The 576,716-nt window shown below is 37.3% G+C and overlaps 3 protein-coding genes and 2 pseudogenes across 7 annotated transcripts; 2 read left to right on the forward strand and 3 right to left on the reverse strand.

Annotated features, from left to right (window-relative positions):
- Window positions 1-3,015: 3,015 nt before the first annotated feature.
- On the reverse strand, window positions 3,016-36,103 carry ACADM (acyl-CoA dehydrogenase medium chain). The gene is made up of 12 exons (XM_019448855.2): window positions 35,943-36,103; window positions 31,843-31,930; window positions 28,655-28,752; window positions 28,451-28,520; window positions 27,066-27,166; window positions 26,356-26,436; window positions 18,782-18,912; window positions 14,904-15,012; window positions 10,063-10,203; window positions 9,386-9,481; window positions 5,297-5,545; window positions 3,016-3,823 (listed from the first exon to the last, which is right to left on the reverse strand). Exons 1-12 carry the CDS (start codon window positions 35,970-35,972, stop codon window positions 3,752-3,754), a joined length of 1,266 nt encoding a protein of 421 aa, XP_019304400.1. The 5' UTR covers window positions 35,973-36,103; the 3' UTR covers window positions 3,016-3,751.
- Window positions 36,104-87,887: 51,784 nt separating this feature from the next.
- On the forward strand, window positions 87,888-465,024 carry SLC44A5 (solute carrier family 44 member 5). Of its 5 annotated transcripts, XM_019448852.2 has the most exons (24): window positions 143,070-143,608; window positions 268,675-268,716; window positions 272,141-272,171; window positions 307,294-307,348; window positions 359,659-359,732; window positions 382,987-383,071; window positions 409,161-409,245; window positions 415,893-416,021; window positions 416,854-416,914; window positions 419,938-420,061; window positions 421,472-421,555; window positions 430,848-430,960; window positions 440,186-440,317; window positions 443,813-443,912; window positions 446,399-446,491; window positions 446,970-447,057; window positions 447,539-447,801; window positions 448,470-448,564; window positions 455,535-455,638; window positions 456,691-456,764; window positions 457,615-457,685; window positions 457,798-457,886; window positions 459,229-459,313; window positions 461,559-464,807. In XM_019448852.2, exons 2-24 carry the CDS (start codon window positions 268,705-268,707, stop codon window positions 461,669-461,671), a joined length of 2,160 nt encoding a protein of 719 aa, XP_019304397.1. In that variant the 5' UTR covers window positions 143,070-143,608; window positions 268,675-268,704; the 3' UTR covers window positions 461,672-464,807. The 5 variants fall into 5 exon arrangements, with proteins under 5 accessions (XP_019304398.1, XP_019304397.1, XP_053749768.1 ...); XM_053893793.1 differs by lacking the exon at window positions 272,141-272,171; XM_053893795.1 differs by lacking the exon at window positions 272,141-272,171 and having other exon boundaries at window positions 143,071-143,608; window positions 464,697-465,024.
- Window positions 157,054-162,409, reverse strand: LOC109266596 (probable RNA-binding protein 46; annotated as a pseudogene).
- On the forward strand, window positions 356,778-357,469 carry LOC128774702 (cytochrome c oxidase subunit 6A1, mitochondrial-like; annotated as a pseudogene).
- Window positions 465,025-522,422: 57,398 nt separating the features above from the next.
- On the reverse strand, window positions 522,423-545,807 carry LHX8 (LIM homeobox 8). Its single transcript, XM_019448859.2, has 8 exons — window positions 545,562-545,807; window positions 544,993-545,154; window positions 540,978-541,099; window positions 538,870-539,090; window positions 538,257-538,360; window positions 533,414-533,509; window positions 526,969-527,152; window positions 522,423-523,144 (listed from the first exon to the last, which is right to left on the reverse strand). Exons 1-8 carry the CDS (start codon window positions 545,634-545,636, stop codon window positions 523,068-523,070), a joined length of 1,041 nt encoding a protein of 346 aa, XP_019304404.1. The 5' UTR covers window positions 545,637-545,807; the 3' UTR covers window positions 522,423-523,067.
- Between the last annotated feature and the right edge of the window lie 30,909 nt (window positions 545,808-576,716).

Genomic DNA, 576,716 nt, shown 5'->3' on the forward strand with positions numbered 1-576,716 from the left:
AGATATTAAACAGTTTTATATCTATTAGCAAATTTTAAGCATTTCTAATTGCCTATATGTTTGTTTTTCAAATTCTCCCTTATGCCAGTTTAAAAAAATTTTTTAATGCTTATTCATTTATTTAGAGAGGGAGAGAGACAGAGTGCAAACAAGGAGGGGCAGAGAGAAGGTAAGAGAGAACCCCAAGCAGGCTCCAGTGCTGTTAGCACAGAGCCCCATGCAGGGCTTGATCTCACTAACTGTGAGATCATGACTTGAGCCAAAATCAAGAGTAGGACGCTTAACCCACTGAGCCTCCCAGGTGCCCCATCCCTTATGACAGTTTTAATACCTCATTAATTCCCTCATTCATTAATGAGTTAAATGAAATTTTTAACATTTTTTAAGTGTTTCCTGTAGGATTTGATTTTTTTTTTTTTAGTGTTTATTTATTTATTTTGAGATAGCATGAGCAGGGGAGAGGCAGAGAGAGAGGGATAGAGAGAATCCCAAGCAGGCTCCATACTTAGCACAGAGCCTGATGTGGGGCTTGATCTCACAACTGTGAGATCATGACCTGAGCCAAAATCAAAAACTGGACACTTATGTAGTATTTAATGTCGTCTCCAAAGACCTTTTGTAGTACTTGATCATGGGTAATACATTAAAATAAGTGGATGTCATTCTAAAAGCCATATAAGTAGCCATTTTTTAAACCCAGAGAAGGCTTGGTATAATCTCCTCTCCCTTTATGCAAATTGATGACTATGGCACATTCCTTATTCATTAAAATTGCCAGAAATATACCAGCTCTGCTACAAAACTATGCCTTTTCCAGAAACCATCAATTCAGAGATATAGGCAACTAACAATCATGTTTATGGTCTATGATTCTTCCTACCCTCCTGGCTGTAATGGCCCTAGCCAGTCAGCTTATATAAGTGGTAGGAAATCTAACATATATAAATATTAGGTCTTGTTCTATTTTAGGATTGAAGAAACAGAGAAAGCTAGGCTACAGAACGAGAAAAAAATGAAATGTGACAGAAGTAGAGTTGAAAGGTAGAAAAATATTATTGCATGGATTTCTAAAGTTATTTGGCTTCTAGACCCTTTCTAAAACTCACTTCATTCCTGCCCTTTTGATCCATGAGGCACTTCAATGTACTTAAAATACATTTGTTCATTTTTTAAAGTAGGTTTCATGCCCAATGTGGGGCTTGAACTCAGGAGCCTGAAATCAAGAATCAAATGCTCTACCAACTGAGCCAGCCAGGTGCCCCTGTTCACTTTTTTCTTAAAGTCGTTTAAGTTCATTTGTGTTACTAGTGACTAAAAAGTCTTAATTGATAGTTATATAATGGCTTAATATTTATAATCAAGGGTACATTAACATTATCATCATATGGCTTTGGAATACATTTATAGGTCTAGAAGCTTTATGTTTAGAATTGGTAGGTAAGTTTTTGGACTTATGTATTATAAATTCAAATCTGCATTTGGAATATATTCTATTTAACTTGTAATTTCTTTGTAATACTCAGGAAGTCTCTAAATCTCCTTACCAATCTCTGTCATTGAAGTACAATTTCATAACTGAGCATGAAAAAAGCAGTCTTTTAAATATTTTTTGTAAAAGATTAGATTTTTATTTTTATAATTAAGTGGCAACAGAAGAATGTGTTTGGTTTCTGCCCTCAGTCCCTGGCTCTGAACTCCTAAAACTCTTTGAATTTGCTGAGTATCTGTTGTTATTCATGACAAACACAAAAGATGGTATCTGAGTTTATGCTAATGAGGTGACTTCAGGTGGGGCCCCTAGATGGGAATTTAGGATGGGGCTGATCACCAGAAAGATTAAGCAATCAGATGATTGTATTACGGATTGAATTGTGTTCCCACAAAATTCAACAGTTGGAAGCCCTAACCTTTCCCCATGTGATTGTATTTGGATGTGGGCTGTGAGACAAGTGATTAAGGTCAAATGAGGTCATAAAGGTAGGGCCCTAATCTAATAAGACTTGTGTCCTTATTTGAAGAGAAAAACACCAGAGCCTTCTCTCTCCTCATGCATGTGCACAGAGGAGGCCGTGTGAGAACACAGTGAGAAGGTGGCACTCGACAAGCCAGGAAGAGATCTCACCAGAAACCAACCCAGATGGCACCTTGATCTTGGACTTGTAGCCTCCAGAACTGTAAGAAACTAAAGTTCTGTTGTGTAAGCCACCCAGCCTGCAACATTTTGTTCTGGCAGCCCTAGCCACTAATACAGGTGGGAACTTTCAGCCCCACCCTTGACCTAAGGGGAGGAGATAAGGGCTAAAGATTTTCCATAAAAACTCTAGAACAAGAGATCTATGAGTTTATAGGTTGGAGAACTGAGGTACTAGGAGGGTGGTGCAACGGGAGAAGGTATGAAAGCTCTGTGTCTCCCCTTATAGCTCGCCCTATACATCTGTCTCTTATACTTGACTGTTCCTCAGTTGTATCCTTTATAATAGTGTTTTTCCTGAGTACTGTGTGCCATTCTAGCAAATTATTGAATCTAAGGGTGGATCATGGGATCCATTTGTATCCAAATTACATTTGTATCCAAATTACAAAGAAGTGTGGATAGCCTAGGGACCCAGGACGTGTGACTGGTGTCTGAAGTGAGTATGGGACTGAGCCCTTAAACCTGTGAAATCTTGACAGTAACTCTTCACAGTTAGTGTAAGAATAGGATTGATTTATAGGATGCCCAATTGGTGCAGAATCAGAAAATCAGAAGTGGTGTTAGAAACTCCAATTAATATAACATATTTTAGCAGCATTTGATGTTTAATATTACAAAGAAATATTAAATTCACAAACTTTCGTTCTTACATGATTTTATAATTTTTGAAATATCTAATAATATAATTTAGTGAAAAATGGGTAGGTAACTTCATGCAGTTCATAATCAAAGCATGACTTTTTTTCATCACAGTAAATAAATCATAAATTCACTTTTATATGAAGTAAATAAACTTCCAGGAAAGAATACAGAGACACTAATAAGCACTGAACAATTTTATTTCTTTTCATAATGCACACACATGAAATAAGATTATGTACAACAGACCAAAGGCTACTCAGATATCAAGAATCATAAAAATATTTTAAGGCAAATTTTATTGATTTATTTTTAAATAAGGCCAAGTGACATGTAGGCTCAGAATTAAACAAGATTCCAATAACTTCTGGTCATTGTATGATGAGAGAATAAGAACATCAAATTTTTGACTATTACTATACAAAACTGAAAACAAATACTTTCCAAATTGTAGCAAAATAAACTCCTCCAGTAGAATACCATGAAGTCTACAAAGTCACCAGTAAGTTATTTGATGGCATCCAAATCCTACAATTCTTTCTCAATGTAAATTTTGGAACATTCTGAATATTTTTATAAGCCTACTTTTCAAAAATGTAACTGGAAAAATATTGAAATCCAAAAAATTTCTGTTACTTTAAGTGGTTAGAATAACAAAACAAATGTACTTTTCTAGGTTAATGTAATTCAAGTACAGTGGTATATGGATAACACATAATTTTAGTGAAACCAAACCTGTTTGAGAAAAAACAAGTCATTTAAACAAAAGCGGAAAGCTAGTATTAGAATCAGTAGTATGGGTTCAGTGTAAGAGCAATTATTTTAAAATTTTACCAGAAATATCATAAAGCCCTTTATCTTAAATAGTAGATTATGTTCTAATTACTCAACAATTAATCATGTTTTATAGCAATCTCTTTAATTTTTATACTTGCCAATGTGTTCGCGGGCTATAATAAGTCTTTGAATCTGTGCTGTACCTTCATAAATCTGCAAGAAAAAAATAGATGTACATGAAATATCTTCAATACGTGAATAATTTACTCAATATTTTCAACAGTAGTATAAGCTTCATTGTAACATCAAATTGAATGAAACCATATAAAGGGTCTGTAGTCTATAGTGATTCCAAAACCCGATTCTGTGAAACCCATGAAAATACATAATTCTCTAAAATAAAGATTAGTTAAATTATAAAAAGTCATTTACCAAAATTTTGGGAGTGTTAAAAAAATTAAAGGATATCAACATTTCAAAAAGTTTGGGAAACCTAAAAGTTAAACGTTGCAAAAATATTTATTCAACTTTTCTGAATTGTTTTTAGCCAGTTGTCCCCTTCAGTCATTTTCCATTTTTACTCTTCTACCTGATTTTCTCTTTTGCTGCCTAAGGAACAGAGTTGCTAAAGAAAAAGATGCTGGGAACATTTGGCTTTAACTGAGACAATCCTAGTAGCCAGCCCTTACTTCTAGTTTAAACCCTAGCAAATTTGTTACAGTTCATCTTCTCAGATGAACTTCTAATAAGTGACTGATAACAGTAATAATTATAGGCTTCAGGAGAGGGACAGTTTCACAAGATAAACCTGTAACTTTGTATAAGGCACAAATTCTGGTCCTCAGTTTTTCATGTCTAAATTCAGAGGCTGCAATGTCTATTTCCTTCTTACTCTAACATTCTAGGATTCTACCTCCAGATTTCAAATGACTGGATTTGCCAAATAACTGGTAGTGGATAGAGGGAAGCAAGGGAAGGGATACTGAGGACGATGGGTTAAAATTACTTAAGCGACATGTGGAGAACATGTGCATTTATATTTTATTTACCAAATTATCCCTATCTCTAAGTTTTTCTAACCACTACATCACTGTCTCTCCATGTTGTTTTCCTCCCAAATATGGTTTTAATCAATTCAATAGTTGTCAAGCAAGATTCAAAATAAAATAATTTATTATTATTTTTTTATTTGAGAGAGACAGAGAGAGAGAGCACACGAGCCAGGGAGAGGGTCAGAGGGAGAGAGAAAGAATCTCAAGCAGGCTCACGCTGAGCATGGTTCTGATCCCACGACCCTGGGATCTTGACCTGAGCTGAAATCAAGAATTGAACATTCAATCAACTGAGTGAGCCACCCAAACACCTCTAAAATAATTTTTTTTAATTATATGCATATTTCTGGGAGAGCAAAGAGTAGACTACGATTAGCTAGGATGTTAAGAATCAAAGATGCCTGACCCAGACATAAATGTACTTGTCTGTACCATTCACTTTGTTACTTTGTTCTCTCTTAAGGCATATACCTAAAAGTAACATTCTTCTGTGTTAATTAGTTTTAAAAACTTCAGCTTACAGCCATGTATGATAGTTTATTTTATTAATGGCACAAAATCCTAAATTAGAAATCTGCTCTGTCATCTATGAATATTATTTTACCTAAAAACAACAAATCATTTTTGACCTTACCTGATAGATCTTGGCATCCCTCATTAGTTTTTCTACAGGATATTCTGTATTAAATCCATTGCCCCCAAAAATCTGCACAGCATCAGTAGCTAACTGATTTGCAACATCTCCAGCAAATGCCTTTGCTATAGAGGCATAGTAAGTATTTCGGCGACCAGAATCAACCTCCCAAGCTGCTCTCTGGTAACTCAATCTTGCTAGTTCAACTTTCATTGCCATTTCAGCCAGCAAAAATGATATTCCTTGGTGCTAGAATTAAACAGAAAAAAAGTTTAAGGGTATCTGTTAACTAAAAAATCTTTTTTTTAATGTTAATATATTTCTGAGAGAGAGCTTGAGCACTCAAGAGGGTGAGGGGCAGGCGGGGGGGGGGGGGGGGGTGGGGGGGGGGGAGGGCGGGTAGTGGGGAAAGGATCCGAAGCAGGCTTTTCATGGATAGCAGCAAGCCCCATGCAGGGCTTACATTCCAGAAAGGTGAGATCATGACCTGAGCAGAAGTTGGATGCTCCACCTACTGAGACACCCGGGCACCCCACTAAAAAAACTTTTTAAACATTCTTCTCCTGGAACTTTTTTTTTTGTTTTAACTTTAAAACTAATATTAGACTTAAAAAATTACACTCTGCCTCCTCTAATGGTAACATATTACCTAACCATAATGTAATGATCAACCATTAATATTACTAGGATATTAACTAGGATATTAACCATTAATATTACTAGGGTATTATCAACTAAACTCTAAACTTTGTTCAAATTTGGCCAAGTTTTCCACCAATGTCCTTTTTTTTTTTTTTTTTTTTTTTTTTTTTTGTTCAAGGATCCCATCCAAGATTTCAACTGTTATTTCTTCTTAGTCTCCCCAAGCTGTTAGGATTCTTTAATTTTTCCTTGTCTTTCATGACCTTGGCACTGCTAAAGAACACTGAGTGGTTGTTTTTTTGTAGAATGTCCCTCAACTTGGGTTTGTTTGATGTTTTCTCAGAGCTGGAATGAAGTTATGCATTTTTGCAAAATACCACGAAAATTATATGTATCCTTTTGGGTATCTGCTGGGACTTTTTTTTTTTTTTTAATGTATCTATGTATGTATTTTTAAGTAAACTCTATACCCAACATGGGACTTGAACTCACAACCCTGAGATCAAGAGTCACATGCTCTACCGATTGAGCCAGCCACGTGCCCCTGCTGGGACTTTTCAAAGAACATTATTATAGATACAGTGAAAAATAATGTGGCAGTGTATCAGATGCTGACAGAGGAAAGTAAGTGCCATGACAAAGACAAATAAAAGATGCTTCTTATTCTCCCTCTAGTAGAGGTTCATAATCAAAGAGGAGACCTAAGACAAGTACCTTCAATAAGACAGTAAGTGTCCTATGAGTTGTATGGCCACAATGGTATAGGATAGAAATACATCACCATGTATTGATTGGTAAAAATTTCAAACATACTGTATGGTTGAAGCTTTTGAAAAATAAATTCATAGAAACAAAGAATATACAGCAAGGTGGTCACTGTAATTATCTCTGGACAATGGGATCATGGAGCAATTTTATTACTCAATTTTACACACACTGTATAACATAAATTATTCCACACTGAACATGGAATAGAACATATGCTTTAAAATAATACACATTAAAAGAAGGCTTATAGGCATTCAGAAACAAAAATACTAAAATGATTAAGAAGACGCTTTCTGTAGTAGGCAACATCAAAATGGGTTTTGAAGACCAAGAGGTTATAAAAACCATACAACTTATAGACTGTGTACAGACTAATATGAACCAAAGGTCACAACATACAAAAAACTAAGCTGTTCAATTTCTTATATTTACTGTATTAAAACACACACACACACACACTACTTTAGAATGTGACAAGCTGCTTGAGATTAGCATGGTAATTGAGTCTTAAGAGGAGACAATTATTAATGTAAATAATTCATATGTGGAACAAGGAGAGTAATATCCTCCCTTACCTGCCTGATTGTGCCCATTCTTCTAAGCCAATGATTCTTTCAAGTTGTTTTGTTTTTAGTTTTTACTGTTTTTTGAATAGGTAATCCATCCACCAGTTTGAATTTTAACCTTTCTTCCTTCTATCATCCTGTCCTCCCCAACCCCATTTAATTCCCCTTCCTAGAGGTAAACAGATGAACTGTTTTCATCTTCTCAGAGATATTATATACACAGAGAAGCATATACATCCATAGTCTCTCCCGTTTTTACACATATACTTGCCTGCTATGTTGATGGTTCTTCATTTTGCTTTTTTAAAATTTTTTATTTTTTAATTATTTTTTATTAAAAAAAATTTTTTTTAATGTTTATTTGTGAGAGAGAGACAGACAGATAGAGACAGAGTGTGAGTGGGGGGAGGGACAGACAGAGAGGGAGACACAGGATCTGAAGCAGGGTCCAGGCTCTGAGCTGTCAGCACAGAGCCCAACTCAGAACTCGAACTCATGAACCGTGAGATTATGACCTGAGCCAAAGTCAGACCTTATTCGACTGAGCCACCCAGACGCCCCTTGCTTTTCTTATCAATAAATCTGAATGCTTTCTATATTAATACATAAAGAGCTTCTTTATCCTTTTTTATAGCTTCAAAGTATTCCACTGTATGGATGATCAACATCTTGGTTGTTTCTATATTTGGCTGTTTCTACAAAATGCTGAAATGAATAAGCTATAGGTATGTTATACTGTCCATATGGAGTATATCTGAAAGATACCTATCTTATGAAATAGAGTTGTAGGATAACCACTGTACTGTGGGCCCAAAATTAGGTAATTTTGATATATATTGCAAAAATATGGTTCATAAAAGTTACACCAAATTATATTTCCACTGGCCATATATAGAAACACTTATTTCACCACAGCCTTGGCAACCTGGCGTAAGAAGCACATTCTTCTCTTGTGAGATTCTGATGAAAAAATCCCAATGAGTCTCATTCAGTTTCTTTTCAGCCTATGCTTTGAGAAACCGTTCTAAATACAACTCAGAATCCCTGTAATGTGTCTGGCCCACCCACAACAGTCTCTCCTCTTGGTTTCTCTAACCCTGTCCATAGCTTTCATTTAGAGATTTAATCTTATATTGCTCTGTATTATTTCTTAATACTTGTTTTAAGATATGTATCATATCTCCAATCTCCAAAGTCTCTGAGCACAGAGACTATGTCAAACTTCTTTTCTTTCACAGAAATAGCACATGTAGTGTGCAAAAGAACACACTCTTTAAGTGACTACTTGGGTTCAAATCTTGTTTCCATTATATATGAGGTTGGATGTAATGTTTATACATGTGGTAAATGGGACTAAAAGTCCCCACTCCACAGTACTGTGAAGATTAGATGAGTTAATACATGTAAAACCCTTAGAATAGTGCTTGGAACAGAGAAAGCATCCAGTTATTAGTATTTTAATATAGTAGGTGTTCAATTACTATTTGTTGAATGCATGAAATAGAAGTTCATAGTGGAAATATATCCTAAGTACTAGCAGTATAAGGGTTACCAAAACAAATCCATAGCCTGTGTGGAGCTCACATTCAAGTGAGTTAGGAGAAATAATAAACAAACACATACATGATATAATGTCGAGTGGTGTTAAGAACTATGAAAAAAAACCCAAACAAGTGGGATTAGTATATAGAACGTTGGAGATACTATTTTTCATTGAGTGACTAGGGTAGATTCTCTAGTGAAATGAGTGAGGAAGTAGATTTGGGGGGGGGGGGGGGAAGAGTAAAATTAAATACAAGCAAAAGGCCAGTGTGGTTGATAGAAGCCCATTGTAAGGACTCTGGATTTTAATTTCAGTGTGATTTGAACTCAGATTTTTATCTGAGTGTGAAAATTACCTCTAAAGGTGCCTGGGTGGCTCATTGGGTTAAGCTCAGGTCACGATCTCGTGGGTTTGAGCCACACGGTGGGCTCTGTGCTGACAGCTGGGAACCTGGAGCCTGCTTCAGATTCTGTGTCTCCCTCTCTCTCGGCCCCTCCCCCACTCACACTCTGTCTCTCTCTCAGAAATAAATTTAAAAAAAAAAAATTAAAATTAAAAAATAAAAATTACCTCTACAAGCAGCTTTCCAAAAGTTTTCCTCTCCAAGGCATACTTGGTAGCTTCATCCAAAGCCCTTTGTGCTAGTCCCACAGCACCAGCTGCTACCTGTTGGTTTAATATTTTACGAAGCAAAAATTCACGTTGTCTTTACAACACAGTACAACGGCCATTTGCGTAAATTCTAAGTGAAGGATTATACAAAGAGAAAATGACTATACATTCAGGCCACAAAAGAAGGGATGGGGGAGAACAAGCATTTAAATTTATATTGTATAAATTAAAGGCATTAGTGAGGCACAAGACCATACCCTAGAGACAAGTCATTTCTTCTGTTTAACAAGGGAAAGCTTCTTAGGGGAAATATTCCTACTGAGTAAGGGAAAAGGAAATGAGCACCTATTAGCAGGAATGATTAAGTATGGACTGCCTGTCTGTAAATCTAGCAGTGACTACAATAATCTTGTATTTGCTAAAATAACAGGTGGCAAGACAGTTGAAGAATTCTAAAAAATAAAGAAAAATGACAGTATCTCTCCATCCTTAATAAAAGAAGTAGATATTTAAAAAGAAATACACACCAGATATGCCATGTATAAATAAAACTACTGAATGTAATGAATAAAAGAAGATCCTAAAAAAAAAAAAAAAGATCCTATAAAGATTATCAGGTCATTGATATTACTTACTGGTGGTCTGGTTTTATCAAAAGCTCCCATTGCAATTTTAAAACCAGCTCCCTCACCAATTAAAACATTTTCTTTAGGCACTTTCACATCTTCAAAGACAATTCCTCTTGTATCTGAACATCGCTGACCCATATTTAATTCCTAATGAGGAAAATAATGTATGTTAAGGAACACTTTTTGAGCTAGCATGAATTTTTGCTTTAACCTGTTTTAGGATTTTCTGCAATTATCTAAAACGGGTTGACAAACAATGGTTTACGCCTGTTTTGTAAAGAAAGCTTTATTGGAAGAGTCAATACCTATTTGTTTACATATAATCTATGGCTACTTTCTTGATACAGCAGAATTGAGTAGCTAGGACACAGACCTTGTGGCTCTCAAAGTCTAAAATATTTATAATCTGGATCTTTTTTTACTTTTATTTTTTGAGAGAGAGAGAGCATGAATGGGGAGGGGCAGAGACAGAGGGAGACACAGAATCTGAAGCAGGATCCAGGCTCTGAGCTGTCAGTACAGATGAACTGTGAGATCATGACCTGAGCCGAAATTGGACGCTTAGCTGACTGAGCCACCCAGGCGCTTCTATAATATGGATCTTTATAAAAAGTTTGTCAACCCCTAGTCTAAAACAGTTGTTCCCCAAACTTTGAAACCAACAATACTCTAAAGGTCTACATGTACATATTACCTTACAAAGACAAGTTTTATCATGTTTGAAGGCTATCTTTTTTACCATGAATGTCAGCAAAAGCATTTAGCAAACATAATCTGATTTGGGATGTTTAACTTCAGCTTAATAGAGCTAGCAAGCAAAGTAATGTACCAACTTGTTCTTAAAATTAGGTTTACTGAAGTAGAATTTACATACCGGAAAATTCACCCTCTTTAAAATTTCTAACAATTTTGACAAATGCATTATGTGGAACCACTACCACAGTCAAGACAGACTATTTCAGCACCCCCAAAAATTCCCTTGTGCTCCTTTTTAGTCAATACCCTTACTTTAACCCAATCTGAAGCAACCAGTGATCTGATTTCTGTCCATATAAGTTTTCCTTTTCCAGAATATCATATAAGTAGAATAATAATGAGTAATAAGTGCCTTCTAGGCCTGACTTTTCACTTAGCAGAGTGCTTATGAGATCCATCCATATTGCTTCTGCTCAGTAATTTATTTCTTTTACTGCTGAGTAGTATTCCACTATATGGATGGATCACATATCCATTATCTGTTCACCAGATGGACATTCCCCTTCTATTCCAGTTTTTAGCAATTATATAAAGTTGCTACAAACATTTGTGTATAGGCCTTTGTTTTCATTTCTCTTGGATAAATACCTAAGAGTGCTGGGTATGTGGTAAATGAATATTTAACTTTATAAGAAACTACCCAAGTAGCTATATTCCCTCAATTTTTTACTTCAAAAAATTTCAAACCAACAGAAGGCCTATGGGAGTAGTATAACAAATACCTATGTACCCTTTATCTCACCCATTATTAACATTTTGTCACATTTGCTTTGTTTCTGTGTTTTGTGTGTGTAACTATTGGCATTATTTGCTGAATAGCTGAGAGGGAGTTGCAGATATTGTGACTCTTCTCCTTAAGGAAAAAACATTTTAATCTAATTTTTAATAAGCAGTAATAGAAGCAGGGGAAATGGGAATACATAGCTGTAAATGAGCTCTTTTGCTTTCTTGTTTTAATATTAATCATCCGCTTCTAGGCTTGAAGAAATATTAACAATAATATACAGTTTTACCAAGAAAGAAACCAACATCTTTTTTTTTTTTTGTCTTTATAAGTCAATAAACTCTAGTGCCTTGGACCCTTACTTAATATAATGAGAAAACACTGTTTATGAAAACAGTTTACTCTATCCTGTTTCCCAGACTCACCCCAAACACTAGAGCATTTAAAACCAAAATGCTTGCTGGACTCATCTCAAGCCAGATAATTTCTAAAACAAAAAAAAATTTTAAATATCAAATTTCACAAATTTGTAAAATGCCCATATATTTCAAAAAAAAGATTTAAGGAGTTTAAGTTTATACAATATAATTATCTATCTCTCTCATTAGAAAGTAAGCTCCCCAAGGGCAGGGATTTTTGTCTGTTTTGATCCATACAGTATCCCCAACACCATAATAGTGCTAAGTATTAACTCAATAATAAGTATTTATTGAATTAGAGATTTTTTTTTTAAGTGAGAAAACTGAGAAAAAATTAATGAGACTAGAAACAACATAATACAATGGAAAGTGAGTTTACTACTGAAAAAAGTATAAGCTATTTGGTCCTTCACACTTTCTAGAGATAGCCATAAATTTGGCCCTAAGTGGTGGGGTGCCTGGGTGGCTCAGTTGGTTAAGCGCCCGACTTTGGCTCATGTCATGATCTCATGGTCCGTGAGTTTGAGCCCCGCGTCGGGCTCTGACAGCTCAGAGCCTGGAGCCTGTTTCAGATTCTGTGTCTCCCTCTCTCTCTGACCCTCCCCCGTTCATGCTCTGTCTCTGTCTCAAAAATAAACATTAAAAAAAAAAACTGGCCCTAAGTTTTCTAGCAACCATCCCTAAAAAAGAAACATGAATAAAACATAAATAGCACCTGGGTGGCTCAGTGGGTTAAGTGTCCGACTTTGGCTCAGGTCATGATCTCGCCATTCATGAGTTCGATCCGTATGTCAGGCTGTGCTGATAGCTCAGAGCGTAAAGCCTGCTTTAGATTCTGTGTCTCCTTCTCTTTCTGCCCCTTGCCTGCTCATTCTCTCTCTCTCTCAAAAATAAATAAACATTAAAAAAAAAATTTGCTTGGAAGAAGCACATCCATTCTTATACTTTGTTATATACAACAATCTCATTATAGTTTTATTTATAAAGTGCAGTCTATAATATCTACTCTTAAAATAGAGAAAAATAGTGTCAGCAACCACATTGGGCAAGTTCCTAGGACACCTCAGTAGTGATCTCAACTCCACCTCTGAGTGTGTTACACTAAGTAAATAATTTACTTGGATCTCCGTTTCAGTATTCAGTAAACAGACTGAAATATCGTGTACATCTTCCACCTTTAATATTCTACGACCTAAAAGAAAAGTTACCTCTCTTGTATATTCTACCATGTTTCCATTTTTTTTTTCCCCAAATGTTTCCATTTTCAAGAGGCGTGGGTACAACAGAAAGATTCTGATGGCTTTTAATAAAACGTGTATTATATGAATACACATGACTGGTTCAGAAGTTTGCATAAGTTGGTCAATTCAGATTAGCCTTTCCAGTTCAGGTTACGCCACCCTTAGTCTAATATCTCACTGGGTAATATGTGCCATTCCCCATGAAGAAAATATATTCATGTAACCTTTAGGAACTCTTAATAAACCTCCATAATTTCTCCTTTGCCTTCAATATAGACATTATTTGGTCATTAATAGGTTTTCTTTTTTACAAATTCATTTTGCAAAGAAGAGTTTTACAATTGTAAAATTGAGTCTTCTCTTCCTGTTCTCAGAGTTAAATCTTAATCATATTTACTTACCTCTCACTAGGACTACTTTAATGACTTCATTTCTTTCTTACTTTGATTTGTTAAATTTTAAACTCTTTTCTTTAGTCTACTTTATTTATTTATTTATTTTTTTCAACGTTTTTTATTCTTGGGACAGACAGAGAGAGAGAGAGCATGAACGGGGGAGGGGCAGAGAGAGAGGGAGACACAGAATCGGAAACAGGCTCCAGGCTCCGAGCCATCAGCCCAGAGCCCGACGCGGGGCTCGAACTCACGGACCGCGAGATCGTGACCTGGCTGAAGTCGGACGCTTAACCGACTGCGCCACCCAGGCGCCCCTCTTTAGTCTACTTTAAATGCTACTGCTAAATTATCTCCACACACTCAAATTATAATCATTTTCAAATACATTAAATTACCTTTTCTTATTTAAATAAAATTTTTCTTGCCTTCCCACATTCAAGGCTCTTTACCATTTCCACACTTTCCTCAAGGCACAGATTTTTCTCTTATGACCGTAGGTATTGTTTTAATCAAAAAGGGGCATAATCCCAGTTATCCTAACCTAAAAGGCTGCTGTGAGGAAGGAAAAGAGTGGGAACGTCTTTGGAAATGTCTAAAACTCTATTATTGGGCAGGCCATATAAATGACAGTTTAATTTCTCCTTCAGTAACCCTCACAGCTGTTGTTAGCATTCTCTATAGACTGGCACCATGAATGGCCACTTTTTCAAATAATGAATCAAAAGGATTATCCTCAACTTAAAATCTTCAGCAATATATAGACTATTTCACCTGATAACACCAAAATACAGTTTTATTTTTAGGGATGGGTTAAATAGGTGATGGGGATTAAGGAGTGCACTTGTTTTAATTTTTTTTTTAACGTTTATTTATTTTTGAGACAGAGAGAGACAGAGCATGAACGGGGGAGGGTCAGAGAGAGGGAGACACAGACTCTGAAACAGGCTCCAGGCTCTGAGCTGTCAGCACAGAGCCCGACGCGGGGCTCGAACTCACGGACCGCGAGATCATGACCTAAGCCGAAGTCGGCCGCTTAACCGACTGAGCCACCTAGGCGCCCCTGAGGAGTGCACTTGTGATGAACACAGAGTGATGTATGGAAGTGCTGAATCACTAGATTGTACACCTGAAACTAATATAACACCGTATGTTAACTGGAATTAAAATAAAAACTTAAACAAAAACCAGCTTTATTTTTTTGCAATTTACTACAAAAAAAATGGTTTCAATAAAGGAAACTGAAATAGTAATTTTGAAATGTATACCTAAAATAGTATTTGAAACCTTAATCACTGATAAATATACACTTTACCTTTCTTCCAATCTGCACTCCTGGGGTATCTGCTTCCACAATAAATCCAGTAAAGGCTTTACCAGCAGGAGTCTTAGGATCCGGATCAGAACGAGCCAATAAGAAATACCTAATATATATACATGATATAAATACAATGATAATGACATCAACAGATAACACACACTGATGGCTGTCTCATTTAATTCCCCCCAAAACCCCAATTATTATTCCCTTGTTTTACAGATGATGAAATAAAGAATCAGAGAGGTGTAGGGGAACCTGGGTGGCTCAGTCGGTTGAGTGTCTGACTTGGCTCCCATCATGATCTGTTTGTTGAATTCGAGCCCCACATCAGACTCACCGCTGTCAGCACAAGAGCCCACTTTCGATCCTCTGTCTCTCAGCTCCCACTCGTGTACTCCCTCTCTCAAAAATAAATAAAAACATTAAAAAAAAATTTAGAAGCTTGCTCGAGTCAGATATTCATGGTGTGACAGAGCTAGTATTTTAACCCAGGTCTACTTTTTTGTTTTTTTAACGTTTATTTTTGAGAGACAGAGATAGAGCATGAGAGGGGGAGGGGCGAAGAGAGAGGGAGACACAGAATCGGAAGCAGGCTCTAGGCTCCCAGCTGTCAGCACAGAGCCTGACACTGAGCTCGAACTTACAAACTGCGAGACCATGACCTGAGCCTAAGTCAGACGCTTAACTGACTGAGCCACCCAAGTGCCCCAACCCAGGTCTACTTAAATAATATGGTATTTAACTTTATTTAGAAGTGTGAGTTATAAGTAAAAATTCCTTGTATTCCTTTTAGATTATGTAATATAAAAAATAAGTATGTGCAGTGATGGAAATGGTACTTTTTCTTTCCCAAAACTAGTTTCATTATTTAAAGGACAAGCTATCTGGAAAAGAACAATAAATAGGGCTGCCTGTGAAAGGAATAATATGAGATGATGACCCCTACATTTTACCTACTATCCTCTTTTTGCAGCAGAATCAGTGTTTTTATTATACTGAGTTGTTATGAATATTTGCTAGGTTTTCCCTCCAGAAGAATTTTTCCCAGGAAGATTTTAAAATGGAACATGAAGTATGAAAACTAAAACATCCAAATATCCATGTAACCCATGTTCTAAAAAGCCTGATATAGGAGAATTTTAAAAGAATTCCTTAAATACCAAATTTATTTTCTATGCTTAACATTAATAAATTATTCACTCTACAATTTCACTTAATAAAAAAGAGTAAAACTGTTTTCTAGTTTCACATATTACCTAATTTGTTTTACTACGAGTTGTACTTAATGAGTTCTTAAAATTATGAAAACTTTAAAAAATTTTTTAAAATGTTTTATTTTTGAGAGAGGCAGAGCGTGAGTTGGAGAGGGGCAGAGAGGGAGACACAGAATCTGAAGCAAGCCCCAGCCTCAGAGCTGTCAGCGCACAGTCTGATGTGGAGCTCGAACCCACGAACCGCGAGATCATGACCTGAGCCTAAGTCAGATGCTTAACCAACTGAGCCACCCAGGAGCCTCAAAATTATGAAAACTTCTAATTGCACTGTTAAATTTCTCTCAATTTGTTAAATTTGAATGGTTTCTTCACTTTTTTATTACTTTTGGATGTTATGAGGACTTTAAAATAATGATCTAGCATTCCTTAGTACTGGACAGTCATAGAGGGGTTATGTTTAAATTAAATAACTTCCCAGTAGGCTCATTTCCAGGAAAAATGTTTACTTGCCAGAAAACTGCACTGCAGAGCACACACACACATGTGCACACATATATTCTTAATGTTTATGTATTTACTTTGAGAGAGTGCAAGAGTGCACAAATGAATGGGGGAGGGGCAGAGAGAGAGGGAGAAAGAGAATCCCAAGCAGGCTCTGTGCTGTCAGCCCAGAGCCCAATGCAGGGCTTGATCTCATGAACTGTGAGGTCATGACCTGAGCTGAAATCAAGTCAGACACTTAACCAACTGAGCCATTCAGGAGCCCCCAACACACATATATATTGAATAAGAATTTTTGCAGACAAGGAAAGATAGCCCTTTTGGTTCATTATTCCAATCACCACAGAGTCATTATTCTAGGGAAGTCTCTGTCTACATTCTTGCATATTTGTAGTGATGGGTAAATACATTATTTTCCATGACAACCTAACACACATTAGATGGCAATGTTGTTGGAAAGCTTGTCTTTATGTTGAGCTATAGTCTTCATTTTTCTAACCTTTACCCATTAATTCTAAACAGGCTTCTTAAAGCAAATGCACAAACCTGCTCTTCTTTCTGTGTGACATTATTTCAAAACTTTCAAAAATTTTCTAAATAATCAAATTTAATTCCTTTACTCTTCACAGCACATATTTTCTAGATGCTTCCCAATGGAGGATACTTACTTGCTTCTGAATTTATTTCATTTTGTCAATATACCTCTTAAAATGTATCATACAGAATTGTTACCATTTTTTTCCTCATTTGTGCTAGCTATACTTCTATCATTTCAGCAAGAAGTTACATTAGCTTCTTTTTTTAAAAAATTGTTTACTTAATTTTAAGACAGAGAAAGAGGGAGTACAAAGGGGGAGGGGGCAGAGAGAGAGGGAGACAGAGGATCCGAAGTGGGCTCTGCACTGACAGCAGAGAGCCTGATGTTGGGCTGAAACTCCCAAACCATAAGATCATGACCTGAGCTGAAATTGGAGGCTTAACTGACTGAGCCACCCAGGCACCCCTAGGTTAGCTTCTTAAAGGCAGGTACATCACACTGTTGATTTCTACTAAAACTACAGTTATCTACTTTTTTTTTTTTTTTTTCTAAAAGTAATGGTATAAATATGTTCTTCAACATTTTATATTTATACAAGTGATTTTATGATCCTTTGTTGAACTTCATGTCATTATTTTTGGACCTATACATTTGGACCTTTAGATTTCACTACAGTAATACTTTGTCTCCTCTAAAAGACAATCTGAGTTTTAAGATTGCCTTTGCTTATCGTTCAGAACCAGGGAAATGTACCCTACCAATGGTTTTCCTTTTTCCTCAGTCTTAGGAGAACATTTTCAAGGAGGTACTGGTATAGGGTACAGATGTGGAGGACAGAGCCAAGCAGACAGAGCTCTGGCTTTCCTAACCACATTCAACCAGAGCAGGTGTTTTTGTTCTATTTGCTTTTACAAATTAAACCTCTGAAGAGTTAGTCTGAAGAAATAATTCAAGGCTTAAAAATAGTTTGTTTTTTTTTTTTAATGATTTTATTTATTTTTGAGACAGAGAGAGACAGAGCGTGAACGGGGGAGGGTCAGAGAGAGAGGGAGACACAGAATCCGAAGCAGGCTCCAGGCTCTGAGCTGTTAGCACAGAGCCCGATGCAGGGCTCGAACTCACAGACTGTGAGATCATGACCTGAGCTGAAGTCGGACGCTCAACCGACTGAGCCATCTAGGCGCCCCTAAAACTAGTTTTTAAAAATATTGAACTAGGGGTGCCTGGGTGGCTCACTCAGTCGGTTAAGCATCTGACTTCAGCTCAGGTCATGATCTCACGTTTCGTGGGTTAGAGCCCTGCGTTAGGCTCTGTGCTGAGCCTGGAGCCTGGAGCCTGGAGCCTGGAGCCTGGAGCCTGGAGCCTGGAGCCTGCAGCCTGCAGCCTGCTTCAGATTCTGTGTCTCCCTCTCTCTCTGCCCCTCCCCTGCTCACATTCTCCCTCTCTCTAAAAAATAAACATTATATATTGAACTATTTATGATCTTTTGCGGACATTCTAGTTCCATGAATACAACTTACCTTAATTGTGGTGTTTTAATAATAAATGAAAGGAGGGAGGGAAGATTTTGAATATAAAGTAATTAACAAGCAATATACAGAGATGTTTAAACAACACACCAGTTAGCTTTTCCTCCATTGGTTATCCACATCTTCTGACCATTAATAATATATTCATCTCCTTTTTTTTCTGCTTTGGTCTTTATACCAGCAACATCAGAGCCAGCTCCAGGTTCTGTTACACAGTAGGCCTTAAATATATGGAAACAACAGAAAAAAATTAAATATTATTAGACTGTGAATGTTTAAAACCAGGAGTGTATTTTATTTTTCAAGCCACAGTGTTAAATATTTTTAAATACCTAAAAATAGTATGTTCTTAGAGAATCAAATAAACTGCTGAAATGTAAAAACATTTATTTATTTTTTTAAAGTTTATTATTGACAGAGAGAGAGACAGAGAGAGAGAGAACGAACAAGTGGGGGTGGGGCAGAGACAGGGAGAGAGAATCCCAAGCAGGCTCCACAAATGAAGAGCCTGATGTGGGGCTTGAACCCAAGAACTGTGAGATTATGACCTGAGCCAAAATCAAGAGTTAGACACTTAACCAACTGAGCAAACCAGGTGCCCCTGAAAAGATAAGTTTTAAGGATGAGTAAGTGAGGCAAGCAGATCTAAGGCAATAAAATAGCAGTTGTACAGAAGAAAGTACTACAGTTCAGTACTAGAATGTGAAGTGTGAAACAGTTGATCTCAGGGTTGTGAGTTCAAGCCTCATGTTGGGCCTGGAACCTACTAAAAAACCCCAAAAAAACAAAAAAACCCAATGTTGGAGCGTCTGGCTGGCTTGGTCAGTAGAACATGCAACTCTTGATCTTGGGGTCATGAATTCAAGCTCCGTGTTAGGTGTGGAGCCTACTTAAAAAAACAAAAAATACCCCAATACTATCAAGGGTGGATTTAAGGGGGAATAACAAATCATATGGCATAGGTACCAGGTATCTACATTTTACAAATAAGGAAACTGAGGCATAGTGAGACTAATTTGCCCAAGTTCACAAAGCTAGTAAATAGCAGAAGTATCCACATAAGACTGGAGTCAGAGACACAGATTAGAAGGCTTTGCAATAGTACAAGCAAGAAATAAAGCTTTAACTAAGAAACAAGAAAAAATGGAGAGAACTGTGGTGTGAAATCCACAGGACATGATGACTAAATAGGATGTTGGGGAGCTTGTGGGGAACAAGCTTAGGAATTCTCTGAGTTTGCACAGATAGGTTAACAAGGCATAAAGAAATAGAAAACCACAGCATGAATGCATCCAAGATGCATTACCAATGCATTAGGTAAACAGAGCAAAGGCCCCCAGTATAGGACAAAAGCACGGGAATAGGAAATCTCAGGATGAAAACATCCAAGATGAGGTAAACAAGATTAGGTATTCAGGGCGTTAGCACACCTCAACTTCGTACAATAGCAGAAAGCTGCTTTCACAAAAAGGAAGGACCAAAGTAGGTAAACAGGTAAACTGGACTTTAGACTACAGCAGGGTGAAGTTGCCCAGAGCAGAGCCTAGTTAGCAAAAGAAAGGTGCCTTGTTGACCCTGAGGTAGCATGCTGTCTTTCTTGTCCCCTAGGCCAGTTTAGGTAAACAGAGGTGGTGCCTCATGTCTGTTAACAACCTTCCACCCAGTGCCAGGATTTTGTTTTGTATTGACTCAAACCCCTAATACTGAATATCTTAAACCCCCCCTTCCTCCACACCCATGAGTTAATGTTCACAGTTTCATTGTCTCTGTGTGCACATCCATCATGCTTGTAAGCCTTCTGATCCTAATAAAAACGGAGCAAGGACCCTTAGGGCTCTTGTCTCCTCTCAGGTATTAGCCTCTCTTGCATTCTAATCTTGTGTCCGCTCTCTTGCTGGACAAGAGAGAACTCCAGACCCAGAGTCTATGACAGGAGCTAAAGAGGATGTTATGATCACCAAATTTTTTAGTTTAGGCAACTTCCAATTAGGGATAACCTAGAAAGGAAGTAGTTCTAAGGAGTGAAGACAATTTGGTTTGGGACATATTTAGTTTAAGCTATTTAAGTCTAGACAAGAAAAAAATGTCTAAAGGCAAGTACATATAGAAGAGTAAAGCTCAAGGGAGAAGTCAGGGCTGAAATTAGAGTTAATAGACTACCCAACGAATATACTACAACTTAATGCCAGATGAGGAAACGAACTTGATAATTTAAGTCAAGAGTAAAATTTATATAAGTCAACAGTGCTAGGGGTGCCTGGGTGGCTTAGTCAGTTAAGTGTCTAACTCTTGAACTCAGTTGTGGCTCAGGTCATAATCTCAAGGTTCGTGAATTCTAGCCCCACATTCAGCTCTGCGCGGACAGTGCAGAGCCTACTTGGGATCCTCTCCCTCCCATCCTCTCTCTGCCTCTCACCCACTCATGCTCTCTCTCTCTCAAAATAAACAAACTTAAAAAAAATAAGTCAACAGTGCTAATGCTATAAGCTATGTTTACAACAGTATCTAAATAATATAAATAAAATAAAATAATAAAATACCTAAAATAAGAGTGATAGAGAAACACCTGGGTGGGCTCAGTCGGTTGAGCATCCAACTTGGCCTCAGGTCACAATCTCATGGTTCATGAGTTCAAACCCCATGTCAGGTTCTGTGCTGACAGCTCAGAGCCTGGAGCCTGCTTCAGATTCTGTGTGTCTCTGCCTCTCCCCCATTTATGCTCTCTGTCTCTCTCCCTCGAAAATAAACATTAAAAAAAAAAAAAGAGTGATGGAACCCTCCAACCTTGTACTCATCAGTTCATGCTAGAGTATTATATTTACTCTGTATTTCAGAGTGTGGTTACTAATGATGGGACTTTATTGTAAAAATAAAAATTAAAAAAAAAATTGGTGATAATTAGCTTAGAAAAATTTACATGATAACTATATTCAAATATCTCAAGGGCTATACAGCCAAGGGAGAGAATTTGAATTGACAGAACTACAGTGAAATCATTTGAACTTTTACTGAATATCTATTATACTGTGAAGTGGCAAAATTATGAAAAAAATGACAGAATCTTTTTCCTCAGGACCACATAATCTAGAAGCACTTTCTAATTATCAGAAATGTTCCGAATGGAACTACTTCAGCAGGCTCGACTTGCAAGCATGAAAACTGAAAACATGAGCAAGATGGCCTTTTGACAGGGTTGCTATAGAGGGGATTCAGGTGTCATAGGAGTTAACTAGACTGATCTCTTACCTACAGATTTAAAGATGTTTTCAGCATTATAACAACAAAAAATACTGTATCAATGAGCTGTCCAGGAAAGATAATTCTGTAAAGTACTAAAATTTTATTTTAACCACCAGTGGGAATTTTTTCCCCTGAAATATTCTTATTAGACATTTCTCTACTTTATAATAAGGCAAAGTTTTTAGAACTTATGAAGTATACGGATCTGTGTGTTTCTATACAAAATGGCTTGTTACAGATAATTCTTCAGAGTTGTCTTATTGGATTGCTTCCTAGTAATTAAAATTAATTTTATAATGCTCTTTCAGCAGAAGCCTTCTTTTTTATTTCAACTGCAACTTGTTTTCTTCTTTATCACACTACACGGTATTATATATAGTATTATTGTCATTCATGTGTTTCTCCCTTGTGCTGTATCAGAGCTTCCTGAGGGTAGGAAAGGTACACTATTTGGCATCCCTAATGCCTATTAATAAGTATGTCTCTGGCATTTGTCATCCTCACTATTGTAACTAGTTTGATTTATAATATGTAAATGCTGCCATTCAAACCAGAAAAATCAAGTAAATTAGTAATTTTTATGCATAATTTATTTGCTTATTTGCATAATTCTACGCATAGTAAGTTAATACATTGTGGATGAGGATCTGAGAGTCTATCAGATTGTTAACTTCTTGTGACCAGGATCGAAATTTATTCACTTTTATTCCCTGGTGCACAGTATTAAGACATTTGAATGAAGGAGTACAACAGTGTAACCTATTAGTGATGATACCACCACCTTACACTTTACAAAGAAGTTCTGCATTTATTTTCTATTAAAAATTTTTTTTTGCCTTATACTCTAGAGTGATTTCAGGTAGTTTATATAATACATGTTTTTTTTTTAAAATTGCAGTGAGGTGAAAATAAAGATAAAACCAGAAAAAAAAATACTATACCACATGCTTTGGGGTTCAAATAATTACTAATGGAGGACTGTAAAATTAGATCTCTGCTTCCATCTTGCCAAAAAAAACACTAGTTAAAAGTATAACTTTGAGGTGTGAAATGCCTATAAACTGAAGTCTGGCATAGAGCAGGCAATTCACATACTGAGTAAATTAGTGAATGAATGAATAACAGTTAAAGAGAAATGAAGTTTCCTCTGGTCATTAGGTACGATGGAAACTTCTCTAATATATTTTTGCAAAAGGAACACTATTTAGAAAAACAAGTATTTTGTTTTATCTTTAGTATATCCCTTTTGAATACTATACTCCCTATTTTCAGAAGAGACAATGAGGTTAAATGACCAAATGAGATCACATTGCTATTATATGGCTGAGTCAAGACTTGAAGCAAGATTCAGTGTTGTTTCAGTTGCATTCCAGCTACTTCTAAGCTCCACTGGAAATGCATTATTTTATGGCAGTAGTTTTCTGCACCATCACCAAGCTTTTTACAGACTTCTAGGTTCTAAGACCATGCTTGGAAAAGTAAGTTTACTTAAGTCCTGCCCATAACAAGCTTACTCTAACAGTTTAATACTTGTTCCTAACTGTCTGACACTGCATATATTTCAGGTATACATTTAAAATACTTACTCCATTCTTGAAAAAAGAAATATGGTTTCTGTGGGGCACCTGGCTGGCTCAGTCAGTAGAGCATACAACTCTTGATCTGGGGGTTGTAGGTTTGAGCCCTACATTGGGTGTAATAAAGATTACTTAAAATCCCCCCCCCCAAAACCTGAAAATAGAAATATGGTTTCAATTTATTATTTTAATAGTTTATATAATAATATCTATGCAATAACAGAATTACTTTTCATTTTTGAAAGTTTTCTTATACCATATGGTATTGAAAAATAATTATAGTGCCCTTAATTAATCTCCGTACTTGCTTCCTCGGTATATCTGAGGATGTATATCCAGAGTATATCTGACTGCACCAAGCAAGAGATTAAGTCTTATGAATATGCAATGACAGTGTATCTGTACTGCAAAGTTAAATCCAAAACCTTGTATTAACTTCTTCTGTATTTATGTTTACCATGACATTATTTTTAAAAGCCAAAACCTAAGGAATTTAAATATCCAAAAATAGGGAATAGTGAAATAATTTATACTACAGTACATCCATTAGGTGACATATTATAGAGTAATAAATATAATAAAATTTATTTTTTATTTTTCAAAACACAGCAGTATTAATAATTTATACTACAGTACATCCATTAGGTGACATATTATACAGTAATAAATATAATAAAATTTATTTTTTATTTTTCAAAACACAGCAGTATTTAAAAAATTATGTAAGAAAATGCTCATGTTAAACAGGATATAAAACTGCATATATAATATGACTCTAACTATTAAAAATACATTTATATGTATTAAAATATCTGACAGCATGGTTTGTGCCCACCCGAGGACACACACACAAAATATCTGACAGCAAATATAACAAGAGAGGAAGACCACTTAACTTCTTCTTCTTCTTCTTTTTTGTTTTTAATGTTTATTCATTTTTGAAAGACAGAGACAGAGCACAAGCAGGGGTGGGGCGGAGAGAGAGGGGGACACAGAATCTGAAGCAGGCTCCAGGCTCTGAGCTGTCAGCACAGAGCCTGACATGGGGCTCGAACTCACGAGCTGCGAGATCATGACCTGAGCTGAAGTTGGACGCTCAACCGACTGAGCCATCCAGGTGCCCCAAGACCACTTAACTTCTTATCTGAGGGACCACAGTTTTATAATCAAAAAAGTTAAAAATATTTTTTAAGAAATTTAAATAAAACACATTATATGTAGTATAATTTTATAAATATTTATTGGGAGCTAAATGACTGTGTAAATTGTGAATCAAGACATAGTATGTCTACTGACTGTTTTCATTTTCACCCTTGACTTCATATTTTGAGTACATTTACTGCTATTATGCACTAAAACGGGGAAAATGTATAGTAAACCTTTATTAATTCAGAAGTTAGAATAATTTTTACATAAACTGAAGGTATCCATAACAAAATAGCCAAAAAAATGTTTAAAATATTTGAACTATTTTTAAAAACTTTTATCTTAGAAATACCAATTTATAAGTAATAAAATAATTACAAATATTCTTATCAGTACATTCGGGTAGGTTCTGGGCATCTCTATGCTATAATTTTTTACCCTATTTCTAGTATTATATATGCTACAGGATACAATCTAAATTTTCACCCAATTCTTAGACAATACTGAGAATTAGTCTCCTAAACTCTCATTTGTTGAAAAGTTATTAAGAGATTTATATAAATGTTTTTATTAAGCAGTTTGCCTAAAATTCAGGTGCCTAAAATTAAAAACATTGATTTTTAAATGTTACTTTCTACTCTTTCAGACCAATTTTTACCATTTACCTCAAAACTAGTAACCATTTACTCTATTTTGGGATCACAATCACACTGTAGATTGAAAATATATTCAACTGATAAACAAAAGAAGTCAAATTCCTTATGTAAAAACACTTTCAAAATAGATCTTCTGTGTGTGTGTATATATGTATAAATATCTTTTTTTTTTTTTTTTTAAATAGACTCCATGCCCAATGCAGGGCTTGAACTCTGGACCCTGAGATCAAGAGTCACATGCTCTACCAACTGAACCAGCCAGGAGCCCCTGTAAATATCTTTTTTTGATCCAATTTAAAAATTTGTTGAGTAGTACCCAGAGAATGAAATAAAATCTATAAAGATTCTCAAGTCATTCAATCATTCAACAAATAAAATGATAACTTTTCAGTCCCATTAATTTCTTATTAGTTCAAAAGACTACTAGTTCAAACATCTATTGTCGTACGTTCAATCTGAACTTCCTGACACAATCACTCAGTTCTTGAACTGCAGAGTGCTCCGTTAAACAGGTATTTCTTTCCTGGAAATGAGCTAGGAGAGGATTATAACATTTGTCTGGAACCCCAGAAACATCCTAAATAGACAACTTTCTCTTGAAAATAAGCAAGAGGATTATTATGACACTTTCTTGGCATCCCAGAAACATCATTATACCTAAATATGCTGCTAACTTCTGTCTTAATGTGTTCTAGCCCAGTGTATACACATTGATTGGAAAGGAGAAATAGTACCCTTGTTCCCTTCTTTAAATGTGGAAAAAGGAGGGGCGCCTGGGTGGCTCAGTCGGTTAAGCGTCCGACTTCGGCTCAGGTCATGATCTCACGGTCCGTGGGTTCGAGCCCCGCGTCGGGCTCTGTGCTGACAGCTCAGAGCCTGGAGCCTGTTTTGGATTCTGTGTCTCCTTCTCTCTGTGACCCTCCCCCGTTCATGCTCTGTCTCTCTCTGTCTCAAAAATAAATAAACGTTAAAAAAAAATTTAAAAAAAAATAAAAAAATAAAAAAATAAATAAATGTGGAAAAAGGAGTAGCCGCACATACTCACACACATCATTGGCTCCTCAGTCATCCTCCCCAAATACTTCTTTTGTTGTTGATCATTTCCAGCAATGATAACAGGCATTTGCTACCACAGAAAAGTGACATTGAAGAAAGCAAGATATTTTTATTAGGTATGTAAATTTAGAGATTCTATAATTCAAAACCAGAGAACTACTTTTTCCCAAGGGGTAAATCCAAAGAACTGGCCTTTATTCTTCCTTTAAGACAGTTAAAACCATAAGGAAATAAATCTGTTAGTCCAGTATTTTCATGAAAGTTATACAGGATTTGTCAGTAATATAGTATGTAAAAATCTACTGTAGTAACATGCACAAAGAATTAAATTTAGGTAAATGATGTGGTATATATGATCAAGTCTCTTAAGAATTGCTCACTAAATTCAGCACTGCCAGCAGTGGCAATAAGCCATCCTGAACCTTCTCCTGAATGCTGGGTTTTCGCCTTGCCCTTACCTAAAAACTGCCACTGAAGCAGCAGCCAAAGTGTACAGTTTCCCCACAAGGACAGGGAGGACTACAAGTACGGAGACAACAGGGCCAGAATGATCAATTCTGGGAATAAGAATTCTAGCCTTCACTGCAGAATCTTGTGTTCATTTTAAAGAAAATTGTGTTGCACCAGCTAACCTAACCTAGCATTACTATCTCATTAACACCTGAGTTATACAATTAATTTTATAAGAAACTTACTTACCCCCAAAGAATTTGCTTCAATACAAGTCTGAACCCCTGTACATCCATAAGCCAATTCTTCAGTAATTAAACAAGCATCAAAAATTCCAAGTCCAAGACCTCCTGTAGTATCAAAATGTTTAAAGGCCCATTATAATGTGTAGTATTTTCTCATCAGAAATAAAGGTGAACTATTTTAATTTTTTTTAATGTTTATTTATTTTTGACAGAGAGAGCGCAAGCTGGGGAGGGGCAGAGGGAGAGGGAGACACAGAATCTGAAACAGGCTCCAGGCTCTGAGCTGTTGGCACAGAGCCCAACGAGGGGCTCGAACTCACAAACCATGAGATCATGCCCTGAGCCAAAGTTGGATGCTTAACTGACTGAGTGACCCAGGAGCCCCAAAGGTGAACTATTTTAATTAACAAGAAACTAAAAAAGTGTTCTGGGTAGCACAGTAACAAATTATATTTATTCAAAATAAGTTTTAAATATTTCAAAAAATTTTCTATTTGTAACCTGGACCTGTCTTCCTGTTTCAACTGGATTTTGTAAAAACTTGATTCAACTGTGCCAAAACTTTGGCTCTTTTACCTGAAGGAGTGACAACCTCACAGGAAAAAAAAGTCTTAACAAAATGTAAAATCAAAGGTAGAATTAATTGCAACAAACCAACTCTAGAGAGAAATTACCAACGTTTAGGGATAAAGTTATAGTTGAAACCAGTTTAAAGAAGGAAAAATGCCTCTAGGTATTAGTACAAGGTTTCTAACAGCAGGCAAATACTGAAGTCTAAAGAGAAAGATAAAGGCAAAAAGCCCTTTATCATAAATGACTTACATAAATGGCAACTAATATTTGAAAGACTAAGTAGAGTTTTGCAATTTTTTCCTATTCATATACATTCTAGGATTAAAAATGTGAACAAAGTGGGGCTCCTGGGTGGCTCAGTCGGTTAAGCATTGACTCTTGATTTTGGCTCAGGTCATGATCTCAAGGTTCATGAATTCAAGCCCCTTATCAGGCTCATGCTGACAGTGGGGAGCCTGCTTGGGATTCTCACTCTCTGCCCTTCCCCCACTAACTCGCTCGAGCGCGTAACCTCTGTCTCTCTCTCTTTCTCACAAAATAAATAATCTTAAAAAACAATGAGAACAGAGGCCCTTGGGTGGCTCAGTCAGTTAAGCATCTGACTTCAGCTCAGGTCACGATCTCGCAGTTAGTGAGTTTGAGCCCCGTGATGGGCTCTGTGCTGACAGCTCAGAGCCTGGAGTCTACTTGGGATTCTGTGTCACCCCCTCTCTCTCTGCCCCTCCCCCACTTGTGCTCTGTCTCTGTCTCTCAAAATTAATAAATAAATGTTAAAAATAAATAAATAAAATGTAAAAAAATGTGTACAAAGCTTACCACAACTCCCTGGAATGTGTGTATTCATTAAACCAAGTTCCCATGCTTTTTTAATTAGGGGCACAGGGTACTAAAAGGAAAGAGAAAGGTAAAGAAAACAAACAAACAAAAAAAAACAGTTACATTAAAATCTAGATAATTCAATTATATAATCTTATAAAAATGTAAAAAAAACTTTTTTCTCCTTAAAATGCACATAACTACCTCGCCAGTTTTATCATACTCTGCAGCGACTGGGATTATTTCTTCCCTGGCAAATTTACGAGCAGTAGCTTGAAACTCTTTTTGCTGTTCAGTGAGCTCTAAAAGAAAGTCATTTAGAAAACATTAAAATAAGACAATGAGCTGAGGAAAAAAGTCCTATGATATTAGTATGTAAAAATTTATAATGGAGTCTTTAATCCTTGATTAACCAGAAAGTCCACAAATAAACCACAAAGACCACAATGCACTTTCAGACTAGCAAGATTTCATTGTATAATATAAACAAAGTTATGTCAACACAAGTACCAAAGGAGGTAGGTTAAGATTTCTAGCTTTTACCAAGGGGTAACAGATATAAACTCGTTTTTCTCTTCCAATTGGTGAGGGTAAAAAAAATTTTGTTTTTACTTATTACTAGTTCCTAAGCAGACTTACCAAATGTTTACTAACACTAAAATGAAACTAATATGTAAGACATGCTCTGATCTCAACAATCAGTCTAGGAAGATGAGACATGCTCGGTGAGACCATAAACCAGCAAAACTTGTTCCAAAGTGTAAGGGTTAAATTGTAGTGTTAGGGCTAACCTGTAGCCTTGAGAAATAACAGCTTTGTTTTAACAGTGTAGGTTAAGAGATAACAGCCTTATCCTATCAATCAAGGGAACAAAAGTTCAAGGAAAATCAACTGGATTAGTGTTGTGGCAAGGGCGTGTCTGAACTGTTTCCAACCCCAACTGGGAACTATTTCTTTGTTCTGTTTCCAGGTGAAGATAAGACGATATGGTCGGCTATAAAAACTCTGTGTCCTGGCTGTTCCAGGACGCACTCTGATCAAGAGTGTCAGTCCCAATCACTCGGCCTTACCTCTCACTGCAATATACTTTGTTGTGACTGTCACTGGTGCCCGTAGCATTCTGTTTCAGGAGTTGTGTGGATGCAACACAAAGTATCATGTAAGAATCCCAACACTATAATTTCAAATTTTACTCTTCCTTTAAACTGAGATAATTTAAGGTTATAAAATTAGCACAAAGCAACTAGTAAAATGTGGGACTGTTTCTCAAAAGTTAACAATAACATAAAACTCTAATTCAATTACATAAAATATGAGGTTCTGTTGTTATAAAATTAATGGAGTGAATAAGGTGGCTGGACTGAGGACTGGAGCCAGTCATTTGCATTTTTTTCCTTTCTTTCTTTTTTTTTTTTTCTATGTAATTTTTTTTTCCAGGCATAGAATTCACTGATTATTCACTTACATACAATACCTAGTACTCATTAAAACAAGTCCCCTCCTTAATACCCATCACCCATCTGGCCCATCTCCCAGCCACCTCCCTCCAACAACCCTCAGTTTGTTCTCCATCATTAAGAGTCTGTGGTTTGTTTTCCTCTCTTCTCTTTTTTTCCCCCTTCCCATATTCATTTTTTTAAATCCACACTGTTACAGGGTTTTAATGTGATTTCATCCAACATCAAAGGATAGGTAAGATTCAAAAGAGATAGAGGGTATTTTGGGCAAGAAAAATAAGAGCAAAAGCAAAGAGATAAGAATATCAGCAAACATGCTCAAGACTATAATCATTTATAGATCAGAGGGATGTGAGAAATAAAATGTAAAAGACATGAGAATTTTGGTGTTGAATCGAATAGCCTTAAAATCAAATCTTTCATTTTATAGATAAGGAAACAAAAGCCCAGAATGAGGAAATGATAGCCCCACAGTCTTCCAATGAGTTAGCAGTAAAAGTATACATAAGAGTTTCAGTCACTGTTTTCTACATCACAATTTTTTTTTTTAAGTTTATTTATTTACTTTGATGGGGGTGGGACAGAGAGAGGGAGAGAGAGAATCTGGAGTGGGCTCTGTGCTGTCAGGGCTTGATCCCTCCACCTTGAGATCATTGACCTGAGCCAAAATCAAGATTTGGTCACTTAACTGACTGAGCCACCCAGGTGCCCCACAATTTACTTTTAACATTGGGGCCAGCAGATACTAAGGTTGTAGGTGAATAAAAAAGAGAGGGAAGGCAGAGACCTAGTTTGTATTATTTATGGAGAACCTACTTAAATACAGTCATGCTGTACTAGGGATTTTACATATATATTAATCTTAAAATAAATCCTGTGTTATAGACATTATCTCCATTTTATAAAGAACGGGATACAACTGCTCATAGACATTATCTCTATTCCTTTTCTTAAGTTTCTCAGCCTCCCTCCTAAATACTATATCTATCTCATCCAGTTACCCAGCATACCACCAGATTTCTCCTGCTGGTGTCTTGCTACTGACTATGAATCTGTATGTGACAAACTGAAACTAAATAGCACTTATACTTAACCTATGTTAATAACACAGTAAGAAAGAAAACCCAGTGGCCCAAGCTCCTATTCTCACATGGCTTGAAATTTTTAACTCTAAAATACGTTATAAAGAAGCTAACAATCTTAAAAAATAAAAAACAAAAATGATAACCCTAGAGAGCTTTGAGTTTGTCATTTGTACCTGGTTAGGAGTTAGTTATCTGAGCTGCCTTTTACCTATTTTCTGAGATCAAGAAACCAAAGATAATGGCTTCAACTAAAAGAAAGGTAATAATTTTGAAGCAAGACGCACTTTAGGAGACAATGGATGCTAAAAATAGCATCCATTTTTTTTTGTCTAGGGTCTTCATTTTAGAGAGGAAAGGGGAAGAGAAATCTTACCCCTTTCCCTTCCAACACAACATGACTCCCTGATCCCAGACTTGAAACCTATCAATTGGCATCAAAACTGCAGTGCAGATACAGCAGGGCCAAAACAGGCTTTGGCTTATTAGCAGGAAGCTAACACTGTATATCTAAATGTTCAAAATATATCTTTTGCATTCAAATTTCTAACTTGAAGACTATCTGTATCAGTAAATTTGTTGTTTATTTAGGGCTACAAACTTAGGTAAAAGGGCACAGATATATATGTCTCCTGCTAACGCAGATCTATGTGTAGGATATTAGGTTGAAAAAGAAAAGGAGATCAGGAAGAATGGGTGTGACTGACTGAACAATCTGTGGATGGTCACTGGCTCTATTCATTACTAGACATTACTAAATGTTTACAAATACATAAATTCCAGACAAATACATATACAGAGCTGCATATATACAACAACTATGTTTAAAATCAAAAGACAGAACAAAACATACCAAAATTAAATCCCAATCCTGGTTCACGTCGTAGGGCAGCTTTTGTATGCTGTGATCTCCAGTCAGAATGAGAAAGACTTTTTAGGACCTGTAAAGGACAATTTTATTAAAATAAATTGGATGAATTAAACATCAAATAAGAGAATACTGACAATTACAAGTGAGTACAGCAACTTCTGTGATTTATATTCAATAAGTCATTACTTAAATGCCTTCAACTATAATTTGATTTGTATATTAAATAAGCCACATACCAGATGTCTGAACATGTATTGCAGAGATTTTTTTTTTTTAAAGTGATGAAAATAAAACTAATCAATAGTATTAAAGTGGAGTGTCTCTAAGACAAATAATAGTCAGGGGTAGTATCAGACTTAGGACCGCTTTTCTGGAAATCTCACATACAAGCTCTAGGACATCTGTGATTGAGAAGCTGGGGAGAGAGCAACAATAGGATGGTGTAGTCTATCAGCTTTGATACCCTGTCCCAGGTGAGCCTTGCAGGTATGCCTTTGGGAATTGTCCCTTGGAGGATTCCATTTTCTACTATTTAACAAAACAAATTAGCCTAAAACTAGTTCTATTTATTTTCTGCTGCTGTCTGTAAACATTCTTAGAATATTCTAAGACACACTATAGCAGTCACCAGTTTTGTAAATAAGATTTTATTGGAACACCATGTCTATTGCTGCTTTTCCAGCATAGTTGTATAGTTGCCAGAAACCACATGGTCCACAAAGCCAAAAATATTTATTGTCTCTTTACAAAAAAATTTGCCAACCCTGTTCTAAACTATTAATAGGCTACTTTTCTTAATATCTGGAATATACTCATATTTCATAAAAAAAAGTATAATCAGATATACATGTAATTATTCCTTTGCAATCCATTATTATACTCATGATAGTTGAATATACATAAAAGTAATCATTTGCATTTATTTAAGTTAATGGAAAGCATACTAGAACTCCCAAGTATATGTTTGAGGACAACAAAATCACACAGTTTACGCTTCAAAGTATTTGATGGAAATATCCATAGGCAATTCTAATATTCCAAAGAAAAGAGAAACTGAACAATATACTAAAAGATTAAGAACTAAGGGGTGCTGGTATGCCTGGGTGTCTCAGTCAGTTAAGCATCCTACTTCGGCTCAGGTCATGATCTCCTGGTTCACGAGTTCAAGCCCCGTGTAGGGCTCTGTGCAGCACAGAGCCTGGATCCTGTTTTGGATTCTGTGTCTCTGTCTTTCTGTCTCTCTGTCTCTGTCTCTGTCTCTGCCCCACCCCCACTTGCACTCTGTCTCTCAAAAATGAATAAACATTTAAAAACAAAATTAAAAAAAAAAATGGTGGAAAGCCTCAGTGGCTCAGTTGGTTAGGTATCCAACTCTTGGTTTCAGCTCAGGTCATGATCTCATAGTTCCTCAGTTTGAGCTCGGAGTCCAGCTCCAGTGTCAGCCTCAGAGCCTGCTTGGGATTCTCGCTCTCCCTCTCCCTCTCTCTCTCTCTCTGTCCCTCCCCTGCTTGGACTCTCTCTCTCAAAATAAATAAATAAACTTAAAAAAAAAAAAGAACTGAACTTACATTTTTGGAAATCTGTAAAAACTGTCTATTTTGTAGATGACCACAGCTTACAAAGAGAACCATCTACATTTAACGTGACATTATGGATAGTCAAATATCGTGAATACCCTTTCAAAATAATAACACTTTATACAATTTCGAAAAGAATAACCAGAGTATAAAAATACATATTTTCTTTGCAATTTTCATTAAATTTATTTTGGCAGTAAAACATGGTTTCTCTAATGCTTACTGTTCAAACATCATAGATGAAACCTGTAGTTGTTTACAGTCACATTCCACAATTAATTCACTGAATCTCCAAGTCAAGCCTAGGATTAAGGCACTATTTTTATTCCTATTTTGCCTATGAAGAAAGTGAGACTCAGAAAGGTCAAGTGAAATTGGACAAGGTCACTGTGCTATTACATAGTAGAACCAGGATTCTAACTGTAGCATTTACTATAGAGAATCCATACCATCAACCACCTTGCTATCTGTTCTTTCAGTTTAAGTCTCCTATTCGGTTAGTACATTCTAAAAAGAAAAACATCCCACAAAAATGAGACCAAAAAACTTGGCTCTTCTAAGTGTGTGTTTACATACTACTGAACAAAAATTAGACCTCACAAAGTAAGTAAGTCTGCCGAGACTTTAAATACAAAAATTATTAGTGGAGGGGCACCTGGATGGCCCAGTGGGTTGAGTGTCTACCTCTTGATTTCGGTTCAGGTCATGATCCCAGGGTTGTGGGATCAAGCCCCGCATTGGGCTCTACCCTTGGTGTGGAGCCTGCTTGGGATTCTCTCTGTCTCTGCCCCTCTCCCCCCACTCACTCTCGCTCTCTAAAATAAAATTGAAAAATTAAAAATGAAAATGAAATAAAAAAGAAAATTATTAATGGACTTAAAATAATTTATAAAAAGTTTACATATTATTTTTCAGGAAAACGTTATATAAAATATAAAAGTAGCTACACCCTGGGGACAATCCCCATCAATCTAATGATATAATAATGTTATCCATTTAGAGAGGTGACTTAGTAGACAGAATATAGAAATTGTAGATTATTTGGATTTAGAATGGTTTGTGTCTAGACTCCCCAAGTATTTTTGAGACACTGGACCAATTACAAACTTCCCTGTAGCTTCTTTTCAAACTTTGAAAATGAGGCTTTTCTTACTGGATAATTTGTTGAGATGATTAAAATAAGAAAATGTCTTGGAAGCATAATGCCATATAAATACTGATTTTATTACTTTGGGATCTCTGCCCAGAACAATGGAATTCCAAATCTCCAAGAGATGGCAACCTCAGTCAAGCATCAATTCTGCAATAATAGCACAACTATGTATTTTTAAAACTGTTTATGTATTTTTGAGAGAGAGAGAGAGAGAGCGCAAGACAGCATTCGTGAGCAAGCAGGGGAGAGACGCAGAGGTGGGGTGTGGGGGGACGGGGAAGAAAGAGAGAATATCCCAAACAGGATGGAGCCCGATGCCAGGCTGGATCCTACAACCCTGGGATCATAACCTCGGCCAAAACTGAGTCCTAAATTCAGCCAAGTGGGCCACCCAGGTGCCCTCCCAGCACAATTATAATTAAACGCTTTCGCCCATTTCTTAGGAACGTAAGAATCTTAAATTTTATGGGAGTGTCAAAGATGAGATACAGCTGTGTAAGTTTTCTGGATCAGGTTTTTCTATATACCTTATTGGAGATTGAGAAATCGGATCTTTTTTTTCTGGTGTGAGTTAAAAATAATTTTTAAAATGCCCAGATTTCTGCCTTCAGAGCCCATTAACGTGTATAGCAACAACAAATATTGGGCAGCAATCCATTAGAATTATTATAAATTCTAAAGCTACTTTTTTGGGGGCCAAGAACATAACTTTCTTAACTCAATTATTAAATACATTAAGTACCCCAAGAAGCAGCTGCTCTACTTTCCTTTTCCTCCGTAACTTTGCAAGCACTCAAGATACGAGTATCTGAAATCTGCGCTTTCTAGCATGTATCAATTGCATGATGACATTTACTTTATGATTTCTTCTTGGGCTGGAGGCATAAAGCCAGTAGAGAGTTTTCTCAAAATATACTGCAAAAACATGGCCTTTGCTCGTTCTGAGATGCCTGCCCAATTTAGACACAGTTTACCTTCGGGAAAGGGTGAGATTCCTGGGGGAAGTATATGGAGAGTTCCTAGGCCTGAGGGAAAATGAAGGACGTTCCGAAAAATGCCTACAAAGGAACCGACGAGTTGCGAAGATGATAGGGCAAAATTGAAAGCCCGGACTGGATCATAAGAGAAGAGGGTAAGCGTGAAAGCAAGGCGAGGATCCGGACTTCAGGCCCGCAGCCAACGGTGAGGTCAGGAAGGCCAAGGCGTCCGAGATAAGCTCCTTCCTCACCACAGCTTCCTACCCTCCCGGGGAAGCGCCTCTTTTCGCCCCAAGCTTCCGCCCCCCCAGCCCCCCCCCCCCCAAACGCCACAACCACCATTCCCCAACCCCACCGAGCCTTGCTGTCTCTCACCCCGCAGCATCGCCTAAACATCGCTGCCATGGTTGACTCTTGATCCTGCTGCTTGGTCTCCAATTCTCTGCGCAGCTCCGGGACTCTAAAGGGGTCCTCCAACCCAGAGGAGCGACACCCGTCTGGCCCCGCCCACACCCTGGTCCCGCCCGCTGGTGTGGACGTGGGTGGGGAGCGGGTAGCCTAAAAAGGGTACCGTAAAGGAAAAGGACGATGGGGGTGGGGGGCTGCGTGCTCGCTCCGAGCCAGCGCGGACCAGTAGGATCTTGGGCGGTTTGGGAAAGAGTGTCTAACGACCTCCTTTGGCCGACGTGTCCCAAGGGGTGGTCCCGGAAGAGGCTTCACTTCCCTCGGGCCCACAGAGTTTCGACAGCGCGACCTTTCGAGGACGCGGAACCCTTGAAGGCTCTCGGAGCCGGGCTCGGCGGCGGGAGCTGGAGGGTGGACCCGCGCCTAAAGAAGAGGAGCGAGTGCGGCGCGGGGCCTGTCGGGAATCTGAGTGAAAGGGAGCGGCTAGGGTGCGCAGTCCCCAGCCAGTTCTGGTGGTAAGATGCTCTCCCTGGCCTCGTCCCAGAAACTTACCAATCCAATTTTTTCTGCCTAAGTATTACAAGTACATTTTATTCTCGAAAGCTCGGCCGAAGCCATAGTATGTGCTGTGTTTCAGAAAACAAACGGGAAATCCCTTAGGTAAATTCGACCTTCCCGAGTATTCCCGAGGCTATTTATTGCTACCCACGTGTGTGGATGTGGACGGTGTCCTTGGAAATAAATTGAGTTTATTTAAAGCTCCTGGCTCAGCGAATGAATGAATGTTGGGCGTGAATGTCTGCCCGAGGAATTCTATTTAAAGTCACCCTCTCTTCCTGTTAGACCCTGAGTTCGCAGTGGGTAAGGTGTGATGTTACAGTGTTGGGGGATTTGTAAAGCTGTCCAAGGTTTGGCTAGCTTTTTGTGAAAAAGCTAGTAAGAACGCCACCGCAAGGAAGGAGTGTAAATGTTTCCCATAATCCCCAGGATTTTTCATTTTTATTGCTATCATCCAAGTTTAGGGTCTCATCACTCACCACTAAATCCTGTAAACTTGCTTAACAATCTTTTTTGCCTGATAAGTCAGGCCATTATCTCATTCTAATTTAGCTTTTCAATTCCTATATTCTGTTATGGTAGTCCCCTACAAGAACCTTCTACCTTTTCATCTGGGGATTTATAATGTATTTACTGAGACTGGGCATAAGGCAGAATGTTAAGTGCTAAATTAAAGTACCAGGGAAATTCGGAAAAGGAAGAATTCAATTGGTCCTGGAATCATCAAGGAAACATTCAAATAGGTGGGTAAAACACAAAGTGGACTGCTAAAGTTGGGTAGGAGTTAGTAGAAAAAAAAAGATTTGACTATGCATCTCTAGTTTTTTCTTTAAAAAAAATTTTTTTAATGTTTATTTATTTTTGAGAGACTCAAAGCATGAGCAGGGAGGGGCAGAGAGAGAGGGAGACACAGAATCCAAAGCAGGCTCCAGGCTGGGAGCTGTCAGCACAGAGCCGGACGTGGAGCTTGAAGCCATGAACTGCAAGATCATTACCTGAGCCAAAGTCAGACGCTTAACGGACTGAGCCATCCAGGTGCCCCTAATTTTTTCAATTTCTTATTCTGAACATTTAAGCACAATGAAGATGAGCAAAAAGTTCAAATCAGCCATATGATTTTATTACCTAGATTTAAAAATTGTTCTTGTCCACTCGTGGGATTTAAAAGACAAAACAGATGAACATAGGGGAAAAAATAAAAATTGTTGTCGCACTTGTTTTATTCATGTGTGCGTGTCTGGTGTCATTTAGTTTTTGTCAGAACCATAAGTTGTAAACATTAAGACACTTCATTTCTAGTGGCGCTTGCATGGCTTGGTTGGTTAAGCGTCTGACAGTTGGTTTCAGCCCAGGTCATGATCTCATTGGGCATGAATTAAAGCCCTGTGTGGGTCTCTGTGCTGACAGCATGCAGCCTGCTTGGGATTCTTTCTTTCCCTCTCTCTCTGCCCCTCTCATGCTCACGTGTATTCATGCTCTCTCTCTCTAAATAAATAAATAATCTTTTTAAAAAAAGATTAAAAAAAGTTCTAACCAAAGTTTAAGATAAGGTGACTTTAAGCCAACCTGATTTTTTTTCTCTTTGCTTTTTCAAATAATACTTTTGTTTTCCCTAGCAATAGTAATAAAGCCATACATACTACATTATTATGAAAAATGATTTCATAGAAAAGGTATTTATGAAAAAAAATTATGATGATACCTCTTCCAAACCTCTGGGGATCACTTAAGGCTTTGTCAACCTTGACAATGGAAAACCAGGATCTCTTTCACTGACACTTCCGTTTTTAGAGCAAAGATTATACTTAAAAATTGTTGATCCCGCTTTAAACACTAGGTGTAGCTATTTGGCTTAGATCCCAGGAACTAAGACTCAATGGTGAATTTTTCGGTTAAAGACCCCTTTCTTTTATGTGTGAAGGATTAATCTGTATATTCATTTTTAATTTTTTATTTTTATTTAAATGCTTATTTTTGAGAGAGAGAGAGTATGAGCAGAGGAGGGGCAGAGAGAGAGGGAGACAGGATTCAAGACAGGCTCCATTCTGACAGCAACAAGCCTGATGTGTGGCTTGGTGAACTCACAAACCATGAGATCATGACCTGAGCCAGCTGGGATGTTCAACCAACTGAGCCAGCTAGGTGCCCCATGTATGTTCACTTTATTTTTTAACCTGCAGGTTCAGAAATTTAAAATCATCAGTTTTCCCCAAATAAGGTCAGAGCGTAAACTAAGATTCTGGTTTGGACCACAATATGTAAAGGAGCTAAGATTCACCAAAGGAAAAACCAGCCTTTCTAGTGTGTATTCCTCAAACCAGAAAACAGAGAAACATGCTAGGAGCAAGGGTAGGATTTCCTGGATCCTAGGAACTGATAGAAGGATGAAGAGAATTCTTATAAGATCAAATTAGGTGCATACTGCTTAGTAAATGTTACCTTCCCAGGGAAAGGTCTTTAGAAACCTTTTCTGTCACTGTACATCAGTTTATATTGTATTCTAGAATTTCATATAAATGGAATCATAGTAAGTACTCTTTTCCAGCTGGCTTCTTTCACTTACCACAATTGTGAGATTCATTCATACTTAGTGTATCACTAGTTTGTTCCTTTTTTGCCAACTGCTATTCCATTGGATATAGCACAAATTGTTGATAGACATTTAGGTTGTTTCCAATCTGGGAGTATTACAAATAAAAATGCAGTAAACATTTGTGTGCAAAAGCAGACATTAATACAGTAGAAAATAAGCAGTGAAATCAACAAAATCAAAAGCTGATTCTTGAAAAAAAGTAATCATAAAAGTAATCATAAAAGACATGCCTCTAGCAAGACCAGTAAAGATAAGAAATGTTTAAGCAGTTTTAGAAAGTATAAGAGTTAACCATAGATTAAGGGAGATTTTTAAAAATATTTATTTATTTATCTAATCTCTACACCCAACATGGGGCTTGAACTCGTGACTCCAGGATCTAGAGTCACACATGCTACTGACTGAACCAACCAGGCATCTCCAGATTTAGGGAGGGTTTTTTTTGTTTTTGGTTAATTTTTTAGTGGAGATTTAAAAAAAATTTTTTTTTAATGTTTTATTTATTTTTGAGAAAGAGAGCACGAGCAGGTGAGGGCAGAAAGAGACAGGGAGACACAGAATCCAAAGCAGGCGCCAGGCTCCAGCATGTCAGCACAGAGTCTGACCTGGGGCTCGAACCATGAGATCGTGACCTGAGCTGAAGTTGGATGCTTAACTGACTAAGCCACCCAGGCACTCCTTTAGTGGAGATTTTAAAATATCACAAGAAAATGCTGTAAGTTTTATGCCAATAAATTTAGGAACAGACAAAAGATACTTTTCTAGAACTCAGTAGAAATCAAGAAGAAAGAAAGAAAAGGCTGGAATAAGCATTAACCACCCTCCCAACTATCCTACCTCCAGATGGTTTGTAATAATTCTTTCCTATATGAATGTTTTGAATCGGTAATGTTATTTCAGCATATGGTTCCCTTATGTCTAGTTATTGTTTTTTTCTAAGTATTTCTAAGTATTTTTCTAAGTATTTTTCAAAAATTTATTCATTAAAATAGATTTCAGGTAGTCAAAATCTCAGCATTTACTGTTTATCTCCTATCTAGTCTAAGGAGTTAGGATCCAAAGTGATACAAACAGCTCGGCTGGTTGCCTGTGGAATATTGCCTTTAGTTTGGAATACAGGGCCTATAGAGTCCACAGCTGAGCTGGGTTGTTACAGAAACTCAAAACTTGCTAATGGGATTACCTGTCAACAGAATTATCAGTGAGTGAATTGGATGTAGCTGAAAGATCAAGTCTTCAACTTGAGAACCAGTTTATACTTCCCTGAGAGCTGTGTATATTTTTTTTTTAATTTTTTTTATTAAAAAAAAAATTTTTTTTTTAACGTTTATTTATTTTTGAGACAGAGAGAGACAGAGCATGAACGGGGGAGGGGCAGAGAGAGAGGGAGACACAGAATCGGAAACAGGCTCCAGGCTCTGAGCCATCAGCCCAGAGCCTGACTCGGGGCTCGAACTCACAGACCTCGAGATCGTGACCTGAGCCGAAGTCGGACGCTTAACCGACTGAGCCACCCAGGCGCCCCCTGTGTGTATTTAATTATAGGGATGAAGAGTCATGAACTCTGACCAGGAAAGTCTCATGGATTCAAAGTTAAAACTCTGAGATCAAGGTTATAAGTGACTGAGTGGTATGCCACAATCATGGTGCAAGAAAACCTTATCCAGATCTAGGGTTAGCAAAGGCAAGTTTAGGCATAGGCAAAGTACTTAAGAACAGAGAAGACAGTGGAACTGGCACCATGGCCAATTGTTTTCACAAGGTCTAAACTGACTTCTATTCAGAATAAGAATGATTCATCAGATTATAAGTACTCATTAATTATTTAAAAATCTCAAAAATAAAGGTAAGTACGTATGAGGAAGAAAATAAGCAATGGTTAATGTTAATATTTTGGTATATAGCTTTTAGATTTTTCTCTGCATAGAACACACATTCATAATGTTTTTCTTACAGAGTTGGATTTTATTACATATATAATTTTGTATGTGCACTTTAAAAATGTAATAGATCAGAGGGCACCTGGGTGGCTCAGTTGGTTGAGCACCTTATCTTGACTCTCGATTTAGGCTCAGGTCATGATCACAGGGTTGTGGGATGGAGCTCTGTGTCGGACTTGTGCTGAGTATGGAGCCTGCTCAAGATTCTCTGTCTGTCTCCCTCTGCCCCTATATTATATACATATATGTGTGTGTGTGTGTGTGTGTGCATATATATATATACTGTATATGCATATTCTTTAGCCATGGAAAAGAAGTAAATCCTACCATTTGTAACAACATAGATGGAACTTGGAAGTATTATTCTGAGTAAAGTCATAGATAAATACTGCATATCACTTATATGTGCGATCTAAGAAAAGGTGAACCCACAGAAGTAGAGACTTTCAGGGCCTGGGGGCTGGGAGAAATGGGGAGATGTTGGTTAAAGAGTACAAACTTCCAGTTATAGGTGAATAAGTTCTGGGGATCTAATCTATAACATGGTGATTATAGTTAGTAATACTCTATTACATACTTGAAAGTTGCTAAGAGAGTAGATCTTAAGTGTCCTCACCATAAAAAAGAAATTTTTATTATTTGGCACGATGGAGGTGTTAGCTAACACTATGGTGGTGCTGTATATATTTACAAAATCAACATGTTATATACCTTAAACTTATACAATAATGTGTATCGATTATATCGATATGTATATTGATTATATTAAAGATGGAGAAAAAAATCATAGAAAATAGTCAGAGACCAAGTATTTGAATTATCACCACTTAAAAAAATTTTTTTGTTTACTAATTTATTACCTTTATATGTACATTTTTGAAACATACTTAAATACATATGGTTAAATGACAAATTTAAAACTTTTATCTTTAGCTTTAAAATACAATTGCCTTCCTGAGAAACTTAACAGAAGACCATGGGGGAGGGGAAGGGAAAAAAAAAGAGAGCCAAACCATAGCAGACTCTTAAAAACTGAGAATAAACTGAGGGTTGATGGATGGTGGGAGGGAGGGAAGGGAGGGTGGGTGATGGGCATTGAAGAGGGTACCTGTTGGGATGAGCACTGGGTGTTGGATAGAAACCAATTTGACAATAAATTTCATATTCAAAAAATTAAAAAAATACAAAAAATACACTTGCCTTATTAATATGTAAGATATTTATATATATTACATTCATCATCTTAATATAATTTTAATAGTTCCCTTGATAAACAAATGGATAAAACATATTCATCCTTTTATATTCATATCTCTTTGTAATGAGTATATCACCCATTTTAGCTACATTTTTAACCAAAGTAACTAACTTCTGTATTCTCAGTCACAGAAGAACTAGGAGATAGGTAACTGAGAATTACCTATCATAGACAAGCCCTTTAGCCCTGAAAGGAATCTAATGAAAGTTGCTTATTTTCTATGAATACCTATCTACATCTCTTTTATATTTATAAAGTATAAGTGCAAACATGACCATGTGTATTAGACATGACCTAAAGGTATTTACATATCTCTTTTAAAATAGAGGTACCTGGGTGACTCAGTCAATTGAGCAACTGACTCTTGATTTCAGCTCAGGTCATGATCTCAGTGTTCATGAGTTTGAACCCCACATCGGGCTCTGCATTGACAGTGCAGAGCCTGCTTGGGATTCCCTCTCTCTCTCTCTCTCTCTCTTTCTGTTCCTCCCCTGCTTGTGCTCTCTCTTTCTCTGTCTCTCAAAATAGATTAATAAAGTTTTTTTAAACTAGTAGCTAATGGATGATGAAAATGTATATAATATCATACATATGTATGATAAAACTATGTTTACTTGTTTTTGTATTCTGTATTTTATGAATTTACATCTACTTATGAATTGTCGAGGTAGTCTAAGGCTATTTTAACTTAATGAACTTAATTTAACACTAGTCAAAGTTTTCAGTGAGTTAGGAATTTTGGAAATCTTGTTTGAGGTTGATCTTTAACACAATCTGTTGATCTTAATTATTCAAAGAACTATGATATTTAAATTTTGGGGGGGAGGGGGGTCCTGGGTAGCTTAGTTGGTTAAGCATCCAACTCTTGATCTCAGGTCAGGTCTTGATCTCAGCATCATGAGTTCAAGCCCCATGTTTTGTTTACTTTGTTTGGACTCTGCTGGGCATGAGGCCTACTTAAAAAAAAATTTACAGGCAGTATGAACAGAGATACTAGAACTGTATGATTTGCAGTGTTGTCTGAAGTTCACAGAAGTAAATCTTTCAAAAGATAGTTGAACCATAATTTTTATATTTTTATAACTTTAAACATTTAATGGAGGTAAAACATCAGTATAGGAAATCTAAGAAGTTAGAATTAATCTTTCCCTGAGAAAATAATATTATGCTAACATGTTTCACATTATGTTAAAATCTGGGAGAACAGGGGCGCCTGGGTGGCTCAGTCGGTTAGACGTCCGACTTCGGCCCAGGTCACGATCTCACGGTCCGTGAGTTCGAGCCCCGCGTCGGGCTCTGGGCTGATGGCTCAGAGCCTGGAGCCTGCTTCTGATTCTGTGTCTCCCTCTCTCTCTGCCCCTCCCCCGTTCATGCTCTGTCTCACTCTGTCTCAAAAATAAATAAACGTTAAAAAAAAAAAAATTTAAAAAATCTGGGAGAACATATAACTATTTTTAAACTCAAATTACCAAATCGATTAATTTGTTCAAGGATTCACCTTGATAGAAATAAAACCTAAACTTATTCTTGTATAATTTTCCCCTGTATTAAATAACAATTATTTAAACTTTAAAACTTTTGTTTAACAATACTGTTTTTTGCGGCACCTGGGTAGCTCAGTCAATTAACCCTTAGACTTCGGCTAAGTCTAAGCTCGTGGTTTGTTTGTGGGTTCGAGCCCCGTCTCAGGCTCTGTGCTGACAGCCTGGAGCCTGCTTCAGATTCTGTGTCTCCCTCTCTTTTCCCCGTTCATGCTCTCTCTCTCTCTCCCCCTCTCTCAAAAATAAATAAACATTAAAAAAAATAAAATACAAGTACTGGTGGTTTTTTTGGCGATGGGTGGCTCAGTCGGTTGCATAACTGACTCCTGATTTCAGCTCAGGTCATTCTCCCAGAGTCATGGGATCAAGGTTTGTGTTGGGTTCATGCTCAGTGCAGAGTCCACTTGAGATTCTCTCTCTCCCTCTGCCTCTCTTCCCCACGTATGCTCTCTCTCTCTAAAGTAAAAAAAATAATAATAAAATAAAAGTACTGTTTTTTAAGAATTCCCCCCCCCCCCCCATTGTTTCTCAGCCTGATAACCACTGGTATTTCTCTGGCTTTTATCTTGAAATTTTATAACCAAAGCCGTTAATTTAATTTACAGTTAAGCAACTCCTCCTCCTCCTCTTCCTCATATTTCTTCTCATATTCCTCCTCTACTTATACTTTTTTCTTCTTTTTCACCGAATTACAGTGTCAACAAGGCTCTGAAGCTTTTATAAATTGTCAGCAAACTTATAGTATTAATATGCTTCCTGAAGATTGCTGAATTTCTTATTAGTCTTTATAAGTCAATCAGAACAGGATTTCCTTTTAGATTTTACAATTAAATTTAAAAATGTTCTCTCTTTTTTTAAATGTTTATTTAACATTTAACAAATGAGGGAAGGGCAGAGGGAGAAGGAGACACAGAATCCAAAGCAGGCTCCAGGCTCTGAGCTGTCAGCCGAGAGCCTGATGTGGGGTTTGAACCCACAAACCGTGAGATCATGACCTGAGCTGAAGTCGGACGCTTAACTGACTGAGCCACCCAGGCATCCCTAATTTTAAATTTTTCTTAAGAAATAGACAAAATTGTGCCATTTGTTTGTTTAGAAAATATTTCATATTCAGCAGACAAATCTCATTAAAACCATGGGCAAAGAAGGGCACTCTGGAAGAATGTAAAGTTGCTTTTCCCCATATTTTATTATGTGTTTTTTGGAGAGGACTTTCCAGACATGGTCAACTTGTAAGTTCTATTGTAAGATTTTGTTATACCTCATTGTAGTTTACACAAAGCTCTGCCTCACATCTTCACTCAGCTTATTTGTGCATATTTCCATGGGACTTCCTTATTTCTTTTCCAAGAGGAAGGAACTAAACCAAACCAAAATAAAACAAACAAAAACCATACACTTTGAATCCTTCAGTTTTCTCAGATTGTCACAAAGCCCCAGAGAAGTCAGAAGCAGTCATTCCCATTCCAATGACATTCAAGCCTATGCACAGAATTGATATGCACACCAAGGAAAGCTATTTTAGAAGTCCAGCTCTATTTTACAGCCTATAAAAAACTAATTTCAATTTTTCCATGTTTTCTTTCCTTTGAAGATAGATATTTTTGAACTGAACATCCCTATAGTGTGCACAAGCAGTAGATCTTTATCATCCATTAACCTTGAAAAGGTTCCCAAAAGAGAAAGAGAGATAGGTAATCAGTCCAGGCACAGAAAGAGCTGCCATTATAAGAAGAGTATTATAAAAGACTAATTTTCTTGTCTTATCCTTCTGTATCACACTTCTCTGTATCCGTTACATATCTTTTCCACATTTATGTTGGACTTGGCCATGTGACTTGCTCCCACCAAATAGATATCAGCAAACACAGACAAGCAGAGACTTGATAAGCATTTGTACATTGGGTCTTGTCTTCTCTAAACCCTTCTGCCACTGCGTGAACAAGCCAACATGAAAGACATGGAGAGGCCCAGCCGGCCTAGGAGTCCAGCCATCCCAACTGAGATCCCAAACATGATTGAGAAGTTATTCTAGAACATCCAGCCTCAGTTGAATTCACAGATGATTGCAATTGTGTGAGTGAGACTTGGTGAGATCAGAAGAACCTCAACAAAAATTTGGAAAAATAATAAATTGTTTCAATCCACTAAGTTTTGTGTGGTTTGTTACACAGTAATAGATAACTTAGATATCCTTTCTAAAGAAGGGAAATGGCTTCTTTCTTTCAATACAAAGACCTACAAAGAACTGACAAAAGAAAATAAAGGGCATAAGACAAACAACATGAAGTTCTAGCAGTGGTTGGAAAAATTTAACAGATCAGGGAGGTAGGATGTGACAGGGGCAGTTTTTTAACTCCAAGGTTCAGACCAGCCAAGTTTGACTATATTATCTCAAGATCTGGGAGCAAACAGACATGAGCAAATATCAGAATTTCTAAGACAGACAAGCAAACAATTAAGGCACATAAAGGAACAACCACATTACCCAGTCTCCTGTCGCCTGTCAGAGACCACCATGAAAACAGCTGCCCAACATTAAACAGCAGCTGTGGACAAAAATCAGATTTGGTCAAGACTCAGGTTCAGCATCAAGAGCCAACAAGGTTGATCCCTAAACAATGACACTCACAGAAGTGAGAAAAGGCAACCCAGTACTTAAGGGGTCTAGATGAGGTGCTTTCTTAGGCTGTATGCTTCTGCTGGTTCAGTAGGCTTCTGCTAGCTCAGAGTCATTTAGTTGGGTTGAAAACAGAGCTGGGAAAAACAGAGCTGAGTTTACTTAGATATGAGGGAGGTAATCAACCATAGACTGACTGTCATCGAAAAAAAAAAAAATAAGGCAGGGTTTATTAAAACAAGAACCATAAGCTAGTAGCAGAACAATGAATCTTCTTTGTTGGGCAGGTTGATTGGCTAAAAACTAGCAAAAGAACAATTTGTCCTGGAAAAGGATAGCAAGACTTATTAGGGAAAGCAAATTCAATTATTTATGGGTTTTCTGAGAAACCTTATGCTTTCAGCTATGGAGTACATTTGATTGCTATCTGTGTAATAGAGGTTAGATCATTCTTCAGCTTTTCTATCTTAGTTAAGCCTCCATATTCCTCACCATGAATCCTCAGGTGGGTATTCTGAAATTTTTCCTGCTGTCTGCAATGTTTATTTCATTGTGTTTCCATATTAAGAGTGTATGTACGTATTATAGCTTAGATTATATTATAATGGCTTATTTGTGATTAGGAGGACAAAGATTAGAAATGGCGTGGAAATAAAGGTGATGTGGTTGGATTCTGAAGTCAGGCTGATTTGATGTGACTCCACTGTATCTTTATCATCCTATCTAGTAAGTATCTTCACATAATTAATATTCTATGCATGTTTGATTGATAAGTTGTCAATACAGTGAATTTTGGATAAAAGTTCTCAGGAATCCACTTCAGTCCTTTCTGTCTCATCAAATACTCTTCGTTTACAAAATAATGATTAGAACTGGAGTCCACTTGCTATGTTTTAATCACATAAGTACTTCTTGTTTTATTTGTGTACTTTTGAAACAATGATATAATATACCTGTAAGATAAAAATTACTTTAATTATAACTATTAACCTCTAATATTATGATGAAATAAGATAACAAACATGGTGTCATAGTCATTAATAATCCTTTCATTTTTTTATCATATTGACCTCATAGCAATGTTGTGACAATTAAATGAGTTAATAGAATAATTGCTGTATGAGTGTAGCTATTATTATATAATTGTAATAAATATTATAAAAAGAAGGTCAAAAGTGTATACAATAATTTGGCAAGACTATATCAAGTGCTTAGGCTGAATTATAAGTATACCACTGAGGTACTAGATAGTGGAAGAAAGGATGCTTTGAATAAACTATGCCTTGAATAAAAGTACTAAGCACTATTGTAATGTCTTTTTGGGAAAAACTAACTCAAGAGAATCTAATGGCTAGTCCATTTAAAGGCATGCCTGTGTGCCTTATTATGCTTTAATTCTTATAAATTTCCCCACCAAATTCTTTTCTTTTTTGGTCAGTCTCAACCGCTGCCTCAACTTTAGACACTATTGACAAATCTTAAATACATAATTCTCTTCTGATCTCTGATATACCATAAGCACCTCAATCAAAACACCTGTAAGTATTAAAGAACCTTCTCCCCTAAGCATGTTTTTCTTTCTATACTCCTATTGATTAATAGTACCATTATCTAGGACATCACCCAAACCTAGAGACCTTGTTGTCCTCATTGATTCACACTTCCCCTTTACAGCCTCATCTAACAGTCATTAGATACTGCTCGTTGTGCTCTCCCACACATTTCTTCCCCATCCCTATTTCCCCTCTCTTAGTTTAGGTCTATAAACTTATCTGGTGTGCTACAATAATCACAAAATTAATGTCTTCTCCTCTAATGTATTCTTTACATTGCTTCTAGAGTTATCTCTCTTCAAACGTAAGTCTAGAAATTCTGTTTCCTTGCTTAAAACCTTCCAAGTTTCCTAGTCCGTTACAAATCAAGTTTAAATGCCTTATCATGGGGCACCTGGCTCAGTAGGTATACCAGGTGGCTGTTGATCTCAGGGTTGTGGGTTCAACCCCAAGTTGGGTGCGGAGATTACTTAAAAATAAAATAAAAAACAAACAAATAACTACTCATGCCCTAAATTCCCTTTTTGTTTGTATCTCAAAGCAAGTTTTCCTCATCTATATTAGTACTTAGTACTCTGTATTATCATATGATGATTTACATACTTGTTTTCCATCTAGGTATTCATTTCTTGAAATCAAGGACTATGATTTATTTAGTTTTATACTGCCAGAGCCTAACAGAGTACCTGGCATTCATAGCTGAAATTCATTAGCTTTATGAATAATAATTCTAATAAATATTCATGGAGCTCTTACTATGTACCAGGCACTGTTCAGAATTACTTTTACATGTAAGTAAGGCATTCTTCACAACAATCCTGCAAAATAAATACTCTTAGCATCCCAATTTTACAGGTGAAGAAAACTGAGACTCCGGACAATTATTTAATATGTCCCTAGCTACACAATTAATGAGTGGCAGTACTGGGTTTCAGATCCAGACAATCTGCTTTACAATAATTAGCTCCTATCTGGAGCTAATATCCATAATAGTGTGGGAATGATATCATGGACCTTGAAGAGGGAATCTCAAGGGCAGAGCTCCACGGTATTAGTTACATGTCCTAAGCCTTTTCCTCTTATATACCTCTTTGCTTATCTTTCTAAAATGAAAATTTGATCCTATCTATAATTTTAACACCTACCCTGGCTTGTTATTTATAGGATAAATTTAAAGCTTCATTCCGTAATAGAAAAGAACCTTTACTTCCTAACCTCATGCTACTTATCTGCCCCCTCTCCCTCATATTTCTCTTCTATGCCATGCTCTTTCACACCATCATGCCTCTCCATAAACTGATCCCCCTACATATAATATCCTGCCTCTTGCATCCACATCTGATTATTACTCATGCTGTGAGAGGCAGCTCAAATGTCACCTTGTGAAATTCTCAAAGTTGCATGTCAAATCAAGTAGTTTCTCCTGTGTGCTCTCTGTACAAACCTCTTTTACAATATAAACTTAATAAAGGGCTAGAGACCTACATAACCCAACCTGTACACAATTGTATAATAGAAATAATAGTATACTAATCAAGTTATGCAATAGGAAGAATCATAGTATTTTACTTTCATCTCTCCAAGAAAGCTGTAGATCCAATTTATAATCCATGGTCTGTTTGGTCCCTCTATTTTTTCTATTTATTTATTATCTTTCATTCTGAAACTGTGTTCAAATCTCTCTTTATAACCCTCCCTATATTCTTCATTCCTTATTGAGGGAAAACTCCACAAGTGCAGCCCTTGCTTTTCTCATTTTCTCATCTTCTTTCCTCTCCTTTTCTCTACACTACCTTCCTCTCTTCCATCCCCTTCTCCTCCCCTTCTCTCTCTCTTTTTCTTTTCCTTCATGGCTTTATTGATTTATAAATCATGTACCTTCGAATTCACAGTTTTTTATTTATTTATTTATTTATTTATTTATTTATTTATTTATTTATTTATTTTTAATATATGAAATTTATTGTCAAATTGGTTTCCATACAACACCCAGTGCTCATCCCAAAAGATGCCCTCTTCAATACCCATCACCTACCCACCCCTCCCTCCCACCCCACATCAACCCTCAGTTTGTTCTCAGTTTTTAAGAGTCTCTTATGCTTTGGCTCTTTCCCACTTTAACCTCTTTTTTCTTTTTTTCCCTTCCCCTCCCCCATGGGTTTCTGTTAAGTTTCTCAGGATCCACATAAAAGTGAAAACATATGGTATCTGTCTTTCTCTGTGTGGCTTATTTCACTTAGCATCACACTGTCCAGTTCCATTCATGTTGCTACAAAGGGCCATATTTCATTCTTTCTCATTGCCACATAGTACTCCATTGTGTATATAAACCACAATTTCTTTATCCATTCATCAGTTGATGGACATTTAGGCTTTTTCCACAATTTGGCTATCGTTGAGGGTGCTGCTATAAACATTGGGGTACAAGTGCCCCTATGCATCAGTACTCCTGTATCCCTTGGGTAAATTCCTAGCAGTGCTACTGCTGAGTCATAGGGTAGGTCTATTTTTAACTTTTTGAGGAACCTCCACACTGTTTTCCAGAGTGGCTGCACCAGTTTGCATTCCCACCAACAGTGCAAGAGGGTTCCCATTTCTCCACATCCTCGCCAGCATCTATAGTCTCCTGATTTGTTCATTTTGGCCACTCTGACTGGTGTGAGGTGATATGTGAGTGTGATTTTGATTTGTATTTCCCTGATGAGGAGCGACGTTGAGCATCTTTTCATGTGCCTGTTGGCCATCTGGATGTCTTCTTTAGAGAAGTGTCTATTCATGTTTCCTGCCCATTTCTTCACTGGATTATTTGTTTTTCGGGTGTGGAGTTTGGTGAGCTCTTTATAGATTATGGATACTAGCCCTTTGTCCGCTATGTCATCTGCAAATATCTTTTCCCATTCCGTTGGTTGCCTTTTAGTTTTGTTGATTGTTTCCTTTGCTGTGCAGAAGCTTTTTATCCTCATGAGGTCCCAATAGTTCATTTTTGCTTTTAATTCCCTTGCCTTTGGGGATGTGTCAGGTAAGAAATTGCTGTGGCTGAGGTCAGAGAGGTCTTTTCCTGCTTTCTCCTCTAGGGTTTTGATGGTTTCCTGTCTCACATTCAGGTCCTTCATTCATTTTGAGTTTATTTTTGTGAATGGTGTGAGAAAGTGGTCTAGTTTCATCCTTCTGCCTGTTGCTGTCCAGTTCTCCCAGCACCATTTGTTAAAGAGACTGTCTTTTTTCCATTGGATATTCTTTCCTGCTTTGTCAAAGATTAGTTGGCCATACTTTTGTGAGTCTAGTTCTTGGGTTTCTATTCTATTCCATTGGTCTATGTGTCTGTTTTTGTGCCAATACCATGCTGTCTTGATGATGACAGCTTTGTAGTAGAGGCTAAAGTCTGGGATTGTGATGCCTCCTGCTTTGGTCTTCTTCTTCAAAATTACTTTGGCTATTCGGGGCCTTTGTGGTTCCATATGAATTTTAGGATTGCTTGTTCTAGCTTCGAGAAGAATGCTGGTGCAATTTTGATTGGGATTGCATTGAATGTGTAGATAGCTTTGGGTAGTAATGACATTTTAACAATGTTTATTCTTCCAACCCATGAGTATGGAATGTTTTTCCATTTCTTTCTATCTTCTTCAATTTCCTTCACAAGGTTTCTATAGTTTTCAGCATACAGATCTTGTACATCTTTGGTTAGATTTATTCCTAGGTATTTTATGCTTCTTGGTGCAATTGTGAATGGGATCAGTTTCTTTATTTGTCTCTCTGTTGCTTCATTATTAGTGTATAAGAATGCAACTGATTTCTGTACATTGATTTTGTATCCTGCAACTTTGCTGAATTCATGTATCAGTTCGAGCAGATTTTGGTGGAGTCTATTGGATTTTCCATGTATAATATCATGTCATCTGCAAAAAGTGAAAGCTTGACTTCATCTTTGCCAGTTTTGATGCCTTTGATTTCCTTTTGTTGTCTGATTGCTGATGCTAGCACTTCCAACACTGTTAAACAACAGCGGTGAGAGTGGACATCCCTGTCGTGTTCCTGATCTCAGGGGAAAGCTCTCAGTTTTTCCCCATTGAGGATGATATTAGCTGTGGGCTTTTCATAAATGGCTTTTATGATGTTTAAATATGTTCCTTCTATCCCGACTTTCTCGAGGGTTTTTATTAAGAAAGGATGCTGAATTTTGTCAAATGCTTTTTCTGCATCGATTGACAGGATCATATGGTTCTTATCTTTTCTATTATTAATGTGATGTATCACGTTGATTGATTTGCAAATGTTGAACCAGCCCTGTATCCCAGGAATGAATCCCACTTGATCAGGGTGAATAATTCTTTTTATAAGCTGTTGAATTAGATTTGCTAGTATCTTATTAAGAATTTTTGCATCCATATTCATCAGGGATATTGGCCTGTAGTTCTCTTTTTTTACTGGGTCTCTGTCTGGTTTAGGAATCAAAGTAATACTGGCTTCATAGAATGAGTCTGGAAGTTTTCCTTCCCTTTCTATTTTTTGGAATAGCTTGAGAAGGATAGGTATTATCTGCTTTAAATGTCTGGTAGAATTCCCCAGGGAAGCCATCTGGTCCTGGACTCTTATTTGTTGGGATATTTTTGACAACTGATTTAATTTCTTTCAAATTCACTTTCAAATCCACACTTCTAATATGCACAGTGTGGATTGCCTCAGTGGCTCAGTTGGTTAAGCTACTGACTCTGGGTTTCAGCTCAGGTTATGATCTCACGGTTTGAGTATAAGCCGCACGTAGGGCTCTGCACTGACAGTGTGGAGCCTGTTGGGGATTCTCTCTCCCTCTCTCTCTCTCTCTCTCCCTCTTTCTCTCTGCCCCTACCTTGCTTACGCTGTCTCTATCTCTCTCAAAATAAATAAACTTAAAAAATTAAAATGCACAATGTAATGGTTTTTAGTATATTCACAGAATTGTGCAACTATCACAGTTGTCTGATGTTTGAGCATTTCATCATCTCAAAAAGAAGCTCCTTACCCATTGGCAGCCACTCCACATTCATTTTTCAGTTGATGGACATTTAGGTTGTTTCTTTTGGGCTATTACAAAAAATGCTATTATGAACATCAATGTACATATTTTTTATATGGATGTATATGTTAATTTCTCTTGAGTATATACCTAGGACTAGAATTGTGGGGTCATATGGTAACTATGTTTAACATCTGAGGAGTTCTCAAACTGTTTTCCAAAGAAGCTGCATCATTTTACATTTCCACCAGCAATATTTGAAGGGTCTAATTTCTCTGTCTTCTCCCAACACTTATTATCTGTCCTTTTAATGATTACCACTATAGGCTATGGGAAATGATATTTCATTATGGTTTTGATTTGCGTTTCCCTGGTGACTAAAGATGTCAAGCATTTTTTCATGTGTGTATTGATCATTTGTATATGTTCTTTGGAGAAATATCCACTCAGAACATTTGCCCATTTTTAAATTTGGCTATTTATCTATTATTGAGTCGTAAAAGTTCTTTATATATTGTAAGTCCCTCTTTAGATATATTATTTGCAAATATTTTCTCTCATTGAATGGTTATTTTTTTCTCTTTTTTGATGGTGTCTTTTGAAGCAAAGAAGTTTTTAATTTTGCTGAAGTCCAATTTATCTGTTTTTTTTTTCTTGTGGCTTGTGCATTAGTTATCATATCTAACAAGGCTTTGCCTAACCCACAGTTATGAAAATCTACTCTTATGTTTTCTTCTAAGTGTTTTAGAGTTTTATGTCTTACATTTAGGTCTATGATCCATCTTTAGTTACTTTTTTTTTAAGCTTATTTGTTTATTTTTGAGAGAGAGAGAGAGAGAGCATGAGAAGGGTAGGGGCAGAGAGAGGGAGCAGAGAGAGAATCCCAAGCAGGTTCCACACTGTCAGATCAGAGCCTGATGCGGGGCTCAAACTCATGAACTGTGAAAATCATGGCCTGAGTCAAAATCAAGAGCCATACCTTTAGCCAACTGAGCCACCCAGGCGCCCCTTGAGTTACCTTTGTGTACACTGTGAGATAGGGGTACAGCTTCAATCTTTTGCATGGATATATAGTTGTGACAGTGTCTCATTTTGTATGACTAATCTAAAGCAAAAAAAAAAAAAGTTTATAACTTTCCAATATTTGAACTTACTAGTCTTTGATACTGTTCAAAAGGTCTTGTATTCTAGAGCCAATTGTTTGCTGGCTTAATTGACGATCTTACACTTTTTGTAAAATACCATTTTCATTTTTAGTCTTTTCTTAAAACTTTTTAATCAAATTTTCATGACTGAAATAATTATTCTTTTATCAGTTTTTATATACATTTAATTTGTGTGTGTAAAAATCCAATCCATTTTATGAGTGGCCAAAGTTAAAAGCTCAGATCCTGTTATAAATTATTAAAACAATATTTGTTGGACTTTTGGTTTTAATTCTAGGTGGTTGATTTCAAAGTTTTGTTTTGTTTTTGTTTTTGTTTTTGTTTTCACCGTGGAGAGTGACAGGAAACTGGGTTTGCCTCTTGGTTGATGTCAAGCCAAAAGATACAACCAAGGCAAAGAATAGGAAAAAGAAGGGTTTTACTCGCAACAAGTGAAGGAAAACACCAGGGATCTTTCCCAAAGCAGTGTCTCCCCAACAACAAAACTGGGGAAGCTTTAAGGTGGGAATACAGTGGGAAATACAGCATGGAATTGAGGCAAAATTCATCTTAAAATGACTGAGTCCAGGTCAAACTCACAAGCCAGTAAGGATCAGTATCATCATTTCTCTGACTCTAGTTTGTCCAGTATTGAGTGCTCAAAGGGGTTTAGATCCTGTGAAGATAATGCAAGAGTGTGCATCAGGCCAATCTTCACTTTTGAATTAGTGTGGGGAGCTTTACCACTGATTTATTGTCCCCTATATGATTAGGCTATCTCCTGGCCTGATAGTTTGTTCTTAAGTTCTTTTGTTCCCTTAAAATCATTATCTACTGGGGTCTTCTGCAGTTTCAACCTATCCTAGGAAGTTCTGCAAGAAATGTGCTTTGTGCAAGTAGTGCAGCTCACACATAGATCACAAGATGGATGAGAGCCTAAAATGACTTTTCTTATGTCAAGAAAGCTATGCTTTGTCTTTTTTCTCAGGGACCCCCTAGCTCTTTCTGCTTATAATAACATCTTGTACAATGTGACAGTTAAATGTAGAGCTACCACAACATAAAGATATGTTTAACAAAAATATTTTATACTGTTTAATTTTTTAATATAATAAAATATATATAACATAAAATTTGCTGTTTTAGCCATTTTAAGGGTGTGGTTCAATAGCATGAATTACACTTAATGATGTTGTACAACCATACCCCTCTCTATATCTAAACATTTTCTTCACCTACACAGAAATTCTGTACCTATTAAGCAATAACTCCTCATTCATCACTCCCTTAACCCCTGGCAACCCTAATCTACTTACTGTCTCTATGAATTTGCCCAATGTTAATATTTCATACAGGTGAAATCCCCAAATATTTGTCCTTTGTGTCACTTAGCATAATGTTTTCAAGGTTCACTCATGTTGTATCATAACCATTTTTTATAGCTGTACTATATTCTATTATATGTATATACTACATTTTGTTTATTCATTTGTTGATATTGAAGGGGTTTGGAACAGACCCCATCCCCACAATGTGTCACTTTGGCATTTTGTCACTTGAGAACCTGCAGGCTTAAGAGAAATTTTAGCTCTCCCTTAACCACACAGAAGAATCTAAATTGGGGATCTTTCCCAGAATAAGGGTTATTAGCAGAGATTAATTTTATGTGGGTGACTCATCTGTATTGTAAAGCAAACATCTAATTATAAAACATCTGCTCTTTTTATTGCCCTGTGAAATGAATTCTTGGTTCTCTAAAATCCCAGACCTTTACCCTCATCTCCTTAGTTCAAAATAACATAGGTACCTCATTTTGCCTGTCTTTGGAATTTCCATGTCGGCGTGGAGTCCAGTATGTATGCCTATTAAATTTGATTTTCTCTTGTTAATCCATCTCAAGTCAATTCGATTCTTAGTCCAGCTAGAAGGACCTTGAAGGGGAAAGGAGTTCTTGCTCCCTGTGAAGGGAATGAGGTATTCTTGCTCCCCAACAAGATCTATTCATTTGTTGATAAAATATTAAAATAAACACATTCCTAACCGACTGAGCCACCCAGGCACCCCGAAATAAACACATTCCAAAAGCACTTAGGCTGCTTTTACCCTTTGACTTTTGAGATTAATACTGTAATGACCATTTGCATGTAAATATCTGTTAGAATCCTTGTATTCAATCCTTTGGGGGTATATACCCAGGGGTGGAATTGCTGGCTTAGATGGAATACATCAGTTTTTAATTTTTTTTAACGTTTTATTTCATTTTTATTTTGTTTTATTTTATTTTTGTATTTGTACTTTTTAAATTTGTTTGTTTTTTAATTTACATCCAAGTTAGCTAGCATTTGGTGCAACAATAATTTCAGGAGTAGATTCCTTAATGCCCCTTACCCATTTAGCTCATCCCCCACTCCCACAATCCCTCCAGCAACCCTCTGTTTGTTTTCTATATTTAAGAGTCTCTTATGTTTTGTCCCCCTCCCTGTTTTTATACTATTTTTGCTTCTCTTCCCTTATGTTCATCTGTTTTGTATCTTAAATTCATCATGTGAGTAAAGACATATATTTGTCTTTCTATGACTGACTAATTTCACTTAGCATAATACCCTCCAGTTCCATCCACGTAGTTGCAAATGGCAAGATTTCATTCTTTTTGACTGCCAAGTAATACTCCATTGTGTATATATACCACATCTTCTTTATCCATTCATCCATCGATGGACATTTGGGCTCTTTCCATACTTTGGCTATTGTTGATAGTGCTGCTATAAACATGGGGGTGTGCATGCCCCTTTGAAACAGCACACCTGTATCCCTTAGATAAATACTGAGTAGTGCAATTGCTGGGTCGTAGGGTAGTTCTATTTTTAATTTTTTGAGGAACCTCCATACTGTTTTCCAGAGTGGCTGCACCAGTTTGCATTTCCACCAGCAGTGCAAAAGAGTTCCTCTTTCTCCGCATCCTCGCCAACATCTGTTGTTGCCTGAGTTGTTAATTTTAGCCATTCGGACAGATGTGAGGTGGTATCTCATTGTGGTTTTGATTTGTATTTCCCTGATTGATGAGTGATGTTGAGCATTTTTTCATGTGATGGTTGGCCATCTGGATGTCTACTTTGGAGAAGTGTCTATTCATGTCTTTTGCTCATTACTTCACTGGATTATTTGTTTTTTGGGTGTTGAGTTTGATAAGTTCTTTCTAGATTCGGGATACTTTATCTGATGTGTCATTTGCAAATATCTTCTCCCATTCCGTCGGTTGCCTTTTAGTTTTGCTGATTGTTTCCTCTGCTGTGTAGAAGCTTTTTATTTTGATGAGGTCCCAATAGTTGACTTTTGCTTTTGTTTCCCTTGCCTCCAGAGACGTGTTGAGTAAGAAGTTGCTGCAGCCGAGGTCAAAGAAGTATTTGCCTGCTTTCTCCTCTAGGATGTTGATGGCTTCCTACCTTACATTTAGGCCTGTCATCCATTTTGAATTTATTTTTGTGTATGGTGTAAGAAAGTGGTCCAGGTTCATTTTTCTGCACTTCGCTGTCCAGTTTTTCCAGCACTATTTGCTGATGAGACTGTCTTTTTATTCCATTGGGTAGTCTTTCCTGCTTTGTCAGAGATTAGTTGGCCATACGTTTGTGGGTCCATTTCTGGGTTCTCTGTTCTGTTCCACTGATCTGCATGTCTGTTTTTGTGCCAGTACTGTCTTGATGATTACAGCTTTGTGATACGTCTTGAAATGGGATTGTGATGGCTACAGTTTTGGTTTTCTTTCTCAAGGTTGCTTTGGCTATTTGGGGTCTTGTCTGGTTCCATACAAGTTTTAGGATTGTTTGTTCTAGCTCTGTGAAGAATGCTGGTATTATTTTTTAAACTGTTTTATTTATTTTTGAGAGAGAGAGAGAGACAGAGACAGAATGTGAGCGGGGGGGGCAGGGGGGGGGGGAGAGAGAGGGAGACACAGAACCTGAAGCAGGCTCCAGGCTCTGAGCTGTCAGCACAGAGCCCAATGTGGGGCTCCAGCTGTTAGCACAGAGCTCGACATGGGATCTCACAAACTGTGAGATCATGATCTGAGCTGAAGCAGATTCTCAACTGACTAAGCCACTCAGGTGCCCCAAGAATTCTGGTATTATTTTGATAGGTATTGCATTGAATATGTAGATTGCTTTGGGTAGTATTGACATTTTAACAATATTTGTTCTTCCAATCCAGAAGCATGGAATATTTTCCCATTTTTTTGTTTCTTCAATTTCTTTCCTAAGTTTCCTATATTTTTCAGTGTATAGATCTTTCACCTCTTTTGTTAGATTTATTCCTAGGTATTTTATCACTTTTGGTGCAATTGTAAATGAGATTGATTCCTTGATTTCTCTTTCTGTTGCTTCACTATTGGTATTTAGGAATGCAACGAATTTCTGTACATTGATTTTATATCCTACAACTTTGCTGAATTCATGGATCAGTTCTAGCAGTTTTTGTGGAATATTTTGGGTTTTCCACATAGAGTATCATGTCACCTTTGAAGAGTGAATGATTGACCTCCTCCGGGACGAATTGGATGCCTTTTATTCCTTTGTGTTAACTGATTGCTGAGACTAAGACTTCCAATACTATGTTGGATAACAGTGGGGAGAGTGGACATCCCTGTTGTGTTCCTGACCTTAGGAGTAAAGCTCTCAGTTTTTCCCCATTGAGGATGATATTAGCAGTGGGTATTTCATATGTGGCTTTTATTATCTTGAGGTATGTTCCTTCTATCCCCACTTTCTTGAGGGTTTTTTCAAGAAAGGATGCTGTATTTTGTCAAATGCTTTCTCTGCATCTATTGAGAGGATCATGTGGTTCTTGTCCTTTCTTTTTTGATGTTATATATCACATTGATTGTTTTGTGGATATTGAATCAGTCCTACATCCCAGCTATAAATCCCACTTGCCATGGTGAATAATTCTTTTAATGTATTGTTGGATCCGGTTGGCTAGTATCTTGTTGAGGATTTTTGCATCCATGTTCATCAGGAAAATTGGTTTGTAGTTCTCCTTTTTAGTGGGGTCTTTGTCTGGTTTTGGAATCAAGGTAATGCTGGCTTCATAGAATGAGTTTGGAAGTTTTCTTTCCATTTCTATTTTTTTGGAACAGCTTCAAAAGAATAGATGTTAACTCTTTAAATGTTTGGTTGAATTCCCCTGGAAAGCCATCCGGCCCTGGACTCATGTTTTTTGGGAGATTTTTGATTACTAATTTGATTTCTTTGCTGGTTATGGGTCTGTTCAAATTTTTTATTTCTTCCTGTTTCAGTGTTGGTAGTTTATATGTTTCTAGGAATTTGCCCATTTCTTCTAGATTGCCCATTTTATTGGTGTATAATTGCTCATAATATTCTCTTATTATTGTTTGTATTTCTGCAGTGTTGGTTGTGATCTCTCTCATTCTTGATTTTGTTTACTTGGGTCATTTCCTTTTTCTTTTTAATTAATCTGGCTAAGGCTAATTTTGTTAATTCTTTCAAAGAAGCAGCTCCTGGTTTCATTGATCTGTTCTACTGTTTTTTTATTTTGATAGCATTGATTTCTGCTCTAATCTTTATTATTTCCTGTCTTCTGCTGGTTTGGGGTTTTATTTGCTGTTCTTTTTCCAGCTCCTTAAGGCATAAGATTAGGCTGTATATATGAGATCTTTCTTCCTTTAGGAAGGCCTGGATTGCTATATACTTTCCTCTTATTACTGCCTTAGGTGTGGTCCAGAGGTTTTGGGCTGTGGTGTTATCATTTTCATTGGCTTCCATGCACTTTTTAATTTCCTCTTTAACTTCTTGGTTAGCCCATTGATTCTTTGGTAAGATGCTCTTTAATCTCCAAGTATTTGTGATCTTTCCAAATTTTTTCTTGTGGTTGATTTTGAGTTTCATAGCGTTGTGGTCTGAAAATATGCACGGCATGATCTCAATCTTTTTGAACTTGTTGAGGGCTGATTTGTCCCAGTATGTGATATTCTGGAGAATATTCCATGTACACTCTAGAAGAATGTGCACTCTGTTGCTTTAGGATGAAATGTTCTGAATATATCTGTTAAGTCCATCCAGTCCAGTGTGTCTTTCAAAGCCATTGTTTCCTTGTTGATTTTCTGTTTAGATGATCTGTCCTTTGCTGTAAGTGGGGTGTTGAAGTTCCCTACTATTATGGTATTATTATCAATGAGTTTCTTTATGTTTGTGATTGATTTATATATTGGTGTCCTTCTACAATTGGAGCATAAATGTTAACAATTGTTAGGTCTTCTTGGTGGATAGACCCCTTAATTATGATATAATGCCCTTCTTCATCTTTTATTACCTTCTTTATTTTAAAATCTAGATTGTCTGATATAAGTATTAACATTTTATTTTTAAGGAATCTTTGCACCCAATGTGGGGCTTGAACTCACAACCCCCACCCAGATCAAAAATCACATGCTCTACTGACTGAGCCAGCCAGATGCCCTTTCAGTTTTTAAATTTAAATTAATTAAAATTAAAGTAAATTAAAAATTGTGCTTCTTAGTAGCACTGACTATATTTCAAGAACTTAACAGTTACATAGGGCTAATGACTTATTAGACTGTGCAGGTCTACATTAGAACATTAGAAACACTCAATAGTTTGGTGAAGAACTTCATAATAAATCTACCAATTGTGTCCCTCTTTCTCTACTGCCCAAATAAGATTTATGCATCCTACTTTTCAGTTTTTGTTCACCTTTCTTCATGTCATACTTTTTTTGCCTGGGACGTCTACCTATTTCCTATTTTCCCTTTGGAAATTTTATCTCTTTTAGGCAATATCACTGCAGCCCCTGTTGATATCTACTAATAAATTATCAAAGCATTTGTTAACTTTTAGTTTCTGTGACTTTTACTTTATATTATAGTTCTTTATACATTTCTTAGTTTCTTTTCTAGATGTTAAATTCCTTAGTAGCAAAGATATTAATAAAAACAAGAACTACATCAGCAAACAAAATCACTTGTCAAATGATTATAATACCTCAGGCACAGTGTTAATCATTATATATATTCTATTTAATCTTCACAATAGAGGTAGGAAAGGAGATAGTATTATCTGCATTCTAGATCAAGACTTAAGGCTTAGAGGCTATACAACATGTTCAAGACACATTTCTAATGAGTGGTAGCATCAGTGATAGCAGGCTGCCTGGGTCCAAGGATTCAGAGGGGATCCTGCAGGAGCAGCCAAGAGGGTCCTTGGCTTTGCACAGGATAGAAACCAAACACTAGCCAACAGGAAGTGAGAACAGAGTTTACTGAAGTTATAGAGAGGGTGCAGATGCAGATAGAATGTCTGGGAGACTCAGAAAGGAAACAAAAGTGAGTTTCCTCTTTGCTCTGGGTTTGGGGTTTTTATTGATTGTGTTCCAGTGTAGGTGTCTTCTCAGACATCCAGGAAATGGTTAAAACAAAGACAAGTGTTTAGATATCCTCCATAAGTCACTAATGCTCTGGAACCAGGGGTCTTGCTGAATCAGTGGTCTAGAAAACATACATGACAACCTCACTCAATCACTCCTTAAATGTTATTTTATTGTACTGGAAGTCTCCAAATAAATCATTAACTCCTTGACCTTTACAAGGAGGACATACTATAAGGCACATGTAAAGCTGGGTGTAGGTCCTAGCATCTTAGCAGGAATAGAGGCAGGAAAAAAAGCAAAAAAAAAAAAAAAAAAAAAAAAAAAAAAAGCAGTCCTTTTATAGGGTCCCTTCAGTTTCTCTGTTTCATCTTGCTGCTATGGGATTTTGATCCTCCTTATTCTTAAGGGCTGTTGAAAGGCAAAGGTCTCATCCTTTGTAGCTTCTTCAAGTTGAAAGGGATTGTAGACCCTGACTATTGGGAATCATCAAAATCCTGGGCTATCTGATTAAATGAAGGGTTCCTAGTTGCAGATTGTCTGAATCAGAGGTGTGCATGAGGCCTCATCATAATTTTTTCAACATATTTGTACAGAACATGCAATGACAATAGCTCCTGCAGTGAAGAAGAAGACCTAGAATAATTACTATTAGTGCTAGTAAAAATATGTGTTTTCCACCAAGATAATCCATTTCTGCTAAACCAGGAAGAAACCCAATCATGGAGAAGCTTAGAGGAATTAGATATTGCCTTAATTTGGATATATTAGCTGAATTATATGGGATATATACACAACATTCAGTTTTAATAAAGCACGAGTTCTATCCATTCATGATAAAAACCCTCAACAAAGTAGGGATAGAGGAAACATATCTCAACATAATAAAGACCATATACAAAGACCCCACAGCTAATATCATCCTGAATGGGCAGAAGCTGAGAGATTTCCTCGACAGTCAGGAACAAGAGAGGGATGTCCACTCTTACCACTGTTATTTAACATAGTCCTGGAAGTCCTAGCCTCAGCAATCAGACAACAAAAAGGAATAAAAGGCATCCAAATTGGCAAGAAGAAATTGAACTTTCACCATTTGTAGATGAAATGATACTTTATATAGAAAACCCTAAAGACAAAAAAAATTGGTAGAACTGATACACGAATTCAATAAATTCTCAGGATACAACATAAACATACATAAATCTTTTGCATTTCTATACACCAATAATGAAGTAGCACAAAGAGAAATCAAGGAATTGATACCATTTACAATCCCATTGATTGTACACCAAAACCCATAAGATACCTAGGAATAAACCTAGCCAAAAAGGTAAAAGATCTATACTCTAAAAACTATAAAATACTTATGAAATAAATTGAAGAGGACACAAAGGAAAAATATTCCATGCTCATGGATTGGAAGAACAAATATTGTTAAAATGTCTATACCACCCAAAACAATCTACACATTTAATGCAATCCCTATAAAATTCCACCAGCATTTTTTCACAGAGCTAGAACATACAGTCCTAAAATTTGTATCGAACCACAAAACACTCTAAATAGCCAAAGAAATCTTGAAAAAGCAAAGCAAAGCTGGAGGCATCACAATTCTGAACTTCAAATTATATTACAAAGCTGTACTGATCAAGACAGAATGGCACTAGCACAAAAACAGACACATAGGTCAATGGAACAGCCTAGAAAACACAGAAATGAATCCACAACTGTATGGTCAACTCATCTTCAACAAAGCAGGAAAGAATCTCCAATGGAAAAAAGACAGTGTCTTCAAAAAGTGATATTAGGAAAACTGGACAGCAACATTCAAAAGAATGAAACGGGACACTTTCTTACACCATACACAAAAATAAATAGAAAATGGATGAAACACCTAAATGTGAGACAGGAAACCATCAAAATCCTAGAGGAGAACACAGGCAATAACCTCTTTGACCTTGGCCAAAGGAACTTCTTACTAGATATGTTTCCTGAGGCAAGGGAAACAAAAGCAAAAATGAACTATTTGGACTTCATCAAAATAAAAAGCTTCTGCTCAGTGAAGGAAACAGTAAACAAAACTAAAAGGCAACCTTTGGAATGGGAGAAGATATTTCAAATGGTATATCTGATAAAGGGCAGTATCCCAAATCTATAAACTATGTATCATGGGGTGCCTGGGTGGCTCAGTTGGTTAAGCATCTGATTTAAGTTCAGGTCATGATCTCATAGTTTGAGAGTTTGAGCCCCACATCAGGCTTTCTGCTGTCAGCACAGAGCCTGCTTCAGATCTTCTGTTCCCCTTGCTCTCCACCCCTCCCCCCCCCCAAATGCTCTCTCTCTCTCTCTCTCTCTCAAAAATAAATAAAAACACTAAAAAAAAAAAAAAAAGCTTATCAAACTCAACACCCAAAAAACAAATGTTCCAGTTAAAAAATGGGTAGAGGACATGAATATATATTTTTCCAAAGAAGACATCCAGATAGCTAACACATGAAAAGATGCTCAACATCACTCATCATCAGAGAAATGTAAATTGAAACTACCATGAGATATCACCTCACAGATATCACCTGTCAGAATGGCTAAAATGAACAATGTAGGAAACAACAGATGTTGGCAAGGATGTGGAGAAAGAGGAACCCTCTTGCACTGTTGGTGGGAATGCAAATTGGTGCACCCACTCTAGAAAACAGTATGGATGTTCCTCAGAAAGTTAAAAATAGAATTACCCTATGATCCAACAATTGCACTCCTAGGTATTTACCCAAAAGATACAAAAATACTGAATCAAAGGGATACATGTACCCCAATGTTTATAACAGCATTATCAATAATAGCCAGATTATGGACAGAGCCCAATATACCCATCAGTAGATGAATGGATAAAGATGTTGTATGTATGTGTATATATATGAATATTATTCAGCCATCAAAAAGAATGAAATCTTTCCATTTGTAACCATATGGATGGAGCTGGAGTGTATTATGCTAAGTGAAATAATTCAGTCAGAGAAAGACAACTACCATATGGTTTCACTCATGTGGAATTTAAGAAACAAAACAGACGAACATAGGGAAAAAAAATAGAGGCAAACCAGAAAACATAGACTCTTAACTATAGAGAACAAACTGAGGGGTACTGGATGGGAAGTGGGCAGGGGGATGAGTTAAATGGGTAATGAATATTAAGGAGGGCACTTGTGGTGAGCACAGAGTATGTATGTGAATGATGAATCACTAAATTGCACACCTGAAACTAATAGTACACTGTATGTTAACTAACAGAAATTTAAATAAAAACTTGAAAAAATATATATATGTGAAGAAAAACATTGGGGAAAAAAAGACACAAGTTCTTCCTTGAGCTGCTTGAGCTCTTTGAGCTGCCTTATATCCAAGGCCATCCTATTGTTCAGTTGTTCAAATAATCATATGCCCATGGGCTCCTGTTATTATTCTCACAGGGTAGCAAGCACGAAGACTGTCTATATGAGCTATTGTGGCAATTTCTCTGAAGTTTTACCTCAAATTATCTAGCTTAGGCAAACAACAACATTTAAAGACAATTAATAACAACTAGAATTTTATATCCAAAAGATGTGTTATTGAAACATAATTTTTCTCTCTAAAATTGCCTTTGTTTCCAGGGTGCCTAAGTGGCTTAGTTGGTTAAGCATCCCACTTTGGATTTTGGCTCAGGTCATGATTTCATGGTTCATGAGTTTGAGCCCTGGTGGGACTTTGTGCTGCCAGTGCGAAGCCTGCTTAGGATTCTCTCTCTCCCTCTCACAGCCTCTCCCTCCATCCCCCTCTCTCTCTGTCTCCCAAAATAAATAAATGAACTTAAAAAAATTAAATCATCTTTATTTTTGAAGATAGCCGAATCAAGACTAATCTGTAAAACAATTTCAGTTTTAACAAACTTGGCCTCATTATTTATGTAAGCTCAGTAAGAATAGTGATTGACCACATACGTTCTTTAAAATTTGCTTTGCTGGACCTTTTCATAAGGAATCTCTAGATTGAACTTTTGATAGCCTCTCAAGGCCAGAAGTCAAGCGAAATATGTGCCGTCAGATTTGCCTGCAATGCCTGAAGATTTGAGTGAGTTTCTCTTCTTTCCTTCAGGTCCCCAAAATATTCTGGGGTTTCCTGCACCTGCACCTGTACTCACCTGGTAAAGCTGCTGAGAACTCTGTAAGCAAGGTATCAGGGCAACATTTCCAAGGGGCTCTATTGGCTCCAAAAGTCAACCTTAATTCCTTCAAGCTGTCTGGTCATATCTGAGTCTATGCATGTCTCTCTTAAATATGACATTCTAGTAAAAGCCTTGGTAATATAACTGATGTCTCTAATAGTATCCTGTTACAAAGGAGAACAGATTCTTATTGAACTTATGTAAATATTTATAATTGCTATGAAAGGAAGAACACTCACTAAGAGTTTCCAAGATGTTAGCCTTGTTCTAGGAATAATCTTAAAACAGAGCGATTTCTCAAATTGCATGGGACTCAATATCAGGGTCCATATCTCTCTGAAGATTAGCAAGTGGACTTTATTCAAATGCCTGAAGCTGCTAGAAATATAAAGTCCTTATTAGTATTTGTGGATACCTTTTCAAATTGGGTTGAAGCGTATCCTATCTTACAGAAGCCAAAAGCATGCAAGGGGAGTATCCAGCCTCAGACATCTGACTGGCCCCTTTTTACTTGTTTTTACTAGCTTTTCTTTTCAGGCTCAGGTGGAAGACCTTGAAGCAAAGCATCCCCAGATGGGAGCGTCAGAAGCAATAAGGACTGCCCTAAAGGTAAAAAGACCTCTATGGTGATTGATTTGACCTTCACTGCCTGACTGCATGCACCCACCCACCTTTGCCCTACATTTTCCTTATAGAAACCTGGAAGTATTTTCACCATTTTGTAGACAGTCTTTGAGACACTAGTCTGCTGTCTTCCTGGCGTTGGCCTCACTGAGATAAATTCCTTTCTTGTTTCACAACCACTTGTTTCTCTGCCTTTGGATTTTGCCAGTGGCAAGTGGCTGAACCTGATCTGTTTGGGGCCCCCAGACAGGTGTTCCTGCACTCCTGTGTACCGGCTACAGTGGGACTCAAACTCAGGTCTGTCAGATGCTCTTACATGTCTACTTATCTTACTTTATAAACATTACTTTGGGAAATCCTTACAAATAATGTAATTTAACATATATTGATTGTTTACTATGTGCTGGATCTTATTGTGTTTTTCAGGTATATGATAATTTAATTCTTACAATCATCTTATGAAAGCAGTTATAATCACCATCATTGTATGTATGTAATAATGGTATAGGAAAGTTAAGCCTAAGTTAACTTAGCTAGTAAATGGCAGAGCCAGAATTTGAACAGAAGTAGTCTGAATCCAGAGCTTGTATTCTTTTTTTTAAAAACATTTTTAAAAATATTTATTTATTTTTGAGAGAGAGAGAGAGAGAGTGCAAGTGGGGGAGGGTGCAGAGAAAGAGGGAGACACAGGATCCGAAGCAGGCTCCAGGCTCTGGGCTGTCAGCACACAGCCCGATGCGGGGCTCAAACTCATGAACCGTGAGATTATGACCTGAGCTGAAGTCAGATATTTAACTGACTGAGCCACCAGGTGCCTCCAGAGCTTGTATTCTTAATAATCACATTATTTATAAATTGCATTTAACAAACATTTGCTGAGTGATTATTATGTGCCAGCCACTGTACAGAGTGCTAGAGACTTAAAGATAAATAGAGCAGAGATTGTGTGTGTTTTCTAGGAGCTTAGCCTACTAGAAAGAACCAAATAAAAAACTTGTCGTTGATATGAAATTTATTAAACACAGCTACCACCAGCACCAAACAATACAAATAATGAGGTCTTGCTATTTCCCAGGTACTATTCTAAGTATTTTGCGGGCATTAATTCATTTAGCCTCACACAACCTTACAAGGTCATTATTCTTATTATTCCCATTTTCAGATCAGGAAAATGGGTGACAGAGATGTTGTCCAAAGTACAAAGTGGGAGAATTGGCTTAGGAACACATTCTGGCTACAGAGCCCAAGTGCCTAAATGAATATTACCTATGGATAACAGAATTTCAATTTTCCTGGAGTGGAACAAGTAGCATTATACATAACATATTAAAAAACTGGCTTTTGCCAATTTTAGGAACTTGGAGAAATGGTGGTCATTCTGAAATGAGATTCAAAAAGGTGCAGTTACTAGAATGGTCAACAGAAGGTGAAGGGAGGCAACATTTGTAATGTACTGCTACATTAAAATGGGGTAAACTATGCAGAATTGATAATCTCTAAAGCCCTCTTGCTCTAACGTGCTATGATGATACTTGTCTGAATTTCACTAGTTCAGTGCAATAGAAAACACAAACAAAAAAATGGAGGTGTTCCTTCTCAAATATGTGTAGAAGAAATGATTTTTATATGATTTAACATGGTATTCATATTTACTGACTACTAAGAACTTCTCTATAGAAGTAAGTATAAGATGGCCTATATTATTAAAGAACTCAGGGTCACACTGAAGAGGCAAGATAAATATACATTTAAGTAGTGATATAAAACAGCATATTAACCAAGCTTTGGAGATGTTTGGGAACAAGGAGAAATTCATGGGGCTGAATGGGATGGGACTACTTCATGGGAAAGGTAGCCTTGTTTCAGTACTAAAGGCAGAGTGAGGAGGAGTAGTATGTGCATAGGTAGAAAGGAAGGGCAAAGTTGGTCTTTCCTTAAAATTAAATTCAATTTTTCAAGCTATTTATGAACTGTCTTCAGTGAGAGGGTATCATCTCCAGCACTTCAGAGAAAATAAAGATGGATGATACAGTTTCTGCCTGAAGTAAGTCACAAATGCCCAGCAGTTATAATATAAGTCAGGATACGGTAAACAAATAACTGGATGCTCTATCTGGGGGCCCCCAAAGCTAACAACAAACTGATATGTGCCTATCGTTCTAGAGAGAGGTGCCAAACCAATCATGTAGAACTTTGCTACATTCATGATCCTAAACTAGTTCTGCCAGCTTTAGCTGTTCACTCGTCCCCAGCCTATGTATGAGGCTGAAATTGAAGAGAAAGAGATATCTTTAAAGAGGAGGTGACAGAGTACTGGCATTTCACTCACCTCACTACCTCCCTCTGATGCGGAAGGAGGCTATGATGCAGAGGGAGGCTACCTCCCTCTGATGCGGATTTCTGCTATGGCAGAAATCCCCTAAATAGACACAAAGGGAAACTCCTAGATACTGCAGAGCTTGCTGAGAGGAGATTGCCCCAGTGCGGACACAGCAAGACTTTCATGCGCTGGGGAATATGGCTCCTTGCCTAGCAGAGTTATAGCCTTCTGTTGGTGTTCTCAGTTGTTTCTGAGTATCGATGTAGCTGACCTGAAAGACAGTGAGTCCATATTCTTCTTTGACCTGGAACATTGGCAGGCTGCCAGTCCCACTGACTGTCAAATGGGCTTCTATGGAATGTACAGAAACCATGGGGAGCTGCATCCACTGGCCTCTTCTTATTTTATTTTTATCAATGGCAGTTTATTTGCTGCTTTGGGAATAAGTAGGAGTAAAGGCAACCTTGTATTCAGGTCACATTATCTTTGAACTTTAACCAAATAGCCCAATAATGATAACAATAATAATAATAACAAAAGGCAGAATATGGCAGATGCCCCCTTCTCTCAAGCCAAGGAGAGGCTTTTCTAGGGAGACACTTGGAGAGCTTTGTGCTTGTCTCTAGGGACTTGAAGGTCTTACCAGTGAATACGCTAAAGGTGAGATGCTGTGGCTGGAATTGCCCTGTCTTGTGGCAAAACACAAAGGGGCTTTGGGACTAGGCAGTACTTCCTCCCATGGCAGGATAAAGGGGAATATTTTTGAGATTTGATAAGGGCCCTGTGGAAATGATTTTAACCAGGTGTGCTGACTGAGGGACATGAACAGAGGGTAGATCCCAGAAATCCCGGAGCAGACAGAAAAGAGGCCGACCAGGCAACCACAGGGAATTCCTGAGGAAGCCACAAAGATACTTTATAGAGTGAACACTATACACTGACACCTAGAGGTCTCTTGGGTGGATTACAACTGAAGCTGCCATAAAAACTGCCCCATTTCCCCAACACCTGCCCTCCTACTCCCCAGATATCAGAAACAGTGACTAGCAAATTGGAGGGATGAAACCAAAAAGGGAAAAGCAGCTAACTTTGACCCACTACCTCACATAGGTTAGGAGATAGGAGGAATTTAAATTTGAATGGGTTTGAAGTTTAAAATTATATTTGATGGAGCTGTTTCTGGGCTTTCTAATTTTTTTTTAGTTCTATAATTGTTTGGTATGGTTCTTTGTTTTCTTAGCTTTATTGCATTTTCCCCACTTATTTCTTTAATAGTGCTTTACATCTTATTTTTAAAAACGGATTTTATGTTCTCTTTAACATCTCTGTCATGAAGCAGTTGCAGGATTTGGGGGAGGGGGCTCTGCTAACTTCTAGAATGGTTTCTTTATCTGTATTCTCCTTTCTCATATTTATCTACTGTTGCTGACATGTGTTTGTAAAGTTGTGCCCTTTTTATCTTTTTTATATTGCATATTAGCAATGTTGTCTACACCTCCTATTTGCTCTGCTATCCTGTGGGTGAATTCCACTTGCTTTTGTATTACTTTAAGTTCAGGGACAAGGGAAGAGATCAACTGTGGCTGTATACGGTTTTGGCTAGACGACCTGTGGCTCTGCTTTCCTGGGTTTTATTAAATGTTTCTTGTACTAAACTCTGAACACCTGTTGGGGTTTACCTTCATCACACTAAGAAATATCACTGAGCTTTGGGGGCACATGGGTGGCTCAGTCGGTTAAGTGTACAACTTTGGCTCAGGTCATGATCTCATGGTTCGTGGGTTTGTGGGTTTGTGTACTTGTGGGTTCGAGAGTTCAAGCCCTGCATGGGGTTCTGTGCTGACAGCTCAGAGCCTGGAGCCTGCTTCAGATTCTATGTCTCCCTCTCTCTCTGCCCTTCCCAATCTCGTACTTTGTCTCTCTCCTTCTCAAAAATAAAAATTAAAAAAAAAAAAGAATTGTCATTGAGCTTTGGATTATACCCTCTAATAATCATCAAAGTCCTGGGTTCTTTGCTTCCTTTAGAGCAGGTAATCTAAACTTTTGTTTTGTTTTGTTTTGTTTATTGGGTTCTCTACTTCAATGTCACTGATTTTCCCCTTTTCACCCATTTCTCCCCAGTAGCAATTTCTTTTCCTCCCAGACATGGCTTTTTCCTCCTCTGGGGAAAAGATAAATAATAAATGGAGATTTTTGGCCCTCTATCAATAATACGTGCATAGTTACTTCCTTTCAGGCATGAAGCATGCCTCTGCTTTCCTTTCCTCAGAGACTCTTGTCCTAATTACTCTCTCCCTCTCTTTTTTCCTTTCTGCTAAATCACTATTTATTGTTGAAGATAATTAACTCTGGGTGTTTATGATTATTCTGCTATCCTGTCCATTTTTCTCACAGCTGGAAGATCCTAAAATAGAAGGTCCCAATAGCTCCCTTTTCTGGTCATACACAAAGATACTTGGAATGGGACTTTTCCTCCAGTGGAAAATTCTTTCTCTTCAAAGTGCTACCCATGTCTCATCTGAATCTCTCTTCTCCATGTTGTGGCACAGGTTGTTGGGGGTGGTTTAGATTTTTCAGGATTGTGTTTGCTCATTTTCCCCACATAGTGCTCATTTGGAGGATGATGTTGAGAGCCTTGCATACTGCTCTGATCAGTGTTTGGGAAATTCTTGGAAGCTCTTGTGTCTTTCTTTACTTGAGAACCACCAATTTTTTAAGGTTATCACATGACCTTTCTCCTTGTTTGATTGCTATTGATATATTTTTGTTGAGTTAAAATTTTTTCCCCATTTACTATTCATATAATTAAGTTATGTGAAAGGGGATTTTTAGATTTGGTTGAAATCTAATATCTAAACCTTACACTTAAAAAAAAATTACAATTTTTTAGTAATTGTATACATCCAAAGTGGGGCTCAAACTTGTCACCCTGAGATCAAAAGTCTCACATTCCTCTGACTGAGCCAGCCAGGTTCCCCTACACCTTGAACTCTCTTATTCCCATTTGTCAGTTGCATAAATTAAAGGTCATAATGTTTGATTTGTTTGAAGCACGGCTTATCAAGGAAAGTGGCAGGGAAGAGCCGTGATTTGAATCTAGACCTGTCTTTTATCCTTTAATCAATCTTCTGTTCTTTAATCAATGGAGAACAGTCAGGATTTTTAAAAATGTGACCAATGAAACATTCATTTTAGGTTTGGGAGCCGGCATGAAGTCTGAGAGAGAGATGAGATGAATTTGCGGAGAGGAAACTATGAAAGTAACGAAATAAGTTAGGAAGGTTTTATAAAATCAGATATAAAGCAATGAGGGCCTGAGATAAAGAGGAGCCTTTTTCATATTTTTGAATTTTGAATTTGGTAATCAGGGTCTTTTTCCTCATATGTTTCTAAGGTGCCATCAATTTGTTTATTACATACATAAGTATGTAAGATTTTTGTATTAAATTGAGAAGCTTAGGGTTAGGAAGTTTTCAATCCAGAAGATTAGCTGCTAGTCATTTTTCCCCCCACATATGTTTTATGTTGTAAAACGTATGCCAGGGGTGCCTGAGTGGCTTAGTTAGTTGAGCGTCTGACTCTTGATTCAGCTCAGGTCATCTCAGGGTCATGGGATTAAGCCCCATGGCTCCATGCTCAGTGTGGAGCCTGCTATTGATTCTCTGTCTCTAAAACAAACAAACAAACAAACAAACACCCACAAATCTACAGCAAATCATTTCAATTTTCTGGGCCTCATTTGAACTGGGGACATTTAGTTGGATGGACTATAAGTTTTCTTCTAGTTCATAGTAAACACTCAGAAGAAGGGGAATGATGTCAATATCATAAGATACCTCTCCTTTCTGCTTCCCTCCCCATTTAAATAATTCAGCATCCATCCATGAACAAAAGTACCTCTGTAAGAATTGTGGGGCTAGCACCATATACCAAGGTACCCAGGAGGAGTCTTGCCCACCTGTGCATCGGGTAATAAGTAGACAGATCTTGGTATGGTCTGTGGAACCACCAAGATCTTGTGAACTAGTCATAGCCACTCTCCCCACTGGTTGAGGAAAACCAGGAAAATGCTGACTTGGGAGACACCCATGAACAAGAGAGATTTTATAGAAATTCAAGCTTCCCAAAGAAAGATTCTAGCATTCCATTCAAGCAAAAAAGAATACAAAATTGGATGCACTGAAGAGGGTTAAGAGGAGCTTTGCCAGGGCTACTCCTCCCCCAAGGCAACAGTGTGGGGCTGAACTGGCTAGCAACAGTGATCTACCCTGTGGGGGGAGGGGGAGAGCAGGGAATGAATGCTCAGTTACCTTAGGTGTTCTGCTGGTGACACTGCTGGAGAAGCCCATTTCTCTCCTGCAGCATCCAGAGTATTGAAGCAAGGCCTTCATGACTGGGGGAGGGAGATTAGGAAAGGGACACATAAGAATATCAGAAGGGAATTAAAGGGATGCAGTTTTTGATGACTGCATTCAAGACTCCAGTAGGAAGCGTATCCATAAACCACTGGGAGAAACTTACCTGAGGATATCCCCACCTAGCCTACAGGCATCCCCAATGCCCTGAGAGCTAAACCCATAGCCAGCTCCTTGTGTCTGCTCCTGAGTGCCCCAAGCTCCTGTAAAGAGTCCCCTTACAAAAGAAGCCAGCTGTGGGCCAGGGAGAAACTACTGGAGCTATAGCTCCACTTTCTGTAAAACAAAAGTAAGTTTTCCAGTAGCTAGCCTTCTGAGCTCTAAGAACCAGGTAAGACATATGATCTTAAGAATTATGCCACAAGAGGGAGCAAGAAGTATAGAGCAGGTATAGCCATACAAGGCTGGAGAAATTACCAGAGATAAGCTGGTCTAACAAAAAGATCTGCCACCAGGAAACAGTAAGTAAAGATTTAAGGAAGTGTCTGCTGTTCAACTGCTAAAAGAGCAATGCAAAACCCCAAGGAACATGAAGAATCAAGGAAACATGTCATCACAAAAAGATAACAATAATCCTACAATATCCAAATTCAAAGGCATAAAATGTTACAATTTAGCTGATAAAGACTTCAAAAATAGCTGCTTTGAGGGAACTCAGTGAGATACAAGAAAACACAAAAAGTCAATTCAATGAAATCTGGAAGACGGTACATGAACAAAATGAGAAATATAACAAAGAGATAGAAATCATAAAAAAGAACCAAATGGAAATTCTGGAACTAAAAAATTCAGTGAATGAAATGAAACATGCCGTAGAGACCATCTACAGCAGAATAAATCAAACAGAAGATAGAAACACTGATCTAAAGGGTAAGAACTTTGAAATAATCCAGTCAGAGCAGAACAAAGAAAAAAATGAAAACGAGTGAAGATAGCCTACATGACCTATAGGACACTTTTAAATGTACAAATAGTAGAATAACTGGAGTTTCAGAAGGAGAAAAAGGGGAACAGGAGAAAATCTATTTAAAGAAATAATAGCTGAGAATTGTTACAACCTGGGGAGAGATTTGGACATCTAAGTTCACAAAGCTAATAGATCACTCCATTACCTCAATGTAAAATGACCCTCTCCAAGACACGTATAGTGAAAACTATCAAAAATCAAAGAAACTTACAAAGATACCCCCACTAGGGTGTTGTTGGATTTCTCAGCAGAAACCTTATTGGCAGGAGACAGTGGAATGATATGTTCAAAATATCAAAAAGAAGAAAATTTCCAGCCAAGCATACTCTATTTGGCAAAGTTATGCTTCAAATATGAAGGAAAAATAGACTTCTCCAAGAAAAAATGAAAAACAAACAAACAAATGTTGAGAGAGTTCATTACCACTAGACCTGCTTTACAGGAAATACTTTAAGGAGTTTTTCAAGAAGAAATGAAAAGATGCTGATTAGTAACACAAAAACATGAAAATATACAACACACTGGTAAAGGTAAATGTACAGTCAGATTTAGGAACTCAGATTCTGTACTATGAAGATGTGTTAACCATTTAACTATAGTATGAATGTTAAGCAAGTGATTATTAACTATAGCCACTATAATTTAATGCATACACAATATAAAAAGAGGTAAATTGTGACCTCAAAATCAAAAGAAGGAAGTTAAAGGGCGAAACTTTTGTATGTGATTAAAGTTACATTGCTATTGGCTTAAAATGGACTTTTTTTTTTAACCTATAAGATGTTTTATGATATAAGATTCATGGTACCATAGTGAAAACACCTATAGTAGATTCACAAAAGATAAAGAGAGGGATGTGTTCCACCATGGAAAATTACCAATTCTCAAAGGTATGAAGAAAGAGAAGAAAGTGGAAGAGTTGAAATACAAAACAACTAGAAAGCAATTAACAAGATGGTATTAGCAAGTCCTTGCATATCAGTAATTAATAATAAATAAATAAATAAATAAATAAATGTAAATGGATTGAATTCACCAATCAAAAGATCCAAAGTGGCTGAATAGATAAAAGAACAAGACCAACTCTATGCTGCCTACAAGAAAATCACTTCAGATTTGAGGACACAGGCTCAAAGTGAAGGTATGGAAAAAGATATTTCAGGCCAGTAGAAATCAAAAGAAGGGAATAGCTATGTTTGTATCCGACAAAATAGACTTTAGGCCAAAAATAGTAACAAGAAAGAAAGAGGATCATTATATAATGAGACAGGGGTCAATTCATCAAAAAGATAAAACAATGGTAAATACATCCAATCTGACACTGGAGCACCTAGAAGGATTAAGCAAATACTAACAGATCTGAAGGGAGAAATGGACAACAATACAATAATAAGAAGGGAGTTTAGTATCCCACTTTCAGCAGTGGATTGATCATCCAGACAGAAAATCAGCAAGGAAACATTGATTTGAACCATGTATTAGACTAAATGGATCTAACAGACATATAGAGAACATTTCAGCCAATAGCAGCAGAATTTAGTTTTCTTAAGTACACAGAGGACATTTTCCAGGGTAGACCATATGATAGGCCACAAAACAAGTCTTTGCAAATTTAGGAAGATTGAAATCATACCAAGAATCTTTTAAATATTATTTCAACCACAATAGCATGAAAGTAGAAATCAACAAAAGGAGAGTTGGAACATTGCAAACAGTCTTGAAAAACCAATGGGTCCAAGAAGAAATAAAAAGAGAAATTAAAAAACAAAACAAAACTTGAAACAAATGAAAATTTGGAAACACAACACACCAAAACCTATAGACAATGCAAAGGTAGTTCTGAAAGGAGAGTTCATAGTGATAACTGCATAAATTAACAAAATAGATAGATTTCCAGTAAACAATATAACTTTACACCTCAAGGAACTAGAACAAACTAATTTTAAAGTTAGCAGAAGGAAGAAAATAACAAAGATTGGAATAGAAGTAAATGAAATAGAGGCCAGAAAAATGAATAGAAAAGATCAATGAAAAAGAGAGCTGTTTTTTTGAAAACATGCATAAAAGGGTACCTGGCTGGCTCAGTCAGTAGAGCATGTGATTCTTTGTTTTTTTAGAGACAGTTTAAAATATTTTTTCATGTTTATTTATTTATTTATTTATTTATTTTGAGAGAGAGAGAGAGGGAGAGAGAGGGAAAGAAAGACAGAGCGCACGCACGTATACACATTGTGGAGGGGACAGAGAGAATCCCAAGCAGGCTCCACGCCTCCAGGCTCTGTCACCACAGAGTCCATCGCGGGGCTCAATCTCACAGACCTTGCTATCATGACCTAAGCCAAAATAAAGAGTTGTACCCTTAACCAACTGAGCTACCCAGGCACCCCAAACATGCAACTCCTGATCTTTAGGTTTTGAGTTCGAGCCCTATGTTGGGTGTAGGGATTACTTAAAAATAAAATCTTAAAAAAAAAAAATACACAAAATGGACAAGGCTTTAGTTAGACTAAGTAAAGGGAAGACTCAAAGTCAGAAATGAAAGAGGAAATATTATAACTGATACCACAGAACTACATAGCATCATAAGAGTCTACTATGAATAATTATGTGCCAACAAATTGGACAACCTAGAAGAAATTGGTACATTACTAGAAACATGCAACCTACTAAGACTGAATCATGAAGAAATACAAAATCTGAACAATAAGGAGATTGAATTAGTAATCAAACACCTTCCAACTGAGAAAAGTAGGACTGGTGAATTCTACCAAATATTTAAAGAATTCATGCCAACCTCAACTTCCAAAAAATTGAAGAGGAGAAAACACTCCCAAACTCTTTTTATGAGGCAAGAATTAACCCAATATCGAATCCATATAAAGATACTATAAGAAAAGAAAACTATAGACCAATATCTATGAAATTCTCAACAAAATATGATCAAATGAAATTCAACAACACATTAAAAAGATTATACACCAGGGTGCCTTGGTGTTTCAGTCAGTTAAACATCCAGCATTGGCTCAGGTCATGATCTCATGGTTTGTGAGTTCAGGCCCCACATCGGGCTTTCTACTGTCAGCTCAGAACCCGCCTCAGAAAACTGTCCCCTGCTCTCTCTGCCCTTCCCCTTCCCTCCGTGGACCCCACGAACACATGCATGGGTGATCAAGTGGGATTTATTCCTGGGATGCAAGGATAGTTCAATATATGCAAATCAATAAATGTAGTATACCATGTTAATAGAACGGAAAACAAAAAAAAATAATTCTTAATTATTAGAGTGGAAGATGAATAATAAAAATAATATGATACTGAAAAGAATATTTGACAAAATACATCATTTCATGATAAAAAAAACCCTCGACAAATTTGGCATGAAGAAATATACCTTAATATAATAAATTCTATATAGGACAAACCCATAAATAACATCATACCTAGTGGTGAGAGGCTGAAAGTTTTTCCTTTAAGATCAGGTATAAGACAAGAATGACCATTCTCACCACTCTTAATCAGCATAGCAGACACTCAAGAAAAATAGAATGAATGAATGACATTCTAAAGAATAAGGGAAAACTTTCCTTCCCTATGTAAATGGGAAAATTTGTTAGAATCTGTAGAATGAAAAAGAAGATATTTGGATTATTGCCTGCTCTTCAGTTAAAAAATATTCATTAAATACCTTTTATATACTAATGGCCTTTCTTCTTCATAATTTGACATTCAGGGACTCCCTGACCTGATCCCAAAAGTACTCTTTCAGTGACATCGCTCACTGTTCTAGCCAAAGAGCTACTTATCAGTAAATTAGGAGCTAAGGAGCTCTTATAATGGCTAAAACAAAAATCTCAACTCTAATGGACCATCTAGTCAATGGAGAGACAGACATCCACACGATTTACTAAGATATAAGATAAATAAAATGTATATTAATGATAAAGACACAAACAGCATGCTATATAATGTACAAAAGGAGTGATTACTTCTTAGCAGATTGGGTTGCATATCATATATTCCAGGATGAGTTAGACTTTAAAAGGTGGAGATGGAAGGTGAAAAAAAAAAATTGAAGAAGGAGCAATGTAAACAAAAAAAATATGTACACATGTGACATATTTATGGAATAGTGGAGTCCAGTTTGATGAGAATATAGCATTGAGCACAAAATGTAGAAGAGAGGAAGCTGGAATAATGGAAAACTTTGCATGATATGGGAAGCTTATGCTTCCATGATATAGGCTTTCAGGGTAGAAGAGTAATGTGCTTTGTTCTGTGTAATAGGAACATAACCAAGGAGTCTGTGAATGTGAACATGGATCAGAGAAGTGAGGGAATGGAGGTAGAGAGACCAATTAAGCTTCAAGGAGAAAAGAAAAGAAAAATCAACAGTGGGGTCGCCAGTAATAGAGAAAAGGGGCTTAGCTAATGAAAAATAAGCTCACAGAAGCCAAAAAGATTTGGTTAGAAAGTCAAGCTGAGGGGATGCACATGGGAAAGAAAGAAAATAGTATTCATCGAAATTATATATTTGCATTACTTTCTTGCAGCCCACTCTGGCATAGCCTGAGTGTAGAGACCAAAGGGAAAAGTGACATAAGAGGAGGAGGCTGGATCAGCTCATTCCCAGGTAGGCATGTTGAGGATTTGGGACATTTTTCTATAAGCTGTAGAACCACATTCCTATGATCTTAGCTGGAGAGTCAGATGATCAGTCTCTGCTCTTTGTCACAACCATCCCTATTCTGACTAGATTCCATAATACATTCTTCCTCTTCAATTTACTATCCTTCTCTCAAATCCTTGTTGATCTCTTCAACTGCTACCTTTCTCTTAGATCATTCCTACAAATCATACCCTAAAGATTAATTCAACTGTCTACCTTTTCTAGTACTATACATTGACTGAGTAAAATAGTTTAGTTCTATTATAAATCCGTTGTCTTTGACATCATCTTGTCTTCAACAATGCTCAGGATTCCTTCAGTGTTTCCTTGGTTATCCCTTTCTTCTATTCTCCACAGTGGGTATGTCATATTCTATTCTTCTCAGATGTTCTTCTCTACAATTTATTTCCTCAAACTCAGTAGGTAACTTTATCTCCAACTTCAGAGAAAGTAGAAGCCATTAGAATCTTTTCAAACTTTCTGCCACCGTATCTACAAAGTGCATCTATACCCACCTGTATCAGTTAGGGAAGTGACTGTTTATGTCAGAAAGCACATCAGCAGTTTAAACTGTAAGAATTGATTTTTTTCTCACATAAAAAGTTGGGGCCAGAGACTAGAGGAAAATAGTGAAGATTTAGGATAGTAATTGGGGGGCTGGGACAGGAGTGCTGAAAATAAAAGAAATAAAAGGCACGGTATCATTAGCCATCATAATAGGAGATCAGTAATTACTGCTGCGGTATTATTTTTTTAATCATGGTGGTCAACCAGAGTCCTAAATCATATCATAGACAAGTGGTGACTAGAGCTCAGATTTCGCAATTCAATGTACTTTTTTTTTTTAAATAATGTCTACACTGGGCTCAAACTCAGGATCCGGAGATCAAGATCAAGCATGCTCTACCAACTAAACCAGCCAAGCGCCCCATCTCAATTTAATGTCCTTTGGTAACCCTAATGAGGATAATGTTTTTGACCTAGGAAACCAAGGAATATTTAATTCTTTGTAAACCATTTGCCTAAACCTTGACATTCATTGCTTCTGAGAAGGTATAATCCACCTAGAGAAAAGGGATCCTTGCTTAGTTTTGAATCTCAGAGTCAACTTTCTCAAGTCCCTTGTGAAGAAATTGTGTTGAAATTCAGGCTTTTTTTTTTTTTAATTTAAATTCAAGTTAGACAACATACAGTGTAGTCTTGACTTCAGGAGTAGAACCCAGTGATTCATCTCTTTTGTGACACCTAGTTCTCATCCCAAAAATTCCCTCCTTAATGCCCATCACCCATTTAATCCATCCCACCTCCAGGAACCCTCAGTTTGTTCTTTGTAAGTGAAATAAGTCAGTCAGAGAAAGACAGATATCATATGATTTCAGTCCTATGTGAAATTTGAGAAACTCAACAGATGAAATCCAGGCTTTTTGAAACGTAAAAGAGGCATCTAAATTCCAAAAGTGTCCCTTTACAAACCAAGATGAAAGTTTAGTTATTTGGAAATAGAGTTTTACAATAAGCCATTATGGAGAAGGGATGGATGACACTATCCAAGTGAAGCCCCACCATATGAAAATTAGAAAGTGCTAGAAAAAGAGTTAAGGGGTATGTGTGAGAGACAAGTGAGCAAGAGATAAAGACAGCGTCCTTTACTCACAGTGGAATTCAATGTGTTGATATTTCTGGGAAGAATTTGGGAACATCACTGGAAGAGAGGCTAGAAGGCTCTGGGAGAAGTCCTTTGCTAACATGGGGTAGCCACAGAGGCAAAAAAAAAAAAAGGGAAAAAAGGCATAGTATGTTTGGCAGAACAGTAGCTGTTTTCTCATAGCTAATGCATATTGTAGAAGAAATCTAGAGGCTCCTGAGCAATTCTGAGGAGGTATAAAAGGCAATTTAGAAATAAGCATTAACATACATGTCAGAAAATCACAGCAGAGGAGGGCTCAGTAGACGTCTCTGTTCAAAGGAACATCACAGTGGTAGCTATGAGTGGGCAACTCCAAGTTGAGGTCCAGATGGATGATACTGCTAAGTCTCAGAGGATCAGCAGCATCAGTGAAAATTAATATAGACATCCTGGTCTGCAGGAGGAGATGCCTGAGTTTCAATCACCATGCATTGTCTATGTCAAGAGATCAGACTCCTGGTCTCTTTAGCAGTGATCACAGTGAACATACAATCCAATGCCCAGAGCCCAGGTGAGGCAAGCTATTTATTCATCAGCCAGGCATTATATGCATGCCTGGAGAGAAGGACAACATATAGACCAGACAACACACCCAGAGTGCTATTGCTAAAATACTATAAACTTCTTCTGTGCCCTGATCTCAAAAGATGAGAGGGTTAAGAGAAAGAATGAGAGGAGGGAAAAAATTTAAAAAATTGAGCATTAATCTTCTAAGAGACTGAGTTTATCCTAAACAAACTTTTTTGAAAATTTTGTTTTTAGGTAATCTCCACACACAATGTGGAGCTCAAACTCACAACCCTGAGATCAAGTCACATGTTTTACTGACTGAGCCAGCTAGGTGTCCCCTAAATAAATTATTTTACCTTTAATTGGTAAAGCCTGAGGTTTTCACTTTCTTCTCCCATTTTTCAACTTTGTACTTTGAAAATTTTCAAACCAATAAAAAATTTGAAAGATTTTTACAATGACCATTCTGTTTTTTTGCCAAGTTTCATCAATTTTAACATTTTGCCTTATTTGTTGTTCTATTTAGCTAGCTACCTACTTACCTATTTATATATCATCTACCAGTTATTTTTGCCTAACCATTGAAAGCAAGTTGCAGACATCATGGCATTCATGTCTTAATATTATGTTTAGCTTTGTGAAATTGTTGATATTTACTCATTTTTGTATGTTCAACTCAATACTTCAGTATCCATCTCATACAAATAAGGACATTCTCTTATACAACAATACTACCAATACATGTAAGAAAATTTAATTCTGCAATATCTAACATATAGTCAATATTTAACTTTATCCAGTTGTTCAAAATGTCTTTTATAAGTGATTTACCTTACCCATCCTGGTCTAGAATCCAGTTGAGTTTCATGCAGTGTATTTGGTGTTTATACCTTTTTATTCTATAGAACAATTCTTTGGCTATTTTCATGTTATTGATTAAAAACAAAACAAAACAAAACGAAACAAAACAAAACAAAACAAAAAAACAAGTCCAGGCCAGTGTCTTACAGAATTGCACATTTTGGATTTGAGTTGTTTCCTCATAAGTAGTTTTAGGTTAAATGTATTTTTTAAAAGTTTATTAATCTCAACACTTAATGTGGGGCTTGAACTCATGACCTCAAGATCAAGAGGCACATACTTTTCTAACTGAGCCAGCTAGGCACCCCATAGTTTTAGGTTAAATATTTTTGATAAGAAAATTACATAGGTGACAATTGCATACTTCTTAATGAGTCTCATCACAAGACACATGACACATTGTACAACTATTAGTGCTGCTAAATTTGATTATTTAATTAAAGTGGTAACCACACAAAATTTCCACTATACAGATACATTTTCTCCTTTTCAATTAATAATATATGGAATAATATTTTGAGATCATATGAATATCACATTCCCAACAACTTTCTGTCCAAAGGCTTTAGCAACAGTTAATGATCCTTAGCTATTATATTGGACATTGTCAAATGATAATTTTCTAATTCTATCATTTCTTCTACACTTATTAGCTCTCTTCTTTAAAAAAAATAGCTCAAATTCTCTTTCTCTTTCTTTCTCTCATATCACTGTGGATTCATAAATTTTATTTTATTTTATTCAATGTATTATAATCTATTATCATCATTATTCTTTTTGAGGCTCAAATTTTCATATATTTGATCAGTAAGCAACTACTTCCAGTTGGCTCCTTTGTCCTTCTGGATGATCTCACTAGTCTTGAGCATTTCCTTGCTTTCTGGCACATTAAGATGTTCCAGGTTCACTTAGTACTTTGGGTGTTACAGACCTGGAGTCATTTCTCCAAGAATCATTGTCTCTTTTGAGTGGACAATGGTATTTAGAAACCAAGATCTGGGCACTAGTTGTATTCATTACTATGGAGTGCATTGCTTCTTAGCCCAGATGAGCTCCAGAGCATGTCTGAGTCTTAGTGTGCAAATTTGACTCTCATGCAACCCCCAAACTATATAATTATTAGGCTATTCCAATTACTCATACAGTAGTAATCAGAGTGGTATTTTAGGATGTAAAGTAGACCATATTTTCCCTGCTTAAAATCATCACATACTACACTTCAGCCACATTAAGCTTTCCTTAAGTTCCTTTAAAGCAACAGTCTCTGAAGGTGTTCAAGAAAATGCATTTTTAAAAACCTTATCCTTTAAAACACCCAACGTTTTGTGTATATTTTATAATGTACATAATATATTAATTGTATACACAATGTAAATGCAACCAAATAAATATAGTTGGAGTTGTGTGGGCACAAATTTTTTTAAATGTTTATTTTTGAGAAAGAGAAGAAGAGAGAGAAGGGGAGGGGCAGAGAGAGAGGGAGAGAGAGAATACCAAACAGGCTCCATGCTGTCAGCACAGAGCCATTCATGGGGTTTGATCTCATGAGCCATGGGATCATGACCTGAGCCAAAATTACCAGTCGGTTGCTCAACCAACCAAGCCACCCAGGTATCCTATAGATTTTTTTTTTTAATTGATGACATGCCTGGTAACTTTGGAATTTGGAAACCACTGCTCTAATCCTGAGTTTCCTACTGGGGGGCCTTTGGACATGCTGTTTCCATAAGGACTTTACAGCTTAATTTTGTCTTTCCTATAAAATTGTGAATATCATGAATGTATGGACCATGTTGTTTTACTTCTTCATTGTATAACAAATGACCTAGAATAGTGACTGGCACATAGTATAACTCAATACATATTCGTTGAATAAATGTTGAATAGAAAAAAATAGAGAAGAGAAATGGATGGGAAATATAATTTGGCCCATTGTCAATATAATTATTTTGTATGCCATTTATTTCACAAGCAAATTCCTCACTCACATATGAAAGAATCAGTTGGTAACTGGTAGACTGAGTAAAGGAGCAATGTAATAAACAGGAATTACAATGGAGGAAGTTACTGTAGTCAGTTTTAGAATATTTTAGGGGTAAAGAGATTAATTGGAAACTAGAAGAGGTCAGATTAAACATTCTGTCCTTGAGTAGGCCAACTGAAGTATCAAATAAAACTATTTTAGTTGTTTATATATATTGCATAAAATCTTGATTGTTCATCTGTGTATCATGCATAGCAAACTATCTTTATATAATATCTGACTATCCCTCCATCCATACTCTGCCTTATTTAGGTCAGGTCTGTGCCACTTCCCTCAGAGGAATTTCTGGGTAATTTGAGCAAAGACCTAGCTTTAGGGTTTCTTGGTCCTCCCAAATGCCTTCTTTGGTTTCTTTTGGGTTTCTATAGGATTGAACTATAATAAGTATACATCTTATTGTGGGTGCAAAAATGCCCCCTGTTAGCTTCCTTTTAGAGGGGTATGGTTCTAGAGGTTAGATGACAGTCAATTGAATTTAGCAAAATTAAGTACAATTTTTGGGGCACCTGGGTGGCTCAGTTGGTTAAGCTTCTAATCCTTGGTTTCAGCTCAGGTCATGATCTCATGGTTCATGAGATGGAGTCCCATTAGATCTAGAGATTTTCTCCCTCCCTCTGCCCCTCCTCTGTTTGTGCACTCTCTCTCTCAAAATAAATGAATTTAAAAAAAAAGAAAAGAAAAAAGGAACTTGTTTCTGGTCTGAAGCAGAAATATCCTATTTCATAGACTGATATCATGGAAAGAGCCTGGTATTGAGTTAGTAGAGTTGCATAGAAGTGCTGGAACCTGTATATAAGTCTGTAAACCTTCATGAACCTCATTTTCTTACCTATAAACATGGAAGACAGGACCAGCCCTCTAAACTCATAGGTGTGTGGACAGGATTAAATGAAATAAAGTATGTAACAGTAATTAATAAATTGCAAGACATTGTTCTAATATAGGCAATAATTAGTACTTAGTGATAAAATATGAACACATGAAATGGACTAAGAATATTTACAAGCTTAATATTTACACACCTTAAGAGTTTGAAGAGATGATAAGGTAGCTTTTGTTGTTGTTGTTGTTGTTGTTTTAAAGTAAGCTCCATGGGAATGCAAGCTGGTGCAGCCACTCTGGAAAACAGTATGGAGGTTCCTCAAAAAACTAAAAATAGAACTATGACCCAGCAATTGCACTACTAGGCATTTATTCAAGGGATACAGGTGTGCTGTTTCCAAGGGACACATGCACCCCGATGTTTATAGCAGCACTATCAACAATAGCCAAAGTATGGAAAGAGCCCAAATGTCCATTGATGGCTGAATGGATACAGAAGATGAGGTATATACATACAATGGAGTATTACTCGGCAATCAAAAATAATAAATCTTGCCATTTGCAACTACGTGGATGGAACTGGAGGGTATTATGCTAAGCGAAATTACTCAGAGAAAGACAAAAATCATATGACTTCACTCATATGAGGACTTTAAGAAACAAAACAGATGAACATAAAAGAAGGGAAACAAAAATAATATAAAAACAGGGAGCGGACAAAACAGAAGAGACCCATAAATATGGAAAACAAACTGAGGGTTATGGGAGGGGTTCTGGGAGGGGGGATAGGCTAAATGGGTAAAGGGCAGTAAGGAATCTACTCCTGAAATCATTGTACTATATGCTAACTAATTTGGATGTAAATTAAAAAAAAGAAATAAAACAAGTTTTAAAAAAAATAAAGTAAGCTCTACCCCCAAGGTGGGGCTCCAATGCCTGGCACTTGAGATCAAGTGTGGCATGCTCTATTCACTGAGCTAGCCAGGCATCCTGACAGAGTAGTTTTTTTTTTTTTTTTTAATTTTTTAAAATGTGTATTTATTTTTGACAGAGAGAAACAGAGCATGAGTGGGGGAGGGGCGGAGGGAGAGGGAGACAGAATCCAAAGCAGGCTCCAGGCTCTGAGCTGTCAGTACAGAGCCCCATGATTAGGGCTCCAGCTCACCACCAGCTGTGAGATCATGACCTGAGCCAATGTGAACCCTCTTAACTGACTGAGCCACCAAGGCATGCCAGAGTAGTTTTTTTTATGTTTATTTATTTTTGTGAGAGAGAGCAGGGGAGGGGCAGAGAGAGAGGGAGACAGAGGATCTGAAGCAGGCTCTGCACTGAGAGTGGAGAGCCCTATGTGGGGTTCCAACGCAGGAACACCCTAGTGGAAGTCTGAAGCTTAACATACAGAGCCACCAGGCACCTATGACAGAGTAGTTTTGAATTAAATCAGAGATCGGGCCTATTTTCTAATTAAAATAAGCTTGCTATTTGTGTTTTATATCTGATACATGCCTTTGTTGTGAGAGGAATTGGGAATTTCACATGTGTGTCAGATTACTTACTTCAATATAATACATTATGTGAAGCTAAATTCAGAAAGAGTGCAAAAAATAATGTGTGAAGATTTTGTGACAAAAAAAAAATCTCAGGACATTTATTAGAGCTGCAAGGAATGTTTGAGATGATATTTTATAAGCCAGAAAACAGAAGAATAGAGGACTTAAACGACTTGTGCAAATTTTCAGAGCCATGAAGTTCCGGGGCCAAAAAATAAAACCAGGGGTTTGGACTCCAGTATTCTTTCTGTTACACCACATTGATGCTGGGGCAACTTCTGGCTACTGGTCCTGAATAGAATCACTGGATATTTAGATAATCAGATTAGGTTGGAAATGTAGGGAAAGGAAAGAAGTGTTAATAAGATCACTGTGAAATAGCAAGTAGGTTTAGGGGAAAACTCAGCTCCTGTAAAGGAAAAAAAAAAAAAAAAGAGATTTTGTATCCTTCTCCCACACTGGTAACCTCCTCCCCGCTTTACCCCTTCTGCCCTTCTTTTAAAGCCTGGTTATATTCTTAGATGTGTCTTAAACTTTTGCATGCTCTTGCAGTCCTAGGACACTGGAGAGATTCCTCGTCTGATCAGCACGCCAGAGGACAGCTCCTCCAGGAAAATGAAATCTTTCCAAATCCCCAATCAGAGAGAGAAAGAACGCGGCCACTGGGACAAAGTTTGTACCGGAGGCCACGAAATCACCCCCCCCCCCCCCCTCCCCGAGTCCCTGCAACATCTGAGAGCTTGAACTTTCTTCCCTCTATTCCCACAGCCCCAAGGAAACTGTCTTGAGTCCTCGTTATAAGGAGGCTTAGGGCGTGAACTAGGTCATTCTTCCAAGTGTCTGGGGATGGGTTGCCTCGAATTTAATTTCTCCTCTCCACTAGCTTCCAGTTTTACTCTTTCTTCCCTTCTCGGTTCTGGAGGGAGGCATCCGCGCGCCCCGGGGCTAATCGCCCGGTTGGAAATCAGGATTGGTGCCCCGGAAGAGGCTTTTTGGGGAGAATGGTGGTGGGGCCGGGTCGATAGTGCCAGTGCTCGTTTTCTCGCAGTTGGCTGGAGTTCTTGTTGGCCAATGGATACCTGTGTCTTTCGCCCCCACCCCCGAGCACCCCATCGCGTCTTGCCGCCTGGGAGAGGGTTTCGGAGGTCCGGAGGCAGGCAGGCCGGCAGGATGCGGGCTCCACCAGAGTCGGGCTGCCTGGCTTTCTACTTCCTGGCCCCAGAGAGCCAAGGGCTCCCATCTTCCCCTAGCAGCCCCCCGCTGCCGCCACCGCCACCTTCCCTGGCAGCGGCTGCTAGATGACGGCGCCGTCACTGGTTGGATTGGAGCTGGCGGCTCAGACGGGACACCAGGGTGGGGGAGTTGGGGAGGGAGGGTGTGGGCAAGGGGGAGGTCAGCTCTGGGCGGGCGCTCCGGGGACCCTGCGCTGCCCCCTCCAGCAGCTGGAGCGGCACAGCAGCATCAACAGTCGCCGCCGCAGCCACAGCGGCCACAGCAGCGCGAGCGCCAGGCTCGCAGCGCGGCGCGGCCGAGAGCAGAGGGGCGGCGGCGCCCGCCCCAGCAGAGCCGAGCCGAGCCGAGCCGAGCGCGCAGCCGGGCCGCCGCCGCCGCCTCGCAGATGCCATCACAGCAACAAAGAGCTCGCTGAGCTGAGTGCCGCGGCGAGAGCTCGCCGGGAAGCCTCCGAGCGGGCTCCGGGAGCCGGGCGGCAGCCGGAGGAAACGCGCGGGGGGTCTGGGGGAGGGACGGGGGCAGAAGATGGCCAAGAAGAGAAAGCCCTCCAGCATCAAGGGTGAGTTCCGCTCCGTTCTCACCTCGGCCCATCCCACCTCGCACCCGCGGTCCGCCCCTGGGGCCGGCCTGTTTACATCCAGGCTCCGCCAGGTGGTAGGCAGCCTGCAGGGGAAGAGTTTGCCTTCTCCGGGAGGTGGAGGGACCTCAGCACTGCTGCACCTCCCTGTGCCTCCGGGGAGACTCTGACAGGAGTTTGTCCCCTTTTTCTAACGTGGGGAAACCTGGAGATTCTTTCTCTCACCCCACCCTTTTTCCTACTCCGAGAGCTAGGTTATCTGTTGCACGTTTCCCCCTCAGGGTAGTGGGGATACGGGAGACTCTGGGCTCCTAGCGTCTCATCCTTATCGGAAACAGGATGCGTGTGTGTGCGTGTGCGTGTGTGTCGGTGCGCGCGCGCGCGCGCGTGGGAGAGAAATTGAGAGAGGGAGAGAGATTGAGAGGTTTTCCCCGTGTGTGTGTGTGTGTGTGTGTGTGTGTGTGTGTGTGCGCGCGCGCGCGCGCGCGTTTGTGTGTGTGTGTGAGACAGAGAGAGAGAGAGAGAGAGAGAGAGAGAGAGAGAGAGAGAGAGAGAGAGAGGGAGAGAGAGGGAGGGAGAGGGAGTTTTTTCCCCTTGGTCTCTTCTATTCCCACCTCCCAACCTTCCCCCTCCCACCGCCCCTTCATCCATTGGGTGACAAGTTCTGCATCCATTTTACCTCCATCCTGAGGAGGAGGTAGCAGCTTTCTGGGTCTTCTTTTGCCCAAAGGTCAAGAGTTGCTACCGGCCAGGTCCCTGCGGGCTAGTTCCTTCTTCCCGACGTGGGTTGGCAGGCAGTGACTCTAGTCTAGCAATTCCCCCCTGTTGCTCCTTTGCAACCGGGGGTTCCAAAGTTGGAAAGTTCAGGGGAGGAGAAGCGATGGCAGAGAGGACAAGAAAGAGCTCGGGAGGGAGCCTCCTGAGCTGCATCTCGCTTTGTGGGGCGGGAGGGTGCGTCTGGACTCTCAGAGTGCGGTGCGCCGGGAGCCGGTGTACTGGCCTCAGGAGCCCGCAGCGGGGACTCGTAGAGGTCGCCGGTCGCCGGCTCCCTCCCGCTCCCAAGCTCGTGCAAGGGAACCGGTAGTGGCCGAGAGGTTGTGTGCAGCACTGTGGAGAGGTGGAAGTCGGCTCCACACTACGCTCGCAGAAGTCTGTGCCCCTGGGTGGGTGGGGAAGGGCTGGACCTCAGCAACTTGGGGAGGAGGAAGGGACGGTGCTTGAAGTTGGATTTCGACCCAATGCGTCTCCTGGCCGGGGAGGCGGAGACTTCTTGTGCTTTAGGGTTATATAGAATAGGACCACCCCTCTGAGATGCCAGTGGATACATTATTGAAGGTAACGGCTTGGTGTTAGCAGCGCGTTAGGCTTTGGCGTGCTTCTTGCTTTTTCCCCAAGTCCTGCTTGTGGGAGCTTAGCTCCACTCTAGAGGTCACTAGGGGGACACAACTTTATCTTGGTGCTTCAGCTTGCTTTTTAATTGCTCCGGGGTTCTCAAATCACTTATTGGAAAGGGTTTAAAACCATGATCCTTAATCTTTTGGAAGATGTTACTACAAAACACCGGGGTTCTGTTTGAAACTGTAATATATGTATAATAATTTTCTTTAAAATATTACAGTTCCTGTAAAATAGAAAAGGTCTTAAGCCTGAATTTTTTTTCTTCCAATGAATCAGTACATATTTAAAGTGGTAGATGACTAAAGGAAGAATGAGAGAATATACTCATCTACAATTTCCTTACCATAATATCAGATCATTACTCTAAACCAAGATTGACAAGGTGCATTAGTTGCACTTTTGGTTAGCTCCTTTTTTATGGAACCATATGGCATGATGAGTAAAACAGAAGGACTGTTTTTCAGCATTGCTGATGGGACTATCCATTGGCAGGAATACATTTCATACCCACCCCAAACCTTGCGATTGTAAATGGTCCATGAACAGTGGAAAAATTTTACAGTACATGGCAGCTAGAGTTGGTCTTACTCTTGAAATTAATCTGGGCAGAAGCACAACAAATACAAAAAAGACCAAATTAATGAGAAGTGAACTAGTATAAGAGGTTTGATGAAAAAGACACCTCCTCTTTAGTTCCCCCCCCCCCCCAAAAAAAACACCAAGAAGTTTTTGTTTTGGATGCCAAGATAGGATTGTGTGTATTTCCTTACATTTAATTTGATAGTGAAATAATTGAAGAATAGAGGTTAATAGAGTTTTGTCATTTAAGTGTTAATAGTTCCTCTGGAAGAATTAAAAATCAAGCTTTCCTAGGATGTGTGGTTTCAAGAAATTTCATTGCAGTTTTTAAAAATAAGGTTTTCTTATGCTACATGTTTTCCTTAAAGGGTAAGTTATGTTATTTAGCGCTTACTGATTTGTGGGTATTTTTTTCCCCTCTCTACTAATGTTGGGTTTCTTTTTTTAAAACTGGTTTATTTAATAATTCTTAGAAGGAAAGACGCTCCCCCCCCCCTCTTTTTAATCCTTGGAGTTTCACTTTAGCAAAGCAGGTTTAGTGGTGATACTTTATAGATAACAAAAGCAAGCCCAGAAAGTTGTAACCCATTGACTTGCCTCAATTTTTCCTTTTAAGAGAAGATCTCTACAAAAGCATTTGACTGCAGGCTTGCTGAACTGCTTGCTCTCAGACATCTGCTTCTAAGTTACAACCAGCTAAATAGGGACTGCCTGGTAGAAAACCAAATTGTTAAATTGCTAGCCTTTTTCTTTCTTTTGGCAGCCTGCTCAGGTAAACTTTGCAGGATAATAAACCATAGGTTTAACAATATTCTATGCTGTGTTGGTTATCATCTTAGGAAAGCTGCTTCTCTGCTTAGCTACACTGCATGGGGGAAGAGATCATTTGTTGGAGCGTGTGACAGGCAAGTTGCTCATTGGCTTCTGAAGTCCTAGCAATAGACACTACATACCTAGAACAGACAGAAATTGGCCAAAGGGAAATGTAATTTCTTAACACTGACAGAAGAATAAGATGAGTTCGCCATACTTCTCAAGGAATACTGACATTTATTTGTGATACCTCATCAAAAGGACAGCTTTTCAAAGAGGCAAATGGAATATTTATCAATCCAATATTAACAAAATTTTGTTAAAAAATGCTGTAGTCCATGATCAATCAAAGTCTTATAAACACAAGTTACATTAGTTATGGTGATATTAAACACTGCTCCTCCTTTCCAATATCAGTATAGGATTTCTCAATTATTTAAGTTTAATGGTTAAATTATGCTTGGATTCATCTTCATGCATTCATTCAGCACATATTTACTGAGTACTGGATATGTGTCAGGTCTGTGCAAAACACTAGGGACACAGTGATGAACGTGATGGACAATGAAGAGTACATTAATAAGGGACCTAGAAGGAGCAGGTAAACAAATACATGAACAAGAAAATTTCACAATGATAATACCATGAAGAAAATAAAATAGGACTAACAAACAAAGGAAAAAAAAAAGAGACAAACCAAGAAATAGACTCTTGACTATAGAGAACAAACTGATGTTACCAGAGGGAAGGGTGGGTGGGGGGATGGGTGAAATCGGTGATGGGGATTAAAACGTACATATCATGGAAAAAAAAAAGAAAGAAAAGATGATGTGCTAGAGATCGTAAGGTTACTTAAGATTATCTGAAGAGGTGACATTTGAGCTGGGAACCAAATGAAGTAAAATTTGCATACCAAGTACTGAAACATAGCAGTCTTAAGGCAGGAATGAGGTTGCAGTTTGACATGTTCAAGTACAGAAGGAAAGCTGGTTTGGCTGGAATGTAAGGTCTGAGGTAGAGACAGGTAGGGAGAAGCCAGATCTTTCTGACCCTAAGCAGGATTATACATTTTATTTTAACTGCAGTGGACAGCCAACTGGATGGATACGCATTGGATGTTTGGGATTATATTCTTATCCTTAAGGATGATTTTAGAGAGAACAGCTTTCATATGTTGGGGAGCAAGATTAATTCCTGTCTCCTCAAAGGGCCTCCTAGCTGGACTAAGAAATAAATTGATCTGAGACAGATTAACAGGAGAAAATCAAATTTAATAGATCCATAGACATGGAAATTCCAAAGACAACCAGGCAAAATGAACTATCTTTGTTACTCTGAACTAAGGAGAAGGTGGGTAGAGGTCTGGGATTTCAGAGGAAAGGAATGCATTTCCCAGGGTGATAAGAAGAGCGGATGTTTGGTAATTAGATGTCTGTCATACCATACAGATGGGTCACTCCAATAAAATCTATTTCTGTTAATAACCCTTATTCTGGGAGAGACCCCCCCAATTTAGATTCTTTGGTGTGGTTAAGGGAGGGACAAAAGTTTCTTTTGAGCCCTCAGGGTCTCAAGTGCCTTCAGCTCAAATTAATCCATATGCCAAAGTGGCACATTGTGTGTGTGTGTGTGTGTGTGTGTGTGTGTGTGTGTGTGTGTGTGTGTATGTATGTGTGTGTGTGTGTGTGTGTGTGTGTGTGTGTGTGTATAGGGGTGATCTGTCCTGAACCCCTACATGCACATCAACTTCTTAGGCCAAGTGAAACAACCCAATGAACTTCACTTTTCTTTTTTTTTTAATGTTTATTTTTGAGAGAGAGACAGAGTACGAGTGGAGGAAGGGGCAGAGAGAGAAGGAAACACAGAATCAGAAGCAGGATCCAGGCTGCAAGCTGTCATCACAGAATGTGGGGCTCAAACCCACAAACTGTGAGATCATGACCTGAGCCGAAGTCAAGCTCTCAACCAACTGAGCCACCCAGGCACCCCTGAACTTCACTTTTCTGAAAGGTCTAGTTATACTCAAGTGTCCTCTCTACTACTTACCAAAACACCTACAATATTTTGTGCTGAGATATTGATAGCATTTCTAGAAATTTCTGATTGAAAAACAATTTTAAAGAGAATGTGGTAAAGATTATCAGGTTAGTTACCCACCTAGCAAGCCTCTCAAAGAAATTAAATCTTTGGAAAAACATATTGTAATGTTAGAAAGGAGAATTATAAAAAGTCTGGAACATGACTGACTGTGCAGTGGGTGGAATGTGGAAGGCAGCGGGAGGGATTCCTAGGAAACAGAATGGAGTCCATGAAAGAAGAATGATGGTGGGAAAGGAGACCTAGGAAAGCCTCTAAGACAACATCAGCCAATTCATGATTTTGCCAAGAGGCGCAGAAGCCTGATGTGAGGGTGTTCCAAAAGAAACACTCTAATTCGAGCACAAAGGAAGTTCAAATAAGGGTACCTTTATGCTTTTGACTGATCTTTTACTTGTGAAGCATTTATAACAATAAAAGCATACAGGCTTTTAAAAGATAGCTTTGATTTTATTAATCATTCTTAGGTTTTCTTATGGATTACAAATCTTACAGATGAAAGCAACATGAAATAATTAATTATAACAACTGCCATTTGTTGGAGGTAGCCGCTTGACAGCTAGTTAACAGGGAGAGTGGCTCTTGGGTCTCTGATCTTACTGTGGAGATGTTGGCCGGGGGAAAATGGGGTCTGCTGGATGATTTTCTGCTCCCTGAGCATTGGTGACTAGAAAGTGCCATGGTACTTATAGAAGATATAAATAATTATTTTGAAGCTCTCCACTGCCTTCTTCTACATCCAAACTGCTTCTTTGCCAAGCATATATACTAAGAATACACTAAGAATTTTTATAGCTTCAGGGCTTTGTTTAGCCCCCTCCTTCTCTTTTTTTGTACTCCAAGTCTCTCTTTTGAGTCTAGCAAGGCTGGTATACCTCAAGGATTATGTAACTAAGGATGAATCTGGCCCTTAGTGATACTGTAACACAATGTGTTTATGACATCATCTCTTTTCCATACTACTGACTGTCACAGTATGTTTGAGTTAGAAAAAGTGCTCAGTGTTCATAGAGTTATTGGAAGAATGAGAAAGAGGTGAGTGCTGCTGTGACATATGAATAGTCTATGTAAGGAATTTGGTTAAGATTATTATTTGTGAATACATATTCTATATAAGCCAAGATTTATATCTTTAAAAACATTTTTTAATGTTTATTTATTTTTGAGAGAGAGAGAGACAGAGTGCAAGCAGGGGAGGGGCAGAGAGAGGGAGACGCAGAATCTGAAGCAGACTCCAGGCTCTGAGCTGTTAGCACAGAGCCTGATGTGGGGCTTGAACTCATGAACCGTGAGATCATGACCTGAGCTGAAGCCAGTTGCTCAACTGACTGAGCCACCCAGGTGCCTCTCCAAGATTTATATCTTGGTTGTGTATGTTTATATGTATACATGCATGTATATTATTATATTATATATTATTATATGCATGTATATGTATATAATTTAAGTCAAGACATATATGTCTTGTTATATATAATTATATATATATAATAAGATATAATTATATAATTTATATCAAGACATATATATCTTGAATTTGATCAAGTTTACTCTTTGTAAAGGCATTCTACATAATTGAAGATATATATCTTGGTACATATAAAATAGAGATCAGTTCCCAATTTATATTCACACATCACTCTTTATACATGTGAATGAATATTATCTGCATTTTGCATATGAGGAAATTGAGATACAAAGACATTAGGTGCTTTCTTGAGGTCTAAGAGTAAATTGTTCACTCTGGATAGAGGCATAAACAAGCCCTGTGACTCTTTTTCCTCTGTCTATGTCCAATATTTTAATATCTGTTCATTTTCCTCGGGGTTAATCAACTCTAACATAGAGAGGTAGATCGTCAAGTTTTTTTTTTCCCCTGCTGAATCAAGAGCATGATATATCTTCTTATATTTTCCTCAGAAGTGTCACAACTTTATTGTTTGCAATCCACTTTTAAAATTAAAAATGGGGGTCAGTTAAGCATCTGACTCTTGATTTCGGGTCAGGTTATGGTCTCACAGTTTGTGGGTTCAAGTCCCGCATCTGGCTCTGCGCTGACAGCCCTGGGCCTGCTTGGGATTCTCTCTCCCTCTCTTTCTGCCCCTCCCCACTTGCTCACACACACTCTCTCTCTCAAAATAAATAAACTTAAACAAATTAAATTAAAAATACATTGCTAAGGTGATAGAGATGGGGAGGCAAAGCAAGGTGAATAAAGGATCTCACGTTTTGAAATGGGTAAACAGAAATGATGCATCCTAGTCAACTCTAAGATAGATCAGCATTATTTTGTCATTTATATGTGAAGCCATTTGACTGTGGTGGTAGCCAGCTTTCAGGATGGCCTCAATGTTCTTTGCCTACTGGTATTCACACCCTACATTCTCCTTTCCCACACTGAATCTGGGCTGACCCGTGTAACCAGTAAAGTACAGTAGAAGGCTATATTGTACATAAAGGCATGTGGCTTCTGCCTTGCTCTTGTATATCCTTTGCTCTCTTATATTGCTTACTTTGGAGAAAACCAGCTGCCATGTTGTGAAAACATTCAAGCATCCCTGTAGAGAGGCCCATGTGGGAAGGAGCTGAGGCCACCTGCTGAGAGCCAGGCATATAAGGGATCTACCTTGGAAACAGATCCTCCAGCCCAGTTAAGCCTTCAGTTTTCCCTTGCTCAGTCAACATCTGACTGAACTTTATGATACCCTAACCCAGAACTGCCCAACCAAGCTGCTTCTGGATTCCTGTGTCACAGAAACTGTGAGGGATAATAAATGGTTACTATTGTGGTAAGCCACTAAATCTGGGGGTAATTTGTTACATAGCATTAGATAATGAATACATATGTGTTTCATTACTTTTGTGCTTCTATCTTGGGAGATAGAGACCCTCTCAGTGGTGTGTGTGTGTGTGTGTGTGTGTGTGTGTGTATTAGGGAGATGTGTATGGAAGAATGTGGTTTTTTTTTTTTAAAAAACCCTCTACTATAATGGGATTAATTTACTTATTTATACAGTTATTCTAGGGCTTCTCCTGTACCTATCTGCCACTTTCAGTCTCCTGAGAATAAAAGGAACACTCTGATTTACAATTTTCCTTGCTAATATCAGCACTGGCCTTAAATTTTAGCCCACTGTCTTACTTTAGTGAGCTTACTTTAGTGAATTGGACTGAAAACCTCAAGTTCTTTTTTCTGTTGTCCTTGAGTTCTTTTTAGCAGCCTGTTTCCTCTCCTTTTTTTTTTTTTTTTTTTTTTTTTGGTCCTCATCCCTAGCTCCTTTGTTTCACTTATTTTGGAACGTACTTCCAACTAGAAGCCCCAACAAACTAAACATCGGAGTGATAAACAGGACATAAAAGTCCTAAAATCCCCCAAACAGCCCAAGACTTCACAGATCCCCAAACTGAAAAGGCAGAAAGTCCCTTAAAACCTAAAATCTTCCAATAAAAACCTCTCCTAAGTTCTATTTATCTGTTCCTTTCTGCCAAAAGGAGATCCTTCTCCCTCCCAGGCCAACTAGTGCTTTGATGTATGACCAGGAAAATGAGAAAAAGGATCAAGAAAAAAAGAATGCTGCCATCCCTTTTACTTCAGGATGGGATATTTGTGCACTTTATTTAATTCATTCATTTGACAAATATAAGTTGTATGCTTACTCTGTGCTAAGCACAATTCTGAGGGACTTACCAGAAAAAAATGGAGCTGTGGCCAGGTTTATATTCTAGATAGGGAAGACAGACAATGGAAAATAAACATTTAGCAAATTGTTGATATTAAAAATTGAAAAATGTTGTGAAAAAAAGAAAAAAATTATTCATGGTAAGGGGGATTTGCAACACTGGTAACAGGATGATGGAGAGGTCAGTTGTAAGTAGGAATATGATGGTTAGGCTAGGCCTAATTGAAAGGCAATATTGAAGAAGATGAAGTAGTTATTCATGGCAGGACAATAACCTTACAGAAAGTGAGAAAAGCCAGTGCAAAGACCCAAAGTTTGGCATATATCTGGAATGTCTGATAAACACAAAGGAGGCTGAGTGGAGTTAGAGAGGAGAATAGAAATAGGAAAGGGGTCAGGACGATGAGACAGGACCTCTAGACAATTTAGACAATATAAAGGACTAGTTGGGAGTGCCTGGTTGGTTTGGTTGGTGGAGCATGAGACTTTTGATCTTGGAGTCATGAGTTTAAGCCCCACATTGGGCACAGAGATTACTTTTGAAAAAAAGATCATTTGCTTATTAATAAAATAAAATAAGGGCTTCAGCCCTGAATGAAATGGAGCACCACTGCAAGTTTTTAACAGAAGAGTAATGTGCTGTGACTTACATTTTATTATTTTGTGAATTTTTAAAAATATATATTTTTAATTTTAACTTTTTTATTTTAGAGAGAGAGAGCACACACGAGTGAGGGAGAGAGGTGCAGGGAGGGAGGAATGGAGGGAGGGAGGGAGAGAGAGAGAGGGAGAATCCCAAGCAAGCTCCATGCTCAGTGTGGAGCCTGATGTGGGGCTCAATCCCATGACCCTGGGATCATGACCTGAGCCAAAATCAAGAGTCAGACGGATGCTCAACCAACTGAGCCACCCAGATGCCCCAGATATGACTTACATTTTAAAAGAACTGTTGTGACTCCTGTGTTGAGAATATCCTATAGGGGCAAGGAGAGAAGCTGGAAGACCAGTAATGAGATGTTTGCAGTATTTCAGTTGAGAGGTGCTGGTGGCATTAGCATGGCAGCAGTGAAGGACATGGGAAGTGAAAGGATACTGAATGTATTTTGAAGTGAAGCTAATATGGTTTCCTGAATTAACCGTATGTGGAAGGTGAGAGAAAGCTAGGTGTTATGGACGATTGCACAGTTTTTGGCCTGAGTAACTAACAGGATGGAGTTGCCATCAAATGGTGTTAGAAAGTTGTGGGTGGGGCAAGTTTAGGGGGAAGGATCGGGAACTCACTTTTGGACACATCTGGGTTTGAAACATTTATTTGCTATTCAAGTGGAGGTGACAAGCAGGAAGTTGGATATATGAATCTGGGAGAGAGGCAGTTTGGGAGTCATCAGCACATAGGTGGTGTTTAGGAGCCTGGACTGGATGACTCACTAGGAAGTGAGTGCAGATGGAAATAAATTATCTGAGCCCAGGATTGTTGCATTATTAAGAGAAAGGGAGAAGAGGAGGAAACTAGTAAAGGAGATTGAAAAAGAGCAACTAGTGAGTAAGGAGGAAATCAAGAGAGTGTGGAGTTCTGGAGCCAAGGGAGAAATTGTGCAAAGGAAGAGAGGAGTAATCAACTGTGTCATATGCTGCTGCTAAGTGAAGTATGATGAGAGCTTAGAAATGGCCACAGGATTTATTAATGTGAAGGTCACTGCAAACCCGGACAAGGGTGGTTTAACTGTAGTGGTGGCAGTGATGGTCTGAATGGAACAGGTTAAAAGAGATGGGAGGAGATTAGAGACGACTTAGTTAACTCTTAAAGGGTATGTTGGCAAAGGGAGCAAAGAAAAGGTGCTGTGGCTGGGGTGGGAAAAGCAGCGGAGAAGAGAATTTGATTTTCTTAACATCTGAGAAATAATAGCAGATTTTGTTCCTTGTCGTGTGTTACTGTGTGCTTTTTGTCTTTGACCTCTCTTACTCTTTTACTTTATGGCTGCTTTTCATGACAGTTTCCTGGGGAGGTAAGGAAGAATTTGTGTAGAATGACTTTATTTCATTTCTTTTTCTTTTTCTTTCTTTAAATATACTATCTTAAAAATGAGCCTGGGTGGCTCATTCAGTTAAGTCTCCGATTTCAGCTCAGATCATGATTTCCTGGTTCATGGGTTCAAGCCTCTCATGGGGCTCACTGCTGTCAGCATGGACATAGGTGTCATCCTGTCTTCTCTTTTCGCCCCTTCCCTGCTCTCATTCTCTCTCTCTCAAAATAAATAAATACATATTTAAGAAATATTGAATATAGCATTAAAAGAGGTGTATCAATGGACCTCCAGGTGAAATATTTAATAAAATATGCCACAATAGGAGAAAGTTGCCAGAAGAGAAAGGTTTATCAGTCATTGTGTTGCTGGCTGCAGTAGTCTATCCTCTCAGGTGGAAGGCTCAAAAGAACTAAAGAAAATTTTTAAAATACTGTAGTTCTTGACCAGATGCACTTCTGCAGTGACTGTGGGCAATCTCACAGTCATGACTTGGGTAATGCTATTGGGATCTAGTGAGTAGACACCAGGGATGCTACTAAACGTTCCATAATGCCCAGGACAGTCCCTACAGCAAAGCGTGATCTGGTTTGAACTGTCAATAGCGCTGAGGTTGCAAAATTCTGGGTTAGCCCCATCATTTTTCCATTCTTCCAGAGAGAGGCTAGGAAGCTACTTCTGAAAAAGGAATCCAGAAGAGCTGGCTTTATCTATCTCATCTTCTATGTTTAGACAAGGCACAATTTTTTTAACAATAATTAGGGTTCAAACTAAAAATATTTCATTTTTTTTGTTGGTTTGTTCTCTCTTTGTCCTTGCCTTTCTCCTTCCTTCTGGTGGTTGCCATTGCATATTGCAGTTTTTTAATAAACTTAGGTAGTTTCTCATTAGGGCTCACATTATTAAAGAAGCATTGAAATCACAGTAAAAATTTTGTTGTTCAGTTGAGGAACAACAATTTCACATTGCTGATTCCTGTTCTGCATCTGTCTGAATATTTTGTGAAACACAGGATCAGGAACACAATGCTTTGTTAAGTTTTAGCTCTCTCTCTCTCTTTAATGTGAAAGGATGAGTAGCCTCCCAGACTACTTTTTTGTGGCTTCTTCTGGCCACTAGGACTTTAGTGGAGAGCTGCACTCTTACTAATCCTATCAGGTAAGGAAGACTCTGACCAAAGTCAGGACTGGTCCTAAGTGCTAGAGCAATTTTCCTGTAGGATCAAAGCTAATACAGCACTATATGTTAATTATATTAGAATTGAAAAATAATAATAAAATAAAAATTTTAAAAAGTATTGCCATATTCACTGTGTAAATTATTTTTCAAAATCCAGTTTTATAAGAAGCAATTAAAATGTATGCATTTGGAGAACTTACAGGACAGGTTCTTAGTATAAATTTTGTAGCTCATTGGCTTGTGTTTCAGTGTTCAAATCCAGAGACACCCCCTCCCCACTGAAAATATAAGATTTTGAAATTGACCATACAATTTTATTAAAAATTTATTATCACTCCATGTTTGCCTTACCAAAAAAACTCGAAAGTCATTTTAAAGTTTATCCTACGATAAAAAAATTAGATAAAAAAATAAAAAGTCATAAAATGAAAAAAGAAATACTATGGAAGCTATTTAATAGATATTCATACTTTACAAATTCAAATATTAATAGCATTTTTCAGTTTGAATTAAGCTCTTTTTCTTCTTACTCACTGATCTCCGCCTCTTATTCACAGTTCTTTTGTTTGGCTGCAGAAGAATGTCATCATATTCTTTTCCCATGGCAATGACATTGATTCTTCTGATTTAACACCTTTGCTATAGTGAAAGAGTATCAGTGAATAAAGAAGGACCATTATGTTGTTTAAGAAAGTTTTTGCTCATAAATAAATGTGTCCAGAGATATCTTAGCTGTTTGAGGGAGGATAGACTTGAAGTTACAAAGAATAGCATTGGGATTTACCTCTTTTCTCATCTTCTTAACCACTAAGAAAGTCTGACATTGAAATGGATACTTTGTAAAACTTTGTGGAAACTCTAAATTGAATAATTACCACACTGCCACACATAAACTTTTATTTAATGATCTGTAGAAACAACACAAAGACTAAAGGACATAGGCTTCACATACCTAATTCTAAGATCAAGACTCTGTTTTAACTTCTGTAAATTCTCACTACCTGGTCCTGAATTAATGCCCTAAGTATGATGAAGAAACAAATTAATAGATTATACACAAGTATATGTGGGTCAGAAGAGACATGTAACCTTTTTAACTGACTTGGGAAAATCCATTTTCAAGTTTGGGGCAGCATTAAATGGTAGAAAGTGATATAAATTAGAAATACTTTACTAAAGCAAGTCTTTGAGAAATTCTAATGGGCATTTTATTTATTTATTTATTTTGAGGTTTTCTCTTTAAATTTTTTTAACGTTTTTTATTTATTTTTGAGACAGAGAGAGACAGAGCATGAACGGGGGAGGGGCAGAGAGAGAGGGAGACACAGAATCGGAAGCAGGCTCCAGGCTCTGAGCTCTGAGCCATCAGCCCAGAGCCCAACGCGGGGCTCGAACCCACGGACCGCGAGATTGTGACCTGAGCTGAAGTCGGACGCTTAACTGACTGAGCCACCCAGGCGCCCCAACTAATGGGCATTTTAAAAAGCTAATTGCTTACAGTAAAAGGACTGAAATATCATGAGTATTTAGAATTTTTGTGAGTCTAGACTTCCTTTCCATTATTTGTCCCTATTTAATGGGTTTATGCTACATCTTGTATTTTTGAAAACTGTTTTTTTTTTTTTTTTTTTTTTTTTTTTTTAACATGGAAGCAGAAAAATCTTGAGAATTGCCATTGTTAGACCAGTGGTTCAATAATCATCAAGACCTTGGGGATGGGAAAGTGGTTAGATGGCATTCTTTTTTCTTTTTTCTTTTTTTTAAAGTTTATTTATTTATTTTTGAGAGAGAGTGCAAGCTGGAGAGGGGCAGAGAGAGAGAGAGAGAGAGAGAGAGAGAAAGAGAGAGAGAGAGAGAGGGAGAGAGAGAGGGAGAGAGAGAGAATCCCAAGCAGGCTCTGCTAACAGCAGAGAGCCTGGTGGGGCTCGATCTCATGAACCATGAGATCAAGACCTGGACCAAAATCAAGAGTCGGAAGCTCAACTGAGATACCCAGGCACTCCAGATGGTGTTCTTGAGTAATTTTATGGGAGGACTCTTTAGGAGGGATTTCCTGAATAAACATGTAGTCCTTTCATTCCTTTAGATATGCTAAAACTTTTTCTTGGAATCAGCCAGACCTTGAAATAGCTCCTTATCCAGCTTGTGCTATTTTGGCCCCCCATAGAAGTGCTTTTGCTGATTTGTGCTTAACTGTTGTAACACTGACTGATCTTGAGATACTTGACATCATATTAAGTTTCCAGATGTTATTTCTTGTGCTGATCACTGTTTTACAGAGTATGTGTGTTGTATCTGATGGAGAAGTTTCTCTGAAATGTCATTAACTAACGATGGATAAAGTGAGTCATAGAACTCATGATGTCTCTCACAAGGGGTGGACAGCTAGGAAGCTTGGAACTGAGTCTGAGTCCCCTTCTTGCTCAAGACTATGAGATCATAAGTCATTCACTTATGGATTTATTTTTGTTTCTCATCGTCTCTCTTTATATATTTTGTTTTGTTGAATTGTATGTATTTTTAGAAACTATTTTATTTGTTTTTAAGTTTATTTATTTATTTTGAGAGAGACAGAGAGAGCACGAGCAGGGGAGGAGCAGAGAGAAAGGGAGAGAGAAAATCCCAAGCAGGCTCCACGCTGAGACTGATGCATGGCTGGAACTCATGAAACTGTGAGATACTGACCTAAGCCGAAATAGAGTTGGATGCTCAACTCATTGAGCTACCCCGGTACCCCTAGAAACTATTGTAAATCTTCTTTGAAACAAGGTGAATTATAAACAAATTAATATTGGCTGAGACTAAATCCCTAGAAGTTAAATAATCTACTCAAGTTATAAACTAGTAATTTGCAGAACTTTCATTTAAACCTAGATGTAGCCCCAAATAATTTTGTACATATGATAGAACACTGAAAAAGTTTTGGGAAACAAATCATCCTATGGTCCTCACCACCACCATTTTTTTTTTGCATCTATTCTTTGTTGATGTATAATTTTGCATAGCTGCAATTTTATTTTATGGCATCTTTATCCACCTGGTTTTACAAGTTGAGAATCTGAAGTTATCCTTGATTCTTTTTCCATGCCTCTACTCAGCCCTGATCAAGTCAGTCACTATTATTGATCCTAAGTATCTACTTTTCTGTAATTCAGAAATATAATTGAGTGCTCATCATTTCTAGTATGGATTGAACCACCTATACACTAACGGGTCTCCTCATGTTTAGCTTTACATCACCTCTAATTATTTTTTTTTTTTTACATTGAAAATCTGATACTCCTACAAGGCAAATCTGATCACTCCACAGCCCTAAAATTCAATAATGGCTCTCCATTACCTACCCAGGATAAAAACAAGGCATACAAGGCTTTCTAGGATCTGACCCATGATTACCTTTTCTGCTTCATCTCCCACCACTTTCTGCATCTATTCTAAGCTTAAAGATCTTACCATTCTAACACTGAGGACCACACACATTCTTTTATACTTCTCTTTGTTATACTAGATTTTTTGGTAATGCTTAAAAATCTCTTTTAATCCATCAGGCCTCAACACAAATGTCACTACTTTCTCTATGAAACTTCCCCCATCTTCCTCTCTGGCACTGCCCTGCCCCTACCCTACAGGCACAGGTAAGCATTTCCTCTTTAGGGCTACCAGATATATTGCACATGCTTCTATTAGTGCTCCTAGATGGATTTAAAATGTTGAGTCCATCTCCTTTCTCAGTATTCCTGTGGATCTTTAGCTTTACCACCACCCTGAAGCAAAAAGAACCAAAAATCTGACAAAATCAGTAGCTTAACATCCCAGGGTCAGAGTGTCACTGTCGCTGATGCCTGCCTCCCACTCTTCTGGTGATACTATCAGGCAGTTTCAGGCCAGCCAGTCTGTACTTGGTGCCTGGGAGAACAGCACCCTATTCCCAAGCCAGTTGTCTAGAAACTTTCTGCTCTTTCCTAAGGCTTCTTTCAGTCTTTCTGTATCTTGACTTAGTTTTCTTGGGTCAAACCTGGCTTTGGTTAGGTTGTAATGTGCCTTGATTTGGACCTGAGTTTTAGTGGATTGCAACAAAGGACTGCTACCTCATGGTGCCTGGGATTTGCCATGTGCCCATTGGCTATCCCCTTCTCTAGGTCCCTCCACAGATACCCACTACTAGGCTATGAGCATCCCTCCTTGAGGGTCCTGATTATGTAAAATGTCTGGTGTAACTCTGGGCATGTCACAGAGACTAAATGAATATATTATTGAATAAATCAAATATACATATTTATATTTTATATATTCTTCTTAATTTTAATGGTTTAATGATTCTTGCATTGTGTTTACATAAATAACATAATCAACTGAATTTTCTAGGATTTCTCTACAAATATAGTGGTTTAATAAACATCTGTCCCTGTGTGTGTATGTATGTGCATGTTTACTGTGTTGAACTATGTCTTTAGGTTAAAGAGACCCAGTAGCATCTAAGTCTAAAAAGTTAAGTGTGGCCCATGAAAAGGAAAGTGAATTTGTAATTAATATATCTAGGGAATTGTACTGATTAGTTAGTAGAAGATCTGATGTTAGCTCCAAATTGTAACAGTATTATCTTGTAATAATGTTATAAATTATCAGAAAATTCACTAGAAAGTTATTCCAAGGTCTGATATGTACTAATAGCTTGAGTTCTAAGAAAAAAAGGTACAGAAGAAAGTGGTGCTAAATTATCTTCCTTTAATCAGAACTCCTAAGGTTTATATACTCATTTTTCTTTTTGTCCTATTCTTCCTTTATTGACAGTACATTTTCTCATGAATATGAAATTAAACTTTAAACATCTTAAAGTAGAGGCAACTGAATCTTTATCTTGGTGCCTAACAGCAAGTGTTCATTAATAATTAGCTGAATGAATAGATGAGTGAATTTTGGGATGTCATTCTTCTGCAATGAATGGATACAGTTCTTGTTCCTGCCACTGAACTGAGACCATAGATAGAATTCAGAGCAGGTGTTGCTGTTCCCATATGTAGTAGGAATGGTTCCCCAGACCATGTCTGAGTAATCCATAATGTGAATCTATTTCTGGATTATCAGGAACTGTTACTGTTTTTATTTCTTTAAGACTTCACATAGGGAACTATTCAACTCATCAAAAGTTTTTTATTGTGGGGGCTCCTGGGTGGCTCAGTTGGTTAAGTGTACATACTCCTGATTTTGGCTCAGGTCATGATGCCAGGGTAATGGTTCCAAGCTGAGTGTGAAGCCTGCTTAGGATTCTCTCTCTCCCCGTCTCTCTTTGCCCCTTGCCCAGCTCGCTCATGGTCTTTCTCTCTCTTTCTCTAAAATAAAAAAATTTTTAAAGTTTTTTTATTGTAGAAAAAGTTGATTCCATGATCTACAGGGAATAAATAACTTCTGGGTCAGGCCCTTTGAGATGTTTTTGAAACACTGAGAATCTGGTATGTTTAGACAGGAAAATTCTGATTTAAAAATATAGATGATGGGATGAGGGTGGTGAATAAAGCTTGAAAGGCTGCCCTTAGGCAATGTCTTTTCCAGAGGATACATCACTGTCACCTAGAGATACTCTTTAGTTAGTTCCTAATAAATGGCTTTTCCACATTTGGAATCTTTAAATTTCATTACTCTAGAATTATTTCTGAAATACCTGGAGAGATATTTTCTCTTCCCTCCCACCCTCCCTACTTTCCTTCCCTCCTTTGATATAATTATTTTCTTATTTTGGGTTAGTCTTGGTTAACAAAAAGTAATTTATTGAAAATGGTTTCATTAAGAACTGCAGCTGTGTAATACCAAGTATGATTTTAAGGATTATCAAATTAATTTATATATTATATCTTGAAAAACTAGCTTGATATGCAGTTCATTATTATTTAACATTGTGATTTTAATCTTTCTTTTTTTAAAAATGATGTAAAAGAAAAAGGTATATTCCCTGCCTATCTCTATTGCATTATTAGCATTCTTCCAAGGTATAAAACCTTTATAATTGTTAACTCATTAATCTTCAGGAGGGAGAGAAAATTTATAGATATTATTTTTACCATTTCAAAGGATGAGGAACCATCTTTACCAAAGAATTTTTGTTGCTTACTATCAATTTACGTATCACTTGGTGATTTCATTATAATTTTGAATGTCAGTTTACATTTGACATATGGATACTTTTTAAAAAGGTTGATGTACAAATGAAATACTATTAACACTGAAATTCAGCTTTCCTAACTTTTAGTCTTATTTTTCTACTCTGTAGATAGTCAGATATTATGATACAAGATGAGGAAAATTCTATCTTTTAATATTTCCTTTCACTTGAAGACACTAATGACATTTGGATCTGACTTACAGACTCTCATGCTATATTTAAACATGGTCTTTTTTTCCCTTTTAGAACTTCATTTTTCATTTCAATTTTTCAAAAGCTGATGTATTTCCATTTGTGATGTCAGTTTTACTTACCTTCTTTAATATTGATTGTGAAATTCATGTGACTGTGGTTCAGCACACTTTTAAAATAATGTAACTTGAAATAGTCATAAGTATTAAAGTCTGAAGTTTTAAGATAGTTTTCAACCAATTTCTGATTAGCAACACTCCAGGATGTGTTAAAAATGAAAGAGATTTTATAAATGATTTAGCTTAACTTCTTTTCAGATGGGTAAACTTAGTCTCAGAAAGGTTAAAATCATTTTCCCGTGTTACACAGCCAGAACTTGGCAAGTCTAGATTAAAATTCAGATCTGACTTTTAGATCAATGTTTCTTTCACCACATGCTCTGGAATTGGCTCTATTGTTTATGGATGACATGGCCGATGGAGCAACAGAGGTCTTGCACCTATGTCCTGGAATTAGAGTGGTGTGTGTGTGCGTGTGTGTGTGTGTGTGTGTGTGTGCGTGCATGCGCACATGCATGCAAATACACACAATACAAGAAAGTAGAAGAAAGGTGCTTTAATTTTGCCTTTAATTATGCATGCCTTAAGTATGTCCATCCCTCCTTGAGGTTGCACCTGTTAGCATTTATCAAACCATTTTAATTGTATGTATAGTCACTTTTCTTCCCTACTAGACCAAAAATGTCATGCCTTGTTCACAGGTGTATCTTTGATGGCTACTAGCAAAGCATCTTACTCACTCTCAGTGCTCCACAATGATTTGTTGAGGAAATGAATGAATGTTTTTTTTTTAATAAGAAAAACATAGTGGACTAGGTTTAGGACTCAGATATCTTATTCTAGAAAGAACAATCTCACATCTCAATTCAGTTTCCTATTATTCCTGCTCATATGTTCCCTCCCTGAAATGATATTTCTTATCATTTTTAACAATATTTCCCAGAGCCTACCTGCTTTCTTTTTTTTTCTGGACTTTGGGGTCAGACAGATATGTGTTCAAATTCCAGCTATATGATCTTGAACAAATTACTTAACCTCATCGAACTTCACTTTCCTTATGTGAAAAATGAAGACAATAATACCTACCTTACAAGACTATTGTGTGGTAGTTAAATAACATAACAAATGGCAAAGTATATAGCATTATGTTGTGTGTAATAGGTGTTCAATAAATGCTTGTTTCATTCTCGTTTCTTGTTTTCTCCTCCCTCTCTTTCTCTTTGCTCCTTCCTTCTTCCTCTTTCCTTCTTTCCTTCCATCTTTCCCTTCCTTCTTTTCTTCCACCTTTCCCTTCCTGCCTGCCTGCCTTCCCCTACTTCCCATTTTCCGGAAATGGGAGAACTGCAGAAAATTAGAATTATAGTCAAAGCTAGCTTTTTTACAACAAAGGTGCTCCACCCAGCTTGCTTCCAGGTCAGCCTCTGTGTGTGTGTGTGTGTGTGTGTGTGTGTGTTTTAACATTTATTTAATTTTGAGAGACAGAGCATGAGCAGGGGAGGGGCAGAGAGAGAGGGAGACACAGAATCCAAAACAGGCTCCAGGATCTGAACTGTTAGCACAGAGCCCGATGGGGGGCTTGAATCGATGAATCGTGAGATCATAACCTGAAGTCGGATGCCTATTCGACTGAGCAACCCAGGCGCCCCAAGGTCAGCCCGTGTTTTCATACTTCTTTTTTCTGCCCTGTTTGTACCCACAGCTGACTCTGTTTACATTCAGTTTCTCACACTGGCCTGAAATCCAATTATGCTGCCAGATGTCTGATGCTCAACATGTATTCTGTATCAAGGTAGCAAGAGAAGAAAAGAGTGAGACTAGGGACACCTGGGAGTGCCAGAGGCAGTTCCCAGAGGCAGTAAAAAAACTCCGAGTTTGTGTTGATTGCAGAATAGCTGTTCCAGGAACAGAGTCTTTGGAATGACCTTCAGAGCTCTTTTAAAAAAGGGGAAGGTCACAGCTGTTTGTCTTTCTTCCTCTTAAGGATGCTGTTTCATTGTCTTTAAATCAGGCTATGTTGCAAAATGTTTCTAATCAGGATTTGAATTAATATTTAAAATAATCCTAGCCTGAAAATAAGAGCTGAGCCACCTAATTGAATGCAAAAAACCCCCACAATAATAATAACAAAAATAAGTAAATTATCAAGGCACCATCTGAAGGAAAGCACTCTCCTGACATAAGCAATCTTGCCTCAGCACAGAAAGTGAGCTCTCAGTGGTGCAGCAACTACTGATGAGGTTCACATTAGATAGTAGATGAGCTGGCAGAGTGAAGAAGAAATTCTTTAGGAGTGTTCGGCTCAGAGTGAGACTATTTTATTTCTAATATTCCACTAACTAATTTTGTGAATTTGAGCCCTCAGGTTACAAAATCTATTGGTAAAACAAACTGTTATATGCTTGTAAATTGTTGCTATTGATATTATTTCTTTGGTTTAAGGCCAAACTTCTGTTCAGGAGGGTGATAGGAGAGTTTAACTCCTTTGAGAACCTTTGCTCTAATGAAAGAAATATGACAGGGAGATGGTTGTCTGTATACCACTAGACTTTCCTGGGGAGTTACCAGGGGATTACAATAAAAAAATCACAAAATTACTCTATCCAAATTGAGTTTCCATTCATTCATTAAGCATTTTATTGAATGTCTGCAGGCACTGTGCTGGGCTCTGAGGGTACAGAGATATGTATGACATGATCTCTACTTTCAAGGAGTTTGCTTTCTACTCAAGGGGGAAAGTAATGCCTTACCAGTTCATTTCCATACAAAGCTGAGTGAAACGATATTTGGTAAATCGATACAAATTGCAGTGGGACTGCAAAGGTATGACCTTCCCATTCACCCTAGGGAGTCAGTTGAGGCTTTGTTGAGAAAGGTGTAATCATATGAGACTGTATTTCAAATCATCAAACAAAATTAACCTTGCTGACATCTAAACTATAAAATGTTGACACTTTATTCCCTGCCTATTGTTTTTACTTTATATGTACATAATTTTTGGATGATTAATGTTTCTCTAATGCAGTGATTCTCAAAGTGTCATCAGCAGCCTCTGGGAACTAGCTAGAAATGCAAATTCTTGGGCTCCCCCTCAAGACTACTGAATTGGATAATCTGGGGACAGGGCCCAGCAATCTGTTTTTAAAAAGCGTCCTGACTCCCCACTAGAATCATGCTGAGTTTGAGAACCACTGCTTTAATAATTCACTGATTATTTCTTAAATATGTTATATAAAATATTTTTATAAATAAATTTATATAAAATGTTTTATAAAAGCAGGTTATAATCTCTACAGTTGCATGAATTAAGTATGTGCTCAGTGTCTTTATACATCATCTCATTTAATCTTCACAATAGCCTTGAGAAGGAGGGCTTAGTGACTCTCACTTCTGGGTTAGTTTCCAAATACGTGTGAAGCAGAAGTGTATTATTTGTCTAGGCCTTGCCTCAGACCTACTAAATCAGAGACTCCAGAGTTTCTAATTTGTACCGAGATTGAGAAGCACTGAAGTAGTTATTCTTATTTGCATATTTTACATGCATAAAAATTGAGGCTTGGAGGTGATACATAATTTGACTAGGGTTCTGACATAGGATGAGGCAGAAAAGTATTTCATTATTTGTTCAACAAATACCTACTGACATTGAATGACTACTGAGACTGTCTGACATCAAGGACTGTGCCCCTAATTAGTCAGGTAAATTCCTCTTGTATAATGTACCAGAAAAAAAGTGTTTTGTTAAAGAGAGAGAAAGGTAATATTGGCAAAATGATTTATAGCTCCTTTACAAAGCATAACAACCTTGCAATGTTGTTATCATTGCTATGTTACAAATTAGGAAACCAAGGCTGAGTGAGATGAAGTGATTTGCTTAAAATTACACAGCCAGTAGGTCTTAGGGCCAAGAATGTGAACCCAGATTTTCCTACTCTGGATCTCAGCTTTTTCCCATTCTACTTAACTGCATTTATATGTATAAAATTAGAGTAAGGAAGCTAGTTATGTGACATTTACAGGATTATTTACCTTCCTAATCATTAAATTTACTTAGAAATTGTAAACAAAATAAAACTAGTATAGTATTTATGGTTGGATTTTATTTTCCTAAATCTTTTTTTTCTGAAAGTTTATTTATTTAGAGAGAGACAGACAGACAGAGAGCGTGAGTGGGAGAGGGACAGAGAGAGAGGAAGAATCCCAAAGCAGGCTCCCTGCTGTCAGGCAGAGCCCGGCACGGGGCTCAAACCCATTAACTATGAGATCATGACCTGAGCTGAAACCAAGAGTCAGATGCTTAACCAACTGAGCCATCCAGGTACCCCTATTTTCCTAAATCTTAAAGAAAATGTTAGTGAATTATCCATCTTCTAAATATGAGGACTTTAGCTTTTCTAATTAGCTAATAGATGTACTGAGAGTGTCCTAATTCATTGCAAATTCAGAATACATTTGCCAATTTTATGTTATTTTTATTTATTTTTAAAAATACCCTTTATTTTTTTTAAGTGTATTTATTTATTTTGAGAGAGAGAGACCGCGCGTGTGCGTGAGTGCACGCGTGCTTGCGCGCATGCAAGCAGGGGAGAGGCAGAAAGAGAGGGAGAGAGAGAATCCCAAACAGGCTCCCTGCTGTCAGCATGGAGCTCCACACAGGCCTTGATCCCTCTAATCGTGAGATCATGACCTTAAGCAGAAACCAAGAGTCCGTTGCTCAACTGATTGCGCCACCCAGGTGCCCTGCCAATTTTATTATGGTACAGATTTTATACTCTAGTGTGGTGTAGTACCTGGACTAGTTTGCTAGTGTAACAACTGAAGCAGATGGGCTTATTTACACTGGGAAGAATGCAGTTAGGATAATGTGCTGCTGTTTCTGTTTACCTTTTAATGACCTTTGCCTTATGCTCTTTCCACCTGGGCTGAATCACAGAAGCAGTTCAATAATAGCTTTTAAAGGAACAGAGCCATTTAAGGTGGGGGTCTCCAGCCCCATATTTTGAAAATTTTTTTAATGTTTATTTATTTTTGAGAAACAGAGAGAGACAGAGTGCAAGCAGGGGAGGGGGAGAGAGAAAGAGAGGGAGACACAGAATCTGAAGCAGGCTCCAGGCTCTGAGCTGTCAGCACAGAGCCAAAACGCGGGGCTTGAACCCATGAACCGTGAAATGATGACCTGAGCCGTAGTCAGACACTCAGCCAACTGAGCCACCCAGGTGCCCCTCCAGCCCCATATTTTGGATTTCTCCCTTCAGAGTAGTCTGGCGGCAATTCAGAAAGACTAAGTCCCATTATAGTAGCTTTATTCAAAAGTCACTTCACATCTATAACAACATAAGGAATGGGAGATGATCTATTGTCTTAAAAATTTGAGAATTCAAAGCTTAGGACACTAGGTGACAATTACCTCCTGTGCGTTAGACACAGCCCCACTGGATTTACTGAAAGTCGGTCAGATCACCAATCCTGTCGTCTGTCTGTGGTCTATTTATTTATTTATTTATTCATTTTAACGTTTTTTATTTATTTTTGAGACAGAGAGAGACAGAGCAGGAACGGGGGAGGGCCAGAGAGAGAGGGAGACACAGAATCTGAAACAGGCTCCAGGCTCTGAGCTGTCAGCACAGAGCCCGACGCGGGGCCTGAACTCACGGACCTCGAGATCATGACCTGAACCGAAGTTGGACGCTTAACCGACTGAGCCACCCAGGTGCCCCATGTCTGTGGTCTATTTAGAAGAGAGATTCATATAAGATCTTTTGAAGGAATTCATAGGCATTGAAAGCAATGTGGCATTTCTTTTTCTTCTTTTATAGGGAGGGGATGGAGATGCTTTCCTCAACCCCAAATCAAGTATTGGGGATGCCCAGCTACACTGCTTTTAAAAGTTAGAGTTATCTAAGAATTGGTGGATTGGCAGCTCAGCCCCTGGCCAGATGTTTGCAAAAGTGCAGAACTATTAGGCTTTACCCATGCCTCTACCTTAGCAGATTATGAGCATTTTCTTGAAGGAAGCTGACTTGTGGACCCCCGTAACTTGGGGCAAAGTATGATCATAACAGGTCTCTGCTTCTCTGGCGAAGACTGAAGATAGGAAACTAAATAGAACTGCCCTTGACTGCAGGGTCAGAAGGAAGGAGTCAGCAGTTTCTCAAACTGCACTAACATTGTAATTTCTGTGAGCCAAGTGAACCCAATCTAAAAGGGCTGCTTACCGGGGCAAAGCTGAGAAGGGCTGGATTATAACAGGTCAGTTGAAGAGTTCACTGTCCATTGCAGGAAACATAAAGACCAAAGGACTCCACAGACATGTCTTGTGAGGTCCAATATTTGGAAGCCTGTCATGCAGAGTGCGTTTAATAGTCAAATGAGAATTGTAAACAAGACTTTTGTTTAGATCCCTGCATCTTCCAGGATCTAGAAACTCAAGGGGCAAAGATGGGGGTGGGTTAGGAAGGAAGAAATGAGTATGAAAGAACAGAACAGAGCCCTCCTCCGTATTTTCCTTCTGCTTCTCTTCCCACCCACCAGGAGTCATTTCTGAGCAGGTAGGAAAGGAGAAACCCCAAATCTTATATGAAATTAATGCTTTGATTTAGACAAGACTGAATTTTTAAAATACCTGATAGTGAAACTGTTATGAAAAGACATTTGAAAGAGATGTTGTCAAAAAGTAGAGGAGGGGAGACCTGACAGAGTGTTAGCATGAAATGATGAGAGAAAAATGAAGCTCTTTCTTGGCTGCTGCTCTCTCTACTTCATGCAATAATGAATAAGGAGGGTCCTACTTTCTTTAACAGGTAAATTGTAAGGAAAAGAAAAAAGATGGAAGAGGATTCTGCTTTCTGAATTGTAAACAATTTAGAAAGCTAATATATAGAATCATTTCATTTAAATGAGAGGCGAAATTAGATCATATCCATGAATATGCTTTTGTATATAAGTGGGGCCCATATATTATTTTTGGAATACTGGCTACCTTTCCCTACTATCACATCCCATATACATCATTTTTATGAGTTATGATAGGAGACTTTTCATTATAATTCTGAAATTACATTTTTCATTGCTGACAATGCAGCTTTTAAATTGGTAGCCCTAATTGTGGTATTAACTACTTGGCATTTTTATTATTTTATGCCAGTGGGCCAAAATGACTCAAGCCTTTTGAATATAGGCCTGTTCATTTTAGCTAGCTCCATCATTTCTTTCTTTATTTAAAAAAAGTTTTTAATGTTAATTTATTTTTGAGAGACAGAGACAGAGCATGAGTTGGGGAGGAGTAGAGAGAGAGGGAGACACAGAATCTGAAGCAGGCTCCAGTCTCTGAGCTGTCAGCACAGAGCCCCATGTGGGGCTTGAACTCATGAATAGTGGGATCATGACCTGAGCCGAAGTCGGCTGCTTAACCAACTGAGCCACTCAGGCACCCCTCCATCATCTCTTTAAAGCCAAGATACAACATGGAACAATTTTAACAGATAGATTCCATTACTAATTTTTAGACAATGAGCTTTGGTTTTTGAAAAGTTTAATCGTACATCGTAATGTAAAGTGTTAGGTTCCCCTGCAATTTCTGTTTTAAGCCTCCATCTACTAATGCTAATTGTCTCTCTGGGTAATGAAAGAATTAAATCATTGGAGTCATTATATGTTGAATTTGGCTGTTTTCATCAGCCTTCAGGGTCTGTCCTGTCTGAGTTTTAAACGGGCAAAATTGAATAACATCATTTGTTTTTAAAAACTTTCATTGCCTTAGGATATTTCTAACTTTTTGACACATACTTACAGCTAGGCATCATGGGTAGTACGTATCTGAGAAAAAGTTTTTTTCTGCCCATAGGCACTAATCCTATCTTTAAAGTTTTAATTAAAAAAATTATTCTCTAAAATATTCTAAGTTACTGATCCTAATGCATATTCTCTGTAGGTCCTACAAATCCTTTAGTAGAACTAACTCTGAGATGTCACGTTCCTTTCTGCTAATAAGCCTGGTTATCTAATGCTTACTCTATTTCTTCTCCATGAACAGAGGACTATGGGCTATATGGATGGGACAACATAAGAACTCTTAAGTACTTTGTATATGACTCTCAAGTTGCAAATTTTAGAGCTAATCATATGATAAGCTCACCCTTTCTGTTTTAGGGGATGGTAATTTATTGTTCAGGATGCTGCAAATTTTGCTTCTTATTTATTGCCTAGGCAATAAGTTGCCTACAACTGTCAATAAATATTCTTTAAAGCTTAACTTCAGATTTTGTTTTATTTTTTGATTCTTATAGTAAAAGTAGTATATCTGGGACTTAGATTTGCATCTTTTGTCCCTAGAAATATAATCTTTTTACTCTCTGTTGTAGGTAGTTGGTTGTTTGTTTCGTTATGTTATCTTTTGTTTTGGGAAATGCCTGGATAACACTCTCTGCTTTTAATGTTTTATAAATATATGCTTATCTAATATTAGTACAATCATAGAGACATGCTTATCAGATTGTTTCCAATTTTCAGACAGTAAAAATACATATGCAAAATGCTATACTAACTCTTTAAAAGCTGGATTATTAACATACAAAAGCTTGACTTGAGATATTAAGAGTTAATCTTTTGTATTACCTCCCTGAATTCCTCACCACCACCACTCCCCCCACCCCCCTGCCTTTTTTTTTCCCCTCCTGGTTGGCAGATTGAGATAGATTGACTACTTTTTTTAGTGTAGATAATTGAATTTTGGCTGCTCAAAATTTTTTCTTTGTTAAAGCGAAGTCTGGAGTCATTTTAGATTTGTTCTCTTATGTATTCTGGCTTCTCCAACCCCTATCTATTGAGAAAACTATTTTCATCTTCTGTCATTTCAAAAACATTTCAAGGTCTTAACCTACTATATATGACTCTTGACAAGAGGTGTAATTAGTAGGAAAGTCATTTCTTAAATGGATTGGGTCCATGAAAAAAATGGCATCCATTTAGAATTCATGATGAATAGGAATATATTAGTATTGGGAAGGGAGTAAAGGAGATCTTTTTAAAATATTTTCCCTGGGGCTTAGAATTTATTCTTATTCTACGGTTTTTGACTTAAATTTATATATTTAGGCCAAATGTAGCTGATCCATTAAGGCATTTCCCTTCATTTTGAATTTCAGTAGGTTTCCAAGTTGTGACACTTTTCTGATTACAACCAACTCTTTCCTGGTAAATTAATGGTCATAATTCAGAGACCATTTCATTTCCTGACTAAGCCCCCTATCTTTAGGAATTTAAACTGGGGATTTAAATTATTTGGTTTAAAAAAATTAATAAATTCTTCGGTTTAAAATGAACACTTAAAGCCCAAATACCCAGTTTTTAATCAAGAATACTGTAATTGATTAGAATTTTTATGATAACATGTACCATTTTAGCTCACATGGTAGATTTTGCTAATGTTTTTATATTCCAAATGCTGAAATTTGGCTACATAGATTTTTTTTTGAAACTTAAAGTGCTGTGTAAAAATGTATGTGGTACAATATACCTATATTATTGGTTGGGAGGAGAATGAGGTATTTGATAAGTAAAATTTTGGGTTAATTAAAGATTATTATATATATATTAGAAATTCGTACCTGTAGATAGAATTACACAGATGTAATTCATTACATCATAAATTCATTCATATACTTGGCAAAAATTATAATACAATAAAATGCTTATACCACCAAAGCTATGCAAAATAATCAAGGCTTTCTAATAGAATAAATATGAGAACATTTGCTATCATTGTGCTACTGACATGGAGAAGCACTAATTAAGAGAGCTCTAGTTGTGTTGGATTACAGCTACCTAAGTACTGTTCATATTTTTGACTTATGATCCTATTTTGTGTGGAATTTAAACAGAAGCAAAGAGAATGATAGAGGAAGAAAATATACATGAGAAACAAAGGCAAAAGAAAAAAAATTAAATTTCCTTACAACTTAAAGCCCATTGACAAGTCCTTGAGACAGGCAGAGAGAACTTCCTCTAGGAGTTAAGCTGCTCATGGGTCCTGTCCACATGCTTTAATAAAACCACCTTTTTGCTCAGAAGGTAGCTCAAGAATTCTTTCTTGGCCATCTGCTCCAAACCCTAACATTTCCACATCAATAATCGTGCACCAGATTGATTTCTTTGCTCCTTTTGTAATTTATTTCAGAGCTTGAATAAAATTCTTTTAATTGTTTACACTCATTTAGCTCATAGCCTTTAAGAAATCATAGAAAATGAATAGAGAAATGTATACAAATTATATATCACTAGGAAGTTTTGTAATTATCCTTACTTAAAATGTACTTAGGGAAAATGTATTTAGAACTGTGTAAAGGGCATAAAATATCTGTTTAAAGGCAATTAAAAACTAGTTTTTAACTGATCATCTTTGTAGGGAATGTCTTTGGACCTTTATGATCATGAGTTTAGTGTTAGATTAATTGCATATTGAAGACATAAAAAACAAAACATTAAGAAAGAGTAAACTGCTTTGAAGCTAAAATAATCTATGATCAAAGTATATATTGAGGAGACTTAAAAAAACTAGACGTGATTACATGAGAAAATGCACTGATAAACAACACGTAATACTGTACACTTAGTATGTGTCAGATACATTTTAAAATATTTTGTACTTAATAAGTTCAATTACTTAATAACTTAATAAATAGTTATTGTGAAACATCTCTGTGATGGGTATTAGTTTAGGCTCTGGAAGATGTGTACTGGAAAATAAACAGAGAAAAACCTCTGCTCTCTGGGAATCTATATTCCAGTGGGAGAAGACACACAATAATTAGAATTAATAAGTAAAATACAGTGTATTATATGGTGATAAGTTTTGCGGTAAAATAAAGGCGTAAAGGAAGAAAGAGCGTATAAGTGAACGTAGGGGTTCTTTAACTGTAAAAAAATTAGTCAAGGAAGCTGTCATTAAGACCATGACATTTGAGCAAAGACCTGAAATAGGTGCTGAAGACATCCAGATAGCTAGAAGAAGAAAGACCCAGAAAGGGGGAACAAGTGCAAAGGTCCTGAGATGAGAGTAGTTTTGCACATTCATTGCAGGTATAGCAGAGAAGTCCATGGAGGCAGGAATGGAGCAAATGAAGAGAGTAATAGGAGATGAAGTTAAGGAGACAATGAGCGACCTAATCATGTAGACTTGGGCTTTTATTTGGGGAGAGATGCAAAGCCAATGAAGGGTTTGCTCAGAGAAGTGACACAACCTGACTTACATTCTAACAGGATTCCTCTAACTGTTGCATTGAGAATAGACTGTGGGGAACAAACATAGGAAGAGGAGATCAATCAGGAAGCTGTTGGAGTAGTCTAAGCAGAGATTATGGTTCCTGGAACAGAGTTGCATAGTGGTGGAGGGTAGTGGGAAGTGGTTGGATTCTGGATCTATTTGGAAGTTGGAGCTAATAAGATATTGGTATCTGAGAAGAAATGAAGAATCAATTATGACCAAGGCTTTTGCCCTGAACAGTGAAAAACAAAAATTACAGTGGAGACACAAAGACCATGGAAAGAGCAGGTTTGGAAGGGGAAGATCAGGAATTCATTTTGGACATATTGAATTTGAGATGCTTGTTAGACATCCAAGTAGAGATAATTCCTCACTACTACAATACTATGAGGTAGTTAGTATTATTGTCCCATTTCTGCAAAGTTATCAGTATAGAAAAGTTAATTTCTCTTTATTCACTCAGGAAGTAAGAGGGCCAGTATTAAGACCCACACAGTCTGATACCACAGCTCTTGATTTTAAACACTGAGGTGTCTACATCTAAGGAATTTAGAAATGAGTATCATCATATTGAGTCATATAAAATAATAACATGGAAAAGTCCTACCACCCATGAGATCTAGGACATCTGGCAGTATAGATGGTTCTTTTTCATTATTTTTATTTGCTTTTGAGAGAGAGAGAGCGCACACACATGAGCTGGGAAAGGGTGGGTGGGGGGAGAGGGGGAGAGAGGGAGAGAGGGAGGGGGAGGGGGAGGGAGGGAGAGAGGGAGAGGGAGGGAGGGAGGGAGGGAGAGAGGGAGAGAGGGAGAGGGAGAGAGGGAGAGAGAGAGAGAGAGAGAGAGAGAGAGAGAGAGAGAGAGAGATAGAAAGGAGAGAGACAATGTTAAGTAGGCTCCACACCCAATTAGATCTCTTAATTGTGAGGTCATGACCTGAGCTGAAATCAAGAGTCAGAAGCTTAACTGACTGATGCCCCTAGATGGCTCTTTTTAAAGGACCTTTTTAGAAAAAAATTTATTTACTTGCTTTGAGGGAGAGAGATGTACATGCACATGCACGCATATGAGCAGGGGAAGGACAGAGAGAGAGAGGAGAAAATCCCAAGCGGGCTCTGCACTGCTGGACTCAATCTCATGAACCCTGAGATTATGACTTGAGCCAAAATCAAGAGTCACTTAACCAACTGAGCCTTAAAGGACCAAACTTAAGTGGTTTGCACTATCTGTGTCTGTGGCTATCTCTAGCTCTATTTCTCTCTCTTCACCTTTATCCTAGACAGCTACTTCTCTATATTTGTTTAGCTGGAGAGGGAAATGTGGTGCCTAAATGGGGTGTCTCTTGATTGGACAGGGCCCCCAAATGTGGGGCGGTGATTGGGTGGAAGCCTGTGGCATGAGAGGTGAAATAATTCACCTGAAGCAGAACAAAGGTGATAGAAGTTTACTGAATACACAGCAAGGAAGCCTAGGGCAGGACAGCAGAGGAGAGGCTATCTGCAATGAAGCAGTGCGAGGGGGCTACTTTTAAGGAGTGAAGGTGAGGAGATATGGCTACATATGGAATTTTCCCTTTCTTGGTAACTGTGCCTAATTTTAAGTAGCCCATTGGTCAATTAGGGCCTATGGGTATTTTGAGGAGGGTCACCTGATGGGCTTGTCTGTATTCAGCCAGGTGGTCACCTCGACCCTTTCTGCATTCCATTGCTCAAGGCTGTTTGCCTAAGTTTGGCCTCCACAGGAAAGACTTTTCCGTATTACATAGCTCTAAATAACTGTGGTAACAGTTCCTATTTTGATCACTGTATTTCTGGCACTGTTTGTATCATGCGTCTTAATCTCAAGCTTTCTAGTATCTTAGCTTCAGAGAAACTCCTGATACTTCTTAAATGTTTGTTGACCCAATGTTCTGATCTCTTAGGAGTCCATAGCTAATGGCATTGTTCAGGGTTAGTATATCCTTACAGTTCCATTTGCCCCAGTGTGCTCATAATTGTTCAACTTACCACATGGCAGCTATTTAGGTATCCTCTTGTCAGTTAATTTCTCCATATAAGCCCAGCCCAGATAACTTGTGTTACATTTTGCCAAATATAATTCAGCAAAACAAATTATTGCAATTTAAATACATACCCTCTGGGGCACGTGGGTGGCTCAGTCGGTTAAGCGTCCAGCTTCGGCTCAGGTCATGATGTCGCAGTCCGTGAGTTTGAGCCCTGCGTCAGGCTCTGTGCTGACAGCTCAGAGCCTGGAGCCTGTTTCGGATTCTGTGTCTCCTCTGACCCTCCCCTGTTCCTCCTCTCTCTGACCCTCCCCTGTTCATGCTCTGTCTCTCTCTGTCTCAAAAATAAATAAATAAAAAAAAAGTTAAATACATACCCTCTGTATTAAGTAGGATAGCGTTAGTATGGACTATATATAATTTGTATAAACAGTCGTGGAATTTCAGGTTTTAAAGAATTACTTATGATCTAGGCTAAGATTCCTACTAGCTCATGGGAAATGTTTTATATCTTGGCATGATATCCCTGGAAATATGTATTTGTAAATGAATGGCTGACATACCATTAACTACTCAGCAATACATTCACCAAATCAATATAAATGTAGTGCATAGTCAATAATATGAATCATTTGTCACTTGGTGGTTGGTCCCATCAGAATAAGTACAATATTGTAAAAAGCTAATTTTTTTTCTTACATTGTATGCTGTGTTACTGCATGATTAAACCAAAGCATTAAAGTCTGAACCCATTATATTTCATATGTGCAAATAAAAATACATGTGGCTGGAAGCATTTAGTGAAACAATATAATTTATTGAGGGAATTTAATCTTATGCTGCATTGAAGCAGTGTATGACTTGGAGTTAAGCTTGATTATATATTAAAAATGTGTAGGGTGTAGAAATTAAGTAGCTTTAAGAAAAGAATATGATTTTTGAATTTTGTATAAACTTTTATAAGCATCTTACTGTGTCATAAATTTTCTCTAGAAAATGGGAGTGATAGCACCCCTCTTCCCTGGACTGTGCTTTCCAGAGTCCCCTTCCCTAAGACTTCCTTCAATTCTTCATTGTCCTTGTTCATTACCCCAAAGGCATGAATAGTGCTGCCTTTTATGTTGACTCCTGTTAGTTCTTAGGCATATTGTATACAAATATTCATAAATGCATAATCAATCTTTCTCCTTCTGTATCTTTCATCGTTTAAATAATTTTCTTGTATTATTTAAATTTTTTTAACATTTATTTTATTGACTTTTGAGAGCCAGAGACAGAGTGCGAACAGGGGAGGGGCAGACATAGAGAGAGGGAGACATCGAATCAGAAGGAGGCTCCAGGCTCTGAGCTGTCCAGCATAGAGCCCGATGTGAGGCTTGAACACACTAACCCTGGGATGGTGACCTGAGCCAAAGTCAGGCACTTAACCTACTGAGCCATCCAGGTGCCCCTGCTTGTATTATTCAGATTCCCACAATATGGGCATAATACTTCTGCTTAATGAACTGGGTCCAGAAGAGGACAGAGCCACATCTAGGAGAGATGTGTTTTATAATGTAGAAAAAGCATTTGGCTAATTTTGAAGGGTGCAGGTGTCAGATTATGGGGTGTTTGTAGGAGCGAGGCTCCAGTAGAGATGGGTCACTGAAGTTTACTTACTGCACAGCTTTGCCTAAAAGCCAGATCTGTTTCTGCTCGTAAGTTATTAAGCAGTTTGCTTTATCAGCCCTGCTGGGTTATAGTTTAGTGTCAGGAATATTTATTATTTTTAATATTTCATCAAGATTTACCTGTTTATCTGTTATTTAAAACTGCATAAATTTCAGGTTGTACAGAATTTACTCTTAGGATATTCTTGCTTAAGTCAGGTATGTTAAAGCCAAGTGGCACTGTTAGGATCACTCACCAAACAATATCAGTGTATATTTTCTGTCCAGGTTTCCTTGAGATTTGTTTGCTGCAATGCAGTCTACCTGGAACAGCTTTAGAAAATGCAACTCAGGAAATGAGTGAGGCTTGATTTCTTTCTTTTTCTTTTTCTTTGAAGTTTATTTATTTTGAGTGTGCAAGGGCGGGGAGGGGCAGAGAGAGAGAGGGAATCCCAAGCAGGCTCCCCACTCCTAGCTCAGAGCCCATCAGCTCAGAGCCAGGTACAGGGAGCATGTCATCATGGAGCCTGATGCAGGGCTTGAACCCACAAACTGCGAGCCCATGACCTGAGTAGTCTAAGACACTTAACCAACTGAGCCACCCAGGTGCCCCAAGGCCTGATTTCTTAATAGGATAAGCCACAGGGAGAACATTGTTCTCGTCTTCTAGTTCCACAGTTTACTCCTAGGTGCAATTCAGAGTGCTAGTTTTATGTATTCTGCTTTCTTTGCTTGTTAGCTTTTTCCAAATGCTGCCTCATGAAGCTTATTCAGCTGAGACTGAAATGAGTTGAGACTTTTGCTGACAGTCTCTAGATTTGCCATGTTTGCTGATGCATTGGGTACACCAGTGCATGGGGTGCACAATTATCTTTACCATAAATATTGGACCCAGGTAGAAGATGCAAGCACTATATTCGAACCTCAGTTTGGTGAAAACATGGACCTATTTCTCAAAGCAGCAAACATTCTCATAGGAAGAGGAATGAAACTTTTTTCCTGGCTTCATTGCTTGAATTACACTCCATTTTGTTTTATTTTGTGCTAATTTACATGATATGTATTAGAGCAGCCTCTGTTTTATAAAATGAACCTGCATCATTTGTAGCAGTAGGGCTCATTTGGGGTGGGGTCACTCATCTTATGTCACCATTAGTAGTCAGGATCAGATTCTGTAACATTTAAGGACATTTATTTTACATTACCTGTGAAGGGGACACTCTGAGGAATATTTTCATTTATCCATACATTGACAAACATGGGATTTGATTGAAATAATAAATTCATGTGGTTAAAAAGGTCCAACAATACAGAAGAATTTATAAAAAACTACTCTATCTCAGAGATACAGTGGTAACTACTGGAAGAATCAAAATAGAAACTGTTAAGAGCTGGTCACCTCTGGGGGTAGGGAAGGGTGTGGGTGGATATTGTGGCTTTATATAAATATATATAAAGAAATGTGTTTTGTAAGGTAGATACACCAATATTTATTGATTTATTTAATTTTTACAAATTTTGTTTCCTTCTTGATATGCTAGATTAGGACTGAACTCTTCTTCACCTCCTCATTGTCCTTTATCTACATTGAATAATCGATAATCTGTTTCCATACAGATTACCTTTGGCACTTGAACAACATAATTAAATCTTCACTTCCTATTCCATTAGCTGTGGACAGTACTCTTCACTACCCACTTTATAAGATAAACTATAATTTAATTCTCCCATTTTTTCCCTCCTTCTACTTCCCAATCTTCTAAGTCAATAAACAACATTTTCATTAATATGACCAGATAATTATTATTTACTGCAGAGTGTTGATATTACATTTCCTTCCCTATGGGTCTAATGTTGAGTCTTCTCTGCCACTCAGTGGAGAATGTTCTTAATTTCAAATCCTAGTGAATTAACTATTTAAACTTTCCACCTATAGACTTGATCACATCTTTATCTTTTTCAGTTCCCCTTTCCTCCCTCTTGGGACACAATATCCCTTAGGTATAGCCTCTCTAGGGCCTTTTCAAAGCAGTGGTCCTGAGACTTACTTTGTCCCTCCCCTGAATAGCATTCTTTGTTTCTTGGATAGTATATTTTCTTTCTGGCTTACATCCTCAAGTTAATTTTTTAAGGAAGGGCACACAGGAGGTAAAATGGTCAGAAAAGATAGCTCAGACTTTTTGTGCATGATTAAGTGTTTGACTTCAGGTAGTCTTACTTCCTGGGATGGGGGAGGGGCTTGTATGTCAGTTGAGTGTTCTATAAACTGGGGCTCAGTAAATGTTTTCTGTAAAGATCTGATGGTACGGGCATCTGTGTGGCTTAGTCGGTTAAGTGTCTGACTTTGGCTTAGGTCATGATCTCATGGTTTGTGAGTTTGAGCCCCATATCAGTCTCTCTGCTGTCAGCACAGAGCTTGCTTTGGATCCTCTGTCCCCACCCACCACTGCCCTGAGCACTTTCTCTCTCTCTCTCTCTCTCTCTCTCTCTCAAATAAATAAACATTAAAAAAAAAAAAGAGCTAATGGTAATATTTAGACTTTGTGGACTACATACAGCTTCTGTCACATAGTATTTCTTTTTTTAAAATTTTTTAATGTTTTTATTTATTTTTGAGACAGAGAGAGACAGAGCATGAGCAGGGGAGAGGCAGAGAGAGAGGGAGGCACAGAATCTGAAGCAGGCTCCAGGCTCTGAGATGTCAGCACAGAGCCCAACACGGGGCTCGAACCCACAAACTGTGAGATCATGACCTGAGCCGAAGTCGGACGCTCAATTGACAGAGCCACCAGGCGCCCCAGTATTTCTTTTTTTTAAACAACACTTTAAAAATGTAAAATCTATTGGGGCACCTGGGTGGCTTGGTCAGTTGGGAATTTGACTTTGGCTCAGGTCATGATCTCACTGTTCATGGGTTTGAGCCCTGCATCAGGCTCTGTGCTGACAGCTTGGAGCCTGGAGCCTGCTTCAGATTCTGTGCCTCCCCTCTCTTTCTGCCCCTCCATGCTTGTGCTCTGTTTCTGTCTCTCTCTCAAAAATAAATAAACATGAATAAAATGTAAAAACTATCTTAGCTCACTAACTATGCAAAAACAGATGGTAGGCTATATTTTGCCACTTCCTGCAAAACAGGCTTGCAGTTAACTCCTGTTTTCAGCCCGGTATTTCACTGTCAACTTCTGAGTCTCATTCCTGACATTGGGATTCCATAAAATAGATTGAGCCACCATCCTAGCCTCCCTGACCCCCACTGCCACTTTCCCTGAGCTTTAGCCTTTCTCCCTGTGTACTCTGGGCTGTCTCTTTCTTAGTCACTAGCCTTACATCTGCTTTCTGTCTTCCGAGAATCTGTTGAAAATTCATGCCCACTTATGGTTCTCTCCCCATTCTTCTTGTTGTTGTGTGCAGTAGATGCTGTTGGTATCTATCCTGTCTTCACTTCCAATTTCCCAGCACCTATCCTATTTTTCACCTGCCAGCACCTTCAACTCTTAGAAAGTTCTGTCCAGCTGTAGGAGTTTGCTCTGCCTGCCCATGGGGGCAGAGACAGTGTGTCTCCTCCCACCAGCCCTTAACTGATGTCTAACAAGAATTGATGAGTAAATATCACAGCTCCCTTACACTACTGTTGGGATAACTCTCAGGTGCATGTTCTATACTAGCTCCAGAGTTGCCTAGCGGGAGCGAGACACAGGTGCTAAGGTCTTGTTTGATAATGAAGCCTTTATTGGCTCTCCTCTGTTCCAGGACTCTCTTTCCCTCTTCCTAAATTTCCTAAGATTACTTCTCTCATAAATTGCTTGTATCCAAATCCTTATCTAGAGTCTGCTTATGAGGAGTCCAGATGGAGATATCATGGGTTAGTTTTTTAAATGATTATTATAACTTTAATGAAATCTCAGAAGAGCAGGTAACTTTGAGTACTTATTTTATTATACTGAATCTGAATCCAGCTAACCAATATTATACTGAGCATTTACTATGGATCAGGCATTATTTATGGTGGGTAAAATAACATATTAGACATGAATTCTACCTACAAAGAACTTGTGTTCTACCAAGTAGATAATCCACACAGAATGCTTTAAGTGTTGTGAAGAGAGGTTAACGTGTATGTGTCATGGACTTAGCAGGCATGAGGTTATTTGCAGATGTGTGATCAGAGATGACTTTAAGGGGAGGTGATATTTGAATTCAGTGAAGAAGAAACTAATTTGAAAACAGAATGATGGGGGGGTGCCTGGATGGCTCAGTTGGGAGATCATGCAACTCTTGATCTCAGGGTCATGAGGGTGAACCCCATATTGGGTGTAGAGGTTACTTTAAAAGGAAATTGAACATTAGAGTTTCTATTTAAACTTATTTACTGCTGTAGTGACAACAGTTATTTTGCTGACTTCCATGAGAAGCCTTCCTTGTATAGAGAAAAAATACAAAACAGTATCTACTGCTTTCCCACAATGTCCATTTCTTCGGCATCAATCCATAAATTAGTGTTATTAGTAGGGAAGGATGCTCTGTGTCGAGGTACATGTATTTAATTATATGCTGAAAATATGTGCTCATTATTGCAGCTATAGGGTAGCTATAGCTACACATTAATAAGTTATGAGCTTCTATTTCGGAGAAATTGCTCTACCAATAATAAGTAGCCTATATTCTATTTTTCTTTTCCCTTGAATATCTGTATGGAATAAAATTAATTCAGAAAATAATCTCAGAGAAATGGGAAAGCTTAAATCATCCCCAAACTGGCCTTTGCTTCCTTTCCTCAACCTTATTAAGCTGCATTTGGAATTATTCTAGTCTATTAGTTGCTCTTTCAGACCTTAAACCTTAGGCATTTGTTTTAGTTCACATGTCCCTTCAAAGTTATCTGCAGCTACCTTTTCTGTTAGCAACTGGTAGAAGTGTTATCACACTCTGCTAGTTTTCTTTTTTACCTATTAGTAATTCACTCTGAAGATTCTTTTCCTTTCTGCTTACATCCAACCATATGGAAGCAGACTACCCTATAGGAATTCTGCTCTTTTCTTAGGATTTTGGAATGAGCAATTCCTCAAAAGCCTCTGGGTACCCTATGAACATTCTTTTTCTGATTTCACCTATTCTTTTAGCAAATATTGCTTATAATCTGTAAAAGAATATTGCTGCTTGGCTGCTATCAGATATTTCTGCTTCCAAATTATGAGAAAGGTTCTAATGCTACAGCAGGAGGTACATTTTCTGGGAAACTTCTAAGGTTGTCATATATGTGGTATTGAGCTGTGCTTAAGAAGGTAGCATCTTTTCTGTTCCACATTTAGCTTTGGAATAAAGTTCAACAGCCTAAAGAAACCAGGGATACTGAGTACTTGAAGAAGTATGACTCTTTCTGAACTTACCCACTTCCAAGATCATATAATTATTAGGCTAAGGAAACTAAAAGAGGCCATGTAGATTGAGTACCCACCTTTGCTTCCACTCAACATTCTTATGCAGCACTTGGCCAGTGAAAACATGAGGTAGCGATGGAACGACATAACATAATAGCTAAAGTGTAGTCTCTAGAGTCAGACATTGAAATCCAGATCTTCCACTTACAATTATATGATTTCTGGACAGATTCACTAACCTCTTTTGCCTTTATCCTCTCAACAGTAAACTAGGGATATTAATAATACCCACACCATAGAATTGTTAAGAACTTTATAAATAGTAAAGTAGCATTTGAGACACAGATTTTGGAAATTTTGGTTATTCATTTTTTTTAAATATTAAATAAGTATTAGCTGTTGTTATTTGTTACTTTCAGAACATATAAGAGCCATTTCTTTAAGTTTGTGCTAAAATCTTTTATGGCTCTTGTTAAAGAAATACATTGTCAGTCCAAACTTTTTAAAATTTATTTTATTATTATTTTTTATTTGAGAGAGAGAGAGAAAGAGAATGTGTGTGTGTGTGTGTGTGTGTGTGCGCGCGCTAGCAGGGGGAGGGGCAGAAGGAGAGAGAGAATCTTAAGCAGGCTCCATGCTCAGCGTGGAGGCCAATACAGGGCTTGATCCTGCAACCCTGGGATCATGACTTGAGCCAAAATCAAGAGTTAGTTGCTCATTGGACTGAACCAGGCTCCCCTCTCAATCCAACTTTTTGAAGGAAATCTTTTCTGCTGTGTTCTGTATTGTATCAAAATAACGTAATAATATAATTTACACATCATTCACATGTAAATACATCTTTGAGTTATTTTTAAAAATGTAACTATATTTTGACAAAGGTTTTGATAAAAAAGGTTGTTAAAGATGATAAAAATATTTACCTTTTGGCAGCATGATTTATTTTCACACTGGTAATAGGGCTTTGTACCATTGCTATTTTGTATGACTGCTTAAAATTACAATGAGAAAAACCGCTTTAAGTATACTTGGCATTGACCTTTTTTCTATAGACTCAACCTTAGAGCTTTGAAAAATAAAGGCATTTTTATTGATAATTTGATTCTATCTAATGATTTCTGAATTTCGTAGAACTTTAGTTGTTCCAAGTAGACTCAAGATGACTATTACACGTATTTTTATCCTGATATAACTAGTACTGGAATAACTCCTGCCCCTTTTAATTTTGTATGAGTTGATGCTCTAATCATGAGGCACTGGGTCTCAATAACTTCTGGTGGTGTTGTATTTCTCCCGGTTCTCACAGGCCCCAAAAACTGATTTCAGAAGTGCCTCATTATAGCAATAATGTTCCTGGATCATTGTCATGAACAGATAGCCTGAAGTGGAATGCATGCTATTTAAAAATAATGATGTTTTTCTTTTCCTTTTTCTTTTTCTTTTCTACACTTGAATAGTGCATCAGCGTGGAAAATAGCACCTTCAATATTAAGTTTTGGAAGAAAAATTGAATAGCACAAAATTTCAAAAGTTTGTGTCTCAAATGATACTTTACTACTTATAAAGCTCTATCCATACCAGGTCGGGAAAGCCTCTCATATTTATTTAGTAGCTTTCCAATGCCAGGCACTTTGGATAAATTATATTATTTAATTCTCATACTAGCTCCTAGAGGTGGGAATCATTACCCTCATTTTATGAAAGAGGAAACTGAGAGTCAAAGAGGTAAAATGATTTGCAAAAGTAGTAAGTGCAAAGCTAGGACTTGAACCTGGATCTGACACCTTTCCACTCTACTGCCTTGAGTGAAGGAGAAAGAAATGTGTGTAGTAAAAATGGAAATGACTATGACCATCTGGAAGGATAGTTCTGCCAAGTTCTAATATGAAAAGTGCTGGACCTCGTTATGGCAAACATTAACATAAAGCTGCACCATTTACAGAATGATCCCATTTCTATAAAGCACTCATATAAATTTTAGTTCTGAGTTTTGTTCCTGTACATGAAGGTATGGCATTGGCCATAGTTATCACTCTTGTAACTTTGTGCATTAATGACAATTTTGTAAGACTAGGTGAATTTTCCTGTTTAGCATGAGCTTGATTGTTCTCTTTAGACTTCCCTTAATCTCCTGCTGAGATCTTGTTAAACATTTTGAGGATGAACTAATCAGTGTTTTGCATCATTTCAATAATGTGAATGCTTGTTGTTTAGCATAATTTAATGTGAGACTTTCAGATGGAAATAGATGGAAAGATTCCCTTACTAGTTATGGTCTAGGAAAATGGTCTGGCTTAGCGATGCTGATGGATAGGTGACCTCATTAAGATTTAACCTGGGGTAGAGATTTCAGGTAAATATTTGTAATGGGCAACAATTTATAAATAATTTTTAATTATTTGTTCTCTCATTCTCAAAATTAATGGTTCCGGGTCAGTTTCAGATACTGATATTCCATCTGGGGTTATTGTGAGAGGAAGGTGATCCATTCATAAAATCCTCATAGCCAAACTGATAAGTTTTTGCAAATGCCCATTGATGCTTGAAAATCAAATTTGCTCTTCCCCAACCTGAGTGGATCACTTCAGCATAAAATCAAAGAGAAAAAACCAGATTAGGCAGAAAATGGTGATATAATTTTTGGATTTATTTTTATGTTTAAGAATTGAAAACATTTTCTGTAGAGGGATGACAATAGGAGTAGGGCAAAGAAGGAAGAAAAGATGGATAATAAAAATCGGAAATACTGGAGTCTAATATGACTACCTGTAAGGATGATATTAATCAAAATTTTACTTAAAAATCCTAAAATTATATTTGTTATCGTGAAAAATCTTACATTAATGTGGTTTTCGATAAGAAATAACCTGTATGTGAATCAGATCATAGCCATTGCTTCATGGTAAATTACAACAATAATAAGCAATAAATTTAAAATAACCATAGTATGACAGTAAACGATAATCCCAAACATTTGTGTTCATTGTGTGGAAAATGCCAAATCTTGTTCTGCACATAATAAAGTTGGGGTCCTCAGGAAATTGGAGGGATTATGTGATATAAAATAGTAAAAATTTAAAAGCATTTGATGTTCTGTTTTTAATTTTATTTAGCCAAGGATCATAGGACTCTTCAATGCTTTCTAAGTGATAAATTATTTAAATATTTATTGATCACCTACAATATGGGAATATTGAGCCCTAAAGTGTTGTATGTTATAGGTGCTGAAGATATGGTAGTAAAACAAGAAAAGTCACTGTTCTTGTACTATTTACAAATTTTCCTGGGAGAAGAAAGACAATAAAATAAAATGACAAATGCATGTAAAGTATGCCAATTTGCATTAAATACTATTGAGGAAAAAAATTAAGCAGGGTAAAGTAATTTCTTTTAAGATAGAGTAATTTGAATAAATTACCCTACCATAGCTTCATTGTAATATTTCTATTCTTGCCTTTTCTATTGTCAAGAAATTTACTAATAATAAACTCTAATAGTATACTGTGAGACTCCATGTCTAATTACACATAATTGATTTCTCCACTTTTTCACATGTTACAAAGAACACATTATGATAGGAAATTTCGATCATGCAGAGAAAAGATTTCAGTGAAAAGTGATCCATGAAAATATAGACTGACGTCTTGCTTGCTGCCAGAAGCCACAATCAAATAGCTAGCAGAGTGTCGAATTAGCCCATGGACAGGTGTATAGGAGTCTTCAAGTAGTTTTAGTCAGAGCTGATTTTTTTTTAACGTTTATTTTTGAGAGAGAGAGAGAGCCAGCGACCAAGCGGGGGTAGGGGCAGAGAGAGAAGGAGACACAGAAACTGAAGCAGGCTCTAGGCTCCAAGCTGTCAGAGCAGAGCCCAATGCGGGGCTCGAACCCACAACCTGTGAAATCATGACCTATGCTGAAATTGGATGCTTAACTGACTGAGCCCCCCAGGCGCCCCAATCAGAGGTGATTTTTAACCCTATTAGAATTGTTTCATTAGGTGTAGCTAAATAGAATTGAGTATATAACTAATTATCAACCTGGTTTAGGTTTTGGTCACTGAAAGTATACATCTTAGATGTAACTAAGTTAGCAATATAAATAAGAGGTAGGCCCATTTGTCAATATAGTAAGTGATTCATAGTAGGTGATAAAAAGATTTTGAGGGACTAGTCTGTTTAAGTGAGCAGAAATTGGGATTACTTCCATCCCTGGAGGCATTTGCTCAGTCTTGGGCCATAGGAAGGTAGAGGACAAAATCCATCATAGATAAAACTTTGTTGAGACAAATAGAAACCAGCTAAAAATTTTAAAACTTTATTTTCATAAAACCTCTTTTTCAAGATTTAATTCATATACCACACCATAACCCATTTTAGTGTCCAGTTTTGTTTTTATTAATTAATTAATTAATTAATTAATTTATTTATTTATCTATTTATATTTTATCTATTTTTGAAAGAGAGAGAGTAGGGGAGGGGCAGTGAGAGAGGCAGACAGAAAATCTGAAGTCGTCACTGTGTTAACAACAGTGAGCCTAACTCGGGGCTTGAATTTATAAATTGTGAGGTCATGACCTGAGTTGAAGTTGGTCTCTCAACTGACTGAGCCACCCAGGTTCCCCCAATTTTGTTTTTAGTATATTCATAGGATTGTGCAGCCATCATCACAATCTTCTTTTCTTTTCTTTTCTTTTCTTTTCTTTTCTTTTCTTTTCTTTTCTTTTTTCTTTTCTTTTCTTTCCTTTTCCTTTCCTTTCCTTTCCTTTCCTTTCCTTTCCTTTCCTTTCCTTTCCTTTCCTTTCCTTTCCTTTCCTTTCCTTTCCTTTCCTTTCCTTTCTTTTCTTTTCTTTAAATGTTTATTTATTTATTTTGAGATATACAGTGAGTGGTGGGGGGATGTCCAGAGAGAGAGACAGAGACAGAGACAAAGACAGAGAATCCCAAGCAGGCTCTGCACTGTCAGCATAGAGCCTGATGTGGGGCTTGAACCCATGAACTGTGAGATCGTGACCTGAGCACAATCAAGGGTCTGATGCTTAAATGACTGAGCCATCCAGGCATCCCATCGCAATCTAATCTTAGAACATTTTGTCCCCTCTCAAAGAAACCTCAATCCCATTAATAGTCACTCCCCTTTCCCTCAAATACCCCAATCCTACCACTTATTTACTATTTCTATGGATTTGCATGTTCTGGACATTTCAGAATTTTTGTGGCCAAATAATATTACATTGCATGGGAATATGCCACATTTTGTTTATCCATTCATCAATTGATGGACATTTGGGTGTTTCTACTTTTGGGCTATTATGAATAATCCTTCTATAAGCACATGTGTAAAAGTTTTTCTCTGGATATATATTTTCATTTTTCTTGGGTACCTACCTAGGAATAGAATTGCTGGGTCACATGGTAACTCTATATTTATCTGTTTGAGGACTTTCAAAATGTTTTCCAAAATGGCTGCACCATTTTATAATTTTTTTTTTTTTTTTTAAGTAAGCTCCATGTCCAATTGGGGCTTGAGCTCACGATCCTGAGATCAAGAGTCCCACGCTCTACTGAGTGAGCCAGACAGGTGCCCCTCATTTTACATTCTTATCAGCAATGTCTAAGGGTTCCAATTTCTCCATATCCTCACTAGCTCTTTGTTATTGCCTTTTTTATTATAGTCACTTAAGATGTAAAGCTGTACTCGTTGTAGTTTTTTTTTTTTTTTTAAAGTTTATTTATTTTAAGAGAGATAGAGAGTGAGGACAGAGAGAGAAGGAGAGAGAGAATCCCAAGCAGTCTCTGCACTGGCAGTGCCCAGCCCAGCGTGGAGCTTGCATTCAGGAACCATGAGATCATGACCTGAGCCGAAACTAAGAGTTGGACGCTTAACCAACTGAGCCACCCAGGCACCCCTCATTGTATTTTTGATTTACATTTCCGTAATGACTAATGATGTTGAATATCTTTTCATGTGCTTATTGGCCATATGCATATCTTCTTGGATAAATATCTATTCAAGCCATTGTCTATTTTTTAATTGGACAGTCTTTTTATTATTGAGTTGTAAAGTTCTTTATACATCCTGGATGCAAGTCCTTTATCAGATATATAATTTGCAAATATTTTCTCCCATTCTGTGAGTTGTCTTTTCACATTCTTCTTTAAAAATTGAGTATAGCTGACATACAATGTCTTTTCACTTTCTTGATTGTATCATTTGCAGCACAAAAAAGTAAATTTAGATGACATCCAATGTATCTAGCTTTTCTTTTTTCACTTGTGCTTTTGATTTCATGTAATAAACATTTGAATGTGTAGTCACTAAGCACCTACTTTATGCTGGGCACTATACAAAGTGCTAAGCATGGATGAATTCAGGGATTGGCAACTTTTCTGAAGTTATATCATAAATAATCATGAATAATTTCGTTATATTTGAAAGGATGTTTTGGGATAAGGGGTTAAATGTCTACGAAAGTACTTTGATTTGAAGTGGCCTGATCAAGCAAGCCACTCAGTAGAAGTATGGATGGTAATGCAATGAGGTAGTAGTTTTAAGAGTAATAAGATTCCCTTCCCTGTAAGATTGTGGGGGTGAGGTTTAACACTGGCCTTGAATGTGTCATTAAATCATTTATGTGTTATGCACTTTATCTAAATTACTCATTTAATTTTCATTAGATCCCATGACCAACTTCTCCAACTCCTCAGTCCATAGAATGTTTCCTCTATTATTTCCTTGCTGTTTCAGAAACCTGATTGTTCCACAAGGACAGTTTCCCATGGGGCTTCCTAGAGTGGGTGTTATTCATTCTCTCCTGCTCCCTGTATCACAGATCCTCAGAATCTCATTTGAATTGCATGCTATCTGGAAATCACTCCCTATCTCTTTTGTTTGCTATAAGTTACTGATATATTGGTTCCTCTCTCACATCCATCAAAGCTTTAGCATTTTCCTCACAGGTTTCCCCTCAAACTTGAGACTTACTATGATTCTTGTAGGTGTCTTCATCTGTATATTGACCATTTATTTCTCCTTTATTACATCCAGTCACTCCCTACTGCTCACTAGATCAGATTCAGACTTCTCCATATAATACTCAGTGCCCCTAACTTAACTGTCCAACATTATCATACCCAGTGCTTGGTGCTAACTGACCATGAAAGTCAGTGCTATCTTTTTTGTGACCCAGCCAACTCCCACGACCTGTATGTGTTTCCAGCTTATGCTTTGGCTTATGTAGTTCCTAGCACTTAAATGGTTCTGTTCTTTTCTAATTCAAATTTTGTCCATCATTTAAAAACCCTGTTCCAGTTCTGCTTTCTTTTCCTTGACTACTCATTACTATTTTGTATTACTCTTGTCTGAGTCAGACAATTAATACTTGTCAGGAACTATTTATTTATTGCTAGTTTCTAAGACTCTGTACAGTTCATTTAACACTTTAAGAATAATACAGTCTTATTTCCCTATGGTGTTGTGTTTGTAAGACTTCTTTTCAGTAGATAGCTGCTCTTGTGAGCAAGTCAGTGTCTGCACATCTATCTGTGGTGGGTACTGTTGTCTGAACTGGCAGATTGTTGGTAAACACTTAATGTTTATATAGTGAGTTCCTGATCCTTTCAGTAATCTTGAATCTCTGTCAGTGAGTTTATGAATTTTATTTAATAATAATAGTTACAATGAATAATAGTAATAATAATAAGAATAATAGAAGAAGAAGAAGAAGGAGGAGGAGGAGGAGGAGGAGGAGGAGGAGGAGGAGGAGGAGGAGAAATAAAGGGGAGAGGGAGGAGGAGGAGGGGGAGTTATTTTATATTTTGTTGATTTTTTTGGGGGGCGGGGGGAATGTGTGATCAAGATCAGTCTGCACTTTCCTTCCCTTTGGATGAGTTTGATTCCACATGAATATTTTTCTCAGATTAGACAGTGTTGGTTTTATGATACTGACTCAATATTGAGGTCTCAGGACCTCCATCAAAATATCACAAAATTGTTGATCATAACAAGAAAAATTATATATAGCTCACGTCCTGTAATTCTATATGAAAGTTTGGGGATTTTCTGAATATGATCTTTAATTCTTTTCTTTTTAAAAAGTAGCTAACCAGTAGTATTAAGGCAGGATTTATATATGAACGTTTCCTTTTCTCTGAGTGGAATAGCAACTCAACAATGTGCAAGTGCCATGCTCATAGATGACAAAGGGTAGTAAACTGTGCCCATTTTGAATACCCACTTCTGTTGGTTTTAGTTCAATGTGCTAGTTTCTTGGCAGCAGTCTGAAATCTCCAACGGAAAATAACTGATATGTCTCCGTAACCAACATGCTTGATCTTTGGCAAAGTGATTTGAAGATTTGTGTTACATTTTATCAAGTACTAAAAATTTTAGATAGCACGTTTTTATAGTTCAGGAGTAAATTTGACAGCGCTCTTACTATTACTTGAGGTTCTTGTACAATTGTCTTGCTGTTGTTACTTCTAAAGAAATATTGTATACATATATACATTATATATACATACATATACATATATATACATATACATATATACATATACATACATTATATACATACATATATATATTGTTCTTTCTGTTTGAAATACCTACCCCCTTTTGCCATTTGAAGAACTTTTCTGAGGAATTGTTTGTGAAACTTTTCCTGGCCCTTCTCCTTCCAGAGAATTAATTATTCTCTACTCTGCTCTACTTCTGTTTATATACTTGTTCAGATGCTTCTTGTGCCCCATTCAAATTCTCTTGGCCTTCTTACTCCAACCCATGACTGCTGTGACAATATCTGTGAAAATGCTGTCCATCTTCATGCAGGTACGGCCTGACAGTACCTTGCCTCAGGCCTGTGCACTTTTACCTCTCACTGTTTCCCGCCCCACATCCCCATGGCTTCTTTACTGGATAGCGAAGTAGCAGGGGACACCTCTGGGATTTTGCCGCGTCTCATGCATGTGCAACCCAGGAGTGATGGGGCGTAATGCCCTGAGGGAACACTCTTGATTAGTGAGGAGCAGAGTAATGGACAGACGATTTCAGCTTTTTTCCCCCAGGAGGTGTTCTTTAAGGATGAGTATCCAGCCATCTATACAGCTAGTCAACTCAATAATGAATCTTTTTTTGACTCCTTCTTTTTCTGCTTTGTTCCCTCTTTCTTAACTCTTATCCTCTGAATCATACTCCTTTGTCTTAGGTCCTGTATTCTGGGGAACCCAGGCTGAGAAAACACCGTTGTTACTTGTAGAACACTGCATTATATTTATTTAAATGTCTGTTGCTGCCTCTAGATCAGTGACTTTTTAAATGTCTCAAAACAGTAATATCTTAAGTCAACCTCCAAAACATACAACTGGTAAAAGCAGAGCAATTCTGGTTGAAATTGGAATGGAACAGAGGCTTTGAAAAACAAACAAAAAATAACGTACTAATTAAGCTATGAACTTCATGAGTTAGAAAATAGTCCTATTAATCTTTGACTCCTAATAACCTGGCATAGTGGCTGGCCCCAGCAGGGAGTCTATAATGTTTGTTAAATTGAACTAAATTGAACTGAGGGGAACTGAAGTCTAGAAAATATAATTTCATTTAGGCTACAGTGATTATGGATAAAAGAAAAAACAAAACAGAAATATAGTTCTAATACTTTTTCTGGAAACATGTGGGTTTTATTAGAAAAGACAACGAAACTTCTGTAAGATTGTTTTCTCATTCTTGAACTGATTTGTTAATTTTCAAACTGTTGTCCTGTTTTTTTTGTTATATACCAGCAGTAATAGATTTAAATTGAATTTTTAAAAATCCCCCAAATTCTTAAAAAATTTTTTTAACGTTTATTTATTTTTGAGAGACAGAGAGAGAGAGAGCATGAGCGGGGGAGGGGCAGAGATAGAGGGAAACAAAGAATCTGAAACAGGCTCCAGGCTCTAAGCTGTCAGCCCGATGCAGGGTTCGAACTCACAGACTGAACCACAAGATCATGACCTGAGCCAAAGTCAGCCGCTTAACCGACTGAGCCAACCAGGGGCCCCGATCCCCCATATTCTTTAAATTGTTTGTTAACAAAGGCAAAAGAGGTGGGAAGGTTATCATTTATAATTATTTCACAGTCACAAATATGGAACAGGTGAGATAGAGAGCTAAAGATCATTTCTAGAAAGTAAATATGCCACTACAAAATCAAAGAGCCATAAACGGAAGCTCCACTTACATCCTGTTATTATAATCAGTATTGAATGGTGTCATCATTTCTTAAACGTGACAGAAACTCCAGAGGGATAGTTATTGCGAGCAAGGCTTTCTGGTATTCTGATATGGGGAAAAAAGCCCCAATGAAAAAATTGCTGGCTGGGAAATTCATGCTTTAAAAAAAAGTATATTTTTAAAGTATATTTTTTGTATAAAGGATTTTGTTTATTGATCCATCAATCCACCCACTTGTTCACTCACCCATCATAATGGCGTTGAGATTGGCATATTGAAAACCTACATGAGAGTTTGTTCTTTACCATCAGTCAATGGGCTTTTTGTCAATCATTTTTCTTTATACAAGAACTTTAAACTTTTATGGATAACTAGTGACTGGTTTCCATCTTCTTTATTGTAAAAAATGGGCTTATTTATCAGATTTTTGAACAAAATATAGCCCTAACATCTATCCATACAATCATCAACATAAATGTCAATAACACCTACTTTGTGCTTAAGTGCTAAGGATTCAGTAGTGAATATAGTTTATGAATATTAGACATGGAAGGAACACTAAGAGACTTTATAGGATGGGCTGATGAGGCACAGTTACTGACTGATGAGACACAGTCACGTATTTAGGCTTAGTGACTTGCCCAAGATAACAGAGCTTGTGAGTAAATTATTCCTCAGAATATATAAGGTTATTTTCAGATACCACTTTTATTGGCATTAATCCTCCAAGCATTGCTGAGTGATAAACTATGAAGACAGCCAACTGCAAAAGTAGTTACAGAAATGAGAAAACACTAAAAAGGAAACTAGAAAAGGGAGGGTTAAGGATAGATTGGGATGAAGTAGGGAAAAAAAATCGGTTTCATTTCAGTTCATCTGTAAATTTTTCAAACTTGGATTTTTCTTCCTACTGGATTGCATATGGTTTGCATATAAAAATATATGTAATATATTGCATTTAAAATTAAAAACATAAACTAATGTTTATTGAGAGCCTAACGTGCCAGGGCACTTTAATATATATATTAACTCATTTAATGCTTACCACTACTCTGTGAAATATTGTATTTTTATATCTGGATGACTATTTCAGCCTAGTGTTATAGTATGTGCGTCATAGTGACTATCATCACCTAGAGTCTGACACAGCTTTCAGGTTAATAACCTCTGGGTTATTATATGGTCACTCAGAGGTTAAGAGGCTCAGGCATATTGATTCCTTGTAACTAAACCTATGAGTCTGATTATAAGCCAGAAGAACATCAATTTACAGGTCTCTATGAAGAAATTAACTGCCAAGTAGACTAGAATATTCATGTCAGTTTGTTAGCACATATTTTCCCCATGGGAAGAAAGCTTGGAAAAAAATATTAAGGACAGGAAGATGCTAAGGAAGTATAAAAGTAGAAGAAAATGAGTTGGATGCTTTTAATAAGGAAATTGTTATGCCATTATTTGAGCCCAGTGTGCCTTCTCCACCATAGAAAGGTACTTGCCTGTCTAAGGGATCTGAATATTACTTTCAGTCAGTCAGGTCCCTCTGTCAATACGTCTCCAATAATGGCCAGTTGTGGACTCAGATGGAACAAGACAGAGCAGATTGGGAGGGTCTGAGACTGCTCACAACCAGCCAAGCATCTGTAGGTGCTGGAAGGAGGAACAGATAGGCAGCATATAGAATAAGTATAATAATCAGGACAAAGATTATAATAAGAGTAATCTCAAACAGTGATTGAAGATTTATTATGTGTTAGAAATTGTGATAAGAGCTTTCTATAAATTACCTAAATTAATTCTAAGAACAACCATCTGAGGTAAATACCATTAGTATTCCTGTTTTATAGATGAGGAAACAAGTCTAGAAAAGTTAAAGTAATATACTACAAAGTGAAATTTTTAAAATTTATTTTTAGAGAGAGAGAGTACAAGTAGGAAGGGACAGAGAGAGAGAGAGGGAGAGAGAGAAAATCCCAAACAGGCTCCACACTACCAGTGCAGAACCTGATGAGGGGCTCAGACTCATCAACTGTGACATCATGACCTGGGCTGTTGACAGACACTTAACTGACTGAGCCACCCAGGCACCCCAGAAAGTGAAATTTTTGTAACATAGGATAGTCCAGATTGGGTTGAGGCATCTCATGGCTAACATGTCTGAAGTTGAACTCTTCATTTCTTAAAACATGTTCATCTTCCAAATCTGAAGCTTCTGAATACTTCTAGACCTCTCTGTCCCCCTCAGTTACAGATGTAAGCAAATCCTGTAAATTTTACTTCCCAAATATGCAGTTGATCTTTCCCATTTTCTCTGCCTCTGCTGTCATTGCTCTAGAGCAGTTATGGACTCCCTCTGCAGTAACTAGCTTCCTCCCCTACAAACCAATTTATTGTCCAAAGTGTGGGCTTTTTCCTTTTGGAGGTCAAATTCACGTAACATAAAATTCATCATCTTAACAATTTTAAAAGTGTGTAATTAAGTGGCTTTTTGTACATTCACAATGTATCGCAACCATCAGTAATTCCAGTTCATTTTCAAAAAGGATCCTCATCCATTGATCAGTCACTTCCCATTCTCCTTCCTTCAGCCTCTGAAAACCACTGGTCTACTTTCTGTCTCTATGAATTTGCCCATTCCAGACATTTCATATAAATGGAGTTGTACTTTTGTGACCTTTTATGCCTGGCTTCTTTCTCTTGGCATAATGTTTTCAAGGTTCATCCATGTATTGGTGCTTCATTTTTTATGGCTGAGTAGTATTCCCTTGCATGGATATACCACATGTTGTTTATCCATTCATCTGTTGATGGACATTTAGGTTGTTTCCACTTTTGACTATGATGAATAATTGTGTTATGAATGTTTGTGTACCTATTTTTGTTTGAATACCTGTTTTCACTTTGCCAGAGTAATCTTTTAAAAATGAAAATCATGTGGTTTCCCACTTAAAAGCATCACAATTATAATCCAAATTCCTTCCCTTGGTGCACAAAGATTTACATAATCTGCCTGTCCTTTCTCATTTAAGCATTTTTTTTCTTCCCTCAATATATTCCAGTCCCACTGATTTCCATTTAGTTCTGCCAACTCACTAACCCTTTTTAGAGTATTCACACTTGCTATTTTTTGGCCTGAAATACTCTTTCCATTGCTTTTCCTGGCTAGTTCATTTTCATCACCATTTTGGAACTGTTGTGGAAAGAATTGATTCAGGAGAATAATCAATGGGTGATAAAAGCCTGAAGACGAATGACATATATTATCAAAATACCTCTCCAGAGATTAGTTATTAATTGCAAAGTGAGAAATGGTAGTCTATAAAGGAGAAATCTGGCTGACACTACCTTATTGGGTCATCAAAGTTAATATGACCAGTGACAGATAAACTGAGATTTGATTCCTGATGTTATGCATTACGATGTTATAAGGTTACACATTATGTTATACATTATGTGTGTGTGTGTGTAATGAGAAAGACATCAAATATGTCAAAATGATAACAATTGGTGAATCTGGTTGAGGAGTATGCAACAGTTCTTTGTTTTATGCTTGCAACTCCTCTGTAAGTTTGAAATTATTCAACATAAACCATTAGAGGGGGAAAATGAGTGATTCTCATCTGCCTGAGGAAAGGTGCTCTTTTCTGCTTGAGTCACTGTCACTGAATAGAAATCAATTGTGACAGTGCCAAAGAGAAACTGTGGACCATATGAGACAGAACTGATAGCACAGTTGGTAGATGAACTTGCAGTAGCATTTATCAGTATAATCGAGACACAGAGTTGAGTTTCTTACAACTCTCCCAGAAGACTGTTACCTTATATGGATAATTTGATTCATTTTATAAACACTAATGGGGCTCCTATTATACATCAGGAACTTTGTTAGGCACTGGGGCTACAGTGATGGCTGACCTGACTCTCCTATTCTTACATTACTGACAATCGGGGAAGAAGGACAGCTATAAAGGCAAATTTAATATGTGACAGCAAAAGCAAACAGAGAGAAGTTACAGAAGTTAGGAGATGCAATAGTTAAGACAATGGGGAGGAGGGAGTGGCATGATAGAGGGAATGGCAGTGAGGCCCAGGAGTTTCCCACTGGGTGGAAGGGGAGGGATGGTAGAGAGTACAAGCAAAGAGAACAGCAAGGGTAGAGGCGGGAGATGTACAAAAGCACAGGCTATTTGGGGGCTCTTAAGCAATTTGGTGTTGCTGAAGTGTAATATAGCTTTCTGATTTTTAGTTTGTGGTAATAAAAAAGAAATTAGTTTTTAATTTACAGTTTAGTTCTGAATAGTTTTTTTGAATTTTTTTTAAAGTCTTTATTTTTGAGAGAGAGAGAGAGACAGAGTGTGACCAGGGGAGGAGCAGAGAGGGAGACACAGAATCCAAAGCAAGCGTCAGCACAGAGCCCGACGCGGGGCTTGAACCCGTGAACCGTGAGATTATGACCTGAGCTGAAGTTGGTCACTCAACCGACTGAGCCACCCAGGCACCCCAGTTCTGGATATTTTTAAGACATTAAAATAGTATAATATAATCAACCCTAAAGAATGTGAAATGCAAGTTGATCCTTTCATGAACTTTTTATTTTGTATGACATGACGTCTTATTATAACCTGGGGTTTCTCTTTTGACCATTATACCTATTTCAGTGTTTGTCAAATTTGAATAATATATGAATATTTTTTTAAGGAAATAAATTCCCATAATTCCCAAGAGTCATATCTTCAAGATGCTTAATAGTTGGTGGATCTCAGTTTACAAAGTATTGCTATAAAAGGGACATTTTGTTTTCAATTAGCAAAATTGTTTGGGATTACCAAAATGAATACAAAACAAATAATTAAAATGCAATTATTAAACAGTAAAAATATTTGTAATCTTTGAGTCAAAGCTTAATATTCTTAATATGCAAGCTTTACACAAATTTGTAAGTAATATATTCAGACATCTGTAAGTACATAGACAAAAAGAACCTAAATAATTTCCAAAAGATGAAATAAAAATAACTAGCAAACATTTAAAATGTTCACTTTCAATAGTAACGAAAAAAAGCACTTCAAATGAGAGACCATTTCTTTTTTAAGTTTTTTATTTTGAGAGAGAGAGAGAGAGAGAGAGAGAGACCATGAGCACAGGAGAGGCAGAGAGAGAGGGAGAGGGAAAACCCAAGCAGGCTCCGTGCTGTCAGCGCAGAACCTGACATGAGAACCTGACATGAAGCTCCATCTCACCAACCATGAGATCATGACCTGAGCTGAAATCAAGAATTGGATGCTTAACCGACTTTGGATGCTTAACCGACTGAGCCACCCAGGTGCCCCAAGACCATTTTTTGACCTATAAAATTGGTAGATATTTTAAAAAATTATAACCTGTGTTGATAAGGATTTTTTTAATGAAAGAAGAAATTACCAAGTAATCTAATTGTCCAACAATATGGAAATATTTAAGTAAAATATGCATTGATGAAATAGGACATTACTTGGACAATAAAATAATAGTTTTTATTTTTTTGAAAATTTTTAAATGTTAGAAATGCTTATGCTATCATGAAATATAAGAAGGATTGAACAAAAAGTATGATCTCAATCTTGTCAAAATATGCATAGAAGATTTTGATAATTATTCTGTTGTAATGGAAGATGTTAACAGTAGGAGAAGCTGGGTGAAGGGTATACAAGAACTGTCTATACTGTTTTTGGAACTTTTCTGTAAGTCTAAAATTATTTCAAAATAAAAAGTTACAAAACATATATAGAAAAATGACTGACAGGCGGGCCTGGGTAGCTCAGTAGGTTAAGCATCCAACTCTTGGTTTTGACTCAGGTCATGATCTCATGATTTCATGGCTTCGTGGGTTTGAGCCTGGCACCGAGCTCTATGGTGGCAGTGTGGAGTCTGCTTGGGATTCTCTCTCTCCCTTTCTCTCTGCACTGCCCTCCCCCCCCCCCCCCCCCACTTTGTGCTGTTTCAATCTCTCTCAAAGTAAATTAAAAAACTTAAAAAAAAAAAGGAGTGACAGAAAAAATGACCACATTTTAGTAGTGATGTCTACATGGTAAAATTAGCTTTTCCTTTTCATTAAAAAATGCTTTTTTGGGGTGCCTGGGTGGCTCAGTTGGTTAAGCATCTGACTTCAGCTCAGGTCATGATCTTGCAGTCTGTGAGTTCAAGCCCCACGTGGGGCCCTGTGCTGACAGCTCGGAGCCTGTAGCCTGCTTCGGATTCTGTGTCTCCCTCTCTCTCTGCCCCTCCCTTGCTCATGCTCTTGTCTCTCTCACTCTCAAAAATGAATAAATGTTAAAAAAATTTTTTTAAAAATGCTTTTTTATAACAAATTTTTACAATAAGTTATGTGTTGTAAGATCATTAAAATACTTGACCTAAAATTAGGAAACACAGAGCTAAACTGAAAAGAAAAATGCCATCTACCACCAATTTGGCAGATACGCATAAAACCATAAATGGGAGTGTTGAAAAAAGGTTGCATATAAGCAGAAGACAGGATAGAGATATCAACTGGTTAGGCATGCATCTTACAGGTAGATGTGAAGTGTGAGAGTAGATAATAAAAATAAGGACCAGGATTTAGGAGGCAGTGAGAATTTTATTTCAGTATAGTAAAGAAGAAAACAGTTTCCTGCAGAGAGTAGATACCTGTAGTATTTTATGTGTTAGAAGAGAATTAGGCTAATTCTCTAGGTTTTTAGGGAGTGTAAAGTGTAGTTGTGAGAATATTCCCAAAATGTTCGTTTTTAATAAGTTAAAATCATTTGCTTTAGATAACCATCTCCATACTTGTTTTTATCACAGACTTCTTTTAAGCAGCTCAACTGTGCAGTGATTCAGGCCACCTTCTGAAGATACAGCCTCTTTATGAGTGACGAAGGTAATCACCTACTCGAATTAAGTCCCTCTCGATCTGGACTTTTGTGTAAAATATTATTTGTTCAATATTAAATAAGGATGATAGAAAAATGAATATACACATTGGGAGCTGTACCTGAAAAACTGCAGCATGTTAGACATTATGGTTCTCAATCTTTTCCCATCTCAAGACCTCCCATCTCATCCTCTCCTTCTGCGTCTGGATCCTCCCTATAGCAGTGATTCTGGGGTAGATTTGGTGAGTGGGGGCTATGCAGTTAGTAAAAGCACATCCTCATGAATATTCAAGTCACTTCTGAAGCTGCTCCCTTTCCCCTGTGTCGTTCTACCTGAAGAGTTATTGCTATAAGCAGAATCTTTAACATTTATTTTAGAGGATTATTGTTTTCAGCCCCTTTCTCATATTGTGACATGCCCAGAGCTTGCTCCTTAGAGAAGTAAGCAAAATGCTGTCAGGTGTTCCTTGGAGAGGGACCATGGGGCTTCCCTTCAAATTTTAACCCTCATTCCTATATCTCTATCTCCAGAATTAGGTTTTAAGCCCCTGGTAGGCACAGACCAGGTCTCATCCACTTTTTTTGCCCTCTTCAGACCTAGCCTTTAACTTTGGAAAAGGTGGTTACTTAGTGAATGTTTATTGAAAATGAATGCTGTTTTCTTTAAGTGCAAATTTTACTCCTTCATGAAGGAAAATTTATTCCTAGCTATGAACAAAAAGTAAAATGCTGCATAAGTACAAACTAAAATGGAAGATATACAATGTGGAACTTGAAACAGCAGCTTTGATCTTTGGCTGCGTATTTTAAGAAGATTAAAAGGGTTATTAAACATAGGATCTAAAGATTTAACAAGATGCTTAAAAATGGCCCAATAATGTATCTAAATCTACATAAGGTTCCTGAAGGCTGTAAATGCATTGCATTGTGTGGCTGGTCACTAATAGGAACCCCTGCTTCTATGAGTGTGTTACAGGGGATTGTACATCCAGAAGTTATCCGCTGAGTGGGGATTACAGTTGTGCCTAAACTATGAACACTGGGGAATAGCCAGTTTAAAGGACATTTTCTTTCATGCAGTTATATAATGTTATTAACATACACATATCTGGGGAAAATTAGTCTTTTAGGCCTGTTTGCTCATCTGTCTGTAAAAGAGAATAACAGTAATTATTTCACAGACCAAGGTAAGGAGTGTATTGGCACAGTACCTGAGAAGTAGTATGTATATGCTGATGAAATGGTGGTTTTATGGTTGTTCACAAATTGTGATTCAGAATTGTGTTACAAATGCCTGAGTGTATTTGAGGTAGAATTATTCCGGCCACATTGTACTTCAACTACATTGTAGTTTATTTTGGCTCGTGTGAGCTAAGAGCAAAACATTGCTGCCATGTACAACAGTGGTTTAAGGGAAAATAATTTCTCAAAGGTAAACAATTGGCATGTTCCTGGAGTTGTGGACCCATGATGCACTTGTAAGTTGAGTATTACCTAGCCCTTTTCCCTGTTGCTCATTTAATATTTATCTCTCTTTTATAAATATTGGCTATCTGATAATCTAGAAAAGACATCACAACTTCCACCATCAGAAAGAAACCATTTCATTCACAGTAACATCCACCTTTTTTTTCACTTCTACTACTTGATGCTTCGATTGACTTCCATTTGATGTCAAGCAGCTTGCAGGCCTTAGACCGTAAATGAATAATTGCCTTTCTCTATGGCATTTATAAGTCAAACTCCTTAGGCTTGAGTCATCACTCAACTCATTTTGTAAGAACGTCTTTCTCTTTATTTTTTAATCCCACTTTTGGGAAAGTTTTAACAGATGTAAAGAATGAAAAAAACTATGATGATTAGAAATCTATGACAAAAGTCATAGGAAATAGCACAGATCTTGGCAAAAACGTGTCCATTCATAGGGCAGCACTTGTACACTTTGTGTTTTATTTTATTTTATTTATTTTGTTTAAAAATATTTCTTGAGTTTATTTATTTGTTTTGACAGAGAGTGAGAGAGAGCATAAGCAGGGGAGGGGCAGAGAGAAGAAGAGACAGAATCCCATGCAGATTCCATACCATTAGCACAGAGCCCAGTGCAGGGCTTGAACTCACAAGCCTTGAGGTCATGACCTGAGCTGAGATCAACAGTCAGATATTTGACTGAGCCACCCGGGCGCCCCAAACACTTCTACACTTTTTAAAGTAGAGCTGAGAAGCTGCAACATCACCCACACCACCACCATCAGTACAGAATATTCAGTAAACAAAATTACCTGTGAAGCTGTGCTTGGTTTCATAGTAAGAGAAACACATCAAGAGCAGTGACCGAGAATTACTTATACAGAATTGACAGACAGAATAAAACCATTAAACAAATATCTCTATATGGGCACTGGGGTTTTCATTATATACATGTAATGTACAAATGAAATTTTGGCATGTAAAAAAGGCTGATTATGTGTCTAAAATTGAGATAAAAGTCGAGAGATAAAATTTAAAACTTTTGTGTTTGTCAGATTGATTGATGTGTATTAGTAACAATGTGACTATGTTCTTTTGAATTTGTCAGGGGATAGGGCATTTCAGTTTGGTGGCCACCAGGACAGGACATCAGGACAGAGGCACGGAGAGTGATGGTTGTTACTCTTTGGAGTGGGTTCTTTAAGGCGGACCCAGACTCTGGGTAAGCCTGGTGCTAGTACCTGGTGCTAATGCCTCATGCTGTATTTCCAGAATGTGCCTTTAGCTCCTGTAACTGGGGGGCAGGGTCATGGAAAGGAACGACAGTATTTTTATGCATGTAGCTGTAGGAGGTACATGGCTTCAGGGACAACAAAGAGAAATGCCAATGCCAGAGATAACCAATGGGTAAATGGTCTAGCACCAAAAATTGCCTCAGAGAGGAGTAACAAATTTCACCTGATGTGAAACTGATGTGAATTTTATGTTTCCAGAGAGAGAAAGAGCATGAATGGGGGGAGGGTCAGAGAGAGAGGGAGACACAGAATCGGAAGCAGGCTCCAGGCTCTGAGCTGTCAACACAGAGCCCAACACGGGGCTCGAACTCGTGAACCACAAGATCATGACCTGAGCCGAAGTCGGACACTTAACCGACTGAGCTATCCAGGCGCCCCTCAAATTGGACTTTCAAGCTGAGAGTTTACTGAGACTTTCTACTTTAGCTTAAATGTGAGTGCCTCAATTCACTCCTTATTCATTTCTGCAATTGAAAGGAGGTCTTTATAGTAGGTCTTAAAGCACACTGAAGATTTTTTTGCCTTAACATTTTAATTTTGCTAAATGCCAATAAATGCGATGCCTTATATTCACTCTTCTGTTAGGAAACTGCCTTAAAGAAAATGCTTTACTGTAAAATTTAAGAATTATATCATAATTCGTATTTCCAGAAGCCAAGATGCTATTTCTGCATTTACCTGTACATCTAAAAATGTATCTAGATCTACATCCGTATCCATGTCTGTATCTATCTGTTGTCCAGTGGTCACACTCTCAAACTTACTTATAGAAAATAGAAAATGACATATTTAGACAGAGTTAATAAGATTAAAAATCATATAAAAATTAAGGATACATACATACTTAAGGAAAAAAGGACTGCAATAAATGCAAGTAAAGGCAATAACACTTTTTCTTCCACCCTAAGGCAAACAGTTGATCAAGACCTATCTGTTAATTCTTAGATTTTTTATTCTACTTCTTTGGTTGACCTCTCTTATATAGCACATATAACAGCACTGAAATATTACAGAGATTCACAAGGTTCCTGTGCAAAGATGAATCACAAATTTGTAAAGTTGGCATGTTTTTGCATAGTTAATTACTTCTTTCTTTGGGTTCCCACTGTATATTGTATATACGTTGGCTGTCTTCTTTCTGTATTATAATTTTTTGTTTACTTCTCTGTCTCTTTCATGGAACAGAATTCCTTAAAGAAGGAAATTATTCTTTTTTAAAAAAAAAATAATCTCTACACCCAACGTGGGGCTCAAACTCATGACCCTGAGATCAAGACTCACATGCTATACTGACTGAGCCAGCCAGGTAACTCAGGAAATTATTCTCTGGATCCATAATGGATAGCACAGTGTCTGGCTTCTGAAAAGCACCCAGAAGGTGCCTGGGTGGCTCAGTCGGTTGAGTGTCTGACTTTGGCTCAGGTCATGACCTCATAGCTCGTGAGTTTGAGCCCCACATCTGGCTCTGTGCTGACAGCTCAGAGCCTGGAGCCTGCTTCAGATTCTGTGTCTCCCTCTTTCTCTGCCCGTCCCCTGCTTGTGCTCTGTCCCTCTCTCTCCAAAATAAATAATCATTAAAAAATTTTAAAAAGCACCCAGAAGATCTTTAATGAATGAGTAAAAGAATGAATAAAAATTTATAGTCTGTGAATAAGAAACATGGAGCAATTCTTTGTATTCATCATTCTAACCCAGAAATTGATTCTGAAATAGTTAATCCTTTTTTCCCTCCTCACCTTGTCTTCTGAGTGACAGAGTTTCTATTTTAGTGTGATGCCCACATGGCCACCTCCTGTTGATAACTAGTAGGCACAACTCAGTTTCATGATGGACAGATGGACAAGCCTGCTGTTGTTCTTGGCCATGGTACCGTTACTATTTAAATGCATCAAACATACCTTTCTTCCCTCCCCCCCTCTTTTTTTTTTGCAAGACTATACATATTTGCTCCAAACACTGCTCTGCTATATTTGTAATATTAGAGGCCCATAAGCAGGCTCTGGAAGACAGATTAGCAGACATATTTTGAGAGATACATGTCAATCTAACACAAAAAAAGAAGACTCCATGGGAAAGAGGCCATAAAATATTGCTATTATTCAACTGAGGAGGGGTAAATTGTGCCTCTTTCTCTCCTAACATAATGGGATTGGTAGGAAGAAAAATAAAGTTGCAATATATTTCTGGAAAAAGAAATCCAGATTATGCTACCAATTTGAATTGTTCAACTAGACGACTGCAGTTATTCATTGAAATTTTATATGTAATTACATATATGAATATTAGTTGCTTCAAGTTAGTTACATAAGCTACAGTTCATAGACTTATCCAAACATTGGCATGTTATTTAAATTTTTAAGCCATATACGACATCCAAAGGCATTTTAACATGGATTTTTTTTTGTAAGAAAAAAGGAAATAGGGGAAGAAATTTACTTATTTTTTCTCATGGGGCAGGCATGTTTATGCCACTTCCTATGCTTTTCATGTCATCTTCAGAACTACACTGTGAAATGCATTTTATTATGATTATTTTATAAAAGAGAAACCTAGGACTCAACGATAGTAACTTGTTCATGGTCACAGAGCTAGGAATGACAAAACTAATTCCAAGGCAAGTCTTTCCAACTCAAATTTATTCTCTATTTACTGTGTTGGATCAGCCAGCATACAGCAAGTTTTCAAGGAATTTGAGTTTTAAAAATGTAAATAGTAGTGTTTAAGGGATCTTCCACATTGTGAATGATGTCTATGATGCCAGCTAAAGTAATTTCTTCTAAGTTAGGCAGGGTACTTGTCCCTTTTCCAGATAAGAAAGTGGGTTGATTTAAAAAATGATTCAATAACGTTCTGCAGGGAGGGGCACCTCGGTGGCTCAGTTGGTTGTGTGTCCGACTCTTGGTTTCTACTCAGGTCATGATCTCAGTTTCATGGGTTCCAGCACCGCATTGGTCTCTGCTCTGGCAGCGTGGAGGCTGCTTGGGATTCTCTCTCTCTCTCTCTCTCTCTCTCTCTCTCTCTCTCTCTCTGTCCCTCCCCCACTCACACTGTCTCTGTCTCTCTTAAAAATAAATAAATAAAAACTAAAACTAAAACTAATAATAATAATAATAATAATAACGTGCTGCAGGGCAAGCGATCTCTGCATTTTTGGAATACCTAAGCCAGAAAGCAGAGTGTTCCAGTATTTCACAAACATTCCTTGGGAACTATTGTTCTTCTTTCTAGAAGTCATGATTTGTCTTGACTATCCTGTTTGCCTAAAGGACCCATGCCTGGGCCAACATGATGGGGTCTGACTAGAGCTCTTGGTTTCATTCTTGTTCTGACCGAAATCATGGACCACCAGTGATCTCAACTGACAAAGAGGGTTGAGGTGAAAATCACTCCAGTTTTCCAGGGCTCTCCTAGCAAGCATCAGTTTGTGGCTAGGTTTTCCTGAGACCCACATGGATTGTTCCTGTGTATATCCAGACCCCAGGAGAACCCTGGAGCTGACTGCCCTTTTTTGTGGAGCAGGGGCAGTATAGGCCCTGAACTGCATTCAGTATAGGCAGTATAGGCCCTGAAACTCTACCTGTTTCAAGCATTCACTCCTTCCCCTATGGCATGGTGCCAGGGTCCATGTTGAAGAGAAGAAATTCTGTGTGCTTGCTACTGTCCTCATCCTACCCTCAAATAAGAGCTGGGCTCACTTTCTCAGGGTGAAAGGATAAGCTATGGGGCCAACAGCTGTTACCTTGCAACTAAGTAACATAGTTGCTAAAATGGATTAACTCTGTGAGGTAACAGAACTGCCATTTGCTGTCCTGGTTTTCTTGGGTAATGCAGACAGTGCCAGGGGCAATTTCTAACTGTGTTAGATGATGGTTTCTCCCAAAAAAGCAGCTTCAATTACAGTATAACTAAAAATGAGAGTTAATCAAGACAGACTTATCAATTGGCTGGGTAAAATTTGACAAGTCAGTTTCATTCCAACTGAGTTGCAAAGGTGATTGCAATATTAGGAAACTGCTTTAGGGAGAGGATCTGGAAAATTATAATTCTAAAATGTGAGCACAATTTCCATGATGAGGAAATGGCCATTATTTATATTAAAATAGATGTCTATTTCTCTCCATTATCTCTTATTTTTTCATATTCCTTCAAATATGTTTTTCTTGTAATTTAAATTTAGTGATTAAACTATATTTATAATAGTGCATGCCCATTAATGAGAGAAATGTCACCTTTAAAAAGTTGATTCAGTAGTATAAGTTATTTTGGGACTGGATTTGAGCCCAGTTCCTATTAATGAAAACTATTTTCCTTTTCTTTTTCTAGGACAGTGGAATTAAAATAATCTGTTTTGTCTATTTCCAGTCATGACACATTCTAGGCTTCGGTAAATAAACCCAACTGAAAAATAACAGACTAACCAACTCTGTCTATCACTTGACTCAAAACTGTCATTTTTGATTTCAACGTTATATTCATGAGCATTAATATGAAAACTCTCTGCCAAAGGTTTGCTTTCTGTGTTTTGATTGCTTTAGAATAGAAATTTAAATCCTGAATTTCAGAAATAAATGAGGAAAAGCAGTGGGGAGAATCCTGGAGGGGAGTCAGGAGGCTGGTTCTGGTCTTGATCTGCTACCATCTATGTGACCAGATGAGTCACTTTAAATTTCTTAGCATCAGTTTTGTTTGCTTTCACCAAGATGATTAGACTAGGTTAGGATGGCAAATGTTAGCTCAAACCCCTTCTCTGTTAGCTCTGATCAGTTGGTAATGGCTGCCTAGAGGGCTGCATTGGAGATAATGGTGGGCCTCTTCCAGACCTGACTGACAGGAGTATGGGGGGGGGGGGGGGTAGGTGGCAAGAAAACCACTGATCTGATTTACTATCCCTGAACTTAACAACTTCTTGGGTCATTATCTGCTTCAATTTTGACTTTCATGATTTATTCTTAACTTTTCACTTCAAAAAATGGTCTCCCCATACTTGAAGACATTTTGAAAATTTGAAAGCAAGGAGACATAGTCTTTGAGATCACCTAGCCAAAACTAGCTGATGTATATAAAGGTACTTTGTAAAAGGTAGAGCACCATTTTTGTTATTTGAGGATTACATAACTAATTAATGGTAAGTTTTCCCATGATTCCTTTCCTCTCTAATTTTTCATGAATGCTTGTTGCATGACAGATGCAGCCTCTTTCAGTAAATTTCTTAGAACTTACTCATTCCATTGATAATTAATTAAGATCAATAGGTGTTAAATTGTATAGACAGTAACACTGTGTAGATATTCAGAGAGTTAGAGGGCTGAAGCCATCAGAGTTGTCAGGTAATATTGAAGAAGTATTGAGCAGAAGTTAATAAAAGGGCATTGTTAGGTATGAGACAGAATTTTAATAAAGCATGTAATAAGATATAAGCACAATTTAGAACAATAAACAAGAAGTTTAAGCTATTGTGTTTCAATAAGAAGAATTTGGATTGCTAATAATATTAATATTGATAATATTAACATTTATTCACCCATTCATCCCACCAGTTGAGTACTTCCAATGTGCCAGACCCTGCACTAGACACTGGGGATACAACTCTTAGCAAAATGGGAAAATCCTTGATTTTATAGAGTTTACATCTTAGTGGGACAAGGCAGATAATAAACAAAGCATCAAGTGAGATACATGTTACAGAGTAATAATTGCAAAGGAGAAATATAAACCAGAGGAGGGGAAAGGGAATTGTAGTAGTGGGTTGCAGTTTTGGACAGAGTGGCTGTGAAGTACTCAATGTGAGAGTGACAATTGAGTAATGACTTGAAACACTTCTCAGGCACTCTACTAAGTGAGTTACATATACAAAATCATTAATTTTCATAGCAACTCTGTGGGAAAAGGTACTACATTATCTTCATTTTATAGATGAGAACCTAAAACCCAGAGAACTAAAATTAAGTGTAGGAGTTGGGATTTAAACCTGGGAAGTCTAGTTTCAGAGCTTATGCTATTAGTCTATAAAGAATGGATAACAAAAGTCCTTGAAAAGGCTGTTTGAGGTCAAAGAATGATACCATTTTAGACCTAGAGAGAAATTTGCTGATTATCTAATCCAGTGGTTTTCACAGTGTATCAAAATCACCCAGAAAGCTGGTTAAAACCCGGGTTTCTTTACCCTGCTTCCAGAGTTTCTGATTCACTGGGTCTGAAATGACGCCCGAGAATTGTCGTTCTAACAAGTTTCCAGGTGATACTGATAGTCGGGCAACACTTTGGGAAGCATTGGTTAGTCCATTGGTTCTCAAACTTGTCTGCACCTGGGGAAATTTTAAGAGCTGCTATTCCCTATTGAATGTGGGGTACTGACAGCCAGCATTTCATTGGTCTGGGCTGAGACTCTGTATTAGGATGATATGAGTGATTGCAATGTACATGGAGGATGAAATACCACGAGTCTAGTTTAACCTTCATTTTATAGATGAAGAAACAGAGGTCTCAAGAAATTAGTTATTCCCTTCTTGTTTGGGCTCTTAGCATTCTGCACATTGTTTTTTTCTTTTTTTTTAAATCTTTTTTAAAATTTTTTATTTAAATTCCAGTTAATTAACATACAGTATAATATTAGTTTCAGGTACACAATACAGTGATTCGACACTTCCATCACCGAGTGCTCATCACAAGTGCCTTCCTTAATCCCCATCACCTATTTCACCCATCCTCCGCCACCTACCTCCCCTCTGGTAACCATCAGAAAATAAGAGAAACTTATTTTCAGTTGTAATTTCTTTTTTTTTACCATTTAATTTAATTTATTTTTTAAATTTACATCCGAGTTAGTTAACATAGAATGCAACAGTGATTTCAGGAGTATATTTCTTAATGCCCATTACCCATTTAGCCCCCCCTCCCACACCTCTCCAATAACCCTCTGTTTGTTCTTCAAATTTGTCTCTTATGTTTTGTCCCCCTTCCTGTTTTTATATTATTTTTACTTCTCTTCCCTTATGTTCATCTGTTCTGTATCTTAAAGTCCTAATATGAATGAAGTCATATGATATTTGTCTTTCTCTGACTAATTTCGCTTAGCATAATACCCTCTAATTCCATCCATGTAATTGCAAACTGGCAAGATTTCATTCTTTATGATTGCCAAGTAATACTGCATTGTATATATATACCACATCTTCTTTATCCATTCATCCATCGATGGAAATTTGAGCTCTTTCCATACTTTGGCTATTGTTGATAGTGCTGCTATAAACATGGGGGTGCATGTGTCCCTTTGAAACAGCACACCTGTACCCCATGGATAAATGCCTAGTAGGGCAATTGCTGGGTTGTAGGGTAGTTCTATTTTTAATTTTTTGAGGAACCTCCATACTGTTTTCCAGAGTGGCCACACCAGTTTGCATTCCCACCAAGAGTCTGCATATTGTTTCTTACTCACCTACTTGCTTCTCAACTGTAAGTCAGGGGCTGTGTATCTATTTGCCACAGAGTAAAGTTTTAATAAACATCTATTGTTGAATCACTAACATAGAAGGGAATAGGGAACCTCTGAAAGTTTTTGACCAGCAAAGTGATAGATATTGAAAGTATGTATGTATGTATGTATGATTGACTGACTGACTGATTGATTGATTGATTTTAAAGATTTTATTTTTAAGAAATGTCCATACCCATATGGGGCTTGAACTTACGACCCTAAGATCAATATTTTAGGAGGATTTATTATTAGGAAGGATAAGATGAAGAGATTAGAGATGTGATGATTTTCCTACTGCAGTGGCCCTGTAGAGACTTGATACTCAAAATGTGATGGAGAACAGCAGCATCAGCATTATCTGAAGCCTTGTTAGAAATGCAGACTCTCCAGGGGAGCCTGGGAGGTTCAGTCAGTTAAGTGTCTGACTTCCGCTCAGGTCCTGATCTCACATTCATGAATTCGAGCCCCATCCCACCCCCCACCCCTCACATTGTATTCTCTGCTGACAGCTGGGAGCCTGGAGCCTGCTTCAGATTCTGTGTCTCCCTCTCTCTTCCCCTCCTCTGCTCACTTTCTCTCTCTCTCTCAAAAATACATAAACACAAAAAAATTAAAAAAAAAAAAAAAAGAAATGCAGACTCTCCAGGCCTACTGCAGACCTACTGAATCAGAATCTACATTTTTACAAAATCCCTAGAGAGCTGTGTACACATACAAGTTTAAGAAGCACTGTTCTAGGGCATCATATGACTAATGCCCAGGTCCCCTGGGGGGTCCTAAGGGGTAGCCCTAGGGGGGGTCAAGAAAAAGCAGCACATATGAATGGCAGGGCAGGTCAGCTTTTCCTTAAGTCTATTTGGGATACCACTTCTCTAGGATCTTCATAGGTGTTCAGTGGTCAAAAAGATTTGACAAATACCAGTTAAACAAAGCTAAACAAGTTTCTTTATGGCCAGACTTCTTTTATCTTTTAATATGCTAATGAACTTTCTGAATGTCCAAGAGAAAAGCTATATTGTACAGCTGCTTCTACATTTACTGATCATGGAAGTCAGTTTGGGGGGCATCTTTCCATGTTACTATTTTGTGCAGCACATCTTGGTAAAGTTGTAATAGTCCCTTTGCTATAATTAGCGTTCCAGACATAAGATATTCTGAAAGATCCTGGGCAGGAAACTATCTTATATTTCCTAAATTTAATATCCATTACTTAGCTGTTCAAATGCCTAACCTTTTATGTGACTTCATTTCTGATTCACTTTCCTTGGCTGAAATCTATTGGATAGAGTTATAGGATAGGTGTGGCTTCTGTCAGTGCTGGTCTGGAAAAAACTTTTAAGAGTCAGTTGCTAGTTATGATGTCTGATAGAAATGAGAAGAACATACTGGAAAATGCTGGGGTCACTGGTAACACACTGAAGTTTATTTGTGGTAGGAATGAAATCAGAGGGTATGACTGTGAGTGATTACTGGATAAACAAAGAAGATAGACAGAAATTTAATTGACAATAATGAGCCACAACATCTGTCAGCAAATTTATAGTTAGAAATAAAAAGAAGCAAATGAACAGATACATTTGAGAACTAAGGTTGTTTTAGATTAGGACTGTCCAAAATTGGTTTTTCACAGTTTATTTCCATTGATGCCTCTTTTGAAAATTTATGGCCTATTTTAACACTGACATGTTGATTATCCCACATTCTTTAACTCAGAAAGCATTCGATTTTAAATCACACTCACCAATAAACTACCTATATTTTAGATAGCACTTTATTTTATTTTTATGTATCCTTCACATGAAGTTTCACATTTCCTTTTTCTTTTTGGTAGCAGTATATTCACTACTCTTAGTAGTAAGTGGAATGAAGGTGGTTTCTTAACTATACTCTTAGTTTGGGCAGTAAGCAACATTACTTTTATTTTTTTTCTTTTCTGTTAATAAGCCAATGAAAAGTATTTTTGATTTGGATATCCTTTCAAATGCTCAAAAGCTTAACTTTTCTTTTTTTAGAAGCATCACATATTTAATGTCAAAGAATTTGAATTCGAGTACAAAAATTAAACAACACATGATTTCAACATTAAAAAACCATGACAGTTATTATTGAAATAATTATACAGTAAATATCAAAAACACATTAGAAACATAACTATAAAAACCTGAAATACATTGACAGCAAAATTATAATTTATTTCTATAACAAATAATTAACTAAAATGTTTACATAGTTATTTTCAAGGACCACAATGGTTGACTGCTTTTTCTTTATCACTGCATAAAATTTGCATCTTAATCTTTTTGCCCTTCATTTCATTCTACATAATAGATGCTTCTGGGTATATAATTGTCATAATCTCTAATACAGATAGTGATCCTTGGTAATCAAATCTAGTGTAACCATTGTCTGTAAGTGCTTAAATATTTTGAAATGCTATTTAGAAAAATTATTATGCAAAATTTAACATAAACTCCTGGGTTCTATTGCCCACTCAGGAATTACAAGTATTTCAAATCCCAAAAGTTTAATTTTTTTTTTTCAACGTTTTTTTATTTATTTTTGGGACAGAGAGAGAGACAGAGCATGAACGGAGGAGGGGCAGAGAGAGAGGGAGACACAGAATCGGAAACAGGCTCCAGGCTCCGAGCCATCAGCCCAAAGCCTGACGCGGGGCTCGAACTCACGGACCGCGAGATCGTGACCTGGCTGAAGTCAGACGCTTAACCGACTGCGCCACCCAGGCGCCCCTCAAATCCCAAAAGTTTAAATGGAACAGTAATTTGCCATACTTTTATACAGAGAAACCACTGAATAACTTTTTAAACTTAGCATTTTTACAAATTCTACAACAGTAGGTTATTCTGAATTACGACTGATGTTTACTATGTTGAAATTAATTTATATTTATCATTTGAAAACCAAATGTGCAAACCCAATTCTGAAATAAAACAGTAGTTTAATCTGCAAGCTTTACAAAGAAACTTCCATACTCAAGTTTACAATATCTTCTTTAGAAGAATGAGGCCTAGTTGGAGATATATAGTTGCTGTCCAATATGGCTGCCATTAGCAAGTGATATTATTGGTGGCAAGGGATAGCTTTGATAAGAATAAGGCCTTGAGGTATAAGGAAGCATGCTAGAAGTCCCAGAAGAGAGGGTAGCACTAACAGGAGAAAGATTATATACTGAGCTGCAACAGAAATTGTAGTCTCTTTATTCTCTCCAAATTCTTTTGCATAGTCCAGGCTGAAGATCTTGTGTTCCCTGTCCAAATGAAGTAATGTAAACTGCTGACAGTTCCTTTGCATCTTGTAATGTAGTACAGTTTGTCTGGTATAACATGACTCTGGGATCCATTTGCAATAGCAGGAATAACAATTTTATATACAAGAATACTTTCTCATCTTGACTTAGATGAGAAATAAGTAAAAATTCTGGTGGTGCCCAATTATTTTTCTTGCAGTAATAATCCAAATGCATTACTGCAGAATTGAAATGATTGGATTTTAAAGAATACATACTGCTTGGAGTAAGCTTTGTTCCAGGAAAAAATGGATAAGTGCATCTTTCAATTTCAGGGGGGCTTGGGCTATGCTGACTATTGAGACTAGCTAGAAGAGTTGGTGGCTTGCATAGAGTTTTCAGATGGCTGTCTTCTTTGTTAGCAAACACAATGAGGTTTTCAGAATTAGGGCTAATCTGACCACTAATATGCTGTCTCAATTCTTTATTTACTGGTTTTGCCAGTGTTACCTCCATACTTGCTCCATTAATGCGTTTTCCATTCATAACAGACATAGCAGCCACTGCATCTTCTCAGTTGAAAAAGTGAACAGAAGCCTAATCTCTAAGTTTCTTTACTCGAATATTCAACTGGACCAGGTTTGAATTTGTTGAATTCTGCTTTGTTTCCTCTGTAGTTAAGATCATTAAATTTCTTACATAAAGAACTTTAGCTCTGTATGGTTTCCTCATCAGCCCAATCTACTTGAATGGTATGGCTCCAGTGTACCTGGAATTAGTTTTCTCCCAGCCATAGCAGTGGCTCTGTGAGATTCATATTCAACAAATGCAAACCATGATTTTTGGTTTCATCAGTTGCACTTGGGTGAACAATGACATCTACAACTCCTTCTGTAACTTTCTTCATTTCGTCCAAAATTTCTTCTTCGTTTCCTTAGGAATAGCTCCAATAAATGACCTGCAATTATCCAAGCTTAAACATGCACGAGTAAACTTACCTCGTCAAATCTCATAATTATTAAGAATTCTGATGGCTAATGGGCTTTTTCTTTTATAGTATACATCACAAAAGCATAACCTCGATTTTCACCACTAATTCCATCAGAAGTCAAAATTCATATATCTTCCCAGCTCTTTCAAATACAGAAACTAACTTATTCATCTTCATACATATCTTAAGGTATTTTTCCTACAAAAACTTCACAGCCTCTAGGTGGAGGTGAACCTTCACAACATGGAGGAGGACAACCAAATTTCCTTTACCTGTTCTCCTGAACCATGTTGTAGCCAGTTTTGTTTTTTTTTCATCAAAAAATGCTGCTTTATTCTGAGTACCAGTTCTGACTTCCCTGCGTCCATTTGTTCCGTCTATGTTTTCTTCATAATGGTTGCAGTTCCCCTTTGGGGTTTCAAATGTTGGTGCTAAATCCCTGGGACCAACGACCACAAACCACCACCACCATTTCACAGATCAGTCAGCATATACAAAAGCAGGGGTCACCAGAGAGGGGAGGAGAGCCTACCTTAAACTTTACTTTTTATTCCCTTTTCCTGGCATTAAAATTTGTCATTTCCTGCAAAATCAAGGAAGTACTATTATTTCTATTTATGACATATATGTAATTCATGTAATTTTTCTTAGGAATTTTTCTCTTAAAAGTTTGATATTATTTTAATGGGTAAATTAAATTTTGGGTATGAAAATGTTTTAAATCTGATTCAACTCAGTATCTCTTTATTGAACCCTTACTTGACAGAATTTCCTGTACTTTCAGAATAAATTCTGAGGAGAAGGGAATGAAATTTTTAAAACATCAAACAGGATATATTGAATTAAATGGTCTTTGATTTCAGAAACTTCTAGAAGGTGTTGGTGTAGTTTCAACCCACTTTTCTCCCTCTCTAAAATCTACAGTTCCCAGAACACTATAATTAGAATGGTGATCCAAGATCTTATAAGCTACTAAGTTATCCCAAAGAAATTTAATTGTTCTCATTTTAGTAGATTTACTAAGGCAGAAAACTAGACTGAGGCATTACAGAATATATAGAGATTGGCAGTCTTTGGAAAGAGTGCTAAGATGTTTGATCTGTCCTATTGTCAGGCTAAGAATGCTGTGAGATGCCATTTATGAGGCTACTCTGCCTCTTCAGTGTAGTGAACAGGTGAAGAGGGCTAGATGGGTGCTATGAGAACACCAGCTGCTGAATTTTGGACAGCATGGGTCCCAACCAAAAGCCCTAATGGTTGGTAGGTGTCATGAGCATGTGACGAAGGCACACACATGAATTGTCTCTTTCCACAACGTCAGCTTTATTCAATCATAAAGCAAAGCTAATCACAATTATAAAGCAGGTTCAGGATTCCAAACTCAATGACATTTCACCATGTGATTAAACTTGGCTTCTTACACAGCACACAGAGCAGAACATAAGACAAACCACACAACAAAGGTAACAGAAGGGTGTTGGAGTTAATGAACCAAAGGCAAAGTCAGTCTGTGGGCGTGCAATTGAGATAAGGCCTCTGTCTGGTCTGGGTCAGTTCTTGGCACTTAATGCTCATTATGTTCAAGCAGTGAAGGATCTCAGGTCTGTTCAGAGATCAATCGGGCAAAGCCTTCTGCAGCAGCTGCCTTTTTTAAGCGGTCAGACATAGAGGGGTCGCGTCTGTAGAGTCTGACAGTTTGCTGCAAAAATCCTCCCCTTTTTAAAGGGGTTTAATCGGTCTTGGGCCCCTGCAGACCTTGTCTGCTTCTGCTTATTATCAGTTCTGGGGTGTCAGCTGATGCTGGTCTTGGTGACATCTTGTAGCTACGGTACCTTTGACTCCTTTCGGCATTGCTTGACACAGGCCCCTGCTCGACCTGAGAGGTTCTATTTTGCTCTCTATGGTAAGAAAGAGATAATAGAAGCAGCAATTGCCCCACATACCAAAGGTAACTTACTAATGATCCTTATTTAAAATATATACCAAGGGTCGGCAATATTTATTCCAGAAAGATTTTCAACAAGAATTGGAAATTGGGGTTCAAGTTAAGCTTTGGGTTACTAGACGATCCTATCACCTAAATATTTGTACAATATCCATCCAAGAAAGTATTTATCAAGCATCATTAGGGGTCATGTTCTGTGCTGGGTCCTAGAATGTCGGGGCAAGAAAAAGATAAATGTTACCATTGCTATCACATAGCTTGCTGACTAGAGTGTAATGCAAACGAGTAAACAAAATACTATAACACTGTAATATGCCATGATAGGAGAATATAGGGAACCATGGTAGTATACAGAAAGGGGTACTTAGCTTTTAGTTAAGGAGTCAGAAAAGAAAAGGCATCTACATGAAGGATGAATAGGCATCAGATGGACCAAAAGGAGTTGGGCAGGAAGGAACATTCTGGGCAGGGGTAAAAAGTATATACAAAAGCTCAGAGGAAGATTGTAAAGAATGTTTTTTTTGGAGCATATAAATCTTGGGAAAAATAAACCAAGTCCTGACATACAGGGTTTTGTAAACATTTGAGCTTTATTCTGGATGGAATACAGAGCCATTGAAAGGCTTTCCAACAGAGAAATGATTTGATATGCATTTTAAGACAATGACTTTGGTGGCATTCTGGAGAATAAACTGGAGGGAGATAATACTTGAGAGAATGAGACCAATGGGGAGACTATTGCAGAAGTTTATATTTGAGAAGATGGTAGCCTGTATTTGACAAATGATGGTATTCTTAGTAGCTGGTGCCATTGTATCTGGCACACTAAAGTTATTTATTCCTAACTTTTATAAGATTGAAGTGTTTGTCATTTTTAACTTTGTATTTCCCATTTTATAATTCTTTAAGGAACCGTTCTTATTTCCTCTTTCTTGTATTTTTGTCAATTATTATGTCTTTGCTGCTTCCTGAATATCCTCCTGAAAATGTCTTTTCTGGTCTTGACACATATGTATCTTCCACCTTTTGTCATTGCAATTTCTTTTTCAAACCTGAGTACAGAGTTAATGATAAAAAGAAGTAATTATGAAGAAGTATAAGTGAATAGATTCTGGTTGCCACAGCTATGGATAGCCTGAGATTTCCTGGAAAGGACAAGTAGAAAAAAATTCACTGGTTCTCAGCACTGGAAAGAAAGAAAATAGTTTAGAGACAATCAGTGTTCTTAGAGGAGAGGCTTGCTGTAGAGCAATCAATATAGTAGAATTAGAAAAGACCAACATGGATCAACCCCAAAGTGCAAAAAGTAATTAAGGACACAAAAGCACATAATAAATGTCAAGTTCAAAATAGAAGCTGAGAAATTACAGAGTGAAGTTCAGAGTTTAAAAATGACAGAAAAACCAAAGGTGGAAAATGACAAAAAAATTTCATATAAAGCTACCGAAAAGTGCTACAATATTACAGCAATACTACATAGGACAAAAAGGTCAGTGAACAACCCAGAAAGGTGGCTAATGGATAGCAAGGGTGACTCATTGACTGAGAGGGTCTTGTAGACATTGATTTAAAAAAATAAAATTAAATGAATTAAAGCACAGTCTTGCTAAACAGAGAAATCAAGTAAAAATGAAAGAAGTAAAATTGTTCTTTGGAAATGTTACCAGTTAATAGTTGGCAAAGAAATTGAAAATTGGAATTCTCATATAGGACCAGATATGCTTACTTTTAGGATTGGAGATGTCCAAGGCCTTTAGAAATCCTTTTTTAAAAAGTATGTTACTTTTGTGTGTATTTTGTTCCCAAGTCACCCAAAGTAGGCCATTTTTAATGCTTCCTTGGCTTTCTATGTGTTATAGTATGACACACCTGTCCCTTACCAGGTAAAATAAAGGAAAACATCAAGAATAAGAAGTATAGACATCCTAGCATAAGAATTTCCAACCTATTAAACTTTGGCGGGGTGGCGAAGGGAGGGAGAATGTGCTTGTTGCTGTGTGAAGTAGAGAGTTGGAGGAATGGAAATTGCTCACTCTGGAAATTCTTTGTCTTAGTTCCTTTGGGCTGCTATAACAAAAATATCATAGACTGGGTGGCTTAAACAACAACATTTAGTCCTCACCATTCTGGAGGCTAGAAAGTCCAAGATTTGCCAGAAGCCTGTTTCTTGGCTTCTTGTGGACAGTTGCCTTATAGTTGTATGTGTGTGTGTGTGTGTGTGTGTGTGTATGTGTGTGTGTGAGAGAGAGAGAGAGAGAGAGAGAGATTGAGAGAGAGAATGAGAGAGGCAGATAGGCAAGCAGACAGACACACACACACACTAATCCCATCATGAGGCCTTCACTCTCATGACCGAATTACCTCTTGAAGGCTGTATCTCCAAATACCATCACTTTGGGGATTAGGGTTTCAACATATCAATTTGGAGAGGACTCAAACATTGAGTCCATAGGATTCTCAGAGATAAAATTTTCCAAAGAGAGAGCGATTGTTCTTTTTTAAATTGTACGTTCAAGCCATCGCTTCTGGCCTTTTGGCTAAGACCAAGTGTAATTGTACGTTAAAGGCAGGATTCAAAGAATGTGGGTGCCTGATTGGTTTATGCTCTATTCCCATTATGCTTGGGGAAACAAGGACCATAAAAGGTGGAGTAGATAGTGAAGGTGGTAGCACCTGAGGTTGGACAGGAAGGGAACTGAAATAAATCACAGGAACTGAGGGAATCAATAGAAGGGGAATGCGAAGAGCTGGTCCTTGCAAGGCAAAAGACTCTCAGGCCTCAGGAGGCTGTTGTGGGATTTCCAATTCCATGTAGCTATTATGCATCTGGTTCTGGAAAGACAATGGTTAACTCTGGGATTACTAATTATATCACTTTATTTATTTATTTATTTATTTATTTATTTATTTATTTTAACATTTATTTATTTTTGAGACAGAGAGAGACAGAGCATGAATGGGGGAGGGGCAGAGAGAGAGGGAGACACAGAATCGGAAGCAGGCTCCAGGCTCTGAGCCATCAGCCCAGAGCCTGACGCGGGGCTTGAACTCACGGACCGCAAGATCGTGACCTGAGCTGAAGTCGGACGCTCAACCGACTGAGCCACCCAGGCGCCCCAGTTACATCACTTTAAATGTAATTACATTACTTCAAATGTAACTTTAAAATTTTTCCTTAATTTTATATTTAAACTTTTCTCAGATACACAGAAAGGTTGAAAGAATATTATAATATAAACACATGTATACTAATTACCTTGATTCAACAATTGTTCATATTTTGCCATATTTGCTTCATGTAAGTATGTATATTTTTTCTGAATGCCTTGAAAATAAGCTGCAGATATTGTGATATTTACCATAAATGTTTTATATAACCACAATTTTACCAACACATTTAAGGGAATTAAATATCTAATATATATAATGAAAATAACTAAGTTATCTTCAATTTTTTCCAATTGTCCACATAATTTTTGGATCTCTTTTTTTATATTTATTTTAATGTTTATTTATTTTTGATAGACAGAAAGAGACAGAGCATGAGTGGGGGAGGGGCAGAGAGAGGGAGACACAGAATCTGAAGCAGGCTCCAGGCTCTGAGCTGTCAGCACAGAGCCCGATGCAGGGCTTGAACCAATGGACCGTGAGATCATGACCTGAGCCGAAGTCAGGTGCTCAACCAACTGAGCCACACAGGTGCCCCTAGATCTCTTTTTTAAAAGTCAGGATTCAGATAAGATTCAGAGATTGCATTTGGCTTTTAGTTCTTACCAATGTCCTTTAATCTAGAAGTTTCTATTTCTTTTTTTTTTTTTTTTTTTTTTTATAGCTTTTACTTTTTAAAGACATTACAGGACAGTTGTCTTTTGGCTGCTCCCACATTCTTTATTTGTCTAATTGTCCCATATGGTGTTGTTTTCCTAGTTCTTATATTATCTGGATTTCCTGCAAAATGAAAGTAGATCTAAACATTTTTGGCAAGAGTATTGCATAGATGATGTCCTTATTACACATTATGTTACTACAAAAGGTATGTAATGCCAGAGTTTCCACTAAAATTATGTTAAGTTTGATAATTTGGTTCCTATGGTAATCACCAGATTTCTTCATTAAGGCATTTTTTCCCCTTTTTACAATTAGCAAGTACTATATGGGATAATACCCTGAAACTTTGTGAATAACCAACAATCTTTCACCTAAAAGATTTTAGCATCCATCAGTGTTCCTTGCCGGAAACAATTAATATCATTAGCAATGGCCAATGATTTCCTAATTGTGATTTTCTAATTTGTATACAATTTTTTCTATATTTATTAGCTGGCATTTTTCTGTGAAGAATAATTTTCCCTCATTAACTGGTATATAATTGTATTTCTTTCTCAAGAAGCAGGATGTAGTCATTATTTAAAAAAATGATTATAGCAATTTTGAATATAGAGAAAAACAAACCCTAGCTATAATCTCAACAGTGAGTAAACCAATGTTAACAGTTTGATATGTTTCTTTCCATTCTTCTTTCGAAGCCTCTAAGTGTATATATTACAAACTTTGATATGTAAGTTTTTTTATCCAGCCTTTTATAGTTAGTATTATATCATTATCAATTTACTATGTTGTTAAATATTCTTTAGAGTATTTTTTGCTGGCTGTCTGCCATTTCATAATTAGGATGTGGCATACTTTATTTCCCTGTTCCCTTACAACCAGGGGACTATATATCCTGGTTTGTCCAGGGAAGTTCTTATTTATGACTGTTGTTTTGCAAAATTATTAAAGCACCCCCCTTTACTCCCAGAGTCATATCAGTTTGGAAGACAAATTATATATCACCCTATCATCACTGTACCTACAATTGACCATTTGCATTTTCAAATTTTCTAATCTATTTATTCTTACATAAATCTTCGGATGCATTTATTATTACTTCATGAGGATAAATTTCTAAAAGTGAAATGACTGGATCAAAGTATATGAAGATTTTTAAGGTTCTGTCTCAAAATTGCCTTATTTGTATTTCTGTTAAGTAAGTAAAATACCATACTGTTAAGTTGGATTCAACAAATTTATCTGCTTCCAACTTTGAATACTTTATTCCCTTTAAGAAGAGTTTCTCAACATTGGCACTATTAACATTTTAGCATTTAGTACTATTTACAGAAAATTCTTTTTGTAGTAATAGCACCTTTGGCTTTTACCCACTACTTGTCAATAGCACCCCACCCCAGTTGTGACAATCAATAAAATCTCTAGATATTGCCAAATGCCCTCTGGAAGGCAAAATAGCTCTCAGTTGAGAATCACTGGCTTAGAAATAATACTTGTATAGAGGAGTAATAGCAGCATACTCCTTACCTAGCTTATTTGTCTTATGCTATGAGTTTTTGATAAAGAATTGCTTATTTAGCCTACTGGCAATGGTAAATGGTAAAAGTATCTTGTTCAAGATTACATGACCAAAAATGACTGAATAGGAATTTGAACCTAGGTCTGTCTTCAAAGTCTTATCCACAAGACTGAAGGCTCATGTAAATACTGGCATCATGTATCCACATTGCTAAACAGGCAAACAGTGGGAAAATAAGTATTTTCTCTCTGATGAGTTTTTTTTTTAAGTTTATTTACTTATTTTATACACACAAGAGAAAGAGAGCACACACCAGCAGGGAGAGGGGCAGAGAGAGAGGGAGAGAGACTCTCAAGCAATATCCATGCTGTTAGCATGGAGCCTGACTAGGGGCTCGATCTCACAAACTGTGAAATCATGACCTGAGCTGAAATTAAGAGTTGGACGCTTAACTGACTGAGCCACCCAGGGGCCCCTGGTGAGTTTTTGGTAATCACTTGGGATCTATTTGATTGTTACCAAGGTAATTCGTATTTATTTTTATCATCTGTAAATGGGATCGGCTGTGTGAAATCAATGTATAGAAACACGTACTTTAGGTCCTGGCACATAGTGTATGCTCAATATGTACTGGTTTCCACCTATACTTGCATTGGGTTATCATATCCATTTGCTAATGGGTTTGTGCAGGGCTTAAAGGAGAAACAACTGAAGGAGGACTGATTACCTTTCCCTCTTTCTACTTTCAAAAGCTGCTCTCTCTGCTTTCCCTCAATGTTGATGACCCGCACATTGAAGAAGGGAACAGAAGTCAAACAGACTCCAGGGCATTGACAAGTGAAGGAAACACAATTTAAATCACTGAAAGAACTCTTGATCCCTCTTTTTATCTACTGTTTCAAAAGCTGTTTGTTCAGAATAAGAAAGGCATTTTCAAAGAGTACACTGCATATGTGGTTTAGTTCTGGCTTGTTTGGGAACAAGTTCTAACTCAACAAAAGAAGAATAGTGAGCGGGGAGAGTATCACCCACAGATTCTTGCCAGAGTCAGTCCACCACTACTGCCAATTACTGCCTGAGTGATGACGGGATGGCAGAATGAATCTGGCCGACTCTTCTTTCCTAACACAGGAGAAGGAGGTTTGGCTGAAGTTTAGCAGCTAAACTCAACTTAGAACCTTAACTATGATGATTTCATGAAGCATGGCTGGACTACAACTTGTTCCATTTAGGTTTCTCTTTTCTAAATAGCAGACATTGCTGATTGTGGAGGTTCTTGAAAGGAAAACAGAGAGGCACTATGACAGAAGCACTTTTTCCATAGAAGATACTAGACCAGGAAAGAAAAGAGACTGGATGTGAGATACAGAGAGTTCTCATCTCTTCTTAATCTATTCTTAACCTCAAAGTATGATACTTTATGCTGTATAGTACTCTGTGATGTTTCATACGTTTTTAGAAACATTAGCTCTTTGACCATTACAGTGCAACCTCAAGAGGCAAGTCAGGCAGAACATCCACATTTCAGAAGAAGAAATGAAACATGGAGAAGTTGTGGTTTTCCCCAGTTTTAAAGAATTAGAGGTGACAGGAGATCCTTGATACCTACATCAGTGTTGTCTGCACTCCACCCCAGTGCTTATATATTTCCAGAGCTTATGCCATTTCTCTGCTCTTAGACATTTTTTTCTGGCTTTTTAAACTAGTCCATTTGTGAATAGGTTTTAAAAGAGTGATTATGTGGTTGCCTTCCTCCAACTTTAGTGCAACATTCCAGAGTGCGTCTACCGTGTTGTCTGAAATTTGGGTGCTACCTCTACTCTCTACTTTTATGCTTTCCTCTTTTGTGTCCTTGTGTAAGGCTGAGCAGAGTTTATTGCTGTACATAGACCACATTTTGAATTTATGATAACTTTTCTGTTAATGGGTTTGATATTATTGTGTTTCAACTTCTGTGACCCTATGTCAGGACAACTCAGCTTGGGGATATATTGCTGAGTTGTAATTTTAAAACTCTGGCCCTTCTCCCTGTCAAACAAACTTGAACATATAACACCGCTGTCTTAAATAGGACAGAGTTTTCTTTTTCAGTAAATAATGGATATTTGAAAAACAGTGTATGCTTAAAATAGCATGCATGCTCCAGGTACCTGGGTGGCTCAGTCAGTTGGGCATCCGACTTCAGCTCAGGTCATGATCTCACTGCTTGTGAGTTCGAGCTCCGCAATGAGCTCTCTGCTGACAGCTCAGAGCCTGGAGCCTGCTTCAGATTCTGTGTTTCCCTATTTCTCTGCCCCTCTCCAGCTCTACTCTCTCTCTCAAAAACAAATACACATTAAAAAAAACTAGCATGCATGCTCTTTTTTCTCCCCCTCTCTCCATCCTTCTCCCTTTTAGATTGGTCATAATATATGAAAGCATAATACAAAGTGGGCAATGATCTCTTTTAGTTATCATGGTGCTATTTTTAAAAAATCTAATTATACTTTGTTTACTAGATATAAAATAATAACACCAAGCAATTGTGTCTGAGTTACTTTAAAAAATTTTAATTCCAGTAGAGTTAACATGCAGTGTTATATTAGTTTTAGGTGTATAGTACAGTGATTCAACACTGTATTGTATACATTACCTGTTTCACCCATCCCCCTATGCTGCCCATCTCCCCTCTGGTAAACATCAGTGTGTTCTCTATAAGTAAGAGTCTGTTTTTTTGGTTTGTCTCTTTATTTTTCTTTGTTCTTTTTGTTTCTTCAATTCCACATTTGAGTGAAGTCACATAGTATTTGTCTTTCTCTGAATAACTAGATCCACCCATGTTGTTGTAAATGGCAAGATTTCATGCTTTTTTATGGCTGAGAAATATTCCATTTGACATATATACCACATCTTCCTTATCCATTCATGTATCAGTGGATACTCAGACTGCTTCCATAATTTGGCTATTGGAAATAATGCTGTAGTAAACATAGGGGTGCCATGTATATTTTCAGATCATGGTGCTATTTTAACTTCTAACTTAACTTTTTCATTTTATGAGTCTTTCAGACCCAAGTTATCTTCTGTCCTTCAATTTCAGCCACTTGAAATTCTCAGTGTTTTATTTCTCCTTCCCTTTCTCTCATTTCCTTATTCTATTATCCCCATCCATCCATCCATCTGTCCATCCGTCCATCCATCCATCCATCCATCCATCCATTTCTATCTCTTAGTAGAGAAAGCCCATGTTTAGCATTCATAAAAGCCAAAGCAGAACAATTTCAGAATTTAAAGTTTTAAAGGCATTCTTAAATTAAGCAAGATTAAGTGAGTTTGAAATTTATCTGCTCACTCCTATTTTGAAATTGTTTCATCATAACAATATTTTTATCCCTTAAGTATAATCCTATAACCAAGTTCTCTTAATATGTAGGATTTTATGTATTATTAAAAACTAAGAAGTCTTTGCTTAAGAAGTTGAAATTTAAAGTCGAAAATAGAGTATGAAATTTAAAGAATTTAAGTTTATAGAGTTTAAATTTATAGCACTTAAAGTTAAAATTTAGAGTGTAGATAAAAATGGCTTTCAGTGGCCATCCTGATATGTTGCAGTAATTGATCTTATGATTTCAGTGGCTGGGCCATTTTAATGTCTCCCCACCCCACCCCACCCCACCATACCATATGATGGAGCCAGTCCTGCTAGCATCATGCATCATGACCCTCCATCTTTGGCATTTTCACCAATTGCCTCGAGATTATCTCACACTCTAGTCTCTGAAGGAAATTAACAGATTGCCAGAGAGTTTCAGCAATCCAAAGAAATGTCTTACTTTCTCAGGGAAAACCCTACCTACCAATTTCCATCTTACAAAAGGCATTATGATGAATTTAGATAACTTGGAGCTAAGTGATTAGAGAGTTATTACATTACAAGGGCATCTTATTTTTAGGAGAGGATGGTCAGTCAGAGTCATGTAAACTTAAGGAAGTAAGAAGTAACAGCTTCCTCATCCAAAAGTTTTTTGTTTGTGAAATGCTGCATATTTTCCAATATAAAATAGGTTTTCCTATGTTTTATTATGGAAAAATTTGTGTGTGTATTGGGGAAGGGTGTACAAATAATAGTGTAGTAAATCCAGAAGGTAACCTAGTTTGCAAGCTAAGAAATATATCTTATTCCCACGTTTTGTACTAAAGTTTTCTCTATTGTCTTTTGTTGAAATATGATGAGAAAAGAAAAAAGAAAATTTAAGGAAATATCCAGAGCTACACCCCTGAAGGCCTGTTTGTGGGTTCAAATTGAAAAAAAAACTTGTAATGAAATAATCTTTACTAATATTTAAAATATCTAAATATCTTAAACAGTTTTATTGAGATGTACTTTCATTTTATATAATTCTGTTTAAAGTATACAATTTAATGGTTAGAGCATATTTACAGTATTGTGTAACCATCACTATAATCTAATTTTGGAATACTTTCACCTCACCAATAAGAAATCTCTTTAGCATTCACTCCCTATCCCCTAGTCCTAGGCAACCACTAATCTGTCTTTTTTATTGATTTGCCTTTTCTGGACATCTTACATAAATAGAATCATATAATATGTGCTTTTTGGAGATTGACTTCTTTTACCAATAAGTTCTTGTGGTTATAGAAGATAATTGTTTTATAATTTTTAACATACAACTTTTTAAAGAAGAAAATGTCACTTCTATCAAATAACCCCTAAGAAAACAACTTTCAGTCATTTTTGTTTGTTTATTTCCAGTCTTCTTCTGTTTCTTATTTTATTCCTTAATTTATTTAGAAACATTTACTACATAATATGGATCAATCACAGTGCTGGGTGCTGGGCATATCGAGGTATAGAAGACAAGCAGTTTAAGAGTTGTTAATAGAATATGTAATAACCATTGCAGTGAGAGCTACAAATGAGAAGTATAGGCTGCTGTCCTGCACAATGTGGACATAATTTAGTTTTTCTAAAGAAATTATTTAATATATGCCTATGTGTATGTATTTTAAATAATTGGGATCCTATGACATAAAATTTAGTATATTTTTTCTCAAAGCTATATTATGAATATTTCCCCATTTCTTTAAGTACTCTTTGAGAATGCTTTTTTTTAATGAGTTCATAATTTTCTACTGGATGGATATACCAAATTTATTGGAAATTGGAACATTTCCTGGAAATTCAACTGCTCACAAGTGGCATTCATCCTGAGGTTTATAATGACAAAAATCTCATGTGTGAAAGCATATGAATTTATAACCAAGGACTACCAATTACTTTCTCTTACTTATGTGTTCCCTGTACCATTTTGCTTCAAAATGTCTCTAGAATCAGGACTTAGGGTTTATGGTTCCTGGATAAAAAAAGGTAGTTATAACACTCTTTAATAACCTCTCTCTCTGTCACTGCTTCAAAATATTTGGGAAATCTTAGAGAATTAAAATAGAAGGAATGGTAAAATGACTGCTGAACTCTCATGGCTCTTCTGGACTCCAAACTGAGAGCTCTTTTTAGACTTAGTATAGATATTTAGCTGATTGTGGGGAACTTAAGGATAGGAACAGATATTGTTGAAAATAATCCACAATTGTTGATGTTTGGAAAGTATTTTCTTTGATATTTATTTATGAGTTTATTTGTTTTTTATTTTTTCTTTTCTAATTTTTTGTTGTTCTTGTTTTGGTATATTTCTGTGTGCCCCCACCTTGTTTTGTATGACCTTCTATTTATCTGCAGTCATCTTTTTTGTGTGCAGCTCAGACCTATTGTCAGATGTCTCATTGGGGTTAAAGTCATCCGAACATAAATCTTCTTTTTTGGTGTCTTGCTTTTCTCCTACCCTTTTTGTGTTGCCATTTTCTTCCCCACTTTTGCCTTCCTTCTTTTGTTTTCTTGAGCTATTTGCCCCACTTCTGTTCCTCTTTGACTTTCTTGGTCATAAGGTCTCTTTTACACTCAGTGTTATGGCTGCTTCTTTTCATTCTAATGTGCTTTGTTATTCTGTGCTGGCTTTCTCTCTTTCTTAGTGTATTTAATATGTGTTTCACCTTGGCTCTGCTCATTTGTGCTTCTGAATTGCTGCAGTAGCTTCCCACATATCCTATGTAGACTCAGGGAAAGGAAAGGGAAAAGACAGCTGCTCTAGTCACTAATGAAACAACACCTCCAAATGCAGATTCACTTAGAAAAGGTACAAACTGAAGAAGGAAATTTCCCTAACATGTTTCTCCCAATTAAGAAGTTTTAAGTGCCTGGTTGGTTAAGCATCCAACTCTCGATCTCAGCTCAGGTCTTGATTTCTGGGTTGGGAGTTCAAGCCCCACACTGGGCCCATGCTGGACCTGGAGCCTACTTCAAAAAAAAAAAAAAAAAGAATTTCTCTTATTGGAGACCAGGATGTCCATCTTGCCACTATTATTCAACATAGTATTGGAAAAATCCAAATCGGCCAGGAGGAGGTCAAACTTTCACTATTCACAGATGGCATGATGCTCTATATGGAAAACCCAAAAGATTCCACCAAAAAACTGCTAGAACTAATTCATGAGTTCAGCAAAGTTGCAGGATATAAAATCAATGCACAGAAATCAGTTGCATTCCTATACACCAACAATGAAGCAACAGAAAGTGAAATCAAGGAATCAATCCATTTACAATTGCACCAAAAACCATAAAATACCTACGAATAAATCTAACCAAAGAGGTGAAAAATCTATACACTGAAAACTATAGAAAGCTTATGAAAGAAATTGAAGAAGACACCAACAAAACCTGGGAAAATATTCCACACTCCTGGATAGGAAGAACAAATATTGTAAATTGGTGTAGCCACTATGGAAATGACCTAACAATTCCACTCCTAAGTATTTATCCAAAGAAAACAAAAACACTAATTTGAGAAGACATATGCACTCTTTTTAAAAATGTTTTTTAAAAAATGTTTGTTTATTTTTGAAGGAGAGAGATACAGTGAGTGGGGGAGGAGCAGAGAGAGAGGAAGACACAGAGTCCAAAGCAGGCTCCAGGCTCTGAGCACAGAGCTTGATGCAGGACTGCAACTCACAAATTGTGAGATCATGACCTGAACCTAAGTTGGACACTCAACCGACCAAGCCGCCCAGGTGCCCCTAAACATATGGCACTTTTATGTATATTGCAGCATTATTTGCAGTAGGCAAGATATGGAAGCAATCTAGGTGTCCATCGATAGATAAATGAATGTGTATATATGTGTGTTTGTATACATGAGTACATATACACATATGTAAATATACACACATACATATGTACACAATGGCTTTACTTAGCCATAAAAAGAGTGAAATCTTGCCATTTGCAACAGCATAGGTAGACTAGGGGCTACTGTGCTAAGGGAAATAAATCAGCTAGAGAAAGACAAATACTATATGATTTCACTTATACATGGAATCTAGGAAACATAACAAATGAACAAACAAAACAAAAAAGAAACCGACTTATAGATACAGAGAACGAACTGATGGTTGCTAGAGGGGAGGGGTTGGATGAAATAGGTGAAGGGGTTAAGAGGTATAATCTTCCAGTTATAAAATAAATAAGTCATGGGAATGTAATGTACAACATGAAGAATATAGTCAATAATATTGTTAACAACTTTGTGTGGTGACAGATAATAACTGGACTTACTGTAGTGACCATTTCATAATATATCTAAATATTGATTCACAATGTTGTACACTCAAAAATAATACAATACAATGTTAATTATTCTTTTTTAATATTTATTTTTAACATTATGTTTTAAATTCCAGTATAGTTAACATATAGTTAACATAATTCCAGTATAGTTAATATTATGTTTAAATTCCAGCATATATTAGTTTATAACATACAGTTATATTAGGTTGTATATTAATTGTTTTTTAATAAAAAAATGTTCTCTGGCTTGAGTCCAGAGATTCCTCATTGTTTTCAACAGCCTTTAAAAATAGTCTGGCCCTCCAAATATGATTATAAATCATCATATAAATATGATTATCTATGGAGTCATACCCAATTCTTCCCATGAACATAACTATTTTAGAGACTTGTAATGAGGGAGATATTCTAAGAAGCTTCTTTGAACCACTTTGAAATAGGTTTTAAGATTTTCATATTCATGATATGCTTCAATACTCCATATGACAGGAAGTTTCAAGCAGTCTTACTCTAGCTTGCAAGAAAAGGGTCAAAGAGTCAATTTTTTAAATTTTTTTTTTCAACGTTTTTTATTTATTTTTGGGACAGAGAGAGACAGAGCATGAACGGGGGAGGGGCAGAGAGAGAGGGAGACACAGAATCGGAAACAGGCTCCAGGCTCCGAGCCATCAGCCCAGAGCCTGACGCGGGGCTCGAACTCACGGACCGCGAGATCGTGACCTGGCTGAAGTCGGAGGCTTAACCGACTGCGCCACCCTGGCGCCCCAAAGAGTCAATTTGACAGAACTTTTTGTGGGGCTACTATAATACTGTATCCTATGCTGGATGCTGGAAACTTCTAGGGGAGTAGGCATATGTAGTACCTGACCTGGTCATAGTCTAACACAGAACTCACATTCATCTATCAGTTCATTCATTTATTTATGCCACATAAATGAACAGTTTTAGGCCTTGATTTAACTAGTTCACAGCCAAACTGTTGCTTATTACCCATGGGAACTCATGCTTTAGATAAGGAACTCACATGTTACATATAAAAAGAATGATATGTAAAACCATTGCATTCCATGCTATGTAATATTTCATATTGATACAACATTTCAGATTTTGGATTAATACAAAATTTTTGAAATAACCAAGAGCTTTTCATAGGAGCCCTAACTATTATACTTGGACCAGATAATTTCTTTTTTTTTTTTTTAATTTTAATGTTTTTATTTATTTTTGAGACAGAGAGAGACAGAGCATGAGCAGGGGAGGGGCAGAGAGAGAGGGAGACACAGAATCCAAAGCAGGCTCCAGGCCCTGAGCTGTTAGCACAGCTGTTAGCCTGACGCTGGGCTCGAACTCACAGACCATGAGATCATGACCTGAGCTGAAGTCGGATGCCCAGCCACCTGAGCCACCCAGGCACCCCTGGACCAGATAATTTCTAAGACTCCTTTCAGTTATTTAAAATAAAGTTTTCTGATCTTATTCATGTCTGTTTTATAATAAATGTTATTAATAAATTGCTCTCCATCTGTAAGAATCTTATACCTGAAAGACCTTTACATAACTCAGACAAGTTAAAATTATAGTTTCTGGACCCAAACATCACATTTTCTTTTCAGTTATAACAGTGCCCCCAATTAGTACTGGACATAAGGTCTGGGTTTGTCCTTATAAATCAGTGCAATTCTCTGGCCTTGAGTAATTATGTCAAAATAATTCACCTTTATTCATAATTGGATATTTAAATAAAAAGTCTGTCATTACCTTTGCATAGTCTGAAACAGACTGCTTAGTTGATGCAATCAGTATGTTTTCCGACAATGTGTTTGAAAATACTAATTAAGTACCAAAAAATAATCCTGTTCTAAATCAAATTTTTGTTGGTAAAGGGAAAGATGAAAAGAATTATCTCAGATTGGAGGGAAGGAGTCCAAAAAGAAAAGAAGCTCATTCATTCCCTGTCTATGTTTCATTTTTCATTTGGACACTATGTCAGCATTTCCTTTAGCACATGTAGAGTATCTGATAATTCACAGGACAGCTGCATTGACTCACCTGGAAATGTAACACATTTTTATAGTTGTTGTCACCCTCAGGATCTTGGTGTGACAGACAAATGTTGGCTGAAAGGCCAGTGTAGAAGAATGTGGATCAGCTCTGAAGGGCTCAGAGGTTAGATTCAAGTATAGAGCTATTATCAAGTTTTAGCTACTGATATTTGGTTCTAGTAAATGTAACAAAAGAGGCTGTAAACAAGAGCCAAGTAGGTTAGATTTTTTTTTCATATTAATAGTAACAAGGTGTAGTTTTAATAGAAAATGATAGATTAGCAGTCCTTTACATATTATTGATTTAAAAATTAGAGTAAGATTCATTTGCAGCAACATGGATGAAGCCAGAGAGTATTGTGCTAAACAAAATAAGTCAGAGAAAGGCAAATACCGTATGACTTCACTCATATGTGGAATTTAAGAAAGAAAACAGATGAACATAAGGGAAAGGAAAAAAAAAAGAAAAGGAGGCAAACCATAAGAGACTCTTTACTATAGAGAACAAACCGAGGGTTGCTGTATAAGGGAGGTGGGTGTGGGAATGGGTTACGTGGTGATGGGTATTAAGGAGGGTACTTGTGATGAGCCCTGGGTATTATATGTAAGTGATGATCCAATGAAAACAATATTGCACTATATGTTAACTAAATAGAATGTAAATGAAACTTGAAACAAAAAAAAAGGATTAAAAAAATAAAAAAGAGTAAAATTAAACATTCTCATCATGCAATAAAGAGAAGAGGTAATAGGAAAAGAATAATTTTCCCTTCAGATTGAAACTCCTCTTGTATTTCCAGCTATGTATTGATCAGCATTGTTGAATGGCATTCATTTTCAAGGTATTGGTTGGCAATCTTTAACTAGAAATTTAAATCTAACTAAAATTGTTTTAGATGTATACAATGAAACATATTTTTGTTTGTATATGCCATTTAAGACGAGCTTTAAATTTACTAATAGCACTCTGTTATATTTCTATCAACTCAGCATATTTTAAGTTTTATGTGGTTTATGTTATCCATTATCTAGTAAATTATGTGATTTATGTCATAAATTATGTGGTTTATGTGGTTGAATAAATTATGTGGTTTATGTCATCCATTATCTAGTAAAAATGGATAAAATTAAGGACAAAAATGCACTTTACAGCATCCTTAGATTATGAGTTCTATGAATAAAATATTTAACAAATATCTGAATTTGAGAAGCCAAATGATTGGATTCTGATAAACACGATTCCTCTATTAAAGTCATATATACTGGCAAGCACATTTGAAAAATATGTTATGCCAATTCATCTAATTCAAGCTGTAAGATGAAATTTGCACCAAAATTATAAATGATGGTCATGTATACAAGTCACTCTAGAACTTCTTTCTTCTGTTTAATGTTATTTGTGTGGTCCAGATCTGAGTCTCCCTTTAATAGCATTGGACCTGAAGTCAGATCTAGATTCCAATTCTGGCTTCACTGATGACTGACAATGTGACATTGAATAAATCCTTCTATCTTGGGTTCAAGGTTCTCATATGTGAAATGAGCCTAACAGTATTATCCTACCTAATTGATGGAGTTGGTATAAGGATCAAATAGAATTAAGTAACAGAGTGGACAAAGAGCTCTGAATACTTTAATCACCCCAAGTAAATTAGCAATAAAAATAAGATAGGCAAATACTTTTTAATAGAAAAAATTTACTGTTTTCCAGTAACAGAAAGTGAAATTTAACTGGCATAAAATATAGAAGGGAAACCTGAATATGGAATATGATCATATGGCTGTCCATTTCCTTCCTTGCCCCTCTTTGTCTAGTTAACTTTACTCATACTTTCTCTGAAGAATCATACCCAACAGCTTAATCTTTCACTCATACCCCATTACAATGGGTGATTATGCACTACCCCCCATTATACAACCCAATGCTCACCAGACTTCTTCTTCATAGCACACATTGCCTTTTGTAATATCCACTTTTGTGCATATTTGATTGTCTCTCTCATTAGGTCATAAGCTTCATGAGGGTGTCAACTTGTTGTGCTCACATACCTGAACACCTTATAGTATATGGCACCAAATCATCATTGCATGATTGTTGGATAAGTTGCAGCTGTTAATATGTTTATCTAAATCAGTTTGAGTCTCTAACCAAAAATCGGGTTCAGGATTGCTCAACAACTCAACCCAGTAATCTGCAGAGATGAAGGAATTGTCAGTCATTCTACCTGAACTTTCATTAATTATGTGATACAGATTGCCATCTTTGGGGCCCAGGCTTCAAAGTAAATCCAGTTCTTTCAATGTCATAAGAAAAGGATTTCTGGTTTTAGTACTATTTATGAACTGCATTCAGTCATCTTAGATGTAGAAATCTTCTTGTTGTAAATAAATTGTGAGTCAATGTTTCATTATTCATTTATAAAATAATTCCTTTAAGTAGGATTACATTTTCAGAGAGAAATCCATATCTTAAGGATTTTATTTTTAAGTTGAACTGGGCTTATTTACATGAGGACATTTTCAGATTTATCGAGGCCAAGCCATAGCACCTCTACAAGATTGCTCTGTGGACTTAGCCCTGGACCCAGAGGCTTATGAGTTCCTGTCACAGCTCTGCACATAACTTCTCTGTGGCCTTGTGCCAGTCAGTAAGCACTTCTGGACTTAAATGTCCCAGTCATGTAATTGGGATTATAATATGTGTGCCTTCCCTGACTCACTTGAATGGGGAGAGGATTAATGAATAGACTGGCTTGACCCTACCAGGGAGAAAGAACTAAATCACTTGCTTTTTATGGGGTTCATTAACTATTTGAAGCTGGTAGCTATTTAGTGCTTGGAAAAGACAATTTACTAAATGACCCCAGGTTAGCCTCAAAGATATAATGCACTTCTCCAAAGTGAGAAATTGTTCACTTCCTGCTGGCAGGAGCAGGCATCCAACCTTGTATATCATTCTACAAGAGTAGGTTTCATAAATGTGCATATTATTCACAATACTTTGCACTTTGTTAATACCTGATAAAAACAGTGCTGGTGAGATTGTACTCAGAATATATTAAAATGGATTTTATAGATAGGTAATGTTTGTTCAAATGAAAAGCACTCTGCTGTACTTAGTATTTATGTTATTTTGCATTTCTAATTACTTTCTTGGGAAAAAATGTTCAAGCAAATTCTATTTTTTTTGAAAAATTTTTAATGTTTAGGTATTTTTGAGAGACAGGGACAGAGTGCGAGCGGGAGAGGGGCAGAGAGGTACACACAGAATCCGAGGCAGGTTCCAGACTCTGAGCTGTCAGCACAGAGCCTGAGAGACAGCACCCAGCCAGATGAGGGGCTCAAACACACAAACCGTGAGATCATGGCCTGAGCCGGAGTCGGACACTTAACCAACTGAGCCACCCAGGTGCAACCAGGCAAATTCTAAAAATCATATTTGCTTTTATGATAGTAATGCTTGTTCAATCACCCCTCAACACACATATGTGTAAAGTCTATTTTTTGTAATTAAAAAGTATTTTTAACTAACTGATGTAACTACCATGTAAAGGTTCTGTAAAACATGATTTGTGTTATAAAAGAAGTCCCTATACTTGAAAAGTTTAGAAAGTACTGTCCAGTAACAAGTCTGACTATATTTAGAATGCAAGTCTGACTATATTTAGCAGTCCTTTCCCTGACTATAACAGATTTAAGATAACATTTTGGATTTTCCCCAATGTTAATACCACTTCTGTTTCATTAACTAATTTTCTGATCTTTGTTGATCAAAACTGAGTTCAGAGTGCAATATCGTTATGCTTCCTTTTAACACTTCAAACAGGGATTCTTATCAAGGCACACCAAGAATTTATTAGATACAGTGCTTTTAGCAAATAGATTTCTGTGAGATGCATAGCTTTTTGAAGCCCTCCATAATTGCCATATCTTGAGATGGTATATGTGAATGTGTTTAACACAATGTCTAGTAGCGACATAGTAGATATTCAGTAAACTAAGTTTTCTTTCTCTTTTTGCTTTTAAAACATATGTTTAGGAGTGTGACATTCATAGCCTCCAAATAGTGAAATCCCCTGAGTAGTCTCGGGTCTCTTTCTTTCTCCTTTAGTCCTCTTACAAGTTTTCTACTCGTAGCACTGCTTTTTCTCCAATCCAGGTTTCTTTTCACTGAAATATGCATTGTCATCTCTGAAATCTAGATGTGAGTTTATCCTGTCAAGTCTGGGAAATATATTATTTCCTTTGTCTAGACTGTCCTTGCTCTTTCTGTTCTTCGAGACTCTCATTTAAGGACCGCCTACTTTAGTAAGCTTTCCCTAACCCTCTGGTTTGATTTAGATGTCCCTCATCTCTTCATATGCATCTCTACTAGTATTTAAAATACTATAGTTGTTAGTTCCCTAATCTGCCTCATCCACTAGACTGTAGGTCTCAGCCACTGAGGTTTACATGCACTGTATTTCATCTCTGTAATCCAGGGCTTAATATGTGATCAGCATTCAGTAAATAATATTTACTGATTCTATAAATAAAGTTGCATTTATTTCCTTGTGTTAGTATCTTAAATTTATTACCCATTGTGCTTTGGAGTATAGACATCTCAGATCATAACTCATTCCTGCCTCTTCTTTACAAATGGATTTCTCATGTAAATTATTGAATATTTCCTTCATGGTGAGTCTTCTTCCAATATCATTCATGTCCTCCAAAGTAACCCTTCTATTTTTATAGTTTTAACTGAGCGTTTTAACCTTACCACTTTCATTTCCCATGTAAAGCCTTCTTGGTCAAAGCTGTAAATTTCTGGGCAAACATATTGATTCTTACATTCCTGTAATCACCACCAACGTCAAGAAATATGCATTTTCAGCCCCCTTATAATCCCTCCAATGTTCCCTCCCAATCACTACCACTTCCCCTAAAGGTAAATATTACTTTAACTTCTTTCAAAAAAATTTTTTAATGGTTATTTATTTTTGAGAGAGTGGGCGGGGGGGGGGGTGGGTTGTAGAGAATGAATGACCAGGGGAGGGGCAGAGAGAGAGGGAGACACAGAATGTGAAGCAGGCTCCAGGCTCTGAGTGTTCAGCACAGAGCCCGATGTGGGGCTCAAACCCACAAACTGTGAGTTTGATCATGACTTGAGCTGAAGTCAGACGTTTAACCAACTGAGCCACCCAGGTGCCCCTATTATTTTAACTTCTAACACCAGTTATTACTTATTTATTTTTTATAGCCCAAGATTAAAATTATAAAAGTGAGAATTACTCATTTGTAGAATAATATAAACCTTACAGGAAATGGAAATTTTGTATGTTAATTATATTTATCTTAAGAGAACTTTATCATACATACACACATATATGAAGTCACTTTGCCAACTTAAGCTCATAAAAATGAAAAGGGTTGGAATAAAAATTTCCCCCTCAGTGTATAGGGAAAAATATGTAATAGTCTGTGAAACAAAATTTGGGATTTTAAAAAAAACCTCTTTCTCTTTTCAAAGTATTGTACATTCTCTCAGATTTTGCATATCCAGCCTACTGATGTGGACACATTAGAGACCTTTTCGAGCTCTTACTTTGGTGACTCAGAGTATTGCTATGCCATGGCCAATGGAGGATTAAACTGGATGAACATTATTATTGGAATAGTTCTATGACTGTTTATATAGGCACAGTTTCTCTTTCTTTTTAAAAAAATTTTTTTAAGTTTATTTTGAGAAAGAGAGAGAGAGAGACAGACAGACAATGTGAATGAGGGAGGGGCAGAAAGAGAGGGAGAGAGAGAGAGATTCCCAAGCAGGCTCCATGCTTGCAGCTTTGGAGCCTGATGCAGGTCTTGGACCCACGAACCATGAGATCATGACCTGAGCTGAAACCAAGAGTCTGTCGCTTAATCTACTGAGCCACCCAGGTGCCCCTCTTTTTTGTTTTTTAAGTATATTTATTTTGAGAGAGAGAGAAAGTGTGAGTGGGGGAGGGGCAGAGAGGGAAGGAGAGAGAGAATCCCAAGCAGACTCCATGCTGTCAGTGCAAAGCCTTATGCAGGGCTCGATCCCACAAACCATGAGATCACGACCTGAGCCGAAATCAAGAGTCAGATGCTTGTGGTTTGTTTCCCTCTCTTCTCTTTTTCCTCCCACTTCCCATGTGTTCATCTGTTTGTTTCTTGAATTCCACATATGAATGAATAGTATATTTGTCTTTCTCTAATTGAGTTAATTCACTTAGTATAATACATTCTAGCTCCATCCGTCATTGCAAATGGCAAGATTTCATTCTTTTTGATGGCTGAGTAACATATACAATATATATGTATACCAAATCTTCTTTATCCATTCATTAGTTGATGGACATTTGGGCTCTCTCCATAGATTGGCTATTGTTGATAATTCTGTTCTAAATATTGGGATGCATGTACATCTTCAAATCTGTACTTTTGTATCCATTGGGTAAATACCTAGGAGTACAATTGCTGGATCGTAGGGTAGTTCTATTTTTAGTTTCTTAAGGAACCCCCATACTGTTCTTCAGAGTGGCTGTATCAGTTTGCATTCCCACCAACTGTACAAGAGGGCTTCCCTTTCACCACATCTTCGCCAACATCTGTTTTTTCTTGTGTTGTTCATTTTCAACATTCTGACAGGTGTGAGGTGGTATCTCATCATAGTTTTGATTTGTATTTCCCTGATGATGAGTGATGTTGAGCATCTTTTCATATGTCTGTTAGCCATCTGGATGTCTAAGGAGAAGAATTAATTGACATTACTTGAGAGATGTTAAGAAAGAGTTGAGATCATGTGAAACTACTCAGTGATGCCCATATGTTTTTGTAACTATTCCTGTGGCTGTGTCACTTTGTTTTTAATTTTTACATATATATTTATTTATTGAAATATGCTTGACATAAAATATTTTATTAATTTCAGGTGTACATCATAGTGATTCAATATTTTTATATATTATGAAATGGTCCCCATGATAAATCTAGTTACCACCCCTCACCCTACAGTTATTACAATATTATTGACTATATTCCCTATGCTGTACATTGCATCTTCATGACTGATTTATTTTATAACTAGAGGTTTGTATCTCTTGATCTCCCTTACCTATTTTGCCTGCCCCCCCTCCAAACTCTCAACATTCTGGCAACCAACAATTTGTTTACTGTATCTATGAGTTTGTTTTTGTTTTGTTTTGTTTTGTTTTGTTTTGTTTTTTAGATTCCACATTTAGGTGAAATCATATAGTATTTGTGTTCCTCTGTCTGACTTATTGCACTTAGTATAATACCTTCTAGGTCCATTCATGTTGTCACAAATGGCAAGAGTTCATTCCTTTTTATGGCTAAGTAATATTCCATTGTGTATATACTCCACATCTTCATTATCCATTCATTTTTCAGTAGATACTAGTTTGCTTCCATATCTTGGTTACTGTAAGTAATGCTGCAATGAGTATAGGAGTGTATATATCTTTTTGGACTGGTGTTTTCATTTTCTTTGGATAAATAGCTAGAAGTGAAATTGCTGAGTCATATGATAGTTCTATTTATAATTTTTTTGAGGAAACTCCATACTATTTTCCATAGGGGCTACACCAATTTATATTCCTACCAATACTGTACAAAGGTTCCCTTTTCTCCACATCCTCACCAATAGTTATTATTTCTGGTCTTTTTGATATAGCCATTCTGACAGGTGTGAGATGATTTCTCATTGTGGGTTTGATTTGCATTTCCCTGGTGGTTAGTGATGTTGAGCATCTTTTCATGTGTCTGTTGACTATCACTATGTATTTTTGGAAAAATGTCTATTCAAGTCTTCTACCCATTTTAGAATTGAATTATTAGTATTATTTTTGGATAATAAATTAAGTTCTTTATGTATTTTGGATATTAATCCCTTATCAGATGTATGATTTGAAAATATCTTCTCCTATTTAGTAGGTTCCTTCTTCATTTTGTAGATGGTTTTCCTTCATGTGCAAAAGCTTTTAGTTTTATATAATCCCATTTGTTTATTTTAGCTTTTGTTGCCCTTGTCTGAGAAGACTGTTTAAAAAAATGTTGTGAAGACCAATGTCAAAGAGCTTTCTGTCTATGTTTTCTTCTAAGAGTTTTATGGTATCAGGTCTTACATTCAAGTCTTTAATCCGTTTTGAATTTATTTTTGTATATGTTATAAGATAGTTGTCCAGTTTCATTCTGTTGCATGTACCTGTCCAGTGTTCCTAACACAATTTATTAAAGAAACTGTGTTTTACCCACTGTATATTCTTGCCTCTCTTATCATAGATTAATTGATCATGTTATGTGTGAGTTTTTTTCTTGGCTTTCTTTTCTATTCTATTGGTCAACATGTTTTTGTGCCAGTGCCATACTGTTTTGGTTACTGTAGCTTTGTAGTATAGTTTTAAATCATGGAGCATTTTATCTTCAGCTTTGTTCTTTTTTCTCAAGATTGCTTTGATTATTTGGGGATATTTTCTGGTTCCATAAAATTTTTAGGACTTTTTGTTCCAGTTTAGTGGAAAATGCCATGGAACTTTTTATAGGATTTGCAATGAATGTGTAGCTTGCTTTGGATAGTATGCACATTTTAACAATACTAATTCTTCCAATCAATGAACATGGAGTATCTTTCCATTTATTTGTATTTTCTTCAGTTTCTTTCATCAGTATTTTATTGTTATCAGAGTGCAGGTCTTTCACCTCCTTGGTTAAATTTATTTCTAGGTATTTTATTCTTTCTGTTGCAGTTGTAAATGGAGTTGTTTTCTTAATTTCTCTTTCTGATAGCTTGCTATTAGTGTATAAAAGCAACTGATTATGTTAATTTTGCATCCAATTACAGTTTACTGAATTCATTTATTCTAATAGTTTTTTTTTGGTGGAGTCTTTAAAGTTTTCTACATATAGTATCATGTCATTTGTGAATAGTGACCATTTAACTTCTTTCTTTCCTCCAATTTAGATGCTTTTAGTTTTTTTTTTTTCTCTTCTTACTGTGGGTAGGACTTCTAATACTATACTGAATAAAAGTAGCAAGAGTGGGCATCGTTTTGTTTCTGATTTTAGAAGAAAAGGTTTCAACTTTTCACCATTTAGTATGATGTTAGCTATAGGTTTGTCATATATAACCTTTATTATTTTGAGGTACGTTCCATATAAACACACTTTGTTGAGGGTATTTATCATAAATTGATGTTGAATTTTGTTAATGCTTTTTTTCATTTTTGAGATGATCATGTAATTTTTATCATTCGTTTTGGTAATGTGGTATATCACATCAATTTGTGGGTGTTGAACCATCTTCATATCCCTGAAATAAATCCCACTTGATTGTGGTATATGATCCTTTAATGTATTGTTGAATTTAGTCTGCTAATATTTTGCTGAAGATTTTTGCATCCATGTTTTTTAGGGATATTTACTATATTTTTGTTTTTCTTTCTTTGCTTCTCTCTCTCTCTCTCTTTCCTTCTCTCTCCCTCTTTCTCTCCCCTCCCCACTCTGTGTGTGTGTGTGTGTGTGTGTGTGTGTGTGTGTGTGTGCACGTGTGTGTTGTCTTTGTCTGGTTTTGGTGTCAGTGTAATGCTGACCTTATAAAATGATTTTGGAAGCATTTCTCCCTCTTCAATTTCTAGATAATTTGAGAAGGTTAAGTGCTAACTCTTTTTTAAACGTTTGGTGTAATTCACCTGTGAAGCTGTATTGTCTGGACTTTTTTTGGGGAGGGGGGCTACTGATTCAATTTTGCTGTTTGTAATTTGTCTATTCAGATTTTCTATTCCTTTGTGATTCACTCTTGAAAGCTGTGTTTTCTTAGGAATTTATCCATATCTAAGTTTTCCAATTTGTTGATGTTTAAATGTTTGTAGTAGTCTCTTTTAATCCTTTGTATTTCTGTGGTATCAGTTGTAACGTCTCTTTCGTTTCTGATTTTATTTATTTGGGCCTTCTTTTTCTTGATAAGTCTAGCTTGAGGCTTATCAATTTTGTTTATATTTGCAAAGAACCAACTTTTAGTTTAATTGCTCTTTCTTATTTATTTGTTTATTTTAGTCTCTGTTTTGTTTACTTCCACTCTGGTCTTTAGTATTTCCTTCCTTCTTTTAACTTTGGGCTTTGTTGTTTTTCTTTTTCTAATTCCTCTAGGTTTAAAGTTAAACTGTTTGCTTGGTAATTTTTATTTGTTTGCTTCTTTAGGTAAGCCTGTATTGCTATGAACCTCTCTATTAAAACTGCTTTTGCTGCATCCCATAGATTTCAGAAAGTTATGTTTCCATTTTCATTTGCTTCAAGGTTTTTTTTTATTTCCTCTTTGTTTTTTTTCATTGACCATTGGTTTTTTAGTAATGTGTTTAGTATCTACTTGTTTGTGGTTTTTTTTTTCCAGTTTTGTTTTTGTAACTGATATCTAGTTACATACTGCTGTGGTCAGAAAAAAGGTCTGATATAATTTCAATCTTCTTGGATTTGTTGAGACTTGTTTTGTGGTCTAATATGTGGTCTATCCTGGAGAATGTTTCATGTACACTTGAAAAGAATATGTATTTTGTAGTTTGGGGATGAAATGATTAGTATATATCTATTAAGTCTGTCTAGTCTAATGTGTTGTTTAATGCCAATGTTTCCTTACTAATTTTCTGTTTGGATGATCTATCCATTGATACAAGTTGGGTATTAAAGTGTCCTACATTTGTATTACTGTCAATTTCTCCCTTTTTGTCTGTTCATGTTTGATATATGTATATATACATCTATATATACTTCCATGTTGAGTGCATAAATATTTAGAATGTTATATCCTTTTCTTGGATTGACTTCTTTGTCTTTTGCTACAGGCTGTTCTTTAAAGTTTGTTTTGTCTGATAATTATTGCTACATCTGTTTTCTTTTCTTTTTGTTTCCACTTTCATGGAATATCTTTTTCTTTCTTTACTTTTAGTCTCTGTCTTTAGATATGAAGTGTGGCTCTTATAAGAAGCATATAGATGGGCCTTATTTATTTATTTATTTATATTTTTATTTTTTATTTTTCTTTTAACATTTATTTATTTTTGAGAGACAGACAGATCATGAGTGGGAGAGGGGCAGAGAGAGAGAGGAAGACACAGAATCTGAAGCAGACTCCAGGCTCTGAGCTGTCATCACAGAACAAAACGTGGGGCTCGAACCCACAAACCATGAGAGCATGACCTAGGCTGAAGTCAGGCGCTTAACTGACTGAGCCAGCCAGGTGCAATAAGGTGCCCCTTCTTATTTTTTAAAAAATTTCTTGGGGCGCCTGGGTGGCTCAGTCGGTTAAGCGGCCGACTTCGGCTCAGGTCATGATCTCGCGGTCCGTGAGTTCGAGCCCCGCGTCGGGCTCTGTGCTGACAGCTCAGAGCCTGGAGCCTATTTCAGGTTCTGTGTCTCCCTCTCTCTGACCCTCCCCCATTCATGCTCTGTCTCTCTCTGTCTCAAAACTAAATAAACATTAAAAAAAATTAAAAAAAATTTCTTAAAGTTTATTCATTGTTGAGAGACAGGGAGACAAAGCATGAGTGGGGGAGGGACAGAGAGAGAGAGGGGGAGACACAGAATCTGAAGCAGGCTCCAGGCTCTGAGCTGTCAACACAGAGCCCAACCTGGGGCTCAAACCACAAACTATGAGATCATGACCTGAGCTGAAGTCAGATGCTCAACCAACAGAGCCACCCAGATGCCCCAAGGTGCACCTTCTTTATTTTTTATCCATTGGAGCATTTAGTCCATTCATATTTATTTATTTATTTATTTATTTTTTAATATTTATTTATTTTGAGAGAGAGAGAGAGAGAGAGAGAGAGAGAGAGAGAGAGTGTGAGAGTACAGGCAGAGTGATAGGGAGAGAGAAAATCCCAAGGTGGCTCTGCACCATTAGCACAGAACCCAAAGCAGGACTGGAACGCAAGAACTGTGAGATCATGACCTGAGCTGAAGTCAAGGGTCAGACACTTAACACTCTGAGCCAATCAGGCACCCTGAGTCCATTTACATTAAAAATGATTATTGATAGGTATATGCTTATTGCCATTTTGTTAATTGATTTCTATTGTTTTGTAGTTCTGTTCCTTCTTCTCTTAGTCTCTTCCATTGCAGTTCGATGGTTTTCTTTAGTGTTATATTTAGTGTTCGATGGTTATCTTTCTCTTTATTTTTTGTGTATCTATTGTAAGTTTTTGGTTTGTGGTTATTACTATTAGGTTCGTATATATTGACATATATACATATATATAATAAGCCTATTTAAATTTTTTTTAATGTTTATTTGTTTTTGAAAGAGAGAGAGACAGACAGACAGACAGACAGAGTGCAAGCAGGGGATGGGCAGAAAGACACACACACAGAACCTGAAACAGGTTCCAGGCTTCGAGCTGTCAGCACAGAGTCCAACATGGGGCTCAAATCCACAAACTGTGAGATCATTACCTGAGCCTAAGTCGGACATTTAACCGACTGAGCCAGCCAGCTGCCCCTATAATCAGTCTATTTTAAGCTGGTTATTGGTTAAGTTTAAATGCATTCTAAAATAATATATTTTTACCACTCTCCCTCATGTTTTATGCTTTTGATGTCTGATTTTACATGTTTATCTGTGTGTATCCCTTAACTTCTTATTGTAGTTATAGTTGATTTTCTTTTTTGTCTTTTATCATTCATACTAACATTTTAAGTGGCTGAATTACTGCCTTTACTATATATTTGCCTTCACCAGTGAGGTTTTGTCTTTCATGTATTTTTCTTATTTCTAGTTATGTTTTTTTTTCCACTTAAAAAAAACCTGTTTATATTTCTTATAAGACTGGCTTAGTGATGATGAACTTTAGATTTATCTTACTTTGGAAGCTCTCTTTCTTTTAGTCCTGAATGATAGCCTTGCTGGGTAGAGTATTCTTGGTTTGCAAGTTTTTCACTTGTAGCACTTTAAATATGTCTTGCCATTTACTTCTGGCTTGCAGAGTTTCTGCTGAAAAATTAGCTGATAGCCTTATGGGGTTTCTTTTGTACGTGACTATTTGTTTTTCCTCTTCCTTTAAGATTTTCTCTTTAGGGGCACCTGGGTTGTTCATTCAATTAAGGGTCCAACTCTTGATTTTGGCTGAGGTCATGATCTCACAGTTTGCGAGTTCAAGCCCCATGTTGGGCTCTGTGCTGACAGGGTGGAGTCTGCTTGTGATTCTCTCTGTCTCTCCCTCTTTTTCTGCCCTTCATTTCTCTCTCTATCTTTGTGTCTCTCCCTCTCTGTGTCTCTTAGTAAATAAATAAACATTAAAAAAAGATTTTCTTTTTAACTTTTGCCATTTTAATTATAATTATATTTAATCATAATATGTCTTTGAATGGACCTTTTTGGGTTCAACTTGTTTAGGACTCTCTGTGCTTCCTGTACCTGGATGTCTGTTCCCTATCCCAGGTTAAGAAAGGTTTCAGCCATTATTTCTTCAACTAAGTTTTTTGCCCATTTCTTTCTTCTATTTTTGGGACCTCTCTAAGGCATATATTATTATGATTGATGTTGTTCCAGAGGTCCCTTAAACTATTCTTATTTTTTAAAACTCTTTTTTTCTTTTTGCCATTCTTATTAGGTAATTCTCAAAGTTTTGTCTACGAGATCACTGATGCATATTTTCTGTATCATCTAATCTGCTACTGATTCCTTATAGTGTATTTTTCAGCTTAGTTATTATATCCTTTAGCTCTGTGGCTTCTGTTTAGTTATTTATAGTTATTTAGTTATTTATATTTATAAATATTAACTATATTTATAAATATTTAGTTATTTATGTTTATAAATAACTACTTATTTATATTTATAAATAACTACTTATTTATTTATATTTATAAATAAATACTTAGTTATTTATATTTTTGTGTCTCTTTGTTGAAGTTCTCACTGTGTTCCTTTATTCTTCTTCCAAGTTCAGTGAACATCTTTATCACCACTACTTTGAACTATTTATCAGTTAAATTACTTATCTCTGTTTCATTAGGGTTTTTTTTTCCTGGAGTTTTATCTTATTCTTTCATTTGGAACATATTCTTCTGTCTTCTCATTTTATTTGAGTTTCTGTGTTTATGTCTATGAATTAGGCAGAATAGCTACCTCTCCCTGTCTTGAAGGAGTGGCCTTGTATAGGAATGTGCCCTGTGTAGACTGCAAGCACCTGATGGCTTTGGCTGGCCAGCTGGAGGTAGAGTGAGTACAGGGTTGGGAGTCTTGGGGTGTCCCTCACTGGGACTGCCCTAGTGGGACAGATGAAGCTAGCACATGCATATGCCAATGGGTCCTGGGGCACACTGCACTTGGTTGACCTTGGCAGCATGATTGGGTTCAGTGCAGGTCAGGAGGGTCCTGGGGTACATCATGCTGGGATTGCCTTGTTAGGATGGCTGGAGATGGTGTGGGCTTGTGGCCTGGGGTTCACTGGGGTGACTCTAGCAGACCAGCTAGAACTTGAGGACTCTGCTCCTATCTGTGCTATCCAAGTAGAATGGGACATAAACAATGGGTTTACTGGTGCCTCTGACCATGGAGAAAATTCCAGCACTTCCCCCATCATTTGGCAGACTCCAGGGTGATTAAATGGATTTCCTTCATTTTTTACTGGTTCCCCTTTAAGCTTCTGTTTTGTTTTGTTTTGCTGCCTCCCAGAGCAGGCAAGTTTGTGTTCCCATCATTACCATGTCTCTGTTTCTACTATCCTTCTATGTATGATTCCTGTATTTATTGTTGTGCAGAAGGTGGTCAATCAAACTCCAGTTCTTCTGGAGGAAATGCTCTAGATGTAGGTGTAGAGTTGGTGTGCCCATGGGAGGTGGTGAGTTCAGGGTCTTCCTATGCTACCATGTTGGACCACTTCCTGTGAGTGTCATTTTGAATAAAACATAGAGTCGGTGATATCTTTTGTTCATATAACACTTCTAACTTCAATCTCATTTAATTCTCAGCATATCCCAGTGAGATAGGCAAGAAGATTATGAGCTAGATAAGAAAATTTAGCGCTCAGGAGAGGTTGAGTGGATTGAGGATGAACAGAGCAATTTGCTGGCCGAGCATAGACTAGAGCTCCCCTCTTGAGTTTTTAGGGCCAGCCTTCTTCTGTTCATAGCACTTGGACTTGTTAAAAAAATATGCTAAAGCCCAATTTGAACCACTTCTAAAGGATAGTAATTCTTCGCATGTCAGTTTACAGGCCAAACCAATTTCTATTTTAGAAAGTATGGATCTTGAAATTTATCCTTATCCTCTTCATGCATGAATATTAATTGAGGGTGTCCAGGGTGGTTGGCACTGTAATTGACTACTTTCTTGTGAATTCAGACTTCCCATGAGACAATGAGAAAGTAAAATGCTGCTGGCTAAAAACATGCTGTCAGATATACAGGAAAAAATATTTTTTTGTCCTTTGATCAGTGTTGTTTAGTTTCATTGAACCAAATTTTTGCTTCCCTCTGCAGGCAAGCAAGACATGGTAGGCACAGAGCTTCCAGTTAATTAAAAGAAGCTCTGTACTAAGGGAAGCTCCATGGGAGCATTTGCACATGTGCATGTGTGTGTGTGAATTTGTAGTGTGGAATTTGGCCATTGGTGCATAAAATTGCTGCTTTTCCTCTGTTGCTTTTGTTAATAACTATTGTTGGCATTTCACTGTATACCATGCATTGATTTTTACACTTGCTTTTAAGACTTGAATCTATCTTATGCATTGTCTCATCACAAAGAACTTCAGTCATTTTATTCACCTTGTGTCTGAATGATCACCTTTGTATGTGTGTTTTGGTCTTGTTGTATCCATTTTTAGCATGTGTGTGCCTAGAGAGAAAGAAGTTTTTAAAAAGAACAACAGAAGTTTTTTGTTTGTTTGTTTTTGCTGTGTAATGCTATTTTATGAAGCATTTGGCTTTGGTATTATTCATTGACATCTGTCATTTCTCTATTCATAAAGCTTTTAACTCAGATGACAATTCATCAGAGAAGCACAGATCCTCAAAAAGAATACTCTGTAAAAGAACCTGGATTATAAACTGTTTCATCTGTCTTTTGGAGTGATGTGGCAGCTTACTGATGACTAACAAAACCGCTGTAATCTCTCCTTGATTCATGAAATTCATGGCTGCAAGGTTTTACTTCTCCTTGGTATTACTTGATTATGATTCTTTCATTATAATGAGAAAATGGATGTGAATGTTCTTTGGGCTTTATAGAATGCTTAGCAAACATTACAGTATTGCTATTATTATTAGCTATGCCTATCAGAATGCTCATCCTGATAATACTCACCTAATAATGTGAGATTAACTTGAAAAAGGAGGAAGAGCAGGTATGTTTAGTTTTGTGCTGGTTAGGTAACAAAACCTAAGCTCACAAAGAAATATCTGATTTATTATATATTTTGTTACTGCTTTTTAGGCTTTCAGTGCTTGACAAAAGAGAATGTGACTGAGGAGGGTCAGAGAAATCAAGAGATAAGAAGGAAATAATTTCCCGAGGGACTTTTACTGAGATGTGATAGAAAGGCTGGCTCTTTGTCTCTCTTTCACCCTATTATTCTGTACTTGTATTGTGTTTTCTAACGTCCACCAGGGCCAGTGATTGGAGCCTTTTACTAAATTAAATTTTCTCAAGAGTTACCTTATATTCCAATACAAACTACTAATTTTCTAAGGTTCACTTAATACCCTGAACTTAGTATAGGATGAGGAAAGAGAATCATTGAGCACTTTACTCAATGCCCTAAGCATGTTGTATATGTTATATTGTCGTAACAACTCTACAAAGTAGGGTAGATTCTCTTCATTTATATGTGTGAACAAGAAGGCTTCAAGATGGTAAATCTATTTATTCAAGGCTCTACAATTAGTAAATGGTAGAGCTGGCATTCAAGACTATGTTCTCAGAACCTCTTTCCTGTTCTTTTAACTTTGTACCTAACATACTGACTTTGAAAGGAAATGCTTATTGATTTGATGTTTTCAGGGTTCTTTTACCAAAGTAATTTTCTTGACTTTAACAATAATTGTGTTGATGGGCATAAATGATTTGGTTCATTGTGACATGTAAGCTTCGGATTGTTTTATCAGTTAAGGTATCTGCTGTCATAAAAAGTCTAAAAGTGTGTTATCTTTCTAATGTGATAGATGTTTATTTTTCTTTCATATAAAATTTTTTAAAACCCCATACTTCTAATTGGTGGAGTTGACTGTTTTCCAAGCAGTGACTTAGGCACCTAGGTGCCTTCCATTTGGTGGAGCCTCCATCTTAAATATAGGGTTTCCAAGATTATGCTGATAGAAAGGATATAAAGAGGGAAATAGTGATGTCAAAGATCACTTCTGTTCCTATTATGGTGAGAGCTGGCCACATGACCCTACTTAATTGCAAGGGGGACTGGGAAGTGTAATCTCTGGCTGGGAAGAGCCATAAGGTCAGTGGGCACATGATCTATCTTTAGGTTTTTGTAGTTTTACCAAATGTTTTGCTGCTGTATACCACAGACCTCTATCTTTCCAGCCTCTGATATTAATTCCTTGTTATCCACTTCCTGGCCACAAAGCCAATGGCATATATTTTAGTTTTTCTTATACCAACACCCCATTTTAGGGAATGATTTTCTGTATTAATTAAAAGAGACTAATTGCTGTGCCAAATAAACCTTGGAATTGTCATTGTTTAACATAGTAGAAGTTTATTTCTTGCTCCCCTAATAGCAAGGGGGGTCCACATGGTATATTTGTGTGTTGGGGGTGGAGGAAATCAGGATTAAAGGGACTGTGCTCTACTCAGCCGTTTGAACATTGTGGCATTCATTGGTTTGCCACTTTTAACAGGTGGCTTCCAAGATAACTTGGATACTGACAACCAGATAGTGGATGGGAAGGTTTTATGGTAGGACCTAGTAGTGTAGCTATCACTTCTGTTAACATTGCATTAGGCAGAACTAAGCCACATCTAACTGCAAGGGAGCTTGGAAAGTGTAGTATAGTATGCCCAGGAGGAAGGTTGCAATGGTTTTGTGAATAGCTAGCTATCCCTTCTGTAGTGGATAATAATTTCTTAAGCATATTTACATTGGCTAAGTCTATACATTTGACAAGGACTAAGTATGTTCACATGAACTGAAAACGTATTGAAAAATATTCCCATCATCATTTAAGGAGAAAGAGAGGTTGAACAGCAAAAAGCTACCTACCTCTAGCTGAAATTTCCTGTGTCTCAGTTGAGTGTATAAGATGTATTGACAAATATGTAAAACACTAGGCAAACCTGTTTGATTTTATTTGCTAATAGTGAAGATTTGACTTGCAAAGTACTGCATATAATTTTGTCATTTGAGAGAGGAAGTATATTTGCTGAACTATGAATGAGTTCTCTCATCTTGAAAATAATCCATATTTGTAACTAGATTAAATTCATTTCATAGAAAATTGACATGCCTGCTGATTTAAAGAATATGATTTGATAATAGTATGTTCTTTCTACCACTGACCATGTCTGGCTTTAACCCCTTGCATAGAAAAACATAGATGAATTGTATGTAAGATTAGATGTTTGGAAAAGAGAAAGCTGACGCTGAGCATGTGCAGTGTAGTGTTCCATTACATCTGACCTATTGGAAACCATGGGCTAGAAACTAGGTTTTAAGAAACATTTGTTGAGGGACAGCTGGGTGGCTCTGTTGATTAAGCGTCCAACTTCAGCTCTGGTCATGAACCCGTGGCTCGTGGGTTTGAGCCCTGCATCGGGATCTGGCAGCTCAGAGCCTAGAGCCTGCTTTGGATTCTGTGTCTCCCTCTCTCTTTCTGCCCCTCCGTGGCTTGTGCCCTCTCTCTCTCAAAAATAAATAAATAAACTTTAAAAAAAGAAACATTTGCTGAAGGAATGAATGAATGGCATAGTTTCAGGTTATTCAATCCAACACATTATCAGAAATAGAAGTCTTGATTTGTAGATAATTATGTTTTTTTTTTCTAACAGCTTTAAAGTTAGATTGAATTCTTATCCAACTGCCCACACATCACAAAAACCTTAGCTGTTTTATATACCCATTGATTAGAATGCAAACTGGTGCAGCCACTCTAGAAAACAGTGTGGAGGTACCTCAAAAAATTAAAAATAGATCTACCCTACAACCCAGAAATAGCACTGCTAGAAATTTACCCAAGGGATACAGGAGTGCTGATGCATAAGGGCACTTGTACCTCAATGTTTATACCAGCACTTGCAACAATAGCCAAATTATGGAAGGAGCCTAAATGTCCATCAACTGACAAGTGGATAAAGAAGATGTTGTTTATATATACTATGGAATATTACTTGGAAATGAGAAAGAATAAAATCTGGCCATATGCAGCAATGTGGATGGAACTGGAGGGTATTATGCTAAGTGAAATAAGTCAGGCAGAGAAAGACAAATATCATATATCATAGGTTTTCACTCATATGTGGATCCTGAGAAACTTAACAGAAGACCATGGGGGAGGGGAAGAGGAAAAAAAAAAAGTTACAGAGAGGGAGGGAGGCAAACCATAAGAGACCCTTAAATACTGAGAACAAACTGAAGGTTGATGGGAGGTGGGGAAGAGGGGAAAGTGGGTGATGAGCATTGAGGAGGGCACCTGTTGGGATGAGCACTAGGTGTCATATGGAAACCAATTTGATAATAAATTCTATTAAAAAATTTGATTAGCATCCTTCTCATGTTTCTCTCTAGTTTTTGTTGTCTAGAATTTTAGTTTTTAATTTTTTAAACACATAAAGTAAGTTACTTTTTTGGTAGCCATTAATAATTATGTATAGTAATACTCAAAGAATAGATTTCTGTGGTTATTATTTCTTGTGAACCACATCTTTCTTCTGTGTTTACTTTTCTTTCAGATAAAGTATATCCTCAAGTACTTATTTTATTTATGGATGGTTTGCTTTATATTCTGTTAATCAGCATGTATCTGAAAATGTCAGTATTTTATCTTTATTTCTACATATATTCCCTCAGGATTTTGAAGATGCTATTACGTTGTTGTTTGGTCTCTTTCATGGCTGATGATTCTGTTGTAGATCTAATTACTCTCCTGTTGTCCCTAATATGTGTCTTTTCTCTAATAGCTTTCCTCTTTGTTGCTGATTTATTATCTATTCGTACAATTATATCAGTTGTTGCATAATGTATTTTGAGGCTGTATTGTTAAGTGCATATGTGTTGATAGTGCATATGTATTAACTGGTATATACATAAGCCTTTGCCCTTTTTGACAGCTGGCTTGAACATGTAAAGCTTAAATGCCATCCAGCGTTAATTATGGGGGAAATGGTCAGACATAGCCAAAGGCTTGAGGCCCTCGTATAATCTCTATGTGTTATTGTTGTTTCAGTTTCAAAAATCAGAACTCTAACACAAAGTATCTTAAACAAAAAGGGACTTTACTAGCTCAAGTAATTGTGAAGAGCAAGGATGAAGCTGCAAGTGTATGAAATCAGGAACCTAAACGCTTCTATAACACTTCTTCCATTTCTCTGCATTTGGTATTTATTTTCTTCTACTGTAGATGCGCCTCTTCATGGGAGAGAGTCGTGCTCTTTGGCACCTCAGGGCTTATATATGAAGAACTTTTCAATCAAATGACAAAGGGTACTACTCTGCGAGCTCCATGTAGAAAAGCCCTAGGGAAGGGTTTTGATCCCCCCAACTTCGGACATCTCCCCATCCCTGTCTAAACTACTGTGCCCAAGTTGATGGGTAGCATGATTGACCCAGTCTGTTTAATGTGCTGACACCATGGTCACGCAGGATGGAGGTGGGGTTTGTTACAAAAAGAAAGGGGAAAACGTGCTTAGAAGATAAAAACTATTTACTACACCCATTTTTCTATTTTACCATATTAGGAACATGACCTATCCTTAATTTTAATCCTGTTCTAGCACTATATTTCCATTATTGCCTTTATGAGTAAGGCTTTCTTTGTCTTAGCTATGTGTATTTAATTACTTCTTTATAGGTTTCTTAGCACATTGTATTCCCTTTATGGAATTTATCACCTTGCCTAATAATTATATCTGTCTATGTCTCCCTTATTAGACTGTAATTCTTGGTAGTAAGGAATTGTTTCCATTTCATTTTTGTAATCTTCATTTATTCATTCATTCAGATAATATTTATTGCATACCTCCTTTGTGCCAGGAACTATGATAGCCACTGGGCAAATAGTAGAAACTCAAAAATACCTTCTTGAATAAAGCTTTCTGTACATTCTGAAAAAAAATGCTTGTTATACTACTAAGGTTTTGACAGGCTAGATGCTTTCATTTCATTTTCCTGTTGTTGTAATTTAAAAGCACAAAGTCTAGAGAATGACCTTTGAAATGCTACACATGATGTGCATTTCAAGAGAAAAAATTTGGCTTGGCACATCAACCTCCTCCCTGTGTTTTAAAATGTGATACTTCAAGGATGAGCAAAAGAGCAAAGGAGGCTGAAAATCTCCTCCATGGAGAGATGAACTGCAGGCCTGATACATCCCTGTTTTCATTAAAACAGGTACCATACCCATAGTGTTCAGTCAGCTACAGGCTATTTGAAGATACTTTTTAATACTATAAAGTCACTAAAATGAATTCCAGTGCTTCTTGGGGTAGTGCCAAGTAAAACAATGGGGTAAAATAAAAAAAAATGGAAGAAATGAAAACCCCATATTCTACCTTCTGACTGCACTTGTCATAATCATAAAAACGTGTCAGAGTTGTTTCTCTAAGACAAAATCACCTTTCTTTAGAAATGAGCAAATATTATTCTTATTTTCCTGAAGACCCTGCAATGTTACCAAAATCTTAATTAACACAGTGTGTGTGTGTGTGTGTGTGTGTGCACGTGCACATGTATATGTGTATACATGCACATGTGTGTGAGTTTGCTAAACTCTGTGACACCCTAAACACTAGAGATTTTCTGAGAAAAACTATGTTATTTGAGGAGGGGATAAGGCATCACAGAGCCAGTAAGTGCCTTAAAAAGTAAAAAAATAAAAATGTACTTATTCATCCAGTTTTATCACACAGAGGTGTTCTTTCTCACTTTTTTTTTTTTTTACTTTATGCATCTTATTTCTTATACCTGTGTGGCTCCTCCCCTTCCATGTATCAAATTCATACTCATCCTTCAACTGCAAGTAACAGAAAATTCCTAACTCACATGAATTAATAAGAAAATATATTATGGGGCCTAATATTTCCAGGGTTGGTTAATTCAAATCTTATTGACATCACTGAGAACCAAGGTTTTTGCCATTTTAAAAGTCTGTTATTCTCAGTGTATCAGTTTTGACATCAGGCTAATTTATTTTGTGGTTGCAAGATAACATCACCACCAGTCACAATGTCCTGCTGAAAAAGTTACATCTTTTCCCATGTGTCTGTTTTCCAGAGTGGGGAAATCTTCCCTCTAAACTCTTGCTGACCTCTGTCTCCTCACAGCTCATTTGCCAGGATTGGGCCACATGCCCTGACCAAACCAACTTCTGGAAAAGGGAATGGGATTAATATGAGTGCCTTGGATTAATACGATTTACTTTGGAGGGATAATAGGAAAGGGTAGATACTGGACAAAATCAGGGCTCTCCAGCAGGGAAGAAAGGGGAGTTGGATACCAGGCAGATCACCTTTGCTGTTGGCTATGCTCACCTAGAACATGGCTCTCTCCCTGACCATTTCAGGTAAAATTAATCTTTCTTTTCTGTTTTCCCAGTGCAAACTCGAGTGAGAATTTGTTTCTGTTATTTGCACTTAGAAGAAATTACTGTTAATGTTTCATTTGAAGTTTATCCATAATATTATACCCCATTTATATCCGTGCTACATTTGTTGGTCAAAATGCAGGTTCCATCTCACCAAAACAGATTGTAGCATTTAAAACTATTGCATTATGATTCCTTATAGATACAATCCTATGTCAGTAACAATACTTTCTTTGTTATTTCTGAAAATATACCTCTAAAATCTCAATATTGGGGTGCCCGGGTGGCTCAGTCGGTTGAGTGTCCGACTTCGGTTCAGGTCATGATCTCGCGGTTCATGGGTTTGAGCCCCCGTCAGGCTCTGGGCTGACAGCTCAGAGCCTGGAGCCTGCTTTGGATTCTGTGTCTCTCTGTCTCTCTCTCTGCCCCTCCGCCACTCATGCTCTGTCTGTCTCTGCCTCTCAAAAATAAAGAAACGTAATTTAAAAAAAATTAAAGAAAATAATAAAATCTCAATATTAAATGCTGTTCCATCCTGTCTCTCTGGCCTCTGCCTTCTGCCTGTGTGAACACATACTGGAATAATGCAGTGGACATGGTCAGGAGTGTTGAAGGATGGACAGAAAACAATGGGCTCTGAGAGGGAGAAAAGTCTGTGTTTAACATGTGGGGACACATGGCTTAGTTTGGGGAGAGAACAAAACTCTAACCTTATTTCAAAGCATCTCTTACAAATTATCTCTTCAAAGAGCAATAATGGAAAGACCAGATAGATGAAGACTGTAAATAAAGCAGGTAATAATAAAGCAGGAGTTGAGTAAACAGTCTCAGTATTTTTAATAGAAGACCATGGGGGAGGGGAAGGGGAAAAATGACAGAGAGTGAAGGAGGCAAACCATAAGAGACTCTTAAGGACTGAGAACAAACTAAGGATAGATGGGGGGTGGGGGAGAGGGGAAAGTGGGTGATGGGCAGGGAGGAGGGCACTTGTTGGGATGAGCACTGGGTGTTGTATGGAAACCAATTTGACAATAAATTATATTAAAAAAAAGACTCAGTATTTATCCTTCAGATGTTGACCTGTGATGCCAACAAGAAATAGTTTGGAGAAAAATGTTCTTTTCATAAATAGTAAACATTACTTCTATAGAGAGACCAGTACCATTAAACAAACAAACAAACAAAAAAGCCTTTATCCCAATGTGTTTTTAATGGAAAACCCAGAAAAAAGAAGCCTTGTAGGTGATAAATATGTATCACCTATGAGAAATCATGTAATTCACAAAGCTACCCGAAATGCCTTCCATTAAAGACATAACCAATTTTAAATGAATAAACAAGTTAGTATCAATGTTGAAATGTAACTGTTTACTTAATCAGTAATTACTGTAAATGATAACATTTCTTCATATTCTTAGATTTCCAGTGCATTAGTCATTCCTCCTTTAGCTGAGATATGAGAAAATCAGAGTGATAGATTTTATGTAGTGATTTCAGGAAGAATAGATTATTATAGGAAAAATAAATATTAAGAGAAGGCATTGTTGCATCATTATTTTTTATGATATTTTATTAACTTTATTGTTTTTTTGTTTTTTTATTTTATTTTTAAAAAGTTTATTTATTTTTTTGAGAGGGAGAGACAGAGAGTGAAAGAGAGTGAGAGAGAGCAGGGGAGAGGCAGAGAGAGAGAGAAAGAGAGAGAGAGAGAGAGAGAGAGACAGATAGACACAGAATCCCAAGCAGGCTTTACATTGTCAGCACAGAGCCCAGTGTTGAACTCAAATTCATGAGCCTTGAGATCATGACCTGAGCTGAAATCAAGAGTCAGATCCTGAACTGACGGATCCACTCAGGGGCCTGTTTGTTTATTTACGTTTGTTTGTTTGTTTCTTTGTTGTTTTTTTAACATTTTACAATTTAATGTTTTCATGTGGAGTTGAGGTTCTAATGGGTGTGGTTTTTAGTATTCTAATTAGAAATCAAATACCCTAAGGGAGATTCAGCAGGTAATAATTTACGTGGCCTCTTGTTCTTTCCTTAATTTTTTATATGGGTTAGTGCATAATGAAATTGAGTAAAGGATATTCTTTCTTTAGTAGTAATAAATAATTTGTTTCGCTTGTTAAAAGTGAGTAGATTTACTGTTCAAAAAGTTGGAGACTTAAGTTATTTGTTCTTAAATAATGTTTCTTGAATATGAAAATCTACTTATTTTATGTCAGCTTCTTTGACCAATGTTTTTGTTTTGTTATTATGTGTTTGCTTGACTTGCCAGTATCCTCCGTTCATTCCTTTACTCCATCACAAAAGGAGATGTGACCCAGACTCTATTGGCACATATAGGCCATTCAGGTTGATGCTCCTACTTGCCAAAACAAAGAGGACCCTCTTTAATGCTGCTTCTGATTTTTCAAGGGTTTAAGCTTGAAGAAGCCCTGAATAAAAACAAACAACCTAGCTATAGACCTTGTATTCCATAGCCATGGTCATTCGCTGTGCACAAATGATGATAGAGCATCTGGGAGCTGGCAGGATGTTCCTGTTTTCCATCCAAATTGTTTTGGTCAACACACTTTAGTCAGTGAGGCAAGAGTTATGGAGCAGAAGTTTGGAGAATCTCTATTTTTACTTCATTATAGCTCTCTGACCCTTCTCTTCCTTATACACGTTAACCGAATTTTTTATTGTTTGTATCCACTCTTTAACTTCACAAAATAAATGCTGGTCTTTCTTTTTGGTAATGAAGACTCCTTTCATTTTGGGTTGGAGAATGGCTATCATAGTTTTAGAGTTGGTCTCAGCTATCATAGACATTCGACTTAATTATACACATTTTTAGCAAGTTGTATATATGTCATCAGAGCATTTCACCAAAGAACATATAAATTACTACTATAATTATTGGGAAATGCTACCTGTATCTCATTTTCACATGGCAGAATTTGTCTTAGAGAAATAAGTCATTTCATTCTAAGAAAAGGATAAAGTTCAAGTATTTCTGGGTACTGCCAACACCTTAATGCATAATTGAATAAGAATGAACCTGGAGGATTCAATATAAGAGATGAGAATGATTTTTTAAAAATCCAGATTATTTGAACAGTCCTTTGTGAATCCATATAGAAATCGTTCTGTACTTTTTAACTTTCATTTTGACTTAGCCAAAAATCAATGTAGTATGTTGCCCCAAGCACCTCATGGAAGTGATCACAGTCCAGTGAGATCTGACTGAACTCTGCAGATAGCTTCTGTGGATTATTTCTTGAGGATCTGGATAATTTATTAATTCTAGGACATCGTTTTCTATGCAGGGTATGTGATTCACACTGTTCTTCAGTTTTTTTGAAAGTGCCAAACTTTATCTTGCTTCCTGGCCGCTGCACATGCATTTTCCTCTGCCCGGAGCTGTTTTCCTTGCCCTATTTGCATGGTTTTTCCATTCTTATACTTCAAGTTGCAGTCAAGTATCATCCCTTCTGGGAGGCTGTTTTTTTGACTACTCCATCAATGCCCCTCTTCCTGTTATTCATTCTCATTATACTAGTCTCTTTCTTCATTTCACTTGTCACAGTTTATAATTATAGATTTATTTAGTCTCTGTCTTTCCCCTATTCTGACCTCTCAGGGTCTATAAACTCAAAGAGGCAGACACACAAAGCAGGTGTTTAATCAATACTTGTTGACTGAATGAGTGACCCTGGCGTCAGGGCTGGAACTGAACTGTAGATCTCCAACATTTTACTTGTTTAGCTGCTGTGCACTTTTATCGTAAAATATATTGAATTATTTTGCCTTTTCTCCATATGTGAAATAAGTCTCCACATGGCCTAAATTCAACCAACATCTCATTTCCATATTATATTTGGAAAGCATAAAAGGAGTAAGCAATTAAGTCCTCCCTATGTATTTTATCAGTGTGTAATACAACATCAAGAACAGTAGGTTGCTGAACAAAAAATGACAGTTTCTTTTGACAGCTAAAAAGCTTCTGCTTTTCAAAAAGCAAGATTGACTCTGAAGTCAAAAACTACCTTCTTCAAAGATAAATTCAAGGATGAATTTTGGAAAATTGATAGGAAAAACATAAAAATAGGCTTGTATTTATAGAATTCAGTCTAGTTAGCTGTGTTTATTTTCATTAAAAAAACCCACTCAAACTGGTTATCCAATATCATACCTTACACACACACTCATGCACACAGACACGCATAGACACAGAATCTTATCCTGCATTTTTTTCAAGAACAATTTTTCCTGGAGGCTTGCTTGATTGGCTTAGGTTGGCTTAGGTGTGAAATAATTTTCTTGTCTGTATCAGGGACAGATATGTCACATTTTTTTCATATTCTCTTAGCAGCAGTCACTTCATTTGCTGTCTTGAGTAGAGTCTTCCAAAGTTTCCTTTGTGGAGGAACTAGAATATTTGAAAATGCACCAGCATTGTCATATTAATATATTATTACCAAGATAAAGCAGTTTATATAAGTTTAGAATTAGAAAATCCCTTTGAGATAATCTAGTCCAGTACCCTTATTTATTATTTATTGTTTTTATAGTAAAACAATTAACTTGTATTTACATAATGCTTTTTTGAAATGTATTTGAAATAAGAAGTTTGTGCATAGGAGTCTTTAAATAAAGAATATTTTAAGGGCACTTGGGTGGCTTAGTCAGTTAAGTGTCTGACTTGATTTCCACTCAGGTCACGATCTCATGGTTCATGGGATCAAGCCCCACATCAGGCTCTGTGCTGACAGTGTAGTGCCTGCTTGAAATTCTCTCTCCTTTTTCCCCCCTGCCCTTTCTCTCAAAATAAATAAATAAACTTAAAAAAAAGAATAATTACATATGTTCTTTCTTCTTCAAATAGAGAGGGAATGTAGTCCTCAGAACATTTTAGCAACTTGTGATTACAAGATCTTATTTATTTCTGCATTTAGATGTTTCTTATCATATTTTCTAAACCCTAGCTAGAGAATATCTGTTTCATTGTTTTTCAGTTTATGAGGACTTCTTGATAAGTAAATTATCCCATATGCTCTTAGATAATTTGTAAGTTTAGGGAACAAGATGTCTTTAAATTTCTTTTGAGGTTTAGGATGTTGTTAATAATAATAGTAGCGTTAGTTATAAAGGATTGATGAGTCTCCTTCTGAAGTAACACTGCTCTTTCTCTCAGGCTGTTTTCCCTTGGTCCTGAGGTGGCACACCATTCATCTCCTCTGTCCATCACTCTTTTCGAAATGTTCACATTAGAAGCTTTTCTAATTTATTATTATACCCCACAAATAGTAGATGCTCAGTAAATATTAGTCAAATGTGAATGAAAATATAATTTATTATATTTTCCCCATAAGTGTTATTTATTCAATTTTCAAGATTATCTAGCTGGTAAACTTAGCACACTCATGTGACTTCATATTATTTTGTAACATATCACACTATTCATTTATTTATTGATTGATTTATTTATTGTTTTTAGAAAGAGAGAGAACATTCAAGATGGGGAGGGGGGCAGAGAGAGAGAGAGAGAGAGAGAGAGAGAGAGAGAGAATCTTAAGCAGGCTCCATGCTCAGCAAGGAGCCCCATGCAGTGCTCAATCCCAGGACCCTGGGATCATGACCTGAGCTGAAATCAAGAGTCGGATGCTCAACAGACTGAGCCACCAAGGAGCCCCCATAACATTTATTTTATCAATGAGTTTTCTTACTGTGTCAGCTTTTCCTGGAAATCTGATGAAGTAATACAGGAAGAAAAGAAAATATATCTGAAGGGGAAAAATGAAACTTACCTTTACTCTTCAAAACAAAAGAGTTTATGGTTCTTAAAGGCAGGGACTATGCCATATGTTTATTTTATGATTTTCCATTTTCGTCCACAATGCAAGTTAAAGAGAAGATTGCTATTAAAATCTTACAGTTAAAAAAATTGTATTAGACTCATACTCTTTTTCTTTTTGAGAGAGAGGGAGAGAGAGAGAGAAAGAGAAAGAGAGAGCATGAGCAAAGGAGGGGCGGAGGGGGAGAGAGAGAGACAGAGAGAGAGAGACAGAGAGACAGAGAGAGGGAGAGAACCTCAAACAGGCTCCAGGCACAGCACAGAGCTCCACATGAGGCTCAATCTCATGACCCTGAGATCAGGACCTGAGCTGAAATCAAGAGTCAGACACTCAACTGACTGAGCCACTCAGGTGCCCATAGACTCAAGCCCTTGATAGTTTAAGACCAAAAGGAATCTCAGAGATAGTTCAGTCTAGTCTTTTCATTTTTCAGACAAGGACATGGAAACATGAAAGATTGTTACCATTAGCATAATGCAAGTATATAGGGATTAATAATAATAGCTAACATGAATTCAACACTTAGGCTACTGAGTATGGTTCTAAATGCTTTTCATGTACTACCTTGTTAATCCTGATAACTCCCTTGGTTTTGTTTATAATCCTCATTTTGTCAATGAGAAAAAGAAGCCGTGGCTGGTTAAATAAGCACCTCACAGTCACATAGCTAGGAAGTGGTAAAGCTGGGATTGGATCAATGTATTTAACCTCTCTGAGCCTCACTCTTAATTCATGTACTCTAGTGCCTCTCTGATTAGAGCCAATGTCTCCTAAGCCCCGATTCCTAATCCTCTAATATTTTCCTATTCTCTGAAAAGTTTAGAGTTGGCTGGGTGTCCTTCGTGAGAAATAGATGTTAGGGTAGCAGTGAAAATAGTGGGGAATGGTAACAAAGGGAAGCTGGTGGAAGTGGTGAAATACTAGGATATCCGAGATATCTTAGGTGAAGGGATGGTGACGTGGAATTTTGGCCAGACAAGTAATCATGAAATATTGTTGGAAGAAAATAGATCTTTCTGAGTAGCCAGTGAAATGATGCTTGTTCAGAGGATTCTAAACTGATTTTCTTGCTGTTGGAGGGGTGGTGTTTCCCAAAATGAGTAGCAAAGCAAGAGATAATTGCAAAGCTCGTCTATGGAAATTTCTGTTAGATACCTTCCTCACTGTGCCTTTCCCTCTTCTGAAATAAATTTGCTATTGTGATTGTTATTTGTCTTTTGGAAGGATCCCTCAAATGTTACTGAAAGGGCACCTAGACAGAGGACATAAAGGCCACTCTCTTCATTTGGCTTCTTGCTGAGGTGTGAATATTTAAGAGATGAGGCGTAAAATCATCACTATTGATGTTATTTTGCCTTATGAGGGGTTCTTTCATAAATGACACAGAGGGCAAATAGGAAAGGACACAGAATTTAGACTCCTCACTTAGTTTCCTGCTGACGTGTGAATAACTCAGGGGTGATGCACAGAGTTTTTATTTTATGCCATTTGTTGTTTAATGCAGGCAGTTGAATTTCTGGAGATCTCTTACCAGTGGACTTTGTAGGACCATCTTAGTAGAGTGGCACTATGGAAAAAATTCACAATTATTTGAAAATTCCAGTTGCCTAAGGGGTGCCTTATAAACCAAATTATAGAAAAAAGAGCAGTTATATTGTTTACCATAAGGTTAGTGGAAGGCAGAAGTTTCTGGATTTTTTTTTAAGCAAACACACTTAAGATCATAGATTAAATATATTTAAATAAGAGAAATTTAGGGTATAAAATTCCATTGATTATGGTTCTTTCTTATATTGCCATTTGGAAAATGTGCTTCAGCCACATAATCCTAAACCCCAGAAGGCAAACAATTAACTTGGCCAATCAGTTGGCAATAACAAAACAAAACATTGTAGTCAAAAGTTCCACGTAAGTGTCTTACTATGAAGGTTGGTCAGAGGCCTATATCTTAATTTTATGAATGCCAATAGTTCCATGTTGCTGATTATCAATCCAGGAAATGTTAAAGTTAGAGGAGAATATTAGTATTAATGTGTCTGAAAGGATTAGTATTATAAGATTGAAATAATTTGTTCTAATAGGTGACTGTAAGTATACATAAAGATAATTATCCTAGGGCATGTTTAATTAAGCTTTATTATGCAGTGTTAAGTGGCTTTACTTAATGATAAATCACCAAACAAATCTAGTAGGTCTAGACTAGACAAGTTTACTATAGACAGTGAGTGCCTTGGAAATTGTGGAAGGTGCAGAATGTATGATAATGAAATAAAAATATATATTGTTAGAGGGTTTTGCCTTTCTATTATTAGATTGCTGCCATTTTTCTCTCCCCGGATCCTAGAATAAAATCTGCTGTTGACTGAACTGATTTAATGAAGGAGTGTTAAATATTCAACGAGGCAGCAAAACTCACATTTTTATTAGCATACAGTTTTGAAGAAACAAAACAAGTCTAAAACAAATACTCAGAGTCTGAGATAGAGGCATAAAATAATGTCATGTTTTATGGACTAAATTACTTGGCTTCTCTGATTTTCTATGACACAGCCACACTGCAAAGCCATAGAGCTTGCACTTAGAAGACTGGTTACATTACCTCGTACTAAATATTCCACTGATAGCTGGTTTAGACATACTGCCATCAGGCAAAATCTAGAAGGACTACTGCAAAGAAAAATACCATCTTATTAATAAGGAAGGTAATTTATAACATTATGGGGAGCATGTGAGAAAAAAAATAATGCTCAATCAAGAGAAAGAACTTATAAAAATAAGTTGTTGTTTATGTGTTAGAATCAGAGAAGCTGAATATAGTCACCTGTAAAATTATCGTCTCTTGAAAGTAAACATAGAGATGTTTCCAAACCAAGGTAGTGAGATTAGCGAAACGTGTATGTGTGAATGGATTTTGACCGGGGCATAAAGGTAAATGTTATTAGCAAAGAACAGCACAAAACAAGTCTCCCTCCCCATAAACAAATAAGTAAAACCCCATTCTCCCTTCTACCTTACCAAAAACTGTCTGACACAGTTGGTTTAAACCCATGCCATCAATTTAGGAATTTTGCTTTAGAAACCAGCCAACGAAATTGAATTATATCTTTAGACATCATCTTTTCTCTTTGGAAAACTACCAATACATTTTCATTTTACAAGTAGTTTGTTTGTTTTAATTTTTACCCAGCATTAATTTTAACAGCTTTATTCAGTCCTTGGCTCTTGAAGGTCCCTGAAGAAGTTTTTGAAGGATTATGCAAAGTGCTTCTCTCTTTGGAACTTCCATATAGGCCCTAGAGATGTTGGGAAATGCTTGTGAGTAATTTCATGCGGAAAAAAGGACACCCAGCTGAATGCTAGACTGTAATTCAATCAGGAAGTTCTGATGGCATTCTAAAACTGGAAAGTACAGTTTGAATGCTTTATGAATAATACCACATTGCTGACAATGAATTACAGCTAGTATTTTTACTCGAGGACTAGGAATACTAAGAACATAAAACAATTTTATAGCCAGTTACCTTTGAAGTTGAGGGAGATGACAATTCATCACACCAGAGGTCTTTAGTGCATGCCACAAAGAAAGATTATAATATGTGTAGGAATGAAGGCTTGCCACTTGTTAATCTATGAGGAGAAGGATTTTAATATAGAGGACACTGTGGTCTGTGAAGCATTATAGGAATTGTGATTATGAGAACAGGATTGCAAAGCTTCTGAGGACACCCAGGTTGCCAGGGACACGAATCCTAGTCCTCATACATACCACATTTATACTTTAATCAGAAAAATTCTATTGCAACTAACCTTTCAGCAAGGGAGTATTATCTAAACAGAACACAGTCATTTCAGCTGTTAGATGAAAAACTTGTATTTTATGAGCCTAGAAAGAAGTGAGTTGAATGTTATCATAAGATAACACATGGTCCTGAGACACCCTGGGGTGCTGTTATCTCACATCCCAGTGCAAGCTCAAAAACCCTTACCCTGACTGATAATTTGTCAAAGTTATTTTAATTTGAGCCATAACCAATTATTTATGTAAAAATATACTGTAAAGATGATAGTTGGGAAAAAAAAGACGAAGTTGGAGAGCAAGAACATGAAAATGTATTTTTTCAGCCTTGTTGAGATTAATGAACCCTCAAAAATGTTATTAACTTTGCAGAATGAGTACCAAGTCTAAACAGCTCTGCATTTAAAAATGTCTTGGCTTTCTTCTCAGAAGAATGAATTAAGTTGATACTCATGACTGAACCAGAAATGTACTACAGACAGGTGCTCAGCACATTTTCTCCTGCATGGCTCACCCTAAAGATACCTTAATTTTGCCATGAAGCCTTTTTATTCTAGTTTTTCTCCTTTGCTCCTTGGTCTTGTTTGAGAGCTCTATTCCCAGTGGCATGGGAGCAGAAGGAATAAATGCCCAATGAGGCTCATGATTCAGTTCCCTCTGGCATTGTGTTGGGTTTCACTATTTTTTAAACCTGTGGATACATGCTCTACCTACTGTCCTGAATAGCCAGAGCTCTATTAAAATGTGTCTAATCTCTCCCAGTCTGCTTTGTGTGGATGTGGAGACCCTGAAAAGACTTTCTAGGAGATCCACAAAACAGATCGGGGCTGGGAAAGTAAGAATGATTAGGAGGTGACATTACAAATATAGAACAGAGAAGAAAAGCCTTAGTGGCTCCCTGGTTATGGTCCATAAGAATGTGCAGAATTTTAGGACAGAGGATGTTAAGTAGCTTTTTCTTTTTTATCTTCTCAGAGGATAGAATAAATGACCTTAAACAATGACTCTAAGGGCTTAAAGACTGAGCTAAGAAAAAGCTGCCAGTCTGAGATAGTCAGTGGAAGAAAAATTAATAAGAAATAGAGGGTAGTGGAATGCCGGAGAGAAGAAACACCTTGAACAAATTAGAAAAGGAAAGCCAAAAAAATGATATGTGAAAAAGAGGCATTAGCTATGTCTTTATCTTTTCAAGAGGATGACCGGCTTGATTGAGGGATTGTTTTCTCAGGGCCATTAATGGGAGACAAAGGATATGGTCAGGCACAGGCAATGATTTTGAAAACTGACCATGCCATTCCTCTCTCCCTTTCTTTTGTCCTTGTTCTTATGTAGTTCAGAGTGTGTGTGTGTGTGTGTGTGTGTGTGTGTGTGTGTGTGTGTGTGTCTGCATGTGTGTGTGTCTGTGTGCATGCGTGCGCACGTATTAGATCGAGGGAGGGATTTGAAACAACTTTCCCATGTTGAAAGGAAGGCCTCAAATAGAACAACAGTCCATCTCTCAGAAAAATTTCCATCCTGGGGATCCCCTTTAAGGCAGAGATTCAAGCAGTGATGAGAAAGGTACCTTTAGACTGCCCTATAATGAGATGTTACAAGCCATTAATTTTATGAAACTCCAAAGAAACCACAACCAGACCATAAAAAAGGGGGAAAAAATAGAACTCACTGAGAAAATACTAACTTTCCATGTTCAGTGAATGAATTTGACTGAATTTCCTTTTTTTTCTTTCTCTGTTGTACTTGAAACTATTGTGCTTAAATAGTTTTTGCTTTTTCCCCTGAAACTCTTGTAAAATGCTTTAGTTCTAGGGTTTTCAAGGTATTAGGGTGCTAAGAACCCCAAAAATGGAGGATATCAAAGCATAGACAGTCACTCAAGGCCTTTAGGGGCTCTCCATTATTTTGAAGATTAAGTCCACACTCTTAGTTTACAAGGGGCCACAGGCTCACACCCCTTATTTTATCCTCCAGCCTTACTTCTCTACCTGGCCCTCCTTACTTCTCTCGGTTTTTTGACATGCTGTGCTTCTCCCCACCTTGGCCTTGGAACCTGTTTCCTCTTCTTTAAACTCCTTTCACTAGGCTAACACCTACCAATGGTATAGGGTTAGCTTAGGCTTCATTTTCTCCAGGAAGCTGAACCCCAGTCGTATGCCCTCCTCCTCAAGTCTGGGTTTTAGCCCCTTGAATGTGCTTCCATGACACCTTCCATATTTTGCCAGTGATCACACACTATGTGATAATTTACAAGTCTATTTACTTCACTGTATTTGACCTCACTAGACAGTAAACTCTATTGTTATGCTTCAGAAGAGTTCTCATAAACTAGCTTTTGTGGAAGGATTGTTTCAAATTTGGAGGCTTAATTTTAGCTGTGGCTGCGGGTGAGGAACATTCACAAGGAGACATAACTATACATTCTCTGTTTTCTCTGAGTACCCATCCTCTCCCATCTTTGGGTATTTTTTTTTAAATGGTGGTTGTGAAGTATAACCCTAGTATTTTGAAAAAAATGGAGCTTTTAGTTTCACTTGTGCACCTCATTCAGGAGTTTGTTGTTGTTGTTGTTGTTGTTGTTGTTGTTGTTGTTGTTGTTGTTAATTTTTTAAATTTTTATTTATTTTTGAGAGAGAAAGAGAGAGTGAGACAGTATGAGTGGGGTAGGGGCAGAGAGAGATGGAGACACAGAATCTGAAACAGGCTCCAGGCTCTGGGGTGTCAGCACAGAGCCTGATGCAGGTCTTGAATTCATGAGCTGTGAGATCATGAACTGAGTCAAAGTCGGACACTTAACCAACTGAGTCGCCCAGGCACCCCTGTTATTGTTTTTAAATCCTTCTTGTCCTGAGAATTGATTTGAAAACTTGTTTTTTATCAAAATACTCTTATCTTTTTAAAAGTTTTTATTTTTATTTTTTTTATTTTTGAGAAAGACAGCGGAGGGAGAGAGAGAGAGGGAGATAGCATGAGCTGGACAGGGGTAAAGAGATAGGAAGTAAGAATCTGAAGCAGGCTCCATGCTGTCAATGCAGAGGCTGATGCGGGGCTCAAAAATCATGAACCATGAGATCATGACCTGAGCTGAAATCAAGAGTCAGATGTTTAACCAATGGAGCCATCCAGGCACCCCTCAAAAGCTCTTATCTTTCCAGGGTCAGTCCTTAATTGCTCTTGAAAAAACACCTAAACTGTGGGAATACCTTTAACATGATGAAATAAAGTGTTAGTTATCAATACTTGCTTCTAAAGAAAGTTTTTGGTGCTTAGGAACTATGCACGCCATCCTTGAAGGCCTCCTCTTTTCATTGCAAGATACAAGATACTTGACTACTTCTTGTCTGACAACCAGGACATCTTAGCCCAATGACACAATATTTTTATTCTATTGTACTCCATAACATTTGCTAATGTTTTTTCAATAAGTTACAGATATATTAGCTTCAGAATGATATACCGAAAGGAAAAAGGAATAAAAATGCTTTCAGCTAAGAATGATAATAATACTTCTGAATTACATAATTTTATTGTCTTAAATGGCAGGCACATGGTATTAAAAAGCAATGCTTATTATGTCATAATTTATCTTGTACAAGTATTTTCAACATTCTCTCAGCAGTCACTCAAGTCTTCTGTCTTCACTATCCAAGATGGCTAGCTCCCAGCCACATGCAGCCACTGAGCACTTGAAATATGGCTAGTCTGGATTGAGAAGAGCTGTAAATATAAAACACAAGCTAGACTTCAAAGACTTAGTAAAAAATATTTTAACATATTTCATGAATAATTTTTATGTTGATTACAAGTTGAAATTGATGATATTTTAGATGTATCAGGCTTAATAAAAGATATCACTAAAATTAATTTCATTTGTTTCTTTTTACTTTTTAAATGCAGTTATAGAAAATTTAAAATGGCATGCCTTGCAATATATTTTTATTCGACAGTGCTGGTCTAGCCAGTGTCTAAATAATGAGGACTTTGGTTTTTTGCTAGAAAAGGAGGTATTTAGTTACTTTAGCAATTAAAATTTGGTAACTGGTTGACTTGTCGGAATGGGATCCCCAAAAGACAATTAAGTATCCCTAAGGTCTTGGGATAAACCACTCATAATACTACTAATAATGATAATGACTCTAGTGTACTAACATGATTTACCTCTTTGGATTTTTGGAGGATTCAGTAAGATCATATGTGGAAATAGGTGACCTAAATAATATTGTCTTATGGAGAGAAGGGTGAAGGTGAGAACTATCAGGGAACAACACAAAAATAATTTTCAAACATGATGCTCTGTTTTCTATGGATTCTAAGAGAATGCACTTCTTTGGTTTATGTGAAGACTTCTAATGCCAGCAGCATTTTTCATGTAGCTATGTAATCTGCGTAACCATCCTTCTAAATGGTGTGTAATAATTTATGTAATTGATATATTAGCCTTTATGTAATCATCCCTTATTCTTGGGCACTGTGTTGCTGTAGGTTTTTTCCCCCTTTTTTACTAAACTTGTGGTGATAAATAGCTATAGAATTCTTTCTATATTAAGGTAATTTTCCAAGGATGTCAGACTGATTTTAAAGTAGATAATGAGTTATGTAGGCATGGAAAAACCATTCAAATTCCTGGCTAAAACTGAAGAAATTTTCCACCTAGGAGGTAATTGAATATAAGCTGTTTCTCATCTGTCTTACATTTCTAGGGTAGAAAAGAGAAATGGGGCAAAGACTTACTAAATGTTGACCTGTGGTTGTTCCTATTGTGAGCACATTGGAAATAAAAATAGTAATAAAACCGATAGATCTTTTGGATGTTTGAATTTCTTTTTTTTTAATGTTTATTTATTCTTGAGAGAGAGAGAGAGAGAGAGAGAGAGAGAGTGGAGGAAGGGCAGAGAGAGAGGGAGACCCAGAATCTGAAGCAGGCTCCAGGATCTGAGCTGTCGTTGGCACAGACCCCAATGTGGGGGGGCAGGGGTGGGGGGCTGGAACTCACGAACTGCGAGATTATGACCTTGGCCAAAGTCGGACGCTTAACCAACTGAGCTACCCAGGCACCCTTGGATATTTCCATTTCAATATCTAGATCTTGTTTGAGCTGAAATCTTGAATGCAGAGTTTTAGCCCCATTGAACAATTGTATCTCAAGCAGTCCAAAGGACTCTGAGAGTTCCCTGCAGGTATATAAAGGCTCATATAATTAATCAGCATCACATGTGAATTAGCTAAATCTGCACATTGGGTTTGGGACAAGACCATTGTTTGTGTTTTAGACCTCTCAGTTCCATACAAAAAGTCTTGGAAGAAAGGTTTCATTTTGCCCATGACTGTGTATTTGTGAAAGTTTTATTTTCAGAGCAGATGTTTAAAGCCCCAAAAGCTGTGTTTACCTTTTGTGAATATATTTATTGTCTTGATCACACAGAGCTTCTGTTACTGGTAGTAGGTTAGAGATTGCAACTCATTCCAAATAAAGTTGGGCGGAAATAGGAAGGCAACCCAAATTAAAGGCAGAGCACTTTAATAATGATCTCTTTTGAAATACAGCTTCTCATTATCATAATGTTACAAACCTCGTTTGTAGCTAGAGTTCCAGAGTTCAAGAACAAGTGCTGAGAGCTGCCACAGCAGTGCTCATTCATATGGAAAGAACAGTGCAGAGAATGTATATTCAGTGAGGCCCATTTGTGTAGTTTATGTTCTATGCATATAGAGCTGTTAATTTTAATATAGTTGCCCTTACTCTCAAGAACACCTGCTACCCGAACAAACCAGTTATAAAATCAGCTCTCCCAAGAATTATATCCTACGTCTATTTCTTGGTTTTAAGAGCAATACTTGAGAACTGCTTCTGTGTTAAGAATTTAAGTTTCAATTACTATTGATATTGGTTGAACATTTAAAAGATTCTACCCATTTCTTCACTGGATTGTTTATTTTTCAGCTATTGAATTTGGTAAGTTCTTTATAGATTTTGGATACTAACCCTTTATCTGATACGTTAGCCAATTTGACAATAAATTATATTAAAAAAATAAAAATAAATAAAAACCCGAAAAGGACAGTGTTCAGAGAACTTCTGTGTTGGTGATCAAATGGAGATTTAGGGAGAAAGACGCATCTAGAGATGGCATGGGCACTCCAAGCCCTTCCCCAATCTTTGCCCTTGTATCTCTTATGTCTGGCTGTTGCTGAGTTATTTCCTTCCGTAATAAGCTGGGGATCTATTAAAATAAAAGATTCTAGGCAACTTGCAGACCATGATTATTGCCCTTGCATTGTGCATCACAAATTCTTATGATGGTGTGCTGATAATCTGACATTGCAGGTATGCAAGGAAAGGTATTCCATTTTGAATCAAAGCATCTGGGCTTGGGTGCTGGCTATGTTGGGCACATCACATAACTTCTGACAGCTACTGAATTTCCTTGTGCAGGAAATTCCCGTGCAGAGTGGATGGTCCTGATTGTTTTTGGATCTTGGTCTGCATAATTTGTTCATCTTTCCCAATCACTGAGTCAAATAAAGTAAAAGTTTTGTTTAAGTGACACTTCCAGGACACTATCCTTTGCCAATACCTCCTCTCATTCTCTGAGCTCATCTGTTTCCATTGGTTCAATTATTTTGATGGCATCAAATTCTCTTTCACTTGGTTTTCTTTCCTGAGCTCTAAACCTATATTATTTTCAGTGAGAAATTTCTACTTGGAAATTCTACAGGTATCTTTAAACTCATCATATTCAATTCTAAACTCATCATTTCCACCAATCCCTTGCTTTTTCTCATTAATTCTGCATATACATATTGAGTGCATACTTTATGAAGGCATTGGGCTAGGCACTGGAAAAGCAATCACAAATAATACACTTCCTTCCTTCACTGAGATCATGTACTAATATAAGTAAATGTAATTTCAACACGTGGTAGGTATTTTCTTCCTTAATTTTTGGAAAACTAGGTACTATCCTTATTCCTTTTCCCTAATTTTTTAACATTCCCATTCAATAAACTTATTTTTGCCTTCCTGATTATCTCTCAAGTTTATTTCCATCTCTTTATCCACCTATAACTACCTTAGTTCAAGCCCTCAGAATCTCTTTACTGTATTATTGCAATAGCTTTCTGATTGTCCTCCAAGCCTGTAGACCTTGACTAGAGGTCTCCCTCAAATCCATGATCTATACTATTATCAGAGCATATTATATATTTGCTTTTCCAGATAAAAGCTCTTCAGTAGTTCTGCATCACCTATAGGTTAAAGCTTAAGGTTCTTAGCAGGACATTAATTCTCTTTCCTTTTACTGCAGTCTCATGACCAAACATTTGTATCATGCTTTGTACCCCAGAAATACTGAATTACTTATGTTTGGTTGATATACTAAACAATGTACCACTTATCACCTCCAAGCCTGCACTTTCTTTTTTCTTCTGCTGGTAATACTTTTTCTAACTCCTATGGGTCCATGTTTTGGTTATGTTTTTCTTATTCTTTAAGACTCGGCTAAGACGAATCTTTTCTTAACTCTTCTAAGGTGAGATGAGTGCCCTTCTCTATGGATTCACTTATCACATAATGTTGAAATTCTCTGTTTATGTGCTAGGTTTCATTCACTAGGTTACAATTTATTGAGAATAGGGACCGTGTCTTAGTCCTTGTATTCTCAGTGTCTAGTACATGGTAGGTGCTCAATAAGTGTTTGCTGAACTGATTCAAAGGATGTGGCGCTTTCCTCTTCTTACACTTCATTTCTTGCCATTTTCTTCCCACTCTGTTGTCCCACCTTACTGACCTTAGAGTTGGAAATGCCATGGTCTAGCTTCTTGGCTGTTACAGGAATAATGGTGTTCCATTTCCTGGAATACCTTTCCTCCTGCTTCTCTGTGTGGTTTGTTACTATTTATTCTTTAAGCTTGACAACTTGACTTCGGCACCTCCTCTTCTAGGAAGTGCCCATTCCTCTTTCCCACATTCCCATTTTATGACAGATTAGAAGTCCACTGTTGTGTTATCAAAACATTCTTTGCTATCACAGCACTGTACTGATTGTCCTTTTGTGTCTACTTGTCTTTCTCCCCCACTAGACTGGGTCCTCTGGTGTCTTTCACTGTCCCTGCCTTATAGTAGGCACTTAATAAAGCTTTCTTTAAAGCACAAGAGCATTTTTCCTTCTTACATTAAAAGGAGAAGAATTAACATTCTGAGAAACTAGTATGTGCTTTCACTATGCCAGATATTTATCTATACAGTTTTTAGAGAAGAGCAATTAGAAGCAAGAGGTTTGGCAAACAAAGCATTTGCAGTTCCATAATCTTAGATCTGGGCTTACTCATAGGCTCAGGAATCTACATTGTTTCCCCATGTGTGTTGTAAAAGTCTGTTTCTCTCATTAAAATGTGTGTGGACCTATTGGGGAAGTCCACAGATATTTATTTTGTAATATTCTCTGCTTTATTGGAGGGAATTCTATTTAAGTAGACTATAAAGTGCTTCTTAAAGTGGGGCAAGTATTCTCTTGGAGGTGTGAAACCACAGAATAAATAGACACATCTTCCTGGCATGTTAGCATTTACTCACAGCTACAGATACTTCTAGTTAAAAATGATGACCTAAAGCCATTTGATTGCTATTTTCCTGCCTGAAACTCATAAAAATAATAAAACAAACAAACAAACAAACAAACAACACACCCTGCCTCCCAAATCTCCAAAGAATATAAGTCAAGAAAGAAAATTCTTATGTTTTTAAAGAATTATGAAGACTATCAGCCAAATATAGTGAAACGTGGATCAAATATGAGAGACCACTGAGAGCTAAAGTAAACCTTCTCAGACCTTGAGTGAAGTAGATTTCTGGAAACATACATGGCAGAGACCAGAAAGGCCTTTTCAGTGATCTTTTGATTAAATGAATAGATGTTGGGGCAGGGGAGGGCAACAGAAGTGAGGAATGGTCCTGTGGAGTCCAAGTTCCATACCCAAGTTCAGTTCTAGTTCCACACGTAAGACTCCATGGGAGTGGTGCAGAAAGGGGAGCCACATAGGCTAGCTATCCCGGTTACCTGCCACCTAGATTCTTAGCTGAGGGAGATTGCAAGAGATAAGGTTGGGTAAAGGAATGAACAAGGAAAGTTAATATTATCAGAAACTGTGACTTAAGGTCTTTCTCTGTAAGCCACACGAGCACTGTGAATGTCTGTGCCCAGGGAAGAGAATACAACAGACATGGAAAGACATCATTGGAAGCTGCAGATTTCCCTAGTTCCAATAATCACAAAAATAAATGTATAATTACAAACAATGACAAAATTACAGAGTGCTATGACAGTGTGCAGTAAAGAATGTGGCATCATCTGTGCCTGTGGGAAGCTTTCCCTGAAAAAGCAATTTGGGTTGAGAGCTGATGTATGAGTCAGTGAGGCAAATGGAAGAGAACATTCTTGTTAGAGGGACTAGCAAGTTCAAGATCTTTGTGGCAGGTGAGAGCATTCTGTGGGTGAGAAATTGAGAAGACAAATGTACCTGGAGTGCACAGAGAAGGGAGTAGGATGTAGAGAGGAGAATAGTGAGAGGTGAGATCAGAGGAAAAGAGAGTAAAATCTTAGTGTAGGATCTTAGTGTTCCTTAGTGAGTCCTAAGAGCAATAAGAAGCAATTGAAAGATTTTAATGAGTTATGACATGATTAGATTTGCATTTTAAAGTGACTGCAACAATGACAATGGATTTGGGACAAAGAATGGTGCAAATGTGGGAACCCAGTTAGGAGGTTATTGTAATAAAACAGGTTGGATGTGACTATACTTCAGACAAGGGAGATGGAGGTAAATGGGTAACTGGGAGTTTTTGTGAAATATATAGGAGGCAAACAGATCTAACTGTGTGATGAATTGGATTTTGGGACATGTATGGCAGAAATCGCTAGTTGTCTCCAGTATCCATTTTTCTTTTCTACCTTCTAGAGATAGTACCACCTATGCCAAACTGACTTAAACCATACTTGTAACCACCTAACTAGAGTCTACATCTGTCAAGCTCCCTTTCAGTTAGATGTGATTATGGAACTAAATTTGGGCCAACATCCAGGTCCTTTCCTAAAACACAAGGCTGCTTGCCCTTGGACTCAGCCCATTCCATTGGCTGGAACATGGATGTGGTGCTGATGATCCAATTTCCATCTACGCAAACTTAAACATTAACTTAAGGACTGGCAGAAGAAGATAGAAGAAACAGCTTCTTCAGTGACCTTGTGGAGCACAGTCTCCCCTATAGCTCGATTTTACTCACTTTGCATTTTTATGTGTGATGGAGACAATTTCCTATCTTGGTTGAGTCACTGTATTTTTGGATTGCTTTGTTTCAGCAACTTAGCCTAATTATTCCAGGTGGTGGGAGAGGACTGGACTAGATGAATGGTAATGTCATTCACTGAGATGAGAAGCATTCATTATCTCTTTTGGCTTTGAGTCATTTACATATTTGATTAAATATTTTGTATCTGTATTTGAGTAATTGATAAAAATATTTCAAAACTAGATGCCTCTTTCTGGGTTGTTACAGATTCATTCTTTTTATAAGGTTAAGCTTTGCCAGTTATAATTTTATCTAATTTTGCTATCACCAAGTTTGTATTTCTCAAACTACTCAGGGATGATGAAAAGCAAAACTGACTTAAGGAATCCTAGATATATTTATTTTGATATACTTGAGCTGATTTATCAATCTAGCCTAACAAACAACAAAGACAGACAAGGCAAGAAAAATTCCAATCAAGAGGAAGGAAGAAAGGAAAGAGAAAATGAGGTAAACTTAGCTTGAATATATTTTTTAGCTTACCTCTGTTGGTCTCTAGAAATCATCACCATCATTTTTTGCAGGGGGGCTGTTAAGAATTTTTTCTTTATTTATTAGTTTAATGGTTTTATTTATTTATTTATTTATTTATTTATTTATTTATTTATTTTTAATATAATTTATTGTCAAATTGGCTAAATTTGTGTGAAGTGTGCTCTTGGTTTTGGGGGTAGATTCCCATTTTTCATCACTTACGTACAACACCTAGTGCTCATCCCAACAAGTGCCCTCCTCAGTGCCCAACCCCCATTTTTCCCTCTCCCCCACCCCCTCATCCACCCTCAGCTTGTCCTCTGTATTTAAGAGTCTCTTATGGTTTGCCTACCTCCCTCTCTGTTTGTAACTATTTTTTTCCCCTTCCCTTCCCCCATGGTCTTCTGTTAAGTTTCTCAAGATCCATATATGAGTGAAAACATGCTATCTTTCCTTCTCTGACTGACTTATTTCACTCAGCATAATATCTTCCAGTTCCATCCACATTGCCGCAAATGCCATGATTTCATTCTTTCTCATTGCCAAGTAGTATTCCATTGCATATATAAACCACATCTTCTTTATCCATTCATCAGTTGATGGACATTTAGGCTCTTTCCATAAAAATAGCCATAATTTGGCTATTGTTGAAAGTGCTACTATAAACATTGGGGTACATGTGCCCCTATGCATCAGCACTCCTGTATCCCTTGGATAAATTCCTAGTAGCGCTATTGCTGGGTTGTAGGGTAGTTCTATTTTTAATTTTTTGAGAAACCTCCACACTGTTTTCCAGAGCAGCTGCACCAGTTTGCATTCCTACCAACAGTGCAAGAAGGTTCCTGTTTCTCCACGTCCTCGCCAACATCTATAGTTTCCTGAGTTGTTCATTTTAGCCACTCTGACCGGCATGAGATGGTATCTGAATGTGGTTTTGATTTGTATTTCCCTGATGATGAGTGATGTTGAACATCTTTTCATGTGTACATTGGCCATCTGGATGTCTTCTTTGAAAAAATGTCTATTCATGTCTTCTTCCCATTTCTTCACTGGATTATTTGTTTTTTGGGTGTTGAGTTTGGTAAGTTCTTTATAGATTTTGGATACTAACCCTTTATCTGATATGTCATTTGCAAATATCTTTTCCCATTCCATCAGTTGCCTTTTGTTTTTGTTGACTGTTTCTTTTGTAGTGCAGAAGCTTTTTATCTTCATGAGGTCCCAATAGTTCATTTTTGCTTTTAATTCTCTTGCCTTTGGAGATGTGTCAAGCAAGAAATTGCTGTGGCTGAAGTCAAAGAGGTTGTTGCCTGCTTTCTCTTCTAGGGTTTTAATGGTTTCCTGTCTCACATTTAGGTCTTTCATCCATTTTGAGTTTATTTTTGTGAATGGTGTAAGAAAGTGGTCTAGTTTCATCCTTCTGCATGTTGGTGTCCAATTCTCCCAGCACCATTTGCTAAAGAGACTGTCTTTTTTCCATTGGATGCTCTTTCTTTCTTTGTCAAAGATTAGTTGACCATACGTTTCTGGGTCCACTTCTGGGTTCTCTATTCTATTCCATTGGTCTATGTGCTGTTTTTGTGCCAATACCATGCTGTTTTGATGATTACAGCTTTGTAGTAGAGGCTAAAGTCTGGGATTGTGATGCCTCCCTTGTAGATTGCTTTGGGTAGTATTGACATTTTAACAATATTCATTCTTCCAATCCATGAGCATGGAATGTTTTTCCATTCCTTTGTGTCTTCTTCAATTTCCTCCATAACTTTTCTATAGTTTTCAGCATGCAGATCTTTTACATCTTGGTTAGTTTATTCCTAGGTATTTTATGGTTCTTGGTGCAGTTGTAAATGGGATCAATTTCTTGATTTATCTTTCTGTTGCTTCATTGGTGTATAGAAATGCAACCGATTTCTGTACATTGATTTTGTACCCTGCGACTTTGCTGAATTTCTGTATCAGTTCTAGCAGTCTTTTGGTGGAGTCTCTTGGGTTTTCCACATAGAGTATCATGTTGTCTGTGAAAAGTGTAAGGTTGACATCTTTTTTGCCAATTTTGATGCCTTTTATTTTATTTTGTTGTCTAATTGCTGATGCTAGGACTTCCAACACTGTGTGAAACTACAGTCATCACCTTCATTTTTAAGAAAGGCTTATATTGTCTGTACTTAATAGTCTACTTAATAATTTTGCTTGGAATATAAGCGACATTCAATATTCAGAATCCATCTTCTTTCCTGTTGAAAATCAGGACAACCACCCACATACAGATTTTCAGCATCTCTTGTTTTCTATGGTGTTTAAAATATTACCAAAAAACATTTTTATCAAAACACTTCCTATATTATTTATCCTGAGACATAATTATTATATTATCAAAGTATTAGTAGGTATGTTGTATACTTGAAAGTAATATAATATGTTAATTATACTTAAATAAGAAAGTATTAGGAGGTAAAATAAGTGGTTTATTATTATGACAATTATCCCTACCCTACAAAATCTATATTAAACTCTTTTGGAATTTTATGAACCTTTCCTATAAGTTCAAAGACATAGAAATCAATGAAATATCTCAATAATTTTATGATAATCTTAATAAAAAGAATATTTTCTAATTCCTATGTCAATAATTCTAATTATCCATAGAGAATTCATTGGAAGTACCTTAGGGCAGCTGTTTGTATTTAGCAGAATTATTAAATAACAGTTTTATTTAAGTTTATTTATTTATTTTGAGAGAGAGAGAAGGGGAGGGGCAGAGATAGGGAAAGAGAAAATCCCAAGCAGGCTCCACACAGACAGAACAGAGCCCAATGTGGGATCAAACTCCTGAACCGTGAGTCAAAACCAAGAGTGAGACGCTCAACCGATTGAGTCACCCAGGCATTCCTAAATAATAGGTATATATACTCACCAGAGACTGAAGAAGGAATCTGCTGTGAATTTTCTAATGTCCAGTCCAGGGTACCTTCCATAGGACTATGCTTTCTTATCGAAGTGGAAGTTCATTATCAAATTAGGAGATACTATAATTTATTTGGAATGATGCTGATGAATGAGCTGTTTGCATCTAAATAGTACTTTCTGTAGGCATTCTACTTCCAAATCTTTCAGTATTATTTTAAACATTGGAAAGTTGATACAGGAAACAATTATTCTACTAGAAAGTGAGCTTACTTTAGAATGTACAGTGATACATAAATCCATAAATTTAATGGAAACAAAATTACTTAGTAGATAGTTTTGCCAACTAGAAAGAGAGAATTCAGTTGTAACTTCCAAAGCTATTTGAAATGGGCCCAAACTCACTTGACCAACACACATTTTTTGCCAGCTACTATCCACAGTTCAAAACGGTGAATAGGACAAAGTCTTTACCTTCACAGAACTTTCTCTCTAGTGGGAGAGATACACAAAAAGTGTATGAAACAGAATGCCATCCATGATGTCAAGAAAACATAAATCAGAAAAAGATGAAGACTCTTTTGGGTAAAAATATCAGCTTCAAGAGGTAATAATTAACTGAAACTCTAATGAAAGGAATGAATAACCTAAAACTTTCTATGGCACTATTGAACTGATGCAAAGACCCTTAAGTAGAGATGAGTTTGACACCTGCTGGAAATAGTAAAAATGCTGACATGGTTGAAACAGAATAAGTGAAGTGAGAGTAGTGGGGAGAATGGGGTTAAAGAGATAGCCAGGGCCAGATCATCTAGGGTCAGATGGACCAGGGTGAGGACTCTGGGTTTTGTACTAAGTACAATATCAAGCATGGAAAGATTTAAGCATGAGAGTGTGTGATCTGATTTATGTTTATAAGAGATCACTCTGGCTACATGTGGAGAAGGGACTGGGAGTGGGGGTAGAGCCAGTATGGAGGCGGGGAAGCTAACTGTAGTGATACAGAAAAGATATGATGGTGTCTTTGACCACAGGGTAGTAGTGGTGGAAGTGGCAAGGATTAGACTGGGGGTGTGTATACACACACACACACACACGTGTGTGTGTGTGTGTGTGTGTATGTGTATTAAAGGTTTTTAATGTTTATTTTATTTTTGAGAGAGAGAGAAGGGGTGGGGCAGAGAGAAGGACATAGAGGATCTGAAGCAGGCTCTGCACTGACATCAGAAAGCCCCACGCAGGGCTGGAACTCATGAACTGTGAGATCATGACCTGAGCCGAAGTCAGATGCTTAACTGACTGAGCCACCCAGGCACCCCAGATTTGAGGTATATTTTGAAGGTAAAGCTCATATAAGTTGTTGATGGATTGGATGTGTGGTATGAGATAAAGATAAGTAAAGGAAAAAACTGGGTTTCTGCTCTGGGCAACTGGATGAATGGTGGCACTATCTACTGAGCTGTAGAAGACCGGGCAGAAAGAAGAACGGGCAGAAAAATAAAAAGAAAATTGTCTTGGATATGTTAAACTTGAGATGCCTTTTAGACATCCAAGTGTAGACATCATATAGATGGCTGGATATACAAGTCTGGAGCTCGTGACAGAGGTAGAAGCTGCAGATACCAATTTGTGAGTCTTTAGCTTGTGGTATTTAAAGCCATGGGACTAGGTAAACTCACATAAGAACGTAATGAAGAGAATATATCTGAGGACTGAGTTCAGACATTCCAATATTCAGATATCAGGAAGAGGAGCAAAATTCAGCAAAGGAGAATTGGTAAGAGTGGTTAGTGAGGTGGGTGGGGAGGGGGGGGGATGTCAAAAGAATATGCATCAAGGAGGATGTCTCATCAGTGTAAAATGGTATCTTATTGTGGTCTAAATTTGCATATTCCTGACTATTCATGAGATTGATCAACTTTTTATGTGTTCATTAACAAATTTTTAATCCTCTTTGGGGAATACTTGTTTATGTCTTAATTTTTTTATTTGAGTATAGTTGACACACGATGTTACATTAGTTTCAGGTGTACAGCATAGTGATTCAACATCTCTATACATTGTTTTGTCTAAGAAGTTCTTCTCTGCACAAATGCCATAAAACATGCTTTTGTCCTGCCTTCTAAAAGTTGTAAGATTTTGCCTTTTACATTTAAGTTTTAATTAATCTGTAATTGATATTAATGTATGGTAGAGATAATCAATTTATTTTTCTTCCTAATGGATAACTAGTTGTCTTAGTATTAGTTGTTAAAAAGTTCTCTTTCCCCCCAATGTTCTGTATGGCTGACTCCTTTTTTTTTAATGTTTATTTTTGAGGGGGGGGAGGGGGGGAACGAGTGCAGGGAGGGGCAGAGAGAGAGGGAGACACAGAATCTGAAGCCAGCTCCAGGCTCTGAGCTGTCAGCACAGAGCCCAACGCAGGGCTCAAACTCACGAACCCTGAAGTCATGACCTGAGCCAAAGTTGGACGCTTAACCTACTGAGCCACCTAGGTGCCCCTGTATGAATGACTCTTTAATATGAGATTTTCATATATGAATCTGTCTCTTTTGGGAGACTCTATTCTATTCCATCAGTCAATTTATCTTTTTAAAATAGCAAATATACTTAACTTCTGTAGCTTTATAATATTTTACTATTTGATAGCACAAATTTCCACTTACTCTTTCTCAGGTGTGTGAGATATTCTTAGGCTTTAGTCTCTTTCACATAAATTTTAGAATCCTCCAAAGTCTTGTTGAAATTCTTAATTGAAATTGCATTGGATTTATTGATAAAATTTGGTGAGAATTGCCATCTTTATGATATTGAGTCTCCCTACCCATGAACATCATATATTTTTATCAACATAGGGCTTTCTGAATGTCTTATATTTGCTTATATAAATGTTATTTTTTAAAATTAGCATTTTCTAACTGTTGTTTGTATGTAGAAATGCAGCTGATATATATGGAATGACCATAGGTTCGATTATTATGCTGAACTTTTGTATTGATTGTAATCATTTATCTATAGAATCTTTTTGTTTTCTAAATAGGCAATGTTATCATCTGCAGATATACACAATTTTGTTTTCTCTTTCCAATAATTATAACCTTTATTTCCTTTTTGTATTTGCTCTGCTGGTTAGGATGTCAGTAAGTGTTCAATATAGGCAATGATAATGGATATCATTTTTCTTTATTTTAAAGGGAATGCTTCTAAGATTTTATCATTAAGAGTGATTTTGCCATAGATTTTTTGGTAGAAAGTTATTACTGAATTAAGAAAATTTACTTTTATTCTTTGTTTGATAAAATTTTTAAAAATTACGAATGCATGTTTATTTTTGTTCTCTTACAAAATCTACGTATGATCATATGATTTTTTTCTAACTGATAATTGTAGAAATGTCATTTATAAATTTTTCTATTTTTTAAACCATCCTTCCATTCCTGGTAACAGTCCTTTTTCTATATTTCTAGATTTATTTTATAAATATTTAATTTGCAATTTATATCTGTGTAATAGAGAAAGAATAATTTTCTTTATTATAATTGACTTTGTGTGCTTTTGCAATCAAGATTATACTAGGTTATACTAGGCCATACATAGGAGTATGAGAGTATTTTCTCACATTTTGTTCTTTGGAACGTTTTGGATACTGAAATATGTTCCTCAAAACTTTGGTAGAACTTGCCTATAAAATAATGTGGGTCTTTTTAAAAATACAGATCTTTGACTAGTCACTTAAGTGCTTCAATAGTTAGTATTCCGGCTTCTTATCAAAACAGTTTGGCTGAATTACATTGTTTTGAGAATTTATACATATTGTATAAGTTTTCAAAAATTGGCATAAAGCTATTCATAGTATTTTATTATCTTTTAAACCTACCCTATATAGGTAATTATACATCCCTTTCAAACTGAGTATTATTTATTTGGGTTTCCTTTTTCTTGATCATATCAACTAGAGTTTTCTTAATTCTTTCAGTCTTTTCAAAGGCAGGCTTTTTTCTGTTTACTTAAAATACTTGATCTTTATTTACTTTCTTTTATTTTCTTGGAGTTTATTCTGTTATTTTCTGATTTTTTTCATTTGGAGGCTTAACCCATTAATTTTTAGCCTTTCTTCTTTTCTAATATAAGCATTTGAGGCTACAGATTTAGTTAGGTTAAACCATAGGAAATTGCTAATATTTGGCTGCTATTGACTTACAGACAATGGCAAACTTAATGTTTCCATCATAGTATTGTTTTCAAAACCTGACAACTTTTTCTTTCTTTCTTTCTTTCTTTCTTTCTTTCTTTCTTTCTTTCTTTCTTTCTTTCTTTTGTTTGCTTTTGAGAGAGCAGGAGTGAGAGAGTGCACATGCACCGAGGAGCAAAGGGAGAAGGAGAGAGAGAATCTAAAGCAGCCCCGTGCCCAGCGCAGAGCCCAATGTGGGGCTCAATCTCACAATTGAGATCATCAATAGTGGGACACTTAACCAACTGAGCCACCCAGGCACACTCCCCCAACTTTCAATATGCAACATTTTATTTAATCAGAGCCAAGTTAAAAAATTTTTAATTATGATTTATTTTTTTGATCCATGAGTTATTTAAAGTATGTGGGATTATATATGTATGCCTTAAATATCCAAATTTATTAAGATTTAAAACTACCTTTTTCTGTTATATAATATTAACTTCTGAGTTGCATTGTGTTAAGAGAATGTGGACTGTGTTAAATAAAATAATTATTCAAAACTTGTTAAAGACAGGAAGACTTTATTCAAGAAGGGGACAATTGCAATAGGCTTTTGCAATAAGGGAGAGAGATCGGATTCAAGTCTGAACAGGGACAAGTGGGGATTTATAGCCAAGGAGCAAGGGGAAGATCAATGGATGGATTACTAAATAGGGGGGTCCTGGCTAAACCAACTTGACAAGATTCTTGCTGAAAGGAGGCCAAGGTGATCAGATATCAGGGGTGGGGGATTCTTGCTTAACTGACCCAGCAGCATTCTTGCTAAAACTGGGGACCAAGTGGGCCAAGGGTAGAGTGCAAGCTTGGGGCCTGTTGAAGAAGAGGGCTCAGAGAAACCTGACTCAAGTTTGGTCAAGAAGAAGGTCTTTGTTAGGGAGTTGAGCCTAATCTCTCTCTCCCCTACTGCACAACTCCACTGCAGTAGCCTTGAATCAAGTCTTCCTTACCTTCTTTAATAATTGCTGTGAGTATTTTTTTTCTTTAGCCACTGTATGATCAATTTGTTAAATTTGTAGAAATTTGCACTATGCCCTTATAAGTGATTACATTTTGAAAATGTTTCATTAGAGGATGTTTTGTGATGGTTAAAAACAGACACTAGAGTGGAATTACCCAGGGTCAGATCTCAGCTTTGCACTTTAGACCTGTCTCATAATAGCTTTATGAAGACTAAATAAATTAGTTAATATCTGTCAAGTACCTATAATATTCCTTAGCACACAATAATCACTCAATGAAGAAATTAGCTGAATCATGATAATGATTGTAAAAAGAATGTGTGATCTTCAATTGTTAGGTGTAGGATTATACACACACACACACACACACATATACTCACATATATACACATACAAATATATACACATATTTATAGCAGAAAAATATAATGAAAATAACATACATCTATATCTTACATACATTTGAAGTTGCTAATTGAATTGTTCAAATCATATATAGCTTATTTGTGGTTTTTGTGTGCTTGGCCAAGCAATAATTGAAGTAAATTGAAATCACCTAATATATGTTATCTAATAATATATTTATCTTCTAATATATGTAATTATATAACTAACCTAATTTTCTTTCCCAAAACTTGTATTATTATTAATGTTAAGATTTAAAATTTTCAGTCTTTCTGTGTCCTTAAGTTTTAGGTATGTCTCTTATAAACAATGCCATTGATAATAAAAAAAAAAATCCAACTAACACTCTAACTGGCAAATTTAGTTCAATTACATTTGTCATGATTAATTATATATTTGGATTTGTGTTTTCCTTTTTTGTGCTCTTTATTTGTTCCTTTTTCCTCCACTTTTTTGCTCTTGCCTTTTATTTTGGGGTGTGGCTAAACTTTTAAAATATTTTTTAAAATGTTTATTTATTTTAAGAGAGAGAGAGAGAGGGAGGGGCAGAAAGAGAGGGAGACACAGAATCTGAAGCAGGCTCCAGGCTCTGAGCTGTCAGCACAGAGCTCGATGTGGGGCTCAAACCCACGACCTGTGAGATCATGACCTGAGCTGGAGTCAGATGCTTAACCAACTGAGTCATGGAGGTACCCTCCCCCAACCCACCCTACAAAAAAAGCGGGGTGTGGCTAAAATTTTAAATTAATTTGCTTGTTTCATCCATGAACTTGAGTGGTTTTCATGTTAGGCTCACGTAGCACCTTCCTTGCAAGCATTTGGAAATACGTGGAGGTGTTTGATGATGTCGTTGTTGTTACAGTATCTGGACTGGGTGCTTCTAGCATTTGGAAAGCAGAGAATTTGAGGGTGCTGAATATCTTGCAGTGGGCATGACAGTTTTGCACAGCGAACAACTGACCAGTGCAAAATGCCATTTGCACTCTCCTTGAGAGAGCTTGATATACTGGTTTGAAAATTATACACTATTTCTGTCCTTCTACTTACCCTTGAGATGTTACCACAGACACTTAATCTAATATAATTTAAGATCTTAATTCCCTCTTCAGCAATTCAAGGATCCTCCAACATTTGTACTCTAATTAACCTTCTGTCATATATGCTATTGTCCAGAATGTTTTTGCCGTTTAAAATTTTGAACGCCAGAAATAATGTTATTATCATTATCATTATTTTATGTTGATGATGTTTATTTATAGCAGAATTTCCAAGAATCACTGTTTACCATTTCTTCTTAAATTTTAGAGTTCTTCAGGGATTATTTCCTTTCTTCCTGAAATTCCTTTCATGAATGACTGTTGTTGGTAAACTCAGTTGCCATTTATCTGAAAATGTCTTTGTTTGGCCCTGTTTATTTACTGCCGCCTCCCAAATTTATGTCTCCAGTCCAAACCTTACAAATGAATTCCAAACTCCTGTATCCCTTCTGACATCTCCATGTGAGTAATACACATTTCAAACTTAGGACGTTCCAAACTGAGCTCTTGGTCTTCCCTCTAAACTGCTCTGATCACAGTTTTCCTCTTCAGAGTAAATGTCAATTGCATCCTTCCAGCTGTCCATCTACAACTCCTCTGTTATAAACCACTTCAAAACCATAACAAATCCTTTTGACACTTCTTCAGATCTGACCACTCCTCACCGTTTGCATTGCTACTACCTTTGTACATGGCACCGTCCTCTTTGACCTCGATTATTGCAATAGCTTCCCAGTTGGTTTTTCCTGATTCTCCCCTTGCCTTTCTTTAAAAATGTAAATCACGGGCACCTGGGTGGCTCCCTTCAGTTCAGGTCATGATCTCGCGGTCTGTGAGTTTGAGCCCCAGGTCGGGCTCTGTGCTGACAGCTCGTAGCCTGGAGCCTGCTTCAGATTCTGTGTCTCCTCTCTCTCTGCTCCTCCCCTGCTTGCACTCTTGTCTCTTTCCCTCTCAAAAATAGAAAAACATTTAAAAAAGTGTTTTTTTTTAAATGTAAATCAGATCATGAGATGACTCTGTTCAAAACTCTCTAAGGGTTTTCCATTTGATGTGGAGTAAAAGCCTAAGTTCTAAAAGTCATGTGGAAGGTTCCATGTGATATCCTTCACCTAGCTCTGCTGTCTCTCCAACCTTGTTTCCTACCATTCTTACCTACTTCCACTGCTGTCACCACACTGGCATTCTTGCTGTTCCTTAAACATGCCTTTGAGCTGCCACATGCCTTTCAACTTACCATCTCTCCCTGTAATGCTTTCTTTATAGGTACCCACTAAGCTGCCCCCACTCCCACTTCCTGAGGTCTCTGTCTAAATATCACTTTTTCAGTGATACCTTCCCAGAGCACCATATTAAAAATTACAAACTCTCCCTTCCCTTGGGACTATCGTCCCCTTTTTGTGCTTTTTCTCCATATCATCTGACATATTTAATTAAATTATCTTCTGTCCCCACTACTACAATGTAAATTCCATGAAGGCAGTGATTGTTGTCTGTTCTTGACACAGAGTAGCTGCTTAGTAAATATAAATGAATGAATAGATGAATAATCTATATTGCATATTTTTTCAGTGCTATTTTGAAAACATTTTCCTTCTCTTCTTGGCTTCCATTTTTCCATTAAGACGCTTGCTGCCAAGATTTAGGTTTAACATCTATGTTCTTTTTGACTGCTTTAAGATTGTCTCTTCGTTTTCACTTCTTCAGTTTTCACGATAGTGTGTTTTGGCATGATGTGTTTCATTTGCCCTGAGTGATAGACATTGTGCTTCCTGTATATGTGGACTGATGTCTTTTGTCAATTTTGGAATATTCTATGTCAGTACTTCTTCCAGTGTTGCTTTTCCTCCATTCTCTCATTCTCTCCTTCTGGACTTTAGATAGAGGATCGTTTGATCTTTGCATTCTATCTTTTATTTCTCTTATATTTCTTATATCTCTTTAAAAATTATACATCTTTTTGTGCTGCTTTCTAATCTATTCATATCTGTCCTCTCTTCAGCCATGTGAGAATGCTGTTAGACCATCCATTGAGTTTTTAATATCAAAAATAATGTTTTTAATTACTAAAAGTTTTATTCGTTATTTTTTCAGTCTGCTTAGTCATTGTTTTTACCTCTTACTACCTGCTTATTTTATACTTTCATTTATTATGTCTTTGGTTTTTTTTCCAACATACAGTTTTTCCCTTTGTGTTTTTAACTGTTAATTTTAATATCTGAAGTCTTTGAAGAGTCTAACACTATTGTTTATTGTTTTGGTTGGTTCTTGCTCATGTGTTTGGAGATTGTTAATTTAATTTTTAATTTAATTTTATTTAATTGTAAGCTCATAATTATTTGATCTTACTTTGAGAGAGTACTTCAGGCCTAAATTGGGATGCTTTTCTCCAGAAAAATTGGCGTTTGCTTCTGCTCAGAGCCCAGTTCACTCTCAACCTGGGACCACTTTAGTCCCTTTGAGACATTTGGATAATGTAAGGGTTTGAGGCTAGGGTGCTGTGTCTTACAGCTAGTTCATGGTTTACTCTTAGTTAGTAAGGTTGGTATCTGCGTTTGTTTGCATTCAACTTACCCCATTTCCTCTTATTTGATATTGCACAGTGCCGCCTACTTACATTTCAGTTCTTGGGTTTTTTGTTTTAATTTTCAGTCGTGGTGGTAGAGATGCTTGGATATTTTTCTTAGTTCCTGCAAAACCAGCAGCTCTTAAAAACAGTATGTATTATTCATGATGTACTTGGTTTGTAGCAAAAAGGCTCTTTTAGAAAATCTGGTTAACCATTCTGTGGAAGCCATCATTGTGTCTTAAAGCCACTCCAATCAGGCATTCTTTCCCATCATTTCAGTAAATCCAAACTCATCAAGATTATCACTGAGCTCCAGATTTCTGAACCCAGTGATCAGATCTCACTTCTCTCTATCTCTTAGTAGCCCTTGAATGACAACTTTAACATCCCTTAATGTAACCTGTTGAACAGCTGGGCTTTGAATTGCTTGATTTCTTGAGATGCATCTTTTGTATTAAAGCAAATAAGAAGATAAATAAGTAGGTCTTCAACAGTGGCCCACTCTGGGGGCTAATCCTACTCAGGATCACTGTGGCACATAGTTCAGTAATTCAAAGGAGCAGTTATAGTGTTAACAATAAATCAAAAGAAACGTGCGTTAATAAAAAGCCACTAGACTCACACACAACTTATATTTCTCCTTAGCTAAGATAATCTTTTAACAAGCAAGATGATACTCTTTTGACAGTCTCCCCTCAGAAAGTTCATAAAAGTATTGCTCACCTATTAATACCAGCTGGTGTTAGAGACAGTGCTAATCATTTTGATGTTTTTGTGCCACCCTACTTTATCATTGCTGTGATTTCCCAGAGGCCCTTCTGTACTTTGGACACTATTACTATTGTGAGGCACTGGCATAAGTGTAGTTGGGGACTTTTGATGACCTTGAGGAGCTTGCTTCAGTCAAGAGGGAAACTCTTGTGTCCCTACCTGTAATGCAGGGAGCAATGCACTGTGTGCTAGAAGGAAGTACAAAGTGCTAGAGTACACAGAGTGGGGAACAGTTATTTCTTATGGGAAGAATTGGACAACACTTTATTGAAGAGGTAGAATTTTGGTTTGACCTTAAAAGTTGAATAGGATTTCAATAGGCAGAGATAGAAAACAGATATTCCCAGCCATAGGAATGTATATATCTATGTATATAGTGTGTGTGGCTGGAGGGCAAGGAGATGGAGACATATGGTAGGAGATCAGACAGAGAAGTAGGTTCAGAGCAGGCCACAGAGGATTCTGAATGTCATGCTAAGGAGTTTTTGTTTTTGCTTTTGTTTTTGTTTATTCTGTAGCAAGGGTCACTGAATATTTTGGGGCAGTGAATTTACAGGGTCAGATTTGTGTTTTGGACTAGGAAGATAATTATTGGCAATGAGAGTTCTGTTCCACGCATATGTACTGAGTTCTTGTGTGGAGGAAATACACAGGTGACAAAGCCATCCCCACTCTCAGAGAACTTAGTCTATTACTATACAAAAAATGAGTTGGAGAAGGATGAGACCGTTGGCAGGGCGATCAGTTAATAGGCTTCCATAATGTTCTAATTGAAAGATTATAAGAATTTGAGGTAGGACATTTTAAGGGTAATGAAAGTATGGAGCAGAATCAAGAGACACTTTAGAGACAGCATCGACAGGACTTAAAGCCGAGTGCAGTTGCAGGCAAGGGAAATAGCCTCAAAAGCTCTAAAGTTTTCAGCTACATAACCAGGAGGATGGTACTTTTATTCATTCAGGTGGAAACACAGAAGAAAAACAGGCTTAAGAATGGAAGGGAGGGCAGATTGAGTTATGTTTTGGATTTATCAAGTTTGAGGTTCCAATATGACATTTGTGAGGAGAGGTACAAAAGGAATTTAGAAAGGCAAGTCTGAGAAGCAGAAGAAAAATGAGGACTAGAATTATAAGTTTGAAAAATGCTGACAGAGAAGGTAGTTGAAATTGGGTCAGTGGTTGGGAACTCCTCTTGGAAGAGCATAGAGTGAGCAGAGGGAAGGGTTAGAAAAATGGGTCACCAACAAGTTTGGGAGGATTGGTAATATAAGCAAGAGGAAACTTAGGATATTGCAAGGAAACTCGAGAAAGGGAATATTAATAATAGAGGTTGGCTAGCAATGTGAGTGGAGGTCAAGTAGAATGAAAGGCAAAGAGAGCTCATGGATTTTTAAATTAGAAAATCATTGGCTACCTCTGGAGACTGGTTTTAGTAGAGGAGTGGGCTCAGTACTTTTATTAGATTGCAGTAGAATGAGGAGTAAATGTGAAATGAAGCTATAGGGAAATAGATTTCTTTTCACCCATTTAATCCATAAATATTTATTGAGCATTTGCCTCTCATTTGTGAAGTGAGGGAAAGTGGGGAGGTAGGATAGTTATTTAAAGGGAAAATCAGGGTCAATGAAAGATTATTTTTTGATGGGAAAGTCTCTAGCAGAGGGAAAGGAGGCAATGCAGAGGGAGAGACTGAGTCTAAAAGATGAAGAAGAAATAATAGAACCAAGATGCCAACAGGTAGGAGGGGATGAGCTCCTAGGCATTGATGGAGAGGTTTACTTTGGCCTAGGGGATGTTCAGGTGGGTGGGGACAAGGGTGAGTTTAAACCAAAGAAGTCAGAGCTCCACAGTCAGAGCTCACAGTTTTAATCCACACTAACAATTGATTTATTTGCCACGTGTTATTGTTTGTGATAATGTTTGCAAAATGGCATAATAATAGTATTTTTTCTGTGGGCTGGATGTTCACATTTTTCAGGTGAACAGAGCTCTCTGAACACCATTTGAAATATTATTGGGGGTATGGTGCTGTTAGGACTCTACCTAGTCATTTAAGACAATATTACAAGATGGAGCTGGGTATAATTTCCAGTAGTGCAGCTACACAGAAACAGTGTGTTCCAGGCAGTAATTTACCTGCTATGTAGATAATAATGGCCGTTCTAAGGAAATGACTCCTGTTGGAGTCAATTGGTGGTCATGTGAAATAATAGCAGTGTCAGCGTCTGAATGTGTGATGATATACATAATATTTAAACATTTTTTAGAGCTTAAAGAACTATGCTTTTGTTCATAAACACAGGAGAGTGTTTGAAGCATATAATAGTCTTACAGAGGAGGAGCCTAAGCAAAGAGAGCTTTTCTTTGTTTACATTTTGAGGCAGGGGTGACTGTTTCCTCCTGTGTGAGCTGCACAAAGTGTCTGCAGGGGATTAGCTGAGACAGTCTTATTGTGGGAGAAAAGAAGCTGGGTTTGTTGTGAAAAATATTCTTACTTCAATTCAATTTGCATCAAACTTGCTTTTGCTGCTAAGGTGTTGTTTAATAAAGAATCATTTGAGGAAGCTTCACCAAGCAGCATGGGAAATAGATTCTGAGAGTTTAGAGCAATTGAGGAGAGATCAGAATTGACAAGAAAACTTAACCTTGGTTTAATGCATTATAAAAACTGTTCACTAAAATGAATGGGGAGGAGTTTAGAGGGAATTCTATTTTCATTATTGACAAGAACTGCCTTGACATTCATATGTCCTAAATGGCAACTGTCTTCATATAGACAAGAATAAAATGAAGGCAGAAATGCTTTAAAAATTCTACATTGTAAAATAATCTGCACCCCCCCAACAACCCTGCCCACCGCCCCTCAAAAGGACTTAAATTTGAAACAGATTTCTTCTTGACTATTAGGAAATAAACAAGCCATACTTTTGGCCACCTCCTTGAATTATATGTTTTCATCTAAATGACTGATCTTTTCCTCCCCTTCCCTTCAGAGGGCTGTTTTTATGTTTTAGTTTTTGCTACATCATCAAAAGTCTTCTGTATTTCTCATTGGACATGAATTAATAATGCTTTACCTGAAACACAAAGAGTTACTAACATGATAAAAAGACAATGAGTGTATTTCAGCTCTCCAATAAAAACAAAAATCCACTCTTCTTCTTCCCCACTAGACTATTAAATGCTGAAAAATCCGCAGGCTTTCTGCAAAGAAGGTCGAATGAAGGATCTATTAAATAAATAGATTAATTAAACCTTGACATTCTGAAACAGTTCTGCAAAGTTCTAATTAATTTTTAAACAATATTGAAATAATGACTTGGTACCTCACATTCTTTTAAAATACCGTAACCCAATCAATCCCACACACAGTATGCCACCTTAGGCTGTTGATTTTGTAATGGTTAGAAACACAGTTCATTGGTCTGGTAATATAATCATGATAGCTTGAAGTGGGGAAAAAAACCAAAACACCATTGAGGTTTTATGGAAGTGACCAGAATTTTTAATGGCTTCATTGGCTCTCCAAGTATTTTCTTTGTTGCTTCCTTGATAGGAACTAATGTATTCAACTGCAATACTTTTTATTTAAGCCAGTATTTACCTAAGGTTGTTGGGTCGATTCTTCTCACTGGAGAGATTTTCCCATTCAGTAAATTAGGTCTGGACTTTTTTTCATACGGAATTGTCCAGTTATGCCCCAATTCTCACCTGACTTGACTTCATAGTGTAGACAAAACCCACTTTGTAATCTCTGGTAAGAATTTGATTTTTTGTTGTTGCTGCTGCTGCTGCTCATGGCATGAGTTCAGGGAGTTGGGATAGAATTCTGTGCTTAGACAAGAGTTACAGAAGAAGTGTTGGGGAACAGTAGAGAGGGAGCTGAATCTGGCAGGGACCTAGAGGCCTGAACTCAAGACCACTGATCTTTCTAAAATGTCTAGCTATTCTTGAGACTGTCTTGCATCAACTGCAGGAGAGGTTCTCACCACCTGTTTGAGATTTCCTGATGTGCTGGGTAAAAAAGGCAGATCCAAGGGCTCCACTCCAACCTATTGAATCAGATTCTCTGGGGACAGTGTCTCAAATTTGCATTTTTAACAAGATTCAGGACTTCGTACTTAAAAGTCTGATAACTTGACCTAAGAGATAAGCTTAAGATTCTTGGCACACACAGCAAAGCCAGTCCTTTCTGAAGTGCTATCATCTTTCACCATTCCCATACACTAGCAGTTATCATGGGGAAATGCTTGCATTTCTCTTCACATCATACAATTTAGGATCCTCTGTCTTTGTATATGACTTTGTCCAGAATTGCTCCCTTGACAATTCTTGTAGATCCCTTTATTTTTTTATTTTTATTTTTTAATGTTTGTTTATTTTTGACAGACCATGAGTGGGGGAGGGGCAGAGAGAGAGAGGGAGACAGAATCTGAAGCAGGCTTCAGGCTCTGAGCTGTCAGCACAGAGCCTGATCTAGGGCTCAAACTCATGAACTGTGAAATCATGACCTGAGCCAAAGTCAGACGCTTAACCAACTGAGCCACCAAGGTGCCCCTACAGATCCTTTTATATCAGAGAGTTCCACAAAACAGTAAGTTCCATGAGGGCCATAACCTTGTCTATTTCCACAGTCATATCCTTAGTGCCTAGCACAGTGCCAGCACATAGTAGGTATTCAATAAGTACTTAGAATGCATCAATGCTTAGACACCATATCCCTCCTTTGCCCAAGAAAGATGTGATCATCTTCTGCCCTGTCTTTTCTTTTGGACATAGTTTTTTTTTTTAATTTTTAAATGCTTATTTATATTTGAGAGAGAGAGAGAGAGAGAGAGTGCAAGTGGGGAAGGGGCAGAGAGAGAGGAATACACAGAATCTAAAATAGGCATCAGGCCTCTAAGCTGTCAACAGAGAACCTGACACGGGGCTTGAACTCACAAGCTGGGAGATCATGACCTGAGCCAAAGTTGGATGCTCAACCGACTGAGCCACCGAGTGCCCCTCTTTTGGACATAGTTTTAACATGAAGCTAGTTTGTGACAGTTAGGATCTAGGCCTACTGACCCTGGAATCTCTGGTTTGTTAGAATATATTCCTCCAGTGAGAACCACCTCATAACAACAACAAAAATTTAAGATGTTCTATTAGAAGTGGTTATGGTTGAAATATCAGAAATAGTTATTGCTGAAATTGGCAGTGAATTCAACTGTCACCAAGCCCCAGCTTCACTATCAGAATCTATAAGGATATGGCCCAGGCATGCATCCTCTTTAAAAACTACAGAGAAGATTCGGGGCACCTGGGTGGCTCAGTCGGTTAAGCATCCAACTTCATCTCAGGTTATGATCTTGAGGTTCACGAGTTCGAGCTCTCTGTCAGGCTCAGTGCTGACAGCTCAGGGCCTGGAGCCTGCTTTGGATTCTGTGTCTCCCTTCCTCTCTCTCTGTGCCCGTCCCTCACTCACACTGTCTTTCTCTCTGTCAAAAGTAAATAAACATCAAAAAATTAAAATAAATAAATAAAAGCTACAGAGAGGATTCTATCATTCAACCAGAATTGAACCACTTCTTATACAACATGCAAAATAGTGTCCTTAGTGACCATCTGTTAAGTATGTGTTCTGTAAAGAAGACATGGACTTGTCAGAAGAAAGGAAATCTGAGTCTTAACCTCTGGCACTAACTAGCTTTGTGTCTTAGGCCAATTATGTATTGCTTAGGATCTTAGTTTAGTTATCTTTAAAATGGGGTATTGGGTAGATAACCTTTCAGATTCTTGACAACTCTATGCTTCCATACTCTTATAATTGTAAGCCAAAGTGAGATCAGACACTGAAATGGCAGAGTTGCACAGGTGGTATATGTACCTTGTGACAGCTGTCATTTATTTTTTCCTAAATAAATCATTATAAATTGGTGCTTGCCCTGGGAATGCCTGTCAGGTTTAGTTTATGATGCTAAATAGGACTCTCTTGGATAAGCTAATTTAGCTTCCAAAGTCACATGGATTAGCAACTTCCACAATGAGAACATCTGATCAAATCATATTTTACACTCTTAAAGTTTAATTTGGGTGAGCAAACATTTCCTGAGTCCCAACTGGTAATCGTGCACTGTGCTAAATTCTGAGATACAGAGATTAATACAATAAAGTTACTGTCCTTGAGTTGCTAACAAGGATAATGCATAAATAGGGAGGGTGTAAACAGGATGATTGCCTATAATAGAAAACTAATGAATTTTAATTTTCTTATTTTCACCTGAAGTCACATATTTCTATGTTTATTCCCCCTACCTACAGCCAAATCTTATAATCCAGGGCTAAGAGTCTGAAGGATAGAGGCTACATAGGTCAGCTTGTTTTTTTAAGGCAGATTGGACATTGAGAAAGTGGCTTTAACTGGAAGTGAGTTTTAGAATGAAAAAGGAAAAGGTGAGGAAAAACATGTGTATCATTGTATCTTGCAGCTGGAAATCATACAGATGTAGGTACTGGAACATCTAACAGAGTGTGCAGGACACAAGTAGCTTACTAACTATGCATTGGTATGGTTAATGTGGAGAGGAAAACAATCCAGGGTGTCTAGACTCAATGAAAATGTGCTAAGGTACTTCTCTGCATTAGGCCCAACTTAAGTCCAATCTTCAATATTCAGGGAAGAGTGTGAAGTTAACTAGATGAAAGATCTAAAAATGTAGCAATTGCTTAGGCGAGCAACTGATATGTTACCTTGGCATAGCGACAGCATTATAAAAATCACAGAGACTTGTTCTCCTTGACTTGGAAAATCTATGACTAATTTTCATGTACTTTTACAGGCAATGCAGTCAGTGCTTTTGGGGTTCTCTGGTGAAAAGACTCCACTGAAAACGAATGATGAAAATAATAATAGCAGCTAACATTTAGTGCATGCATGCTGTATGCTAGGCACCAGTCTAAGCACTTGGCATTCATTGTCTTATTTAATTCTAACAGTAACCCCTATTATCATTTTACAGAGAAGAAACCTAAGGAACAAAGATGTTAAGTAAAATTGCCTAGATTCTAATAGCTAGTAAGTGGTAGATCTAGGAATCAAGCACATAAGTGAGTTACGATCTTCTGGATGGTAGGTAAAAGAAATAAACCTAAGCCGGCTTATACAAAAGAAAGGACACAGGGTTCTCTGATGTAAACCACTGAGGAATGAGACTCCATGTCAGGAAGAGACCTTTCTCATCCTTACTTCTTCTCCTTCCTACATGTCTGCTTTATTACCTCTTTCTCTTCAACCATCTTGGCTCCTTGCCTTAGAACTGGCAAAATAACATCAGGATATAGTGGCTAAAATCCTGATATAGGGTGTCAGACATGAAGCTTGCAATAACTTACCAAGTGGCCTTACACAAGTCACTAAGGCTGTACTTGGTCGTCCTTGTAGTTGGCTGCGTCTCTTTTAATATAAAGTGAGCATGAATCTCAGATACTTCTTTCTTTTTTTTTTTTTCAAAATTTTATTTAAATTTTAGTTAGTTAACATATAGTGTAATATTGTTTACAAGAATGGAATTTAGTGGTTCATCACTTACATATAACACCCAATGCACACATAACAAGAGCCCCCCTTAATACTCATCATCCATTTAATCTATCCCCCACCTACCTCCCTCCATCACCCTTCAGTTTGTTGTCTATCATTAAGAGTCTCTAATGGCTTGCTTCTTTCTCTCTTTTTTACCCCCTTCCCATATGTTCATCTGTTTTGTTCCTTAAATTCCACACGTGAGTGAAATCATATGGTATTTGTTTTTCTCTGACATTTCATTTAGCGTAATACACTCTAGCTCTATCCACGTCATTGCAAATGGCAAAATTTTATTCTTTTTGATGGCTGGGTAATATTCCATTATACTATATTCCATTCCATATATGTGCATGCCACATCTTCTTGATCCATTCATCAATTGATGGACATTTGGGCTCTTTCCATAGTTTGGCTATTATTGATAATGCTGCTAAAACCATTGGGGTGCATATACCTCTTTGAATCTGTATTTTGTGCCCTTTGGACAAATACCTAGTAGTGCAATTGCTGGATCATAGGTTAGTTCTATTTTTAACTTTTTGAGGATCCTCCATACTATTTTCCAGAGTGGCTGGACCACTTTGTATTCTCACCAACAGTGTAAGAGGGTTCCTTTTTCTCTGCATCCTTGCCAACATCTGTTGTTTTCTGTGTTGTTCATTTTAGCCATTCTTATAGGGTGTGAGGTGATATCTCACTGTAGTTTTAATTTGTATTTCTCTGATATTGAGTGATATAGAACATCTTTTTATGTGTATGTTAGTCTTCTTTGGAAAAATGTCTATTCATGTCTTCTGCACATTTCTTAACTGAATTATTTGCTTTTTGGATCTTAAGTTTGATAAGTTCTTTATAGATTTTTGGATACTAACCCTGTATCCAATATGTCATTTGCAAATATCTTCTCCCATTCTGTAGGCTGCCTTTTAGTTTTGTTGATTGTTTCCTTCACTGTGCAAAAGTTTTTATCTTGATGAAGTCTAAACAGTTCATTTTGGCTTTTGTTTCCCTTGCATCCAGCAACATATCTAGTAAGAAGTTGCTTGGTCAAGGACAAAGAATTGTTGCCCGTGTTCTCCTCTAGGATTTTGATGGTTTCTTGTGTCACATTTAGGTCTTTTATCCATTTTGAATTTATTTTTGTGTATGGTGTGAGGAGAAAGTGGTCCAGTTTCATTCTCTGCATGTTGCTGTCCAGTTTTCCCAACACTATTTGTTGAAGAGACTGTCTTTTTTCCATTGTATACTCTTTCCTGCTTTGTTGAAGATGGATTGACCATATAGTAATGGGCTCATTTCTGGGTTTTCTATTTGTTACACTATCTATGTGTCTGTATTTGTGCCAGTACCATAATGTCTTCATGACTGCAGCTTTGTGATGAAGCATGAAATCCAGAATCATGATGCCTCCTGTTTTGCTCTTTTTTTTTTTCAGGGTTGCTTTGGTGATTCTGGTTCTTTTGTGGTTCCAAATTTTAGGGTTGTATGTTCTAACTCTGTGAAAAATGTTGGTGGTGTTTTGATAGGGATTGCATTGAATATATAGATCGCTTTGGGTAGTATAGACATTTTAACAATATTTGTTTTTCCAATCCATAAGCATGGAAGGTTTCACATTTTTCTGTGTCCTCTTAAATTTCTTTCATAAATGTTTTATAGTTTCCAGAGTACAGATCTTTTACCTTTTTGGATAGGTTTATTCCTAGGCATCTTCTTGTTTTTGGTGCAATTGTAAATGATATCAATTCCTTGATTTCTCTTTCTACTGCTTCATTATTGGTGTATGCAAATGCAACACATTTCTGTATTTTGACTTTATATCCTGCGACTTTGCTGAATTCATGTCTTAGTTCTAGCAACTTTTTGGTGGACTCAGGTTTTCTACATAGTGTATCATGTTATCTGCAAATAGTGAAAATTTGATTTCTTCTTTGCTGATTTGGATGCTTTTTATTCTTTTTGTTGTCTGATTGCTGTGGCTAAGACTTCTAGTACTATGCTTAATAGTAATGCTGAGAGTGGACATCTCTGTCTTGTCCCTGACCATTGAGGAATAGCTCTCACTTTTTCCCTATTAAGGAGGATATTAGTTGTAAGTTTTTCATGAATGGCTTTTATGATGTTGAGGTATGTTTCATCTATACCTATTTTTTTATGGTTTTTATCAAGAATGGATGCTATATTTTGTCAAATGTTTTTTCTGCATCTGTTGAGAGATTCATATGGTTCTTATATTTTCTTTTATTAATGTGGTTTATTACACTGATTGATGTGTGAATATTGAACCACCCCTGAAGCCCAGGAATAAATCCCACTTGATTGTGTTGAATAATTCTTTTAATGTACTATTGGATTCAATTTGCTAGTATCTTATTGAGGCATTTCACATCCATGTTTATAAGGGATATTGGCCTGTAATTCTCCTTTTTAGTGGGGTCTTTGTCTGGTTTTGGAATCAAGGTAATGCTGGCCTCATAGAATGAGTTTGGAAGTTTACCTTCGATTTCTATTTTTTGGAGCAGTTTGAGAAGAATTGGTATTAACTTCTTTAAATGTCTGATAGAATTCCCCTGGGAAGCTATCTGACCTTGAACTTTTTGTTTGTTGGAAGATTTTCTAAATGTTTATTTATTTATTTTGAGAGAGAGAGAGAGAGGAAGAGAGAGGAAGAGAGAGAGAGAGAGAGAGAGAAAGAGAGAGAGAGAGAGAGAATGGGGAAGAGCAGAGAGATGGAGAGACAGAATCCCAAGCAGGCTCCTCACCATCAGTGCAGAGTCCAACGCAGGTCTTGAACTCACAAATTGTGAGATCATGACCTGAACTGAGGTCAAGAGCCGGATGCTTACCCTACTTCACCACCCAGGTGCCCCCCACCCCGGGGATTTTTGATTATTGATTCAATTTCTTTGCTGATTATTGTTTTGTTCAAATTTTCTATTTCTTCCTATTTCAGATTTGGTAGTGTGTGAGTTTTTAGGAATTTGTTCAGTTCTTCCAGATTGCCAAGTTTGTTGGCACATAATTTTTCATAATCTTTTATAATTGTATTTCTGTGCTGTTGGTTTTGATCTCTCCTCTTTCATTTGCGATTTTATTTATTTGGGTCCCTTTTCTTTCTTTGTTTTTTTTTTTTGACAAGTTTGGCTAGGGGTTTATCAATTTTATTAATTCTTTCAAAGAACCAGCTCTTAGTTTTGTTGATCTGTTCTACCTTTTTGCTGTTGTTTGTTTGTTTGTTTGTTTCCACATTATTTATTTCTGCTCTAATCTTTATTATTTCCCTTCTTTGACTGACTTTAGGCTTTATTTGCTGTTCTCTTTCTAGCTACTTTACATGTAAAGTTGGGTTGTGTATTTGAAACTTTCCTTGTTTCATGAGGTAAGCCTATGTTGCAATATACTTCCCTGTTAGGACTGCCTTTGCTGTATCCCAAAGGTTTTGGACTGTTGTGTTTTCATTTTTATTTGCTTCCATGTATATTTTTTATTTTTTCTTGAAATGACTCGTTAACTCACTCATTCTTTAGTAAGATGTTCTTTAACCTCTATGTATTTGTGGTCTTTCCAAGTTTTTTCTTATGGTTAACTTCAAGTTTCATAGTGTTTTGATCTGAAAATATGTATGGTATAATCTCAATCTATTTGTGCTTGTTGAGGGCTGATTTGTGACCAATATGTGATTGAATCTGGAGAGTGTTCTGTGTGCACTTGAAAAGAATGAATTTTGCTGCTTTAGGATGAAATGTTCTGTATATATTTGTTGAGTCCATCTAGTCCACTGTGTCATTCAAAGCTATTGTTTCCTTGTTGATTTTCTGCCTAGGTGATCTATTGTTTTCTTGTTGATTTTCTGCCTAGATGATCTGTCCATTGTTGCAAGTGGAGTATTATAGTCTCCTACAGTACATAGTGTAGGAGTATTACAGTATTATTATCAATGAGTTTGCTTATGTTTGTTATTCATAATTTTGGGTGTTCCCAAGTTGGGCAAAAAAATTTACAATTATTAGATCTTCTTGAGGTATTGACCTCTTTATTATGATTTAGCTTCTTCATCTGTTCGTATAATCTTTGTTTTAAAATCTAGTTTGATATAAGTATGGCTACTCTATTTTTTGATTTTGTTTTGACATCCATTACCATAATAGATGGTTCTCCATCCCCTCACTTTTAATCTGCAGGTGGCTTTAGGTCTAAAATGAGTCTCCTGTAGGCAGCATATAGCTGGATCTTGTTGTTGTTGTTGTTGTTGTTTTTTATCTATTCTGATACCCTGGGTCTTTTGACTGGGGAATTTAGTCCATTTACATTCAGAGTGATTATTGATAGGTCTGAACTTAGTGCCATTGTGTTACTTGTGATGTTGATGTTTCCTGTGATATTCTCTGTTTCTTTCTAGTCTTTGTCACTTTGTTTTTTTTTTCCACTTAAAGTGTTCCCTTTAATATTTCTTGCAGGGCTGGTTTAGTGGTCATGAACCCCTTTAGTTTTTGTTTGTCTGAAAAACTCTTTATCTGTCCTTCTATTTTGAATGACAGCCTTTCTGGATAAAGTATTCTTGGCTGCACATTTTTTCCATTCAGCCTATTGAATATATCATGCCACTCCTTTCTGGCCTGCCAAGTTTGTGGGGACAAATTTGATGAGATCCTGATCTGTCTTTTCTTGTAGGTTAAGAAATTTTCTTCCCTTGCTACAGTCAGGATTCTTTCCTTTTCTGTTTATTTTGTGAGTTTGACTATGATATGTTTGGTGATAGCCAACTTTTGTTGATTTTAATGAGAGTTTTCTGTGCTTCTTGAATTTCAGTTTCTGTTTACTTCTGCAGATAAGGGAAATTTTCAGCTCTAATTTGCTCAAATAAACTTTCTGCCCCTTTTTCTTTCTCTTCTTCTGGGACTCCTATGATATGAATTTTATTATGCTTTAAGGAGTTGCTGAGTTCCCTAAGTCTACATTCATGATCCAATATCTTTCTTTCCCTCTTCTTTTCAGCTTCATTATTTTCCATAATTGTATCTTCCTCATCACTGATTCATTTCTTTGATTCTTCCATCCTCATTGTCATTGCAACCAGTCAGCTTTGCATCTCAGTTATAGCATTTTTTATTTTGGACTGATTAGTTTTTAGTTCTTTTATCTCTGCAGTAAGGGATTCTCTACTATCATCTATGCTTTTCTCAAGCCCAGTTATTATCCTTATAATTGTTTCTTTTAAATTCTGGTTCAGGCATATTACTTCTATCTGTATTAATTAAAATCCCTGGTTATTACTTCTTCCTGTTCTTTCTTTTGGGGTGAATTCCTCTGTCTTGTCATTTTGTCTAGGTCACTGTTTTTTTGTGTGGTTGTTAGGAAAGCCTGTTATATTCCTGCTCCTGAGAGTAATGGCTATATTAAGAAGAGGTCCAAAAAAAGGGAAAGAAAAAAAAAGAAGCCAGATCCTATTTCCCCTACAGCTGAAGCTTTGCAGCACCCTGTGATCAATGGACTTGGTGCAGGTGTGGGTTTTGTGCTGGTCTTCTGGGAGAGGTCCTGCTGTGCTGATTCTTAGGCAGAATTGCCCAAGTGGAGATGCACTTGCAGGTCACGGGGTGGGGGGGGGGGCTTGGTGTAAGCAGCCTCCACTGGGGTGGAGTTGTGTTGCTCACTGAAATCAGTCAGTGCTGATGAGGGTTGGGGGGCGGGATGGTATCATCTGGCTCTCTTGTCCTGGAGTGGGGAGTTCATGCCTGCCACTCTTCAGGAAGTCCTCACAGAAGAGCAAACAATCATCCCTTCTGTGTCCTGGCTTCTGTCAGATGTCTGCCTTCACTCTGTCTGTGCCCAAACTGTCTGAATGCCAGGTGGCACAGTATCCCTGTGTTTTATTTCAGGCACACAGCTGGGTTTCAAAACTTCAATTTTAAGGACCCACCTGTCTCAGACCTGCACTGGTCCTCTGTGGGAGAGTCTTGCCAGGCTGTGGTCAGTGCCGATTTGTCTGAGAAAATGGTTGAGTGAACACGTAGCTGTTCAGAGTTGATAGTAAGGCATAGCAAAAAAGCCAGCACCAACGTTTGTTGCCTTCAGCCAGTGCCTTTGTTCCTATGCTAGTGAACACAGCAGCATGTTGGTGCTGCCAGTTCATTTGTCCCCGGGGAGGCTGTGCCAACACTCCCAATGTACTCCAAGAAGGGTAACTGTTTCTCCCCATGTGACCAGGGGGATCCTCAGATCACACTGTTTGCTCCTGGGTCTCTGCCCTCCTTCCCCACTGGAGCACCACTAAGTCTGCCAGGCACAACCACGGCAATGGTACAAATTTGTAAACTTCAGACTTTGTGCTTTGCTGCTCATAAAACTTTGTGGTAGTCAGCCCCTCTCCTTTTCCCAGATAATGGTTTTATGGAAGAGCTTTTTTTGGTGTAATACCCTGTGCAATGTGCATGGAGTATTTCACTCTTTCTCTCTCTCTTTTTCTGTCTCACTCCTTTCTTAGTGATCAGGGCTCCCTTCCCTTCGTAGCACCTGCAATTCTTTTCTCCACAAGTCAACCTCCACAGCTCCTACCTTTCATGATGTGGCCATTTTTCTACCTGTAGATGTGAAGTTTGTTCTCTCAGCCCTTAGCTCAATTTCTTGGGGGTTCAGAATGGCTTCATACTTATCTAGCTGTGTTTGAGGGATGGGCCAAGCTTAGGGTTTCCCTACCCTTCTGCCATCTTAACTCCTCCCCTCCGGGATAATTATTTCTATAACTAAACAGTTTCCATGATTTTCATATATATATATATAAAATTCTTTTCTGAATTATATATGAGAAAAACCTTTCATGTTTATCTCCAAAATAACTCTAATGCTGCCCTGATTCTTCCTGGAAATGGATTGGATAACCACATTTATTTGAATGTGTTAAGATTTATAAGTTTCTTATTCCAGAATTTTATGCTTATTTAAAGGACCAACTTGAGAGTGATTTTCAAATATCTTCAGGATGAAATATCAGACCCCATAGGAAAGGCTGAGACAAGGCAGATATTTGGGGATATCATCAACCTGGGCAGCATTTTTAAATTATTCTTTACTGATATTGCCCCACTGTAGGCATTCCTAAGGATGTCATTCACTTGAATAGAGAATAATATTTAATTGAAATTTCCAGATAACTGCCTTTCTTTCTGCTTTATTCAGGGTATTCAAAGTTATGCTACATAACAAACACTCCCCTAAATGCCACTGTCTTGAAATAGCAAAGGTTTATATTTTGCTCATGTAATGTATCTATCTTAGGGCAACAGAGCACCTGTGCTCATTTTAATTACTCTAGTCTTCTAGTCTCCACCATATCAAACATTCCTACCTGGCATGCCAGAGGGGAAGAAAAGTGCTCTGGAGAATCTCATACTGCCATTTAAACACTCTAATTTATTCTACTTGCTCATTGGCCAGAGATAGAAACATAGCTCCACCCAAGCATAGAGAAGTAGGGAATGCCCTGTGCTAGAAGGGAAGAGAATTTTATTTGATTAATAGCACAAATGACTGTCATACATTCCAATAGTTTTCCTGCATATATCAATTCAAGAATATAATAAAAGCACATATTTCAAAGATATCTACTAAGAGTCAGTTGCTCTTTTAATCATTTTGAGTGTATCATATCTCATTTAATCCTCACAAAACAACCCTTCGTTATTCCCATTTTGAAGAAGAGAACACTGAAGCATAAGAGATTTGATAGTAGCTTGTCCAAGATGTCACTACAGCCTGAGATTTTACCCCAGACAAGAGATTTCATGCTCTTAACAACAAAACCATGTCTTATATCTGGTTTATTTATAAATTATTGGGTTTCCCTGAGACATGATTAATTAATGACACATTTGTTAGGAAAATTCTGAGTTTATAGGCATATCAGAAGTGTAAAATCAAACTATTACTAGTATTTTGTAAGTCTACAAAATAGAAGTAGCCCAATCCTGAGAGCATTTATTATGGAGGCATTTTGCTCTTCTGGTATGCTTTGAAATTTCAACGCATGACTGGTATTCTGATGGCAAGCTCTAATTTAGACTGATTTGTTTAGGAGAAATAAATGATAGGTTATTTATAGAGATCAACATGCAATCTGACTTTAAAACATGTTTGCCTAAAAATTAATGTAGGTGGCATGTAGGGCTGTTAACTTTTAATGATGAGAAATAATGAGGATGCAAACATAGCTGAGAGGATCTTGCTGTGGTGTAGAGGGTCCCCCAACAACTTTGCAAGCCTGGTGCATCCGCCAGGGTGAGCGGTGACAAGCAGCAGGGCCTAACTCTGTTTGACTTAGGCAAGAAGTAGATTTATTGAAAAGAATCAGTGTAGCTGATAGAGCTGCTGGGAATGTTGGAGACCCAACCCCAGAAAAGAGGCAGAATGAAGTGGAGCTGGGTTCCCACAAACACAGTCAGTTTCACGAGCACAAGTCCTATAAGGGCTTGAGCTCTTGGATGCTATGGCTTGTCTTGTTGGCAGAGATGCCACTGTGACACCTGGAAACTGCATTGCTGCTGCCATCAGCACCACCAGGATGGATTCTGCCCAAGTCCTGCTGGGAAAATGAGTCTCCTTTTCAGTTTTGTCGTAGGTAGTAAACTCTCTTGTACGTGGGACATTCTCTAAACAAAGGACAGGAGTTCAGATACTGAGCAACCAGTAGGGAAAAAAAAAAGACAAATGCTTACTATGACTAGTTGGGTCTGACTCTCTGAAGTATCATTTTATACGATTAATCAGAAAATGTATCTTCGTTCTCTTGTCTATTTTGTCATTTCTTTCATAGAGATTTGCCTCCAAAAGACTTTCAGTTTCTTCATTTATGTAGTTAAAAATAATTATTGATTTCCTATAACATGTGAAACCTTATCCCAGGCACTGAGAGTTACAAAACATAAAAGACATAAACCCTACACCTTCATTGCTTATGTTGAGTCAGGGAGGGGTAAGGAGGTGATATGTAAATTCAGAGGATGGAAAGACAGTTCATGGAAACAAACAAGGAAAGGCTTCAACGAAAAAGGGCATCTGAGCTGAAAATTAAACATACAGAGATGAGAGAACAGACATTTCACATGAGGGAAAGACAAGAAAAGAGATAATATGCTTGTATTGAGGGAATAAGTTGTTTGACTGATGGCCACAGAGATAAAGCAGGAAAGATAACTCAGGCCTAGATTGTACATGTTTTTGAATTATTCACTGGGAATTTGTGTTTTCGTTCATAGGTACTAGGGAACTATTAAGGGTTTTTGAGCAGAGTGAGTGACAGAAATCTGACTGTGGTTTAGGAAAATCAATCTAGCAATAATATATGGAATGGATAGACAGAAAAAGAAACCAGAGTAAGAAAAATTATTTAAGAAAATATGTAATCCAGGAGAAAGTCCTTAAGGCCCCAAAAGAAGTTGGTAAGATTGAGAATAGAGAGAGACTATATGAGAGAAATATTCCGCATATTGTAGTTAAGGAATGGATTTGTTGGTATGTGGTCACCATAATGAGAAAGAGTTTCCTAACAAGGACCAACCAACCATAGCAAGTCTGAGAGAGAGAGACAGAGAGACAGAGAGAGAGAGAGAAATATTGAGAGATTGGTAGGCTGGACCAGTGCTTTCCTGAGCACCACATTTTTGGACCTCACTATCCTGGCCTAGCTGTAAAAATATAACCTTTTTCATTAGCTCTTCTGAAGTAAGATTGGGATTCTTTTTTTTTCCTTCCCAAAATAGATGGTGACAGATGTTACCACTTTTGACTGTTTGTCATATACCGAGTTTTTCATGTCTCCTTTCCAGTCTTTACCACAACTTTGCCAGGCAAGCACTGGATCACTTTCAATATGAAGAAACTGGGAATTAGAAAGATAATGGGAAAAACTAACATTCAAACTAATCTTTTCACCAATAGCCTATGCTTTTTTCTGCTCTTTATGTTACCTTTCAATGAACTTTAACAGCAACAAAAAGTAAGTAAAAGAAAAAATTAAATAAATATATAAGAGAAAAAATTTAAGAGACAAGAAAGCAAAATAACAAATCTATACATGGGTGACTTCCAGAGTCAACTTTTTCCAACTTAAATTAACTACATCCTGCTACAGGTTAGCTTGGCTGCTGAAGCCTATTGGAAAGAACATACCTAGTTTCTGTCCTCCTCAGCATAGCCCTGTTTTGAGCATCTGAATTTCACAATCCTTTATTCTTCAACTTTGAGCCTTTCTCCTTTCTGCTGAAGTGTACTCAGTAGAAGTTAAGTGTATTGGCCTCCCTGGCCAATAAAACAAGTAAAATCTCTCAGATGCCTTCCTTTCTTATGAGAATAGCCAAGGGCTGTTTCTTAGAGACTAATGAAATCAAAAAGAGGTGAAAGCATGGGAAAACTTACCTCAAGGAAACAGAAAACCGAAGGAAGTTTGACTGGGTCTGAGAGTGCTGGCAATGAGACCTGTCCTAGTGTAGCCTTGTTCTGGTATTTTCTATCCAATGTACTGCCAATGTTCTGCAGTGTTGGTAGAACCATGAAGTCCAAGGCTGACAAGGGCCAATAGCATGGTATGTTCAAATAATTCAGAATATGGTGCTGTTATTACCGGTGGAATCTGGGCAGGGGCTGCTACTACCCATGGTCTTCACTCTCCAGGAGAAAGATTAGGACAAACTGCAAATCTAAAACAAGTTTCTTAATTAAGTTGGCCTATCTATTTGACAGCCCTTGGGTTCCCGAGAAGATAATCATCTGTGCAGCCTCTGTCTCTTCCACTAGGTCTCAGCCCCTTGATTGCTGACAGCGTTCCTTCAAAATGTAATGCTTCTGCAAGTTTACAGACTTCAGGTTGCCACAGCTTTATCGACCATCTGCCATTTTCACGCAATTAGTTTTGTCCCTTCTTTCTGATTGTTAATTGTTCCAGTTTACAAAGTTCTTTACTATCCACAGGTCTTTTATTATTCAATCAATCAACCACCAAATGCTTAATGAAGTTTGGAAATGTGCCTGATGCAATGTGGGCACCCCCAGGGAGATGTAAGCCCAGGGTGGGCTGCACTTGCACTGTTGCTTGGCTTCCTTTTTGCTTTCACCTTCCACATGGAGAACACGCTTGGTTAATTTACTGTCTTGTCTCAATTTTTGGACAGGTTGTGTTTAAAGAGCTACAAGATGATAAAAGTTTTAACAACCTGGAAAGGGGCTGAAAGTGGTATGAAAAAATGAACCCAATGGAACGATGCTATTGTTTTTAACGCTTCCTACCACCAAATGGTTCCTGTTGTTCTAGAAATGTACTTACTAATTTTTGTGTTGCTTGTACTTTTTAAATGAATTGTTTGTAAAGGTTTTTGTTATCTGCTGAGTTGAGGATATAATTGGCTCACTGAATCTTTCACTTTCCATCTTCTTTATAAGAAAAAAACTATATTGAGGTACTGTCACTTAAAATCGTGTTCCCTGAAATTGATGCAGAGAATGTATTATTTGAAGTAAAACAAAAAAACAATTTTCTTGACATCTTGATATTATATCTTTCATCTTCTTAGATGTTCAAAACCAAAGCAAAATCACAAAATCAGAAGCTTTTTTTCTACTAACTTGTTATTTTCACTATCAATAAAACTCAGACTCAAAACACACACACACACACACACACACACACACACACACACACACACCAGAACCCAAAAACTCAGACCCTTGTTATTATAAAGGACTTTGCATTAAAAAGTATGATAATGTCTCAAATATTTAAAACTATTTTAGAGAAAACCTTCAGACACTGGGGGATGGGGTCTTTGTTAATCTATTAATACAGAGGTATGGACTGACAGTTGTTGGTTCTATACATTCAGTATTATATAATAATTGTCAGAAACAAAGCAAGCCTTTGCACAGCAGGCAACAAAATAAATATCCAGATCCTTTAAACAATGAGATGTGTTTAAAGAATCCTTCTGTATTCTGGAAAGTGACCCTAAATATTTGGAATGCTTGATTATTTCCAGAAGTGGAAAGAAAGTGACACATACCAAAGCCAAGTTCATATTTTCCAGAGACATATATGCTTCCAGCAAAGCAACACCTTTTCTAACCACTTGATGGTGTCTTTTGCTGTTTATACCCTGAGCAACAAACCATAGGAAACTAATGGTGTTTTAAATGGAAAACAGCAGTTCATTAGGATTGGTTAATAGGTTCTTGGCAAAATTTCAACTTAATGGGTATGCAAGTGTATCTCTGTGTGCTCAGCAAGGCCTATCCCAAGCTTTCTGATGGTGTTATTCAGTACTATAAATTTACTTTGACAGCTAGTAAACAGATAAGTCTGTCCTGGGAGCAGGGAATATGGAGCCAGTGGCAATTTCCTAAAGGGGGCAGGACACGTAGAGCCAGGCAAGTATTAACACGGCAAACATTGAACTTTTATGCTTCTTCATTCTTTTTTTTTTTTAATATATGAAATTTATTATCAAATTGGTTTCCATACAACACCCAGTGCTCATCCCAAAAGATGCCCTCTTCAATACCTATCACCCACCCCCCATCAACCCTCAGTTTGTTCTCAGTTTGCTTCTTCATTCTTTAATTGAATATTAGTAACATAGCAAAATGTGATACAAAAGCTTTGTTTCTTAGAATTCCTAATTCACAGACTCTAATTAGTAGTTTAAGATTGGAAATAAATTATTAAAAATACACATTTTAAGGGAAATAACCAAGGGTCAAGCCATCATTCAAAAATATTGGCTTCCTTACTCTGTGTTAGATCAATATTTCTGTTGGCTCCAGCTGAGTTGGTAGAAGATTCATATAACAAGCAGACAACTATCTAATTTAATTCTACTAGCCATAGGAAACTGCACTAGGCAATGTTTGTATTTCATTGTTTGCTGAGGAAGCTTGACCTTACTAAGCAGATTGCTAAGCATTGTTTTATGGTGTATATATGAAATTGCTATGTGCATGAGCAATGGGTGTAGGTGTTCATCCCACAGAGAGTACTGTAGCTTTCTGCTCTCTTTCAGGCAGTCAGAATAATATAGCCCACCCCAGAGAATGCTTTTTTCCAATCCTTGCAAAAGATTCATTTGAGAATCAGGTTTTAGTGTCCGTGAATGGAAGTAGCTTGAGCTTTGAGAATTTTTGGAGCAGAGAAAATGGAAGGAAGGTTTCCCTCCCCCCCGACCTTTTTTTTTTAATTAGCACATAAAGACAGCAGGAATAGAAGAGGAAGAGGGTTGGTTTCTGTTTAGTTTGGGTCTATAGCAGAAAGCAGCTATGGGCAGTAGAAAGAGCACTAGACCTAGAGTCCAAATGTAGGCCTAAGTTTCAGTTTGGCCATGTATTCATCGTGCTTTGTGGAGAAATTCATGTAGCCCTTGCTAGCAAATGGAACAAATAAGGCCTCCCTCATGCTCAAGGTATTAGACAACTGCCAAGTATTCTAATAGCATCTTAACATATAAAACTTGTTCCACACTTGAAATTTCTATTTCTGACTTCACTATTTCTGTTAGCAACATCGACATTTCTCCCAGCCAAGCATCTCTAATCACTACTGTTGTGTGTGGTATCAGTTGGGATACTGATTATTTGCCTAAACTAAAGTTTATTTTCTCAGATTTTATCTTTGCAAATATTGTCAGGTGAAACAAAGTTCTTTTGTTATAAGACAACTGTTTTCGTTTGTATGTTGCACAGCTAATCACTAAAGGCCTGCAAGACAGTGCTGTGCCCTGTGGGCAGCTGGTTAACCTCAAGAATAAGACTCTCCTGGCCCTCAGTGAACTGGCAGCCTAGTGAAGAATTCAGCTGTGTCCTTAACTAATCCTGATACACAAAGCATAGCTCTGAGAACTGTTGAGTCCCTCTAACTTGGAAGCATTGGCTCCTAGTAGTATTTACTCCAGAAGGAGCACTTACTTTTCCACACATGCTGTCCAAATTTTATATCACATCACTCTGGTAAAAAGCTCAGTTTCTTATTTCTCCCCACCCCAAATTCTCTTTTACCAAGTATTTCTTGAGGTTAGTAATTGTACTGAATACTTGAGGAGGTCCTACAGTGTGACCACATTGTATGATCACATCTTTCTTCTCAAATCCCTCTCCTTGTCACATGGACAAGACACATAGTTCCATGATAGTCCTTGATATATATTCAAATGGCTCACCAGAGTACTTTTTCCCAAAGATTAGCAGTGTTCTTTTTAAAAAAAAATTTTTTTAAACATTTATTTATTATTGAGAGGCAGAGACAGAGCGTGAGCGTGGGAGAGGCGGAGACAGGGGAGACCCAGAATCCGAAGCAGGCTCCAGGCTCTGAGCTGTCAGCACAGAGCTGGATGTGAGGCTTGAACTCACAAACCATGAGATCATGACCTGAGCCGAAGTCGGACGCTTTACCGACTGAGCCACCCAGGCACCCCTAGCAGTGTTCTTCTAAAGAGGGTTTCTGGCAAGTAAAATTTTCAACTTCTTATCCCACAAGATTTTATGAGGTACAGACAAAGTTTGCATAACAAAAGCTTTTTTTTTCAGCTATGCGTTTCCCTTTCTCCTATTATGTTTTGATCTCCCTTAGCAATGCAGCAATGAGCTAATGGCATGTATGAAATGAATAACTGGTAATTGGCCCTTCAAGAGCTATATGCAAAATGGTGGTCTTAATGAAAGAAGAGAAAGCCTTCCTAAATTTCTCAGCTCACTAGGGCACCACTAAGTACGATTCTGAAACAATGTCTCCATGCAGTCAGCAAAAGGAAGGATAGCACACCACAGTGCAGTGGGTCATTGGCAGTCCTATCCTGTTGGAAGAAAAATTAAAATTAGAAGAATAACTGCCATCCATTCATTTTTTGCACATGTGGCTAATGGCCCACATTAAAATCTCTAACCAGTCTCTATCCTTCTTCACATAGAATAAGAAACAAGCATCTCTGTTACTTCTTCCTCAAGTTTGCAGTCCTTGGGCCAGATAGACTATCTTAAAATGGTGGCTGCATCAAGCACTTGTAGAGTAACAAGTCCTAGATAGGTTGTACGTATCACATTCTACCTATGCTAATTAAAATGGCATAGAATGATTTTATAATACATATGTATATTTTTATACTAATAGCATATGGTTACCATTTAAAAAACGATTTCATGGTAAATAACTGTTGTTTTTGAAAGGGCGATGTTTGAAGTGGGCCATACTATGTTTGAAAATAGTCCTGTGAGTAAAATAAAACAATTCCCCCTCTGAAACAATAAAAATATGTTAAATTCCCAAAAGATAATTTCTTATATATCTAAATGCTTGCTATTTTCATTTCTGTGAAATGCATGAATTTACTCCATAGCCATCAACAAGTATGGCTCATAATATGCAAGTGTCAGGGAAGAAATTTCTAAGGGCATGTATTGTGAAAGCACTACTCCAACTATAGGCTATAAACTCTTTTTCACTTAGAAAAAGGTAATAGATGCAAGCTAAGCATGAGAAAGGAAATTTTAGCCTCAGGTATGCTTGCATTTTGTAGATTCCTTTAGAAACCAGTCTGTACAACTATCACAACATACTTATTATTGGGAAAACAATGCTAATTTATCAACAAAAAAATTTTTTTTTGAGCGAAGAAAGTTATACACACAATAGTCTGAAGACCTATAGGGCCTACTCGAAGCACTCAAAGCCTAAGAAATTCAGGAACTTGTATTGAAAAAAATAGTCCTACCTGGGATTTGTGTTTCTTTCGACAGCAGATAGCTGAGTCTTGTGCTTTTTTATTTATCTAAATTGACAATCCCTCTCTTTTAATTGAAGTGTTTAGACAATTTGCTTTTAGTCTAATTATCAATAGGGTTGCGTTTTAACCCAGCATCTTGCTATTCATTTTTATTTGTCCCTTCTATTCTGTGTTCCTTTTTCCCTCTTTTCTTCTTTTGATTATTTTATGTTATTTCATTTTACCTCCACCAATGATTTAATAGCTATCCTTATCTGTTTTATTTTTCAGTGGTTGTGCTAGGGTTTACAGTATACATCTTTAACTTACAACAGTATACATTCAAATAATATAATGACACTCTTGGTATAATATAAGAATCTTAGAACTGTATGCTTCCATTACCCTCCCCCTGTCCTTGGTCTGATTAATATGGCTCATTTAAATTCCTCATGTGTTATATAAATCTTACAATACACTGCTATTATTTTGCTATCGTCTATTACCAATTAAAAAGATAAAAAATGAGAAAAATGTTTTTATATTTAAATGTTTATATATTTACCATTTCTGTTGTTCTTTATTCCTTTGAGTAGATTCAACTTTTTACCAAAGACTCCCTTTAACATAACATATGTATCTTTTGGCTATGAATTCTCTCACCTTTTGCTAGTCTGAAAAAAGCCATTATTTCATCTTCATGTTAAAGGCTTTTTTTTTTTTCATGTTAACAGTACTTTTTTTCCTTTGGTGCTTTAAAGATGTCATTCATTTTCTTAGATGTCTGATAAAAAGTCTACTGTCATTCATTCTTTCTTCTTCTGTATGTGTGTTGTCTTTCTCTAACTGCTTTTAAGATTTTTTTTTTATTTTGCTTTCTTTCTTTAGTTTGAATGTAATGTTCTCTGGTATGGTTTTCTTCATCTTTATTGTGCTTGTTGTTTATTGAGATTCTTGGCTCTGTTAGTTTATAGTCTTCATTATATTTGGAAAAATCTCATCCATTATTTCTTCAAATGTTTTTTGGCCCCTCTCCTCCTTTCCAGAATTCTAATTACATCAGTATCAGACCACTTGATATTGTGATATTCTTGATGTTCTGCCTACAAATTTTAGACATCTCTGCCCTTTCAAACTCTGACCTCTTATGAAATTGCTGAATTCTGTTTAGGTTTCCTTCTCTGAGCTGTGGCCTGGACCTACTTCCAGGTAATGATCTGGGGCAACTGGAAGGTTTACCTGGTTTGTTTCCCTTCTCTCAGAGACCACAGGCCCATGCTCTGAAAACTATTGTTTTATTTTTTTATCTTTCTATTGTGCGAGGTATTTATGATGGGAAGGCAGTATCCATAACATTTAATCCTTCATGGTCAGAAGCAAAGTTCCCCCTGCCTAACTTTTCTTTCACCAGCTTTATATTTAATTAATTCATAAGTTAAAAAATATAATTGACCTTTTAAAATGTAAATATGAATTTCCTCCACAACTTTATTGCATTTTGGATAAATCCTGAATCCTTTCCCTGGCTTAGAGACCCTGTGTGATCTGGCCCCTTCTTTCCTTTGTAGGTATATCCTTTACCAACTGCTCTTTCCTCCACTCAAAGCCCCCAGTGACACTGGTTAAATCGTTTTATTCCTCAGATCTACCATGCATACTCTTGTCTCTGCCTGGCATGCTTCCCTTAATCATTCCTTGGGTACCTCTTACTCATCTTTTATACATAGGCTTGAATGCTACTTATTCAAAGTGATTCTTTCCCTGATCCTTCATCGTCCATGTGTGCAAAAAAATCAAGGTTCCTTGTTATATTTTGTCATAGGACACTAGTTTTTTCCTTCATAGCACTGAACATAATTTGTAGTTATATTTTTATTTGTGTGCATATCTTTTTTCTGAGAGAGTATGTACAAATGGGGGAGAAAGAGAGGGAGAGGGAGAGGGAGAGGGAGAGAGAGAGAGAGAGAGAGAGAGAGAATCTTAAGCAGGTTCAGCACTCAGCGCAGAGCCCAACATGGGGGGAGCTCAATCCTACAACTCTGGAATCATGACCTGAGCTGAAATCAAGAGTCCAACACTCAACCGTCTGAGCCACCCAGGTGCCCCTGTGTGCTTATATTTAATTGTCATTTGCCTTGTGGACTATAAACTCCAAGAAGTCAGGATCTGTGGCTATTTTGTATATCCTTCTATTTTAGGGTCTGGCACATAGTAGACACTCAACAAGTATTTGTTGATGGATGTTTGTACTAGCTGAGAAATAGTGAATTCTACATCTTGAGGGACATGGGATAAGGACTAGGCATCATTATTAGGAAAATGTGTAATTCCAAGAAGATACCTAAATATCACAACTCCTCTACTTTACTATATTTTTAGTGCCACAGGATGATGGGTTTGAGGGGTAAAAGCAAAGGGAAATGCCACTTTGTGGTATTTTTTGTGCTTTTTGTGCTTAGGACTATTAGTTGCTACAATCCTATGGTTTTAAAAATGTAGCACAGATGATCTGCCATGAATGTTCTGACTCATTCTATCACTTCAAAATAATGGCTATTGCTTTTAGTTATTATGAGGCAATCTAAGTATAGAAAATTTGAAAAATAAATAAAAGCTTTCCTGGTATCTCTTAGTCTCCTTTGTCGGTTCAGCATCCTCAGCCCATGTTTTCCATATGGGCTTGCAATTAGCCTTGGCTTTCTGCTGTCCTCTTGGGACTCATTCCTTAGTGCTTCTTCCCCTTTGCCCACAGCTTCTCTGTCAAATGTACATTTTTAATTCTGATGTTTCCTCTGGGCTGGAGCCCCATATGTCCAATGCCAACATGATGCCTCCACTTAGAGATCTAATGTAAGTTCAGAAACAAATTCATCATCAATCTTCCAAACTCATCTCATGCCTCTCATGTCCTATCCCAGTGTCTGGTACAACCATCTGCCTAGTTGTCTAATCCAGAAACATAGGTATTATCATGAGCTCCTCTTTCCCCCTCCTTCATAACTCTGGCCATATTCTGTCACTTTTTCAATCAAATACCTTTTGTGTCAGTGTAATTGGCATTGGCATTTTCTTGACTGAGCTACAATCATGTTTCACCTAGAATACTGCTCCACTCCCCTGACTGGTCTCCTTGCATCATCCTTATTTCCCTCCCTTCTTTATCCACATTGCAGCCAAACTGATCTTTGAAAAATACACAGTATTCCGCTGCCTAGGACTCTTCAATGGCTTCCCACTGGTGTCAGAGTAAAGATAAATCTTCTAGACTACAAGGCCCCACAAAAAGCCTTCCACCTATTATTTCTGCCTTCTCTTTTCTTTTTCCTTTTCCTTTTTTTTCTTCTTTCCAATTATGCTAGACTTTCAGCAGCTCCTCTAATGTGCACGCTCTTTTCTTCCTTATAGGCTATACAGGTGTTGTTCCCTGTGCTTTGAACACTCATCCTCTTAAACTATAGCCTATTTCATTCCTGCCTGTTAGTACTTAATACAAGCTTTTTTTTTTTGACTCTCAATGCAAAGTCAGGTTTTCTTTTTAAAAAAAATTTTTTTTTAATGTTTATTTATTTTTGAGACAGAGAGAGACAGAGCATGAACAGGGGAGGGGCAGAGAGAGAGGGAGACACAGAATCGGAAGCAGGCTCCAGGCTCTGAGCCATCAGCCCAGAGCCTGATGCGGGGCTCGAACTCACGCACCGTGAGATCGTGACCTGAGCTGAAGTTGGATGCTTAACTGACTGAGCCACCCAGGTGCCCCAAAAGTCAGGTTTTCTTATTTAATGCTTTTACAGTACCTCATGGCTATTTTTTTTAAATTTTTTAGTGTTTATTTATTTTGAGAGAGAGCATGCGTGCAAATGGGGAAGGAGCAGAGAGAGAGGGAGAGAGAGAGAGAGAGAGAGAGAGAGAGAGAATCCCAAGCAGGCTCTGCAGTGCCAGCACGGGGCCCGATGTGGGGTTTGAACTCATGAACCATAAGATCATGACCTGAGCCAAAATCCAGAGTCTGACAGTTAACTGACTGAACCACCCAGGTACCTGCCTCCATACCTCTTCTTTATTGCACCTCATAACTTAATAATCAACTGTAAATTAGTTGGTTATGTTCTTCACTTATTAGACTGTAAGCTTCATGAGAGCAAGGCTGTGTCTATCTAATTCCTTGTTAGCTCTGGTGCCTAGCACAGTTTTGAATAAAGTAGGTACTCAGTAAATACTTTTGGATTGAGAAATCCTTCGAAAGGATTGCTGGTACAGTCCTGCCTTCACAGAAAGGAAAAGTCAACCCAAAACAAAAAGCCAAGTTTTTTTTTTTTTTTTTTTCAAACCTGACATTGACCAAGTCAGTGGCCAGTGTGGAACTGATTTAGAAAAGAGAGTAGCAGGGATCAAGGACAATTAGGCAAAGCGTGGACATTTTTGGCACAGGATGCTTTTGACAACTCAAGTTTCAGCTAAAAGACAGGAGGGTGAGGGAATAATGAATCAAGATCTAGTCTCAGTAGAAAAGAACCTGATAGAAAAAAGTTGAAAGAATAAGAGTTCTTCTCTGATTACTGAGCTTGACTATCCGTGCTCAAAATGCATGGCGTCAGAAACTGAGCATAAAGAAGACACTAAGACAACAAGGAAAGAGAAGTTAAGACTGGCCACGTATGGTAGAAAGCTAAGGAAAGTATAGCTTTCAGTTCATGTATGGTACCTGGAACTCTTTATCTCTAGATACATGTTTTTGGTTTTGGTTTTGTTTTGTTTTTGGCATGGGGCAACAGAGTATTCTCACAATCCGCCTGCCACCTTGCCAGTGGAAAGAGGATTCTTAAAAAATGTACCACTGGACCTGGGTCACATTAACCCAGAGACCTGGCTAGAGTGAAATTTGTAATTTGTGGGTAGCATATTTTATTGTGGCTTATTCTGTGGGGGTCAGGAGGCAGAAACTGCCCCAGGTGCCAATGCTCGGCATGGTAACTGTCTACAGTAGGGAGAAAGGAAGTCACAAGACATGAGAATTTTATAATCCAGTTGATCAATAAATATCTATGAAGCACCTCATATGTCCCAGGTACTAGTGAATCCATGGTGATCTAGACAGATATTAAATAAATATGTAAGCTCTCAGGTAACAGAAACATTAGTGTCAAATTTTATAAATGTCATAATAGTCTAAGTGCACATTTTTATTTTACTTATAACAAGGATATCAACAAGAGCTGCCTTGTGCTGGGTCTGTGTTCTGCTCAAGACTTCTGGATGTGCATACTAACTTGTAAGAGAAAAAGAAGAAGACAGAACAACAGATTCTAAAGTGTATGTGTTCATGCATATTACAATTATTGGAATTGTTAATATGTATGTTGATACCAGAGGAGAAATTTTGGAAAAATTTTTCCTTCTTATGGATTGCATGATAGAAACCTTTATTGCAGTGATAGGAATAGATTTTACTCTAAATGCCAACTTTGATTTAATGGAGTGTAGCTGCCTGGAGTACCGTGTTGAGAAGGATTCTGAGGCATGTCGAGGCTTAAGGTATAGAGCACTGGACTGAAATATTTGAAATGGGCCCACGATGTACTTAGGGAAACAATCATGTTACAAATTGGTTCTCCTTATTCTGTGTGGTAACAGAACTCACCTGCTCCCTCCCCCCATTGAAACTGATTCTTTTATTTATTCATTCAATATTTGTTGCAAATGAGATGTGCCTGGCACTGTGCTGTGCATGGGAGATACAGAGATAAAAGGACATAATCTTTGCACTTAAAGATCTTGTAGTCAAGTAAAATAAAATTACAATGTCATTGCATAAAAATGCCTTATCTTTATGTTTGAACAGTATTGTGAAATGCTACGTTTTCTTTCTACTTTTTCCCCCATCAAATCCTAGTGAATAAAATCTGCTCTAAAATTATTAAATACTGAATGAAGGTAGGCTGAAAAGTGTCATTCTCAACTCATTTGGAGCTCAAGATAAAAATCTTGCAAAATTCACAAATCATAGTAAATTGTCATCCAACAGAGAATATTTCCATCTAAGGATATGGGCTACACTGAACTAACAATTATATTTTGATATGTATTCTAACTAAACCCCAAGACAACAACACCATGGTGTGACAGCTGTTTAGAATAAAGATGGAAAAATATTCCCCAAAAAAGTCTTATTAAGAGTATAGCTGTGCATATATAATGATCTCTCTGTACTTCTTTGTCTTTATTTTTCTCTTTCCTGTCCTTCCCTGCCCCCCCCCCACCCCGATCATGCCAGAGTTTTCATTTTTCATTGAGGATCATGGTTCTGTTCCCTTTGTATGTGGTGATTGGATTCTGTTATGGGTCAATGACTGTGAAAGAAAGAACCCCTCACATTCTGTTTGTGACTGCTTAATATTTTTCTGTATTGAATACATCATATCCTTGGTAGCTTATGCTTGTTCAACCTGTGTTCTTTTTCTTCTTTGTCCACTAACTGGACTGAAGTATTGCTCTTGTTTTTACCTCTAACCTTTACATGGGGAAATATCATTGGATATTTTCCAAAGGCAGATGAGTCTAGGTGAAGTGATCTTTACACCAACCTTCAGATGTCTCTTGAAGGTCAGGGAATTGACCAGTATCTTGGTACTATACAAATTTGCCTAAACTGCTTCATGGGACAAATTTAACTCTGAATGCCTCATTGCTCTTGAGACCACCCCTTCCTCTCTAAAGATGCTTAAGGTAAGAGAATGGAATGGGTTGAGATTGTAAGATTTTAAGTCTTATGGACCTGGATAAAACTCTGACATTGGCATACTGGCATTCAAAAATGGGCTGTACTATTATGCCAATAGTCTAATTTGAATCCCCAAAGTTGCTAACTTCCAGACTCTATACTTCAAACATCTAGCTTCTGCATATCTTATAATGGTGATGCCCTTATATACTGTCACTGCCCCAAGAGCTATGGTAAAATTCACATCCTCACTGGATCATAAACTATTCAAAAGCAGAGGCAGGGTCTTGCTATTTTTTAGTGCTACATTATTAGCACAGAGCAGGTACTCAAGAAATTTTGGTTGAATGAATAAAAACAATACAAAACTATTTTATTTTAAAATAGCACATAAATATGGCAACCACCATTTTTACAACCTCCCTCCCCAAAACACAGTGCAGGAATTTGTAAAATCAATGATGTCGGTTTTTCACAAATTTGAGAATTCTTTTCAAGTTTGTGTTTCTATATGCAGTGGTTAGATTCTGTGTTCTACTGAATTTTTACCTTTCCTTTTCTCACCTGCCCCACCACACATCACCATGACATATTACAGAGGCTGATATGGAAAGAGATTGCACCTTTCCTCATTCAAAGGATAGTGTTGATCTGGACAAAGGTGATGAAACCTAGAGGCATGGATATACTTAAGATGACATTGCTTTAGATGATATCACATGGATCTTCTTTATTCAATGAACTCTTGGTCATTTTTTGGGCACAGAGGAATTGGCTTTTTTTTTTAAATCACAAATGAAAAGAGACAATAGTATATGTTGGGAAATGTGACATGACTTATAAATAGATATAGCAGATAATTGCATGATGAAGTCAGAAATAGCATAATTATTGTCATACCTATTCTCTACTTCCTCTTCTCTGCCATGCATCCGTTGGATGCCTCAACTTTTATAAGGAATTTGTGTTTTATGTTTCTTTTCTTTGGGTCTTTTAAAATGTAGTTAATACAAATATGGATAAATTATTCAGTTTTATTCTAAAACATGTAGCATATTACACTAATTTACATTATAGCATTCAAGACATCTGTTATGGGAGGATTTAAAAGTGGGACAGATTAAGGATGCCTGTGTGATTCAGTCAATTGAGCATCCAACTCTTGATTTCAGCTCAGGTCATGATCTCATGGTTCATGAGGGTCGAGCCTTGCTTAGGGCTCTATGCTGGGTGGGGAGCCTGCTTGAGATTCTCTCTTTTCCTCTTCTTCTGCCTCTTCCCTTGTTTTTGTGCACAAGCGAGCTCTCTCTCTTTCAAAGAAAAATAGTAGGACAGATTATATCTGAATATCTGGAACAATGATGAGTTAATTGAGGAGAAGATTGAAAGGGAGGAACAGGTGAAAAAAAGTGAGTTCAAGGATCCTGGAAAATATGTGTGTGTGTGTGTGTGTGTGTGTGTGTATACACACACACACACACACACACATTTATGTGTATTCATATTTATATACACATATATCATATATATATATATATCGATATATATATATATATATATATATATATATAATATATATATCATTGTATATAGACATCCTCCTCTACATAGTGGCAAAAGTTCCTAGACAATCAAGTGGGTAAACATTGAAATAGCCTTGGGCCAAAATTGTCTAGGTTCTGATTCTAAAAAGAGTGTTGGGAGACTCCTGCCATATATAAATATCAATGACCATCTATTGCAATATTGTGGTTTTGGAAGGGATACCACTGAGTGTATTTTGAGGTGCATATATTTTCTGCATAGTTCAGGCTATCTCAAGAAATATCAGTGATTTAGAAAATAAGCTCTTCTTTCTTAATCACAGCTTACCACCTCTTTTATTTTTCACATGCCAGCATCCTTCAGAGCTCCCATGTTCTATAAGGAAGGGTATTAACATTCACCGAGTGTCTTTTATGTGGCAGACACTGGTGAAAATTTCAGTATCGTGTCATTCATTTCTCACAACAGCCCTGTGATAGCACTCTGTCCCATTTTACAAATGAGACAGGCACAGCAAACAGAGGGAGTGAGGGGCAGGGCCAGGCCAGGTCTCTCTGACCGCACTGTGGCCAAGCAGAAAGCAGAACTTCATCTTATCTGTATGAAATGTATTTTTTTTTTCAGGCTTATGAGTTTTCAAATCTTCTACATTCCATAAAAACATACTCCATTTCTAATTACTGAAAGGTAGTGTTCAACTTCTTACCTGTAACCATTCTCTTGCTTTTGATTTCATACACCTCAGTCATCTTTACCTACCAGCCTGCCCACTTCAGCACTACGGTCCTGCCAAGGCTGCCCCTGTGAGGAGTGCCTGGGACCCCCAGACCTGTGCCCTCATCAGCACCATCATTTTTTTGTCTTTTTAAGGGAAGTGCGTTATGTGTGGACCACATTTTCTGGCCCTTTCCCTCTTGACTTTCTCTGGACTGTCCCTAACTCCATTACAGATTTCTTTAAATCGTGGCTACTAGAACTGCAAAAAAGGTTCCTCATGCATAGGATAATATCTTTATTTTGTTTCCAGTACTTGACCATGATACTCAGAACGTTGTTACCTTTTTAAAATTTTTTCCCCATGTTTATTTATTTTTGAGAGAGAGAGAGAGAGAGAGAGAGAGAGAGCGAGCAAGTGGGGAAGGGGCAGAGAGAGAGGGAGACACAGAATCCAAAGCAGGCTCCAGGCTCTGAGCTGTCAGCACGGAGCCCGATGCAGGGCTTGAACTCACAAACCGTGAGATCATGACCTGAGTGGAAGTTGGACGCCCAACCGACTGAGCCACCCAGGTTCCCCTCTTGTTACCTTTTAAGATTCAACAGCAGTTCTTCTTTTAGAGAACGTAAAAGGTTACAGATGATACTCAGCAGGGTCAGGTCCATCTCAGACCTCAGGTGCTCAAGTGTTATTTCCACAAGGGCATCTAGGTGGGGCGCAACGTGGGCCTTTTATAAGGCGGTCAGGTGTGTCCATTTGCCCCCCTTCTTGCTCCTCCAGCTGCAGCTCACATCACTCAGCCTCTCACCCAAGTGTCTTCCAACCCTACTGGCTTTGTTCGTGTTCCCCATAGTTGCCAGCTCCTTCCTATCATAGGGTCTTTGCCCATGCTATGCCCTTTGCCAAGACTGCACACCATTATTCATCCTTTAAATTTCTGGTTTATTGCCCTCATACAATATACTTCTTCATAGCAACTATCATATCACATTTGCAAGTAAAGAATTATTGTTGTGCTTATTTGCTCAAAGTCTCTCATCCTGATGCATTACAAAGAACTCCATGAGGACAAGGAGGGATTCCTTTGGTTACCTATGTAGTCTCGGTGTCTAGCATAGTATTTGATACCAAGTAAGAGGCCAATAAATCCTTGCTAAATGAATGACTAAATTATGGAAGGAAGGAAATAATGACTTTGTGGACACAGTTGTGTCCACACCCTGGTTCCAGTTCTCCCTTTCAGCAAGACTGGTTTTAACAGCCTCTTTTTCAGATGATACAGGCTTAGTATCACATCTGTCCTGGGCTTGCAGACTGCCAGGTCTCTGTAGCAGGGGTTAATGAAGCCACGACACGGTGCGAAATGATGTCAGCTGTATTGGCTGACTCTACATGGCCAGCCACCTGCTTTCTTGCAGTATACTGAGTAAGCCAAGTACAGTTTGGGTGGGCAATGGCACCAGAGGTTGGCATGCAGGACACAGCAGTGGAGGTTCCAGCTACCAGAAAGTGTTAGAAATTCAGATAAATGGCAGCATCATGACTCTGAGTACTTTTTATATTCAGACATATCTAAGCCAATGCGTTGGAATACTGCAGTATAAAATATTTTTTTATCAATATAAAAGCCATTTTATGCACATTGTAGAAAGTTAGAAAATATATCAAAATAAAATAAAATTAAATAAAGTACCACAGCTACAGTCACCCACACATACAACCTTTCTCATATTTCCTTCCAGATTTGTAGTATTTGTTTATGAGAGATTTTGCTTTTTATGCTGTTTGCTACCTGTTTTTTTTTTTTTTTTTTTGGTAAACAGTTTCCACTTTTCCAGTTCAACAAATGTTAATTTTATCTTATATTCATCCTATATTCAGATTTCCCCAGTTGTCCCCCACAAATGTCTTTATAGCATTTTGTCCATCTCAGGATCTAATCTAGTCCGGACCTTGGATCTGGTGGTTATGTCCCTTAGGTCTCTAATATTCTAATTAGCAAGGTCCCTTTTTCTCCTAATACTGACATGTGGTCCTGTCAGTTGTCCTGCAGAATATCTCATTTTCTGGATTTGTTTGGTTCCTTCCCAGGGGTATCATTCACATTGTTTCTTTATCTCCTGTATTTCCTATAAAATGTAGGTTAGGTTTTGATGTATTCCTGTTAAACATTTTTGGACCAGAATACATTCTACATATGCTGTATGATCTCCAATGCATCACATCAGGAGAAACATAGTATACGGTTGAATCACTATTAGCAATGCTGAACCTGAATGTAGGACTAGGGGCCGGGTTCTTTTTAATAAGATTCCAGACTGACACAGCAAGAGTGTGACTCTCACCAATTTCCAGCCTGGCTTTGCTCATTGCTAATCCCTCCTCCATCCCTATCTCCAACCTGTCTTCATCCCCTTAGTACCCTTCAAGCAGGTGCCTGCATAACTCAGTTGGTTAAGCGTCCAACTTTGGCTCAGGTCATGATCTCAGGGTTTGTGGGTTCAAGCCCTGCGTTGGGCTCTGTGCTGACAGATAAGAGTTGGAGACTGCTTCAGATTCAGTGTCTCCCTCTCTCTCTGCCCCTAGGCTCTGTCTCTCTCTCTCTCTCTCTCAGAAAAAAAATAAATGTTAAAAAAATAAAAAAAAAAAATAAGGAAGACCCTTCAAGCAAGAAAGACAAAAGGGAATGAAGGTGGTAAAAGGCACAGCAATCAGATTAGGAAGGGTAGTCCAATAGTTCCCATCTCCAACTACATACTGAGGCTACTGCACTAGCCATAAGTAGGCAGGATGCATATCCAGGAGCTGATCTCATTTGAGATTCCAGTTCTCAAATTACCAGGGTCAAAATAATTTGGCATTGCTGTTTGTACACATCCACAAGGCAGTCTGCATGATGTATGGATGTTCTCGTACTTTTTAAAAAAGATATAAGGTTATACAGAAAGCTGGTTCTACCATTTTATGAATTGATCACACCAAAAAAAAAGAGACAAAGAACTTTGATTTTTTAACTCACTGTGCAAATTCTAGGAAGAAGGAGTCAAAATTATATTGTATGATATTCTATCTGGGTAAGGGAGACCAGCACCTAGGTCCGCTTTGTTGTTTTTAAACAATGAGACTATGCAACCTTGGTACTTTCAACACTCTGAGTTTCCATATACCCTATCTGTAAAATGGGAATGCTTACACTTTTAGTCCATAGTTGCTGAGGATTTAACTGTGTCTGTAAAGCACCTACATTGCAGGAGTAGCTTATTCCCTTCTCCATCTGCTGGGGCTGAGGTTACTGCTCTGCTTCCTGCCATACCCAGCAAGGATTCCAGTGGGCCTGAGCCTGTGGGTGGAGTTCATTAGTATATATACCTGGAGGAGTTGGGAAAGATCAGAGTAGGGAGCTTGAGGCAGGGGCTAACCTCTGTTACTGTACGAACTAACATTTGATTAGAATAGTACGTTCTTAGGCCTTTTACAAAAAAACATTGCGACATCTTTTTTAAAATATGAAATTTTGTGGGGCGCCTGGGTGGCTCAGTCGGTTAAGCGGCTGACTTCGGCCCAGGTCATGATCTCGCGGTCGGTGAGTCTGAGCCCCGCGTCGTCGGGCTCTGTGCTGACAGCTGAGAGCCTGGAGCCTGTTTCAGATTCTGTGTCTCCCTCTCTCTGACCCTCCCCCGTTCATGCTTTGTCTCTCTCTGTCTCAAAAATAAATTAAAAAACCATAAAAAAAAAATTAAAAAAAAAAATAAAATATGAAATTTTGTTGTTTTTTATTATTTTGGAGAATTTAAAAGGCAGGTCTAGTTACTTAGGGCCCAGGAACAGGAATGAAGCAGTTGATATTGGATTTTAATATTTTATTCTATCTCTCAAGTACTCAGCCTTCAATATACATGCTTTTAGGTCTAATAAAACAGTGAGAGATGGCCATTCTTATTTCGGGGGCTTTCTTTGGCTATATACCCCCCATGTAAAAGCTGGGAAATCAGTTAATGCTTATCATTCTAATGAATGTGGTCCAGCATTGCTATTTTAAAGCAGGTGTGGTGCAGGATGAGGGGAGTCCTAAAATTTTTGTAAATTATCTTTATTTTTGTGATCCATTTGAGTGCTAGAGGCTGGAAGTTGTACTGGTTATGAGTGGACATTGGAGCCACATAAACCTAAGTTTGATTTTCAGATCCACCACTTACTAGCAGGGTGGTGACTAAGCAAAGATTAGACCCAAAGCACATTGCCTCTGGGAACTTCAGCTTTTTATTTTTAGAGGAGAATTGATTACTCTGACTACGGCAATGGTTGTTGTGAATATTAAAAGAAATAATGTAAATGAATCATGGCACCTAGCGTATAGTAAGTATTCAAGAATTGGTTGCTATTTTAATTATCATTATCTTTCCCAGTGAACACAGTTTACAAATGCTCACTTTCTCTAGAATCTTTATCCCAACTCTGACTCTCAATGGTTTTCTATTGTTAGATTGATGTGAAACATGGATGCTTAGATCAAGGGTTGTAATTTCTGCCCATCAATTCTATAGTGAGAATGCTTTTCGTTAATGGCTTGACAAGGCTGATAAAGTAACAGAGAATGGAGCGTTCATAGAAAGCATTAATATTTTTGTTTCCCATATGGATGGGATTATTTGAGCAATAAAACTTTAGTGTGTTATCACTGTTCATTATGGAACTTGCCACATCCACCTCCCCCACATGTAATGTGGTTCAATTGTGGCTGCAGAATTTGAGTTACATGTCTTCTCTGTAGTCTATACTGGCTATTCTGCATGTAGTTGAAAGTATTCAATGCATATTAAGTTTTTCATGACTAATGCATCTTCTGAGGTTTAAGCAGAAGCATAAAATGAAAGTAAACAAAGTGCCTTAGTTCTTGGTGCTGAATTTTTCAAGACTGTACATATCACCTTGTACAAGGCATGGATGAAAATGGAAGAATTAAAAACTTTATTCCCCCACCCTCCAACCTCTAAACCCAGTATCTTTGTGCAATTTTGTTTTTAACTTCCTAAGATTAACTTCCACATGATTAGTGACTATGGGCATTAAGTATCTGTTTAGCTAGTACAATACACCTTATGTTATTCTCTGTGTTAAGGTTGAAGAACTAGGATTTCTTATGGTAGGGAGAGATGGGTATAGAGCTTCGGAATCACTGATCCCTACAAATAAAGATTTGCTTGCCCTTTGTTTTTTTTCCTAGAAGAAACATCAGACACTACTTACTTAGAAGATGATACCTATGGTAAGTCATAGTCTGAGTGTTAAGTGATAAGTTAGTCTAAGAATTCTTCATGACAGTCAGTCTATTAAGGAATACATGATTCTTTCAAAATCTAGGAACACCTAAATATTTGATTGGTAAAGACTAATTACTGAAGACTTTTTTGGTCCTTCTTTCAAGTGGCTGATTTCTTCCTCCTGAAGGGATTTCCTCTCTTAGAGCTATATAAAAAAAAAATCCCTCAGGAAGAACATCTTATAGCTGCTGATGCTTCATTACCCCAGGTCATCCCATACATCTTGCTTTCTTTCCACCCTTGAATCTCAGTTTATGACCTTAACACATAATGTCTTATTTAAATCTCTCTTTATAATAAAGATCTCTATTGTCAGGCCTCTTGGCTGTTTCATGACACTATCTTACCCAGTCCTCTTTTTGTGACATCTGGCTCACACCTTAGCCCCGTATAGTTGAGTCTTACTACTCAAAGTGTGGTCTGTGGAGGGGTGCGTGGGTGGCTCAGTCCGTTGAACGTTGGACTTCAGGTCAGGTCATGATCTCCCAGTCTGTAGTTTGAGCCCCGCCTCATGCTCTGTGCTGACAGCTCAGAGCCTGGAGCCTGCTTCAGATTCTCTCTCTCTCTGCCCCTCCCCGGCTTGCACTCTGTCTTTCTCAAAAATAAATAAACATTAAAAAAAAGAGAAATTTAAAAGTTGGTCTGTGGACCGGACCAACAGCAGGGAGCTTGTTAGAAATGCAGAATCAAGCCCCGCCCCAGTCTTACTGAATCAGAATCTGCATTGTCAACAAGATCCTCAAGTGATTCATTTGCAAATAAAAGTTTGAGCTGCACAGACTTAAAGAATTGTTCTTCCTTTATGTGTTCTCATTGCCCCTGAGATATCCAAGTACTTCTCTGCTGTGACTTCCAACATTCCTTGGATCCCAAATCCTCAACTGAAAAGGTTATCACATTTGCACTTTCCTATCTCTGTTCTCAAAGCCTCTTTATTGATGCTTGTGTACTTTAATTGTACCTGGGTAGATTCTAGGGTTTGTGCTTAAACTTATATAGCATTTTATAGTCTTTAAAGTTCCCTTACACAGATTTTATTTGATCACATAGGATCCTATAAGGTGGAAAGATAGGTAATATAATCATTTGTAGAAGCTATTTTATAAATTTCCATTTATGGTTTTCTAACCTTAGGGGTGAAAGATATACCAGCAGATTTTTCCCCCTATTTTTGAAAAACATAGAAGCCAAGTCTTTTTTGGGTTATCAGGAGTCAGTGAGTTATTCTTACTCAAGATATATCATGATTTAAAATTGTGTTTTACTGTTCAATATGATATTATATTTTCATTCATAAACCTTGTCTTAATGAGGATAATTAGGACTATAATAAAATTGTCATCTTTCTGACAAGATTTTTGAGATAAATGAGCCAATGAAGAATAAGCGCTTCACTTCTGATATAACCTGATATAATAAGCTGGTATAATAGACCACAGAGCCCTGCTTCTGCTTGAATGAAAAGGAGTTTTCAAGGAAAGGGAGAAACTCCAATGTAGAATATTGCCTTGAGATCTTAGGCTATTTCCATTCTCCTAGAGAAGATATATGTAAGAGAACTCGCTGCTAAGTTGGAGGAACTGTTGGTTTTGCATCCCCTGAAAATGCATTTATATTAGAAGAAACACCTGCAGGGGCGCCTGGGTGGCTCAGTCGGTTAAGCATCTGACTTCGGCTCAGGTCATGATCTCACAGTTTGTGAGTTCAAGCCCCGCGTCGGGCTCTGTGCTGACAGCTCAGAGCCTGGAGCCTGCTTCCCATTCTGTGTCTCCCTCTCTCTCTGCCCCTTCCCTGCTCATGCTGTGTCTCTCTCTGTCTCAAAAATAAATAAACATTAAAAATAAAAAAAAATAAAAAAAAAAGAAGAAACACCTGCAGATCCTAAGAGTGTTATACCCAGGAGTTAGGGGTGAATGGGTGAATAGGCATGGCAGGTGAATTTGGTGCCCTTTTTGTCTTATTTCTTTGAACCATTTACTCAACATTTAGATGTCTTTTCAAGAACCTTATGTTAATGAAAGCTTAACTGTGTTTAATAATGTAGGTTAGCTTGGGAGAATTGGAGTACAGTTGAGAGTAGACCATGGAAAACATGCTTCAACAGCCTCCTATTCCAAAGAAGCTGAGGCCCAGCAAAGCTGGTGACTTTATCCCATGTATTCTACCTCCTCTGCTCTTACAAGGAAGGGGAATCCTTGTCTCCTCTAGGCTGGTACCTCCCACAAGGACCTTGCTATGAAATTGTCCCCTCTCTCTCCTGCACTATTCCCACCATTGTATAAACATGCCTAAATATCAGCCCCTTGAAATAATTGGTAAAGCCTCCATTGACTTTCCTATCATGCTCCACCTACCACTCCATTTCTTTCCTTTTTCACATAGGAAACTCCTCATTAGAGTTGTCTTTAGGCACTGACTCCACTTTCTTCCCTCTCATCCTTTCATTACCCCACACCAACTGGAATTGTATCTGAACTACTTCAGGAAACACTTTATCCACATTTCCAAAAATGTCTATCTTGCTCCTCCAATGGAGAATTATTTTCTTTCTCACCTTATTCTCCATCAGCAACATTTGACACATCTAGCCATTTTCTTTTTTGCAATATTTTCTTCTTTTGCTTCCATGATACCACACTCTCTGGTCTTCTGGTTTTCCTCCTTTCTCTCTGACGTCTCCTCTTCCTCTGCCCAATCTCTAAGATTTAGAGTCCAAATGTTGGGGAATCCCCAGTATGCATTTTCTCTTTTTACGTTATCCTAGGTGATTTCATCTCATCTCAGTTTTGTTTGTTTGTTTTACTCGTTTTTATTTTTATTTATATCCAAGTTAGTTAACATATACTAGAATATTGGCTTCAGGAGTAGAACACAGTGATTCATCACTTATGTATAATGCCCAGTGCTCATCCCAACAAGTGCCCTCCTTAATGCTCATCCCCAAGACATTTCCCCTCCAGCAACCCTCAGTTTGTTCTCTGTATTTAAGAGTTTCTTACGGTTTTTAAAGACCATACACATGCTGCCACCTCCTAAATTTGTATCACTGGCCTTTTTTGCTCTATCTTGCTCCAGACTGGTTTATTCAGCTTCAGATCCCACTAAACCCAGTCTACCTATCTTTTCATTCCTAATCCTCTAGTCTGACCATTTCCACTGTATTACTTCATTTAAACAACTGTCCTTTGTTATTTTGATATTTACAATAGCCTCCTCACTGGTTTTCATACTTTAGCTATTGCCCTAAACATAGTTATGCTTTCATTAACAAGTCCATTCTCCACAGAAGAATCTGTTTATAACTACTCTTATATTCTCAAAATCAAGTAGTGAACTGAGCAAATAACCAACTGCTTTTTAAATTTTCAGAGCACATTAGGACCGCCGGTGATTCAGTTGGGTGAGTGTCCGACTTCAGCTTAGGTCATAGTCTCACAGCTCGTGAGTTCAAGCCCCTTGTTGGGGTCTGTGCCAACAGCTCAGAGCCTGGAGCTTGCTTCAGATTCTGTGTCTCCCTCTCTCTCTCTCTCTGCCCTCGCCTCTCGCTCTCTTTCTCTTTCAAAAATAAAAACATTAAAAAAATTTTTTTAATTATCAGAGCACAATTATATATCATCACAATTATGATGAGTTAATATTACTTTTTTCCTCTAATCACACTTTATTTAATGTACCATTTTGGTCAGTTTTAGATTAGTTAGTATATAAATGTAGGAGTCACAAGAGCAAATATTATATTAGTCCAATGGACAGTGCACAATTTTGGTTATTGGCTATTTTGCCCTTACTTTTTTGACCCCCACAATTTGCATATGACATTTTGACCCAATTTAAACCCAAGGATATTTTGACTATTTCTGTACACTCACATTTAAATCAGATTTATGCCAACATTAATGAACTTGGGTCAGTAAACTATTCTTTTATTTGGTGGGGGAAAATACCTTCTATTAGTTAATTTCGTTTCTTAATTTTTGAATAGCAGTGTTAAACTATTTATGGTTTTATCCTTTTTTATTCTACTAAGCTTATTTTAATTAGACTACCATGTTTTGTGTCAATTTTAAAATAAATATTTGATTCATTGATTGTTTTATTTTACATTAAGATTCATCAACTTCGTGACATATTTTTGTGGATTTTACAGGATGATATGATTCCTCTATCAATTTTTGGTCAATAAATTTTTACCATGAGAAGTTTTAGTTAGTGTCAATTCTATTTTTTGTTAACTATTTCTCTAAAAGTTTAATTTCTTCTAAGGTCAATTTTTGCAGTGTTTATTATTGTTAGTAATATGTGATTCTTCAACTTTTTTTATTAAAAAAGAAAAAATGCTTCACTATATATATATGCTTAGCATTGCTAGTTTTATTTTGACATAATTATTTCTACTTGATCTAATTTTACTTGGGTCAAGTTGTATTTTGTCTTAAGTGTCCTTAGGGTCAAAATGCCAGGATTAAAATATATTACGATAATCTTAATTGCTCCTTATTTTTTCTCTTAGAATATCAATGTTAGCTAGAGCTGTTACAATTGTAAATTATTGCTAAAACAGGTTTGACTCCACATAGAAATTCCAGAGAGCCTAGAGACATCTTGAGAGGAGCATATGTAAATTTAAGGGAAAAGGGCACATTTCTTTTTTAGGCAAAACATGTTATTTAAGGTTGACTTCTGATTCCCCGGGAAAGAGCTCTTTCCTTACCTTGGAGCTTTTATTTCCCCTGGCAATCCAAGCTCTCTTTCTCTTTCTCCGTACTATTGACTACCTCTTGGCACAAAATACTGCAATCAATTATTCCACATCTGTGTGAACAAGGGTCTTTAGAAGAAGAAACTGATTAAAATATATGGTCTCCTTAGGCTTTTAAATAGGACACCCTCCATTTTAGTTTTTGATAGTTTGCATTAAGTAGCTGCAATGTGTATTCTCTCTCATTATTAATTCTTGAAATGGTTTGGATTTTGCCTGCCTACTCTTCAAAATTATTAAAAACAGATAAAGTTGGCTATTCTGGAGTGGGATTCATTTTATTTCCCAAATGTTTTTTATTTTTGAATTTTCTTGAGAATTAGGAAAGCTGCTCTCCTGGTCTTTTATTAACAACAATACTAAAATAGTTGTGTATATAGCACTTACTCTTTGTTGGAAACTATTCTAAATTGCCTTACATATGCTAATTTACTCAATCTACCCAATGACTCTTTGATGTTGGTTCTATTTTCCCATTTTACAGGTGATGAAACAGGCATAGGAGAGATTATGTAACTTGCTCAAGCAAGTGCAATAAAGATCTGACAAATTGCATGAAGTTGTCTATTTTTAAAAAGACTTTTCTTAATGAAAAACAAACTTTTGGCTCCTTGCCTTAGGAAATGGGGTGAGCCTGTAATTTCTCATTTACATATCCTTACAGCCCATAGATAGATGAAGTTTAAGGGATTTGACAAACTGGGTTTGGCTTTTCCACTTGTTTGCAACAGAAAAATGAAGTGATTTCTCCATATCAGACTGAGACCACAGCTCCAATCCCACTCACTTCTTTTTCCTAACATGCCTCTTAGTGTAATTCTTCCCTGTAGCACATGCATGGTATTTCATAGAGCCAACAAAAATAGTCATATTACTAAGGAATTGGTGGCCACAAACTATATTCAGATGAAATTTATTAAATTCTCAGTTTCTTGTTCCTTAAACAGGGAAATTACATTTTCCCTTCCATTCCTGCTTTTCCCTGTCTCTGAAAGCACTGATTCCTCTCACTAGTCTACCTCATTCCCACTCTGATTTTGTATCACAGCTTTCTTTTTTAATATGAAATTTATTGTCAAATTGGTTTCCATACAACACCCAGTGCTCATCCCAACAGGTGCCTTTTTCGATGCCCATCACCCACTTTCCCCTCCCTCCTACCCCCCATCAACCCTCAGTTTACTCTCAGTTTCTAAGAGTCTCTTATGGTTTGCCTCCCTCCCTCTCTAACTTTTTTTCCCTTTCCCTCCCCCGTGGTCTTCTGTTAAATTTCTCAGGATCCACATAAGAGTGAAAACATCTGGTATCTGTCTTTCTCTGTATGACTTATTTCACTTAGCATAACACTCTCCAGTTCCATCCACGTTGCTACAAAAGGCCATATTTCATTCTTTCTCCTTGCCAAGTAGTATTCCATTGTATATATAAAGCACAACTTCTTTATCCATTCATCAGGTGATGGACATTTAGGCTTTTTCCATAAGAATAGACATAATTTGGCTATTGTTGAAAGTGCTGCTATAAACATTGGGGTACAAGTGCCCCTATGCATCAGCACTCCTGTATCCCTTGGTCAATTCCTAACAGTGCTATTGCTGGGTCATACGGTAGATCTATTTTGAATTTTTTGAGGAACCTCCACACTGTTTTCCAGAGCGGCTGCACCAGTTTGCATTCCCACCAACAGTGCAAGAGGGTTCCCGTTTCTCCACATCCTCTCCAGCATCTATAGTCTTCTGACTTGTTCATTTTAGCCACTGTGACTGGCATGAGGTGATATCTCAGTGTGGTTTTGATTTGTATTTCCCTAATGAGGAGTGACGTTGAGCATCTTTTCATGTGCCTGTTGGCCATCTGGATGTCTTCTTTAGAGAAGTGTCTATTCATGTTTTCTGCCCATTTCTTCACTGGATTATTTGTTTCTCAGGTGTGGAGTTTGGTGACTTCTTTATAGATTTTGGATACTAGCCCTTTGATATGTCATTTGCAAATATCTTTTCCCATTCCATCGGTTGCCTTTCCGTTTTGTTGATTGTTTCCTTTGCAGTGCAGAAGCTTTTTATCTTCATGAGGTCCCAATAGTTCATTTTTGCTTTTAATTCCCTTGCCTTTGGGGATGTGTCAAGTAATAAATTGCTGTGGCTGAGGTCAGAGAGGTCTTTTCCTGCTTTCTCCTCTAGGGTTTTGATGGTTTCCTGTCTCACATTCAGGTCCTTCATCCATTTTGAGTTTATTTTTGTGAATGGTGTAAGAAAGTGGTCTAGTTTCATTCTTCTGCATGTTGCTGTCCGGTTCTCCCAGCACCATTTGTTAAAGAGACTGTCTTTTTTTCTTTGGATATTCTTTCCTACTTCATCAAAGATTAGTTGGCCATACTTTTGTGGGTCTAGTTCTGGGGTTTCTATTCTATTCCATTGGTCTATGTGTCTGTTTTTGTGCCAATACCATGCTGTCTTGATGATTACAACTTTGTGGTAGAGGCTAAAGTCTGGGATTGTGATGCCTCCCGCTTTGGTCTTCAAAATTACTTTGGCTATTCGGGTCTTTTGTGGTTCCATACAAATTTAAGGATTGCTTGTTCTAGCTTCGAGAAGAATGCTGGTGCAATTTTGATTGGAATTGCATTGAATGTCTAGATAGCTTTGGATAGTATTGACATTTTAACAATATTTATTCTTCCAATCCATGAGCATGGAATGTTTTTCCATTTCTTTGTCTCTTCTTCAATTTCCTTCATAAGCATCTGATCCTGTCAAACGATGCAGAAAAAACATTTGACAAAATTCAGCACCCTTCCTTAATAAAAACCCTTGAGAAAGTCGGGATAGAAGGAACATACTTAAACATCATAAAAGCCATTTATGAAAAGCCCACAGCTAATATCATCCTCAATGGGTAAAAACTGAGAGCATTCCCCCTGAGATCAGGAACACAACAGGGATGTCCACTCTCACCGCTGTTGTTTAACATGGTGTTGGAAGTTCTGGCATCGGCAATCAGACAACAAAAGGAAATCAAAGGCATCAAAATTGACAAAGATGAAGTCAAGCTTTCACTTTTTGCAGATAGACTCCACCAAAAGTCTGCTTGAACTGATACATGAATTCAGCAAAGTCTCAGGATACAAAATTAATGTATAGAAATCAGTTGCATTCTTATACACTAATAATGAAGCAAAGCAAAGACAAATAAACTGATCCCATTCACAATTGTATCACAGCTTTTGGGTGCTACTCAGCTTCCTGTTTGATCTCTGCAGGAAACCAAGATACACCTGTGAATTTCCCTTGAATGTTCTGAATACAACCTATATGTAATAATCTCTACTGAGGCTGCTCAGGTTTCTGCTTCAAACTTTATTGCTTCTGTCCCTTCTCTGAAGCCTATGAGACCAACTCTGAAGCTTCCTGGTACTCCACTCTCTCCACTTTAGAACAGGAAAGTCTGGGTAGACTGTATCCTGAATTCACTATTTCTTGATTTTTGGCAGTTATAGGCATTTTTATTCAACAAGCATTTATGCAGGACCTAACATATGCCAATAGTTTTAGAGCCTGAAGAAATTTAACGATCATCTTCAATCCCTCTGTTTTCAGGTTAAGAGACCGAGTTTAGAAGGGTTAAAGAACATGCCCCAGATCCCTCAGATTGTGCTGGGCCAGGATTAGGCTCCGATCTTAGAACCTGGGCTCTTTCAACATGATGCTTTTTTGTGTTTATACTTTTAATTTGTGGTTTTTGGTTGTACCTAGACTTTAAAATATTCTTAAATTTCCCCTAAAAGCTTAAAAATGTTAACAAATATCCCCTTGCTTTTGTAACCAGATAACAAGGATGCCTTATTATGCAAAATGGGTCTAGATCCCTACCTTATGTTTACAATCAGAGATCCATGATACATATTAACAAGAGTGCCCATTCATTTATTTCTGTCTACTTTTATAGCTACATATTTATCACACAGTTTGGTGTGCTTTTATAGGCTAGAGTGGGAAGAGAACACTTTAGTACAAGGGCAAGAGGTCAGGAATACTTATTCTACATAAATTGCATGGAAGAGGTCACCTTTAGGTATTTATATAAACACACCTTGGCCATCTTTGCAATAAGAAACAATGCTTGGGAACATTCTGATCAACATCCTGCCTGAGTCAATTCCAAGAGTTGGAGAGATGAAAAGAATTATAAAGAGTGGAATTGTTTTACATAAAATAATTCCAATAAACAAGTCACTAAAGTGATAGTCTCCCTCCTAAAATAGTTATTTCAGTTGTGGATAGGTATAGGTAGAAGTTAGGAGCTATGAATATGAGGAGCCCAGAAATTCTTTCCTCCTAGAACGAAAGGAAAGTCTATACTGTTAGTTTTAGGAACTGGACATTCTTTGCCAGGTTACTAGGTCTGACTTTTAAAGCCAGAGGGTGGAGTGTTTACAAATATAATTTCAGGACCATCCTTAGTGGAAAAGATTTCCACTTAAAAAAAATTTTTTTAATGTTTATTTATTTTTGAGAGAGAGAGAGACAGAGACAGAGAGACAGAGACAGAGCATGAGCGGGGGAAGGGCAGAGAGACAGGGAGACACAGAATTCCAAGTGGGCTCCTAGGCTCCAGGCTCAGAGCTCTCACCAGAGAGCCAGATGTAGGGCTCGAACTCATGGACTGCAAGATCATGATCTGAGCCAAAGTCGGATGCTTAACAGAATGAGCCACCCAGGCCCCCCTCAATTTCACTTTTAAACATTAATAGTTTCTTTGCTCAGTGCTTGCTGAGAAAACTGGATAGTTTACATGGGAAAGTATGATTGGGGCTTGCAGCTATGAGCTGAAAGTAGTAACATGGCAAAGAAACAGGAAACTTTAAAACCTGGTATTTGGTTAACCTGGTCCACTTTTATTTTTCAATCCTCTGGTGAAGTTTTATCTTTCCTTTCTTCATAAGCTTAGCTAACTTCTTCAGTTATTGACAAAGAAAGCTATTTGTTTTTTGTATTGATGAAACAACAGAATGGCATTTAATTGGAAATGTGAATAAAGAATGAATAAATTTTGATTTTGATTTTAAGTAATAATTTGTGTGCTGAAATTATTATTACAAAATTGAAAATCAACCTCTGTTTGGAGATTGATTTAAATTGTCTTAGAAAATGAAATAATGATACATTCTCAAAATAGAAAGTTCTATCATGGCAGATTCTTTCTGCGAATCACTGTTATCATCTCAATTGTAATCATTGCATTGAAAAGAACAAGTAATTATTCCACACCAGTTCTTTCTTCTCTTTGTTTTAGGAATTCCTAAAAGTTTTAATCATCCTTAAAACCAAAAATACAAAAAGTAACATTGTTTAAAAATATTTCTGGGGCGCCTGGGTGGCTCAGTCGGTTAAGCGTCTGACTTCGGCTCAGGTCATGATCTCGCGGTCCGTGAGTTTGAGCCCCGCGTCAGGCTCTGTGCTGACAGCTCAGAGCCTGGAGCCCGTTTCAGATTCTGTGTCTCTCTCTCTTTCTGCCCCTCCCCTGTTCATGCTCTGTCTCTCTCTGTCTCAAAAATAAATAAACGTTAAAAAAATTAAAAAAAAATAAATAAAAATATTTCTGATATGATGCTTAACAGATTATTTGTTTTATACTGAAGTATGTAAGTAGTAAGAAGGGAAGGAATTACTTTTGCTTTCTTTGGATGTCTTGCATAAAACCATAAGAATATGAAAGATGTGTGCCAGCGAGGCAAATCTCCATTGGACTGTAGGTTAGTATTGTTGACAAATTTTAATGTGCATTTAACTGGTTAGTACTTAATGTTCCATACAGAAACCTTTGTGTTCTGAAATAGATTGCAGCAGAGTGTCTAAGCAGTAAACATACAGAACATTCTCATAGTTGCATATGCCTCAGGGAGCAGAATTCCCTTTGACAATAACAGACATCTTTGGGAATACATTTTCAGGACACCAATGTTTGATTTTGAGCATTTGCTTTGAATTTGTGGAGTGTTGTGTATGTATACAATATGAAAGAGAGAGGGAGAGCCAAGACTGATTTTATTGTTATATCAAGGTACCCACTTAAAGCAGACTTTACAAACATATCTTCCAAAAAAAAAAAAAAAACCAGAAACCCCCCTGAGTTTATGCCACCTATGCCAGAGCCCATTGGGATCTTCAGAACAAGTAATAACTCAAGTCAGTGATTGTGACAAGGACCTTGTCCTTGATTGGTCAGATGGTCTTGTTAAATGTGATACTTAGCAGGGGACTTTTTATTTTTCTTGATTGGTTACTCTGTCAAATAATTCTGGTTAAAGCAAAATTTCTTTTTTTAAAATGTTTTTTTTACATTTATTTATTTTTGAGAGACAGAGAGAGAGAGCGTGAGAAGGGGAGGGAGGGGGAGAGAGAGAGGGAGACGCAGAATCAGAAGCAGGCTCCAGGCTCTGAGCTGTCAGCACAGAGCCCGAAGCGGGGCTCAAACCCACGAACCATGAGATCATGACCTGAGCCGAAGTCGGACGCTTAACCGACTGAGCCACCCAAGTGCCCCTAAAGCAAAATTTCTTGATAATGCTGACATTTTATTCCAATGCCTGGCTTAGTGATGCGATACCAGCCTGAATAAATATTGACAAAAAATTGTTAGTGGTTTGTTAAACTTTTATAAACATAGCTAAATGCTCTTTTGAGAAAATACACACTAATATATTTCCTAAGCATAGGGAACATGATGTAAAAATGCAATGCAAAAAGTTGGCTTTTCATATAATGAACACATTTGTTTAAGTTTATCTGTTGAGGAAGAGAGAGAGAGAGAGAGAGAGAGAGAGAACCCCAAGCAGGCTCTGCACTGATAGTATGGAGCCTGATCCAGGGCTCGAACTCAAGAATGGTGAGATCATGACCTGAGCTTTGGAAATCAAGAGTCAGATGCTTAACCTACTGAGTCACCCAGGCACCCCTCATATAATGAACGTACTAAACTCGGTCTAAAATATATAAAGTTTAGTATTAGCACAATCACTAACAATTTAAGTATATCAAATATGGCATGCATGCTAATCAAGCTTCTGTAATCATAACATCCCCCTTGTGCTTCACATATTCACTGCATCTTGATTTACATTGTTTCAAACATTTTTTCCCCTAAAATATGTGCTAAAGAAACTTGACTGCTCAACCTTGTCTATTTTCTGTTCTATTCTTCATATGTTTGCTAAGTACTTAAACTATGAATCAGGTACAGTTTCTATTATGATACAAAGTAGCTTATAGAGTAAAAAGCTTTCCTAAGAAAAAGCATAGAATTTTTTTTTAAATGACACTGAAGAAGCACAGGACTGGAAAAAGAGTAGTGCAAAAGCCACATTAAATTTTAAAGGCAAATTATTGTTCAGCATTTCTAGTTTTGGAACAGGTTTTCTGGAAGCCATCATGCTTGTTGGTTTCTCTAATGAGATTTGAGAGAAAGGTTGGTAAAACTAGCTGATGTGAATGTGTCATTAACTTTAGCTAGTTATAACCATATTTATACATTTTCCTCTCGTGTGATTCACTATTTCCTTGACACACTGAATTTCCCCATACCAAATTTTCCTTCCTTCACCCAGTCTCTCTCTCAACTTTCAAAGTCCAGCTCAAATGCCACCTTCTTAATTTAAAGGCTTTCCTGGTTTCCTCAGCCAAATGTGAACTGTCCTTTCCTCTTATTTGTTATACTCCTCTTCAAAGCACTCAGTTCTTCCTGTGTTACTGTGTGTGTGTGTGTGTGTGTGTGTGTGTGTGTGTGTGTGCATTCCCACTTCTACACTGCAATTCTCTTCCTAAAGGATTTGTTTCTTTCTCATCTTTGTGTCTCTGGTCGTGCTTCACAGTGTTAAGTGATCAGTGAAATAAAATCAGTTCTATTTGATATGCAGAGAAAACTGTTCGGAGGTTAAAATCAACTTTGGTCAGGACATGTTTGTATTTTAAGGTCTCTCTGTCACTGAACAGCATCACAGATTGCCTAAGTCTCTAAGTTCAAGAACTGTTGGAGATGGGGTGTGTGAAGGCCCATTTGGGTGGGTCAGAAAAGCCCAAAAGTGGTCATTTTGGAGGACAGAAAAGGACCAGAAGCCAAAGCCAAGAAAGGAAGATTAAAGGTTATCCCTTCTCTTTTTCTAAATTCTCACTAGTAAGATAAAAGAATATAGAGTGGGTGCATGGGCGTGGGGATTAAAATTTAGCTGCTTCTTAGGAAAATAGGAAGGAGAAAGGAAATTTTTCATTGAAAACCTAGGATGTGTCAAACATTTTACACATTTATTTATTTATTGTAAAACAGTAATAATAATCATCATACTTTTTAAAATTCACGAAAATGTGATACTTTTTTGTTTTATTTATCTATTTGTATTTTTATTTTTTATTTATTTTTTTTAATTTGTATTTTTAATATAATTTATTGACAAGTTGGCTAATGTACAGTGTATACAATGTGCTCTTGGTTTTGGGGGTAGATTCCCGTGATTCATTGCTTATAAACAACACCCAGTGCTCATCCCAACAAGTATTCTCCTCACCCATTCTGGGCTGTCAGCACAGAGCCTGACGTGGGGCTCAAACCCACAAACTGTGAGATCATGACCTGAGCTGAAATCAAGAGTCTGCCACTTATTTGCAACAATGTGGATGGAAGCAGAGGTATTATGCTAAGCAAAATAAGTCAGTCAGAGAAAAACAGAAGTCATCTGATTTTACTCATACATGGAATTTGAGAAACTCAACAGATGAAAATAGGAGAAGGAAAGGAAAAATAAGATAAAAACAGAGAAGGAGGCAAACCATAAGAGAATCTTAAATACAGAGAACAAATTGAGGGTTGCTGGAGGGGAGGTAGGTAAGGGGATGGGATAAATGGGTGATGGGCATTGAGGGGTGCACTTTTCAGGATGAGCACTGGGTGTCATAAGTAAGAGATGAATCACTAGGTTCTACTTCTGAAGCTAAGACTACACTGTATGGTAACTAACTTGAGTTAAAAAAAAAAAAAGGAGCAGGCTGCTTAACAGACTAAGTCACCCCAGCACCCTGAGTTGTCTTTTAAATCCATTGAGAGCTTTTTATTTCTTCATGTGCAGTAACACTGGTTATATTCTGTTGTAAAACTTCCATGATTTAGAACATGCATGGGAAATTTTTGTTTATTAAGCAGGTAATACCATAATTTAAGAGTTTTGACTAAATATATATTACTAAATAGATAAACACATCTTAGTAAGAGTGGGGGAAAAGTGAACATTAAGAAATAGATACAAATTTCAGAGACAATGTAGAAATGTTTCTCACTCTTGCACTGATACTAATCTTGGCCTAAGTGGAAGGCAGTACTGATCTCTCCTTGGATTGGTATCATTTTGGCATAGAAAAATGCCCAGAGCTACTTTTTACTTGAGAACATAGGGCTGCCTAATCCTGAGTCAAAAACAAATGTCTCAGAAATTCTGTCAAGTCCCTGGAAGATTGAGAAGACCTAGGAGGCTTTAGTTAAGTGTTCAAGTGTTGGTTGGATCACTTGATTGGCTGGACGCATTGGTTGGAGCATTTGATTTTGTAAACTCTTGTAGCTGCCTTAATTCAGCTATCCCACCATTAGGAAGCCGCAGGAATGATTGGAATTGGCCTGTAACCTGAGTTATCTTCAGCCTGAAGTACCCACCTGTGCACAACTGTGCAGACCTTTCCATTAAGCTGCTCTAAAAGATGCCACCTCAGTCCTCTGAGAACTTTCTCTTATGTCACTGAAATCAACACGGGAATCTATGGCTAAAGAAACCGAGAGCTACAGGGATTCTGCGCATAGAATCAATGTCTTTTAGAAGTAGAAACTGTACTAAAACCCCTCTAAAATATTTTACTCATTTAAAAAAATAGTAGTGAGAGGGAAAATAACATGTTAGTTTGCAGGCCTTTTTGGTAAATAAAATCTGAAAGAATTATCCTTAGAAAAATGTTGGGAATCTTACCCCATATTATTTCTTCTTTATGAACCTAAGGCTAGAGGTACCACCCATCCTGGCTGTCTTAAGCAGTAGAGGTCAACTGTTGACAGAAACATCACTGAAATAACCCAAGTGACTAAAAAGTGACACTGTCTTACTCCTGTCTTGCAAACTCATCATTATCTCTCTCAGAAAGCAAGTTGGAAATCTGAAAGGCTGTCAGGCTTTTAAAATATGAGAGCACAGCACTTCTTAAGTCATTTTTATGATGCATTCTGGCCAATACTTGCATGCACACCATTATGAAAAGCCTAACTGGCATCAGCCTATGTGGGAGAATAAATATAAAATAGTAGCACAAATAACTTTAAAAGGACAGCTTTAGGAGACGCTTCATTACTTGTTCATAACAAATATTGAACCAGTGGCTACTATGAACCTGAACTACTGTTCTGGGTAGTGGAACATACGGTAGGAAACAAAACAAAGCCCCTGTCCTCTTAGAACTTGTATTCTAGTGGAGAAGACAGACCATAAATAAGATGACTAATACATAGTTGAAATATGACTGTATTTTGAACCAGAGAAGTCACTTGCTAAGGTGACACAGGCTTTGCAGCTGAAATCAAGATGCCAGATAGCTTGTTGTTCATGTCCATTAATTAAATGGACTGTTTGAATCTCTGAACTTGGACTACCTGAATGTCTGAAGTAATATGAGTATCTTTGTGGGACTTTCTGTTTGGAAATAGTAGAATTTTGTTTTCTTCCATGTTGAGTATGTGTGTGTTTCTGTGTGTGTCTGAGAAAGAGAGAGAAAGCTTACATATAGCTATATGAATCTCACAAACATGATGATAACAGAAGACTAAAAAAAAAATCCCACCTCATATTTCATTTGTGGAAAGTTCCAAATAACCCAAATTAAATTATATTATTGAAGAGTGCATAGGAGATGATAAACTACAAGGAAAATAGGAAAAAGATTATCACAAATCCCAGGATAGTGGTTACCTCTAGCAAGGAGGTAACTGCTTAGTATTCCATTGTCTGACTATACCATCATTTATTTACCTTCTCCACTTTTAGTGGCCATTGAGTTGTTTTGAATTTTTGGCTATTACAAACAATGCTGCCATGAACATTATCGTCTGTATATCTTTGTACACCTATGCAGTAGTTCAGGATACAGTTTAGGACAGAAATTGCTCTGTCATAGGATCAGGTCATGCCAAACTTCCAAAGCGGTTCTACGGATTTTATTTTCACAGGAAGTGCATGAGTTTCCACTACTCCACATATTTGTCAACACCCCTTATTATCAAACTTTTCACTTTTTGCAAGAGTTTGGAAGGTATATAGTTACTTCTTTTTTGTGGTTTCATTTTCATGTGCCTAATTATTAATGAGATTGAATACGAATACTACTTTACTATTTATTGACCATTTGGATTTCCTCCTCTGAAGTTCCTACGTAAGTCTTTTGCTCCCTTTTCTATTGTCATTTTTTTCTCTTTGACCCATAGTTCTTTATATATCCTTGGTATTAATAATGAAATGTTATAGTGTTACTACTATCCTCTATGGATGTCATGTCTCTGTCTTTATTGAGTCTTTTGATGAACAGAGTTTCTTATTTTTGTTGTAGTTAAATTTATCACTTATTTCTTTTATGACTAGTACTTTTTGTACTATTGCTTAAAAAATCCTGTTTCTGAGGTCATAAAGACTTTATAACTTAACTTTTCACTTAAGGTCTTTCTATCTGGAATTGATTTTTGTGTCTAATGTGAGTAGAGCTCCAAGTTTATTATTTTTTTCTTTATAGATATCCATTGTCCTATCACCATGTGGTGAGGAAAATGTACATTTACTGATTGTTTGATCTGTTTTATAATAGTGAGAAATACCGAGAAAATATCTTAAAATCTATGATTGTGGATTTTGTAATTTCTCCCTGTAGTTCTATACATTTATTTTTTATTTATTTATTTTAATGTTTGAGAAATAGAGAGAGAGAACAGGGGAGGGGCAGAGAGAGAGAGGGAGACACAGAATCCAAAGCAGGCTCCAGGCTGTGAGTTGTGGGGCTTGAACTCACGAACCACGAGATCATGACCTGAGCCAAAGTCCACACTTAATCGACTGAGCCACCCAGGTGCCCCTCTTCCTCTACTATTTTCAAAGTAATATATACTAGTTCTACTCTTTTAAAAAGTGCATTATGCATACTTATTCAAATTAAAAATTTATTAATATTTCACCCTTTTCTATAAAAGAAGACTATAATGCTTCAATTCTTGGATTACATTCTATTATTGCCATAATTTTCTCATTTTATTTAACTCCACAAGACTTTATTGTTATTATTTATATAGCCAGTGATCATTCCTTCCCTCCCCTGTAGTTCTTCACTCTTCATTTCTTCTTTCATCAAAGACCTTCCATCTGGGTCACTTTTTCTTCTCTCAGAAATATATGTTAATGAAGTTCTACTGATGGCAAACACTTTTTTATTTTTTGCTTGAAAGTTTCTTTATTTCATTCTTTTTCTTGAACAAATTGTCACTAGATATAGTATTCTATGTTGGCAGTAATTTTCTTTCATTGCCTCTCTCCAACATCTTTATTCTCTGTCCAGAAATCTGATTTGACATATATTAAAACTTTTCACTCTATGCTCAGTGTATCAACTAATCTTTGATATTTTCCATTTTTAGTTTCTCTCGTCTACATTCTGAATAATTTATTTTGAGTTACTTTCTTGTTTGCCGATTGTCTCCTTGGCTTTGTCTAATCTGATATCAAGCTTCTCTGTGGAGTTTTACATTTTATCTATTGTGTTTTTCTTTTTTTTTAATTTTTATTTTTTTTAACGTTTATTTTTTATTTTTGAGACAGAGAGAGACAGAGCATGAACAGGGGAGGGTCAGAGAGAGGGAGACACAGAATCCGAAACAGGCTTTAGGCTCTGAGCTGTCAGCACAGAGCCCGATGCGGGGCTCGAACTCACGGGCTGTGAGATCATGACCTGAGCCGAAGTTGGCGGCTTAACTGACTGAGCCACCCAGGCGCCCCTGTTGTGTTTTTCACTTCCAGACTTGATTTGCTTTATTTTTGAATCTGCTAGGTAGTTTTTCAAAATAGTTCTTCCCATTTATTTTTAAGTTTGTCTTGTATCTCCGAAAAAAACCAAAGCAAATCAAAACAAAACAGTAAGCATCGTTGTTTTATAATCTGGGACTAAGCATGTAAATATCTTAAGACTTTATGGGTCTATTTCTGTTTTCTATGTATTATCTAGTTCTTTCGTGGTATCTTGTTTCCTTAAGTAATTTATTATTTTTATTATTGTTTGCTGCATATTTTCTTTGGGAAATGATTTGTGAACATTCTTAGAATAATATGCATTCCAATGGAGGTGTGTTGTTTGTCAACTGCCTAGGAATACCTACAGATTGCCCCCCATCCTTCTGAGAATACTTCACATACACTGCAAATTCAAATGAAGGTGTTCTCCCATCTTTCTGCTCAGTGTCAAGGTGATTTTGTTAAGGGTGAGGTAGGTTTCACTCTGAGGCTGTAGCCCTTTGGAGTTCCAACTTAGTGAAGTGATGTTTTCCTATTTGACTCCTTATCTTGAGTAGCCTCTGGTCCGTGTCTTCTGTTTCCCTTGCTCCTTGAATTTTTTTAAGTTGGTAAATATCTTTGAGGCTATAGTAGCTTTAGTAGTACCTTTATCTCTGGGTTCCCACTTTCACTTAGATTTTGGACTGGTATTACTTCACTGTTTTGTCAGCTTTCCAGTGCTATTAAGAAGATATTCTTTAAGTTTTATATCCAGAATTTGTAGTTTTTGTGGGGGTGGGAGGGAGTTGAACCTCTCATACTTTTGGAATTAGAGCTAACAGGTAGACTTTTACTTATGGGTTTATTTTCACAGTTTTATATTACTACCATCATGCCAGATTATGAGACAAGCTCATCTTCAGTGTTAGATTCCCCTTCCCTAGTCTTTCATTCTCACCTCCAAATCTATCTAGAATGTAAAAGAAGTAAGATCAAAGTTTTCTTTTGACAATGAGCTCCAATATGTTCCATCTCTTTGTGAAAAATCCATTTTGTGAGGAAAAAATATTCATGAGCATTTCCGCCTCACAGATGCTATATAGAATTTACAAGTATAAAATCCAGGCTATTTTATCTTTGACTTGATCCAAGGAGACAGGACTATAGGAGAAAGTGAGATAAGTACCCAGGCATCCATTCCAAGTGATTATCTTGTTTTGTAACACATACCCACTCCCCCCCCTCCCCCCATCCCAGCCCTGAACAAGAAGAATCTCTCTCTTTCTCTTTTCTCTGAATGGAGATACACTTTTGGGTGGGTCATGCAGTGGGTTCTGTGTAATTCCTGTTGTCTGCTATTCCCCCTTTTGTCATTCTAAATAGCTAGTCTGACCCATTGATGAAAGACCATAGTTTACCACAATTTTTCCTCAATTATCCTGTAAGTAGAGGCATTCATCTAATATAGATTCTAATAGTATATTTCACCTGTAGTTTTTATTTGTTGAATAGAAAGTGTGCACTAAATTGTGTTTTCTCCCTTACATTCAGGCCCAGGAATAGGGATGTTTTTCCAGTGATTATTATCTTCCATCTTCTTGAGTTGTGGCAAAAGTCAGAGTTAATGTGCTGTTTAATTTTGTTCTCATCAATAACCTGTGGACAATATGAGGAGGTAGGAGAGATGTTATCACTGGCTACCAAACTGTTTTATGCATTTGTGATAAATTGACAAATCCTTGCTATTTTTCTTTAGTAGTGTTTATTCCTAAGTTCAACAAAAAGTTTTTTACTCAATTATAATTTTAAAGAATTTTCTCCTTTTTTTGATTTTTATAACTATATAATGATGAAAACTCATTTCTTCTAAACTTTATTCCTTTACTGTTCTATTGGCTGAATTCTGCAGATAGAAAGGCAAGATGAAGTCACTTATTTTTTTATTTAGGGCAAGTAAATATACTCTTCATTTTCTATCTCTGGTAGTGAAATTGTTATATTTTCTAGGAGGTAAGGGAATAGGGTCTTGCATTATAATGAAATGCACAACCTATGGTACTGAAAGAAAATAAGGAATTGCTCCAGTGCAATTAAAGTATGTCATGGCTCCTTTTTTTTTTTTTTGAGTGCCTGATGTTGAGCAATAAAATACAAATATGGTTAGAAAGAAATATTAGCAACCCCAAGCTGATAACCTTCCAACTCAATTCATGTTCTTGTTTGCTTCTAGACTCTCTTTTTAAATCAATATTGATTCAGAATTTTATTCATTCTGAGAAGATATGTGATTATCCAATAATTCATGGCTGTTCTATAGCACAAATTCACTGCTTTGTGACAGTAGTCAAGAAAAATCATTTTTTCAGAAGTGCATTTCCAATGCCCCTAAATGTGCATCTTTCAGCACTGCCTATAAAATCAGTCTATGAAGAAGCAGCCCGAGTATTTTATATATGTTTTCTTTTGCCTGTTCAGTGGAAGTGGAGGTTGTTCAACTGAATGTAAATGACGCATGTTCGTATAGGGCAAATTATTTCAAATGGTGATGCAAACTTCTTAGAAACTAACACTGATTAGAAAAACCTTTCTTAAAGCAGGAGATTTGACATTCTTGATGTAACATAGGGTGATTTATCATTCCATATGTTTAGAAAATTACTCAGACTGGGAGAAAAACAACCATCTTAAGGTCATGGTACCGCAGTATTGTTTGATTTGAATCGATGCTGAAGGAGTCTCATTTGCATTTCCATTAATCTTGCCATGTCCAATGTGGGGTCGTGTTTCTGCCCTAGATGAACTTCTGGAATGCACATCATTTTCTGCATGAGGCATTGCCTTCATTAGGTGATGAAACATGTCTCCGTGCCCTTTATTTCACCCCCACCAAATGTGTTCCTTTGTAATGCTTTTGGGATTGCCTCATCCTCTCACTGCTGCAGCGTCAGTCAGGCTCTTACCATCTTATGTCTGAAATACAACAGCAATCTTCTTGTTGGTCCCTCTGCCTTAACTTTCCTATTTCTTCTGCATCATTCAGATGCACAAAAGGATGTCAATTGTATTACTTTCTCGGAAGACTTGAGGGGCTTTGTAAATCTTGCCCCAACTCCTGGTGTGTCGTTCTTCTAACTGCTTTCTTGTCTCCTCACCGAGGCATAGCTCTTTGCGCTGGCAGAGCATGTGCTTTTGTGTGGCTTTCCCAGTTGACACATAAGTATCCTAAAATTCCTCTCTTCCAAAAAGCTATTAAGTTACTCCATAAGTGTCACATCCAGCTTAGTCATGGAAACCTTTCTAGAATTATTGGTGTCCCTAAGGTCAATGTGAAAATTCAAGTTGGGTTGCATGGATTCTACACTGATATACTTTGGTTATGAGGGTAACATACATGTATTTTACTCCTTCCCATGGTCACCCCAAAGGCAGAAATTGATTCTTTTTTCATTATGAAAGAAAATTTTTTTTTTGCTATTTATCATTTTATAGATGGCATAATGGATGTTCAGAGAGAAAAATTATAATTCTCCCAAGATCATACAGTCATAGGTGGCAGAGATAACATTTGATACCACATAATTTGATACCCAATTTTTATTCACTAGTATGGGATAATGTCTTCATTACTTCCTTTGTAAGCTCCTACTGGTCTTTTTGTTGTTGTTGTTGTTGTTGTTGTTGTTGTTGTTGTTGTTGCTGTTTAGTTTATTTATTGAGGGAGAGAGAGAGAGAGAGAGAGAGCATGCTAGTGGTGGGGGGCACAAGGAAAGGGAGAGAACCCCAAGCAGGCTCTGTGCTATCAGCTCAGAGCCTTATAAGGGGCTCAATCCCATGAACTGTGAGATCACGATCTGAGCTGAAATCAAGAGTCGGACACTTAACCAACTGAACACCCAGGCATCCCTCCTACTGGTACTGACATTACAAATTGAATGCTGCATTAATAGAGAGAGTAATTTTTCACATCAGTGCAATTCTAGGAGTCTATTAACTTGCCTTTATTCCAAGTGAAATCTATCTGCAGTGATTAGCTAGTAATTGTCAAGGTTGATCTCCTATTTGTGTTTTCATTACCTAAATAAAAGATATGAATTCAAAATTACATTGACATTAAAAAAAATTTACCTCAAAAACATTTATTGAGTGCCTGTTATGTATGTATATATGAGGCACCAAAGTAGGTAATAGCAATAGAACAATAACCAAACTCTGGTGTCTGCCCTAAAGGAGCTATGAATCCAGTAGGAGAAATAGTCATGTATATTAGCTTCCTCTTGTTGCTATAATGATTACCACGAATGTGGTGGCTTATAATCACACAAATTTTTTATCTCACAATTCTGGAGGTCAGAAGTCCAAAATAAGTCTTAATGGTCTAAAATGAAGGCATAGGCCCAAATGCATTTCTTTCTAGAGAAATGAATCTTCTAGGGAAGAATCCATTTTCTTAATGTTCCAGCTTCTAGAGACTGCCACATTCCTTGGCACACAACTCCCTTTCATCTTCAAAGCCAGCAATGGCCAATTGAGTTTTTCTCATATCACATCACTCTGACCTTGTTTTCATAGTCACATATCCTTCTTTGACACTTCTGTCTCTTTCTTCCCCGTTTATGGACCCTTGTAATTATATTGGGCTCACCTACATAATCCAGGATAATCTCCCCATTTTACAGTTCTCAACTTAATCACACCCACAAAGTGCCTTTTGCCCTGTAAAGTAAAATATTCACAAATTTGGGGAATTAGGACACAGGCATCTCTCTACCACAGCAAATGCCTTGTGGTATAGTGTACCAAGTGCAACAATGCAAATAATAAGTATATATGTCTCAGAGATGAATGCAATGAGCTACTTTGGGAATATATGAAAGTTATATGGGGTTATATGAAAGTTCTCAGCACTGATCTCTAGTCAAAGTGGGCTCCACCCACTGGCACAGTAGCCAGTAGAATGTCTTGGTTCTTGTTCTTCTCCTAGAGGATGTGTGGGTAATTTGTAAGGGAACTATATGATTTCTTTAGCCATTATCCAAGAACAAAGAGGGGAAAGGCATATTGTTCAAAGGGCACTATGCAAAACACCTGATTTAGGCTGGAATCATAGCAGTACAGAATGGCTAGAAGATCAAGTTTGAAGTGAGGGATGGTAGAAGATGAGGCTGGTGAGATGGGTCAGTTTGTGGGAGACCATGTGTATTGGGCTAAGAAATAGGAATATTCTCCCTGTAAGAAATGGCAAAGACACGGTCCCTTATCTTTTGTTGATACTTGGAGGAGAGGGAATCTTTTCCTCAGACGAAGTGGCAGGACCTCATTTATACACAGAATCATAAACATGTTTGAAAAACAAAGGGTAAAACAAGTATTTAATTATTCACAATTTTCCACTAGCTGTTGTAGAATATTAAAGCAAGACTTAATTTTCTACTACATCATTTTTCCTTGGTTTTGGAAAGCTATCTGACTTGGTCGCTAATAATAGCTCTAATTCCCGCTTTGTCCCAACTTACAGTTCTCTTTTTGCTCTCTAAACCACATTACATTCTCTGAAGAATATACTTGAAAAAACAATATTAAAGGTTTATGATTTTTGCTTTTTTTAAAATTATTTTTTATTATTATGATTAAGGTATAACTGACAAACACATTATATTAGTTTCAAGTGTATAACATAATGACTGGATATTTGTATATATTGCAAAATGATCACATAATAAGTCGGGTTAATATCCAGCACCATACATAGTTACAGAATTTTTTTTCTTATAATGAGAATTTTTAAGATTTAATTTGTTAACAACTTTCAAATATACGATACAGTATTATTAACTATAGTCACCATGCTTAGATCCCCATGAGTTATTTTTTAAAAGTAATTAATTATTTTATTATTTTTTAAAATTTAAATTCAAGTTAGTTAACATATAGTGTAGTAATGATTTCAGGAATAGAATTTAGTGATTCATCACTTACATATAATACCCAGTGCTCATTCCAACAAGTGTCCTCCTTAATGCCCCTTGCCCATTTATCCCATCCCCCACCCAACACCCCACCAGCAACCCTCAGGTTGTTCTCTGTATTTAAGATCCTCTTATGGTTTGTCTCTCTCTCTCTGTTTTTATATAGTAATTGCTTCCATTCCCTTATGTTCGTCTGTTTTGTATCTTAAATTCCACATATGAGTGAAATCATATATTTGTCTTTCTCTGACTGACTTATTTCGCTTAGCATAAAACCCTCCAGTTCCATTCATGTTGTTGCAAATGGCAATATTTCATTCTTTTTGATTGCCAAGTATTATTCTGTTGTATATATACCACATCTTCTTTATCATTTATCAGTTGATGGACATTTGGGCTCTTTCCATACTTCAGCTATTGTTGATAGTGCTGCTATAACCATTGGGGTGCATGTGCCCCTTGGAATCAGCACTCCTGTATCCTTTGGATAAATACCTAATAGGGCAATTGCTGGGTTATAGGGTAGTTCTAGTTTTAATTTTTGGGAAACCTCCATACTCTTTTCCAGAGTGGCTGCACCAGTTTGTGCTCCCACCAACAATGCAAAAAGGGTTCCTTTTTCTCTGTATCCTCGCCAACATCTGTTGTTGCCTAAGTTGCTAATGTTAGCCATTCTGACAAGTGTGAGGTGGTATCTCATTGTGATTTTGGTTTGTATTTCCCTGATGATGAGTGATGTTGAGCATCTTCTCATGTGTCTGTTAGCCATCTGTATGTCTTCTTTAGAGAAGTATCTATTCATGTCTCTTGCCCATTTCTTCACTGGATTATTTGTTTTTTGGGTGTTGAGTTTGCAAAGTTCTTTATAGATTTTGGATACTAACTCCTTACATTATATGTCGTTTGCAAATATCTTTTCCCATTCTGTTGGTTGCCTTTTAGTTTTGTTGTTTCCTTCGCTGTGCAGAAGCTTTTTTATCTTGATGAGGTCCCAATAGTCCATTTTGGCTTTTGTTTCCCTTGCCCCTGGAGAAATGTCAAGTAAGATGTTGCTGTAGTTGAAGTCAAAGAGGTTGTTGCCTGTTTTCTTCTCTGGGATTTTGATGGTTTCCTCTCTCACATTTAGGTCTTTCATCCATTTTGAATTTATTTTTGTGTATGGTGTAAGAAACTGATCCAGTTTCATTCTTCTGCACATCGCTGTTCAGTTTCCCCAGCACCATTTGCTGAAGAGACTATCTTTTTTCCATTGGATACTCTTTTTGTTTCTTTTTTTTTTCCCAAAGATTAGTTGGCCATTCATTTGTGGGTCCATTTCCGGCTTGTCTATTCTGTTGATCTATGTGTCTGTTTTTGTGCTAGTACCATACTGTCTTGATGATTACAGCTTGGTAATACTGTTTCAAGTCTGGAATTGTGATGCCTTCAGCTTTGGTTTTCTTTTTCGGGGATTGCTTTGGCTATTTGGGGTCTTTTCTGGTTTCATATAAATTTTAGGATTGTTTGTTCTAGCTCTGTGAAGAATGCTGGTGTCATTTTGATAGGGATTGTTTTGAAAATGTAGATTGCTTTGGGTAGTATCAACATTTTAACAATATTTGTTCTTCCAATCCATGAGCATGGAATGTTTTCCATTTTTTGTGTGTCTGCTTCAATTTCTTTCATAAGCTTTGTATAGTTTGCAGTGTATAGATTTTTCACCTCTTTGGTTAGGTTTATCCCGAGGTATTTTATGATTTTTTTATGCAGTTGTAAATGGGATTGATTTCTTGATTTCTCTGCTTCATTATTGGTGTGTAGAAGTGCAAACCATTTCTGTACATTGATTTTATATCCTGTGACTTTGCTGAATTCATGTGTCAGTTCTAGCAGTTTTTTGGTGGAGTCTTTTGGATTTTACACGTAGAATATCATGTCATCTGCAAAGAGCAAAATTTGGCCTCCTCCTTGCTGATTTGGATGCCTTTTATTTCTTTGTGTTATCTGATTGCTGAGCCTAGGACTTCCAACATTATGTTGAATAACAGTGGTGAGAGTGGATATACTTGTTTTCTTGATCTTAGGGAGAAAGATCTCAGTTTTTCCCCATAGAGGATGATATTAGTGGTGGGAATTTAATATATGGACTTCGTGATCTTGAGATATGATCCTTCTATCCCTACTTTCTTGAGGGTTTTTTTATGAAGAAAGGATGTTGTATTTTGTCAAATGCTTTTCCTGCATCTATTGAGAAAATTATGTGGTTCTTATCTTTTCTTTTGTTAATGTGATGTATCACATTGATAATTTGTGGATATTGAACCAGCCCTGATTTGCAGGAATAGGTCCCAGTTGATCATGGTGAATAATGTATTTAATGTATGTTGGATCCAGTTTGCTAGTGTCTTTTTGAGGATTTTTGCATCCATGGTTACCAGGGAAATGGTCTGTAGTTCTCCTTTCTTGTGGGTTCTTTGGTTTTGGAATCAGGTAATGCTGGCCTTGTAGAATGAGTTTGGATGTTTTCCTTCCATTTCTATTTTTGGAACAGCTTCAAAAGAATAGGTGTTATCATTTCTTTAAATATTTGGTAGATTTCCCCTGGAAAGCCATCCAGCCCTGGACCCTTGTTTGTTGGGAGATTTTTGATTACAGATTCAATATCTTTACTGGTTTTGGTCTGTTCAAATTTTCTATTTCTTCCTGTTTCAGTTTTGATAATTTATATATTTCTAGATTTTGTCCATTTCTTCCAAATTGCCAAGTTTGTTGGTATATAATTGCTCATAATATTCTCTTATTATTGTTTGTATTTCTGTGGTGTTGGTTTTGATTTTTCCTTTTTCATTCGTGATTTTAAAATTTGGGTCCTTTCCTTTTTCTTTTTGATCAGTCTGGCTAAGGGTTTATCAGTTGTGTTAATTCTTTCAAAGAAACCGCTCCTGGTTTCATTGATCTGTTCTACTGTTTTTTTTTTTTATTTTGATATCATTTATTTCTGCTCTAATCTTTATTATTTCCTGTCTTCTGCTGTTTGGGGACTTTATTTGCTGTTCTTTTTCCAGTTCTTTTAGGTGTAAGGTTAGGTGTGTACTTGAGACGTTTCTTCCTTCTTTGGGAAGGACTGGATTTCTATATACTTCCCTTTATGATAGCTTTTGGTGCATCCCAGAGGTTTGGGATCTTGTGTTTTCATTTTCATTGGCTTCCATGTACTTTTGAATTTCTTCTTATTTTCTTGGTTAATCCACTAATTCTTTAGTAGGATGTCCTTTAATCTCCAAGTATTCATTGTCTTTCCAATTTTTTCTTGTAGTTGTTTTTGAATTTCATAGTGTTGTGGTCTGAAAATATGCAAGGTATGATCTCAGTCTTTTTGTGCTTATTGAGGCTGATTTGTGACCCAGTATGTGATCTCTTCTGGAGAATGTTCCATGTACACTTGAGAAGAATGGGTATTCTGCTGCTTTAGGATGCAATGTTCTGAATATATCTGTTAAGTCCATCTGGTCCCGTGTGTCATTCAAAGCCATTGTTTCCTTGTTGATTTTCTGCTTACATGAGCTGTCCATTGTTGTAAGTGGGGTGTTGAAGTCCCCTACTATTATGGTAATATTAACAATGAGTTTCTTTATGTTTGTGAATAATTGATTTACATATTTGGGTTCTTACACATTGGGGGCATAAAGATTTACAGTTGGTAGATCTCTTGTTGAATGGACCCCTTAAGAGATAATGCCCTTCTTCATCTCTTGTTACTGTCTTTATTTTAAAATCTAGTTTGTCTGATATGAGTATGGCTACTCCAGCTTTCTTTTGGTGACTGGGAGCATGATGGATGGTTCTCCATGACCTTACTTTCAATCCACAGGTGTCTTTAGGTCTAAAATGGGTCTCTTGTCAGCTGCATATAGATGGGTCTTATTTTCTTATCCATTCTGATACACTATGCCTTTTGATTGGAGCATTTAGTCCATTGATATTTAGAATGAGTACTGAAAGATATGAATTTACTGCCATTGTGTTGCTTGTAGAGTTGGTGTTTCTGGTGATGTTTTCTGGTCCTTTATAGTCTTTGTTGCTTTTGGACTTTTTTCTTTTGTTTTGTCTTTTCTCCACTCGAAAAGTCCCCCTTAAAATTTCTTGCAAGTTTAGTGGTCATGAACTCCTTTAGTTTTTGTTTGGGAAACTCTTTATCTCTCCTTTTATTTTGAATGACAACCTTGGTGGGTAAAGAATTCTTGGCTGCATATTTTTCTAATTCAGCACATTGAATATATCCTGCCACTCCTTTCTGGCCTGCCAAGTTTCTGTGGATAGGTCTGCTGTGAACCTGATCTGTCTTCCCTTTTAGGTTAAGGATTTTTTTTTCTCTTGCTGCTTTCATAATTTTTTCCTTGTCTGTGTATTTTGTGAATTTGACTATGATATGCCATGCTGATGGTCAGTTCTTGTTGAATCTAATGGAAGTTCTCTGTGCTTCTTGGATTTTGATGTCTGTGTCCTTCCCCAGATTAGGAAAGTTTTCTGCTCTAATTTGCTTACATAAACATTCTGCCCTTCTTTCTCTCTCTTCATCTTTTGGGATTCCTATGATTTTGATGTTATTTCTTTTTAATAAGTCAGAGTTCTCTAAGTCTTGTATCATGATCTTTTGCCTTTGTGTACCTCATTTTTTCTGCTTCATTATTCTCCATATTTTGTCTTCTATATCACTTAGTCGCTGCTGTGCTTTGTCCATCCTTGCTGTTGTGGCTTCCATTTGGGATTGCATCTCAGTTATAGCATTTTTAATTTTGTCCTGACTAGATTTTATCTCTTTTATCTCCACAGAAAGGGATTCTATGCTCTTTTTCAACCCTAGCTAGTATTCTTATTATTGTGGTCCTAAATTCTAGTTCAGACATCTTGATTATATCTATGTTGATTAAGCACCTTGCTGTCATTTCTTTCTGTTCTTTCTGTTGAGGTGAATTTCTTTGATTTGTCTTTTTGGAGGAAGAAAATAATTAATAAAATGAAAAATGGAAATCAAAAAATTAGAAACAAAACAAAAAATCAAATAAAGGAAGCTAGATCGTAGTGTATTTTGGTCTGCTTGTTGAACGGAGCTTCATAAAATAGAGAATCTCTCTACCCCTCGCCTGGTTTTGCTATGTCTCTCTTTGTCTCTCTCTCTCTCTCTCTCAAGAATAAATAAACATTAAAAAAAATTACAAAAAAAATTAGTGCCTCGGTGGCTCAGTCCATTAAACATCCAATTTCAGCTCAGGTCATGATCTCATGGTTTGTGGGTTTGAGCTCCAATTCAGTCTCTATGCTGACAGCTCAGAGCCTGGAGCCTGCTTTGGATTCTGTGTCTCCCGCTCTCTGCCTCTCCCCTGCTCATACTCTGTCTCTCTCTGTCTCTGTCTCTCTGTCTCTCTCTCAAGAATAAATAAACATTAAAAAAAATTACAAAAAAAATTAGTGCCTCAGTGGCTCAGTCCATTAAACATCCAATTTCAGCTCAGGTCATGATCTCATGGTTTGTGGGTTTGAGCTCCAATTCAGGCTCTATGCTGACAGCTCAGAGCCTGGAGCCTGCTTTGGATTCTGTGTCTCCTGCTCTCTGCCTCTCCCCTGCTCGTACTCTGTCTCTCTCTGTCTCTGTCTCTCTGTCTCTCTCTCAAGAATAAATAAACATTAAAAAATTTTTTACAAAATATGAAATAGAGAAAATAAGGAAAGAAAAGAAAAAAAGTAAGAAAAATTTTAAAAAATTAAAAAATTACATAATAAAATAGAATAAAATGAAATAAAGGAAATGAAATAGCATAACAAATTTTTAAAAATAAAAAATAAAGTAAAAAAATACAATTTTCTTTTTCTGTATCCAAGAAAGAAGAAGAAAAGAATGAAAACAAAGAAAAAAAGAAAACAATTTAAATAAAAACAAAAGCAAAGAAAATGAACAAATAAATGAACCAACAAACAAAATGAAACCCTAATGAGGTTTTGTCCAGTTTCCCCTAGAACTGAAACTATGAAGTCCTCTATAGTCTGTACACTAAGTAGGTAGTGTGACTTGTGTTGGTCTTCCAGGGTACATGCTTGGAGGGCACAGTTAGGTGGGGCTAGGTGTAATAGTTCCATTCTGCAATAGGTGGTGCTGCTTAACTTACTGGAGTGGATCAGTGTGGCCCCCATGCTCCTGCAAGTATGTTCCTGCCTGGGAGAGGTGGAAATGGCTTCACCCAGCTCCCTAGTCTCTGGCACAGGAACTTCAATTCACTCTCTGACCAACCCATGATCAAGCATCCCTCCTTTGTCTCAGCCTCTGTCCACTTCCTGCCTGTACACTGTTTGTGTCCAAGGTGTCCACCTGCCAAGTGGCACCTTCCTTCAGAGTTTTATCTCAGATAAAACACAACTCCACACTTCAGAGATCCCTGCATCTTGGACCTCAATTGACTTTCTGGGGGAGGGATCTTGCTGAGCAATGACTGGGTGCCAGCTTGCCCCAGAAAATATCGCTCAGTGGCAGAGGTTCAGAGATTATGGCAAATCACAGTACATAGTCAGAACCAGGTTTCATCCCATTCTGGTTCCTTTATCCTAATACCAGCAAATACCTAATACCAGCTGCTCTCTGAGGTCCACTGGGACCTTTATTGTGAGGAGGCCATATGGCCTCTATCAAATGCACTCCAAGTGGGGGAACCACCTCTCCCCATGTGGCACACAGACCCTTTAGACCCTGCTGCCTGCTGCTGGGGATTTATCCTACTTCCTCACCAGAGCTCTGCCAGGCACTGAGCTCTGGAACTTCAGACTCTGTACTCCACTGTTTATAGAATCCTGGTGGTATTGAAACCCTCTCCTTTCTTCCCATCAATGGTTTTGGGGAACAGATTTCTTGTTCAGTCCCCTGTGAGTGTTTTCACTCTTTCTCTTTCTCTCCAGCTACTTTTGGGGGAATGTTTTCTTGAATGATACCAATGTGCTGCACTATCCCTCTTTCTCTTTCTCTCTCTGCAAGAACAGCTCCCTACCCTCTGTGGCTTTTCTTTCCCTCAGTTCACCTCTCCACACCATGTGCGTGCTGAGTTCTGTGGCTCAAGTTATGCAGATTGTTGAGTTAATCCTCAGATCAATTTCCTAAGTGTTCAAAATGGTTTGGTGCTGATCTAGCTGCATTTCAGGGATGAAACAAGCTCCGAGTCTCCATGCTGCTCTGCCAACTTAACTCCTCTCCCCAAATTTTGCTTTTTGTAACTGATCAATGGTAGTTATATTGTTATTTTTCTTTGAGAAACAGATTGCTTTTAAAGAAAAGAGTCTTTCCAAGCATAACTTGCTGCTTTATCTTACGATTTGCATTCAACAAAATTATGTGAAATCCACACCCATGAGTTGAATTAATTACCTGAACTATTCTTCTTAATCTTCCTGAATTATTTCTAAGAAGAAAAATTGTATTGTATGAGTAAAATAACAACTTTATCTATAATAAGTAACTTATATTATAAATGTTTTTAGTGATTCTGTTGTCAAATAATTTTGGTGATCGGAGAATCACATGAACTTAAGGAGGTATTAAAATGATTGCCTAATTATAATTATTTTTTTCTGTAAGTTAGAAATATGATTGTATTCAACTAGCTAAGCCATAGGATAGTTAAGCATTGTGGCTCTTTTCACTTAGCTGGCCTCTCAGTCTATTTATTCCAGAGATGCAATTAGAGACTGTGAGGGCCTCTGAAAAAGCAAGGGCCTGTATAGATTTCAGGAAATAAAAAATTTGCATGACAATACAAGTTCTGCCAACACATGGGGCAGGCTGAAGTCATCACTTTCCAGCTGTCATTACTATATGGAATCAGCTAAATCTTATCGTTTGACTGTGGCTTTAGTTTAGTGTATTTTCAACTGAAATAAAAGGCAGCCAGGATTTACAATCAGAAAGTGTCAGCTTTTCAGACAGATTTGACAATGGCATTTCATTTACACTGTGATCCACTTTTTAACTTTGTAAAGTGCAAATCACACCAAAATTGGAAGCCAGCCTAGGTACCTTTTTTAAAAAGTAATCTTTTCATCAAATGTGGGGCTCAAACTCACAGCCTCTGAGATTGAGTTGCATGCTCTACCAACTGGTAGCCAGCCAGGTGCCCCTCCAGCCCAGGTACTTTTAAACCAGTTTTGACTATCTTTAATGTAAAAAGTGAATAATTACAAGATCAATATAAGTTGAGTTCTCTGACTTATTTCAGTTAGCATAATATACTCTAGTTCCATCCACATTGTTGCAAATGGCATTAAGGAGGGCACTTTTCAGGATGAGCACTGGGTGTCATATGTAAGAGATGAATCACTGGGTTCTACTCCTAAAACCAAGACTACACTGTATGTTAACTAACTTGAATTTAAATGCTTTTTTTAAATTTTATTTTTTTTAGTTTTGAAAGAGAAAGTGCATAAGTGGGGGAGAGGCAGAGAGAAAGGGAGACACAGAATCTGAAGTAGGCTCTAGGCTCTACGCTGTTAACACAGAGCCCAACACAGGGCTCAAACCTGTAAACTGCGAGATCATAACCTGGGCCAAAGTTGGACGCTTAACTGACTGAGCCACCCAGACACCCCTAACTTGAATTTAAATAAATAAACAAAAAGATGAATATAAGTTGCTAAGCCCTTTTCGTCTGCTTCCTCTCTCCACTCATCTGTGGATGTTCTTTGAGATCACCAATGAGCAACTTTCTGTCAAGTGGCTCAACATAGGCTTTGGGATCAGACCATGTGCCTTCTAATTATGCTAAGGGTAATAGGGCAAATTAGCTTCCCCTCTGTACCTCAACTTCCTCATTTATAAAATGGAATTTTGACAATGACATATATCACAGAATTATGGGGCATTAAATAACATAATAAATATACCAGGGATTTGCATAGTGCAAGGGAGTACAACTCACATGTGTTCTATGTGTAATTGTGCAAAATGGCAGATATATGTGCAAAGTACTTACAGCAGTCCCACGTATAAATAAGCATTCAGTTAGTAATCATTTTCCAGTAGAATTCATAATCTCTCATTCATGGAATTCTTTAGCTTTCTTGAATGTCACTTTCTGTTTCTTTTTCGGTAACTGTTTAATTTTACCTTTTACCCTTAACTGTGGTGTTTCCCAAAGCTCATACACATCATGATGACCTGCTTTTCTCTTTCTTACTCCATCAACTTTGGTCTGTTATGAACAGCTAGAATTAAGAATTATATACAAACTGAGACTGAGGTTAAGAATGAGATTCAGAATCAAATCAAGTAGTCTTGGTGGTCTCCAAATATGATTATATATTAGGATTATCTGATGGGACAATTAAAGATACATATTCTCATGCCCACCCCAGACCAAGAGAATTGTAGTATTTGGTGCGAGGGGCTGGTAACTTGTATCCCGAAACAGTTTTTAAGCTGTAAAGCCAGATTTGTGAACTAAAACCTGGAACCAGCAAGAATACCAACATTAGTGTTCCACATCAGAGTGGAAGATCCGAGTCTAAGAGCACAGGAGTCAGAGGGCAGGTAGAACATGGAGCCCAAGTTGAGTCAGTCAGGAATTGGAAAACCTATCCACTCATGACCCCACTCTGTGCCCCATGGTACCCTCTTCATGTCTCTATCATGGCTCTACTACACAGTGTTGAAATTATACTTTTGAGCTTATGTGTCTTATTCAACTGTGAGACTTATGAAGGCAGACTTAGTGTCAAGAATTCATTCTTGAATCTCCATTCTGTTCATAGCAAGAATACAATGTGTTGTTAAAATGAATTATTGAAACCTAAATCAAGACAAGAGAGTGAGTTTATAAGTGGGACTTTTTGGTTGCTATAAGGGACATGAACTAGCAAAAAGCAAGAAAAGGGAATTTGGTGTAAGTATACAACGTATCTCATGAAACAACCCTGGGCCTTAGGTAGGAACTGGACCAAGAAGCTATACAGCCCACCAGGACTTCCACCTCTGTCTCACTTAACGTATTTGCTTCAGTAATTTCTTTCTGAAAGCTAGTGTTCTCTGCTTCCCTGGTCTTCAGGCTTTATGTTTTGCAGTTCTAATCTCCCACTGACTAACTTACTGTCCATTCTAATTCAAAATTTCTGGGATACAGTGACCAGGAATGACTGGCTCAGCTTGGGCCTAGTGTCCAAACCAGATTCAGTTCCTGCTTGCCAAGGAACAGGCATATGGGAGAAATCTACCCACTCCTATGGATTAGAGAGGAGGTCAGTTACCAGTTGGGCAGAATTAGACAAGCAGTCAGGAAAAGAGAAATTGACAATGTGTCAGAGAATTCGACATTGAAGTATATATGGACTATCTCAAACAGGAAACATTTTACATGCTTCCCCTAGGAGTAGAAGCCAACGTTGGCATTGCAGGGGAAGGCCAGTGGGATCTGTTCTGTTGCAATAAGACTACACAGAGTGTGGATCCCAGGTAGGGCATCTTCTTAGCCTCTCCATGCCTTGTTTTATTTTCATATGTAAAGTGAGGCTAGTAATGGTTTCCAATCTATCTACATAATAAGGTTTTTGTATCAAAGTAAGCAAAATAATGCATATGAATGCTGTACACTTAGCATTTAATGCTAAAAACATGTTAAATATTATTGTTATTGTTGCTATAGTAACATTATAACTGACAGGTCCTGCAGTTCTTCTTTGTGGAGTTCATCACTTGTCATGATATAAATTCTGTGACTTCCACATATTTATCTTAAGACTTGACCCAAGACTCCAGTTTAACTCTGGTTGAATGCTAGACTTACAATCAGATATCACTTCAAAATCAATCTCATGCTCTTTTTCTTATAACAATTTTACAGTTTCTTCCACCTACTAATGTTCTCAAACTGTTTCAGTGGCATCAATCTCTCCTTAAGCCTGGGCAAAAGACTAAAAGTGATTAAGAATTGGTCACTTGATCTGAAGCCATCTTTGACTTCTCTCTTTTACACCCCACGTCATTCATCAAGTTTTATTTATTTTTTTCATGTAATTACATTGACTAATAATGAATATTCACTGGGGGTTTACTATGTGCCAGATCCTGCTTTCAGCACTTTTTTTTTTAATTTACATCCAAGTTACTTAACATATGGTGCAACAATGATTTCAGGAGTAGATTCCTTAATGCCCCTTACCCATTTAGCCCATCTCTCCTCCCACAACCCCTCCAGCAATCTTCTGTTTGTTCTTTATATTTAAGAGTCTCTTATATTTTGTCCCCCTCCCTGTTTTTATATTCTTTTCGCTTCCCTTCCCTTATGTTCACCTGTTTTGTATCTTAAAGTCCTATTGTGGGTGAAGTCATATATTTGTCTTTCTCTGACTAATTTTGCTTAGCATAATACCCTCCAGTTCCATCCATGTAGTTGCAAATGACAAGATTTCATTCTTTTTGATTGCTGAGTAATACTCCATTGTATATATATACCACATCTTCTTTATCCACTCATCTATTGATGGACATTTGGGATCTTTCCATACTTTGGCTATTGTTGATAGTGCTGCTATAAACATTGGGGTGCATGTGCTCCTTCGAAACAGCATATCTGTATCCCTTGGATAAATACTTACTAGTGCAATTGCTGAGTTGTAGGGTAGTTCTATTTTTAATTTTTTGAGGAAACTCCATACTGTTTTCCAGAGTAGATGCACCAGTTTGCATTCCCACCAGCAGTGCAAAAGAGATCCTCTTTCTCCACAACCTCACCAACATCTGTTGTTACCTGAGTTGTTCATGTTAGCCATTCTGATAGGTGTAAGGTGGTATCTCATTGTGGTTTTGATTTGTATGTCCCTGATGATGAATGATGTTGAGCATTTTTTCATATGTCGGTTGGCCATCTGGATGTCTACTTTGGAGAATGTCTATTCATGTCTTTTGCCCATTTCCTCACTGGATTATTTGTTTTTTGGGTGTTGAGTTTGATAAGTTCTTTGTGGATTTTGGATACGGACCCTTTATCTGATATGTCGTTTGCAAATACCTTCTCCCATTCTGTCAGTTGCCTTTTAGTTTTGCTGATTGTTTCCTTTGCTGTGCAGAAACTTTTTATTTTGATGAGGTCCCAATAGTTCATTTTCGCTTTTGTTTCCCTTGCCTTTGGAGACTTGTTGAGTAAGAAGTTGCTGTGGCCAATGTCAAAGAGGTTTTTGCCTGCTTTCTCCTCAAGGATTTTGATGATTTCCTGTCTTACATTTAGGTCTTTCATCCATTTTGAGTTTTTTTTTTGTATGGTGTAAGAAAGTGGTTCAGGTTCACTTGTCTGCCTGTCGCTGTCCAGTTTTCCCAGCACTACTTGCTGAAGAGACTGTCTTTATTCCATTGGATATTTTTTCCTGCTTTGTCAAAGATTAGTCATATGTTTGTGGGTCCATTTATGGGTTCTCCATTCTGTTCCATTGATCTGAGTGTTCTTGTGCCATTACCATACTGTCTTGATGATTACAGCTTTGTAATACAGCTTGAAGCCCAGGATTGTGATGCCTCCTGCTTTGGTTCTCTTTTTCAAGATTGCTTTGGCTATTCGGGGTCTTTTCTGGTTTCATACAAATTTTAGGATTGTTTGTTCTAGCTCTGTGAAGAATGCCAGTGTTATTTTGATAGGGATTGCATTGAATATGTGTATTGTTTTGGGTAGTATTGACATTTGAACACTATTTGTTCTTCCTATCCAGGAGCATGGAATATTTTCCCTTTGTTTTTGTGTCTTCTTCAATTTCTTTCGTAAGCTTTCTATAGTTTTCAGCATATAGGTTTTTCACCTCTTTGGTTTCCTTGCTTGTGCACACATTCTCTCTCTCCCTCTCCCTCTCTCTCTCTCTTAAAAAAAAGAAACAAAAAAACCCCAAAGACAAAATCTTCTATCCCAGATTTTTAGGCTTTCTATAGTCTGATCCTATGGTATCTATTCAGTTTTTCCCCCCTTCTCCTATCCCATTATTTATTATTCCAATCAGGCTGATCTTTTCACTATCCCCACAAACATGCTAATCATATCTACCCTAGGTGACTTCATTCATCGCCACAGGTCTAAACTTCACCTGTTTAACTTAATATATTGTGGCTCTAATCTCAGCTGAAAGTGACATTTCCTTCCCTGGATCTCATAACACTTTCTTTGTACCCCTCTTATGATATAATGTTCTGCCTTGTATTATAACAATTTTGGTACTTTTCTTATTTCTCTCCCTGCTCATCAGTTAGCTTGCTGAAGACAGAGACCGTTTCACTAAATCTTGTATACCCTGCAGTGTCTCTTTCAATGCAGAACACGTAACATGTGATCAATAAATAGCTACTGAATTTAACAGAATTCTAGTTTCATTCACACAAAATGTTTTTCTTTGTCTTTTGTTTTATTCTAATCTTTCACAAAAGTCTCATTTTCTTGAATGAAACCCTTGTGACTCTTCTAGTCTTTGATGAAACCTACTTTCTTAGAAGTCTTATAACACTTAAGGCTGATACCACATAATATGGTTCTTTATTAATTGTTTTATATGGTATGTTCAGTGTTCATGTGTTGCAACACAGGGCCTGGTAAATAAAGATTCTTAAGGACTTTTGTTGAATAAATCAATGCATTGATCTTGTCCCACCAATTGTAAGGTCTCTGAGATAGGGACCATGCCTTAAATATCTTCTGTGCCCTTGGATCTCTCAGCATATAATAGGTGCTTTATGAATATTCACTGACTGACTGGCTCTTGGATTTCTGTTGCATGTTTGTCTTTACATTCCTGTTGTTTTGTCCTCAGCAGATGATTACACTAAAGAGGTCTCTGAGTCCTCAGACCTCATTTCCCCATTTACAGGCAGAGTCAGGTTGCTGACACATGCGTTTGGTGATGGTTGTTGTTGTTGTTGTTGTTTTGCCATTCTGTTTAGGAATGTTGTCTTTAATTCCAGGACTAAGCCTTCTCAAAGGACAAATCCCTAAAGGAAGCAGGGGAGGGGGGGTGGGATTGCAAAATACAGATCCCTGGCCAGAATGATTTTACAGAACTTGCTCCTGGGTCTGCTTACACAGTACATGCCAGGGGAAAAAAACCGTTCTGTGTGTACCTTGTACGGTTTACAAATGAGGGTAATATATCACAATCATGATGCAACAATGCGTCATGATGTGGCCTAAGATGTATAAAATAACTTCCATCCTAGGGCACCTGGTGACTCAGTTGGTAGGATCTTAAAATATCAATTAAAAATAATGTTTATATAGTATGATAGTGACTTGTATATACCATATAGCCAATGTGGCAGAGACCAACAATATTTCAACCTCTTGAAGGAAAGCCTAATCTACTGAGAGAAAGGGGAGAACTAGATAAGTAAGCATCTCTATTATATTTTGCACCTCACAAGTATGCAATACTTGATGATGGTAGATGGTAGAATGGCTTTGCAGACTAGAAGAGCTCCAAGTTTTGCTACCCTGGATGCAATCTATAATGTTATTATCCAGAACAAAGGGAGGTATGTGTACAGTATGCACAGAATATGGTCCTTAACAACTTTTCCTGGTCTTGCTTCTAGCTGGAGAGAGGGAAAAGGATTGGCAGATGTAACCAAGGCAAAACTGATGTTTCCTTGGACCAAAGATTGAATACAGCATTATACTGGGCAGTAGCCAAGTTGTAGATTTTTCTTTAGTAATATTGTATATGTATTTATTTGCCATTTCATTGGCATATATGCTTAAAAACTTCTTTGTTTTAGATGCAGGTGATCCAAAGACATTTGATCTGAATTTCAAAGGGCCTGTTGCCAAAAGGTAAGCAATTCTTTTCTTGGAAATATATTTCTTGACAAACACAGAAAGCTTATCTTTGGTACCATTTTCTGGTCAATGGAGAATTATGTCTGTTATGAAGGGGAAATGACTTATTTTTTTGCCTAAATGTCACGTTCTTTATGTAGAGAAAATACAGAGAACAAATCTTTCCATGAGTCATGGATATTCTGTCCTATTCAGCAAATGAACTGCCTTAAATTATTGGACCAGAGAGTTTGTGTTTTTCAAAAAGAAAAGCCTAAAAATGCTTTATAAGATTTAACCACTTTGTAGAGAAGCAAACACATTTGATAGTTGTTTGATGCACCTGTTTACTGTGTGATTCACCATTGTAAATGCAAAGTTGCTATGCCAACTTCTTCCACACCAGGTATTTGTGCTACGCAGCTTCCCAAAGCAGACAGCTTTCTTGGAGATAACCATTCACCAAGGCATCATTTAAGCTGTAGGATATTTTAGACTGCTCTAGGGAAATGTGTACTTGTCTCAACTGGTGCTTCTTTCTAAAAGTTGTATGGCATTTAAAAACTATCCAGTAATTCATAGGCCTCTTTTATTATTATTTTTACCCTCTATTCCCAGGCTTCCTGCTAATCAAAACAGGGGTTTACAGGGTGGAATAGGTAAGAATGAGGAGAAAATTATGCTGTTGGCAGCTGGGTTTTGCTTAGCTTTCACCTTGATTTCTGGCAGTTGTATGTCATAACAGACTGTTAGGTGAAATAACATGAATAGCACGATCAGCATGCTATCGTTGTTTTGAGCTGCCAACCATCAGCATGTACGTTAGCATTTACTGTTACGTGCCTGTAATATTCCGGCTTTAAACAAATGTGTATTCAGTTTATTCTAATTCTGTAAAAAGCCAAGTCATTTGTTTGGGGTTACTTATTTGAGGGTGCACCAATGCCTTCTTTAGAGTAAGTCTGAAATCTCTTGTTCTTTCCATGGTAACACCATGAATACGTTCTGTTGTCCAGTATACAAACAGCCTCATTTGGTATGTAGGTTACTTTTACTGCACTTACATTCATTTTCCAGTAACTAATTTGTGCTAATTGAACCTAGCCTATTGGCCTTAAGGGACCACTAGATATAATCCAGATTCAATAGTAGTAGTAGTAGAAGTAGAAGTAGTATATGGTAGTAATAATGAGAATTATAATATAAATTGCTGTCACATTTGGACAGACAAAATACAGATTATAGGTATGCCTTTTCTTCCTTTGTTTTCCATAACATTTATTTATTTTTTTAAATCTTTTAAAAAATGCATTTATTAATTTACATCCAAGTTAGTTAGCATATGGTGCAACAATGATTTCAGGAGTAGATTTCTTAATGCCCCTTACCCACTTAGAGCCCATCCCCCCTTCCACCACCCCTCCAGCAACCCTCTGTTTGTTCTCCATATTTATGAGTCTCTTCTGTTTTGTACCCCTCCCTGTTTTTATATTCTTTTTGCTCCCCTTCCCTTATGTTCATCTGTTTTGTATCTTAAAGTCCTCATGTGAGTGATGTCATTATGATATTTGTCTTTCTCTGAGTGACTAATTTTGCTTAGCATAATACCCTCCAGTTCCATCCACGTAGGTGTGCCTTTTCTAGCCATAGAGAAGAGAGCAGAGTTAAACCTGGCTGGCTTTAGGTGTGGGGAAGGAGTTGAGATCTGTCTTCATTTATTTAGAATTTAATGATGGAACCAGGTAGTCCAGGTAAAGTCCAAAAAACTGTGATAACCACTGTGAGGAAAGTAATTTATTTTTACTGAGGGCCTTTTTACTGAGGGCCTTTTGTGATGCCCCAGCACCACAAGGCCTTCAAAGGTGAAATGGTCATTATGTGGGCATACTTCCCCCACTCTTCAATCCAAGAACAGGGGAAAGTGTTGTAAAACCACAGGAGCTTAGTGACAGAAAGACACAGCTGACCCATTTGTAACTTTTCAGGCTGCAGGATTTTATAATGCCCTTCCTGGAAAAACAATTAGAGTGTTTAAAGAGCAAATGAGAAATCCCAAATTCTTCACATTACCTCTGGCAACAGAATGAGCTTTAATAACCTCTTTTGCTTACAGATATCACTTCCCTTCTGAAGGATACAAAGTATTATCAGAGATCCAGGCCAATTCTTACACCATTCTCTGCTTGTCAGTCAGCCATCTTCTATACACCTCTCTCAGTTCACAAGAACATCATTTTGTCCCCTTTATTCAACAGAATTTTTTTAAAGGTTGTTTTGCATTGGGTTGAGATTGTGAGCTTGGTAAAAATGAGTGTCTAGCACCCTTAGCAGTACATTAGGCAATGAAAATGAATGCACATAGAAAACAAAGACATAAGGCTCTTTTATAAGATGCTGCATGAGAAATTCCTCTTGTTAATTTAGAACAAATAAATTTTTAATTTAATGGCAAATTAGTATACTTTCTTCCATTATATAAAGAGAACTGTGTAATCCAGCATATTTTTCTTTTGTACTGAATTGTAGAAGGCCCACTGATAAATTCAATTTCAATGCCAGCAACTACATTAGCCTTTGAGTCAAGAATTTCTTTTTGGGAATTTGAATTTCTATTTCTACTTTAATAACTCTCTTGCACCCAGGTGTTTTAAATCATTTCATTTAAGTTTTTTTTCTTGGAAAGAGGCAGCATATAGGTAGACAGGTAAATAGAAATAAAAGGCCTACACGTTCCATAATTACCTTTTTCCTCTATACACAAAATAGATGAAGGACATATGACTCATACTAATCAAATTGGTAGGTTTCACAATGCTTAAAATAACTATTATTATAAAAGGTAGAAAATCTATCTGAAATGTAATAAGATGCATTTATTTCTACCTGAAGCATTGGGCGGAGGTGGCAAATTCACTAACTCTCAAGATGAGAGAGGAGAAACATTCATTACAGATGTGGTGGAGGGGATTCATTCACATAAAGAAGTTGGACTAAATGACCTCTAAGTCCTTTGCAATCTTCAAATTTCAAGACTGTGATTCGACTCTTAATGCCAAAGTACAGAAGAGTCCAGCTTCTGGCTTAAGTGACACACATAGAAAGCACTGTACTGATGCCCTCTTGTGAATTCTGAAGTGCCATTATCAAGTAGACATCTCAAGTTATTGTGAGGACACAATGTTGTTTCCTAAATTTATGCACTTCCCATATTGGCTACCTGTTGAAATAATTGGTGTGCTCTTTGTTATACCAATTATGACACCATTTATTTTTATTTCTCTTAATTTCCTTTCAGATTTTGAGGCTGAGAGTTTTCAAAGGGAGTGCTATGGATATAGGCTTTTTATTTCAAACTATTTTACAAATCAAAATGGTTTGTAGCCTCCTCTCTTCCTTCATATTCTCTCCAGTAGAGGTTTATTGTATAGCACTCTCCTCAGACTGATTTTGAGAAGGTTACCAATGATCTCAATCTTTCCAAGTGCAGTGGTGGTGACTTTTGTTTTAACCTCACAGCAGCATTTGACAAAGGTGACCACTCTCTACTTTTTGAAATGTTCTTTTCTTTTGGCTTCCTTGCCATGATACTCACCTGAAGCTTCTTTCACCTCATTGGCTTCTACTTTTCAGTTTCTTCAATCTTTGTTTGATCTCCAAATGTTGGAATGCCACAGGACTTGGCCTTTTCTTCTCTTTCTCTAGTCTGTTTTTACACTAGGCCAATAATTTTAAATATTATCTGTATGTCAATGACCCTCAAGCTTCTATTGCTACCAATGGCCCTTCCATTGGCCTCCATGTTTCTGTATTTAGCTGCCTACTCAACATTTGTCTTTGGATTCTCAATACTTATTCAAACTTAATTTGGCTCAGCTGAAATCTTGATTCCTACTCCTGCTCCAAAGTTCTAAAACCTCCTGCCTCAGTCTTTTCCATCTCAGAAAATGACACCAGTATCCATCAGGTTACAGATCCTTGGTTTCTTTTTGTTTTTCTCATCTCCCATATTCACTCCAATAGGAAGTCTTATTGATATAACTCCATAATATGTCACCAAATCAACTGTTTATCCATCTTTCCTTCTACCACCTATACTTTTGCACTGAAATCTAGAATGGTCCTCCTTCTTTCACTCCTGCTTCTCTTAAATCCATTATCCACACAAGACCCTGAGTGAACTTTCAAATCACAGATGAAATTATGCAGCTCTTCAACTTATATATTTTCAATAGCTTCCCATAGCACTTTGATTAAAACTCAAATTTATGGGGCCTTTTGCGAGAGCCCTCTGTGTAACTCACTGACCTTATCCCCTATCACTCTTTCTCTCTTTAACTTCTCATTGTAGCTACACTTGCTTTCTTCCCATTTTTTGAACAGTCTAAATTTGCATCCTCCTTGGGGACTTTGTGTTTGTTATTCCTCTGACTGAGATATTTTGCTCCCAGACTTTTGCATGACTGGCTTCCTCTTATCATCCTGTTCCTAACTGTCATTGCCCCAGATGCCTTAATGACAATCCAGTCCTGCAGCCATACACACTCTTTCTCTCTCTCTTTTTTTTTAGTAGTTTCAGGTTTTAAATTGCAGCTAGTTAACATAGTCACTCTCTGCTACATGAATTAATTGTATTTACTTTATACGTTTTATCACTATTGAAAAACTGCTTTATTCATTTCTTCGCTTACATAATTAATGTCTTGTCTATAGTATCATGTCAGTGAAAATCAAGAACCTTGTATATTTTGTTCGTCGCTCTATCCCCTGGACTTACAAATTCCCTGACACATATGCATTTGTTGGATGACTAAATGAACTATCATCCTAGCTTTAAAACTGAAAACATGCTGGAAAGGATAGAAGCTAGTTGGAATGAAGGTAGGGAACCATTTAGAAGACCCCTTCAGTAATCTGCCTGACAAATGATTAAAACCTGGACTAAGGCAATGGCCCTGGGAGAAAAGAAATTTAAGAGGTAATGAAAAGGCAAAACCTTTAAGGCTTTAGGACTGATTGTATGTTGGGTGTTGAAGAGAGAATCTAGCATGACTATGCCCAATAACCAGATGGATTGTGGTTACAATCACCAAAGTAGGGAACACATGAAGAAAAGCAGAGAAATCATGTGTTTAGATTTTGAAATGTTGAGTTAAGGATGCCTATGGCATATCCAGGTAGGAATATTTAGTAGAAAGTAAGAAATACACTTCTGAGGCTCTTTGAAATATTGATACGTTTATTTTAACTAAAAAAGTATCTAAATAAAGAGGGAAGTTTGAAAGAATATTAAAGTAGAATAAAAAATGTAATTTTTCCCTGATCATCCCTAGAGTAAACTGCAGGTACTTTCCCTGGTGCTTGCAGAGTTCTCTGTGTGCTTATAATATTGTGTTGTAGTTAGTTGTTTGCTTGGCTAACTCAACTGAACCATGAGTTCTGCTAAGCAGAACTGCACATAGTAGACTTGTGAGTAACAGTTTTGATCATGTTGCACCTCCTACTCAAGTTTCACTAGTGAGTTCCCACTGTATGAACATTAATATTATATTCACATCTCTACACAGATTTGTCTCAATGTATCTGCCTAAACTACTCTCCCCTCCCCTCCCCTCTTGTCCTCTCCTCTTCTCTTCTCTTCTCTTCTCTTCTCTTCTCTTCTCTTCTCTTCTCTTCTCTTCTCTTCTCTCTTTGTCTCCCCTGCCACTCTGTCTCTCTAGGGTTTTGAAACCCTTGAATGAGCTTTCTGTTGAACCAAACCAGTCCTGTATACTTCTACAGGGTCTGAAAACTTATTATGTCACTGTCCTGGAAGTACAACAACAACAACAACAACAACTCAGGGATGGTGGCTGGCACTAACAAAGCTCACAAGAGACTGATGTATAAAACCAGAATGCCAATACAGTAATTTACGTTAAGAAATTTAATTGCTGAGCAGACCTGGTCTTCATGTTGACCTGACCAGCACATTGCTCCCTTGAGACAAACTGCATGAGAAACTTAATTATCAATAGGTTGCTTGATAAGTATATAGTTAGAACAAGGGAATTGCATGAGTGGGATGTCTAGTGACATCAGGTGCTGGCTGCCTATGGTGTCTATCAACAGAATGGGATCTTCACATCAGTTTGACTTGGTGCCCTAACCTGGAGAGTGTTTGGAAGGGCGATGCTGTTTGATCATTATTTGCAATTCTCCTTAAATTTGTTAATAAATTCAGTCAATTTAAAGTTAGGCTTGCTGGACTGGGAAGCTTACAGTATCATTGAAGTGACTACATACGTCTCTGCTTTAATTATGTGTTGATTTCATAGTTTAACTCTTAGAAAGTAGTATTATTTTCTATTCTCTCAAGTTTTGGGGAAGCACCTTACTGTTACATAAAGTGGTAGTCTTCCTTGCTTAATGGTCTGGCTCAGGATCCACCTCTTCTGACCCTAGTCTCAGAGTGCCTTCCCTCCACTGTCATCCTGCAGCTTGTGCTATGAATGATACATACACTTGCTTTTTAACTTTTGTACTCATGTATTGTTTTGTCATCTGGCTTGTCAGTCTCTTGGACGACAGAGATCTACATTCAGTATAAGTGTAATTAATGATGAGGGCTGGCTCTTCCCTGCCCTGTCCCCCACCTCAATATACCACTGGTTAGAGCACCTACTCCTTGGATGGAATTCTGCTTATAAAGAATAGGGTTATTTCTTTCATAGCTATGCTTATAAATGTTAACATTCTTTGAATCTTCATCTTTCAGGTCTACTTTTCTATGAAAAAAAATAAGTAAAATAAACAAATTCCATCTCCATGTCCTGAGAAGATAATATATGATCTTTATCACAGGGTGCCAAGTGTAGAAATTTGGACCTTATTTTTTCAGATTTGGATCATAGGTCAAGAAAATAGTCATAACATTTTAATGGCTTTTCTCTAACACAAAATGAATGAGATAAACAGAATAAACTGAACTTTTTACACTGGGACCTATAAATCTCTGACCTGCCTTGACATAGCATTCTGGGATCTGCACTGCATACAGTGTCATACCTTCTGTGGACACTTCATGAAAACTAATTGAGTTGAATATTGGTCTGAGGTAGATTTCATAAGCCCTGATAATGCCAATAACTCAGAGAACTCTCATACCATGCTCCTCTTAGCTGAGAGTTGCATTTAGGAATTTGAACACCCATATTACACTAATGTCATCTGAAGATGGTATAGAATTTGGATAGCTTCTCAGCAAGAACTTTAAATATGACTTTAAAGTCTTAGAGTTCAAATGTATTAGTAAAGCTTTACTTATGCCTGTATATGGTAACTGTTTTGCCTCAAATGTGATAGCACTATAGCCATTATTCAGCCTCTTCTGAGGTTCACCCTTATATTTATTTATAGGTTCTATGTCACTTTGCTTCTTCCCCATCCCTGTTTTCCTTTATTCCTTAAACCAATATTTATAGTACATCTAACTTTATGATAAGAATTATGCTAGTTGGTGGTAATATAAAGATAGGATGTCTTTTCCTCAAGGAATTAGATAATAGAAGAAACAGACAACTGAAAAGACTTTAAGGTTCAATGTGGGAAGTACAAGCTGTGGAAGAGAACAAAAGACCTGGCTTTCAGCTGTGGATGTCATACGTGGCTACTATTCCAAAGATTAATATTAATTGTTTTTCATTCAACAAATATTTATTGTTCATATATTATTCTCCCAATATCCCCTAGGCATTCAAGATATAGTGATGAGCAAGATAAACAAGGCCTCTGGTTTTTGGAAGGGAAAGAGACAGGCAGACAACATCTGAAAAATGAATGTGACAGTTTCAGAAAGTGAAAACTGTGAAGAAGAAAACAAAACAGGATGGTGTGATGATAATGCCTAGCTGAGAATGGGGGTGGGCTTTAATTTAGATTTTGTGGCCACAATAGACCTCTTAGAGCTGACAATGAAATGAGACTTGAATAATAAGGAGGACCTAGCTGTACAAAGATTGAGAACATAGCACTTCAGACAGAGAAATAGCAAAACATAAAGTGTCTAAGGCAGGAATAAGCTTAGTATGTTCAAAGAGCAGAGTGAAGGCTGGTGTGAGTGCGGTATGATAGAAGGGGGAGAGGTTGGGGAGTGGGTTTGTAGGTGATTCCGGCAAGCACATTACAGTTTGTATGTACAAGTGTGACGGAAAGTCATTGGAGAGTTTTAGAAGAGTGAGTTAACCTAATACATGTTCTTAAAACTCATTTTTACTGCTGTGTGGAGAATAGCTTTTAAGAATCCAAAAGCATCAGCAGGGAAATCAATAGGATGCTTTTGCAGTCATCTAAGTGGAGGAGTCGGTGACTTGGACCATGGTGGTGATAGTGGAGAAGGATAGATGTGAATAGATTCAATATATGTTTTGATAGTAGAGGTGAGAAGTGAGAGAAACAGAGGAGTCTAGGATAACTGCTAGATAGGTAACTGGAACAACTGAGTGGATGATGATCCTCTATACAAAGAATGGAAAGATTAGGGGAGGAGCAAGTTTGCTATTGCAGGACTTCTGTTTTGACTGTGTTAAATTTGAGTTGCAGAATAGATATTCCTATGATGATGTTATATATGACTCTGAAGCTCAGTGAAGAATAAAGTGAGGGCTGGATATTGAGAGTTGGAGGGTCATTAGCATAGAGATAATATTTAAAACCAAGTGTCTGGATAGGATCACTTAAGAGGGTGAAGAATATACCTAAGGACAAACTCTGGACTTGACAACATTTAAGGGAACCAGCACAGGAGATAGAAAAAGCACCCAATGGGTTAGCAGAAAAGCAAGGAGAATGAAACATTTTAGAAGCTAAATGTAGTATTACAAGAAGAGATGGATGGATGGATGGATGGATGGATGGATGGATGGATGGAGTCAACTGTGTTGATTGCTTTGGGAGGTTAAGTAAGATAAAAACTAAGAGGTAACCATTGGATTTGGCAACACAAAAGTCATTAGTGACTTCATTATCTCAATCTCAATGATGTAGTGGGCACTTAAGTCTGACTGGGGAAACTTAGAGAATGTCAGGTGAAAGCCTGGAGGTAGCCATTAGAGATAACTCTTTCAATAAGTTTTGTTGGAAGATGAGGGGAATCTGGGATCAAAGTAGAGTTTTCTAAAGATAGAAGATACTACAACATGGTAGTGTGTGGTGCTGGAGATGATCCAGGACAGTGATGATGCAAGAGAAAGGGGACATTATAGAAAGAAAATCCTGAAGATGGAATCTAGAACATGATCAGACATTGGCCTTAGGTAGGAACAGAGATTCCTAGTCCATACTGTAAGATGGTAAGCAGGGAATAAGATGTCAATATTTCTGATGATGAGAAGAGGGAGATTCTTACTGCTGGCTTCTAGTTTCTCAGTGAATTATGAGGTAAGGTCATTAGACAGGGATGGGCTAATGGTGGCAGTAGAGGTGGTAGCAGGCCTATGTGCATGGGGATTGAGAGGAGAAAGTATGGAATGATCATTTTGGAAAGTGAGAAGGTGAACATTATAAATTATTAATCCAGAATATGTATGTTTTGCATTTCCCATATCGTTTATTTTTCTAGTCTTACAAAGATTTAAGGGTGGACAAACTTTGGTCACTGTTCTGATGGAGCATAATGATTTTTAGACACATAATTAGATGCCTAAATTATGTGAACAAGAAGATCCTGAGGTAGCTGGAATTGGATGGCAGTACCTTAGGGTAATTCACATACAAAGAGGATCTTGAATGATATTTTGAAGAAAGGATCATGCTGTCAAAGAGACACTTTTTATGTGATGGCTTAAAGACAGGATAAGCATGTTCCATACCAAGCAGATGTGCTTAGCTAGTGTGGAAAGCAGGGACTATATATAAATATAGGTAAAAAAAAAATAGAGAGGCTGGGCATATGTATGAAATATTGGAGAGGAAATATTGGCAGCATTTTTTTTTTTTTTTGCTATAATGGAGGAGGAAAAAAGAAGAGGTTTAGGTAGATTCTAGATCATGCATTAGTTTTTTCTTTCATCCATAACTCTTATCTGTTATGCACTGTGGGCATACAGAAGTGAATAGGACAGACTACACTCTCAAAAAACTTAAAATTTAAACTACTAACTTTAATATAAAAATTATCAACTTGCTACACAGGGATACAGGCATAATTCAGGGCAATAGAGCAAAATGAGTGAAATGAATAATTATTCCCTATTGGAAGGATGAGGAAATATTTCTTGAAGGTATCATTTGAGCTGGACCTTAGAAGAGGAGAATGATTTTGATAGAGAATGAAGAAGAGAATCAGACTCATGGAAGCAGGTGTTGCAGATTCAGTTCTCTGGAAGCAGATGCTGAACTGGAGTCTGGGGTGCAAGCTCTTTATTAGGGATAAACACCAGTGAAAAGAAGGGGGAAGGAAGTGGGATTGCACAGAGGGAGATGTCCAACTGCTACCACAAAGCCTCAGTCCACCCAGCAGGGAGCTGTGGAGTGAGTACTGTCCCTCCCAGAGGTCTGGAGTATCTCTGAAATGATCACACTTGGCTCACTTGGCTCACACTATGAGCCCACTTGGCTCAGTTCCTGGTTTGCCAGCTGTCCTGGGAGGGCATGACGTGGTGTGGAAACAGCTGAGGTGGACTCTGAAGGTCCTGGTGGGCTAGAGGCTATTTATGACCACACGTGCCACAGCCAGGCAGCAAGTCCTTCTTGAAGGGGAATCTGGGTGGTGCATCTCCATGTGGACCACAGCATGTGAGTGCATGGTGTATTCTGTGGCGCTCCAGAGGGGCTGGAACAGAGACTAGGGTGAAACACACCTTGGGAATGAAGCTGAGCAGGTCATTTGGGATTACTGAGAAGTTTAAAAGGCAGGATGAGGATTTGGGACTCTTTTTCCTTTGGGGATTTGTTAAGGGAGTTATGTAGGACTATGTGATTGATCATGTAATGCTCTGATTTCAGGAGAGAACCCCAAGCCGTGAAGTTAGGGCAGCAGAACCTCTTAGTAGTAAGAGTTGCCATAGAACACAGCTTAATGAATTTGTGTGAGGCCGGGAGGAAGATAGACTGCCCACTGTGCCCATTTTCATTTGGGTCTGTTGTTACTTTATAATAGTATCCTTGATGTTTCATTCAACACAGACATTTGACCCTTCATCTTTACTATGATGATAATTAAAATGTTTCTAACAGACCCACAGCTTCTTTTTTTTTCTGGAAAAGCTAATGTTTACCTTTACTACTATATGTCTATATACCATATGCCATTTTACCATATACCTGTATCAGAAGAATTTATTACCACATACTCTTCAAACATTGTTTCAGTCAGGCTGTTTTGCAACTGAATGAATTTGTTTTTCATTTGCTCTCAATCCATCATTGTATACTTTAAGTGTGAATTCTTTTGGCAGGACATTGGGGAAAGAAAATATTTTTCTGTTTAAAAAATTGAATGTACTTGGCATGCAGTTGGAGCAGGAGACCAGTGAGTGGGCAGAGTTGGGAAGCCAATAGGGGTGAAGGCAACAGGCAGCTTCCAAGGGCCTGGGCCCTGGGGTGTGGCACTCACTCTGTGACTGGGCTGGATAACGTGAGATGAAGACTGTGGAGGCAATCTTAGTAGCGGCATCCCATTAGGGAATTTCTAAGTCATTCAGACACCAGCAGTGTGGAGCCAGGTTACCAAGTCTTAATAGAACCACAGAAAACCAAGGAGTAGAAAGAGCATATCAGGAGGCAGAAAGTCAAGGCCTAGTAGAATTTTCTCCACTCACTAGTATGTGACCTTAATTACTTTTCTTTTTTTTTTTTTTTTAATTTATTTTTGGGACAGAGAGAGACAGAGCATGAACGGGGGAGGGGCAGAGAGAGAGGGAGACACAGAATCGGAAACAGGCTCCAGGCTCCAAGCCATCAGCCCAGAGCCTGACGGGGGGCTCGAACTCACGGACCGCGAGATGGTGACCTGGCTGAAGTCGGACGCTTAACCGACTGCGCCACCCAGGCGCCCCATAATTACTTTTCTTAATGCAATGACTATGCAAGTTTTTGATGCGAAGGTGATTTTCTAGTTAGATCTGTGACGAAAAATTAGTGAAGAAATGTTATTAAATTTTATCTAGGTATTCGTATTTAATTTAAATCTTTTCCAAACTGTGCATTGGCTTTTTTGATGATTACTTTGATTGGCTGGTTAAATAAGGAATTGTTGTAGAAAGAGTGTATGCGGAGAGCCTGGGTGGTTCAGTCACTTAAGTGTCAAACTTCAGCTCAAGTCATGACCTCACCACTCCTGAGTTCGGGCCCCGTGTTGGGCTCTGTGCTGACAGCTCAGAGCCTGGAGCCTGCTTCAGATTCTGTCTCCATCCCTCTCTGCCCCTCCCCTGCTCACTCTCTGTCTCTGTCTCTCTCTCAAATATAAAAAATAAAACATAAAAAATATTTGCAAAAAAAAAAAAAAAAGAAAGTGTATGCAAATGTCAATGAAGCATTACTTGAAATGCCTTTCTATTTTGGTAATGAAACTATCACTCAGGTATGACCCTTCACTTGATATGAGCTTGTCCAAATTCTATATATAGCCTCTCAGAGAAAAAATAAAAGAAAACAAAAAAAAAAACCCAAAAATAAAAAACAAAAAACAAAACAGAACAAAACAAAAAACAGCTTATTATTGTGAACCTTATAAACCCAAATGGACAAAGTCAGGACATGATAAAATTAGACTAAAACTTCCCAACACATGTAATATTGTCATTTTGATTTAAGTTACTTGTTGAAAATTTGTCCAAGATGTCATTATTTTTCATGATTTACACACATAGATATCACTTTACATGCTCTAGACTTTTGAATTCAGGTCATTATGAGTTTATTTCAACTGGAGGTCTCCTATTTATTTAGTGAAATATCTGCAAGAATTAATTCCTTCATGTTAGTAACATTGTGGCCCTGTGAATTATAGTTTATCTTATGTTTTTTGGTAAATGTCACCTATTCCTCACAGGATGCTCTCTTGTCAGGCATAGTAAAAAAAAGAAGCTCAATGCTGAAAATTAAAATAAGTATTGTTTGCTCAAAATTTCAGGTTAAAAAAATCAGAGTTGATGGTCTCCATGTGTTTTATTCTTAATGTTTCTTTCTTAAAAATACTCCATTGTAGGGGCGCCTGGGTGGCTCAGTGGGGCGCCTGGGTGGCTCAGTCGGTTAAGCGTCCGACTTTGGCTCAGGTCATGATCTCACAGTTCGTGAGTTCGAGCCCCGCGTCGGGCTCTGTGCTGACGGCTCGGAGCCTGGAGCCTGTTTCAGATTCTGTGTCTCCCTTTCTCTCTGCCCCTCCCCTGCTCATGCTCTGTCTCTCTCTCTCTCTCTGTCTCTCTCTCTCAAAAATAAATAAACATTAAAAAAACTTAAAAAAAAAGAAAAAAAATACTCCATTGTAATGTGCATAACATTTTATAGATCCCCCTTGTCCCCCACAGTAAGTACAGAAGAAGTGGAGAAGGTACTATTATTTTACATTTGTGCATTTGGTATCACAATTTGTTTTTTCAGATTTAGGAAACCAAAGGTACAACCACATAAGCCATCTTCTCCATATGCATTATCCATAATTTAATTTAATTTTATTCAATAAGAGGGAATGAAACTCCATCTTTTCCTTTCTGGAAGAAGTTTGATTTGCTATCCCATTGCTAACACCTTCCTGCTTAAAACTCTGGCTTTGATATTTGTGCATAATATCTGTGCTGAATTTGTAAATTTATTTTATATTCTTGGTTCCCTAATCTATGTTATTATACTTTTGGTGTGCTATTTATTGACTCTGTGATCTATTTTGGATTAGTAGACCATGTCTACTTCCCTAACCTGATATGCTATCTGTATCATTTACAATTCCATTGGGGATTTAAAACTAACACACATAAACTTTCGAGAGTTGTTAAGTGCTAAACCATGATGGTAACTGTAAGAGCAATAGAATTTCTAGTTATAGAAGAAAAAGCTCAGTTAAGTGATAAAGATGAGACTTAATGTACATGAGGGCTTTTGAATTGAGTCTAAAAGATGGATGAGTATTTTGCAAGAAAAGACAAAGTATTCCAAGTTTCAAAAAATCTGTAAAGGCAAAAAGTCTTCATTCAGTATGTGGAATACTATTCTGAACATAGGGCTTCATCTCTGGTAGATGAAAAGTCCAGTTTGCATTAGGAGCTGAGCCCACCTAGTTAAATTTATTTAAATTGAGCTCTACCCTCTTTGAACTAGGCCAGCTTTTTCACTGGATTGGTCATATTGACTAATTATCTTGATATTGGGTAGATATAGTCTCAGCATCCTTAATGAGGAACACAATATTTTCTCTTAATGTCTCTAACTTTTATTGCCTGAGTGTGCTAAAATGTGAGAAGCCCTTTGGCAACAATCGTGATTTGAGAGTTATATTTTAATTCCCTTAAAAATCAGAAGCTGGTATGACACACGCTGAATTGTTTTACACTCCTGGGAATATTCAGAGTAAGATAAGACTATGTTATTTACTAGTTGCAAGAGCCATAGAAAGTGTTCTAAGGAATTTATTCATTTATTTAGTTAGGTAGTACATGTGGGTGAACAATTCAAACAGTACAGAAAAGGCATAGAGTCCCTAGCGCCTCAGAATCCTGCCTCAGAGATAGCAAATATTATAAGTGAATTGTGTAGCATTTCAAATAAATGTATGCGTTTAAAACTATACATTTGCATGCATATACATATACACATACATATATATCTTGTGTATTCCCCTCATTATATAAATAACAGCATGCTCTAATAGCTCTCTATTCTGTTTTTAACCTTACACTACATCTGGGAAATCAATTCATCAGGACACATAGCAAAGTCATAAGTGTTTGAAGAGAGGTCTTGAAGGAAAATGCATTAGATTCTTAAAATTTTATTATTATCCACATAATTTGAAGAAATAATGTTCTCAATACTCTTCTTGGTCTTCTACTTATATGTAAAGGTCAAATTCACATATTTCTTGTCTAACTCTTAGTCCTAGTTACTCTCTGGCAGAATCCATTGCTCTTCTGTCTGTGTTCTCTAAATATTTTATACATTATACATACTCCACTTATGACCTTGATCATACTGAGGGGTTTTTGCTTGCTTCTTTATCTGTTTTTATCCATGAATAGTTTGTGAGTCCCTTGAAGCTTTTCTTTCTTTCTGGATTCTTATTTCCTAGTATAGAGTCTGGTATATAATAGGTTCTCAATACACGTTTGGCTGATTTTAAAAAAAGCAGGAAGCCCTTAAACTTTACCATTCATAGATTCAATATTTTTGTTTCCTTGTTGTTATCTTTGGCATTTGTCTTGAAATACTTATATCCTAATGATAACTACCTTTTTTTTGGGCCATGAAGCAGAAAAAGAATTATGGGTAAAAAATAAAACAAAGAAGTCACCTGGAAATATTTATACAATGCATCTTTTATAAAGTTTAATGAGAAAAATAGATGATCCTTTCCATTTTGTATTACAAATTGCTGAGGAAAGGCTGATGTGGCCAAAATAAATATACACCCTCCAGCCTGGAGTAATTACCCAGAGATGTGTTTGCATAATATACACTTCTTGAGCCTACTCTTTGACGTATGCACACATTTGTGTAATGCTCACAAAGATGCTTCATGTCATTACTTTGAAAATCTTCATGTTTGGCTTAGTCAAGCAAAAACTGCTTTAATAGCATCTTAGATCTTGTTACCATGCTATAAGACTACAGAACTGTATTTTCATTCATATAGCACTATGCTCCACTCATTTATATCATCCTCCTTTGCTTGCAATACTTAATGGAACTTTTGGTGTAAATGCAAATCGTTGAGAGAATTATTTTGTATTTGTTCATACTACAGAGCTTATGGGTCTGCTGTAACTATCCTTACTCAGAGCATGAGCATTTTTCTTCACTTTGCTTTAAAGATCATTTAAGACTCATCTTTAAACTGCCTCATTATGTCTTTCAGAAATACAGTTCTCATATAACAACTAATCAGGAAATTCAAAGTATTTGAAGTATGTTAAGAAAAACAGATGTTTTCTATTTAAAGTACTGCAGATGATTGTTATTTCTTTTTCTAGTCAAAAGACGTTCATATCCACGAAATAAATGTATTGTCTTTAAGTGTGCATCCTTCTGTGTCACAGTGGTGGGAAGTCTTCGCTGCTAGAGTTAGAAATGAAGCTGTTCTGCTAATGTTCTGCTTAACTATTCATTTTGCACAGTAGGGAAGCTTGGGTTAGGAAAACATCAGTAAATTTCACTCTTCTTAGCCTGACATGAAAAACAGACAATGCAGTTGTTGGCTGGTTGCTTTGAAATACTAGAGTGCTGAATGAATTCAATCGCCTTTTTTTTACCCCAAGTAAACTTAGCTTTTGTAGAAAGACTATATCTTACAAACATAGATGTTAGTATGTTAAGCAACTAACTATGAAGCCAAATCTAAAGAAGCAGGAAGAATTAGCTAAACATATTTAGCCATTGAACTCAACTGTAGAATTTAAAAGATTTAGTATCATTTGATACTTTTGTTGACACAGAATCATAATTATCTATTTACTTTAAAAAGAACTTGAGGGTTTATTTGGTTCAGCATTCTGTTTTGGGGTGGGAAACAAAAGACTAGAGAAATGAAAAGGCTTACCCAAGATTGCCTGATGACTTGATGGCAAAGGTGGGGTTTGAATCCAGGTCTCCAGGTTATGAGTCTACAGTTCTTCCTTCTGTATTTCTCTGAGACCATTTTTCAGTAAATCTGTCACATTTCATTTCATGGCATCATTTTGTTTGTTTTTCTTTTTTGATGAGTGGAAATTCAAGCTTAGAGTGCAAGGAAAACCATATCTGTGTGATGGATGGAAGAAGAGGAAATAAACAGGGTAGCAGAAGGGAAGAACTTTTGGAGAACAAAAAAATGCCAACTGGGGAATGTTTTCATGTTTCTGACATTTGTCATACAGCATGTGTCCTCCTATCGCCCCCCCCCCCCCCCCATGATTACTTCAGCAAACTTCTATTCCTCAACTCCTTTGGAGAGCTGGATCCATTTTGATGGATATGATTAAAATGCTGAGGATACCCTCTGGGTGGGTGGGATCAAGAGCCCAGCCTGTCACTTGGAGGACTGCCACACATAGTTATTTGTGGGATTATTTGACTAAGTCTCTTTTCTAAAACTATGAACACTACAAGAGTGAGCCATGAGTCTACCCGTTCACTTTTAAGTCTTCAGTACCAAGTACATTGCCTGGCATATAGTACACGCAAAATAAATGTGGTGTCTATTAGAACTCAAATATAAGGTGATTCCTTCTTTGAAAAGGGTATGCATCAGACATTTGATCCATCCCCAGAGCAGTTTAATCTCGGGACGTCTTTACAAGGTTTTTATTTCTAACTGCCATTTATAGATAAGGAGCTGAGACTTGGAGGAGAGCAAGTCACTTTCCAATGGCATGGAACTCATTAGTGGCAAAGCAGGTATATTGAAGGAGCAGCTAGGCTATCTGGCATCAAAAGTTAGTCTTTCATCAGACTAAGAAGATGGTTCTAAAACCATATTTTTCTTGGGGTGCCTGGGTGGCTCAATCAGTTAAGCAGCTGACTTCAGCTCAGATCATGATCTCCTAGTTTGTGAATTTGAGCCCCATGTTGAGCTCTGGGCTAAGAGAGCTCAGAGCCTGGAGCCTGCTTCAGATTCTGTGTCTCCCTCTCCTTCTGCCTCTTCCCTGCTTGTGCTCTGTTTATCTCTATCAAAAAATGAATAAATGTTAAAAAAATTTAAAAGACCCATATTTTCCTCAAAAATACCCCAAATTTCAAATTTTTTCTGGTTGTTGAATACTTCTGGAGTCTTAAGAATATTTCCCAATGACTGAGTGATTTCTCAATTATTTTATTTAGAAGGATTAAGTGATATTTGGAGAAGACACATGAGCAAGTAACAGAAAGCTACTTTGGGATTGCTATCGAGATCGCCTGGTGAAATGAGATTTTAAAAAGAGAGTGGGCAAGAATATAGATTTGTTACTTTTGGCCATATGAAATATTGGATGTTATTGTAAAAATGCTCTATTAAAGATCAATTTTAAAGTAGTACCGTAAGTAGTTACAATGTGGAGACTGCAAATGGGAAATATGGAATTAAATTTCCTGTGGAAGTATCACCAATAGGTTAAAAAACTTTGTATCTCAGACAATTTAGAGGTCTAAATAACTAGACTCTGTGACTAAGAAATCCAGTGATGACAAAGACATGGAGGTTAAAGACGAATCAAATGATTTTTTGGTGAGATTTAAAAAGAAAAACTCATTAATATCAAATCAATATATAATTTATATTTATTTAATGCGCAATTTTACAAGTGCATGTGTAAAACTTTTAAATCAAATATACAAGTTGATCTTTAATTATTTTATCAACTTCACTGTATTTTGATTGATCCCTCCCCTCCATTTTTAATTTTCTCACTGGGAAGATAGGAACTTGTCATACATTTGGGGCTGTAATATGAGTTATATAATATTGTTTCTATCTGTTTTTTTCCCTTCAAATAATCCAATTTTCAAATTAGTATTTGTAGCAAGAAAGGATTTGTTAGTTGTTAAAATGATAAATTGGAAAAAAGTAAACTTGTTGAGGATGGAGCATGAATTCACTAGAGACAAAATGCCAATAAATAAAGGCATATGACTTTTTTTTATTAAAGTTGAGATATCTATAATTATATATAGATAGAAATTTCTGAGAAATAAATGCTTTTTCTGATATCATAAAGATATAAATAATCAACCTATTATAAAATGATATAAAATTCTAATTTGCATTTTCTCCTATATATTTATGGTAAAAATTCATATTTCTTTGCTTTTTGCCTTACTCTAGCAATACAACAATGGTAAATAAGCATACTCACTTAGAATCCCAGCCTGATTTTCTGAAACAAGGTCATGTATCATTAGCTTATTTGTGCTGCCCCAACCTTTTACCAGAAGGCTCTTAAGGGATTTGTGAATTAAATCTCTGAGTGCATTTGAAAAGCTTGCTTGGTAATTGGACAGAAAGAGACCCTTAAGAATAAGGTCATCTAACCAAAACTATTATTTAGGTCACATACCTCTCTAATATTAAACAGTTAGGAAGACACACATATAATTAAATGATCCATACTATTTAATGAACATCTATTTGTCATTCAAAATATTGCTCCCATTAGGGAAAGGTGGCAACTATTAATATTCAGCCCTTTAGGCTATAACTTAAAGATGAATTTATATCCTTAGGCTTAGAGAATGGATTTAACCTTCCTCACCTTACAAGAAAAACTGTGTACATTTTTTTGGCTTTTTCTTTGGTTATGTTAAACCTGCTCAGAGCACAGAGCATAGGTATTTCTTTCCATACAAATTAATGTCATGTTGTATTCAGTCTCTAAAGACTTATCACATAATTTTGATATTTGCTACAGGGCAAATGAATGATAAAATCATGCTTTTAAAATATCTTTCATTTATAGGTTTTGTGTGAAGAATTCCCTTGTGTTTTCTTGTTCGTTTCTCTTTCTATGAACTTCTTTGAGTGCTCTTATGTTTTTTTCTGCTGCTAGTCAGATATAGCTTGATAGCATTCTCTATTATTTTTTCAAAGCTCTATTTCTTTTGGAGGCTGCTGGTAGGTAACTAAATTTAAGTATAAGCCTTTATGTAAATTCTATACCACTTGAGACTTATATGCCATACATTCTTGACTTTCCAGCATATTTGAATTACAAATAGTTAACTTTCTTTTTCTGTTTATAAGTAATCATCTTCTCTTTATGCTTCTATTTACATATGCTAAAAGGGTCTAAAATCTTTTAAAAGAATCAGAGTAAAAATGATGCAGGAGAGGAGATTTGGAAAGTGACGGATAACAGGTTTTCCAACTCAAGTGCAAAAGCCAAGCATTTAACAAACGTACTAGGACAATGAAATGAGAAAAGTTCACTCTGTATTCTAAATTTAAGTCATTTATTTCATCATCTGTTACTTTTATTGAAGTCTATCTTCTTTCCTTGTCTGGGATTTATTATTATATTACCCACTATATTTTGGAAGCCTTCTGTTGGGCTTCTCACATATAATCATTTTATTTTCTGTCTCTATAATCCATACTAATGTAATAAAGCTAAGACATGAATGGCCCAAGACAGTCCAAACTAAACCTGACATTAGAGTTAAACAGATACAACTTTGTCTCTCCTAGCAGGGAGGCAAGAATGCACTAGTAGGCTTACCTCTTTTGGGGGTCTGCAGAATAAAATTCTGGAAACTAAAGGGCAGATCTTGAGTCTGGGACCCAAGATCCTTTTCCTTTACTGCTTTTAGAGTTAGTAATGACTTAAATAAATCAATAATAAAAGTACTTTAACAGAGCTAAGAGTTTTCTTCATCTTTTAGTATTACCTCTAAAAGAGTAGATTGAGAGGTATTATTGAGGTCCATACTGCATGAAAATCAAAGTAAAAACGGCTTTGTAACAAATTTCAAAAAAAAACTATGAACCAGCAATTATGTTTATACATTTTTCTGTCATCTGAGTTGATATGGCATGTGGAACAAATGCTACTTCGTGTCTGCTGCTCATATATTCAGAGAGGATATATTTGCCTGGGGTTTCAGGGTGGAGAGAGAAGGAAAGATTTTATTTCTCTTTTGTACAAATATTAATGTATCCCAAAGCACACAGAAATCTCTACAGAATCATATGGAGCTAAATAAAAATCAACATAACCCACTGTTTACCAGCCTAGCATCAAAATGTCAGCTTAGCTAGAGTTTTGTGGGCCTTCTTATTTGATAGTCTCGATGTGCTTTTGTTAACTAAGCACACATCTCTGAAAATTTGCAGATCCAGAAAGGCCTTGAAAATATGGTATAGGGAGATATGTGTTGGACGTGAGATTTGGGCTGGATATTTGGAATGAAGAATACTAGATTAACTTTGAATATTGGCTCTGAAAAATAGGAAGCAGGCTTTGCCCTTCACTTAATTCTGGTGTTCACCTCTCCGTATAAGACAGCTGCCAAGAATACCAAGGAGACCATGTAACAAGGGATCCACAAAGACTGATGCTGGCCAGAAGCTCTGGACCAAAAAATGAAGCTTAGAGTAGAATATTAAAGAGCTAGCCAAGGATGAGGCTTCTGCATTGAAAGCCAGAAGACAACGTAGGTTAACCTGGCATTTGTATCTGGCATTCTTTTGTCTCTTTCAGGATTTTCTGTGTCCTGAGATTCAAGGACATGAAGCCTCAACCCATTGTATGAAACCCATATGCACATGTCATGAAACTCCACTTTATCTGTGTTTTGGCTAAAACAGACCAGATCATCTTGCTAAAAATTAAATATATACTTACAAAAGTCAAATGTTTAAACGTGCCTCTTACTTTTGGTCTATATGGTAAATTTAAATAATCTCCTTTAACTCTATTTTAGTAAGATGTTTTAATATAGAAAAAATAGATAGTATATACAACCTGGAATAGGTTCTACACTGGCACCATATAGTATGGGAGATGCTACTTACCTGATGTTATGGACTGAAAGTTTATATCCCCCAAAATGCATATTTTGAAGCCCTACTCCCCTAGTGATATTTGGAGGTAGGGATTTTGGAAGTAATTAGCTTCAGATGAGGTTATGAGAGTGAGGTCCTCATGTTGGAATTAGTGCCCTTATAAGAAAAGATCAGAAAGCTAACTCTCTCTCTCCACCATAAAGAGGGATGAGGATACAGCAAATTAGCAGCTATCTGTAAGTCAAAAAAGATCTCTCCAGAATCTGACCATGCTGGCAGTGTGAACCCAAACTTCCCAACTTCCAGAACTCTGAGAAATAAATGTTTGTTCTTTAAGCCACCCCATCGATGGTATTTTGTTATAGCAGCCTGAGCTAAGACACATGGGATGTTCAGTCTGCCCACTAGGATAATGTTTTTATTTTATTTTAATTTGATTGTCAACTCTGTTATTATTGAATACAATATACATAAACATTATCAGAGTAAGTGCCCAACCAGGATAGTGTTTTTAAATGATGTATTCATCCCCTTAGTTTAAGAATTTATCTTCAGTTGTGTGTGAAAGGAATTTTGTGATAATATTATAGAAACATTGGGGTGCCTGGGTGGCTCAGTCAGTTGAGTATCCAACTCTTGGTTTTGGCTCAAGTCATGGTCTCACAGTCATGAATTTGAGACCCACGTTGGGCTCTGCACAGAGTGTGGAGCCTGCTTGGGATTCTCTCTCACCCTCTTTCTCTGCTCCTCCCCCCCCAAAAGAAATACATAAACTTTAAAAAACACAAAACATAGAAACATTAATTGAGAATAAGTGTCTGAACCCAAGGAATTTGCAGTGTATAATTGTTCAACTAATCTTAGCAATTTCAGCAACGATCTATTATGTAGGCATCAAAACACGATGATTCTACTATTCATTCCCAGTTCTGTTCAATTAATATGTGGGAAAACTGGTGGGGGAAGGGTCTCTGTCCTAGTACCAGTTAAGTTCTTCCTTAGTCTCAGTCCTGCTGTGGTCTTGGCCTTTTCTGGGTTTGCACTGACCCGCTTTTGCTCTGTATATCCTGTCTATCCCTAGATAAGTCCAAGCTAAGTGACCACCTTCTTGTTATTGGAGATGATTGAAAAACTGGAGTATTCATAGGCTGTGTGTATAAAATCATACTTCTTTTTTAATTTATTTATTTGACATTTATTTATTTTTTGAGAGACAGAGCATGAGCAGGGAGGGACAGAGAGAGAAGGAGACAAAGAATCCAAAGCAGGCTTCAGGCTCTGAACTGTCAGCACAGAGCCCAATGTGGAGCTCGAACTCACGAACTGCAAGATCCTGACCTGAGCTGAAGTTGAACGCTTAACCAACTGAGCCACCCAGGCACCCCTAAAATCATACTTCTTGAATATAGAATATTATATGGTCTGAGAAGATCTAATATTCTAGTCATATGTGCAGTCCAGTTTTTATAAAGTGTACACTCATTTTTTTCTCTTTCTATTGCTGTTGGGATTTTCTTTTCTTAATTAGTAATTCCACAGATTTGTAAAATGCTGGAGGTGTGCCTTCTTTCAACATAAATAGACTCTGCAAAAATGTCTGCTGTAAAATGCCTCCTGCATATTTTGCAATGCCTATGAATGTCCTCCATGCATTTTTAGGAGGACTTTCATTGATCTCCATAGCTTTTGGTGAGTAAAAAACAACTTTTGTCTGAATGTTACTGGAAACAATCTCAGAATTGCTTAAGAATCATTCAACTTATAGCTGCTGCCTATGTCTGCTTGCTGCCTCTTGCAGTTTTGCTAGTTGAACCATACACGTCTGCTTTCATGTGGGTTGCATACATATAACAGGTTCATTCTGACCACGTGGACTGGTTTTATGTTGTCATTTCTTTCAGGACAACATTAAATCCATCTGGTAAGAACAAATGCATTATCCAGTAAAAATGAAAAAGGGGGATATGATACAAAAAGAGGAAAGAAGCATTCTACAATATATTAAATCACAATGTCCTCTCATTTTTTAAAAAAATGTTTATTTTTGAGAGTGAGAGTCAGAGTGCAAGTGGTGGAGGGACAGAGAGAATGGGAGACACAGAATCTAAAGCAGGCTCCAGGCTCTGAGCTGTCAGCACAAAGCCTTACGTGGGGCTCGAACCTACGAACCGTGAGATCATGACCTGAGTCAAAGTCAGACACTTAACCGACTGAGCCACCCAGGCGCCCCTCCTCTCATTGTAACCAAAAAACTTTCCAGCTTTTTTGTATAATAAATTCATTCATTCATTCATTCATTCATTCAACAAATATTTATTAATTCCTAATTAGACATTGTTCTAGAAGTAATGTTATAGATATAATTAAGTCCCACGTTCTGCCCTTAAGTTTCCCACATTCTAGTGGCAGAGTCAATTATGTACCAATAATTAAAACACACAGTTCTGTGGCAGAGGTATGAAAAAGTGTTAAGGGGACACAGAGAAGGTATCTGCTCTTTAACCTAGTGTGGCCAATAATTGTCTCCCAGAGGAGATTACATTTGAGCTGGTTCTTGATGTTTTGACAAGTAAGGGTGAAAGGGCATTCAGGCAGAGAAAAAAACATTATTAGTTGAGCCATATGAAATGACCATTTTAAAGGTCAAACCTGTTAAATATCAGCCATTTCATATAGTTTAACCAAATACAAAGCCACTAACATTTGGGAGAGTATAGGTTATTTGTGAGAGTGGATAGAACATAGAAAGTAATTTTAAGCAGCTTAGTAAAGGCCAGACTAAGAAGTTGGATTTTATTTTGTAAGCAGTTGAGAATCTTAAAAGGATTTGACCAATGGATTTATGTCAGGTTCTGTATTTTATGATGTGTGTATGATGGTTCAGAGAGAGCAAGATGCTATTTGGAGAGTGTGGTATCAGTCCTGATAGGAGACGATGAAGCCTCAACTAAGCAGTGGCGGTGAGATTGAAGAAAATGAAGCAGGATATTGTAGGGTGGAGAATCAGTAGGACTTGTCAGTCAAGTAGATGTGGACGATGAGAGGGGAGTCAAGAAGAGCACAATTTTTGGGTTAAGTGAAAGAGTGAGTGATAGAAATAGACAATGAAAAGAAAGAAAAATTTTGGACCTCTGAGAGCAATAGATAGTGAATTCAATCTTGGACATTTCAATTTAAAAATAAGGGGCTGGAATTCAAGAGAAAAGTTAGGGCTGTTCATGGCTGAAGCTTCGGAAACCATATAGATACAGATGAGCTCAACCTTGGATTAGAGCTGGAAGGTAAGGTGGATCACCTGCAACATTAAGATGCAGGTAGAGAAAGAACAGTCTGTGAAGAAGATCGAGACGGTGCACAGAGATGAAAGAGGTAGGCATGTGAGAGAGTTTTTCTGGAAGACCAGGTAAGAGGATTTCATGGATGGAGTAGTTAATAATTGTGGTTTCCTGGGAAATTCATGTTTGGCAATACATTAAAAATATATTTTAAATATATTTTCACAATCATATATATATATATAGCATAATATATATGTACATATCACAATCAATATATATCATAATATATTGTGTTGTGATAGTCTGCCTAGTAAAATGAGAACCAATATTAAATATTATTGGCACATTTCAGAGCTTAGATGGTAAAAAGAAATGATTTTTTTAGACTGGTACAAACTCTTTCCAGTCCTAAATCTTAAAAAAAAAATTTTTTAATGTTTATTGATTTTTGAGAGACAGAGACAGAGCACAAGTCGGGGTGGGGGCAAAAGAGAGGAAGACACAGGATTGGAAGCGGGCTCCAGGCTCTGAGCTGTCAGGACAGAGCACAACGGGGCTCAAACTCACGAACCATGAGATCATGACCTGAGCCAAAGTCGGATGCTTAACTGACTGAGCCACCCAGGCGCCCCATAACTCACCTTTTTCTGTGGGAAGTTCTACACGCTTTACAGATGTTGCATAATTCATCTTCCACCCCTCTACTCTGCATTGTTGATAGAAACAGTAACTTGGGACTCAAAGCTAAAGTAAAGCAGTGCTAAGAGACTTGTGAGGTATTAACTTTAGATAGAACATAAATTCCCAGACTATCATCCTCAAGGCGATGTTGACCTCAAGGAGAAAGCCCAGATTGAGAAGTGACTGTATTTTGAATATCTTCCCCTCTGTTTTACAGCAAGATGAAGCAGAGAAGAATGACTAAGTACTACAGTTCAGCTACTTAAAATTAAGACTTTATTCTTCTGGGAAAACTCTTGGTGAACATAAACCAAGATGAAGCAATCATATTAACTTACTTTCCTAAATTTAAGATCAAATTTGATGGATTAAAATTCTGAAAAGCTACCAGTGAGCTCAACAGAAGTGTTCATCAAGAGTTGGGGATGGTTCAGTTATTTGAGGATTCCATGAGAAGAGAGTTTTAGGAGTCCCAATTACCTTTCCAAACACTCGCATTAATTAAAGTAAACTCCAGTTCTTTTTGTACCCAGCATATTTCATTTGGCCTTATTAAGTCTTTAGGCAGTATCTCAGCTGTGGCTATTGCTGATACTGCAGCCCTAGAGTCAATTAAAATCTAAAGACAGGCTGATCCTCCACCCACTTTGGCACATTTAATTTTTTTTTACATTTATTTTTTTTTTTAATTTTTTTAACGTTTATTTATTTTTGAGACCGAGAGAGACAGAGCATGAATGGGGGAGGGGCAGAGAGAGAGGGAGACAGAATGGGAGGCAGGCTCCAGGCTCTGAGCCATCAGCCCAGAGCCCGACTCGGGGCTCGAACTCATGGACCGTGAGATCGTGACCTGAGCTGAAGTCGGATGCTTAACCGACTGAGCCACCCAGGTGCCCCATTACATTTATTTATTTTTGAGAGGCAGAGAGAGACAGAGCACTAGTGGGGGGCAGGCAGAGAGAGAATGAGACACAGAATCCGAAGCAAGCTTCAGGCTCTGAGCTCTCAGCACAGAGCCCGATGCAGGGCTCAGACTCACAAACCGTGAGATCATGATCTGAGCCGAAGTCGGACGCTTAACCGACTGAGCCACCCAGGTGCCCCGGGCACATTTATCCAGTAACTAAAAGATGAAGTAAGGGTGAACTTACTGCAAATATCCCAGCTTTCCATAATAAACTGCTACTGAACGCACACAGTTTTTACATCAAAGTGTGAAAGATGATGCTTGCATGTTTCCTGTTACTCAGCATTAATTAGCAGCCCTTCTGGAACCAGGCTGCATAGACATGAAGTTTAGGTAGATTCTCCAAGAGAATTAATAGGATAGACAGAAAGAGAAACACAGGTCTGTTGATTGGCTTTTTGGTAGTTGACACATAGTAGTTGTATCAGAAAGGAATTAGCTATAAATGTTTTAAGAAGGGGAACAATGGGTACAAAAAACAGATGTCCTTGAACTTTGCTCTAGTATACAACCTTTATTATTTGTTCAAATCACTTAAACTATAACTAAAAGTAAAGAAATTAAATCTCAGGTAATTTAATAACTATCATCCACATTTCTTTTGCATATACATGCATTACTACTTTTATAACTGGATGGATGGACCTGCTTTTAGATTTTTTCCAAGCCATAACAGATTTCAGTAAGTGTCCTTATGTATAGCCTCTCTCTTTTTTTTTTGTTTATACCATATTAATATTTTCCCTGCATTTTTCTTGGTCTTGTTTCTCTGATTTCTTCTCTTTTGCCTTTTTCCTTCTCAGTCTTTACCTTAATTCTGATTTTCAACAGGAGCCCTACTTTTTTCTCTTTATTTTTCTTCTTTAATTCTCTTTTCAGCTAATTTCTCTCTTGGTTTTGTCTTGCCTTCAGATGTCACTTTTCTCTTTCTCTTCCTGTTGTTTTCCTCTGTCTTTGCCCACTTATATGCCGTTGACAAGAGCTAGAAACAACACAATTCAATAACTTGTCATATGTATTGTTAGTAATGGACAGTCTACATCCAGGAGCATTCAGGGCCAGCTCACTTTCTATGTAGCCCTTGGGAATTAAAACCAACAAAAGAGCAACCTTTCATGTCCATTACAGAAAAGACAGATGTCAGCTAACTACATTTTTCAGAAAACTGAAAAATGAGATCTTTGATCTCCAAAAGCTCAGAGAAAATATATTCTTATCAAGTTGATATAATAGAAAAGTGGAACAGAGTGCTTTGAAGACTGTAGGAGAGATAAATATAAGATTGTGCTGAAAGATTTGTGAGCTTCCCATTCTCCCTCTGTGTTAGAAACCATTAGGGAGAAATCTATTCACATCCGTTCCAGTCCATGAGGCATCTTTGTGGAATTGTAAACTGTCTCCATGCTGTGACATTTATCGTCCCAATATCCTGGTGACCCAGGAAAACAGACATGCATGGGAGGCTGGTGATGCTGATGAGGCAGAACTGGTCCTGGTTTCAGTCGCTTCTGTCTTGCCATCCGCTAGCTCAGCCCTCATTTTCCTAATTCCCATCCTTTTGCACTCACGCCTTCATCCCAATATATTCTCCATCCTGGTGCCAAATAAATCTAACTAAAATACTGTTTTGATATATTACTCCCCTTTTCAAGCACTTTCAGTAAAAAAATGAACTGAAATTGTGGTCACGAGTTACCCAATTTGTAAAATGATGTGTTAACAACACCTCTCCTATCAACTTTATATAAAGTTTTTGTAATGATCCAAATAAAATAATGCATGTCAGAATGAGCCTTGAACTCTCAAGTCCTTTAATATATAAAATATGGTAACTGGACTGGTAGACAGGTTCAAATTGAGGACTATTAAGTCATTCTGTTTTACCAACTTCCTCATGCACTACCATCACCCTTTCTCCTCTGTGTTGTGTTCACACTGCCCATCTGTCAGTTCCCAGAACAACCCTGGCCTCACCTGTTCTCAGGACTTCGCATTTCTTGTTTACTCTGCCTGAAACACAATCCCCACCACCTCTTTATTTCACCCATCCCCAGCTTTATTGAGATGTAATTGACATAAACATTATATAAATTTAAGATGAGCAGTGTGTTAATTTGGTACACAGGTATTGCAAATTGATTACCACTGTAGTGTTAGCTAACACCTCCATCCCATCACATAATTACCATTTCTTTTTTGTGGTGAGAACACTTAAGACTAGTTTCTTAGCTACTTGGAAGTATATCATATAGTATTGTTGACTATAATCACTACACTGTGATTCTGACTGCAAGTTTATACTCTTGACCAACATCTCCCTATTTACACCACCCTCTGGTAACCACCATTCTACTTGGTTTCCCAAGGTCAGCTTTTTAAAATTGCACACATAAATGATAACATACAGAATTTGTCTTTCTCTGACTTATTACACTTAGCATAATGCCTTCAAATTCCCTTTATGTTGTCAAAAATGGCAGGATTTCCTTCTTTATGATGGCTGAATAATGTTCCATTGAAGTATGTATGTGAAATTTATATATAATTATCTCACATCTTCATCCATTCATCCATCAGTTTTTACTTAGGTTGTGTCTATATCTTGGCTATTGTGAATAATGCTGCAATGAACGTGGGAGTACAGATATCTCTTCGGGATCCTGTTTCATTGCCTTTGGATATATATCCAGGAGTGAGCTTGTGGATCATATGGTAGTTCTATTTTTAATTTTTTGAGGAATCTCTATCCTGGTTTTCCATTGGGACTGTACAAATTTGCATTCCCACCAATAGTACACAAGGATTACCTTTTCTGCACATCCTTGCCAACACTTATCTTTTGTTTTTTTTTTTTAATTTTTTTAATGTTCATTTATTTCTGAGAGAGACAGAGACAGAATGCGAGTGGGTTAGGGGCAGAGAGAGAGGGAGACACAGAATCTGAAGCAGGCTCCGGCTCTGAGCTGTCAGCACAGAGACCAATGCGGGGCTCAAACTCATCAGCCATGAGATCATGACCTGAGCCGAAGTCGGACACTCAACCGACCGAGCCACCCAGGTGCTCATATCTTTTGTTTTTTATGGTAGCCATTCTAACAGGTGTGAAATGATGCCTCATTGTGGCTTTGATTTGAATTTTCCTGATAATTAGTGATGGAAAGCACGTTTTCATGTTGGGCATCTGTATGTCTTCTTTGGAAAAATATCTACTTAGATCCTCTGCTCATTTTTTAATTGGGTTGTTTGTTGCTATTGTGTTGTGTTGAGTTTTTTAAATATATTTTGAATATTAACCCCTTATCAGATATACAGTTTGCAAATGTTTTCTCCCATTCTATAGGTTGTCTTTTCACTTTGTTGGTGGTTTCTATTGCTATACAGAAGCTTTTTAGTTTGATGTAGTCTCACTTATTTATTTTTGCCTTTGTTGCTTATACTTTCGGTGTCATATCTTAAAACAAACAAACAAACAAACAAACAAACAAACAACATTGCTAAGACCAATGCTAAGGAGGTTTTTCCTTAATTTTTCTTCTGGAAGTTCTATAGTTTCAGATCTTCCATTTAAGCCTTTAATCCATTTTGAATTAAGTATTTGTGAGTGGTATAAAATAGGTGTATAATTTCATTTTTCTGTATGTGGTTATCCAGTTTTCCCAACACCATTTGTTGAAGATACTGTCCTTTCCCTACTGAGTAGTCTTGATTCCTTTGTCAAATATTAGTTGACCACATATGTAGGGGGTGATTTCTGGGCTCTCAGTTCTGGTCCACTGATCTATGAGTCTGTTTTTATGTCAGTACCATACTGTTTTGATTACTATAGCTCTGTAATATATTTTGAAATGAGGAAGTGTAATGCTTCCAACTTTGTTCTTTTTTACTCCAGGTTGCTTTGGATATTTGAGGTCTTTGTGACTCTGTATGAATTTTCATCACTCACTTCCTCTTTAGAGAGCAATTTCCCATGCACCCAACCCTTATTATTCTCTTCCACACTATCATATTTGTTTTCTTTCTAGTACTTATCATATAATCAATCATCATTTGATTTTTTGATCTTTACTTATGTATTGCCTATTTCCCACACTAACTTGTAAGCTCCATAAGAAAAGACATCTTGTCTGTCTGGTTCATCTTTGTATTTATGGAATGTACTACAGTACCTGGCACAGAATAGGTATCAAGTAAATATTACATAAATAAAAGAATGAGTCTTTTTGATTCTAGGATATATTGTAGTCTGTTTTTATAATTTCTACCAATAAGAATGTCAGCCAACCTGGTTTCCTTAATCCCATCAGCCATCCTCAATTTCACATCTTTGTTCCTGTACTTCTTTTTTGCCTAGAAGAAACCTTTTTTCTCCACAAGTCAGAGTCTCCCTAATTCAAAATCTTAACTCCTCTCTTGTAATTAACATGTCTTACATACTCTAAGTCTCACTGAGATTTTTCCACTCTAACCATCTAGATCCTTTCTACCAATAGTACTTATTTTTACCTCTATATTTTAAACTGTATTTATTTTCTAATGTTAATCTTCTAGGTGCATTAATCTTTTATTTTTAAATTATGAAAAATAGAGCATTTGAAGGATAGGGTCATATTATTTTTCTGCTTTATATCTCCTCTCTCCTAACAGTCTTGGTTTCCCTTCATCTCAATCCTGCCCCTCTCCTTCTCTTATACTCATGGGCGCACATGCATATACACGTCTCATAATAGTAACAAATAATAGACACTTAACAAATGGCCATTGAAAAAAATTTGCTAGGGTCATTTTGTTAAACCCTAAGGAGGAAGGACATATGTTTAGGGAAGCCTTGGAAAATATGGGTCCTCCATGAACTTACTCAGAATGCCAGGAAAGATGATAAAAACAGGAACTGAGACCCATTATGTATGATGCATCGTAGTATTTTGTTATAAGAAAACTGGGACCATTCTTAGATAAAATTAAATATGAGATTGCCTAATGACTCCCATACTTACTGTTAAGATGCTACTCTGAATATCTTATGTTGAAATAAAAGAGACTTATTGGCATAGTATGTGATACATTTTATGTCTAATGATTAATAAAAGATGTATATTAACTTAAAGAAGCTTTGCATTTTAATAATCAGCTTAGGACAATTGCATTTGTATATATTTACTATGGCTGGATTTAAATTTCAAGACCCATTCCAGTGAACATGAACGTCAAGAATTATTTAATTAATTGAATATGAAATATAAAATTATTCAAAAATAAGATCTAACAATTTGTTATTTTGCTGTTTTTGGTATCAGCTTTAGAATATAGTTGGCTATGAAATTAATCTTAGTTTGACTTAAATTCTGAGAGAATATACAATATCGAGTTTTCCTATGTTAATCTTATAAAATACGTTTATTATTTAATAATATTTGCAGAGAAAAACACATATTCTTTGGCATAATCCATTTGGGTTCACTACCCATAATTACAATGGGGAAATATTTTTATATTTATGGTTGTTTAGGTAATCTCACTAGTGGCTGTGGTACATTCTGTAATTTGTCTCTCTGAACATCCATTCCAAACCATCTTCTCTTTCCTCCTTTATTAAAGAAGCTAAAAAGCTAAACACTCAATTTTCCCTACCACCTTCTAGGCAAGCGATGGCCATGAGACACAGTTCTGGCCAATGAACTAAAAGGAAACAGGAAGGACCTTCTTTTTTACATAAAAAGACGAAGTTTGATAGAATAAATTTAGATATCTTGAGTGCAGCAGTTAACGTGTGACATGAGGTATAGCATGAAGATGAATGTCTATAAGCTAAGGATGAAGGAGGTAGAAAGATGAAATGAGTCAGGTCCTTAATGGCATCAGTGAATGACATACCATACCAGCTCAGGACTGCCAACTGTAGGATTTCTTGTTGTATGGAACAAATAAATTCCTTGGAGTTAAGCCATTGTTTCTAGCATAAATTTTCTGGTATTTGCAATTGAACACATTCTTAACTAATACACAGGTTCATATTTAAACTGAATTACACAGAGACTGTATTTAATAACTTCAAATCAATAAATATTTAGAAAACATTTAGTTTTATCTTAAAAACCCTAAAAAGTTTAAGTCCTATTTAAAATTAATAAGCATGACCCTATCCTTTAGTACCAGGAATGCTTTGTTATAGTATATACAACTTGTAGAATAAAATATATCAGCAAATATTTACAGAAAAGAAAGAATTTATATACTACTTCAGTCTCTAACAGATGGTTGAAATTTCTTTGCTGAGCAGTTTGCTGAACAGTTTGAGAACAGAGGGACACAGCGTTTTTACACATTTTTGAAAATGTCTACCGTGTATTAGTGTCTAATGTTCAGGTAACCCTTTCAGTTACTCATTCAATAGACATGTGTTGAATGCCCATGCTTCTTTTCTATGGATGAGTAATGAAAACTCTCTACTTCTTCTTATACCATCTCACAAATCTGTTAATTTTTCTCCCTAAAACTGATAGAGACCTTCCACCTTACAGTAAAGATTTACCAATAAGCATGCTAGTATCCTTTCCAATATCGTTAAGCCATTAAATTTGTCATGTTGCATTTATTGCTTTCCTTTGAATATTGAAATAATTGCTAAAATAAACAAGTGAAAAATTTTTATGGTGGAGAAAACTTGTTTTCAATCAATTCAATCTTTCAATCAAGATGAGTGGGTAGATCTGTAATCCCAATAAAGAATTTTAGTTAGAGTATATTCCTAATGACTTTATAGCCATATAGTTTATAGTTTAATTTCTGTTAAATTAAGTTTATTTCTCCCCCCCCCATTCATTTTCATGGTTAATAGTTGACATTATTTGAGGTCATTACTATTCTAAAATAATGCCAAATTTATACTCAAATGACTTTATTTTAAAATTTACTTATTTCTTATGTTTGATACATGATTTAAAAGTTACAAAAGGATATATGTGAAAAGTAGGTCTTCCTTATTTCTTCCCAGACACACAGTTCCCCTTCTTGAGGCAACTACTCCCCAATTCCTTATGTAGTCTTACCTAAAATTATTTTAAATTTACTCCTTTATCTAATGGGCACTCAAACAATTATAGGTATAAAAATGTTTTACAACTGAGGTGATTGCATTGCTAAATTAATTTCCAAAATAAATTTTTATTTTGTGTCCTGAAAGCACTAGGATGATTTTAGGACACCTTGTTAAGGGTAAGTGTGGAGGTAATAAATATTCTAAGCAGAGACAAAGTTCTAAGATCTCCACTGAATAAATATTATCTTCAGATAATTAACAGAGGGGTTTTTATTATTCAGCTTTGCTGAATATACATAGAGGAAATGACAAAAATAGGCATAACATCAAATCATAAAGACTTGATTAGTGAAAGTTTAAAGGCCAACTCTTCATTTTATGACATGCTTCAAATAAAAACTCGGGGTCTGTATCTTATATAGCTCATGAGATTATTATGGTCACTGGTTGATGTAGTTGTGATTTGAAAGATGTTTTAATGAGGCATTTTTGGATGCATATTTTCAATTCCATTCCCACTTAGGAATGTTTGAGCATTAAGAAAGATTAATCAGAAAACAATGCCTCCCCCCACCCAACACACACACTTTTAGTAGCACTTTTTGTTTAAAGACTACAAAAGAGATGTGTGTTTTGAATTTTAATCAATAATGATCAAGAAAAAAGTGAAACCAGAAGATCATAGTTTGAGGGGATCAGAAAGAAATTAGTATAGGGAGTGCCGGAAGATGGCGGCGTAGGAGGACGCGGGGCTCACAGCGCGTCCTGCCGATCACTTAGATTCCACCTACACCTGCCTAAAGAACCCAGAAAACCGCCAGAGGATTAGCAGAAGGGAGTCTCCGGAGTCAAGCGCAGACTAGAGGCCCACGGAAGAGGGTAGGAAGGGCGGCGGGCGAGGCGGTGCGCGCTCCACGGACTGGCGGGAGGGAGCCGGGGCGGAGGGGCGGCTCGCCGGCCAAGCAGAGCCCCCGAGTCTGGCTGGCAAAAGCGGAGGGGCCGGACAGACTGTGTTCCGACAGCAAGCGCGACTTAGCGTCTGGGAGGTCATAAGTTAACAGCTCTGCTCGGAAAGCAGGAAGGCTGGAGGACAAAGGGAGGGAGAGCTGCTGAGCCCCCGGACGGCAGAGCTCATCTTGGCGGGGAACAAAGGCGCCAGCGCCATCTCCCCCGCCCATCCCCCAGCCAAAATCCCAAAGGGAACCAGTTCCTGCCAGAGAACTTGCTCGCTCCGCGCAAACACCCAACCCTGTGCTTCTGCGGAGCCAAACCTCAGGCAGCGGATCTGACTCCCTCCCGCTGCCACAGGGCTCCTCCTGAAGTGGATCACCTAAGGAGAAGCGAGCTAAGCCTGCCCCTCCAGCCCCCGTGCACCTTGCCTACCCACCCCAGCTAATACGCCAGATCCCCAGCAACACAAGCCTGGCAGTGTGCAAGTAGCCCAGACGGGACACGCCACCCCACAGTGAATCCCGCCCCTAGGAGAGGGGAAGAGAAGGCACACACCAGTCTGACTGTGGCCCCAGCAGTGGGCTGGGGGCAGACATCGGGTCGGACTGCGGCCCCGCCCACTAACTCCAGTTATACACCACAGCACAGGGGAAGTGCACTGCAGGTCCTCACCACGCCAGGGACTCTCCAAAATGACCAAACGGAAGAATTCCCCTCAGAAGAATCTCCAGGAAATAACAACAGCTAACGAACTGATCAAAAAGGATTTAAATAATATAACAGAAAGTGAATTTAGAATAATAGTCATAAAATTAATCGCAGGGCTTGAAAACAGTATACAGGACAGCAGAGAATCTCTTGCCACAAAGATCGAGGGACTAAGGAACAGTCACGAGGAGTTGAAAAACGCTTTAAACGAATTGCAAAACAAAATGGAATCCACGATGGCTCGGCTTGAAGAGGCAGAGGAGAGAATAGGTGAACTAGAAGGTAAAGTTATGGAGAAAGAGGAAGCTGAAAGAAAGAGAGATAAAAAAATCCAGGAGTATGAGGGGAAAATTAGAGAACTAAGTGATACACTAAAAAAAAATAATATACGCATAATTGGTATCCCAGAGGAGGAAGAGAGAGGGAAGGGTGCTGAAGGGGTACTTGAACAAATTATAGCTGAGAACTTCCCTGAACTGGGGAAGGAAAAAGGCATTGAAATCCAAGAGGCACAGAGAACTCCCTTCAGACGTAACTTGAATCGACCTTCTGCACGACATATCATAGTGAAGCTGGCAAAATACAAGGATAAAGAGAAAATTCTGAAAGCAGCAAGGGATAAACGTGCCCTCACATATAAAGGGAGACCTATAAGACTCGTGACTGATCTCTCCTTTGAAACTTGGCAGGCCAGAAAGGCTAGGCACGATATCTACAGTGTGCTAAACAGAAAAAATATGCAGCCGAGAATCCTTTATCCAGCAAGTCTGTCATTTAGAATAGAAGGAGAGATAAAGGTCTTCCCAAACAAACAAAAACTGAAGGAATTTGTCACCACGAAACCAGCCCTACAAGAGATCCTAAGGGGGATCCTGTGAGACAAAGTACCAGAGACATCACTACAAGCATAAAACATACAGACATCACAATGACTCTAAACCCATATCTTTCTATAATAACACTGAATGTAAATGGATTAAATGCACCAACTAAAAGACATAGGGTATCAGAATGGATAAAAAAACAAGACCCATCTATTTGCTGTCTACAAGAGACTCATTTTAGATCTGAGGACACCTTTAGATTGAGAGAGAGGGGATGGAGAACTATTTATCATGCTCCTGGAAGCCAAAAGAAAGCTGGAGTAGCCATACTTATTTCAGACAAACTAGACTTTAAATTAAAGGCTGTAACAAGAGATGAAGAAGGGCATTATATAATAATCACAGGGTCTATCCACCAGGAAGAGCTAACTATTATAAATGTCTATGCGCCAAATACCCGAGCCCCCAGATATATAAAACAATTACTCATAAACATAAGCAACCTTATTGATAAGAATGTGGTCATTGCAGGGGACTTTAACACCCCACTTACAGAAATGGATAGATCATCTAGGCACACAGTCAATAAAGAAACAAGGGCCCTGAATGATACATTGGATCAGATGGACTTGACAGATATATTTAGAACTCTGCATCCCAAAGCAACAGAATATACTTTCTTCTCGAGTGCACATGGAACATTCTCCAAGATAGATCATATACTGGGTCACAAAACAGCCCTTCATAAGTTTACAAGAATTGAAATTATACCATGCATACTTTCAGACCACAATGCTATGAAGCTAGAAATCAACCACAGGGAAAAGTCTGGAAAACCTCCAAAAGCATGGAGGTTAAAGAACACCCTACTAACGAATGAGTGGGTCAACCAGGCAATTAGAGAAGAAATTAAAACATATATGGAAACAAACGAAAATGAAAATACAACAATCCAAACGCTCTGGGATGCAGCGAAGGCAGTCCTGAGAGGAAAATACATTGCAATCCAGGCCTATCTCAAGAAACAAGAAAAATCCCAAATACAAAATCTAACAGCACACCTAAAGGAAATAGAAGCAGAACAGCAAAGGCAGCCTAAACCCAGCAGAAGAAGAGAAATAATAAAGATCAGAGCAGAAATAAACAATATAGAATCTAAAAAAACTGTAGAGCAGATCAACGAAACCAAGAGTTGGTTTTTTGAAAAAATAAACAAAATTGACAAACCTCTAGCCAGGCTTCTCAAAAAGAAAAGGGAGATGACCCAAATAGATAAAATCATGAATGAAAATGGAATGATTACAACCAATCCCTCAGAGATACAAACAATTATCAGGGAATACTATGAAAAATTATATGCCAGTAAATTGGACAACCTGGAAGAAATGGACAAATTTCTAAACACCCACACTCTTCCAAAACTCAATCAGGAGGAAATAGAAAGCTTGAACAGACCCATAACCAGCGAAGAAATTGAATCGGTTATCAAAAATCTCCCAACAAATAAGAGTCCAGGACCAGATGGCTTCCCAGGGGAGTTCTACCAGACATTTAAAGCAGAGATAATACCTATCCTTCTCAAGCTATTCCAAGAAATAGAAAGGGAAGGAAAACTTCCAGACTCATTCTATGAAGCCAGTATTACTTTGATTCCTAAACCAGACAGAGACCCAGTAAAAAAAGAGAACTACAGGCCAATATCCCTGATGAATATGGATGCAAAAATTCTTAATAAGATACTAGCAAATCGAATTCAACAGCATATAAAAAGAATTATTCACCGGGGCGCCTGGGTGGCGCAGTCGGTTAAGCGTCCGACTTCAGCCAGGTCATGATCTTGCGGTCCGTGAGTTCGAGCCCCGCGTCAGGCTCTGGGCTGATGGCTCGGAGCCTGGAGCCTGTTTCCGATTCTGTGTCTCCCTCTCTCTCTGCCCCTCCCCCGTTCATGCTCTGTCTCTCTCTGTCCCAAAAATAAATAAAAAACATTGAAAAAAAATTAAAAAAAAAAAAAAAGAATTATTCACCATGATCAAGTGGGATTCATTCCTGGGATGCAGGGCTGGTTCAACATTCGCAAATCGATCAACGTGATACATCACATTAACAAAAAAAAAGAGAAGAACCATATGATCCTGTCAATCGATGCAGAAAAGGCCTTTGACAAAATCCAGCACCCTTTCTTAATAAAAACCCTTGAGAAAGTCGGGATAGAAGGAACATACTTAAAGATCATAAAGGCCATTTATGAAAAGCCCACAGCTAACATCATCCTCAACGGGGAAAAACTGAGAGCTTTTTCCCTGAGATCAGGAACACGACAGGGATGCCCACTGTCACCGCTGCTGTTTAATATAGTGCTGGAAGTTCTAGCATCAGCAATCAGACAACAAAAGGAAATCAAAGGCATCAAAATTGGCAAAGATGAAGTCAAGCTTTCGCTTTTTGCAGATGACATGATATTATACATGGAAAATCCGATAGACTCCACCAAAAGTCTGCTAGAACTGATACAGGAATTCAGCAAAGTTGCAGGATACAAAATCAATGTGCAGAAATCAGTTGCATTCTTATACACTAACAATGAAGCAACAGAAAGACAAATGAAGAAACTGATCCCATTCACAATTGCACCAAGAAGCATAAAATACCTAGGAATAAATCTAACCAAAGATGTAAAAGATCTGTATGCTGAAAACTATAGAAAGCTTATGCAGGTAATTGAAGAAGATATAAAGAAATGGAAAGACATTCCCTGCTCATGGATTGGAAGAATAAATATTGTCAAAATGTCAATACTACCCAAAGCTATCTACACATTCAATGCAATCCCAATCAAAATTGCACCAGCATTCTTCTCGAAACTAGAACAAGCAATCCTAAAATTCATATGGAACCACAAAAGGCCCCGAATAGCCAAAGTAATTTTGAAGAAGAAGACCAAAGCAGGAGGCATCACAATCCCAGACTTTAGCCTCTACTACAAAGCTGTCATCATCAAGACAGCATGGTATTGGCATAAAAACAGACACATAGACCAATGGAATAGAATAGAAACCCCAGAACTAGACCCACAAACATATGGCCAACTCATCTTTGACAAAGCAGGAAAGAACATCCAATGGAAAAAAGACAGTCTCTTTAACAAATGGTGCTGGGAGAACTGGACAGCAACATGCAGAAGGTTGAAACTAGACCACTTTCTCACACCATTCACAAAAATAAACTCAAAATGGATAAAGGACCTGAATGTGAGACAGGAAACCATCAAAACCTTAGAGGAGAAAGCAGGAAAAGACCTCTCTGACCTCAGCCGTAGCAATCTCTTACTCGGCACATCCCCAAAGGCAAGGGAATTAAAAGCAAAAGTGAATTACTGGGACCTTATGAAGATAAAAAGCTTCTGCACAGCAAAGGAAACAACCAACAAAACTAAAAGGCAACCAACGGAATGGGAAAAGATATTTGCAAATGACACATCGGACAAAGGGCTAGTATCCAAAATCTATAAAGAGCTCATCAAACTCCACACCCGAAAAACAAATAACCCAGTGAAGAAATGGGCAGAAAACATGAATAGACACTTCTCTAAAGAAGACATCCGGATGGCCAACAGGCACATGAAAAGATGTTCAACGTCGCTCCTTATCAGGGAAATACAAATCAAAACCACACTCAGATACCACCTCACGCCAGTCAGAGTGGCCAAAATGAAGAAATCAGGAGACTATAGATGCTGGAGAGGATGTGGAGAAACAGGAACCCTCTTGCACTGTTGGTGGGAATGCAAATTGGTGCAGCCGCTCTGGAAAGCAGTGTGGAGGTTCCTCAGAAAATTAAAAATAGACCTACCCTATGACCCAGCAATAGCACTGCTAGGAATTTATCCAAGGGATACAGGAGTACTGATGCATAGGGGCACCTGTACCCCAATGTTTTTAGCGGCACTCTCAACAATAGCCAAATTATGGAAAGAGCCTAAATGTCCATCAACTGATGAATGGATAAAGAAATTGTGGTTTATATACACAATGGAATACTACGTGGCAATGAGAAAAAATGAAATATGGCCTTTTGTAGCAACATGGATGGAACTGGAGAGTGTGATGCTAAGTGAAATAAGCCATACAGAGAAAGACAGATACCATATGGTTTCACTCTTAGGTGGATCCTGAGAAACATAACAGAAACCCATGGGGGAGGGGAAGGAAAAAAAAAAAAAAAAAGAGGTTAGAGTGGGAGAGAGCCAAAGCATTAGAGACTGTTAAAAACTGAGAACAAACTGAGGGTTGATGGGGGGTGGGAGGGAGGGCAGGGTGGGAGGGAGGGCAGGGTGGGTGATGGGTATTGAGAAGGGCACCTTTTGGGATGAGCACGGGGTGTTGTATGGAAACCAATTTGACAGTAAATTTCATATATTAAAAAAAATAAATAAATAAATAAATAAAATAAAATAAAAAAAAAAGAAATTAGTATAATGAGATAAGTCAGCAATCTATTTGTAGTTGTAAAATCTAGCCTATGTGTCTCTATTATAAATGCAATTTGTGTTTATTGTGGAAGCTTTGAAAAAAACAGATAAAGTAAAAAGGAAAAACAGAATCACCCAGAGATAATGACCACTAACATTTTTTTGTATATTCTTTTGTCTTGTTAAGCATTTATACACATTTTATAAAAACTTATAACCGTACGAACATGTTCCATGATCTACTTTTTACTGAATACATTATGAATGTGTTTTCATATAATTGTTCTAAACATAATTTCCATATTTTCTTCATTATAAAGAGCACAATGTTTTAAATCCCTATAAATAAATTCTTGCTTCTTCTATACATATTTCCATGGTATAAATTACTAGAAAAGAACTTACTAGCTCAAAGGGCGTGCAATTTTCCGAGACTCCCATCATTAATAAGCCATTATTTCTTATTATTAAAAGTTTTGGTGACAGATAGTAATCTCTATTTAATGTACATGCCTGATTACTAAAAAATTAGCTATTTATAATATAATTATTAGAAGGCATGAAGTTTTAAGAAAAATTTAATCGCTGAATTTCAATAGCCATCTCAGTCATGAAATTTTTCAGAAGTTCATTGTTTCAACAAATATTTTGAGCACCTACTCAAAATTTCTATGTGTTAGGGAGTCTAACCTACTTCAAGAAGATTAAAGAGCATTCCAAACTGTTATGGGTTACATTTAAAATTAGTTAATAACTTTGGATTAATGTTCCAAGGCTGTTCTAAGCTGGGTTTCCTACCACCTATTCTGTGTGGTACCTTTTATTCATGATGCCACATGTAATATGGGCAATAACTATGATCTGGCTCTCACTTTACTAGCAATTTGTTGAGTGGTTTCTACCTACTGACAGATCCTTAAATATTATGCAAGTTTTACAAAGATGATGAATCACACAGTAAAACCAATTATGTCTGACCTTGTCCCATTTGAAACAAAAAAGGCATTTATATAGACATCACTTAAACTTCTCTGTATGAAAAAATGAGGTTCTATTTCCCTCATTACAGTTAGAAAATATAAACCACGGCTGGTTAAAGCTACTCTCTCAATGCAATGGAAATCCAAATGCAAACTGGATAGAAGAAAAGATTATCCATAGAGGATAGAGAAATTTTTGAGATCTAAATATCATCTTATATGATCTAATAAATTTGAACTACATTATCAACATCATCCTATAATTTCTTAGGATATCAAGTTATTTGGTGTATTTTATTACAGTAAGTTTAAAAAATGTTAAAAAATAATAATCTCACAAAATTAACACTCCTTTCTTAATGATTGGATGCCAGAATTATCTTCTAAAGTAGATGTAAAATTTCCTTAAAATTTTTTTGAGATTTGAAAACCTTGCATTAAAATTGAACACCTGAAAAAACCCTATTCTTATAATTAAAAACTCATTTATAGCTTCCTGATTCCAGTAATAGTGTAATTCTTCAAGATATTCTTTTAACCTCTTAGTATCCTTGTAGAAGTTATAAGTATAACTTATTTCTGAGATCTCAGCTTTCTCACATACACACACACACACACACACACACACACACACACACACACACACAGAGTACATGACATAACCTGAAGCTGTGGGAACAGAACAATAGAAAAATTTTAGACAAGGTATCTGGGAGGGAGAAGAGAAGCTGGGAACACGTGGAAAAGATATAATTAACCCCTTCAAACACAAGCTCTTAAACAATGTTTCTCTCACAAAATTACCCAAATCTCTACTAATAGTGAAGAGTGGAGGAATAGAGGTAAAACATTTTTTAACTCACGTAAAATTTTACCCTGAATAGCCCAAATTTTGAGTTTGCTGACTTATTACCATCAGTTCGGATGATCTGTCCACTTCATGCCACACTCTGAAGTTTGCCAACTGTATCTCCGGGAAGCTTGGAGGGTGGCCCCAAAGTGCATTATCCTTCAATAAAGCCTCATGGAGGCGAAGCAGTCCTATTTCCTGGAACAGACTTCTGCAGTAAGAATCTGAGAGGTAACAGATGACTTTAATGGCATTGTGCAGGTGCCAGCAGAACCACAGAGGAGCAATGCTTCTAAATTGTGAGTTATAAACGCAGCCATGTTGTAGACAGATGTATGCAGGTGACACCAAGAACTTAAGAATAGGAGGTGATCATCCGACTGGAATTACAGGCAGTGGACAATCCCTAAACTGAATCATTAAACACAAATGGATGATCTGTCAGAGAATAATGACTTTTAGGACTTTCATTCTCGCTCTAATGCTTGATAATAATGACCTTTCAGAATGGCTGATATCGTTTGAATTTCATCTGCTACAAAGAAAGAAAACCAGTAAATGAATCAGTTTCTGAATGAAGGTAGAAAACTGTCCCTGAAAAGAAAGCAGAATGACAGTTGTTGGAGAGTAAGAACTGGTGTAGAACTGAAATATGCATTTAACAAACAAAACTCTTTCATTACCTCCTAATTTAATCTCATGGGGTTGTGTACGGCGGAGGAGGAAGGGAGCGGGGGTGGGGGGGTGGCGAGGGGAGAGAGAGAGGGAGAGGGAAAGAAACAGAGACAGAGACAGAGAGACAGAGTGGTGCTGAATTATTTTACTGGAGACAGTAATGTCCAGGTCATAAGCTTAAGCTTGACACAAAAAAAATTGAATCCCCAGACAACATGTCACTATATAGAGAGCTCCTCCTCCCACAAAAGCCTGAAATTTGAGACCTAGCACTTTTAATTTCACAAGAGCCTGCTTATGATACATTAGCCTGTCAGCAGTAAGAGGTGTGTTTTAGTGATCATTCATGTGATTGTATTTCTGTAACATGCAAGGCTCTGTACCAAATGTTGCCATAGAGGACTTTATGGTGTAGGTCAAAGGTCTGCAAGGTTTCCATAAAGGTCCAGGTAGCAAATATTTTAGGTTTTTAAGGCCAGATGGTTTCTACTGCAACTATTTAACTCAGCCACTGTAGCACAAAAGTAGCCTTAGATAATATAAATATAAGTAAATATAAATATAAATATATACAAATAAGTGTGGCTCTTTCCCAGAAATCTTTATTTATGGACACTGAAATTTGAATTTTGTATAATTTGTATGTCATAAAATTTTTTTAACCATTAAAAATTTAAAAACCACTTTTAATTCACAAGTTATATAAAACAGACAGTAGACCAAATTTAGCTTAGTCTAACCCCTTGGTCTAGGTTATAATAAATGGAAGATAGTTGCTCTGAGGATGTACAAACAAAATTTCTGTAAGTCTACAAAGATTAGAGGGAACTCTTACGTCAAAATTTCATGAAGGAGGTGGTGATATTTGAAATGAGTTGAAGGACGGAATTTTAATTTTAAAAAATTTTACATTTAATTATTTTTTACATTTCTATTCACTCATTTGATACCATATTAAGCTCATTCCTAGAAAAATCTTAAATTCAAAGAATATGTGACACTGAACAAATATATTCCTGTATATTGTGACCCAGCAGTGATTGTTTTACATGCTATAATTTTCTATGGTAAGAACACTTAATATGAAATCTACCCTCTTAACAAATTTTTAAGTGCTCAATACAAAATTGTTAAATGTAGGCACAATGTTGTACCACAGATCTCTTACATCTTATCATCTTGTGTAATTGAAATTTATACCCATTGAACAGCAGGTCCTCATTTTCCCCTCCCTCCAGTGCCTGGTAACTACTGTTCTACTTTCTGTTTCTATGAATTTGACTACTTTAGGTATCTCATATAAGTGGAATCATCAGTATTTGTCCTTTTGTGATTGGTATATTTTCCCTAGCACAGTGTCCTCCAAGTTCATCCATCTTTATCCAAAAGAATTGAAATCAGGGTCACAAACAGGTATCTGCACTCCCATGTTCATTGCAGTATTATCCACCATAGCTAATATGTACAAAATGTAATGTCCATTACCAAATGAATGAATTTTTTTAAATGTGGTACACACACACACACACACACACACACACACACACACAATGGAGTATTATTCAACCCTAAAAAAGGAAAAGAATCCTATCATGAGGGATTTTGTAGATGGGTTGGAGATCCACACAGGGACACTTTTGTGGGTAAAAGGGAGCACTGATAATGGTTACTCCAGGACTAAACCCTGGCTGTTCCATGCAAATTTGGACATATGGGTTATTCCAAGAGAAGAAATCTAAAGGGGCATTAGCAGAGAACCCTGAGTATAGTCAAGGGAGAGGGCATGGGTGTACTCAATGAATGAAAAAGCCCAAGTTGGTTGAAGCACATTGAGAGGAATGGTGGGAGATAAAGCTAGAAAGATAGTGTGGGGCTTGAATTAGGATTGAACTTGTAGGTTCTTAAACATAAAGCCAAGACATTTGGAAATTACTAAATAGATGGTGGAGAGGCACTGCCATTTTTTAAACAATGAAATGACATCATCACATAACAGTGATAATCAGTGATGTGCAGACTGAATTGGATCAAGCAGAGGCTATATGCAGGAGTCCAATTAAGAGACTACGGCAATAGCTTGAAGAGAAGATCAGAGAATTTGGACAGAATCCAGGTAGCAGGAATAGAAAGGAAGGGGTAGATGAAAGACACACCAGAGAAAAGGAGTCAAGAGAATTTGTCAATTGAATATAAAAGATAAGCTAAGAAAGGGAAAGTCAAAGGAAACTCCCAGGATTTAAATTGAGGTTAATATAGACATAGTATATTTGTGGGTTCCAGATAGGAAGGATGGGGATATCTGCAAACACATAATACAATTGGGATCATATTCTTCATATTGCAATTTGGAAAAATAGATATGTTAGAAACGGTATTTCTGTAGTTTAACTTTTGAAAATACTTTTACACCAGGGCAGCTCAATCTGAATAGGGTTTTGAATAGCTTTCTGATAAATGTGAAAGTGAGCATCTTGTTTTGGAAAAGTTGTTCTTTGATTTGGAGGTAGGGTGAGGGAGAGACTTGGGGCATATTTCTCTTTAACTATTCTTTCTTTCTTCTTTCTGGGACCCGGTGGGATGCAACACATTTTAGTTTAGCACAATGGTTCTTAGTGCTTTCTATGAAAGTAAAAATGAATCCACCTGAGGTATAGGTACAGCTATGAGAGGTCTCTAGCTAAAATATGATTGAGAATGATTTTCAACCATGAGCTGGTATCACCTAGTTATTTCTATAACTGTCTTGAGAGTCTTAAAATTATCCAAATTAAATCTTTAGTTTTTAAAAATAACTCATTTCCCGTGGTTGACTTCGAGTTTCAAGACCAGAAATGATACAGAAACTGTAACAACAGTAGAACAGATCAATGAGACCAGGAGCTGGTTCTCTGAAAAAATTAATAAAATTGATAAACCCCTAGCCAGACTTAATCAAAAAAGAAAAGAGAAAGGACCCATATAAATAAAATCACAAATGAGAGAGGAGAAATAACAAACACCACAGAAATACAAACAATTATCAGAGAATATTATGAAAAATTATATGCCACCAAATTGGACAATCTGGAAAAAAATGGATAAATTCCTAGAGACATATAAACTATGAAAACTGAAACAAGAAGAAATAGAAAACTTCAACAGACCGAAAATGAGCAAAGAAATTGAATCAGAATCAAAAATCCCCCCACAAACAAAATTCCAGGCTCAGATGGCTTCCTAGAGGAATTCTACCAAACACTTAAAGAAAAATTAATACCTATTCTTCTCTAACTGTTCTTAAAAAAAAAAAAAAAAACAGAAATGGAAAGAAAACTTCCAAACTCATTCTGTAAGACCAGCAATACCCTTATTCCAAAACTGGACAAAGACCCCACTAAAAGGAAGAACTACAGGCCAAAATCCCTGATGAACATGGATGGAAAAATTCTCAACAAAATACTAGCAAATTGAATCCAACAGTATATTAAGAGACTCACTCACCACGATCAAGTGGGATTTACTCCCGGGTTGCAAGTGTGGTTCAATATTCTCAAATCAATCAACGTAATACACAATATTAATGACAGAATAAGAACCATTTGATCCTCTCAATAGATGCAGAAAAAGTATTTGACAAAGTACAACGTCTATTCATGATAAAAACCCTCAACAAAGTAGGGATAGAGGGAACCTACCTCATCATAAAGGCCACATGTAAAAAACCCAATAGCTAATATCATCCCTAATGAGGAAAACCTGAGAGCTTTTCCTCAGGATGTCCACTCTCACCACTGTTATTTAACATAGTACTGGAAGTCCTAGCCTCAGCAATCAGACAACAAAAAGAAAAAAAGGTACCCAAATTAGCAAGGAAGAAGTCAAACTTTCACTATTTGCAGATGACATGATATTCTATATAGAAAACCCAAAAGACTCCAAAAAAATTGCTAGAACTGATACACTAATTTAGTGAAGTCACAGGATATAAAATCAACACACTGAAATCTTTTTTGCATTTCTATAGACCAATAATGAAGCAGCAGAAAGAGAAATCAAGGAAGGAATCCATTTATAAATTGCACCCAAACCCACAAGATACCTAGGAATAAACCTAACCATAGAGGTAAAATATTTGTACTCTGAAAACTAGAAAACATTTATGAAAGAAAGTGAGGAGGACACAAAGAGATGGGAAAACATTCCATGCTCATGGATTGGAAGAACAAATGTTATTAAAATGTCTACACTACCCAAAGCAATCCACATATTTAATGCAATCCCTATCAAAATACTAAGAACATCTTTCTCAGAGCTAGAAAAATCCTAAAATTTGTATGAAACCACAAAAGAACCCCCAAATAGCCAAAGCAATCCTAAAAAGAAAAACAAAGCTGGAGATATCATGATTCTGGACTTCAAGCTATATTACAAAGTTGTATTGATCAAGACAGTATGGTACTGGCACAAATACAGACATATAGATCAATGAAACAGAATAGAAAAACCAGAAATGGACCCACAACCATATGGTCAACTAATCTTTGATGAAGCAGGAAAGAATATCCAACGGAAAAAAGACAGTCTCTTTAGCAAATGGTGCTGGGAGAATTAAACAACAGCATGGAGAAGAATGAAACTGGACCACTTTCTTACACCATACACAAAGATAAACTCAAAATGGATGAAAGACCTAAATGTGAGACAGGAAACCATCAAAATCCTAGAGGAGAACACTGGCAGCAACCTCTTTGACCTTGGCCACAGCAACTTCTTACTATACATGTCACTGGATGCAAGGGAAATAAAAAATGAACTATTTGGACTTAAGATAAAAAGCTTCTGCATAGTGAAGGAAACAAGAAAACTAAAAGGCAACCTTTGGAATGGGAGAAGATATTTGTAAAGGACATGTCTGATAAAGGATTAATATCCAAAATCTATAAAGAACTTACCAAGCTTAACACCCTCCCCAAAGAAATAACCCAGCTAAAAAATGGGAGGGCATAAATAGACATTTTCCCAAAAAAGACATACAGATGGCTAATAGATACATGAAAAGATGTGTGACATCACTCATCATCAGAGAAATACAAATCAAAACTACAGAGAAATATCTCCTCACACCTGTCAGAATGGCTAAAATTAACAACATAGGAAACCAGCAGGTGTTGGCCAGGATGAGGAGTAAGGGAAACCCTCTCACTGTTGGTGGGAACGCAAACTGGTGCAGCCACTCTGGAAAACAGTATAGAGGTTTGTCAAAAAGATAAAAATAGAACTACTCTTATGATCCAGCAATTGTACTACTGGGTGTTTACCGAAAGGATGCAAAAATACTGATTTGAAGAAATACATGCACCCTGATGTTTATAGTAACTTCATCAACAATAGTCAAACTATGGAGAGAGCCCAAATGCCGAATGACTGGTGAATGGATAAAGAAGATATGGTGTGTGTGTATATATATGTGTATATGCCCACACACAATGGATAATTACTCAGCCATAAGAAGAATGAAATATTACCATTTGTATGGATGTGGATTGAGTTAGAGAGTATTATGCTAAGCGAAATAAGGCAGAGAAAGACAAATACTTAGAATTTCACTCATAAGTGGAATTTAAGAAACAAAACAGATGAACATAGTGGGGAAATGAGAGAGGCAAACCAGAAAACAGACTCTCAACTGTGGAGAACAAACAGTTACTGGAGGGGAGGTGGTTGTGAGGGATGGGTGATGGGCATTAATAAGGGCACTTGTGATGAGCATTGGGTGTTATATGTAAGTGATGAACAGCTAAATTCTACATGTGAAACTAATATTACACTGTACATTAAGTAACTGGAATTTAAATTAAAACTTGAAAAAATAAAAATAAAAACAACTCATTTCCTATAGAATACTTAGGATTATGACAGATGCCCTGAAATAAAAAGAGATGAACAATAAGATGCTACGACTTCTAAAAATTTGAATTAAGCTTCTGCTATGTTCCTCACAAAATGGTGCCCAAGTTATATTTGATATTTTGTCCAAATTCAATTTTCCAATAGTTTTATATTTTTTTAAGTTTCTTTATTATTTATTTTGAGAGAGAGAGAGAGAGAGAGAGAGAGAGAGAGAGAGAGAATCCCAAGCAGGCTCTTCACTGTGAGCACAGAGCTCCAAGAGGGGCTGTATCTCATCAACAGTGAGATAGTGACCTGAGCTACCCAGGTGCTCCCAATAGCTTCCTAAACAGTATTTTCCCCCCTGGACGGAGTATATCTGAGAAAAGGGAGAAAAGCATTAATGGGGAAAAATGGCAGGTAATTGTAATTTCCTGATTTTACACACACGTGGGCACACACCCACACCCCTATTTTAAGAGGAAATTTCTAAAATAACAGAGAGATTCATGTTGAAAATGGCGGAGGCAGCTGGGTGCCAGATTTTGGGGCTGCTAGGTGGGTCCTGGGCATAGTTGAACGGGTCCAGGTGGAGTGGCAACCACAGTGATGAGGGTTCAGCTCGCCTGTGGAATGCCCTCACCTACTTTGTAGTGCTTTCCGGCATGGGATTGATAGTGCTGAACATCTTCCTGAAGTCACACCATGAGAGCACAAGAGAGCAGAGTTCTTTGTCGCCTACTCCCATCTCCGCATCAGGTCCAAGCCCTTTACATGGGGAGATGGTAATTATACTCTATTTCATAACACTCACGTGAATCCACTTCTGCCTGGCTATGAAGATGAATAAAGAGAACTTGGACCACTACCCAGTGGGGACCACAGCACTGGTCTGGACCATGACTCTGCACAGGGAGGAGAAAAGTATATGGGACCTTAAGCTCAACTTCCTTACTTGTGTTGAATGATGCCCAGTATACTGATATTCCATCCCTTTGCTTTAGGAGGAGATAACTTAAATAAATAGACTGGACCATGAAAAAACAAACAAAAACAGAAAAAAGGAAACAAATCACTACAGGAACAAATTCAGAAACAGGAATGTTTTATCTAGAAAAACTCTCCTGCTTTTTGAGATGAATTTTCTATTCATAATTTTCAGTTTGTTCAACATTCTTTTGTGTTTAAATAATATAAAATTAAGCAGTCTGGCCAGGGGGTATGGTCCACTCTTTCTCTAAATCTGTGTACCAGAAAAACAAAGCAGACTTGAATACATTATCCTCCCTGGTCTCAGAATATAATCCCCAACACCTGAAAGTGTGAATTATTGAGAAATGCTATTCCACTATGATAGGAACTGCTGGGGGATGGTTGTGTGGGCCTGGAGTAGTCCGTGGTGCTGTAGCCTGTCCTTGGCACCAAAAAAAGAGAGAAACCATAGTGTAAAACCTAAATTGGACCAAAACTCCAACTAATGCCTGTTCGTCAGTGCCAGTAGCTGATGAGTATGGGTTTTAGTCTTAAAAAATTTCCTTTTGGGGTCTGCTTCTTTGTGCCTTGTCCTTTCAGATTGGTAAGTTTCCTACATTCATCTTTCTAGTATGTTTACCCTTCCTTGTGCTTGCTACATAGCATCATAAATATGTAACATTATAATGCTATGTAATATTAGTTTATTATAAAAAAGCATTATAGTACATATTATATATAATGTGAGTATATAGATATAAACATATTATAGCAAATAATTACAAGATGGTGGCCAATTTGGCTGATGCTTCTGGTCACACCCACTCTCCCTCTTCTTGGTAGTTATTATTAAACACAAGGGCTTTGACAACTCCAAGATTTATAATTAAGGCACACCAGCGTTCTAATTTTCCCTCCTTTAGTTCCCTACCTGCAGGCATCACACTAATTTAACAACTGCTCTCAATTTAACAACCCCTCTGACAGGATGAAAACCTGATCCTGAACAGGATATGTCAGAATTCATGTGAACCAGATACTCACCTCACCCCCAAGCAGGTTTTTGCTTTTCAGTGACTGTCAAAGAAAGAAAGCTAGAGCACCTGTTTCTTCCCTTTTTACTACTATTCTCATAATTCTTAGACAAAATGAAATTTAAAATTCCTGGGTTGTATTTGGATTTAAGCAAATGATAGTTTGTTTCTGGATTGAGCATGATTAACTTTCTCTATGAAAGATTCATTTCCTATTGAGGTAATAGGAACATGTGAAAAAATTTTAGATATGGCTAACTTGAGGCTTTACAGAAAATTGAAATAATATTAGAATAAGTACTAAATTAAAAGGGTTAGGCATGGGAGACCTAGATATTTGGTTTACCTTACCCTCTCTCTACCTCTCTCTCATGGACCTTAAATAAGTCAACTCACCTAAAAACCTAAAGGTATCCTTAAGAAACTCACAATGTATGTGAATGCAGTAAAGGTATAGTAGGGCTTTATCAATGTAAGGTATTATTGTGTCTGTTACTGTACAACTCCTATTCGTTATTATTACTACCACCATCACAAAAAATAGTGTGTAACTTCAACCTCCCTGTGCTAAAATATTAGAGCATATATCCATATGCCCTCAAGAGCCAGAAGTTTTTGCTATGAAAATTCTCATGTGCAACTTTTAATCCTCTCAAATAATTTAATCTTTTTTCTTTACTAATACATTTTTCATTAAGTTTTCAAGTAGAGAATAGGTGTATTGTTTTTCACTTTCAAGCATTTGGCCTTCCAGACCACTTATAAGCTGAACAAGATATAATATTAGAAGTAGGAAATACTTTAGTTGAAAGAATTGAGCATCTCTACTGGATTTTAGCCTGATTTGTGATTCTTAGCAAATCACTGAATCTCTATCAAGCCAGATTCTCTCTAAACCTAATTTGGCAATATCTAATTTATAGAATAGTTGGTAAAAGTACAGTTTTGAGCCATTTTGTTTTTTAATGCATTAGATACACTATTGTTAGTATAGTTGCACCTCTACACCCCATAGAAAGTTTGTGTAGTCGGTCATTTATTTAATAAATAGTATGCTTTAAATATGTGTATAGAAAGATAATGGAGAAAGGGAGAAATAGATGTTTTTTATGTTGATGTTGTTATATTCCAGTCTCTAAAAATATCTTACAAATAAAGAAGCAAGAGAGAATAAACGTGAAGAATCCTGGGGAAACTTCTTTAATCATGGAGCTATGACCACTCCATTGCTAATGAAGTCTTTGATTACAGAAATACATCTGATATACCTTTCAGAATTACTGGGTATAAAATGGCATATCACAATTATTATTTTTCCCCTTTCCCATATTTGTTCACTAAATAAGATGTCATGTTGGATTGCTTTTAATTCTTTATTCCTTTTTGTTTTTAGGAGTTGTACAGATGTTCTGTGCTGCATAATCTTCATACTGTGCATTATTGGCTACATTCTTTTAGGACTTTTGGGTGAGTAAATACGGGTATAGAAGATACGTAAAATTTGCTAATGAAGTAACTAAGTCAATGTCCCATTTTTAACATTAATCATTTTCTTCGCAAAGCCTTGTTATTATTGATTCTTGTCTTTTCTGGTGGGAATGTGCCTCACCAGTACTCATTGGGTAGCAGATTCAACGAATAATAAACACAAAGTAATTTATTCAAAGACAAACCCTAATTACTTAAGTAAGTACAATTATAAAGAAGGAAAAAAAAAGTTTATGGTTTCTTTTTAATCATTTTTACTTTTGAAATTCTGTTAAGCTGCTAATTATGTTCATGTTGCTGTTTACTAATATGTACCAAGACCTATATTAGTTGAGATAGTACATAAGCTTTTCTTTTTATAAGCAAATTTAAAAGAAGGATCATTAAGAATTTTACCACATAATTCATTGATGTTTAAGAAGTCTCATTGTCTTTGCCTACCAGAAAGAGATATTCTGTTGTTTACTGTTAGGTTAAAGATTTTTCTATGAAAGTGAAAATAAAGAGGATAAATATACAAATTATTTACATTTTTAAAAAACTAGCAGAGGATAGTGAATATTTTCTGTAAAAAGTTTCACAATTGCATGTAAATATATCACTATTTCCCTCTGAGACTTAAGTCCTGCCCCTTAGATGCTGACTTAGGAAACTTTAATATATTATTATTAGAGCAGGGGCCAGAAAACTTCATTAATTCTAGTACCAATAATGAATGGCCTAGAGTTAGTGTGGATAGAATGCATAAGTAGCTGTGCCTACATTGGAAACAATGGAAAATGCTCTTCCCTGTTCTTCAGTTTTATCTCCCAATAAGAGAAATACTTTGAGAATAGCAATTAAAACTAATTTCCAAAAGATCATCTCAGTAATATTATGCAAAAGCTATACAGAATTGGAGAATTCAAAAAAGTAAGGCAGGAAGAAAAGTAGGGAGAGAAGAATAAAGGAGAATAAACCACAAAATTAAATAATGTTTTCTAAGACCTTCAGAAGATTCCTTGGTTATTTCTTCAGAGTATTTTAACTTGAAAACATTAAAGCCATTATAGCACAATACACAGTCTATAAATTGAATATTACAACATAAATTTCCTTACAGAATTAACAGAATTTTAGCTTCTCTAACTTTGGGACACATTTTTCTGATCTAATTTTTTTGGTTTTTACTTTTTGTCATAGAATTGAAATTGGTTGCATAAGAGAAAGAAGAGTTGGAGTCAAGTTGATCTAGGGTTTGCTTGCATTATTTGGTGGACTTGGGCTGGTTTCTTAACCTCAATTTTCTCATCTGTGAAATATAGGAACACTACCTACTTTGCAGGGCTGTTGTGAGAAGTAAATGAAATGATATCCAGGTATACAAATAATAGTACATAATACTGCTAGGCAGTATTTCATTTGCTGCCATTGTGTATTCCAGTTGTTCTGAATTTTAAGAAATTGTTTTTAAATTAATTTATTATATCATCTCTCTATGGCAACCCATAATTTTGGTTATTAAAGTTTGAATGCACACAGAAACTTCACAAGGATCTCTTAGTTTGCCTGGAATCTTTCCATCAGGGGATCTTCTGGCATAACAAATAAGTCTCCTCCATATCTCAGAGCCAGTGTGTTGTAATCCACAGAGAAATGTGTTCTGTCCTTATATAGAACTGGGAAAGCCACTGCCACTCTCCTGTTGACACAGTAGAGAAAAGGGATGGGAGTGCACACCGTCATTCCCTATGGAGCAAAATAAGGACTTTGCTTCTTTAAGATCTCCGGATTTGGTTTATAAATACCTTAATTAATATAAATAAGTTGGAGGATAAATGTTCCTCAGTGAAAAACTGTGTTCAATACTGGATTTAGTGATTCTTCCACATTAATCCTGATGCCACTGATTAAAACGAATGACTCACAAAATTTACTGAATATATATGTATACATATGTGTGTGTGTATTTATATACTTTTCTCATTCCTGAACCACAAATAGTCTAACTAGTCTAAAATAAACTTACCTCTTCAGTTATGTCTTATATTGGATTTAAAGGAAGAACGGCAGAAAACGATTAGCAGAGGTTACCAGGAGTGTGAAAAATTTTTTGGCATGAAAGAATATATACCTTCACCTGAGAAAAGATGATGTTATCTCAGTCACACCAATATGTTATAAGTAGTGTGAAAATCAATAAAAGGAAATATTTTTTAAAAAATTTTAACATTGATTTATTTTTGAGAGAGACAGAGTGTGAGTGGGAGAGGGGCAGAGAGAGGGAGATGCAGAATCTGAAGGACGCTCTAGGCTCTGAGCTAGCAGCACAAATGTGGGGCTTGAACTCATGAACCATTGAGATCATGATCTGAGCCCAAGTTGGCCACTTAACCGACTGAGCCACTGAATGCCCCAAGGAAATCTTGTTTAAGATGGAGTTGGGAGGCCAACAGAGGAGCTCTCCTGCCTGCCACTCGTCATTGATTGCACATCCAGTGGGAAGAGAGGTACCCCCCAAGTCAGTAGGACTTTACTTATTTATTTTAAAAGATACAAGTGTTTTTATTTTATTTTTAAACTTTAATTCCAGTATAGTTAACATACAGTGTTATAGCAGTTTCAGATTTACAATACAGTGATTCAACAAGGTCAGTCCTGCTTTAGCTGCTACTTTACTATCCCTGCAGAAGGAAGAAAAGTCTCACCCCAGCAACAGCCCAGCCAATGAGAGACAGTCACAACTCAGCACATGAAAAGCCACTATACTTCAATTCCCAGGTTACTCCAGTTGAGTTTTTGATTATAATAGCCCTCTCAACTTCCTTTTTTGCCCTATTAAAGGAGTGTTCCTCTTCAGTTTTGTTGTAGCTTGCTCTGCTATTCCCAGGTAAACCTGTTTTTGCCGGTAAACCAACTGGCAGTTTTATTTTAAAGGTTAATAGTGGTTTGACATCTTTTGCCATTTTGTTAGATCAGGACCTTCTAAGGCATATCTTCCATCCATTTCTTTTCGTAAGAAGTTTTACCATGAAAGAGCCATGTTTCTCACAAATTCAGCTGAGGAAAAAAACAAAAAAACAACCTGTTCTTTGCCCTTTATGTGGAATATGGCCAGCTAGGTAACACTTGGATGCAACAAAGGCACTTGACATTCTGCTAATGAAAAGCAGAAGTGGAGTCTGGATAGAAGGTAATCACATCTCCTTGAAAGATCAAACTAACGTTTATGATAATAGCTCTCTTTTGTCCCACTTCACTGATGGTTGCTATTCAATTATTGTACTAGCTAGAAAAAAGAATTGGAATATTTATTATGCAAATTGTCCTTTGTTATCCTTGTGCTAACATTATGCAATAATAGCAGAATTTTAACATTTAATAAATTTTTCTTTTTCTTTTATTTCCTCTTTAAAAAAATTAATTCTAGTATAGTTAAAATACTAGTTTCAGGTGTACAATACAGTGATTCAATTCTATACATTACTTAGTGCTTATCAAGGGAAGTGTACTTTTAATCCCCTTCCCCTATTCCACCCACCTCCCCTCTGATAATCATCAGTTGTCTATAGTTAAAAGTCTGGTTGTTGGTTTTTTGGGTTTTTTTGTTTTTGTTTTTTTTGGTTTGTCTTTTTATTTTTCCTTTTTGTTTTCTTAAATTCCACGTATGATCCAAATCATGGAATTTGTCATATTTCTTTTCTTTTCAAATGTATTTCCAGTTAAGTGTGTTAGTTCGTTGTGTTTACGTGGGATGCACCTGAAGTTAGGGTCCAAAGTTTGTGTTTGTTTTTGTTTTTCTGTCTTAGGGATAATTATCCCTGTTAGTTGAGATGCTAGGAAATTAACAAGAAAGTAAAATAATGTAAACAAGCCGAGAACTCTCGCCATGCTGTGAGAGGCCTAAACCACGTGGAGAAGCCCTGTGTAGGGAACTTGATCAGCAGGCTCAGCTGAGCTCCCAGAAATAGTGTTTGGCATCAGCTTCATAAGGTTTTCAGATGATTGAAGCCCCCGGCAACATGTGACTGCATGAAAGATCTCAAGAGCCCCAGCTGAGCCTTCCCCACATTTCTAACTGCTGAAATCATGAGCAAAATAAAATGGTTGTATTAAGCTAGTGGGTTTAGGGGTGTAAAAACAGATAAGCAGAACAAAATTTTGTACCTGGAAGAGGGATGCTACTTAACAAAACCTAACACATGGGCATTGGTTTTCAAACCAGGGCATGTTCAGAAACCCAATGGATTTTGAGGAAACTGTCAGAGTTCGAAGGAAAGTGAGAAAAATGCAATTAGAAACAGGAGAGAAGGGCACCTTGTGACATAGTGTTGAAAGTTTGGCAGCATTGCTGCTCCTGCTGCTGCAGATGGTAATGTGGGAGGCAAGAAATGTACCTAATGAATTCAGTGATCTAGCTAAAGATTGTGCTTAGGAGAACCACCAGCTCTGAAGAACATCATCCACACCTGGGCCTTACTTAGGTGATGAGATCCAGACCCTGAGCCTGAGCCTGATTCTTTAATTGGATGAGGCTTCTGAGGACCTTGGGAGAGTATAAACGTATTTGGTTGTGGAGGGAATGTAAACAGTGTGTGGCCAGAGGCTGGACTATAGTAGTTTTAATACATGGCTGTGACTTCTTTGCCCCTCTTTCTGCCAAGAGGTGTGTGCCTGTGTCTCTTTCCCTTGAATCTGGTAAAGCTTAGGATTGCTTCTTTAATAGAGAAATGAACTAAGCCAAATAAGACTAGTTAAGGGCCTTGACATGCAGGTGATGTATAGATCATTGCAAAAGATTAAAGGAAGGTCATCATGAGTCCACTGGACCTCTCAGTAGGACTGAAAGTACCAAGTACAGAGAGGAGGAGGCTTAAATTCTTCATAATTCAGTCTTAAATCCTTCATAGGATGAGGTAGAAAATAAACAAAATAGCTAAGTTAATATCTAAATGTGGTCAAACTTGACTCCATCATTTCTGGTATTAAAGTATATGGGGGTAATAATACAGTCACATGTGTACTTTTCTATTCATTGCTTCAGGAAGTCCAGCATATCATTCCCTTCCCTGACTTGAACTGCCCCAAAATGCCCAGGAAGGTGAAGTCTTACTTCCAGTTTCTAGGTGGAGAGAGAAACTTTATAGTCTACTGGAGCTCTGACATTTTGGTTGGTGCTATTTGGTATTATTTCTTAGTCAGTTACTCATCTGGATCCTTCTACTATTGTAGGGTTTCCTACACTAGGATCCAAAAATAGAGCTTTTTTTTTAATGTTATTTAATGGGGTACCTTGGTGGCTCAGTCAGTTGAGTGTCTGGCTTTAGCTCAGGTCGTGATCTCATGGTTTGTGACTCTGAGCCCCACACTGGGCTTGCTGCTGTCAGCGGAGAGCCTTCTTCGGATCCTCTGTTCCCCTCTCTCTGCCCCTCCCCCCACTTGCGCTCTCTCTAAAAACAAAAATTTAAGTAATCTCTACACCCAACATGGGGCTCGAACTCATGACCCCAAGATCAAGAGTCACATGTTCCTCTGAGTGAGCCAGCCAAATACTCCCCAAAATATAGCTTTTAAGTCTTTAGGTAGTGATCAGTCATTTCTCCTCAAAGCATGACTAGTGTCTGAATGCAGCCCCTACTCTTTTAGGCCCTTATGATGCCTAAGTACCAGCTCAGTCTCTGCCTTCAAGGCAGGTTCCCTTTTGTAGTATTTAAATTCCTTTTGGCCCTAAGACCTAATTCAAGGTCAGTCGTTTCCATCCTAAATTAAAATCTCAGGGAGAAAAGTTTGAATTCTTCTTTCTTATAAAGAAAATTGATCCTCCCCAAACCAAGGAGTATAAAAAAAAAAAGGGAGAAACCATGTTTTCTTAACTGAGAGGTCACTCAACTGACCTTTTGAGGAACAAAAATAATTCCAAGGTGACTTTGATTCTGTCTATACACGGAAGCAATGAACAGTTCATCTTACTAATAAATAAGTATAATTAAATAAGTTATGCCTCCCCAGGTGTCCTGTTATAGTTTGTGAGCTTGGTGGTAGGATCCTAATGTTCATGGTAAGGGGAAACTGGTGATGGGCAGTGGCTCTGATAGGATGTCCCACTATGTTTTTAGTCTACTTGGGAACGAAAATGAGCATGCCTATCTGATCACAGCTTGGAAACATTGTTTTAGCACAGGAAAACCATTTCTTCCAATAAAAAAGTAAGAAATATAAAGCATTCTAGTTCCCATATTTTATTTTTTTTAAGTTTGTTTATTTTGAGAGAGAACATAAAGGAGGGGGAGAGAGAGAGAATCTCAGGCAGGCTCTGCACTGCCAGCCTGACACAGGGCTTGAACAAAAACCTGTGAGATCATGACTTGAGCCGAAACCAAGAGTCAGGTGCTTAACCAGTTGAGCCACCCAGACTCACCTCCTTTATTTTTAAAGTTGTTCTAGTAAGCTTTTCTTTTTTAAAAAGTTTTCTTTTGGGGTGCCTGGGTGGATCAGTCAGTTAAGCATCTGACTTCGGCTCAGGTCATGATCTTAAGGTTCATGGATTCGAGCCCTGCATCGGGCTCCCTGCTGACAGTGTGGAGCTTGCTTGGGATTCTCTTTCTCTCCCTCTCTCTCTCCACCCTCCCCCCATTCACACTTTCTCTCTCTCAAAAATAAATAAACTTTAAAAATAAATAAATAAAAATTAAAAGTTTTTCTTTAAAAAATTTTAATTCCAGCATAGTTAACATACAGTGTTATATTAGTTTCAGGTGTACAATATAGTAATTTGACAATTTGATACATTACTCAGCACTCATCCTGATCAGTTTATGCTTAATGCCCTTCCCCTATTTCACCAATCCCCACCCTCCACCCATAACCATCAGTTTGTTCTCTATAGTTGAGTCTGTTTCTTGGTTTGTCTGTTTTTTGTTGGTGTGGGCTTTTTTCCCCCACATGTGGGTGAAATCATAAGATATTTTGTCTTTCACTTATTTCAGTTAGCAGCATACTATCTATACCTATGTTATTACAAATTGCAAGATTTCATTCTTTTTTAAGGCTGAGTAATATTCTGTTGTGTGTATATATATCACTTCTTTATCCATTCATCTATCGATGGACACTTGGGCTGCTTCCATATCTTAAGTTATTGTAAATAATGTTGCAATAAACATAGAGAAGCATATATCTTTTCAAATTAGTGTTTTTATATTCTTTGGGTAAATACCCAGTAGTGGAATTACTGGGTCATATGGTAGTTCTATTTTTAATATTTTGAGTAACCTCCATAACCTGCATATTGTTTTCCGCAGTGGCCACACCAGTTTGCATTTCCATCAACAGCGCATGAGAGTTCCTGTCTCTCTACATCCTAGCTAAAAAACTTGGTGTTTCTTGTGTTTTTGATTTTTGCCATTCTTACAGGTGTGAAGTGATATTTCATTGTGGTTTTGATTTTCATTTTCCTGATGATTAACGATGTTGAACATTCTCTCCTATGTCTGCTGGTCTACTGTGTATCTTTTTTGGAGAGATATCTGTTTATGTCTTCTGCACATTTTTAAATTGGATTGTTTGTTGTTTTGGATATTGAGTTGTATAAGATCTTTATATATTTTGGATACTAACACTTTATTGGATATGTCATTTGCAAATACCTTTTCTCATTCAGTAGGTTGCCCTTCAGTAGGTAGTTTTGTTGATTGTTTTCTTTGCTGTGCAGAAACTTTTTATTTTGATGTTGTCCCAATAGTTTATTTTTGCTTTTTAAAAAATTTTTTGAGAGAGCATGAGCAGGGGAGAGGGGCAGAAAGAGACAAAGAGAGAGAATCTTAAGCAGACTCCACGTTCAGCATGGAGCCCAATGTGGGACTCAATCCCACAACCCTGGGATCATAAACTGAGCTGAAATCAAGAGTTGGACACTCAACCAACTGAGCCACCTAGGCATTTCTAGTTTTGCTTTTATTTCCCTTAGGAGACATACCTAGAAAAATGTTGCTATAATCAATAGTCAAATCACTGCTTATGCTCCCTTCCAGGATTTTTACAGTTTCAAGTCTCACATTTAGCTCCTTAAGCCATTTTGAGTTTCTTTTTTGTGTATTGTGTAAGAAAGTGGTCCAGTTTCATTTTTTTTTTTTTGCATGTGGCTGTCCAGTTTTCCCAACACCATTTATTGAAGAGACTGTCATTTCCCATTGCATATTCTTGCATCCTTTGTCAAAGACTGACCACATAATCATGGGTTTATTCCTGGGTGTTGTATTCTGTTTCATTGATCTGTTTATTTTCGTTCCAGTCCCACACTGTTTTGACGCTATAGTTTTTTTTATATAGTAGTATATATTGAAATCTGGGATTGTGATACCTCCAGTTTTCTTCTTTTTCAAGAATGCATTGGCTATTTAGGATCTTTTGTGGTTCCATACAAATTTCAGGATTGTTCTAGTTCTGTAAAAAATGCTGTTGGTAGTTTCATAGGGATTGCATCAAATCTGTAATTGTTTAGGGTAGTACAGACATTTTTACAATATTCTTCCAATCCATGAGCATGAAATATCTTTACATTTGTTTGTATCATCTTCAGTTTCTTTCATTAATGGTTTTTTTTTTCCATTTGTATATTAAATACTTCTCATCCCTTCACTTTTAATCTGTATGGGTCTTTAGGTCTGGGAATTGTAGGTAGCATATAAATGGATCTTGCTTTTTTTATCCATTCTGTTACCCTATGTGTTTTGATTAGAGCATTTAGTCCATTTACATTCAAGGTAATAGTTGATATGTATGTACTTATTGCCATTTTGCTACTTGTTTATGGTTGCTTTTGTAATTATTCTCTGTTCCTTTCTTCCCTTACTCTCTATCATGGTTTATTGGCTTTCTTTAGTCATATACTTGGATTCCTTCTTATGTATTTATTTTTTGCTTATCTATTACAGGTTTTTATTTGTGATTGCCATATTAGGTTTATCTTATGCATATAGCAGTCTATATTAAACTGATGGTTGCTTAAGTTTGAATCAATTCTTTACTCCTCTGCCCCCACATTTTAGGCATATGGTGTCATACCTTACATTCTCTTATTTTGTGAATCCCTTGATTGATTTTTATAGATGTACTTAATTTTACTGCTTTTGTGCTTCCTACATTTTTTATTCCTGCTTATGGTCTTTCCTTTCTACTCAAAGAGTCCCCTTTAACATTTCTTGTAGGGGTGGTTTAGTGGTAAATTCCTTTAACTTTTGTTTGGGAAATTTTTTCTCTCTCCTTCTATTCTGAATGATAGCCTTGCTAGATAGAGCATTGTTGGCTACAGGTCTTTTTCTTTCAGTACATTGGTTTTATTTTGTTTTTTAATAATTTATTGTCAAATTGGTTTCCATACAACACCCAGTGCTCATCCCAACAGGTGCCCTCCTCAATGCCCATCACCCACTTTCCCCTTTCCCCCAGCCCCATCAACCCTCAGTTTGTTCTCTGTATTTAAGAGTCTCTTATGGTTTGCCTACCTCCCTCTCTGTAACTTTTTTTTTCTTCCCCCTTTCCCCTCCCCCCGGTCTTCTGTTAAGTTTCTCAGGATCCACATATGAGTGAAAACATATGGTATCTGTATTTCTCTGCCTGACATATTTCACTTAGCATAACACTCTCCAGTTCCATCCACATTGCTACAAATGGCCATATTTCATTCTTTCTCATTGCCAAGTAGTATCCCATTGTATATATAAACCACATCTTCTTTATCCATTCATCAGTTGATGGACATTTAGGCTCTTTCCATAATTTGGCTATTGCTGAGAGTGCTGCTATAAACATTGGGGTACAAGTGCCCCTATACCTCAGCACTCCTGTATCCCTTGGGTAAATTCCTAGCAGTGCTATTGCTGGGTCATAGGGTAGATCTATTTTTAATTTTTTGAGGAAACTCCACACTGTTTTCCAGAGTGGCTGCACCAGTTTGCATTCCCACCAACAGTGCAAGAGGGTTCCCGTTTCTTCTTTCAGCACTTTGAATATATCCTACCATCCCTTTCTGGGCTGCAAAGTTTCTGCGAAAAATAATTGGCTCATTGCCTTATAAAGTTTCCCTTGCATGTAATTGTTTTCTTTTCTCTTGCTACTTCTAAAATTCTCTCTTTATCATTACTTTTTGTCATTTTAATTACTATATGTCCTTGTGTGGACCTCCCTTGGTTGATTTTTATTGGAACTTTTCTGTGCCTTCTGGATCTAGATTTCTGTTTCCTTCTCCAGATTTGGGAAGTTTTCAGCTGTTATTTCCTCAGATAAGTTTTCTTCCCCCTTCTCTCTTTCTCTTCTTTCTGGGACCCATATAGTGTGAATGTTATTATGCTTGATGGTATTCCTGAGTTCCCTAAGTCTATTTTTATTTTGTATTATTTTTTCTCTTTCCTATTTGGCTCAATTGCTTTCCATTACTCTGTCCTCCAGGTCGCTGGTTTGTTTCTCTGCTTCCTCTAGTCTACTATTTATTACATCTAGTATATTTTTAGTTTTAGTTATTGTTTCTTCATCTCTGATTTGTTCTTTTTTTATGTTTTCTATCTCTTTGTTGAAGGTCATTGCTTTGGGTGTTCTCTGCTGACGGGAATACTGGAGAGCACAGGTCTACAGGTGAACGTGGGGGCAGAGTGTGTGGGTACCAGCAGTGTCCTCACTGGTCCACTTCAGGAGTGGACCTTCAGCTGCCTGGGGGAATTTCTGCTGAAGCTGTTAATGGATGGGACGGATATGCAAAAGCCCACAGGGGCAGGCATACTGTTAGCACACTAGGTGGAAAGTGTTCAGGCTGCGCTAGTTCCTGCAGGTGCCTGTGTATTTAGGCTGGGAGTGGAGGAGGGACATGTCACCTGCCAGCTCTTTTGTTCTTAGAGAAGTCTCCCAAAGATCCCTGCCCCTCCAGCACAGGCTCTAATATTAGTAAATACATCTCCATCCCCTGTACCCCAGGCATTTTTAAAAAGTGCTGCTTCTAGGGACGCTTGGCTGGCTCAGTCAATAGAGCATGCAACTCTTGACCTTGCGGTTGTGAGTTTGAATCCCACGTTGGGTGTAGAGATTACTTAAAAATAAAAATCTTAAAAAAAAAAAAAACTACTTCTATATTGTATCTCAGAGTTGCTATTTGTTATACTGTTTCTTTAAGGGTGGGGACTCTGGTTTATCATCCTTTGGCCCTCCTAGAGCCAAGCAGCTGATTTTGAAGTTCCAGATGTTAAGCCCCATGATATTAAGACCTTATGAAATTAGGCCCCTATGGTTTTCAAAGCTAAATATTATGGGTATTCATATTCAAAGTGCAGGCCTCCTGCCTGGAGTGTAAGGTTCTGTTTCTCTTTCTTCCCTGTGCGCATGGCATGCATCCCTCCCATGGGCAGTCGTGTGGGTCCATTTAGCTCCCCACTGTGTTTCTGCCCTTCCTATATTTTCCATGTGGCCTCTTCACTACATTTAGCTATGGAGAGTCTGCTCTCCCAGTCTTTCGGTAGTTTTCTGGGTTTTTACACTTATGTGGATGTTATCTGGTTGTATCCATGGAAAGAAGTGAGCTTAGGGTCCTTCCCATCCTTTCCCCAGAAGTCAAGTAAGCTTTTATCAATGAAAAATCTGTTGTGTCAACCAGAACCAGTATTAAATGTCCTTTTTCTTTCTTTACAAATATATAAACATTTATTAAATAAACTATATACCTATACTTCCTTTTTTTTGGAATTCTTTATCTTACGAAAGGAAAGACTTAGTTTTGACTGTTACTTGAATAGATTTTTTTTAGCATTGAGTGAGATTTATTTCTGTTTGTTTTATTTTGCTGAATGCATGCATTCCAGATCTTTGCAAGTGGAATATGGTTAGCATGAGAGAGACTGATTTGTGTTCAAGGACATGACCCTAAACTCACCATTGGGTGGAAGAGGCCACCTGTGAAATGATAAACAACATTTTTCTTATCCAGGCAACTGGATACAGGGCTGCTTCCAAAAATGTTTCTACAGCAGAAGTGTCATCAACACAGATTTTCAAATTCGGTATCATGTGTCCTATTATCTGCTTCATTGCATTTGTAAATTGCTTGTGTTAAAAAGCCATAAGCACAATTTGGCAGGCCTGTTTCTCACATATTAAAACAGTTAAAATGTACCTTTAAGGGATACAAAATAATGATTTGAAAGCCAACATTCCCAACCAGCAAGTGTTTAGGGAATGTCTTAGCTGCCCCAAACAGATTTGCAGTTAATTTTTAAGTGTCAGTGCAAGCAGTTGGTCTAATCACATTTTCTCCTTGACAGAGGGCTTTTTAATGGCTGCAACTTCTGACTCAGCCCTAGAGCACAACAGGAACATGCTTTGCAAATGTTGAAATTGAGAGCTAATACTAGATAATAATGCTTGCTCCTGGTACTTCAGTAACATACATTTCCTTGATAGGAGTGAAAGATAATTTTCTTGAGTAAAATTTTCACCCATCTTTTACCAACCTTTGCTTATCTGCTATGAATTACTCAAGTAGTATTTTACAAATAATTTCTCCTCTGTTTCTCTTATATACACCAACCCCACCCCCACCCCTCCCCCGCACACAAATGTATCTGCTTAGCTAAAAGTGGTCTTTTGAAGTTATTTCTAAGACAGTGAGAAAATTAGGGGATGATTGATCTAGATTTATATCGATTGCTATATCACTTTGTCATTTGGTTTTATTCACCAAAATAACCCAGACAATTTAATTTTAGAGCCTGTGCTCTTAACCACCATACAATATTGACTTTTATTTAATGAAGAGGGTGATGAGGATTCTTTGTAAGTAATAGAGATTACTAAGAGGAGGTCAGAGCAGAACCCCATGATATCCTCCTAATGCTTTTCTCTCCTTCTCTTCCCCTGTTAATTTCACATACTGGGCTTAAAACAGCAAGTGTCAGAAGAGTCAGTGGGAAGTGGATATTCTTTTGCAAGCAAAAACAATGAATACTCTAACAGTTTCATCTTAACCACGTGAGCCTGAGTATGTGTTTACTCTGCGGCAGTGTCATTGTTTACATTCAGTGGTTGTTTGCAAAATTAGCGTATTAAGTACACACTAAAAAGAGGAGCATGTTCTTTATGGTAATCGATACATAGATTTGGTTTTTTTCCTTTAGTTAGTGCTTGTCCTATAGAGTAAATAAAATGTCAGGCAGTATCTTATTCTTTGTTTTGTTTTGCTTTGGCCAAGAAGACCTCAAACGATTTCCCATGAAAAAAAGGTATATTTGCTACTAGATATTAGTGAATATTCCATGTAGCATTTTCAGATGTAATAAATTATGTCAATTTTCAGGAATGATGAGAGATCTTCCTTCATACGAAGTAAGGGTATGTTGCCAATTATGGAACTACAATTAAGCAAACACCAAGATGAGTGATACTGAATATATGGTGACCTTGACTTTTTCAAGGAAAATTTGAATAGGAAGAGAACAGCGCCTCTGCTGTGGGTTGTGTGCTGACTCTGACAACCTTATTATGCTAAAACCATCTCTCTGTAGTTCATTATAGAAAATAACCTAAGATACTGCCTGTCCATCCACATGTGAAACCATGAGACAGCCTGTGTATGCACCACAGTGTTTTCCTTTTCCTTTCTAGTACCCACCATGCCCTACCCCACACAGGGCCTTTTTCCATGTATCCATCTAATGGAAGCCTCTTTGTGCCTCCATTCATTTTTCAGGTCTCAGCTCCTGCATTACCTCTCCAGGGACATCATCCCTGACCTCTCTCATTTGGTCATTTGCTTCTATGAATCCCTGGCTTTGTGCCATTTATTGCTTCTTTGCAGTACTTGTCAGAATTGAAATTTCATGTTTACAATTTATTCATTAAGATCTCTTTCCCCCGATAGACTCTAGGCTCCTCTAGCAAGAACCTTTATACAACCAGGGTCTAGCATAGTGCTGACACATAGTAGGTACTGAAAAATATTTGTGGAATGAATGAAGAAAAGAACAAATAAATTTCTGTCCTCATTATTTCTAACTACTTCTTTACCTTAAAAAAGCAGAAAGACACATCTTCTAATGTGAATCAAAACCTTAAACAGATCATGAATAGTGATAGGCAAACATCTAGAATAACTAGAAAAAGTATGTTAAGGTACGCAGCTTAGAGTCGGTTTTGCTAATAAAGAATACAACAAAGATGCTGTGAAAAACTAATTTAGTTTCTTGGCTATTTGGCTGTTTTTCCATTTTCTTTCACTTCCTTGGGTTTGTTGTTGCTGTTGCTGTTGCTGTTGTTGTTGTTGTTGTTGTGTGTGTGTGTGTGTGTGCCTATTTAATCTTTCTTTAAAATATATTTTCCCTCTTTTACCTTTTACTCTCACCCCTCCCATTTCCGACTCTGAAATATAGAATGTGTGTCTTTCTGCTCTTTTCTTTTGCCGTCCCTTGTGGCAGTAACTTCTGACAAAAGAGAATCTGAAATCTTTTATCTCTGGTTATTCTGTTTACTCTTTTGTTCTTAATAAAGTCCTAAACGTCTTGTTGAATATATCTACAGTTCTAATCTTGGGTAGTCTTGTCAGTTACTGAGAATATAGGCTGAGTATTTTTCCTTTTCCCCTCTGGGCTCCTTCTCTACCTGCTCTTCACCCTCCTCTGTTCCGTAAGAGACTCGTATATAAATCATGTGGATTACATCAACAGGCTCTCTTGTCCTGTGGCTTCCTATATGGTTTTGCTAGTGAGAGGTATCAACAGTAGATTGGAGGGAAGGAAAAGGGGTTTGTGAAATGTATTCTTTTGGCTCTCTTGGGGTGGGTCACTTCAGGGTAGCTATACCTCTCTCCCTAAGGCTTTAATTCTTATCAGTTTTGCTTTTTTCATTTGGCTTCTCTTTCTGAGTTTGGGTAACCTTTTCCTTCTTTGTCCCTTCAGGCATAGAGGTGGAAGTGACTCCCAATTGTTGCCATCCTCTGGGTTCTGTACCAAGTCTGGTTTCCCATAACTCTACCTATAACTTTGTAAATATTTGCTCAACCCTTTACAATTATCCTGTGTGAGTGTAACCTGTATTTCCTACTAGAATCCTGCTGTATTCTAAAAAAATAACAACCTAACCTTGACAGGTATTGCTTCCTAAGTAGTGCTTTAACTGGATTTTCCATAGGGTATTCAACTGTTCCATAAGGCTGGCTGGTTCAGGGTTGGTCATTCACTGCTAGCAAATTTGTCACATAAGCACTGTTAGGATCCAAGTCAGCCTTTCTGAATGAAACTCCATGTTATCCTAATCCCCACATAATCTTCATCCCTGTTGTCATGATTACTTTTTCACAAAATCATGGAATGAGTGCTTTAACCTTTGATTATTGAAAGATACCTCTACACAAGGGTCTTGACTAAGCAACCGCATGGAACATCAATATCTTCATATTCTAGGTCCATTTTGAGGTCAGTCCTTCTAGTTATTTCTCAAACTTCCTTGACACTGATTGTCTAATGTTCTTAATTTACAGTTCATGATAACATGATGAAGTTGTTGGCTTCTGTTCATAAATAGATTAATGATTCAGCTCATCTCTTCTTTCAGCTAAAGTAGATAACGAGGAAAATTTCCCTTGATCAGTGCCAACAGATCCTCCTTAGCCATCTATAAATCTGGTTTAATTTTATCTTTCCCAGTCAACTATCATAGGGCCCTTTTCATGAGTCATGGGGACTTGTTAAGACAGTGCCTCAGGAGTCAACACACTATTATTGTGAGCAATCTTCGTATGTAAGTTTCTTGTGCCTTCATGATCTTCTCAAGCACTATATGACTATACCTCTTCTACTCAATAATGGAGTGCTTCTGGGCACAGCTAATTTTAGGCTTGATGGATCAGATAACATCCAGTTTATAATGGGCTTCTTATGTCATTAAATGATCATTCAGAGTCCAGGAGCAACTTCTCAAAAGAACTGTTATTTGCTGAAACAACATGGGTTTTCTCCAAAACCCTGGGAAACTCCACTTGTGATTCTTAAAAAGGCATTTGTCACAGGCCCCATACAGCATCCTGTTCTGACAGATAGTTTAAGCACCATTGAGTCCATTATGCATATAGATTTGCACAATAGCCTGGATTATCTGAAAAAAAAATTATTCTCTGGGCTGTACTCATATCTGGCAGGTGATTAGAGTTGTGCCTCTTTCTTAATAGAGAATGCAAGGTGCAGCAACTTATCTTTCACTTTGAAAGAGATAGGTCTACTGGACTCCTAAGGTCTCTATTAGAAGACTCTTGCATTTCCATGCGATTTATTTCCCATACATTAGCATACATAAGACTTTCTTTTTTTTTTTAATTTTTTTAATGTTTATTTATTTTTGACAGAGAGAGAGACAAAGCATGAGCAGGGGAGGGGCAGAGAGAGAGGGAGACACAGAATCTGAAGCAGACTCCAGGCTCTGAGCTGTCAGCACAGAGCCCAACACGGGGCTCGAACTCACGGACCATGAGATCATGACCTGAGCTGAAGTCGGATGCTTAACCGACCGAGCCACCCAGGTGCCCCAGCATACATAAGACTTTCTAAGGCATTGAGATTACATGCTTTCCAGTATTCTCCAGATCTTTTCTTCAGGATGCCATCAATGTAAGGAATCTGCGTGGTATCCTGTGGAGTAAAGATATTATCAAAACCCTGCAAACTAAATTGTGGCAAAGAGCTAGGAAGTCCTATGACCTTGAAGAAAGATAGTGAGGATGCAGTACTATTTCTGCCAGGTGAAAGCAAATTCCCTTGGTGTTTTCTACTTATTGGGAAAGGGAGGGAACTTTTGTCAGATCAACTGTTGCATCCAAGGTGGCAGAGGCCACTTTAATTTGTTCTAGTAGAAAGACTACAACTTTTGAAGAGCAGTTAAAATTGAGGTCATAACTTGGTTAAGCTAGAGATAATTCATTACCATTCTCCAGAAGCCATCCTCTCTCTGCACTGGCCAATCAGGGTGAAACATAGTTTCCTTAGGGAGATTGTGTTAATTATATAATAGTATTCTACTAAATATGAATGTGTTCACTTCTATATCTTCAGAGTCTTTGTGTGCCTATCACAAGTAAGGCCCAATGAATGAATGACTAAATGGATGGAAATATGATTGAAAATTCAGTATGAATGAATGAATGAGTGGGAGTTTCACCATATTCTAGATTGGCATTTTAAAGCTTTTCATATTGACTTTAGGAATTAAAATTTTTTTTTAATGTTTATTTTTGAGAGAAATAGAGCACGAGAGGTAGAAGGGCAGAGAGAGAGACACACACACAGAATCCAAAGCAGGCTCCAGGCTCTGAGCTGTTGGCACAGAGCCTGACATGGGGCTTGGACTCCTGGACCATGAGATCATGACCTGAGCCTAAGTCAGATGCTTAACCAACTGAGCCAGGTGCACCAAGAATTAAAGTTAATAGATATTAGATAGTGTATAATTAGTTAGGTCCTAGGGAATATCTAAATCAATTTGAGGACTCCATGTATTAAATCATGTAGTGAAGAAACAAAAATTACTAAAATCCTAGCAATTGTAGCTGTGAGTTAAATAACATAGCAAAATAAATCAAATAGAAAAGAGGATTTAATTATTATAAATATTTATATTGGAGAACATAAAGATAATTTAACTGAATCCTTCAAGTATATAAAATATTTCTAAAAGCTATGTGGTAATTAGTTCTCTATTGCTACATACCAAATTACCCTGAAAATTGACAACATAAAGCAAGGAATGTTTCACATGTCAATTTCTGTGGTCAGAAGTTGGGAACAGCTTAACCAGGTGGCTCTGGCTTTGAGTTCATGGCTTCATGAGGCTGTAGTCAATTTTAAACCAAGGCTGCATTCAGCTGAAGATTTGACTAAAGTGGAGAATCTGCCTTCAAGATGGCTCACTTACATTAATGTTGGCAGGAAGCTTCAGTTCTTAGTGACTGTTGACAACTATGTGGGCTTTTCTATAGGACTTTCCGAGTACCTCAAGCCCTAAAGCTAGTGATCTAAAGGAGAGCAAAGAGTAAGCTGCAATGCCTTTTATGACCTACTCTTGGAAGTCACCCAAATGTAATTTCTGCCACGTTGTATTCATTAGAAGCAAGTCTAGCCCAGACTCCACGGAAAAACGTGAAATAATTTATGGACATATTTGAAAGTCACCATAGATAGTGATCAGCTGAATAAAAGTAAATGGGAGTAAATTATAAGAAAGAACTGGGGCGCCTGGGTGGCTCAGTCGGTTGAGCATCCGACTTCGGCTCAGGTCATGATCTCGCGTTCCGTGAGTTCGAGCCCCGTGTCGGGCTCTGTGCTGACACCTCAGAGCCTGGAGCCTGTTTCAGATTCTGTGTCTCCCTCTCTCTGACCCTCCCCTGTTCATGCTCTGTCTCTCCCTGTCTCAAAAATAAATAAAACGTTAAAAAAAAATTAAAAAAAAAAAAAAAAGAACTCCATGATAGCATATCCCCCCATAAAATCTGGAAGCAAAAAAAGATAATCTGGGATATGTGTGTGTGTGTGTGTGTGTGTGTGTGTATACATATATATATATATATATATATATACACACATATATATGTGTGTATGTATATACGCGTATATATGTGTATCTACACGCGTATATATGTGTGTATATATGTGTATATATATCTCAAATTATAAGAGTGTGAATGAACATGCAAATCAATGGATCTCAGTCAAAGCAATGGATCTCAATCAAAGCAGTAGGACTGCCTAGGGAATCTTTTTTTTTTGATTGTCACAGTGTTTAAGGGGAGTACTCCTGGCATTTAGTGGATGGGATCTGGGAAAGGTAGATGTCTTGTAATATCTAGGATAGTCCTACACAACCAGGAAATGTCCCATTTCTTGCCGGGCTTTCCCATGTCCCTCTCATGGAGATGACAACTCATTTTTAAGTAACAAATGTTATTTTTGCATAGTTTCAGTAAATACCAAGGGAATTTGAAGAAATAGTGTACTTTTTTGTTAAAATAGACTATAATTTGTTCATTTAGGAGAAGTCCATCACTGACAGCACACTTGTATTATTTAAGTCTCCTACACGATACACCTGCATCTTCTCGTAGTTATAGCTGTTACATTCAATGAGCCTATTTATAGGTGCATGTACTGACTTAATTCACTGTCTTTTGATTTAGTCACTTGTGAGCATTTGCACGTTGATATGCACACTATTTAATTATAAGTTTTCTTTTTATTTCTCATTTACATTACATTAGGACATGTTATGGATATTTTATTTTATTTATTTTTGAGAGAGAGCATGAGCAGGGCAGGGACAGAGAGAGAGGGAAGGATCCAAAATGAGCTCTGCGCTGACAGCAGAGAGACCGATGCGGGGCTCGAACTTACAAATCGTGAGACCATGACCTGAACTGAAGTTGGGTGCTCAACCAACTGACCCACCCAGGTGCCCCATGTTATTGATATTTTAAAAGAAAGTCTATATATGGGTAAGTATTGTTACCTGTATTATTTCAAGATTGTAAAAGGAATGTGGCAAATTATTAGTTATAAAAAAAGATGCATTGGGCATAATGGGGTTAGAAAAGGACTGACAAAAATATGTGATGTTACGGCACTGTTAATCACCTTATATAAAAAGCCCTTGACAACTGTGGAGAAATAATCTAGAACAGATCTGTCTGGGAAAAACAAAGTGTGAGTCATCTATAAATTTTCCAGTAGCCATATTTAAGAGACTAAAAAGAGACAAGTGAAATTAATTTTAATAATATATTTAAGAATGACTATTATCATTTCAGATATTCTCAATATAAAAATTATTGAAATTTTTATACTTTTTTTCTACATACTGTCTTTAAAATCTGGTGTGGATTTTACACTTATTATGTGTCTCAATTCAGGTAAGCCACATTTACATGCTCAGTGGACATGAGTGCCTAATGGCTACCATATTGTACAGCACATTCCTAAAATTGCCATGAATAGAGAAATTCCAAAAAAAGGAGTAAAATGTGAGAAATCTCTTAATTTATTAACAGACAAAATGCTGCTGTTGCACATCTCCTTGTTCTCCTCTTTTTTTTTCCCCTGTCAAGTTCTTCCAGTGCAGGTGTGGGAAGACAGGAACTGATGGAGAAGATAAAGAAAACTAGGGGTGCCTGGGTGGCTCAGTTGTTTGGCTCAGGTCATGATCTCCAGGTTTGTGAGACTGAGCCCTGCATCAGGCTCTGTGCTGACAGTGAGAAGCCTGCTTGAGATTCTCTCTCTCCCCCTCTCTCTGCCCTTCCCCTGTGCATGTGCATGCTCTCTCTTTCTCAAAATAAATTTTAAAAAATTAAAGAGAAAACTAGATATCCTTGACTGTGGGGACTTGGTTGAACTGGCTCTTGAAGCTTCTAGGTCACAGATTTGATGTTACAGCTCAAACACAGATGATCTGCAGCACAACTTCTGTGCCAGAGTCTGCCTGGAGAGGTGTAGCAGCAACTCAGTAAACACAGCCACCTGCTAGAATTCAAAACTACAGAATCAAGAAAGAATTCTTCCCTTGATAATTAGATCTCCCCCGCCCCCTTCTCCTTTGTTCCCAGGCATCCGATGCCTCTCAACCAGATACTCTCCCTCTTCTGCCAAGTACAAAGCTTTTTCTTTCCAAATGACAAAGGCTCCAAAATTACTGGTGTCATCTCCTTTCCTACCATATGTGTCCAACATACTGCTGATCCTCATGTTGTTGACATCCATATTGTTTCCCACTGTTAACAGGCTCATTCCTAATTTATCCTTTAATGGGTAGCATTATAGCTTTGATAGCTCAGTGGTTAAAGCTTGAGCCTTAGACAGCAACATACCTAAATTCAAACCCTTGCTTATGCCACTGAAAAACTGTGTGACCTTGAGAAGTAAATAAAATTCTGAGCTACAGTTATCTATAGAGTTAAGGTGAAAATGATATCAACCTCATAGAACTATTGTGGGACTCAAATGAGACAATGGATGTAATACTTTTAGCATAGTACCTGATACATTGTGAGCAATTAATACACCAAAGCTCTTATTCTATTGTTTCCTCAGTCTGTAATTTCTTCCCTGCTCCTGGCCACCTGTCTGAGTCCTAGTCATTTTTCAGTCTTTCCCAGGTCCCATCTCTTCTCTATGGCTCTTGCAAATTTTATCGTCTCCTTTTCATGCGTTTCTTAAGAAATCTGACATAAATTGACTTCTCATACAGCACACACAATGGCCATTTAGCAAATTCTTTGGTTAATTGATTTATGAAAAAGGGAAAGGAAATCATAGCAGATTCTGCTGATGTCCTACCCCACATTCCCTCGGTTCTTCAGAGTTTGCTTGCGGCTATGGTAGACTATGTCATCACGCCCACCAACAAGCATGTTCTATATGGTTCCTCAGAAGGTCCCCAGCAGGATGGAGTCACCATGGCTCCCAACAGTATCCCACTTGTTGATATTCCCTTTTTTGGCTTTCTTCCTTCCCTCACTCCCACTTAAGCTTCCTAGAATTATCTCCCAAATTAACCTAACTGTAGCAAAGTCCTTGTCTCAGGGTTTGGTTTTGGGGAAACCTAAATAAGACAGGAACTAACATTACCAAGTCCATACTTCATGCCAAGCAGTTGGGCTTTCTATTATATTATCTTCTTTCATATTACCAACATTCTTATGGGGTTTGGCATTATTATACCCATTTTTACAGTAACAAATTAGAAAGCCAAGACTAAAACAAGCAACTTACTCAGGGCCATAAATATATTAAGTAGCCAACCTAGCTAATCTAAATACTCCTTCAGGTGCCATTTCTGAATTAATATTTGTATGGAAAAGGGATAAAATATTTCAGGGAAAAATTTAAAAATACATTACAGAAGATAGGTAAAATTGAACCTCTTAGTTTTAGCCAAAATGTGACAAAAATAATATATAAAAACAATATAATTAAATAGTATCCAGAGACATTGTCCACTGAATGCTTAGATGACATTTAAATTCTTTATTTATAATCTACTTTCTTCTGGGAAATAAAGACAAGAAGATAAGGCAGCAGAGGACTGCCTGAATGTAGTCAGATTTTGTAAGACTATTAGAAGATGAAGCCTATTTGGCCTTCATGACATTGAAGAAAGAATGAGACACAGGAGACTTTTCTGGGTACTTAGATACTAAAAGGAAAGACGTGGATGAGAAAAATTGTGAAAAATTTATCTTCCATATTATATGATCCTCATTCAGAATTGATTTTTTTGTATCTTCTCAAGTCACACAGGTCATGTACATAAGGGTGACTGAATTATTACATGAACTGTCAAATCCGATAAATGTGGGTGAGGATGTAGCTGGGCACATGTTAAAGGAAGCAACGGACAAAGAGATCTGTTTTCTGTATGCAGAGGCAAGTAGTACTACATGACCAATGCATTTTCTAGAGTTTTTAGGGATTTTTCAAACTAAAAAAGTTTAGAAACCTTCAGTTAGATAACACATGTTACTTTCTGTCATTCTGTAGTCTAGCTGTCAGTCAAGTTTCTAATTCTTGGAAAATAAGCGTGATGAGTCTATATGAGGTAGAGCCCAGCATCTTCCGGGAAAACAGAACCAAGTTTTTGTTTTTGTGAAGTTTGAGAATACTTGGTATTTGTAGTAAGCTTTGAGATTAACAGACAAAATGTACAGCAAATCTTTATTATATATTGCACTAAAGTTGCTAATATTTGCCTTTAGAATGTCACATGAAGTCAGAAAGAACCAGTTAATGTGAATTAGACATTACAGTTTCATTCCTTTGAATTTTTTAATGGTTTTCACTTATGTATAACCCAAAAGGATGACATCATAATATTGGCTGTAAATTTATTAGCTCTCCTATGAAGTCATCCAGTTTTAAGCCTTAGAAAAAGTGTCTTTCAGCCAACCAAGCATTTGTAGTGTGCCCTCTAACTCACATTCTAATAAATGTCATTTTCTAAATGCATTACCTCAGGTTTTGGCTACAACCCAGATGAATCCTGAGAGATTAAGAGAAATGTGTTTTCTGACTGATTCATCCATATTTTATTTTACTTTTCATTAAGAAATTACTCTTTGAAGAAAATCAATAATCTCCTGTGACTGAGGGGAGAGGTTAATGTGTTGCAGTGATGCATTCTAATTTCTCAAATCAGACTGCCTTTAGTCGGCTATTGCTGATAGAGTTTTTGTCTTTTCTTGTTCCTGCAGCCTGGGTACATGGCGACCCCAGGAGAGTGGCCTACCCTACAGACAGCAAGGGCCACTTTTGTGGCCAGAAGGGCACCCCCAATGAGTGAGTATGGCCCCCTTTCCTTTGTCTGGTTTTATTGTCTAAGCTGGAACTTAGGAATTGTAACCAAACCAACGTGAGTTTGCTCCTTGGTGAGTCACAGATAGAAACTACACCAAGTGAGTTGTCACACAAAGGAAACTTGATTTGTACCAAATAAGGAAATCGCAGGAATAACTTCCAAAGTTGTGACTCCCTGGGCAAGAGTGAAAGTGTTCCTTTTATTTAGGGTCAGGATGAATATTTAATAGGGAAGCCTTGTCATTGTATGTAGAAGTGGGCATACGGTCACACATGTACCTTAAAGAAACATGCCTATATGTATATTATATGTTACATAAATGAGGCTTGTGCTCCATGCTGGGCAGAGATTTTAGTACTATAATTAGGTAAAGGTTATTGTTGGTCATTCCAGAAGTCACCCCGTGGTCCATTTGTGCAGGAGTGAGTTATGGGATTAGCTCAAACTGGTCTGGGTGGTCTGGACCAGCAGAGCTCTTCCTCAGAAAGTCATTATTGCTTGAGGGGTAGTTTTGTTTGCCATCACAGGATGCTATGCCCATAAGGTCCTTTGTCTGAGTTAAGAGATAAGTAGAGCTTAAGGGAAATGTGGGACAAGTGTTGGTGGATACAAACATGTGAGCAGTAAAGGCCAGGTTTTGGGGTCTAGCTAGTGACAAAATCACTTTTACATTAATCCTAGTAGGCTTAGTAAGAAGATTAAAATTCATAAAGGAAGTTTTCCCTCCCTTTTTTCCTAGAGACAATTTGTAAGGAATTGGGAAATTTCCTACTATATGATTTAGGACAAGTTGTCATTGTTATACAGCATTTTATTGGGATGCATGAAGATTCTGCTTAGTAAAAGTATAATTATGATGGATGAGTTGGACGAATGATTTTATCAGAAGCCGTGTTTTAAAATTTCTTAGGAAATGGGCTTTTGGAAGGCTGAGTTCTAAGTAGCCAAACAGTGCAGTTAGAATTGTTTTTGCCACAGTACCTACTGGCAAATCACTTTACTTCCCAAAGGGGTGCACAAAGAAAGTCTTCAGCGAGTGGTAGGTTTTTCAAGGCTACTTGGCTACTAGAGACAGTGACTGACTAGCTGAAGCAAACAAGGGAGAATGTTTTATCAAATTCCTTTCTAATGTTAATCATAACAAAAGTTTCCAATTTCTGAAGGCAAGTTTTCTATTTTTTTACCTTAAAAACAAGACAAAACATAAATCTCACTTTTGAAACAATGTTACTCTTTCTCACTGGTCCATTTCATGCAATACCTGGGTTTTTACTAGATCTCCTAGTTCTTCATAACCAATTCAGTTTCTATAAAAGTTGGTATTGAATGGATGAAAAACAGAAACAACAGCCCTTGCTACCACTAAAAACAAGAAAAAACAAGGCTCAAAACATTGTGTGTGTGTGTGTGTGTGTGTGTGTGTGTGTGTGTGTGTGTGTGAACATTTGCTGTGTTACCTATGTTGCCCACCCATAACTTGGGAGCTTATTATTCCAAAAGATATACAAATTAAATAATAGATTCAGGAAAGGGTTAATAAAATTCACAGAGTAGAATCATTACAGATAATAAAAAAAAAACCTAGACATTGGGTAGTGGGGCAGGGGGGAGGGTCAAATCCTTAATCATGTCAGATTGAGTTTATGGCAGACAAGCTGACCTGTACAAAAAGGTCCTCCTTGCCTATCAGAGAGTGGATTAAATCCTCAAGTAGGGTGGGCATTCTTATTTTAACCTCAGTAACTCAAAAAATCATAGACATTGCCAACAAAACTTTCATACTATGAAGGACAAAGAAAGCACCAGGTAGTAAAAAAAAAAAAAAAAAAAAAAAAAAAAAAAAAATCCTACACATGTCTCTGGCTCTTAAAATAGGCTATTTTTAAAAAGGCCTCTGTAACAATAAGTGTTCTACACCCAAGCCAATGACCTACTTATTTCCAACAAAAATGGGAGATCACAAATTTCAGCACGTAAAGATTATTCAAAGACAAAACAAAGCAAAATAAAGATATGTTCGTTAATGTCTTATTTATAATAACAATGTGTTGGAAACCATACAGAGATCCAACAATATGTAGATGATAGTAAATTAGGACTTCTCTCATGTAATGGAGTCATTAAAATTTATGTTTATATTTTCAAGGAGTGATTCTATTGATTTTCCTTTATAGTTTCTGGATCTTGTGTCATGATTATAATTGCTTTCCTACTCTGGAAAAGAACATTCACCTATATTTCTGTAATATTTTTATGGCTTCCTTTTTTATATTTAAATTTCTAATCTACATGGAATTTCTTTTTTGTAGAGGGACTGAAGTAGTAATGAAATGTGTTTCCAGTTGCATATGCAGTTATCTCCAAATAGTTGTGAATAATATGCTCTTTTCCCCTCTGATTTCTGATACCATATTTATCACACAATAATTATATAATATATAATTTATATTTTTTCTGCATCTGTGCTATTTCAATGTATATTTTTAAGCTTCTCAATTGTTATAATTCTTATAATAAGTGTATATTAATTTGAAAACTTAACAAGAAAGTTCAAACGATAGGATTTTTAATAGTAAGCGAAAACATTTATGAAAATATTATATTTTAATCACTTAAAGCACTGTGGAAGTATCCTAGAAATAGGCAGGAAGAAATAAATATAAGTATAAATTTGGAATGTGATAAAGATGAGATTTCAAGTCAGTAGCAAAGAGATGAATTATTAAATCATACTGAATTAATTGAAATGCTATTTATGAATATAAAATGGATATTTATCTCCTACCTTACACCAAAATGAGCCCTGAAAATTTGAAGATTCTGTATATAAAATATACAATAAAGTAAAAGAAGAAAATTCAGGGGTATATTTATAGAATTATGGGGTAAAGAAGTCTTTATTTGAAAATATATTACCACTATATTACCACTTTTCTCACTGTATACAAAGTTAAAAGATAAACGGCAATCCAGAAAAAAATATTTTCAATGTATATATATCTGACAATAGGTCAATAGCTTTATTATATGAACTACTGCTACAGAATCAAGGAGGAAAACACAGTAATTCAATATAAAAGTTGGTAAAAGTCGTAAACAGAAAACAAATAATGGTCAATAATAATAGAAAGCACTGTTCACCCATAGTTAAAGAAATGCAAATTAATACATTTTTTTTGCTTATTAGCAAATTAAAATTTTTGCTTATTACCAAATTAAAAACCTTAAAATCTGACAGTGTTGATCAAAGTGAGGAGAAAAAAGCATATCCTTTTCTACTGTAGTAGTGAAATATAATATTTATCACATTTTATCAAACATATGGTGTCTAAATGTAATATCTCACCTGAGTGGATGAGGCCTCCAAATGTGGGATGACAATCACGTGGAAGCTGGTGGCACAGACAGTGAAAAGAATTCACCTGAGGCAACAAAGGAGAGAGACGTTTATTGAATACGGAGCAAGGGAGCTGTGGGCCGGACAGCAGAGGAGAGGCTGTCTGCAAGGAGGGCAGTGGGTAGGGACCGTTTTTAAAGGAAGAAGGTGAGGAGGTACAGTGACCTATGGAATATCCTGTTTTGGTAACTATGACTGGTTATAAGTAGCCCATTTATTGGTTAGGGCCTATGGACATTCTGAGGTAGGCTGCCTGATGGGCCTGTCTGTATCCAGCCAGGGGGTTTTGGTCACTTTGGGCCCTTCTGCCTCAATCATGTTCCAGTGCTCAAGCCTGTTGTCTAAAAGTGGCTTTGGAGTGCCTGGGTGGCTCAGTCGGCTCAGGTCATGATTCTGGAGCCTGCTTCAGATTCTGTGTCTCCCTCTCTCTCTGCCCCTCCCCTGCTCATGTGCTCGCTTGTGCTCTCTCTCTCTCAAAAATAAATAAATATTAAAAGTGGCCTCTATACAATATTTATAGAATTTGTATATTCTTTCTGATTCAGCAGTTTTCATCCTAGAAACTTATCTAGTGGAAATTTGCATAAAATTTTCTAATGTTATAGTGATATAGGTACTATGAAATAGTAGACATTTGGGGCGCCTGGGTGGCTCAGTTGGTTAAGCGTCTGACTTCGGCTCAGGTCATGATCTCCCAGTCTGTGGGTTCAAGCTCTGCGTCGGGCTCTGTGCTGACAGCTCGGAGCCCGGAGCCTGTTTCAGATTCTGTGTCTCCCTCTCTCTCTCTGACCCTCCCCCATTCAAGCTCTGTCTCTCTCTGTCTCAAAAATAAATAAATGTTAAAAAAATTAAAAAAAAAGAAATAGTAGACATTTAGGCTATTTCCATTTTATTACTATCAATAGGAGATTGATTAAATAAATTATGATATAGTCCTATAACGTATGTTTACCAGTCCTAAAAATCTTGAATATAAATGGGTAAACTATCATTTAATTAAAACACACACAAATAAATTACTATTGTAAAATGCATTAATTTAGGCATCCCAAACAATACAGTCCAGAAAATACTTGTTGGACTGTAACAGGGTATTTATACTTGTTAGTGTCATTATGTACACACAACACCACTAGATTCTCCATTCTCAAAGACATTCCTTACAACTAAGTGTAAATTCCATGTTAAGAGATGGTGTGGTAGTATTCAGGATGTAGAATTTGGCTACTGTGTGCTTTTTTTTATCCATGCCTAACCAAAAGGATGCTAGGGGAAGCACTGGGGGTTTTCTAAAATGTCGAAACAGATGAAAAAGAGAGACCTCAAAGGAAATGGATGTAACTCTCTCTGCCTGTTGAGTTTTAGGGAAGTTATTCTTGATATTTGAGTATGCTCCTTTTCTTGGGGATTTCCACTCAATTGATTTTGATGCCACCTTCTGGCTACTACAAAAACTTCAGCTTATAACAAGTGCTTAAAACAATTTTGAATATTGTCTGATGCAGCACAGTTACCAAATTAGATTAAAATACCCATCCCTTATTATAAGGTTTAGTTAAAGAAACAGTAATATTAAGAGGACAAAACCCTTCCATTTAAATTTTGCATCAATTTGGCATCTAAGTCAAGCAATAAAATTTGTCTTCAGTTTGCTGTAGAACCTCTCATAAAATGGCAAAGAGTTCTCACAAATTTGTTTGAATACACTACAAGTCCAGGTGTACTTACTACCTGATTTAATTTTTAAAATCTATATCAATACAATAAATACATGTGAAAGTAAACCAAACATTAATGAAGAGCTTATAAAAGCAATAAAAGCAATGGCCTTCTGTCCGCACTCCTTACCCACAATTTCATTCCACAGAGACCATCTCTTCTCTCTCTGGTTCTCTTAGTAAGTTAAGGCTGCTATAACAGAATGCCATAAACCGAGGGACTTACAAACAACAGAAATTAATTTCTCACAGTACTAGGGACTGGAAGTCCAAGATTTTGGTGCCAGCGTGGTCAGGTTCTTGGTGAGGACCCATTCCCCACCCTGAGGACAGCAGTCCTCACTCTGCATCCTCAAATGGAGGATGGGGCTCTCTGGGGTCTCTCATAAGAGCACTCTCATAAGAGCAATCCTGCTCACAAGGGCTCCAGTCACATCCCAAAAGTTTCATCTCCTAGTACTATCACATTGGGGGTTAGTATTTCAATAAATGAATTTGCAGGGGAACACATTCAGTCTATTACACTGGTCTTAGTTCTTCTGGTGTTTTTTTTTTTTTTTTGCATAACTTTAAATAATATACGTATTCTTTTGTTTTGTGCTTTATTAACGTTAGAAGTAGCCATTGACAGCCTGCTATGAAAAATATTTAATTCCTTTATATTATCTCTTTTCCTGATCCCGTCTTCCTCCCTTGTTTGCAGTTAGATTATTAACCTTTAGATTTTCACATAGTTACTTTTGTGACTTTAAATAGTATACTAATGCCTCTATTTCTTGTTCCATTAACTTTTGTCAGTGTTTTGACTTCTCTTTATAAAAAAGGAGGATATTATCCTACTACCCTTCTCTCCCTCCTTCTTTTCCATTTCACTTTCCACTTTCTATATTTACCCTTTATAGAATCAAATTTGTCATTAAGTTCAGTTCTGCAACTTTAACAGACCTTTCATGTTCTACTGGTAGAACTACTGGTAGGTTGATTCTAGAAGTTGGAAACAAGAGACTTTTATTTTATTTTATTTTGTTATAACTGTGTAAATGTTATTCAATACCAGGCCATTACATTTTCACGTCTACTAGGTCACTGGTATTAAAGTCAAATCCTATGCTCTTTTAGTGGCTTGGTATCATCCCACATTTTTGTTTGCTTTAACATAGGGCATTGACATTCTTTATAATATTTTATTTGCCAGCAAGTTCTTTTCCTTTTAAAAAAAATTTTAATGGACCTGTAGTTGACTTCTAATGTTACATTAGTTTCAGGTGTGCAACATAGTGATTGGATAACTATACATTTCTGTATGCTCACCATGTTAAGGGTAGTTACCACCTGTCATCACAGAAAGTTATTACAATATTATTGGCTTTATTCCCTACGCTGTACTTCTCATCCCCGTGACCTATTTATTTTATAATTAGAAATGTGTACCTCTTAATCCCCATTCACCTATTTTGCCTATCCCCTTATCCCTTCCCCATTGGCAACCACCAGCCTATTTTCTATATTTACAAGTCTGTTTCTCTTTTGTTGTCGTTATTTGTCCAATTGTTTTGTGGTATATATACACAATGGAATATTAGCCATAAAAAAAAAAAAAGAATGAAACCTTGCTGTCTGTGACAACATGGATGGACCTAGAAGGTGTTGTACTTTTTTATTTGAATAGGTTTAATCAGGGCCACAAGGTTTTTTACCATCACAATCACACCATTTTTCAGAGGCCCCCTTTTCTTTGAAGGCCTACCTTGCAGAGCTTCTGTTTTCTCTCACTCGGGACCTGGCAAATTGTAGGCCTACTAAATAGCTTTAATTCTGGGACTTGTCTACCTCATAAGATCAGACCCTGATTTTAGAGTTGCCAGCTCTAGCAAACAAAAACATAGAATGACTGCTTACATTTTAATTTTAGATGAACAACAAACACCTTTTTTAATATGTGTCCCATATACTGTTTCCTATAGGCCAATTTCTTTCTTTCCTTTTGGACACCCTAGTTGTGATGGAGAAATTCTTAATGATCTTACTAAGAAAAGGAAGCACAGGAGGTATATTTGCTGAGTCTCTGGAAATATTTTTCTTTTCTCTCTCTATAGTTGATTGATGGTCTACTGATATATTTGTAGCTTTAAAGACAATTTTGTCAAATTTGAAGACATTGCTTCAATGCTTTTGGTGTTCAGTGTGTTCAATGCCAGTGTGGTTCACATACCTTGTGGTAACTGTCTTCCCTGGGAAAAATTTAAAATCATTTCTTTATTCTTAGAGTTTTGAAATCTCACAGTGTGATGTAGGTCTTTTTCTCTTTTTAAATTCTTTTTGTTCAGTCTTGGGTCCTTTAATTCTGAAGAACTAGGACTCATCAGCCTGGAAAATTTTTTCAATTATCTCTTTGTGTTTTCATTCTTTACATTTTATTGGCTGTGTTTTTGGAACTCTTGTTACTCAAATCTTGGACCTCCTGGCTTCATCTTTTAATTTTTTTTAAGTTTCACATTTTTATTTAAATTCCAGTTAGTAAACATACAGTGTAGTATTACTTTCAGATGTAGAATTTAATGATTCAGCACTTCTGTGAATTAATTCGCCAGTGCTAATTATAACCAGTGCCCTACTTAATACCCATTTAACCCATCCCCCAACACACCTCCCTTCCAGCAACCCTCAGTTTGTTCTCTGTATTTAAGAGTCCTGGGGTGCCTGAGTGGCTCAGCTGGTTAAGCGTCCTACCTCCGCTCAGGTCATGATCTCATGGTTCATAACTCTGAACCCCACATGGGGATATGTGCTGACAGCTCAGAGTCTGGAGCCTGCTTCCAATTCTGTGTCTCCCTTTCTCTCTGCCCCTCCCCCGCTCTCTCTCGTGCACGCGCGCTTTCTCTCTGTCTCTGTCGCTCTCTCTCTCAAAATGAATAAACATTGGGCACCTGGGTGGCTCAATTGGTTAAGCCTCTGACTTTGGCTCAGGTCATGATCTTGGGGCTTCTGAGTTCGAGTCCTCTGTCAGGCTCTGTGCTGACAGCTCAGAGCCTGGAGCCTGCTTCAGATTCTGTGTCTCCCTCTCTCTGCCCCTCCCCACCCACACTCTGTCTCTCTTTCTCTCTCAAAAATAAATAAAACATTAAAAATGAATAAACATTAAAAAATGTTTTTTAAAGTCTCTTAGTTTATCTTTCTCTTTTTCCCCCTTATGTTCCTTTGTTTTGTTTCTTAAATAACATATATGAATGAAATCATAAGGTATTTTTCTTTTGCTAATTTACTTCACTCTAGCATAATACTCATAATACTGGAGCATAAAGCTCCAGTCACGTTGTTGCAAATGGCAAGATTTCATTCTTTTTGATGGCTGAGTAATGCTATATATATGTATATACCACATCTTCCTTATCCATTCATCAGTCAGTGGACATGTGGGCTCTTTCCATAATTTGGCTGTTGATAATGCTGCTATAAACGTCAGGGTGTATGTATCCCTTCAAATCAGTATTTTTGCATCCTTAGGGTAAATACCTAGTAGTGCAATTGCTGTACATAGGGTAGATCTATTTTGAACTTTTTGAGGAACCTGCCTGCTATTTTCCAGAAGGGCTATATCAGTTTGCATTCCCACTAACAGTGTAAAAGGGTTCCCCTTTCTCCACATCCTCACCAACATCTACTGTTTCCTAAGTTGTTAATTTTAGCCATTCTGATAGGCGTGAGGAGATAGCTCACTGTAGTTTTGATTTGTATTTCTCTGATGATGAGTGATGCACATCTTTTCATGTGTCTGTTAGCCATCTGGATGTCTTCTTTGGAAAAATGTCTATTTATGTCTTCCCATTTTTAAGTGGATTAATCGTTTGGGGAGGGTGTTGGGTTTGATAAGTTCCTTATAGATTTTGGATACCAATCCTTTATCAGGTATGTCCTTTGCAAATATCTTCTCCCATTCCAAAGGTTGCCTTTTAGTTTTGAATATTGTTTCCTTTGTGTGCAGAAGCTTTTTATATGGATGAAGTCCCAATAGTTTATGTTTGATCTTGTTTCCCTTGTTTCTGGAGACATATCTAGTAAGAAGTTGTTACGGCCACTATCAAAGAGGTTACTGCCTGTGTTCTCCTCTAGGATTTTGATGATTTCCTGTCTCACATTTAGGTCTTTCATCCATTTTGAATTTAGTTTTGTGTATGGTGTAAGTAAGTGGTCCAGTTTCATTTTTCTGTGTGTTACTGTCTAGTTTTCCCAACACCTTTTTTAGACGAGACTGTCTTTTTTCCAATGGATATTCTTTCCTGCTTTGACAGAGTTGACCATATAGTTATAGGTCCATTTCTGGGTTTTCTATTCTGTTCCATTGATCTATATGTCTGTTTTGTGTCAGTATCATACTGTCTTAATCACTACAGCTTTGTAATGTACAAAGTCTGGAATAGTGATGCCTCCAGCTTTGCTTTGCTTTTTCAGGATTGTTTTGGCTATTTGGAGTATTTTGCAGTTCCATGCAAATTTTGGATTTTTCGTTATAACTCTGTGAAAAATGCTGGTGGTATTTTGATAGGGATTGCATTAAATGTGTGGATAGCTTTGAGTAGAATAGACATTTTAACAATGTTTGTTCTTGCAATCCATGAGCATGGAATGTTTTTCCATTTCTTTGTGTCCTCTTCAATTTCTTTCATAAGTGTTTTATAAGTTTTTAGAGTACAGATCTTTTACCTTTGTGGTTAGGTTTATTCCTAGGTATCTTAGGGTTTTTGGTGCAATTGTAAATGGAATTGATTCCTTGATTTTTCTTTTTGCTTCTTCAGTATTGGTGTGTAGAAATGCAACAAATATCTGTACACTAGTTTTGTGTCCTGAGACATTACTGAATTTGTGTGTCAGTTCTAGCAATTTTTTGATGGAGTCTTTTGGGTTTTCTACATAAAGTGTAATGTCATGCAAATAGTGATAGTTGGACATCTTCCTTGCAAATTTGGATGCCTTTTATTTCTCCTTGTTGTTTGATTGCTGAGGCTAGTACTTCCAGTACTATGTTAGATAACAGTGGTGAGAGTGGACATCCCTCTCTTGTTTCTGATTATAGAGGAAAAGCTCTCAGTTTTTCCCCATTGAGGATAATAATAGCTGTGGGTCTTTCATATATGGCCTTTATGAGGTATGTTCCTTCTATCCCTACTTTGTTGAATGTTTATCATGAATGAATGAATGGATGCTGTACTTTGTCAGATGCTTTTTCTGCATCTATTATGAGAATCATATGGCTCTTTTATAATGTAATATCATGTTGATTGATTTGTGAATATTAAACCACTCCTGCAACCTGGGAATAAATAGCAACTTGATCGGTGAATTCTTTTAATGTACTGTTGGGTTCAATTTGCTAGTATTTTGTTGACAATTTTTGCATCCGTGTTCATCAAGGATATTGGCTTGTAGTTCTCCTTTTTAGTGGAGTCTTTGTCTAGTTTTGGAATCAAGGTAATTCTGGCCTCATGGAATGAGTTTGGAAGCTTTCATTCCATTTCTATTTTTTTAAATAGTTTAAGAAGAGTAGGTATTAACTCGTCTTTAAATATTTGGTAGAATTCCCCTGGGAAGCCATCTGGCCTACACTTTTGCTTACTGGGAGATTTTTGATTACTGATTCAATTTCTTTGATGGTATTGGTCTGTTCAAGTTTTCTCTTTCTTCCTGTTTTCAGTTTTGGTAGTTTATATGTTTCTAGGAATTTGCCCATTTCTTCCAGATTGCCCAATTTGTTGGCTTACAATTTTTAATAATATTCTATTGTAGTTTGTATTTCTGTGGTGTTGGTTATGATCTCTTCTCTCTCACATTTGGGTCCTTTCTCTTTTCTTTTTTGATAAGTCTGGCTAGGGGCTTATCAGTTTTGTTAATTCTTTCAAAGAATGAGCTCCTGTTTTCATTGATCTGTTCTAGTGTTTCTTTTTTCTTTCTATATCATTTATTTCTGCTCTACTCTCTATTATTTCCTCTCTTCTGATGGCTTTAGGCTTCATTTGCTCTTCTTTTTCAACTGCTTTATGCATAAAATTAGGTTGTGTATTTGAGTTATTTCTTGCTTCTTGAGGCAGGCCTATATTGCTACATACTTCCCTCTTATGACTGTTTTTGCTGTTTCACAAAGACTTTGGACTGTTGTGTTTTTTATTATTTGTTTCCATGTATTTTTTTAAATTTCTTCTTTAACTTCATAGTTGATCCATTCATTCTTTAGGAGGATGTTCTTTAACCTTCATGTGAGTGTGATCTTTCCAAATTTTTCTTGTGATTGACTTCAAGTTTCATAGTATTGTGGTCTGAAAATATGCATGGTATGATCTCAATCTATTCGTGCTTGTTGAGGACTAATTTGTGACCAATGTGTGATATAATCTGGAGAGTGTTCTGTGTGCACTCGAAAAGAATGTATGTTGTGCTGCTTTGTACTTGTCAAGGATGGATTTGTGACCTAGTATGTAATCTATTCCAGAGAATATCTCATGTGAATTTAAAAGAATATGTATTCTGCTGCTTAGGATAAAATGTTCTGAATATATCTGTTAAGTCCATCTGCTCTAGTGTGTCATTCAAGGCCATTGTTTCCTTGTTAATTTTCTGCTTAGATGATCTGTCCATTGAGGTAGTGTGGTGTTAAAGTCCCCTACTATTATTGTATTATTATCAATGAGTTCCTTGATGTTTGTTACTGTTTTATATATTTGGGTGCTTTCAAGTTGGGGGCATAAATATTTACAACTGTTAGATCTTCCTATTGGATAGACCCCTTTATTATGGTGTGGTGCCCTTCTTCATCTCATTATAGTCTTTGGCTTAAAATCTAGTTGTCGGATAGAAGTATGGCTACTCTGGTTTTCTTTTGGTGTCCATTAGCATAATGGTTGGTTCTCCATCTCCTCACTTTCAATATGTAAATGTCTTTAGGTCTAAAATGAGTCTCTAGTAGGTAGCATATAGATGGGTCTTATTTCTTTTATTCATTCTGACACCCTATGTCTTTTGATTAGAGCATTTAGTCTATTTACATTCAGAGTGATTATTGATAGATATAAATTAAAAAAAAATTTTTTTTGAGAGAGCGAGAGAGAGAGAGCGAGCAATCAGGGGAGGAGCAGAGAGAGAAGGAGAACGAGAATCCCAAGCAGGCTCCATACTGTCAGTGCAGAGCCCGATGCAGGGGTTGATCTCTCTGTCAGATCATGACCTGAGCTGAAATTAAGAGTCAGATGCTCAACTGACTGAGCCACCCAAGTGCCCCTGATAGACATGAATTTAGTGCCATTGTATTACCTGTGAAGTCATTGTTTCTAGTGATATTCTGTGTTCTTTTCTAGTCTTTGTTGCTTTTGTGACCACCAAACTGCTGGTTTAGTTAACTAAACTCCTTTAGTTTTTGTTTGTCTGGAAAACTCTTTACCTCTCCTTCTATCCTGAATGACAGCCTTGCTGGCTAGAGTATTCTTGGCTGCATATTTTTCTCAGTCAGTAAGTTCAATATATCATGCCACTCCCTATTGGCCTGCCAACTTTCTATGGAATGATCTGCTAACCTTATTTGTCTTCCCTTGTAACTTAAGGGCATCTTTTGTCTTGTTGCCTTTAAGATTTTTTTCTTTATCACTATATTTTGCAAATTTAACTGCAATATGTCTAGGTGTTGGCCTGATTTTGTTGATTTTTATGGGAGTTCTCTGTTCCTCCTGGATTTGGAAGTCTGTTTCCTTCTCTAGATTAGAGAAGGTATAATTTCCTCAAGTAAGCCTTCTGCCCCCTTTCCCTCTCTTCTTCTGAGACTCCTATGATATGAATGTTGTTAGGCTTTATGGAGTTAGTGAGTTCCCTGAGTCTACATTTGTGATCCAGTATTGTTCTTTCTTCTTTTCAGTTTCATTATTTTCCATAATTGTTTTCTATATCACTTATTCACTTCTCTGCTTCTTTCATCTTTGTGATCATTATATCCAGTTGGTTTCAAATCTCAGTTATTGCATTTTTCATTTTAGCCTGACTAGTTTTTAGGTCTTTATCTCTGTGATAAGGGATTCCTAGGCATATTCTATGCTTTTTCCACGCCCAGCTAGTATACTTATGATTGTTGCTTTAAATTCTGGACTGGGCATGGGGCGCCTGGGTGGCGCGGTCAGTTAAGCGTCCGACTTCAGCCAGGTCACGATCTCGCGGTCCGTGAGTTCGAGCCCCGCGTCAGGCTCTGGGCTGATGGCTCTGAGTCTCCCTCAGAGGAGACGATTCTGTGTCTCCCTCTCTGTCTGCCCCTCCCCCGTTCATGCTCTGTCTCTCTCTGTCCCAAAAATAAATTAAAAAAACATTGAAAAAAAATTAAAAAAAAAAATTCTGGACTGGGCATATTATTTATTTTGTTTCAATTGGATTCCTGACAGTGACCTTTTCTTGTTCATTCTTTTGGGATGAATTCCTCTATCTTGGCATTTTGTCTAGATCTCTGTCTTCTTCTGTATGTTAGGAAACCCTGTTAGGTTTCCTGCTCCTGAGAGCAATGGGTTTATGAAGAAGAAGTCATATACTGCCTAAGGCCTGATGCTTCCAGAAGTGTCTCTGGTGTATGCTGTGTGCACTGTACTGTGTTGACTGCTCTTTACCTCAGGTCGATCTTCTGCAGTTTCTCTTTCCCTGCAGTGGGGAGTGTTTGAACCTTGGCCAAAGTGTGATGAGTTTTAACTAGGCGTGCTGTGGTCTGCTTGTTAAGACCTGATCTGTTTCCACCAGGGCTGAAGCTTTGCAGAACTCTGTGGTCAGTAGACATGGTGTGTGTGGGTGTTTGTGCTGATATTCTGGGATATTTTGCTGCTTCTCAGGCACACTTGTCCAAGAAAAGCAGCATACTTGTCCAAGAAGAGCAGCACCTGCTGCACCGTGGGGGCCAGGGCTTGGAGTAAGCAGGTTAAGCAGTCTAACCTGCCTGTTGGCCCTGTACTACTTACTGAAGTTAGTTTATGCTGAGAAATGATGCCTGGAGAGGCAATACAACCTCTCCCAGTTTCACTCCAAGAAGGAGGAACTGTCTATCCCAGTGCATCCCAGGGGATCCTTAGGTCTCACCATCTGCTCCCAGGCTATCTTCCCCCCTCCTTCACAGGAGCACAGCCCCACCCATTGGGCTCCACACCAGCCACAGTGCTGACCTCTAAAACTCCAGTCTTTGAGCCTTGCTACTTGTAAAACTCACAAAAATCACCCCTTCTGACTTTGCCAGTAATTGCTCTGGGGAAGTGTTTTCCTTATGTGGTCCCCTATGCATTTCTCTCCCTTTCTCTTTTTCTCTTTTTGGCCTTTCTCTGTGACCAGGACTCTCTCCCCTCCACAGCACCCACAGTCCATTTCTTCCCCAAATCATGTCTCCACACCTCCTACTTTCCACAATGTGACCTCTTCTCTCCCTCTATTTGTGTGGTTTACTCTGTCAGTCCTCAGATCTAATTCTTGGTTATTCATAATGATTTGATATTTATCTAGCTGTGATCAAGGGATGGGGCAAGCCCAGTGTCCTCCTACTACCCTGCCATCTTAGCTCCTCTCCCTCCTGGATTTCTCTTAATGCCTTTTATTTTCTCCTTACATTTTTCATCTAATTTTATTCTGTATTCTAGGAGAGTTTCTCAAATGTTTTTTAGTTCTTTTGTTATTTTTTAAAATTTGGTAATCATATTTAAAAATTTTTTTTCTCTTCAAGTAATTTAGTTTACTATGGCTATTGTAATGACTTTTGAAATATTTGCTTGTCAGAAAACATCATTGGTTTGTTCTGATAATATTTAGCATTTATTGTCTTGAAGCAAATATATACCTTGTGATTTGTCAATTTAAACATTAAAGTAGCATTGATAATAGGAAAGTTATTTTAAAATTTCTAAAAACAAAAAAATGCATATTTATGATAAAAACAGTTTTTTAATGTATACAGTTTTGCTAGTGAATGGAACTATGGAGCTCTGCATTCTGTCATGCTAGAAGTCTGTCCATTCCTCATTACATTTTATTTTTAAATTTTATTTTAATGTCAGTATACTTAATATACAATGTTTTAGTATACAGTGTAGTGATTCAACAATTCTATTCATTATTAAGTGTTCACGATGATAAGTGTGATTTTTAATCCCCTTTACCTATTTTACCCTTCCCCACCCCACCCCCTTACCTACCCTCTGGTTACCATCAGTTTATTCTGTATAATTAAGAGTCTGTTTTTGCATTTTCCCTTTTTCCTTTGTTCAATTGTTTTGTTTTTTAAATTGCACATATGAGTGAAATATTATATAATATCTGTCTTTCTTTGACTCATATCACTTAGCATTATACCATCTAGATCCATTAATATCATTGCAACTGGCAAGATTTCATTCTTTTTTATTCTTTCATTCTTTTTTATGGCTGAGTAATATTCCATTATGTTTGTGTGTGTGTGTGTGTGTGTGTGTGTGTGTGTGTATGCCACTGTGTATGTATTTATGTCTGTGTTTGTGTGTGTGTGTGTGTGTGTGTGTGTGTGTGTGTGTGTGTACATGGTATGTATGATCCCACTGGGCTGTTTCCAGATCTTGGCTATTATAAATAATGCTTCAGTTAACACAGGGGTATATATATATTTTTAAATTGTGTTTTTCTATTATTTGGGTAAACACCCATTAGTGGAATTACTGGATCATATGGTAATCATATGGTATTTTGAATTTTTTGAGGAAACTCCATACTGTTTTCCTCAGTGGCTGTACTAGTACACGTTCCCACCAACAGTGCATAAGGGTTCCCTTTTCTGCAAATCCTGCTCAACACTGTTTTTTTTCTTATGTTTTTGATTTTAGTCATTCTGACAGGTGTGAGGTGATATCTCGTTGTAGTTTTGATTTGCATTTTCCTGATGATAAGCAGTGTTGGGCATCCTTTTATGTGTCTGTTGACCATCTGTATGTCTTCAGAGATATGTCTGTTCATGCCTTCTGCCCTTTAAAAAAATTTTTTTTAACGTTTATTCATTTTTGAGAGACTGAGAGAGAGTGTGAATGGTGGGGGGGGGCAGTAGCGGAGGGGCAGAGAGAGGGAGGCACAGAATCCCAAGCAGGCTCCAGGCTCTGAGCTGTCAGCACAGAGCCCAACATGGGGCTTGAACTCACAAACCATGAGATCATAATCTGAGCTGAAGTTGGACTCTCAACTGACTGAACCACTCAGGTGCCCCTCTTCTGACTATTTTTTAATTGGATTATTTGTCTTCTGAGTATTGAGTTGTATAAGATCATTATATATTTTGTATGCTAATCTTTTATTAGATATGTCATTTGTAAATATCTTCTCCCATTCAGTAGGATGTCTTAGTTTTGTTGATTGTTTCCTTTGGTGTGCATAAGGTTTTTATTTGGATGTAGTCCTCGTAGTTTATTTTTGCTTTTGTTTCCCTTGCCTCAGAAGACAGATCCAGAAAAATGTTGCTACAGCCAACACCAGAGAAATTACTGCATTTGTTCACTTCTAGGATTTTTATGATTTTGGGTCTTACATTTAGATTCTTAATCCATTTTGAGTTTATTTTTGCATATGGAGTAAACCAGTGGTCTGGTTTTGTTCTAGTGCATTTAGCTGTCCTGTTTTCCCAACACCATTTGTTAAAGAGATTTTTTTCCCATTGTACATTCTTGCCTCCATTTTCAAAGATTATTTGACCGTATAATCACGGGTTTATTTCTGGGGTCTCTATTCTGTTCCATTGATCTATGTGTCTATTTTTGTGCCAGTCCCATATTGTTTTGATTACTATAGTTTAAAAAAAAAATGTTTATGTGTTTTGAGAGAGACAAAGAGCATGTGCAGGGGAGGGGAAGATAGAGAGGGAAAGAGGGAATCCCAAGCAGGCTTTGCACTGTCAGCACAGAGGCTGACACAGGACTCGATCTCACAAACTGAGGTCATGACGTAAGCCAAAATTAAGATTTGTATACTCAACCGACTGAGCCACCCAGGTGCCCCTGATTATTATAGCTTTGTAGTATATCTTGAAATCTGGGATACCTCCATTTTTGTTCTTTTTAAAGATCACTTTGGCTATTTGGGGGTGTTTTGTGTTTCCATATGATTTTAGGAACGTTTGTTCCAGTTCTGTGAAAAATGCTGTTGATCATTTGATCAGGAATGCATTAAATGTGTAGATCGCTTTGGGTAGTTTGGACATTTTAACAATATTCATTCTCCCAATCCATGAGCATGGAATATCTTTCCATTTATTTGTGTCATCTTCAATTTCTTTCATCAGTGTTTTATAATTTTCAGAGTACAGGTCTTTCACCTACTTGATTATGTTTATTCCTAGGTAGTATTTTTGGCACAATGGTAAATAAGATTGTTTCCTTAATTTCTATTTCTGCTATTTCATCATTCATGTATAGAAATGCAACAAAATCTATATATTGATTTTGTATCCTGCAACTTTACTGAATTCATTAGTTCAGTGAATGAATTCATTTATTCATTTCTGGTATTTTTTTTGGTGGAGTCCTTAGGGTTTTCTATATATTGTATCATATCATCTGCAAATAGTGAAACTTTTACTTCTTCCTTATCAATTTGGAGGGCTTACATTTCTTTTTTCTTATCTGATTGCTGTGTTAAGACTTCTAGTAGTATGTTGAATAAAAGTGGTGAGAGTGGACATTCTTGTTTTGTTCCTGATTCTTAGGGGAAAAGCTCAGTTTTTCAGCATTAAACATAATTATTAGCTGTGGGATTTTCATTTAGGGTCTTTATTATGTTGAGGTATGTTCACTCTAAACCTACTTTTTGAGGGTTTTTATCATGAGTGGTTGTTGTACTTTGTCTAATGCTTTTTCTGCATCTATTGAAATGATCATATGGTTTTTATCCTTTGTCTTGTTTGTGTGATGTGTAATGTTGATTAATTTGCAAATATTGGACCACCTTTGTATCCCAGGAAAAAAAAAACCCACTTCGTCGTGGTGAATGATTTTTTTAATGTATTGTTGGATTCCATTTGCTAGTATTTTGTGGAGGATTTTTGTATCTGTCTTCATCAGAGATATTGACCCATAGTTCTCTTTTTTTAATGTTTATTTTTGAGAGAGAGAGAGAGAGAAAGTGAGGGCCAGAGAGAGAGAGAGAGAGAGAGAGAGAGAGAAAGGATCCCAAGCAGGCTGTGCATTGTAAGTAGAAAGTCCAACATGGGACTCAAACTCATGAACTGTGAGATCATGACCTGAGCCAAAGTCAAAAGTTGGATGCTTAATTGTCTGAGCCACCCAAGCTTCCCCATAGTTCTCTTTTTTTATAGTGTCCTTGCTGGTTTTGGTTTCAGGGTAATACTAGCCTCATAGACTAAATTTGGAAGATTTTCTTCCTTTTCTATTTTTTTTTTTTTAATAGTTTGAGAAGAACAAGTGTTAACCATTCTTTACATGTTTGGTAGAATTCACCTGTGAAGCTATCTGGTCCTGGACTTTTGCTTTTTTGGAGTTTTTTGATTACTTATTCAAGTTCATTGCTGATAATTAGTCTATTGATATTTTCTATTTGTTCTGGATTCAGTTTTAGGAAATTATAGGTTTCTAGGAATTTATCCAATTCTTTGAGGTTGTCCAATTTGTTGATATATGTTTTTTCATAATATTCTCTTGTAATGCTTTATACTTCTGTGGTATCAGTTATTTCTCCTCTTTCATTTCTGATTTTCTTTGATTCCTCTTTCACACATGTGCTCTCACTCTTGCTCTCTCTGAGTCTGGCTAAAATTTATAAATTTTGTTGATCTTTTCAAAGAGCCAGCTTCTGGTTTCATTGATCTGTTCAATTTTTTTTAACTTTCTATTTCATTTATTTATGCTCTAATCTTTATTCTTTTTATTTTCCTTCTACTGTTTTTTTTTTTCTAGCTCCTTTAGGTATAAGGTTTGGTTGCTTATTTAAGATTTTTCTTGCTTTTTGATGTCATCCTGTATTGGTATAAACTTCCCTCCTAGAACAGCTTTTGCTGGATCCCGAAGATTTTGAACCATTGTGTTTTCACTTTCATTTATCTCCTCTTTGATTTCTTGGTTGACCCATTCATTGTTTAGTAGTATGTTATTTAGCCTCCATGAATTTGTGTTCTTTTCAGATTTTTTTTTGTGGTTGATTTCTAGTTCATAGCATTGTGGTCAGAAAAGATGCATGGTATGACTTCCTTCTTTTTGAATTTGTTGAGGCTTGTTTTGTGGACTAATATGTGATCTATTCTGGAGAATGTTCCATGTGCACTTCAAAAGAATGTGTATTCTGCTATTTTAGGATAGAATGTTCTGATACATCTTTTAGATTCATCTAGTCCATTTGTCATTCAAAGCCACTGTCTCCTTGTTGATTTTGTTTGGATAATCTATCCATTGATGTAAGTGAGGTGTTAAAGTCTCCTACCATTATTGTGTTACTATTGATCGTTTCCTTTATATTTGTTATTAGCTGTTTTATGTATTTGGGTGCTTTTGTGTTGGTGCATAAATATTTATAATTGTAGTATCTTCTTAGATGTTTCCCTTTATCATTATCTACTGACCTTCTTTGACTCTTTTTACAGTCTTTGTTAGAAAGTTTATTTTGTCCGATATAAGTATTGCTACCCTGGTTTTCTTTTTACTTCCATTTTCCTGATAATTGCTTTTTTATCCTTCATTTTCAATCTGCATCTGTCGTTAGGTCTGAAATGAGTGTCCTATAGGCAGCATATGGATGGGTCTTGTTTTTTTATCCATTCTATCACACAGTGTCTTTTGATTCGAGTGTTTAGTCCATTTATACTCAAAGTAATTATTGATAGGTATGTATTGCCATTTTCCTGTTATTTTATGGGAGAGGAGGGTTTGTAGCTCTTCTTTGTTACTTATCTTGCTCTCCTCTCTCACAGTTTGTTAGCTTTCTTTAGATGATTGGCTTGGATTCCTTTCTCCTTATTTTTGCATATTTGTTGCTAGTTTTTGATTTCTGGTTACCATTAGGTTTGTGTATAACATCTTTTTTTAAAGTTTATTCATTTTAAGGGAAAGAGAGAGTGTGTGCAAGCAGGGGAGTGGTGGGGTAGGGTAGAGAGAGAAAATGCCAAACAGGCTCCATTGATAGTGCAGAGCCTGATGCAGGACTTGAAATCCTGAACCAAGAGATCGTGACCTGAGCCAAAATCAAGAGTCCAACATCTAACCAACTGAGCCACCCAGGTGCCTCTGCATATAACGTCTTATCCTTCTAACAGTCTGTACTAAGTTGATGGTCACTGAAATGTATACCCATTCTTTCCTCCTCTCCTCCCCATGTTTTAGGTGTATGATGTGATACTTTAAATCCTTTCATTTTGTGAATCCCTTGACTGATTTTTATAGATGTACTTAATTTTACTGCTTTTGTGCTTCCTACATTTTTTATTCCTGCTTATGGCCTTTTCTTTCCACTCAAAGAGTCCCCTTTAACATTTCTTGTAGGGCTGGTTTAAATGAAAGACTGAGTTCCATTAACTTTTGTTTATCTGGGAAACTCTTTATCTCTCCTTGTATTCTGAATGATAGCCTTGTTGGATGGAGGTTTTTTTCTTTTAGTACTTTGAATATATCATGCCACACCCTTCTGTCTTGCAAAGTTTCTGCTGAAAAAATAAGCTGATAGCTTTCTTGTGTCCCTTGTATGCAACTGTTTTATTTTCTTTTGCTACTTTTAAAATTCTCTCTTTTTCACTAGTTTTTTTTTTTTTTTTTTTACCAACTTAATTGCTGTGTGCCTTAATGTGGACCTTCCTGGATTGATTTTGTTGAGAGCTTTCTGTGCCTCTAAGATCTGGATTTCTAGTTCCTTCCCAGATTTGGGAAGTTTTCAGCTACTATTTCCTCAAATTTTCTCCCCCCTTTGTTCTCTCTTCTCTTTCTGGGATCTGCATAATTCAAATGTTAGTACACTTGATGGTGTCATTGAGGTCCTTCAGTCTATTTTCATTTTGTATTATTATTATTTTTTAAAATTTTATTATTATTTTTTTGTTTCTCCTGTTCAGCTTGATTGCTTTCCATTACTCTGTCCTTGGGATCACTAATCTGTTTCTCTGCTTCCTCTAGTCTACTATTCATTACATTTAGTGTATTTTTAATTTTAGTTATTGTTTCTTCATCTCTGATTGGTTCTTTTTAATGTTTTCTATCCCTTTGTTGAGGGTCTCACTGAAGTCCTCCATTCCTTTCTCAAATCCATTGAGTATTTTTGTGACTATTACTTTAAATTCTCTATCAGGCATATCTATTACTTACCTCCATTACACTTAGCTCTCTTGCTGTGATTTTGTCCTGTTCTTTTATTTAAGACAAACTCCTCTGTCTCCTCATTTTGTGTAACACTCTATGTCTGTTTCTGTGTGTTAGGAATCTCTGCTATGTTTTCTTCTCTTGAAAGTAATGGCTGTATGAAGAAGACGTCCTATAGTGGCCTGTCCTGCAATGTCGCCTGTTCACCAGAATCTGGCACCTTAGGAATGTCTCTTATGTATGTTGTGTGTGCCCTACTCTTGTGGCTGTGCTGCATTTGCCTTTAATTGAGTCATCCACAGTGGCTCTTTCCTTTTTTGGGGCAGTGTTTGGTCCCTATATTAATGGGCCAGTTTGTGGCCTACTTGCACTTGAGTTGAGTCAGACCAAGTATTTGCTAAAGATATCCATGGAATAAGGTATCCATGGGATAAGCTGAGCTTGGGGTCCTCCTCCTCGTCCATCTTCCTCATATTTTTAATCTTTAAAAACCATCTTATTCTCTAATTATTCCTTTGTAATGACATAGTGTTTTTATTTAATGGACAATCTGCTTGAATTATTTTGAAAATACTGGATTTTTTTTTAATGTCCATCCTATGCCCTAAATTATTTGATTTCATCCAGCATCAGTTTTGTTTACTTTAGTCTTTTTCTTTCATATTCTGATTTCTCCTTACTTTTCTGATTCTACTTGATCATCCAATATTACTAAAGAAAGACCTAAGTTGCTTGTGTGAATTCATTCCATGGCTACATTAGTAGGTCAGTTTTCCTGGGAGACCTCTGTCCTATTTAGGGTGAGGGGGCCATGTTTGCTTTCTGATTTCACTACAGCATAAAATGATGGGAAGCTGGCTGTCAGGCATAGGCTTTCAAAATGCCAGAATATGAAGGCTTGTAGGCTGGGGCACCAAATCCCATACAAGTCCTTGCTAACCCCAGAAGGTTCCACAAAAGAGGCCTCGGTTTTGTCTATCTTTCCTGGACATTGGAATTCCAAGTGCAGGGGTATGGGAGAAGCAGAAAGGTGATGATTTGCATTGTAAATCTGTATATAAACCTTCAATTAATCTTGTTTTCAGCCACATTTTTCACTATCAATTCTGAATCCAATATCTTATGATTTCTTTCTTTCTTTTTTTTTTAAGTTTATTTATTTTGAGAGAAAGCATGCATGTGAGCAGGGAGGGGCAGAGAAGAGAGAGGGAGAGGGAATCCCAAGCAGACTCTGTGCTGTCAGCACAGAGCCCAATGTGGGACTCAATCTCATGAACCAGGAGATCATGATCCAAGCTGAAATCAAGAGTCAGATCCTTAACCTACTGAGCCACCCAAGCACCATCAGCATCTCATGATTTCTAACATGCAAATTGTATCCCATTCTTCTATGCCCTGGTGTGGTGCATTCATTACTCAACACACTCTCATACGTTTTCCTTCTTCCAAAAATTGTTGAACTCCTTTATGCAATTGTGAATAGATCCTGTTTTTCCTACCCTTAGCTTGCATGGTGAGGTTTATAACTTTTTAAATTTAATTTTATTAAAAATTTTTTAATGTTTATTTATTTTTGAGAGAGAGAGAGAGAGAGAGAGAGAGAGAGAGAGAGTATGAGCAGAGGAGGGAAAGAGAGAGAGAGGAAGACACAGAACCAAAGGAGGCTCCAGGCTCTGAACTGTTAGCACACAGCCCAATGTGGGGCTCGAACTGCCAAGTTCTAATATCATGACCTGAGCTGAAGTCGGACACTTAACCAATACCTGAGCCACCCAGGTGCCCTGAGGTTTATTACTTTTTAAAAATTTCATTCTTTTATTTCTATGAGTCTCAGGAAATAGGAGAGATAGGCTTAAGTGCATGGTATATCCTCTTGAATTAGTAGTTTTCAGTTGATGATATTTTGTTGTTTTTTGGTGGAAATATAATTTAAGTTAAATAGTTACTTCCTCAGTCACTCCCAAAGAATTGTTCAGCTGCAACCACCATCATCTACTCTGTACCTGAGGAATCTGAGGTTCACTGAAGTTTAAGGATATCAGATACACTGATAGAGTGACTATAGATTTGTGCTGGAAAACTAAGGAGGACTCTAAGATTAAATGACAATTACTTATTCTCGAATTGTTCTCATTCTACAACATTTAGTAAATATCTGGAATGGGCCAAGTACTAGGTTAAGTGTTGCCAAGATAGGAATATAAAGGTAAATAAGGTATAAACCTTACCCTTGACAATAGCATAATCTGGTGAATAACTTGAGTTTATGTAGCATTTTGCAGTTTATAAATCAATTTTACCTATGGGAGACACTTGACACCTAGTGATTTACAATTCATAGTTTTAACTATTCCCATGGAACTCCAGTGATCCATGACCTGCAATAATTGATTCATTTGCTTAGGTACAAATTTGAATCACATGTACCACAAGACTGTGGGTGGTAGGGTTGTTTGAGTGCTGAAAGAGCAAAGCTGGCTCTTAGGGAATCATGAAGTAGTTTTGTGAATACTGTGTATAAATTTATGGCCATATTCTTGAGTCATCTGAACTTGATAGGATTACAAACATGAAATTGGTTTATTTTTCCCCCATCACTGCCCTTAACAAAGTTCTTTCAAGTCTTTCTTCTTTGACATCTCGAGTAGATTCCATATCTTTCCAGGCCCTTACTATTGTTGTAGAGTTCAGTGTAGTCCAGTTTAATATTTGAATCTCATTTTTTCCAATCCCCTAGTTCAAGTTTGAACCCTGCAAGGGAATTGAGACAGGAAGAGATGGCCTGGTTTGCTATCTTCCTTCTTTTCCCTCTCTTCTGGTTCTAGTTCTTTCTTTGTGTTGTGAGGGCTGGAAGGAGAAGGAGTGTCTGGCCACTGCCCTAGTCCTATGTGGTTGTTGCTACTACAGCTAAAACATAATTAACTAGCCATCAACACCCTCTTTAGGGGAAGCATCCAAAAATTGGCTCTCTCATGGTATACAAGGAGAAATTCTCTGGGAAAATCCTTACTAAATAGTCCTTTCATTTGAGAGATCAGCTTTGGCTTGCCTGTATCCAAACCCTTTCAGCTCTATCCCTGGTGACTCACCTCCTGTCTCTTGATGGCAGATGAGGTATCACCAGGGAGGTGCAAGCCCATTTACTTGATTCCATATCCTCCTATAATAGGCTGCTTCAATGCTGCCCCCATTGGGTTTTTTTTTTAACCCTCTTGTGGTCTCGTTGGGTCTCATTTCTCATTCCCAAAATGGGCACAGAAGACTGATGAATAAGTCTGCCACAGAAGAGGTATACAGTTGGAAAATGACATGCTGATCTGCTCTTCCTACAGGTACCCTCAGTCTTTATGAGTGATTCTCAGAGCCCTCTGTAATTTGGAATTGGGAAAAAAACAATTCACAACTTCAATGAGGAAGAGATGGAAAATCCTCTAAATTGTGATCATTGTCTTACCAATACAACTATCTCTAGTCTACTTCCCTACCCCCACCTTTTTGCTTACATAGACCAGGGCAGGAAGACTGTAGAAGTGATGCAGGAGTCTAGCCAGAAATTTTTGTGGAGAGCTTTCTTTATTCTTACCTTTGGGTCCTATTTGGTGATTCTGAGTCAGTAGGAAAAGTATTACTCAACACTCTTTTATACATTTTCTGCTATGCATGTAGTCACATTAATTAATTAATTGGGGACTTGACAAGGTGTTGGGGACATTGAATGTTTAGGGCTGTGTTCTCTCAAGGTATGGCTTATAGACCACCTGTGTCTGAATCTGCTGGTGAGAAAAAGGAAAAAAATGTGAATTCCTAGGCCTCTTATGCTAATATTTGGGCTCTCAAAGGTAGAGAAGGGGTCAGGAATCACAATTTTCAACAAACACTCCCAAGATTTAGAGATACATACTAAAGTTGGACAACCACTTGTCATGAGTCCACAATATATTATTTTATCTCCTTTCAACACTTCTGTGAAGTAGGTAAGGCTGGTATTATCCTAATTATACAGATGAAATTGAGATTCAAAAGAGAACCATGAGTTGCCAAATGGCAGAGTAACCTGCTTCCTAAAATTAATGTATTGTGAATTTATCCATTAAACATTTTCTTCAACATTATTTTCTTTTTTTCTTTTTTTTTAAAGGTTATTTATTTTGAAGCGGGGAAACATGCAAGCCAGGGAGGAGGGGAGAGGGAGGGAAAGGGGAGGAGAGGGGGGAGAGGGGGGAGAGGGAGGGAGAGGGAGGGAGAGGGGGAGAGAGGATCCCAAGCAGGCTCAGAGCCTGACACAGGGCTTGAAACCATGAACTGTAAGATCATGACTTGAGCCAAAATCAAGATTTGGCTTGACTGACTGAGCCACCCAGGCACCCCTCAACTTTATGTTCAATGACAATGAAATCTCCTTTGTGTATGTAGAATTCTTTATTTAATCAATCTGCTATTAATGCACAGTTTGATTATTTTAACTTTTTACTATTACAAAAAGGAGCTTTAAATGTTAGGCAGTTTAAAGGGGAGTTGGGAACTATATTGTAGCTGCCTAGAGAAAATGAAGCCAATTTTTAAAGGTCATTATATTAAAAGTATTTAGGATCTGAAATGATATGGCACATTCCACAGTCACTAAAACGATTATTTTATGTTGTTTTCTTAACAGGAACAAGACCATATTGTTTTACTTTAACTTATTAAGCTGTACCAGTCCCTCCGTGGTGATAAACCTACAGTGCCCTACCACACAGGTAAGACAAAAAATACCTTGAATGTTAGAAATTCCACCTGAATTCCATTTGAATTCTGTGTGTGTGTGGTTAATGATGAATTTATGGAAGGTGGGAAGACCTAAGCATGAGCTTGTGTTTACTCATATAAAATCAAAATGTAGCATCGCTAAGGAACCTCTTTGATTTTGTCCAACCACCTACCCCCAGAAGTGGTATTTTTTTCCAGACCAGTATTAGGAAGAGAAAAGCTAGCTACTATAACTAATAAACTCAAGTTTTTCAGTGACTTAACACAATAAAGTTTATTGTTAATCATATAACAGTTTAAGGCTAGTGTTTATGGTCAGTAGGCAACTCTTCTCTAGGCTTCTTTCATCTGGTGGCTCTGTCTTAAGTCCTTCTCATCATCTGTATCCACCTGCCAGAAGGAAATAGAAGATGAATAAAGCATCTCTGCTCTTAAAAGCCTTGGATTAGAAGTGTCACATATTGAAATTCTACTCATACAACATATATATTAGTTTTATATGTTCACACATGCATGCAAGAAAGGACTAAAGTAATGCAGTTAGGGGGTGAGGCACAGACTTCAGTGGGCATTTAGTTGTGTCTTCCATAGTCTGTCCATCTGTCCTCCAGAATACCTTTCTTCTTTCCAAGGGAGACAACCCAGTGTCCCATGTAGTACTGTCTTTAACCCAAAGTTCAGGATCTATGGGTGATACATTGTCTATCAGGTCTTTCCACTAAATGAACAATGGGGAATGGGACTAGGATAATTAGAATACAAACTCCCATTCAGAAAGGGAAGGGTGATAAACACATAGTGGTCTGTAGTGCATGGCACTGGAGAATGGTGCTTTATTTGACCTGGATTATATTTTCCATTTCATCCTATAAATCCTTTACTCAACCAACTGTGGGGTTATTTCCTATCTGCTAGCTTCAGACCACATCACTACTGAGCATTGGAGATATCTGCTGGGGGGGGGGGGATGCATAGAGCTCTAAAGCTCCCTTCATGTTGTGTAAATTCAGCAACTCAAAGATTATTTTAATATCTTTGAGGTTAGCTCATGAATTCTGTAGCAGCACAACTGCCTCAAAAACATAATAGGCTTTTAACCTATTTGCTGCTGCTTTGCTCCATGTGCCAGTAAACCATTGCCAAAGATCTTCCCTGATCTAGTTAGTAAATCTGTTTGCTTTCTTTCTTTCTCATGTCTCTCTCAGACTTTTGATCTCTTATTTACCACTGAGACTAAAGCCAACTTGAGATATTGACATCTTAGTTCTGTGACTACCTCTACCACAAGACTTGGTTTTCTACCATAGCCACCCACTCCCAAGGCCAAATCCTTGACCATGTCAGTACCAGTACTTGCCACTGTTGTAATATCAATTTCAGACATCCTCTCACATTCCAACTCCCATAATTGTAACTTACCAGGACCTACAAACCCCTAATGCTAACCTCTTCACAGCATCCCTCAGTTCCCTCATGTTTGCATTTCTTTCTTTGTCTGACTTAGATTTCAAGGTCCCTCTTTAAATTCACTCCCTTATAAAAGCCCTCAATTTCTATGCCCTCCTCCCACTTAGCTGTTCTTTCCTGGCAGAACTTCATCCCTACCTAAATGTGGCTCTCTGCCTATTATTCTATGCCTGAACTCAGGCAGCTGTGAGTTCTTGGAGAAAATACACATAACTGTCCTTTAGACTCAGAACTACTAACCTCAGTGTCCCTCAGTGCTGTCTCACAACCACACTACAGACCCCTTATCTGTTTTCTAGTCTTCTCTTCTAGAAAACATTTCCATACCTTCTCTTCTTACCTCCAACACCTAAGAACTCCTTCCCAATCTCCTTGTCAGCCTCCGACTTTGCTTCCTACTTCACTGAAAAAGTACAGGCATTCAGAAGACAACTTTTAAAAGCTCCTGCAGTAACATCCTCTTGCCTATCAAGTGTCATTTATGTTCATATATTTGTTCTGCTTTTCTTTGTCTCACTGTGTATGAACTGCCTGCCCTCCTAAAGTCAGCCTATCCATTTATGCATTATATCTCACCTGCTTTCACATACTCAAGCACATCATTGCAGAAATTTTGTGGGTTTTTTTTTATTACCATTGTTCCTTCTCTACTAAATCATCTCCTTGATCCCACACCCCCTTCCAGATACTGCTCCATATCTCTGTACCTCTTTTTTGCAAGTCTTCAAAAGAGTAGTCTATATTCAGTGTGTCTAAATCCTCTCTTCTCATTCTCATTCAGGCTTTTACTCCTACTCTAATTGCCTCCAAATGATACCATTGACCTCCATATTATTAAACTAATGGCTAATTCTCATTCCACATGCATTTGATCGAACAGCATTGTTTATTCAAGCCCTCCTCCTTCAAACATTTTCCTGACTTGGCTTCCAGGGCACATTATTCTTCTTTGTTTCCTCCCAACTCTCTGGCTATTCCTTGTTAGTCTCCTTTGCTGGTTTTTATTCATCTTTCCAACATCGTATAAACATTGGAGTTCTCTCCTATCACCAAACTTGGCCATTTTGAAAATCTACATTTACTCCCTTGGTGATCTCGTTCACCAATTCTTTGTTTTTAACATCATCTGCATGCTGCCCTCGCTAGTTTACATGTCCAGAAAAGTCTGCTCTCTGAACTCCTGATCCTGATATGCAATCACCTGTGCAATGTCTCTACATGGATATTTAGTTGACATCTCAAATTTAATATGTCCAAACTCAATTCCTAATCTCTGACTTCATCCTTAAATCTTTTCTCCAATCCCAACAATCGTCGCTGTTTCAGTTAAGGCCACTTCCAAATACCATGGTATCATCCTTGATTTTCTCTTTTCCTCTTACACTCATGTGTGAACAGTCAGCTAATTCTTCTGGTCTCCATTCAAAATATACCCTGGACCAAACTACTTTTTACTATCTCTTCCTTTTTTCAAAGAACCATTATCTCTTTAGATTAGTGCTATGACCTCCCGACTGGTCTCTCTGCCTCTATCCTTAACCCACTTTCAACCCCTTACAGTGTCTTTTCTACCCAGAAGCCAATGTGATCCTATTAAATATCTCACATTTATATCTCTCCTTTGTTCAGTCCTCGTCCCCATAGCTTCTCAAGTTACTGAGATTAACAGCAAAGTCTTAACAATGGCCTTACAGGACCCTTCACTCTCTGTCCAACTCTTGACTACATATGCTGTTACTATCCCTTTGCTCACTACACTCGGGTCATACAGCTAGTATGTTGTCTCCGAAGGATCCAGGAATGCTCCTGCCTTAGAGCCTTAGACTTTGCTGTTCTCCCTGCCTAGAGTACTCTTTCTCCAAATGACTATGGCTTGATCACTATTCTTCAAGACTCACATGTTACTTTTTTAGCAAGACTTTCCTTGACTACCCATTTATTTATTTTTAGTTTATTTATTCATTTTGAGAAAGACAAAGCATGAGCAGGGGAGGGGCATAGAGGGAGAGAGAGAATCCCAATAAGGTTCTGTGCTGTCAGTGCAGAGCCTGACATGGGACTTGATCTTATGAACCATGAGATTATGACCTTAGCCGAAATCAAAAGTCCAAGAGTCAGACACTTAAACCGGCTGAGCCACCCAGGTGCCCCCTTGAGTTCCCATTTAAAACTGGAATCCCACTCAACTGCTTTTTATCCCCTAACTTCCTTTGTGGCTTTATTTGTCTCCATAGCACTTATTATCATTTTATAACAAACAATTTTACTTATTTGTTGTTATCATCTTCCCTCTACTAGAAGGTAAACAGCTTAAGGGCAAGTATTTTTATATTTTGTTCACTACTGTGTCCCCAGTGCCTAGAACAGGCTCAGAGTAGGTGATCAATAAGTATTTGTTGAAGCAATAAATGAATGAATTAGTTAATATCTTTCTACTCCCAGTCTAGGAAATTTTCTATTATACACATCCATCATTTCCATGAGGAAACATACATACAAAAATATCCTATACATTATGCTTTTTTATGTACTCATGTATGTATGTTATTTATATTTAAGTACACTATAAATTATTTACTAGATCATGCTTTTTTCATAGTAAATGCAGTGCTATAACCATCAGTTTAACTCTCTTCTACTCACCAAATTCTTATTTGCATTAGAATATTAAACCTATATGAATTGAAGATATAAAAATAATGATGAAGAGCTGCATTTAAAGTGCCTCTTTGTGATTACCCAAAGAATCAGAATTGAGTCAGGATATATTTTAGCTGCCAATAATGGAGACTTGCTTTTAGTCTGCCAGACATTAGTGTATCTACTGACCCAAGCCATATTTTTATGCATTATGTTTTTTGTTAACTGCCAGCATGGTCCAGACATGTTTTGCAAGCATTTAAAGGACAGACTATGATCAATTAGGATACCCGACCTCAATGTGACCTTCATTTTTAGCTAATTATATGTTGATTGCTACTAATCAGCACCCTATTTGAAGTGAAAAAATTGGTCTGATAGATTGGGAGAGTAAAAAGCAGTAACTGTATTGTTTTTTAACAGCTCATTTGTGTCTGGGATGAAATTTGATGTGATTCTCTTTAACAAACTACATTTTGCCATTTTAATTATTTTCTTGTATATGTTGCATACACAGCATTTTTAATATGTAGTGTACATTGTATGTATGTATACTACATAATACAGAACTCATCATGGTCCCAACTCAGTAGTTCCTACTGTCATTTAGGCCTGTGAAAGCATTAGTACTTTCAGTGTTCATTTTAAAAATCCATTTAAATGTACCCAATGGGGGAACTAGTGAAGTTACCTTTCAAAGTCCTATAATTGTCAAAGTCTAAATGTCTGTAAAGTATCTCCCAATTTGTTAACAGTTTGTTCAGCTCAGCTCCGATCAATGTACCCAATGGGGGAACTAGTGAAGTTACCTTTCAAAGTCCTATAATTGTCAAAGTCTAAATGTCTGTAAAGTATCTCCCAATTTGTTAACAGTTTGTTCAGCTCAGCTCCGATCAGAATGAAATTTTGACATTTGCATTGATAATAAGCTTAGCCTTCTTCTAAAAGATATGAGCATGCTGGATGCTTTGAACGTCCCTAAACAGTTCTTCGCCTTTTGTAGAAAGATACCTGTGAAACTTCAGTATTTCATCTAGAACTGTGTGAGTGTGTGTATGAGAGAGACAGAAAGCCTATGTATGTATGAGAAACTGACAAAATGCATACAGAGACATGAATGTAGAGACAGGTTGTTTGCCTTGTCAGAACTTCCAGAAGAAATTTAGACTGCTGCTACTACAAAACATTATTAACTGTGGGGTTTGAGGTATCCATTTACTTATTCACCTCCTACCTTAGCTGTGGGCCTGACACCAAAAATTTTTGTAGACACTAGAAACATGACCCAGCAGACAGGAAAGAGGTGTCAGCTCAGTAGCAGTGGATTGAGCTAGAATCTGGCCAGTCAGGTTACCAAAGCACAGCAGGGAGATGGAGCAAGTCAGAGCTGAGAAGGCTTTCATAAGGAACAACTGGAGATGGAGGAGAGAACGAGGACTGCAACTTTCATGGTTAATAGGATCGTTGTTTTTTGTTTTTGTTTTTGTTTTTTGTTTGTTTTAACTACAAGCAAAAACAAAGTCAACAGACTGAATCTTCTTGGATTCTGCTTTCTCTCTGGAGTTTCTAATTGGATTTCAGTCATTCCACATCGGCTCTGTGGACTGCTAGCACAGTGATCTGGTTTGGCATTAATAGGCCCCCTAACTAAGTTCATTAATGTAAAATGATTGCATTGGTAACCTCTCTGTCCACATTTGACAGAGTGTTGGTTAAATGACTATGATAATGATTGCCTGCCACATAGCCCTAATTTTGTTAGTTTCTTATGGTAATAAATACTCATGTTTTGAGAACTGTTGTTGATTATTCACTGTCACTGATAGTAATTAGTGGAATAAGTTATCAATATCTGGAGCATTTTTAATCATTATTTTATCTATATGTAGGAAAGGAAGCAAGATTCTAACCCTGAAAATGCATAAGCTACATAGGCAAAATTAATCTTGCATTATACTCTTATCTACTAACTGAGAGACTAATAAGAAAATATTTGTTAAAAGTCCATCACTGTCTTGTGGTAGTGGTGACATTAATCTACACATGATAAAATTGCATAGAACTGTATGCTCACACACACACACACACACACACACACACACACACGAGCGTGCGTAAAACTGGTGAAATCTAAAGCTTAGTGGATGTAACAATATCAATTTCCTGGTTGTGATATTGCTCTATAATTGTGCAAGTTACTACCATTGGGTGAAACTGGGTGAAAGGTATGTGGAATATATTATTTTTCACAGCTGCAAGTAGATCTATAATTATCTCAAAATCAGAAGTTAAAAACAGTTCCATCATTGTACAACATCTGATTTGTTTAACACAGATCATTACTAAAGGGCAAGGAGTAGAGAGTGATAACTAGTGCATGACATTTTATTTTTTACATAAATTAGAAAATTGATTTAAGTTTCTAAGTTTCTTTATAGTGGTGAATAACTTAGAAATCTAACCTTATGGATATTTCCTTGATTTGCTTAACTCAATTCAGTTCCCACCACTGTGTTCCTTTTCTTCATAGATCTGTGTCTCCAAGTGCCCAGAAAAATTTTTAACCTACATGGAAATACAATTTACGTACAGAACAAACAAAAACTATTGGACGTACTACAGCCAGTTCTGCAAGTCCACTTTTGTTAAGCCTGCAAAGGTATGTGGGTTTAAGCTTAAAGCTAGAGAAGAATTTAACTTTTGTTTCTATCTCAAGTGTAACATGAGCATTTGTAATGGACAAGCTCCCAAATCTTCTAAGAAATGCTTAGGTACTGTTCCATTAAAACACAAATGCACATGTACATACAAACATACATATACCATTTATAGTATATCATTTTGTAGATTTGGGGTGTTAGGAAAGACTCGTTAAGTCTGGTAAGTTAGCTTTATTCCCCGAAACCAACAAATTCTCTACTTGAATGAAGTGTATGCTGTGAAGATCTAGGAGTTAATGTCATTTCATTTTATTAACGTCACCATTTCATTAATGTGGTGATGAAGATCCATGGCTACTTAGTAACAAGTAGCATTTTACTTTCAAACCCAATTTGATAATTATTCATTAAAAAGAACCCTCAAACCTTATCTAGATTTGAGACTTATAAAGGAATTCTAAAGCCTTATTATGTTAAATGGTATTAATGGCTTCTTAATTAGAGAAGATACTGTTTTTCCAGAAACAAAATCCAAGACTTAGAGATTCAGAATGTGACTAAGACATAGATACATGCTTTCAAAGATGTGCCTTGGTTTCAGTGGGTCTGGTTTTATTATTGATTTGAATTACAGTTAGGAAATTTAAGAGTGTTTGTCAAAAAAAAGTATGGGTGTGTGACAATCCTAAAATCCCTCTTATTAAGAGAGTAGTTTGGAATAATGAGATAATTATGGAGTTAAATTTTTAAAGGACATAGTTTTTATACTGAAAATAAAAGTTGTCATTACACAGCCTTTGAAATGCTAACATACTCTCCCTTCCATTTTAGACTCTCACACAAGTTTTACTGGATGATGATTGTCCAATAGCGATTTTTCCAAGTAAACCATGTAAGTGGTTTTTACTTACCTTTGAACTCATAATCTACCAAACAGTTATTTAATCCAGTTCCCTTATTTCACTATTGAAACCAAGAATAGTTATATGACTGGCTTAGTGTCCCAGAGTTAATTAGGAAGAAGCCAAAGCTAAAGCCCATTGTCACTCCAGCCAGGGATATTTCCATTGGAGCTCTGTTAGTTTTGGGGTTTTGCTATGTCAACATACACAAAAAAAGATTGAAGATTGATTTTAAAAGCCTAATAAGATTGATTATTTGGTGCTCTGTGAGCACATGTAAGCACACAAGGATGTAATCTTGTACACTCGTGCCTGAAATCAGCCTAAGAATTTGTTCAGAAGTTGCCTCAGGAGTGAAAGTGGGACATACACTTGTCATATAATTTGAAATTTAAAATGTTTATGTATCTCCTAAATGAATCAATATTATGTTTTTAAGATTTATAAATTTTATTTAAAGTTTATATAAAATTTATCTAACTTTTTTAAAAAATGAAATAATCACTAATTTTCATTTCTAACAAATATAATCCTAACTACAAAGAAGAATATTTTTACATAAAGATGTCCGGCACAATGTTATCTGGAAGAAACAAAAATAAAAAAAAAAGAATAAAACACTCTGATATCCAAGAACAAGAATGTACTTAAATAAATTATGATGTATTCATTAAATGGAATATTTCAGAATTATTAAATATAAGTGTTGTATGTATACTATAATGTTAAATAAAATTTTATATGCATTATAATGACAAACATATATAATTAAAATAAAAAACAACAACAAAAAACTATTCAAAGAAAAAGATCACAAAGAAGTATGCCAAAATAGTAAGTGTTTTGGAGGTGGCAAAACTATGGGCATTCCTCTCTTCTTTCTTCTTTTTTTCTATTGAAGTACAAAGATATCCTTTTCTATTGGAGTAGAAAGTCAGGTGCCATCGAAGTAGCTACCATCAAACACAATGTCTTACATGCCCCCCCATCCCTTTTCTTTGGGTCATTGAGGACTCTGAAGCAAGGTCTTGCAAGCAACTACATTTTGCCAGGAAGCCCCTGAGCAACAAGTGTCGGTAGCCAAGAACAATGTTACAAAAAGGTAAAAATGAATCATTAGTCATTGAAGATAAAATGGATATGAAAGTATAAAACATCCCTGCCCTTACAAGTAAAGATTGGTTAAATCACACAATATAAACTATATACTGGGGATTCAAAAATGAATAAAGCATAGTCCCTCACAGTATAGTAAAGGAGACATTATGGTAAACATTTCAATCAACTTGTATTCCCTCAATAGGGGACTAAGTATAGTACTTAATGGAATAGTATGCACCTAGTAAAATTTACTCATTTAAGAGGTTATAAAAGAAAATAAGTAATATTAAAAGAAAGAAACCAGGGAAAGCGCTGAATTTATTTTATGGTTATGACTCTCGAAAAAATTTCAAGTAGAAGAAAAACAGGAAGGAAATACATCTAAAATGTTAATAGAGTTCATTGTGGGTAGTAGGACTATGTCTTGTTTTGTATCTTCCTTCATGTTTTCTCTACTTTCCAAATATAAAATGAGCACATTTAGTGATTGAAACTAACCGACTGGATGAAATTGCCCAGAAAAAGGTTAGGGGACTTTGTAGGTAGAAACAGTCATCTTTAAGGAGTGGAGAGGGGAAGAAAATACAGAAAGGCTGAAGGGAGGACAGGAGAGAATCTGGGAATGTAAGCCAAAGGAAGAGCATTTCAAAAGGCAGGAGTTGCCTACCATGTCAAAGACAGAAAAGTTAATTCAATAGCAAATAGTGCTGAGTTCCGTTATATACCAAGCACTGTACTAGATAATGCGTTCAAGCAAGATGAAGACTAAAAGATATGTGGAGGTTTTGGCAATTAGGAGACCATTGGGATCACTGGGAAGCCAGTTTCCTTGTAATGATGGGGGAAGAATGTGATTGGATTGAGAGGGAATAGAGGCAGCTGGTGGAGGCTACTATGTCAAATTTGCCAGGGAAGAACCAGAGAGAGATGTGGAGGATACTGAAGCAATGCGCCATGTTTTAAATGCTACAGAAGGTGGGTGTGGGTAGACAAGAGATCATTTTAAGACAGAAATGTCAGGAAAGGCTTGGGAAACACCTATTTCTTCTTTCCCTACATCAACTGCTTTAATATTTTCAAGTTTAAACTGCCTGCAAACCCATGCAAATCTGTGATGCTTCTTGTACCAAAAAATATAATAATGATCCATTTCTGATTTCTCTTCCCTCCTCATTTAAAATTGGGGTTTTGAAATATTTTTAGGAATACAGATATGTAAAGAAACAAGGATTCTATTTAATCAAAATAAGTGCATAGAAGATTTAACAGTGAGGTAACTTCTCAGAAATTGTGGTGACAGTCCACGCTTTGTGTGGGGACCATTTTGATAGCTTTAGAATTTCTATTTCCAGCTCCTTCAAAAACCCTGTGAATGAGAAAGCTGGAAGGGAGACAAATTATTAAGACCTCACAAATAAAAATTCAGTTGTCTTAATAGCCTAAAGTTTGAACTTGTTCTTCTTTCTTAAGGAACTGTTCACGAATCTCCAGTTTTCAAAGTTTCACTCAAGAAATATCTAGAATTTTTTTAATAAGAAAAAGTAAATTTAGTCATACAAGTAAATGAAGCCTTTTTATTAAAATGCTTTTACAATGTTAGATACGTTATCAATATTACTCTTTTAAAACCTGTGCTGTGCATCTTACTTATTGGCTGCTTGATGAATGTACCATGTGCAAAATAATCAACAAGTTTAGAGTGTAGCTTCTGATTGTGATCAAATTTTCTATCTATATCAGTCTTAGAACCATCAAAAGGCCTTCCTGATCATCAAGTAATGGGCGATTACCTATGTTGAGCAATTTATACATTATCCAGCAAAAATTTGATTGTAAAAGAAAGCTTAAGAAAAGGAGAACATCACATAGGAAGACGTAGAAAAGTGATTACCATAATTTTATTTTTTTACAGTTCTCCAGAGATGTTTCCCTGACTTCTCTACTAAAAATGGCACTCTGACAGTAGGAAATAAGACGACATTTGAAGATGGAAGTGGAAAGACAAGAAATGCTATAGAACTCAGGGCAGCTGCAAAGTATGTTTGTTTACATTCTTATTTTTAGTTTGGATGCATTCTGTTATCGTGCACAAGACTAAAGCTTCCATTAGGTTAAATGTTATAAAGGAAGAATTATGTATTATTATGAAATATACATGTCACTGTGGATTGGAGAAATTGGTGTATATTCATTAAGAAAAGCAGGTAAAGGAGAAACCAAAGAGAATTAGAAAGAGGAATGATGTTTTTCAAAATGGTTAAATCTTTCATTATTAACAGGTATAGAAATGAAACCTCAGTAAGCATATTGGAAGTCCTTAACATTATTTGTTGAATCAACACAATAAAAAAAACATGCTTTTTAAATCACTATTTAAAAAAATGACTGAAATAATAAAACTGCCAGATGTTGTAAAGGGAAGAGGGTCTTAGGAAAGGCTGTTTCAGAACTATATCAATTTCTACGTACTAACTACAGTGAAGTCAATTTACTGTTTCCCTTGCTGTACGTATCATGATGTTTCAGGTTATTGGGGAATATAATTCCCTGCGTGCATCCATTCACGTGTGTGCACAAACACACAGAGTATCACTGCATAGCTCAGTTGTTGAATTAAAAGTGAAAAATAAAGATATTCTAAAAATATATTTCTGTTCCTTGAAAGACTTTAGTAGTCCAAGTAGAATAGTGTAGGTCCTACATATTTAAAATGTCATAGCAACATGGATGGATTTCACAAATATAAAGCTTTGTGAAAGAAACCACAAAATAATAGTACAAGTACAGTTCCATTGATAGAAAAATTTAAAAATAAGCACAACTAAATTAAATTATACTGTGATGCCTATATAAGTGTTAAGACTAAAATGAAAACTAGGGAATTATTATCATAAAAGTCAGGATTGTGGTTACCTTAGGGGAAGGAGGGGTGTTGTAACTGGGGCACATGGGCAAAGGGGCAACAGGTTGTAGTTAAGTGTGTTCTCTTTGATAACTGATCAAACCAGACACTAATGATTTGTGGACTTTTCTGGATGTGCCCCATGGTACCTTCCTGCTGCACAGCTGTCAGAGGATTAGAAAAGGGAATTAAGGATGATGTTTATTCTTGACTCTATGGATTTTGTAAGTTAAAGGCTAATCTTATTTAAATTCATTTCTTATAGTGAGGTTTCTGCAATATTGAGGACATGTCATATACATTGAAAAGGATCTGTTCACCATTCTTGAATGTCACATTCTCTGTGTGTGTAGCTATAGCCACCTTTGTAGTCTACCAAAATGACATCTCACATATTGTTGTGGCTGGGGAAAGAGTGACTTTTGATAAATGATTTATAAAAATGTTTTGAACAGCAGCTTGCAAAACCCTTTTTATCATAACATGAACATTTCTGTTTAGTGGTGATCAAAAAATAATTGATCTTTTCCTTCTTTGAATTCAGCCGTGTCAATAAAATACTTGATGCAAGGACAATTGGAATGAAAATATTTGAAGACTATGCAACAACTTGGTATTGGATTCTCCTGTAAGTGAAAACATTGGTTTCTTCTCCATCCCCAGTCTGATTTTGTCCTTGTAGAACTCTTTCTTCAAATTCCCCATCCATATTTGTGAATAAAAGGTTGACTCAAATCTTAGTTCCTGCCATTTTCTTTTTCACATAGGATGAAGATTTACCAGTGTTACAAAGGTTATAAGAATGTAAATTTTAACTCTATTCATTAAATTACCAATAAAAGTATAAACATACCTATAATATACTTCAATTCGTGCAGGAACAACATCTGTAGTACATTTACTTCCTATCATATGCTACAGTGGATGTAGTCTTATTTCTCTGGTTCTATTTTCTCATTTATCTTTCCATTGCCCTCCAAAGGATCATTTTTATTTTTAAACACATCCTTTCCACGAAATGTTTGTTATTACCATTATCAAAGGTCACTGTAGTTATGCAGAACTGAAAAAAATGTATGAAGGGAGGAGGAGATTAAAAATTTGCAGACATATGATTTGCATTCCTGAAAGGTAAGGGGAAATGCAGTTACTCTACTGAAGCAGGTACATGTGTTTGGTATATTTAAGGCTGTGGTTACTATCTGGCTTTTATGACTTAAAAGCATATATGGTTCCCTAGTGATCAAAAAACAAAGAGAAGGGCGCCTGGTTGGTTCAGTCGGTTAAGCGTCTGACTTGAGCTCAGGTCATGATCTCACAGTTTGTAGTTTCAAGCCCCACATTGGCCTCTGTGTTGACAGCTCATAACCTGGAGCCTACTTCAGATTCTGTGTTTCCCTCTCTCTCTGCCGTCCTCTGCTCACCCTCTCTCTCTCAAAAATAAATAAACATTAAAAAAATTAAAGAAAAAAACCCAGAAAACTTTTTCAGATAATTATCAGGCCCTTTACAACCTGGTCCAACTAGTTTTCCAGATTCATCTCCACCCATGTTGCTTGGTTAATCCTATATTCTCAACACATCAAATAGCATGTGCATTTCTCAACTTTTGTGTCCTGGGCAACTCCATCTTCTTTAAAATGAGCTTTTGTGTAATTTATGAGGTCTTTCTTGACTTCTTCAGATATAGTTAATTTCTTTTCCTTCTGTGTTCCTCCTACCCACCTATCCACTATGTGTGTGTTGCACACATGCGCGTACCTACACACACACACACACACACACACACACACACACATAGCTATCATTTGTATAGCACCTAGAATTTTGTATGTTATTTACCTGGTTCTTTTTCTCTGATAAACTCTGAACTCTTTACAGTGGTAACTCTAACTCACCTCCATTTTTCTAACTCCTCAGGCAGTTCTTGGAACATAGAAGATGCATAAAAAATGTGGGTTCAAGGAACAGTTCTATAACCACTAGGAAAATAAGAGAGAGAGATTTAACAATATGGTGCTTACTGAAGTCAAAATTTGTAATGTGTGTAAAATACTAGTGACTAGTTTGTAGAGCTGTAAAACTAGATAGTGTTTTGAGAGTTTACTCACTTCAATGCTTTGTCTTAAACACAATAATTAGTATCAGTGTTTATCAGTATTTCAGAATATCTCTCCATAGCAGAGAGTATAGTCTATACTTGATAGGAGTTAAACTGGTTCCTCTATTGTCAGACTCAAATATTACTAGATAAGTTACACATTTCTTCTTTATTTTGGGCTTTTCAATTACTATCTGAAAAAAAGTATGCATTATGGCAGACCTTCCTGTTCACCTCATTCCCAACACACAGTGAAACCCTATGTAGACACCACTCACACCACTAGGACCTAAATACTCCCTTTATTTCCAACTCTTTTGCTCTCCATCTATCTCATAAATATAAAGCCAAAGACTAATGTGCTGGCCCTTAGTTTATGCAGTTAGAATTTTATGAAGGAATTAAAAACAGAGAATAGACAGTTATATTTCATTTTTCTCCCTGACCTTTTTGAATATTTGCCTTGGACTATGTCATAGAATAATCCTTCAAACATATTGAATATTTAAGCATTAAAGTATCTATTATTTAAAATTTTTTTGATATTTATTTTTGAGAGACAGAGCACGAGTAGGGGAGGGTCAGAGAGACAGAGACACAGAATCTGAAGCAGGCTCAAGGCACAGAGCCCAATGTGGGGCTTGAATTCATGGACCGTGAGATCATGACCTGAGCCAAAGTTGGACACTTAACCGACTGAGCCACCAAGGTGCCCCAAGTATCTGTGATTTTAAAAGGGCATGGCTTGTATATAGAAAGAATATGCAAGAATATGACCTGAGAAGTTACTTTGATACAATGCTGTCATCTATCCAGTGACAACAATTATTAAGATTTTTTAAAAGATAATACTTGGAAGATGGTGGCATATGAGGATGCTGGCCTCACCTCATCCTGCTGATCACTTAGATTCCACCCACATCTGCCTAAATAACCCAGAAAACCGCCAGAAGACTAGAAGAACGGACTCTCCGGACCCAAGCATAGACAAGAGGCCCACGGAAGAGGGTAGGAAGGGTGGAGAGGCAGTGTGCACCACACGGACTGGCAGGAGGGAGCCGGGACGGTGGAGGAGCAACTCTCCCTGCAAGGCAGAGCTCCCAAGTCTGGCTTGCAAAAGGGGAGGGGTTGGACTGCGTGAGTTCTGACAGCCAGTGGGACTTAACATCTGGAATGTTAAAAGTCAACAGCTCTGCTCTCGGAGAGCAGGGGGGGTGAGAGGACACTGGGAGGGAGAGTTGTTGAGCCCTGGAAGACAGAGCTCAGCTTGAACAAAGGTGTTGGCAAGCACCATCTGCCTCTCCCACACCCCAGCCAAAATTCCAAAGGGAACGAGTTCCCATCACCGAACTTGCTTGTACCACGCAAATGCCCAGTGCTGTGCTTCTGTGGATCGAGGCCTCCCACGGGTCTGCTTCCCTCCCGGTGCTGCAGGACCCCTCCCAGAGGGGACCATCAATGGCAAAGGGAGCTAAGCCTGCCCCTCCTGCCCTGTGCACCTTGCAGATCCACCCTAGCTAATACATCAGATCCCATCGAAGCAGCACCATAAGCCTGGCAGTATGCAATTAGCCCGGACAGGGGCCACACCACTCCACAGTGAGTCCTGCCCCTGGGAGAGGGGAAGATAAGGTACACACCAGTCTGACTGTGGCCCCATCAGTGGGCTGGGGGCAGACATCAGGTCTGACTGTGGCCCCACCCACCAACACAAGTTTCTCTGGAGAGCACAGGGGAAGTGCCCTGCAGTTTGGAGCCACCCCAGGCACTACCCAAAATGACGAAATGGAAGAATTCTCCTCAAAAGAAACTCCAGGAAGTAGCGACAGCTAACGAATTGATCAAAACTGATTTAAGCAATATGACGGAACAAGAATTTAGAATAATAGTCATAAAACTAATCACTGGGCTTGAAAAAAGCATAGAGGACAGCAGAGAATCTATTGCTACAGAGATCAAGGAACTAAAAAATAGTCATGAGGAGTTAAAAAATGATATAAGTGAGGTGCAAAATAAAATGGAGGTGGCCATAGCACAGATGGAAGAGGCAGAGGAGAGAATAGGTGAATTAGAAGATAAAATTATGGAAAAAGAGGAAGCTGAAAAAAAGATTAAAAAAATCCAGGTGTATGAGGGGAGAATTAGAGAACTAAGTGATGCAATCAAACAGAACAATATCCATATCATAGGAATTCCAGAAGAAGAAGAAAAAGAGAAAGGGGCTGAAGGTGTACTTGAACAAATCATAGCTGAAAACTTCCCTTATCTGGGGAAGGAAAAACGCATTGAAATGCAAGAGGCACAGAGAACTCCATTCAGATGTAACTTGAATCCATCTTCTGCACGACATATCATAGTGAAACTGGCAAATTACAAGGATAAAGGGAAAATTGTGAAGCAGCTAGAGATAAACAGCCTCTAAATTACAAAGGTAGACCCATAAGAGTAGTGGCAGACCTATATACTGAAACTTGGCAGGCCAGAAAGGAATGGCAGGAAATCTTCAATGTGATGAACAAAAAAAATATGCAGCCGAGAGTCCTTTATCCAGCAAGTCTGTCATTCTGAATAGAAAGAGAGATAAAGGTTTTCCCAAACAAACAAAAACTGAAGGAATTCATCACCACTAAACTAGCCCTACAAGAGATCCTAAGGGGAACTCTGTGAGTCAAATGTTGCAAGGACCACAAAGTAGCAGAGACAGCACTACGAGCATGAAACCTAGAGACATCACAATGACTCTAAACCCATATCTTTCCATAATAACACTGAATGTAAATGGACTAAATGCTCCAACCAAAAGACATAGGCTATCAGAATGGATAAAAAAAACAAGACCCATCTATTTGTTGTCTACAAGAGACTCATTTTGGACCTGAGGACACCTTCAGATTGAAAGTGAGGGGATGGAGAACTATCTATCATGCTACTGGAAGTCAAAAGAAAGCTGGAGTAGCCATACTTATATCAGACAAACTAGACTTTAAATGAAAGGTTGTAACAAGAGATGAAGAAGGGCATGATATAATAATTACAGGGTCTATCCTTCAGGAAGAGCTAACAATTATAAATGTCTATGCGCCAAATATGGGAGCCCCCAAATATATAAAACAATCACAAACATAAGCAGCCTTATTGATAAGAATGTGATAATTGCAGGGGACTTTAATACTCCACTTACAATGGGTAGATCATCTGGACACAGGATCAATAAAGAAATAAGGGCCCTGAATGATACATTGGATCAGATGGACTTGACAGATATATTTTGAACTCTGCATCCCAAAGCAACAGAATATACTTTCTTGAAACTTGAAATCAACCACAGGAAAAAGTCTGGAAAACCTCCAAAAGCATGGAAGTTAAAGAACACCCTACTAAAGAATGAATGGGTCAACCAGGCAATTATAGAAAAATTTAAAAAAATATGCAAACAAATGAAAATGAAAATAGAACATTCCAAATGCTTTGGGATGCAGCAAAGGCAGTCCTGAGAGGAAAATACATTGCAATCCAGGCCTATCTCAAGAAACAAGAAAAATCCAAAATATGAAACCTGATAGCATACCTAAAGGAGAGAGAAGCAGAACAGCAAAGACACCCTCAACCCAGCAGAAGAGAAATAATAAAGATCACAGAACAAAACAATATAGAATCTAAAAAAAAACAGTAGAGCAGATCAATGAAACCAAGAGTTGTTTTTTTGAAAAAATAAACAAAATTGATAAATCTCTAGCCAGGCTTCTAAAAAAGAAAAGGGAGAGGACCGAAATAGATAAAATCATGAATGAAAATGGAATTATTACAACCAGTCTCTCAGAAATACAAACAATTATCAGGGAATACTATGAAAAATTATATGCCAACAAACTGGACAACCTGGAAGAAATGGACAGATTCCTAAGCACCCACACACTTCCAAATCTCAAACAGGAAGAAATAGAAAATTTGAACAGACCCATAACCAGCGAAGAAACTGAATCAGTTATCAAAAACCTCCCAACAGGGGCGCCTGGGTGGCTCAGTCGGTTAAGCGTCCGACTGCAGCTCAGGTCATGATCTCACAGTCCGTGAGTTCGAGCCCCGCGTCAGGCTCTGTGCTGACAGCTCGGGGCCTGGAACCTGTTTCGGATTCTGTGTCTCCCTCTCTCTCTCTGCCCCTCCCCTACTCATGCTCTGTCTCATGCTGTGTGTCTCAAAAATAAATAAAAACATTAAAAAAAAAAAACCTCCCAACAAATAAGAGTCCAAGACCAGATGGCTTCCCTGGGGAATTCTACCAGACATTTAAAGCAGAGATAATACTTATCCTTCTCAAGCTGTTCCACAAAATAGAAAGGGAAGGAAAACTTCCAGACTCATTCTATGAAGCCAACATTACTTTGATTCCCAAACCAGACAGAGACCCAGCAAAAAAAGAGAACTACAAGCCAATATCCCTGATGAATATGGATGCAAAAATTCTCAACAAGGTATTAGTAAATCGAATTCAACAGCATATAAAATGAATTATTCACCATGATCAAGTGGGATTCATTCCTGGGCTGCAGGTCTGGTTTAATATTCACAAATCAATCAATATGATACATCACATTAATGAAGGAAAGGATAAGAACCATATGATCCTGTCAATCGGTGCAGAAAAAGTATTTGACAAAATTCAGCATCCTTTCTTAATAAAAACCCTCGAGAAAGTCAGGATAGAAGGAACATACTTAAACATCATAAAAGCCATTTATTAAAAGCCCACAGCTAATATCATCCTCAATGGGGAAAAATAGAGCTTTTCCCCTGAGATCAGGACCACGACAGGGATGTCCATTCTCACTTCAGTTGTTTAACATTGTGTTGGAAGTGCTAGCATCAGCAATCAGACAACAAAGGGAAATCAAAGGCATCAACATTGGCAAAGATGAAGTCAAGCTTTCACGTTTGCAGATTACATGATACTATACATGAAAACCCAATAAACTCCACCAAAAGTCTGCTTGAACTGATACATGAATTCAGCAAAGTTGCAGGACACAAAATTAATCTACAGAAATCAGTTGCATTCTTATACGCTAATAATGAAGCAACAAAAAGACAAAGAAATGGATCCCATTCACAAATGCACCAAGAATCATAAAATACCTAGGAATAAACCAAACCAAAGATGTAAAAGACCTGTATGCTGAAAACTATAGAAAGCTTATGAAGGAAATTGAAGAAGAGACAAAGAAATGGAAAAACATTCTGTGCTCATGGATTGGAAGAATAAATATTGTTAAAATGTCAATACTACCCAAAGCCATCTACACATTCAATGCAATCCCAATCAAAATTGCACCAGCATTCTTCTAGAAGCTAGAACAAGCAATCCTAAAATTTGTGTGGAACCACAAAAGACCCCAAATAGCCAAAGTAATTTTGAAGAAGAAGACCAAAGCAAGAGGCATCACAATCCCAGACTTTAGCCTCTACTACAAAGATGTAAGCATCAAGACAGGATGGTATTGGCACAAAAACAGACACATAGACCAATGGAATAGAAGAGAGACTCCAGAACTGGACCCACAAAAGTATGGCCAATTAATCTTTGACAAAGCAGGAAAGAATATCCAATGGAAAAAAGACAGTCTCTTTAACAAATGGTGCTGGGAAAACTGGGCAGCAACATACAGAAGAATGAAACTAGACCACTTTCTTACACCAGTCACAAAAATAAACTCAAAATGGATACAGGACCTGAATGTGAGACAGGAAACCATCAAAACCCTAGAGGAGAAAGCAGGAAAAATCCTCTCTGACCTAAGCCGCAGCAGTTTCCTACTTGACACATCTCCAAAAGCAAGGGAATTAAAAGCAAAAATGAACTATTGGGACCTCATGAAGATAAAAAGCTTCTGTGCTGCAAAGTAAACAATCAACAAAACTAAAAGGCAACCAATGGAATGGGAAGTTATTTGCAAATGACATATCAGACAAAGGGCTAGTATCCAAAATCTATAAAGAAGTCACCAAACTCCACACCTGAAAAACAAATAATCCAGTGAAGAAATGGGCAGAAGACATGAATAGACACTTCTTAAAGAAGACATCCAGATGGCCAACAGGGACATGAAAAGATGCTCAACGTCACTCCTCATCAGGGAAATACAAATCAAAAGCACACTGAGATAATACCTCATGCCAGTGAGAGTGGCTAAAATGAACTAATCAGGGGACTATAGATGCTGGAGAGGATGTGGAGAAACGGGAACCCTCTTGCACTGTTGGTGGGAATGCAAACTGGTGCAGCCACTCTGGAAAATAGTGTGGAGGTTCCTCAAAAAATTAAAAATAGATCTACCCTATGACCCAGCAATAGCACTGCTAGGAATTTACCCAAGGGATACAGGAGTGCTGATGCATAGGGGCACTTGTACCCCAATGTTTATAGCAGCACTTTCAACAATAGCCACATTATGGAAAAGCCTAAATGCCCATCAACTGATGAATGAATAAAGAAATTGTGGTTTATATACACAATGGAATACTACGTGGCAATGAGAAAGAATGAAATATGGCCTTTTGTAGCAACATGGATGGAACTGGAGAGTGTTATGCTAAGTGTAATAAGTCATACAGAGAAAGACAGATACCAGATGTTTTCACTCTTATGTGGATCCTGAGAAACTTAACAGAAGACCATGGGGGAGGAGAAGGAAAAAAAAAAAAGTTAGGGAGAGAGCCAAACCATAAGAGACTCTTAAAAACTGAGAATAAACTGAGGGTTGATGGATGGTGGGAGGGAGGGGAAAGTGGGTGATGGGCAGTGAGGAGTGAGGAGGTCACCTGTTGGGATGAGCACTGGGTGTTGTATGGAAACCAATTTAACAATCAATATCATATTTAAAAAAATTCTTAAACAAAAAAAAGATAATACTTAGAGACAATGAACTCAATAAATGTAACAAGCTGTGTTTCTATGTTTGGAAACTTAAAAAGAGCATCAGAGTTATCTTCTTTAATGGAAGCATCATCCAAATTTCTACTCTTATGAGTTCTGTTTAATGAAAGTTACAAGAGGAACTCAATATGACTATAACCTGGATATATGGGTTGGATGGGGGAGAAGCATCTCTACTAGCTCAAACTCCAGGAAGAAATTAAAACAGAAAAAAAAATAGTCATGCTGCTGATGGCTTGATAAAGTCGCATGGCCCAGGAGAGACAGAGGCCTTATCATGGCTCCATATAATGACCCATAGATCACTGGGGACCTGAAATATATGTCTGGTGATAGACATCACAAACTATTAGATAATTACACCATAATAATGACTACAAAATCATGGGTTCAGGAACTATGTGAGGGCAATTATTTTTCTTTTCTGCCCTAAGACTGCTCTCTTGCTTCTAGATAGTTCTGTTACATAAGGTTTCCTCCCATCAGTCAAGAGGTAGACAGAACAGCACAAATTATCACAAATATGTTTTATGACTTAGTGAGATGTGTGAAGGGAAAAATATGGCATGGGCAGCTGTGGCAGATAGGCCAAAACTGTGGGTTGGAGGAATTGTTTTTTTCCTTGAATAATGGTTACTGCCAGACTTCAGCTTATCCAGGTACACAAAGATTGACTCAGGTATGAAGTTCCTGATGGTCCTACTGTTTCATATAAAAGTCTTAATAGGAACTATTGTTTATGCATTTTAATATTATAAATGTTTCTATAGCTAGGTAAAATAAAGAGAATGATTTTGAATAGAAAAAAAAAGTGTTGTCTTGCTGTTAACATTATGTTATGTTTAGCACACTTGGCCTCCTTTATGTATTGTCTTCTATTTCCTCTAGTGGCCTGATTATCGCCATGTTCCTTAGTTGGATGTTTGTGATACTCCTGAGATACATAGCTGGATTACTCTTCTGGGTCTTCATGGTGGGTGTGATTGGAATTATAGGTTATGGTAAGTATCACTCCTTTTAAAATCACCAAATGTCAAAGTAGTCCTTTTCATTATCAATTTATGGCCAGTATCAGTTACCAGAAAGCATTTTACTTGCAGTGAATTTAATTATTCTTTACTCCCCTACCCCTAAAGTGTTAAACTGAGAAAAATTATATTTTGCATATATTATTTCTATAACTTTTATCTTCTTTATCTTGAAAAAAAGTGCTGTCAAAATGTTCTACTCTTTTTCCTTACTGACCTTTGGTTTCATGCCTCATAGTTATTAAGAAGGAGATAAAAAGAATACCTTTCAGGCTGATAAAAAATATTTCAGACAACTTATTTTATTCCTTTAAATTTTCTGTCTGGTCATAGGCTAGGTCTGCATAGTTACAGAAGTGTGATCTATTTTTCTCTTCGAACACAATACTTTTAACACAGGTACTGTCACACATTCTAATAACTGGCCCGTACTCCATAATGAGGCATCACCCTCTAGAGTCAAGTATTCTGAATTACACTCTTTGGGTGGAGGGTTACTGTATATAAAGGTTGAAATCTAATGAAAAACTCAGTCACCTCAAAAGCAGTACAGGTACAGTGTGAACACCAAAAAAGGCACTAAAGTCTCTCCCAAGGAACAATATAACACTTATGGCAGTTTCCTTTTAGTCTGCTAATACATATTTGGGTCAATATATGAATATTTGAGATGTTTCTATTCAAGTGATTTCCCCTACAATACCATTTGGATTGACAATGTAGTTTTATGGTAGCAGACACAAAAAATAGCAAAATTCTTATTTTTGTCACTCGAAGAAGAACTTCACACATATCCATATAAAAATGCAGTTGAATCTCCCAGTTCTGTGGTTAGCCTGAATTCTAATCCCAATTCCATAACCTATAACTAAAGAACTTTGGAAAAGTTTCCTAATGATTGTAAGACCCAATAATGTTCCTCATTCGTAACCTTAGCACAATAATAGTATCTCCATCTTACAAGATTGTGAAGATTAAATGAGACAATGAATATAACGCTCTTAGACCAATACCTGGAAAACAGGAAACACTCAATATGTGTTGGTTTATTGTTACTGTCCTCCTCGTTATCCTCAATTGGTTTCTAGACCGTTGTTACGCCTCTGTAGGTATTCTTTATCTGCTCCTACTGTGCAGCTGCATGTGAAGAGGTGGGTCAAACTGGTGGAGGAATGTAAGAACTGATACCCCTTAATCGAAAAACTCCCAAGAAAGCTTTTTGTTTAAAAGTCTTTTTTGTGTGTTTCGCTTAGCGCTCAAAATAAACTCTGCCCTCTACCACTAGAGTCTGGGCATGTGATTCAATCACTTTTATTGTCATCAAGAAGGGAAGGACAATAAAGTCTGGTATTGATTTCACTGACTTGTTTTAGGGAGCAAGAAAAATCCGAGTTTGGCAGTAGTGCCAGTTTGACAGTGGCAAGAGGGAGAAAGATTGTCAATATATCACAAGTGCAGGTGAAATAACCAATTTCAGCTCCCCGTTGACTCCCTAGGTGTAGTGCTAACTCAGCAATTAATGGTGTGGCAAATCAGCTTGAAACCATTCATTGAGTGGGGAAATGTCTAGTGAGACTGAGAAGTATAATATTACATATAACTGACCTCTGCTACTATCTTGGACAACTGACTTTCTCCACATCGTGGGAAACCAACCATTTGCTACTAATAGCCTATTTACTAAGGCAAACAACAATGTGGATGTGTCATACTAAGCAGAGAAAAAGCCAGGCTATTTGTGGGCAAGTGCCCTTGAACATCAGTGGAACAATTCTTACTGACCAGAACAAGTTAAGAGTTACATAGGAGAGACTATATAACTGGGGTTATAAGCATGAATTTGGAGATTGAAAAGGCACAATCCCAGGTTCATTGCATATTAACTGTGTGACCCTCTACAAGTACATAGTCTCTCTAATTTGTTGTGTCTTCAACTACACAATAGGACTCTTGAGTATTTTTTTCTTCAAATTTGTACTTAATTCTAATGAATTAACTAACATACAGTGCAATATTGGTTTCAGGAGTAGAATTCAGTGATTCATCGATTACATACAACACCCAGTGCTCATCATAACAAATGCCCTCCTTAATATCCATCACCCTTCTAGCCCATCCCCCACCCACCTCCCTCCATCAAACCTCAGTTTGTTCTCTATCTTTAATAGTCTCTTATGGTTTGTTCCTTTGCTCTCTGAGAATTTTTTTAAGATTTTTTTAGTGTTTATTTTTGAGAGAGAGAGACAGAGCATGGCAGGGGAGGGGCAGAAAGAGAGAGAGAGAGAGAGAGAGAGAGAGAGAGACCAAATCTGAAGCGGTCTCCAGGCTCTCAACACAGAGCCTGACATGGGGCTGGAACTCATGAACCATGAGATTATGACCTGAGCCGAAGTCAGACACTTAACCTGCTGAGCCATCCAGGCACCCCAGACTCTGAGTATTTTTTTAAAATAATGTACATATAGTGTTTAGCTGCTTAGCACATAATAATTGCTCAATAAACAATCTTGGTTTACACAGGAATGGATGTTGAATTTTGTCATGTGCTTTTTCTGCATCTATTAAGATGATCCAAACAATTTTTATCTTTTATTTCATTAATTTCATTAATGTGGCACATCACATTTATTGATTTGTGGGTGCTGAACTATCTTTGCATCCCTGGAATAAATCCCACTTGATCATGGTATATGATATTTTTAAAGTATTGTTTAATTCAGTTTGCTAATATTTTGTTGAGGGTTTGTGCATCTAAGTTCATCAGGGATATTGGCCAATAATTTTTTTGTGGTGTCCTTGTCTGATTTTGGCATCAGAATAATACTGGCCTTGTAAAATGAGTTTAGAAATGTTTTCTACACTTCCATTTTTTGAAGGAGCTTGAGAAAGATGGTATTAATTCTTCTTTGAATTTTGGTAGAATCTACCCATGAAGCCATCTGGTCCTGGCCTTTTGTTTGTTGGGAGATTTTTGATACCGATTCATTTTTCTTACTAGTTTGGTCTGTTCAGATATTCTGTTTCATCATGTATCCATCTAGGTGGGTTGTATATTTCTAGGAATTTATGCATTTCTTCTAAGTTGTTGAATTTGTTGGCATATAATTTTTCTTAATATAGTTGACCCTTGAGAACCATGGGTTTGCACTGCATGGGTACACTTACATGAAAATTTTTAAAAAATCTTTATTTTTGAGAGAGAGAGAGAGAGAGAGAGAGGGAGGGAGAGAGGGAGAGGGAGAGAGAGAGAGAGAGAGAGGGAGAGGGAGAGAGAATGAGTGGGGGAGGGGCAGAGGGTTAGGGGGAGAGAATCCCAAGCAGGCTCCACAATGTCAGCATGGAGCCTGAGGCAGGGCTCGAAGTCACTAACAGTGAGATCATGACCTGATCCAAAATCAATAGCTAGATGCTCAACCAACTGAGCCACACTGTGGCCCTCGGTTTTATATATGTGTATACATATATAAAAAAAACCCAGGTGCCCTCAGGTTTTATATATGTGTATACACACACACACACACACACACACACACACACACACACACACATATATACAGTACTATAAACATATTTTCTTTTCCTTATGATTTTCTTTTTTTTTTTTAACTTATTTATTTTGAGGGAGAGAGACAAAGTATGTATACACAAGCAGGGGAGGGGCAGAGAGAGAACGAGAGAGAAAATCCCAAGTAGGCTGTCAGTGCAGAGCCTGATGCATGGCTTGAACCCACAGACCATGAGATCATGACTGGAGCCAAAATCAAGAGTCAGATGCTTCATTGAGCCACCCAGGTGCCCCTCCTTACAATTTTCTTCATAATATTACTTTCCCTAGCTTACTTTATTATAAGAATATAGTACATAGTATATATAGCATACTAAATACTAAGTGTTAATATTTAGTATTAACTGCTAATGGTATTAGTAAGGCTTCTGGTCAACTCTGGGATTTTAGTAGTTGAGTTTTGGGGGAGCCATGGCTTTTTGACTGCATCAGGGGTAGGCACCCCTAACCTTCATGTTGCTTAAGGATCTACTGTAGTCTTCTATGATCCTTTGTATTTCTTTGATATCAGTGATAACCTCTCCTCTTTCATTTCTGATTTTATTTATTTGAGTCCTCTCTTTTTTTGTTGGTGAGTCTAGCTAATACTTGTCCAGTTTGCTTATCTTTTCAAAGATCCAGCTCTCAGTTTCATTGATCTTCTATCTTTTTAGTTTCTATCACATTTATTTCTGCTCTAATCTTTTTTTTTCCCTTCTAACTTTGGGCTTCCTTTATTCTTTTTCTAGTTCCTTGAGTTCTAAAGTTAGGTTGTTTGTTTGAGACTTTTCTTGCTTCTTGAGATAAGCTGTGTCCTTATGAACTTCCCTCTTAGAACTGCTTTTGCTGTATCCCACAAATTTTGGTATGTTATTTCTCCATTTTCATTTGTCTCAAGTACTTTTTATTCACCTTTTGATTTCTTCTTGGACCTATTGGTTGTTCAGTAGCATGTTGTTTAATCTCCACATATTTGTGAATTTTCCAGTTTTCCTCATGTAATTAATTTCTAGTTTCATACCACTGTGGCCAGAGAAGATGATCGATATAATTTCAGTTCTTTTAAATTTATTAAGATTTGTTTTGTGGTCTAACATATGATCTATCCTTGAAAATGTTCCATGTGCACTTGAGAAGAATGTGTATTGTGTTGTTTTGGATGGAATAGTCTGTTTATATCTGTTAAGTCCACCTGATCTAACATGTTGTTTAAAGCTGATGTTTCCTTACTGATTTTCTGTCTGGGAAATCTATCCATTTACAATCGCATTTAAAATTGCATCAGAAAAATAAAATACCTAGGAATAAATTTAACCAAGGAGGTTAAAGACCTATGTATTGAAAACTACAAGACATTAATAAATAGATTAGAGAAGATACAAATAAATGGAAAGATATTCTGTGCTCATGGATTAGGAGAATAAATATTGTTGAGATCTGCATAATACCCAAAGTAATCTACAGATTTGTTGCAATTCCTATCAAAATTCCAATTACACTTTTAAAAGAAGTAGAACAAATAATCCTAAAATTTGTATGGAACCACAAAAAAATCCCCACAAAACCCAAAAAGTCAAAGCAGTCTTGAGAAAAGAGAACCAAACTGGAGGCATAATGTACCCTGGTTTCAAGCTATATTACAGAGCTATAGTAATTTTAAAAGTGTGGTATTGGCATAAAAACAGACACATAGATCAGTGGAACAGAATAGAGAGCCCCAAAATAAGCCCACTCATATATGGTCAGTTAATTTATGACAAAGGAGCCAAGATATACGATGGGAAAGGACAGTCTCTTCAACAAATTGTGTTGGAAAAACTGGACTACTTTCTTACACCTATATACAAAAATTTACTCAAAATGAATCTAAAGACTTGAATATAAGACCTGAAACCATAAAATTCCAGAAGAAAACAAAGGCAGTAAGCTCATTGACACAGGTCTTAGCAATGATTTTTGTTAACAGGATGTAAAAATCAAAAGCAATAAAAGCAAAAATAAATAAGTGAACCTACATAATCTAAAAAGATTCTACACAGCAAAGTAATCCCTCAACAAAATGAAAAAGCAACCTATTGAATGGGAGAAAATATTTGCAAATCAGATATCTGATAAGGGGGCTAATATAAAGGACTCACAAAACTCAGTAGCCAAAAAACCAAAAACAAAACAAACAAAACAAAATAAACAACAACAACAACAACAACAACAACAACAAAATTGTTTAAAAATGGCTGGAAGAGCTGACTAGACATTTTCCCAAAGAAGGTATACAGATGGCCAGCAGCTACATGGGAAGGTACTCAACATCGCTAATCATCAGGGAAATGCACATCAAAACCACAATAAGATAATACTTCACACATATTAGCAAAAAGAGAAGAAATAAGTGTTGGAAAGATGTAGAGCTAAAGGAACCCTTCTGCACAAGTTGGGAGGAAATGTAAATTGGTTCAGCCACCATGGAAAACAGTATGGAGATGCTTAAAAAAAATTAAAAATAGAACTACCATATGATTCAGCAATTCCGCATGTGGGTATTTACCTGAAGAAGATGAAAGCACCAACTCAAAAAGACATATGCATCTCCATGTTCATTGCAGCATTATTTACAATAGCTAAGATAGGAAACAACCTAAGTGTCCATCAATGGATGAATGGATAAAGAAATTGTTAAAAAAAAATGGATAAAAAAGAATGAAATATTGCCATTGCAACAACATAGATGAATCTGGAGGCTATTAAGTAAGTCTGAGAAAGACCAATACCACATGATTTTATGTATGTATGGAATCTAAAAAACCAAACAAGCACAGAAACATACCCATAAATAGAACAAATTGGTAGTTGCCAGAAGTGAGGGAAGTGGGAAGATGGATGAAATCAGGGAAAGAAATTAAGAGGTACAAACTTCAAGTTATAAAGTAAGCCATGGGGATGCAAAGTACAGCACTGGGAATACAGTCAATAAAATTGTAATAACTATACGATGACAGATGGTAACTATACTTGCCATAGTAAACATTTTGTCATGTATAGAATTATTGAATCCCTACACCTGAAACTAATGTTATGTTGTAGGTCAACTACATTTTAATTAACACTTAAAAATATAAAATTAAAAAAACAAGCTTGTACATACAGAGAACAGATGATATTTGCCAGAGGTGGAAGGTGGGGATGGTGGAGGGTGGAAAAAATTGGTGAAAGGAATATAAATTTATTTTAAATCATTAACCAAAAGAGACCTGCAGTTGCCATAATAGATTTTAGAATAAAAAGCATTATTATAGCTAGAAAGGATTGAATTTGCTTAAAAGATATACCAATTCTAAACATATATGCATCTAATGAAATAGATTCAAGATTCATAAACCATAAGGATAAATAAATCATAAAAAACTTGTATAAGTTATGAATCTCCCTTGGGAGATCTCTTCTTATTTTTTTATTAAGTTTATTTCTTTGGGAGAAACAGGACAGTGAAAGTAGGGGAGGGGCAGAGAGAGATGGAGAGAGAGAATCCCAAGAAGGCTCTGCACTGCCAGCATAGAACCCGATGTGGGGCTTGAACTCACGAAACTGAGATCATGACCTGAGCTGAAACTGAAAGCTGGACGCTTAACCGACTGAGCCATTCAGGTGCCCTAACTCTTGAGCGATTTCAACACATCTTTTTCTTACAACAAAAGAATAATCACAAAATTCAGAATAATTGTTCTTTGGCAGGGAGAGGCAGGGAGAGGATGAGATCTCAGAAGAGAAAAATTTATTTTGCTTAATTAGAGTAAAATTAAGATTATAAAATCTTAAACTAGGTGATGCATCTATATGTGTTCATTTGACTACATAATTTTGTATGTATCAGATATTCCAAAAACATTTTTAAAGGAATTTTTTTTAATGTTTATTTATTTTTGAGAGACAGAGAGAGACAGCACGAGCGGGAGAGGGCAGAGAGAGAGAGGGAGACCCAGAATATGAAGCAGGCTCCAGGCTCTGAGCTGTCAGCACAGAGCCTGATACGGGGCTCAAACTCACCAGCGGTGAGATCATGACCTGAGCTGAAGTCGGACACTCAACCAACTGAGCCACCCAGGCGCCCCTCATTTTTAAAGGAATTTAAAAATTTTTTTTTTAATGTTTATTTATTTTTGAGATAGAGACACAGCATGAACGGGGGAGGGTCAGAGAGAGAGGGAAAGACACAGAATCTGAAACAGGCTCCAGGCTCTGAGCAGTCAGCACAGAGCCCGACGTGGGGCTTGAACTCACGGACCACGAGATCATGACCTGAGCCGAAGTCGGACGCTCAACCGACTGAGCCACCCAGGCGCCCAAGGAATTTTTAAAAATACACTGGGAAAGCAGGACCAGAAAGAGATTTGTCTTATATCTCTTTGAGAAACAAATGTCCATTCTAGTCTAGTCTTGCCTCTCTCCATGGACCTCACCCTCTTTCTTACCTGATATCTAGAAAACAACCTGTTAGTTTACAGTTGGGGTTTAAAAGGAAGTTTTCCTCATGGGTGCCTGGGTGGCTCAGTCAGGGAAGCAACTGACTTGATTTCGCCTCGGGTCATGATCTCATGGTTTGTGGGATTGAGCACCACATCGAGCTCTGCACTGACAGTGCAAAGCCTACTTGGCATTCTCTCTCTCCCTTACTCTCTGTCCCTCCCCTGCTTGCGTGTACTCTCTAAATAAATAAATAAATAAATAAATAAATAAATAAATAAACTTTATTTTTTTTAAAGCAGTTTTTCCTATTATTGCCTGGACATTTCCAATGGACCTAATCCATACTCATTGGTCATAAAAATAAACTCATTAACTCTATTTTTTTATTCCCAATTTATCTAGACTATGTAAAAAAGTCATTATACAGTCTGAAATACAGTGTCTTGGGGAAATCTAGTCAGTCCATATTTGCTTTGCCTGGATACAATCTTTGATAAGACTATGCGTTAGATAATTCTATCAAGACATGACTTCACCTAAAATTTTTAATTCAAAAGCACTCCTTTTTCAACTTAAATCTTTTTTAAAAATTTGCTTTTTAAATAGATTGTATTATTTATGTGCTTCAAACTTCAAAAGGTATAAAGTTCATACAGTGAAATTTGCTTTCTCGTTTTACTCCTTGGTCAGTAAGTTTCCTTCTCTGGAAGTAAAAAATGTATTTCTGTGTATCCTTCCAGAGATACTTTATGTGTACACAAGAAAGTATATATAAAGATTGTTCTACTTCTTATATGAATTACAGCACACTTTTTATGTCATTTTGTGCCTTGTTGTTTTCACTTAACAAAATATCTCAGTGATCATTGAATATCAGTACACTTTCTCTTCTTTATATAAAAAGATAGTATTCTACTATACAAATATACCATAATTTACTTAGCCAGTCCCTGTCGATGGACACTGAGGTTGTTTCTAGTCAAAAGGACATATAAAGCCAGATGTTGCCACAGTGAGCCAGGCAAATACTGGTAACATTTATTTGAATACAACAGCACATTTAGAATATTAGGTTCACATAAAATGTTTACTCTGTAAATATGAATCTTGCCTTTGTAGATATGTGTGATGTGTATAGTTTATATTTCAGAAAATAACATTTTATATTAGTCTGTTTTTCTTTTCTTTTCAAGGAATAGGCCACTGTTACCAGGAATACTGCAATCTTCAGGGACAGCCAAATTCTCATCTAACTGTATATGACATCGGGATTCAGACTGATATAAGCATGTACTTTCAACTGAAACAAACATGGTTCACATTTAGTGAGTGGATTTTAAAAACTGGTTTTGTTAAAGTTTTAATAATGAAAGGAAATCTTTTTTTTTTTTTTTTTTTTTTTTTTTTTGCCTAAAGGAAATCTTGGGTTGGTGTAACCTGTTAAATATACTTATCACTAATGTCATAAAAGTAAATGTGTCTATGATTTTACTAGCTACAGTAAATGGAAAAGTCATTGAGGGAAATTTATTATATAATCTAAGGAAATATTACCTTACAATGATCTCATGCTATTTGCCTTCAACTTAAAATGTTTTGGATGTGGATGTTTATAGCCATTAACTTGATATCCAAGAAAGGTGTTTTGAAAGGAAAAAAAGTTGGATTTTTCAAATTTGTTTTAAAAACAGAAAAAAAACATTTTTTTTCATAGCAAGACTTTTAAACTATTATAGGAATTGTAATAATAACTAAAAAAATGAATTTACATTTTTGAAGTGTTCAGATTATTGAATTAGTTAAGGGTAAATTAAAAAAATTTTTACAGCAAGATGATTTCAGAGATCACTTTTATATTCCTAGAATGGTTTTTATCATATTCTTTCCACTTCACGGAGATTAATATTCTTTACTCAAGATTTAAAAATAATCTCTATTTACATGTTGCTTTAAAAGAAACTCTTCATATTATTTAAGTTAGAGCACCAGGCAAAGCATATTCCAAGAGGCCTGGTAAGAAACCCAGAGAGAGCCTCAGAGGGGAGTAATATCTTGATGGGGGCATCATAGGTCCAGGGGCCCCATCCCCATAATGTGAAAACTTGCTTTTGTCACTTCACCCGGAAGTCATCAGGTTTTCAAGGACAGGCCCATATCATGTCACCAGCCTTCCATTTTAGTTGTTTACACTAATAGGATACTCTTCCTGACCAGAATGCAGACATATTCCATCTAGGACACTGCTTTCCTGGGATCAAGGCATGTGAGCAACAAAATTAATAATGAGAAGCTTTTTTTTTTTTTTTTTTTTTTTTTAGCAGGGGGCTTTGTATAATCTTGAGAGACTTTTTCTATAGGCTCATGCCAAGCTTGATGACCTAGCCCTTTTTTCTGCCACATTTGACTTTTCTTTTTCTCGGGCAATGCTAGGTCAAAATGTCACATCCTTGTTCTTTGGTTCCCATGTGCAGCTCTTATGCAGATTAGTTCCCTTCATAGAACACTTTTTCCCCCCAAATATGTTGCAGAAGAATTATTTCATTTGTAGTCATTTCTTTCTAACTAAAAATCAGAGGCTTCTTAGGATTTGTATCCTCAACAGTTTTCCTTAATTTGAATGATTCCATATGTTGTCAGAAATCTACTGTGATTACCTACCATGTCTAAAGATGATGAATCTCATCCATTATGTTTTGAAACCTCTAATTTTATTATCAGATGGATCTTAGCTACAGGTTCTGTGGTCTTCCCACAGCTGTCTCCTCAGTGCCTTCCACACAAAAATCATTGACATGATCAGAATCTGCCACTGAAGAAGTTAAAGGATCTCCTTTGAGGAAAATACAGAGCTTGCTTTTATTTTCAACTCTAGCAATACCAGTCTTTCCTCAAATGAGCTTCTACTTTCACAACCCATTTATCAGACAATAATTGATTACTTGCTCTGTTTGGACAACATTCTAGGTACCAAAGAGAAAGGCGTAATGTGAAATTACACTCATTGATGGAAACACTAAAAATAAGCAGTTATACATACAAAAATTATCATTTTTATGAGTTTGGGGTAGTGTTAGGAGATGGTTCTACTCTCATTTCTGCTATTAGTTATCCCAGTCTCCTCCTCTGAGAAGTTAGAATAACACCAACTTCTCTACAGGGTCTCAAAAACCAGATTTCCATTCTTTGCTCTTATTCAAACACAGGAAAAGAATATAATATTTAAATTCAAAAGACAATAAAATCCTTGTAATCATTTTTAGATATGTAGTTTTGTAAAGGGAGAAGTTTAATATGCAACGTTGTTTATCAACGCAATTTCAGAATATAGAGTGATTCTGGCATATCTTATATTAGGTTTGTTCTAAGATAATTATTTTAGCTTAATATGGCTATACCCCATAATTGTGGACTCAATTTAAGAGAATCAAATATGCATGAAAACATAAATACATAATTTCACTAAAAGAAGACATAGTGGCGAGATGATACGTTACTAAGATCCTCTCGCATCTCTGGGTTAGCTGATTTCTACTTGGAGATGTTAAGTGATATGTGCTGTAACATCAGAATCTTGGTGGTATAACAATAGAATGAAATGAGTGCCCTGTCACTTGAAGTGTTCAAGCATGAGCAGAATTACTGTCTAGCAAGGATATAATGGAACAGATTCTTTCACAGATGGGAATTATAGCTTTCCCTTAAGTTTCTTCTATAGTTTCAGATTGTTATTAGCGGTGCTGTATTTCCTTAATTTTAAGATCCGTAATGTTTCACTTTTTAACATCTCTGAAGTCAGGATGCATCTTATGGTCAATGAAAAGATGTTTAATGAAGGATTTTCTTATTTTTCCTAAAAAAGTTATTACTAAGTTAAATATGCATCTTAGAATTGAGGAAATATAATAATTAGGACCATCTGGATTCAAGTAAAAAGAAATTAATTTAAGGTAGCCAAAAAGAAAATTGGAACAAGCTAGGGGCAAGGCATTGGGACTTATTATAAGAATATAGAAGTGTCTCATCCAACTCAAAACAACAGAAAAGCAGCTGGACTTTCAAGTGTATTTGGATCCAGGAAACAGAAAGCCAAAAGAACCCAAGATTTCCTCTCTGCTCTGTTTCCTTAATATACATATACTTCATTCTTTTTTTGCAAATTCACTCACTTCACGTAAAGGTGGTTTTGACACAGTTCATTGAGTTTGTATAACTCAGAGGTCAAGAGCTTTATAACCTTTAATTCAAAACTGAAGTAGATTCCCTTAGTTCTAATTCTGAGACTTTGATCAGACAACTGGAGTTGGGTTTATACCCTGATTCTATCAATGGTAGCCATGATGAATGGAGTCACAAAATAAAAATGTGGCAGGCAAGAGCCTGCCCTGTCAGTCAGCAAGGTCAATTAATGAAGAGGCATTGTGAGCAGGGTCGACAGCTCAAAAAGTTTTTTCTGTAATTCTCTTAATCAATGAAGTGTAAGTGAACACATCTAAAATAACACTGCCTAGAGCAGCCCTTCCTTCTGTCTCATTTTTACAAATGGTGTGAAATGTTTCTATAGATAAAATGGAAGCCTGATCCACTGAGTTGTTCAAACTCTAGCTAAAGGTTTTAATCTAGACTTCTCAGCATTTCCTGGAGGTTTTGCAAGTGAATTTCTAAGATTGGCATTTGGGGAGAGGTAGCACTGCTTAAATTATGGAGAGTCAGAATTGGCAGAAATAATCACGAAATTCAGTCCTAACTTTTGCGGAGAAAGTTTGTTTTTTTGGATTGATTTGTATCACACACTAATTTTTTTTTTTTTTTCCTGTTTAAAGTGGTAATACTCTGCCTTCTTGAAGTGTTTATCATCCTCATGCTGATCTTCCTCAGGGAACGAATCCGCATCTCCATTGCCCTGCTGAAGGAAGGGAGCAAGTAAGACCCTGATGGAGAAACTCATATGTGTATCAGTCAGTCAAATCAGTCACTGCCTATTGTGTAGATGCCCCAGATGATTTTCCCTTTAAGAAGACTTGTTAAAGAAATCTGCTTTCCATCAGGAATTAAGTTCAGACGTTGCCAATAATTAGAAAGGTCATGCTAACAAATCCTTCAGTATCTCCAAACCTCAATTATCATAGGGTGAAATAGGGCTCAAACCTATTAGTCTATGTATTAGCACTTTTTAAACACCAAATGTATATTAGGATAATAACGTGTGAGAGTGATAAGGTGCTATATAAAAGTAACTCGTATTGTATATTGTATTACTCCCATATTGAATCATATGTTAATATTGATGGTTAAGATCATTTGCAAAACTTTAAATCACCATAATTCTATAGTCAATTACATGCTATTACCATTTCTATATGAGTGACAAAATTTGCTAATAGAATAATTGATTCTAGGAGCACCAGACTATACATTTTATATATATAGCTCTTAATTCAGGAATTTTTTATTAAGAAATGCTCTAGGGGTGCCTGGGTGGCTCAGTCAGTTAAGCATCCAACTTCCAACTTTGGCTCAGGTCATGATCTCATGGTTCGGTTTGTAAGTTCAACTCTGCAGCGGGCTCTGTGCTGATAGCTCAGAGCCTGGAGCCTGCTTCAGATTCTGTGTCTCCTGATCTCTCCACCCCTCCCTCATTCATGCTCTGTCTCTGAAAAATAAACAAACATTGAAAAAAAAATTTTTAATGCTATAAAATAGGGGCTCCTGGGGCTCAGTCAATTAAGCATCTAACTTTTGCTTTAGGCTCAGGTCATGATCTCACAGTTTGTGAGATTGAGCCCAGAAGTTGGTGAGTTCAAGCCCATCAGACTCCGTACTAACAGTGCAGAGACTGCTTGGGATTTTCTCTCTCTCCTTCTGTCTGCCTCTCTCTCTCTCAAAATAAATAAACTTAAAAAAATGCTATAAAATAAACACTAAAATTCATGCAGGGAGGTAATGACACCTACAGTTTCTAAACTATTCCAAAAAGTCACTTGAGGATAATACTTTAAACTTTTGAATACTGCATGGAAGAAACAAGAAAAGCATTACTATAAAGCCAACAGACCATCTTTCTATTTAGAACAATGGAAACTAAGTTCTAATGACCAGAGAGCAAATATTTTAAATCATCTGTAAGGATTATTTTAACAAAATTGTCATCTATAATTATAATAGTGCCACCTGAATCCAATGGTTTAAATAGTTAACAAGAAGTTTGTTAAACCCTCCTTCCCATAATAACTGAAGCCCAATCATTAGCCACTGAAAACTACTGATATTCTGGGTTTATTTATTAAGTAATATGATACTGTAATTCACTGTAACTTGCCCCACTATTACACCTCTGTGTGTGTGTGTGTGGGGGGGGTGGGGGTAGAGGGCAATACAACTATGACAGGTTGATTTTTTTTTTTTTCCAAGGGGAAGTTAGAGCTGGAATAAATTGCTGTGAGAATACAGGGTAAACATGAGATTCTCAATGATTCACCTAACAGCAGTATCTGCAGAAAGGTGACAAAACATAGCTCAAATAGGTGAACGAGGTAACAAATGCAAAAGGAATCTAAGATATGCCAATGCATTAGGAGTGGAAATAGTTCCATCATAATTCTCAGTGGCTAAATCAAACAGTATTGGGTTTTCAGTGTCATATGCTGAAAAGATCATTCAAAAGTAGGAACAGGGCTACTAGGATGGTGAACATTGCAGACACTATGACTTATGAGAAAATATCAAGGGAATGATTATACTGGAACATAAAAGAATAGTAACTTGAAGGGCTGCTATATGAAAAAGGTGAACATTTCTTTTCCAAAAGGTAGTGGATGAGTAACAGTCCAGGATATGAGGAAGAACTTTCTAAATTTCATATGACAGAGAATAAGCTCTGTCATACAAAAGTAAGTCTTTACCACTCAATGTGGTTACTAGAAACAAACATATTTAGAAAATAGTATAGAAGGGATTCCTGAATTAGGGAGGGATTCTCACATTTGATCAGATGATGTTCAAGGTTCTCTCCAATTTTGAAAGTCTAAGAATATAAACAAAAGGAAGTACTATGATTATGATGTATCAAATCTTTGAGTCATAAGGAAATAGCCAAAGACGAAAAAGTTTGGGGTATCAAATCTTTGAGTCACACAGAAACTTGGGGAACTTTGGGGAACTTTTGGCAGGAATAAAATATGAGCATTAAAAGAAGGCCTCTAATTTACTAAAAACAAATAAATAAAACTTAAGTAAAATGTAAAGCCAACCAAGAATATGCCAGAATGATTAGCAAAAAAGGGTCAATAGTTATTACCACAGTTCTTGAATCAATTCAGTATAAAGCTTATTTCTAGGGTAAACAGAGAAAACTTTGAGAATTTATATCTTGTGGATCATTTTGAATTTCCACTATTGTTTTATTTCAGAGCCATTGGATATATCCCTACTACATTAGTTTATCCACTTTTAACTTTCATTTTCCTCTCCATCTGTATTTCCTACTGGGCGGTGATAGCAGTGTATCCTTTGGTAATTGACATCTTTAAACCTCAGGTTCACTCTGTTATTCAAGAACCAAGAGTTTGTGTCCAGTGTTTTCCATCCTGGGAAGACTAGAAACACACTAAAGGTTTTTTATTTTTGTTTTTCCTTTTTTTTTTTTTTTTTTTTTTTGCTAAGCTCTAAAAAAAAGTTTTTCTACTGATTGAATTTCCCCTCAGATAGGTCATATGGTAGATTTTGTTTTGTCTTCACATATGGTACTTCTTCTTGGCAATAACTGAAGAAAATTCCTTTGTATTTTAATGTTAAGGGATCACTCAGTACAGCTAACCCATCTTCTATCATTCTGGGTCTGAAAAATGTATGAATTATTAAAAGATTAGAAGTTTTTTTGAAGTTAATCTCTCAGTGGACTTTTGAGTGATCTGCATTATTTTCTTGTCTATCTACTTTCAATCTACCAGCAAATAGTTTATCCTTAATAGACTAACCCAGTTACTTGGCTACATCAGGGGTACCTGTATACAAAGTCATAACCCCAGAAGGGCAATGTAAACATGAAAATACAACCTGTGACCCAGAGGTAAGTAAAAGAAACTAACTCTTTAACTTACTTCAATACAGAAGTCTACTACATTTCACCTAGCAATTGTAAAAATCATTCTGAAATAGTGGCATTAATGGGAATCACTGTTAAGAAGGGAAGGGTGGATCAGATGTTAGGAGAGCACTGAAAATGGCAGGCAGAATAGAGAGAAAGCACTATTCTTTCCTGAGCTCATCTGTTCTGTTACATACCCAACAAGCAGGTATGGTCAACAACAACACTAATAAATGTGAAATTTTAGCGGGGGCAGAGTGGTGAACATATCATGGAAAATCAAACACTTCCAGAGCTCATTAAAGAATAATATAAAGTGATGGGAGAGAAAATAGGAATAACAGCAGAAGCTAATGGGGGAATAGTAGGACATGCAATTGGGGGCTACATAAGTGGAGAAAGGAAAGGTGTTATCTTAGAATGGCATTTAATATGATATCTGTATTTTTTTTTCTGAGTGCAGATTTTTAATACAACTGAAATTGCCAAAGCTTGCCCTGGGGCTCAGTGTAACTTTGCTTTCTATGGTGGAAAGAGCCTGTACCATCAGTACATCCCTACCTTCCAGATATTCAATCTATTTGTCTTTCTCTGGCTTATAAACTTCGTCATTGCACTGGGTCAGTGTGCCCTTGCTGGTGCCTTTGCTTCTTATTACTGGGCCTTGAAAAAACCTGATGATATCCCACCATATCCACTTTTTACTGCATTTGGACGAGCCATACGGTAAGTTTCACATTGAGCCCTACATCTATCTTCTCAGTTGTGTTTAGTGTGCTTGTAATTCAGTCTTATGCTTATGTAATTCAAGTGGAAAGGTAAAAATGAGGTCAAAGACATGATTTAAAATTCATGGATGTCCACTAGCTATGTCTGATTTTACAGCCACAGTTTTATAATCCCAAACCAGGCCGAAATCCTTGTAAAAGCCATAAGTTTCTGGTGGAGCACCTGGCTGGTTCAGTTGGTGGAGCATGTGACTCTTGATCTTGGGGTTGTGAGTTCGAGCCCCATGCTGGGTGTAGAGATTACCTAAAATCTTAAAAAAAAAAAAAAAAAAAGCCATAGGTTTCTGGAGAGAAGTGGTAGGGGAAGGGGAGGGCACCAAATTTAAAATTAAGAGTTAACTTAGCTGTGTCTCTCCATTGCTTCACCCAAACATTCTATTTGACTGTAATGTGCTATTGGTATCATTTTTGTAGATGAAGGGCAAAATAGACGTTTATCATTTAAAATCCTCTGTGAAGACTTTTATCAGTCTGAATAAGAAAGTGTAAGCAGCTCTTCCCTAGCAATCTGCCTGCAGATCCTTTTTACCTATTACAATTTTTTAGCATACTTTTAGTTAATAGTAAAGATATTTTAACTTTCATTACCATTTTATCTCTACCCAGATATCACACAGGATCCCTAGCATTTGGATCTTTAATTCTTGCATCAATTCAAATATTTAGAATAGTCTTAGAATACTTAGACCGCCATCTTAAAGGTAAGACTTCAGAATTGTTTTCTCAGATTTCCTGACTTTTGTGAAGAGAATAGATTGGGGCAGAGAGTTGGGGAGAACATGATGACTACAAGTTGGACTAGGATAATAAGGATGGAGGTGGTCAGGCCAGGGATATGTTTGGAAGGAAAAGCCAGTGGGACTTGCTGAGAGGATATGGGGCAGGAGGGGATAGGAAGAGGAGCAGTGGTGAAGAAAAGAGAGAAAATGTGTGTGTGATGTTATTTTCTAAGATGTAGAAACCAGGAGAAGCAAATTTCAAAGAAAAGATGAAAAACTGTGTTTTGGCATGGTGGAGATGTGAAGCAAACCTGGGGCTCAGGACGAGTCAGGATTAAAATATAAATGTAGATGTCATCAGCATAAACCTTTACACATAACACATATAGTTTACAAACAAACTCTACTTTGAATGCACTTTAAAATATTTTATTGGCAAAACAATCTTCAAACAGAACAAAGTTGAATACTCCCAGATACCTCATTTCAAAATTTAATATAAAGCTACAGTAATCAGGGTGCCTGGGTGGCTCAGTTGGTTAAGCGTCCGACTTCGGCTCAGGTCATGATCTTGTGGTTCACAAGTTCCAGCCCCGCATCGGGCTCTGTGCTGACAGCTTAGAGCCTGGAGCCTGCTTCAGATTCTGTGTCTCTTTGTCTCTCTGCCCCTTCCCTGTTTTCTGTCTCTCACAAAAATAAACATTAATTAAAAAAAAAAAAAGCTACAGTAATCAAAACAGTGGGGGGGGGGGGGCACCTGGGTGGCTCAGTCGGTTGGGTGTCCAACTTCAGCTCAGGTCATGATCTCACAGCTCATGAGTTCAAGCTCTGCATCGGGCTCTGTGCTGACAGCTCAGAGCCTGAAGACTGCTTCGGATTCTGTGTCTCCCTCTCTCTCTCTCTACCCTCCAGAGCTCATGCTATCTCTCGGTCTCAAAAATAAATAAACATAAAAAAAAAAGTGTGGTGCTGGCATAAGGACAGACACAGAGACCTGGAATAGAGAACCCTAAAATGAACCCTCACATATAAGGCCATTCAAAGGGGAAAGGACCATTTTTTCAATTAACATTTCTAGAAAAACTGGATATCCACATGCAAAAGGACTAAGTTGGGCCCATATTCTACACCATATACAAAAATCAATTCAAAATGGATCAAAGGCTTAAACACAAAAACTAAAACAAAAGTAAAACTCTAGAAGAAAGCAGAGGAGGAAATCTTTGTGGACGCTGGATTTGATGAAGATTCCTTAGATGTAACACCAAAAGCACAGGCAACAAAAGAAAAAAAAAGATTAATTAGATTTCACACACACATACAAAAAGCTTGTGCATCAAAAGACATTACTAAGAGACATTACTAATGAAAAGACAACCATAGGAGAAAATATTTGCAAATCATCTACCAGATAAGCAATATTCAGAATATATAAAGAGCTTCTACAACTCAACAATAACAATCCAATTCAACATGAGCAAAGGATTCTTAAAATTATGTAAATTTTTTCAGCTTTATTGAGGTATAATTTGCAAAATTGTAATATATTTATAGTATACAACATGTGATTTGATATATACATACGTTGTGAAAGGAATCCCACATTCAAGGTAACAAACATGTCCATTACCTCATATATTTATCTTTTCTTTTTCTCCTTCCTTCCTTCCATTTCTTTTCTTTTCTTTTCTTTTCTTTTCTTTTCTTTTCTTTCTTTCTCTCTCATTATTTTTGATGAGAATGCTTAAATTCTACCTTTCAGCAAATTTAAATTGTACAATGTAGTATTATCAACTATATTCACCATGTTGTGCATTGGATGCTAAGACCTTTTTCATTACCTTTTTCACCCTTTCAACTTACAACTTCAAATTTGTACTTTTTACCAGTTCTCCCTATTTTCCCCGTTCCCCAGCCTGTGGTGACCCCCATTCTAAGATGAGTTCAACATTTTAAAAAATTCTACATATAAGTGATATCATGTGTATTTGTCTTCTTCCATTTGACTTATTTCCCTTAGTATCATGCCCATCAAGTTCATCTGTGTTGCTGCAAAAGCAGGATTTCCTTTTTAAAAGGTGAATAATGTTCCTTGTGTGTTTATACCACATTTTCTTCATCCACTGATCCATTAAATGACATGTTTCCATACATTTATATCGTAAATGATGCTGCAGTGAACATAGAAATACAAATATCTCTATGAGACAGTGATTTCATTTTCTTTGAATATATACACAAAAGTAGAATTGCTGGATAGTATGATAGTTCTATTTTTAATTTCTTGAGGAACTTCCATACTGTTTTCCATAGTAGATGTACCAATTTACATTCCTACCACCAGTATACAAGAATTCCCTTTTCTCCACATCCACACGTCCACATCCTTATCTTTTGTCTTTTGGATAACAGACATCCTATCTTCTATCTCATTGTAATTTTTATTTACTTTCTCTGATAAGTAGTAATGTCAAGCACTGTTTCATGTACCTATTAGCTATCTTTATGTCTTTTTGGGGAAAATGTCTGTCTGGGTCCTTTGCCCATTTTTTAAAAATACGTATTTATTTTGGGGAGAGTGCAGTGGGGATGGGGCAGAGAGAGAGGGACAGAGGATCCAAAGCAGGCTCTGCACTGACAGGCAGACAGCAGTGAACCCAATGTGGGGCTTGAACTCACAAATGAGATCATGACCCGAGGCAAACTTGGATGCTTAACTGACTGAACCACCCCGGTGCCCCGCCCCCCATTTTTTTAAATTGGGTTATTGTTTTTTGGTTTTTGCTATTAAGTTCTAGGAGTTCCTTGTATATTTTGGATATTAACTCATTATCACATATATGGTTTGCAAATATTTTCCCCTATTCCATAGATTGCCTTTTAATTTTGTTGATGGTTTCCTATGCTGTGCAGAAGCTTTTTAGTTTGATGCAATCCCACTTGTTTATTCTTTTGTTGCCTTTGCTTTTGGTATTAAATCCAGTCATTTCTAAGACCAATGTCAAAGAGCTTACCCTATGATTTCTTCTAGGAGTTTTATGGTTTCAGGTCTCCATTCAAATCTTTCACCCATTTTGAGTTGTTTTGTGTGGTCTAAGATAATTGTCCAATTTTATTCTTTTGCATGTGGACATTCAGTTTTCCCAAAACAACTGAATTGAAGAGACTAACCTTTCTCCACTGTATATTCTTGACTCCTTCTTTGAAAATTAATTGAGCATATATACATGGGTGTACTTCTGGGCTTTCCATTTATTCTGTTCCATTCATTTGTGTGTCTATTTCTTTCCCAGTGCTATATACTATTTTGATTACCATTGCGTTGTAATATAGTTTGAAATCAGGACATGTAATGCCTTCAGCTTTGTTTTTCTTTCTTAATTGTTTTAGCTATTCAGTCTTTTGTGCTTCCAAACAAATTTTAGGATTGTTTTTTCCATTTGTGTGAGAAATTCCATTGGAATTTTGATAAGAATTACATTGATTTTTGTAGATTGTATTGGATATTATGTACATTTAATAATATTAATTTTTCCAACTCATGAATATGGAATATTTTCATTTATTTGTATCTTTATTTCATCAATGGCTTATGGTTTTCAATACACAGTAATTCCCCACCTTAGTTAATTTTGTTTCTAGGTATTTTCTTGGTTTTGATGCAGTTTTAAATGGGATTGTTTTCTTAATTTCTCTTACCAATAGTTGGTTGTTAGTATATAGAAATGCAGCTGAATTTTGAATATTGGCTTTGTTTCCTATATTTCATTGAATTCATTTATTAGTTCTAATAGTATTTGTTTGCTGGACTATAGGGTTTTGTATAAATACTATTGTATTATCTGCAAAGACAATTTTATTTCAACTTTTCCAATTTTAATGCCTTTTACTTGTTTTATTGCCTAATTGCTCTGACTAGGATTTCCATTACTATGTTGAATAAAAATGGCAAGAATGGACATCCTTGTTTTCTTCCTGATTTTAGAGCAAAGGCTTTCAGCTTTTTACCATTGATTATGATGTTAGCTGTAGGCTTGTCATATATGGCTTTTATTATGTTGATGACTTATATAACCAATTTATTGTGAGTTTTTATGATGAAAGGAGGTTGAATTTTGTCAAATTAATTTTCTGCATCTACTGAGATGATGATGATTTTTATCCTTCATTTTGTTAATGTGGTACATCACATTTATTGATTTGCATGTATTGAACCATCCTTATATCCCTTGGATAAATCCACTTGATCTTGGTGTATTATCCTTTTAATATACTACTGAATACAGTTTGCTAATAGTTTGTTGAGGATTTTTGCATTTATAAATGATGGGTACTCCAATGATGGGTACATAAATATAATTTTTATATTCTTTTGATGAACACACTCCTTTATCACTGTATAATGGCCTTCATGTTACAGTTTTTGGCTTAATGTCTATTTTGTGTGATATAAGTAAAGCTATTCCCACTTTAGTTTGGTTTCTTTTTGCACGAAAAATATTTTCCCAATCCCTCACTTTCATTTCAAAACCTGTCTGTGTTTTTAAAGGTGAACTGAGACTCTTGTAGGTAGCTTATAGTTGAGGTTTTTTTTTTTTAATCCATTCACTCTTTTGATTGGAGAATTTAGTTCATTTACATTATTGATAGTTATGGACTTTGTATTGCCATTTTGTTAATTATTTTCTGGCTGTATATTTTATGTCAAATGTCTTATAGTTCTATCAATCTATTTTAAGCTGATAACTTAATTTTGAATATGTACAAACACTCTACATTTTTACACTTTCCCCACATTTTATGCTACGGTGTTTTTGGTGACACAATTTACATATTTTTAGATTTTATATTGTAGTTGTAGTTATCTTTAATATTTTGTATTTTAATCTTTATACTAGAGTTGTGATTTACCTGCCACCATTACAATTTTAGAGTGTTCTGAATTTAACTATTTATTTACCTTTTATCAGTGAGTTTTATACTTTCACATATTTTCAGCTATCAATTAGCATCCTTTTGTTTCAGCCTAAAGAACTCCCTTTTTCGTTTCTTGTAAGGCTGCTCTAGTGGTGATGTACTCTTTCAGCTTTTGTGAGGAAAACTTTATCTGTCCTTCATTCTGAAGGACAATTTTGCCACATTGAGTTTCTTCCTTGGCAGTTTTTTTTTTCTTTCATCACTTTGCATATATCATTCCACTTCTTTTTTCTGGCCTATAAGTATTCTGCTGAAAAATCTGATAGTCATATGGAAGGAGGTAAAAGTCACTTTTCTACCACTGCTTTTAACTACCTTTCAACTTTTGAAAATTTAATTTTGTGTGTTTCAGTGTAGGTCTCTTTAGATTCATCTTTTTTGGTATTCTTTATGCTTTCTGGATCTGGATGTCTGTTTGTTTTTCCAGATTAGAGAAGTTTGCCACCATTATTTCTTTAAATAAACTTTCTGCCCCTTTCTTTCTCTCCTCCTTTTGGCACCTCCATATTGGTCTGTTTGGTAGTGTCCAATACATCCATCACTCTATCCATTCTTTTCTCTTTTTGCTTCTCTAATTGGATGAATTCAACTGTCCAACCACAATGAGTGCTACCATATGTGCTTGTACAGAACTGCCTATTTGTGTTGCATAGTGCTGTGGGACTTGTGGTTATAAACCCCGCTGGCTTTCAGAGCTAAGAGTTTTGGCGGCCTGTGCTTTGTGTGGTTGCCTTAAAAGTTGGAATTCTATATGTGCTGTCCAAACCTTTCACTCCTCAGGAAGAGCCTGATATTGGGGGGTATCTTCCTTATAGTATGGTTCTGTGCCAGAAATTGGCTTTACAGGAAGTTTGTCTAAACATTTCCTACCCATTTCACTATGGTCATTTTCTTAGTTTGCTGATGGGGTAGGAGTCATTCAGTTAGTCTCTGTTTTTTTCTCAGAAGACATTGTTCCACATGTAGCTGTACTTTAAGTGCATCTGCAGAAGGAGGGAAGTTCAGGAACCTCCTATGTCACCATCTTGGTCCCTTCCACAAAGGATTTGCATATACATTGCTCCAAAGAAGATACACAAATCACGAATAAGCACATGGAAAGATGCTCAGTATTATTCATTAGGGAAATGCAAATCAAAACTGTAATGTGGTTATGTGTAATGTGAAGGTACCACTTCATATCCATTAGAATGGCTACTATTTTAAAAAATGAAAATAACTAATATTTGTAGGATGAAGATAAACTAGGAACCTTAGTACATTGCTGATGGAAATGTAAAATGGTATAGCCATTGTGGAGAACATTATGGTGATTCTTCAGAAAGCTAAAGGTAGAATTGCCATATGATCCAGCAATTTCACTTCTACAGGTATATACTCAAAAGAATTGAAAACAGGAATTGAAACAGAGATTTGCACACAAGTTTCACAGTAGCCAAAAGGTAGAAAAACCCAAATTTCCATTAACAGATAAAAGGATAAACAAAATGTAATATATACCTGCAATGGAATGTTGTTAGGCTCTAAAAAGGAATGAAATGATAAACATTAAAAACTTTGTTAAGTGAAATAAGCGAGACACAAAAAGATAAATATTGTATCATTTCACTTACATGAGGTATCTAGAAGAGGCAAATTCATACAAAAATACAATAGAGGTTACCAGGAGCTGGGAAAAGGGGAGAATGAAGTGATTGTTTAATAGGCACAGAGTCTCTATTTGAGATGAAAAGTTCTGGAAATGGATAGTGATAATGGTGGTACAACACTGTGAATGCACTTACTGGATTGAACTGAACTGTACAGTATTTTACACAATTGAATTAATACACTTAAAATGGTTAAAATGGTAACTTTTATGTATATTTTACCACAATTGAAAAAAATTAAAAGCCTGTTTTTAAAGTTTTTGTGTTTTTGATTCCTAGAGTTTAGTCACAAATAATTCATCAATTTGAATATCTCATTTTCATAGAGGCCCAGAACAATATTTCTAAATTTCTACAATGCTGCCTGAAATGCTGTTTCTGGTGTTTGGAAACAGTGGTAAAGTTTTTGAACAGAAATGCCTATATTATGGTAAGTAGATTACTTTTTATTTACTAAGTTTCTTCTTTGCAAACCCCAACCCCATGTCTACATTTCCCATCTCTAACACTTTTTACATCATGCGGTTGAATTTACCACCATGATGATATAAGGATTTGTGAATCCAATGCATGATTCAGGGCCATGCTTTCCTAGTTGAGTAGTATGCTAACTGTACTTCATTATTACTGTTAATATCTTTTTAAAGAGGGAAAATATTTACCTTAGAAATTTTAAAATGTGCTAGAATGAAAAGATTTTGTGTGTCTTTGACATAGCTTAGTGGGAAGAAAGCTGAGTCTATGCATCACTCTGAGGAAAAAGAAAAAATACCTTCCTGGGATTCACATACAGAATGGTCTTTTTAAGAAATCTTATGTTGAAATGTGTGGGCATTGACCGGGCCTAACTGAATATGTTACTTATTTCCTATGGGAATAGGGAAGCTACTGAAGAGATTTTTTAAAATAGGAGCTCCAAAAGTATAATTCTAAAATTTAGCAACTACAACCTTATGATACTGGTTTGTTATCACCATGACACAGAGTCTGCAGGAGTGATCCAAATAGTCATGAAGATTCAAACTGTCATTAATTTACCTCCAGTGAGAATACTGTATTGAATCTCCTAATGAGTAAATCAAATGTATCAAAAGGCATTGGTTTCCTGAGAGTAATTATTAATTTGAATGCTGCAACACTTAACCTATTTACAATAAACCCTAGCCAAAACACTTCAAAGAACAGAAGCCATGTCCTGATATTTGAGAAAAAGACATGCCTCTGTTTGGTGTGGTCTAATTCCCATGGAGTTTACAAGCATATAGCATCTGAAGTGCACCTTATTGTCAATGCCCCTGACAGCTGTGCAGAGTTGAGAACACATAGTTCCCATGTCTCTCACATACCCAAATGCTGGAAAGAGGAATGAGAGTAGCTGTTTGGGTGACAAGAGAATGAATTCATTTTCCTCTCACTGGGTTGTCTATTGGTCTTGTTAGGGTATGTTACTGACTCTAGAATAATATCAACTGTTTTCTTCAGATTGCAATATATGGCAAAAACTTCTGCATGTCAGCAAGAGAGGCTTTCAATCTGCTGATGAGAAATGTTTTAAAGTAAGTAAGTAATCAGGTTGAATTTGCAAAAGACAATTTGGTGAACCTTGAGCATCATATACTTCACATGTTATTTAAAGTGATGGTGGTCTTTTAGACATGAATATTATCTTTCGATTTGATAGATTTAAATCTACTCTCTCATACTATTTCTTTTTATATCTTAGAATTGTTGCTTCCCTCATTCATCTATATCTTCACACCCACTTGCATTTTATACATTTTTATTATCCCCACTACTCAAGAAATTCTCTACACGAACATCATGTTTCTGGCAATTTCCCTCTCCCAAAATTGACAGAGTCTGAATAGCAAAACCAGGGAAGATATGAAACATCCTCAGGAGTCAGGGTGTTTTAGGCTTCAAAATAGGCTGACACCAATAGTGCCTGACAATGCCATCTTCTGTTTACTTCATCAAAATTAAGTCAGAACTTAATCCCCAGAGGCTGTCTTCATTCCTTGCACTGAACAAATGCCAAATAGAATTTCCATCAAAGACATATCAAAATGAGCTCAAAAAATTTAAATGCTTAAAATTTTTTTTAGTGTTTATTTATTTTTGAGAGAGAGAGAGAGAGAGAGAGAGAGAGACAGAACCTGAGCAGGGGAGGGGCAGAGAGAGAGAGAGAGAGAGAGAATCCGAATACAGGCTCCAGGCTTTGAGCTATCAGCATAGAGCCTGATGCGGGGCTCAAACTCAGAAACAGCAAGATCATGACCTGAGCTGAAGTCAGACGCTCGACCAACTGAACCACCTAGGCACCCCATGAATTATTTACTTTAATAAATTTCAAGTAACAAATGTAATTTAAACACAAAATTATACTTTCTTTTTTCTGATTCTTAGAGTTGCAGTTATGGATAACGTTACAGACTTTGTACTAATCCTGGGGAAAATTCTAGTTACTGGATGTATAGGTAAGTAATAATAATAAACATAACTTTAGAAGGTATTAGGAGAAACTCCTTTACTACAAAAAACTATTCCTTTGCAAGTACATAATAGACATGTTCTGCCTTTCCAATGTAGGTGTGCTGGCCTTCTTACTCTTCACACAAAGATTGCCAACGATTATAGAAGGACCAACATCTTTAAATTACTACTGGGTACCTTTGCTGGTAAGAGCTGGTGTCTTACTTCAGGCTTCTATAACAAAAATATCATAGATTGGGTGGCTTAAACAAGAATTTATTCCTCACAGTTCTGAAGGCTAAGAAGCCCAAGATTAAAGTGCCCACAGATTCAGTTCCTGGTGAGAGCTCTCTTCCTGGTTTGCAAAGGGACACCTTCTCATTGTATCGTAATATGGTGGAGAGAGAGGTCATCATCTCTCCTATCTCCTCTTACAATGGCACTAATCCCACTGATTAAGGCCCAGCCTCATGACCTAATTACCTCCCTCAAACCTCACCTCGAGATAACATCACATTGGGGATTAGATTTCAACATATGCATTTTGAGAGGTCACAATTCATTCATAGCAACTGGGTAACACTGACTGATTGATCAGAGATGACAGAAGAAAAAGCAAAAAGGAATTAGAAAAATAAAGACAGCTAACATTATTGGTCTTACTTCGTGCCAAGCCTTATTCTGCTTTAGACGGTATTCCTTAGAAACAACCTCTGAGAGAGAGGATTGCATGTGGAAGGTTTATTACGAAGTGCTCTCCTGAGATACCCTTGAAAAAGGAAGTAAGGAGGCAGACATGGGCAAAGGAAGAGGCTGACCGATGCTGCATTTATAGCTGAGCCCTCAGACATAATTACAGGAAGTTCTGACAAAAGAATTTGCATGCTGCATCAGGCAGCTGTTGGCCAGGGGTCGTCCCCTAGATGGGGCTATAAGCTTGGGTGAGGCAGTCCCTGCAGTGAGGGCAATTCCTAATGAGGGAACCTGCTCAGTCATCAGCAGCCTACATTCCTAACTGGGGGATAGATGCAGCAGCTGGAGAGGACCTGGGAGGAGCCCTGCAGTATGTATAACAATTAACTCACTCCATATGTCAGAGCCCTGCAGTATCTATAACAATTAACTCCATATGTCATAAATATTATTGCTATTCACATTCTTCCCTTGCCCACCAATAACTTTTTATGGGAGGCAGCAGGCACAGTGAGGTTAGGTAACTTGTTAACTGAGAGCCTCACATGTGATTCAAACCTAGGCAGTGTGTTACGTTAACTCCCATGCTTTACTGCCTTAAAAAAAAAAAAAAAATTGGGATATTTTTGGTGGGCATTTGGGATAGGGGTAAAACAACTGGCAGGTAATCTAATACATTTAAATCCCAGTACAAGGCACCCAAAAACGTTACCATTGGATTTCCTTGGTCTTTATATTGAAATATTTTCTAACATAGGGTACTTCAAAGTTTCTCTTCATGACTTTCATTTAAAGCTGCATTATTGTTCTTCTGGCTGAGTTAATAACATCTTCATTTTCTTTACTCATTTACAGACAGTCATTATTGGATCTTACCTAGTTGCACATGGGTTCTTCAGCGTCTATGCAATGTGTGTTGATACAATTTTCATCTGCTTCTGTAAGTTTTCAGTATATGTGTTTCCCCCCTTTGGAGAGTAACTGAAAGATAAGAAGGTTAAGACCCATGTCCTTAGCTGGCTTGTGGATTTGCTATGACCTGGCTGCAACTACCAAATAGTGCTTATTTGAAAAGAGACATTGTTTAGTAGATGCTCTTTAAACCTTAACATCTGAGAGAATGGAGTTTGCAAAGCACAGCAGGGTCAGCCACTGAAATGAACCTCAGGCTTCATGGCATGGTGTTAGTACTTTCAAATTTAGTATTTCTTAGTGTTTTCAAATTTATGATAATGAGTGGATTCTCTTGTGTTTTATTAACAGAACTGAGAATATGACTGGGCTTTGAGACTGGACTTTAGGAATTCTTTGAAGAGAGCCTTTATAGATTCTGATAGAGCCAAGCTGGCAATGGTTTCAAAGACACATACAGCCAATTCATACTAGACAGATAGGATTCATAGAGGAGAATGCCCACGAAACAGATCAGTTCTGATGCTTAGAGTTAAAATACTTCCTATGAACTTTGATCACTGACTTTGCTGTGCTTCTGGGTGGCATGTGTAACTCAGAATGGATAGGTTTTCTATCAGTATCTCCTCTTAAAATCCCTGGAGAACCTAGCACCTTAGGAGCTTGATCTGGCCTTCACTTTCAGGCTAATAAAGTAGGCTCTGAGGATGAAAGAACAAACTGTTAGCCATACAGCTGTACCTTCTGAGAGATCATTTCTCTGGCACATTGCTCTTAAGAAAAGCAGAGAAAACATTCTGTGAAGGCATTATTGAGTGATCCAGTTGAATAAAACTGACTATTTATTTATTTGGGGGCATAACTCACAAGGAGACACAGAACCTAAAGCAGGCTCCAGGCTCTGAGCTGTCAGCACAGAACCCGACACGGGACTCAAACTCACAAGCCCTGAGATCATGACCTGAGCCAAAGTCGGATGCTTTTCTGACTGAGCCATCCAGGTGCCCTGAAACATGGCATCTTTTTTACATTACAAGGCAATGAGAAGTCTGGTCCCAGTACGAGAAAACAGTAGTAGTTGTAGATGATTATTAATGTGATCCATACTAGGCATCCTAACAATGTCTCAAATGGTAATAACAATATAGATATATGATCTATCATATAGAAATATGATGAAGGTGAAAGAACAAAAATGTTCAGTGTCCATCATATTCCCCCCCTAGCTTTTCATTTTGTATGTAAGGAAGGTCACTATGAAGTCTAATGCAAAAATCTAAATCATCCAACCATTCCCAAAAGATAAGGATGAAAAATAATTTAGATTTATTCCATAAATCCATAATTATCCTATATGATTTTATATATTTCTTATCCTTTGTCATAATAAGGACTATGAATAACAAAATCTTTTTTAATATACCAGTGAAAACATAGAATTAAGTTGTACTTGTATGTTTATTGATAGATATTATCTGCTGCAAATTGCATGTAGCTTTTAGGAAAGCTAATTACATGCTGACTTGTCTTTGCTTCTCAGCATCCTTCTGATGCTTTCCCTGAAACACCCAATATGTGTTAGTGAACACACCATCATTTAATTACTAGCCTAGGCACAATAGGAAGTTAAATTCATGTATTACGTGAAGTCAGAGAACATTAGTTTTCTAATGCAATCTGAAGGGATTTAAAACAGGATGCCTTATATAGTTAAGTAGGACAAGAACTGAACTAAGTGACAAGAGGCTGGATCCTCACCTCATTCCGATTGCCTCAGAGCTTTTGACTTCAGGAGGATCATTTCGTATAGCCGGGCCTCCCGTTTCTTCATCTGTAACATTAGGGTGTGGACTACCATTAAAAGTGACTTTGAACTCTGAAAATGAATTATTGTTCTACATTTATCACAGGATCATACACTTTTTGTTCAGATTCATCTCCGAGGATGTGACATTTTACTGTTCTGAAATGAACAGTCACCACTGAGAGATAATACTTTTGAAAGGACATGAAAGATCTTATTAGCCTTTACACTACCAAAATAAACCTCTTTGAGCATTGGGGGGGATTTAGGAAGTTTTAGTGCTTCCTGTCAGAAGTTGAAATTTCTTACTTTGTCGAGCATCAGCAACTTAATGGTACTAATTTGTCTTATATTTGACTTTCTAACACTAATTTCTCTGATTTTTCCCTGTTTGACTCTCCAATTTCTAAAAATATTTAATTGTGCTGCCGCTTGCTGCTTTTGCCTGCTTTGGCTGCTGCATATACAGGTGAAGATCTGGAAAGAAATGATGGATCCACAGAAAAACCCTACTTCCTAGCCCCTACCCTGCACGGAACTCTGAACAAGATGCAACTAGTTTCCCAGAAGCAGAAAGAGTAGAAAAGCTCCAAACAGTGACATTCATTTTTAAATAGAAGTTTTGTAAATTAGATCATGTGTAACTCAAAAATGAGGCTTTTGAGTCATGTGAAATTTCTATGCTTATTGCTGAAAAGCCAGAACCTGGTACCACTTGAGGTGACAGACATTTGATGACAGTAGCCTCTGTGAACTAGGATACTTTATAGACTGTGGTCCCAGCCGAAGAGCAAGGTGTAAATGTCAAACATATTTTTAAAGCCTATAGCTGAAAGTGTTTAAAACAATACTTTTATAACTCAGAGTGCTGTTTCCCATTGCAGCACTTTGATAGCCTTTCTTTTTATAAATGTGTTTGTAAAAGATATTCAGGCAATTTTTGAAAGCACTATAAATGTATCGTCAATTAGCCATAAAAAAGATTGATGGAGTTAACCAGCTTATGGTACTAAATTTGTAAATATGGTACTATGCCTATATAGCTGCTCAAGCTAGTGGACAGCTATCTAAACTGTGATTAAATTTGTATTCATGTTTCTCTAGGAAGTATATTTCAGTACATGATTCAAGACCATAATATACATAGAGATGTTAATGTTATGCAAGTTCCATAGAGAGCATTATTAGGTAAAAATTACTGTGAAACCTTCATAGCCCACTTCATTTTAGTGTAATTATATTCATAGTGAAGCTGAATCTGAGTTCTGGAATACCATTTCCAATGATATGAACCTCTGGCCACTGTGAAAATGTTCTGAACAAAACTGAAATGGCCATGTAATGCATGCCTCTTGTCTCTAACCCAAACAGAGACAAATTCCTATTTCCCTATTCCTGCCATATAGAAAACTGGAATGGATTTGTTTCAGAAGAGTGATTATGTCTTTTATAAGCACACCTGTTTTTATAAGCAAACCTGTTTTTCTAGATTAAAGACATTGTTTGGCTTCATTCTACAAAAGGTTTAGTTTGAGTTCAACTTTGGGGAAAGAGAATAGATGAGTAAGACCTTCAGATTTTACTCTAAGGAAATATACCTAAGCACTCCATAGGTACCTTGTCTGGTACCTTTACAGGGGTATATACTGTGGGTTAGGAAATCTCCCTCAGAGCTTAGCAGGAAAGTTATTTTTATACTCCACCCCTGCTGGCCAGAGCAACAAGTTGGTTTCTGGCAACCATCCCCTTAGTCTTTGTATGGTGGAGCAAAGCATAAATCAGACACTCAAGCACTTTTCCTGCCCAATCTCTGTGTGCACGTTTGTATGATTTGGCTAATGGTATAAAAGTTACCCCAAAAGGAACACTTAATCAAGGAGTATTGTTTTGGCTTTTACACTAAACTTGTGTATAAGAATTATTTAATTGTTGACAGAAAGGAACGTGTTGATCTAACATTTTGATCTAAATATGATCCATGAATTTTTATTAAAAAGAGTCAGAAATGTATCATTGTGCCACAAGTTAATATAAAAACTAATTTCTTTAATGATTCTGAAGTATGGGAACCTAGATGTAGACTAACTCTGTGACAGCTTAAATAAGGAAGATTTTCAAAACAGTGGTCTTTATAACGGCCACCATCTTGTTCTTAGTTTCTTGAGAGCATTATAGTCAAAAGTGTCACTTACTTGTCTTCACATCTTGACCAAGGGCCTTCCTCACTCTCATTCTCCTTGAATCATAATTCAGAGAAGAGTGATAATCTATCTTTCTGGATGGTTATAATTATTAGTCAATAGTACAGAAGTTACAACTGAGATCTAGTAAATAGTTACCTCTCAAGTGTTGAAAAGTGATAGGAAATAAATCCCCTTTCGGAGTAGTCTAATGTTGATACATAATCATGAAACAAAACAATTTTAATTGTTTTGTATGCATCAGAATCGCTCTGAGAACTTGTTATAAATATAGATGCCTGTGCCCCTTCCTTAAGAAATTCTGAGATGTTGTATTTGGGTGCAGGGCAGCTTGTGAATTATTATAAAATTCTCTAGCTGATTCTGATACACATAAAACTTGGAAAATCACTTGAATAAAATACAAATCAACATGTGAGAAACTGATTGGCTTATTTTCTCCTTACATTCTTGGCTGTTCCAGGAGTTAGAAAATCAAGACAAAGATTAATTTGGAGACTTCTAATAGTCACAACTTCTGCATTTAGAATCTTAGACTAGATGGGGCCCGTATATTAAATATTTAACATTATATATGCTGGTTAGACCAAAAAATTCACTAGAGTAAAAGTGTTCACTGCCTAAATGGAGGCACATTCTAAAACTGGCTATATTTTAAGGATATAACCCGTTGGTGCAAATCATAGGAAAAGGAATGCTGTTTGGCTCAATATTTTTAAATAACTTCTTTACTACTTAGAGATTCGTCCTTTAAGTGTAGAAGTTTTAACTATATATGGGCTTATTTCTAGTCAGAAAAAATATTCCCCACTAGTTACTTTTTGTGTAATTGATAGTAAAAATGAGTATTGTTTTTGAGGGGGAAAAATAGAAGCTGTTATCTTACAAAGCAATTAAAGTCATAACTGCAAAAAACATTTTTTTCAAAACATGCAGTTTAAAATATACTGAAATTTCACAAATCTTATTTTTTAAAACTATGCTACATAAATTGTTGATTGCAAAACAAAAGAAATTTTGACACATATGGTAATTTGGGAAGTGAATTGAGTACATACTACTTTTCAGGAATTTGAAGGTGAATTTAGAAATTCCTGGGGGATTTTTTTTTTTCTTTTTTAAGTTTGCTATCCAAAAGAAGGTAAAAGTTATTTCCTCAATCATGCAACTGAGAAGCATGCATATTGACAGAATATGAGCTGGTACACACAATGAGATAATATTTTACTAACATAATAACAAGGGCTGCTTGTTTTCTCATAGGTATGTTTACAATAATGTTGATGCCAAAACTGTGCTATTAAAAAAAATCTTAAACTGCTGTAAAGCAAGTATGCAGTAGATGGCGACGTTACTTCTCTTACAGTTTTGCTTTGATATTTACTCTGTGCCATTCTTCCTCCTAGTGGAAGATATGGAAAGAAACGATGGTTCTACTGAAAGGCCCTATTACATGAGTCAGTCTCTCCTGAAGATTCTGAACGAGTCAAGTATGCAAACTAAGAAGCCTTAGAAGTGCAAACTGTGGTCATCGTGCAGCGGTGTGTTACCAAATCTTCATCTGCTGTGTCTGCACAACGCTAGCTTCATAAGTGCTTTGTGTTGGGAACACTGTATTCATGACCTTGTTGGCTTTTATTTGCATGTTTAATACCAAAGCTTATACTGTAATATGTGAAGCCATCTGAAGTCGCAAGGGAATTGTTAATAACATGGTACATTTTTATACTAAGATCTTCTGTTTTGTAATTCATTTTTAAATAGAGTGGCTTGGATGTTTTGAAAACACCAGTGAATATGTTCATATTCTTTTAAATACTGGATTGAAAAATGATACATTATTTGAATCGATATCTCCTAATATATTTTTTAAATTGCAACTAAAAGACTTCTGCAGGGAAAATTGGTAAACAAACTGAAAGAGAAAATTTTAAAGTTTTCCCAACTCCCGTTTGACAGTAAATTGGTAAAAGGACTGCCTGCTCCAGATTTTGCTCTAAGTATAGAATGTTTCCTATTAAACAAATTGCCAACCATCCAGCCTTTACTACTTCGTCCTCTCTGACAAAGTGCCTTACTGGCTGTTTAATATTACCCAGCTTTTGTGGGCAAGTTTACAAACATCGTTTAAACACACACACACACACAGAACCTGCAATGTTTAGTGATTGAAACAAGTCTTCTTGCATTTGTTTCCCTCTTAGCTCACTGACTGGAAACCACTTGTCATTTCAGAATGTTTGAGATCCTAGTGACTATGTAGAGTACGTTTTGCAGCATAAACAATTTCCCTTGCGCCTAGTGGACATTCACAAATGTGTACTACACGCAAGAAAAAAAACCTGAAAGGATGCTTGTTGATCTTTTTTTTTTTTTACACTAAAAGTGAGAAGTTTAAAAATCTAATCTTTTCTATAGTAGATCTTTGAAAATACAATAGGTGTAAGACTACATTTCTCAGTGTTTTTATACAGTTTGGAAAGGGACACTTTGAAAAATTATAAAGGGAAACTCTACCCCTGCAAAGGGTGCTCATAGCTGTCATGTACTGAATTAGCTCTGTTTTAAATGATTATTATCATCAAGGAGTGTTCTATGTATTTTATTTCATTTTCTAACTTTTGATATGAAATAATCAGTTTATTTATAATGTTAACTTTTATTGTGCTAATATAAACAGAACATAATTTGTAATTAAATTTTAAATAATTTTACTAGTACTACTAACTTGAAAGAAAATGAATTCAGTTTGTTACTCAATGTTAAAGTATTTACCCCAAGGGAATGTCCATCAAATATGATAATTTGTGAAAGCTTTGAGAATCAACAGTAAGTTACTGTCAGCTTATCTATGATCACATTTGTTTGAATGTGACTTTAGATATTCTTTTATGCCAAAAAAACTCACATGAGCACATGACAGTCTGAGCTCTATAATCATTGTGCTTCTGCTGTGCAGAAATATTAGGAACATATTGTCTAAACATCTTTGATAACTAAAATGTTTAATAATGAAATTTGATGTTACTCATTGTTTTAAATGTTTTTTTTCTTCTAATAAAGATTTAGATAAAAAAAAACGTTTTTATTTCTTTAAGCTAGAAAATGTGAAAAGCTTTAGTGTTTAAAACCTACCATAGTATAACAGAATCTTCTCTTTATCAACAAAGGTGATTTTTTTTAACATCTAAATTTATCTTTTTAAAAATTTCTATTTTTCTCTAGCTGTGCACTGATTGTGAGATCAAATAATGGAAACTGATAATTTATCTAAAGTAAATATATCAAAACGAATGGATAAGAGATGGATTTTTTAAAACCCAGTGACCTGAATTAGTTGGTCTTTGTTTTAATTTGCCAAAAGTTTGCTCTGTCCCTCCTTTGGTTTTACCAACATTGTATGAAGCAAATTTCATCATTTTAAAGACAGGGATGAATTTAGAGAACCTACAAAATGTCAACACTGACTAACAATAGTTTCCCAAAGCAAGATTAAGTAGACCTATCACTGTTTAACTTAAGCTAAAAGATTTCTTAGGTCTAGCTATTCCTTGACAAATATGTAAGAATCTATTTTTTAGTTGAATTATGTTAAATCTTCAAAATTAATTTTTTCTTTAATATTTAAAAGATTTCTTTAAATGAAAACATAAAACAATATTCTTACATTTTTCAATGTCCTTTTAAAATGTTACAAATTGAATTAGATATTAATTAATGATTCTTATTTAAAATAAAGATATAGTTTGGTTTCCAGAAGAAATCTAAATTCTGCTTTAAATCTTATTAACTCCTACTTTAGATGATAAGGAGCTAATCATATTTCTAAATAAAGTGTTTGAAATTGGATTATGATTAGATGTTTTTGTGTCGCCTACAAAGTTTAAAAAGAATTTGTGAATCCATACACTAAAATCACAATATTAAAGGTTCTGGGGGATTGCCAGGCATAATGTAGTTATTATTTAAACTAATATTGGAAAACAGGCTCTGTGCAACAATTTTGTATTTTTCTTTTACTATATAGCTGAACAGCACTCATTCCAATGTATGTTCTTTCACTTTTACAAGTGGTGCCTCAGGAAATTGCTCTTAAACTCTAACCAGGCACAATAATTATCTCCAGTATTATCTGGTTCTGGAGTAGGGAACATGCTTTATAAATCAGTCTTTGTTGGCATAAGATGGGACAAAATTGAACTAAAATTATTATTGCAGACCATGATATATGAAATGGTGTCTTGACATTCTTTCCAGTTTCTTGCAAATATTATCCTTAAGTGTTTGCAAATGTTTGTTTTTAAATTATAGGTATAGGATTATAAGAATACAATTCAATAAATCATAGATGAAAAGAAATGGCTTACTGATATAACAGGAATAATTTACTTTTCCAAAGTAACTTTCCATAAACCATGTTTTTTGTCCTGGAACTAACATGGATATTGAAGACTTCTCTCAGGATCTAGCTGAGTTACTTATGGCCCTTACTAATCTATCACCCCCCAGAAAACAAAGCTAACCCACATTAAAAGAAATGTGACTGATTCGTTCATGAAAATTGAATACCACATTATACAAGGCTTGGACATCAGAGTAATGTCAAGGTCATGGACCCTCTTAAATTTATCAGGTCAAATTAACCAACTTCTCCACCACTTTCCAAATTCCTACAAGAAAAGGTAGCCAAAATGGCACAGATTCTGGCAATATCTTCTCTAATGGTTTCTATGCTGGGAAGAATGGAGTCTGTTATGTGACACATTTAAAAGCAATCAGTTTGAAAGTTCCAGGGAAGATGGCAAAGTAGCAGGATCGTAAACTCACCTCCTTCCAGGGATACAAGTAGATAATCCCCACATCAGTGTAAATAACTCAGAAAACAACCCAAAGACTGGCCCAACAGACTATCCCTAGCTAAATGCAGAGAAGAGGCTATATCAAAGAAGGTAGGAAGGACAGAAATGCAGTTTGGAGCTAAAGGGACCCACAGAACTGTATTTGGGAAAGAGGGATGCTATAAGTATGGAGAGGGGAGAGGAGAACTTCACACCAGGCACACCAGGCATGGGGAACCCACACAAGGATGAGGAATCTCTAACATCTGGCTTTGAAAACCAAAGGGGCAGATTTCACAAGTTCTTACAGTCAGTGGGGTTTAAAACCTGCAACTTTAAATAACAGCAGGCTTGCCTCTGGAAGAATTGGGAGGGCAATAGGAATCTGAGTCCTCACCCTTAAAGAGACAGCACAACAAATAGCCCCAGAGTACAGCACAGATGCTGAACTTTGAAAAGTGCCTGGGGTATACCAGAGGGAGACTTATTTACTAATCTCAGAGCCTGTGCTGAAGGGGCAGGGATCTTTGGGAGGCTTCAGGAACAAAATTGCCAGAGGGTACCATTTCCCTTCCCTACCTCTCAGACTAGATAAACAGACACCTGCAGAAATGAGCATAGTGTCAACACTATCTAGCTTGCTAACAATGTGCACCACCACTGTATGCTTCTGTAGATTTGCCTCCTCCAGCTCAGCAGGAGTTTTGCCTGGCAGCTATAGGTACCCTCCCATAGCAAACCGAGGGACCTTGCTAGCACCACAAGCCCTGCCTCCACACTCTGCTGCAGAGTTGTTCCCTTTAGCCCTGCAGCAACAGTTTATAAAGCAGCTCCAGGTCCTCTCCCCCAGCAGACCCACACAAATCTTGCTAACAACATGCACCCTGCCCCATATTCTACTGCAGACTTGTCCCCTCTGATACATCCTTTGCTGAAGCCCATCTAAAGCAGTGCCAAAGCCCGGCAGTACACAAGCACCCAACAGGGGCCAGAACTACTCCAAAGTGACTCCTGCTCCAGGGAGAGGGGAAGATAATTACCAATCCAACTGCAGCCCTAGCAAGGGACTGGGGCAGACTTCTTATCTGACTGTAGGCCCCACCTACCAACAAGAGCTTCTCAGAGGGAAACAAGAAAAAGGACCATGTGGTTTGGTGCTACTGCATTTCTGGCAAATGCCTAGTCTGATGAAAGTCAAGCCCAAGGCCACCCCAGATTGGACCACTAATGATGCATGTTCCAAACCCTGCCCACAACAGGAAAAGGGAGCTATTACAGATGAATGGACAAAAGGCAAATGCAGCTCAACCACAACAGTAGGATACACACAACATGGGAGACACCTCTGAAGCACCAGGTTCTGGGGAACAGGCAACACTGCACTGTAGGCCACTGCTTTCAAGAGCAGGAGACATAGTACAAGGAAACAGAGACAGCTAAAATGAGGACACAGAAGAATATGTCTCCTAAAAGAAGACAAAACCACAGCAAGAGACCTAAACAAAATGGAGGTAGGTAATATACATGCTAGAGAATTTAAAGTAATGATCATAAAGATACTGACTAGACCTGAGAAAAGATTGAAGGACCTCAGTGAGACCCTTAACAGAGAGAAAACACAAAAATGAACCAATCAGAGACGAAGACTCAATAATTGAAATTAACATTATAATAAATAGAATAAATTCTAGAATACAGGAAGCAGAAGAATGGATCAACAAACTAGAGGACTGAGTAATAGAAATCAATCAAGCTGAAAAGAGAGAAAAAATAAAAAATAAAAATGTCTTGAGAACCTCAGCAACACTATTAAGTGTAACAACATTCCCATTATACAAATCCCAGAAGGAAAAGAGAGACAAGGTGGGGGGGGGGGGGAGGGAGGGCAGAAATGTATTTGAAGAAACAATAGCTGAAAATTTCCCAAATCTGGGGAAGAAAAGAGAAATCCAGATCCAAGAGGCACAGAGAGCCCCCAACAAAATCAACCCAAGGAAGTCCACACCAAGACACATTTTAATTAAAATGGCAAAATGAAGTGATAAAGAAAGAATTGTAAAAGCAGTGAGAAAAACAGTTACATACAAGGGAAACCTCATAAGGCAATCAGCTGATTTTTCAGCAGAAACGTTGTAGGCCAGAAGGGAGTGTCATGATATATTCAAAGTGGTGAAAGGGAAGGATCTGCAGCCAAGAATACACTACCCAGCAAAGCTATTATTCAGAATAGAAGATAGATAGCTTTCCAGACAAATGAGAGTTAAAGGAATTCATAACCACTAAAGGGGCCCTACAAGAAGTGTTAAGGTGAACTCTGTAAGTGGAAAACAAAAGTCATAAGAAAGAGTAAGAAAAATAGGAAGCACAAAAGCAAAAAAAAAAAAAAAAAAAAAAATTTAAGTGCATCTGTAAAAATTGGTCAAGTGAAACACAAAGGATGTAAAATATGATACCAAATACTTGAAAAGTGGAGGGGAAAAGAGTAAAGAATGAGATCAAAATTAAGTGACCATCAGCTTAATATAGATTGCTATAAACAGAAGGTGCTATATATAAAATGAATGGTAACCACAAATCAAAAAACAGTAATAGATATGCAACTAGAAAAACAAGAGAAGAACTACCAAAACAACCATAAAACAAGTAACAAAAAGGCAATAACTATACACATATCAATAATTACTTTGAATGTAAATGGGCTAAATGCTCCAATCAAAAACATAGGGTGACAGAATGGATAAAAAAGTTGTACTTATCTATATGCTGCTACAAGGGACTCAATTCAGACCTAAAGACACATGCAGAAAGTGAAAGTGAAAGGATGAAGAAACACTTATCATGAAAATGTAAGTGAAAAGACAGTTGGACTATCAATACTTGTATTGGACAAATATGCTTTAAAACAAAGATGGTAACGAGGTAAAGAAGGACAATACATAATCATAAATGGTACAATCCAACAAAAAGATATAAAAATTGCAAATGTTTATGCACCCAACATGGTGGAATCAAAATAAATAAAGCAGTTAATAACAAACATAAAGGAAGTAATCACTACTAATATAATAGTAGTAGGGGACTCTAACAGCCCACCTACATCAATGGATAGATCATCCAAGCAAAAAAATCAGCAAGGAAACAGTGGCTTTGAGTGATTCATTGGATCTAATTCATTGGATCCTAGATGGATCCAACAGATATATTCAGAACACTGTATCCTAAAACAACAGAATACACATTCTTTTCTTTTTTTTAATTTTTTTAAGATTTATTTATTTTTGAGAGACAGAGTGTGAGTGGGGGGAGGGGCAGAGAGGGAGACACAGAATCTGAAGCAGGCTCCAGGCTCTGAGCTGTCAGCACAGAGCCTGACACGGGGCTCAAACCCACAAACTATGAGATCATGACCTGAGTTGAAGTCAGATGCTTAAACCACTGAGCCACCCAGGCACCCCAAAACACATTCTTTTCAAGTGCACATGGAACATTCTCCAGAAGAGATCACATATTAGACCACAAAACAAATCTCAACAAATTAAAAAAAAATGGAAGTCCTACCATACATCTTTTCTGACCAAAACACTATGAAACTAGAAATCAACCACAAGAAAAAACCTAGAAAGCACAGAAATAGAGGGAGATTAAATAATATACTACTAAATAATGAATGGGTCAACCAAAAAATCAAAGAGGAAATAAAAAAATATATGGACACAGATGAAAATGAAAACACAACAGTCCCAAATCTTTGGGATGCAGTAAACCTGTTCTAAGAAGGAAGTTTATAGCATTACATGTCTGTCTAAAGAAGCAAGAAAAACTGCAAATAAATAAACTAACCTTACACCTAGAGGAACTAGAACAAGAAGAACAAAGTTGAAAAATCACTAGAAGGAAATAATAAAAATTAGAACTGAAATTAACAAAATAGAAACTAACTAAATAAATAATAAAACAGACCAATGAAACAAAGAGCTGCCTCTTTGAAAAGATCAACAAAATCAATAAGGTTTTAGCCAGACTAAATAAGAAACAGAGAGAGGACTCAAATAAATAAAATCCTGAATGAAAGGGGAGAAATAACAACTGACACCACAGAAATACAAAAGATTGTAAGAGAATATTATGAAAAGATATGTACCAACAAACACAACCTAGAAGAAATGGATAAAGTTCTAGAAACATATAACCCCCCAAAATCGAATCAGGAAGAAAAAGAAAATGTGAACAGACCAAATACCAGTAATGAAATTGAATCAATAATCACAGAACTACCAGCTAACAAAATTCCAGAGCCAGATGGCTTCAGAGATGAATTATACCAAACATCTAAAGAAGAGTTAAAAACCTATTCTTCTCAAACTATTCAAAAAAACAGAAGAGGAAGGAAAACTCCTAATTCATTCTATGAAGCCAGCATTACCCTGACACCAAAACCAGATAAAGACACTACAAAAACACAGAACTATAGGCCAATATCTCTTATGAACACAGGTGCAAAATTCCTCAACAAAATACTAGCACACAATCCAACAAAACATAAAAACAATCATTCACCACAATCAAGCAGGATTTTATCCCTTGGGATGCAATGTGATTCACTATTCACAAATCAATCAATGTTATACATCACATCAATAAAAGAAGGACAAAAACCATATGATCATTTCAATAGATGCAGAAAAGGCATTTGACAAAATACAAAATCCACTCATGATAAAATCCCTCAACAAAGTAGGATTGGAGGGAACACCTCAACATAATAAAGGCCATATATGAAAAACCCACAGCTAACATCATACTCAATGTTAAAAAACTGAAGGCATTTCTCCTAAGGTCAAGAACAAGACAAGGATGTCCACTCTCACCACTATTACTTAACTAGTACTAGCAGTCCTAGCCACAGCAATCAGATAAGAAAATGAAATAAAAGGCTGGTGTCAAAAATAGTTTAGAATCCCTCTCTGTGGAGATAAAAGAAGTAAAAGCTAGTCAGGATGAAATAAAAAAATGCTATAACTGAGCTTCAATCTTGATTGGATGCCACAGCAGCAAGGATGGATGAGGTAGAGCAGCAAATAGGTGATATAGAGGACAAAGTTATGGAGAATAATGAAGCAGAAAAAAAGAGGGAGACTAAGGCAAAAGAGCACGATTTAAGAACTAGAGAAATCAGTGACTCATTAAAAAGGAACAACATCAGAATCATAGGGGTCCCAGAAGATTAAGAGAAACAAAAAGGGATAGAAGGGTTATGTGAGCCAATCATAGTGGAAAGCTTTCCCTAAACTGGGGAAAGACATAGATATTAAATTTCAGGAAGCACAGAGGACTCCCATAAGACTCAACAAAAACTGACCATCAGCAAGGCATATCATAGTCAAATTCACAAAATACTCAGGCAAGGAAAGAATCATGAAAGGAGCAAAGGAAAAAAAAGTCCTTAACCTACAAGGGAAGATAGATCAGGTTTGCAGCAGACCTATCCACAGAAACTTGGCAGGCCAAAAAGAAGTGGCAGGATATATTCAATGTGCTGAATCAGAAAAATATGCAGCCAAGAATTCTTTTCCAGCAAGGCTATCATTCAAAATAGAAGGAGAGATAAAAAGTTTCCCAGACAAACAAAAATTAAAGGAGTTTGTGACCACTAAACCAGCCCTGCAAGAAATGTTAAGGGGAACTCTCTGAAGGGAAAAAAAAAAGATGAAAAAAAATATCAAAAGCAACAAAGACTAGAAAAGACCAGAGAACACCACCAGAAACTCCAACTCTACAAGCAACATAATGGCAATAAACTCATATCTTTCAGTACTCACTCTAAACATCAATGGACTAAATGCTCCAATCAAAAGACATAGGGTAACAGAATGGATAAGAAAACAAGATCCATCTATATGCTGTTTAGAAGAGACCCACTTTAGACCTAAAGACACCTTCAGATTGAAAGTAAAGGGATGGAGAATCATCTATCATGCTAATGATCGACAAAAGAAAGCCAGAGTAGCCATACTTATATCAGACAATCTAGACTTTAAAATAAAGACTGTTACAAGAGATAAAGAAGGGCATTATATCATAATTAAGGGGTCTATCCACCAAGAAAACCTAACAATAGTAAACATTTATGCTCCAAATGTGGAAGGACACAAATACATAAATCAGTTAATCACAAACATAAAGAAACTCATTGATAATAATACCATAATAGTAGGAGACTTTAACACCCCACTTAACAACAATGGACAGATCATCTAAACATAAAATCAGCAAGGAAACAATGGCTTTGAATGACACACTGGACCTGACTTAAAAGATATATTCAGAAGATTTCATCCTAAAGCAGCAGAATATGCACTCTTCTCTAGCACACATGGAACGTTCTCCAGAATAGATCACACAGTGGGACACAAATCAGCCTTCAACAAGTACAAAAAGATCAAGATCGTATGGTGCATATTTTTCACACCACAATGCTATGAAACTAGAAATCAAACACAAGAAAAAATTTGGAAAGATAATAATTATAGACCAAAGACCATCCTACTAAAGAATTAATGGGCTAACCAAGAAGTTAATGAGTAAAGTAAAAAGCAAATGGAAGCCAATGAAAATGATAACACCACAGCCCAAAACCTCTGGGACGCAGCAAAGGCAGTCATAAGAGGGAAGTATATAGTAATGCAGGCCTTCCAAAAGAAGGAAGAAAGGTTTCAGATACACAACCTAACCTTACACCTTAAAGATCTGGAAAAAGAACAGCAAATAAAACCCCAAACCAGCAGAAGACAGAAGACAGGAAATAATGAAGATTAGAGCAGAAATCAATGCTATCGAAACCAAAACAACAACAACAACAACAACAAAAAACAGTGGAACAGATCAATGAAACCAGGAGCTGGTTCTTTGAAAGAATTTTTAAAAAATGATAAACCCCTAGCCAGTTTGATCAAACAGAAAAAGGAAAGGACCCAAGTAAATAAAATCAAGAATGAAAGAGGAGGGAGAAAGTGGTTCCCTTCCTGGAGAACTGCATGATAGCACAGAATCTGCCTGCGTCCGCCACCCCAGGTGCAGTGGCTAGGCTGAGGGCACAGTCTGCAGGAGGATAAGGCAGCTGTTTCCTGGGAGTGCTGTGGGAAAACACAAAGCCTGCTTGCATCTGCCACTCCGGGAGCTTGGTCTCACAGCAAGGGCCACGGCTCTCGTCCGCAATAGAAGTCAGTTCTCCCTGTAGTGTGGTGGCACAGACAAAGCCAGCCAGGACCACACATCCTTGCATTGAGAGGTGCTTCCCCAGTGCCAGAGTGCATGGAGAAAGAATTTGAATCCTAGCCAAGTGCAGGGTCAGGGGAGTTGGTGGAGCGAGAAGGACTGCCCCTGTCTGCGCCCGCTGCACAGTGAGGACAACTCAAACAGAGTCCACCAGGTCCTGCTCCATGGAGAAGACACTGGGAGAGCACCATTCCCGCTCGCCCCCCGCCCCCCCCAAAGGCGGGGCCTCAGGGATCACTCCTGGGGCCCATAGTGGAGGTGGGTCCAGAAAACACCAAACCACACCCCCTTGTACTGAGTAACTGCATATTCACCGGATCGGATCGCAAAGACCCTGCAGACAGCTACTACCTGCAAGCAATGTAGCATTGCGTGGATTAACTCTAGGTCAATTCTGGATATATAGATATATTCTCCGCCCCACCCCCCATTTCTCCTCATCTCTTCCCTCCCCTAGGCTAGTTACCCTGGTTATTGGTCTGTCTAAACAGGCATATTTAATTCATTGTCTTGATACATGTTCTACACCTCCTTCTTTACACTCCTTTCTTTCTCTCCAGAATAATTAAGCCATATAGTTACTTTGAGTAATTTTATCTTTGTCTCCTTTTCCACGCCTCCTTCTTTACCTTTCTCTCTCTGGATTAAGCCATTTAGTCGCTCTGCCTAATCAACGTTTACTCATCCCCTGCACCGAGTCATTTCTCTTTTTGTATATGCTCTACTATCAGCACTGCCTCCACCCTCTTCTTTACCTGTAGTCAGTGTTTTTGGGTTTTTTGTTTTTAGTCTTTAGGTTTTTGTTTGTTTGTGTTATTTGTTTGCGTGTTTGAGTCTCTTTGTCTCCTGTTTATCTGTTTTCCTTTACAGGGCTACACCAAGGAATAAATCAAAGCACACCTGGTGAGGGGTACAAAATATACTATGAGTAGGGTAATAAAATAACCAAAGTCACAACAACAGAAAGCAAGTAACAATCCCTGAAAAAACACCTCCTGAAGGGCCAGACCCTGGACAGTGTATGAGCCTCCATTAATATAGCAGTGGTTGCAGGTGCAGAGCACAAAGCTTTTAATATGCATAAGGGACAGAAAACTAGCCAAAATGACTAAACGGAAGAATTCTCCTCAAAAGAAACTCCAGAAAGTATCAACAGCTAACGAATTGATCAAAACTGATTTAAGCAATATAACGGAAAAAGAATTTAGAATAATAGTCATAAAATTAATCGCTGGGCTTGAAAAAAGCATAGAGGACAGCAGAGAATCTATTGCTACAGAGATCAAGGGACTAAAAAATAGTCATGAAGAATTAAAAAATGATATAAGTGAGGTGCAAAATAAAATGGAGGTGGCTATAGCACAGATGGAAGAGGCAGAGGAGAGAATAGGTGAATTAGAAGATAAAATTATGGAAAAAGAGGAAGCTGAAAAAAAGATTAAAAAAATCCAGGTGTATGAGGGGAGAATTAGAGAACTAAGTGATGCAATCAAACAGAACAATATCCATATCATAGGAATTCCAGAAGAAGAAGAAAAAGAGAAAGGGGCTGAAGGTGTACTTGAACAAATCATAGCTGAAAACTTCCCTTATCTGGGGAAGGAAAAACGCATTGAAATGCAAGAGGCACAGAGAACTCCATTCAGATGTAACTTGAATCCATCTTCTGCATGACATATCATAGTGAAACTGGCAAATTACAAGGATAAAGGGAAAATTGTGAAGCAGCTAGAGATAAACAGCCTCTAAATTACAAAGGTAGACCCATAAGAGTAGTGGCAGACCTATATACTGAAACTTGGCAGGCCAGAAAGGAATGGCAGGAAATCTTCAATGTGATGAACAAAAAAAAATATGCAGCCGAGAGTCCTTTATCCAGCAAGTCTGTCATTCTGAATAGAAAGAGAGATAAAGGTTTTCCCAAACAAACAAAAACTGAAGGAATTCATCACCACTAAACTAGCCCTACAAGAGATCCTAAGGGGAACTCTGTGAGTCAAATGTTGCAAGGACCACAAAGTAGCAGAGACAGCACTACAAGCATGAAACCTAGAGACATCACAATGACTCTAAACCCATATCTTTCCATAATAACACTGAATGTAAATGGACTAAATGCTCCAACCAAAAGACATAGGCTATCAGAATGGATAAAAAAAACAAGACCCATCTATTTTTTGTCTACAAGAGAGTCATTTTGGACCTGAGGACACCTTCAGATTGAAAGTGAGGGGATGGAGAACTATCTATCATGCTACTGGAAGTCAAAAGAAAGCTGGAGTAGCCATACTTATATCAGACAAACTAGACTTTAAATGAAAGGTTGTAACAAGAGATGAAGAAGGGCATGATATAATAATTACAGGGTCTATCCATCAGGAAGAAATAACAATTATAAATGTCTATGCGCCAAATATGGGAGCCCCCAAATATATAAAACAATTAATCACAAACATAAGCAACCTTATTGATAAGAATGTGATAATTGCAAGGGACTTTAACACTCCACTTACAACGATGGGTAGATCATCTAGACACAGGATCAATAAAGAAATAAGGGCCCTGAATGATACACTGGATCAGATGGACTTGATAGATATATTTCGAACTCTGCATCCCAAAGCAACAGAATATACTTTTTTGAAACTTGAAATCAACCACAGGAAAAAGCCTGGAAAACCTCCAAAAGCATGGAGGTTAAAGAACACCCTACTAAAGAATGAATGGGTCAACCAGGCAATTATAGAAAAATTAAAAAATATATGCAAACAAATGAAAATGAAAATAGAACATTCCAAATGCTTTGGGATGCAGCAAAGGCAGTCCTGAGAGGAAAATACATTGCAATCCAGGCCTATCTCAAGAAACAAGAAAAATCCCAAATATAAAACCTAATAGCACACCAAAGGAAATAGAAGCAGAATAGCAAAGACACCCTCAACCCAGCAGAAGAAGAGAAATAATAAAGATCACAGCAGAAAACAACAATATAGAATCTAAAACAACAACAACAACAACAACAACAACAACAACAACAACAACAAAAAAAACAAAACAGTAGAGCAGATCAATGAAACCAAGAGTTGTTTTTTTGAAAAAATACACAAAATTGATAAACCTCTAGCCAGGCTTCTCAAAAAAAGGAGGGGGGGGGGAAGACCAAAATAGATAAAATCATGAATGAAAATGGAATTATTACAACCAATCCCTCAGAAATACAAACAATTATCAGGGAATACTATGAAAAATTATATGCCAACAAACTGGACAACCTGGAAGAAATGGACAAATTCCTAAGCACCCACACACTTCCAAATTTCAAACAGGAAGAAATAGAAAGTTTGAACAGACCCATAACCAATGAAGAAATTGAATCAGTTATCAAAAATCTCCCAACAAATAAGAGTCCAGGACCAGATGGCTTCCCTGGGGAATTCTACCAGATATTTAAAGCAGAGATAATACCTATCCTTCTCTAGCTGTTCCAAAAAACAGAAAGGGAAGGAAAACTTCTAGACACATTCTGTGAAGCCAGAATTACTTTGATTCCCAAACCAGACAGAGACCCAGCAAAAAACTGGCCTGAACTACAGGCCAATATCCCTGATGAATATGGATGCAAAAATTCTCAACAAGATACTAGCAAATCGAATTCAACAGCATATAAAAAGAATTATTCACCATGATCAAGTGGGATTCATTCCTGGGCTGCAGGGCTGGTTTAATATTTGCAAATCAATCAATGTGATACATCACATTAATAAAAGAAAAGATAACAACCATATGATCCTGTCAATCGGTACAGAAAAAGCATTTGACAAAATTCAACATCCTTTCTTAGTAAAAACCCTCAAGAAAGTCAGGATAGAAGGAACATACTTAAACATCAAAAAGCATTTATGAAAAGCTCACAGCTAATATCATCCTCAATGGGGAAAAACTAAGAGTTTTCCCTCTGAGATCAGGAACATGACAGGGATGTCCACTCTCACTGCTGTTGTTTAACATAGTGTTGGAAGTTCTAGCATCAGCAACCAGACAACAAAAGGAAATCAAAGGCATCAAAATTGGCAAAGATGAAGTCAAGCTTTCACTTTTTGCAGATTACATGATATTATACATGGAAAACCCGACAGACTCCACCAAAAGTCTGCTAAAACTGATACATGAATTTAGCAAAGTTGCAGGACACAAAATTAATCTACAGAAATCAGTTGCATTCTTATACACTAATAATGAAGCATCACAAAGACAAATAAAGAAACGGATCCCACTCACAATTACACCAAGAATCATAAAATACCTAGGAATAAACCTAACCAAAGATGGAAAAGATCTGTATCCTGAAAACTATAGAAAGCTTATGAAGGAAATTGAGAAGAGACAAAGAAATGGAAAAACATTCTGTGCTCACGGATTAGAAGAATAAATACTTAAAATGTCAATACTATCCAAAGCCATCTACACATTCAATGCAATCCCAATCAAAATTGCACCAGCATTCTTCTTGAAGCTAGAACAAGCAATCCTAAAATTTGTGTGGAACCACAAAAGACCCCGAATAGCCAAAGTAATTTTGAAGAAGAAGACCAAAGTGGGAGGCATCACAATCCCAGACTTTAGCCTCTACTACAAAGATGTAAGCATCAAGACAGGATGGTATTGGCACAAAAACAGACACATAGACCAATGGAATAGAATAGAGACTCCAGAATTGGACCCACAAAAGTATGGCCAATTAATCTTTGACAAAGCAGGAAATAATATCCAATGGAAAAAAGACAGTCTCTTTAACAAATGGTGCTGGGAGAACTGGACAGCAACATGCAGAAGAATGAAACTAGACCACTTTCTTACACCATACACAAAAATAAGCTCAAAATGGATGAAGGACCTGAATGTGAGACATCAAAACCCTAGAGGAGAAAGCAGGAAAAAACCTCTCTGACCTCAGCCGCAGCAATTTCTTACTTGACACATCCCCAAAGGCAAGGGAATTAAAAGCAAAAATGAATTATTGCGACCTCATGAAGATAAAAAGCTTCTGCACTGCAAAGGAAACAATCAACAAAACTGAAAGGCAACTGACAGAATGGGAAAAGATATTTGCAAATGACATATCAGACAAAGGGCTAGTATCCAAAATCTAAAAAGAACTCACCAAACTCCACAACCAAAAAACAAATAATCCAGTGAAGAAATGGGCAGAAGACATGAATAGACACTTCTTAAAGAAGACATCCAGATGGCCAACAGGCACATGAAAAGATGCTCAACGTCACTCCTCATTGGGGAAATACAAATCAAAAGCCTACTAACATATTACCTCATGCCAGTCACAGTGGCTAAAATGAACAAGTCAGGAGACTATAGATGCTGGAGAGGATGTGGAGAAACGGGAACCCTCTTGCACTGTTGGTGGGAATGCAAACTGGTGCAGCCACTCTGGAAAACAGTGTGGAGGTTCCTCAAAAAAATAAAAATAGATCTACCCTATGACCCAGCAATAGCACTGCTAGGAATTTACTCAAGGGATACAGGAGTACTGATGCATAGGGGCACTTGTACCCCAATGTTTATAGCAGCACTCTCAACAATAGCCAAATTATGGAAAGAGCCTAAATGTCCATCAACTGGTGAATGAATAAAGAAATTATGTTTTATATATACAATGGAATACTATTTGGCAATGAGAGAGAATAAAATATGGCATTTTGCAGCAACGTAGATGGACCTGGAGAGTGTTATGCTAAGTGTAAAAAGTCATACAGAGAAAGACAGATACCACATATTTTCACTCTTATGTGGATCCTGAGAAACTTAACAGAAGACCATGGGGGAGAGGATAGGGGAAAAAAAAGTTAGAGAGGGAGGGAGGCAAACCATAAGAGACTCTTAAAAACTGAGAATAAACTGAGGGTTGATGGGTGGTGGGAGGGAAGGGAAAGTGGGTGATGGGCATTGAGGAGGGCACCTGTTGGGATGAGCGCTGGGTGTTGTATGGAAACCAATTTGACAATAAATTTCATATTTAAAAAAAAAAGAATGAACGAGGAGAGTTCACAACCAACACAGCAGAAATAAAAACAATAAGAGAATATTATGAGCAATTATATGCCAATAAAATGGGAAATCTGGAAGAAACTGACAAATTCCTACAAAAATATAAACTACCAAAACTGAAACAGGAAAAAATAGAAAATTTGAACAGACCCATAAGCAATAAAGAAATCAAATTAGTAATCCAAAATCTCCCAAAAAACAAGAGTCCAGGGCCAAATGGCTTTCCAGGGGAATTCTACTAAACATTTAAGGAAGAGTTAAAACCTATTGTGTTGAATAGGTGTTTCCAAAAAATAGAAATGGAAGGAAAACTTCCACACTGTTTCTATGAAGCCAGCATTACCTTGATTCCAAAACCAGACAAAGACCCCACTAAAAAGTAGAACTATAGACCAATTTCCCTGATGAACATGGATGCAAAAATCCTAAACAAGATATTAGCCAACTGGATCCAATAATACAGTAAAAAAGTATTCACCATGACCATGGATTTATACCTGAGATGCAGGTCTGGTTCAATATCTGCAAAACAATCAATGTGATTCATCACATCATTAAAGGAAAGGACAAGAACCATATGATCCTTTTAATAGATGCAGAGAAAGCATTTGACAAAATACAGCATCCTTTCTTGATAAAAAATCCTTAAGAAATGAGGGATAGAAGGATCATACCTCGAGATCATAAAAGCCATACATGAAAGACCCAACGCTAATATCATCCTCAATGGGGAAAAAATGAGAGCTTTCCCCATGAGATTAGGAACACGACAGGGATGTCCACTCTCACCACTGTTATTCAACATAGTATTGGAAGTCTTGGTCTCAGCAATCAGACAACACCAAGAAATAAAAGGCATTCAAGTTGGCCAGGAGGAGGTCAAACGTTCACTCTTCGCAGATGACATGATACTCTATATGGAAAACCCAAAAGATTCCACCAAAAAACTGCTAGAACTGATCCATGAATTCAACAGTGCCAGGATATAAAATTGATGAACAGAAATCGGTTGCATTCCTATATACCAACAATGAAGCAACACAAAGAGAAAGCAAGGAATCAATCCCATTTACAATTGCACCAAATCCAAAAATACCTAGGAATAAATCTAATCAAAGAGGTGAAAAATCTATACACTGAACACTATAGAAAGCTTCTGGAAGAAATTGAAGAAGACACAAAAGCAATGGAAAAATATTCCATGCTCTTGGGTAGAAAGAACAAATATTGTTAAAATGTCAATACTGGGGCACCTGGGTGGCTCAGTCGGTTGAGCGTCTGACTTTGGCTCAGGTCATGATCTCACAGCTCATGAGCTTGAGCCCAGCGTCAGGCTCTGTGCTGACATCTCAGAGCCTGGAGTCTGCTTCGGATTCTGTGACTATCTCTCTCTCTGCCCAACCCACTTGCATTCTTCTCTGTCTCTCTCAAAAATAAATAAACATTAAAAAAAATTATAAAAAAATAAAATAAAATGTCAATACTACCCAAAGCAATCCACATATTCTATGCAATCCCTATCAAAATAACACCAGCATTCTTCACAGAGCTAGAACAAACAATCCTAAAATTTGTATGCAATCAGAAAAGACTCCAAATAGCCAAAGCAATCTTGAAAAAGAAAACCAAAGCAGGAGGCATCACAATCCCGGACTTTAAGCTGTATTACAAAGCTGTAATCATCAAGACAGTATGGTAATGGCACAAGAACAGACACTCAGAGGGGCGCCTAGGTGGCTCAGTTGGTTAAGCGTCTGACTTCAGCTCAGGTCATGATCTCACAGTCTGTGAGTTTGAGCCCCACATCGGGCTCTGTGCTGACAGTCAGAGCCTGGAGCCTGCTTTGGATTCTGTGTCTCCCTCTTTCTCTGCCCCTCCCCTGCTCATGCTCTGTCTCTGTCTCAAAAGTAAATAAAAACATTAAAAAAAAAAAAACAGACACTCAGATCAGTGGAACAGAATAGAGAACCTAGAAATGGACCCACAACCATATGGCCAACTAATCTTTGACAAAGCAGGAAAGAATATCCAATGGAATAAAGACAGTCTCTTCAGCAAGTGATGCTGGGAAAACTGGACAGCAACATACAGAAAAGTGAACCTGGGCCACTTTCTTACACCATACACAAAAATAAACTCAAAATGGATGAAAGACCCAAATATAAGACAGGAAGCTTCAAAATCCTCAAGGAGAAAGCAGGAAAAAAAACCTCTTTTATCTTGGCCGCAGCAACTTCTTACTCAACACCTCTCTGGAGGCAAGGGAAACAAAAGCAAAAATGAACTATTGGGACCTCATCATAATAAAAACTTCTGCACAGTGAAGGAAACAACCAGCAAAACTAACAGGCAATCGACGGAATGGGAAAAGATATTTGCAAATGACATATCAGACAAAGGGCTAGTATCCAAAATCTAAAAAGAACTCACCAAACTCCACAACCAAAAAACAAATAATCCAGTGAAGAAATGGGCAAAAGACATGAGTAGACACTTCTCCAAAAAAGACATCCAGATGGTCAACTGACACATCAAAAAATGCTCAACATCATTCATCATCAGGGGAATGCAACTCAAAGCCATGAGATACCACCTTACACCTGTCAGAATGGCTAACATGAACAACTCAGGCAATAACAGATGTTGGCGAGGATGTAGAGAAAGAGGATCTCTTTTGCATTGTTGGTGGGAATGCAAGCTGGTGCAGCCACTCTGGAAAACAGTATGGAGGTTCCTCAAAAAACTAAAAATAGAACTACCCTATGACCCAGCAATTGCACTACTAGGCATTTATTCACGGGATACAGGTGTGCTGTTTCGAAGGGGCACATGCACCCCAATGTTTATAGCAGCACTATCAACAATAGCCAAAGTATGGAAAGAGACCAAATGTCCATCAGTGGATGAATGGATAAAGAAAATGTGGTGTGTGTGTATGTGTACACACACACACGTGTGCGCGCACACACACACACACACACACACACACACAAATGGAGTATTATTTGGCAATCAAAAAGAATGAAATCTTGCCATTCTCAACTATATGGATGGAACTAGAGGATATTATGCTAAGTGAAATTAGTCAGAGAAAGACAAATATCATATGACTTCACTCATATGAGGACTTTATGATACAAAACAGATGAACATAAGGGAAGGGAAGCAAAAATAATATAAAAACAGGGAGGAGGATAAAAACATAAGAGACTCAAATATGCAGAACAGAGGTTTGCTGGAGGTGTTTGGGAGGGGGAATGGGCTAAATGGGTAAGGTGCATTAAGGAATCTACTCCTGAAATCATTGTTGCACTATATGCTAACTTGGATGTAAATTTTTAAAAATAAATTAAATAAAAATTTAAAAAAGGAAAATGAAATAAAAGGCATCCAAAATGATAAGAAGTAAAATTCATACTATTTGTATATGACATGATAGTATGTATAGAAAGCCCTAAAGTTTCCACCAGAAACTCTGGAATTGAGAAACAAATTCAGTAAAGTTTCAGGATAAAAATCAATGTAAACAAATCTGTGGCATTTTTATATACTAATAATGAAGCAACAGAAAGAGAAATTAAGAAAGCAATCCCATTTATAACTGCACCAACAATAATAAAATATCTTGGAATAAACTTAGCCAAGGAGTGAAAGATCTGTACTCTGAAAACTATAAAACACTGATGAAAGCTATTGAAGATGACACAAACAAGTGAAAAGATATTCCTTACTCATGGATTGGAAGAACAAATATTGTTAAAATGTCCCTATTACCAACAGCAATCTACAGATTTAATGCAATCTCTATCAAAATACTGACAACATTTTTCACAGAACTAGAACAAACAATCCTAAAATTTGCATGGAACCACAAAAGTCCCGAAATAGCTGAAACAATGTTGAAAGAGAAAAACAAAGCTGGAAGTAGCACAATTCTAGATTTCAAGATATATTACAAAGCAGTAGTAATCAAAACAATATGGCACTGCCACAAAAATAAGCACACAGATCAATGGAATAGAATAGAAAGGCCAGAAATAACCCACAATTATATGGTCAATTAATCTTTGACAAAGGAGAAAAGAATATGCAATGTGAATAAGCCTCTTCAACAAATTGTGTTGGGAGAATTAGAAAGCTACATGCAGAAGAATGAAATTGGACCACTGGCTTATACCAAACACAAATATAAACTCAAAATGGATTAAGGATCTAAATGTAGACCTACAGAAGGGAGCAGAGGCAATAATTTCTCTGACATTAGCTGTAGCAACATTTTTCTAGACACATCTTCTGAGGCAGGGGAAACAAAAGCAAAAATAAATTATTGGGACTACATCAAAATAAAAAACTTCTGCACAGCAAAGAAAACAAACAAAACTAAGATAACCTATTGAATGGGAGAAGATATTTGCAAAAGATGTATTCAATAATGGTTTAGTCTCTAAACTTACATAACTCACATAACTCAACACCAAAAAAACAAATAATCCAATTAAAAATTGGCAGAAGACATGGACAGTTATTTCTCCAAAGAAAATATACAGATGGCCAACAGACACATGAAAAGATGCTCAGCATCATTCATCATCAGGGAAATGCACATCAAAACTACAGAGATATCACCTCTCACCTGTCAGAATGGCTAAAATAAAAAACACAAGAAACAAGTTTTGGTGAGGATGTGGAGAAACAGGAACCTTCATGTACTATGGTGGGAATGCAAAAGGGTGCAGCCACTGTAGAAAACAGTATAGAGAGTCTTCAAAAAATTAAAAATAAAATTACCATATGACTCAGTAATTCCACTACTGGGTTTTTACCCAAAGAATATGAAAACATTAATTTGAAAGGATATATGCACCCCTATGTTTATTGCAGCATTATTTACAATAGTCAAATTATGGAATTACAGAAACAGCCCAAGTGTCCATCAATTGATGAATGGATAAAGAAGAAGTGTCATATACATATACTTATTTCACTTAATTGTATGCTCCCTAAATCCATCCATGTCATTGTAAATGGCGAGATGTGGTTCTTTTCAATGGCCTAGTAATATTCTATACACAATATACTGCTAAGTGAAATAAGTCAGCCAGAGAAAGACAAATACCATATGATTTCAATCATATGTGGAATTTAAGAAAAAAAAAGAGCAAAGAAAAAAAGAGACAAACTTAAAAACAATAGAGGACAACCTGATAGTTACCAAAGGGGAGGTGGGTGGGGAAATGGGTGAAATAGGTGATGGGGATTAAGATGATGAGCACTGAGTCATGTATAGAATTGTTGAATCACTATATTGTATACCTGAAACTAATATAACACTGTATGCTAACTATATGTAATTAAAATTTTTAAAAAGCAATGAATTTAACTATTTGAAGTCACTAACTTTTTTTTAATGCCTTATTTTTCTTCCAGTCCTTTGAATTTACTGTATGATTCGGATTAATTTAAAGAAGTGGAGAAAACAATCTTGTGAATGAAGTAAAATGCCCTTCTACTGAAGGCTTGCAAATACGGGCATGTTAATATTCTGGCCCTTTGCTACTAAAAAGCACTGTGTTTTAAAAGGGGTGGGAGAAGCTTATCAAGAAAAGATGTTTCCACTTTGCATGCAAATTCAAGGGAGCCCTGACTTGATGCATTGTTAGATTAACCTCGAAATCTCTACATTTTTCCAGCCAGGTGAATTTCTTCTGCTGCAACAGTGTCTGCAGTGCACAGGAAAAAAAAAAAAGAAAAGAAAAGAAAAGAAGGGAAGATGTTGGGAAAAGCATTGGTATCCAGGGAAAGAATAGAAAAAGCTATGGATAGATTTAAAAAGTCTCTAGCAGGATACAAGAGAGCAATGTTACAGAAAGTGGGATGCCCTCTGAATGTAATTCATAAATTTATTGAAAAAGAAACTCAACAAATTAGAAGCCAGTAATAAAATAGTTTTCATCTTCTGATAAACATTGAAACTTTATAACAAAATCAATCACATAGATGTATTTAGCCCAAGTAAACAAAGAAAAAAGAATGATGTCCCAACATGATTTATGATTAAGGGATTAAAAAACATCTGCCTCCTTTTCTCTGTGCTCCGGTATGTTAGCCAAAGTTTTGCTGTTATGATAAGCTGGTGTATTTCTCTTCACTCTAATTCACTCTCTATTTCATTTCCCCTTGCCTATAAGAAATTGAGGTTTTAATAAGGTCCTTGCAAAGAAATGGGGTTGGGAGAGGAAAAGGAAGAATAAAAATGAAGACTTCCACTAGAAGCTTGGGTTCTGGTATAAAGTATCAGGTTCATGGAATGAGTTCTGAACACCACGACACTAAGAATGGCAAATGACAGAGACCAGGAATAGAGCACAGTGGATGTTAGGATGGAGTTTAGGAGCAGGCATCAGGTAAGCTTTGGTTCCAAGTTAACCCTGGTACTATGTGACCATGGACAGACAAGGTGTTAACTGCTCAGAAGCTTTCTTAGCTTGAAATGGCATCATGTGCATCGTGCCTGTGATTGAGAGGGCGAATTAAACAGAAACACTCTGCCTGGTAGCCATTAATGATGTTCTCTTGACTGAGAACTTCCCAGGCCCCCTGAGAACTTGACTTTACCACTGCCTTCTATCCAGCAGACAGCTTATCTGGGCCTCTTTGAGAAGCTAGTGAAGGGCATGGTAGCAGTAGGGGCCTCCTCCCATCACCACCCCCACAGCCAGGCCAGAGTAAATGTCCTCAGAACATGGGTCACTCTCAATCCTTCCCTGGTGCTTCATTTCAAATCCCAAATGAGATGTACTTAACAAAGCCTGAGTTCTTGGCTCACTAATGACAGACCCTTTTTGAGTAGCCAAGGGAAATTTCACCGAGATTTCAGCTCTTCTGACTCATACTTCCTCACTGTCACCTTCTTTTTTCTAAATTCCAGCATTAAGCCAGGCTGGTGAAGTTGGTAAATTGGATGGCATTTCTACAGTCTCTTAACCTTTACTTGTTCTCTAAGTAATGCTGAAAACCAAATAACATTTCAATTTAAAGTTGTACAACTGAACAATCGTAGCCTTCAAAATTGGGGCCACAGATCTGCACTCTGTATGTCTGGTTGGTGGCTTTTCTCCACAGGCCCTGCTACTTAAGTTTCTGTAGATCTATGGAATATCTTTTTCATTCTGCTTCTTACAGTGGCTTCCCAGGCAGAAGGTCCCCAATAAAATGCAGGTTTCAGGCCTTTCTTGGGAACTGTTTCAGGCTTCTATGAGGGCTCCTATTTTCCTGAGGCAGAACAATATGGTCCCACAAATCATAAACAAAATCAGCCAAGAAAAAAATCCAAGCTTAAAGTCAAGTATTCCTTTTTGGGGGGGTGGGGTCCTAATTATCTTTTGGTGGCCATTAAAAAAAAAAAAAGGAAAGCTAGAAATCATTTTATGCCATGTCATGTAAATAACTGTATTTATTTCAACTTGCCATGTAAACTGATAAATAGGCAAATTATTTTGCCATCTTTAACAGGAAACTTGAAATACCACTGTGTTGTTGGAACATGACATCAAGAGAAATCAAACTACTAAAAGATGTTAGGAATTGTACAATCATGTTCTTTTTCACATGATTTACTTGAAGTAGTAGGGTATTTTTCAGACTGCTAATGTAGCATTTATATGATAGAAAGAGGTAGAGGATATATGAACACAAAATATATTTCCAAGCTCATAAAAAGTAGATGTTAAAGGAACAAAAAATATGGTATAAAACATACCAAATGTTAAAAATGTTCCTACGTTTTCCTAATTTATAATTTTAAAATTAAATTACTTCTTGAGATGTTTAATTTAACTCTTTTTTGGAAAACAAAGTTGTTTTATTTTTGCTATTTGGAACTTCTTTTTAAAATAATTTTGGTCTGTTCCTGACACATTTTTCTCCTTGTTGTTGTTTTGCATGTTAGTCTTGAGCATAAAACCTCCTCTTTAGCTGGTTTTACCAGGGGTGGGCTCTTAAGAAATAGTCACTCTCAAATGGTACTTAATGGAACTTAAAAGCAGAAAATAAACCACAAATAGGGAGGCCTTTTGATGGGCCTTGATTGCCTCAGAGCACTGTGCCCACAGTGTGTGTGCCTGCACGTGTGGAAGAAGTGCAACTGTGTGTGTATTCAGAGGGTGGTATGGTGTATGTGCCTAGAATACAGTATGAGCATGAGTGTGAGTCTATCTCATCCATTGCTACTATTTCAGAAATACTAAAAACAATCTCTATCTCTGCAAGAAGCTTTTAGCCAGATACCATAATGACCTTAAGGACAGAAATAAAAGCTGATCTAAAATATTTCCTGTTGTGTGCTGCTATCTTTCACCAAACCACTGAAAACCCTCATTAAGTTTCTAACATGGTGATTTTGGAGGGAAGAATAGTACTGACACAGTCTTCAAAGGGAAAATTCACAAGTATGGCAGTGCAAGCTATTTGGCTGTCATTTGTTCTCCAGCCAGCTTTTAACTGAATTCACATTAAAGTGTGCCATGTGTATTTCATTCAAGCTCCAGAGAATTGGAATTCCTGCCAGTACCACCCAGTAAGCCCCTGAAGAAGCAGCTGCTTGATCCAGGATGTGCTTACATCCATGCAGAGCTGCTCCAAGAATTTTTCCCACCTGGCACTGACCACTTGAATATCAACCATCTATGAGGTATCCTAGTCCTCAAAGACCCCGGAGTACAGCAATGATACTCACATGCCCCAGAGGCAAATGCATGGGTATAGATCCTGCCACAAGGTCTTTTCTCAGATTTGAAAAAAACTCAACTTCATAGTTAGCAAACTCTTTCTGCATGGGGGTAATGTGGATGAGATAAAAGTATATTAAATTATCCCTGCCCTGTGCTTTGCCTCCATAGCTGTCATTACAAGCTATTTATAGCCCCCCACTTGACTATAAGCTCAGTGAGGGCACGGACTGTCTCTCTTGTTCTCTACTCTCTCCTGGGCCTGTTATATATAGCTACTCATTGAATGCTTCTTTAATAAGTGAATGAGATGGAAGAAGACTTAATGGAGAAGGCAGGACTTGCACTGTCTTTGGAAGGATACTGAGGGTAGATATAAGATATTGGAGAAAGATGTTAGAGATAAAAAGAAAATGGGAATTCCAAAAGGGAGATGAAAAGAGAGAGAAATGAATTCCATGTTTTGAACACTGGTTTGTGCATTGTTGGGGCAGGCATAGCAGACAATGTTGATGAATGACTACAGGGGCTTGAAGTTAACATAACAAATGTTTGATGAAGGGGGACCATGGAAGCCCCAGGAATGGATACCATCTGATAGATGTATCCATTGTGCTCGTGGGTGTGAGCACAAGAGCTAGGGAAGCCTATTGGAATGAAGTCCAGAAAGATTGAGCAATGAGTCTCAGAGACCAGAAAAAAGAAAGAAAGAGAGAATAACCCACAAGGTGGAATAAGAATAGCCTGTTTCCTTTTTGTTCCTCTCATATCACCAGCTGGCAGGGCCCCTTGCTATTATTGGCTACCAGGTAAAGTCTTCCCTTGAGAAGGGGTTTAGAGGCATGGTGCATCATTCACACATTCATTCTTGGACAAGGTACTTTACCTCTCTGAAATTCAGATTTCTCAGTGAAGTTGGGATGACACCTACCTCTTGGTATTGGGATAAAATTATTAAAATTAAATGTGATAAGGCATGTAAAGCACTAAATACACAGTACCTGACACCTCACAAAGCTTGATGATTGGTAGATAGATACAGAAATAGCTATAGCTATAGATATAAAATATAGATAGATATAGATACAAATAATGTTTTCTTCTTCCCACTTAACCATTTAGTCCTAGTCTCAGAAGACTTAATTTTAAGGTCTCGGCCACAAAGCTAATGTGTGATCATGTGTCTTAGTTTCTTCACTGAGGAAAACATGAGGGAATGAGGTCTATCCCTAAACTTCAAGCTCTAAATTCTCTAATTCTCAGAATATAAGGAGGAATGATTGGGAATCACATATTTAAGCCTTTTAACAATGTAATTTCTCAGGAGAGGCAGAAATCACAAAATCACTAGTCTTCACTTAGCCTCACCAATAAGTTTTAAGGATGCCATGACAATGCTTTCTGATCTTCCTATCATAGGCAATGGGTGTGTCCATGAGACTTAATTCTTAGGAGAATCACTCATGAGTTAATAGAAGGGTTTAAGTCCAAGAGAGAAACTCCCTGCTTTCCCTTGAGGCACTGTAAAATTAAGTGTCTCAGACTCAGACAGAGACACTGAAATGAATAATGAAAGCACAGGTGGTGGCTATAAATGCTGGAAAGGAAGGCTATCAAATGCAGAGGCGGCATTACATTGAAAGCACATTTCTGCACAAATCCTCATGGTGTTTGTTTAGTAAGTATACTATCTCCAGAGTCATAGATTCTTAGAACATAACAATTATGTCAGGAACCAGACTTACTGAGCCTCCAGTCCAGGACTCTGCCTCAGGCCAGGTCCCAAGCAACCCATGGTGAAATGCCTCATGCCTGCTCCTTACCATCCCTCCCACCAGATGATAACAACCTTCAGGATGCTGGCCTTATTCTTTGGGTACTGCCACAGCCCTCAGCATGGAGTCCTACATAGAGACAGCACTCAGAAATGCAGGGTAAATGAGTGAAAGGTAGAAGGTATGCCCCCCAAAATCCTAGTCACCCTCAGTAATGGCTAACGTGCAATGCAGTAAGAAGCTATCTAAGCCTTTTTAAGATTTGTTTCATATTTTCAGCCTGTATAAGTTTAAATAATTAGTGACAGAGTGCTTCCATTCATTTGTTTTAAACTGTTATTTCCTGCTTTGAAGCACCTCCTCAAGAAACCCTTGGTTTGATGGGAGAGGTAGCAGATGCATATGTAGAAATTACAAAGCAGAATGTGAATCACCATAAAGACAGTAAACAAAGTACCACAGGTATTTAAAGGACAGGATGACTTTCAAGGAAACAGAAATGTTTTGTGGACTGAATCATATCTGAGTCAAGAATTTGAGTAACAGGGGCGCCTGGGTGCTTCAGTTGGTTGAGTGTCCATCTCTTGATTTTGGCTCAGGTCATGATCCCAGGGTAGTGGGATTGAGCACCCTGTCGGGCTCTGAGTGGATCGTGGAGCCTGCTTAATCAATCTCTCTCTCTCTCTCTCTCTCTCTCTCTCTCTCTCTCTCTCCCTCTGCCCCTCCCCCACTCACATGTGTGTGTGCTCTCTCTCTAAAATAAAAAAATAATAATAAAATAAAAAAATAATAATAAAGTAAAAAAGACTTTGAGTAACAGAAATAAAAAAAGTATGATGACATTTCAAGCACATTATAGAGCCTGTGCAAGGCATGAAAGCAGAAAGTGAAAAACACATCCTGAAAGCAACTAGGCAGATTAAATGTAGGCTACTTAGATAAATTAGATTAGATGTAGGCTAGGGATTGTAGGAGTTAAGGCAGAAGCACTGGCTGAGGTTTTATTGTGAAGAGATTTTATTTACTATTCAATTATGCAAGCCATAATATTTTAGCAGGAAGAACAGGATCAAAGTTTAGGAATACTAACCTGAAAATTGGATTAAAAAAGAAAACATCTGGATTCTGGGGCTCTCACTAGACTAACTGCCTTGCTCCCAAGAGTGTGGTAGGTAACCAGCAGCTTTGGCACCACCTGGAGCTTGTTAGAAATGTGGAAACTGGTTGTCCCAGACCAACAGAATCAGAATCTGCATTAGAACAGGATTCCCAGGTGATCAGCGTGCTCATTAAAATATAAGAAGCTCAGGTCAAAGGAGGGCTAAAGAGAGCCTGAACACAAGCAGCTGCTCAAAGACGAAGGAAGAGACAGAGAAGAGATGTGGAGAGACAACCCAGGGCATCTGAAGCTTTGCACTGGGACCAAGAAATGGGATCATTCTCAGGAATCTCAGGAAGGAAAGGATATAGGGCTCATAGGATAATAGGAAAGGTGAAATACTCTTTGCTTATAGAGGTGGAGAAGTCTGCAGGGAGTGTCTAGGTATAGATACCCAGAAGGTATTTAGATCACAAAGTCATTTTACAGCAAATAAAAAATTAAAAAAAAACCAAAAAACCACAACTCCAAGGAAACACAGATGTTATCTAGTCTACCCGTCTCTTGTAATAGAAATTGTAGGCCCAGGAAGAAGTGATTTGGACAAGTAACTCAGAAAAATACCTCAGCCAAGTACTTGTCACCTGACTGCCAACCCAGGGCTTATGCCACTTCACTGTCACTCTAAAAGTATTGGCCTTGGGAACTAGGAATGCCAAAATTGGCTTCAAGGAAGATATGGCTAGAAATCCCAAAAGAACCCATATAAGTCTTAGCAAATGTCTCCGCAAGAAAACTTCAGGAATTTTGTAAACTAGCCTCTTTCCATAGTTCCCAGACCTTGGCCAGGTTTTTGGGTTATTTCAGAACATACTTAGTATTGGCATACCAAGACCAACTCTAACCTGGAATGTTTATTTTATGACAATCATACTAACTAGCATTTATATAGCACTTACTATATGTTGGGGACTTTAACAAGTGCCTTGTATATATTAACTCACTTAACACAACAACTATATGAAATAGGCACTAACATTCTCCCCATTTTACAGATAGAGAATGTGAGGCACAAAGACACTAAATAGCCTATTCATGGTCATACTACCAGTAACTGGTACCACTAGGATTCAAACATTCAACTGCTTAGAAGGTGATCATACATGTTTTGCCTCTTTTTCATGTAAATCTGTAGAACTTTCAGCAAGCATTAGTTCTAACCCCACAGATTGTTGGGCTAACAGAAGTGCTTGGCTTGGGGTCATGCATTAGTTTATATCCTCTTTGGTTAATCCTTGGACAATGTTGATGTAACACTGGCTTCTATCCAGTGATGTTAATCCACTTCCATATCCCTTTTAACGCTTTTCAGTCCCATTATCTTTAGGTCATTTCTAGTGACCACCTTAATGTATTTGCCTCTCAATTTGGTCCAGTAACAGGAAACAAGAAAAGACACTGCTTCTATTGTTTTCCAAGGACAAAGCCTTCTTATCTGGGTTTTCCCTTGTTTGGAGCTGAGATATCTGTTCAGTGGAGCTGAGTTTTCCTTAGATGGAGATCAGGGCTACTGGCTGTGGTTGGCTCCTTCTTTTGATCCCAAGGAAGATTCTTCCAGCGTGCCACCTGCGCCTCCTTTGCAGCATCGTTTGGTAAACGTGCTCCGACTGTGTTTCCCTTGGAAGATGCTGGCACAGCTTCCCTGAAATAAATCCTCCCAGCTGGAGAGAGAGCCTGAGCTGAGGGCGGGGTGCAGAAGCAGAGGCTAGGCTGTCTTATGGGGACCTTCATTAATGGCCTTGTGGGTTGCCTTGATTTTCCACACGTCTGACCAAGTCAATTTCCTGTCTTGGATCTCTTTCCTTCTTGTCAAATCCTAAGTTTGCTGCTCTTCATTCTTGGCCTGGCTGTGTGGATGATTGATTTTAATTATTCTGCTTGAAATGTACCAAGTGTTTGCCTTCTGGAAAACAGTCCAGAGCAGTCTCAGGAGAAAGACCCAAAGTTAATTTTCTCCAAATTATAAAACAAAGTCTATTTTCTTCCCTTCCTCCCTTTTTTTTAATTAAGAAAATTTAAATGTATGTACAATAAAACTGACCTTTTAAATCTATGATTCTATGCATTGAACAAATGTAGAGTCATGTAACCATCAGCATAATCAATTCTCTTTTTTAACTCCAACTCTTGGGACAAAATATTAAGTAAACATGTTAATACTTCATATAACATAATAAAACTATTACTGGCACAAGACTTGGTGGCTTTTATTTCCCTAAAGGTTGTTATTCCAGACATTTTAAACATTGCAATGTTTTGTTTCTCTTTAAGAGAAATGCAGAAATCTGAATATGCAGATATAAGTGAACAAAATTAACATTTTCATGGTTAAATACAATTGATTCTACCAAATATACCTTTAAATTTCTTGGACTAGTATAAATGGTGTTTTGAAGATTTGTTTTAAAGAAACTTGATTTTATTACTTTGAGCAGTTATTCATTTATGGCAAGATATATAAATCTTATGTGGTTGAGAAATGATATTTACATCTCATAATGTAAAAAAAACAGTGTTGTGAAAACAAAATAAGGGGCACAAATGTAGTCAAATTTGACTCTCACTTCAAATCACAATTTCCGGATTTGGGGAAAAGTAGTCATCATGTGAGAATGTGGCTAAGGGTAACAATCTGTTTTCAACTTTGCATTTGAAACTAAAGAATACAGGGGGAAAAAGAATTTGATTAATGGAGAATAATCTGTTTGATTCTGAATGGCAAAACAAAAGCCCAGAAAGTCAATTTAAATAGTCTTAACTTGTAAGTTCTTGAGAAAAAATATTTTTCCCTTAGATTTCTTTATTGAAGAGTCTTTGCACACTTCATCCATTTCTCTCTCTCTGGCCTCTCACTTTCTAAGACACAGCTGAGAAAAATATTTCTCTGAAAATCATTTCTGATTCCTCAGGGTGGAATTAGCCATTCCCTCATTTGTGTTCAGTTCAAACATCTCCTAGAGATAACCATTATGTGTGACAAACATCTATTTATAAGTCTCTCTTCCTCCTTGAGCTGTGAACTCCTTGAGTAAGGGGCCATGGCCTATTCACCCTTATTTTGGCAGAGTCCTAGCAAATAACCCACTTGTTAATGAATGAGTAACTATCATTGAGCAGTTGATTAAATGGCCAATATTCATATTCATTCAAATTATTATTATTAGTTAGGCACAACAAGATGTTGGAAATACAATGTTGAACAAAATTGCCTTGGTCTTTTCCCTTGTAGAGCTTACAATCTGGTGAGGGAAAAGAACAATAAAAATATCAATTTTAGAAAGGATGTTTTTATTGATTAGTAGAATGCATTTTAAATCCAGTGGGTTAATATAATTTCCTATATCATTTTTATGGCACTACTAACATTTGATATTACTCTGAGATATTAGTTTCAGCAAAGGGCTACTAAATATGATGGCAACATAATCAGAAAATATATGGGTGTCTTCATTTCTTGGGTTTTCTTGTTTCTCTTAGTAAGTTACAATATATAAAGATTTAGTTTCACATACTAAAGATTAGTGGAATCTGGTAAAGACATCAAAAAATTCAAGTTAGAAGATGACCATTCTAACTCTAGGTTTGCCACTAAGCAACTCTGTGTCCTTAATGTTAACAGATCTCTCTCTTCTCAGCATTCAGACCTCTAAAAAACAATGTTGTGTGGCCTATATAAAAACTGTAAAATCAAATAAATTTAAAAATACAATGATATTGCAAATTTTAGGTAAGTTATCCAATTCAAGCAAGGAAGTAATTACTGAGTGTCTTCTCTGTTAGGCACACTGGCCCAGTTAACATAAATGAGGAATCTAGAAAAAGCTACTCTGTTGAGAGAGGAAAATGGATTTGATTCTAGGTTTTTCTAGAATTAACTGCAATTTATTTGGGCAAAAGAGGAGAGGAGAAGAAGGGTCTGAATGACATTTACTTTTCTATTTTAACTTACTCTTTGAGTTCTTGTAGGAGAATTCTGAAATAGTTCTTGACATTATCCAAGGTGTCCACAGTTGGGACTGCCCAAGATTTAAGAATCCTACTACAGATACACTCAGAGGAAATTATAACTTTTTCTTCAAGGTTTTAAGAAACTTTCATCTTAAGAATGTATCATATAGAAATGTTCTCAGCATTGATGTTGTCAGCAACAGTGGATAAATGGAGGCCTTCAAATAGGCCATTCAGTGGAGAAGGTAGGCCTCTCAGGGGCTTTCTCAGTAAGGCAGGTGGAAGAAAAAAACAAGCTTTAACCACCAGACAGCCTTTAACTTGTATTTTTATTACATACTAGAATTTGGCACTAAATTAAACTTACGTGAGTGCAATTGAAAAAAATACAACTACTACCTCAACCTAATACCATTACTTTATGAATTCTGGTGAAATTTTAAAATCTCTGGAAGGTTGAGGTATGACACACTTGATGCTGAAAACTTGCCTTTAGACCCATTCCATACATTACATCGTACCCACAGCTGCATGTGCCCAATGTACTGACATTGAAGAGAATCAAGTGACTTACACTTCACTTTAAGGTTTGAGTTATATTTATGATATTTTTATAAATTCATGGTTTGCTTGGCTAACCTAGTTAGTAACTTGCATTCAAATCAGCCAAATGTTGATGCAAACTTTCTTTTTAGAAAATGGTTTAATTAAATACAAGAATGCCAAGGAGAAAGAAAGCATCCTAATTTTCTATTTATTCACTGGTGTTTTGTTTTCCTTCATTCCAAGAAAGAAGCAGCCTGCTTATATTTTGATGATGCTGTTTACCTGTTGATGATACAGGCAGGAGGCAGCTGTTTACCAAAAAGATATCTTAGGAAATGACAATGGCACTATCTACAAAGGCAGATGCTATGTGATACCATTTCTAGGGAGTAGTCCCTTTTGAAGTACAGTAGGAGGGTTTTCTAAAAAACAGGCCAAGATGTCAGGAATAGTTAGTGCTGATACATGCCAAAGTCAGTGAAAAATAAGTAGCAAGGAACATAAAGTCCTCTTTGAAGGACAAAGGAAAGGCTCAGAAGGTGGTTAAAAACAGGCAATGCCCACAAAGTGTGTTGAAAGGGGGACTGATAAAACTGTCTGATTGTTAGGCTGGAAGTTGAAAGCTGTGGCCACTGTTACCGGTGCCAGATCATTGCAGATGTCTTCATAATGAAGGTTAGGGGACTGAGTTTAATAATGGAGGGAAGAGAAAGCAAAGCTCAGAAGTCTTCACATGCTTGGAGCTAGGTTTTTTTTTTTTTGTTTTTTTTTTTTAACCTGAGGTGATTGCCCATTAAAGAACATGAAGAATTCTCCTCACAGTCAACAAAGAAGAATCGTCTCCACACATACAGTGCTGGACCTAGACCTGGGATGCACATGGATGAGAGGCAAGACAAACGGCAGAAGTTCCAGAAAAGGGAGATCCAGGGAGAGGGAACTGTGAAGGTATGATCCACGAAAAATGAACATGGGATAAGGGATTAAGGAGAGACAGGACAAACTTCCATTAAATGTTTTAAGAGCTGTCATATACAGTCTTGGTCTGTGAGTTCCTGGAGACTGGACTAGAATCCACAGAAAAAAAGTCACAAAATGTATAATATGAAATTAAATCAGTATGTTGGATAAGCAAAGTGTGAGGGTTATAAACACAAATGAAAGTTGACTTTCACTTCACACTATCTCTTTAAACCTGCTCTTTGAGAATTGTGTTGCCCTAACCTGGATTAAAAACTGAGGCAATTACATGACTTTTCTGTTCCCTTTTAAGTGAAAGAAAGTTCTACAGCTACTTAAGGTAAAAAATCACAGCCTTACACCAGTAATTAGAAATGACAGGGTCCAGGGAAGATGGAGGAACAGGAGGACCCTAAGCTCACCTTGTTTCATGGATACAACTAGATAACACCCACATCAGTATAAAGAGCCCAGAAAACTACCTGAAGACTGGCAGAACAAATGCTCCATAGCTAAATACAGAGAAGAGGCCACATCAGAGAGGATAGGAAGGGCAGAGAGTGGTTTTCCAAGCTTAACAGACCGATGGACTGTTCACAGGAGAGAGAGATACTGCGGGCATGAAGAAGGGAGAGAAATAGACTCTGACACCAGGGAACCCACTCAGAAAAGACAAACGCCCTTAACATTTGGCTTTGACAAACAGAGTTTTCAATCAGTTCTTTTGTGAGTTCTTATAATCAGTGGGGCTTAACACCAAGAACTTTAAAAATCAGGGGCACCAGAGTGGCTCAGTTAGATGATCAGCCAACTTTGGTTCAGGTCATGATCTCACGGTTCATGAATTCCAGCCCCATATGGGCTTGCTGCTGTCAGCGTGGAGCCCGCTTCAGATTCTCTGTCCTCTCTCTCTGCTTGTGCCCTCTCTCAAAAATAAATAAAACATATTCAAAAAAATCAGTAGGCTTATGGGATAGCTAGGAGAGTGAGAGGAAATAAAGTCCCTACTCCTTTTTTTTTAAGTTTATTTATTTATTTTGAGAGAGACAGAGACTGAGAGCGCAGGTACATGCGCGCGCGCGCGCGCACACACACACACACACACACACACACACACACACACACACACATGGGGGAGGGGCCGACAGAGAATTCCAAGCAGGTTTATCATTGTGAGCACAAAGCCCAACACAGGGCCTGAACTCACAAAACATGAGACCATGACCTAAGTCAAAACCAAGAGTCAGATGCTCAACTGACTGAGCCACCCAGGCACCCCCAAAGTCCTTACTCTTAAAAAAAGACAATACAATAAACAGCCCTACAGAGATACAGCATAGAAACAGCGGTTTGAAAAACACCTGGAATATACAGGAGGGAGTTTTATTTATTTATCTCAGAGCCTGTGCTGGAGGGGCAGGGACCTTTGGGAGACTTCTCTAAGAACAAAGGAGTCAGTGGGCACCACTGGCCTCCCCTACCCCCTGGCATAAACACATAGACAGCTGCATACCACCAATACCCACTACATAACAGGGCACCATGCCCTTGCATTCTCCAGCAAATGAGCTCCCTCCAGCCAGGCCTCAGCACCAGGTCCCCTCCTTGCTAACACCATGCATCCCACACCTATGCACTTCTGCAGATCTGCCACCTCCAAACAGGCCCATCTCATCCTGACAGCTGAAGATGCCCCCAGACAATGCAGACCCTGATGGCACTATGGTCTGCTGCAGGTCAGCACTACTGCGTCTCTGGCAAAGACCTGATCTGTCTCAACTCAATCCCAAGGCTGCCCTGGGTTAGCCCACTAATGACACAGGGGCCAAACTCTGTCCCACAGTCCATTGCAAATGTCTAAACTGAAGGCAAAAGCTGCTCAGTCATAAAATCAAGGTGCACATAATACACACAGGAGACACCCCAGAGGTGCTAGTTTCTGAGAAAGAGGGTCAGTGCACTATAGGGCACTATAGGACCTCTTCTCCATAAGGCCACTATTATCAAGAGCAGAAGATATAGCTGAAGTAGACAAAATAAAGAGACAGTGAAATATGTCCCAAATGAAAGAACAGGACAAAATCACAGCAAGAGAGCTAAATGAAATGGAGATAAGCACTATGCTTGATAGAGGATTTAAAGTAATGGTCATAAAGATACTCACTGGGCTTGAGAATGGAGGACCTCAGTAAGACTTTTGACAAAGATAAAAAACATAAAAAAGAACTAGAGATGAAGAACTCAGTAACTGAAATTAGAAAATACACTACATGGATTAAATAGTAGACTAAAGGAATCAGAAGAATGAATCAGTGACCAAGAGGACAGAGTAATGGCAAGCAATCAAACTGAACAGGAGAGAGGAAAAAATAAAAATAATAAAAGAAAATAGACTTAGGGACTTCAACAACACTACCAAGCATAATAACACTTGCAGTATGGGGATCCCAAAAGTAAAACAGAGAAAATAGAGGGCTAAAATTTTATTTGAGGAAATAAAAGCTGAAAACTCCCCAAATCTGAGGAAGGAAACAGAAATCCTGATCTTGCAGGCACAGAGAGCCCCCAACAAAATGAACCCAAGGAGGTTGACACCAAGACATATAGTAATTAAAATGGCCAAAAAATAAAAAAGCAATAAAGAAATAATTTTAAAGGTTGCAAGAGAAAAGACGACAGTTAAATGTATCAGCTCATTTTTCAGCAGAAATATAGCAGGCCAGAAGGGAGTGCCAAGATATATTCAAAGTGCTGAAAGAAAAAAAAAAAAAAAAAGCATTCGACCAAGAATATCCCATGCAGCAAGGCATATTCAGAATAGAAGGAGAGATAAGGAGAATTCCAGACAAACAGAAATTTAACAAATTCATGACTAATGAACCACCCTACAAGAAATGTGAAAGGGGACTCTTTGAGTGGAAAGGAAAGACCCTAAGTAGGAGTAGGCAAATTAGGAAACATAAAAGCAGTAAAATTAGATATACCTATAAAAATCAGTTAAGGGATTCACAAAATGAAAGGATGTCAAGTATGACACCATATACCTAAAATGTTGGGGGAGAAATGTTAAGAATAGATTCAAACTTAAGCAACTATCAACTTAGTATAAACTGCTATACCTAAGATGTCATATATAAACCTAACAGTAATCACAAATCAAAATCCAATAATAGATATTCAAAAAATAAGGACAAAGGAATCCAAGCATATCACTAAAGAAAGCCAGCAAACTACAAAAGAAGAAAGCAAGAGAAAAAAGGAACAGAGAAGAACTACAAAAACAACCATACAGCAAGTAACAAAATGGCAATAAAGACATACCTATCAAAAATTACTTTGAATGTAAATGGACTAAAAGCTCCAATCAAAATACATGGGTAATGGAAAGGGAAAAAAATAAGAAAGCAAGACCCATCTATATGCTGCCTACAAGAGACTCATTTTAGACCTAAAAACACACACAGATTGAAAGGGAAGGGATGGAAAAGCATTTATCATGCAAATGGAAGTAAAAAAAAAAAAAAAAAAGCTGAGGTAGCAATAATTATGTCAGAAAAAAAACTGACTTTCTAACAAAGACTGTAACAAAGATAAAACACACACACTATTATATATATATATATTACATATATATAATATATATTATATATATGTAATATATATAATCATAAAGAGAACAATCTAACAAGACAACATAAAAATTGTAAATATGTATGCACCCCACATGGAAGGACCCAAATACACAAGGCAGCTAATAACAAACATAAAGGAAGTAATTGATACTAATACAATAATAGTAGGGGACCTTTAATACCCACTGACATCAAATGCATAGATTATCCAAACAGAAAACCAGCAAGGAAACAATGGCTTTGAGTGACACAATAGGCCAGATGGATATAACAGATATATCTGGAACATAGGATCCTAAACAGCAAAATACACATTTTTCTCAAGTGCACATCGAACCATCTCCAGTAGAGATCACGTGAGGCCACAAAACAAGCCTCAACAAATTCAAAAAGATGAAAAACATACCATGCATCTTTTCTGACCACAGTGCTATAAAACTAGAAATCAAACACAAGAAAAAATCTGGAAAGAACATAATAAACACATAGAAGTTAAATAAAATGCTACTAAACAATGAATGGGTCAACCAAACAATCAATGAAGAAATAAATAAAATATGTGGAGACAGATAAAAATGAAAAACACAACATTCCAAAATCTGCGGGATGCAGCAAAGGCTATTCTAAGAGGGAAGTTTATAGTAACACAGGCTTACCTCAAAAAACAAGAAAAAACTCAACTAAACAACCTAATCTTATACCCAAAGGACCTAGAAAAGAAAAACAAAGAAAATCCAAAACCAGGGAAAAGAAGGAAATAATAAAGATTAGAGCAGAAATAAAAGAAATTCAAACTAAAAAAAACACACAGTAGCACAGGTAATGAAACCAGGAGCTCAGCCTTTGAAAAGATCAATGAAATGGATAAACCTTTAGGCAGACTCATGAGAGAGAAAGAGAGAGAGAGCATGAGCAGAAGAGAGAGAGACAGCAGGAGAGAGAAGGAGAGGGCTAAAATAAAATCAGAAATGAAGGAGGAGAAATAACAACTGACACCACAGAAATACAAAGAATTATAAAAGAATATAATGAAAAATTAAATGCCAAAAAATTGGAAATCTAAAAGAAATGCATAAATTCCTAGAAACATATAACCTACCAAAGCTAAATCAGGAAGAAATAGAAAAATTTGAACAGACTAATTACCAGCAATAAAATTGAATCAGTAATTTAAAAACTCTGGGACCAGTGGTGCCTCGGTGGCTCAGTTAAGCGTCTGACTCTTGGTTTTGGCTCAGGCCATGTTGTCACAGTTTTGTGAGTTTGAGCCCCACGTTGGGCTCTGTGCTGACAGCTCAGAGCCTGAAGCCTGCTTTGGATTCTATGTCTCCCTCTCTCTCTGCCCCTCCTCCACTTTTGCATGCTTTCTCTCTCTCTCAAAAATAAATAAACTTAAAAAAATAAAAATAAAAATAAAAATTCCAGAACCAGTCAACTTCACAGGTGAATTTTATCAAACATTTAAAAAAGAGTTATACCTATTCTTCTCAAACTATTTCAAAAAATAGAAGAGGAAGAAAGCTTCCAAATTCAGTCCATGAGGCCAGCATTACTCTGATACCAAAACCAGTTAAAAACATAACAAAAAAGAAAACTACAAGCCAATATCTCTGATAAACATAGATGCAAAATTCCTTAACAAAATATTAGCAAAATAAATCCAACAATACATTAATACAATTAGGCTCCATGATCAAGTAGGATTTATTCTTAGGATGTGAGGGTGGTTCAATATTCACAAATCAATCAATGTGATATATAACATCAACACAAGAAAGGGTAAAAACCATATGATTATTTCAACAGCTGCAGAAAAAGTGTTTGACAAATTACAGCATCCATTTGTGATAAAAACCCTCAACAAAGGTTTAGAGGAAACATACCTCAACATAATAAAGGCCATATATGAAAATCCTACAGCTAACATCATATTCAGTGTTGAAAAACTGAGAGCTTTTCCCAAAGTTCAGGAAAGACAAAGATTTCCACTCTTACCAGTTTAATTCAACATTGTACTGGAAGTGTTATCCACAGCAATTGGAAACAAAAGAAATAAGAGGCATTTAAATTGGTAAAGAAGAAATAAAACTTTCACTATTTTTTAAATTTTTAAAAAATATTTATTTTTGAGACAGAGAAAGAGCATGAACGGGGGAGGGTCAGAGAAAGGGAGACACAGAATCTGAAGCAGGCTCCAGGCTCCAAGCTGGCAGCACAGAGCCCAACGCAGGGCTCCAACTCACGGACTGTGAGATTATGACCGGAGCCGAAGTTGGATGCTTAACCAACTGAGCCACCTAGGTGCCCCCAAACTTTCACTATTTGCAGATGGGATGATACTACATGTAGAAAACCCTAAAAACTCTACCAAAAAACTACTAGAACTGAGAAATGAATTCAGTAAGGTCTCAGGATATAAAAATCAACATACAGAAATCCACTGCATTTCTATACATTAATAATGAAGTAGCAGAAAGAGAAATTAAAACAATCTCATTTATGATTGCACCAATAATAATAACATACCTAGGAAAACCCTTAAGCAAGGAGGTGAAATACCTGTACTCAAAACTATACTGATGAAAGAAATTGAAGATGTCACAAACAAATGGAAAGATATTGCATGTTTAAGGATTGGAAGAACAAATACTGTTAAAATGCCCATACTGCCCAAAGCAATCTACAGACTTAATGCAATCCCTATCAAAGTACCAAAGCATTTTTCACTAGAATAATTCTAAAATTCATATTGAACCCCAAAAGAGCCTGAATAACCAAAGCAATCTTGAAAAAAAAACAAAAACGGAAGAAATAACGATCCCAGACTTCATGATATACTACAAAGTGGTAGTAATCAAAACAGTATGGGCCTGGCACAAAAATAGACTCATAGTCAATGGAACAGAATAGAGAGCCCAGAAATAAACCCATGATTACATGGTCAATTAATCTTTGACAAAGGAGGCAAGAATATGCAATGGGAAAAGACAGTCTCCTCAACAAATTATGTTGGGAAAACTGGATACTACATGCAAAAGAATGAAACTGGACCACTGGCTTATACCATACACAAATATCAACCCCAAATGGTTAAAGACATAAACGTGAGACCTGAAACCATAAAAATCCTAGAAGAGAACAGAGGCAGTAATTTCTCTGACATTGACTGTAGCAAAGATTTTCTAGATAGGTTGCCAGAGGCAAGGGAAACAAAAGCAAAAATAAACTATTGGGCCTACATCAAAATAAAAATCTTCTGCACAGCAAAGGAAACAATCAACAAAACTAAAAGACAACCTACTAAATGGATGAAGATATTTGCAAATGTCATATCTGATAAAGGATTAATCTCCAAAATATGTAAACACTTTACACAATTCTACACCAATAAAAAAATAATCTAGTTAAAAAATGGGCAGAACATGGACAGACATTTCTTCAAAGACATACAGATGGTCAACACACACACAAAAAGATGCTCAATGTTACTCATCATTAGGGAAATGCAAATCAAAACCACAATGAGATATCACCTCTCACCTGTCAGAAAGACTAAAATCAGAAACTCAAGAAACAACAAGTGTTGGTGAGGATGTGGAGAAACAGGAACCCTTGTGAACTGGTGGGAATGCAAACTGGTGTAGCCACTGTGGAAAACAGTATGGATTTCCCTCAAAAAATTAAAAATGGAATTACCATATGACCCCATAATTCCATTACTGGGTATTTATCCAAAGAATATGAAAACACTAATTTGAAAACACATATGCACCCCTATGTTTACTGCAGTATTATTTACAATAGCCAAATTATGGAAGCAGCATAGGTGTCCATCAATAGATGAATGGATAAAGAATATACAACAGAATATTACTCAGCCATAAAAAAGGATAAAATCTTGCTATTTGCAACAACATGGGTGGATGTAAGAAGCATATTGCTAAGTGAAATAAGTCTTTATTTTGACAAGCATTGAGTAATGTATAGAATTCTTGAGTCACTATACTATACACCTGAAACTAACATAACACTATATTAACTATACTGGAATTAATTTTTTTTTTTAAATGACAATAAAAGAATTGAGTTTTGCTGACAACAACAAAATGACTGAGATGTTGGAATGGCCCTTCTCTGTTTCCCTGCCTCTTGTTTCTCCTCTCTCAGCCCGCTCACTGATTTCTGACCATTCCATTCCAGGCAGAAGCAAAGGAAGGAAGGAGAGATGATGGGGGCAAGAGAGGCCAATACATCTGCTACATGGTCTCATGTCCACAATGCCCTTGACCTGGGTGAATACAATCTAGTCTGACAGTTGCTTCTTTCCCTTCCGCCCCTAGTAATCTTATGCAGCTTCTCTTCTGCTGAGACTTTAGTGTTCTTCGGCTGGCCATTAAACAAAACCCCCACAATGGCTTCCCTTATACAGATACAACGTGCAGGCCCTTCCCAATGCAGAAGCGTTTCTCCTCTGTTCTAGCTGGCCAGGCCTTTCTCTATTTCTCCTCCCTTGGTCCCTGCACCTGCCAGCTGGAGGAGGCAAGTGGACCACTGAAAGGGAAGCCCCTTTCCCTTGAATTGAGATGATGGTAAGGAAGAGACTCTCTAAATGTTCCTCCATGAAGACCTTTCCAATTTCTAAGAACTTGACCCTTTCATACCCTATATGTTGTAGACAACTCCTCCAGCAGTTTCTCAGCCATAGCAGTCTATCTCACAATTCATTTTGGAATTTGGGTTTGCTGTCAACAGGAACTGAAATAAGGAGAGTTCCATATTAACACCTTAGTACCCAAAAGAGGACTTTTTCAGGTATATAGTGCACTCTCATGCTGAGTTGGGGGCTTGAATCAGTTGGTACTTTTCCAAACTTTGGCCTTATTTTGTAATTTTATGGCAGTGCCTCAGGGGCTGTAGGTAAAGAAAACAGGAATGTCTCAAAGGATGCTCTGGCTCCTCCATCCTTGCATCAGCTGGAGTATGTACACTATTGTGTTTCTGATACGTTGAGGTTTGATGTAAGACTTCATTGGAAGAGGGTTATGCTGACAAATAAAAGGCTGCTTACCCACTTAAAAACATTGTGATGACTCATTCACTTATTCACCTCCTGTAAGCAAGACAGCAGTTTAGGCAAGTTTACTCTGACCTTGGGCTAGCACAGCTAATCAGCTGTTTTCAATTCTAATTATAATGAAAAAGAGCTCTTTTTAGGTAGGCCATTTACCTACTGGCGGAACTTGGGTGAGTTATTGAAATTCTTTCTCAATTTTCTCATCTATTAAATACCTATCTGGTACTATTGTTTTGAATCCTCTGTGTTGAGTGCCTAACATGATGTCTTTATCATCGTTGATACTCAGGAAATCACAGCTATATGCCCTTTCAGAGCTGCCTTCAAAGTAAATGACCAATGTTCCCAGAAACCATCCTCTACTATGTTATCAGTTTGAAGGATTTTGCCCTGGTGATACCTGTGCCAAGGGATCACCATGTCCTCTCAAACCATTTCCTTCTTCTATTCCCCAAATGAGAGATTTAAACCTCTCAGAGTTTCCTTGGAGACTTTTGTCATGGGTACAGGCACAAAGAATCCATCTGGGCAGCTGTTCCTAAACAGAAACCTGAGAAAACCTCATTGCTGGTAGCCCAAAAGTGTCCCCGCACCAAGTTGAATGCAGACCAGCCCCAAGGCATTGGAAGGAAACTTTATGATGATAAAAGAATTAGCAACTGTTATAGATTCTACTTGGAAACTGCAGTCACTTCAAGTCTGCTGATTTCCAATATCTCTTAGTGTCCCCAGCAAGTAATTCCTAATATCATAATTTCCAGATGAAGGATGAATCCTATAATGGTTAATTTTACATGTCAACATGGGTAGGCTATAGTGCCTAGTTGTTTGGCTTGGATGTTGCATGCAAGTAGACTTGAATAAATGGAGGTGGGCCTCATCCAATGATTTGAAGGTCTTAAGAACAAAAACTGAAGTTTCTTGGAGAGGAAGAAATTTGGTCCAACACTGCAACACAGAAACCCTGCCTTAGTTTTCAGCCTGTCTGACCTGCCATGCAGATCTCAAACTCAAGACTGCAACATCAACTCTTACATTTCTAGCGTTCTGGCCTCCTGTACATATTTCAGACTTGTCATCCCCAACAATAAATCAAATGTGCCAGTTCTTTAAAATTAAATTCTCTTTCTCTATCTGTATATATCTGATTGGTCATTTCTCTGGAGGACCCTGAATGATAAAGAGCTCATCTTGTACCTCTCAAAGTACCAAGCACAGTGCTGAACTGACTTTTCTTGGGAGAAGTTCTTCATTCCTTGAACATGAATTAGAACATAAGTGGACACAAGACTATACTCTATATGGGAAAGCACTGCCCTGGGTATGACTCTGCCCTGCCACTTACTACCTGTATCAGACTCACCTTTTGTGCTTAGTCCTGCACCTTCTTGGCAACTCACCCACACACAGCCGAGGTCATTCCCTATGATACTGCTTGTGATCTCTGCCCACATTCATGGCAGCAGTCACAATGACTTCAGTACCAAGGCCCAACTGACAGAACCCATGGAGACTCTGTCTCCCCAACAAGGAAAATTAACATCACATAGATAAATATTGATAAAAAGAAAGACAGGAGATAGGAAGGAGCCAATAGATAATGGTGTGCTTTTCTCTCCAAGATGTATTGTTCTGAGATACAATGGCTCCACATGGTTGTTCAGACTTTCTAGAAAAGCCCCTGTGACCAAGCAAACCATTGTGGAGAAAAGCTCATAGTAAAGTACTCTTTTGAATTTGCTATCCCTTCTTCTGCCTCACTTTTCCCTTTCCTTCATTTATGATCCCTTAGAATTATACAGACACCCCCAAAGCAAAGTGTCGACATACAAGGTTTATCTAATTTTTTTAGTGTTTATCTATTTATTTTGAGAGACAGACAGGGGAGAAGCAGAGAGAAAGGGAGAGAAAGAATCCCAGGCAGGCTCCAAACTGTCAGTGCAGAGCCCAACATGGGGCTTGATCTCACGAACCATGAGATCATGACCTGAGTTGAAATCAAGAGTCAGACACACAACTGACTGAACCACCTAGGCACCCCTAATTTTTGTTTTCAAAAGACCTGGGCTAAGACTAGCTGTATGGCCTTAGTAAATCACTTGACCAATCTAAGCTCCAATTTACTCATGTTTAACATGGGAACCACAACATAACATATGGAAACTATAGTAGGAATGGTTTGAGGACTGGATGGCATAATGCACAGCTCTTGGGGATGATTTTAATGAGTGAAAACTATAGCTATTGCTAGCCCATGCAGAGAGTGCACAGGGGTAGCCCCACATGGAGCAGGGGCTAAAACATTCCAAGGCTGACTAAATGGCTCAGTCCGTCTAATTCTGGGGCCAAGCCTGTTGCTGCTGTGCACATAAGTCACATTTTGTAATAACAGCAGAGCAGAATGCCTGTTCCCCAAGGGCAGCTGGCTCTGAAGGGAGAGAGGAATGAGGGCATTCCTAGCACTCCTCCTAACCTCACTTATCTAGTATGCCTGTTCCTGAAGGAAGGTGTAAAGGGTGCGTCAGTCAGCCAAGAGTATTTAGAGAAAGCACCTTCTCATGAAGACCAGGAGTGGTGAAGACATATTCCATCTGCTACCATGAATTGTAACACTTTATCATGTCCTACCTAGAATACAAAGTTGTTGGGGTGGATTGAGGGGATTTCTCTAAAGGAAATGTCACTTATCTTGAAACAGGAAATAAGATGGATTTTGAGGCTGGAGTTCAGGACCAGAGCACATAATTAGAGGAAGGAGTTGGTCCTAGGCTCTAAGCTCTTACAGACCTATCTTGGGAAAAATGGCTGCAGAGTGTAGGGTGCATGCATGTGTGTGTGTGTGTATGAAAGAGAATCTATAGAACCAAGCATATAAAATGATTGAGAACTTGGGTTTATGGGGGTAGGGAGATTCAATAGGTGAGTACACCTAGTGTGGGGATTCAGAAGAAAGACATCGTCTTCTCTGTACCTGAAGAACACCCAGCTACACCAGAGACAGGACAAGCTTGATGTCACTTCCCTACTTCAGTGGACAGGGGCTATACCAGGCTCCAGGATTGCCAGGCTGAGGAGTGGGGGATCATGACTAAGTCACTAGGCTACCAATGTTTCAGTGACACCATATGAAGAAGGGAGTCTTCAACACAGAACAAAAAGTGTTCCCTCTTTAGGACCATCCTAATATAGAGACCTTCTAGGACTGAGGAACTATATAGTTGGGAGTCTAGAAGCTACTACAATAGAAAGGAAGAAAGACACACTTGTTGATCCTAGAAGGTCTTAGAATTATTTCATTAAAATATTTGAAAGATCAGGTCCTTTTTTTAATTCCCTGAGTTGGTAACTTAAGATGGTTTCTTGTTTATGTCTTAGTTTTTTGGAGACAGAGTAGCATAATGATTAAGAATATATATTCTGGAGTTAAACTGCCTGCATCTAAGTCCTGGCTCTGCCACTTACAAACTTCGTGACCTATGTCTTAGTTTACTCAAATGTGAAATAGGGACCCTAATAACTAACTTATGGGATATAGGTAGGATTAAAGAAAGTTAACACAGGGGCAGCTGGGTGGCTCAGTCGGTAGAGCTTCCAACTCTTGATTTTGGCTCAGGTTGTGATCTCGTGGTAGCCATGGGATGGAACCCTGCATTGGGCTCCATGCTGGGTATGAAGCCTGCTTGAGATTCTCTCTCTCCCTCTTCCTCTGTTCCTCCCCCACCTCTCAAAAAATAAAAATTAAAAAAAAAAATTGGGTAAGTATTTGGCACAGTGCCTGGCACATAATAAATGTTTACTAAATGTCAAGTAGTAATATAGTCTTTTTTTTCCTCCCCTAGAGATCTTCCCTTCCTTTGTGGAAATGGAGGCTACCAAAAGCTTCCCAGAATAGGCTGAATGTGCTCACGATCAACTCTTAATGCTGGAGCCTTTCTTCAAAAGAAAGAGACTGGGCTGAAAAGAGTCAGAATGACAAAATTCAGAGTTTGACGTTAGGGTTTCCAGCTAAGAGTTATTTTAAGGTACAAACAGGTACTGTCGTGAAGACTTGGGAGCAGCTCAGTGATCCCACAGAGATGCCACTGGCAAGCAAATCATTTAGCAGAGCCCAGGGTGCTCCTCAGAGATTCATGCAGGGGGCCTGAAATGGATTATTTTTGTTTCCATCTCTAAAGACAAGCTAGAAGGGAGGGGCATGTGGATTCAGAGAGAGTAAATTGAGGGTACTGGATGAAATGATCTCTAAAGACTGTTCCAGCATCCTGCAAGGCACTGAGTCTCTGAGCATGACTAAAAGAAGGGGGATTAAAAAATATTCAATGCAGGAGAATTCAGGCAGATGCTCAGGAAAATATGCCCCAACCAAATTCCTGCTGAGCCTCAAAATATCCTGGTAAGGGAAATGATGTGAGTTTCATTTCAAGTCATGGAAAATAAAATGAAGCACAAAAGGTTGGGGGAAAGTCATACACTGGCAGAGAGGTAAGCCTCTTTTCCAGGCAGTCTCATTTCACGATAGCTAGAAGTTATGTTTTGTCAAAGAAAGCTTTAAAAGGATTTGGATGGACAAGTTCAACAGTGGCTACAATCAAATTATCCCTATTCTCTTTTAAGATCTCCTGTTTAAGCAATGGTTATTAGGCCCAGACTTACAAGGGTAAAATAATTTGCAAATTATATTCAAGTGTGACTGTCAGAAGATCCTCAGGACTAATGTAATGGTCCCACATGTCTATACGAAGCAGTCCAAAGAGTTGTGATATGGAGTATAGTTTGTGTGCTATAAGGTCATGAAATTAGACTGTAAAACCCCATTTGATGGATAAGGATATTAAAATGGAATTAAAGTATTGTTGCAAGAGAGGAATTCTTGTGCTTCAAGAGATGAAAGATGGGGGAAGCTTTGGCAAGTCCAGGGATGAGACATGCAGCTGCTGTGCAAATCTCTACGCTATTATTTTACCAGAGCATCCCTGAAGTTTCTAGTCCACGATCTCTTGACCTACACAAACACCAATCATTCTGCCAAGATGTTGACTCAACATTCAGTGTAGGAGCTAAAGCCACTCTCTCTATTCAGTTCATCAGCAAAGTCTCAGACTCACCAGGCTCCTTCTCTCTTAGCCAGTCTCTAATACAGCCTTTGCTTACCATTATTTCTTTGGAGGAAAGAAGGGAAGGGAAGGGAAGGGAAATAGTTATACAGCATCAACTGAAATCTGAGATGAGACAGCAGTCTTTCCCTAGTGCTGTCTTCCTGCTCACACCAAGTTTCACCATCTTAAAAACAGCACAATTCTAAAAAGCAAAGCAAACCATTCATGTTGTGGTTCCAGCTTGGGCAAACTTTTCTTGAGGCATGGAGGACATACCTGTTAACACTGATTCCCTTTACCTCCAGCTGCCAGCCTCTTTGGGAAAAGGATTCTCATATGAGAATGACCTCTGACAACACCAAGCATATTGAGTCCCAACTGTTTTTGGAAGAAGTGGCTATATTCATGCATACCAAGGAGAGAAAATGTACCAAAAGAAAGAAAGGAAGGAAAACAAGGAAAGAAAGAAAGAAAGAAAGAAAGAAAGAAAGAAAGAAAAGAAAAGAAATAAAAGAAACAGGAAGAAAAAGAAAGAAAGAAAGAAAGAAAGAAAGAAAGAAAGAAAGAAAGAAAGAAAAAAGACCCCATCTCTTGGTCACTGAGTGACTCAGATTTCTACCTGAAAATTAGAAAACTAGTCTGAAGCCAGTGTCTCTGTGACTATCCAAAACATCTGAATATTTGAAAATATGTAGATGTAGGGTACTAACAAGCAGTCATCCAGAGGACTGACTCACATTTTGGCAACTGTGTAATGCCAAATAGCATCTCGGTCAAAGATTTCATGGAATTAAAAAAAATCAGCAAAAGGAATATTTGGTACAAACAAAACAGACTCAATGTTCATTATAATTTTTTGAACCCCCAGGGATGATTTAGCTCTGAGTGTGCCTTGGTTGGTTCCCTCCCAGGCCACCTGTCTCACTCTTTCTCAACCTTCACGGTGACATATGTAGTGGAAAAAAAAACAAAACAAAACAAAACAAAACTAAGACCTAGGTTCAAATTCCAGCTTACTAGGAACATTTTGGCTACCCTGAACCCCAGTTGTATCATCTATAAAGTGGGAATAAGAATAATTTACACTGTGATATCTTTGTGAGTAAACATAAGTACTGTAAGCCCCAGCTTACAACAAACCCTTGATAAGTTAACAGCAGCTTGATAAGGGCAAAGAGTGTGAATTAGCACCTGCACAGGACACAATCATTTATCAAAAAACTGCTGTTTAAATCTCCTCCTACTGCCTCAGGGTTTCTCAAAAGTGGGATCTCTCACCATTTGCTGCAGGTACCTCATGGTGCTTTTATATGAGAGACAGAGATTTCTGATCCCCATCCTAGATATGGCAAATCAGGATCTCTGGGTATAACCATTTCTAACATCTCCCTGGTCTCCAGATGACTCTTGAGTACCTTAAAATTCGAGGAACACTGAATTAGAGCACTATCTAAAACATATTACTCTTTTTTAGCCATTGGTTTGTAAAGACATAGATGGGGCTTATGTTTCAGTGATTTAAAAGCACTCTCTGAGTCCTGATGTCCACAGGTCCTTTGAAAGATTACATAACATGGTCAATTTGGGGAAGTTTAAAAAGTCAAGGTAGTTCGTAGGAAAGTTTTTTATTTTTCCTTGGTTCGTTGGCCAATTGAGTAATTCTCTGTTATTATTTAGGCCAAAGGGACAGCACTTACCAAATTCCCTGGGCTACTAAACACAGCTTTATATTGTTTGCTCATTTAGCTTAATAAAACTCCAAGTGCTGTAGAAGATGCTTGGTCTCAAATCCACTTATTCTTAGACTCCACAGTCCAAAAGAAATTCTTGACCCAGGAGCACTGAAGTCTTGAATTTACAGTTCAATAGAGAAAATTATTCAGCAGGCATGAGACACTGGGCTAGGGTGGATACATGTTAGCACAAAGGTAAGAGTCTGAATGGCAAATACTGGCCACTCCTTTGGCAATGGAGAAGTGTGGCCCTAGGGTATCTGCTGAAAAAAGCAAAAATGAAGTTGGCAGAGGTGTCAGATTACCAGTGTTCATGTAGCAGTGAAACCAGGGAAGCCCCATGAAGCCTGAAATATGAGCCAATTTCTCTGGCAAAGACTGGGAGTTCCTCCTCAGCATTAGTGAAGCCAGTATTGAATAGGACCCAGAGCTGAAGAGTGATATAGAGAATTTGGAGAGGAGCCATGAAAGGCAATCAAGATCAATCAGGCTTCAGAGGAATACATTCTTGGAGGGATTGGCTTCCTTTAGACCAATGAGTTGTGGGCTGGGAGGGTGGCTGCACAGAGGAGATTAACAGTGCATTTAGATGGGTAACTGATAGTTAGGAGTGTAAATATTTCTTCTAACAACATCAAAAGAAGAAGCTTAGGCTGAACTTCAGCAGAAATTGGGCTTGAAATTGAAGACCCGGTTGTAAGGGAGAGTGTTATTCTGTTCTTAGTGTTTTAGGGAAAGCTCTAGTGCTGCTTTCCTGCTTCAGAGAACCCTCTCCCCTCTCCCCTGCTTCAGTCACCTCTTACTCTTAGTAGCCACTAGTTCCTGATTTAGGGCTGATAATACGCCAGATACTGGGCTAACTGCTTTATCTTTCCTTTCTCATTTATTTAATCTTCATGGCAGTCCTGCAGTGTGGATAATTGTATGCTCATTTATAAAAAAGAAAACAGGGTCCATGAGTTTAAGCAACTTTCCCAGGGTTACAGAGTCAGAAAGTGGCAGACTGGATGCCTTCTTCTAAATCTTGAAATTTTTATTTTATCCTGCCCACTTGCCTGAAGCCCAGGAGGCCAGTGTGCTGAAAGCAAGAGAGCAGAGGAGTGAGTGAGTGGGGACAAGGGCAAGAGACAAGGTAAAAAATAACAGGCTGGAGCTGGGGGCAGCCACCTGGTAATAAGTGCCTTTCAAGGTTATGGAGGATGTTGGATTTTCTTCTGAATATGAAGGGAAGCCACTGGAGTGTTTTGAGCAGAAACATGCTAACCTAGGTTTTAAATAGATCTGTGTGAATATATTTTAGAGAAGAGGTGGAAGCCAGGAAAATAACTGTGTAGCTAATTTAATAGCCCTGATGAAAAATGATGGTTTACACCGTTAGTGGTAAAGATGTAAGGAAGTAGGTAGATTCTACAAACACTTTAAGGGTAAAACAAACAGCCTGTGATGAATTGGTAAATGATATGTCCAAGGTCACGTAGGTAATAAAGTTGGACTAGGCTGGGGTTGGAACAAGGCTCTATCTGAAACCAAACCTGGTGATCTTTCCCTGACTAGAGTGAGCCATGGCCATAGGTTACTGAGAAAGGGATTTCCTGAACCCGAGGCCAAGATATAGAAAGTTTCCAATGTGTAACATGACTGAGTTGTTTGTGTTTGTGTGTGCACATGTGTATGTATCCTGTATGTCCATGGCTCTTCTCTCTTCATACCAAAAAGAGAGTTGACAGATTATCCAAAACACAGATAAAAAAGACAATTACCAACCTCATATCCAAACATTTCAGCCTACAAGATTACTGGAGTGAGGTCAGCTGTGGCCTTGAACAGCTACCATAGGCATGGTGAAAGGTAAATTTTATGTTTTAAGCTGTATTCGGTAGAGGATGGGAGGAGCCACTCAATAAATGAAAAGGCTCTGTGGCCACATTTACACAGCAAAAGCCAAGTGGAAGATTGAGCAATTACCTAGTAACTGCAGGCTGGGGAATCAGCCAATTTGAGTAACTCAGATAAAAACATATGCTTTGGCTGCTTCTCTTGCCTGAATTACTCGATAATGGCCCAACTGTCTGTTTTGCTTAGCTGAAGAGAACAAGAAACAGGTCCATCCAAGTTGGAGACCTTCCATGGGCTATGGGGCAGCCCAAGCTGAGAAGCAGGCAGGGGAAAGGCTGCCCCCAGGAGCTTGCCTTCAGGCTGGCATGAAGCTGTCAGCCCTGGTAAAGAAACTGCTGGGTCAGTGTCCTTTGCTAGGTTCTAGAGACCCTAACATGAACGATCCTCATTCTGATGTTTCCCAAAGTCTAGTCTTAAGACAAACTTGAAAAAAGAAAATTATAAAAAAAAAAAAAAAAAAAAAAAAAAAGGTGAAATATAGAGCTGTCCTTTGAAGAAATGATGGGAACACAAAGGCAACAACTGGTCCACGCTGGGTTGGGGCAGAGGGTGGGGAAGAGCCAGGGAAGGTTTCCTGGAGATGATGTCTGAGCAGAAACTCAGATGCCTGAGTAAGTCCTAGAAGATGAGTAGTTATTAGCCAGAAAAAGAGAGTTGGGGAAAGGAGAAGGAAGGCTAGTGTGAAGGCTTGTGGCATCTTCCCTCTTTGCTATGCCCCTGACATCTCACTAAGCACTTTATAGGCATTGTATTGCATCTTCACAACAACCATTTGGGGATGGGGCTATTATTATTGTTTTTTTCTTTTTATGAAAAAACCAAGGCACAATTCGATAATTTTCCCAGAGTCACACCAATGGAGTGTGGCAAAACCAGGACTTCAGACTATATGACTTGAGAATCTTTTCAGTTTTGACTTTGTCTGTAATGCATCTTCTGTAGCCCTGGTACCACCATGCAGTTTCCACACATGTCCATGACAGATCAGAATAAACACATGCTTCACAGAGGCCAGAAATCTGCTCTTAGAGCCAAATGGCCTGCCTGCTCCTGAATCAGCTCAATACTACCCAGACTCTGCCCTCTTTGGTACGTGGCACTTTGTTTCCAGCCGCATGTGAGCCCAGTGTGCTCATCAGAATCCATGAATTCCCTGCCGACTCTGACTATCTCCACTTAGTTTCAGTACAATCTCCCTTCTGCCATCCTAACAGGAGTGCAACCCTGTCAGAGGGTGGGAGTCATGTCTTTGTTAGAATTTTCTTGATCCCTCTACCACCTTCCTTCTACTACTGATCTCCTGCAAGTGCCAGGCTCTGCTAAAGAGGCTGTGAAGCTAGTTTTGCCCACCAAGACTCCTAAGACATGTTTTTTTTACAATTGTCATGAAATGCAGCAGGCCATGTTCTAAAAGATAAATGATGAACTAGGAGAATTACACATGGTCTCACGCTTGGAGGAGTTTCAACCAAAGATGAAATTTTGTGGTTCAGAACCATGCTGGCAAAATAGAAGACTCAGTCCAGTGCATCTGAAAGAAGTGAGCTAATAACCAGTAGTGGTTCTCTAGAGACTTCACCCTCGTTCCGGGAAGTAAATATTTTGAAATTGAATTTGTAACAATGGTTTCCATTTTCAAATGTAGCATCATAACTCCTTTGGGTGAAAAAAAAAAACATATTTTGGCAAACATTCACATCACCTCTGTAAGCTAAATCATATAGAGATTTTCTACACCCAAATTATTGAAGGTAACACCTCTACTAGTCTGAAAAACTCTTTAAGATCAAGGAGTGAGTTTATGTGGAAAACCAATAGATGTTTTCCATTTGTGCTGAGGTTGGGATAAGAGAAGAACTTCATATGAGAAGATGGAACTCATTACCAGCATAGATACTCCACCTCTAACTTTATTTAAAGAAATGGATAGGGCACTGTCCTCCTGGGGTTGACGGGGGTAGGAGCCGTGCTTGCCAGACTTCTCATGCTCCAACAATCCAGCCTGGGCTTGCCTCATCTTCTGCCACTACCCCCACCCTCCTAAATTAATAGATCATGTTTTTACTATGTGTTTCTCATTCATCATGTCACTTTTGCCTCATAAAAATCTTCCTTCTACTGTTGAGGAAACTGGTTTCCAGGGAGGTTAAGTGGATCCTTTTTATATATTTATTGGCATCACAGAATGTGCTAAAATCCAGGTGCCCTATATCTCATGTACTAGATGGCATGTAAATATATAAAATGCCATAGGTATATATATTTGCTGAAAGATGGAAGGATATTCAGAGAAATTAAGGAGAACTCCTTTAGAATTTGAAGTTTTCCTAGGATGCTCAAGTATTATTCTCCTTTCAACCTCATTCACTTAACTATTTGTCTAGTGTTTACTGTATTACACAGTGGAAAGCAATGGAAAGCACGTCCCTCCCAAGACTCATTAGCCCTTATTTCTTAACATCTGTTTCTCTTGCTGTGATATTCCCAACACACACACACACACACACACACACACACACACACACACACACACACTCCACTCCTAAACTCTGCCGTCAGCTCCCACCAGCTACAGATCCTTGGTAAGTACTGTAAATACGGACACAACTGAGAAAGGGAGAAGAGCAGTTCCTGCAGGGGGGTATTCACATCCTCTAGGCCTGTGGAAGTCTATCTTCTTTGGAGTGCCTTATGAAACCCAGGCAACTGGGAAGAACTTATGAATTTATTCTCCTGATGTCTTTACACAGATTTATTGAAATAATATGATGCTCTTGAGACCTCTTGCATATCAAAACCAAAAGTCTAACTATATTCGTCAATGTTCCTTAAATTTCAGGTCCCCCATACGGGGACATGATAATATACAGAAAAGCATTAGAAAGATGTGAGGGACCATGTAAATAAAGGTGACAATGTAATCATCAACAAAACTAATAAAACATGATGGTATAAAAAGTGCCAGGTACTAAAGAAAAATATTTGATTGCAAGTGAATGAAACCTGAGCAGAACAAATCCTAAAGGATGTTCACTTAGCCATGAATGTAGAATAACTAAAGGAAGAAAGGTAACAAAAGTGGTGGCTTGTGTTTAACTTTACACCTTTTGCAAGAAATTAGTTTTCTGAAATGTAAATTAAAATCCCATATCAAGCAGTAAAAAATCTTTTTGACTACCAAATTGGAAAAATAATTAAGATATTAATTCCGCTGGTAGGCTGGAGAGACATGTGCTTTGGAAAATACCTCAAACACTGCTAGTGGAGATGTAAATTAGTGCAGCATTGTGGGGACAATTAATGACTTTCAAGAGACTTTAAATTGTATATACACATCCATTCCACTTCTAAGAATTTATATTTGGGAAATATAGATGTGAATAAAAAGGTAGCTATGACATGTGCATCATGGTATTATTTAAAATAGTGCTTGAAGTACAGAAGTTAAGAATGTATCTACGGGACGCCTGAATGGCTCAGCAGGTTAAAGGTCTGACTCCTGATTTTAGCTGAGGTCATGATCTTATGGTTTGTGGATTCTAGTCCTGCCTGCATCAGCTCTGTGCTGATGGTGTGGAGTCTGCTTGGGATTCTTTCTCCTTCTCTCTCTCTGCTTCTCTCCTGAGCACTCAAGGGCTCTCTCCCAAAATAAATAAACTTAAGGAAAAAAAAATGTGGTATCTAGTATCACTGAACTGCTAGATTCAAATTCTGGCTTTGTTACTTCTTACTGAGATACTGGACATACTACTTTTTAATTCCCACACTTATAAAATAAGGCTGATAATAACAGAACCTGCTTCATGATGTGGCTATGAATATTTAACAAAATACATCTAAGGCACTCAGAACATACTAAAAGTACTTATGATGTTATATATGTTCATTATATGAACAATTAGAGACAATCTATATATCTGGTAAGTTTGTTTCATCCCAGCAATATAGTGCTATATATTAAAATGATGCTGCAGGTGAATATTTGACTTAGAAAGATGATTATAATATTAAAGGGAAAGAGAAAGCTATAAAATAGCATTTACTATGTGACTGAATCAAAGCAGATGTTTATTAGACACTATCTTGTGTACTTGAACTTGTTTTGAAATCAAATGCATTTATCTCTCTAAAAAATTTAGTTGCATTTCACAAGAGCAAAAATCAAATAGTGTTAATTTCAGTTCCTTACTTCCCATGGTGGGGAGGGGGGGTCAATAAGAATTTTTCCTGGGCTAATATACTTTTGGTACTTACTGTATTGCAATCCAAATGACCTCTAATTATAAAAAAAAAAAAAAATTCTTTTACTAACAGGTATAGTCCTCAATGTCATAACAAAGTCCCAAGATACTATCCAGTGTCATAATGCTACTAGAATAATTATATACATAATTTACCAAGAAATACTACAAGCTATCAGTGTTCAAGTTCCTACAATTTTTAAAAACACATATGATTCTAATAATGTTTATTATGATACTCAAAACAAATGTACTTCTAATTTAAGATAATGTGGGATTTTAAGAATGACATTTGCATAATATAGAAGTACTGCTAAATGTTAATGCCACCTTGTACAACTAGTAAGAATCACTTAATGTGACTTTAGTTTCAATGTCTGAATTGGTGATTCAATTGATTTACATAGCAAAAAGTTATGCTCTCTTAATCTCTTACTTACTCTCTCATAGGTTATGAATCTCTGAATCCCTAAAAGATAACTATTATGTTACCCAGGTCTTTGCTAATCCAATGATAAAAAATCTTCCTTCAATCCTCACAAAAGTTGTTTGATCACCCCCAATTTCAAGCAAATAAGCACTGTGCCTACATGCTTACACTATTACTAATACGGAAATACTCCAATTCTTTGCTAATGTTATAAAATTAGGATCTCTGATTTCCACTAGTAGAAATGAAAACACAGTCGTATGTTTGTATTATGTGTAAATGTTTTAGTGCATTCTTATCTATCTCATTTCATTATTAACAGCTTTATGTGCAGGATATAAATCTCATTCACCTTGACAGCTTTGAACCTCTTTGTTATGGAAGTTTTACTTCAACTTTGGGCATTCATCTTCAGAACTAAAAAGTGTAGTGATATGGTTTGTAAAAACTCTGAACAGTCAGAGGGTGGTAAGCACAGGAAAATGACGAGAGAGAGAGAGAGAGAGAGAGAGAGAGAGAGAGAGAGAAAGAAAGAGAAATGAAGGAAGGAAGGAAGAAAAAGAAAGAAAGAAAGAAAGAAAGAAAGAAAGAAAGAAAGAAAGAAAGAAAGACAGACTCACAATCAAGCACCTCCCAAGCTAAATGATGCCAGTTACATCCAGCTGGGAAATGCTATAAACTGCTAACAGTGCAGAGCTTGGCTAGACTAGAAGAGCTTGTCTCAACATCTGGTAGAGGTAAAGCTGACCTCACCACTTCGTGCCTGGGACAGGTAGACAAAAACCCATGGAAATTAGTATCAATCTCACACAATCAGTTAGAGTGACTATTGGCTACACTTTTCGTTTTTGGCCAAAAAAAAAAAAAAAAAAAAAAAAATCTAACTGGAGTAGCAGGTTAAAAACGAAACAAAACAAAACAAAACAAAGCTTTTTTTCCTCCTTTCTCCCATAGTGAAACTTAGGCTTGTTACTTCTGGTTTGAGGCAGATAGTGAGTTACTTACAACCACGTGATTGCTTTCTGGTTGCATTTATGATTACTAGAATAGAATTACAAATACTCCACTATTACTTCCAGTCCTCAGCCAGATGTGAATCTGCTAAGTTAAACAAAGACTTAAACTTAAGATTCTTAAGAATTGTTTTTTATCCCATTACCTTTTTTTTCCCTTACTGGTATATGAAAAACAAGAAGTGAGTACTGATTAAGTTCTTTAAATCCAAAAATTAGTGAGGGTGGCACCACTTACTTTTGTAATTCCAAGACAAGCGTCCACTGCTACATAGGATAAAGTCCTGGGGTTTAGATTTCAGCTCTCAGAATCACAATCCCTAAAGAGTGTTCACTAGGAAGAAAAAGTAAAGAGTCTGCTCTAGAAACATTGCTCATAAACTCCAAATACTTTTAGTTCTCCTTTTTCACCCCTGAAGAAATATATTCTCATGGCCCATATTTCATTTCTGACTTGGGTTACCCAAAAAGATCATTTGGAAAAGTGCTCTACCTTTTCTTTCACATTAATTTTATTAGCTAGTTTAAAAGGATAATTTGCCAAATTAGATGTTTTCACGTGTTCTTTTGTTGAGTAAGTGCAATCGTCTACAAATAAGTTTCCTATTAAAATGTACTCAAAACGCAGCTCAAAACAAAATGACTTTTTAAAATTAAGAGTTGTTATATTTGAAAGAGACTAACGTCGACTTAATGTTGAAAGCACACACAAGAAAGGACAAATTGGTTGAAACTTTCACAAGAATGGAAAATGTTTAATAAACTTGGAGGGGTGGGCTTATTAAACTATAGTGTTATTTACAGCCATAATTCATCAACCACAAACACAATAATGTGTTTGCATGGCATGCTACAACAGAAGCTTTATTCAATTCATTCAGAAAACATTGGCAAAATAAATTGCAGTTGCAAAATTCACAGATACAAGCTTCAAAGTATAAAGTTGTATATAACAAAAAATACAGGTAATATTTATAACAATAACTTACAGATACAAACTAAGGGTAAACTACGATTTCACAAAGGATTGTAAACATGTTGCACACTTGTCAGTCCTTTTGTTTTTTAGGCAAAGTGCTCTTTTGATGACAAATAAATTAACAGATACACACTAGAGTGAACTATTTCCAGACAATACAAAAAAAAAAAGTTGATTTGTTTTCTTCTTGTAAACATAAATTTTACAAAAAATGAAGAATCAATAAAAGTGTCTTGCAGGCCAACAATAGATACATACCTGGGCAGCAAAGTGATGTCGAAAATGCTTTGAGTGTTAAATAAAAAATTAACATTAATATCTTTTCAATGGTATTTTATACATAATAAATGACAAGATTATATCCTTAATCATTTCTATCCCTGAAAAAAGGAATTAGGTATGACTTATTGGCAGTTGTGTCATTGAATGGGGTAACAAGGGCTGGAGTCCAAGAGTTGTTGGTGAATGAGCTATAAAATAGAAAGAAATTCGTGGATCAGTTTTGTAGGGTGAATAAAACTGATTTAAAAACAAACCAAAACAATCCAAGGCAATGCACTTTCATTACTCTTTATAGCTGAGGGCACCAAGCTACACTCATTCCACTAACCTCAGCAGAAGCATTAACTTATTCAGCACAATGAATATAGTATTAAATGAAAATCCAGGAATAGTTTACCCCCAAAACCTCTTTTGGGGCCACAAGCTTTTGACACTTTAATGTCCTCCATCCATACCCCATTCACTGCACTTTACCTTGCAGCTAGAAAACATAAGCTTTGTCTGCAGAGACACTGCTAGCTTCCATATAAAGGTGTCTGTAGGATGACCCCCAATTTCTCATTTATGAATGCTTAACCACCTCTTCTCTAAACATACATCAAAGCACATTTGACTCAGGCAAAACTATAGTCATTCATGTGAACACATACAATTTTAATGCTAGTATAATAGCAACCATGGTACAGGCTCTGATTTTTTTATTTAACCCAAACTTAAAATGAGGTTTCCATTCTCAGCAAGGGCTATGATGCTTCAAACCAAACCTCCCTCTGAGAACAACTAGGAGAGCTGGACAAAATTTTTACAAATCTGTTGGAAGGCATCTGAAAGATACCGAGACAGTGAGAACTTGCAAAGCAAGTCCCAGAAGAGAAGGGAAATGAACCGAGGCTACTACCCTCCACCCCCTCCAAGTTTAATGACAATTTTAAAAGAAATGTCTGACAGGCTGAGAATTGGAGCAGACTTTCAGGATTTAGACTTTGGCTGGGTGGTGGGGAACAAACACGAAAGATCAGGGACCAATGAAGAGAAGCCTTCATTTAAAACAACAGAAACAAAACACAGGCTCTGTCTGGGATCCTAGAAGCTTAACACAAATAGTGACCCAGAAATATACCAGCCTTTGTAAGCAGTGATGCCTCATTGGATTAAGTTGATCTTATCCTAGCCTAACTTTCTGCCAGAGGTGAAACCAAATCCTCTCTGGTGGAAGAGATCATCCAGAGTCTCAAATTATTTCTAATTTTTCATACACAATGTCTGAAGTGCAATAAAAATGAAAAGGAAAATAAGAAGACATGACTTGACTGAAAACAAAGAGATCCAGATATTGGAGTTATCAGACATAAATTTAATATAACTATAATTAATATAATAATTTTGTTAAGGAATAAGGTGGCAAAAATAGAGGATTCCAGCATAGAAGTGGAAACTATAAAAGAATGAAATAGAAATTCTAAAACTGAAGATACAATAACTGAAGTTAAGAACTCAGTGGGTGAGTTTTACAGCATATTAGAGAATTAGTGAACTGGAGAGAAGTCAGAAGAAAATACCTCAATACATGGAAGTTCAAAGGGGTGGAAAATATGGGATATTTTCATAAGGGGTAGAAACAATATTTAAAGACACAAAAACAGACTTTTACTTAAATGAAATACATCAAACTACATATTCAAGAAGCATATCTAGGCACATTATAATAAAACTGAAAAACAAATACAAAGAGAAAAGCTGCAGTAAAATGACATTCACTTTCAAAAGAGCAAGAATTAGACCAATAGCTTATTTCAACAAGTAGCATCAGATTAACTACCCATATTCTAAACAATAGAAACAATGCAAGCCAGAACCCAATGTTACCTTCAAAGTCCTGGGGGGAAAAATAGCTGGCAACCTAGATTTTCATATACAGAGGAAATACCATTAACATCTGCATCAAAACAAATACTTATGAATGAACCTTAGATGTGCTAAGCCAAAAACTCTGGAATATAAAAAAAGTACTTAAAGATGGTCTAAATAAATAGACAAAGTTCATAGTATGGAAGGTGATATTATTAAGATGGCAGTTTCTTACAAATTGGTCTAATAGACTATATCAAAATTTCAATTGTTTGTGGGTTTTGTGGTGGAAATTGACAAGCTGGTAAAATTTATGGAAATGCAAAGGGTCAAGAATGAGCAACACAAACTTGAGTAACAAGAAAGTAGAAAGACTTTTCTACTGGATATAAAGAATTGTAGGCTTTGCGTAATTAAAACACTAAGGTATTATTATGAAAATAAACAGACCAACAAAATAGAGTGTACAGAAATTGACACCTACATTATATGAACAGTTGATTTATGAGAAATGTAGCACTATAAAACAGCTGAGACATTGGTATTTTAATCAATATAACAAGAGCTTTGCTTCCTATTTCATACCACATACAAAATTCAATTCCAGATGGGCTGTAAATCTAAAGATCAAAGGGAAGATAGTTTCTAGAAGATAGTATAAGAGGTACATGTTCATTATCTTTGAGAGAAACAATTACTTGAACAGGTCACAAAAAAAGCACTGCCCGTGAATGGGGGGGGGGGGGGGGGGAAACACACCTGATGAAATGAACTATATTAAAATTAGGAACTTGTGCTCAACAAAACATATCCTTAAGGGGGTATAAAAAGGCAAGCCACTGAAAAGTAGGCGATGTCTGCAATACATATAATCATCAAAAAACTTTTTTATATGCAGAATATAGGAAGAACGAAGATAAATCAAGGAAAAAAACAACAGACAAACCAACAGACCAACAGACAAAAGACATGAATAAGCTCTTCACAAAAAAAGGATATACAAATGTCCAGTGAAAACATGTTCAATCTCACCAGTCATGAGGAAAAAGCAAATTAAAATAAGGAGATAAGCACTACACAACTATCAAATTGGCTAAAAGTAAGAAGTCACACCATATCAAGTGTTAGCAAGGATGTGGAGCACCTTGAAGTCTCACCTACTGCTGGTCCGAGTGTAAACTGGTTCAACCACTATGGGAAACTGGCAGAATCCGCTGAAGTTGAGTGTATGTATAGCCTGTGACCCTAAGTTTCATTCCCAGGTGTATTCCAAATAGAAGTGTGAATTAGTGTGCACCAAAAGGCATGCACAATAAAGTCCACAGCAGCATATTCATAAAAGCCTAAGCACGCTCAAGCACAAGTGTTTATCAACCATAAAATGGTTAAACTGTGGTATATTCCTACAGTGGAATTCTATAGAACAATAAAACAAATCACTGATCCTTGCAACAATACAGATGAATCTCACGAACAATGTAGTGGAAAGAAGTGAGATACACAAGAATACGTTCCATATGGTGCAGTTTATGTAAAGCTCAAGAACAGGCAAAACTAAAACATGACTTTGGAAGTCGAGGCAATGCTGCTATGGAAGAAGAGGATAATGATTGAAAGGGTACATAAGACAGATTTCTGGGGTGTTAATTATGTCCTACTACTTCATCTAGTCAGTATTTACGTGGATGTGTTCACTGTAATAGTTCACCAAGCTGGATACTTTTTACATGTACACTTTTCTATATGTATGTTTTGCTTCAATATAAAAGTTTCTTTGACAAAACTCCGTAAATTCCAATCTAAAAGTCTGAGTGTGAATACTTTCTCTGACCATAGGAAAATAAATTATTTAAATACCAGGTGAAAAGCAAAAAAAAAAAAAAAAAAAAAAAATTTAACGTCCTAAGTAAAAAATCAAGCACTAATAGTCATTATTAATATTTGTATTTTAGCTGTAAAGTGGGTGTTAAACTTGTCCCTCAAAATGTTGTTATAGAAATAAGAATGTTTGGACAGTTCTGCCCCCTACTGCACTTCCCCACAATATTTTTCATCTACTACTGAGGTAATGTTTCAAAATATGAGTCCTATCAACAATCTAATTATTAGAAACGATCACTTATTGGTTGCTTGGGAAACAGCTGTTAAAGGTTGGGATACCTACCATCCATGTAACTATGCAGCGCAGTTAGCATCGTCCCATCTTGGGGCACATAGGCAGAATAAGCCATTTCTTCTAACATGGGTGGAGACAGCCGGGAGGGTGGGACTGCTGTGACTGGGGCCGAGGAGGAGTGATTAGGACTGACGTGTTTCTTGTGGCGTGCTCTACAATTCTGAAACCACACCTGAGGGAGGAGAAAAGCAATATAGGTACGTCACATCTCAGCTTTTGAGTACATTATCAACTCAGTTTAAAAAGAAATGCATCCCCTGTCAAACTGTTCACTATTAAGGCTAAAAAAGAAAAAGAAATGTATCCTAAATTTCTCTACCATATAAGCACAATACAAATTGAAATAAGCTTTTGAGGCACCTGGGTGACTCGGTTGGGAGGCCGACTCTTGATTTCAGCTCAGGTCATGATCTCATGTTGATACTGAGCCTGCATTAATTTGGCTCTGCACTGACAGTGCGGAGCCTGCTTAGGATTCTCTGTTTCGCTCTCTCTCTCTCTGCCCTTACCCCACTTGAGTGCACGAGCATGTGCTCTCTCAAAAGAAATAAAAGTTTAAAAAAAAAATCTAAGTAAGGTTTTTAAACAGTTCTATAGACTGAAGAGAACATTTGCACAAATATCAATGGTCATTTTCTTTGCTCAAATAATAACTATCTGGTGATTTATTTAAAAGCCAATTCTATACTACACTGGCATCTTCGAAAATAAAAAGGAAGGGAGGAAGTTCGAGAATTCCAGAAAAGTTTCCTCGTCTTTAACCACTGGCATTTGGGACAAAAAGAAAAACAAACAAAAAAGCCATTTTAATCAGAAAAAAAAAAAAAAAAAAAAAAAACAACTAAATGTATTCTTAGACACCTGCTGGACTTATTTCAAATCTTTTCCCAAATGACTAAAATCCCTACTGAGAACTTAAAGCTTTCTACAAACCTCTTGATTCAGTTATTCCAATCACATTTTAACCTGCTGAGTTCAATTTTTCTTAGTGAATACATAGACTATTCCCTAAGTATGTTAAGGTCAGGTGTATAATAAGAAAAAATGAGTAATATTTAAGCAAAATAAAATACAAACATATCCATTAGTAAAACAGTTCACAAAATGTAAAAAGCTAATCATGAAAGAGTGGTCCACTCTATCATAGAAATAAAGGAATCAAATTCAGGGCAAGCATTGTTTTGCTTCCAGGTCAGGGTGAGGGAGGCTAGGCTGCCCAGAATACTTTCAGTAAGTAATCTGCCTGTGTTCGAACTCCCTATCACTAGATGAAACTAGACTATAGAGTGTTACTCTATTAAAATGTTAAAATATTATAGCACTTATTTGCTGTCACTCCAAACACTTCGTCATGAGGAGAAAGAGAAGTGGAGGAATAAAAACTTTTAGGAAATTAAGACAAAGAACATTTTAGTTTCAGGACAGAGGGCCAGGGAGAGATCAAGGACATAAGCTTCTGCCCTCGGCTGGTAGGTGTTTGATGGCACAAGGGAATTGGGGCTGAATAATGTCAAACAGAAGGAACCTGCAAAAAGATTTATATAAAAAAGCTGACCTGATTTCAAACACACATCCTGTCCTTGGGACTCAAAAATAGAGGGCTTTCAAAGTATAAACTCAAGGAGTTAAAACTAAAGTAACAGAAGTTAATAATGCAGCAGGGTAGGGGCACCTGGGTGGCTCAGTCAGTTAAGCATCCAACTTCAGCTCAGGTCGTGATCTCACAGTTCATGGGTTCAAGCCCCACGTTGGGCTCTGTGCTGACAGCTCAGAGCCTGGAGCCTGCTTGGGATTCTGTGTCTCCCTCTCTCTCTGCCCCTCCCCCACTTGTGCTCTGTCTCTCAAAAATGAATTACATGTTAAAAAAAATTAAAAAAAAAATTAATGCAATGGGGTATGCATCCCTGGCCAGGTGGCTGAAAGGTACCACCTGAGGAAGTTTCAGGAAAAAGATGTAGGCATATATCAAGAAAAAGTAGTGGGAAATCACAGCCTTCTCCCCCATTTTCTGGAGTATTAGGCTCTTAGATATGTAAATAGAAATCCAGAGTCTTCACAGTTCCCTCCACAGGTTCCTTAACAGTAAGCATCATTACTGTCACCCACCCAGTCAAGAAGATACACTCACACGTTCTCAAACTTGTAAGAGAAAACAGCTGTCACCAGTCTTTTCCCCAACAGTACCCAGAAGACATGTATCCCAGGGGACTACATGCAACCTAATACACATGGTACTATGGTTGCCAGAGTTCTTTCAAAGTATCTTATGTTTCCAATAAATTATGTACTGGATGGAACCTACTCAGTAGTTTAAAAAAAAAAAATTCCAGATTTTGGAAATAATATGAAAAAGGTATGACATAAACAGAAAAATTACCTTAATACGGATTCAAATAGCTCTTTGGAAAGATCATCAATAAGTAATCAAGCAGAGAGGTTTGTAAACACAAAATGTCATGGGGGCACCTGGGTGGCTCAGTCGTTTGAGCTGCTGACTTTAGCTCAGGTCATGATCTCATGGTCTGTGGGTTCGAGCCCCTCATCGGGCTCTGAGCTGACATCAGCTCAGAACCCGGAGCCTGTTTTGGATTCTGTGTCTTGCTCTCTCTCTGCCCCTCCCCTGCTTGCTCTCTGTCTCTCTCTCTCTCTCTCAAAAATAATAAACATTAAAAAAAAAATTTTAATGTCATGTAACTTGTACAGAAAAATATAGTTGACAATTCCAGACTTTAGAAAATAACTTCTGACATGAGGGCTACCCAGCTTTAGAATTCAAATACAAGTACTTTTGACCTTCCTCACTGACTCAAAATTTCTTCCTTCTGTTTTGCAAACCTCTAAAAGAGTTAAAAAAAACTTTAAAATATTTTGAGTTCCAAATTGTAAACTCTATAAGCTAAGAGTAGGCTATGTAGATATTCTGTGAAAGCAAAGACTAATCCATAAGATGAATCTCTGAGAAAGCCCAAAGAGCCAAACAGAAGACTTATGTGTATGAAAAAAATGGAATTTTAAATTATTGAGAATGAATGGGATAATACTGATTTAGAGAAACCTGGCTAATCATTTGTGAGGAAAAAAATGGTAAACTCCCTACACCTCACTAGTAACCAAAAGTCAATTCCAGGTAAATTAAAAATTAGATGGAAATAACTGGAACCATAAATGTTTAAGAGAAAACAAAAGTTAATATTGATAACTTCTAGGTGAGGAAGTATAAAAAAGGCCAAAGCTATAAGAAAAAAGTATTGAGAGATATTAATACATAAAAATATAAAAGTTCTATGTGGAGAAAATAAATGAAAAAGAAACTATGGAAGTCTAACATAACAATAAAAATCAGTAAGATGGAAAAGTAACCACATAATAGAAAAGTGGACTAAAAACATACAATTTCTAAAATTACAAAATAAACATGTTAAAGTTATTGATAATAAAAGAAGCATAAACAAAAACAATGAGGTTTTCTGCCAAAATTAGAAAGAATGTAAAAGAATGATAGTATTCAGGATTTGTAGGAGTCAGTGAAAGGGAACTTGCATATGTAGCTCCCGGCAGAATAAACTGGTATGAACTTTCTGGAAGCTGATTTTTGTACTATTAGTTAATTATTTAAAGGCCCTAAAATGTTTTAGCTTTTGACTCAACAACCCCCCTTCTAGAAATTTATCCTATGGAAACTATTGAACCAGTGAGCAAGGTGTTTATAGAGTGTTGTTCATTTCAGCATTTTTTATGATAATGAAAAATTGGAAATAAACTAAATTGTTTAATGCTTAAGATGTGCAACAATAAAAATCATGTAAATTTCAATATGGATATGTACTCCCAAGACACTAATTGGAAGAAATAGCATTGCTTTATCCTGTTTCCATAAGATGAACAATTCATAATTCACCTATTGGAAAGGGTATGTGAACGGTGATTGTATCTGAATGCAGTGTTAAAAGTAAAATCATCTATATTTTGTGATTTCAGTACAACAAAGATCTGCTGTTACTAATATCTCGCTAAGCAGACTTTAGTTGGTAAAGGTGAGACTGTCTCTGTGTATCAGACCACTGTTTTTACCTAATCGTTGGATAACCTAGTTTGCACATTAAAATCAAGGCCTAGTAATCAAAACTCTAATTTTTCTAAAATGTGCCCAATCCCAGGAAGTAGACTGGACATAGAGACTATGATTACTATCTGAGATAACAGAAATTGACTCTTCAAAATTACCACGAAGGACGATATGTATATATACAAATAATATATATATTTGCATGTTCCTTCCTTTGCCATCCTATCAAAAATATTTAAATCCAATCCTCACATATTAGAAGCCACCATCAAACAATATATTCTCCAGGTTCTAGTACTTGGATCCAAGATAACTTGCACATAATACTGGTGACCTAAATACTTAGAAATCACATGACATTGTCTGGGGTCATTATTTATTGAAATAATAAGAAACCTCAGAAAATCTTTCATTTTCCTTTGCTTCCAAATTCAAAATAATCTAAAACATAATAATCATGAATTGACTCAGCTGGAGCAATCATGGTCATTGAACGTATAGACTCTCAGATTAGAAGAACCTTCAACCCGTTCAGTCTGTACTATCTCAACAAAGGAAGCTCCATGTTCAGGCACAGGAAACTCACTATCTCCAATGGCAGCCCACTCATTTTCACAGACTTTCATGCTGAAAAAGTTCTTCATTATGAGTAAACTCAGCTTTTTCCTATATTCCTTTGCAAAGACCTGATTTTGCTAGTCTGCAGGGCAGCCTTCCACATATACTTAAAGTTACTTAGTCTTTTTATCCTATTCCTTTCCTTAGCATCTCATCTCCAGATAAGTATTCTTGTTACTGTTAATATTAGCACATGATTTCTAGTTCTGTCATGACCTTGTTAGCCTGCCTCTAAAGGAAGCAGTCTGTTCAGATTGGTTCCTTGTTAGACCCCTTTTTAAAATCTGGCACTCTGAAATAAACACAATACCCTGGATATCTGAAAAGCATTGAGGTTGTGTGGCTCACTTCCTCAGAGAACCTCATTAGAGTGCTGTCAGCCAAATCCACTGAGAATCTAAGTCTTTAGAGGAGCTGCAGTACCATCAGGTCTTTCCCCATCAGATACTCTATATAGATGATTTATTAATTATGAAACAGCTCAGCCTTAACAAGAATAAACTGAAAAATGAGCACCTATTTATCAAGCACTCAACTGAGGAAATGAAACACATGTATAATGTTGGACTTTACCTCCCCCTGCTCCCTGCAACTGAATTTCATCTTGCTGGTTATGGTTACTTGCATTAATTCCTTAAACTTTTTGAATCTTGAGTGTTACTTAAAATTATTTTCCACTTCCCTGATTTCTCTATAAGATCTTGACACAGTTGATCACCTCCACCTTGAACACATTCCTCTGGCTTCCATGATGCCTCCATACTAGACTCATTCCTTGATCCCAGCTGTCACTGCATCCCTTTCAAATAGTATCTCTTACCCTGCTCTCTCCCTAAAGTCCATTCTTCTCTTTTTACTGTTTATGATCTTGTTCTAAAGGATTTTACCCAATTTCATGGCATTGGATCTTTTTGCTTAGTCCTGATCATCTTTTAAAATACTTGTTTAAATCCCCAAATTCCACAATCACTGCATGACTAGCACAGCTAGTGTCCCATTAGAGTGTCCAGGTCCTTTTCCTGTCTTTCTCCCACCTGTGCAATCAATAAAATGTTTCTCAGTGAACTCTAGGTCACTACCTCATTTAAGACTATCTTCAAAAAACGACTACTTTGCTGGGTATCCCAACTAACCATATATCTCTAGCTTCTTTCTACCCTAATTCTTCCCATGTACTGCCACTAGCCCTTTCTTCCTGAATTCACATACCATGGCTTTCTCCTGCTCAGGAGAGAACTCTATACTTGCAGGTCCCTCCAAGTTCAGTTCCAGCACTTTCAGCTCTCACAATTTGCAAATAGAAATCTTACGTTTCAATGCATTCACTCTAATTTATCCTTCCCTGACTTTATTCATACCACTATCTCTACCTGGATCTTTAACAAAGGCCATCAACCTCACCCCTAGACACACGCACTCACTTATACAATCACAGAAAAGTTGGAAAAAAAATTACTGGCTTCAGAACCAGATCTAGCTTGGAACCATATTTGCCTTTTTCAGCTTGAGGATCTTAGGGTTGCTGTGAGCGTGGAATGAAGTAACTTACGCACAAAGTCATTAACAATTGGTAGCCTAGCCCTTGCAAGCCAATTATCAGAGTTAAAAAGCTGAAGTAGAGTGTAAAGAGACCTAAAATAGAAAGCAAATGTTTTTTGCCATTTCTTCACACACAAAAAACTAATGCACACTTATAAAGGCCTAGAATAGAACTTTTAGTATCTCTTGATTAACCTTAAAAATAATCACCTGTATCACACGTCTGCTCAAGCCTGTCCTTTCTGCCAGTTTCTGGAGAGTCTGTGCATCTGGGTTGTTGTCCTGAGCAAATTGTGCTTGCATTACCTGTTTTTTTTAAAAAAAAAAAAAGTATAGGTAGTAAATAGTTATATATAAGAAGCTCAATCTTCTGCATTTTGATGACAGGAGAGATAAGACATGAACAAGAAGATAGGATACTTGTATTTTATTACTTGAAAATCAGTATGGGGAAATATGTATAAATGAAAAGAAAGCATATCTTGTAAATTTACAAACAAGTTGCTATATTGAAACCTTTTAAAAATTAATCCATTTCAGCATAAAACTTCTCTCTCAACTATGCTGTTAAAAATGAGCTCCCCTTTGCTCTTCTTCCTTTCTTACAACATACAAATGAAATGAATAAATGGTATAAGCCTGTTTACTATTTTTTTCCATTTTGTTAAAAATTTCTTGCATTAGAAAACTTGTAAAAATACAAAAATACTATCACATTTATCTCCAACTGCTACTGAGCTAAACAGGCCCATACTATAACTTTCATCAGTCAGCAAATAGCATACAGTGCAAAAGATAGATACCATTTAATTGTAATTAGTCCAACATTAATTGTTTTGAACACTTGTTCTATGTAAAACAATATCTGGGATCTGACACCCATCTGACACCCATAAGAACTTCCTGGGATCTAACCATCTGTATATTGAAAAAGCTCCCAGGTGATTCAATATGGACTTCTGGATTAGAACTACGGTGCCAAGGGTCATGAGACAGTGATATATGAAAAAATTGTCCCTGGCCTCAACTTTTTGAGACAAAAATATGGACATGTCAATAACTACCAAGAATACAAAGTAAAAGGAGAAACATGGAGAGGGAATATCAGAGTAAAGCACAAGTCAAGGGGTTTGTATTCTTTCTGAAGAGGAAATCATGGGAATCAAGAGGGATATTTGAATTTTATAACTTAAAAGCCAATCAACTTAGGGAACTAGTATAAAATATGGAAGAGGGGAGTCTGTCATCCAACATGATTATGCATGTCCATAGGTATGGGATGGGGGTAACCAACCTACCTAAAGACCTTAAGCACCAGTGGCCTCAGCATCATTTCCAATAGGCAAAATTAATTGCACGCTCCACTATGCTCCTCATATAATACAGTCTTCTGCCACTACACATGTCACAAGGTAGCTAAATAACTCATTGGCAAGTATAGCTCTCAATAGCAGAAAGTAAGCATCTTGAGGGCAAAGGAAATGTCTTACTCTTCATTTCCCCAAGAGCTAATACCCTTTCCCATCACATAGTACATGCTTAAGTGTTTGTAACAGAATGGACCCTGACAACGTGAGAAAAATCTGAAGATAGTGTAGAGAAAAAGACCAATGTTGTTCCAGGAAACCTTATGAGGTTTGCAATTTTTTTAACTTAAGTTCCGAAGAGTGACTCTTCTAGAATAAGGTATTCCTGACTTCCTCTCCAACCATATTTGTTCACACACTCTCTGTAAACAGCACATGTATTTTTACTTTAAAAAATGGGCAGGAATGGCCTAAAAGTTTATAATCTCATTCAGTTCACCTCATTCTCCCTTTCTTGTTCAAAATGTGTTGTTTCAACACTGTCATGTACAAATAGTTGTGTTTATATGTAGTTGAGCATGTAACATCTCAAAGAGAAAAAAGAATGAGCAAGTTAACTGTCTTTATATTTTAATTTTTCAAGAAGAAAAGCTAAACAGATATTTAAGGATTTGCTTGTTAGACCATTATTGATAATTTATAAAACAAAAGACAGCATGCTTTTCACAAATGCATTTCAAATTCACAAGTTTAATAATGGAACCAAGTTACATTTAATAAAGCAATTTCTCATCAAGGAATAAAGCAAAAACTTAAATGAATACTGATGGTTTAAAATTGGTATATACTAAAGGGAAAGTAATACATGCTTATCAATGTTTAATCTCACAAAATAAATGTTTTCATTTCTACTTAATTTCATTGTTCTCCAGTCACTAATGATGTTGAAACCCACCCCACTCCTTTTCTGCGCTCTTTTTAATGTGGTCAAGGAGTGAACCTTTGTAGACACTCATCATTTTAAGCCCAGGAAATCTCAGAGATGACCGGCATCTGCATAGTAGCAACTGACCAACTCAATCTGAAAGTAGATTAAAGTAGTTGCTAACCTTGGAATGTTTAATATTAATAATCACTGAGCAAGTGCTTCCAACTACAATAAGCAAACCATAATATTGGCAGGAACTTCTTAAATACCATTTCTACACATGGGGCAATATTTGAAATATTCTTGCCAACACAAAATATTGTTCTGTTTTGTGAATCTTAAAATCTTTTCTTCCCATAAATTTCTAAATAATTTTGGGAAATCATCTTGTTTATTCTTCTCATGTTAACTCTCCTCTGTCCAAAGCAGTGCTTCATTAATAGTCTTGACTTACTGATCATCTACAGTATTTTATTATTTTGCTGAATTCAAGCACTACTAGAATATATTCAGCTTTCTGAAAGGACAATTTGACATAAAGGGTACACTGCCTGATGTATCAGAGGTTCTGGCAAAATATAGTGATTTAAGTGTTTAAAAATTTACAGCTACGGGGCGCCTAGGTGGCTCAGTCTATTACGCGCTTGACTCTTGATTTCAGCTCAGGTCATGATCTCATGGTTCCTGAGATGGTGCCCTGCATTGGGCTCTCACTGACAGTGCTGTCTGTTTGGGATTCTTTCTCTCCTCTCTCTCTGCCCCTCCCCCTGCCCACAGGCATGCAGTCTCTCTCAAAATAAACAAACACTTAAAAAAAAAACAAAAAAAACTTTACAGCTATGTATCCCAGATTCCCAAGATATAAAAAATCACTTGAGGACAAAGATTGTATCTCATTTGTTTCAGCCATTCATGGCACAGAATAGATACTAATAAATACTGAAAAAAAAAAAAATGAGTATATGCTTTGAAAGCATGTCATTTCTATTTTCATTTTTTAAAACCTATGATTCCCAAATACATCTTTAAAAACTCATGAGTCAGATCACATTTTCATATAAAAATGCATGTGATGATACAAATAGCTCATGCATGTGTGCAATTTAAAACTATGAGGCTAATATACAAGATTCAGACTCTAACTCTTGTTTTAGCTGCTGCTGTTATTAAGTGGAACTTTTATTCCACTCATGGTTTGGAGGCCAAGCAAAAGACCAAAGGATTGGGGAAGTTTGCAAATCTCTTCTCTGCCATTCCGTTGGTAGTCTGATTTGAGGGGAGTTCCTACACCTCTTGGAAGAGGCTACCTACATCAAAGAATTATTGTTAAGAATTAAAGGAGACAGTGTAGATAAATGCCTAGTGTAGGAATCGACACACAAAGACCTTCACAAATATTCCCTCTTTAATCAGTACCTATGATTATCTTCCTGTATGAAATGGTATATCTACCTAAAGTTGTTTCAAATTTTCACAATTTTAATAACTTTAATTTCATATAAAATTTTACTGTCAGACTTATAATTATTAAAATTATAGCCAGACCTTCATGGAAACAGCCCATTTTAAAAACAGAATATATTTATACTAGAAATTCTATTTTAACTCAGACATTTTGTAGCTACTGGATATTTTGCTTCCAGGTCTCTCACAGGTACTCATATCTCCTAATTTAGGGTTTTATGTAATCCAAGTTCCCTTGGAATATTTGTATCACATCAAGATTTCTTTCTTAATCTTTCTCCAAATAAAAAAATTTATCCTGAAACCCTTTTACTATATTCACCTTAAATACTGGCAAGTCTTAGAATACTATTTGTGATTTTCAGAATATTACTTTTACTCAGTTGTTAATGTTGTATAACTAACCGTTAAAGTTTGAGCTAAGGCCAATACTATGTGTAAAGCACCCAGCAGTACAAGGTAGGTGCTCAATAAATGTTACTTTACCTGAATATAAAACAAATACCTCATCCACATTAATCTTTTAGAAAACGTGATTTCTTTATCTGAAAAAATGCCAGAAAGAATCATTATATGTGTAGACTTAATTATAAGTAATTATTTAATTATTTTCTTGACAAGTGACATGGATTGAATTTATAACAATTATATTTAGGACAACCAAACAGAAAATAATCCTTCCTTTTTCAGGAGACATAATCAACCATTAGCATCATATAGAATTACCTCCCTTTATCCCTTTTAAAAAGAAGAAAATGTCTACTTGATTGGAGTCAATAACTAGATTCCTGTTTATGGTAAGGCATATTCAATTCTTTCCTATTCAGAAAATGTACAATCTTAGCCATTAAAAGGCTCATAGCAATTTCTTAAAAAGGCAGCACATTAGTGTCCCACAGACCCACACACTGTATGTCTCTTTCTGTTAATAGTCTTAAACTATTTTGTCTTCTATCACAATTATAGGTAGTAATGTAAATAAATGCCTGAGTTACATTGATTTTACCAGGACAGATCAACATTTTGTTTGCACTTTGACATTAATACCAATAGAACCCAGGAAAATAAAACTTGAATGACTAATACCAGATCATGACTCTGAGAATATTGATAAACATTTTAGGGAAATAAGTATGTTTTCATACATTCACCAAGTTAGCTTTCTTTAAAAGCACAGGCCAACTTTTTTGAAAACATGAAAATGTTTTTAGGCAGCATGGAGATTGTTTTGGGGTTTGTTTGTTTGTTTTTTCTTTTTTTTTTTGGAGGGAGGAGGGATTGGGTTTTCTTTGTGTGTGTTTTTTATTTTCATCAGGAGGGAATTCAAAAATCATGAATTCATTGTCATGTCTACCTGGAGCTGATCTGCTGTAAAGCTGGTCCGAGCTCTTTTTGCTGGTTTTGGATGATTAACATCTTGCTCTGTGAGGAGGGCACCTTCAACACTAATCCCATTACCTGCATTTAAAAACAACAGCATATATACTAGTAACTCAAATGGCTCTACTGATCAAGCAGTAATATATTTCTTGCATCTCTTGGCTCAGTGCAAAATTGTAAATTGTCCAAATCTGGGAGTTAAGTTTTAAAACACACTACAAATATTCTGTGGAAACAACACTCCACTTATAGGCTCGTATATTTTAGTCAAAAGTGCAAAAAATTAGAAGAGCACATATCTAAGATTCATCCTTAGGAGACAAACACAGGAAAACTGGTTACGAAAAGCCAAACAGACCCTAAATTCAAGGCTGCTGCCTGAAAATATGGTACAAGGCTAATACGCATGCCATGGCATTCCCTGTAAATAAACAGATGGAGATCATCACTAACAGTATATGCTTAATGACTTTTACCACAATTACACTGCACAAAATAATGCATTAAAATGACCTTAGGAAAAATCTTTTTTATTCCCTGTATTCACCGTCCCCAAAGACTCTAAAGTATTTTAAGTATATATTTACCATTTTCCACTTCTCTTTTCAAATTATCCAGCATACAGTCATAATGCACTCTGCAGAGGACTTTCTCTTCCACCAAAGCAAACTCCTCTCCCGTGGAAAGCTGCCTTTTGCAAGAAAAGCAGGCAAAGCATGCCAAGTGATAGACATTCCCCTTGGCCCTCCGGACCCAGTCAGTAGAATGGATGTGCCTCCCACAACGAGAGCAGCGAGTTCCATACCTTCTACATAAATAGAAGAGCAGCAGGTAAAGATTTTAATGTTTGATGAGATACTTATAAGCCTAAGAGTAAACTAACACATCATAATACTCACTAGATTAACCTAAGTGTTTAAATCTTTTGAAAGTGAAACAGGAATCAGTTACTTTTCTAGAAGTCAATATGGTAAGCAATCAAGACTTGACATAACTGTCATAATTCAAACCTGTTTATAAAACAAAAACTCCTCATTGTTACGTTAAAGGAAGACTGGATTTTTCCTTTTAAAATAAATGCAGTATGAGTTTCAATATCCCTTTTGTAACAAATATAAATAAGTTTATATTTTATAAATTACCTAGAAACTCAAGATACAAACACACATACATTGCAGACTGACACCTAAAAGTGTAAAAGCATACCACTGAAGATAAATGACTTCTTAAAACCAAATTGAGATAATTTAAAAATGCTTTCAATATTTTTTAAATTAAAATATTTAAACATTTAAAACTGATAGTATCAAAAAATGGGTAGAACAGAAGACTTTCACCCTGAGGGTGAGGAAGGAAAACTCAGGTATGTTTCCAATGGTGAATAAGCTATCATATCACTAGCCACAGGAGGGGGAGAAATACATATCCACATTAAACTAGATGGGTGTCTGTTTCTATTCATTAATATATTGTTAGAGGGACTGACCGTTTTTTAAGTCAATCTGAAGAACTGAATCCTAAAACTAAATTTCAAAATATAATAAAATATGAAGTATAAGAAAATCCTGAAGAACTAGATTTTCAATAGGTCTCTGAAACCAAACCTTTCAAAAAGCTTTAAATTATGTTTAAAAAATTAAAGAGTTTCATATTTTAAGTCAAAGAGGAGACAAATTGCTACTATTTTTGAGGAAATGGAGAGTAAACCTGATGAGAAATATGTTTCTAGTAATTATAAAATTCTGTGACTTTATAAAATAAAGGACTCTACGTTTTATGAATTGCTTTAAATTAGCAATTTTATTCAAATCAATCACTAAACTCTCTGAAACCAGTTTCTGAAGCTGAGAATAAACAACATAATTGGTATTACAAACTTCATTATATAGTATCAATTTCACAATAAACATTATTCTTCATTTGGAAATGCAAATAAAGAAAAAAAATATAGCAATTTTAAAAAATCATGCTTAGGGATAATTTCAATTTCTAGATAGCTATCCATTAAAAACTGAATCATATCCTAGAAGAAACTATACATTTAAGAAATGTTTAGAGAGTTCATAGAGAAAATGTTAATATCTTAGACCAATACAATCTCACAAAACAAAAATCAAAGAAGAGACAAAAAGAAATCAGATATTCACACAGAATAATCAAACTTGGTGTATTTGATATTGGAATGGTTGGTTCCTCTAAATTATATGATTTATCATAGTCTCCAAACTGCTGACATTTTGTAGGGTATAGCTAGGGATTATTCTATAGTAAATTGATAAACACTTAACAAAATCTTGATTCCCCCCACCCCATAATTATTTCATTTTATCTTATCATGCCCTGCAAACAAGGATCTCTGTCACAATAAATCATCTTTTATTTTATATTTTATCAATGCACAGCAAGAAGTTTCCCCTTTTTTTTTTTTTAATATCTCAAACTTTCATTCCTCCAAGTGGGAATAATTATTTTAAATTAGTGTTTGTATATTGAATTCTTAAAACACATAAACATGCTTATTTTATTTGTTTTAGTAGAAGCTATACCTTAAAAATGTGAAGCATTCTCATTCTGAAATCCATTATACAAGAAAACGGGTTTTTAATATGTAAAACCAGACCAGAAAGCTTATTTACAAAATTTTCTTTGCAAAATAATTTCTTGGAGTGCCTGCTAAAAATATTCCATAGTGTACCTGAAATAATCAAGTTTGCAGAAAATGTCTTTGTCTTTAATATAACAGCTGGTATGCCTTCCTAAGGAGGTCCTGCAGACACTGCAGGAGAGACACCGAACATGCCAGCACAGGTCATTCACCTGTAAAGGGAAATAAGAAACCATTTTAATACCATATTTACAGAGTATCATCCACCGGTTTTGCACACTGAGCAATTTTAAAACCCAGATCCTTAATATTTTAACATATGCTCTGAATGTTTCTATCTAAATGGTGTCATTTACACAAATATCGGTCTAGATATATTCTCTTTTAGACACCACAAAAGATCACAACTGTATATTTTCTATTTTGTGTTTATTTTTTTATTTGTCTGAAGAAATCGGAGTGTGTGCTTTTTTTTTTTCTTTTTGAAATCAAACTTCTATGAACACGGAAAATTTTGGTCATTCTGAAATCCTACATACAGGCTTATTTTATTTTTTTCTTTTACCAAGGTCTTCCTGCCATGAAACCTGGTGGCTGAAGAAGTCAAGCCACACACCTTCTCAATCTACTTTCTGGCCAATTATAAATGGTGTACTAAAGTGAGAGAGAAAGACGGTGAAAAAGAAGCCTTGTAAGATACTTACCCTTATAAAGAAGGCAGGCAATCCATTTCCCTTACCAAACAGTAATGGCTAAGGTAGATTTAATTGTTGATATGGCAGAAGTCCTGGCTACTTTCTAACATTAAATAATAGAATCAAGGAGTAAAGTATTGGTAACCCTACCTAATGATTTGATTACTGGAGAAAAAATTAATCTGATTATAAGTGGTTCTAAGAAGGCACCCAGGCACTGTTTGCCATTTGTATTTCAAGTAGTAAGGCATAAAATAGGGTTTAATAAATCATGCCACCTTATATTTTTTAAATAGACACGTGAAATATTATCAATTCAGAGAACAAATCATAACCCTCACATTAAACTGTTGCTATCATACTATAAGCACTACAACTTGAGCTTTCAAGAATGAAGATGTGTACAGGATTGAACCTGCCTGTACGTAACACACGCTCCCAAAGTTTGCTCTTGTTAAATGCACACAAGAACTGAGTTTATGCTTCAATAATTAAGCATAATTTCATTTCATATGAAAAAACTGCAATGATGCAAAAACACAGTTACACCCTACAAGTGGATCTAATGTTTCAAATATTTAGGAAATTGTGAAAATGGGAAATTGTGAAATGGTCTTTATCATGAAATACTGTAGCAAAAGCCCTATTTGTCCAATAATTTGTCCAAGATTAGTACTACTCTTCAAAATGTTTTTCTGTGATACAAAACATAAAAGGTACTTTAAAGCTGAAGGAAAAAGTTTCACTTACTTCTAATTACAGTTATGGGCCTCCTTCCAAAGCATTAATGAGAATATCATTTTGGTAAAATTTTTAAAATTTTAAGTTTGGATCTTGAACTACAATGTTTACTACACGAGAAAACTTGGAAAATAGAAGAAAGAAAAGAAAGAAAGAAAAAAGAAAGAGAGAGAAAGAAAGAAAGAAAATGAATTTGAGGAAGTCAGAATAAAAAAGTACTCACAATGGTTAATGTTGTCCTAGAAATAAGTGTGTATTTCCCTTCTATTTTTTCCTAACATAGTCCAATTAAAGTTTAAAAATATAAGCTTCCTTTAGTATTCAATGCTTAGGGACTTCTAAATTTTGATCTTATCCAGGATCTTTTTTTTTTTTTTCTTCTCCTCAAGCAAGTGTAGATTCAGGCTTCAGGGCAGAGTCATGGCCACCCTCTAACTTCCTAAAGCCAAACCTAATGCTTGGTTTGCTACCTTTTCTTAAAGTTTACTTAAAAAAAAACAAAAAAAAGAAACAAAAAAAAAAAAACAAAAAAAAAACAAAAAAACCAAAAACCCTCCTCATCTTCCATTACTTTCCAGAAAGAAAAGTAAGGTAAAGAGAAAATTCTGAAGAACATAGACCTTTCCTGATGGCTGGTATTGATCCAATATATAAATGTATATAAGACCAAGCCAGAAAGTCTACCCAAACGACAGGGCACTGCAATATTAGATGAAGCCAAAGACCCATCTAATTCCTCTCCTACATTTTTGTCTTAACCCCATTTTACTTCCCTCATGAGGTGATGTTTTTCTATATTAAATGGTTTTTATTATAGATCGTTGTACCCTCAAATACTCTACTAGGTCTAGATCCAACAATTTTCACCAGTGACTCAAATTGAATTTAAAGTTCTCTTTTAGAATAAGTATACAAATTAAAAAAAAAAACTCAACATTTTTATATAATCATACAGTGTCAAACTTTAGTTAGAGCTAATATACTAATATGTACAAAAGGGACAGAATAAGGGTGTGCATAGAAGACCTCACTGGATTACATTCCTACAAAGAAAAGCTTTATGTAACTCATTTAGGTAACTTAGATATTTTACATCATACAAGTAAATAATATGAGGTACAAGTAAAGTTTTAACATATAAAAGTGAACACTAGAAATAACTTATGTATTTCAGAGGTGTGTTAAGAGTCACTTTATAATACCCTTTTTTTCTAGATTCTCTCTGGAGGAGCTAGAAAAGCCTTTATAGCCTTTAAGAATGTCCAGAAACATTCTTAAAGATTATGCTAATTATGAAGAGGTTTCATTGACAATAAATTAATTTTGATCCAAAAAATGACTTTGAGATATTAGGTCTAGAAACAGTGAAAGGCTCAGGTCTAGAAACAGTGAAAAGGGTATCCTAGGAATGCAGATTTAAAGAGAAAGCCATGCTAATCTGTCAACTTTAAGAATCAATCACCAATTAAGATTTAGTTACTTTTAATTTTTTCACCAAAACTTCTTTTGATGCTTTATCTAGGTTGTATCTATAGGGTTTTATTCCCACTTTACAGATTAAGCAGCTTTATACACTGAGGTAGAAATTTAAAGGAGCCCAGTAACTAGCTTTTTGAACTCATACTCTCTAAAATTAATCCTTTTGAAAAAATGGGGATGTTGGGTGTGGACAGATTGGTGAGGAGGGAATAGAAAGTGAATTGGCTTGCTACTAATTTAGTGTAGGAGAGATTATTTTAAATAGTAGTCTTAAAAAGCCATTGAAGTTGAAAACCCATGGTATTAGGATTAAGACACATGGGACCATGATCCTTCATTCAATGGCATGGGTAACTGTGGCCTACCAGAATTTTGACTCCAAAACTCCCGCACAATATTTTAAGAAGTGAAACCAATTAAGACAGTCACCTCTCCAACTACCACATGAAGCACTTCATCCCAGGCATCCATAGACGCTTCTCTTCTTTCTTTTTGCTTTCCTTTCTGTTTTCTTTCATTCCCGCCTTCCCTCCCTCCCTCCTTCTCTCTTTTTTGGTCTAACTTTATATCAATTTCTATTTTTTTCCCCACAAGCACTGGAGGTGACATGAAAAAAAGCATTGGGTGGCCTCCAAGTATCAAGCCTTAACAAGAGGCTCTTAATAAGAGCCTGAAAACGGTTTTTATTTAAATGTTCCTACAAATTTTTTCTTTGAAAAAGCCTGAAGTAACTTACTAAAAATAAGACTATGTAAAAAATCTGTCCAGAAAAGGCCCTTTAAAGCGCTTTGCAGTGGTCCTTACCAAAGGAGACACTGCAAAGGGGAATCAGCCAACATATACTGACCAGGAGCTCTTAGAAGCAGGCAGGTGTGTGGGTGTTATCGGGGGTGGAGGGACCATAACCTGGTTTCCAAATGAGTAAAAGGATTAGCCCACTTTTGCTTTTCTATAAGTAGGTGGCTGACTCCAGTACGTCCACCCGGGGTATCGGCACTTGTAGACCACGACGTGTCATCAACAAGCTGTATTACAACATGGGAGATTCTAAGATTTCTTCTCCCTGGACCGGGCTGTTCTGCTGAGAAAGCCTACAACCTGCAGAGACAACTTGAAAGGAAAAGAAGGAAAAACTTTTCTCTTTTCCTAGAGTAACCCCGCTCCCCTTGGGCCTCGCGGCTCCACCCTACCTTGAGAAGGTACTTGTCCACGATCTCCAGGCCGCAGCTGTTGCACACACACTTGCCAGGGGGGCAGACGGAGCCCGAGGCCATGGACCGGGGCGAGGACGACGGGGACAGCGGGGCCGAGGAGGAGCACGAGTCCTCGTCCCCCGCTCCCTGGGGGCTTACCTGAAGGAAGCCGTGAGGCGCAGTCTCAGGCGGTTCTAGACCCCTCCTCCTCTCCTCATCCCACCGACCCACCGGGATCCCCCCCTTTCCCTCCTTTTCCTCAGGCCACCCCCAGTTCATGAGGTCTCCCTTCCTGTTCTCACTCCTCCTCCCCCCCGCCAAGTCCAAGCTCCTGCCACCCACCCGCTGGGGCTGTTGACCCTGACCTCAAGGACCCAAGGGCGCCTTACAGCCCTGCACCACCGTCCAGCCGGCCCAGCTTTCCACCCCGCCCTGCCCCAGGCCTTCCTTGCACCCGGTCCTTGGAGGGCCAGCTGGGCCCACGGAAGAGCGCGCGGACAGCGGCCTTTCGTCCTGGGCCGTCTCCACACCTCCAGCCTCCAACAGCCGTGTCCCTCCCCACTCACCAGTCCCTCTTCCCCGGCGCCTTTCCGAGTCCTCCCGGCCGCCAGGGCTGCAATCCGCCCGCACTCCTCCGACATGAGCCCCGGGCACTGCGGGGTGAGCGGAAGAGGAAAATGGGGAAAAACGATGAGGAAAACTTCAGAGCCGGCAAGCGCAGCCCAGAGCCTCGGCTTCTTGGCACGCAGAGCGGGCTAATGAAGGCCCCCAGCGCGCCCGGCCGCGCGTGCAGCCGTCAGGGCTCCTGGGCCCCGGGGCCGCGAGCAAACGCGCGGGAGCGCAGCCTCTCCGTTGTCCGCCGCGGGCGGCGGCTGCGCAGCCCCAGCGCGCGGCGAGGCGGCCACCCGGGCGCTAAAGGCTTGCCCGGCGCGCCGCGGCGCTTTCGCGGCTGCGGGTCCCTAGCGCTCGCCGAAGCAAGTCGGTTCCCCGCCCCCCTACCGGGGGTAACAAGTTAATAACAATCATCCCAGCACAAAGCATTTTCTTTCTAGACGTCAATCACGGCGGAGCGGGGATCACCAGACTAAAGCGGGTGCAAGGGGCGGGAAGGGAGGGGGGGTGGAGTGGGAGAGAAGAAAAGAGGATTGAGGAGGGGGTGGGGGAAGAAACTTGATTTCTTTAATAACCTCAATTAAAAGAGCAAGACACATATATATTTTTAAAAAGGAGCGTTTTGAATTGGATAGCCCGAAAGGTGAAGAGGTTTAATAGGATACTTGAAAGCTAATTACAGCGGGATTTAAGAAGCCTGGTGTTTGTTCCGATGACAATTTGAATGAAAATGCTTCAGATTAAACCGAGCCAGCAGCTCTTTCGTAAACTTACAGCAATTAGAGCTGCGAGTGATTTACACTCGTTTCTTTAAGGTGTAAATTGCCACTTACTGCTCAGTAAGTCAACATTTGAGCTACTAGAGAATTATTTTTAACCAGCGCAAAAAGCGGGTCGAATAATGGAAAATATCCAGCTGAATTTAATTTGTGCCATTAAAACTCACCCAACCTCGGTCAAACTGTTTTAAAGCAACAGCGCGCATTACTCAAGTGTTCCCAAGCCTTTACTGGAGTTTTGTTCCTAAACGAAAACGCAGCCTCTCCTAGGCTTTTTCTGCCTTCGTTTACGAAAACTCCTGTTTGCGCGGAGGGGGTGCCGAACTCCGGCGGCCCACACCTGCGTTTCTGACTCTTCACCTCCCTCGTCCTCCTTCTGGCTGCACCAGACGAGATACTGTCCGAACCTGGGAGTCCCCCGGCCCTCAGCGGGGACCCTCCGGTGCGCTCCCTGGGCTGGACCCAGCGCCGCCACACGGAGGCCGCATCCTCGCAGACACGAGGAGAGTTTAAGCAGTAAAGCCCCGCGTTCGCCGGGTGTTCCCCGCCACCGTCCCAGCAAAGATCAAGTCAGCGGTATCCGGTGCGGGACCCTCTGCCGCGCTCGAACAGGCTGCAGATGATTTTCAAACTTAAAACGCGAGACACCCACGGGTCCTGCCTCCAGAGTGACGTGAGAGCTTGTCAGTTTTCCCCCACTTACTAGACTAGACAAAAGGTGTGATTCGCGTGCCCTGGGGGTTGTTGTTGTTGGGTTTTTTTTTTTTTTTTTTTTTGTATTTTAAGTAAAATGGCCCTCTTGGCCCTCCCTGGGATGCCCCAGGGCCTTCCAGGAGCCACGACTTCTTGTGTTTGTGCGTGCGCCCGCGTCAGCGCGGGTCGCGCTGCGGCGGGTTCCTCGCCTTTGCGCGGGCCAGTGCCCGCGGGCAGCTGCACGCACGGAGCCAAGCCTCTAGTCCCACCCGACAGCCGCCCGGACCTCCCGACACGCTCTTCCCCACCGCCAAGATCAATCACCACGGCAAATAGAACAAAAGCAAGACTCACATGTACCCGAGAACGCCTTAGGCTCGAGGCTTCGTCTCCCAAATTACAGTCTCCATGCCTGAGGTTAAGTGAGCTTGTGGGGAGGGGAGGCAATGATTACTGACTAACGCTACTACGTAATAAAAAAAAAAAAAATTGCCAGGTCTGAAGTTGAGGCCGTTACAGGTAATTTCTGAACCTCGTTTAGGAGCCCAAACAGCTCGCGTTGTAAGGAAACTGCAATTCAGCTGGTCTGGCCAGACGTCGGCTCGCTCACCTTCTTAGGGGGAACTGCCAGCTCCGGCACGTCCTTTTCTTCTAGTTTACACACAAACATCTGATCGCTTTTCCAATACATGGCACTGCTAGGGCTGCTTATCACATACCAACTCCAGAGGGTCAGCGGCTGTCCGTGCCTGCCGGTCTGTCCCCCTCCCCCGCCCCAACACACTAATAAAAGCCGACCCCGAGAAGAGTAAGAAAGCTACAAACAAGTCTTCGTCCAAAGAGGCCGCTGTGGCCGTTACCACTGACGGGCTGTTCCTAAGATTCCTATCCCAACTTCACTGAACTCTGTCCCTCCAGGAAAAGGAAAAAAAAAAAAAAAAAGTTTTGTTTTCCAGAGGGTGGAACCTTGCATAAAGGGAGGGAAGGGGGTGTGTGTGTGGGGGTGGGGGGGGGGAAGTCTTTTCCTGGAGGAATAGCCTCACCTCCTTAAGGAAAACCCGCCTTCTGTACATGTTAAGATCTTTATCAGGGCAAGCCAACTTACTCCAGATTTAGTATTAAAGAAAAAAAAAAAAAAACATTGGGAATGGCCTGTTAACTTTTGACTTAAAAAAAAAAAATCTGCTCTCTGCATTTGCCGTGGCTTTTTAATTCTCGCTCCCCAACCAAAACCTAAACAAAGATTCAGGTTACATCTCTTTCTGCAGCAAGCAGAAGGGGAAGCGGAGGTCTGAGTGACTTAAACTTTTAGTCATTCTTCTGAAACATACAGCTCTCCTGTGTAGCCGGGGAACTCGACCGCTCCCTGGCAGCCTGGGGGCTGACTTATCAGAGGTTGGCGCTCCCTTTGCGAAAAGTTTTCTCATTAAGATAAAGAAGGAACATCTGAGCAGCACAAAAGCTTATGATTTGCGACTAGATTTGAAATCAAGGCTACAAGAAAGACAAAAGTATGTTGCTAATAGTATTGCTCTTTCATCTCCTCCTAGACAAAATTTAAGCCCTAGAAGGGACTAGCTCCTGCCTCAAATTTTGGCTGCGGGTTTGCGAAGGGGGCGGTGTTCTCAGAATACCATAATTTTGATTAGGATTGGAGGGTATGTTTCCTTAAATAGCTTCTTTATGGTACAAATTTTACTTCATTATGTAGTATGTAAAGGGACTATTTAACAATAATTTTTATATCCAAGTTTCCCTTTTAAGAAACAAAACAAAGCAAAACATAAGAATACCTGGGAGTCTCTATTTCCTAAAGGCCTTTAGTAAAATCATGTGGTGTTGCTTCAATTAGATGGCGATATATATATATATATATATATATATATATATATATATATACATATATATATATAATCTTACAGATTCTTATCTCCTTGCCTTATTTGTCTAAAGAGTAAGATGGAAGGACTCTTGTCTAAAAAGGTCAACAGCAGCCTACAGGAGGGGCATAAGCAGAGATAGGTAGCCTTTCCTGTACTGCAGTGAGCCTGTATAACAGTCTGGGACAAAACAACCACTGCAAATTTAGTTTTCCCTTAAGTACATTTTTCTCCCATAAACACGAGGGTCCCTAGAGCATTTTCCTATTGCCATTGTTTTCCTTTTTGTGCAGCTGCGCACACGTTAATATTAGCCATCCCCCTTCCGGTCCTTTCTGGGAGATCTCACTTAAATTTATGACGAAGAGGGGGGATAGAGGACGCTGTGATCTGTGCCCTCTTACAGAATTGAAGACTTAGGGTGGACCAACTTCTTCTCAAAACGCTAACCTGTGCGTGGAGAACAGAAACTCTTGTGTTTTTCATCAAGTGCAAAAATTAGTATTTGGGGGAAAATCCACATAATGCATTTTCCATGAAATAGCATCAATCTCGAGATGGCTCTTCCGAATGGAAAGAGAGTCGTCAGAACATTGGCTCTATCAGGCCGTGCATAGAGAGGATTGAAAAATTAGAAATAAAGATCCAGTTCAGAGATTTAGTTACAGTTTCTGTTTATTAGGGTCTGCAAAGTGAATCTGGGGTACTGTTTGGCTACTATCCGGGAGAATTCAACGCACGGGTCATTCGGAAATCCCGAGAGCGCTTTTGAGCTGTTTGGGAAAGTAGGGCGGGGGCGCGGGCGTTTATGCGGTCTTTCCACCCACCCTCGCCTAATCAGTCGGCTCGGCTCTCAATCAAGTTTTCAAAATACTAATCTTGATCTAAGAGCCCCTATCTCTGCATCAGTGTTGGAAATGATTCACTTTTAGAGGCTTCTGGGCATGGAGAAGAGGAATGGTCGTCAGACATAAGAAGACCTAAAAGAGTGGTCTGGCGTTCACTTAACTGCTGACGCACTGCCGGACGCAGACCTTTTCCCGCGATGTGATTGTGCGCCCACAGCCTAGCACTGTAGGCCTCCCGGCGGTGAGTCTATTTCAATGTGCTCGGCAATGTAAGCCTTGGCTGGGGTCGCGTGCGGAGGTGGGAGGAGGGGTGTGTGTGTAGGTACTTGCCCTGAATATCGGTGCTGAGCGTCCCATTGGTGCTGGGCCCAAGGACCTCCTGACCCTTTGTCAGGGGTGAAGACACCGAGGGGTTGCTCCTGAACGTGGCGCGGCTTCTTGGAGCTCGCGTCACACTTCTTACCCACGCTCCTCCTCCGCGGGGGCAAAGGAAAAGTTCGCCCGCTGCTTTGCAAAGTTAGGTTCTTGCGCTAAAAACCAGTGTTCTGTTTGTCTTTGTAAGAAGGGTTTTTAGCCCAAACTCCAATTGAAGCCAATTTTGGTCGAAGGAAGACGCACCAAAAAACATCAACTTGTGTTTCTGCAGGTGGGAGAGAAATGGCCCGCGTTGGGGGCGATTCCGACCTACTAGAAATTTCTAGATGGCTTTAAGTGAAAATCCTTAAATGAAAATCAGAGACCGCAAGCCCACCCAAGGGACTAACCAACACCCCTGGACTGCAGGGCTTTTTGCAAGGCTCAGGGGGGAAAAAAACAAAAAACAAAACAAACAAACAAAAAAACCCCAGAGAGGCTTGGGAGGAGGCCCTGGCGAGCTGGGAGGCCCTCGGTGTGTCTCCCTAAACCCGGAGGGCGTCAGGGAAGGGGTCTGGGTCTCGGGGAGCCAGGCCTTGATTGGAGGTCCGGGAATGGAGAGCGGGAACACCAGCCGGTTCTGACCCCTACAGTTTCCACTCACCGCGAAGAGCTGCCTAATTGGGCGGCGAGCAGCTGCGAAATTTGTAATCGCCTAATAAGCCTTCCACCTCGGTTATTCTTATCAAAAGGCATAAAACTGATATTTTCACACTCGGCTTCCTCCACAGGAGCCGTTTATAAACATCCTTCATCAGTAGGATGAAATTAAGCCTGCATTGACAAAGGTCTCTGGAACTCGATATTTAAAAGCAATAGATCCGAATTAGCAAATTATTACTTTAAGTAGGGAAAGTCCCCACCAACTTGACTACTGAACCCTTTGCCTCTGAGCTCCTCGCGGTGAGTAACCACATGTTTGAGGGAACTTAACCTGGAGTTTCCTCAAGCAACCTTCGGCATCTTGGCTTCCTGAATCCGCGCGCGCCCCGGCTTCCAGCCTTCCACCGGCTTTCGAGAACCCGCTCGGGTCAGACCTGCGGAGACCTGGGCGAGGCACAGCTGGGGCCTGGGCGGAAGCACGGTCAAACCAGACGCGTCCGCGACTCCTGGGCCCGAGGGCGCAGAACCAGCGCCAGTCGTCGCACCCCTACGCTTTCCCCCGCCGGCGACCCTCGCTGGCGGCCCCCGCGGTCCCGCGCCTGGGGCCGGCCAGAGCACTGTGAGAGGGTGAGGTAGGGAAGACCTTCGCGCCCATGAGAAGGCACAGCTTCTGGCTGATTCTTGTGGATACCTCTTTACCCATGATGGTAAAAAAGTCAGCCTAGAGAGCTCCGAAACTGCGAAGGTCACAGTTGGTCCAGGGATTGGAGTGTTTCCTTTGATTTTTCCCACCCCGTCTAACCATTATTAATATACTAATTTGGAAAGAGACCGAAGGAGATAGCTTCCAGAGGCTTTCTCCCAGACTGGAGCAGCTCAGAACCGCGTCACCCCTCGGAGATCGAGCAGCGGGCAACGCGCTCACCTTGGGACTTACCGGTCCCAGGCTTCTTCTCAGACCTTGTCACACAGTTTCTGAGGGGAAGTGAGGAGCGTGTTTTTATTCACGCCAGTGGAGGACGCCCAAACGTGGCGAGGGCCTCGGTCTGGGACCCCCTGGTCTCTGCCCCACTGCGGGCCCGGCCGAGGCTCACGGGGCTTCCGAGCGAGGCTAGCGTGCTATGCGCGGGACAGCCGGGAACGCACTGGCGCGCAGACACCTCCTGGGCTTTGCCGCCCCGCCAGGCGTCCGTTTCGCTAACTGCAGTCGCCTGCCGGGGCCAGTGGTCTCCTGCGGTTCTAGAGACTCAACTGAAAGCCAAGTTCTGCGTCCGAGAGAGTAGTACGCGTGGATTCGGTGTTTCTTTTCATCTGGTGCGCTCGTCCCTGAAGGGCGCGAGTAAACTCGCCCAGTCCTCTGCGGAAGGAGAGCGGGGAAGCGTTTCTCGCCTGATGGGACCAGTGATACCAGTGATGAGAGTTAGGAGCCCTGTGGAGCCCGAAATTTGTCAAGACGCAGTCTGGGACGCTCCGGACTAAATGCTACTGCACAAAGCGCGGAAGTCCACTTCTCACTATTTACCCATTGTGATATTTCCAAGTCCACAATCTCGCCTTAAGCACACTTGTGGTTTGGAGCAGCTAATTTTACATGCATTTTTACCGTTCAGAATAAGCAACGCGGCAGGACCAGGGGAAACCTGATTCTAACCTGTTTCTACAGACCTCTGTCCACACAACTCTGTAAGAACCGAACTAGGAGGTGGAGAGAGGGGGAAAAAAAACCCCGCAATAACCCAAAACCCAACAGCTCTCTAAACCTCCTCCCCGTATTTTCCCCGCCCTGTGTTTTAATGTACATCCTACTAGGCTCACAGGGCGAATCTAGCCAGGAGCCCACTAATCTAAAAGGAGGACGGAAAGCCTAGCCCGCAGGGTTCCCTTCACCCTCCTCCTCCCCAGGGATCCCTGAGAGTCGTACTAAACGCCGGCCAGGGAGCAAGGAAGCCAGCGTTTAAAGGCAAAAACGTGGGCGCCTGAGAGTGTTTCTCGGGTTGAGTGGGGCTGTGTGAGTCTCCTATTCGTAGAGTTCGATCCGGTTTGGATAATAGAACACACAGCTCCTGTTGCTAGCCAGTGTGGGTGCGCCCCACGCAAACCCGGGCGGTCCCGCCCACAATCTCGGCGACAACATCTTCCCACAACACTGCCACACCCCGTCGTTGCTTTTCCGATGTTTCCGGTAAAATGATGCTTTAAAAAAAAAAAAAAAAAAAAAAAAAGGCCTGCGGAATAATCTTGAAACACATTTTTTTTTTAAGTTAAATAACTTTTTACATGGATTTCTGCTTCAGGAGACTAGTTCTTGTAAATGCGGCAGTGTTTTCTTCCTTTCCTTCCTCTTCTCTCCCTCTCTCTTCCTCCCTTCCTTCTTCCCTACTTCTGACTGCCTGCGTCCATTCGTGGGAGCTCAAGGTTGAAGAAACTAGGCAATGTGCTCTTAGAGTATGGGATTTGAAGTTAGTCAAACCTATAATGGATTCCAGAGCAATTTAATAACTTAACACCTCGGCTTTCTCATCCGTAAAATGGAGATGACAGCACTAATGACGTTGAAATGTGTTCACCAAACGTGCAGTAGATTCTTCTTAATCTTCTTACGCTCCCCCCTGCGTCCTCCTTTGCAGCCCTAAGAGAGGTCTGGATGCAGAGGCGTCGCCAAAGGTCTCACACCCCAGTTGAAGAGGACAGGGAGGCCAGTGCTCCTCAGCATCCACCTGGCTTCCAGTTGTCTATTTCTAGGAGTTCAACAGATCCGGTCGCCAATACCAAACAGGGCCCTCAGAGCTACATAGATGCTGGAGAAGAGCTCGCAGCTGGGAACCACTCTACCATGGCATTTTGGCCCAAGAAGGCACAATGAAAAACTTTTCCTTCTCCTTTGTCACTTGTTTATTTGGGGGTTAATCTGGCACATTGATATGCTTGGAACCCTGACTCCTGTCAGTCTGTGCAAACTTCTGATTATTGTGAAAGTGGCGGTAATCATAGTCGTTTCTCATTACTTGTCAAATGCCCCACTGGTGCTGAGGTGTATAACCCTACTTCAGTAACTTCCCCTAAGGCCATTTTACCAGGCTGGGCTGAAATTGGAACCCACAGGCCAAGTTCAAGTCCTGCCTTTTAACCATTCCCCAGGGTTGCCCTCCTTGTGGGGAGTTCAAAAACAGACACCTTCAATTAATGGATTCATTCACCCATCATGGATGCCCGAGATGATTCTTTACATAGTCCAACTGGCCTGGGTTGCAGCTCCAGCACAGTTGGTCCAGCTACCAGCTGTGGCTTCAGGCTGCCCGGAGATACAGGGCACCTGGTATCCAGTGGCAAAGAGCACCCTCTTCCTACCTCCATTTTCACTGTGCCCAGGTTAAATTCCATGGAAAGATTTGGAGTGTCGAACCAGCCACAAAGGGGGGAAAAGAATCGAGCCTTTAATTGGGTGGTAAAAATCTCTCTCTTCTTTGCAAATTACAGAACCCAATGGCTAATCATCAGGAAGTGGATCAAAGCCTGGATTGAACGAGTGAACTCAGCTTTCCCTACCTCCTGTGTCGGAAAGACCGCACTCACTTCTGGAACTTTCCTTTGGCTTGGACCAAAGTTCCGGTCACTGCGTGGAATGCAGCAGAGCCCATGGTGCCCTGCTCTGGCTGTGCACAGGTCATCTCGTGGCACCTTCTTTTGCCACTTCAGTGGCAAACAGTTTTCCGGACAAAACTGGTGAATAATGTTGACCCCACCAGATCTTCCTGTAGGCTGCAAGCACCCTGAAGGCAGGAACCTTGTGTTGTTCCTGACTCTCTGAAACCTAGTTTAGTGCCTGGTACCAGGCAATAAAGGATGGCTTTTTGAATGAAAGAAAGTATGTGCTGGCAGGTACAGCCTGTGTGTTTTTAGTTCTATCTTGCTACTTCTTTACATTGGGACTTTCTTGTCCAGAACTCAAATCTTTTAATCCCTTAGAAGAGTGAGGCAGGAAGGGCATGGAGATTCTGACAATTTAAATTAAGGGAATTCCTGGGCTTCCTTTTCTTTTAGGGTGAGAGACTTGCAACTCCATTGGGTCTTCTGGCATCATGGTTCATTTCCACCCTTCTTGAGGGTCCTTCGGACTTCAATATTTGCATTTAAATTGGAAACCTACTCTGGGTGTCTAAGAAACCATCAGGGTCTGAGTCTCAGTTGCAGAGGAGGAGGCTGTTAGGAGTTGAAGTAGGAACATGTTGGACGTCAGAAATCTCCATAACACCCTGAGTCCTCTGAATTTGTGCAAACTTCTGAATATTGTGAAAGTGGCCAGGTAAGCTTCCATGGCCCCTTTCTGATTGCATACATGGAAATGCTGTGTGGTGTTGGCCAGACATAAGTCAGCATAAGTTTTGGCTTGCTCCAGAGCAAGAAGGGGACCTGGGGTGGACAGTCAGGATGGAAGCCAAGGTCATGTGGAGCCAAATACTGGTGCTCTCAGTCTTCTCTGGCCTGGAAAGAATATGCACCCCTGTTTTCAGTCTGCAAAACAGCAGGAGAACATGGAGGAGACTCATGGCAATAGATGGAGTCTTAAACAGGATGAATCCCGTCTCAGTGCCAGGTCATAACTGCCTGTCCTGAGTGCCTGGGTGGCTTGGCCTAATGTCTCCCCAGACCCAGCTGGTCTCCAACAGAAACAGGTCCTGAGCAGGAACAGTAGCTTGCAGGACTCAGAAATTAGCCCTGAGTTCTGGAAAAGGGCTGAAAGAGGTCTCTATATCTGGGATGGTTGCACCAGCCCCCTTATTGTTGAATTTATGCTGACTCTAAGGGAGGAAAACACTCACGCTTTATCTTGAAGACCCGAGTATCTTGCCAGACAAACCAAGAAAGTTTGCACAACAGAATCAAAGCTGCTGCAAACATACCCACGTGGCAAAAATTGTTTTAGAAGAATGTAATCCCAATTTCCTTTGAGTAGTCACCCCTTCCTCTGGAGGACTCAGAAGGGCATTTTAAAAAAGGGTGCCTTCAAGTTCATTATCTTTCAGGAATAATGCCTTGACCTGCCTCAGCGCTTTATAGTTTGCATTTACTATTGAATTTCAAAGTCATCGGAAACAATAGGCAACAGTTTCTTGGAGACTTTTAGTACACAGGTGTCTTTTCAAGGTTTCCTCCTCCTCTTCCTTTCAGAAAACTTCTGCCGTCCTGCAATAATTAATTTTAGGGATATTGTGGGGAAAACTTCTGGTATCAAAGAAATACGAGCATTAATCCATGTAAATCTGTCTTTCAAATATCAGGGTGGGGGGAAAAAGCAGTTAGTAAATGAAACCATAATATCTAATTATTTACACTGCCCCCCCTCCTGGCTGAGATGTTTTCTTTTCCTAAAAAGCCTTTGAATTTTTAGAGATGAATGTGTACATGTATGTAGCTATCCTTTTATGATAAGAAATATCATTTATTGTTATATATCATTCACATCGCCCAGATTTCAAATGCGTTATAATTTACGAGGTATATATCAGGATACCCAATTCACAGATGGGGTACCTAAAGCTCAGAGAGAAGGGCCAAGTTGTCATGGCAAATTAGCGGCCGAGTATGGATGCAAACCTATTCCAAGGTCTCAACCTTGCTTTATGTAAAGGATATTGTGTGAGCCTTGCAGAGTGTAAAGCCAAGTCCCCACTCCTGGCTGGTTGGTCGTGTGGCTCCTCCCTTTCTCCTGGAGTCCTGGAAGACGGAATTCTCTCAAGAGCGGGGGTGAGCGGGGGATGAGGCTGCAGGGACCTGACCTCCGCCCTTGGTCCGTGGTCAGTTATATAAGGCTCAGATGCACGTGTGGAACCCGCGGAGGAAACGGACTAGAGGGATGAGAAGTTGACGGAGGATGGGGGTAGATCGCGTGCTGGGAGAACACTTTCTCATCGCCTGCTGGTCATAAATATTGTTGTATTTCCTTGGTAACCCCCCTAGCCCGAGGCGGAGGCCTGCAGGCCGCCTCCTGTGGGGGTTGAGGCCCTTCCCCGCCGGCGGCGGTCTTTGGCTGCAACTCCCCACGCAGCTCCTCGCGGCGTTCAAGCCCCTGGGTCTTGGTCCCAGCCAGGCTACAGCCCCGGACTAGCCGGGAACACCCCGCCGCGCGCGGCGCATCCGGGAGGCGCAAGCGTGTGGGCGCGCGGCGCGCAGCAAAGGGAGAAAGCCCAGAAACGTGCTCTGGGCCGCAAGGCAGGCCAGGGACCGTGCGTGAACCCCACATCACTAATCCAAACTCGGGGAGGGGGACGGCCGCGGCTCTGAGCTCCCATGCCTACTCCCCGCCAGGCTGAGTCAGGCTCAGCGTGTTGGTGGGTTTGACCACTGCCCTCCTCGCGCCCTTTTCCGTGGGCGACCCTAGGGAGGAAGGTTGAGTTTCAAATGCGAAACGTTTGTCTCCAGGAATCAGATCTGGCTTCCAGAGGACGTTGAGACTTTTCTTTGCTGAGGAAGCCCAAGACCCAAGCAAGCCCTTCTTCCCCTCAGCCGTATCTGCCCGTAAGTAGGTAGGTAACTTGCTCAAGTCTTCAAAAGCCCCAGAGTGCACATCCTAGTACCCCAGAGAAAGCTGTTAAATGTAGAGGTAAAACCCCAAACCCAAGCCAACCACAAGCAAGGTAATGGGGCAAAGCCTGACCAGGCCAGAACAACGTATGTCTGAGCTGTTCAGTAAAGTGGACAGGCTCGGGATGCCCGAGCGAGGAATGAAGAAGGCCGGAGCGCGGGACATACAGATGCGAGACCCGCTGCGGATTCCAAGTTGCCTGTGGAAGAGTCTTCCTCCAGGCACCGGTGTCTACATAGGCAGGCCAGGCCCTAGGTGTGGTGGGCCTGACCTGAATCCAGGGAGGGGAGAAGATTACAGCCTCAGAGGGCCTGTATAAGGGATTCGAGTTTCTTCTACTTGGCTTTAGTTTCAGTGCCAGTCATAGTCCTTTGGTACTTTAATACTGCTGTGTAATGTTTGGGCAAATCCTTTTAACTGACCAGGCACCTGTATACACTCTTCTAAAAGGTGTGTGTGTGTGTGTGTGTGTGTGTGTGTGTGTGTGTGTGTGTGAGAGAGAGAGAGAGAGAGAGAGAGAGAGAGAGAGAGGGAGAGAGGGAGAGAAGAGGGAGAGGAGAGAGAGAGATTTTTCTGGGCTGATGAGAGTTATTTTCAGTTTCAAATGATGGCTAGGAGCCCACAGATCTGCTAAATTTCTCTTATTTTCTTTTACTATGATTAATTTTTTTAACATGTCTAACAAAATCATGTTCTTAATCTTAGCCACCCTGACAGGGGTATAATATCAATACATATGAGGAAGCCAAAGGGAAAAATATGTGTGTGCCAAGCTTGGTGTGGAAAAATATCAGTAGCATTTCTTATTTGACAAGGAAATGCATTTGTTTGGTGTTTTTCTTTTGCTTTTGCTTTTCTTTTCTTTTCTTTTGTTTTTTTCAGTTGGCAAGGGCATCGTTTTTAATATATATCCATGTTTATTGTTTCTATTTGGTACTTTGGTCATTTGTGGCACATCTGTTTTTGATATTGTTCCCGTGTTAAGCACACACTATTGTGTTAGCAAGATTTTACACCATCTGTTTAAGAAAGTTGTTGCCAGTGCTATTTGATGCCCAGTTGAACTTTAGCCAAACTTCTTCATTTTATAATGTTCTCTCAGTCCCAAGCATATATAATACACTTTAATGAAATTATGCTTTTATACTTGCTGACAGACATCAGAAACACATTTGTGCAGGTCAACAGAAGTTTAGCTAAATGTTGGGTAGGAAGAACAATATTAAAATAGCAAAGATGTTAAAAATAAAAATACTTGGAAACAAAACTATTAAATTAAAATCAACTAATCACCCACATAAACAACTGCTACACACACACACACACACACACACACACACAAATTTGGATGCGGTGGCTATGGGAGTTAATGTATAGGTCTGATGATTTATGTATTTCTTCATTACATATACTAAATTTAGGAATTTGCATTCTTGACACTATGCCCAAAGGTGTAAAATAATGTAGTTTAAAGAATAAAGTGGAATAACATTGTAAGGTGACTGTATCAAATATATATTAAGTGTAACACATTCAGATAAACTTAATCATTGAGCCTAACTAAAGTGGTATTTTTTATTCTTTTTATCCTATGGCCACTCATAAAGGTTTTAGATACTATTATCAAAAGCTAACAAGCAATGATACCCACTTCTGAACTCTTTAAAAGTAGAGCTCTGTGACAATTCAAAAAATATTCAAGTATTTATATTTAGTGGCTAAGCATATATAGCTAATAGTGGTACAATTACAAGACTGGAATTGGGTTGAAAAAGTGAATTGTGAAAAAGTGAAAACATGGTGCATGTTTTTAAAATCTTTTCTAAAATGCAACACTCCTGTTGATACATTACCTATTTTGTTTGTAGCCCATGTGTATATCCCAGTATAAAGCCTTAAAAATGATTTCACATGACAGTTTAGTTATAAGCCCAGAAATATATGCCTTGACATTTGAGTTAATATGCCACTGACATTCATTCTGGGAAATCAGTATTCTTTAATTGACAAAGAAGTTCCCTTTGATTGAAATCTGCCCAAAATAGGTTGTCACATTCTTGCACTTGTTACCTGGACAGACTGCTTTTATTGCAGATGCTATGATTAAAGGTGTGACCATTAGATAATTGCCTAGAGGTGTATAGTTTCGTTCTATTTGTTTCTTTAGGAAGACAAATCTTTGTTTTGGTGTATTTCATTTCTATATAAAATATATCTGTGGTGATGTAGGTAATTGGCATTATTTATGCAAGACTGTTGGAATTTAGTACTTTGTGAGATAAATCTGGTTATAGAAAAGGGAACCAGTCTCATAACATTTTGCCTACACACACTTCTAAAAAATTATTTATCAAGATCCATATTTTCCTTAAACTGTTAATTTAGATGTGCTGAAATATAACCTATAAATTTTGTTTTTAATAACTGATGTTACCAAAAAAAAGCAAACCTTACGAATCTTCACATGTCTGGTTCCAATTAATCTGCTTAGACTATTTAATGGATAAAATAACAAACCTGATTTAGTCAATCTGGAGTTTTGCACCAATTTTCTGTGTGCCCCTTTAAGGTCTAATGCCTTTTCCTACACATATTTAGTTCATGGTTATCCTCAACTAAAACCTGGGATTAGAAGAATAAGTAACTAGATGTATTTTCTTAAAATTTTTTTGCAGTTACATCAGTATAAAAGGGAGATGATCTCAAAATGAATGTCAATAATCATTGAAAGAACACTATATACATCTTCATGAGTTCAATTTATCAAACACCTACAAATACCAGTGCTAGGAATATAAAGAAGATTAAGACACGGGTGGTCCTTGCTCTCAGAAAATTTCCAGTCCATTAAGGAGACTGACAATAATACAACTAGTTCATCCCTGCAATCTGTAATGATTTCTGTCTACTCCTTGGGCTTTGAATTAGTAAGATATCAGATGATCTCACAACAATACTTTCTGTATGTTTTAAAATTTTTAAAGACATTCGTTTGGGACAAAGTGAACAAAAGTGAACTATCTCCAGAAAGCTGTATGGCTTCTGAGATAACTTATATTTTCTGTACTTTTTCATGTGTAGAAAGGGGACAGTATTAGCTTCCTGTTCCTGACACATCTGCTCGCTTATTTTGAGCCTTGCATCACAATTAATTCTTGGGTCTGTTGTAGAATCTGCTGAAAGAATAGTGGTGGGACACTGAATTGAGCTAGAAAAAATTTCTAGGTTTAATTCTAAAATCTAAAATAGTTATTTTCCTCTTACCACTTCCCTCTCTCCTGCAAAATAATTTTATATTTTCATCACTGTAAATTTTTATAGGTGATTAGGGAAGGAGAGGAGCCTTCTACAAAGACTATCATTTAAGTCAATTTGCTATTTTTTCCAGCATATATTTGCTAACTTGCAGAATTAATTATCACAAAGCTACAAGGCTGAGTTTATTTTTCATACAAACAAATTGGTGATTGTTTAGCAGACTTTTAAAAAAGTTTTATTTATATAAAGTTTTGTTGGGAATTTAGAGTAAAAATTATAGATGTTCAGTTTCTTTAACACAAGAATTAAAGCCAAATTAAATTTATTCTTTCTAATACTTTTAGAGATTAGTTTTTAGAATATAGTTTTAGAGTATAATTTCCATCTTTTATATACAATGATGAAAAATACCAGGAGAGAAAGGAGCAAACATTTGACTGAATTAATTGAATGCCGTTTACCCTTGAGGAGATGTTGTATTTTAATTGTCTTCTGTTTTAATCATGGTTTTTGGAGTAAGTCTGTATTATGCTTTCCTTTTAGAGGACATTGCGTCTCATTTTGTCTCACCATAATCACAGATCTCTTTATGTGATCAGTTAATTCATACTGGGTGTTGTCACACATTTCATTTCTGATCCTCTCCATTTTCCTCAACTCCTTGCTTCCACTCCAGCTGAAATGAAAGCTCTTGACTTTGTACTCGGCTGACCTGTGTAGTTCAGTTTCAGCCCCTTTGATATTTAGATGTGTGATGACCTTGGGCAAATCACTTAACTTTCTGAGCTCCAGTTCCTCCAATTTTTTTTTTGGGGGGGGGGGTCAGATAAGGGTCATCAGAGTAAGTTATCATTGAAAATCTTGATAGTTTTTAAAGGTGAATCACTGTTCACAGATTTTCAAGAGCTTTTCTCAAACAACCTTTGAAATCTTAGTTATGACTGTCCCTCAGAGAGAAATTTTTCTTTAGGTTATACCTCTGTTTAAGAGTACCATCATGTTGGGGTTCCTGGGTGGCTCAGTTGGTTTAGCCTTAAGCATGGAGGTCACCTGAGAGATTCTCTTTCCCTTTCTTTCTGCCTGTCCCCTGCTCGCACTCTGTCTCTCAAAATAAACAAATATTTAAAAAAATGGGAGGGGGGTGCTCAGTTAAGCTCTGACTTTGGCTCAGGTCATGATCTCATGGTTTGCAGTTTCGAGACCCATATCAGGCTCTCTGCTGTCAGCATGGGGCCTGCTTTGGATCCTCTGTCCCCTTCTCTCTCTCTCTGCTCCTCCACTGCTTGCACTCTCCCCCCTAAATAAATAAATAAATAAATAAATAAATAAATAAAAATAAACATTAAAAAAATAAAAAGAGTACCATCATGTCATAGTTTATTTACTGAATCCAAGTTGAGACTGAATTTTCACATCTAACCAACAGCAGTTCCTTCTCCAAAGCTAGACAGAATTACCTTAAAAGTTAAGTGACTCCAGCCCAGAGTATGAATCCAAGTCTAACAAAATGAGAAATGCCTAAGCAGGCTTCTTTTTTTCAGTGCCTCTCCCTCAATCTTTAAAGCCTAGCTTAAATGCTGCCTTCTTGAGCATTTCCATTCAAGCTGGAGGTGATTTTTCTTTGAACAGCCATATTCATCGAATTGGGCAGTTGGTAGGTTGTTTAATTAATGTCCACTGCAGGCACAGCTGAGTGTAATTCTCCTAAGGCTGTAGCTCTGACATCTTATTTTTGGTAATTCAGCGTTAGAGTTTGGTGTAAATAAACCCTACTAATGATGCAGATGAGGCAGAGCTAGAAATTGGTAACATGATCTGATAGGTCATTTGTTAATAAGCTCAACATATTCTTTCTGTCCTTTCTTCCAAGAAGACTTCCCACCCATCATGAGTATGACATGCATTTTTTGTTTTCTGATAATTATAATGAATTTGGCCATCCTCTATACAGGTCTCCTTAGTGGATATTTGTAGGGAAGTGGACTAAAGTGAAGGATGAAGACTGGCCATGGAAGAAACTGAAGGGGAAACTAGAACACTATATGCTTGGTCTGGAGCATGATAATGTTCTACTTTTCTTTCTTTCTTTCTTTCTTTCTTTCTTTCTTTCTTTCTTTCTTTCTTTCTTTCTTTCTTTCTTTCTTTCTTTCTAAGTAGGCTTCACACCCAGTGCAGAGCCCAAAGCAGGGCTTGAACTCGTGACCCTGAGATCAAGAGTCAGACACTTAACTAACTGAGCCACCCAGGCACCCCAATATTTTACATTCTAAAAATACACATTTTATATATTTTTTATATTCTAAAAATATACATTAAAAAATGTTATACAATATAATCCTGACTTTAATTATGGTGGTAAAAACACTGGCATGGCCAAAGTTTTGTTTTTGTTTTTGTTTTTGTTTTCGTTTTGTGTGGCTGACATCTCAGTAGTAGCTGAGTAGAACAGAAGTCTTCTCATCCTGTTTGGCTGGGATTTGCAGCTCATTTCACATCTGTAGGAGATTACTTCCATTATCCTCAAGGTATAGGTTATTTCCATATAAAATAATTCTGTATATATTTTTCAACTCATATAGAATTCCATATTAATTGATCAAGTAATTATCAATATCCATTGCCAAAATGTTACCAGGTCAGAGTGATAAAGATTGCATTTGTCTTACCAATATCTATTCCTTACAGCATTGTGTAGTAGCCATGTGGTTTGATTAGGATTTATCCTAACCCTAAGTCCACCAGTTCCAAACTAATGGGGGGTAAACTAGTCCTCACTGTGATTGATTCTGAAATGGTTATAGGAACTTAAGCTACACAAAAATAAGGAATATGTTTTGTTCATTGCTATATCCTCAGTAGCAAAAATAGTACTTGATGTACTGTAAGTGATCAATAAATATTGTTGAAAGAAACAAGATTGTCTGATCAAAATGATGCTTGGGAATTTTGTTTGATCCCCAGAATATTGGATTGTCCTTATTTTCCATAAAAATAAACTAGGAAGCATGTTGCAAATATATTCATTTTGAGGCCATGAAAGAAATGCCTAAGGATGAAACTAACACAGGGAGGAGAGAAGAAATGGATGAGTAACAGAGCCTCTGTGTCAACATGTACTTCTACATTACTCCTTTAGTTTATTTATTTAATTATTTAAAAAAAATTTACATCCAAGTTAGTTAACATGTAGTGCAATAATGATTTGAGGAGTAGAACCCAGTGATTCATCACCTACATATAACACCCAGTGCTCATCCCAACAAGTGTCCTCCTTAATGCCCCTTGCCCAGTTAGTCCATCTCCCCACCCAAAACCCTTCCAGCAACCCTGTTTGTTCTCTGTATTTAAGAGTCTCTTATGGTTTGTCCCCCTCCCTGGTTTTATATTATTTTTCCTCCTTTCCCTTACGTTCATCTGTTTTGTATCTTAAATTCCACATATGAGTGAAGTCATATGGTATTTGTCTTCCTCCAATTTCACTTAGCATAATACACTCTAGTTTCATCCATGTTGTTGCAAATGGCAGATTTCATTCTTTTTGATTGCTGAGTAATATTCCATTGTGTGTGTGTGTGTGTGTGTGTGTGTGTGTGTGTGTGTGTGTGTATGCCACATCTTCTTTATCCATTCGTCAGTTGATAGACATTGGGCTCTTTCCGTACTTTGGCTACTGTTGATAGCACTACTATAAACATTGGGGTGCATGTGCCCCTTCAAAACAGCACTCCTGTATCCTTTAGATAAATACTTAGTAGTGCAATTGCTGGGTGGTAGGGTGGTTCTATTTTTAATTTTTTGAGGAACTTCTATACTGTTTTCCAGAGTGGCTGCACCAGCTTGCATTCCCACCAACAAAGCAAAAGAGATCCTCTTTCTCCGCATCCTCGTTAACATCTGTTATTGCCTGAGTTGTTAATGTTAGCCATTCTGACAGGTGTGAGGTAGTATCTCATTGTGGTTTTGATTTTGTATTTCCCTGATTACATTACTCCTATAGTTTATCTTGAATTGTATATTTTTGGTTCAACCAAGAGCAACATCCAAAATGATTTATTGAGAATGGTTCAAAGTGTAAAACAAAGAACAGTACATTCATAGCACTTCTATACATACTAAGCCTTGAGGCTAAGAGTTTAAAGACTTGAATACAAAACCGTCACATGACAATCTGTGACTGAATTCGGGTTTTTGGTAAAAATTCCGAGATGTGAAAACTAAGAAGTTTTCATGTTGTGGTTGAGCCAGAGCCTGTTTAACAAATCAACAAATAGTTTTAAAAATACAATTTTTTCTACATCTAGAAGCTTAGTGAGTTTTAGGAATACATAGAAAACTGGGTAAGTTCCTTTTAGGTAAATTTTGCTTATGTGGCTTTTTACCTTCCCTGAATTTGGTATAAGATCATGTGTACTTAGAACACAGTGGTGTATACATAGTGCGAAATAAAACATTTGAGGTGGCTTTAATCTAGCTACAATGACTATAATTTCCTTTACTGATCAGAAATAAGGCATGTTTTTTCTCTGCCTTTCCATTATACATTGAAGATCTATTTAAATATGTTGTAGAATTGTAGCCTTAGACTCTCCTCCAAAACATAGTTACCAAAATTTAACACAAATCTGTAACGATTTGAGCTTAATCTGAGGGTGTCTCTGTAGTTTTCATTCTATATGACAGAATAGGTAATAAAGACTCAGAATTTAAATTTTGAAAGCTGCACTCTGGAATGCCATTTGAAAGCCAAAATGAGAGAGGTAATGGAGACTTAAATTAGGCATACAATGATTGTCTTCTATCTGATCCCCACATTCTGATTTAAATACCTGATCTTTCTGTCTGGCTGGCACTTTGTACATTCCTCTACCTGCTACCCAGTTGTCCAGGTGGGTTTATCTGAGTCCCTTACTAGCTTGAAAACTTTTTGAAGGCAGTGACCATATCTTATGAAATTAGAGATTCTTAGTGTTTCGAAGAGTGGCTGTACTGTGATGAACAATTGGATGGATCATTGAATAAACGAATGGCTGTTCTTCTTGATGGGATCTGAATGCAGATAACTTCAGTGACCAGGTAGTAACACGAATGTGGGAAGGGGCCCAATAAAATATAATAGGGAGTTGTAGGCCTGTGACATACCTTGCTTATGTACATTCAAAATTAATATTGATTTAAAAAAACTTGAATGTCAAGATGCTTATGAAGATTGGTAGTTTGGAATCCCTGCATTAGGTCTTCTTTAAAAAAATCTGAACCTGGAGTTAAAAGACTTATCTATGCTGCTTACTAGCCTTGTGACTTTTCTATGCCTGTTTTTCATTTATAAAATGAAGATAATAACTTGTTTGACTATCTTGTAGGATCATTGTGATGATCAAATGAGATAATGTATCAGAGATTTTTTAAAAATGTATAGCAATAAATAATTCTTAGGTAACATTATAAATTTGTAGGAGCATAAATTATGGGGGGCTTTCTAAGTGCAAACAAAAAGAGCCACAGGGATAAAGGCTCATTAGCACTTATGGAACATAACAAAGAATTTTGACAGTGGTTTTTATTGTAATTCATATATAAATTCAAATAACTTGATTTTGGTAGATAGTGTGCAACCTAGGAATTTGGAACTGCTTGGAATTTTCTAAAGAGTTTATATGATGAGGTCCAAAAAGACTTCCTGTTAAGTGAAAACTCATTGGGAAGTCCTCATGGAATAACAAATAGATTCAGACACTATTTGAATTACATAGTTACATACCTAAGGGTTAACTACATTTCTTCCTCCAATTTGTGCTGATTGTTGGTCTTCCCTTCACAGCCAGCCCCTTAGGAAGGTGAAGTCTAAACCCTTCCATGGAGAAGGAAAAAGCTGTGGCACTAAGATTCTTCTTCCCCCAAGGGGGAGAGTAGATAGAACTTTTTTTTAAAATTGTTTAATGTTTGTTTGTTTGTTTATTTATTTATTTATTTTGAGAGAGTGTGAAAGTGGTGGAGGGACAGAGAGAGATGGAGACACAGAATCTGAAACAGCCTCCAGGTTCTGAGCTGTCAGCACAGTTCTTGATGCTGGGCTTGAACCCATGAGCCATGAGATCATGACCTGAGCCAAAGTCGGACCCTTAACTGACTGAGCCACTAGAACTTTTTTTTTTTTTTAATTTTTTTTTTTTAACGTTTTTTATTTTTATTTTTGAGACAGAGAGAGACAGAGAGAGACAGAGCATGAACGGGGGAGGGGCAGAGAGAGAGGGAGACACAGAATCAGAAGCAGGCCCCAGGCTCCGAGCCATCAGCCCAGAGCCTGACGCGGGGCTCAAACTCACGGACCGCGAGATCGTGACCTGAGCTGAAGTCGGACGCTCAACCGACTGAGCCACCCAGGTGCCCCTAGAACTTTTTTTAAAAACATATATAGATAACCTAAGTGATGAGGAGAACATCAGTAGACCTTGTCTTCTCTCAGCAAGAGAATGGAAAAAATGTCCTGAAGATATTCTCTCGAAATATTCATTGAGTACTTGCTATTTGCCAAGCACTGACAGACGCTGGGGACATACTGGTGACAAAACAGACATAGTCCTTCCTGGTCCTTTGATGCTTAATGGCTGACATAGACATTAAACAATTTACTCTTGAAATAATTTTTCCTATACATGGGAATAGATGATAATACAAAAATATTTGTGAGCCTATTTTCCAATGTAGGGTATTATAGTTCTTTCCATCTTTTCTCTCCAAAGGAATTTTCTTACATCCTTCAAAATAAACTTAAAAGTCCTTCTTTGTTTCTCTTCTTCAAGGTTACTGCTAAGTCTGATTGTTTAAAGATTTACAACTTAATTCAACCCTGAAAGTAGACATAGGCAAATTCTCTAAAATCTCAAAGTAAATAAAACAAATAATTAAAAAACATAAGAATTAAGAGCAAAGCTAAGTTATGATAAATAGTTTAACTGTAAACACTCTTGCAAACTTTTTAATTTGAATAAATCTTAGTGAATTTTTTTAAAGGTAAAAAGTCCATTAAAACATATTTCTTATTATTTCTTATTTATCTCATTGGTAGTAGGTACTCAATGAATATTTATTGTATAAATGTATAAATTCATGGCCAGATACTGAAGGATGTGGAACACAGTGGGAAAAAATGAAATTTTACTTCCCTCCTACAGGCCATGACCCTATGGAGCTGATGAATATAGTTTAAAAAACTGGCAACAATATCAGGGGTGCCTGGGTGGCTCAGTTGGCTAAGCGTCTGACTTTGGCTCAGGTCATGACCTCAGTGCTTGTAGGTTTGAGCCCCTCTTTAGGCTCTGTGCTGATAGCTCAGAGCCTGGAGACTACTTCAGATTCTGTCTCTCTCTCTCTCTCTCTCTCTCTCTCTCTCTGCCCCTCCCCCACTCTTGTTCTGTTTCTCAAAAATAAATAAATGTTAAAAACAATTTAAAAAAGACAGCCAACAGTACCAAAACCTCATTGTCTACAGGACAGGAGGAATCTCAAAACCAAAAAACCAAAAAAACCTCAAAGACAAACACTATTCAAAAGTTGCTGGCTTGAGATAATCTTAAGTATTTACTACTTATCTCACTTTCAGCACAAACATGCTATTTACAAAGCTGTTTTGCAAAGAGGTTTTCCACATCTCTCAATTATTTCTAGCTGCTAGCTGATCTAGTAGTTTAGATCAGAGAAAAATAATAGTCCAACTGGCTTGTTTATCATGATGCAGCTGAAGCTTCCATATTTAAGAAAGTATTTTACATGTCTAAGTAACCATCAAGTCAATTTCACCATTTTTTACTTTACAAAATAGTTTTAAGCTGTGGAGTATATAACTCAGTCATTAATTCAGCGTCTGATAAAGAATTTAGACTTTCTTTTTTGCTAAACTTTAAACTGTCTCCGGAATGCTTTTGAGAGTTTGCTTTGGGGTATTGCCTCTTCTCTCTTTATTGAATTACTGTTCACTTGTTTTGCTTATAATTTCCAATTTGTGGAATTACATGGGGCAAATACTCCTCATTGATTACTTTTTCCTGATTTTCAAGAAATAAAGGATATATTAAAATAAATTTTAATATGTTCATGAATTTTGAGGTTATAAACAGAGAAAAGTTATTCGTTTTAAAGTAAAGCATAGTAATTTCATATTTTTGTAAATGTCTCTTAACATATACATCTGTCCTAAATAGAACGAAGAGGAAATTAAAACCTCCACTTGAACACTTCTGAAAATAATGAAATCCAGGGGGTAAATACATATTATTGATATTGCCAGCCAAAAATTTAGAGAGTTATGCTTCAGCTCTGATAGTTGAAGGTTTCTACCTGTTTTATATACCATTCATCTAGACCTTTCTCACTATCTCACTATTTTAATTGTTGGGGAAAATGAATTTTAAAAACTTTACAATAAATATCACTATCTTCAGGTGTTTGCCTCTCTTTGGCTTGAACTCTGGTTTTGAAGAAACTTTAATGGTGAGGTCAAGTGGGAAAGTCTATAGTTCTCTGGCATGAGGACTGAGTATTAGAGAACACAATTGGGCCGAGGACTTACATGGCGCTTTTTTCTTTTTTTTTTTTGGCTTAGGTTCTTTTCACATTTTGCTTATCTAAGGCTTACCAATTGACAACCTCTAAGTCTCTTGGATGGTCAGCAGTCGTGGTGGCAATAGCTAATTGACTAAAGGCCTATGCATTAGTAATAGAGACTTTCCAGGATATTGGTAGTTTTAAGGTAAGCTACTAATGTATAGTACATGCAGTTTTAAACATGTTTACTGCTGATCTTTTTAGGTTAGAGCTCTAGTATCTTTTCATTTTCCTCCTAATAAATCTGTAAGTATAAGAAAATGCTTCATTACAAATCTAGCAGTTTATAAGTAAATATTGTATTTGATGTGTTTATAGTGTTCACAAGGAATTAATTAGTTTATATATTTTATGTTCAATAAAAATATAATGGATAAATGCCATTACTTGTCTTTCAGCCAATACTACTGTTAGATCTACCTAGAATATTATAGTTTAATCAGCATTTTGTCTTTAGAAAGGATTTTAGGTATCTGGGAGAAAGAGGAAATAAAAAAAAAACTCTATTAATACTCAAGTATAACTTATTTTGGTTGCCTAGCTATTGTTATCTATTGGTAAACGTGGCTGGTTTGTTTTATGTTTTTGTTTTTGTTTTGTTTTGTTTTTAAAAGAACACTAGGCTGAGAGTCTCAGAAAAATTTAAATTACGAGTAAAACATTTCTAATTTTAGGCCATTTTAAAAATTCTTTTCCTTGGAAACAAACAAAAAATGTTTTAAATAATACTGTTCAGAAAACATCCTAAATTATCATAGAAAAATGCTAAGTATAGATTTATGAAATGACTAAAATGATACAAGAAATAACCAAAATTTCATTTAAATTACCCAATGAAGAGTTGTAATTCTATTTGGAAAAAGTTTACAAAATAACCACATTATAGAAAATATGTTATTATAATGTTTTTAAAATTTTGGTTAGTAATACCTTGAATTTATTATCTATGAGTGTATAAAGGCAATTAATCAAAATTAGAGTGTAAATAAGGTATATTTTAATAGACTCTTTGCTCCAAGTTCATTTGTTCATCCTTCCTTCCTTCCTTCCTTCCTTCCTTCCTTCCTTCCTTCCTTCCTTCCTTTCATTTTAGAGAGTGTGCACATGTGCACACAAACACCTACGCACAGGGGAAAGGTAGAGGGATAGAGAAGGAAAGAGAGAGAGAGAATCCCAAGCAGGCTCCACACTCAGTACAGAACCCAACATGGGGCTGGATCCCATGACCCTGGGATCATGACCTGAGCTGAAATCAAGAGTTGGTTGCTCAACAAACTGAGCCACCCAGCTGCCCTTTATTATTTGTTTTTGATAAAGAATTTGGAAAGTGAGCCTTTATTCAAGGTAAAATAGCAAGGGCCTTCAGTATTTTTTTTTGCCCCTGACATCTTTATTCTCTGTTAAGCTGTTATTACTGTGAAGGGAAATAACAATATTAAGGCCTGACAGATTAACTTGTTACTGAGCTTGTGAAGTAAAATATTTTCTGGGAAAAATGATATTAAAACAACCATTTAAAAATAGTTATACATTTCTTTGGATATTTTGTGTATGGACTGTTGAAGTCATTACTAAAATGAAATTTCAAAACAATAAAAAGAAATAAACACTTTGTAGAAATTATAATAGTTTATTTGCCTCCTGATAAACAACATATTAAACAGCTAAGGAAATAATGCTCCTAACTAAGCTTTTCTTAAGTAACAATAAAAATTAAAATACTACTTTATATATAAAAAGCTATTAAATTAAAATACTACTTTATATATGAAAAGCTATTAGAATATGCAGTTTCATTCTTTTAACCAGTATACTTAAATAATTATAATTAAGTTGTATAAGATTACATAATATTTAATGTAGGTGGAATTATAAAGATAGTTAACGTCTGTGATCTTTTGTTAATTATAGTTATGTATGGTTAACAATAATATAATACATATTCATTAATGAAGATTATAGTTCATTACAAACATCTTTTTGGGTCACAATTAGGCATTACTTTTATATGAATTTCTCTGTGTGACCACAAATAAGAAATTAATCTGCTCCAAAATGTTCAAAGCCACTGTCAAGGAAAAAAACCAAAAAACCAAAAACCTTGACAAAGGCATTTTGAAATAATTGTTGTGTTCAATCAAACTAAAGACACTGCAATGAAGAGGTTAGGTTATTTTGTTTTCTTTTGCATTTCACAAAGTATGCCAGCACTAGGTATATTTTTATATTTTATAATTTGAAATAATGAGTTATGTTTAGACAAAGTAACAGTGCATTTAGAGTTGGAAGCTACTTTTTATTTTCTTAGCTGCATTCCATCTGTTTTGTCAAAGGCATGGCTCCAGCAGTTTCATGATATCCAAATCATTGGACACAAAGCTCTTATATGTATGTGAATCAGGATAGATTTGTTTTATGTTTGACTTACTTTGGAAGAAAGAACAGCAATGATCGTGAGGTACTTAGATGATTCAGACATTCTCAAAGAGAAAGCCATGCATGGATCCCTAGTTATAGCAATTGTTTAAAGAAAGTATAATTTTGAGCCAGATTATTTGTGAATTATTTGTGAACTATTTGATTTGATTTGATTAATTATAACAGTAGATATGATGACTTCATGGCTTCATTTTTTAGGACTATTAACATTTTCTCCCCTAATACATGTAAACATGTATTGCTGTGTTAAGAAACCCTTTTTTTTTTTTTTTTTTTCCATGAAAGTAAATCAGAAAAAAAATGTTTTGGGACTCATTAAATATTATTATTATTTTTCTAACTACAAGTATTATGTATATATACTTACTGTAAAATTACAATAAAAAACCACATAATATCTCATATGCAGACTGGGTTACATTTTAAATGATAAAAGATTGTTTCCTTTTTTTTTGTTTTTTGTTTTTTTGATTGTTTCCTTTTTGGATCCTATGGAAAAAGTACCAATTCTCAAAATGCCTATTGTTGATTTCATTGTTAATGAGAAAAATGGCTGTGCTTTCAGTCAGTGAAATGTTAATATATGAGCATATTTGTGAGGGAAAAACATGGAAGTTTTCCAATCTTTTATAAAGAAATTAAGGAGACCCATATATTGAAATTAGATTATGTGTGTGATGACCTTTTACTATTCCCCTTCCTCCAATTTATTACTGATAGAGAATATATGAATTAGCTTTAATTTGCATCATATTTTTTTTCAATCAAGAAAAGGATGTAAATCAAGTTGGAATTGCTTTATTTCTGAAAATAATCTGTTATTTTGGCAAGGTTTTACCTAATACATTCTAATATATATGCTTGGTTAAGCTTCTACAAGAGTGAATCATTTATGGGTAATGTGATGCTTATGTAGAAGCTATTATTATTCATTGGCCGCTTGGTTCCTAATAAATTAAAATAAATATATTCTACTTATAAAATGAATGACTCAACTCCTTACCCAAGTAGATATTAAAAATGTAATTTTTTACTCAAAATTTGCTAACCCCCCAAAACATCAAAATAAGAAGCATGAGTAATAATTTCATTAGCTCTCTAGAATTTATAAAATAATTTTCAAAATCTATAATATAACTAAACAAAATTATTTGAAAAGACTTTGTGAAGCTAGAAAAATAATCTGTCACTTGACAATTTTGTTGAATCATGATAAATGCCTATATTGACCTAATATCTACACTTGTGATTAAAATACTTTCTTTATAATCTCGAGTGGATTAAGTAGTATTTTTGTGAAATTTATTTCCTACTATTAATGTAATGAAAGGAAGTATTTTGCCAAATTTGTTTAGATTTTTCTGCACTTAAAAATATCATTATGTGCTTATTTTACTCTTTCATAATTAAAGATGCTGTAGAGGACCTGAAGCTGATGCTATATGTTGTTTCTTACCTTCTGGAAATACTTTTATACTCCTTCCTAGCTTGTTCTATAGACCTTAACACCAAAAACCACAAAATGCAAATTTAATAGGTCATTTTCTGTCAAAAGGTCAATTATGAAACACCTCAAATTTTTCAATTAGAAGAACATAGTCTCTGGGTTCTGTTATGGCCCATATCAGTTAATTTTTTTTCCCCTTATTGTGGATTTTTATTTTTTTCCCCTCAGATATTGGTTTTATTTGATGTATCCAAGTCTAAAGTTTCTAAAAAAAAAAAAAAAAAAAAAAAAAAAAAAGAAAAAGAGAGAAAGAGAAAATAAAAGAAAGAAAGAAACAAAAAAAAAAGGTAAAGGAATATCTGTAAAAGAAATCCCTATAGGAGTGTTTGGATCTAGTGGTATCTCTGTACATTCTCAGGCTTTTCTATGTTAAAAAAAAAAAAAAAAAGAGGGGTGCTCCTGGGTGGCTCAGTTGGTTGAGCAACTGACTCTTGACTTCAGCTCAGGTCAGGACTTTGCCTTTTGTGAGTTCAAGCCCCACATCGGGCTCCCTGATGATGGTGTAGAGCCTACTTGGGATTCTCTCTCTCCCTCTCTCTGTCCCTCCCATGCTCTCTCTCTCTCTCTCTCAAAATTAGTAAAATAAACTTAAAAACAAAACAAAAACAAATACCATGTGGGCACCTGGATAGTTCAGTTAAGCGCCCATCCCTTGATTTCAGCTCAGGTCATGATCTCGTGATTCCTGAGTTTGAGCCACACATCAGGCTCCTTGCTGACAGTGTGGAACCTGCTTGGGATTCTCTCTCCCCCTGTCTCTCTGCCCATCTTCTGCTTGCTTACACCCTCTCACTTTCAAAAATAAATAAACTTTGAAAACAAAATAAAATTATCATTATTTTATAGTCATCCCTAGTCTTTAAAGTGACAAAAGATAGGTAGTACACTTAACCTACTTTCGGAAAAGCCTTATTAATTTAAACACTGCTAATTTAGAGTTGATATTCATATGAATGGAAGTTAGCCTTTCTTAAGAGAGAGTACTCATGAATAATTTACACAATATTATTTTAGTAATATTTAAAATACTTCAGGGAATTTTTTAGGTACTATTTATATATAAACTATGACATGTTAAATGCAATTTGTCTTTTGTATTATTTAAACAATAAATTTTCTTATTTGTTTATTTATTTATTTTGAGAGAGAGAGAAAACCAGTGCAGGAGGAGCAGAGAGAGGCAGGAGGCAGAGGATCCAAAGCAGGCTCTGTGCTGTCAGCACAGAGCCCGATGTGGGCTTGAACTCACAAACTGTGAGATCACGACCTGAGCCAAAGTCAGATGCTTAACCAACTGAGCCACCTGGGCTCCCCTAAACAATAAATTTTCTAACAAGATGAAATAAATTTGCAATAAATATGGAAAAGAATTGAAAACTTTGATAAAGAGCTCATACAACTCTGTATGATAAGCATGAAATCTCATAAATAAATGGGCATAAATCATGACTATTTTATAAAAGGGGAATTAAAAATGGTTATGAAATATATGAAACGATTTTTCAACCACTATAGTTACTGAAAAAATACAAATAATCAGATTAGCAGATCTTGATACTAATGCTGGTGAGGGTGAGGCTCAGCTATACCCTTTCTGGGAGAAAAACTGGTTCAGCTTTTAGCATTATGTAGCAAAAAACTTTATAAAATGTTTATAAGGCAGCATTTCCTTTTTAAATAATCTATGCAAGGAGATAATATAAATTCTCACTGAGGTTTATACTCAAAGGTGTTTGACACAACCTTTCTTGTAACAAGGAAGAATTGCAAATAATCTACATTCTTAGGGATATGGTTAGGTAAATCATGCTTCACTCAAATGATGGAACATAATGCAATAATTTATAATAACTAAATTATTTGAATGCCATATGAAAAATGCTTCTGATACATTAGATGAGAAAGGTTAGATACAAAAGTATATATACAGTTATGATAAAATGAAAGAAAAAAGACTGGAAGGAAATGTGACAAAATGCAGTTACACGAGGAGGAACATTATGGGTATTTTTTCCCTACTGCTTTTTTATTTACAATTACTGAGCAAAGAGTATTATTTTATTTTTAAATTAGGGAGGAGAGACCTTAAAAAAAATCCATACCCTTTGCCTCAGCTGTCTAGAAATGTATCCTGAGCAAAGAATCCTAAATATTTACTCAGATTTGTACAAAGGGAGTACAACTTTTTTTGTTGTGTTTAATAGCATGCTATTTGGAGCAAGCAAGATATCCAATATAGGTGAATCTTTAAGATATAGTATATTTCTAGAATAGAATATTATATGGTTATTAAAGTTTTTTTTCTGAAGAGACTTTCAAATGACAAAATTTTACATAGGGGTGCCTGGGTGGCTCACTTGGTTGGGTGTCCAACTTCGGCTCAGGTCATGATCTCGCGGTTCATGAGTTCGAGCCCAGCATTGGGCTCTGTGCTGACAGCTCGGAGCCTGGAGCCTGCTTTGAATTCTGTGTCTCCCTCTCTCTCTGCCCCTCCCTTGCTCATACTCTGTCTCTCTCTGTTGCTCAAAAATAAATAAATATTAAAAAATAATTTAAGGGGCGCCTGGGTGGCGCAGTCGGTTAAGCGTCCGACTTCAGCCAGGTCACAATCTCGCGGTCCGTGAGTTCGAGCCCCGCGTCAGGCTCTGGGCTGATGGCTCGGAGCCTGGAGCCTGTTTCCGATTCTGTGTCTCCCTCTCTCTCTGCCCCTCCCCCGTTCATGCTCTGTCTCTGTCCCAAAAATAAATAAAAAACGTTGAAAAAAAAATTCAAAAAAAATAATTTAAAAAATATCATATATATGATCTCAACCATATGTGAAATAATATATGGGGGAAATTAAGAATAGAATATAATGTATCAAATGTTGGTGATTTTTATTTTCTTCATTAAATGCTTTTCCATTTTTCAAATATTTTCAAAATGTTTCTCTAATTACCTTTACAATCAGGAAAACAGGAATTTTTTTTTAAAGATTTTATTTTTTTTAAAGCTTATTTATTTTGAGAGAAAGAGAGAAAACACATGAGCAGGAAGGAGCAGAGAGAGAGAGGGAGACACAGAATCTAAAGCAGGCTCCAGGCTCTGATCTGTCAGCACAGAGCCCATTGTGGGGCTTGACTCACAAACCATGAGATCGTGACCTCAGCCAGAATCCAGAGTTCAGTGCTTAACCAACTGAGCCACCCAGGTGCACCAATAGGAATTTTTAATAAGCAAGTTTTTAAAAGATTTCTCCTGGGTAAAATTTGTTAACCTTAATTACCTAATAACATATACTACTTATAAACTAATAACTTGAAAAATAGTAACTTAAAAATAATAAAAGCTTTGAAGTTTCCAATCTGACTTTTACCAGTGGAGAGAATTCTTTTCTCTTCAGATTAAGCATATAATTTCATTGGTAACAAATAACTGATGGTCTATAAAAATGTTGATACCTGAGTCACACTATTTATTTTTTATCATTTAAAAAAAATTTTTTTTTATTTTTGAGAGAGAGAG

This window comes from Panthera pardus, unplaced genomic scaffold, assembly GCF_024362965.1.
Source record: "Panthera pardus isolate Hobbes unplaced genomic scaffold, ASM2436296v1 HiC_scaffold_11, whole genome shotgun sequence".
In the NCBI taxonomy this organism is placed as follows: Eukaryota; Metazoa; Chordata; class Mammalia; order Carnivora; family Felidae; genus Panthera; species Panthera pardus.

Coding starts and splice junctions, on each gene's coding strand:
- ACADM (XM_019448855.2), bottom strand. CDS start 35,972: ATGGCAGCGATGTTTAGGCGATGCTGCGGG. Junction 5,546..9,385: donor TTGGAAAGCTGCTTGTAGAG/GTAATTTTTATT, acceptor GTTTAATTCTAG/CACCAAGGAATATCATTTTT. Junction 3,824..5,296: donor GGGATGCCAAGATCTATCAG/GTAAGGTCAAAA, acceptor TTTTTCTTGCAG/ATTTATGAAGGTACAGCACA.
- SLC44A5 (XM_053893793.1), top strand. Junction 416,915..419,937: donor GATTTTTCCAAGTAAACCAT/GTAAGTGGTTTT, acceptor ATTTTTTTACAG/TTCTCCAGAGATGTTTCCCT. Junction 440,318..443,812: donor ACAAACATGGTTCACATTTA/GTGAGTGGATTT, acceptor TCCTGTTTAAAG/TGGTAATACTCTGCCTTCTT.
- LHX8 (XM_019448859.2), bottom strand. CDS start 545,636: ATGTCGGAGGAGTGCGGGCGGATTGCAGCCCTGGCGGCCGGGAGGACT. Junction 545,155..545,561: donor GCGCCGGGGAAGAGGGACTG/GTGAGTGGGGAG, acceptor GGCTTCCTTCAG/GTAAGCCCCCAGGGAGCGGG. Junction 538,361..538,869: donor GAAAAGAGAAGTGGAAAATG/GTAAATATATAC, acceptor TTTTAAATGCAG/GTAATGGGATTAGTGTTGAA.